The following is a 576,716-nucleotide window of genomic DNA, read 5'->3' on the forward strand; positions in this document are numbered from 1 at the left end:
ACAGACATGAGTACAACAAAATACCTTACAAACACTGCAAGAGAGAAAGGACAACTTAAACATTACAAGGTGTAAAAACAAGCATATGATATTCACAATAAACAGACCTGAGTACAACAAAATACCTTACAAACACTGCAAGAGAGAAAGGACAACTTAAACATTACAAGGTATAAAAACAAGCATATGATATTCACAATAAACAGACCTGAGTACAACAAAATACCTTACAAACACTGCAAGAGAGAAAGGACAACTTAAACATTACAAGGTGTAAAAACAAGCATATGATATTCACAATAAACAGACATGAGTACAACAAAATACCTTACAAACACTGCAAGAGAGAAAGGACAACTTAAACATTACAAGGTGTAAAAACAAGCATATGATATTCACAATAAGCAGACATGAGTACAACAAAATACCTTACAAACACTGCAAGAGAGAAAGGACAACTTAAACATTACAAGGTGTAAAAACAAGCATATGATATTCACAATAAACAGACCTGAGTACAACAAAATACCTTACAAACACTGCAAGAGAGAAAGGACAACTTAAACATTACAAGGTGTAAAAACAAGCATATGATATTCACAATAAACAGACATGAGTACAACAAAATACCTTACAAACACTGCAAGAGAGAAAGGACAACTTAAACATTACAAGGTGTAAAAACAAGCATATGATATTCACAATAAACAGACCTGAGTACAACAAAATACCTTACAAACACTGCAAGAGAGAAAGGACAACTTAAACATTACAAGGTATAAAAACAAGCATATGATATTCACAATAAACAGACCTGAGTACAACAAAATACCTTACAAACACTGCAAGAGAGAAAGGACAACTTAAACATTACAAGGTGTAAAAACAAGCATATGATATTCACAATAAACAGACATCAGTACAACAAAATACCTTACAAACACTGCAAGAGAGAAAGGACAACTTAAACATTACAGGGTGTAAAAACAAGCATATGATATTCACAATAAACAGACATGAGTACAACAAAATACCTTACAAACACTGCAAGAGAGAAAGGACAACTTAAACATTACAAGGTGTAAAAACAAGCATATGATATTCACAATAAACAGACCTGAGTACAACAAAATACCTTACAAACACTGCAAGAGAGAAAGGACAACTTAAACATTACAAGGTGTAAAAACAAGCATATGATATTCACAATAAACAGACCTGAGTACAACAAAATACCTTACAAACACTGCAAGAGAGAAAGGACAACTGAAACATTACAAGGTGTAAAAACAAGCATATGATATTCACAATAAACAGACATGAGTACAACAAAATACCTTACAAACACTGCAAGAGAAAAAGGACAACTTAAACATTACAAGGTGTAAAAACAAGCATATGATATTCACAATAAACAGACATGAGTACAACAAAATACCTTACAAACACTGCAAGAGAGAAAGGACAACTTAAACATTACAAGGTGTAAAAACAAGCATATGATATTCACAATAAACAGACATGAGTACAACAAAATACCTTACAAACACTGCAAGAGAGAAAGGACAACTTAAACATTACAAGGTGTAAAAACAAGCATATGATATTCACAATAAACAGACCTGAGTACAACAAAATACCTTACAAACACTGCAAGAGAAAAAGGACAACTTAAACATTACAAGGTGTAAAAACAAGCATATGATATTCACAATAAACAGACATGAGTACAACAAAATACCTTACAAACACTGCAAGAGAAAAAGGACAACTTAAACATTACAAGGTGTAAAAACAAGCATATGATATTCACAATAAACAGACATGAGTACAACAAAATACCTTACAAACACTGCAAGAGAGAAAGGACAACTTAAACATTACAAGGTGTAAAAACAAGCATATGATATTCACAATAAACAGACATGAGTACAACAAAATACCTTACAAACACTGCAAGAGAGAAAGGACAACTTAAACATTACAAGGTGTAAAAACAAGCATATGATATTCACAATAAACAGACATGAGTACAACAAAATACCTTACAAACACTGCAAGAGAGAAAGGACAACTTAAACATTACAAGGTGTAAAAACAAGCATATGATATTCACAATAAACAGACATGAGTACAACAAAATACCTTACAAACACTGCAAGAGAAAAAGGACAACTTAAACATTACAAGGTGTAAAAACAAGCATATGATATTCACAATAAACAGACATGAGTACAACAAAATACCTTACAAACACTGCAAGAGAAAAAGGACAACTTAAACATTACAAGGTGTAAAAACAAGCATATGATATTCACAATAAACAGACCTCAGTGTGAGAAAATACCTTACAAACACTGCAAGAGAGAAAGGAAACTTAAACATTACAAGGTGTGAAAACAAGCATATGATATTCACAATAAACAGACCTCAGTGTGAGAAAATACCTTACCAACACTGCAAGAGAGAAAGGAAACTTAAACATTACAAGGTGTGAAAACAAGCATATGATATTCACAATAAACAGACCTCAGTGTGAGAAAATACCTTACCAACACTGCAAGAGAGAAAGGAAACTTAAACAATACAAGGTGTAAAAACAAGCATATGATATTCACAATAAACAGACCTCAGTGTGAGAAAATACCTTACCAACACTGCAAGAGAGAAAGGAAACTTAAACATTACAAGGTGTGAAAACAAGCATATGATATTCACAATAAACAGACATGAGTAAAACAAAATACCTTACAAACACTGCAAGAGAGAAAGGACAACTTAAACATCACAGGGTGTAAAAACAAGCATATGATATTCACAATAAACAGACCTCAGTGTGAGAAAATACCTTACAAACACTGCAAGAGAGAAAGGACAACTTAAACATTACAAGGTGTAAAAACAAGCATATGATATTCACAATAAACAGACCTCAGTGTGAGAAAATACCTTACAAACACTGCAAGAGAGAAAGGACAACTTAAACATTACAGGGTGTAAAAACAAGCATATGATATTCACAATAAACAGACATGAGTACAACAAAATACCTTACAAACACTGCAAGAGAGAAAGGACAACTTAAACATTACAAGGTGTAAAAACAAGCATATGATATTCACAATAAGCAGACATGAGTACAACAAAATACCTTACAAACACTGCAAGAGAAAAAGGACAACTTAAACATTACAGGGTGTAAAAACAAGCATATGATATTCACAATAAGCAGACATGAGTACAACAAAATACCTTACAAACACTGCAAGAGAAAAAGGACAACTTAAACATTACAAGGTGTAAAAACAAGCATATGATATTCACAATAAACAGACCTCAGTGTGAGAAAATACCTTACAAACACTGCAAGAGAGAAAGGACAACTTAAACATTACAGGGTGTAAAAACAAGCATATGATATTCACAATAAACAGACCTCAGTGTGAGAAAATATCTTACAAAAACTGCAAGAGAGAAAGGAAACTTAAACATTACAGGGTGTAAAAACAAGCATATGATATTCACAATAAACAGACCTCAGTGTGAGAAAATATCTTACAAAAACTGCAAGAGAGAAACGAAACTTAAACATTACAGGGTGTAAAAACAAGCATATGATATTCACAATAAACAGACCTCAGTGTGAGAAAATATCTTACAAACACTGCAAGAGAGAAAGGAAACTTAAACATTACAGGGTGTAAAAACAAGCATATGATATTCACAATAAACAGACCTCAGTGTGAGAAAATATCTTACAAAAACTGCAAGAGAGAAAGGAAACTTAAACATTACAGGGTGTAAAAACAAGCATATGATATTCACAATAAACAGACATCAGTGTGAGAAAATACCTTACAAACACTGCAAGAGAGAAAGGACAACTTAAACATTACAGGGTGTAAAAACAAGCATATGATATTCACAATAAACAGACCTCAGTGTGAGAAAATACCTTACAAACACTGCAAGAGAGAAAGGACAACTTAAACATTACAGGGTGTAAAAACAAGCATATGATATTCACAATAAGCAGACCTCAGTGTGAGAAAATATCTTACAAAAACTGCAAGAGAGAAAGGAAACTTAAACATTACAGGGTGTAAAAACAAGCATATGATATTCACAATAAACAGACCTCAGTGTGAGAAAATATCTTACAAACACTGCAAGAGAGAAAGGAAACTTAAACATTACAGGGTGTAAAAACAAGCATATGATATTCACAATAAACAGACATGAGTACAACAAAATACCTTACAAACACTGCAAGAGAGAAAGGACAACTTCAACATTACAGGGTGTAAAAACAAGCATATGATATTCACAATAAACAGACCTCAGTGTGAGAAAATACCTTACCAACACTGCAAGAGAGAAAGGACAACTTAAACATTACAGGGTGTAAAAACAAGCATATGATATTCACAAAAAGCAGACCTCAGTGTGAGAAAAAACCTTACAAACACTGCAAGAGAGAAAGGACAACTTAAACATTACAGGGTGTAAAAACAAGCATATGATATTCACAATAAGCAGACCTCAGTGTGAGAAAAAACCTTACAAACACTGCAAGAGAGAAAGGACAACTTAAACATTACAAGGTGTAAAACAAGCATATGATATTCACAATAAGCAGACATGAGTGCAACAAAATACCTTACAAACACTGCAAGAGAGAAAGGAAACTTAAACATTACAAGGTGTAAAAACAAGCATATGATATTCACAATAAGCAGACCTCAGTGTGAGAAAATACCTTACAAACACTGCAAGAGAGAAAGGACAACTTAAACATTACAGGGTGTAAAAACAAGCATATGATATTCACAATAAGCAGACATGAGTACAACTAAATACCTTACAAACACTGCAAGACAGGAAGCACAACTTAAACATTAGAAGGTGTAAAAACAAGCATATGATATTCACAATAAACAGACATGAGTACAACAAAATATCTTACAAACACTGCAAGAGAGAAAGGACAACTTAAACATTACAAGGTGTAAAAACAAGCATATGATATTCACAATAAACAGACATGAGTACAACAAAATACCTTACAAACACTACAAGAGAGAAAGGAAACTTAAACATTACAGGGTGTAAAAACAAGCATATGATATTCACAATAAATAGACATGAGTACAACAAAATACCTTACAAACACTACAAGAGAGAAAGGACAACTTAAACATTACAGGGTGTAAAAACAAGCATATGATATTCACAATAAGCAGACATGAGTACAACTAAATACCTTACAAACACTGCAAGACAGGAAGCACAACTTAAACATTAGAAGGTGTAAAAACAAGCATATGATATTCACAATAAACAGACATGAGTACAACAAAATACCTTACAAACACTGCAAGAGAGAAAGGACAACTTAAACATTACAAGGTGTAAAAACAAGCATATGATATTCACAATAAACAGACATGAGTACAACAAAATACCTTACAAACACTGCAAGAGAGAAAGGACAACTTAAACATTACAAGGTGTAAAAACAAGCATATGATATTCACAATAAACAGACATGAGTACAACAAAATACCTTACAAACACTGCAAGAGAGAAAGGACAACTTAAACATTACAAGGTGTAAAAACAAGCATATGATATTCACAATAAGCAGACATGAGTACAACTAAATACCTTACAAACACTGCAAGACAGGAAGCACAACTTAAACATTAGAAGGTGTAAAAACAAGCATATGATATTAACAATAAACAGACATGAGTACAACAAAATACCTTACAAACACTGCAAGAGAGAAAGGACAACTTAAACATTACAGGGTGTAAAAACAAGCATATGATATTCACAATAAACAGACATGAGTACAACAAAATATCTTACAAACACTGCAAGAGAGAAAGGACAACTTAAACATTACAAGGTGTAAAAACAAGCATATGATATTCACAATAAGCAGACCTCAGTGTGAGAAAATACCTTACAAACACTGCAAGAGAGAAAGGACAACTTAAACATTACAGGGTGTAAAAACAAGCATATGATATTCACAATAAACAGACATGAGTACAACAAAATATCTTACAAACACTGCAAGAGAGAAAGGACAACTTAAACATTACAAGGTGTAAAAACAAGCATATGATATTCACAATAAACAGACATGAGTACAACAAAATACCTTACAAACACTGCAAGACAGGAAGCACAACTTAAACATTAGAAGGTGTAAAAACAAGCATATGATATTAACAATAAACAGACATGAGTACAACAAAATATCTTACAAACACTGCAAGAGAGAAAGGACAACTTAAACATTACAAGGTGTAAAAACAAGCATATGATATTCACAATAAACAGACATGAGTACAACAAAATACCTTACAAACACTGCAAGACAGGAAGCACAACTTAAACATTAGAAGGTGTAAAAACAAGCATATGATATTAACAATAAACAGACATGAGTACAACAAAATACCTTACAAACACTGCAAGAGAGAAAGGACAACTTAAACATTACAAGGTGTAAAAACAAGCATATGATATTCACAATAAACAGACATGAGTACAACAAAATACCTTACAAACACTGCAAGAGAGAAAGGACAACTTAAACATTACAAGGTGTAAAAACAAGCATATGATATTCACAATAAGCAGACATGAGTACAACTAAATACCTTACAAACACTGCAAGACAGGAAGCACAACTTAAACATTAGAAGGTGTAAAAACAAGCATATGATATTAACAATAAACAGACATGAGTACAACAAAATACCTTACAAACACTGCAAGAGAGAAAGGACAACTTAAACATTACAAGGTGTAAAAACAAGCATATGATATTCACAATAAACAGACATGAGTACAACAAAATACCTTACAAACACTGCAAGAGAGAAAGGACAACTTAAACATTACAAGGTGTAAAAACAAGCATATGATATTCACAATAAGCAGACATGAGTACAACTAAATACCTTACAAACACTGCAAGACAGGAAGCACAACTTAAACATTAGAAGGTGTAAAAACAAGCATATGATATTAACAATAAACAGACATGAGTACAACAAAATACCTTACAAACACTGCAAGAGAGAAAGGACAACTTAAACATTACAGGGTGTAAAAACAAGCATATGATATTCACAATAAACAGACATGAGTACAACAAAATATCTTACAAACACTGCAAGAGAGAAAGGACAACTTAAACATTACAAGGTGTAAAAACAAGCATATGATATTCACAATAAGCAGACCTCAGTGTGAGAAAATACCTTACAAACACTGCAAGAGAGAAAGGACAACTTAAACATTACAAGGTGTAAAAACAAGCATATGATATTCACAATAAGCAGACATGAGTACAACTAAATACCTTACAAACACTGCAAGACAGGAAGCACAACTTAAACATTAGAAGGTGTAAAAACAAGCATATGATATTAACAATAAACAGACATGAGTACAACAAAATATCTTACAAACACTGCAAGAGAGAAAGGACAACTTAAACATTACAAGGTGTAAAAACAAGCATATGATATTCACAATAAACAGACATGAGTACAACAAAATACCTTACAAACACTGCAAGAGAGAAAGGACAACTTAAACATTACAAGGTGTAAAAACAAGCATATGATATTCACAATAAACAGACATGAGTACAACAAAATACCTTACAAACACTGCAAGAGAGAAAGGACAACTTAAACATTACAAGGTGTAAAAACAAGCATATGATATTCACAATAAACAGACATGAGTACAACAAAATATCTTACCAACACTGCAAGAGAGAAAGGACAACTTAAACATTACAAGGTGTAAAAACAAGCATATGATATTCACAATAAGCAGACATGAGTACAACAAAATACCTTACAAACACTGCAAGAGAGAAAGGACAACTTAAACATTACAAGGTGTAAAAACAAGCATATGATATTCACATTAAACAGACATGAGTACAACAAAATACCTTACAAACACTGCAAGAGAGAAAGGACAACTTAAACATTACAGGGTGTAAAAACAAGCATATGATATTCACAATAAGCAGACCTCAGTGTGAGAAAATACCTTACAAACACTGCAAGAGAGAAAGGACAACTTAAACATTACAAGGTGTAAAAACAAGCATATGATATTCACAATAAACAGACATGAGTACAACAAAATACCTTACAAACACTGCAAGAGAGAAAGGACAACTTAAACATTACAAGGTGTAAAAACAAGCATATGATATTCACAATAAACAGACATGAGTACAACAAAATACCTTACAAACACTGCAAGAGAGAAAGGACAACTTAAACATTACAAGGTGTAAAAACAAGCATATGATATTCACAATAAACAGACATGAGTACAACAAAATACCTTACAAACACTGCAAGAGAGAAAGGAAAACTTAAACATTACAAGGTGTAAAAACAAGCATATGATATTCACAATAAACAGACATGAGTACAACAAAATACCTTACAAACACTGCAAGAGAGAAAGGACAACTTAAACATTACAAGGTGTAAAAACAAGCATATGATATTCACAATAAACAGACATCAGTACAACAAAATACCTTACAAACACTGCAAGAGAGAAAGGACAACTTAAACATTACAAGGTGTAAAAACAAGCATATAATATTAACAATAAGCAGACATGAGTACAACAAAATACCTTACAAACACTGCAAGAGAGAAAGGACAACTTCAACATTACAGGGTGTAAAAACAAGCATATGATATTCACAATAAGCAGACCTCAGTGTGAGAAAATACCTTACAAACACTGCAAGAGAGAAAGGACAACTTAAACATTACAAGGTGTAAAAACAAGCATATGATATTCACAATAAACAGACATGAGTACAACAAAATACCTAACAAACACTGCAAGAGAAAAAGGACAACTTAAACATTACAAGGTGTGAAAACAAGCATATGATATTCACAATAAGCAGACATGAGTACAACAAAATACCTTACAAACACTGCAAGAGAGAAAGGACAACTTAAACATTACAGGGTGTAAAAACAAGCATATGATATTCACAATAAACAGACATGAGTACAACAAAATACCTTACAAACACTGCAAGAGAGAAAGGACAACTTAAACATTACAGGGTGTAAAAACAAGCATATGATATTCACAATAAACAGACATGAGTACAACAAAATACCTAACAAACACTGCAAGAGAAAAAGGACAACTTAAACATTACAAGGTGTGAAAACAAGCATATGATATTCACAATAAACAGACATGAGTACAACAAAATACCTAACAAACACTGCAAGAGAGAAAGGACAACTTAAACATTACAAGGTGTAAAAACAAGCATATGATATTCACAATAAGCAGACCTCAGTGTGAGAAAATACCTTACAAACACTGCAAGAGAGAAAGGACAACTTAAACATTACAGGGTGAAAAAACAAGCATATGATATTCACAATAAACAGACCTCAGTGTGAGAAAATACCTTACAAACACTGCAAGACAGAAAGGACAACTTAAACATTACAAGGTGTAAAAACAAGCATATGATATTCACAATAAACAGACATGAGTACAACAAAATACCTTACAAACACTGCAAGAGAGAAAGGACAACTTAAACATTACAGGGTGTAAAAACAAGCATATGATATTCACAATAAACAGACATGAGTACAACAAAATACCTTACAAACACTGCAAGAGAGAAAGGACAACTTAAACATTACAGGGTGTAAAAACAAGCATATGATATTCACAATAAACAGACCTCAGTGTGAGAAAATACCTTACAAACACTGCAAGAGAGAAAGGACAACTTAAACATTACAAGGTGTAAAAACAAGCATATGATATTCACAATAAACAGACATGAGTACAACAAAATACCTTACAAACACTGCAAGAGAGAAAGGACAACTTAAACATTACAGGGTGTAAAAACAAGCATATGATATTCACAATAAACAGACATGAGTACAACAAAATACCTTACAAACACTGCAAGACAGAAAGGACAACTTAAACATTACAAGGTGTAAAAACAAGCATATGATATTCACAATAAACAGACATGAGTACAACAAAATACCTTACAAACACTGCAAGAGAGAAAGGACAACTTAAACATTACAGGGTGTAAAAACAAGCATATGATATTCACAATAAACAGACCTCAGTGTGAGAAAATACCTTACAAACACTGCAAGAGAGAAAGGACAACTTAAACATTACAAGGTGTAAAAACAAGCATATGATATTCACAATAAACAGACATGAGTACAACAAAATACCTTACAAACACTGCAAGAGAGAAAGGACAACTTAAAGATTACAAGGTGTAAAAACAAGCATATGATATTCACAATAAACAGACATGAGTACAACAAAATACCTTACAAACACTGCAAGAGAGAAAGGAAACTTAAACATTACAAGGTGTAAAAACAAGCATATGATATTCACAATAAGCAGACATGAGTACAACAAAATACCTTACAAACACTACAAGAGAGAAAGGACAACTTAAACATTACAAGGTGTAAAAACAAGCATATGATATTCACAATAAACAGACATGAGTACAACAAAATACCTTACAAACACTGCAAGAGAGAAAGGACAACTTAAACATTACAAGGTGTAAAAACAAGCATATGATATTCACAATAAGCAGACATGAGTACAACAAAATACCTTACAAACACTGCAAGAGAGAAAGGACAACTTAAACATTACAAGGTGTAAAAACAAGCATATGATATTCACAATAAACAGACATGAGTACAACAAAATACCTTACAAACACTGCAAGAGAGAAAGGACAACTTAAACATTACAAGGTGTAAAAACAAGCATATGATATTCACAATAAACAGACATGAGTACAACAAAATACCTTACAAACACTGCAAGAGAGAAAGGACAACTTAAACATTACAAGGTGTAAAAACAAGCATATGATATTCACAATAAACAGACCTGAGTACAACAAAATACCTTACAAACACTGCAAGAGAGAAAGGACAACTTAAACATTACAAGGTGTAAAAACAAGCATATGATATTCACAATAAACAGACCTGAGTACAACAAAATACCTTACAAACACTGCAAGAGAGAAAGGACAACTTAAACATTACAAGGTGTAAAAACAAGCATATGATATTCACAATAAACAGACATCAGTACAACAAAATACCTTACAAACACTGCAAGAGAGAAAGGACAACTGAAACATTACAAGGTGTAAAAACAAGCATATGATATTCACAATAAACAGACATGAGTACAACAAAATACCTTACAAACACTGCAAGAGAGAAAGGACAACTTAAACATTACAAGGTGTAAAAACAAGCATATGATATTCACAATAAACAGACATGAGTACAACAAAATACCTTACAAACACTGCAAGAGAGAAAGGACAACTTAAACATTACAAGGTGTAAAAACAAGCATATGATATTCACAATAAACAGACATGAGTACAACAAAATACCTTACAAACACTGCAAGAGAGAAAGGACAACTTAAACATTACAAGGTGTAAAAACAAGCATATGATATTCACAATAAACAGACATGAGTACAACAAAATACCTTACAAACACTGCAAGAGAAAAAGGACAACTTAAACATTACAAGGTGTAAAAACAAGCATATGATATTCACAATAAACAGACCTGAGTACAACAAAATACCTTACAAACACTGCAAGAGAAAAAGGACAACTTAAACATTACAAGGTGTAAAAACAAGCATATGATATTCACAATAAACAGACATGAGTACAACAAAATACCTTACAAACACTGCAAGAGAAAAAGGACAACTTAAACATTACAAGGTGTAAAAACAAGCATATGATATTCACAATAAACAGACATGAGTACAACAAAATACCTTACAAACACTGCAAGAGAGAAAGGACAACTTAAACATTACAAGGTGTAAAAACAAGCATATGATATTCACAATAAACAGACATGAGTACAACAAAATACCTTACAAACACTGCAAGAGAAAAAGGACAACTTAAACATTACAAGGTGTAAAAACAAGCATATGATATTCACAATAAACAGACATGAGTACAACAAAATACCTTACAAACACTGCAAGAGAAAAAGGACAACTTAAACATTGCAAGGTGTAAAAACAAGCATATGATATTCACAATAAACAGACATGAGTACAACAAAATACCTTACAAACACTGCAAGAGAAAAAGGACAACTTAAACATTACAAGGTGTAAAAACAAGCATATGATATTCACAATAAACAGACATGAGTACAACAAAATACCTTACAAACACTGCAAGAGAGAAAGGACAACTTAAACATTACAAGGTGTAAAAACAAGCATATGATATTCACAATAAACAGACATGAGTACAACAAAATACCTTACAAACACTGCAAGAGAAAAAGGACAACTTAAACATTACAAGGTGTAAAAACAAGCATATGATATTCACAATAAACAGACATGAGTACAACAAAATACCTTACAAACACTGCAAGAGAAAAAGGACAACTTAAACATTGCAAGGTGTAAAAACAAGCATATGATATTCACAATAAACAGACATGAGTACAACAAAATACCTTACAAACACTGCAAGAGAGAAAGGACAACTTAAACATTACAAGGTGTAAAAACAAGCATATGATATTCACAATAAACAGACATGAGTACAACAAAATACCTTACAAACACTGCAAGAGAGAAAGGACAACTTCAACATTACAACGTGTAAAAACAAGCATATGATATTCACAATAAGCAGACCAGAGTACAACAAAATACCTTACAAACACTGCAAGAGAGAAAGGACAACTTCAACATTACAACGTGTAAAAACAAGCATATGATATTCACAATAAACAGACCAGAGTACAACAAAATACCTTACAAACACTGCAAGAGAGAAAGGACAACTTAAACATTACAAGGTGTAAAAACAAGCATATGATATTCACAATAAACAGACATGAGTACAACAAAATACCTTACAAACACTGCAAGAGAGAAAGGACAACTTAAACATTACAGGGTGTAAAAACAAGCATATGATATTCACAATAAGCAGACATGAGTACAACAAAATACCTTACAAACACTGCAAGAGAGAAAGGACAACTTAAACATTACAAGGTGTAAAAACAAGCATATGATATTCACAATAAGCAGACATGAGTACAACAAAATACCTTACAAACACTGCAAGAGAGAAAGGACAACTGAAACATTACAAGGTGTAAAAACAAGCATATGATATTCACAATAAACAGACATGAGTACAACAAAATACCTTACAAACACTGCAAGAGAAAAAGGACAACTTAAACATTACAGGGTGTAAAAACAAGCATATGATATTCACAATAAACAGACATGAGTACAACAAAATACCTTACAAACACTGCAAGAGAAAAAGGACAACTTAAACATTACAAGATGTAAAAACAAGCATATGATATTCACAATAAACAGACCTCAGTGTGAGAAAATACCTTACAAACACTGCAAGAGAGAAAGGACAACTTAAACATTACAAGGTGTAAAAACAAGCATATGATATTCACAATAAACAGACCTGAGTACAACAAAATACCTTACAAACACTGCAAGAGAAAAAGGACAACTTAAACATTACAAGGTGTAAAAACAAGCATATGATATTCACAATAAACAGACATGAGTACAACAAAATACCTTACAAACACTGCAAGAGAGAAAGGACAACTTAAACATTACAAGGTGTAAAAACAAGCATATGATATTCACAATAAACAGACATGAGTACAACAAAATACCTTACAAACACTGCAAGAGAGAAAGGACAACTTAAACATTACAAGGTGTAAAAACAAGCATATGATATTCACAATAAACAGACCTGAGTACAACAAAATACCTTACAAACACTGCAAGAGAAAAAGGACAACTTAAACATTACAAGGTGTAAAAACAAGCATATGATATTCACAATAAACAGACATGAGTACAACAAAATACCTTACAAACACTGCAAGAGAGAAAGGACAACTTAAACATTACAGGGTGTAAAAACAAGCATATGATATTCACAATAAGCAGACATGAGTACAACAAAATACCTTACAAACACTGCAAGAGAGAAAGGACAACTTAAACATTACAAGGTGTAAAAACAAGCATATGATATTCACAATAAACAGACATGAGTACAACAAAATACCTTACAAACACTGCAAGAGAGAAAGGACAACTTAAACATTACAAGGTGTAAAAACAAGCATATGATATTCACAATAAGCAGACATGAGTACAACAAAATACCTTACAAACACTGCAAGAGAGAAAGGACAACTGAAACATTACAAGGTGTAAAAACAAGCATATGATATTCACAATAAACAGACATGAGTACAACAAAATACCTTACAAACACTGCAAGAGAAAAAGGACAACTTAAACATTACAGGGTGTAAAAACAAGCATATGATATTCACAATAAACAGACATGAGTACAACAAAATACCTTACAAACACTGCAAGAGAAAAAGGACAACTTAAACATTACAAGATGTAAAAACAAGCATATGATATTCACAATAAACAGACCTCAGTGTGAGAAAATACCTTACAAACACTGCAAGAGAGAAAGGACAACTTAAACATTACAAGGTGTAAAAACAAGCATATGATATTCACAATAAACAGACCTGAGTACAACAAAATACCTTACAAACACTGCAAGAGAAAAAGGACAACTTAAACATTACAAGGTGTAAAAACAAGCATATGATATTCACAATAAACAGACATGAGTACAACAAAATACCTTACAAACACTGCAAGAGAGAAAGGACAACTTAAACATTACAGGGTGTAAAAACAAGCATATGATATTCACAATAAGCAGACATGAGTACAACAAAATACCTTACAAACACTGCAAGAGAGAAAGGACAACTTAAACATTACAGGGTGTAAAAACAAGCATATGATATTCACAATAAACAGACATGAGTACAACAAAATACCTTACAAACACTGCAAGAGAGAAAGGACAACTTAAACATTACAGGGTGTAAAAACAAGCATATGATATTCACAATAAGCAGACATGAGTACAACAAAATACCTTACAAACACTGCAAGAGAGAAAGGACAACTTAAACATTACAAGGTGTAAAAACAAGCATATGATATTCACAATAAGCAGACATGAGTACAACAAAATACCTTACAAACACTGCAAGAGAGAAAGGACAACTGAAACATTACAAGGTGTAAAAACAAGCATATGATATTCACAATAAACAGACATGAGTACAACAAAATACCTTACAAACACTGCAAGAGAAAAAGGACAACTTAAACATTACAGGGTGTAAAAACAAGCATATGATATTCACAATAAACAGACATGAGTACAACAAAATACCTTACAAACACTGCAAGAGAAAAAGGACAACTTAAACATTACAAGATGTAAAAACAAGCATATGATATTCACAATAAACAGACCTCAGTGTGAGAAAATACCTTACAAACACTGCAAGAGAGAAAGGACAACTTAAACATTACAAGGTGTAAAAACAAGCATATGATATTCACAATAAACAGACCTCAGTGTGAGAAAATACCTTACAAACACTGCAAGAGAGAAAGGACAACTTAAACATTACAAGATGTAAAAACAAGCATATGATATTCACAATAAACAGACCTCAGTGTGAGAAAATACCTTACAAACACTGCAAGAGAGAAAGGACAACTTAAACATTACAAGGTGTAAAAACAAGCATATGATATTCACAATAAACAGACATGAGTACAACAAAATACCTTACAAACACTAAAAGAGAGAAAGGACAACTTAAACATTACAAGGTGTAAAAACAAGCATATGATATTCACAATAAACAGACATGAGTACAACAAAATACCTTACAAACACTGCAAGAGAAAAAGGACAACTTAAACATTGCAAGGTGTAAAAACAAGCATATGATATTCACAATAAACAGACATGAGTACAACAAAATACCTTACAAACACTGCAAGAGAAAAAGGACAACTTAAACATTGCAAGGTGTAAAAACAAGCATATGATATTCACAATAAACAGACATGAGTACAACAAAATACCTTACAAACACTGCAAGAGAAAAAGGACAACTTAAACATTACAAGGTGTAAAAACAAGCATATGATATTCACAATAAACAGACATGAGTACAACAAAATACCTTACAAACACTGCAAGAGAGAAAGGAAACTTAAACATTACAAGGTGTAAAAACAAGCATATGATATTCACAATAAACAGACCTCAGTGTGAGAAAATATCTTACAAACACTGCAAGAGAAAAAGGACAACTTAAACATTGCAAGGTGTAAAAAGAAGCATATGATATTCACAATAAACAGACATGAGTACAACAAAATACCTTACAAACACTGCAAGAGAGAAAGGACAACTTAAACATTACAAGGTGTAAAAACAAGCATATGATATTCACAATAAACAGACCTGAGTACAACAAAATACCTTACAAACACTGCAAGAGAAAAAGGACAACTTAAACATTACAAGGTGTAAAAACAAGCATATGATATTCACAATAAACAGACCTGAGTACAACAAAATACCTTACAAACACTGCAAGAGAAAAAGGACAACTTAAACATTACAAGGTGTAAAAACAAGCATATGATATTCACAATAAACAGACATGAGTACAACAAAATACCTTACAAACACTGCAAGAGAGAAAGGACAACTGAAACATAACAAGGTGTAAAAACAAGCATATGATATTCACAATAAACAGACATGAGTACAACAAAATACCTTACAAACACTGCAAGAGAGAAAGGACAACTGAAACATTACAAGGTGTAAAAACAAGCATATGATATTCACAATAAACAGACATGAGTACAACAAAATACCTTACAAACACTAAAAGAGAGAAAGGACAACTTAAACATTACAGGGTGTAAAAACAAGCATATGATATTCACAATAAACAGACATGAGTACAACAAAATACCTTACAAACACTGCAAGAGAGAAAGGACAACTGAAACATTACAAGGTGTAAAAACAAGCATATGATATTCACAATAAACAGACATGAGTACAACAAAATACCTTACAAACACTAAAAGAGAGAAAGGACAACTTAAACATTACAGGGTGTAAAAACAAGCATATGATATTCACAATAAACAGACATGAGTACAACAAAATACCTTACAAACACTGCAAGAGAGAAAGGACAACTTAAACATTACAGGGTGTAAAAACAAGCATATGATATTCACAATAAACAGACATGAGTACAACAAAATACCTTACAAACACTGCAAGAGAGAAAGGACAACTTAAACATTACAAGGTGTAAAAACAAGCATATGATATTCACAATAAACAGACATGAGTACAACAAAATACCTTACAAACACTGCAAGAGAGAAAGGACAACTTAAACATAACAAGGTGTAAAAACAAGCATATGATATTCACAATAAACAGACATCAGTACAACAAAATACCTTACAAACACTGCAAGAGAGAAAGGACAACTGAAACATAACAAGGTGTAAAAACAAGCATATGATATTCACAATAAACAGACATCAGTACAACAAAATACCTTACAAACACTGCAAGAGAGAAAGGACAACTTAAACATTACAGGGTGTAAAAACAAGCATATGATATTCACAATAAACAGACATGAGTACAACAAAATACCTTACAAACACTGCAAGAGAGAAGGACAACTGAAACATAACAAGGTGTAAAAACAAGCATATGATATTCACAATAAACAGACATGAGTACAACAAAATACCTTACAAACACTGCAAGAGAGAAAGGACAACTTAAACATTACAAGGTGTAAAAACAAGCATATGATATTCACAATAAGCAGACATGAGTACAACAAAATACCTTACAAACACTGCAAGAGAGAAAGGACAACTTAAACATTACAAGGTGTAAAAACAAGCATATGATATTCACAATAAACAGACATGAGTACAACAAAATACCTTACAAACACTGCAAGAGAGAAAGGACAACTTAAACATTACAAGGTGTAAAAACAAGCATATGATATTCACAATAAACAGACCTGAGTACAACAAAATACCTTACAAACACTGCAAGAGAAAAAGGACAACTTAAACATTACAAGGTGTAAAAACAAGCATATGATATTCACAATAAACAGACCTGAGTACAACAAAATACCTTACAAACACTGCAAGAGAAAAAGGACAACTTAAACATTACAGGGTGTAAAAACAAGCATATGATATTCACAATAAACAGACATGAGTACAACAAAATACCTTACAAACACTGCAAGAGAGAAAGGACAACTTAAACATTACAAGGTGTAAAAACAAGCATATGATATTCACAATAAACAGACATGAGTACAACAAAATACCTTACAAACACTGCAAGAGAGAAAGGACAACTGAAACATAACAAGGTGTAAAAACAAGCATATGATATTCACAATAAACAGACATGAGTACAACAAAATACCTTACAAACACTGCAAGAGAGAAAGGACAACTGAAACATTACAAGGTGTAAAAACAAGCATATGATATTCACAATAAACAGACATGAGTACAACAAAATACCTTACAAACACTAAAAGAGAGAAAGGACAACTTAAACATTACAGGGTGTAAAAACAAGCATATGATATTCACAATAAACAGACATGAGTACAACAAAATACCTTACAAACACTGCAAGAGAGAAAGGACAACTTAAACATTACAGGGTGTAAAAACAAGCATATGATATTCACAATAAACAGACATGAGTACAACAAAATACCTTACAAACACTGCAAGAGAGAAAGGACAACTGAAACATTACAAGGTGTAAAAACAAGCATATGATATTCACAATAAACAGACATGAGTACAACAAAATACCTTACAAACACTAAAAGAGAGAAAGGACAACTTAAACATTACAGGGTGTAAAAACAAGCATATGATATTCACAATAAACAGACATGAGTACAACAAAATACCTTACAAACACTGCAAGAGAGAAAGGACAACTTAAACATTACAAGGTGTAAAAACAAGCATATGATATTCACAATAAACAGACATGAGTACAACAAAATACCTTACAAACACTGCAAGAGAGAAAGGACAACTTAAACATTACAAGGTGTAAAAACAAGCATATGATATTCACAATAAACAGACATGAGTACAACAAAATACCTTACAAACACTGCAAGAGAGAAAGGACAACTTAAACATTACAGGGTGTAAAAACAAGCATATGATATTCACAATAAACAGACATCAGTACAACAAAATATCTTACAAACACTGCAAGAGAGAAAGGACAACTTAAACATTACAGGGTGTAAAAACAAGCATATGATATTCACAATAAACAGACATGAGTACAACAAAATACCTTACAAACACTGCAAGAGAGAAAGGACAACTTAAACATTACAAGGTGTAAAAACAAGCATATGATATTCACAATAAACAGACATGAGTACAACAAAATACCTTACAAACACTGCAAGAGAGAAAGGACAACTTAAACATTACAAGGTGTAAAAACAAGCATATGATATTCACAATAAACAGACATGAGTACAACAAAATACCTTACAAACACTGCAAGAGAGAAAGGACAACTTAAACATTACAAGGTGTAAAAACAAGCATATGATATTCACAATAAACAGACATGAGTACAACAAAATACCTTACAAACACTGCAAGAGAGAAAGGACAACTGAAACATAACAAGGTGTAAAAACAAGCATATGATATTCACAATAAACAGACATCAGTACAACAAAATACCTTACAAACACTGCAAGAGAGAAAGGACAACTTAAACATTACAGGGTGTAAAAACAAGCATATGATATTCACAATAAACAGACATGAGTACAACAAAATACCTTACAAACACTGCAAGAGAGAAGGACAACTGAAACATAACAAGGTGTAAAAACAAGCATATGATATTCACAATAAACAGACATGAGTACAACAAAATACCTTACAAACACTGCAAGAGAGAAAGGACAACTTAAACATTACAAGGTGTAAAAACAAGCATATGATATTCACAATAAACAGACATCAGTACAACAAAATACCTTACAAACACTGCAAGAGAGAAAGGACAACTTAAACATTACAAGGTGTAAAAACAAGCATATGATATTCACAATAAGCAGACATGAGTACAACAAAATACCTTACAAACACTGCAAGAGAGAAAGGACAACTTAAACATTACAGGGTGTAAAAACAAGCATATGATATTCACAATAAACAGACATGATTACAACAAAATACCTTACAAACACTGCAAGAGAGAAAGGACAACTTAAACATTACAGGGTGTAAAAACAAGCATATGATATTCACAATAAGCAGACCTGAGTACAACAAAATACCTTACAAACACTGCAAGAGAAAAAGGACAACTTAAACATTACAGAGTCTAAAAACAAGCATATGATATTCACAATAAACAGACATGAGTACAACAAAATACCTTACAAACACTGCAAGAGAGAAAGGACAACTTAAACATTACAAGGTGTAAAAACAAGCATATGATATTCACAATAAACAGACCTGAGTACAACAAAATACCTTACAAACACTGCAAGAGAGAAAGGAAACTTAAACATTACAAGGTGTAAAAACAAGCATATGATATTCACAATAAACAGACCTGAGTACAACAAAATACCTTACAAACACTGCAAGAGAGAAAGGACAACTTAAACATCACAAGGTGTAAAAACAAGCATATGATATTCACAATAAACAGACATGAGTACAACAAAATACCTTACAAACACTGCAAGAGAGAAAGGACAACTTAAACATTACAGGGTGTAAAAACAAGCATATGATATTCACAATAAGCAGACATGAGTACAACAAAATACCTTACAAACACTGCAAGAGAGAAAGGACAACTTAAACATTACAAGGTGTAAAATAAGTCAAAGATATTTAAAATATCCAGACCTCAGTGTAATAAAGTGTCTTACCAACACTGACACTCATCATCTTCAAGGATGTAGGGGGGTACTCACCTTGCACTTCACTGTCACGCTTGACATCAGCATCCAATTCTTGATGAGAAGAGGAGGAGAGAGCAATGTACTCACCTTCACTGACATGTTCGGCATCACTGTCCCATGCTTCATCAGAAAAGATGTTGATCAGGAGACTGTCATCAAGGATCCTGATGACTTCAGAAAGGCCTTCTTCTGTGGGATGTTGAACAATGTAGTCAAAACAACCTGTGAGGAAACAAGTTTAAAATAACATTAGGAATGTAATAGACACCCAGTGCTAAAGCAACCTATGTCTGCTAGTTTGAGCAGATGATGAGCATGAGAGCATTTTAGGCTACATTTATGTCAGACTCAATGGCACTTGTACTTGTTCATGTGAGAAGAAAACAAGATCTCAACTATGTTCACAATCATTAAGTGAAGCATCCATTTTTAAAAGAAGAGCACCAAACCTCCACCAAGGCAGCCTACTCTGTGTGTAATTTTAAAGTAACACTATTGTATTTTGTATACTTCATTTTGTTTTATTTCTTCTTTTTAAACCTTTATGCAAACAAACAACGTTGGAATAGGTAATGGACAATAGGTATTGATTTGTAAATAACATGGACATGAATAGCTTATTGTATAAATATATTAAAGTAAATTTATAACTAACTATGCAGCTCATTCTCTTAAGTTTTTACAATTCTTCCATTAACTATGTAACACATTTCGAAACAAGGTCAGAGGTTCAACATGTGGATGGATGCAAACTATAATGTAACTGTAGACTCCCCATGTGTCAATTTCATGTCCTAAATGTTGCCAATACAAACAAAGGCAGTAGAACTTTAAACACAGTTTTAAACATAAAACACATTTTCATAAAAGTTTGACTTCATGATTAATTTTTACTATGATGATTGTTTTCAATATTCTTTTTTATGTTATTTAATTGTATTATTTGTTATGATCGCGTTCTGTAGCTGGGAAAAAAAATTATAGTTTATTTAAATAAAGCCTTTGAGCTGGAGAAGAAACTGATGTTAGAACCTACCGGGGATCTGGTGCGTTTACACCTGTACGTTCTAACGTTTTGATGTCTTGGAGATGCTGTTACCACAGAAACTGATTTGGAGGTATTTTACGAATTTAAGTCCGTTATGCTATTTTTTAACCATTTTACTGGGGGAAAAAAGTGTCAAATTTAAAGCCTTCAAATCAAAGTAACGCCTTTTTCTAATTCATACACCAGTCCTTAATGAATTCTACACCTCTCCCAGAAAATTTAAAGCACACAAACAATTTACGGGGAAAATAGTGGACTAAAAACATTTTGATCACATTAAAAATGATATTCACACTGGAACTTGTTAAATTATTACAGTCATTTTGTGACCCTTAAAACAATTAAAGAAATTTTGAAATGTACCTGCAGGGAAGTCTAAGTGACTGTCGAGGAGTCGGGATCCACAGCGAGCCATCTTCTAGCTTTCCTGTTCTGATGAAACACAAGTACAAACGATCCAAAGATGCAGTAGTTGTTTGTGGCTTTAGTAAAATCCGCTTTCAGTAGGAATATTCTCCAAAAGTTATCTTTCCACAGGCTGAGTTTGAAGCAGGTGAAGATAAGCCCAAGAGCATTCCAAAGTAACGAATGGAACGCTGTGCAGCCTTTATATACCCTCGGCGGGCCCTGGTTACGGTTGCCAACATGCGTGTGCACGTCATAGAACTATATGAATTGAGCCCACTGCAATGTAATTTACAGTAAATTTATGGCCATTTATAGTTACTGCTTTCGTCACCCTTTATGTGGGATGCATAATAACCATGTAGGCATGTAGGAATATCCAGAAATAAACATGTATTAGAAAGGAGCAAGTTAGTAACTCAGATGTTTGCTTCAGTGACTAACATTAGCATATAGCTCATGCTAATATTACATCTTCACATTTTTATTTTCAAAGGTAACAATAACTTAGCTTTGTTGCTACTCACCATGCTGTAATACAGGTATACGTTAGCAATGACAACATTTAGCAAGTGTTTTTAAAAGGCTAGCGTGCCAGTTAGCCTTGGGATTGGTTGAGGTCTCGTTTCCAGCTTTGGTGGTCATAACTGAGCTTAGGCCTGTGCAAGCCTTTGTCACGAAAATCAATCTTGTAAAACTCACTATTTTCAGGGTAAGCCTATAGCACATTTGTTAACTGTCAGTCCTAATGGTGTAGCTTCTTTGTAGAGTGGTCTCATGCTAACAGTCTATTACCTTTGACCTCTTCTCAAGATTAATCTTAAGGTTAAACAGATAATGCTATATAGAGCTACTTTAACACTGTTTCTTACTGCCATTGTTTGACAGCATATAAGCAGCATATAGCATATATCATAAATGATATATAGGGATTCTAAATATCAGGTTATTATGACTTTGTTATGAACTTTACAGTAACAGGTTAGATATGTTGGACAAGCATTATTTTTGGAAAAATCATATTCGTGATCAAAACTTTTTACTTCATATTGATTACTGAATAATTAAATAAATGCTACACAAGTACTATATCCTCACAAAACATAGTAATTATACTAGAAATTATGTCAAGTATTAAAATGGGTTTCAATTCAGCACATAAAAAAGCCTGGACTTTCCACTTGTTTTTACTGAACTGCAAGCTTCATAAAGCATGCTTAAAAAGAACAAAGAAAACCAAATGACTATTTAGAAAATACAATACAATGTAAAGAAAATGCTGACCAAAGAATAAGCAAAGCTTCTGGAGGTTGGGTCTTGTTTCGATTTTGATTTTGTTCCTTGAGATTACTGAATTCTGGCCCATTTTTCCTAAAAATCTGAAAAAGCATGAAACTTGTTATCAGAGGTAGAGATTCCTAACAAAGAGTTTTGCACTTTCATTTGATAACACATACTGTTTATGTATATTTAACATCACATGCTGACAAAGGATTATGATATAATAATAATTAACACAGGTTGTGTAGTGTCAAGAGGAGAAATATTTTACTGCTATTATTTGCTGCTATTTTTATAATCATCATTACCATTTCATTATTAATAGTGATGTTGCATGCGGATGCATTCAGATGTTCAAACATATTGGTATTATATTAGTCTTTATTACAGGTCCAAGAAGAACCGCTTTAAACTGTTGAGTTGAATCTATAATTTTAAAGGCTTTTGAATGTTTTTATATTCTTACACTGAAGTCTTCAGTGGGTGAGAAACTGAGCTGCAGGGACAGGAAATACTCTGTGCCAAAATGAGACAGGAAACACTTCTGCAAGGCATGCTTCTGCAGAAGCGAAACTGAAACCAGAGTCTAAGTGCAAGTTAAGAGTAGGGTGTCTTTTATGCATTTATCGCTGATTAAGCTTTAAGTAGTTGTATTAGATTGGAACATTTGTTTTATACATTTTACATATAAGTCAAGATCGGCACACACATAGTTTCAGTTGTGCTGGCCTTCTGTCTAGTGGAAAGGTTAAGGTCTAGCTGGGGAGCTGAGAGGTGAAACAAAGTGCAAGCAGAGGCTGACACATACACACACACACATCGTAGATAGACTCAGTTATATAGGTAAAAGTTAATCTTATGTTTTGCTTGCAACTGCAAAAATTGTGCGTGCATATGTGACTGTTTGATGAAGAAGCAGGTGCAGGATGTTCCAGAGACAAGCGACAGCGAAGGCGAGCGTCCGGGGACAACAGGAAGGCACCTGGATGGAGACGAGACGATGTTCTTTTTAAACTATGTTAAAAGTCATTGTGGTTTTGGTTTCTGCCTGGCAACAGAAAGGGGGGCTGTACTGTTTCACCCCTATAAATATTGGGTTCTGACTATTGTAAGAGAGTTCAACACTGAATCTGTACAGTGTTGGCTCCACGCTGCGTGTATTCATTAAAATGCCGTCTAATTGCACCCGGCCGGATCAGTGGTCATTATTTTGGTCTACCTCCTCAATTCCTGAACCTAACATTTGGGGGCATCATCCGGTGAGAGGGGAATTTTGGAGGTGTAGACGGAGAGATCCGGGGTCCGTGGTGATTAGACGGGCAGACGCTAGTCAGTGGTGAAAGTGAGGAGGCATTCCCCGGGGCATTTAAAGGTAAGACACTGCCTGTTGAAATATATTTCCAAAAGGTGTCACATTGGGCATGTCAAATTAAAGCCTAATCACTGAAATTACTGGTGAATGTCTGTTTTGATTTTGGTGAAAATCTCATGGAAACTGAAGTTGAAGTAATGATAAAGAAATGAAAGTTATAAGTAAAAGTACTGCGTGATTTGTATAAAATAAGTAAATAGGTAATAATAACACTCAGGAGGTTGATAGTAGAGTGAGTGAAAAAGTGGAAGTTTGAGAGAAAAGGCAGTGTGTGTGAGACGATTCATGATGTCTGAAAGAGGTTAGAATAGTTAAAAGTGTGCAGGAAATAAAGGTGTATTTTAGATTAAGATTTAGTAGAATTAAAGAGGGTCTGTAGACTATAAATACGATGAAAAACAAAAGAGTTAGATTAGTCTGAAGAAATAGGAAATATGGCTCTGTGTGCCTGTGTGTGTGTAACCGGGGCTGCATGCCCATAAAAGGAACGGAGTGTGTGAAGAGAGAACCCAGAGAGAGAGACGAGTTAAACTCTGGGTGGAGAAAGCACAGAAAAGAAAAGAAAGGAAAAGGATATTAATTGTATGCTTTAGTGTGTTAATACAGGTGGAGTTCTCTAAACCTGGAACCCTGAGTACAGCGGCAAAAGCGTAGATTAACACAATTGGGAAAACAGGCCAGTTTTTTGGCTAAAAGTTGATAGCTTCACCTGTCACTTTGTCCGGACTCTGAGAAGAAGCTTAAAGGACAGTTAATCTCCTGAGGAAGACTGACAGAACATCATGGAAGAATTGACTGCAGCCAAAAGGCAGTGCAAGTGAAAGCATTAACACTGACGACGACTGATGAGTCCAGCAGTATGAATGAAAGCACGTGATGCAATATGCCCAGTTGCTGGTGAAGAACAGTGGGATATGTCTGCTTGAAGGCACTGACTCTCATATTTGCCATGCGTGAGGTAATCTTGAGAGAGAAGACTGAAAAGATGGATGGAGAAGTAAAAAAAAAGTGCAAATAAAATATGACTGTATGACGACTCCAGAAGCAGAATGAAGGAAACCACGTGACAAAACATGCACGGGGAAACTGGAGGCTGGTAATGAAAAGTGTCACATGACTGGGGGGCACTGAGTCGAAGGCACTGAACGTGCTATTTTGCCAGACTGGAACTTAACTTAAAAGAAGAATACTGAAACATCAAAACAGAGAAGAAACAGACTGTGTTTGTTGGAGCTTTGAAGGCCGGACAGGACACTGTGAAGAGAGGGACCGGTGTCAGGTGAAGCAGGACAAGTTTGACTGCGAGAATATAGGATATGATTGGGTTGAGATTGAAGGCTGGACTTATGATGGTTTAGGGAGGTCCACCACGTCACAACAAACAGGTAAATAATAGAAAAGGTAAAAATAATGAAAGTAAATAACTGACAACTACATTAATGAATAGAAAACACACATGCACAAATTGTTACATGTGAAATTATTTTGGAGAGAAGCAGAAGTGAGATAGTTTGAATCCAGAACTCAGAGGAAAGACGCATTAAGTAAAGCTGATTACAATTTAAGATGCAATGAAGAAACAGCTTACACTGCATTTACATGACCCTATAACGCAAGGAAGAACACGCTTACATACATGACATAAGTTGGTATTTCTGACCAGAGAGAGAGAAATGGGTCGTTTAGGTACCCGTGATAATAATGAAAATGTCTCAGTTTTGTTATTTTCAGGAGCAAAGCAGACCTGGACCAATTCTCCACAGCAGCGGTCGGAAGAAATTATAGGTTAACATCAATGGATATGTTAAGGCAAGTTTCTGGTTGAATTGTTCACAGCATGATGTGTCCAGGAACCTGAAAAGCAGGCCCTAACTGCTGGCTGAAGACCAGGAGGGCTGTTATTTAAGGTGGGAAATCGAAAAGTTTGGGCTAGTAATTCGGGGAAGGAGAAAACTGACTGTTTAACTGGAGAATTGTGAAGGAGTCTGAAATACTGCAAAGCAACATATGCAAAACCATACATACAAACAGAAAATGCATTAATCTTAAGAAGACAAAGACAAGCTTGTGAAGAGTAATGCAAAGATAGTGATTAAACTTGGCTAAAGGACACAAACACATGCAATTAAATCAGCTTGCTAATTGTATGAGTGATAGAATGGTGTGAATGTTTAATAAGATAGATTAAAGCTTGAAGTTGACTCAAAAGAAGCTGTATGACAAGGGAGTGAGTTATGGAAAAAACAAACAGAACAGTGATTAAAGTAGTTTTTATAAGAGTGAGTTAGGAGTGCTTTTGCACTGAATGATCAAAGCAAGTGATTAGTATAGAAAGAAAATGAAAATAATTGAATGATGTGATAAGGTTTAAACATGTATTTCTCTTGTCAAGTTGGCTGTTGAACTGTGAGTCACTATGCAAATTAGCTGGAGTGAGTGAGTGACAAAGACACTTCCTGTGTCTGTGTCTCGGAGGCTTTCAGTTCGAGAGAGAGCGGTGGCTGTTGAGGATTATATGGCGAAATATAAAAGGGTAAAGTAACCGGATAATTGATTACGATGGTCAGGTCTGTTCAGAGATGCAGATTTGGACAGGAAATTTATAATGTAGTGATGATACGTTGTTGTAATGGGTGTATATCTTATGCTGAATCTAAGTATTGTGAAGTGTCTAGGGAGACGTTGTGTGGAAAACGGTGCAGCTTTTGACGGGGTTTTCGGTGTGTTGAACGGGTGACATTTGGGATTGGTTAAGATTTGTGAGGTTGCTGTTTTTATTTTAATAGAAGGAGTTTTAATAAACATGGACATGTCGAAAAGGGCCCATAGTTTTTGTAGTAGTGCACTTAGAAAAAACCTGTCAGGTGATTTTGTTTTGTACTTTGATGAGCTAATAAGCAGCTCTCTTTTTCTCATTTTTGTTCTGAAGCAGGCCTGGAAGAGGGTGAGCAGCGCTGACAAAATTCTCGGGAGAACAAAATGTAAGGTGGGCTTTTCAGATTGTAATTGGCTGAAGAGGAGTCCATCGTGGGGACCTGATTGGCTGTGAGTCTCTGTCTAAAAGGATTGTAGCGATTCAATCCAGTCAGAAGCCTAAAGGACTATTTTCCTAAAAAGGACAACGAAATAAAACAAATGATTGAGCTCATTTTGCTGATGTGGAGTATCTGATTATTTGGAGGCTCGATATCAGCAAACATCATGTGTGAATGCGTGTGAGTGAATGTGAGTGACTGGACCAAAGAGGGGATGAATGAATGTGGACAAACAGTTTACCATGCCAGGAAGAGAAATGGGATGCTTTGTTTTGCTTTTGTCATAAGCAGGACAAGGGGGAGACTTAATTTGGGGACTGCTGATTTTTGAGTTGCTTTGAGGGAATTTCTGTTTTACTGACTGGGGTTAGATTCGTATTTTGCTGATATTTCTGCTGCTATTTTTTATAACCCATGTTACCATTAACGGAAGAAACACATGTTTCATATTTTGCTTCTATTTCTGCTGCTGTTTTTATAATGTATTTGTTTGATAATTGTGCTGTTTTGGGGTTTCTTTCTTATAACACAGATTGGATCATAAAGGGGGAGAGTTGGTTATGAAATGTAAAGTACAGGTTTTTGTTTCCAGGAAGTTCCAAGGATCCAGACTTTGCATGGAGCAAGGAGTTTGAGAAGATTTGACATAATGATTAGATTGATTTTATTCCTTAAACACAGGTTTTTGGGGCAAAATACCTGGGAGGAGGATGGCTGTAGTGTTTGAGTGTTTAGAGAGATGATATGACTAACCTTTTTTCCCTTTAATTTCTTAAGCCTGGGTGATGCATTTTGAGTTTTATTTGGACACACATGTGAAGTCCAAATAAAAAGGGGGATTTAATTTGAAATGGGTTTTAGGATGAGTTTATAATTATGGGGTTTTTGTGATAATTTAGATATGGTAAAACTGAGGCAGGAATTGTTATTTTTATGTCTAAGTTAAAGAAGTAAAATGTTCAGAAGATAAAGGGTGTCCATAAGAAGTTGTACACCAAACTTAAAGGGAAACTGTGGGAATAACAATAATAACGGGGAAGATTAGTGAAATTTTGATGAGAGGAATGTGTGATTTCTTTTGATTTGTAGAATAAGCTGTTATAATGTAGGCTTTAGAAACAGATATTAAATAGATTTATTTCTAGGGTAGAGGAGAGCTTTTTATGAGGATGTTAAAAGTGTCACTGACCCAAAGGAATAGCATTGAAGATTACATACATAGAAATGATTTCATACACATTGCATTTTGTGCTTATTAAAGAAATGTTGCTCAAGTCAATAACTGCAGGTCAGAAGCTTTGTTTGGCGCGATGTCCAAGCAATTTATTGTGCAAGATGACAGAGCATGGAAGGCCGCACACACTTACAGACATATAGAGTCCATAACCACACATGACAGTATTGATTCCAGGCCAAAAAACTTGGTGAAGTGACCAAGTTTTTTGTTTTAAAACAGAAGTAAATGGGGAAAGCTTATATATTTTGGTTAAGTCTGATAAAGTATAGATTAGAGTGTACCATTACATTAAGAGCAGCAAAAATGAAATAAAATGATATATTAAAACAGGTTATAACACAGGAAATGAGAGTTCTAAAATACAGTTAGAGTTCAGCTTTTAGCTATGATGAAATTTATCTAGGAGCAATTAACTATGTGCTTACACTTAGTGATTAAAGTGGTTGTTTTTCTTTGATCCTTTAGTAGAATAAGTGTTTATGATGATTTTTTTGTGAAAGGTGACGTTAAGGGAGAGCTCCGTGCAGCAGCGACAGTTTTGTGCACAGGAGCAACAGGAAGCACATGCAGAGACGTGAAAGCAGCGCTTTAAGAGTTTTACAAAATGATGAGGACTGTGGAATAATATATAGAGGTTCATGTTTTGAGTGATATTAGGTTGAATCAGGTTTGAATAAAGAGAGCAATTGAGGAACAGAGTAAGTTAGAGCCGGAGGAGGAAAAGCTGTTTTGTTTCCTTTGCAGGGCGCCAGATTTCCACGAGAGAGGGACCAAGGAAGAACCTAACTTTACCCATGGAGTGTTCTCAAGTGGGAGCAGGCCTTTTATTATTAAGACCACCTAGATGACACGGGGTTGTCTGGTCCGCTAAGTCACAGAATGCCAAGAGAGGGTCAGAGTGGGAAAAGTGATCCTAATGTACATGACGTCATGGGTGGATAGGGAAGCAGATGAATGGGCCAAGGAGTGACCCAACATAATGTATGGCGACCTCTGGTGGTCCAGAGGTCGAGAGAGGGAGTGTCAAGAGGAGAAATATTTTACTGCTATTATTTGCTGCTATTTTTATAATCATCATTACCATTTCATTATTAATAGTGATGTTGCATGCGGATGCATTCAGATGTTCAAACATATTGGTATTATATTAGTCTTTATTACAGGTCCAAGAAGAACCACTTTAAACTGTTGAGTTGAATCTATAATTTTAAAGGCTTTTGAATGTTTTTATATTCTTACACTGAAGTCTTCAGTGGGTGAGAAACTGAGCTGCAGGGACAGGAAATACTCTGTGCCAAAATGAGACAGGAAACACTTCTGCAAGGCATGCTTCTGCAGAAGCGAAACTGAAACCAGAGTCTAAGTGCAAGTTAAGAGTAGGGTGTCTTTTATGCATTTATCGCTGATTAAGCTTTAAGTAGTTGTATTAGATTGGAACATTTGTTTTATACATTTTACATATAAGTCAAGATCGGCACACACATAGTTTCAGTTGTGCTGGCCTTCTGTCTAGTGGAAAGGTTAAGGTCTAGCTGGGGAGCTGAGAGGTGAAACAAAGTGCAAGCAGAGGCTGACACATACACACACACACATCGTAGATAGACTCAGTTATATAGGTAAAAGTTAATCTTATGTTTTGCTTGCAACTGCAAAAATTGTGCGTGCATATGTGACTGTTTGATGAAGAAGCAGGTGCAGGATGTTCCAGAGACAAGCGACAGCGAAGGCGAGCGTCCGGGGACAACAGGAAGGCACCTGGATGGAGACGAGACGATGTTCTTTTTAAACTATGTTAAAAGTCATTGTGGTTTTGGTTTCTGCCTGGCAACAGAAAGGGGGGCTGTACTGTTTCACCCCTATAAATATTGGGTTCTGACTATTGTAAGAGAGTTCAACACTGAATCTGTACAGTGTTGGCTCCACGCTGCGTGTATTCATTAAAATGCCGTCTAATTGCACCCGGCCGGATCAGTGGTCATTATTTTGGTCTACCTCCTCAATTCCTGAACCTAACAGTAGTCTTTAAATAGATGAGTGTTTTTAAAAGCACATTATTTCAACACTTTGGTAACTTAGTTTTAATTTTGCTGCATACAAGTTGAATGTAGCTAAATCACATTACCTTTTATTATCCTTGAACTTATTTCTAATTCAGCACTTAATATAAGCACTGTATGTTTATTTCAAAGATAATAATTAAAAACACTCCTTGTAACTCATTAAAATCAGATCAACTTTTATTTTCAAAGGTAAATAAAGTATATCAGCCAACATACTGGACAATGTTCTGCTGAACAACACACATATTACCAATATTGTAGCTGGTGTTATTTAATAATATTGAAATATGATCAAAATTAATTTTTTTGTATTTATTTTTCACACAATTTAAAGCATTTTAGAATAATTAAGTCTAAGCTTGCCTTAACTTTGTATTGCAAGTTACATTACTAATATAATAAATATAAAATGTTTTTATTATTCATCCACAAGTGCAGTCTCTGGCTTAAACAACACAGAAGCTTGGTGTGTTCTGATATCTTTAACCTCCTAAGACCCGAACTCTTCCACGGGATGCATTTTTAATTTCTCTTTGATATTTGGGCTGATTGGGACCTGATGAATGTAAAAACAAACAATTACCAGATTTTTTTTTTTTTTACCTAATTTTTGTTTCTAAGAAAAATGACAGCCACATATGAGGACATTCGTTGAAAATTTCGATGGGACAGTAGCAGTATAATGTCCCCGTAAGTGGATATCAGGTCCTTGTAGAGCAAAATTGAGTTTTTTGGTCTAAATAACCCAAAATGTGATGTCCACATATGTGGACGCCAGGTCCTAGGAGGTTAAGGATGGTTTGTTTGTCTGTCTAGGCATTACTGCTTGAATTACTGTCATGAATTTAGGTCAGGGGTCCCCAACTCCAGGCCTCGAGGGCCAGTGTCCTGCAGGTTTTAGATCTCACCCTGGGTCTACACACCTGAATCAAATGATTAGTTCATTACCAGGCCTCTGGAGAACTGCAAAACATGTTGAGGAGGTAATTTAGCCATTCGAATTAGCTGTGTTCGATTAAAGACACATTTAAAAACTGCAGGACACTGGCCCTCGAGGCTTGGAGTTGGGGACCCCTGATTTAGGTGATCCAAATACAATTGCCTGAAGAAAGTGTTTAACATTGTCCAGACTTCCCTCAAGTACAGTGGCTATCGATGTGGGTTGGAGATGCAATGACCTTGAACCTGCAGGTGACCACACCATCTGTGACGAAGGACTCATCTCTTCTTTTTGCTATAGATTTCCTGCATGGAAACAATTGCATTCTTTACAAACTAAACTTGCTCTACCCATTTCATTTATCTGCGACCGGGTCGCGGGGACAGCAGTCTAAGCAGAGAACTTCAGACCTCCCTCTCCAGCTTATCCAGGGTAACTCCTTCAGGTCCTGGGTCTGATCGAGGGCCTCCTCCCGGTGGTACACAGCCAGTACACCTCACCAAGGAGACGCCCAGAAGGAATCCTTGTCAGATGCCAGAACCACCTTAGCCAGGTCAGGAATCAGGATGAGGAAGAAATTAGGTCAGATCAGTGCAGGTTTTCGCACTGCTCAGTATTTCCAAAATACATTTGTAACCAAATAACTTTGAAAACATATGTTTTTTTTTTTTTTTGTTTGTTTTGAGCTTTGCTCAACAGGTTACAGTAGGTCAGATGCCACCTACTTTTCATGACAATCTTTTTTATGGCATTGTAACAGGGCGGCCGTTTGCGGCTGGCTTTACAGTGAGGCAGACCAAGACAAACTAGTGGAACAAAAAGTATTTAATCTTCATGAAGCTCCCCTCACAAACAATTCACACATCTACTGACAACTAGCAGCCTTAAATACTTTCAGCTGTCACAGGCTAAACCATTATTCAACTAACAGGTAAGTTCTTAAATCCCAACCTTGTCCCACATTATACAACACATCAACTTATGAATACATTTTCATATTATTAAATATTTTACACTTTAATCTGACACCATACCTATTATCGTAAAAACCCAAGGACAAAGGATTCCCCACACTCCCTTAACCCATGACCTCTCCCAGAACCTTTAAATGGTGTCTGGACCCCTGGGGGAAACATTTGCCTAAACACCCTTGAGAGGACACAGGAAAGAAAGGTGAGTAATCACATCTTACAGTCACTTCTTTGCACCCCTTTTATTCTTAGTTTTTTCACACACACATTTGCGTTAATTCTCCATACTCGTAAACCTTATTTGCTTTCAATCACAACCTTTCCTTTTCACAGACAATCACCACATTCCTTGATGAGGAGCAGCTGTGCAGGACCTGGAACAAAGGCTACCAACTAATTTTAAAATACACAATATTCAATAAATAAATTATTAAACTTCTTGTGTGCAAATGTTCTACATGTGCAAATCTATACCTAAAGTGCTAGATAAGGTGCTTTTAATAAAGTGAAAGGTGTGCTCCGAAAGTGCTATACAGATTATAATATAAATAGTAGTAAGGGAGTCCTCTTCTTTACTGGCATAAATCTTCCCTTTGGTAATTGATCAGTAAATCTCACTGCATATAAATTCAGCTTACTGTTATAATTTCATGAGAAAAGCTCCTCAGGTGATTTAATTGCGTAAATGTAGTAAATGTTGAACTTTGTTGCAATTTCTGTTTTTAGAATCAATAGTCCACGTTTTGATTTAGTTTTGCAAGTTGCTGATTCAACACAGATCCACTGCTATGGGTGAAACCTGCCTTTGGGTTTTTCATCACTTAACCAGAACAGTGTCAGGCAATCATTGAGAAACTGGGCTTAGCGTATGTAAAGGTGCAGAAATGCAAGCGCCAGGCACAGAATGAATAAGAGGCTTTTATGTATCTAAATCCAGATTTTAGTCTGAATTTTTGCTAACCATAATCAAAATATCTACTCTTTTATTAACCACTGGATGTAAAATAATATATACAAAAGAAAAAACTCTGAATCACATTTAGTGATTTGATTACCACAATGAGAGATCCACAATTTAGGATTCAGGCATTTGTTTTAGTTCGATATCGCAATCATTCTATGATTAGTTTACAGAACCAGCAGTTAGTAGCAATAACTTCAGCTGATTAAATTAATTGACATTTTCAAGCATTCCTTTAAACACAGCATTTCAGTCAGTTTGAGGTCTGGACTATCATGCTATAGATTTGCTGCAGTGCTTGGGGTCATTATCGTGTTGCATGGTCTAATTTAGGAGAAGCTTTAGCTGTCAGAGAGACGGCCTCACTTTGGACTCTAGAAAACTTTTGCATAAGTAGCAAATAATCCTGCTCATCTTTATTACTATTAGTGCTATGAGTGGATTTTCTTAAAACCTTAGTTTTCTTTCACATAGCATAACATGTGAAACCAATTTCTTGCCATTTTATGCAGGTAAACTGCACGTTACAGGTTAAAGTTGCATGATGAGGAGTTTGGGGAAACTGGCAGGGGTATCACTGCAACATCGCCCGTTTAACATATTTTATTGAGTGTGAGAGATTCTAAACAGGTGGAATAACACCCGAATCACTTTTGGTGTCAATGGACCACAGCTTATTTTAAGTTTCGACAACAGTACGGTACGGTGTTTTCTTGCTCACATTAGTTCCTTGATTCTGATGCTTTTCCACAGAGTCACAATATGTACTTTCAAATAATATAGGATCTCTAAAACATTTTTACATTATCAGAGCTGTCCAAAACAAAATGTTGTGTTTTGATAGAAACAATATTATTATGTGTAATGTACTGTGGTATGTTGTATAATTTATGTACACCTTCTCCATCCCATTTCATCTGTCTGTTTTCTGTGCCAAGTTTTTTTCTGTTTAAATGGAAGCACAACGACATACTTTTGTTTATATTTAGTGTATAAAGTGTATATCTATTTTCCTACTGTTCTTATATCTATTTGTTTTTTGCACTGATGTAATTGGAGTCTCGTAGTCTCATATCTCTATATACTATACTGTATATAGCGGAAATGACAGATGTTTACTTTGACTTTTTTTTTTTTTACTTTTGTACAGAGCAGAATCCCTTTTGTCACAGATATGTTTATTAAAATGCATTGGATGTACCTGGGCACACAAATTAGGCTTAACTGGGAAAAACAGCAGCTTAACAAAAAGAATTTTTGACTGAGGATAATGGTGTCAGACTTTCCCATTTTAATGCAGATATTTAAAGCTATTGCAAAGCTTGTTGACTTTGGGAATGATGCTGTTCAGCGGTGGCTGCAGTTTCCTGGGAGAGAGCCCGGGGGCTCTGTTCCTGATGGAAGAGATGAAGGAACAACCTGTTAGTCCATCACATGTGTGTAGTAGCACTGAGACAGAGACGAGAGTTTCAGTCTGCAGCTGTGACTTAAGGCATAATACCTGTCCAGGTTGCGTGTGTAAACTTTGTGAGAAGGCCATCACTCAGGGAAATGTGTAAAGGCTGGTATTAAATTCTGTTCTTTTGAATTCTTTTGGCAACAGAGAAAGACTTCCGACTCAGAGTGGTCAAGTTCAAATATGATCTTTATTGTACATTTCCGGAAACGGAGACCTGTACACACTAACGCACTCTCAGGTCTGAAAGCATTAGAAGCCAGAATGGGTATACATAATTCTGCTATACGTCACACACAGACACACATAGTTTCTATCAAAACAGCTCCTTCTGGTCTGACTAATGTGTGTGTGTGTTACTTAGTTCCACTTTCTGTCTGGTTTCCTGTATTTTATTAATATGCCTCTGCAGCTCTGCACTAAACTTCCTGTTCTCTGCACAAGACGTGCAGTCTCCTATCAGTACTCTGTGCCTTTTGGCACACATTCTAACTCACAAGGGCGTTTTTCTACACTGGCCTCTATAAAACAATATAAACAGAAAATAAGCATTAAGAATATATATTTATTTCGTGACACTTCTGAGCCTTTAGAACAAGTGAAGTTACTGCGTGGCAATTAAAATAAAATGTGAATATTAAATCAAAATGCCTGACTTTCATAAAAATGCGTTTCTCTCAACTCTCTTTTTTTCTAATGAAAATGAGCTACATTCAAGTCAAAATTATTACAAAATAAATGAATAAAAAGGTTTTTTTTGTTTAGTTTTTTGTGTGTTTGAAGTCTCCTCTTTGATGTGTTGACTACGGGTGTACACTAGAAGGAAAGCATTTCTAAAAGGGGGGAACAGCAGGGGGTAATTACGGAAGCAGAAAGATGTAGAACCCAGTTAATATATTAAAAAAACAACAACAGAAAAACCCAAAGGGGAAGGAAATAAATAAAAGACAAACTAGCCACAATAAAAGTCCAATCGTCCTCGATCAGCAAGCTGAAGTCACTAAAGGGTCCCAATCGGCCTCAACCAACAAGTTAAGGCCATTAAGAGTCCTGAGTCCGGGAAGAATTATTTATTTGATAGATTTCATTATGCTCAAATCGAGATAACAGTGCGTGGTGTTAGATCAAAGCTGACTGAAGTACAGACTGGATTCTTAACAGCACTTTGACATGAATGATATAAAGCTAATTTAGTTCTGATTAAATCAGCTCTTCCTCACACAGAGTGATAAAACTAAGCTCTTGCCTCTGCTGCTACAACAGAAAGGTATAGGAAAAATGGCTGGTAAATCTTTGAATCGGGGAGAAATCATTATCCTAGTTTATCAAGAAATATCCAGGCTGTCCTCAAGGCCTCTGAGACAAAGCACATAAATGTTGAAAAACCATTAAAAATACTGGTCACTTCAAAAAACAAAACAAAAGAAACAAAAAACAAATAAAAGTCACTTTGGTTTTCAAAGTAGGAGATAGTATCACAGTTTCAGTATTGTTATCCAAACTGTGACTAAAGCAAGAGCACGAGTCTCTGTTTAAAAGGTTGAGTATGAAGGTAAAAAGAAATATACAGCACGTCGATGTGCTGATATGTGAGATCTGACAGAAGCAGGAGGGTCGGTCAAACTTCATCAGAAGATTGGACATTTTCATAGTTCACTGCTCCATCATCATCCTCATCTTTGCACATCTGTAATATACAGAATAATGAACTTCATTAAAACTGTAACTGCATTTTACATTTAGCACAATCAGACTAATAAGCCGACAAACTAAAGATTTTCTTTTATCCTGATGGGTTCTACTTGTTCATGAGGAGGTACACTTTTAGTCATGATTATAATTAATGTATAATAGCCAGAGAATACAGTTTTATCCAAAATTCAGTGTGATTGCCTATTTATTGTGTATACTTTGTCCAAAAAAAGTTAACAAACTCACCGTGTTTTCATCCATCTGTGCTTTTTTCCCTAAAAGGACCAAGTAAGGAGTCAACTTTAGCTTCCACAAACAAAATCTTGTTCATATATGATTATTCTCACCAACTCTTATTCAAATGTTGACGATCACAACAGCAGCAATAAGTGCTGCTAAACCCAGAGCCACAATGATGAGCCTGTACCAGGACCAGCCTGGGAAGATAAAGAAAACACAAAAAGCATATTTTAAATGTATTTTTCTTTGCAAAGCACAAAACACAAACCTCAAACTTTTCATTCTGAAATTCAGAAAGTGGAAGAAAAATGATACAGAAGACAAGTTGGCAATACTTTGTAATTTTCGTGAACCGACGATGCTCTTTTGTCCCCAGACCTGCTCTTATTGTATTTTCAATTGTGATTTCCAATTTAACTGTTGTTGTTGTAATTGTTTCTTCACCTAAATGAAAAAAGAAGATTCAGTGGATCTTTCACTAATAAATTGTCAGTTAAAACTTTAAGTTGATAAAATAAGCAAATAATGTGAAGTTATTTTCAAAAGTTCATCATAATCATTAAAATTTCTCCTGCTTTCTACCTGATGAATGAGGGCTGTAGGTAAAAAGCTGCTCTTTGTCATCTTCTGTTGTTACGTTACACTTAAAGTCAGAGTTAGATATGTGACTGTATAAAGAATTTACAAAAGTAACAGTAGCAGAGCAGGAAGACTGTAATGTTTTTATGTTTGAGTAATCTCTATTCAGAGCTTCACTGTAATGGATCCACTTTACTTTGTGTTCACAATGTCCGTGTACCTGCACAGAGCAGTTTAAAGTCACCTGATCCCTGCTCTTCTGTTCAGTCACTGGTGAAGATAAACGCAAGAAGAATTAAAAAGTATGAATATGTTTCTTTTCACTAAATGTAATGTTTCATTATGTTGCTCCAACAACACAGTTTGAACGCCAACATATTGTGGTGTAAATACTCACTGATGACATCAGGCAGATGAACCACAGCATCTGGACCTTGCTGTCTCCCTGGATTGCCTCTAAACTGTCTGCAGGTGTAACCACCAACATCCTCAGCTGTGACCTTTTTTATAACCAGTGAGCATTCTGCTGTAACACTCAGTCTGTCTGATTTGTCTGTTTCTTTGATCTGTCCAAGATTAACCAGCTCTACTGCTGCTTTTCCTCTTGAATCAGTGAAGAGCCAGGTGGTAGTGTCACAGTTGTGATGATTGTTGATCACGTTTTTACAAGGCAAAGTGACTTTATCTCCACCTCTGACAGTGAAGAAGAGTGAAAGATCTCCACTTAGATCTCCTGAGAATATAACAGAGAAAAAAAACAATACTTGTCTGAACGGAGACAATTTACATTCTTATTACAAAAGAACTAACAAAAAACTTGATTTGGGTTGTCAAACAAAAGCACAGCTGTCTTGGATTTCAAAATAAAGTAAAACTCAAAAGAAGAAAAAGATCTCTTACATGTTAAATGTATCCTTACCTTCAAACTGAAGCACAAATACAAAGAAACACAGACATTGTCTAGATGCATGAAGAGCTTCCTTTAATTAGTGAATCATGACATGTCTTTAGTGATAAAGACTTTCAGCTTTCTCTTCTCACATTACTTAACAAACAGTTCAAAACAACAAGTTCAGCTGATTTACTCCACAAAGACTCCAAAGGAGGAATATAAAAATAAATGCAGAAAGCAAACAGAAAGTATCACAGCATAAAAGCTAAAGTAGGTAAAAGAAAATTGATGTAGAAATTAAACCTAATAGCTGAGACAAAACAAGAGTTTGGTGACTATTGTAACTGAACATACTTATCAATAACAGAAGTCTATCATTAGGACACAGTGAATTATTCAAAACTACTTCATGCATCTGTTAATCTAAACAATAATCTAATCAGTAAGTTAGATGCTGATAAAATGTTACAGTAGGAAGAGGTTTGCAAAGCTAATTAATTTTCATATCTGAAAATGTGTGTTTGAAATTTGTTGTTGAGATTAAGTAAAACAGCAAAAAGGTTTTAGTTGTAAATAAAGGTTTCCTTACCTGAAAAAAGCAGCATCAAAAACAGAGAAATGTTGAAGAATTTGTGTTCAATCATCACGTTTTGTTCTGGTTTTCCTTCTCATTTTGTCACATCTATAACAGGCAAACTCTGTTGTACTTGTCAAAGACACATGCCTATCTAGTTTACTTACTGTCTCCTCCTCATTCAGGCTGTAGTTATTTTTAATGTTATGGTTATTTCTTGTATTTATTTTTTAATGTAGGTCATATGAATTCCCTCAGTTATTCAAATGTGTAGACCCCTTCTCAACCAAACTGACACTGCAGTCTTACTAATTTTGGTGGAGGTAAATAAGAGTAATTTTATAGGATATTAAATAATGTGTTGTAGACTTTATCTCCACTAAAGCCACAGCACACTTCCTGTCCACTGCCATATATTAAAGTATGTATTTGTACCAGGAATGAAATTACATTGTGCAGTGTGACATTCTGTCTTGTGCAAACTCATATTGCTTGTTCAGTGTTTATTAAACAACAGAATCCATGTTGGTGATGGTGATGAAGACTTTGCTCTTAATGATTTAGCTTGTTTAATTAATTTTTAATTAATTAAAAATAATAATAATTATGATTACTAATTAGCAGCAGCAGAGCGGGGGAGGTGCTAGCCACAGATGACCAGAATAAAAAACAAAAAAACAAGGTGTAAAAACAAGCACTTGATATCTACAATAAGCAGACCTCAGGTGAAGAAAATACCTTACCAACACTGCAAGAGAGAAAGGACAACTTAAACATTACAGGGTGTAAAAACAAGCATTTGATATCTACAATAAGCAGACCTCAGGTGAAGAAAATACCTTACCAACACTGCAAGAGAGAATGGACAACTTAAACATTACAAGGTGTGTATAGGAATTTCTTTTACTTATGTATTAATCACATTATTTTATTGTATAATGCCTTCGTGCCACTGGATTTTAACATGTCTCACACTCATACAGTAAGACAAATGGTGGGGGTCTAGTTAGGAAGTTGGGGGAAGCAGACAACTCCACAGGAAGAGTCTTTTGTCTCTTCGAGGAATCTGGTACATAGCAAGGGAGTGTGAATCTTAAGGTGTGAAACAGCCGTGTACTGCCTTTTGTTCCTGGAAAAGGTATTTAACTGAGAGCCATGTTAGGCTCAGAGAGACTCTGCTGACCGTCTGTCCCGCGGTCATACAGGGGCTCCATCAAGCTTGGTTGTCTGTTCTTTGTGTGCTTTGATTAAAGAATGTTAGCTACCGCTCACCGCTCGTCTGCAGGCTTTATTTAAATGGAAAACTTCCACAACAAAATGGTGTCACGAACAGGTTGGTCCGTGTGGTCGCTGAACAACGGTTCCGTGGACGGGCTGATCACCCCTGAGGGAAAAGGTACCTTTGTCCTACCAGCTGTTGAAGCAAAGGAAATGGAGGAGTCATGGAGCCGTGTGTTTCAGTCACCATCGAGACCATCGATTTTGAGGGGACTCCTGCAGATGGGTGAGTTGTAAGGCAAGGCAAGTTTATTTATATAGCACAATTCAACAGCAAGGTGATTCAAAGTGCTTTACAGAGACATTAAAAACAAAAACAAATAAAAAGCATGATTATAATTGATTTAAAATAAAACAGTAGATAAAATCAGAACAGTAGTTAAAATGTAAGTTTTGAAATTTAAGCTTAAAAGTGTGGATTTGGTGCTTTATTCAAATGCAGCTGAGAATAGGTGAGTCTTCAACCTGGATTTAAATAAACTTAGTGTTTCAGCTGATCTGAGGCTTTCTGGGAGTTTGTTCCAGATATATGGAGCATAAAAGCTGAATGCAGCTTCTCCGCGTTTGGTTCTGACTCTGGGAACTGATAAAAAACCGGATCCAGATGACCTGAGGGATCTGGAAGGTTCATACTGGGTCAGGAGGTCACTGATATATTTTGGTCCTAAACCTGCCAAAGATGAATGCATGGACTAGTTTTTCCAGGTCCTGTTGAGACATCAGATCTTTTATCCTTGAAATATTCTTGAGGTGATAGTAAGCTGATTTTGTTATTGTCCTAATGTGTTTTTCTAAGTTTAGGTCTGCATCCATCACTACACCCAAATTTCTCGCCTGGTTGGTGGTTTTTAGGTGTATAGATTGAAGTTCTCTGGTGACCTGTAATCATTTTTCTTTGGCACCAAAGACTATTACTTCAGTTTTGTTTTTGTTTAGCTGGAGAAAATTGTGGCCCAACCAGTCATTAATTTCCTCAATGCATTTACCAAGAGCCTGTACAGGGCCTCGGTCTCCTGGTGACATTGTGATATATATTTGTGTGTCATCTGCATAGCTATGATAGTTTATTTTGTTGTTCTTTATAATCTGTGCCAGTGGGAGCATGTAAACAGGAGAGATCCCAAGATGGAACCTTGGGGAACTCCACATGTGATACTTGTCTGCTCAGATGTGAAGTTACCTATTGATACAAAGTATTTCCTGTTTTCTAAGTATGTTTTGAACCAGTTTAGTACAGTTCCTGAAAGACCTGCCCAATTCTCCAGTCGTTTGAGTAATATGTTGTGGTCAACTGTATCAAATGCTGCACTGAGATCCAGTAAAACTAAGACTGACATTTTTCCACTGTCTGTATTCAGACATGTGTCATTAAACACTTTGGTCAGAGCAGTTTCAGTGCTGTGGTTCTGTCTAAAACCTGACTGGAAGGCATCATAGCAGTTATTCTGTGTTAAAAAGTAATTGAGCTGTTGAGAAACTGCTTTTTCAATGATCTTACTTAAAAATGGGAGGTTTGAGATCGGCCTGTAGTTGTTCATTTGTGTCTTGTCAAGATTGTCTTTTTTCAGTATAGGTTTAATTACAGTAGTTTTTAGTGGTTCTGGAAACACACCTGACATTAAAGAAAGGTTGACGATCTGTAACAGGTCTGACTCCAAAGTCTTTGAGACCTTTTTGAAAAAACTTGTTGGCACGACATCTAAACAGCAAGAGGAGGAGTTCAGTTGACCTAAGATGTCCTCCAGGTCTTTGCTGTTAACAGGGTGAAACTGTTTCATGGTGTTTAAACAGTTTTTCGGTGGACACAGTACATATCCTGAATCTGCTGTTGATGAACCAATTGCTTGTCTAATCTTTTGGATTTTTTCTGTGAAGAATTTGGCAAAGTCACTGCAGGCCATGGTCGAATGAAGTTCAGCTGCCACTGACACAGGAGGGTTTGTTAGCCTGTCAACTGTAGAAAATAGGACCCGAGCATTATGACTGTTTTTGGTGATGATGTCAGAGAAGTAGGACCTTCTTGCACTCCTCAGTTGTAAAAGTTTCTCTTTATAGATGTCATAATGAACCTGGAGGTTTGTTTTTCTCCATCTGCGCTCAGCTTTCCTACACTCTCTTTTTTCATTTTTCACCAGTGTGGAGTTTCTCCATGGAGACTTTTTCCTTCCAGAGATAACCTTCACCTTAATGGGAGCAATAGTGTCCATTACATTTAACATTTTAGCATTGAAGCTACTGACGAGCTCATTGACTGAACCTCTGGACAGGTCAGGTGTTAATGGGAAGATCTGGTTAAAGATCTCACTACTGTGTTCAGTTATACACCGTTTTGTGATCACTGCTGTTGATATATTTGTGTGGGCGGAAATTTTACTTTCAAAGAAAACACAGTAATGATCAGACAGGCCCACATCAGACACAGTAACCTTTGAAATGCTCAGGCCCTTGGAGATCAGTAGGTCAAGAGTGTGTCCTCTATTATGTGTGGCCTCTGTTACATGCTGAGTCAGCCCAAAGTTGCCCAGAGTGTTACTCAGGTCTTTAGTCCCTTTGTCCACATGGATGTTAAAATCCCCAACAATAATTACACAGTCGAAATCAACACAGATCACAGACAGCAGTTCACTGAGGTCATTAAAAAAGTCTGTGCAGTATTTGGGAGGTCTGTAAACATTAAGAAACACAACTTTGGATGGGGCCTTCAGCTGTAAAGCCACATATTCAAAGGACTGAAAACTTCCAGGAGATAGCTGCTTACACTGAAATGATTCATTAAATAAGACAGCAACCCCTCCTCCTCTCCTGCTCACCCTGGCCTCACTGATAAAACTGTAGTTAGGAGGGGTCGTCTCGATGAGAACAGCTCCACTGTTACTTTGGTCCAACCAAGTTTCAGTTAGAAACATAAAATCAAGGCTGTGCTCAGTGATTAAATCATTAATTAAAAATGTTTTCCCAGCTAAAGATCTAACATTTAATAAAGCCAACTTAAGTGTTTTAGATGTATTATTTGCCCCCTCGTGTTTGGGAGCAGTCTGTGGCACACAAGGTATGTTTACTATATTTAAAGATCTTTTAGAGTGCAGCTCCCTGTGTTTTGACCAGGTCTCATGTCTCCTTCTGTCACCTAAAAGTACAGAAATTTTAAAACCTTCTAGTAAACAGGGTCCCAGCTTCTCCTGGGAAAAGTTACCACTGCCATAATCCTCGCAGCCCGGACCCTCCATACATCACACATCAGACTGCAGAGACAGAACATGAAGGTGGTAAGGTGGAACTAAGGGGGGCGAGGCCGGGCAATGTAACTTCGATTGCTCTGTTGAGGGCGGGGCTCGATGGCGAACCTTTGGCTGCTCTGGTGAGGGGTTTATGGGGGACGAAAAGGGATTGGGCCGGGGGGTAGATCTGAGCCCAGCATTGACCCGCTCCATCATCTCCTCAGTGAATTTCAGGTGTGGGGAGGAGGGAGAAAGGGAGGGGGAGGAGGGTGATGGCTTGTCAGGGGTTTGGGGGACTGGGGAAGGTCGTGGTCCCTGGTCCTGGTCGTTGGTGTTGTTGAGAGAGTTGGAGGCAAATAGGGACCCCTCTTCTTGCCTCTGATGTCTCTCCTTTCTGAAGCTCTTACGGGGTGGGGGCAGATGGAGCTCCTCCTCAAGGTTTCTGCTGGGCTTTGTCTGTTCTTGGAGTACTGTTTGTTCCTCTATATGAGATAACTCCTCATTTATCTCAGCCTTGGCACCAAGCACAGATGGATGACGTATGGAATAAAACAAGTTGGAGGTGAACAGTTTCACCTCAGACTTGTTAAAATTAAATCCATTTGCTTTAAGCTAACTTTGTATACGGTCATGAGGAGTTTTTTGTCTGGCCGAGCGGTGAAGTGCTTGCTGCTCCGGAGTTCGAGTCTCCGGAGGGAAAATCCTGGGGTTCGAGTCCCCAGGCTTGTGTTCGGTTCCGGTGTTGTGCAAAAGAAAAGCAGTCGTCTGCCAGAGTAATTACAAAAACACCGGTCCATCACAGGGAACGGTGGTTCGAGTCCACCGTTGATAATCACGTCTGCACAATACAGTGTGTGGAGTGACGGTATTTTAGCACTTTTCTGCCGAGAAGGGAAGAAGGCCATTGCAGGGGATGCTCTGAATGTAAATATGGGATCTAGATCCAGTAGCAGCGGACATTGCGCCGAGCGGCCAGAGACAAAACTCAATGCGTGACTGTATGGTAAGAACTGAGTAAATGTGTGGTGTGTAAGATTGCAGAGAATGGTTGTGTGGGAAAAGATTGTGTGTGTAATAGCAGTGAAAATGGGGAACAAAAACAAGGAAAAAAAAAAAAGAGAGGAGTGTAGAAATTTGTGTAAAAGTTGTTTCCAACTAGCGGGAGAGGGTGGTGCTGCAGGCCACCAGCTCCCCTAGGGTGGACACACAAAAATTTCTTTTTAACAGAAATAGGAAGAGGGTTTGGTGTTTTTCAACGTAGGGCAACTACAGTCTCACTTTCTGGGTTTTTAGAAAGGAGAGTTTAGAACCAGAGAGGGGAGAAGCGTTGTTTTAAGCAATGAGAACAATGATCAAAATGTCTCAGTGTGTCACTTGCAGGTGAAGAGCAGACCCGGATCAATTTTCCACGTGCAGCAGTCGGAAGAAAATTATAGGTTAACATCATTAGAAACACTCAAGCCAAGTTTTGGCTGAATTGTTTTACAGCGTAACTTCCATGTGTTTGTCACCCTGAGAAAACAAGCTCCAAGAATCTCTCCCTGAAGACAAGAAATGCAGTTCCAGAACAACGAGATGGATATCAAGAGCTCACAGCAGTATCCTGAGCAGTGAAGAAAAGGTCCAGCAGCAGCAGCAGCAGCAGCAGTGCAAGACAGCGACAGCAAGGAGAAAAATGGCATCATCATGACTAGATGGATGGAGATGTGCATTTCCAACGAGCTGCAACTTCACTGTGTGTGAATGGACTTTTGAAAAGACTGTCTGAGTTGGACATTTGCCACTTTTGGAGCAAAATGGCAAGATGAGACAGTGGAAAACACAGGACGAAGCTAAAAGACAACTGACTCTCACTGGACTGCTGCAAGGGGGGGAGATGAGATGAGACCACAGTGGAAGGAGCAGGGGAGGACATGGAGGAAGGCTGTTTTAGTGTGGGAAAGGAAATTTGGGTTTAGGAAACTGGGAAGAAAAAACGACTGCCTTGCGTGGAGAATTGAAAAGTGTCTGGAGCACCGCAAAGAGGAGAGGTACACAAAAATTACACAAGAAGAAAAATGCATTAATCCTACTAACACATACACACATGCAATGAAGCTCATGAAGATCAAATAGCATTTTAAGCATGCATTTCTGTTACCATCATCTTGTCTGTTTCACTTAGTAGGTTAAGAAGTGATACATAGACTAGTGAACTAGTATTATTTTTGGGGAAGGATGATTGAATCATTACAGGGGTGAACAGAATGCTGCAGGGGGGTCAGATGAGTGGAGACTAATAGATTATTGAGCTTCTTATTTCTGATGTGTGGGGGAGGTCTTATCATGGCACACATCTGGTTACATGGGGGAAAACAAAAAAACTCATCATCTAATAGAATATTGTTGTTGTGTGAGGTGTGTGACTGGTGGATGAAAGTTTTGGGGATTTACTTGGCTGATGCATTTTCTTTTGGTACCACTTTGAACCTGCCAATTAGTTTTGTTTTTGATCTATCATTCTAAGAGAGTATGCTTAGACAACTTCTAAAAAGAGGCCTTCATATTTTTTGATTTTTAACAGTGCACTGAGATTTTTGTTTGGCAATTTTTCTCTTTTTCAAGCAGGCCTGCAAGATCGGAATCGAAAGCGCTACACAACATGTTGAACAATCGCAAGTGAGCTTCTCCAAAATTAAAATGGGCTCGGGAGAAAGCCACTTATTTGGGACAATCAGAAAACAAGTCCCTGTCAAAAAGGATTCAGCGAGGTAATCCAGTCTAAATTTTCTTTCTTTTTTGAAATGGCGTCATTGCTGGCAGTAGAAACTTTTTGCGTCACCAGAGGGTCTACTGTCAGCAAAAAAAAAAAAAGGGGGACTGACTGGACTGACAAAAGCTTTGACTGACTTGACACCAGTATGCAAGATTGCACGTCCACCTCCACCTGACAAAAGGGTGGATGTATGTACGTTGTTGTTTTTTTGTTTGTTTGTTTTTTTACAGGAGCAGAAAGGTGACAGCAACAGGTTGCATGGGCTTTTGGGCTGTGCTGACTTAACCTTTTAATTGCCACTTTCTGTGTCTTTGTGAATTTACCAGCGGTGTGTTATTCATGACCTTGTATTGTTTACAATGCAAATGTCACTGTGAGAAAGTGTGCATACAGATGCGCTGCGCTAACATCTACATCACTTTTTCCACAGCAAAGGGTTAATCGTGGGATCTAATCACATGATTTACAGCAGGACACACCACTGGCTAATGTTTTTTTTCTTACGACAGGGCCTGCAGTGAAGCTACTCCAGGGGAGAGGTCCTGGAATTTTTAAGAGACAATGCGCAACTTTATTGTGCATATCTAATTGTGTTAAGTTAACATATGGTAAAAGAGGGTTTTCTGGGGGAGCTTTCATTTTTAAATTGCAGGGACCGTGACATGAGGGATATGGAAGAAGAGACTGAGGTGCAGATGCAGACCATGACTGGGAGAGAACGGTTCAAGAGGACCAGTGAGAAGCAGGGACCATCTGCAGGACAGCTGACAAACCACAGTGGGATGCACCACTGGGCTTCCAAAAGATTGTCACCAGGAGACTTCGCACAGCAAAATCTTAAATAAAATGAAAGAGATTTCGACGTTGACGTTGAGGAAGACGACTAAGGTGTACGACGTGCTCTGCCTTAAATCATCTGCGGCGTTGGAACAGAAACTGAGGGATGAAGAGAGCATGCCAAGCTCCAAAGGTGACAGCAAAGAGGGAGATCAGCGCTGGAATTATGACTCTGTAAATGGCACAGACACCAGGAGCCATGACCGTGACTGGGAATGACCATCTAATGCTGCTTCACTTTGCCATGCAAAGTACTTTAACACTCTGGAGAAGGCCTTTACTCTGTATCATTGTTGTTGCCATTTGCATGTGAGAGCTTAGATTGTGGGGAAGATTAAAGATGAACAAAGGGTGGTGGGAGAACAGTGAAGTGAGGATACACAGTGTGAAACTCCTTTAAGTGTAAAATAATTTTGATGTGATACACAGAATGTCAGGAAAGAAATTCTGGTATTAATGTGATTCTTGATTTAAGAATCAAAGGGTGGGATTGTATAGGAATTTCTTTTACTTATGTATTAATCACTATTATAATCATCATTATTTTATTGTATAATGCCTTCGTGCCACTGGATTTTAACATGTCTCACACTCATACAGTAAGACAAATGGTGGGGGTCTAGTTAGGAAGTTGGGGGAAGCAGACAACTCCACAGGAAGAGTCTTTTGTCTCTTCGAGGAATCTGGGAGGTAGCAAGGGAGTGTGAATCTTAAGGTGTGAAACAGCTGTGTACTGCCTTTTGTTCCTGGAGAAGGTATTTAACTGAGAGCCATGTTAGGCTCAGAGAGACTCTGCTGACCGTCTGTCCCGCGGTCATGCAGGGGCTCCATCAAACTTGGTTGTCTGTTCTTTGTGTGCTTTGATTAAAGAATCTTAGCTACCGCTCACCGCTCGTCTGCAAGCTTTATTTAAATGGAAAACTTCCACAACACGCATACGTGTTGAAGCTAAATGAGCTTAACAAGATCTCTGCAGTTTATTAATTTGCAGATAAACTTGTTTTCAGTCAGCACTCTCTGAGCACTCTCTGATATAAAATATGAATGTGCTGAAAACATAGCACCGGAAGTAAGTGTGCAGGACCACTTTACGTGATTTAAAACACTATTTCTCATCCTGGCAAAAACAAGATGCTTTTTCTTATGTGCAATTTGTGACTCCTCGTCTCCACTGTCCCACATCTTCCTGTCTGTGACCTGGAAGTCAATCTCAACAGGCCAGGCTGAGTCTCAGTTCGTAAAGTGCATCTGGAGGACAAAGAGCGAATGGAAGAGATGTGCTGGAGCAGCTATCAGGTGCATGCTTTATGGAAATATAGCTTTACCCTTAAAGTTTAGAAGAGATGTGACACACAGCTGGAGTATATAAGCCATGCAAAAGGAGGACTCTTCAAAAGATCTCATCTTTTTATTCACAGGCTGTTTCAGTTATTTAACACGATCAGACTTGCTGCCCTTTACTGTTTATGTGAGGTTAATATCCTGTCACACTGTGTGATGTTGCGAATGTAATTAAAAGCAGCTCTGCAATACAGCTGTCGTTGTACTAAAACAAAAATTATTTATGATGCATTTGTGCCAAATGTTCTGTTTAACTGACATCACATTAAAATGGGGTTACGGGGGCCTCTCATTTAGTTAAAGATGTCTCTCTTCGTGTTTATTCCTCCCCTCCTCAATGCGGATCTCTAGTGGGAGGAATCAAGATGCAAGTGGATGATTTGAGGAGAGGAACTGAGGATGTGCAATTAAGGAAATGACAAACGATATACCTCAGAGTACCACCAGAGAGCAGCCGAGGACCACCAAAAGATTTTCAGCTTTCTCTACAGAAGGGTGTCTGAGGCTGACTACCACTGCATCTGATTTTTAAGATCTTGACACCTTTTCTATAATTTCGCGTTAGGTTCTGCAGGTTGTGTTTTATTCCCCATGATTTCCTTCTCCATTTAATCATACAAACTCTTCCCTGACTCCAAAATGACTCTGCTTGCTAATACAAAGCCCACCTCTTGGCAACATTACCGCTTAAGTCTGATGATGTCTAAAAACACAGAAAAAGTGTGGTCAGCTCAGCATCCCATTACAGAACACAAAGTTGGTTTCTCCTAAGAAAGTAAAAGAAGCAACCCCCCATGAGGAGTTGAGTTATAGAGCTCCTTTTTTAAATTTTCTTATATAAATGGAAGGTTAGTCAACTGGCTTTGCTGGACTCCAAAACTACTTGTGGTGTGATATGTTTGAATTTGTCATTTTGAAAGTGTACTGTTCATGTTCTTGTCTAGTTTAAGCTTTGCTCCCACACCATATGGCCTTAAAAAGATTCACACTGGGAGGCTTACATGTGACACCCTTCTTGCTCGTGTGTGTGTTATTTACAATAACATGCACTTTTGGGTGCCTTTTTATTGGCTCTTCTGAATTCTGGGAATTAGGAATTATACACAGATAAAAATACCCCAAAAAGTCCCTGCAGTAGATATTAAAGTTAATTTATGCTTTAAAAGTTGCAACATAAGTTATTCACTTTATTAAAAAACAACAACAATTGAAGACACAAAATAATGACACGAGGCATCCCTAATCTAAATTCATTGTAGACTCATTTACTGATTGCATGCAATTAGTGAAACTGAAAGTGCAAGTACAGTTACTGTCCAGAGAATGTGTAACGCAGATTATTTTCTGTAGCTCTAATTTCCAGATTTTCCCTAAACACACCACATGCAGGCAAACACTGTTTTAAAATAAGGACAGTTATAAGAACACACACACAAATACAGGTTGTGTGTGGCTGTTAAAAAGGTGCTTGAGAAGAAAAGATTATAGATTACAGCTTTCTTGAGAACTGCTCATTCAAACTACTAGAGTGGGTGACTGAAGTCATTTTTATGAAGACAAAAAAAAATGCAGTTAAATAAAAACACTTTGTAATACCGGATACCTTTGTAATAACCTTTTGGTCAGCTCTTTTTATTTCTCACAGCACTGTAAAGACCCGTTGGGGATTTAGATTTTGGTTTTGGAGAGAATTTAGAATTGTTTTAAAGTTAGACTGTCACGACTTGCGGGTTGAGCCATGTAGAATTTAACATAGGACCCAAGAATCGGATATTGCAGTGAAGTGAGAGGGTTTTATTGAGACTGAGTGATAACAAACAAAAGGAGAGGGTGAGAAACAGAACTCAGAAATGATCTATTCTGGGAAAACTAACACCTAAACAACAAACCTGAATGCTAGGGAAAACACGAGCAGGGAGAAGAGTGCAGGGAGAATTCACATGCACATTTCTGCTGTCACAGAGTAATTCCAACACAATTTTAAGTAGGTATGACGGTTTGCCACTTAACTTTGCCCATCAGAGTATGCTTGTAGCTCATATTCATAAAGCCAGGACGTTTGCCACTTCATTTTACTCGTTAAAGTATGCTTGTAGGTCACATTCACAAAGGTAGCTTGGTTTTGCACTTAATTATACCTGTCAGAGTATGTTTCTAGCTCATATTCACAAAGGTAGGATGGTTCTCCACTGAATTTCGTGTTGTGCGCATGCATAGAAACAACGTGTAGGATGGTTTGTCAGGTAGGATGGATTCCCAGAACACCGGCATTTTCCGCCCTCCTCCATCCTGCCGCTCCATGAAAATTGGAAATTTTCTTTTGTTTGAACTGCAGCTGCTTAAAATCGGAAACAAGGATCCGTTTTACTGTGCTGTGTTGTATCGTCCACCTAGCTCAAATAGGTTATTTTTGTCGGAGTTCAGTGACTTCTTATCCTCTACGATGACGCTGTCTAGGTTGCTCATAGTTGGGGACTTTAATATACACATTGATGATGACTCCGACCCATTTGCCAGAGATTTGATCAATATTATGGACTCTTTTCATTTTGCTCAGCATGTGTCCGGTCCTATGTATAGCAAAGGTCACACACTGGACCTTTTTTTTACTTTGGGTTTAACTATTGATTTTATTTGTTCTGAGGACATTTTTATTTCTAATCACCATGTTATTGTTTTTAACATGTCTTTTAATGAGCTTTCGTCCCCTGTTCAACGGATGGTTAGCTCTCGTATCTTAGATTCCTCCACAGCGGAGGAATTTGCGGATGCTTTTTCCTTATAATGGTGTTGATTTCTCAACCAGTCTTTGTAATAATTATTGCCTCTCTATTTTAGATGAAATTTGTCCGGTTAAAATGAGAAGAATTTCTGCCTGCAAATCTCCTCCTTGGCTAAATGACACTATTGGCTGTCTAAAACGTGATTGTTGTAAAGCGGAGCGCAGGTGGAGGAAAACTCATCTAAATGTTCATCTCCTCTATCTAAAGGACCTTTTAGCTTCTTTAAATAATGCTATCAGAGATGCGAGGGCTGCCTATTTCTCACACTTGGTTACAAAGAGCAGAGGTAATCCTAAAGTGCTATTCAACACCATTAGTGACATTGTTACTCCTGCTCTACCCGCGGCCCCTATTTCATCTAATGAAGACTGAAAATTGTCTTTCTTTTTTCCTTGCAAAGATTAATAACATAAGAATGAATTTTTCACATTCAGCACCTGTTATGTCGATCTCCACCCCATCTTGGCTGGTCATTTTGGATACTTTCTCTTCTATTTCACTACCTGAGCTGGTAAAACTAGTGAATTCAGTGAAAGCATCGTCTTGTCCTCTTGACATTGTGCCTGCATCATTAGGGTCTCAAGTGACATTTTGATGAGTATTGATGCGGGAAAATGCTCTGTCCTCCTCATGTTGGACCTCACATCAGCTTTTGACACTGTTGACCACCACATGCTCCTTGAAAGGCTTAAACACTGGGCTGGTGTATCTGGAACTGCCTTAGAGTGGTTCTCCTCATATCTACATCACCGATCCTTTTCTGTGGTGGTCTCCAATTTTAGGTCATCCTCTACCTCCCTTACTTGTGATGTCACCCACAGTCCGGTTTTGGGGCCTTTATTGTTTTTAATATATCTTCTTCCCCTCCAGCATATAATGAGCTCTTTTGAGGATATTTCTTATCACTGTTATGCTGATGATATTCAGTTGTACATCTCTTTTAAGCCCCAGGATTTATCTAAGCTTCAGCTTTTGAATGACTGCTTATATTCTATCAAACGTTGGATGGCTGCAAATTTCCTCCAACTCAATGAGGGGAAAACTGAAGTTCTCGTATGCGCTCCGGACAGATTTTTATCCCAGATAGTAAAAGCCCTTGGTCCTCTCAGTTTATGTTAAATCCTCTATCAGGAATTTAGGTGTCACTTTTGACTCGACTCTCACATTGGATGGTCATGTTAAATCTCTGGTTCGATCTTGTTTTTATCATTTAAGAAATGTGGCTAAGTTAAGCCCTATTTTAGCTCACTCTGAACTGGAGTTTGCTATACATGCATTTATTTCCTCACACTTGGACTATTGTAACTCACTGTTTATGTATCTAAGCAAAGGTGATTTGGATCGTCTGCAGGTTGTGCAAAACGCTGCAGCTAAAGCTTTTGACTAAATCCTCTAAGTATCCTCATGTGACACCATTGCTATCTCAGCTACACTGGCTTCCTGTTGAATTTAGAGTACATTTTAAGATCCTGGTCTTGACTTTGAGAGCTTTGCATGGACTGGCACCAGCCTACATCTCCGATCTGCTACAGCCCTATGTCCCTAGCAGGTCCCTGAGGTCATCTGATCAGGGCTTACTTGCTATAAAACAGACTAAGATGAGAAGTAAGGGTGATAGAGCTTTTGCCACTGTGGCCCCTAGACTGTGGAACGCTCTCCCCCAAACCTTAAGAACTCAGTAGTTACTTTTAAAAAACAACTCAAAACTTACCTTTTTAAAACTGCTTTTGATTAATTTTTGCCTGTTTTACCTTTTTATGACTTGTTATCTTATGTGCAGCACTTCGTGACTGTGTCTAGAAAGGTGCTATATAAATAAAATTTTCTTTCTTTCTTTATTTAAATAACTGGGAAACTAAGAAACACCAGAAACTCAAAACAGCATAACTAAACTCTCAGATGTAAACTAAAGACTAACAAAGTGAACTTTATACATAAAACATAATACCAAATCACAGAGACACAAGAACACACTGGGTCGAGAGACCCAGGATCCTGACATAGACACACAGTGCGAAGTGAGGCTTTTATGTACTGTCGTTACATACAGTCATGGTAAAAAAAAAAAAAGAAGTACACCTTCTTTAACTTCTACATTTTTCATATGACTGACGACATAATCAGGTTTCTATTCAAGTGTATGTTTAAGCAATACCAAGGAGGAACGACATCCGCAATGATCTTAGAAAAGCAACTTGGACAGATGACAACAAAATGCAGGTGTTTGGCCGTTATGTCCAGCATCACATTTGGAGAAAACCAAACAGATCATATCATCCCAAAACCCTCATACCAACTATCAATATGGTGGTGGATTTGGTGCTTGGGTTTGTTTTGCAGCCACAGGATCGGGACACCTTGCAATCCTCCCTCAGATATTGCTCATTCTACTCTGGGGCTCTATACATTTTTTAAAATAAAGTATCTCTTTTTTGTCATTTTCATGTTTTTGTTGCTTTAGATGTATAAATCCTGTCTATAACTGCAAGTACTAAATTTTATGGTCCATTGTAGACATTTCTGCAAATCAATAAGCTGTAGTGATTTATAACAATGAGGTATTTTGTAATGTTTTTCGTTGATCATTAATGTGAATAACTGCATTGATTTCTCATCTACTAATTTTATGGGCAGCACTGTCTCCTGACCGCTGTAGGTTTGAATTTGCTGCTGATGTGCTGAGGCCTGTCTGTGAGGCGTTTGCTTTTTTTCCCCTCCACTTTCTCAGCAGCTTCCTCCAGCAGTCCAAAGACATGCATGTAAAGTTAATTGGGGACTCTAGGTGGAGAGAAGCCTGCAGGTTAACAACAAATTAGACCCAAGAAGTAGACTCAGGTGACTGTCAGTAAGTTTAGAAGGTTTATTGAAAAGGTTGAGTGTAATGATGTTTCCCAATTCAGGAAAGTGCCCAGAGAGAGGAAGAAATGTTAACGGCCAGTGTCAGTGCAAAAAGATTTAGCAAGTTCAACAGTAGGTGTCTGAGGTCTTACTTGCTGTGTTCTTGAATATGATCCCTGGAGAAGTTGTGGGTTGACAGGCACTTCCAGTGGAGCAGGGAAAGAATTGGTCCTGCTGTTTGACTCAGGTAATGTTCACAGGCAGTGTCTGTTAAACTCCTTCAGTTAACTTGGGTCTGGGAACTAGGACTAATCTCTCAGGCTTCAGGCAATAATCTGGAGAGCAATTATTGGATGAAACTTACGAAAGCAGTTTAGCAACAAAGAAGGCCTAATTAACACCATAAAGGCGACAACAATCTGGCAGAGAGTAGCAGCACCAGCCGGTCCATAAATACTATGATCCTGTTAGATGATGAGCAACAGGTGTGGGAGGAAAAGCCGGCGAAAGCCTGAGGGAACCTGCAAATGGATCCCAGAGGAGGCTCCACCTGGGAGTCAGAGAGAAAGACAGAGAAGAAAGGCTCGATTTCCTCATCACGCCTAATATCTACATGTAACACATTTTTAAGCTAGCTTTATCTTGTTAGAAATGTGAATTGTCTCACTGAATCTAAGTGTGTCAATATCTTTGCGTTAGCCCTGTGATGGACTGGATGATTGGACTGATGAGGGAAGCAAACAAAAACTACAGAGCATTGACAATTGGAGCTGATGTCAAGGTAATGTAAAAACCATTACCATATGCTTAAAATTGTTATAAAATGGCACTTTATAATACAGCCCAAATTCTTTCCAAAGAAATAATTTGAATTTCAATGCATTATATTTGAAATTAAAATGTAATTATATTTACCTACAACTACCTTTGGTACACTAGAATAAATGAGTAAAAAGTCAGGTTTTTACAGGAAACAAAATACCGGTACAACTACACTGTAATTATTTTAAGTAGTGTGCATGTAATTTTTAGAAATGCTTACGCAACCTTACATAGTATAGAACACCATGTATTTAAAAGGAAAAAAGAAATAACTACAATGTAAGCTAATTTAAGTAGTAATTTTAAGTAACGCCTAAACTTTGGTTATTTTACAGAAAAGGAAACAGAAATGAATTAATGCACATTTCTCTCTAGCTACAGTTGGTCAATATACAATCCTGTCTTCCCTTTGTTAAAGCATCTCTATATTCCCGTTGTGCAACTGTCCTTCTCCCTCGTGTTTTTTTGATGGTCTGTCCGTACCTGAGAGAATAAAAAATAAAAGTGTCAGGAGCAGGTTGTGGTTTGTGTTTCAGTTCAAATACAGCTGGAAGTGCCACATTTTCAAGTGCATCATAGATTTTCTTTTGGTGGAATATACTGTATTTTTATTCTAATCTGATGTTTAGCCTGTTGTATTCTGCTGGAATTGTAGCTACTAGAACACAACAAACATACCTTAATTTGATCTGCTACGTCCCTTTAATTAGACCGTGGGACAGTAGTCTTTGATGTTTAAATGGATCCAGTTTAAAGCTTTAGAGCTTTAATATGTAGCCATTACTTCAGAAATAAACAGCAGCACTGAGAGCGCACTCAGGTATAAAACAATTAGCTTGAAATGTTTATTAATAACTTTCTGAAGCATTAATGTCTTGTCTTAACAGTTTTGCATTTTACTCTTATATTTTTCTGGTCTTTAGAGCTTTTTAATCACCATTTTAAAATAATTTGATGATGTGTCTGATTAGTTTGTGACGCTCATAGGAATCATTTTCTGTGGAAGAAGAGCTATATGATCCAGATGCTGCCAACACCACCAAACATGTAGGCGAAACCCTGGGTTAACTTGGCAAGCTGATATACAGCTTTGTGTGACTTTGTTTATCCTGATTGCCAGTGTTAGTGTAAGTCCAGATAATGGAAAGATATCCTCGACATGCTGAATTTGCTTTGTAGTGCAGAGCCCAGAGTAGTTTCAGCAAGTTTTTTTTCTTGGCATCAAAATTAAAGCATTTGTTTGTGTAAGCAAGGCCTTTTTTAATGTAACTTAATATTGAATAATCTTATTTGCACTCTTGTCTCAAACTAACACGTTGATTCAGTGCATCGGATTTGTTTAGTGGATGGCATAATGTTTTGGAGGAAACGTGTCATTAATCCAGACGTCAGAGTCAATAGCTGTTAATATGACAAAACAATGACTCAGCTCATCAGCGCACTAGCCTTAGGGGGACTCAGTCGCTGTCTAATTTTTCCTGTAATGATCCAAAAAGATGACATATGATCTGTCAGCTATAGAGCCCATCAGATCTCACATGGTGTTGTACGGAAATACAAAGGATCATTTACTAACATTTGCTATTTAAAGGCATCCACACACTCAGGACAGGTTAGAGCTAAACTGCATTTATGTTCCAGGATTTAAGTGAACATACATTGAAATATAGAATGTGTTTACATGGAAATGATTTTCTGTTTCATAAAAATGCAACACTAACGGGAAAAAAGTGTGGAAAAAATAGGTAAATGTTTTGTATTTTTGTTACAACCAAGCACATGAAAGCACATTTAAATTCATTTGAAAAATCAGAGAATTCATCAAAACCCAGAAACATGAAACAGCTGCTGCAGGACGCGGTAAAACCTGACAGCTTGTGGCACTGCGATAACAGCATGAATAATGTGCGTTCATGTGTGCTAATTTAGACTGATTAACTTGAAATGAGTCCAAGCATGTAAAAGACATTTAGTTTTACTCTGATAATTTTTATGTCATGGTGTGGGTCTCGACCCAAGGTTTTGAGGGTTTTTTAAATATATTTGTATTTTGATGTATTAGGTTTTCCTCTCCAGTTCTTGGTTTATTTATGTATTTCTTGCATTTTAGTTTATTCAACTCTCTTCCACTACATGTCCACTTCCTCTAAAAAGAGAAGTTTAGTTTGCTTCTGGAACTTTGTTTATTTCTTCTTTTGGATTTATGGATTCTGTTTTTGTGGACATTCAACCAGCTGAAGCTGAATAAAGCTTGTTTCAGGTTTCCTGTTTTTGCTTGTTTTGCTGAATCTTGTATTTTGCAGTGTGTTGAATTCAGGACACATCTAATCTAATGCATTTACATTTTAATCAGTGCTTAATGTGGAGCTATTATGTTTTTTTATATTTTCCCTGTAGAGTAGCATGTTTTGCCTTTTGCAGCCATTTTACCTCTGACTGGCTGCCTCTCATGAACACATTGTGTCAACAGCATCTGGGTAGGGTTTCTGTATTTTCTAGATTTGGAGTGGGTTCCTCATAGGATTTACTTGTACACAGACTGACATTAAAATTTTGGCCAACTTTAATATGAACAGCTACCACGGTAATGTTGCATATAGCACAATAAGAAAAAAATATACCTCCACTTTAAATGAGTCCTTCCAAGCTAAGATGAAGATTGTCATGCTTGACTATCTAAATCTTGATTTACTTTGCAGGCACAGAAAACAGCAGATAAGCTCAGGAAAGAGTGTTAAGTTCCTAGCACTCTTAAAACTCATCAAGGGAACTGGAATCCGAGAGAACTGGTTTGACAAACAGACTTGGGATTGGAAACTAGGAAGCAGGAAGTTGGTGGAAGAAAAGCACAAGGGCTAGCAGGTTTCTTCGAGGGTTTAATTATTAATCTAATGGTAAACAGCAGCAACATCCAGAAATACCTGATAAATTAACTCAATGTGTGTGGGAGAAGGAGAAACTCCACTCACAGTTGGGGCCCAGCATAAAACTTCACCTGAGATTTAGACAGTAAGATTTTCAAATCCAGAGGGAGAAAGAAAGGAGACGAAACCCAAAATGTGCAGGATTATAACAAATGTAGCCTTTGGGTCTGAAAAGTAAACTAGATAGAGAAGTGCCTTAAACCTGCATCCACTGTTATTTAAAAAAGAAAAAAAAAGAAAAAAAAAGTCAGACTCCTACAGAGTACTCTACATCTTACATGATTTCGTACCTCAGACATGAATTTTTAGTCTCATTTATTAGTTTCAAGTCTTCTTAAACACAACATGGTGCTCATCTTGTAAATTTGATTCCTATGTAGAGTAAAATAAAGGATGCATTTAGGGTATTGCAAAGTGTGATTGACAAGTCCCAGTCATGTGAGCATGCAGCATTATTAGTTTCTCAGTCGATTCCATAAAAACATGCTGCTGCGCCAGGACTTAAGGGGGACAACTAAGTTAAAGCAAAGAAGGAAAAGGGAATGGGGGTGTATTAATATTGGTAATTAAAAATGAAATATGGGCAGTCAAGCAGTCTTCAGGCAAATAAACATCAGCAGAAGCGGAGGAAAAACTATCGAGGGAACCCAGGATGTGATGACTGCTGCGGTGGATCACATCGAGACGTGTTGTGGTGGATCACCCCCAGACCTTTAGCAGGGAGCTGGTCCATTAGTCATTGCTTTTCTTTTTCCATTTCTTGCCTTGTTTTAGTGATAGTCACAGTACCACACATTTTACAAGACACATTTTAATGATCTAAATATAGTTTTAATACACATCTCACATAATAGAAAAGAAACAGGACAATACATATGCATGCTTGTTTATGATTGTTTTGAAGACGCATTAGTTCTTCTTGTCACACACAAATTTACTTAATTTGGTTACATTTTGGAAATCTTGTTTCTTCCTCCGGGCAGTTAGTTACTTTTCTTTATATAGGATGAAACTGCCTTCCGTTGTACTTTATGTTTAACAGGCTATGGAAATTGCACGTTACTGTTATAAAGCTGATGATTCCCTTTATGGCAATGTCTATAATACAACATAATGAACATGGCCTTTAATCTCACTACATTTTTATACATATTTGTCCCCAGATTGTGGACAGAATTGGAACGGGGAGGAATTTAAAACTTCCCCTGCTTTTTTCCTGAAACAATCAGAGTTGGGGAATTTTAGTAATTTAAGTAACTTTTAAAGACTGAGGACAATGAAAGCCTTTCCTGAAGAGTGTGCTTCAAAGTGAGATTAATGGGCTGCCAAGTATGTTAAGCTTAAAGTTAGATTCTATATGCCTGTAATAAAATAATTTTTCCCTGAGATTAGTAAAGTATTTTGATACTAAACAAAAATGCTGGACCAGGAACAAATTCACAGAGGGATTCAGGCAGAAGAGAAAAGAAAAAACATTCCACTCAAACAAATATTTATAAAAATCCATGAGTCAGTATTTAACAAACAGAGGAAAAACTGCAAGTACATGTAACAATGGAGAGACAACCATTTATAAATGTTATGATAACAACAACAATAATAATAGTAGGTATGGTGGTACCAAATCTGGAGACTTCACTGTGATGAGACTCAACTGAGCTGCTCTCAGCTGTTGTTTGCCTCCCTCTAAAACCATAGCTCGGTGTAAATAAACCACCAAAAGTATTCCTTTAACATCCTTTCCTTTCATTTCCTTCACACTGCCCTTTCCCGGTCTGTCCCATCCTTTTCCTTCATGCATTTATCTTTGCAGCCCTCTCATCCATTTGCCGTCCTTGTTTTACCTGTTTTTCCTCTCCCCGTCCTTTTGTCTACCTGCAGAACAGCAGACGACTCAGATTAGGCTCAATTTGAACAAGAGCTTTAAAGCAGCAGGAGATTACAGAACAGGAGAGGACGCAACCACAGCACCTGCGCTCCTCAAAAATTCCCTGATTCAACAGCGTGTTCATGTGTGGATACAGAGAGAGAGGAGGACTGAGAGTAAATCTGCTGAGCCACAATAACCCTGAAGGAGGAACTGCTTTTCTCTCCTGTGCTCATCTTTTATTGAGCAATGGCGACAAGGCAGACTTCTGGATTTTTCCTCGTATTTAGGCTCTTTATCGCCTCATTTTAAGGCTCTCACTGGAAAACCTTCTTGTAAACAATCTGATGGATGACTCTGCATGCTGCATATTATTGGACAATATCCATCCTGCAGCTGCATCTGAATTTAATCCCTTCACAGACAAATAAATGAAGTATTGCACTATTATCATATTCTCCATGATGTTTTTTAGAGGAGAAAATGTTGCTGTTTCAGTAGAAGCAATGGCTTTGTATTGTTTTTTGTCTCATCCATTTACAATTTCATACCTTCTCGCCATGCTGAATACCTTTCCTTCTCTATAAATATAGTTAACAATGCAACCTATGTTATGTTAACCTATATTGCAGGAGACGAGCAAAAAGAAACCACGAAACAAAAACTCATTACAGTCAGCAGCAAAGTTGTCAAATTAATCCTCAAAGAGGGAGATAAAAGAAAAACACCACGATGATCTTAGAAAATCAATATTAAAGATACATGAGTGCAGAAAAGGAAGCAGCGAATTTGCTGCTCAGCACACATCTACAGCGCTAAACAGCTGGCAAGGAGGGAAGAGTGAATATACAAGTAGGAACAGGAGGATGCTTCAGTGACAAATGTACTGTCTCACTCATGCAAAGAGTCAGCAGGCTGCAGACCCTCCCCATCTTCCATTTTTAGATTTCCTTTTTATTCGACAGTTTTTATTTATACTTACAAACACAAAAACAAAACTTCCCTAATTAACAAAATGAACTTCATGTTTTATTCAGTGTGACCTGAAACTAGCGATTAACCTGTTAAAGTCATCTAGAAAGATTTTTGCTGAGGTCACAGAGCACTGTTGTCACATAAACTTCAAAACAGCCAAGTCTTTATGCAACCAAAGAAGACGCCCCCTTGGGACAATTACAAAAATGCAGGCACATCCCAGAAGCTACATAAATGTTTTATGCGGCATATGGCTACAATCTGCCAATCACATTTATTCACATGCTCTCATGATGATGACTATGGTGGAGTCTGTTAAGCTGTTCCCTCTATAATTATTTATTTTCATTCTTGCTTATTCATATCTGTCCAGTTGTCCTGCCTGCTTTCAGTACCACCTATGCCTAATGATCTAAATACAAAAATGTTTTTCTATTGTTGGATTATAATTTTTTCTGTTCTTGACTACTCCCAATGCATGACCTCTGATTTGGGCATTATTTTATTTTGCATTTCAATATCTCCCTGGTCTTGGGCCATAGCAACAAAAAAAAAAGGCCGCGAGCCACCTTACGTGAAGCTGGCTTTCAGATCGAGGGTATAACTGTGTGCATTCTCAACACCACATGCTCATAACTCATAACTCATAACTCATAACTCGTTCCAGATTATGATCCATTTCAGAGTTTATAAATTATGTAACTATTATTATAGTGGCAGTGTATATTGTGTAAAGCCAGAGATTATAAAATCTCCTGATGATTATATGCTATGCATTAAAGTGCATCAGTAGATTAAAAAGCATGTTGTGTGTGTTTTCTTTACACAGATTAATATTAGTATGTGGAACATGTACTTCCAAGGACTCAGGAGGCTTTGTAAGCACGAGCTGTTACGAGATCAGATTTTCACAAAGAATACCTAATTGGAAGTTTGGATAAGAGCACAAATTTTACTGTAGGGAGGTGGAGATTCTCTGTCGTATAAATTATAAACTCAACATCTATACCCACTGGCCACTATAACTAATCAGCCAATCATATGCCAGCAACATTTAGAAAAGCCCTTTTTAAAAAGGTGATTTAAGAGACTCTGAATGTGGCATGGTTGTACAGGGTGGAGAGGTATTTCATAAAATGCTGATCTACTGAGATTTTCCCACACAACCATCTCTAGGGGTTATAGAGAATCATCCAAAGAAGAAGAAAATATCCAGTGAGCAGCAGCTCTCTGAGTGAACATGTTCATGTCAGAGGTCAGAAAAGAGTAGCCAAACTGCTTTGAGCAGACAGTAAAGCAACGGTAACTCAAATAATAACCAGTTACAACTACAGTTTACAGAAGAGCATCTTCAATGTAAGGAACCTCAAATCAGATGAGCCACAGCAGCCCTGAGAGCTAAAAACAGGAAACTGAGGATAGAGTTTGCACAGGCTCACCAAAAGTGGCCAATAGAAGATTGGAAAAATGTTTTCTCAATTGATGAGTCTCAATTTCTGCCAAACATTGACACGGTAGCGTCTGAATTTGGCATAAACAGCATGAAAGCATGGATCCATCATGCTTTGTACCAATGGTTCAGGCTGATGGTGTTTATCTAATGGTGTAGGGGATATTTTCTTGGCCTCTATTATCCACTGAGCATTGTTTAAAGGCCACAGCCTACCTGAATATTGCTGCCGATCGTGTCCATCCCAACAATAACAACAATGCGCCTATCGCCTTCTGGCAGGTTAATGCATCACAAAGCTCAGGTCACAAAGCTCAAATCATCTCAACCTGGCTTTTGAGCATGAGCATAAGTTCACTGCACTCAAATGGCCTACACAATCCCTAGATCTCAATCCAACAGAGTACTCGGACATGATTGAACAGGAGATTTTCATTACAGATGTGCAACATCTGCAGCAATTGTGATGTCTGTCATGTGAATATGAATCAAAGTCTCTGAGGAATGTTTCCAGTACTTAGTTGAATCTATACCATGAAGAACTAATGAAGCTCTGAGGGCAAAAGAGGGACTAAAATGGTGGCCCCAGTAAAGTGGCCAGGATGCATATTTCATTTTAAAATATCATGCTTATTGTCAGTACTGGTATATCATCGTGCTCGTATTATGAACTCGTATTATGATATCTATAATTTTAGATTATTACCCACCATTATTTCCCAGTGTGGTGCAAAAAACAACAAAGCAAAACAAAATATATACATGTGAAGTTCGACATGAATTTGAATCCAACCAATTTTCTTTAATGTTACAAAAACTGCCTTTCAGGTTTTTGTTTTTGTGGGGTTTTTTTAAATCAAATAATGTCATTATTTCAGGTTGATTGCCGGTGAATATTCCTTTGATGTAATAATTTGCCTTTCTGGAACTTCTCTTACACAAAGGCAATGATGCACACAGACAATAATAGCACACCACTTACATCACCAGCCCACGTCCACACAGTCACTTGATAATAGTGGTGTTGAATGGAAATCCATCTGCCAAATGCTGAGAGGAACACTACAGACACAAAGAGGGGGGGAAAAGACTGAGGGAGATAAATTGTTCTGAGCTTTTTGTTGAGAAATTAGTCTGTCCATTGTGCTCTTACTGAAAGTCAGATAATGCTCAGGGACTGTACACGTTTATCAGAACAGTAGATTGACAAAATTACATTCGCTTCTTACCAGAACATCTGCTGATGGCGTTGAAAGGAAAAAACTGGCAAATGGCCTGAGTTACAACACACTGTACATAAATACAGCTGACCCCTGTGATAAGATGATTCATAATGGATGAAATATTACATAAATGTGAAGTCCTGGGAAATTAAGCTGTGTCGAAATCCATCCAGTTTCTCATTTGATGAGAGCACAAATAAAACCCATAAACAACAACATGAATATACACCAACAGGTAATTAATCAACTCTTTTATCTGTACAAAATGAAAAAAGAAAGATATGTTTGGAGGGGTCTTTTTAATCATGGGTTGTGTGCTGAAATCTGTCGTAACTAGAAAGAAGAGAAGTTACTGAAAGGTTCAAGGAAGCTATTGAGCGTGGCCAAGAAACAGTCTGATATAAAACCACAAATAATGAGCTTCAAAGTCCAACGTTAAGCTACAGTCCACTGGATCCAGCTTCATATCAAGAGCACAGACATGGACGATGTCGATCCTCTTCTTTAGCTTTCAGGACGAAACTCTTACAATACTGCATTTTTTTCAATGAACAACCAATATTCTTTAATTTAATGAATACATGTTTCTGCCTTCTGATCCATAGTAGTAACATAACAACAGCATGCCTGTGTGTCTCTTTCTGACTGAGTGACAAAGGAGCTCTGAGCAAAAAAACAGAGCAACTCCTAAACTTAACAATCACGCCACACAGCAGTGAGTTCTAACACCCGGGAAAGGCACAGCAGCAGTGTTTGATCTTTGAATTCAATAACAGACCAGTGCACAGAGAATATTAAATGATTTGTTCCTGCTCTCCAACCAGTTCAGTGATTGTGAAGGTTGCTCAAAGATTTCTTTTTTCTGATGCATGGTCAGTCTTTGTTCAATGTTTGATGCATGATGGTCTTTGTTCAGTGTTTGTTAACTGTGACAGAATGTCCTCTGTCATGCTGAAAAGAAAAAGAAGAGCTCTGACACGATAGATTTTTAAGGCAGACTTGCAGGACTCATCAACTGCGAACACTGTCAGTAATATATTGCATCTTATGAATAATACATTTTAGAACCCTGATTAATATAACTGATTAAGGACTCGTTAGGTCAATGTCTGTGGAGCACACTCTCCCTGGATATATTCAAGTGTAGCTGTGTAACAAGTTTAGTAGAAAAAAGATTGAAAGCAGCGCTTTAGTTCTGTCATCATTGCTATCTGGCACTTTGGAAGGACGTCAAGTCCAATGACATATTATAGTGTGACATTTCACAAAGGAATAGGATCCAAACTGACTTTTATCACAAGGAAAACAGTTTAATACCTTAACTCCAGCCTTGAGGTCAAATACAGGCAAAGAGTTCATGTGAGGCATTCATGAGTAGCTAGTAGAGGAACCAAATATATACAAGGGCTTGAATTTTTGTTGTGTACACTACAAACCCAGACACGAAGTATTTGAAAGCTTCAGACAGAGAATCACCCTCAGGTTGACTGACATGTCAGTGTGGACATCAAGCTTAGGACCAGGATATTTTCATAGCGAGTAATCCAAACCACACAGCTGCATAATAATGATGAACCTTGTGTGGTGGATGGATCATCTCAGATGTTCTCCTAGCTGAAGTTTGGTCCATTCTTGGAGTCTTCTTCCTGCCGTATGATGGCGTTCATCTCGGTCCAATGATCAAGATTCATTTTTATTAGGAAAAATTTAACCTTCAGCCAACATCTTCTCCTCATTAGCCATGAAGTCATTAATACATCAGTATATGCCAACTAACCCTCCAAACATTAATATTATTTAGTTATTTATATATGTTATTTAGAGATATCTTGCTGCTATCTTTATCTCTCAAGTCGCTCTGACACTCATCTCCACACTCCATCCTCCCTGTACTCTCTTCTTCACTTCTCTAATGCTCGATCCATCACTTTCGGTGGTTGATCCCAGGTATTTAAACTCATCCATCTTCACTACCTCACCTCACCTTCACTGTCACACCTGTCTCCCTCCCATTCACACACATATATTCCGTCTTGCTTCTTCCCTTTCTTTCATAAATTTTCTCTCCAGAGAATACCTCCACCTCTCCACCTGCTTTCTGTTTCGACTACAGAAAAATGGTCCATGATTAAACCGCAAAATGGTTCTTTACTTGATTTCTTGCACCTTCTGTGGATGGTGAGCTATCTTATCTCAGCTTGCTACTACCAAACAAAACCTGTTAGCTATTCCCTAATTCTATGTGTGAAAAAACTTTATCCTGACGGGAAATTTGAGAGACATTCTGGATGAAACATGCTTTTGTGCATAATTCAACACTCAAAGCACTTAAAGGAGGTTTCTCAACAATAAAGCCTTTAATCAAAGTCAGTAAGGCCTCAGTAGTTCATAGTCTCAATCAAATATTACTTATTTTATGGTCTCTTGGCCCAGTTAAGTCATTGTCTGTTTCAGAGAGTGATGAGGTTCACAAAGACCGTTCAAACTAAAAGCTTTTTTTTTCAGTAAGTCTTGGCTTGCGTTGAAGGATTTCTTTTTCTCTCTCTGGCTATTTGTTTTTGACAGCAGCTCTCCTAAGCTGCCATTTCCTGCCACCCATACTGGCACAAAAACAGGACATCACAGAAATGGAAATGGGCCATTTGGCTAAAATATACATTGAAAATAGGGAGTCTTAATGCTAAGCCTTATTTGCATCTGCTCTCCATCTGTCCTAACTGTAAATAAAAAAAACAAGTTCCTAATAGAAAACAGCAGAAATGAAAATTAAATTTGCATAAAGTTTAGTCTTAACTAAAGACTTGAGCATATGTGTGATTAGGATAATCTAGGCTGGTTATACCTGTTAAAAATAGATGAAATGGTTTTAAAATGATTTTCCAAAGGTCCTTATAAAAACTGCAACCTTCACAAAGAACAGAGCCTACAAAGTCATGTGATTAGCCACCCTATAGCTATATGAGAAGCAGGCACTTCTAGGCTCTGAATAATGGATAAACGGTACATTCTTTTGCACTTTGCCAGCCGTGTGGATACAGCAAAGACTAAACGTGGATTTACTTCACAGCGTCCTCCATAAGCTGGCAGGGGAGCAGAGGGATGACAGTGGTGACACAGTGCCTTTGAATACATTTCCATGCATGCACATACACCTGCTGAATCCCTAAACAGGCTGAACATACATATGCATGTTTGTTTGGCATTCTCTTATAGAGGGAAGCGTCAGCAAGGTTTCGCCTGGAACGCTGTCCGTGGAGAGACAGAACAAAAGGTGAGGGAAATAAGAAACAAAAGTCCCACTTCTCTTCATTCATTTCATATTAACTGTTTATCTATGTTTTTGAACATCAGAATAAGATGTGTTAAGTGATGCAATTATATAATTTAAGAGTGGATACTTAGTGATCTTTGATGTGATTTTATAATCTGGGAGAATCACCAAAGAGTACAATGATCCAAGTTTGTTTAGACTGAAATAATAAATAATAATAAAAGGTCCTGCGACAGACTGGCTACCTGTCCAGGGTGTACTCCGCCTCTCGCCCTATGACAGCTGGGATAGGCTCCAGCACCCCTGCGACCCTGAAAAGGATAAGCAGAAGCGAATGGATGGATGGATGGATGGATATTGAGCTGTTGCAACCAATCTCATAAGGTTTAGCAGCAATTTTATTTGCTGTTGTTAACAGGTGCAACTGCAGAGTTGTTATTAGGAGACACTTGCCAGCCGAAAAATCTTCAAAACAATAGAATTTACCGAAGATGGTGTTTTTATTTTTTGGGTTTTTTTGGAGGGGGGGTTCTAATATATTTTCCCTGTTTTAATTGTTTTTAACGGTCAGATTTCTCTAGCATCTCCTGCAATTCTGCATCTTCCTGTTTCTCTCTGTTTTGTCTGTGTGTTAGTTCCCTTGTCTTCCTCGTTTCCACCTCCTCTTTCATTTTGGCAGTGTTTTCTTTACATGTCTCCTTTGTCCTTCTGTTCCCTGTATTTGTTTCTGTTCCCTGATTGTTTACACCTGTAACTTGTGTTCACCTGTCCCTCTTTTCTGATTGTGTGTCCCACCTGAATGGTTTCCCACTGAGCTGTATTGTACACAAAGCTGTCTGTGAATATGATAGGTTGTCTTCTGGTTTGTCAGTTCATACTCCTTCAGCCATGTTTTGATTTACATCTTTTCAGACTATTTTTTTCTTTTCTTTTTTTAGTCATTAAACATATTTAGTCATTCTCTCTCCAGCATTCTTGACAGTAAACAACACTGTGTACTTCCTGTGCCAGTCTCAAACCTGGACAAATGGGGAAGGCAAAGTCAGGAAATGCATCAAGTGCATCTGAATCTTTGCCAAATCAAACATGCAGCTCATCAAGAATGAAATTTCCATATCTGATCGGTCGGGGCCCAGATTAATGACCGCCTCTGGTGCTCTTGGCCAACAGGGTACCGGAAGAAACTGTTGGCCAAAGACAAAGACAGAGGAGAGGGGAAAGGCAGATTCAGAGGCAACGAGAAGGTGGGTTGTTTCCCAAAACCTTTAGAGCCACCTTCTCTCCTTCACCCTAAAGGAGACCCTTAATCCCAAAGTTTGGAGACATAAGGCCAGATTTGTAAGATCGTGGATGTAGTGAAGGAGGACATGCAGAGGGTTGATTTGACAGAGGATGGTAGGAATAGGGTAAGATGGAGGCAGATGACCCGCTAAAGGGAGCAGCCAAAAGAAGAAAAACAGGATAATATTTTAGTAATTTATAATCTTAGAACCCATTGTGACAAAGTGGAGGAGCAGTTGCAATGCTCTCCATTTGTCCCATATGTGTTTACCTTTTTCTGCACATTATACACATTATTCTGTTTCTATGTATTTGCTATGATTTGCTATTTGTCAAGTAACATTGCTTCACTCACTATCCCGGGTTTGTTTGTGTAAGCGTTTTGTTGCCGGCAAATCAAACATTCTGCAAATTAAGACAAATACTAAGTTACGTTTCTTTGTATTTTTATTATGTTACAGATTAAGTCATTTGTTCATACTTACTTTGTTTGTCTTTTCAGTCTTCATGAGGGTCAGGTGTGGGGAAACGCCGCTTGGCATTTCCTCATTTTAAAATCCTGATGATGTCAAACATGACATCAGCAGGTCAAACCAAGTGGAGGGGTTTCTTTTTCCATAGAGATGCTTCCTTTTGTTTGTGTTAAGGTTTAAAGGAATTTGTTGAATGTTTTTCTTTTTGTTAACACTGCCATTTAGTTGTGTAAATGTGCATATTAGAAGTGTGAAGAGGTTTTGTGTTTTTAAATCTTCTGTGTAGAGTTTTAGATCCCTCAGTTGAGTGAGTGGTACTGGCTGGGCAATTGGAGGGAAATTGATGGCCCTATTTAAAGCCAGTCTCTACCAGATGCAGGAGAGGAGAAGTGAGCTGTGTTACCAGAGCCATGTTATGTTGAGTTTTGTTAATAGAGTTTATTTGGGGGGAAGTTTTGTTAAGTTACATTAAATTAAGTTCACTGTAAATAAATTGCTCACCTTGGAAACCTGAAATGTCTGCATAGTCTGCTTCCCTACCACCTTCCTTGACGTTCGAGTCTGACTACACCACACCCATCAAATATTTCCTGATGACTTAAGTCTCATCCATATAAATTGTCCAAGTATAAACTGGACAAAATACATTGTGACTCAATAATCAAGAATGAAATAACCTAAAACTTCAACATTCATAAGAAAAAAGAAGTGAAGGTCCTCTAATATAAATTAAATCGTTAAAGCTGATTTGTCTTGCACATCCAAGGAGCCCCAACAGCAAACACTTGACTGAATTTTGTCTTTAAGTGTGTCAGATCCTGGGTGAATATACAGAGTCAGTAATGATCAGGATTTCCACTCTGTAGCAATACAAAATCAAGAACGGAGTATTTAAGCTATCAGAAGATGTTGGTACTAAATAAAAGCCACACTAATTTAGCTGAGGTCAAGAAGTGAGTCGGGCTAACTGGGCCATTTTTTGCAATTTAGAAAAATATCAGGCTGTAACCAGGCCGGCTTCACCCAGTGCCGTAGGATCATAATGCTGTGTGAGAGCGTTTTTACTGCCGCTGTGATGTGATGTGACTGATGTGCTTTGAACTGATCCAATACTCTGTTTCCTGTGTAAAACTTGTTTCACACAATAACCTTCTGTGGAGTTATGCAATTATGTTTCAGTTTGATCATTTGCCCTCCAGTGTTAACGCTGCATACTGTATATTTCAGCGAGCAAAGAGAGATTAGATTGTTGTGGTTATTATGTTGTCAACTTTATTACTTTTTGGGTGAGCCATCAGGCTCCCCTAATTGGATTGTGGTAGTCTGTATTCCCTCGGCAGCAGGAAGCTCAAACCTATAAAATATTCCAATTATTAAGCAGAAGAAGTGATGCGGAGTATGTGCCTCAGCTTTGTATCGTCTAAAAATAGAAACACAGATTGATGACAAACAAGCGTGTGTGCGTGCATGCCAGTGTGTGTACGCCCATGTGTTTGCTGTTGCAGACTCAATCCCTAGTGCACAATAGAGAACAATGGAGAGCAGTCCATCATTTTGGTGCACCAGATGCAACGCATATTCCCACAGCTCTTCCCATTTTCAGTTTTCCCTAAAATACACGCTCACCCTCCCATGTTTTTTTTGCCATAGTCATTCTTAATGGATGTCAGAAATACAAACACAATACTCTGCGAATGCGCACACACGTGCATTTGTAATATATCTTCATTAGAATGGCTTTGCTCTGTCATGTCACCGTTAAAAAGCTGATCTCCAGAAGCACACTCAGTGGGCTCAAGCTGAGCCAGCATGTCCCTCTTCATTATTCATTAAGAGCAAGTGAAATGAGGATGTGCCCCATTTGCAAATCATCACAATCAACATATACCGCTTTTAACATACAAGCTGGCATCAAAGACACGTTGAACAAGTAGACACACAAGAAAATACCACGAGGAAGACCGTGTAAGGTCTGGTGCCATGATTGTCTTACTGTAATACTGAGATACTTGTTTGGGTAGCGAATCAATGAGCATGACTATTTGAAGAACTTTGGACTTTTTTAGTAAAGCACGTTGATTTGTTTGGTATTTAAAAGGCAATGTATGCACCTGCAGTGCTGAGCATGTGATCACAGGTGAGGGTTTTCTTAAGCACTGAGCTGGATAAATTATTTGTCCCCTAAAAACCTGATGTAAACAACTGCACACACGCAGTCCTGCTCCAAGCAATGATTTGCACAAAAATGCTTTTTATTTGGCAGGAGGTCCAACAAACCCTCCATTTTCCAAGAACTTTAATTTTCTTATTTCTTTCTTTTTTCTTTTTTTGCTAATTTCAGAATTAGGAATGAGACTCTCTGAAATTCTGTAATGATAATAATTTTTTTAACTTTCCTCTTGCAGGTTTTCCATTTCACTCACTCCAGATGTGAGATTTACAAAGAAGAGAGTTAGCAATACTGTCTACCCTCTTTCTTATTTGTTATTTTTGCATATTTGTCAGTTTTCAGATCAAACTAATTTTAACATTAGACAAAGAAATCCTGAATGATTACAAAATGTTTTTAAATGATTTCATTTATTAAGGGATACAAGCTGCAGCAGGTAGCTGTGAAAAAGTGATTGACCCCCTAAACATAATAACTGGTTGCATTCTTGAAATGAGACAGAATCCTTCCAGAAAGTTCAGTTTTTGTCTCGTCAGTCTAGAATACTTTCCAAAAAGTCTTGGGGATGATCAAGATGGTTTTTTGGCAAATGTGAGATGAGCATTTGTGGGAGCTCTTCTGCTTCCATTTGCCCGATCGCTTTCATATTGTTGAACCATAAATACTGATGTAAATTGAGACAAGGGAGGCCTAAACATTAAAAAAATCAATGCATCTGTGTTTTAGGGATGACTTTTAAGAATCGCATATCAATCATATTATTGAGTTTGACAAGGCCTGTCAATATTTCATTAGAATTAGTAATAAGGTTAGTAGAAACAACCGTTCTAATCACACAAAAAGTTGTGCTGAACTTATTAGGTTTTCAGACTGATATTGCATGACCTCCTCTTTCTTTCTGGGTCCTCGATGCTTATCGATCCGCCTGTGCGTGCAGTCTTCCAGCAGGGAAGTGCTGCTGCTGTTGCTGCTGATTGAGATCAGCATGATGGGTGTGTTTGTGTGTGGGGGGGATAATTTGAATAGCCACAAAATATTCAGTGGTAGCATCAACTTATAATTCATATTCACATTTTGGAGGAAGTGCAAAACTTAAATATGCTCTTCAGGAAAGTAGAAGAAATCCTTTTTACGTGCAGACTGTACAAGCCACATGGTATGACATGAATATTTAAAACATGAAATATTCAGGCAACTTCACAAATTAGACAGATGGGTTGTAGTCCTATGAACTGAAACTTCACAATCATCCACAACAAAGCAGCACAATTGTTTGCTTGCATGTTAAGCTTGTTCAGATTTTAATGCCTATACTATAAAAATTATATAGTAGCAGTATGAAAAAAAATACTCCTTAAATGTTTAAACTAGAACGCATCTAACTTTATTTTAGGCTACAGTGCAGTTACCATATCAAATATGAAAAACTGTGGGCAGAAGTTTCATTGTGGCTATGAATATCAATTAATATTGAGCTTTTATGATTTCTTTGGACCCCTCTTTTTCCAGGGTGGAATGATTTTACCACATACAGCTTTAATGACTTTAAATACCAACAACTGGGTGCACAATTTTTAACTCACATAGGGTTTAGACCAGGGGTCTCCAACGCCAGGCCTCGAGGGCCGGTGTCCTGCAGTTTTTAGATATAACCCTGGGTCAACACACCTGAATCAAATGATCAGTTAATTACCAGCCTCTGGAGAACTTCAACACAAGTTGAGGAGGTAATTTAGCCATTTGAATCAGCTGTGTTGGATCAAGGACAAATCTAAAACCTGCAGGACACCGGCCCTCGAGGCCTGGCGTTGGAGACCCCTGGTCTAAACCATAAATACACACACTTACACTTGGTTAAATGTCTTTAAGCAAGTTGAACTTCAACCAGATGCTTTTGGTAGACATTGACAAGCTTCTGGTCTAGACCACAATGGGAAGGTTCAATTAATTGGTTCACAAAGATATTTATAATTTAATGTGTTTTTCTTTGCACTAAATTATCCATTTCATGTGACTGTAATTTGACAGAAGTCGTCAACTTGCACATATACCCGAATCTGAGCAAAAAAAAATATTTTTTTGGTGTTTACTTTTGTGTGTGTGGAGTCTCATAAGCTAAAGATAGACATTTATGGAGTACATCACTGAGAAGAAGAGATCCTCCAACTTGTCTACAGCTTTCATTTCAAGTTAAACTTTGACAGGACCGAGAAGTCATTTAAATAATGGAAGTAATCCTGTCAGTTAAAATTTGCAGTCAGTTTTTTAGAGCAGAACTTCACCTAAAACAGCTGTAGCATTATAAAATTCAGTTTAAACTAAGTATTTTACTACTATTTCATATACAATCAACATAAAAACCCATGCATAAAACTGAAATTTTTGGAATCACACATATACAGCTTTAAAATAAAATTCAGCAAGTACTTTTTAATTGCATAAAAATGTCTCTAAAGCCATTCACGATCAGTGGACCTCAATATATAAGGCTAGCAAAATAAAGAGTACTCTTTAAAAAAAAAAAAAATGGCAAGAAAAAAGAGATTTAAATGAAAAATATTTTAACACCTTGTAGCTACTATCAGCAAGAAAGCTGCGTTCACATAATCTGACATGGGAAATACCACAGTCTCACTAGCAGCACTATAAATTGCTACCAAGGAGAAAGTATGTAAATTAACTGCTTTTCCATACCACAAACTGTCAATAAAAATAACAGATATCAACATCCACAACCGCGTCAGCGCTTCCAAATATAACCCTGTGCTGATCTAATATCAAAGTCTACATTTTAATTCTGTCAGTCGCACCCGAAGTTTAAATTCAGCGAGAGCGTCTCTACATTTGTCACACACACCTTTACACGGCTCCATGCCCTGAGATGATTAAACTGCCAAACGTGGCAAAAACTTTGATATTTGCACCAGTCAGAACGGCGGGCTGACAGCAGTTTAGATTAATCCACATCAGAATCTGTCACCCTTTAAATTATTAGACAAAGAAGGAATCCTTTCAGTGCTAAACTTGGAGTGAACTTTCTACTCTCTTCTGACTGCAGGACTGCTGCTAACATTCCCTGAAACCTCTTTCATTTCCATTTCATTTCACTCCAACCAACACCGCAGCAGCTGTTTTCACTGATTAACACAGCTGCTGCAGGGTTGGGTGACGACCCTCTTTCATGGCACAGTGCAGCAGACCTGCAGCTCAGGGGAATCTCTAATGCTGTGTGTTTGCATCTAAATTATTTCAGGTGATAAAACCTCAATTCAGAGTTAAACAAGAGTCTGTGGTGGCTCTCTGCCGCGCTGTACGAAGTGAGGTATGAAAATGTGTTGTTGTGTGTTACTTGTTACACACTCTGTTAAATACTCCTGGGAGCGCTTGGTGGGGCTGTTTCTGACTAATTTAGCTCGTCTGAAGATTAAAAAAGGTTCAGCTATACTGGAACTGGCAGGGATTTTAAATGCAGTTGTGCAAAAAGACATACCCAGTTTTTACATTTAAAGAAGCGCAGGCTCAGCTAAGCTCCAGCTAAAGTGAGATTAATATTTAGTGAAGTCTGATGAGCCTACAAATCTTATTTTTTTGTGTCACAAAGATTTTTACACCGTTTAGTTATCACAGAAACCTATGCTGAACACATAACCATGTCCACAGCAGAGTTTCAGTTAAAAGTGTCTGTAAGTGCCACGCAGTGATTCTTTAGCAGACAACAGCCATGAATTGGATTTCCACCTAAATCTGGCTCCATAAGATATTCAGTTCTTTTAGACTCCCTTCTTAAAATGCCTAATGGTTTTAACCTCTATGGATAGTTTCCCTCTTGATAAAATCTAAGAGTCAGGTGGATTTTTTACAACTTGTCCACTTGGATACTGGAGTTCACTCAAAAAAAAAGAAGAAAAGAAATTGCCTGGTGATTAAATTTAGGAGAGTCTAACTTGTAATTTGAACAAACTAATCTTTTTATGCTGAACGGAATTAAATCATATACAATCACCATGAAATTCAGCAACGCATTGACCTGATACACCTATTAAGAGTGGTTAGTTCCCTGGACTCCTGCTACCCCTCGACCCTGATAAGCAGAAGAGAACGGAAAATGTGAAATTTGTTACAAATCCATTAAATTGGAGGGAAAAAAGATGCAAATGAGTTATGTTAACCAAACTCTAGACTTGTGAAACACTTCAAACATAACTCTTTAATTGAACTTAAAATAATCATGGAATAATCATTTCCATGTTAATAAATGGCTTTCTGCTAGTATTAAGTAATTTTGTTGCAATAATGTAATTTGCATGTGTTGGATCAATTCAGTTAAATTAAGTTGGACTCAACTACAGTAAATAATTTGATTTATCATTAATTAAGTTGATCCAACTCAAGTAGATTAAGTTGGAATAACAGAATTGCATAATGCTAAAATAAAGCAATTTAATCATGTGGAAATCCTTTTGGAGCATTTTAAATGATTCCATCCAGCCAGCCGTCCTTTTTCTGCTTTATCCAAATGAGGGTCGTGAGGGTGCTGGAGCCTGTCCCAGCTGCCACAGGGCGAGGGAAGGAGTTCACCCTGAACAGTTCGCCAGTCTGTCACAGGGGTAACACAGAAAGACAGACAACCAGTCACATTCACAACCACCTTCTTGCTGTGCAATAATCATACTTAACACATAAATACAGCGGCTATACAGTTATTTCCAGGTCACTGAAATGCACATGCATTCTGCTGTTTCTGTATAAACTGTTTTATGCTGGCTCTACTGCCAGTAGACCACATATGAAAGTCAGCCATTTTAAGACAATGTACCTAATACAAGCCCCAAAAACATTAAAAAATAATTGATAAAATCAGCCCAGGTCAAGAAAATATAAAACATCATATGCCAAAAGTCCACTAAGGTAATTACAAGGGCTGGTCCCATCCCTCCGTGTAGTGGCAGCCTCCCTGCCCCTGTACAGTGCATGGGGCCGACCTTCTCCGCAGAAGGTTGAGAGCTGGGTCTCTTCCTGTGGCCTAGCTGCAGTAGCAGTTTTAGATACGGGCGACACGGGCGGTTGCCCGGGGCGGCATCGTGGTGGGGGGTGGCATCACGGGCATCGGCAAAAAAAAAAAAAAAAAAAAAATGCTCGTACTCATGCTGCCCCGACGTCATGCCAGCGCATATTGGGGATGGCATAGGCACCGATCGGTTTTCTATCGCCCATTTGCTGGGAGTAAGGGCGCCCTCCGTTTGTGAGGTGCGCCTGCTGCTTGCGGCACAGGGAGGAGAGGGCGGGGCGGCGGGGGATTCTCTGGCTGGCTGGAGCAGCGTCTAATAACCAACTCGAAAATAAAACAAAATAAAAACAAACCAACAACACGAAAACAGCAGGCATCATGATACAGACTTATAATTTGCACCGATGTTTTTTCGAAATTCTATACACGAAAAGTGAGCGCGAGAGCCCTCGGTGCGCCTGCTCGCTGCTGAAGTCAAAGTAAACTTTATTGTCATCTCCGCTATATACAGTCCAGTATATAGAGAGACGAGACGACGAGGCTCCAGTTACAGCACTGCAAGTAAACAAACAATTACAGTTTTTTACAGACGCTAGGACACATTTCTCAATACTTAGGTCACTTTTGCAAAACTCCTCACACAGTGAGCACAACAGAAGTCTATGTGGGCTAAACTGAGGATCAGTTATCATTGTTTTGGCACAAAATGCATTCAATGACTACATCTCTCAAATTTCATGAATTATTTTCTCACTCAGACACAACAACTGCCAAAAATCTTTGTACGTACAGGACATTTTGCATGTACTTACATACTGTTTTCAAAACTGTTAAACTTATGGTCAAAACAATAACATAATGCAAAACTGAATAAGACAGCAAAATTCAACAGCAATATTTTATTGAAACATATTTTAAATCTAAAAATGCAGTTTAACCAGCCACAGCTGATTCTCATTGTAGATGAACATCTACACAGGTGTTACTCCTTCAACTTCATTACAAAAGGAGACAACTGCTGAATAGGTTTGTTTTGTGATATAAACATGGACCCAGCCAGAAATGGAGAAGTGGCTGAAAGAGGAAGAAGAGTGGCTGGGAGGGGGCGAGGAATACGTATGCGTGGTGGAAGAAGAATAAGAGGAAGATCAAGAGCTGTAGTCTCAGATAAGATCAGAGCTACTGTAATTGATCATGTAGTAAATCATGGTCACTCAATGAGAGAGGCTGGTCAGAGAGTGCAGCCAAATCTGCAACACTCTACAGTGGCATCTATTGTTAGAGTTTTCCGGCAAACCAACAGGTAACTTGTATTCTGCAAGGGCATTTGCACATTTCAGAAGTAAATAAGCTTTTGTGTAACTGTTGTTGCATTTCTGCTTAGGACTCAACGGTTACCTCACACAGGAGGGAGAGGACGGATGTTCACTGATGTGCAGGAAACTGCCATTGTTGATATGGTCATCAGAAACAATGGGATAAAACTCACTGAAATTAGACACAGAGTCTTGGCAGACAACGTTACTTTCGCAAATATTCACAGTGTAAGCATAACAACAATTTCTAGAGTCCTGAAAAAACATCAGGTCAGGATGAAACAGTTGTACACTGTGCCTTTTGAGAGGAACTCTGAACATGTCAAGCAACTCAGGAACCAGTATGTCCAGGTAAGATCACAATAAAATACAGATCAGTTTTTGAACAAAACCAAACACACACAAAGACAATTTTTACAAATTTACTACTGTAACAGCTTATGTTGCCTTGTGGATTTATGTTAGAGAGTCATGGAGATTGAAGGCAGGCAAACACACCACATTTTCATCTTTGTGGATGAGGCAGGTTTCAACTTGGCCAAAGCACGGCGACGAGGGAGGAATGTGATTGGGAAGAGAGCCACAGTGAATGTCCCGGGCCAGAGGGGTGCCAACATCACAATGTGCGCAGCAATATCCACTGATGGACTGCTGTTACACAGACCACTAATTGGGCCATACAACACTGAACGGCTCCTTGCGTTCCTGCATGATCTCTATGGAAGGGTTGTGCTAGGTGAGGAAAGGGATGCGGAGAGAAGGAATCAGCCAACATTTATAGTTGTATGGGACAATGTGGCATTTCATCACTCCCGTGCAGTCACCGAGTGGTTTGCAGCCCATCCCAGAATGGAGTCTCTTTTCCTCCCACCTTACTCTCCATTCCTCAACCCCATAGAGGAATTCTTTTCCTCATGGCGGTGGAAGGTTTACGACCATCATCCACATGATCAAATGTCCCTCCTGGATGCAATGAATGCTGGATGCCTGGAGATATCAGCAGAAGATTGCCAGGGATGGATCAGGCATGCCAGAAGATTCTTTCCTAGGTGTATTGCCCTAGATGACATAAGATGTGATGTGGATGAGAACCTGTGGCCAAATGGAGAAGACCGAGTAGATTAGCATTACTATTGTATGTGTATCAGTGGATGGTGTGTATACAAATTCTTGTATTTTGGGATTACTTAGTGCAAAAAAATAAAAATACATAAACAAATATTAACGAATTCTGCATGATGTCTGATTCATTCCAGTAACATATATTGAAATTATAAACAGAGATGTGTCCTTGTTTTACACAAGAAAACACTGTGTAATGCTACATGTTGTTAGTGTTTTTTAGGTCATTGTTTTGTGGGTGACAAAGTGTGTTTGTCGGCTGTCAACCTTTGCTAGTGTTCTGGAAGAATGAGTTTATTTGAGACCTGAATAAAGTGTTTTGGTAGTTGTAGTGCATTTTGAATGTGAAATGAACAGCTTGGCAAAGCAGAAGGTCAGTTAGGAGAATTGTGTGAAGAGTTTTGCAAAAGTGACCTAAGTATTGAGAAATGTGTCCTAGCGTCTGTAAAAAACTGTAATATAAGAAGAGTAAGAAAATAAATATAGACTTTAGGACCAGGGGTAAAGGGATCAATAACAATTTAAAATTTACAGTTTGATGATTTAAAGTCTCACACACAACCTGTCGAAAGGGGAGGGGGGCCCTGCTGCTTCCAAATAGAGCACATTTCATTTATAATATTGTCAATCCAAGCACATTATGGATTCATGATTTGAATCCTGGGTTGTGTGAAATCTCAGAAATGCACCCTAGACAAAGTGAATCTGTGAACTAAGGTGTAGGTCTGTTAGGTTATGTTGTGGTGATCCTCAGGTTGAGGGATGGGTGTTCATACTGGAGTGCAAAATTAAAACCAATGGAAGATGGACAAGAAAAGTTCAAAGCCATCAGGTCCTCAGTTTAGAAAAAAGAGAAAAGAAGAGGAAGAGAAACGAGCAAAAGATACAGATAAGCAGATGTGTCATTGGATAACGGCAGGTCATCCTGAAACAATCAGAATCAGAATACTTTATTAATCCCTAAGGAAATTATGTGCGTTACAGTTGCTCCAAGAAGAAATGGTAAAAATAGCAACAGTAACAGACTAAACTCCAAACAATACATTATGTTACAGATTTTAATATTAATTAGTCAGTGTCAATTGTTGATTTGTCCTGTTCTTATTGTATGACGTTTGCATACTATGCATACTCTCTCTCTCTTCATATGTGTGTGTGTACAACAGTTTCATGTTAATGTACAATCCTTAATATGTTTTGTCTGTGTGTGTGTGTGGGGGGGGGGGGGGGGGGGGGCAGAGGGAGTGTTCGCCCAGGGCGCCAAACAGGCTAGGACCGCCACTGCCTAGCTGTGCCCCTCACCCTAAAACACAGACCCCCTTTTATACAGCTCCACCCACTTTCTATAACCGTCTATACTGTCTATGCTAGCCTAGCTAGCTCCTCTCTCTTTTGCTCTCTTTTACACCTATTTTGCTAATTAATGCAACAATGGAATGTTTAATGGAAGTAAATCCATTTTTTAATTTTCAAAATAAAACAGGTGGATTTGTTTTAAGAAAACCCTAAAAGTAAAAACAACAACAACAACAAAAACAGTCAAACTACTTCCACATGGTTAAATGACCATCAGTTATGGTTGATAATCAACATGTTGTTATTTGTAAATTGGTTTTAGGTCTTGAAAAAGAAAAAAGTCTGGCTCTGTCAAACTATGTCCCGACTAGGTCACCCAACACACATATGAAAGCTTACACTGTGCATTAATGTTGCTTTTCTGCAGTGATCTGCATTCTTGTTCACATTTGCATGTGAGTGAATAATTGTTACAAGTGAATGTGAGCATAATCCAGGTAATGCATGCGCATATAACACACTAATTTACAACAATCATTCACATTTAATGTTTAGGATTTACTGTTGTCATATTGACAGCTGTTGTGTCTGAGTACTTACTAAAATGCAAGAAAACCAACCTCATCAAACCTTATTTTGTTCATTACATAGTAGTAAATACACCACACTGTTGCATTGTGCTAGTCCAGGACTCTGCCATCGCGCTGCACGTGGTCAGTTACTGTAATATGGTTTTGCGTCCCAAGAGGGGATTTAATAAATGGAAGGACATAAGGTTCATATTATTCTGCTCCTGTCACTGCAAGATGACCAGTTTTGTTGAAAAGTGGAGAAAGGGAGCCAGGGATGCTGCTCCCTCTGAGGGTATTTTAGTTTTATTGATTTATTGATATGAGACAGACGGGATAAGTGTCCCCTGGCAGTCCGCTTCAATGACACACACGTGACGCTTAAGGAAAGTGGCCTTCAGAGTGTAGGGAATCACTAAATAATGCTTCTTCCTAATATAACAACCTCGATTAAGTGTCAGATTGTGACAAGAGAAGATGCTTGTGGACTTTTATAACAGATTAACCATGGGGATTGAAGTATGTCTAGAACTCAGTAAACTTTAGCTTTAAATGTGCTTTTAAAAAAATGCAGTCTTTCATTGATTTCACTGTCATTACTCATTAGCCAGAGTACTTTGACCCAACAGTGGCCCAAATTTAAAATCTTTTAATAAATGATTCATCGTATTTAGGTAATACAGTAAGTTTACTCTGCACATCTGAATCTAACCAAATCTATCATACCAACCAGAGTCTGCTTCTGTTTAACTGATGTTTTTATAAATCTTGCAACTGCTTTTATTAATTCTTTGTTAATTGCCTTCTGTTGTTTTTGGCTCATTGTTCTGGTAAATGTTTGGGTCTCAGGGCTGTCTGGAAAAAGTAATTGTATTCTCAATGACACCCTAATTAAATGAAGATTTAAACTCCTTTGGTCCATCGGTCCCTCAACAAAGCTAAGTTCTCTGCAATCAACCTGAATTATAGCTTTATATAGTAATAATTTAATAAGTTAGGAGCTGCATATTTGGGAAATCTGCTTTGTTTGTTTTTTTTTTCACATCAAATACTTTCAATACACCCTCCAGATGCACAACTTGAATTTGCTCAGCTTCACTTCAGCAGTTGCTAGCTCTGCTTTGTTAACATGTGTGCAGTGAGAATTTCTACTTGCTATTGTGGACGAACAGGGATTAGCTTTTAGCAGATTTCATGACAGCAGGACTACTTAATGTGAAGGGGAAATGAGATGAGCACATGTGATGCAGCAAGACTGATCATTGTGCTCTGAAGGTCATTCCAGCCCAGAGAGGTTTGTTATACCCCCTTCTATGATTTTTAGTCTTCCCGATAACAACGAACAGTCACTTCCACCAAGCATGACCTTTTCAGGCCTCTTCCTAGGGACAATCTTTGTCACGCCTGGTGGAGGGACAACCATGCGATTTTCAAAGTTTCTGGTAGATGCACACTTAGTAGCTGCTTTGTCAGCTAGGCTACAACTTGCTATTAGCAGGTTGGACCCTGTTTTGCCTTTCGAGCTGCTGTTTCTTCAGGGTAGAGAATCAACAAGGTGCCGGAAACACTCATTCACTCCTTAAAGGTTTTGATCCATATTCACATGGTAGCGTCACACATTTCCTGCAGATTAGTCAGCTGCACGTTATGATATGAATCTCCCACTCCACAGCATCCCAATGGTGCTCTATTAGATTGAGATCTGGTGACTGTGGAGGGCATTTGATGACAGTGAAGTCCCTATCATGTTGAACAAACCTGTTTGAGATTAACTGAGCTTTGTTACACGGAGTGCTGGAAGAAGCTTTCAGAGAATGGACACTAAAGGGTCAGACATGGTCAGGAAGAACACTCAGGTAGGCTGTGGTCTTTAAACAAAGCACAGCTGGTACAAATAGTGCCTTGGTTAAGCCTGAACTGCTGATGATTTGGACCCATGCTTTCCTGGTGTTTATGGTAAATTCTGCCTCTACCATCTGAATCCTGCGGCTGAAATTGCAATTCGCCATACCTTGCAACAGTTTTTCAGTCCTCTATTGTCCATTTTTGGTGAGCCCACATGAACTGCACCCTCACCTTCCTGTTCTCACCTGACAGGAGTAGCACCTGGTGTGGTCTTCTGCTGCTGTAGCCCGTCTGCTTCAAGGTTCAATGTGGTGTGCATTCAGAGAGTGTCTTCTGCATACCTTGAGTGTACAGAGCAATCAACATCAGCAGGACATTTTCCCATAGATAGACTGGACTGTTTACTTTAAGTCCTAGAAATGGTTGTGTAGAAAAATCCCAGTAGATTAGCAATTTCTGAAACACAAGTGACTTTGAACGCACCATGTACAAAGTCACTTTAATCACCTTTCTTCCTCATTATGATGCTCGCTTGTCTCAAACAGGTCCACATGCCTAAATGCACTCAGACATTTTAGACAGCACATTAAAGCAGCTGCCTCTTCACATTTTGATGTTAGTACTAATTAATTTTCAAATGCTAACTTTAATCTCTATAAATATATCAAACCAGTACAGATCAGCAAAATAATTTATTTTTTCCAATGAAGTGCATAAATGTGACAAATTTCATGACCAGTAGTTATTAAGATTCAGTTTGGACCAATGTTCTTAGAGCTCATCGGGCATTTTCTTTCAAAGATGTCCAGCTGACCAAATAACCCATTAGTCGTCAGATATCACTTTTCTTTTGTCCCTAAATGATTCGTTCTTTTTAAATAGAGGCTTTTGGGGGGTTTGGTTGTAAATGATTGTAGATGCAGGGGATTTGTTGGAGCTTATTGATGCCCCCTGCCCCTGCCGTGGGTATCTGCACATAAACCCACAACTGAGCCCGTGTGATAACCTTGTATTCTGTAAATAATTTTAGCCCCTGTGAGCTTAATCCCTTTATTGATGGACCTTGAGGCTCTTCCTTGTTTAGCCTCATATTGAATTCACACCATTAATACTTTGCATTACTTTCTTTAATAGCTAGATGCATCACACGTGCGTCTTGCAGCCTCTTTGTGACTGTGTATCAGCAAGGACACGTCTTCTCTGTCCTTAAAGAGTTATTGACCCACAGCAGGACAAAGACAAGGCAGAAATTAATGCTCCCATACTGACACCAAGCTTCACTGAGCACAAGTGATTATGAATTGTGCGTGTGGGCTATGTGCGTGTGTTTTACTACTTGTAATTCTTACATTGTGAATTCAAACGATTGGGCTGTTGAAGCTGGGACATACAGTATGATGAAACCACAGTGTATGCGAACCTAAGTCATTCTTGCAGAAGAAGCACAAAAGAAAATGATAAAAGACACAATGGACTTTTCGCTAAGCTTCTTACTGATGCTGCAATTGTCTCCAGCATGCAGGTTTCACAGTAATAAAGAGGGCAGACTTTATACCACAAGAAATGAAACAACAAATGTCCTTGATTCCAGACCGAGAGAAAAAAAAAGAGCTGTTTTTATTTGTTGCCAGCAGCCATGATTTAAAATGACATCTGTTGCCAGGAAAATGGTTTCACCTGAGAATATCAAGCAAATGAGGTCTGAGAATCTGTGAGTCATTTCAAAACAGGAATATGCTCTTGATAATTCCATACAAGGTCAGTTTATATTAGGGAGGGCTTATGGATATATTAGGTGAGTAACATGGGGGGTAGGTGCAGCTCATTGTGCAACCATGTGGTCTCAGATTAATGAGAAAGAGAACATTTTCAGTTGGAAAAATTCATACGGATGCTACAGAGGTTAGGAGAACATAAGCATAACAGAGTCGACAGAATGATTTTCCAACTTGGGAAATGTGGCAATCAGAAGAATGCATGAATTTCCTGACCTGTTCTCTCCTCTGCTTTCAAAAAATACTACCATCTGTGCACATTTCCTAACAGAAATACTGTGAGTGCAACACACTTAGTAAACTTGGTAAACAGTGGGGCTTAGGATGCAATTTACTTTCATCTACATCCAAATAATGCATGAACTCTGAGCATGGTATTTTTCTTATAATATTCAGTGACGTTTACATTGTTCTGAGCTTTTCTTTGACCACAACAAGATAATCTCATCATCATCATCATCATTGTTTATTTGTATAGCACTTTAAAAAACACACCAGGCAGACCAAAGTGCTGAACAACACAAATCAAAACAACTAGCAAAATTAAAAATACAATAAAATGAATAAGAAAGATGTCAGTTTCCCACAGAGTTAAAAGCCAGGGAATAAAAATAGGTTTTCAATCTGGACTTAAAGACCTGTACTGATGACGCTTGTCAAATATGGAGGGGAAGGTTATTCCAAAGCATGGGAGCCGCAACAGAGAACGCTCGGTCTCCTCTGAGTTTCAGCCGCGACTTAGGAACCGACAGCAACAGCTGCTCAGCTGAACGGAGTGAGCAAGTAGGAACATGTGGCTTCAGCAAATCAGATAAGTAGACAGGAGCCAGGAGCCAGGCCATTTAAAGGTTTAAAAAACAATAAAAGGACTTTAAAACGAATCCTAAATTCAATGGGAAGCCAATGTAAAGAAGCCAGAACTGGAGTGATGTGATCGAATTTCCTACTACCGGTGGGCAGTAAGCAACTGCCCACCGGTAATCTGGGTAATCTGGTGGGCAGTAAGCAACTGGAGGCTTCCCACCCAGTCACAGTGGGAAAATTGTCAGTTACTGGTAGTTTCCAGTGGCTTTTGTTTGGATGTGCAAGACAGATACTGTTGATCTTTGCTCAATAACCCCACCCACCCACCCCAGTGGTTGCTACTTTTTAGAGATTGGTTGGCTCAGCAGTGCTGTTTTTTGCTACTTTCATGAAAAGTTGTTTACCAGTTTATAAACTTGGATCTTTTCAGTTCCAAGGTTGTGAAGACAAAGTTGTTAGTTGGTGATGCAAATGGTGATGCATTATGCATATTCTTATACAGATGACTGGATCTCTCTTGGAACAGTGCACCTTGGAAGATGTAGTTAGCGCTTGGCTTGAAGTTATTATTCTCGCAGGATTGTGTGCTCAACCGGGTAATTTTTTCCTCATCATTTGAACTGCTGATTTAACCAGTTTTTGTGCCCCCTCTAGCAGAAGGGCTCCTAGCCTCGTAAGCCAATTAACATTATCAACTGAGAAAATTACTGGTTGCAAGTATGACTTTTACGAACTACACATCTTCTCTTATATTAATAAGTGAAAACATTTTCAGCAGAAGGAAATCACACTGTTGTTACTGCATCAGTGGGCACTAATAATATTATCTTTTTTTGATCATAAATCTGGTCAAATAGTTACTGTAGTCCACTTCAAATTATATACACAAGCTGTGATTATTGCAAAACTGTAAATGTACTGGTTGTGCTCTTAAATTTCAACACAGTGAGGCACAAATTGATTTATTGTTTTATTTATTCATTACGTGGACACATTTATTGCACAGAAATGGATGCAGTAAGCGGGCACACTCTTGCAAAGCTTGTGAGAAACCCTAAATAGAAAGCATAAGAAAAACTATTTGCGTCATCCCTGTGATTATGACTATGTGAGATATACTGCCTGCAGCGAGCCAGTCAGTTTAAATTTTTATTCCTCTTCCTCCTCTTAAGCTTTGAATGATGAAATGACGTCACTGAAATCCAGCTTGGTGCATTCATGTGCCATGGAAGAAACTCGTGCTTCATATGACCTCCTTAGTGAGAGTAGCTGGTATGTGCGAGTAAAAACGAACATGCACAAAAGTAAAAATAGAAATTCTGCTGCAGATTTATTTCATCTAAAAGGTTCATTGTATGTTATTCTTTCATTCTTCAAACACTGCTGAGTGTCACTCCTACACCTTTTGAGAAGGTGTTCCTAAGATTTTCTGGAAAACGACTTCATTTCAAGTGTGTCATGTTTAGTTGTTTGTGATCTCTGAGGCTAAACAGGAGGTCTCATGGTGAGACTTGACATTTTCGTGGAGACCAGATGGTGGGCCAGGTTTTGATCTTTGCAAAAACATGCAATAGCATGCAAGCTGAGGAAGAGGAGGAGCACATGCTCATCTTCCCCATTTAACTTATGAAAAGCTTAATTTGCAGAATTTTATCACCAATTATTGAGAAAACCTCAGTAAATACACAAACTAATGTGAAAGTATTACTGTGTAAGATTTTTTCCAGGTCAGCCAGGATGCCTGGAGCCAAGGCACAAATAAAAATGGCCCAGGCTTCAGTAACTCAATAGTCCATTGTGTATTTGTCATTGTATGAAGAGAAATAGTGCATTGTACCTGAATAATCTGGCACGAATATGCATGTGCATGCTTTTAGCTTAGGTCAGGGTAAAACATGCGGCCATCTTTTTGAGTTTTATGCAAATGGATGTAGACATTTAGGATAATGGAACATGATGCTTTATTAAGACTTATAACATGTAATATTTAAAATAAAAAGTGTTGTTAGCGGAATGATGATTAGAATACAGTGAATACTTCATAGACATGACCTAATTGTGAAAACTAAAGTCACTCAGCAGCAAATAATGGTATCATTAAAATTGTAGACGCATCTCAGTAGATGTAAATGACAAAACAAATGTGTCATAACCATGAAATACAGGAACGTGCACCTACACTTGTCAAAATTAAGCTCCACTGAGCATAAACACCCTTACCTGCTACCTGTTTCATTTCTCATAGTGGAAAAACAACACACAAAGCATGCTGTCATCTCTCTGTGAGAACGGCCACCCATCACTGCTTCATTAGGTGTCAAAGGCCAACCTACCCCTTTTTCTGGCTATTTGACAATATGACAGCATTCTGAATTGCCTGTGCTACCTGCTTTATCTCAAACACTGACACCCTTAGGAAGGAGGGGAAAATAGAAAATGTATCTCTGAGATTTGAGGCCTTTTGGCTACTTTCTTAATTTCTAAAAACAGATTTGAGACATAATTTTTCTTGCTGGGTCCACCTCTTTTGATGATGTTTTAATGGGAAATGAGGCACTGTGTACTCTTTGGTCGATTGCTGATTGATAGGTGTTTAATTAATTCCAATTACTGGGTCTAAGTGGGTGTAATTGAGTCCATATAATTGGTTTGAACCTGCACTGCATAACATAGCTAATTGCTTTTGTCTCAGTCTTCATGATACGTGAGGTCATCTTGAATAGGTTTACATCTCAGACAACTTGATGTGTGATTTTTAATTTCCTCAAAGTAGGTTTAAATTGAAATCACTGCTGTTAGTTCCCTACATCTTGCTTTTTGTTTTTATCATCTTAATATCATGGCCCATGGGCCAAATCAGGCCAAATACATATTTTAGTCTGCCCCACAGACAAACTCAATAAATTTTTGGCTTCAGAGTGCCACTGAACTAAAAAGGGACATACGGCTACAGCACAATGTCTCAAAGTGATGCAACTGGAAAGGGAAATTTCATTTTGTGTGCAGCCAGTTTCAGGTCAGGAGGCTGTGCTGTACATTATGGGTAAATTACATGATTAAAGATCTTTTACTTTTCTTTTCACCAGCAAGGACCACAACCCCGAATACAAATGATAAACGCTTATCGATACTGAAGATGACAGATGAATGAAAAGCGATGAGCTGGGCCAGAGGCTGGGGTTTAGGCGAGGCATCGCTGAAAAAATGGGGAGAGGAAAAACTGGGTGTATGGGACAAGCAGTAAAATATTAAACTGTCTCTTCAGCTGTTGAGTTGTCATACAGTTGTCATGGATGCCTGTGAAACAGACTTTCCAAGACTTTTAGATATATGTGCATTTTTAAAAGACATTTAAAAAAGTGCAGTCATGAGAATCAGAGTGTGCCTTCTGCAGCCCACTAAAATAAAAGACTTTTATGACTTCTTCAGACCCATCTTAGGTGGGTGCAACTGCGTTGCTATGCACTTTCTAATTTTCCATTTCCATTTTACTTTTTACATTTTTAAGTGGTTTTCCGATTGTGTGCCTCAAGGCAACTCCAGGTGATGGGATTTAGTATCAGCCAAACAACAGCCAAAAGGATAAACTATGGCGGGTGGTAATAACGGATCACTTTGTGGAGAAAGAAAACAAGAGAACAAACAGACAAACTAAATGGAAAGGTAAATTGTTGTTAATCATGAGTGCATCAGTTGTTGTCCAAAGTTAACTAATGCTAAAGAGGCAAAAGCTTAGTTGAAAATCAATAGGAACCATAGACAACATAAGGCACTTATGTCTGCATCTGCAGATATGAGTCAAGATGTGCTTTGGCATGCAGTGAAAAGACTGTATAAGTCATTACTTTTTTTTGGTTTTGCCTAATTTAAAGCTTAATAAGATTTTATTTCTATTTTATGCTTTGGATTCAGATTAGTTTCAGTGAAGCCTGTGAAGTTTAAAAAGCTGTTGACACACGGTCGTGTATACACGTCTCAATAAAGTAATGAATCAAAGCCTCAAAGGCTGCTTAGGCGATCAGCGTCATTTCTTCTATATTTTATTTTATTTTTGTTATATTTTCAGAACGAAAAATCGTTCTTAATCGTCCTTAAAACTACTTTTAGCGTAGTTAATTATAGTAACCGTATTTTGGTGTTGGCAAGCTGTACGTGAGCACGTTTCGTTTTGTCCGACTGCACGTGAATGCAGCGCTGCTCCTATCCTACGTGAATGCAGCATAAACTGTTGAGGTGATCCATGGCAACAGAGGAGCAGCAGCCAACCGCCGAGCCTGTCCTACACGCTCACACACACATACCCCCAGTCTCTACTCACTTCTTCCTCAGTGTAGCCGGAATGCACCGAGGAGGAATCACTGTTAACGGCTGCCGCTGACAAATTTCTGTATCAAGGTGACCGACCGGGAGCCAGCCCGCCAACCAGCTCCCTGGAAACGGCTGCACATCAGCGCCAGGTGACAGCAGACTGGACCCGCTGAAAACGGACGCATTCTTAACGGACAAGATGGTAGTAGCTCATGTTTCCGGACCTTAAAATTACTCATTTCACCCCTCTGGTGTACTATTACCCCGACCCAAGCAAAAATGAAACCAATTCTTAACAGTCTGTGGGCTCAAAAGACTTCATATTTCTGATTTATTTTTCTCGGCAAAAACATAAATCCTCCACAGTCCGGCCAGCCCTCTTCACCGCTCATTTGCACCGTCCAGTTTATTATTGTAATTACTACCCATATCTTTCTCGAGCATCTGAGGCATCATCGTGAAGATGGCGACTGGGTCGGGTTGGCAGCAGCGCTACTGCCCTGCCGGTCAGGGGAAATTTAGCACATCCTCGGCATCCAGCATGTCCTTTCAGTCCGGCATCGCCATGGAATATACCCAAGACCTACACCTGAAGATGAGCAAGAAGATAGCACAGCTAACAAAGGTAAGGATCATTTTTTAGGAGGCCTCTTCTGCACTCTCTCTTCAACCCTTGGGTAAGACCCTGTACCTGCTGTTCTGGTGTGAGAACTGGGCACCAAACTCCATTGGAAATTTGCCCGTTTAGCAATTAAACTTGTGTCGGTTTACATGTCTAACGAGCACAACAAGACTGACATTTTTTAGTGGATCTTCTGGGTGTTCTTGTACTTTCGGGGTCCATTTAAGGCAACATTTATTCGCCTGATAAAAAATGATTAACTCCTAAAGTAGGATATGCTCACTACAGCTGTAATTCGCTTTGGTTTAAAGGAAGTTAAAGTTGGATTTAAGTTAAATGCATGCTGCTTGGTGTTTGAATTGTGAGCCGAAAGAAGCAGCAGCTCTGAATGCCTCATGGCATACTGAAATCTAAAAGCATACAAAAGCCCTCAAAGTTTGATATTTTATTTTAGTGAGTTTGGCGTGATTTCTTACCTGGGAGGTACGAGCTGCCTGAAGGTCTGCTTGGATGCTGCATTTTAAGCGAGCAGCGGGTCATCACAATATCAGCCATCTCATTCATTAATCATCTTTAACAGCACAGACTCTTCTGGCATTTAGTTTTACTTCTCATGCATAAGTGTTGTATGCAGTTAAACGAAACCCTTCCTGAAAACTTTGATCCCTCATAGTATCAAGCATTATGCAATTATGCAAATTTGTGTACTGTATATATTTTGGAGATCATTCACAGTATATATGGTTGCTCTAGACCAGCAGACTTGAATGATATTCCTCTACACCACCCGCATCTATGGTCTTTCAAGGGCATTTTAAATGATTTTCACCTCAAAGCAGGATCAGTTCTTTTATGTCACTTGCCAAACTTTGGCGTCTCCAAAACATTGGCTCCATGTCATTACATGTTTCTGGCTCCAGGGTGTCATTATCATCGAGCTGGGGGGTCCACCAGGCACTTGTACATGTTTCCAGGTGGCTTCTGAAGGGTTTGACGCCTGGAGTTGGTGATATGTACTCTGAGGATTTGCCTCTGACTTCTAAGTATAAGATTTGTGCTCTCTTTGTGCTGAGAGAGTGGATGCTTAAAAAAAACAAAAAACAAAAAAACAATTCAGCAGCCTTGGGCTAGGTGTGTGCCAAGCCTTAGTGCAGAGTGGACTCTTTAAAGCCACAATGAAATAGAAAAGGGTCTTTTCGACCGGGGTAGCTAATTAACCATCGTAATATGCAGTGTAGCTTTTAATAATAATTTAAAGGAAATTGCACATGTAATATTTTTGTATTTTTTGCATAAAAAATTTAACTTCTTAGTTTTTGTGTTTATTTGCCACAGTTTTGTTCAAATATTATGTAATGTTAAAGGTACAGGGATTTTTTTTCATGGAAACGTTTGGTATTTTATATGAAGATCCAACAGACCCCCTGCCAAAAAACAGTTATGTTCATTTTGATTTCATTTATTTAAGTTTAAAAGACATTTTTGTGTATGGCTACTGTAATGCCAAAAGGGAATGTTATATCAACAATACCTTTTTTTTTTTTTTTACTATTATTTTAATATGGAGGCAAAGTATATGATAGTGGAGCTTATTGTGAAGCAAAAAACCTTGTTTGTCTCAGCCTGGCTGCATGGGTATGGTCATGTTTTGAATTTAACGTCCTAATTTAACATTGTCTCTTGTGTCTAAAATTGAATTTTACTTCCTCTGCTGTGATTTTTTTTGGTCTTCACCTGTGTCTTGTTCCTTCCAGATCTCTCCACTTTCCTGATTACCCTATGTGTATAAATAGTCCTGCCCCTTTCCCTTGGTCTTTGTTGTGGTGTCTATATCTGTTCCTGTGCGTGCCTCATGAAAGGTTTGCTTTTAAATATTTAGTCTGCCTGGAGTCCTGCATTTGGGTCCTTAATTCTGACACCTAGGTGCAGATGCTGTGTCCCGTCATCTGACAGCCCAGTCAAAAGAAGAACTGATTACAGACGTTAGTCCTAATCTTTCAGCTCACGCTTTGGTGTGCCTTGGACAGAGAATATTGGAAAAGCACAAATATATTCTTTTCAGTGAAAAGCTGATGTGTAGACTATAACATTAATTTCTATAATATTATGTAGTAATGCTGTCTTTTTGCATAATTCTGGACAACACGGGTCAGCAAAGCAGACAAATTTGGGTGCAACAAAATTATTATTAGGATGGTTTACAAGGAGCTAAACATAACCCCTTAACACTGTGTTGTCAGACTATATTTTGCTTATGAAAAATGTTCTCTTAACATAGTGTTAGAATTGCTAGAACTCAGTGGATTCAAAGGAGGTATAAAAAACTACTATGCTTACTAAAAAAGTAAGCATAGAAATAACAAATAATATAACCTACACTAAAAAAATAACAACATCAATCTTTTCATCGCTGTTAAAATATCTGGACTCTAATGCCATATATAAACTGCACCAGAGTTTAAACACTGGAGTGTTTATAATTTACAGTTTTTGTGTTATAGTGTTGATAAACCTAACCTCACAGTGGACAGGACTCATGAAAGTGATATTTTTTTCATTGTCTGTCCAGGTAAATCCTCACTTCCAGTTCCATTTTTTTTTTCCAGTTCTGCACCTGTACACTTACCACGGATCATCGGTCAGCAACAGGGTAGAAAACATTTAAATCAGGCACTTCTATGAAAGCCTGCATGATGCTGCAGAGTAGTTTAATCTGCATTTTCTCAATGTCAGCTTTTAATCCATTTAATTTAGAATTACAATTCAAGGTGCTAAACTGTTAAAAAATAAGATCATTCATAGTTTAACTAAATATCTTTACTTGCAGTCTATCAAAAAAATGGCTGATATTTTGATGTGTTTACCAACAAGATTGTTTTTTTTTCTCTTCATCAACACTTCCTTCTTGATATATTGTCTTTAATGCCACTGTTGGCTCCTGTATAGGAAGTATAACAACAAAACATGAATTTAAGACAGTGATGGGAAACACAAAATAGCAATTTACACATTTTTTACTGCACCTGTATCCCAATAATTCATTTACAATAAAACATTTTCAAGATTGGCATCAAATATTTACATTAACATAAGAAAAATAACTAATGAAACAATGCCATGGAATTTAAAAATGACATATATTTCATTTTTATTAAGCCATTTTTGATCCTGAACTCAGCCTATATATTGAAGTACAAGAAAAAATGTCTTCAAAGAAAAAGTGGAGAAGCACTAATTTCATCGCGGCATTAAAACACAGTGAAACAGAGGCTGAGATAAAACCGTATTTCCAGTGAGTGTGCACCAACTGACACAATAGTAGATGTTGTTTTCATACGCCAAGTCACATGATCACCACACGTTCCCACAGGCGACACATCTGAGCCTTGTGTCTCCAGTGCCTTGTTGTGTTGGGCCACGACAAAGCAGGGGAGGGGAACAGGCTGATAGCATTCGGCCCATCTGCTGACCGCTGATCTCTGCAGAGTGAGAGATGCATTCAGGAATAAATAGCAACCTTGGAACCTCTCTGAGCCACGCTCGTGACACATCTCTGCCTGGATGATTTCCAGCCCGCTGTCACAGAATGATTCGGGAGCGACTGACGCATCTCTTTAGTCCCGTATTTTAACTGAATTATCTGAATCTATAGTGTCTGCTTTACAAGTTATGATTTTTCAAAATCTTTTGTCTTTTTCCCTTATTTAGTTTTTATAATCTGGACATGATTTTTAATCCTGATAACATCAGCCAGCTTGCTACAGTGCTGGCAAGCTGGCTAGCACTGTAACACATTCTGTTTTTTGTTATCCTATTTTATAGTGACTGAAATTTTGCAATACTTTATATAGTTTACATTACTATTGCATAATACAATAAATTATTTTGTTACGTACAAAGACAAAATAATTGCTTAAGAGACAAAGTGAGCAAATCTCAACTTCAGCCAGAGAGCAAAGCATGCCATCGATTGACATGTTGCAGGGTGGTGAATAAATTATAGGATTACGTGGGTAGGTGAAGCCTGGAGTAAACTAGAGACAAAACATCAGCAACAAAGCAGTGCATGATGAGCGAATTGCTTCCTGCATGGAAGCAGTCTTTAATGCGTGAATGAGGATTTGGAAAGTAAAAATCTCAGCAAGGGATGGAGAATCAGCTCATGCTGGTGTGCATGCTCTCCTCATTATAAGACGCTATAACTGCTTAATGTGAACATATGTAACTCCTGCCAGGTTAAATCGTCATAATAAAAATACAGGAAACACATGTAATAAATGCAGCATGTTTTAAAGCTTGTATTTGTGGTTTCCGTGATGGAGTGTTTCCCATTGAGGAGTCTGGATAACCTGTGCATCGCAGACTCAAAATGCATTTCAGTTTCAAAGTCGTGCTGACTGACATGAAAACATGTGAGAATTTGTGTCCGTGAACGTGAACAAAAACAGTGCTTGTACGTGACCACTTCAACTTTTGCTATGAGAGCAGGCTGACAGCTGTAGCGTGCGTCAGTGAAGCAGTGTTATCATTTCAATGCTCCATACGTTTTTGCTGGGATTTCATGCAAAGTCAGTAAGTCAGTTATTGATTGCCATTCTCCTGGGATGCTGAATTTCATGATTTGTGATGCAAGACTTGTTGGCACTGTTCTTTAAGACTTCATGCAGTAATTTTTAATCCCACAAAGCTGCTTGCCTTTGTGTACTTCAGGCTCTGCTGGGATTTCACTGTCATGATTTTTCTTTTTTTTCACAAGTTACACTCTCTGATGGCTTTCCTTTTATTGTAGTGTTTCTGTCAAAAAGAAGGCAGTGCAGGGGCTTTGCTGCTATGGAAACAAGTTTTAAATGATAATTCAGGGCAATGTACTGTAAGAAGTGGGCTGATGATTTTCATAACAAAAAAAATACACTTGATCTTGTAGGCTGTCCACAGTGAGTCAGGAGTGAGGTTTCTGGTTGTTGTCAGAGCTCTGGGAAACAGAGAGGGCAGCATGTCATTTTGCATCGTCAGGAGAAGGCTTTATAACAAATGTATTACCTAGCCTAGGGTTTGTGTGTGTGTGTGTTTCATCTGCAATGCCTGACTGACTTTAGTGTTGAAGTGAGTCAGAAATAGACCTCTGAGCTCTCTGTGCATTTCTGGACGAAGGGATCGGAAGAGACAGAGATACTGAAATACCATGGACGCTGTGTGTGTGTTTGTGTGTGTGTGTGTGTGGTGTTTGTAATTCATATTATGTGGTGCTGCAGCACCAAATCAGCGTATAAACATTTCAGCAAAGATGTTTTCAAATATAGTTTGAGGAAATAAAAAAAGTACTTTTTTTACCTCAACATCAAACCATCTCTGCTGATTCATTATCTCATTTTTCTAAAGCTTTGGTAAATCCATTCATATAAATAAATAGATGTAACCACCATGATGTCACTGATTACTTTTGCATTTTGCCCATCACCATCTTGTTTTTTTTCCCCTTAATAGCCAGAAGTACTTTAAAAAATGACAGCTGAACGTGGTAGTGTAATTAAAAGATGGGCAGACTTACTGTTTTTTTTTTTGGTTTTGGTTTTTTTTTGGGAGTCAGAAGTGAGCACATTTGGACAAGAGTGTTTAGTACTATGCCACCAGCTACAGCTAGCTAGCTTAAATAACACATTTCCTCCATAAATGATATGAATGCATCGCAGGGACACAGGTTCCTCCTAATTAGTGCTAAGTAGCATATAAATGAAATGCATGAATTTCAAAGAGGGCTGCTATTAAGTGCAAACTAAATGAAGAGCATTTTCCATCCTTCTTTTCCAAGGACCACTATCATCGATGGCAAGTGACCTGATTCAAAGTATGACTCTAGTGCCACAAGGTACAGTGCAATGGCAGTGATACACCAATATATACAGAAGTCAAATGTAACTTCAAAAGTAGTGTTAGTAGTGTTTTACCTGATGTTTTAGTAGTAAAAGTATAACAGAACGGCTTAAAACTTTAAAGTTAGCCTTGTTATTCTTCAACAGTCTGAACAATACAGACATATAAAAAAGATTGAAATGGAAAAATATTTTCTCCTTGGGATGTTGTATCTTGGGTTGAAATTTTTAACCAGCTACTAAAAGAATTCCCATCATGCAACAGCAACAGTAATTTCCATCCACTGTTTGCTTTTCCTGTCACATCGATGCAACTACAGAGAGCTCCAGCCATGCTCAGTCGAGTCATTTGTTTACTTGTAGGTTGCGCATCACCAGCAGTTATTTCCAGCTTTAGCCGGAAACATTTTCTAGTGTATTTTGCAAAGTACTGTGTTGTAAGTAGCTCATTTTTTAGGTACTAAATCGTCATTGGAGGTTGACATGTGGCTCTACGGCATGTTTGAGCTCGTGTTGTTTTGCACGTTATGAAATGCATGTCGGAACTATTTCATTAAGATGACACTATACAAAATGTATAGTGGTGTTACCATGGACAGTTTGATATGGCAAAGCCTTATCTTAAAGATATTCCTGGGCTGAAAAAAAAAGCAGTATTTTCACTTTAAAACGAACCAGAAAAAATTAAAAGAAAAACATGATTTGAAAATGATACATATTCTTCATTTTCTGACCAACTTTTAGTTCTAAGCTCATCTTGTTTCCTGTCAGAGGCATGAAATAACTTAAATAAAGTGGTAGCTATCAAGTGCAAGAAATACATGCTTTTATGGAGAATCAGCTTTAAAAGACAGATCACCAAAAGATGTCCAAATAAATCAATGAAAAAACCCCAGAGAGAAATGCTTTATCTTTGGTCATGTGGTTTCAAGTTTTGATGGACTATAGTTTTGATGGCAGTCTAAAGGTTGTGGATGGCTGCTTTAAAAGTAACAGTTTGAATGGAGAAAAGGTTTTGCTTTTTTTTATACTTATGCTTTTTTCTTTTATATGGATCTCTATGGCTTTGGAATACGAACTGTAATCATAATTCACGATGACTCCACAAAAGTATGCAACATATACACTGCTTTATATTGTCTGTATCACATATAGACACTAAACAAGGTCCAACATAAGATGATAAGAGGATTTGGTTTTATGCTCTGATTAAATGATATTCTGACTCAGACATATCCATAGAGAAATTTGTTAATTACATTTTTTCCCTCCCTAGTGAGACTTCTTTACAAGCAACTCAGAAAAGATGAGAAGATCCACACAAGCTGCTCTACAATCTGAGGCTTAGTAGTTTTCTAATTTTATATTCCCCGCTATTCCCTTATTTCACATTGTGGCCAAGCGTCTGTTCAGTACTACAGGAAGAAGTACTCATGGTAGATAAAAGATGGAATTTTTTTTCTTTCGTAGAAATTTCCGGTTATTGTTCCTTGTTATTGTATTTAGTGACTGCACTGAAGACAACGCAGGAAAACATAAATACACTATCATCACTTGGCAGCAGCATGTGCGTGTGTTGATGCCATAATCCAGGGGTGGTAGTGCAGTGATCTGTGTAGCCGGGGCAGGGTTAGAGAGCAGATGGTCAGAGCAACACGAGTCCAGATCTGGGAATAGAGTACTGCTTGCTGATTGGGATTTTAAAGCCTGATACTGTGCAAACAGATTTTTAAACAAATAAGAAGATTTCAAATTGAAATATATTTTTAATGATTAACTAAGATTGAATGCTTATATAAGTTATACTCTTTATCGACTTAAAGATGCACTTGATACTGCTGCTTCTCCTGTTAATGGTCACATTAGCTTTAGCAATTAGCATCCATTTGATACTGTTATTTCAGTATAGCTGCTCTAAATATGGACAACAAAGCAGAGGCTGCATGATTAAAACCTGGATAACGTCCTTTTAAATAAACTGAATTCTACTCCCAACTCAGTGAAGTGACCTGGAAGTATCTGTGTGGCAGTTGTACCAAGAGCTGGTTGAATCCTCTAAAAATGTAGGAAAGTTGTTTCAGTTCTTCCTTTATTACCTCATTCAGCAGAGGATACACTGGGCCATTCTTAATAAAAAGAAAGGAGATAATGCCGTCCCACAAGTCATAGCGACACCCTGCCTGATGGTTCAGCTCATGTAACATGAATATTACAGTGCTGTAATAAAATCTGTTTCTTGTTGAGCTGTTGCCTGGAGTGAAGAACACGGGTGTCTATAAAAGCTGTGTCCCAAAACACGGCTGCATCCTTCGGAGGCCGCATTTGAAGGCCGATTATGTCACAGCCAGGCGACGAAGGCTGTCCCAATTCGTCGACTCCTTCAAATGCGGCCGACAAATGCGTCCTTCATTTCCCCGATTTTGAAGGATGGGTCGGGTGTGTCCTTCGTGGCCCACCATATCCCAGAATTCATAGCACGGCCCAGCCAATTCCAGTTTCCAACAATGGCGGCCGCTACTAAGTTTTACTCTTATTAATCTTTCTGGGTCACAAAATAAACTTTTAACATATTTTCAGGTGAGAAAGTAACCGTGTAAACTTCAAATATCTGCTTGGTTCATCAAGACATCGCATATTTGCAAAAGTGCTCCGACGTTTTTGGAGACGTCTGTTACCCACCCGCTCGATAGCTAGCCGGGGGGTTCAACGGTCACTCGAGCCGGTGAGAGCAGCGGACTTCCGGCTTCATCGTTTTCAGACACCCGCTGTCTTTCGCTGCTCAGGTTAAACATGATATATAAGTCACTTGGATAACTTAAAAATGTAATTGTTTGGCTTTTTTCGGTGTTTTATCTGTTCCAGAGTAAATCGGTTTGGCTGAGATCAAAGTTATTAGATTAGATTAGGTTAAATAAAACTTTATTAATCCTTTGGGTAGGTTCCTCCGGGATTTTCACACAGCTGAATAAACATCAAACAGAAAACTAATTAAACAGAAGTGTGAGACGGTCGAGAATTTACGCCAGTGTCCTGTTATATTTTAGATAGCAATGAGCAGACGGCCGAGTTTGTTAAACTCCACCGAGACAGCGGTGACGCAAATCTGAAGGTCCCATTTAACAGCATCGCACTTCCGGCCTTCTCGGTCTTCGAAGGACCGGGCCCACGTAGACCGCGAAGGCCGGGTCCTCCGAAGGATGCGGCCTATGTTTTGGGACACAGCTAAAGTCTGTAAATCAAGATTGTCGGTTATCTTAAGTGATCAACGTGCATTTAAGGTTAGCTGTAGCAGTTTACATAAGTACAGTTATGAGAAAAAGAAAAACTAAGAGCACCTCATCAGCTCATCTCAAAACTTTTAGAACCACCTTTAGCAGCAATAACTTGAAGTAATAATTTTCTCTGTGACTTTCAGTCTCTCACATTGAGGTTCATGAACCTTCATTTATGCACAGCTGTATTAATGTTCTGACACAGCATTTCAGGCATGTTGAGGTCTGGACTTTGACTAGACCAGTGCAGCACCTTGACTCCTTTCTCTTACAGTCTTTGTGTTGCTTGTGATTTGCTGCTGTGCTTGGATTATTGTCCTGTTGCATGACCCAGTTTTAGCCGGACATACAATAAGCTGTTAGACAGATGGCCTAACATTGATTCAAGAATACATTGGTGTACAGAGGAGTTCATGGTCGACTCAATATCCGCAAGGTGCGTCGGTCATCACCCCATCCCTCACAGTGGATGTGCGGTGTTTGTGCTGATATGCTGTATTTTGGTTTTCTCTAAATGTGGCCATGCTTTATGGCCAGTAATCTCCACTCTGATCTCATCATTCTGAGCACTGTGCTTCCCTTTTCCCCCCACAAATCCTTATTAATTCTCCTTTACACTTTTCAATGACCTCATTACTTTTCCATCAAGGAAATGTGATTAGGAGAAGAAGGTAGGAGTTAAGTCTTTGGACTCTGTCCTTGGATTCTTGAAATGATGTGGCACCAGGGATCTGTGGCAAATGAAAAAGTTCTTTTAATGATTTATGCCATCCAGTCTATTTGAAAATTGGTTGAGAATTCAGCAAATTCTGATGATTGTTTTTCTCTACCTTGTATATGCCACAGGAGACACGGTTGTCCTACAAGAACATTGTAGCAGAGGATTCGAATGCAGAGTAAACAGGCAAACAAAATGCAGTCAGCAATGCAGTTCACAAAGTCTGTTTAGAAAATTACTGATCAGTTTAACTCGGGGTTTTTAGTTTGAAAAGAGTCTTAATCTATCCAGAATTTAAGTAATTACTGACTTGAATGGAGATGTCCCTCTGACAGCTCAGTTTGAACTACCTAAGTTAAAGTCTATCTGTGTGTTATTCTGTTGAGTGCCACACCAAATCACAAGTCTAGTTCAGATCTTGTAAGGATGGAAGTGGGATTTGATTACAAGCTGCTGTTTGTCTCAGAAAACATTCCAAGGAGCAGCCGCGGTATCCTTTCAGACTACTTTCTTGAGGTGACAAACAAAGGAGATTGGCTCTTATAGGGCGCTAAAGATACTGGCCATGAATTTCAGCTTTGTGATTTCTAACTATACTTTTGGGAGAATGAAAACACAGGGATAATGGTGTGTGTGTGTGTGTGTGTGTGTGTGTGTGTGTGTGTGTGTGTGTGTGAGAGAGAGAGAGAGAGAGAGAGAGAGAGAGAGAGAAAAGCGGCCTGCTGCTGCTGCTGCTGCTGCTGTGAGGAGTACAGCTTATTAACCTCTGCAGGATGCTCCTTCACTGATTGTCACAATTCTCTGTCAGATTTCATTAAGATACGCCCACACACTCACACACTCACACTTACACTGAACCACAAACATACAGAGAGCTGAGCACAAAGATAGGGGGTGAGATGGGAGCATATTGGCTTGAAGCACTATCCAGAACAAATAAAGCATTGCCGACATGCCTGTTGACACACAGACGCACCCACACACACAAAACTGTGCACACACACACACACAGACACGTTCTTGGATGTACACACATGTGGCTTATGGCGTCGCGAGGTGCGCATGGAGGGTAATTTGATGAGTCATTCTTAATGTTTGACCTTGACTGTTTCCTCTGCCTTCGGACAGCCAGAAGCCACATCGCTGCTCGTCTTTTCTGCCCCGATTTATTTGGCTGACGCTGCAGCAACTCATGTCGCAGCAACAGGCGAGACGCGGAGCAACACCAGTGCACAATTGGTCATTACATACCCCTGATATATCAGACAAACACTCAGCTGTCTTTGTGGAAAATCTCATAAGAGGAGGTCAGTGTCTTCCACCTCCAATATGATGAAGGTTTGCCTGTAAACACAGTCGGTGTGTTTTTATTGTTACTGTTATGAGATGTCTGATGTGAGAACTCATTCCAGCGCAGTGTGGCAGGGTTGTACTCAGCAGCCTGTAAAAGCTGCAGTGGGACCTGCCTCACTGATTCACTGGATGACTAATGTTCATATAAGATTTTTGGAAATTTTAAGGCTTAAATGGCATTTATTGTATGACAATTTATGGAACAGCAAAGTCTTTTTGTTGCTTCAATTCACATGTGTTGTATTTTTATTTTTGAAGGTGACATTGAGCTTATTAGGCCAGCTGAATGTAATTAAAATTGTTAAGGTGTAAGTATTTGTCAGTCAATCAAAGAAAAATAAGTTTTATCTATTGTGATAATCATTTAGATAATTGTTTAAGCTTAAAGTTCAACTGTAACTGAATACCATTACACACTGTGCTATTGTTGAGGAAAACAAGTAAGGGTATCAGGGTTTGGCATAACTGGCCTGATTTATTCATGGTATCTCCACCAATCACAAGTTGAAAACAAAGTGGACGAACCCTCGCTAAGAAACATTTTTTGTTTGATAAATTAGTATCAGCATTTATGACATCTGAAAAATTAACAATAAAAAGAGAGAGAGGCAAAAAAGAAACAGTCTTCGTCAATGTTGTCAGTGGTGTATTTGCATAATTTGTCCACACTGCATCGTTGTTCAACTATAAAAAAGAAATCTCAGCTCAGTAAAATTTCAACTTTTGCAGAGAGAGAAAAAAACATGCCAGGTTACAACCTCGCACCAATATTTTTTTCACTTCCATGAACCAGTAATGGCCCAAAAGGATGTAATCCATCATTGCTTTGTCACAAATTGCCTGCAACAAGGCGTGCTCTGCACAGGATTGTTTTCACTGTGAGGGCTTTCAGGTGATGTAACAGTCCTTCTGGTGGCCATATTGAAAGGCAGCAGCTTGTGGGCAAGAGCAGCTGCGCAGAGCTGATTGTGTTTGTAGATGCAGAGCAAAAACCACATCATTAGAGCTGGAATTGAAATTGTGGTAAACATTTCTACACTGAGTATATGGATTATTTTGACCAAGAAATCACTGTTGGTAGGATATATTTATCAGCATAGTATTATCTGGAGTATTTGCTAACCTAAGAAGGTAGGTAATTGTTGAACTGTAGTTGTCTCTTGTTTTATAACCTTGTGTTGTATTCCCTGAAATGGGCCGGAGGATGAAGGGAATAACAATAAAGATATCTAGATGATAACCAAGAAAGTTAAATTAATAAATAAATCAATACAATAATGAAAAGTTTAACTTAATGATACCTAAAGCAAAGGAAAGTCAGTAGTCAAAGAGTTTGCAGCCGTTAGATCACCATGGTAACTTATGCTGAGCGTATGACCTGATCCGGAGTCAGTTTTAGTTTAAAATTGGTTTTAAGTGGCAGTTTTTCAGGAATTATGTTGATGACATTTTGCTCTACGTGTGATCCAGTTTCTCTCCAGTAAGAACACCTGCCACCTGTTGAACATCACCTGACTAACACTACCAAATCAAGCCCTGGTAGAAGCTTACAGGGACACAAACTGTACATGTATTCATTTAGTAATGTAGAAATATATTTTTATACTTAATATACTCATAAGTAGTAAAGTTTTACACTGCTTGATTTGCAGATACCAGAACACAGATTAAAAAAATAAACTATTTGTAGGCTCTTAATCAGTAAAAATGTATTTCCCTTTGACTTGTCCACAAACTAAAGTTATTCCCACTTCCCCCTTCATCAGACTGTCAAACATCAATAAACAGCTTTAATGTTTAAATGGCTCAAGTTTCACATTTCTAAAGTGTTCTGCTGTTACAGCTATTCATTTGTGAATTAGTGAAGATCTAAGACTTCTCACAGCATCACTCTCGTTACTTATTTGCAGCAGCAATATTGCTATTTGGCTTTTTATTTACTTTTGAATAGATCTTTATCACACGTTCTTTTGCTTAAGTCTGAGGCTGCAGTAGGCAGCACTCGGTTTTCTGCAGTGAAACAGTCGAATGATGCATCAAAGCCTCGTTCCGTATGACCGCACACAGAGCCAGAAGCACAAAGGTTTTAGCAGAGAAAGATGATAACCACCATTGTGATAATTCTTATCTCAGACTGGGGGTTTAGATTTTGTCAAGCCCCCTAACATAGATAAAACCATATTGAACTTGCTTCATAGTATTTCACCCTGGCCACCAATGGGCCTGGCCAGCTCTTTTTCCTAACTTTTATTCTCCTCTGTTGATTGGTGAGTGACTATATTTGCTTTTTACTTGATGATATATAGTGAAATATCTGCGCAATGTCTTTTAATTCAATATATTTCCAAAGCACCAGTCCCAGAGATTTTAAAAGAGTATCTTAGCCAAAAGCACATAGATTCTGAAAGATATAAAATGCTGCAGAATAAAGGAGCAATCAGTTCTATGGATCTGTAGAATTTACAGCTTTGATGTGGAAAAAAGAAATAAAGCTACACACCTTTGCACATGAGTGCATTTCGTGGGCTGGATTTCTGTGTATAATCCATCAGTGATGACAACTGTGGGGCAGTTTTTCCTCTCCACAACAACTGTAATTTTTATTAGACTTATTTCCTCTGCATTCCTCTGTGTCTGTTTATTTCAGCTCAAATTCACGGACTAGAATAAAGGTTTATCAGAAAAGACCGTCAGACATATTTACATAAAGTGTAAAGTGTTCATCAATGCCCTAAATTGATGTGGGAATAAACAGTACTGACTGAAAGCCACTACAAAGTGAAGACCTACTAACTTGACACCAGCCCACACACTTAACAAGAAAAGGGAGCTGTTTGGCAGACGTTGTCAGTAGCAAGCAAGCATCAGGATTTTCGAGGCTAAAGTCTGCTTCGACTTTCTCTTCTTTTCTTGGCAACGGCGTGAGCCTACTCGGCCACCAGGGATCCATCTTTACTCACTGGGTTCTGTTTCTCTTTACTGATGGGAGAGATGGGCCTAACACTGGCAGTTACCCTCTCCTTCTCACCGTGTGCATCATTTGGGTATAAGCTCATAGAAATAGCTGAGGGCAGTGGCTTGCATATGATTGCTCAACAATAAAAAACTGTTATTGCTTTCACTTTTGCAGTTATTTCTTTCCTAAAGTTTGTTGCTTTCAGATATATTTGATTATTTGCTAAGTATCTGGCTTATACAAGAGTGTAGTAGTTACTTCTTTTTCCCTGACTGTGGATCTGAATTATTATCAGTGTTCAAAGAATATATGTGTAAAAGTGGCCCAATTCAAAATGAAATAGTTCAAACTATATTGGGTGTAATAGTTCAGACCTGTTTTTTAAAATTTATTTTATTTTATTTATTTATTTAGGAGAAGACTGATAAGGGTCTTTTTTAATATCAACTTGAGTAATAATAGGTGAGACTGGTGAGCAAGTTTAAACATAAAACACAGACTGGGCAAGTTAGTAGACCTGTGGGTCTATGGTAAAAAAGTGACCAGTTCTGCTTCTAGTCTGTCCACTTCTATTGGAAAATCGTGGCCATCCCTAACCCCTGTAACACCCAACTATGCCAAACACTCGCAGCATCAGCAGCAGAAACGTGGTACTCTACTACTCAAAAAGTGGCAAAAACAGATTATTATTGTAAGTACCCAAACATGTCCTTTTGCTGCTCACTTCTATATAATTTTTTTTATCATTAATAATCCATTAATGTCCTTGTATACTCCTTTGGTGATGTGTCTTCAATCTGAAGGCAGAGAAGAGAACTACCTGCATACTGTGACACATGAATTTGATGCCTTCAAATGATTTGTTATTCATATTACGCTGTAATCTTTACATAAACGTTAGTATTGAATATTCACTCTTCAGTTGCTGTTTGCTCTTTCGTTTTGCACTTTTATTTATTCTCCTGAAGACCATGCCCCTCTTGGCTCTTTCTAAAATTGGCAGGCCTGTGTTTACTTCTCTCTTCTTCACATCCTCTCTCCATGTCTCTGTTTATCAGTCTGTCCTTCCCTCAAGCTAAAGGACATCCAAACAACAGCAGGGCTCGCCATGACTTCACCCAGTCTTCAGTCTGTCCTCCTATTAAGATAAGATGAAACCAATCCCTCAGGGGATATTATGGCCAGTAGTCAACAGGGATGGGATAAAGGACATAAAACAGCAGTAACTTGAAACTTAAGTTATCCTGGTAAAGAAAATTAAATTTAAATTGGATGCAGCTTTCTATGTAATGTATATGTAAAATGCATATATTAACATAGAGAAAAACAAAAACAATTTGACACCAGTTCATCAACATTACCAGCTCTTTTTTGCAGATTCCAAGTTTAATTTGGAATCTGTTATAAAGACAGAAGTAGAGCCAAAATGATTGAACCGCAATCTGTGAGACAATATGTTCACTAATAAATTAACCAAATTTTGGGAAATTGTTTGTTCATAACTTATTAGTATATTTTTGATTGTTTCCACATATTTCCATCTATCTGCACAGTCCTCTGGCCTTTCTTTGCTGACAGCTTGACAACCCCATGACTCAGCGTTGCTCCTTTTATATCAGTCAGTTTTCTGAGGGGTGGTTTATGTCCAATCAATAAAGCTCTTTCTCTACAAATGCCTACCTTGCTTCTCTTTGCCTCTTTGTGCCTTACAGGAATTTAAATGTTCCTTTAATTCACTCTTGGTCCCTTTTTTCTTGTTTATGTGGAAGATTGCAGCATTAGATATGCACTTTAGCTGCAGTAAAGCTCTAAACTGAAATGCTGAGGTTTAAAGTACAAGATTTGTAACCTATTTTAATTTATTGAGCATGTTTATAGAAGAATTTCATAATAAAATCTACCTGTTTAATCAGCCAAAAATGACAAAAAATAAAACCATTAACAGAGGAAAATAATATAGCTCAACCTCGTTTATCCAGAAAAAAATGTTGTTGATAAGGGCACATCTCTGCCTAGGGCAGCTGACAGACTAAAAGCTAAATCACTGTAGAAAATGCTGCTGCTTCACTGCTCTCTGTACTTTTAAAGCACAAAATACACCACCTTTATAGCCCAAACAGCTGACACCATCTGTGCCATCAATGCCAAGTACAAGTTTCCTTTTTTTAAAACATCAAACTGCTTTTATGTGCAAATGGTTAAAATGCTAAAAAGTGAGAAATGTCAGCACTAATTAAAGTAAAATGCAGCAACTGAACCATAGACTTGGTGAGTAATTGCAAACATGAAGGAAGAATGTGACTTAAACATCCACCGTGGGAAGGAAAAACATCCAATAAATTAAGCCATGAATTTTTCTGTCATGATTTCTGTATTAATTTTTACAGTTTATTTTACTAATACCCTGCTATTCATGTCAATGAACAAATTCCATTTGCAAAAAGATTATTATTATTTTGTTAATCAATTCTAGTGCGATGTTTTGATGTAAAACACAATGCCTGTCTCTTATGGACAATGAAAAACCTACCATGGTGTAGAGGGCCCTTATTTAAGTAGAGTAGGCAGTAATTTTTATGGTATCATTGAGCAAAAACACCATAACATTTTAGTATTGTAATTCAGAGTGGTCTGAGAGGAAACTAGACTTTTGTGCCTCCTCTGTGCTTTGTTTTATGGCTTTAGAAAGACTTTAGCAATCACTCCTCTTTTGGGGGGTGGGGGGTCAGTGAGGAGGAGCTCCTGTTGGCTATGCTAGAAATGTAGATGAGGATATATTCCCTTTCAGACTGTGAAAAGCCTTATTCAGTGGTGGCAACTGCCAACATTGCAAAACTATCTCAGAAAATAGCAGAGAGGATGGAGATTCTAAAAGAGAATAGGTGCAATGCAGCTCACTCATAGAATCATGTTACATTCACTGATTACTTTATTCTCAGCTTTGTGTTGTTATACTGGGATGGTAATTTTTCTTTGATTTATAAATAGATTTAAATATTCTTAAATAGTAGGGGAGTTTGTGTTTTTTACCTTTATAAGGTTCTTCGTTAAGTTGTGTTTACTTTAAACATGAAAGCAAGTGATAAATGGTTATATTGAATTATGCTAATAGTTTCACAATAAGCCAAAATGCCCAAGGCTAAAGCTTCAGTTTGACCTTCATGTAGCATATAAGGTTCATGAGGGACTTGGATTAAATATTTTCATACATCTTGAGAAAGCATTACAACAACAGCACATAAACAAGCAAAGGATTAGGTGACCATACTTTGTCCATAGACCAGCTCTGCTAGCTCCTTGAAACCAAATGCAATGTTTGTTTTTGTGTTTGCTGTTTCCAATCAGTTCACACAGGAAACTGAGTCAAACTGGATGAAAGTGAGTTTCATGTCAGGATACTTTTATTTTTTTAATGATTATATTACACAATTTAAAGCATATTTGGTAATGATGTACAGCTTTGTTATCAAATAAAAGCAAGAAAAGCAGGAAGTAAACACTGAGAAGCTGTAATCAGAATTGTTGGCTTGACTTCTGATATTTTATTTATTTTAAAACATTTTATTCTTGAGCTCTTGTTTATAAGTGGGAATGAGTGACAGATTGACAGATGGGTCAGCATGGCATCTTCAGTGATGCAGAACCTGTACTAGTCTGTGATGATGATGAGAGAGCTGAGCACAAAAGCAAAGCTGTTGATATATACTGTGTGAGCTTTTCTCACTTATTGCCACGAACTGGGAGTAGTGGCCAGAAGACTGCAGATACAAGAGGTGGAAATTAGCTTTCTCTGAAGGATGTCTAGAATCAGCAGTTTATGCTTGCTGTTGTTGAAAATGAGTGTACAAGCATGCACATCCTTACCAGCATTTTAATTATATATCACTGCAAAAGTGATAGAGAGGGGCTTCCTTCAAAAGCTGGAAGATGATGAGACGGTCTGTTGAGAACTTTGAAAAGAGAAAAAGATCAGCGATTGCTTTGTTTCCTGTTTTGACTTCCTGCTTCTACCTTCTATTTCTGGACTGAATTACTTTTTCTAAATATGATACCGATCATGCAGGAGAACATGGCATTGAGTCCAGTGTGCCGGTATAGATGGTTACGGGGCTGTGTTAATGTTGCTGGGCTTACTAACAGTGACAAATGTGTCACCCATAACCACTGTTTTAGTTGCTAGTTGTTGCATCTGACTAGGAAAGCCTGGACACATTCCAAGTGAGCTCAGGCATATCCTACTGAGAGGAAACCCCAGGGCAGAGCCAGGACACAGTGAAGAGATTATGTCCGTTTTCTGGCTTGGGAATGCTCTGGTGTATTTCCCCCAAGTTTCTCTAATGCTACCAGTAGTTCTGCTCAGCTTGGAAGATGGTGTATAAACTTGGTATTTTGGAGCTGAAAGGTCAAAAAGGTTCACAAAGTGATCCTGAGAAATGAAAGACAAACACTTTCACAGAGTTTCCACAGTCAAGAGTAATGAATGTTCAATAATGATAAATCCAAAAACAAACTATCTGCATCACATGGCTTTAGCACAGTAGCTTTTTTTATTCTTTCCGTACTGAATTGCTGGGAGCTTTCATCACACAGTATGCACGTAGCATTTCATACACAGAAAATAGACATTTAATTAACAGGAATTGCTGTGGAACTGCTCTTAGGGAAAGTCAATCAATCAGGGTGTAGTTAGGTTGTACTTAATGAGTAGACTGAATTCAAAAGGTATTACACATATACTGGTTTAGTGCCAAGGACACAGGAGAATGGAAAAAGAATAAACTGAATGTGCATAAATGACGCCTGCAGGACACAGAGATATAGTTTCTTCTGGTAGCGAATGGATTCATGAAACACTAGTGTAAAATTAAATGTGCTATCGAGGATTTATAGTGAAAAGGTTTCTTCGGAGCCTATATAGGACCTATAAATATAACTTAATATACCACAGTAAAAGTGCTCTACATAAGTTTAAGTGAAACACACTTTATACAATCTTACTGTTTCAGATTTTTAGATTGTCATTGCTAAAAGAAAGATTTGAAGTGAAACATTAACTGTCCTGTGAGTTTCTGTGCTTGCCATTTCAGAAAAAATATTTTCCTATTCTTTTTTGTTAATTAGCATGCAGACAAGAAGAACGTTACATACAAAACACTAAGTACAACAGACAAACTTTAAACACTTTCCAGTTAGGTGGGAGGATATTTGCAGTTTTTTAAACTTGATGAAAATTCTGGGTCCAACATGTATTCAGCAATGTTCAGCTTTTGAATGCCAGGCTGAGCACAGCCAGGGACATTGTGCAAAGCCTTTTGGTGTCAGTTCTGCTCGCACTGACACAATATGTGGACAGTCATTTGTGGATTCGCAGCTTATTACCACTTCAGCAGAATGCTCGCCTGCTTCGTGTTAACTCCACGGCACCGCTTCCCTTCAGCTCTCTGATGCTTTTTATCTGTGTGCTTGTTTTGATAACACCTTTGTATGTGAGCTACGACATCTCACCCTTGTCTTTTATATCACCTTATTAAACAGGCGTGCTCACACGAACACACACATGTGCAGAGCATCTCAGCCTAACTGCTGCAGTAGATGTTAAAAGGATGACTGTGTAATGTGGATCAGTTTTCCCTCCAGCTTGACATTCCTCGAGTGCTGGGCGGCATGACAAAAATTCTGTGTCACAGAGATTCTGGTGGTTTCACTGCATATCACTCAATTATGGCAAATTTTATAATTATGAGTTTTTTGGTTAATAATGAGATTACAACTATTTAATTACAATTGCTCATTCATTGGAACAGGTGTGGATTTATTGAACTCAAAAACTGAAATGAAGAGTGTGTGTATAGGAGTCTGAAAGTCCAAAAGTAGAGTATTGTTGTAAAGTACAGCTATCATGTTTATTTTGTTCTAATAAAATAGTTAATTGACATTATAATGTTTTTAATTGCAGTCTTAATATCACTAAATCATTGTTAATATTAAGTGTGCCTTTATATCAGTTTAAAGTGGCCTGTTTTTCTTCTGTTAGAGGAAAAAAATTGCTAGTTTTAGCTATTCCCTTATTCCCAAGGGGTCCTCACAGCAGGTAGCGCCACATGTTTTCATTTGGCAGATTTTTACACGACTGTGCCAACAACTATACCATTATTCTGTATAAAACTTATGATAAAAGAAAGAAAGAAATCAAATAAAAAGCTATCCTCCATGTGTCTTTACTCCTGCTGACTGTAGCTGCGACCCCCCCCCCCCCCCCCCAGCTGTTAGCCACGACTTTTAATCTGCCGATGTGGGTTTCTGGACACTTGTAATAGTGAAAACTTTCCAATTTGTGGATCATTTTGGTGAAACCCAAGTATTCCAATTTTCAATTCAAGATCATTATGAATGCTAATAATGAATCTGTGTGATAAAAAATGCTCGGGTGGGGTAAGGAGTTAAAAATGACTCTGAAAAAGCTTCATGCTTTGCCTCTTCTTTTAAAGGTTTCTTGGTTGCCATGGTGATATGTCCCTGCGGAAAAGTCAAGGCAACGTACATGATGCAAACACAAAACTTAATTTAGATACATTAGTTTCAATGTCATGGTGACTCACACAAAAAGCAAGCAAACAAATGGACAGTTTGTGTCCATAAATATGTTTTTGTGGTTTTTTGGTTTTTGTTTCACATTTTGCTAAGAGACCAAGCTGCAATTAGGGTCCCACCACCACCCCCCAATGTTAAACCCACTGAAAAACTGAAGTGTGTGTTTTCTTTGTTCACTAGTGAAGTGGTCTTTTAAAATCATTCTTATCAGGCATTAATCTACAACCTGGCATATTTAGTATAAAGACTAGTACTACGTTCCTCCGCACTGTTTAAAGAGGATTCACTCAGTCCCACTGCATCTAAAATACAACAAATAGTGACATCATAGGCATACGCACACACACACACACACACACACACACACCGAATATGCGTGAGAAAGAAGCTGCAGGCTACAAGTGCTACAGACACTGATGCCTCTTCTAATGGAATTCAGTGTGCTGTGACTGTGTGAGCAAAACAGAGCAGAAGAAAGATGAGGAAAGAGAGGGAACGAGCCATGCAGTTTCCAGAGGGACCCGGTGCTGTGCTATTTTTAACACTCTCTTTATAACGATCGTCCCATTCATACATCACTACTTGTGCTACACGGGTTCGTAACAGCTTTTCTGTGCTGAACACTGACACCAACATCTTCACTGGACTATATCTGAAGTCAGAACAGATTCATAGCTTTGTACTCGAGGTGAGGAAGTATGATTAACGCGTTTAAATTGTTGTCACATAAGGCAGTAGACCTTATAGTCTTAGAGAATGACCTCCAGCTGTGCAGTTGTGATCTACAGCATGACTCAACAGAAAGTGATCACACTGTAAATGGTTTTCATGCACCAGTGGTTGACCTGGTGCTGGCAAAGGACAAGCAGAGGGCTGTAAATCAGGCAAAACAGTATGGGCGAGATGACCTGGTGAGCCGATTAATTCTGGCTTTTGCTTCATCTTAATAGCAGGGAGTTCATGTTTTTTACCTTTATGTTATTTTTTGGCCTCTGCAGTAATGAGAAAGAGTTTATTATACATTAGGCTATATTCATGCAATGATAATTTGCACCATTACTTAAAATTCCCGAATAATATCACATACTAGTAGAGATAAACTTTATCTATTGTAAACTAACCTATATGAAAACAGTATTCCTCTAAATTCTCCATCCATCCATGTTACGGGATTGATGCCCAGGCCCAGCTATCTATACAAGCTCTTCAAGGGGTAAATCCTGCAGAGCTTCATGTCCTTGGTTTGTCCTAGGGTCTGATGCTCAGGCAAACCAAGGACCAAGGACATCCTTGAACCAGTTCAACTAAGAGGCGTGCAGGAGACATTACAGTAAGAAGCCTGGACTGCTCCAAAATGTTATCTCTAAGACTGAGCTCAGACACACCTCAGAGGAAGCTAATTTGTGCGTTTTTGAATCTCCACCTTAATCTGGTGGCGGTGTCTGCCTATCCAAGTGATCCCAGGAGCTATGTTGTTAGGGAAACATACCCCTCAGTAAGGTATAGTAAAACAAATTGGTCCTGGGTGAGGCACCAAGCAACGCCTTAGTAAGTCTGATGTTGTTATAGTTTACAGATTCACAGCCACAATCTTCACATGTTCAGTTTTTGTAAGCAAGCAGCAAAGTATTTTATGTCTTTATGAATTAAACATGATGTTTATATCTAAATATGGTTTCCATACATTTTCACTCCTGTGCAGTAATGCTGGCATCACATCACTACAACAGGAAAAGCACTGCATTTTATGCCTTTTTTAAAGCCATGCATTGGGTCACATTGGACTCTGTGGTGAACTGGTTTAACACTGCTCTAGATTCTCTTACCTAGCATATTTAATTAAGATGTAGGAAGATTCTTCTGGAAGGATAAAGAGAGTCTTAATTTTTTGTTTTGAACAATGCATTATGACCAGTGAAGATTTCAGACTCAGGATCCTAAAAGTAATGGAGAAGTGCAGCAATGATAAAGGCAGGGGATTGAAGTTGACTGTAGACAACTCAGCAGGTGGTGAGGGCTGAAGGTACAAGCGGGGCTTAGAGGATGAATGAGAGACGGAGTGCAGAGCGAAGTGGCAGGCGTGGAGCGCTGGTGCAGCTGATGAGGCGAGGGTGGTCGATGCTGCGTTTGAGAATGAGTATGAATCTAAAGAGCAGGAGAGATTTTCTTAGACCGAAAGCAAACTGTGACGCAGAGAAAAATAAGCCAGAATGCATAAGTAGACCCAATGATGTGGTGATGAGTTTTTTAAAGAAATTAAGCTGAAATACAGCGTGGTGGAGGGATGATGAGGAGTAAAACATGGAGAATCCTTCTGTTGTTGGAAAATGCACATTTACCCAAAATAGAATCCCCACGGTGTTATGAAAAATATCCTTATAACATGATATAGACAGTTTTACCTTAAAGCCAACATTCCCAGCACTTGTAGTCTTATTAAAACTGTAGATATTGTACTTTTCTTTTTCTAAAGTTTAACTTTTAGCTTTAAATCAGTGTAGATGGTTTTAATGAAATCCTGTAAAGGATCTACAGAGCCCCCATTTGTATTCAAAACTGGGTTTAACCAGTGCATGGTTTTGCTTGTGTAATGAGACTGTCAAAATGCAGCTATTTATTCATTTTTACTGCTTTCCATGGCAGACAGAATTCCACAACTTTCCAAGTATTCAGGGCTTGTCTTTAGACTTTTATTTTCAAGACTGCCATGGGAAAAGTATAATAGCATAGGAACAGAAAAGCTTATACAGAGATTCTGTGAATCTGTAATGAGTTATTTTGTTTTAAAAACTGATTGGTAGTATGAATATGATTTTTCAGATCTGACTTGTAGAAAAAGGTTAGTATTGGGCCTGCATACTCATGTGCCCCACATACCTGCCATAGATCTAAGTTCCTTAGATCTGCATTCATCTTCCTCCCAACGTACTGGAGTCTGTGACAAAATGACCCTCAGCTCTTTGACCGCAGTATAAAACTTTTCTAATGACCTTTATCGTTAAATCACTAGTTTAAGTTCATATTAAATAAAAATGGCATTAATATTGTAAAATGTGGTAAATATTGGATTCAGAAAGGAGGATTATCTAAGATGTTCTCATGGACTGATGAATCAAAAGTCTTTCAACAGTAAACATGCATTGCATTTGGGTTTTCCCTTGCCTGTCACATCCTGTTTCAATGGTGAAAACACTGATCTCAAAGCTTCATAACACGACTTCACTAAATAGTGTGTGACTGTGTGGTGACTACTTTGGTCTTTTATATTTTCTATGGTAGCTGGTAGTTTGGATGGAATAGTCATTATGGTGAGGCAGCACAGCATGCAGACACTGACGACTTTTAAGACAGGAGGAAGACATTAGGGACACATAGAGAAAGATTAAGACAGGATACAGACAAGATATACTGAGGCATGAGCGAGAAGCACAATCCAGACATCAGTGTGTGCCACTGTGCGTATCTCTTAGGGCGACAGCCATCCGCTATTTCACAGGAGGATGACTGGGACGCAGGTGATGGAGTGTGCCTCATCATTCAACAGCTGTGAGCACATATCCACACACACACAAAGACCTAAAACCAGACAACAGAGGCTGAGGTCAGATTAGATCAAGCTGTCGTTGCCACAAACCAACCACTGTGTATCTCTCATTGTGTGGGTGTGTGTTGCGAGCGTGTGTGTGTGCAGAAATGAATGTATTTGAAACTGCTGTGTTGTTTTTAGCCTGTGGGCAGGGTTGGTGTCAGTCAGAGTTAGCCCATGCAGAGAGGGAGACAGCTGGAGAGAGACGGTCGGCTGGACAAGCCGGCCACCACCTGGAAACACAGCGAGGACATGCCGAGAAAAAGAAAGATGGAAAAACAGGAAGCTATTAGCAGAGAGTGTCACTGTGTGTTTTGCCAACTGAAGACAGTGCTATTATTCATCTACAATTTAAATGTTATATGGTAGGAGGTGAACTGCAGAGGAGTGTGATGATCCAGCTTAGAATGAGATCAGATCGTTGCACAGAAATACTGTGGGTGGAGGCACCGTCATTGGCATTGTATTAAACACACAATTCATAAGTTATACAAAGCAAGTGCAGGAATTAGTGTGTCATTTACGTAGCGAGGTGGAAAGTAAAACCCCACAGGAAGAGATAAGCAGCGATATGATGACCAGAGACTAGGAAATGTCAATGAAATTCAGTGGCGAAGAAATAACTGTTAGCACTGTGGGGGGAGCTAAAAAAATAGTATTTGACTCTTTACTGGACATGTTTCAGTTAGAAATATTTCTAACTGCCAACATATTTTCACTCCAGTCTAGTAATGTTATCTGTACTTCACCAGGAATTGAAGTGTATGTTGAAAAATTGAAGATAGTAATGATTTTTGCTGCAGTTTTCATCATCCTGATTTGACCTACTTGAGGGTTGGTTCTGTCTGACAGCTAGAGCCTGACACGCAGTTAGAAAGGCACCGTTTGACCAGCGATCTCTTTATATCTGGATGAGGTGTGTGTTTGTTCATTAGCTGGTCAACTGTCTAACTTCACACGGAAGACCAAAGTTTAGATTCCTTCACAAGCCTGGAATTTATATTGATCTTTCTACTGACCAACGTGTCCCTGACTTTGAACCTTTTCCTCAGTAAAATGTGTGAAAATGGTCAAGAATACCTGTTAAAAGTTCCCTGCGCCTGAATATGGTTCATTTTATTTGAACTCCAAAATAATCCAAGCAAAAATTTTGCTTGGAAATGACAACAATAATTATAAATAAGTAAACAATTATTGATTATTTTCTTGATTCCATCAGCTTATTACTTTAGTTTAAAAAAAAAACCCCATTGGCATTAGGGATAATCTGTCTACATGTATCATCAACATACTCAGTCGTGTTAATAAAATAAATAGCCATACTTTAAATGCCCCATAATATTTAGATTGCATTTTTTTATGATTCAGTTATCCAATTTACAGCAGGCACTTTATCACCATAACCTCAGTGTTATTGTGCACTTTCGGGTGCGTTTTTCATTTATTTGTTGAAGGTTAGAGATTATCTAAGACTCTGAGAGTTGCAGATTAATTTCTGCCAATCCATCTCTACTCCACTGAACTTTCACCCTGTTTCACATTAGTCCAAACAGCAGTTCAATACTAGGATGTTTTCCCACAGAAAAAAATGCTGTCCAGCTTAACAACTGTCAGAAAAGACTAAGAAAAACAACTAAGTTTAAACTAAACTGACTCTTACAGACACAAATGTCTGTGACCAGACTGTTTCCCTGCCTCATAGGCTTAAATGCTCAAACTCAACAGTAGTTTTATGTTTACAGTGGCATTCTTCAAACACGTGCACCTGTCAATATCTAACTCAAACAAATGACCATGCAGTAAAGAAGCACACAAACTGCGAGACATTAGCAGTCAACAGAAGAGCAGACTGAATGGGATCACATTATCACATCAGGCTGAGAGTGGATTAGAGAGCGAGATTGTAGCTTTGGGCCTGTGCTGCTGGTGACTCATCTGACCTGATTCTCAACAGCAGCAGCAGCAACAGCAGAGGCAAAGAAACTCAATGAAACACACATCCATCACTCTCCTGTCACCATATGTGGGGTGCTCTGTTTTCACATATGTGCTGTATCATTAACAGTGATTAAAATTAAATGCAGAGCTCTGCTTTGGGTAGCATGATGGTGCTAAATTTAGCACTGATTATTTGTTTGACGTGGTGAGATGTATGAACTAAAACTTTGCTGAAACTGGACATTTTCTCTCACTAAACCAATTTAAGAACTTTAATGAGGGGAAAGGAGTCCCGCACCTCCTCTTGGCTCTGTGAAAGGACACTACAATGGATCACAGATCTTTTCAGACCAGATCAGTTGAGCTTTATGAAGGACAAAAACTGCTTCATGAAGACTAAGAAAGAGGAAGTCTGCTGTGAGTTAAGCAGTAAACTTTCACGTGAGAATGTCTTTTGAATTGCGTATGAAGCCATGAGTCAGCACTGATTTATTTTTATCACATATAAACCCAGTCCATTCTTGTTCCCTGGGTGTCAAGCAATGCAGTTTTATCAAACCGGCTGATGTGCCTCAGTTATCCACAAGGCTCAACCTAACCAAATAGCTTTTAGTGTCCAAACCTTACCAAGGAGCACTTAGTGCCTAAATCTAACCAGTAAAAAGTAGGTAAAATGAAACAAATCATCAAGTTAAAAAAAACTTGAAATGCAAAGGTCCAATTTGGACCTTGTCTCTCTTGTCTGCTATATGTGTGGCTTCAACCCCTTGTAAAACTGAACTGTTGTGTCTCAGTCCAATATTACCAGGGCCCTTGCACAAAGGCACAGCTGCCAAATGGCACCTTGGTGAGACTCAGGCAGCTTCTGACAAAACAGCCTCGCACGATCAAGATATAGCAATGGATTGAGGAGCTTAGAACAAAGAAATAGTGCAGGAAAAAGACTGTCACTTTTCTCATTTTACCCACTATAGCTTGAAGTGATATGTAAACCACTATTATTGTAGAAAATGATGAAATGAGTACAAAGAGACAGATCAAAGTCTTGCTAGCTGCTTTCACAAGCATTTTTTTTTCCAACCAGCACCTCCGTTAGGGGTTTCTTTTATGTGTCTTTCTAAAAAGCTTAAACACATCCCTGAAGTGGCTCATGTTTGAAAGATTGTATGTCAGTTATTTAGCAGAAAGGCATGGGAAACCTGTGACTTGATCTCACCTTGGCTATTATTTCCTTCTTGTCTGTTATTTATTAGTACTGGTTCCAGAATCATATATGAGGTTATGACTTTATGTTCCTCAACTGAGGCCCAGCACTAATCCCAACCTACTCATGACTCATTGCACTCTGTAGGCTTTTATGCCTATTATGGAAAATTGCAGTATATAAAAGCGCAAAGCTGCTTTAGTTGAATGTTGGTAATCAGGGCTCTGTTGATGTGTCCCTGTCCATTAATGTTTCACAGCGTGGGCAGGCTGTAAACTCTCCATATGCTCCTTATCTTACACTGAATTTGAGTAAATAGCAGTTTTGGGGTCCAACAAAGCACTGTATTAGTCCTTACTTGTACATTATATTTGTTTTAAATCACAAGATTGAAATGCATTGCCACATAACTGCAAGTTTACAGTATAAAGTTAAGCCTGACATAAGTCCACATACTCAGCACCAGTCCCTAACAAGATATGAGGTATTCATATTTCTAAGACAATATTAGGGGATCAGCTGATCAATTTCCCTTTGATATTTTACATCTTTATCGTACAGTATTTAAGTACCTTGTTTCTGTGAATGGGGGATATGTAAATAAAACTGAATTGTGTACAATGGTATGTTGCACATAGAAGTCTGTTCATTTCTGTTTTAGCTACCTGAAAGTTTTGCTTTTAGGTGTTTGGCATCATTGTTTGCGTTTTTTTTTTTTACTACTTTCTTTAAGTTACAGTGTTACCTTTTCAGGTATTTGGAGAAATTTGATGCAGGTTTTGGATGGTCATTTCCATCATGGCCACAGTTTTCACTTTATCATCACATTCTTGTTATTTTGCACACTGAATTTGACATAATATGGATATCTCCATCAAGGTTGAGTGATCACATGAAAATATCTGTTGCACGTCTCTCCTGACCTTCTCTGTACATATTGACAACGATTTGAATTTCAGATTTGGTTTCATCCCTTCATAAGACCTGTTGCCACCGATTTTGAGCCCAGTTCTTGTGTAATTTGACATGCCTCAGCCTTTTCTCCCTGTTTCCTTTCCATGACAATGGCTTCTTGACAGGCATATGGCACTGTTTCTGATGAGATGGAAATTACTTCCAGATGGTGTTCACCTGCTGTAAAAGGTGTTTGTTTTGTTTTTTCTTTAGGCCTGCCACCTCTTTTGTCTTCCACTTGTCCATTTTTTCAATTTTTTTTCAGGATAGACTGCATACCATGCTGAGATATGCCAAGTTTTCTGGCTAATACAAAACAACACTGGTTCACCCCTCGAGTTAAGTGACTTTTATAATGCTTGGTCGGTCAGTGTCCAGAGCCTTAAATATATATATATATATATTGCTGACTGGACTGAGGATGAGTAAAAAAGCAGCTATTGTCCAAGTGAAGGCTTTGGCGACCAGGAAGTCTGAAGAACTATTGCTCTATTATTTTCACTAGTCTGTCTTCTTGGTAGCAAAATATGAAGAAATGAGGGGTGGCTTGAGACTTTTGCACAGTACTGTATAACTAGCAAGCAAATGGTCAATGCTCTTTATGTCAGTGGTGTTTTAAAGATTATTCAACATATTTATGATCATGTTAATTAGTTTTATCTCACAGCCAAGGCACACAGAAGTTTGCAGTACAGTTATTTTTAATCAGTGGGAGCCTTGATTGGTCATAATCACTCCCAGCAGCTCATTCATCATCTGTCTACAGTGTGTTATGTTCCCCTAGCTGGTTAGATAGCACCTGACTGCCAACCTGCCCGCCTCGCTTCCTTTAACTCAATCACTGCTTTTAGTATGTGCGTCACCAGCTGAGTGTAAATTACAGGGTTTGAATTAGAAATATGTTCAGCCATTTTTCTATCGCTGGCTTTTTTTCCCTTTCTGTTATTCTTTCATTTGTGCTCCCCCTCACTTCTCTATTTCTCTTTCTCCCTCTTCACCTTTTTCAACCTCCTCCCTTTTAATAGAAGCAGCTGTGTCTAGTTACCATGGAAACCCATCCGCTAAGCCTTGCCAATCAGATGTGTGTATGTGCGTAAGTTTGTGTGTAAAAGAGAGGGGTTTTTTCGTGTGTGTTTTTAACCCCCCCACCCCACCCTCTCTCCTCACCTGTCTCTGCAGTGTGTAATTACAGTCTACCCACTCGCTTCTAAAAATATCCCAAACCTCAGCAGACACCTGTGGAAACTTTTAGCTCCATCAGTTTGAGGACAAAGTTAAATGTTGCAGACTTCACTTTCCTGCACCTACTGCTGAGACCGTTCAAACTTTTCCCGCACTTCCTGACTAGTTGCTGGAGGGAACAGACACTACCTGACTTCTAATGCCAAGAAAAACAAACGCAACAACCCTCCAGCTGCCACAAGGCACAGCGAGAGCTGACATGGAGCTGGAACAGGCTGCTGCTCTACTTTTTCTTCCTGTCCTTTCTGCTGCTCATGTCCTATTAGCTGTCCTGCAACCATGTGTACTCTGATTGAGAATGGATGTCACAACAAATCTTTGTTAAAAGCCAAAGTTTCTTAAAATTTTGAATGAAAAGTTGTATAGTTCACAAACTATAGGGTCCATCCATCCATCCATCCATCCATCCATCATCTTTTCTGCTTATCTGAAGTTGACAGCAGGGTAACCACAAACACTTTGCAGTTTCTCCAGGTGGATCCCAAGAGGTTTCCAGGCCAGATGACATATGTAACCTCTCCAGCAGGCAGCAGGTTTTTTGTCTACACCTGTAAACTCCCATTTAGATGTATCCCCAGAAAACCTCCAAAGGGAGGCGCCCAGGAGACATCCTGATCAGATGCCCAATCCAACTCGACTAACTCCTTTTGATACGATGAAGCTGGGGCTCTTATAGATAGGGTGACCTCATCACCCTATCTGTAAGAGCTCTAGACACCCCATGGAGGAAACTCATTTTAGCTGCTTTTATTCGCAATCTTATTCTTTCCTTCATCACCCAAATTTCGTGACCTTAGGTGAGAGCTGGAAGGTAGATGGACTGATAAGTAGGAAGTTTCAGCTTCTAGCTCAGCTGTCTCATAATGACAGTCTACACAACCGTGACATTACTCACATTGCACTCCAGCTTCCTGTCAATTATGAATAAGATCCTGAGATACTTAAACTAAGCCTCTCTCCCGCAACCACTGATTGGGTCTCATTAAGATTGAGATCTTGTTTTCAAGAGATTCTAACCGTTGCTTACTGGGATCAACTGATATAGCTTGTTCAGGGCTGACACTGATGGCAATTTTTAGTCATTAAAGAGACCGAAAAGTTATATTTGGAACCACTAAACATTTCCAGTAAAGAAAATATAATCTTGATTTCAAATTACAGAGTAAACTTTGCTTTAATTATTTGTGTTGTATTTGAAATACATTTCGTGGCAGGAAAGCTGTCATTTATTACTTCATCTCTTGCTTATTAATTTAACCTGAAGAAATGACTGTCATCATTCTGTTATTTAGAACTAATGATATAGTGCTTTAAGAGGTACACTGGTCCACACAGTGAATGCACAGAGAGCCAAATAAGAACTTCTTTAAAACCTAACAATGCTAAATGTAAACCCAGTCCCTGCTGTTTACCCTACACTTTCCTGTAGCTGTCAGATAATACTCAAATGGTATCTGGCTGAAATAAAACATACAGTGCTTCCCGATTTTATTTTTTTTCCTCTCACTGTTAAATAGATTTCCCTCGTTAACAACCTTTAGTAGTATACATATTTTGGGGCATTTTAGCCATTATTTTTAATAAGAGCTGGAGATCTGGGAGAAAGACCAGGAAAAACAGATGCAGTGACTGGCTTTAGTGGCAGATTTGAACCCGGGATTCTGTGTTAGCCCAGCATATGAGTCGCCTGCTAAACCCACTGAGGTTCACAGGGACCCTTCTGTGCATTTTGTAATGTTGACGTGTAACTTTCCATTTTTAGGGAAGTCCAAACAACTGTTTATGCAATAACTTGTTCTAAAACAGTACATAATGTATAACACACACACACACATTCTCTCTCTCTCTCTCTCTCTCTCTCTCTCTCTCTCTCTCTCTCTCACACACACACACACACACACTGAAAAAACACTTAAAAAAGTACCAAAACCTTGTATAGAACACATCTACAAGATAAATCAGCTCGAGGTGAAGTTAAAGTGCTAAAGTAATTAAAATAAAACAACTGTGACTTATTAAAACACAAAACAAGCCTGAAGAAGCTAGAAGATGACGAAGAGCAAATAATTAAAGAAAATCAGAGAGAGCCCTAAATATAAAAAAGCTTTGGAGCATTACAACAAAACCGATCAGAGCTTTAAGACTAAACTTGAAGTAGAGGGAATACAACTGTAGTTTTAAACTACAAGGGGAGTCAAAGTTAATACATATAAAAATGAACTGGTACCAGTAACATCTTACATCATGTGGGAGACTACTGAGTCTGCCAAATGTACAGTTATGTGTATGTAGAGGTTGAAGGTCAGTTTTAGAGGCACTCTGTAAATTCTGCCAGTTCTTTATTGTTGTGTTAATAATATGACAAGTCTGTGTTTAACATTAAATGCTTAACAAGGGCAACATTTATATTGTGTAAGATTTATTTAGTCTATATTGCAAAGTGTTCATGCCTTTTTTAAAATTCAAGCTTACGTTGTTAAATAAACACAAAATCTTAGGCCCACATTTCCTGTGCAGCTCCTAACACTACATTACATATGCAGTTGTACTAGCCGGAGGGGATTCATCTATTGCCTGCAAGGCACCAAAAAACACAGCAGTCCTGCATTTTAATGGCATGTGTTGCCAACAAATGTATGAGCATATTTGTGGTTCTGCCACTGTTGCTTATAATCAAAGTTTTGCAAATATTGCACTGTGCCCTGGTGAATAAAAAATGCGCCCACACACATATTTTCCTGTGTTGCAGTGGCTCAGGTCCCACATGAAAACAAATTCAGAGAGAACCTATAAGAAGATGATCTGTATCTGCACACACACTCACACACACACACACACACACACACACACACACACACACACACACACACACACACACACACACACACACACACACACACACACACACAGATTTGTTGAAGACTCTGCTCTCTGGGGCAATTGGTCAGCTCGCTCTGTCTGCTCACATCCAACACATCTAACATCAAACTCACAAGCACACATACACTCTCCTACTTTTCTTGCCCTCGCAGTGACAGGTGAAGGATTGTACATTCGAAACCACCATGCCCTCTATTTCAACTGGCTTCCTTTTGCTTTTGAATTCTAAGTAATATAAAAGTGCATAAAGAAACTCGGTTGAAAGTTATTAAAGCACAAACTTGCATTCTACAGATAATAGGTTTAGAAAAGAGTAATAAAACACAAAATCAATATAAAGTGAATCACCAGTCAGTGTGCATTTACCTTCCTTTATTAAGACAGTAGAATTCACAGAAGAGTTGTAGTTTTGATATTAGTTATACTAGGAGTCAGTTCCAATAATCATAAAGGGGTTTTTTGGAAATGAAACTCAGCTTGTGGCTAATAATATTTTTATGTCAGTCCTCGTTATTTTCCTTTCATAAGGCCAAATCCCACCAATACAAGCTTACTATTCAATATACAGTGCCGAACACATTTATTTGACCACCTGACATAAAAACAAGAAAATACAAATATTTTAGAAATTGTTCAAAAACTATTTAACTATTTTACGCTGAATTCACATTTTTATTCTCAAATTTAAGCAGGTACACTCGACTTCAAACATAAGCGCAAACATTACTTTTTTCTGTAAAATAATAAACTTTTCTAAATTCATAGATAGTGTTAAAATGTGGATTTACCATTACAGAAAGATAACAAATGATTTTGGTAATTACCGGTACTGTTAATTTAGAGCAGCTGCTGCATAAACATTACACTGGATGGTGGTCTAATAAATGTGTCAAGCAGTGTACTGGAAAAGATTCAGTGTGTTCCAATAAACATACAGTATGCCCAAAATACCTGAATGTCGTCCTGCAACTAAATCCATTTTGATTTTATAGTTATATTATAATTACGGAGAGCAGATTAAAGTTCACAGTAAAATTTTATGATGAAGCAGTAGATCCCTATTGTATCACAGACATTATGATATAACTTCAGGCTGTGAGAAGTGCCTGGAAGCTGGAAGTGACTGCTAGACTTCCCCTCCTATTGAGTTCTGGTCTATAGGAAAATTACCCTTGGACATTAGCTCGGCTTGCATTTTCCTGATGTTTATGAGCTCAGTCACTGTTTTCAAGGAAAATTAAATAAACTTAAATTTCATTTTGATTGAGAAGCTGTTAGCCAATAAGCTTTGGGTTTTACAGGTGGAGGATTAACTCGTTTTTGGAACCAGTTTCAAGTGGCCATTAGAGAAACTGCAGTGTTTGACCCCTCACCAGTGGCTACATTTTTTCACCCCAATGGAGCACTGCTTATTCTCTACAATATGGAGAATTCATTCAGATATTTCATATAATAAATACTATGCTGTGTTTCACATACATGTTATCAAGTATATAACTCAAAGAAATGCCTCATGTTTTACATATTTGCGATGCAAAATCAAGTACTTATATTGTACTGAAAATATTTTCAGTCTGTTCATAAGTCTTTTGTTCCCTTCATAATTTATTGTTATTACTCAAAATTAAAAGCTCCTGTTATTAGTATCTCTGCATTCTGGGCCTGGCATGATAATGATTTTGTGATGCCACCCACCCTGCACTAATTTGCAGAGATTTTTGGGTTCATGATCCCAGTAACTCATTTCTTGTCCCCGACACTTGCGATTAACATAATTGTACCTCTTTATTGTGCTTGTCTCTTTTGCTTAATTAATTGTTAATTAACTATGTTGGTCCCACTCGGATTAAAAATGCTTTCGTCGGTTGTGGTACTGTTGCAGGCATGCAGGATAAAAGATGGCATCTTGTTGTTGGCATCGATTGTTTAATTTTTCCTTCCGAGGACATAAAAAAATCTCTGAGGCTGTAGCTTAATGGTGTGACCATAGCAACGGGGCTCCTTATTACAGCGTCATTCAATAAGTCAGTCTACGAGGGCAGTCTACGAGTCTTTACACTGAAGTAATGTTATAAGAAAGAGTCAAGGTTACTGTATATGTTTTGTCACCGTTCTCATATCAGACCTCACTTTCAAAGCTAATTTCACTCTTAGTTTAACTATTGTTCCCCTGATGCTGCAATCCTTCCTGTCCAACCAGCCGTGTGCTTTACAGGAAGAAAGAAAAAGAAGCTCTGCTTCGTAGAAGAAGATAATGCCTCCTCATCAGTTTTATCTGGGCTCGACTGTGGCACCTGTCATCTGTTTCCAGGAGCCGTGGCATTTTTATCTGCCAGCTTTTAGTGGAGGTGGAACAAAATGTGAGATTACGTGCGAGCTGAATTCTTAGTCCCAGTTGTAGTAGTAGCTTCTGTTCTCTGCACAGACATTCTTAAGGACATAATCAGTAAAATACTGCCATTTGTCTTTTTTTCTTCTCCTGCTTTAATTCAAAATACAGCTTGGAGTTTTACAATAAGGACTCAATAAGCGATATGTCATTCTGCTGCCTATATTATGGATCATCTGTGTGTGCAGTGTGGTTTAAAAGAACATTTTGTAGTATTTTGCGTCACCTCTGTTGGGCAAAGTAGTCTTCAGCTGACTCAACCACCAAAGCAGACTCGCACATTTGTGAAGGATGGCAACTTTCTATGTTCAATTTCCACTAAAACAAAATCTTCCAAGTGCTTTCAGTGTTGCAAAAGACCTACCGAAGATTACAAAAAAAAAAATCAACACTAAGCCACACCCTTCTACTTCACAGTCAATTCAATAAACATGAGCAGTGTGCTCAAGTAGCAGTTGACAGAGAACGCTAAAAAAACTCAGCAAAGATGATTCGCATGCAGCTAAATAATCCTTATTAGAATGCACTCTTGCTCTGCTAATGTTTTCGAAAAACTAGTGTGCCCGGTTTATTACAGATCCTCTTTTAAAAACAATAAAAAGTAATATTTGTGATCCGCTTTTTAAGACTTTCGTCTTCAGTATTAATACGCGGATTAAGGGCAGCGTGCCACAGACGGGGCAGAGGAGTCAGAAAGTATTTTACTGACAATAAAAAAATCACCTGTCTGATCTTTTAAGTATTATATAATCCTTGAAGTCATTTAATAAGCAGAAAGTACCCAGTATGTTTAGCTCCTGATTAAAATTTTAATCTCTTTTGTTTTTTAGCCAATGAACCAACTAATATATAAGACAGACAATTAATTTTAAAAATCCATCCAGATATCATTATGGAAATAAACGTTAGTTACAGCCTCAGCAACCTAAGTAGGAGATATAGAACATGTAAATCAGGACACTCAGCTTTCTATTTCATCACCCAACTCCGTCCATTTGACTCAAAGGCAGACACCAAAGAAATATCATTACTTGTAACCGCTGCGTGCAAACATGCACACACAGAGCGGGTTTGTGTGCGCGCTGTGCTGTCCTCAGTCCCAGCTTATCAGAGTCAAACGCTCTCAGCTTTGTTCTGCGTCTGAATTGAACGCACGAGGCCACCGTGCTGCAATTAGCTGACAAAAATCAGCCTGGCGGAGCACACAGACATATCTCTGTCTCTCTGAGCAGATAAACAAATGACGGCTGCATCAGTGATCAGTGTTGTTCTGTGCGGCTTATTTAACTGGGATTTTATGCACTGCAGGGAACTGTGTGGTCAGAGTAATCTCTCAGAGAATTAGTGAAAAGAGAAACAAGAGAAGTTGTGTTTTTTTGTTTTTAAGGAGGCTAATTATACCCCTCCACTCCTCCCTCCCTGTTTCAGAGACTCCTGGTGTAAACCAGGGTCAGACAGATGTGTGGAACTGTGGAGCTGACAGCAGTTCGGCTTTTTTTTTAATTTTTTTATTTTACAATAACTGATTTTCATGTGCACTGGAGGGCAAAAGCAGTCCAAAACAAGCTGGAAAGGAAAAACTGGTATAGCTAGTGTGTGGACTTCTTCTTCTTCCTCTTCTTCTTTGGGCTGCTCCCTTTAAGAGTTGCCACAGTAAACCTTCTTCCTCCATCTCACCCTATTCCCAGCATCCTCTTCTGTCACACCAACTATGTAGTCTTCATTATATTTCTTTGTCTACTAAATATTCCATTTTTTGTACCAGCAACATGCAAACATTGTCAGTCTCATGCTCCACTCAACTCTGGTTTTACATGACAGTTTCACATTTTGCTGTGAGGGTGAGTAATCTATTTTTATTGTTTTTTTGTTTATGGAGACAAATTATTGAATTTTTTTGGGTGACAATGTGATTTTGAAACGCATGTTTATCTCTGTTTGGTGTCTGCAGCTGTTCAGACTCCTCAGAGAGAATGTGTTAGCCTTGCAAGCAATAAAGTGGAGCTTTGTAAGAATTAGCAGTCGTGATATTTTAACCCAAACCACCATCCGTCCATCTGCCCGTTCGTCCATCTATCCATCCATCCATCCATCCATTCGAAGTCCTCAAGAACCTTTACTTCTACAGTATTGGTCACAATTGAATCAATTTAATCACCTAATGGGTCCTTACCCAAATTGTGGTCTAGTTCACATTTGTCATTTTATGGGCAATAAACTCTGTTGTATCTCATGTATTGTGAGCCGAATGAACTGCTAACATCATTGACGTTCTGGTTTATTACATAACCCTAGCCAGGGTTAATGTTTAAAGAGTTGCAATAACATACTTGAAAATATGAATCCATTCATTTTCGTAATCGCTTATTCATTCAGGGTCGTGTGGGGGTTAGAACCTGCTGTGAGACCACTCAGCTCTGTTTCCAGCAGCAAGCAGCTGTTTCATTAAAAGAAAAAAACCCTCTCATAACCTTCTGTTTGTTATCCCAACACATAGAGGTGAAGTTGGTAAAAACAGATAAAATAAGGTTCAATTTATATGTATGAACTGCGGTCGAGCTGGAATAAAATGAACAGATTGATAAGATACTGTTTCTAATTATTCCAATGCTCAGTAAAGCAGCACATGCCCAACTGCAGCATGCTGGGAGGACTCTGGGGAAAACATAAAAGGCCGATGAGCAGACCAAAGAGATTACAGCCTGGCTGTGCATGTGTGCAGGTGTGGGTAGGCTCATGTGAGGCAGATAAGATGCAGGAGAGATGGAGAAACAGAGCACCGTCCCCTTGCTACTCTGTTGGCTGCAACGCGGACCTCCCGAGAGTGTCACATTTTCGCTTCAAAAAGCAAGAAAGTTGTCTTCTCCCTGCTCTGTTCTGATATCTGCTGAGACAGGAGAAATGGTGGGAAGAGAGCGGCGTGGGGCGGAGGAGGAGAAGAGAAATGACTTTAGTTATTCTCAGCTGGTTTTATCTGAAACACTTCAGGGTAATGAGGTCCTATAGTGTGAGCGTGTGTGCACTTGTGTGTGTGTGTGTGTGTGTGTGTGCTGAAATACAAAAAAACTCCTACTGGTTTTCTTAATTTAAGAGTGAATAAAGTTGTTTTTTCCCCCGGTTTAAGGCATAAAAGTTTTGGCATTCATGCTGAGGGTTTAGCTATGAGATAACAGCTACTAAACCTGAAGATACGTTTTTATATTTTAATGTGAGTTCACACAGTGGTACTTTTGGGTAGTGTGTCAGGATATGCCACTGTCCCAATTTCTGATTCTGCTACTCCAAATAAAATCACAGATTTTTTTTATTTTATTTCCAAGCTTCAAATTTGGAAGTGGTTAGTCTGAGGCCATGGATCGCAGCTGGAAGAGGGTGGAGTGTCCACTCAGGGTTGGGAATGAACTGCAGCCCCATGTTGAGGAAATTAATTATCTCAGGGACTTGTTCATTAGCAAAGGGAGTGTGGAGAGGGATTTACAGATGGACTGGTGGAGCATCTGCAATGGTCCAAGTGCTGTACTGATCTGCTGGGGTGAACAGAGAGCTCTCTGTGAAAGCGATGTTGATTTACCCATGATTGATGCTGGTTTGTATCCTCAGTTATGGCCACAAGGTCATTCAGGAGGGGCTCAGAGTAGAGCTGGTACTCCTCCAAATCAAAAGGAGCCAGTTGAGGTTGTTCTGACCAGAGGAAGGGTGTTCTGGGCATGTCCTAGAGACATTGCATCTCATGGCTGGCTTGGTGTTTGTCAGTGAAGAGCTAGAGAAGATGGGCAGGGAAACGTTGACTGCTGCCCAAGTGATCTGGACCTGGATAAACAGCAAATTTAAGTACCGTATTGGTGCACTTTCAAGCCTTACCGGTCCTTTGGTCTTAGAACTACTGATGTTTGCTATTAGAGACATTATGGAGAGGAGCCATTGCAGTCAAATAATCCTGAATAGAAATCTATAGAAGAATATTTAAATGGTAAAGTTGGATCTTGTCCCACCCTCGATAGCCAAGCAGTAGCAGCAATGGGAGCCATATTAGCCTCTGTGCCAGTACCTTTATTTACTCTTTAATGACTTACTTTATTCACACTATAAAGCTTGACTGATGTGACGACTCGCAGGGTTAATTTCTTTGATGGTAATCTTGCCAAATGCTAATTTCAGCATGCTAAAATTAAATTAAATGCTGATGCATGCATGATGTTTAGCGGGAATATTTACAGTGTTTGCCTGTAGATGCCATCAAAAATGGATATAGACAGCTTTGGGGTAGTGCTTTATACCTACATACCGTTTACTGGTAACCAGAAGTCAATCCTCATGATTGTAATGCCCTGAGCACCCTCTCTATGACCTCATTTAACATGTCTTCAGTTAGTTGTCATATTAATAATTAATTCCTTTTAGCCATATGTACACTGTAGATGTTCATTTCTAGCTTAAAGTTCCGTTCACATTAATTTCTTTGTAGTAAAACCCTCCTCCCACCACCCAAGCAGCCCCAGTGATCATTGCTTATCACTGGCAAAGGTAAAGCTAGGTGTAGGCTGGATAGCATTATGATATCCCTTGAGCACATTAAGAACTTGCTTACTTTACAGTAAGTTTGTAAAGTAAGCAAGTTCTTACTTTACAGCGCAACAGCGCAACGGTTTCAGTCAGTTTTCTCTATCCTGTCTCCAGCTTGTCAAAAATGCTGGTGCTAGACTCCCCACAGACACCTGAAAAAGATCTAAATAAACCTGTTTTAGCTTCCCTCCATCAGTTGCCAATAAGGTTTGGAATAGATTTCAAGATCATCCTGTTTGTCTACAAACAGGATGATCTTGAAACCTTTGTGGTTTGCCTCTTGATCAAGTGCTTCAGACTGTCCCCCACTCTAGATTTAAACTCAGAGCAGAGCGGGCGTTCTCTGTGTTTGCCCCTGATTGTGGAGCAGCAGTCCCCTCACAGTCAAATCTGCTCCCGCCATTGAGTCGTTTAAAACCATTGTATCTCCAATGCCTTTTGCAGCCAACTCTGTACCTACTAACATGTATTTCACTTATTTCTTATCTATTCCATTTTTTAATTAGTTTTAATCTATTGTAACTGTTTTACAGCACTTTGGTTGCTATATAAATAAATTTGAGTTGAGCTGACTTAAATTTCCACACTGTCCCAGTCATCGTTACCACAGTTCTACTGTGCAATCAAACCAACAAAAGAATGCAGATTTTTACTTTTTCAGCAGTGACATAGCACAGAAAAGGCCATCTCAAAACAGATCTGTTTATGAAGGTGATGGAGCCCAGTGGGAATTCATTATTTTGCCTCTGTAGTTAGGATTTCTTCTCACCATCAATCCCTCATTGATATTTCCCAAGACTGGCCAAAAGCTGGAAGTTAAGTTCCAGATTTGGCTAATCTGACTTTTTTGTTCAAACCCAACTTGCAGAGTTTTGCATAAAATGTCTGAATCAATTTATTTTTTAAAATGTGAACTGTCCTCAGAGATACTACTGTTAGCTGTACCTTCTAACTCTTCCTTAACCATGCCAACAAGCTGTGTTGTTGTTTACAGTGGCTCTCACGCAGTGAGCACTTTACAGCACCCCAGCTACATTCTCGCATTCAGTCCATTCACTGTGTTCAGTGAGCATATTCTTTTTAGCTCATTCAAGCACAACACTGCAGTACATGAAGGTGGTTTACAAGAATACCCAACTACATTACTTACCATCCAGAATTATCCGTTATTGAGATAAAATGTCAGTGGAAGATATTTCACAGGTAAAAAATCTAACCCACCAGAGACAAATTCTTGTGATTGTTATGAGGCTGAATTAATGGTTTGTGTGGGTTTTGTGTTTTTCTCCCAGATTTAATTAAAATCCATGCAATAGTTATTGAGATAATTTAACTAAAAACCTAAAATATTTGCTTTATCCTCTAAAAAAAAAAGGCAATCCATACATTTCTAGTGATGTTTCAATATCATTTTCTGAATTTTAAAAACATGGGAAACCAGGAAATAATAAATAAACTAATTAAACAATTTTGTCACTAACACAGATGGTTGATTTGGACTGATAATTATTAACTTATAATTATGTGTGGGAGTTCAGGCTTTGCAGTAGTGACATTTTTTTTCCTTTCAAATAGACTGTGGCACCTCTCCCGCTGGGCTGCTTAAAGAGCCAGAAAGACTAAAACTATTTTTTCAAAAGCCCGTGTGCCAACTGAGCCACCAGGACACCTTAGTCACAACGTATTTTCAGCCGGGACCTACAGTCGCCTCAGACACAGTAACACTCACCTGTCTGCTTAGGATCAATATTTCAGCTGTAAACTTGGCATCTACAAACTAGATTGGCTGCCAAGCAGCAGACCAGCTGTCAGCAGCACTCAGCGTGACAATGTGTCTCAGTAAAAGGTTTTAAATCGTACAAAAGGGCTCACATTACCTCTGTTTAATCACTGTGCATGTGCCGTATGTATTGTATTGGATTAACTTACTGGCTTTAATGAAGGAACACTCTACATATCCCACTGTTTTCCCTGAACAGTAAATTATGCCAAACCAGATCTGTTATCAGTTTTAACTCGGCATTTAACTTATTGTACATTTCTTGACTCTCACTTGCATGTTTAACAGTTTTGTATGACCTTCCAAGGGACTATGGGTGTTCATAAATGAGCTGTTTTATGACAATCTAGAATCTTTACATCTTACAAATCTTACATATTTTTATACTGATGGTCATTAAAATGCATTGACCATGTTTTTGTTCTTTTTTCCCACTTAGATTCACATTTAATGCAAATAATAAAATTGTGTAATCGGCAGCATTCGAAAGCTATCATTCAGTTTCTTATTATCAATTATCTGAACAGTCATCTGATTATTTTCTAGAAAACTATTATATTGATCTTGCCTCAGCACCCACAGTGCTCAATTTATTATCTGCAGCGAGAAGTAGCATAGGTAAGCACATTTGTAAAAAAAAAAAAAAAAAAAAAAAAAAAAAAAGAATTCGGATGAATAAAAGTTAAATACTGCCTGCGTCAAATATGTGCTTTGTGGATCCTTAAAAGTATTTTCCTCTATTTATCCTTTACTTGTTGAAGGGCAGCAGTTTAAAAAATAAGATCCATATTTCTGCCGGTGTGTGAGCAATGAGTAGGCAGCTCATTGCTGAGCCTCACTGAGCACAGAGACAAAAAGAAATTCTGAGTATTTACAGTCTTGCGACATTTTCAGTCAAGATAATAATGTCATTGGTTTTTTTGAATGTGTAGTTTGGCCCTAATACTTCTCCTTACTACTACTCTACTATAGCTTAAAGCTATAAGTAGATTAAAAAAATGTGTCTAAAAATGCAATGCAATGTGTTTTATATCACTAATCACACACATACTCTAATATTTCCACTCCTGAGATCCAGTTTAAGACTTTTCGCCCAGCGCGTAATCTGAGAGTTAGTTATTCCAAACAGGTGTGAAACAGGTGGGTGTTTCACTGATCCCAGCAACAGTATGATTTTATTTTCTGGTCTAATGATTGGCACAGCAGAGCAATGAGACCAGTGAAGTGAACCGCTTAGATGGAGTTTATTTATTCCGTTTTAACCAGCTCTTTTGCACTTACCACACTTACCAACACTTCACATTCCTTCTGCTTGGCATCATAATATAGGGGCTAATAATACAGTACTAAAACATACATTTTATTTCTTATATAATAATGCTGTATGTAGTTTTCTGACTCCACGTACAGAGAAGCGTGCAATGTTGAGGATTTTACCGGACCGTGCAAAGTGAATATACATGGTATTTTTACTAATACTTGTATACTTGTTTTCTGCTAAAAATGGAAGTAGTTAAAGGCACAGTTGGAATTCTAAAAGTAGTGTGTCTGAGTTATTTGTCTAAAAGCTTTAAAAATACTGTGAAAGTCAACTCGTGTCAAGGAGAACAAGATCAGGACAGTAAGAGATTCAAAATTCTCTCTCAGTGGAGTTTGTTCAGCTGATGTGTTTGTTTCTAGCCCGTTGCTTTCCTGTACTTGTCAGGGTGGTCGTGGATGGATTTGCGTGACAAATTACCCAAGGTCAGCTTGGGTCAACTTAGTAGTGATTATTTTAGGATCTGGATCTGAATCCTGGAGTTTCTGAAAGGATACTTTAAGTCAGAGATGGACATTTTGCATTCTTTTTACAAACACTTGCTATAATATTTAAATAACAACAATTGTGAGACATCATCAAGAAGGTATAGGAAACTAATCCAGGTCTAGATATTCTTTTTTCTTGGGAGTCTGTTGGGAATTTTCAGCCTTACTTTAGTTATGCAGTGAGCACCTCCTTTTGTTTGCAAAGTGCAAAAAAGTTTAGACATGCTGACCATATCTTTTACCTGCCACAATTACAAATATCACCTACGGCTATAAGTATTTATGTCCATGCCTCCAGGCTGGAAAATAACCATGGCCAGAGGCATTGTATTTTACGGATCTTTTGTCAATACATCTGTATGTAGGTATTTGTGCGTCATTAATGTGATGCCAAGATACAGTCAACGAATAGTCAACTTAAAAATCTTTACTGACATACATTAAAAACAGTCAGTGGAAACCAAAATCAGTTGCCCTGTGAGGGCTGGATTTAAAATATGAGCCACAGACTATAGACTAAGCTATAGATACAGTGATTCAGTGCATTACAGCAATACAATAAAATAATAAATCCATCATTTGCGAATCATAATGTCTTTCACGCATTGTTCAAAGGCCCAACCCTAGAATTAATACGTCTCAATCCATAAACCTCATATTGACAGATATCTGGCACGTTTTATGTCCTGGTGTTGAATGCTGATGTAGATTATGTAACCATGTCCCGCTTGCTGTCACTTAATCATTTATGTTGTCAACTTATCACAGCTTATTAGCTTATTATTAACAATACTGCATATTGTGATGACAGTTTTATCTGGATGGCACACAAAAGCTTATCTTTAAAGATAAACAGGCTTTATGCAGGAAGCGTAGGTTTAGTTAGGGTTTTTTTTTTGTTCTTTAATGTTGATGCCAATTGCTTGTTGCTTCTTTTTCTTTTCATTTGCCTGTCATTTAATTTCAGTGCATGTTACTTTCTATTACCCTGCAGGCAGACAGCTTCACAAATATCCTTTTATTCACCGCGGTCTGGTAAGGTTAAATTGGCATTTACTTGGCTTAGAGACATCATCAGTGAATGTAGACCAAATTTACTTTGTTAGCGTCTGGCTCAGCCTTTAATGAGTCAGGGCTCATCTAAAGCAAGCCCCATTGTTTACTGATTGGTCTGACATCCAGCTGCCTCTACAGAAGTATTAATGGTTTTGCTTCAAGTTGTGTTACTCCTGCCGTTGATCAAATAACACCAAAGTAGTAATTAGTAGCATTCATAATGTCTTGTCTTGCATTCATAATGTCTTATTGTCCAGAATAAACATGCAGAAATTAAATGTTTTTACAGTAAGTATTCGGGAGAGGACCAAAGAGATCTATCCATTTTATCCCACTTTTCCAGTTCAAATGTCTTAGGCCAGAGGGACGGTGCACCCTGGACTCGTCACCGGGTCACAGGGCTAAAACAGAGTAACACAGACAACAATTCAGACCTATGGTCAGTTTAAAATCACCATGACTTTAGAAGAAAACCAGAGTACCCAGAGAGACAAAGGGAGAACAGAACAGAAACCCCACAGAAAAAACTCAGCCCAGACCTTCTTGCTGTGAAGCAACAGTCCTCCGCACCACTGTCCTGTCATATGCTGCTGTGCAGCGTTCCAACAGATGCAGATGTGCAGCTGGATATCTGTAGTTATTAAGCCAGCAGAGCATTGTCGATTTCCTATTGTCGAATAGATTTTTTTTTAAATTCATTTTGGTTGTTGTTAAGTTAGTCTTAAATTTAATTCTGAGTGGCTTTAAAAAAAGTCTTTAAAAATCTTACATCTAACTCGTCATAAGACATACAATCCCTGTTAAGAAACTGTAATAACATGACAGCATGCTCTTAAAGAGAAACAAACACCCTTTTCTTTGTAAGAATTTAACAAAAATTAACAAAGAATCTGGTCTGGAAAGCCCGAAATCCTCCTATAAATCCCTGATGTTGATCTTCAGGCTGGATAAGCAGTGCTGCATGGCATCTTGGCTTCTTGGCAAGATCTCAGAGTTGTACAGAGACCAGTAAGACCGTCCATCTGCTTTTGTGCAGCTCGGATTCTGATTGAAAATCCAGTCAAGGTGCTCAGCCAACAGAACATAAAGGATAGGAGTAGCAAAGTCTACCTTTGAATGCTGTGTCTCTCTCCTATAATGTCTCTGAGAAAAGTACTGTACCTACACAGGCCATCACTTCATGCTTCTTAGTGCATGAAGAGATCTTTGATGTGATGGCTGATGGAGGTCAGCGGTGGTCAAGAAGGCGTAAATCAAGCGAAAGTGGGCCTGACTCTCATTTTCTCAGAGACCAGTGCATATGCAAGATGGTTCATTGACACATAGACACACACACACACACACACACACACACACACACCACACACACACACACACACGTTTCGAGAGGTTCAACCTGTGACATAGACAGAAGAGCACCAGCTAAAATCCTTCTGTTCATTCTCTTTCTATATTTATGTGCCTCTTCGCTCTCACATGGACATTTTATGAGATCAAGAAACACACACACATACGCACACACACTCACACGCTGAACACAATATCGAAGCTGCTTGTTGCCACTAGATTAATCCTGCCTCTTCCGTCCTCCTCCTCCCCGGTTTTTACCTTAGTGATTAAACCACACAGAGGACTTGAAAAGGGGTGTTTTTTGCAGCAAAACATCTGAGACTAAATATGAAAGGACTGACAAGAAACATAAAATCCCACAGCTGAAACCTTAGATTTAAGCCTTGAGGATTGTGCTGTTTTAGCCGCTAAACTGACCAAATCCGGTTGTTTTTGACCACATTATATTTTGTACAGTAGTTATAGGTATTCATCACCTATACTGTTTTCTGTAATTATGACAGATTTTGTAAAATATTACAATTTCATTCATTATGATTTTCAATAGGGGATGAACATTTGCACAAGTATTGCCTTTTTAGTATTTTAACTGAAATACTACTCAGTGTTTATTATTATTATTTACTTAATGTACAATGGCAGTTGTCGTGTTGGAAACTCCACCTGCCATTAGTTGGGATTATCACTTTTTCTCTCTTTTTGTGAAGGCAAGTTGTAAACAAGCAAGGTCAAAAGTAAAGGGATGACAGCTATTCTGCAGGACTTTGATGTTGAGTCGGCTGCATCAGAGTAAAGTGGCGTATAACCACACAGCTGAAGTGATGTGTAGCCACACTCTGCAGTATTACCCAGACTCAGTAAACTAATCTGACATTGCATGCGTGAGATGGTATACGTGTGGCATGCGTACGGTGCCACACATTTCAGGGACATTCAAAACACGATTTGATTAGTGAAGAATTTTTATCTTAAATATGCAGGTTATGTTTGTATAGCCAATTTATAACCACAGTCAATTGACTGTGGTGAGATTTGAATGCTTTCTGAGTGTTGCATTAGTTTTAGACTAGTTAAGTTTTCTCTTGTTTAAACAACTAGTAAATTACAAAATTTACATTTATTTAGGCCTCGGTCTCACAAAACTTAGTCATCTTACCATCTGGGAAAAGTAGTGTAGTAGTGAAGCTGTGAAAGTGTAACACAAAATGGAAATGGAAACTGTTTGCCTTCAAAGTAAAAGTTGCCCCACTTAAAACGTGTTTGTTGCTGTGATAAATTTGGCAACTCTCTGCCTGTGTCAATGATTGCCGCTACCAGTTCACTGAAGTTGGTGTCTTCCATGCAAACTACAGGCAACCACAGCAATCTGCTAATGACCGGAGGTTGCCAGGGGTCACCCGCTGGCCTGGTAACACAAATTTAACAGATTTCTGATACATTTTTATGAGAAAAATTATCACAACATCACATAGAAATTACCCCGCTTGGTCACTTGGACAAAAAATGCCTGCACTTAATTTGCAAAAGCCCAGTTTAATATATATTTTGAATACAGCAGTGCTTTTGAATTGTCTTGTATTGAGTGTTGTGTGCTGTTGGTTATTTTTCTGTGACATTGTGCATGTCTGCTAGGAGATTACTGACAGCAGGACAAACAGTCTGAGTTGATGTCCATGCATCTATGTCACTGCCACAAAGCAGTCGCCTACATTTTGTGGGAGAAATGATTAACCATTCCTTCATTCCTTTAACAGCCTTCATCAAATCCTCAGTGCACATAAAAAAAACACATTTCAGCAGTCCGACACGCTGCCTTTGTGTGTTATTTAAGCTTTCACTACACCTCAGCATAGGAGTGTGTAGTCTGTGATTCAAATACACACATGTCCTCCTGAAACACACACACGTTCACAAACATAATCAGATCAACGTGTTTTCCTCAGAGCCTGTGGGTAACAGCGGGGAGAGAGGAGTGGATGGATGGAGGGATAAATGATAAACTCTCTGCATTTATTTAATCCTCTGTTCTCACCCATCCCATTCTGTGCCTTTCTCGGAGAAAGAAGCAGGATGAGGAGGGAAGGAGTTTGATATGAGCTCAAAACAGAAACAGTAAATTCATGAGGATGTTAGTGTGCCCATTCATCCCTGTTCCCCATGCATTAATCAGCCCTGATAAAGGCTGTCAGCTAACCTGCTGTGCCACCGTATACTGCTGGCTCATGCTTGTCTGCTCCCGTTTTGGTCATCCGATGCACGGGGTGATTTTTGTTGCTATTACAATCCATTAACATCCATTTAAAATGTCTTAGACGGTTGTTAACCAGAGCAGCCTTTTAGTTTTCAGGTTTGAAGTGAGCTCTGTGTCAATCCAGCCTGTTTTATCGGGAAAAGCACGAGATGGAAGGGAGCCAGCACAGCAGATAGACGGATAACGGGATGGAAAATAAGAACAGGAATAATCAAGTTGCCCAAGCTGGTGTGTTTTTGGCTGCAGGCCATCAGCTTTGTGGTTCATCTGTTTGATGCTGTTTCTACATGTGGAGGTGTTTTTTCTGTCTTAATGACAGTTATGCTGATGGTAAGCAATTTAAGAAGCTTCATAGAGATGAAAACATGCCACAAGTTTGTGAGTATTTAAATTATATAACCCATATATATACATATATATATAACATACACATTAACTTTTAAATTATAGGCAACAAACTACTTTCATGATTTCTCAAAGGTATGTGATCAAAATACCCGACCTATTCTGAAGTATTAATGCATACACTGCATCAAAGTCATGCCACTGTTGCATTTTGGAAGAGACATATGATGATAAAAATGATTGTTTGCTTTTAACCTTTACATTTTATTTATAATTTATAAATTTAATTATAATTATCTACAAGAACATTAGTGATTTAGTAGCTCATCTGGCTCATGAGCCATCAAACTGTACAGGTTATTGTAACATGTAAAATACAGAAAGAAAGTTAGAAATTGTATCCAAGACAAGTTAACCTTACTACACTAAAATCTGAGGAGAAGCAGTTCTTGTAAAAATGGAAACGCCCCTTGTAAAGTGATAAATATGAGCTTTTCTTGAACGCAGTGTCGGGCAAGACCCATTAGGTGATAAACTTATGCAAGTTCAATGAAAATATGAAAAATAATGTGGATTGAATAATGATTCTCATGAATTGTGGAGGGATTGACTGATGACGAAGGCCTTGTCATCGCATAAATTCACTGACTTTTAGTCAGTGCCATGACTCACAAACACAAGGAGAGATTGTCATCATTCTTGACATCTGGTCAGCTGTCAAGTTGATTACATATAAAATTCTTTCATTGTCTTCACTATATATGTTACATGAGTTTGGAGCAATTTAAATTTGAGCTACGCTGGCTGGCAGAGGCATAAAATCTTAAGTGATAGCTCTCATTTAAAAACTAAAAGCTTACGGGTGTTTTGTTTGTCAGACTTTCACAGTGTGTTTCCCTGTAGATGATGGAAAAGATAAAAAATGCAGTTTCGCTGTTAAGGTCAGGCTTTTAGCTTTCAAATAAGTTTGTCAGATTTGATTCTTTGGACCACTGCAGCCAGATTACAGCAACAGTGGGTTTGAGCAATATCTCAATTATTTTGGTGTCCAGTGACAACAACAGCAAGGGTCTACAAGGGACGTAGAAATAAAGAAATATTGATAGTAGCTTTGCAAATCTGTCATCAGGGAAGAGCTGTTGTTTTTGGATGACTACAATTTTACCTCACATTTTCCCATATTCTTGTATATATTTGCACTACTGTTTCTGCAGCATGGCAGCTACAAAATGTTTAAGAAGAGTAAAAAGTTTTGAGTTTTATGAGCTAAAATAAGGTTAAAGAATGGCTAAAATAAAGAAAACAACAGAGTCAGGTTTAAACAAGCAGATAGTCACAGGTCTGTAACAACTCTCAGCATTACTCACTCCTCTTTGTCAGCCTCCACATCTCTACTTTCTATCACCATACTGCTTTACGATTACAAAGGGATTGTAGTTACAGTTTGGTCAGGACCACTACATTCAAAGGAAAATTGCTGTTTCTGTGTGCAGCAGTATGGCTCTGTTTAGGGACTTCCCGTGAATGGTGTGAATGGAGAGATGTGGTAATTAGTGGAAAACCAGGCTTGGTGCATCTAGAGCTTTTCTTTAGGTGCTGCCTTGGCTCTTACAGTGACAGCAAAGGGTGAATGAAAACATTAGAAATAAGGCTGATTGCTTTTCCAGCTACTGTAAACTTGTGAGAATGAACAAGAGAGAATTGAAGCCCCTCAGTAATAAAACCTGGGCAAAGAGCTGTTGTCAAAGCCTGACACTGCCAGGACCTGTGGACAGATGAAAGGAGTGGAGCATAGGCTGTAATCAACTCAGGGCTCTATAACAAATACACACACACGCGCACACACACACACACACACACGGGGCCACCCAGGCTGCTTCCCAAATCTTTTACTGAGATCTGAAGGCTAAAAACGCACCTTTGTTCTCCCTCTGAAGTGAGCGAGTATGTAATCGGTTCTGTCTGTTTGTTTGTTAGTAGTCTAGCATCCATAGTTATATCATTTTCAAATTTTGTATGATGGTAGATAGCAATAACAGCTCGATCTGATTTAATTTAGGTGAAAATCGTGTCGTGGTCAACGTCACAACAAATGTTAAAATCAGTAAAAGCCTGTTTTACTCACAATTTTTTAAAGGCTCGTCTTCAAACTTCAGAACAATACACCAGGCCTTGTTGGACGTAAAGACCTAGGTTGGCTAAGCATTTGATTCATTGTTAGCCCAATGTTAAAGTCAGTCATATCATATGAAAGGAAATAGTGAGAGCTATACAACACGCTTTTTTCCAATCTGATGCCCTAACACATCACAATGATAAAGTTTCACAAAATCATGTCATGTCATTGTTAGGGATTTCAGTATTACTAATGTCATTAGGGTGAAATACCCTCAAATGATCAATAAAATATTACTGACGTCATCGTATTGTAATAGAAACAGGCTGATGTCAGCATGTTGTAGTAAAATTATCAGGTTTTAGTTTAGCCCTTGACTTTCAGGTGGAGTTGCATTCTCTGAATGCTTTTGTTCTTCTTTTGGCTCCCACTCAGTTCATCTACGTTATGTTTCTGTGTCTTTTTAATCTGTCTGAATTGGTATAGAGAACTGTGCAAAAGTCTTGAGCTATCCTTAATTTCTTTATATTTTGCTTCCAAAAAGTCAGACTTCCTTGTCATTTTTTGAAGTTCTCTTGAGCAACAACTGTCTAGCTTTTTGAAGGTCTTTCAGAGATTTTCCTTGGATATTGGCTGCTTTTTCAATGCAAGTTCTGCAATAGTTTGGGGCTGATTATTATTATTATTATTATTATTATTATTATTATTATTATTATTATTATTATTATTATTATTATTCCCAAGTGCACTGGCAATGTAGCGAAAGCATATCTGGAAAGAAAAACAAACAATGAAACACTACCAGTCATGGAGTGGGTCAGTCCATGACTGATTGAAGCAGTGTGGGATCATCTTGACAGTGAACGCGACAAGATATGAAGATTTGAATTTAATGTTGAAGAATCAAGGTGGTCACCAAATACTGAGTTTGTTCGAATTCTCCAAACTCTGTTTTTGCTTTATTTAGTGTATTTTCATGAATGATTGGACACATGTCAATGAATTGCTCCACATATACGACTATTTTAGCAAAACACAGAATTGAGGGGTAGCTTAAGACAGTGCACAATACTGTACTGTGATGCTCATAAGGTGTCTTTTTGGCTGATTTATAGCAATGTCTTAGCAGTGTCTTAATTTGCTTTTCGTTTTAGCATGATAATAGCTTACTCATGCTAAAATGCAAAAATAAATCTCACGCCTTGTGTTGAATGATTTGTTGTTGTTTTTTAAATCAAGCTGCCCTTTTCCTTCTTGTTTTAAAATATAAACATCTAAAGGGCCATAAAATCACTGTATTTTGGTAGTAAGGCTTGCCTTAAACCTCTGAGATTAAAGTGCATTCATGGTGTTGACTTTATTTCAGTCTCACTGAGTGCAGTGGCTTTCTTTTCCATATAATACAGCATGCAAACATATAGTGGGAAACAGAGATGGCCTATTATTTTATTTGGATGCACACGCTGAGCCCATTGCAAAGATGAGATATATATATATACTGGTGGTGTGGGGGTGGTTTTGATAACATAGCAAGCTAACAAATCTCTCAGACTCCAGACATAGCTTCTTTGTCGATAACATTTAAACAAGTGGGAATAGACTGTCACCAAAAAAGGAAAGGTAGAGGAGTGAAAAATAGCCCAAAAAAGAGAAGTACCTTTGTATTGTAAGCAGCTAAAAAAATCCAAATAGTCAGTCAGTCTGGACTAATGAATGCTAATTGTTTGGAACATATGTCTTTGTAACAGGGGACTCAACTCAACTGGTTCCAATGTTTGCAATGGAAGGTTTCTGAGGGACTGTGTCATTTTACAGTTAAATTGCTGTCCTGCAGAAACATCATCATTATTTGCAGAGGAAGTTATGAGTTCTAATTTTAAATCTAGGAGGTTCTGGCTAGACTCTGAGTGTAAGAAGATGGGTGAATGTGAATTTCTATTTAATGTCAATTTCTGCATATTTAGTCAGCAACAGATTTGAGATTTTTGGTGATTTATAACAGTTAATTGTTGTACTATCACCAATTTTACGTAATTGCCAATTTGAATCCATTCGGTGCAAACTGATAACAGAATGATTCTTTCTTATTACAGTTTCATTGCAGTTTTGAAACACTAAAGTTGCTTGAAAGACTGTAACAGACTGCGATTAGTCACAGACCTGGTCTCCGGCTTCAAAGGAACCATTTTGAAGGGAACAATTCATCAACCACTGTTTTTCCCAGTGTGACTGTAGCATTAGTATGTTTTTTAGGGTTTAACCACAGCCATACCATACCTTGAAATCTTAGCTCATTAAACAACTTGTTAGTAAGTCCAAAATGTTTGTATCCAGTAATCTGGATAAGTTTCTTCTTAGGTTAACATATTGGCCAAATATGAAGGCATTATAATCTTTAATTCTGTGATCCAAGCAGGGGTCACTGTGTGTCAGAGCTAAACTATTTATGCAAATTATATAGAAATCACATCAATTCATACATCCAGCCAGCAGAGAAAGAAAGCCCAGCATCCTCCCTACTCAGTGTTTGTGTGCCTGAGTATTCACAGGTTAAAGGACAAAAGAAACGAGCTAGAATCTGACTTTTTGTTGTATTCATTTTGCCTACATTTCCATAAAAAGGTTAAGATGAATGAAAGTATTATGTACCAGAAACAGATTGCATTACTCCTTCTTTGTGTTGTGTTAAAGAAGCAGAAGAACAATGCACTCAGAGCTTACAGTAAACTAATTGCATCCAGATGGTGCTCATTGTTCAATTAGACGAGTCTGTACTGTTTAGTTCTTGTAATACAGTAACCACGCATATAAACAAACTCTCACTAGTTGTCACGCGCTTTTATGTCGCATCTGTATTTGCAGTAGTTGCCACAGTAACTGGTTAATTATCAAGTCAGAGTGCAGAAAGTTGGCTTTCATGCCAGCTAAAAATACTTTGCTTCCAACCAAATTTTACTTTGGATTTAGATCTATGATAAATATATGCCATCCCTCCAGTGTTTAGCGCTATTTTAGGCATGCATTTGCATATTGCTGAGCAACAGTGACTCTGCTTTAGGAGTAGGATTTATTAAGTGTGTATTCCAAAAGAAGTGATGCGCAAACTATTCCCCCATGGAGAGTCTTCAAATGATTGTAAAGCTGATTTTTCTGCTCGCTGAGTCTGTTTGGTGAATTACACAGTGCTCTAAAAACCAAATGCAGCTAATGATTCCCAGTAAATCAGATTCTCTGTTAAATTAAAATGTGTGCGTTAAGTCATGCATCACTGCAAATTAAGCTAATACAAGCCGGTTTTAAGAATTGATGGCATCTATTCAGTCCTTTAATGGTAACATTTAATGTCTGTTGAATAGATCACTGGCTACTCTGGTCCTGCAGAACAGAGAGAGAGAGATGTCAAGGGGAGTAAATAAATGTGTATAAAACAATGAGAACAAATGCATTATTTAAGAGTAGAAGTTTTTGAAATAAAGGTACTTTACAATGAAACTGAATATTAAGCTAATTTGGATCATGTTCAAATCAACGAGTTATTCATTAAAACCAGAAATGACTAAAGTACATTTTGACATTTTAGCTCAACTGACTGTTGAGCAGTCACCCATCTTTTAGAAGCAAGAGGCACTTTCACACGTTCTTTTAGATGTATTTGATGTTGACTTTTAGGCCATGCATCTGTTCTTTTATATTTTTGAAGAATTGTCCCTGAGCATGATGTGTTTTCTTTTTCTGGTGTTATTCATATGATAGAAATATGGAGGGATTCAAATGTTAAAATCTGAAAAACTGCACTGAGTGGCCTCTTCTTTTATTTAACAGTGTTGACAAGCTGCAAAAAGCATGTGCATTAAAAGCTTACCCAAAAAAAGGAGCAGAAAATATGTACAGTCTGCAGTGAGTCTGCTTCACGCGTTTATTATTTTCTCCCCCTTATCCATCGCCAGAAAGACAAGTCACGACACGATCCTTCAATTAAAATCCGATGGTGTTTATTTGGTGAAATGCTAACAGAGTTGATCCACAGATCACAGAATCTGCATTAAATTAAAGACCAAATTTTGCATTTTACTCACCGGCTCAAACCTATCTTAACAGCGCCGCTGCTTACGCTGCCACAGAGCATCCCGTAATTAGCTGGCGGATTAAGGTGCACCTTACAGTTTAGCAGATCACAGCCGCACATTATAATTAAAGTAATTAGGCCTCCTATCTCTCTCTCCGTGCTTCGGTAAATTCTCTCCCAGAAAATGAATAATATTGAGGCAGCTGAAATGAGATGGCACACTGCCTTCCCCCCCCATTTGCAAATATGAAACTTTCAGATGATGTTGTGGGGAAAAGCTGCGATGTAGCGCACAGTAGAAGTGTGAGGTGGCACTTGAAAGGAAGCTGATACTAATGTTGGATTCAATCTGAAAATAGATGGTCTTTATGAGAAGTAACCCCAGCACTACCATACTGATTATTTGTATTTGCAAGTAATTTCCTGTTTTATTTTGTAATTCCTCCTGCTAGTGTCACTACCTGTCGGTGTCAGTATTATCTCCATTTTAATTGATTGGAAAATTAAACACATACAGTTGCGACACACCTAAATAAAAGTTGACAAAACAAAATAGCTCAACGTGGGGAAAATGATAAAAAAGAAACATGTAAAGTTAAATGAAATATAATTAAAAACAATGTAAGATAAAAAGAAGCTTAATGACTGAAAAAAACATACAAAAGTACAATAAAATTCAAAGACTATGATAGCATTCAATTCAGCAAAATAGTTCAATAACATAAAATAAACCAGAGAAAATAGTTCAGTAAATGCAGAAAATGTCAGATGCCTGAGGGCTGCATTCTGGTCTCCTGACATCCACGAGCAAAACTCGACAACTGCCCCGAAATTCAATAAAACCTCTAGCTTGGGCAGTATGCACATTTCCAAATATATACACTTTAAGACAATAAATATCAGCTCTGAACTTTTAAAATAACAGCTAGCAAGAGTGTCCCTGTAAGTTGATCACTGTTTTTCTTAGACAGGTGAAAAAATACAGATGAATTTTGAAATATACCTGCAAGACTCACAAACTGAAGTCTGCGTGGGAGGAGTAAGTAGTCTGGTTTCTTATGGTTCTGTAAATTTTAAGCTGCAAATATTGATTTTTATATCTTGTTAGCTACCGGATCATCTTTTCATTCTGATCAAGCCACTCGCTGCTTTATATTCTTCATGTTTTTGTAGTTTTTTCATTTTTATTTAGGTGTTTTTCCCAGTTCATTTTCTCGGACTGTTTCTGGACTTTGCCTCTGGTCTGCTCCTCACCTGCTTAGTTTACCCGATTGACTGCTTCCCCTGTGCATGATCTCAAGCTTGCTTAAAGAGATTTGGATTGGGTTTGTATGCTGGTCTTCTATCACCGACATTATTAGGGAATTTTTTAAATTAACGAAGAACTGTTTCCTCCAGAAAAAAATGATCGACTTCCCCTACTAGCTTTAACACTCTCCTTCACAAACTCTAAATCAAATGGAATAATTAGTTCGCTGGATAAAAAGTGGTTGTAGGCACCATGTTAACTGTGACATGGCATGGATGACATAAAATTCTACAAGATAAGTAAAAAAATAGGAGTAATGTCACCAATGCATGATATGGCCACAGGCTTATATTCCAAATTAGAAATTAAATTTCCATTTTGACTAAGATTAAATTATAATGAGTGCAGGAAGATAATGATAATTATCTAGCAATGTTCCTCACTGCAGCTTGGGAGGATTTGGCACTCATGTCTCATCACATATTGCTTAGCCAAGTAGTATTTAAAGCCGTTATAGCGGATATCACATTGGAACGCCACGAGATTGTACATTATACTCTACTCAGACCTTTGTTAAGTGCCTTTCACAACTCACTGACCACAAGCAAGATGGTGCTGGGTCAGTCTTTTTACACTGTCACGTTAACCTTGTGTCTTTCCTTCCTTTGTGATTATTTGCTTTGTATCACCTGTTTTTAGTTAATCAGTCACTCTATAAATATACAGTCTGTCTTTCACCTCCCACTTACCAGATTGTTTTTGCACCAGTTTTCGGGTTAGTTTTCATTGCCTCATATGTTTTGCTTATTCTTACTTGTGTTTTTTTTAGCTTTATTGTCCTGCTTCATTTGCTTCATTTCCTTGTGTTTCTTCCTCATATTCATGTTGCCCTATTGTTTTTACATCTTGTGATCCTCCTGTTCCTCTAGTTTTGCTTCATGTAGCCTATCTTGTCTTTTACCTCCTGCTCTTTCTCATATTCTTCCTTGTGTTTCGCCTCATTATCTAACTGATCTCTTTTGTGCATGACTTTTTGGCTTGGTTGTAGCAATTTTGCTTCTTGTCCTGTCCTTCTGGATTTGCTCCTCTCTCTGACTGGTCTCCTATGTGTAACCATGTCTCACATGCATGGCATCACTTTTTTTTATACTCGTGTTTTTGTGTGTAACTTTTGATCTTTGACATCCTTCTTATTATACAGCAAATTATGAACTCCAGTTACAGTTTTCAGTTTCATATGATGGTCCTCATCAGCTAATGTAAGTGAGTCACGTGTCATAAGATGATCTACAAGTGGAACATTATAACTAAACATTATAAATAAAAACAATATTATTAAATAGTAGTAAAAATGTCTTCTTCTTCTCCATTCCTGTAGCTTAACCAAAAAAAGATGACATAAGAATTAAGACTCAGGCAGAGGGAGATTGGACAGGGGACACAGGGAGAAAATAAAACAGGCTTCCCATCAACATAATAATTATAGTTTGTTATGCAGCAGTAATAATGAAGTTAATTGCTTGCAAAACCCATTTTTCCACTAAACTGGCTACCTTCTGCAGCAGCCCACTGACTAAAAGGCTTCTGCCAGTGAAATGACACATCCATAGTTGTTGGAGCAATTAAATGCCGGATCCCACCCACTGACCTTTTTCCAAACCATTAACCATCTTATTCCCAAGTGTGCAGAAATAAATACATGGGTACCGACATGCAGTCGCTCATATCTGCACGGTGTTATTTTTGAATTTGAATTCAAAATCAGAAATTAAAGCATGAAGCAGTTAGCATTACTAATTAAAATGTGCATTCGTATTTTTACACTTTAAGGTTGATCGTTAGCTTCACTTTGCACAAAGGCTTGAAATTTGAATTAAGTGGTAGCCATGTTAATACAGTTTACTTGGTTTCACCTCTAAATCTCCTTGATGTTTTTATATTTACATTATTGTTCTGTTTTTAAATTTTAACACATATTGCATGACCATATTTCTATTCTATGTATCATATTATATAAACAGTCAACAGTGATTTATATCTATAAACTGTTGATTGTCTTAATCAGTATTACCAGAATAAAAATAAAAATGATTAAAAGTTTCTTAAATGAGAAATAAAACATATAAAATATATTATTAAACATTAGGAAGAGAAATCGCGATTCTATATAGAAAATTGGCATTTAATGAAAAGATTTATAACAGAGAATGAGGAATATATACTGTATTTCTTTCTGTTTTTGTACATTTCCCAACACATTTCAAGCTTTCCTTCAAGTGCTTACACACCCACTGAACTCCTAAGACAAAGCTCTGAAGCTACAAGGTGGGAAATGACTACCGGCTTGCATTAAGGTAGTGTAATGGTGGTCATTAGACATCATCATTATCATCAAAGTCTCGTCAGCTGATGGAAAGACCCGATAAGAGAGATTAGGTGTGTGTGTGTGTGTGTGTGTGTGTGTGTGTGTGTGTGTGTGGATAGCTGGCAGTTTTTGTTAGTGGCCATTAGATCCTTTGAAGTTGCTAAAACTCCAAGAAGAAGCAGCATCTTTTTACCCTTTTATGTTCTTTTCCCTCACTGAGTCGTTGGGAATCCAATGACAGCGGTACAAAATTTTAGAAGCTGTCATTTTCACTTCCCGCTTTGGGTACAAACAGTCCCAAGTCTTGTTTGTTTGGTCTGTAGGTGATATTTAATACTTTTGTTGCAAATACTAACAATCCGCTTTATTATGGGAGTTTATTTTGGCAGCTTTCATCCTGCCAGTTCAAAGACTTCAGCTGAATCTTGGCCTTAACAATCCCTGTTTCATTTGGCAAAGCCTGATGGACTTTTCACTTTTATTTTCTGTGGAAGTTTCACTCAAAGTCGTTTGAACTTGCTGCAGTGCTATTACTCTGTCTTTTGAATAGACACGAGCCCCCCAGAAGTATTCTTTTGTCATCCTAAGCTTCTCCATCATGTGTAGCATGTCTTTAAGCTTAGTCTTTTGTCCAGGACTCCAAATATTGCAAAGCTTCAGGAGGTTAAAGCTATACATTAAACACTTGTGAGCCACACTTTGATGGACTTCCTCAGTGTTTGTTTGCTTCTGAGACCTCTAGTAGCATTTGGACCCAGAAGTAACTAATGAAGTCAGGCTTAACAAGTGGATTACCCCAATGAAGACAATGAATATTTACCTTTGTAGTTTCAGGTGCATCCAGTTTCTATAAAAGTCTCTCTGTAAAAGTGTATGAGATAAAAGCAGAACAGTTAAATATCATCTCTTTATACCCCTAAAATGTACATCTTTTGATTGCAGTCTTACTACTTAGAAGCTGCAATACAGAAGTATTCAGCACCGGTGCAGTTGTTCTGAACTCCAGGATCAAACTATGTGAAGCGCTGCTCTACATGCATACGCTACAGAACCCTTTCTTCCTACTGGAACTGGGAACCAAGCAACAAAAGCCAGTGCCCAGGATCTTGCAAACATATTTTTCTGCATCTCTGCAAGTTGTACATGATCCAATCTTGGCAGCAGAGCCAATAAATAAATAAATAATGTCTAAAAATAGCACTCACAAGCAATTTAGAGTGACAAAATTTGAGGTTTGAGTGTGGTGGGGAAGTGAAGATGAAACAGCATAGTTTGCTTTGATCACCCCAGAATCTTGTCCTTTACGAACTAATTAAAAAGTAATGACTCACCTCCCCTGTCATATCGCCTCCAGCTGCTGTTGGTCCAATGAAATTTAGATTTTTTTTTTCTTCAGAGTTCTTATTGTCTGAGTTTTAATTGTGGGGACTTTTAAACTTTGCACTCCCCGAATCTCTGTCTGACTTTGGAAAATCTAAACTCTTAAAAAAATGGCATTGCAGTTATTAAATTGGTGTGTGTATGTATATGTGTGTGTGTGTGTGTGTGTGTGTCATGGCAATATGTGCATTCTGCCATTTTAAACACATGAAGAAATATCTTGAAAAAATGGTGCCTGTCCCCTAATCATGTACTGTAGTTGGCTAGATTGTTCTATGTCATATGTGAATGATGTTATCATCCACTGTGTGTGTATGCGTGTGCCTAACAATCAGCACTACAGAGATTGATATCATTTCATTAAATGAGTGCAATATTAAATTCCACCTGTGACCCAGTCATCACCACCGGGGTTAACAACTGTTCTGGCATAAAAACTGCACAAAGGTGGGTTAGAGTACTTGAACAGGTGCTTAGTCATTTGTCTGTCTGCATACTTCAATGTTCATAAAAAATACCAAACAAAATATCACATATAATCATTTCTACTGAAAGCAGCTTAAGCTGTCCTTATGGTATTGACAGAAACATTTACTGCACTATGTGTAGCTAAAATAACTTTCTGTGTTTGTTGTTATGTTTGTATATTTTAACATTAATTTAATATATTTTGACATCATTTAGTTTGTTTATCCACGCTACTTTCCGAAGCTTACATTGACGATAACATGTCTGGAGCACCACGCAAAGTAAATCTGACATTATTCCTGCAGACAAGTAAACACCTCAAGTAGAAAAAATGAAACGGAGACAGGAAAACAAGTTTACATATTTTCAGCATTGCTATGAAGCTTATACACTGCAGCTGGTTTGTGTCGAGTGAATAACATAAAAGCAAATAGAAGTAAACGGGGGTTAAAAACTAAGTAAAAGTGAGGAGAGGAAACTTTCGTTTTAGAAAGTCATATTTTCCCAGCTTTTCCCAGATTTTTGGCAGCTGAGTCATATTTCACCGAGCAGCAGGCAGAGACTCAGCCGTAGCGCGTCTGGTCGAAGTCTTAGCGAGTTTCTCAGCTGTGACTTTCTCCCAGCTGACAGACAAAATTTGCAGCATTTTGCTGTCGCCTTATCGATTGGCCTGGTATCACTGTCATTTAAGCAAACTCCTCCAAGGACATGAACTGATCGATCGGCGGAGATGAGAAAAGATCTCTGCTACCGTGCAAACACGTTCACTCCCTCTTTCTCTCACGCTCACACCTTAGATGGATGAATTCGTAGCACTGTATTCAAGTGTAAAAAAGAGCCTGTAGTTTAAGCTGACGGTAACATTCATTGTATTGTATACCAAAAGAAAATCTTAACAGTGGCCTTTTGTCATAAAACGCATGAATCTCAAATTTAACTGCTGGAAAAAGGTTTAAATTGAGACTCTAATAGCTGACAGTACTTTCTCTGATGAATTTAAACAGTACCTGTTTATATTTGTTTATGTCTTTTAACTCATTCTTGTGGTTTACAGTCTTTTAATCTGTGGTTTGTTCTCACTGTTCATGGTGGCGTGGTGGTTAGTAGTGTCATCTCACAGCAAGAAGGTCCTGGGTTTAAATCCACCATCTGGCTGGGGTCTTTCTGTGTGGAGATTGCATGTTCTCCCTGTGTGTTTTGCGTGGGTTCTCTCTGGGTCCAAAGACATGCAGCTAATGGGGTTAGCTTAATTAGTGATTCTAAATTGCCCATAAGTGTGAATGAGAGTGCCTCTCACCCTATGGCAGCTGGGATAGGCTCCAGCTATCCCGCGACCCTGAATTGGTTAAATGGAGGAGAATGGATGGACCAAAGATTATTAGTTGTTTAAGATGCCAAATTACAGGTATTTACTAGCATTCCTGAACAGAAGCATTTGCTTTGTTTGTTGAATGTTATGCTTGATTCATTTTTGACTTCTCAGTGAAGTCCAGTGTCTCGGCTCAATAACAATAAATATGTTTTAGCTTTACAAGTTTTTTGACAAGATTTCTAAAATGTTTGTGTTTCTACAGCACTAAAAAGATCTTTTGGCAGTATGCCAATCTGAAGCATTCATGAGTGTGTTAACATACAGGACTGGACATCCTAAATAATTTAAGAGCTATATCTTTGAGTCTAACACCCTCAGTTAGCATGTTAAATGTTGAAGTTTGTCAGAGTACAATTAGACAAAGTCTGAACAAGTACAGCTTGTTTGGGGGTGTTGCCAGGAGAAAGCTTCTTCTCTTCTTTCTTCTAAAAGGAACATGGATGGTCTGCAAAGTTGCATCCGAGCAAACCATAAGACTTCTGGAACAATGTCCTTTAGACAGATGAAACCCAAGTGGAGCTGTTTAGATTTTGCCAAACATAACACTCATTATGGCCCAACACTAACTATCAGCATGATGGTGGAGGGGCAATGATTTAGGCGTGTTTGGCAGCTACAGAACAATGGTACCTTGCAGACATTGAGCCGACCGTTAACTCCTCTCTATGCCGAAGTCTTCTAGAGTCAAATGTGAGGACCGATCTCTTTGACAGCTAAAGCTTGGCCAAAACTGAGTCACTCAACAGAATAATGATCCCAAGCACAGCTGCAAATTTCCAACAGCTGTGCTTGGAAATTTGCAATGAATGCCTGGAAACCTCAATGAACTGAAGCACCGATTGTTCCTCCAGAATAATATGAGAGACTGATAAAGTCATACAGAAAACTACTAAGCTATTGCTGCTGAAGGTGCTTCTATTAGCTATTCAAACACGAGTTGTACTTAGTTTTCACAGCACTCTATGAAAACTTGTGATCAACGTGATTACAAAAATTGGAACTGATCATTTTAGTGATGTTTAATTTACGAAGTTGAAATTATCACTAAATATGCACAAACGTGTTTTACTATCTAGAATCTAGACAAACTGTTGCCAAAGTGTCCTTGGTGTGATTCTCCATCACATGAATACCAAAATATATTTCATACCTACAATACATAAAATAAATGAATGATACTGCATTTCACAGACAGTGCTCTGGCACTTCATAGGGTTAAATCTTAAGCTGATCTCTGTATATACCTGAAGGGTAACCACACAACGCCTTTACAGAGAATTGTAATTCCGCCTTAAGGCAGGACTTTAGTTAAAGCTATGTACTGCCTTAGCGAGAGCACATTTTGGGGGAAAACACTGTCTGAGAGGATCAGTTAGGGCTGAGAAAGTCCCCTAAATTGTGTATACCGCTGCTCTCACAGAGCCCCAACAGGCAGGATGGGTCTTCATCTAATGCTGAATATATGCTGTGTAATACTTAAATTAACCCAAATTTTCTCAGAAGGTGCTGATCTACAGAAACTCTTTACATAGATCAGCACTGGCAGAAGATATTGGCTCATATCTGCAATAACCTTTAGAAGAATGTCTTTTACTGGCACACACTGTTCAGTGTCCGTGGGTGACAATGACGGCAATATTTGCAGGCTTTATCTCCCAGGCTGCGCTTGTCATTGTTGTGGGTGCTAACGCATACAAACACGCACACAATAGTCTCTGCCTCCACATCTCTGTCTCTGACCATTTGTCAGACAAATTATCATGATGAGTTTGGACATGGGCTCATTGGCTCATCAGGAACTTGACAGTTTATGCTGGTGTGTGTGTGTGTGCAGACCCCACAGCATCATGATTAGTGCATTTCATCTGCAGAAGTGTGCTGATGACTCTGATGGAGATTTTAGCTCGTCTAACCGTTACGTTGGCTTCGTTCGCTTCCTAAGCTGATGAGCGGCTGAGCCGAGCTGAATAATTTAGGCGTGTTGATGAGGAAAAGATGTTTTATTTTGGAGCAAACCAAATTTTTCTTGGCCTTATTTTCCTCTCTGCAGTTTGTCTCTGATCTTTGGTGCTTCATTGCTCATTTGTGAACACAGTGAAGGAGACTTACAGTGAGAGGTCCAAAGGAAAACACGGGCTGTAATTCTTCTTGGATAAAACTACCCTGTATACATAAACTAGGCTGTGTGTGTGTGTGTGTGTGTGTGTGTGTGTGTGTGAATGGATTGCATGGGTGTACTGATGTTAGTCAATCTTTTGACCACAGAAGGAGAAGGTACAGTCACAAACAAAAGATATTTGCAGGTCCATGTATAACTTGTACATATCTTTCTTGTGTAAATGTAAATTTGTCTGTGTTATTTTGTAAATACTAACGCTATTGTTTATTTCACACACATGGAGAGATGCCAAACTGCCTTTCATTGTTCTTGTAACAATGACAATAAAGAGCTATTCTATTCTATTCTATTTGGGTAAATTGAAATAAAACAGCACAGGAGACAAAAATGAACAAAAATGTTAGAAATCCTAACTGTAAACAGATAAAACAGTCTCCACACTCAGATAAGTGTCTCTGGTTACAGAGTTAAAGCACTATAAAGCAAGCACATAGATCTGAAGCAGAACACAAAACCCTCTAAGGTACATTCAGTGTTAACCAGATTACCAAACAACAATGCTACAAACAAGGAGACACGGGGCAGACTCCTCACTTTAAATCACTGCTATCTCAAATGACAAACTGGCAGCTCTTTTGAGCCCGCCGCTGTAATTAGTGTTAGAGCCTTGGACTGGGACACCTGCCCAAGAAGCAGAGGAAGCTGGGATGAAGAACAAGTACACTGTAGGCACTAATTGGCCTACAAGAAAGAGTGGACAACAAGGGGGAGGAACATGGTCATATGGCTGTAACAGCTTGAAATACTTAAATATGTCAACAGCTATAAATTTTGGACAAACATTCATGAGCATCAGGGGACCAGTTCTGCTGACTTTAGTGATCCCTTGGCCTGTTCTCTGACACCACTATGAATTATCTATACTGGCATTTTAGCTGTAGCTGGATTTCCATTAAATGTAAATCCTATTAAAGACTAAGGACAGACCAAAACCTCACACACATCACTTCCTTTAAGTCAGCTACTAAACACACATGGCCTGCTAGATCATGGCAATCATAAACTTTTAGCAAAGATAATACTTATTTGTCACCTTCTTGAACTCCTACTTAAAATTAGTTTTTCCACAGACCTGGGTCAGTTTTATTAAAGTTACCTCTTTTTGGTTTGAGATGAGCTAAAGCTGCTACAATCTGCAGGGGAGAGAGATGTTAAAGAGGAGGGAAAGCTCTTCTTCTTCTTGAAATTGAACCTAAAATCAGTCTGTGGCTGCTTGATTATGGCCAAAATCATAATTACTTTTTCAGTACTGATGATTTAATGCACTTTTATTTTCCATTTTTATTTAAGTGGATTTCTATGAACTTTTACTATAATTGAAGTGAATAAATGTGTCCGATCAAATGTACAGAAAAGTGATGTACTGGAAGCAAAACAAGATGATTATTTTAAAACAGAATCTGACATGGTAACTATGTGATTTTGATAATCTCATTTTAGTAATTGGTAGAAACCAAAATAGAAATTGAAACAAAATTTTAGTATATTGCACAGCCATAGAGCAGTTTTACAGGATCATTAGCATAATGTCTTATTAGCATCTTAATATTGCCAGGACAGTAAATGGTAAGGCATGATGTCAAAAATCCATGTAATAAATATTAGTTCATATCTATTGCATGTATTAAGATATACTATGTGCTAATAAGGTTGTATAAACAGTAATAATAGTATTATAAACATTAGATTAAGCATTTACCAACACAACTGTTTAAGAAGCTTATTCAGAAGCTTATTAGAGTTTCTTATAATGTAAATAAAACTCACACACTAATGTAACTTCACATTAATGGCTCTTTTTCCACAGTTAAACTTTTATTACTATTATTCGTTGCTTTATAGAATTAATACACACTTTTTTCTTGTTTTTAATTAGACATGAACTAGGCATATTTGCAGCTGAAGTATCTAAAATATAAACAAGTTAATCGAATGTTTCATTGCACACTTATTAACAGTTTAATTAAATAAAAGGGCCTTAATATTTAAGCTTTAGCTGCAATGTGAAGTGTTCCTAAATTAATACCTTTACACTGAAAATCACAAGAGAACCACACAACGTAGAATCTTGTACAACAATAATTTTAGTCAAAACGAGGTGATAAAGTTGGATTTTTGGCCAAATGAAAGCTGGACAGTCCTGTTCAACTTCAGTGGTTTACAAAATCAAATGAGAGGCTTCATCCCACGCCTGAGTATGTCTTTGATTATAAAGTGACTTATTTCTCTCATTGCACAGCTCTGCAGCTGTCAGCAAAAACAGGGTGAGTGTGTGGGGAATAAACAATGAAAATCTCAAAGACATCAGCACTTGTCAAGCTACATGCACTACATTTCTTCTCCCAGTAAGGCATGGTAAAGAATAAAAAGTGGGTGTCTAGTGTCGGTGAAAGCTTTTGCCCCCTTTTCTTTCTCTAATTTTTTCCTCTGCACTCTTTTCCAATTCTATTGATGGACTTTGGCCCAAGTAAACAAAGGCTCTTTAGCACCCAAACACAGTTCAATGTGCTGAATTATTGACTTGGTTTTTCAAAGAGGCAACGCAGAGCTTTGTTTCTCACGGCAGGGAGAGAAGCAGAGGACGGGTGTCTCACAGTTTTTCATGTGGAAACCCATGGAACCCATTTCTGTCCTCTCCCTCTCATTCTGCCTTGAGCAGAGGATCACTGCACTGTCAAATTATTGGATGGCCGCATGTATTTTTGGACAGATTTAAAGGTCAATCTCATGCACAACAGTTTGCTTGTGTTATTTTTATCCCCAGCAATACACAGCGTCAACCAATTTCTAATTCATCACTGCAAGGCATCAGATATGGAGAAGATATAGAAAAAAAAATCCATAGTATGTTGATGTTTCTCTCGTAAAGGTGAAGACTTGCAAGATTTACTGTCAGTTATATATGAAACATTAATATCTACTATTTAAGTAAGGCTATGTGAAATTCATAGCTTATCCTTAAGAGATCACTGATACTTCTGAGTTATTAGAAACATTAAGCAATGGACTAGGAGGTTTTAGCAGCTGTATACCAGCTATATACAGTACCACAGTTCATCTCTACTAATTGTATATCAGTAGCATTAGAAATATTTATGCTACAGCAGGACTATCGAACTGAGGCCAAAATATGAAGTTAGAATTGCATTAAGTTCTTATTAAGTTCTTCATCATGTCTGGTCAGTCTGGTCTGCGTTCCCAGAAAAACTTCCAGCAAACCAGCAAAAATTCAGCAAATTGTCTCACCATTAATCGTTTTAGTAAACCACAACAAATATTGGTAGTATGGCAGATAATCTTGAATTTGCTTTTTTTTTTTTAAGTGTATTTTATAATGGCCTGAACATGACACTATAACTGTTGTGGCTCACATTAGGTCTTTAGGGTTCACAGGTCTAGAGACCAGTCTGCAACCGGTTTCTGGTTTCAACTTGTTGCTGGAGGTTGCAATGAAATATATAGTGCTGCACCAAAATCTCCTTGTGAATGCTTTATTTGTTAACAGATCGTCATGGTTGTAGTTTACATGGAAGCCCCCGGCATGTCTGCAAACACTTATCAACTGCTCATTAAACACCAGTGAAACTATAAAAAGTGCAACGTGTGTGTTTACAGTGCAAACAGGAAGTGGAGAATGCTCGCCTTCAAAGCAAAAGTTTTGCCCTTTCAAATGTGTTGATTGCAGCAGTACGGTGAATCTTTTATTTTGCAGCTGAATACTAGAGTTCGGTTTGCGTCACTCAACTCGGAGAGTAACTGGCGAGTGTTTGGCCATCTTAGAAACGTGAAGTATTTGCCAGCTTTGGAAAATTAAGCCCACATATTTTTATCACAGTCCTGGTGATTTTTTTTTCTTTGGTTAAAAGGCAAAAAGGCATTTAAGGACAAACCCTGTGAGGACTCCTCATCCAACTCGAGTTCTCAAAATTGTGAAAAAAATTTTTTTCATTGATTTAAGGTGATGGTTGAACATTATAGTGGATGCTACAAACACCTTGTCTATAACACCAAGTGTGCACTAAGTACCAGCTGTTCTTCATAAAGACTTCATTGGACTTGATTGCAAAAATATTGTATGAGAAGTTTTTTCTCTCCTTGAACCGTGTTGGGAGCGTCATCCTCAAAACATCAATATCACCTTTCCTTTTCATCTTACAGATTTATTATTCCGCTCTCATGTTTCTTTACTTTATCCTCATGCTTTGATGTTCTGCTGCTAGCTCCCGTATTAATATTTTAACACAATATGCCCAGCATAGCAGTCCTAGCATGTTAGCTGAATACTGCTGTTAATTGTCTAGTCAGGTGTAAAAAAAACAAAAACCATATCAATATTGTATTAAATCTTTATTATGATCCTGTAAATTATCTAATGTGTTTCTTCCCTCTGTTGCAGGTTATCTATGCACTGAACACGAAAAATGATGAACACGAGGCAGCCATCGCTACTCTGAAGGAGGCTCATGAAGAGGAGGTGCAGCAGATTCTTTCTGAGACCAGGGAGAAGATACTCCAGGTTTGTGTGTGTGTTTGTCTTACTTTAAATTTATTAGGTTCTTTACCACAAAAACTCTGTTGCTTGACTCCTATGTTTCAACTTGATCGACTGAAATCAGTGAAGTTCTCCTTCTGTGTGCACTTTAAAGATAGATAGGAGCAGATGATGATGATGGACACACACATTACATAAGAAGATGTTACACACCGTTGTCGGAGTATGGGCACAACACAATACAATCTATAAGAAACTGACATATTTATTAAATATTTAATAAATATAAAACATGTATTAAATTATAGCATTTCAGTCCACGCAACCTTCAGCTGGTACATTGACAGGATGCACTTCAAAACTGCACAAGATCAGTTTGGCCAGAGGCATCATACCTTTCTGCAGTCCTGTGAAACTAAGTACATTCCATGATTCACTGGCTTGTAGAACCAGCTTTGGCAGCAATAACTATAATAGCTCAACTTGGAAATCTAGGCTCACTCTTTTTTACTATTTTTCAGTTCATTGAGGTTTATGGGCCCTCATTTATGAACAGCTCTCTTAAGGTCCTGTTACGGCATTTCAGTCAGCTCTAGACTTTGACATTGTTGCACCTTCATTCTTTTCTGTTTCAGCCACTCTGTCCCAGGACCTGTTGCTGCAAAACAAGCCTATATCATCAACCCTGCACCACTGTGCTGACAGTGAAGTGTCTGTGGTGATAAGCTGTGTTTTGTTCGTGTGGTTTGCTCAGGTACAACTGTGCACACCTAAGCCATGGTGCCATATTCCTTTTATACAGAACAGACTTCCTCCTGGCAGCCCTTCCAAACTAATCATACATATTCATCTTTGTGTAGTGGTTAACACATTGACCTAATGTGCAAGAGATCCCTGGTTTAAGACTAGGAGAAGATGCAAATGATTTAGAGTTGTGTCGTAAAGGGCATCAGGCATAAAAATTTGTGCCAAATCAAATATGCGGATCCCTCTTCTGTGGAGATGCTTTGCTAATAAGGGAGCATCTGAAAGAAGCACAGGCCTCAGCATGATAAATGTTAATTGAGATGTAGAGCTATATGTCAGATGTGGAGTCTGAGATGTAGCTCTTGGGTTTTTTGGGGTTTTTTTGCAATTTCTCTGATTGGTGGTGTTACAGAGGTGCTCACACTTGTTGATGATTAATTAATCAAGCGTTTGATTAGCATCTCCTGGCTGCTACTTACCCACTTAATTCCTATGGAAGCAGTAAGGGTGTACTTGGTTTTAGAGAATTATGAAATGCTAAAGATGGCGATCTCATCCCCAAAGAGCCAAACAACATTCGAAACAGGAAATGGTTAAATCAATCATGTCATTGCACAGATGCATGCGCACATTAGAGTTTCACAACCATTTCAAAAGTCACAATATGTACGTATGCATAGCAGAAGTACAGCTTTATGGGGGAAAATCTTTTTAAAGCTTTTCTTGGAGTTTTTTTTAGCACTTTCTAATGGATTTGAATGATTATTCCTTTCATCCAGTATCTCAGTGACCATTACACTAAAATTGAATTATTCAATTCAAAATTACTCCCAAGTTGTGAGATAAGAAATATATAATGCTGAACACTCAGGTCTATAATTGGACAGTTAGTGGGATGTAAGTATAGTACATGTAGTAGTAGTAAAGCTGTATATACATTTAGTTTTCAGACAGAGGAGATGTTTGAGTTGGGGCTTTAGTAAAAGCTGCAGTTCAGTCCGTTTGTTTGTGGATTGTTTGAAAATGTCTGCCTGATGGTAGGAGCTTAAACAAATTGTGTCCAGGGTCTGCAATGTCTTTGATGATTTGCTTGGTCCTCTTCACACAGCCAGTGATCTAGAGATGTTTTAAAGATGGCAGCTCTGTGCCAACAATATTTCGTGCTGTTTTCATGACATGTCGGGGGGCTTTTGTTCCCGTCCACAATACAAGGAAGTGGTTTAAGAGCAAAACTGCTGATATATCAAATGGTACAGTGTTGTCAATTCATATTAAGTTCATATTATGCATCAAGTAGAAGCTTACAAGATATCAGGCTATTAGATCTAGGAGTCTCCTTGCCAATGGTTTCTGAATAACCCACTATTGTATACTCATACATACTCATAGGATCAGAAACTCAGACCCTTTAAAACAAAAAGCCAGTCCAGACCTCCTGTACAGGGGTAACTGGGATCTAACACAGTGTTTGGCTATTTAGTAACATGCAGACTTGGGGAATGCAGATAAAATAAAAGAGAGAAGACGGCGTTGTGGGAATCTCGTTAGACCAGGTTCATCCATGCAGAAAGGAGTTTCAGGAGTCTCGGGACCACTGCTGAGACATATATTGTAGCAAGCACTCAGTATCCAGGAGAACAAAGATGTCTGCATGTGCTGATATAATGTAATGCAACCCAGGGCGAATTCGTACTGAATCTAAACGTCTACATCTGACACAGCTTCTTTACTGGTAATATAAAAGGAGGAGGATGAATATTATGTAAGCAAAGCCTATTTTCCCAATTTAGATAATAGAAATGTATCACAGGTGTAAAGAGAAGCTGTTCTCATAGGCCTTGGGTCATTTTGACCTAAAAGATAAGATTAAGATAAGATCTACTTTATTTATCATAAAAGGTGGGAAATTCCTTTGTTACAGCAATTAAAAATGAAATAAAGCGTAATAAAATTAGACGCAATGATATAATAAATATAATAACAATAACAACAGTAATAATAATAGGTGGACAAAAGGCTGAAGAGGAACTAAAGTCAACTTTATAATAGATTTCAACAGAAAACAGACATCATTATAAAATCACATACAGCTGATGATGTAGCTAAAATACATCAGGAGCGCTGCACTGTGATCACCAGTGAGCTCAGACCACATTTGAAATGAAGTCATCAATTATGAATCACGTGAATATTAATTATTTAGGTCTATATGTCACATCATTACTCTTGATGACAATGCCTCAATGACAATGCTTCGCTGTGAGTAATGTGACCAACCTCGATCAGCTAAACTTGAATACGCAGACATCGCCTCACTCTGCTTCTCTATTAAGTTTCCCTGGAGGCAGTGTTTACTGGTGTGCTTTGAATGCAAATTTAATTAATTTAGCCGAATTGGATGTACCTATTTAATCTTTTAATTTTCACTTTCATTTGTTGTCATAATGAGAAAAATCAAAGCCTAATTTAAATTCTGTGCGCATCAGCCAATCTTTTAAAGTAATTTTAATTAGAGCTGAAATCCAGGATGTTTATTTACCGGTGTTTATATGCATTTTATGTCCCATAATATCTCAAAATGATCAAGTTTTGGAGGATATGAAGTGCACGACATATTGTGTCTTGTCAATCACAGAGTAAGCATCTCCGCACATGCTGTCATTAAAATGCTAGATTTGGATGATAGCGAGCACCTCACTGAACTTTAAATGTTTGTCACAGTACAAGAGCAAGATCAGCGATGAGATGGACCTGAAGAAGCGGATCCAGTCTCTGGAGGAGTCAATGGAACTCCACGAGAGGATGAAGAGGCAGGCCCTGGCCGAGTTCGAGAGCTACCGTCAGAGGGTGGAAGACATGCAGCTCTGCACCGAGGCTCAGGTAAATGGAGGAGTGATGTGATGTCTGTGTGTGCCGGAGGCAAGAGGCACCTGTGTCTGCACTCACAGCTGCAGGTAATCGCTATTAAGTCTGTTTCTCTGTCCTGCTGTGAAGTGGAGAGTCTCTCTTTGTCTGCATCAACTGCCTCAGATTGCTGTGAGCGCTCAGGGTTCATTCAGGCCTCATTTTCATTTCTTTTTTCAAGGATTCTGTAAATAGAGTCCAGATATTATTCAATACATTTTTAAATTTTGTCACGTATATCCACGAGTTAATCCAGCTACATGATGACTAGAATGAGCTCTGTTTACCTGGAAACACCAACGTAATGCCATCACTTAACAGATTTTCTTGCACATTTTAATAGGTTTTTTTTTAAAACAAGTCAACCAGAAGAAACTCCCCCATAAGAATGTGAGATGATGATTTATTGAGAATGATTTGGCCCACTATAACTCCATTTTTGATTTTACTAAGATGTGAGCAGGGCCTTGCAGAGAAACAAGAAACAAGGAGGCCTGGGTCATCTAGTTAAAAGAGGAGTTGTGCTCATGGTGGGACAAAGGAAAAGTTGGATCAGAGAGAGGGAGAGACATAAAAGAGAGAACTTGGCTTGGTCTAACCTTTGAATGTGTTGCCACAGGAAAGGCCAAGAACCCATCAGAGCGAAGCGCATGGGGGAAATCAGAAAATGCAGCTTTGAATATTAGCCTAGGAAATGGGAGGCACAATTTTCAGGCTCTTGTCGATTGCCTTAAGCCTTAATATACGAAAATACATGGAAAGCAGCAGAGGAAGGATTTAGATTCTTTACTTTAGAAAAGGCAGCAATACTACAAAATAAAAATACTCTTAGATGTAGCTTAGTGTCCAGAACCAGCATTCTTTGTAATGTCGTGCAATGGGCACAAGTTGAGTTGATGGAAAAACAGCCCTCAGCTTACTCAATCTACGACATGAGTTTATGGTCTCGTTAGATGAATAAAACATGAAGTTCATTTTGTAAATTAGGATCCCCATCACAGTGAAAAAAGGAGGGTAGGGTTTGCTGCAGCTCAGGTATATACAATGTTCCTCAGTTATCAAAGCCCTGCCTAATATCTCCCATTTTAAAACACCAAGATGGTGAGGGCAAAACGATTCAGCAGGACCTCACTAACCAGTGGGTGATGCCACAGTGCGTGCACGGTGCATCCATCTTTTATATGCAGTTATTTGAGTAAAAATACAGACGTATTAGTGCCAACTTTTTTGGACACAGCCTTAAATAGAGGCTTGCAACCAAAATATAAAAACAGATGATTACAATGACCACAGATCACAGACATGCTGTAAGCACAGTGTGCCTTTTCTATAGTCCTTCATTTTCAGATTCAGAAGCTGGCAATGTCTGTTCTGTTAATTAAACTCAAGGAACAACTGGTGTTATTCTGGTACTATTCCAAAGTAGATCTGCCTGTTAGAATTACAGTTACAATAGACAGACCACAGACTGTTTGACACAATAACAGCTGGGAGAAGTAAACATTGCATTGAAGTCTTAGAGAGACACATGCATTCATCTTCTTCAGATCTGCCTGGATTGCAAGTCAAATGCAGGATGTATTGAACAGCTGGATCTGGCTGCCTCTCGGATGCAATCACATCTAGTTTCTTCGATATCCAATAACAATCCAGTCCTGCTAAGACACATAAAGAGATATAATTTAAATTAGTTTTTTTTCCCCCATCTCGTGTAAGTAGGAGAAGAATACCTCTCTTATTGCTATGCTGTAAATTGCCTCTGCTTTGTTGTTTATAAGTTTATGAGCGAGCCAGTGTGTATGAAATCATCCCCATGTATATGCTTGTATATGACCTGGGAGGACAGTGAAGCGTGTAACTAATCTCTAACAATAGCTGACCAAATGAACATCATTATATAGATTTATGGAGTGTGTGCAGCTATCTGATAAAAAGATGCAAAGGCAAGAATGAAGAAAAATTGACTAGATGCAGGAATTTATGATTTAGAGCAGGGATGTCAAACAAAGCAGCCTGGGGCCTGAACCAGGCCACCAAAGCCCACTGGATGGCTTTGAAAAGTAAGACACTTGTACGGACAAGTTATCAATACAATATACATCATCTCACAACACGTCTCCCTCAGTGTAGACCACCCTGGACATCTGGACTGTTTGGTAAATGGACTGATACTTGTACAGACAAAAAGAGGATTGAGAAGTATCATCCACAGAATCAGAGAAACACAAATATAGAACAAGCCTGGAAGGAAAGAAAACTACTGATATGTTTAAAGACTCCAGACCAATGGCTAATGAGGGCTAGAGTTAGAACAGTGTTTCGGGAGTATCATGCTGTGGGGAAGCTTCACTACATCTGGATCTGGGAATCTCGTCAAGATGAATGGACTTGTGAATAAAGAAGGATATGTCAGGTTTTTAAAAGGCAGTAAAACAGGTCTGGGTCGTCACTTTTCCAACACAACAACCCAAAACAGACATTGAACTACCTCCAGAACAAAGTGAAAGTTACTTTTGCCTTTTCTAGATCCACTGATTTACAGCACATTTGCAATAAGACATACTGTTAAAATTATCTGAGGATGTTCATCATGTGTTTTGGAAATGGATATTTCACCACATGTTATTATGCAGTGGTTTCTAGCCCGTTAAATAAAATGACATCCCTGATTTAGAGTGACGCTCAAAGAAATAAAATACAAACACCCAAAGGCTGCAGTCTCCACATTTTAACCCATACTCATTATTAGCAGCGGTGGGCACCTGTAAGGCCTTATTCTGGTCAAGGGCACAGCGAGGGGAGCATTATCCTAGCATGTTTTGACGGCAGGAGAAGCCAGGTCTCCTGGAGGAATGATTTGAACCAGGAACCCACTTGCTGTGAGGTCACAGTGCAGCAGAATGAGCCACCATACTGATGCCAAATATGCAGATGTGTGTCTGAGTTTGTGCTTGTGTTATTATCCCTGAGTGTTTTTTTTACCTGATAACTGTCCAAGCTGTCAGTCATGGGTGTCTCCTACTTTTATCTCGGCTGATATGCCACTTCTTTACCTTTTGAGACTAGAAAATTTATGGCTAATAGTTAGTTGGTGCTGATTGTGTAATTAGCTACTTTAGAGAATGAAATGCAGTCAAATTAAATGAAAGGTATGAAAACGTATTAGTAAATCTTCCCCTGACAGATGGTTGTTATGTGCCTTAAAGATTTTATTGTAAAATGTTTAGTGTTTTTCTGATCAGGTACCTAGAGACCACTTTTCTGCTAATCATAATAACATATAATATCAATGGATTGAGGCATTGTCAGAATGATAACCTCCTATGTCAATACTAGATGACATTTTTCTTGTTATTTTTGAACAATGACCTTCAGAGCGTTTTCTGCTCACACACTTTGTTTCTGTTTAGTCTGCTGCTTTTTACTGCTAATTTAGAGCAGCCAGGTCGGCAGCCAGAAGGTCAAAATCCCCCAAGCCAGTACACCACCACCTGGCTTAGACCTTTTGAAAAGTCACGCGCTCTGTAAGAAGCCTACAAAACCCATAAATCAATTCCCCTGTTGGCTCAGCCTTTCATTCCCGTCGTCTTTGGCAGCACACGCAGCGTGTGGTGTCCATGTCGAGGGAGGTGGAGGAGATGCGACGGTCCTTTGAGGAGAAGCTGCGTACATTCAGCCAGGCACAGGCCCAGTTCGAGCAGGAGAAGAGGGCCGCGCTGGAAGAGCTCAAGGCTGAGCACAGACAGGAAATCCAGGAGCTTCTTCGCAGCCACCAGAGCCAGAACGCAAACTACAGCAAAGACCAGGAGAAACTGGTACAGCTCCATAAAGCCGAGGTAACACACTCGCTTCTGCAAAAGTAGAGCAGCTCTTGAAAGCCAAAGCATCAAACTCTAAACCACTACAGGGAAGAAGAAAGAAAGTGGGACAGCGATAATTACCAAGTTTCCAACTGTTTGTTCTACCTTACCTTTCCTTAGACAACATTTTAACGTTAGTATAGACTACATGCATTTTATAATTTTTCGTCTCTCTACAGCAAAAGCAACAGAGACTTCTGGTTGCATTTTTTTTTTTTAAATAAACTGACTCTACTTAATTCGAAATGTGCCGTTTCGTTGTGTCTCCATGTTGGACGTTCCTGCTGCAGGTTGATTCTCTGACGGAGCGGGTGGAGGAGCTGAAACAGGACAAGAAGAGACTGGTGGAGGAGTACGAGGCCAAACTCAGCAAGGTACAGTACATTAAAAATAATAGCCACCATTAATAATTGGTAAACAAAATCGTGAGCTAATATGAGTTAATAAATCATTTATTGTGCATTATATGGATATTTTATTCACATGCCTTCTGTGTTAGTCCCCCCCCACCCGTGTGTTTTGTTTTGCTTTTACTTCCAGTTTTCTTGCTCTTGTTGTGATTGTCTGCCCTTCCCAAACTGTTCACATGTAGTCTTGTCCTTGATGCCATTCAGTCACTTCGTATTGCTCCTCCAAACCCTTTAACTGCTGCTAGGGACAATATACAGTAGTGTTTGTTTTGCTTTGGAGATCCAAGTTAGTGGGCCAACTCTAACCAGAACCTGCAGTAGATGGAGAACTGGTACCACTATGTTCTAAGAATCTTAAGTCCATTGTTATTTACTCTATTTATTAATGTTTTCAGGAAAGTGTGGGTGTACTCTCCTTCCCTGCTCTCACTACTGCTACAGTCTAATTCTGTCTAGAGCCAACCCAAAAAACCTAATACTGAGTCCAGACTGAAAGGTGCAATCTTTTAAAAATAAGCCTAAATAAAATAAGGATTCAAGCAGATTTAAAAGGTTTGCACACACAGTGTCTCATCTGGCGTTTCCAGAATCGATTCACTCCAGGCTGTGCTAAATGTCCTTGGATTAGTAATAGTTAAAAAAAGGCCTGAAAATTTAATTTGTTGGCACTATAGTGTTGACACTGCTGAAAGTGAAGGCTGTTATCTGCAGATCTGTGTACAGGAAAAGCCATAGCAGCACTTAAGGACTGCATTTAGATGCTAGTAATTCAATAAAAAAAGCATCCTCGTCGGCAGTAAACACTGTCAGGAAAGTAATTTTGGCTCCAGCTCTAAATGTTTTTAGACCTTTTGATATAAAATTCACATTGTCATTAAAGAGAGAAAACTGAGGCTTATTAATTAGTTTTACACCCTTCATGTTTTTGGCTTAAATCTTTTCCGCAGTGGTGAACACTTTCACAAGTCTGTGTTTGTCCCCAGGCTCAGGCCTTTTATGAGCGCGAGCTGGAGGCCATGAAGAGAACCCAGCAGCTTACCGCCGACAACCTCTTGGCATGGAAACGCACTGAGGCCGAGCTGCGACGGGAGTTTCAGACTCAGGAGGCGGCGCTGCAGAAAACCCTCGGAAAACTGAGGGCCGAGCTGGCCAGGGTGTCGGATGAGGCTCGGGAAAACCGGGAGAGGTCCTACAAGCTGCAGTCGTCACTTAACACCGCAGAGAGCACCATCAAAGTGAGTGTGAACCCTCACCTGCTCATCCAAAAATGAGTCAATAGAAGGTGGACGGAGGCAAAGTAGCTGAAAATCCTGTAGTTTTAAGTGAGCTGATGTCTCTTTTTATAGACAGCTTGCAAAGATTTTGTGCCTGTAATCAAAGATAGATAACAGGGAACAAAGTCCATGTGAAGAAATTCAATAAAATGTATTCCTTTTTATATGGATAGTCACTTTATAGATTAAATTATGACGAGTAGAACACTCAAGCTGTCCAACCTGAGCCTGAGCCTTAATTTAACGTTCAGAAGTGGAGACACATGAGAACACAGCTGGAGCAAAACAGACATAATGAAGCAAGGGAAGCAAGACTGCACATGAGACAATGACTATCAAAATAAGACAGGAAATCACAAACACTGAGATACTGACACAGTCACATGGCAGAGACACAGAGAGAGAGAATGCCCACCAGGGACACTGGGAAGGACATACACAGGTGAGACTAGGACATGAAAGGGAACTGACTAAATTAACAAAAGACTAAGAACTAGAAACATAGCTCACTTCTCAAAACAAAATACAACATACAAAAGTCCAAAAAAACACAAACACTGGGAACAGACCCAGGGATCCTAACAGGAGGCTCGCTTTAAATTGGGTGAGGATGTCATTCAGGGGGCTCCCAGAGTAGCTGCTGTTCCTCTGCAACTACAGCATACAGTATATACTGTGCCATGCTGGGCTGTCTTTATAGAAGGATGGTTCCTTTGTGTCTTGATCTCAAACAGTGAACCACAGGTAAAATGGTTCAGCTACGTGTCATAAGAAGTCTGGTCTAGGATGTAAGAGTGATGGTAGCATGGAGAGAAACTGCAGACCGGTCCCTGATTCTGTAGGGAAACGAATGTCATCAAACTTAGTGTCCTGCCTGAGTTAAATACATCCATGTTGCATAGTGTCATGCAGTGAACTTATAAGATTCCCCGGATCATGCAGTGTGCAGGTGCCTTAAAGGAGAGTGTTTGTTAAAACATTTAGTTGTTAAGGCAAATAGAAACATTCTCCAAATTAACGCTTCAAGTTGGCTGCTAGTCCAGGTTGTTCAGTCAATCATATACATTTCACCTCTGTATTATTCTCGATATTTATAATTGAGCTATTTGTATATATTACAGCTATTTCTCATATATTCTAAACTTTGTAATATACTGTATTATTTAATTAGTTCAGTCTGTCACCGTTATTGTCTTGGAGCAACTGTAACCCACATAATTTCCTTAGGGATTATTGAAGCATTCTGATTCTGATTCTGATTAAGTCATTAGGATGATGACATGTCAGTAAGATTGTATTTAAACTTTGTGTCCCTGCTCATCTTCTCTCTGTAATTTAGAGGAGGAGCAGATCAAAAATGTCGAAGCTGCTAAACAGTAAGTGATTAAAAACAGTGCGGTGCGTTTCCACAGCCTACCTGTGTACTGAGAACAAATGATGCTTAACCGTACAGTCTACAAGTAATTTGTCCCATTATTCTAAAACAGTTGGCTGTTTCTGTGCCATTAAATGTATTCTAGGACAGTTTAAGCAGACATATGAGCAGGGCCTTTCTGCACACTGCTGTCTCTCTACCCACTGATGTCTAACCGACATATGATGGACGATGTTATCTGACAATGTTACCAGCTAATACTGGCCTGTTGCCGCTGTATTGGTGTGTATGTTGTAAGTAAGACTTCCTGTGAAAGTATCACAGAGCTAGCACAGACAGATTCACGTATACCTACAGCCACTTTAGAATCACTGCGTGTCTCAGGTTAATGGATGCAAGGTTAATGGATTCAGTTTTACTCCCCATTTGCAGCTCATGCTAGCCTTTCAGTGGGTTCTGTATGGACTTACCCTTTCAGCATCCACCAGGTTGGCAGCAAGCCACTTAAGAGTTGAGTTAGATTTGGATTACATTTTAGCTGCATGCTTAAGAGTTCCCAAACAAAAGCTTTCAAATAGACTTCTTCTGCTATGAGATTTACATTAGCTGCTAAATGTGGCTGTGACTCAAACCACTTTCTGCTAGACTTTGTACTCTCCTGGCTGAAGTATTAACACTTTTCCATAAATTTGAACTTTTATTAATATTTATCAATTGAAATAACTAAAGGTTTTTATAAACTCTGTTGTGAGTTTTTTTGCGTAGCAGCTTATGGGTCAGGCTGTAACACTCAGGATGTACAATATCACAGAAAGACGATGCTACAGGCTTCAGTTAGCTTGTTAAGTTCATGACAGTACAATTAGAAAAAGACTAAAGTGTTACTGATTCTCTCTAGAGAATAGGGCAGCGTGTCTTAGGGTTACAAAGTCTCATCTAAACAAACCACAAGACTTTAAAACTGTGTCCTTCGGACAGACAAGCCCAGTGTGGAGATGTTTGGCCATAATGCACAGTGTTTGGTGAAACCCACACACAGCATATCAGTACAAATAACTGTCAAGCACGGTGGTGCAGTTGTAATGATTTGGGCTTGTTTTGCACCCAAAGGACCTGGGTTCCTTTGAGTCACCGAGTTCATCATGAACTCAGTGACTCAAAGGTAACTCCTCTGTATACTAAAGTAACAATGAAGCACCGCAACAAATCTAGAACAGAATGGCTGAAAAAGAAAAGAACGACCCATTCAAAGTCCACTCCTCTGACTTAAATGCCGTCGTGGGACCACAAACCTCGATGAACTGAAGCAACATTGCAAAGAAGAGTGGGCCAAAATTCCTCCACGATGACAAACCCTACAAGTTATTGCTGCTAAAGATGATCTTACGTTTTTTTTAAAGAGGAATTCAAGCTATTTCCTATTATTTGATGATTTGATAGGCAAAATATATCCATTATGCCTGAGCAAATGAAACCCCCTATTAACAGAACCGGTTAAAGCAATATTAGTTATCTTCCTTTTGGATTTTTGGATTGCCAAAGTTGTAACTTTTTTTGTATTTGTTACAAATTACCCAAAATATCCAGCACACTAAGTCTCTATTTGGTATGACAGCAAAAATAGCAGTGCTGTGTTTATTTCCCAAGTCATTATTTTTTTATTTTCTAGTGTCTGACTTCTGTAAGATCTTTAGTGACGACGCCCGTGATTATCTTCGCCGTTGAAAATAAAGCTGACATGTGCTCCAGGGAGGATTGGCTAAGTAGGTCTGTTTTGTTTTGATGACTCGCTCTGAAGTTTATGTGGAATTATCACTGATTGCAGACAAAGACAGGAAGGGATCTCTCCTCCTTGGTGATGCTGAAATTAGGATCAAGGTCAGCGGTGGCTGTGGAGTTAATAATTTTAGCTATCACAGCAATTAACTATAACCCAGATAAAGAAACGACAAGCAGAGTGGTTGATACCTGATGTAAGAAGGCAAAACGGATATCAGAGGATGGAAACTATTTGATCCTTTGCTGGTTTTGTCTTTTGTGCAGCTGAAATGTTATTGAGTTGTAAAAGTAATATCATAATAATCTCTTAATAACAGCCTCAGTATGTGAACAGATCTTTTAATCCTTCACCTCCTGCTGTGAGCTCATTGTTGGATGATAGTAGATTTTAATTTAACCTTAACAAGCTCGCAACACAGGTTTGATTTACACCTCTTGCGTCTCGTCACTGTGCATACCTATACAGTTGCTAGCATTTGCGCAAGTAGAGGCACATTTTTAGACCCTTCACAAAATTAATTTGACTCTTGAAAATTAAAATGCTGCACTAAATCAAAATGTTCCCAAGTCTCCGGAGGCATAATTACTGTACTGGCACATACGCCATGTGGAGAAACCGTATCATCAAATATCGACTTAACACCAGTGTGAGACACTTGCGGTTGGTGTCAGGATGCTGCAGCGTCTGCTTCACTGTTCTGCCACCCTCCTTTAGCTTCTGATTTAGTAGGCAAATCTCCAGAGAAATGCAAGCAAATGATCGCTCAGAGTAACTGAGACAGACGTAATTAATGGCTCAGTGTTCACAAGCTTCTGCAGGAATATGCATGCCAAAAAATTACAAATTGTCCCCCAAGTGAAATACTCCACTGACGCTGTGTTAAATTGCTGCTGTCACTGACTTTGGACTAAATATTTCACTTCAGGTAGAGCCTATCTGGACTAAGTCTGTGGGAGCTTTTAGTGAGATAAAACAATAAATCACCTAAAGCACTATGTTCGGGTCCCTTTTTGTATTTAAATGAAAATGCAGGAATCAGCCAGGTCCAATCAGGAGGATTGAGAGAGGTGAGGCAGTATGTGAGAAGAACTCACATGTGTGCGTGTGGGTGTTTTTGTTGAGGTTTAAAGGGGATTAGAAGTGAATCAAAGGTGATCAGTGAATGTCATAACAATGGGATTCTTCTGTTAACTCAGATAATTCAACAGAGATACTGTTAATTAAAGCGTTTTCACCTCCATCTGCCAGCCTCATTCACACAAACACAGGTGTACACTACATTCGAAGGGACACTTATGCTTTCACTTGCCTTTAACCCAAACCTTAACAACCACCTTCCTTCCACTCAGTCTTAACCAAAAATTAGCATTAGTATATAGGCAAGTCTTATTTCTCTCACACAGTGCATTGATGGGCGCTGTGTCTCAGCCACTACAAAGACACCTCAACAAATTTATTGTTATGTTAACTGGATTTGCTAAAAATTACAATATTATTTGTACATTTACTTCTATTGTGGGAACAAACTGGCTTAGAACGATGAAGAAAATCTGAAGGAAATAAGAGATAAATTAACACAGTACAGGTTTTCATTAAAAGCTCTGTATAAAAAGAGTCATTTTATTTTATTGGTTAAAGCTCGTACAACAAAACTGACAGGTCAGGCAAACTGGTTTAATTAAACTAGCTGCGTACTGGAGCCTTCTGTGACGTAGATACTTGAAGGAGGGCGCTTTAATCAAAGTGGTGTTGAACAGTAGAAAATATTAGTTCTAAGATTCAGTAACCTGGATCTGCAACAACAAGCTATATAAAGTGAGGATGGCAGGTGAGACAAATTGTCACATGTAGGGCACCACCTGTCTGAGAACCATAGGGTTTATGACAAAAACTAGAGAAATCCTTTGATCCTGAAAAAGACCTTTGAAGGCTTCAGGACTGGCAGAAACATCCAAACTTTCTCACAAAGTCCATTCATTGGCAGTAGCTACCCTCCGCCACCTTCTGGATAGGATACTGAGGTGTCCAAGCCCACTGTGAGACATAATCTCAACAGCATGTCCTGTGTTTGCCCTAGGATGTCTGAAACTCCTCACCTAGGAGGCACAGTGCTTGACTTATGGAGAAGCAGCAGTCAGTCTGACTAAGCTCCACACACCCTCATTTTCACTTTTGTTTTTCCATAATCAAAAGGTCTGCATTTATTAACAATGTTGTCGGTCGAGATTTTGCCTACACTGACACAAAACCAAACATATTTGGCCTGGCTGAATCGTGCATTGGCATTTAAACAGCTGTGTCTAACCCCACCCTATCCCAGTTCCAATTTTAGACCCAAAGCTGAGTCTTGAAACCGCCCTGTGAAGAAATTAGGACTCCACTTAATGCCCCAGTTTCTGAAACATTCACACTTTTACTTTGCCTTATTCACCGTTAGTCATACATTGTACTGCTAGTAAAAAAAACACTCGTAGAAATAACATAATCTTTATCTTTACGACCAGAGCTCCAAGCTTAGTCTTAGCTACGGTAGTTCCCAGATGGACTCAAAACTTTCTTTTTTCCTGTAAGTTTATCTCAAAATGCTGTATGAAAAAGTAAGACAAAGAAAATATATGTAACCCCCCAAATCTTAAAGTTAAAGTGGGTTTATCCCGCCTTATCTAAACCTAGCGGTCATAAAGTGCAACTACTTTCCTTGAGGGAAATCAGCATACACACAGTGTCTCACCCACTCACACATATCAGGTCTAATTTGTGTGACTCCTCAGTGGTTTTCATCATACTGAGGTTTCATTGTCTTAGCCATAGCAGCGGTAATTAAGTTTGAGGGAGGCTGTTTGATGGGATTGAAAGATGTGAAATTGCCTCTCATGAGTTCTTGCAGAGTGCTAAATCACAAAGCTACTGTACTGTGTGTGCGTGTGTGTGTGTGTGTGTGTGTGTGTGTGTGTGTGTGTGTGTGTGTGTGTGTGTGCACTCACGTCAAATCACTCCCTGAAGTCTAGTTCCTATTAACTGAGCACCAGTCAGCATTTACAGTCTCAATCTTCAGTATTAATATTCTGCCAATATGGTTCTTTCTGTAAGTTTGATAAACTGGCTGCAACTGCTGGCTGCTAACTTCATCCTGGCATTGCATTACAACATAAGGTGAAGTTCGCTTTTCTATACGGATGTGCCTCTTAAAGCCTCTACATTGCTTTAAATATGAATGTCCTACACTTGCCTTTTTGCAATGACCAAGCAACATGTAATTTTAAAGGTCTGTCTTCAGTAGCATACCTTACCTCATAATAGTACTTAACACACCCTTAACAGCTCATGAAATATAGAACAGGTGGATTTACACTTACTCAGGTTTCATTCCATTTAGTTAATGACTGACATTAAAGGGCATGTGCCCAGATATTTAGGTCTTGAATGTTGAAGTTTGGACATGGGCTAACAATCCTATCATTCCAAAAACTGAGTGAGAGTGAAAAAAAAACATCTTCCTCTATTTATACTGTTCAGTTAGTGAGCCTTGTGGCAGTCTTTGTAACAAGTGAGCTTTTAACTTGTAAATAACAAAGACATTATGTATAAATTATTTTATCACCATAAAAATAATTTATAGATAGTAAGATAATTTTGTAAAACAATGTTTTAGTCATTATCCTGACCTGTCCAGAGCCCAAGGACTGCTCCTTAGGACAGCTCTAGAAACTATTTTGTAAACTCTTAGTTGCTCTTTATTCTTTGTTCTTCCCTTTTCTAAAATAAACATGCAAAATATTTGAGCACAACACAGACTTTTTTAATCAATATTAAAGTTTCGTTGGTGAACTTGTGACCACACATGATTGACTGACTGTATATAAAGGTGAGGATAAAATAATTACTCCACAATGAAACAGAGCAACATATTTTTAACATAACCCCTGATAACCTGACCTTCTATTGAGCAAAAGCACAAGCCACTGCTGTGCAGTGATGTGCTTTAACTTTGTAACGCTCAAAGCTTGTAAAATCAAGTTAAAACTGAGCATCATCTTCCAGTTTGCACACAGTACAAAAACTTCAGCAGGAGTTTGAGCTGCCACTTGAGAAAGCATCATACCAAAAACAAAAGAAATCAGCTTAGACAACAGAAAAAGAATTGTTGATGCTTACAAAGCAGGAGATGAATTTAAAACCTTATCACAGAGTTTCCAAATGTCAAGAACTGGAATGAGAAGTTTCATCAAAAAAATCAAAGAGAGCTACACTGTACAGAATAAGCCCGGCAGAGATAGAAAAGAAAAGAATTTAGACTTTGGAAAGAAAACTATTGAGAAAAGTGTCTAAAGACGCCAGAACAAATGCCGAAAACAGTAGTGAACGATTAGCCAAGTCAGGACTTTTGATCTCACAATCATGAGAACCTTAGACAGAAATGGACTGTGAGGTTACAGACCAAGAAAAAAAGAGCCCAAGAAGAAGAGACACTTTCCAGCCAGACTGAAATATGCTACGGAAACCTGAACAAAGATGATGCATACTGGACATACACGTCCTTTGGTCAGATGAGATGTAACTAGTTTTTTGCCACAGAGACACTGCGTATGTTTGAAGCAAGGAAGCAGTTTTTTGGAAGTACAACCCCAAAAAACAGTGCGCCCAGTGAAACGTGGTGGGAGTATTATGCTGTAGGGAAGCTGCAGTGCATCTGAATCTGGGAATCCCACCAAGGTTGAAGGATAATCATCAAAAAAAAAATATGTGAAGATCCTAAAGAAAACCTCAAAGAATTGGCAGCAAAACTGGGTCTGGGTCATCGCTTTGTCTTCCAACGTAATCAATACACACATCGCCCCTGGTGAAGAACTACCTCTAGACGACCAAAGTGAACAAAAACCCCCGACTTGAATCCAACTGGAAATCTGTGAGGTGAACCAAAGACCAAGGCGCATGCCAGAAGACCATCGCAGACCATCAAGGCATGTGTAAGACATGCCGAAAACTACAATAAACGGCTGCAGGCCGTTATCTAGCAAAAAGGATATAAAATTGACTAGTAGCAGTCTTAACCCTGGTAGTTTTTGGTTTATGTGGTATAATATTGTTTCTGTGTGCCAAGTAAAATATTTTAAGTGTCCAAAATAAAATAGAATGTTTAAAAAACCTGTGTTAAGAATTCTTTGCTCTGTTTAAAACAAAAAATAATAATACAGGGCCTAATAATTCTGACTTCATTTGTAAAAGATCGTCATACCCGTGGTGTTGACGTCCACTTGAGATTCTAAATATTAAAACCTCAACATTATCATTAATCAGAATACTAGAATTTCAATCATCAAAACTGAACCATAAGCATCTTGGGTGGGCTGTAGCTTAGGCTACAGGCTATATTATTTGTGAGCTAGTTCAATTAAAAATCCTACAAAATGCACTAATATCACAAATACAGCTCCAACTGTCTGAAAACTTGTCAGTGGCCACTATCCACATGAATGAGTTGGATAAAAAAAAATTCCCCTCTGTATAGTTGTTTTAAAGGTGGAAAGTAGCTGTAGAGGCCAAAACTGTTTGTGTGCAAGGCTGTAAACATGCTGTTTTTAATGGGAAGTTTTAACATATGAGTTTATGGGGATTGACTTGGAAGCTGGTCTCAAGTGGCCATTAGAGGAACTGCAGTTTCACTGAGTCAAATGTGTCATGCCATTTGAAGTCTCTGGTCTGCTAGTTATTTAGGTTTAATATTCAAGCTCATTTAGATACTATATTTAGGCTTAGAACTATATTTATCAAAGCTGCATTTATCAGCTGGTCTTTAATGATGTTTGAAAACAACCGTCTGCAATGTCTGAAAGTAGGAAAAGTAAACCAAAAAGAGCACAGACCATCAGTCTTTTCATCAGTGTCATTTAAACTGGGGGTAAATTATAATTTTATTATTTCCTTCTGTAAAGATGTTAGAGGTTGGTTGTTGTTCTTCTAAACCTACCCTAACAGAGCTTTCTTTTGTGGATTTGACTCTCCTCTAGGACTTAACCAAGCAGCTGGACGAGGTGACCCAGAACTCGGAGATTGTGGAAATCCGTCAGAAGGAGGCTGAATGTGAACTAGAGGCAGCCAGAGACCGAGTTCAGCAGCAGGCAACTGAAATACTTCTCAAAGCCAGTAAGACCCACAATCTCTTCCCTTTCTCTTTTCATGAGACCTGTGAATTCTTGCATCCGCACTAGACTCAAGATGCACTCTATGCTTTCCATGCAAACACATCAAACATATCGACTAACAGCTCCCCTCATCTTGTCTGAGACATCGTTGCCTGTTACACTTTAATAGCATATTGCTGTATAGCGGGGCTAATGGTGTTCCCGGTCCCTCAGAGGCTGCTAGAAGAAGCCTTGCTGACGACAGTACCCAGTTGTCTGTGTTTATGTGCACATATAAATGGCTAAATAGGTGTATGTTAGAATCTGGTCTAATATCTTATGATGTATTTCCATCACTACTTTGGTTAACAACATTGCATAAACATTACTGTGTGAAACGTGTCAGCAATCGCAGCCACTTTGGTGCGGAGTCATTCTCGGCCCATTAGCTCCAATGAGTTCGTTGTACCCAATGAGAGCGTTTTATCACTTTCCACTGGAGCTGCTTGCATGTAAGAGACAAATAAGATCCAGCTGGTAAATGCAGCCATGGGAGTCTCATTTACCACACTACAGATCAGAGGACCTCTCAAGGTTGTTTGCAAAGAAATGACCATGAGTCCTTTTTGCCTTTTAAAGTGCCTTTTTTTTTTTAAGTTATAGCTGTAAGAGGTAAATAAATATGTCAGAGTGGTGAGTAAATGTCAACTTACCATCCTTCAACAATTAGTAAACGTGTAGTCTTAAGTTTAAGTTTTATAGTTTGTATGTCCAAAAATGTCCAGCACATTTTCACTGCAGCTCACATACAGATGCTTGATAAGGGCCCTTTCTTGCCACATTGGGTGTCCATTCATCCATACATTTTCCTAACAGCTTATCCAGTTAAGGGCCAAAGTGGGGCTCGAGCCTGTTCCAGCTGTCACTTGGGAGAGACAGGGTCACTAATCTATTGCAGGACTAGCATAGTGACAAAAACAGCCTTTCAGACTCACACCCATACTTACAGCTAATTTAGAATCAACATTTAAGACCTCTCACAATCACAAAGACCAATCAGTTACTAACTGGCTACCACCAGTTGGGTAACAAAAATGTTTTTTTCCAAACTGGTTGGTGGCTGCTGCCAGGTGAAATCAGTCACAAAAATGGCTGCAACAAAAATTTCTTGTGATTGATTTAATGGCAAGCAGTTTGACATGATCACCTGTAGTTCACAGGGAATATGGCAACTTATCTGCAGAGAGTTGTTATTTACTCTCCAAGTTCTAGTGAAACTCAAAAAATGTGTGAAGCTTTCTAGAAACAGAATTTGTGCTTTTACTTCCCGTCTTGCATTGTACTTTAACAGTTTCACTACTGCTCTGGGAATAGTTTTAATAGTCTTTGTGGGCATGTCAGCATTTTCATTGCTAACTACTGGAGAATGTAGCAAGCCCCTAGAGATCAAAGCAATCTCAAGCAGGTTTTCAGTGAAGAACTGTATAGCTCTGAAGTACCCAGAGAACCCACACGACAAAGCAAGAGAATGCTAGCTCCACATAGAAAGGCCCCAGGGAGTTGTAGACCTTCTTTCTATGAGTCAGGGTCAACTATGGCACAATCACAAAACTGAAACTCTTTGACAGCACCTCGTTGTGGCTATGTTGGCAGCATCAATAAGAACCAGCAAGATGCTGATTGCATCAGTTGAATATTTGCATTCTTCTCGCCTCTGCTCTGCCATAGGTCAGATAAGCAGTCTGCAGGCCACCCAGATGACCCAGGAAGCAGCCATCAGAGACCTGGACAACGAGCGGAACCGGCTGAAGGACAAGGTGGTGCGGATGGAGGAAGAGAGGGAGGCCCTTCAGAGCCAGGGCCAAGCACTGGATGAAAGACAGAAACAGCAGCTCCAGGCCCTGGAGAAGGTGCGTGTGTGTGATGGTGAAGTGTTTTGTATTCATGTCAGACAGGAAGCAGCTCTGTTATGAATAACCAATAAGTCATCAAGATGCAGAAACTGAACTTTTTTGTAGTTTGCTTCACACCAGTTTAAAATACAAGGACTGTGAAGAAGTCAGTGCCCCCATACTTTTTAGTGTAGTAGTCCAATGTCGATGATGTTAACCAGTAATAAGTAATACCTACTGACATCAGGTTTTCACATTAGGGTTACTTTGGTAACCCTAAAAAAAAAATTCGTACCCAAAATGTTATTGTGAAACCCCAGCATGAAGCCTTGGTCGCCTGTATTTTTTTGTATTTATGTGCATTTTAAGTAGTGAACTTGTCTCTCCTGACCATGTGACCAGGATCAAGCAAAAGTAGATTTAAACGTAGACTCTAGTAAAGAGCTGTCCAAATTCATTTTTCCAGTTCTCTTTTGCTTGCTTCTCTTAGTTTGTGATACTGACTGTACAGACGAGACTGTAATCCCCATGTGAGGCTGATGTCTTTCCCAAACCAAGTCTTTACAGAAGTAAAAAGAGCACTTGATTTTAATTATTGATGTATCTGGGAGAGTTGTACTTGTAGATGAAGTCAGATTTTTAGATAAGAGCATGTAGATTTACAGTATGCATAAATACCCGCCCTGTCTATCTTTCGTTAGTTATTTTGGCATATTTAGTGCGTTGCAGAGGAATTCCTAGGGATTAAGAAGAAAACTAATCGTAGGTCTGCAACAAGGTTTAAAGCGTGTGGTTGCACAGATGACCTGCAGTCGTCAAACAGTTGAAAGGGTCAAACCTGTCGATCACAGCTTTTACAAACTCTGAAAAAAGGACAGCTGCTCCTCTTTTTAAAAACCGGGACTCTTAAAGGTCAGATGATTTAAGCAACAGCGTAGTCAGCAGACCAACCGCAGCCAATAGTAAATGTCAAGTGTTGCAGCCTCATGTGTGTTTTCCCATCCTTTTATATCTGACATTTGTGCAGTGTAATCCTCTGGGAACTGAAAGACTTCTCCCACTGAGTGTGGTTGCTGTGAATTTAGATGTCTTCCCAAGGATAATGGAAGATCTCAGATCACTTAAACTTCATGCCATCTTTCTTCTATGGCTGAAGCTAAATTTCCAAACCTTTCAACACTGATTCATCATTATAAATTACCTCTTGATGAAATTTATGTAAACTCAACTAAATTTGATAAAAGTTCCCATCTGACCTCGACCGGTTCAGTTGATTTATTAATGTAAAATAACTTTATTTATGCTTAATGAAATTTTACCTTCACGCTATGAGTGTTTTTTGTATTAAAGGCCCTAGAGAGGTGGGTTGAATTTTTTCCAATGCATTTTTGTGTCACATAGTCTACATGTTTTCTCATCTGAAAAAACACATTGAAAACTTTTATTTATGTTGCGTGAAGTCACAACAACAGTTGCCTCAAAGCTCTCCTATAACAATACAGAAAAACCAACAATCAGACGACCCTCTATGAGGAAACACTTGTCAACAGTGGGAATGAAATACCCCCTTTTAAGAGGAAGAGACCTCCACCAGAGGCTCAGGGAGGATCAGCCATTTGCCACAACTGGTTAAGGATAACTGTTACTCAACCAGTTTTACACTCCCTCTAATCTAAAGCCAGAATCCCTATTTGGTTCATGTTATTTATAACCAGCTTTGAGCTGGTTATAAATAACGTGGAACCCGTTTCTGTCTCCTCATAACTGTCTGAAAAGAACTTTTCATTTCAGGTAAACTTACAAAGCTCCTGTGTTAAAAGAATTTTCTTAATACAGTGATATTTTAACCCTTAGTAGTGAAATGGAGAAATTACACTGGTGTTTGTATTATACTTTGGACATATCACCTTGATCAAAATGCAGTTATAGGGTCTCAGGACCCCCAATGGAGCAGCAGATCAAAATGCTGCACTGAATATGAGTCACAGTAATTGGATGTTCCCCTCTAAAGCTTAGTAAAGTGAGTAAACAGAACATAACATGTAATGCCAAAAGAAAACAGTCACAAGCTGAACGGGCAGTGAAGCAAGAAATTGGGAAGAGAGCATTCCCGTCTGCAGTCATTTATATTTGGCGGTGCAGCTCTGTTCAGGGACCTCTTCACCCTTTACATATGAAAGCCAGAGGCAAGGAGGGCAGCAGCAGGACCAGATAGGGAAACGGTGCCAACAGATGAGACACTGACCAAGTCAGTTAAAACATGAAAGGAGAATTGACTGAAGTTATATAGAGCTAATTTACTTTTTCTGCTACACTGAGACAGCTGGGTTGCAAAGTGGCTTGAAACCGAAAACAAAACAAAAACAGTAATCAATCAGATTCGACCCATTCATAATCAGCCATAGCAGTCCTGACTGAGGTAGGTTCATGAGTGTTTTTAAAAGATAGATTTAAATACTCTGAATATTTACTGCTAAAAATCCTGTAAAAAACAAATGCTTTGTACAATTGAATGATAGTGAATGTATCGTATTTGTAAAATAAATTAAAATTACCTTGATGTAAACATTGCAAAGATGATTTTTATAATTACATTTAATTATTAATGTAGTGATATTTGGCACTGTTCCTTCCAAGTGAAATCCATATAAATTTGCATCTTTTTTGGCAATGCAGACCATGTTTTCTTCTTTCCTTGTTTTTTTAAGACAAAGATTGGATCAATTATGGTTCCAAATAAGCAACATTAGTGAACAAGAAGAGACGGAACTATAATGATAATTTCATTGGTCTGACTTAATTAGGGAACATGTGTGAAAAGTCATTAGATTAATTGTTTCCTTAGTTTTCATTTCGGTTCCCTCTTATTACCATTCTCTCTCATTTTGTTTGCTTTTATTTCTTTGGGTTTTTTTCCTCTGTCTCTCTGCAAAAGGAGAAATTAACCTCTCAGGATGTTCATGGCCTGTTGTTTGTGTCACACTGTGGAGATGTGTCGCCCATGGCTTTGTTGGCCATATGATAACACAGCAGGCTTGCCCAGTTTGACCAGTTTGTTAGATGTTGTTTTTGGTAGTTTTCCAAAACAGCCTTTGGTTCTGAGCAATTACTGCACACTAATATGATCGTTCTTTGATCGGAGATTAAAGTTTTTTCATGTTGCTGCCAGTGTCTGATGATCTGCCAGATACTCAGTAGGGTTAATGAAAATTGTGAGGTTGAATGAGATATAAATTGTACATGTTTTAGGACACTAAAATGTGTCATGCTGAGAAGTTATGTTGATCAGTCAGTCTAAATGACTTGAAGTTAATATATTCACATTTTTCTGAAGGCTAGTATTTCTAGAGTTCAGTTTAGTGGACAAAGGAAGAGTTTTACACATTACGTTTATCACACTTAAGCAAACATTTCATTTGTAATGAGTGAATATATCCAGCTTAAATGGGCTCTCTGTGGTTATGTAAGCATTTAGTATCACTAAATAGGCTGGGGAGCTATTACGCTATTAATTCTGAAGCAGTAAATTTACTGCCATTAAAGTATATAGAACACTAGGGTATTAGTATGTCATAGGATATGATTTTTAATACCATGAGATGCCGAAACAGATGTCTCTCCATCTAATAAACCAACAACGTTATAGTTTCTGCATCCACCACCATGCAAGGCTCCACTTATGTCCATTGATATAAATTTTGTTATCAGAGTGAGAATATCAAGGGAAGAGGGTGGAAAAGTGAGATAGCATGGAGATTAAAAATAGTACACCGGAGTACTGGGAGGGTAGGCGTTCAACAAAGAGTGAGGTGGCAAAGGAAAAGGCTTACAGTCAGTTGTATGCGAAGCTGGACACACTATAGATGGACAAAGTTGATGAGCCTTCAGAGACGTTATGTGAGGGGAGGTACAGGACATTTATGAGGACAGCAAGACACTGGTGTGGTGTGTGGTAAGAGTGACAGATGGGTTCAAGTTGGGGTGAGATTAAATCTGCTCAGAGCCCCTACTTGTTTGTGGTCATGATGGACAGGTTGACAGCTGAGGTCAGGAAGGAGTTTCTGTGAATCCTGATGATCACAGATGATATTATGATCTGTAAGGAGAGTAGGAAGCAGAGAGTCTGGAGAGGTGGAGGTATGCTCTGGAGAGAGGAGGAATGAAACAAACAACAGAATGAAACAAAACAGAACATGTGGGTGAATGGAAGGGAGACAGGTGGAAAGGTAAACATAAAATTGGTAGAGTTAATTATGGTAGATGAGTTGGAATACTTGGGGTCAACCATTCAAAGCAATGGACAGTGCACAGGAGAGGTGAAGAAGAAAATGCATACAGGGAGGAGTGGGTCAGGTGATTTATGACAGAAGAATAGCAGCAAGACTGAAAGGGAAGGTTTACAAGATGGTAGTGAGCCCTGATTTGATGTATGTTTAGAAATTAGAAATGAGTGCATCAGAGGGACAGCTGAGGTTGAGCTGTTTGAAGATAAAGTTCAGAAGAGGGAAGACTGAGATGGTTTCGACATGTGCAGATGAGAGAGAGTGCATATTAGGCTAAGTATTTTGAATGTGGAGCTGCCAGAGACCACAGAAAAGATTCACAGGTATAGTGAAGGAGGACATGCAGAAGGTTGGTGTGACAGAGGACGATATTAGTGATAGGATCAGATGGAGGTACCAGCTATCTGCTCAAAGGTGTTCTTGGCTTGGTTAGATGTTACTTCTCTTAACCATGGAAATAATTCTGTCTTCATCCACCTTAGTTGTCTTGCGTGTCTTGCTGAGACACTTGAAATTCAACATTTTAAGTCAACTTCAGATATTATCTCTGCTTCATTTGTTGTATAATAATAACTAAGCTATGAAACTGCTTGTAAATCCTCCAATTACTTTTGAACCTCTAAAAATGTGATCTGTATCTAAAAATGTCTGCAATTCCTAAACAGTTAATGGGATTTTTTTGTAAAATGCTATATATATTGATAGTTTGATTTGAAATTAATTAAGGCTGTCATAGTCAATGATGCAGGCCGGACTCAAACGCTACATTCAACCCTTCATTTGCTACATCAAAGTATTGGTGGACTGCAGAAGATGTCATCTGCTCCACCTCCCACCCTGCTTGTTTACATCTATTACAGCAATTAGCGTGAGGGGAGGGGAGCTGTCGCGGCTACAGTGCAGTGTACAGTGCAACCCTGGGTAAGTGACGGGTGGCTGCGTAACCCAACAGTGAGTCGGTGACACTGATGACATTTGTAATTAGTTTAACAAACATATATTTGTGGTGCCAAAGATTAATTGTTCACTCAGCTAATCCCTCGCTTCTATTACCAGCCACTTAGCCTCTTTATTTATTTATTTTAATAAAATTACCATCAAATAACGCATACCCTTGTCATCAGTAAAAATGCTGTCAGAACCTTTTAATGGCCTACCTGAAATTCACTGTGTCGACTCCTGAGACTGAGCAAATTTAAAATAAAAAAAAAAATCTAACCTTATTTTAAAAAATGATTTTTTTACTCATTAATCAGTTACTTTCAAGTTTTCTTCCTGACATCCCTTTTATGTCTGCCTGTAGTACGCCCTGATGTGCTATTGCCACCAGATGATTGGTGTGATGCCAACCTCTTGTTAGAGCGCAAAGAAACCAGGAACCTACCCAGCTCCACAACCAGAGCCCACATGTAAACTTTATCTACACCTTTAGCTACAGTTTTTTAATCCGAGACACACAACGAACAGAAATTTAAAGCTGGAAACAGAGCTGCTGATTTTAACTCTAATCTCATTAGTAGTCAGATAATCTTGGTATAGTCTTTAATAGGATATGTTCCCTCAGATCGCTCACTGTGTGAGTCAGCTCAGCTCATGTGTATTCCAGTTCCCTTGTGACTTTTTTGGCAAAGTTTAGCCAATTAAAATTTTGTTAAAGCCATGCAAAGAGGAAACAGCTGCTCTCCTGATTAAAACCAAACTTTACCGCTTGCATATTAATTATTTTTTGTCTGTTTTGTCTGTTTCCCCTGAAAATCACTGTTTTTTGACTGTAGCCTTGATTCATACTATAATAGCTTCCCAATGACAAACCCAGTGCACTGTTGCTGGGTACAGAGGGCATTTGTTCTTGCCTGTCTGCTCATCTCTGAGTTACACAGTTTATAGAGCCTGGCAACAACCTAACTCTGCAGGACTTCATTTTTTCTCCTTGTGTCTCTCTAAACAACATCTTTTCTACATCTGTTCTTCACTGCATTTTCTGCCTCCTTGCTCTGTTATTCTACGGCTTCTCGTCTCATTTCATCCACACATAAATCACTGCTAAATAACTTAGAATCATTCTTTAAATTATGCTCATTACAGATTTTTTTTCGTTTATACTCATTAGCGTAGCATTTTAACTTGGAATTTCAGGCTTTTTAATGTTTTTCCTCCTCTTAAACATCTGTCATGTCTGTGACCTATCAGTGGGTCGCATTAGAAGTTAGTTTTGAACTAATTTTCACTTTTTTCTTAAATTTAAAATTACTATTGGATTTATCTATACAGATCAGCAAATTTTACAGTATTCCTTATTAGTTCAGTTACATGTGCAGTTTGTAAACTTTGACACAGTGTTGTCTCAAATTAAATGATCTAAGTTGTGCACTTAATGTACATAGATGACACTGAGAATTGTGATTGTCTTGCTAGTTCTTGTAACTTGAAAATTTCTCAGGTCCCTCTCTTTCCTGAGGGCAAGAAACGCAAGAGTTTTACTTACTTGTTTGACTGTACATCATCCAGGTACTTGTGAAGCACTTCTAACCATAGTTGATTGTTTGAATGAGTGTACAACACTGGTACATTGACATTTTACCACTAGGTTTTGTAGTAAGCCAAAATGCATTATGACTAATACTAACACTGCTGATGTGTTTGCCTTAAACAAATAATTCATATGAAAAGTGATATTATAGATCTTTTTTTTTTTTTATTATAACCTTTATTTAACCAGGAAAAATAATCCCATTGAGATTAAGAACCTCTTTTTCAAGGGAGTCCTGGCCAAGAGGCGACAACACGTTAAAAATTACAAAGTTACATACATATTGTAAAATAACAATTACATTTTAAACAACAATTTTCTCTGGCTCTCTCAATCTAGACTTAAAGGCATTTAATGAAATAAGATCTGCTATCTTCCAATCTTTTTGCATCGTGTTCCATGTGGATGGGGCAGCATAAATAAAACTGTTTCCTGTATGGACACCATCAAAACTGTTTCCTGTATGGACACCAAAGTTGATATTTGGACTTGTCCAAGAAAACAAGAAAAGAAAAAAAAAAGTGAAAACAGCCACACGATCAGGTCAACATATCCTGAACTGTTTGGCCTCCTTATTGCTGCTTCTTATCTTATCCCAAAGGTCACCGTATTATACGCTGTTGTCATCATCTTCCGATGTCCCACTGCAGAGTCAAATATAGTTTCTGTGTACCTAATTTAGTTACATTTTTGTCAAACATAATATTACATGTCTGCCTATATTAAAGACCTTTTTTACAATGTTTAAAACGTGTTGGTCAGAGTCTTCAATCAGCAGCTGTTCATTTCACTTGGGATTTCACTACAAAACATCCCAAAGTCTGTTTGTTTCTTTCTGCGTGAACTCAAAGACCTACTGTTTAAATAATGAGTAAAAATAAGTTCCCCTGTTATCAGCTAGACTGCTTTAGCATACTTAAAAAAATACCCAAACACCAGTGTGATAAAGACTGTTGGACATCTAGAATCCAAACGATTGTATCTTTATTTTTGAGACTGATAATGGGCTTCATTGTGTCCTAATCAATAACCCCATTATCAGTAATCCCAGATAGGCTGTGCCCAGGCTTTATCAACTTTTACTGTTCAAAGAATAACACATGAGAGTGACGTGGAGAGAAAGAGTAGCACTGTATAGAGGCAGCCTGGAGGATTATCCCCAAGCAAACGGTGGCAATATGGCTGAATAATGCAGCATATGGTGTGAATGTCAGCCCGAGCTCTGTGTCTGTCGATTGTCTCACCTTTGAGCATAATTTAAGTTCACACGTGCGTTTTTGGTGTTTTTTAGACCCTCCGTGATGAGAAAGTGTCCCACGAGAAGGACGTGAACAGTCTGCGAGCTCGATACGAAGAGGAGACCAGCCAAATGAAGGAGAGCCAAGCTCGAGCTCTGGAGGAAGTCACCAAGAAGAACAGGGTGACCCTGGAGACCGCTCTCAACAACGCCGAGAAGGACAAGAACCGCCTCCTGGCTGTGAGTACACACACACACACACACAGGGACATGTTTTCATTGTTTTCAAGGACAGACAGACATACAGGGCTGGCCTGGGCCCTTTATTGTAAATGTTCCAGTGTACACCTCTGATATGACGAAGGTTCTTCCAGACCAGAGCCTTATTATGAAGTGAAGCATCTGACACATGCAATCATAACAAAGGTCCCAACTACAAAGAAGAAACAACTACAGGGTGGGCCATTTATATGGATACACCGTAATAACATGGGAATGGTTGGTGATATTAAAGTCCTGTTTCTGGCACATTAGATATGTGAGGGGGCAAACTCCTCCAGATGGGTGGTGACCACGGTGGCCATTTAGAAGTCGGCCATCTTGGATACAACTTTTGTTTTTCCAATAGGAAGAGGGCCATGTGACACATCAAACTTATTGGTAAGGACACAAGAAAAACAATGGTGTGCTTGGTTTCAACGTAACTTTATTCTTTCATGAGTTATTTACAAGTTTCTGACCACTTATAAAATGTGTTCAATGTGCTGCCCATTGTGTTGGATTGTCAATGCAACCCTCTTCTCCCACTCTTCACACACTAATAGCAACACCGCAGGAGAAATGCCAGCACAGGCATCCAGTATCCATAGTTTCAGGTGCTGCACATCTCGTATCTTCACACCATAGACAATTGCCTTCAGATGACCCCAAAGATAAAAGTCTAATGGGGTCAGATCGGGAGACCTTGGGGGCCATACAACTGGCCCACGACAACCAATCCACTTTCCAGGAAACTGTTCATCTAGGAATGCTCGGACCTGGCACCCATAATGTGGTGGTGCACCATCTTGCTGGAAAAACTCAGGGAACGTGCCAGCTTCAGTGCATAAAGAGGGAAACACATCATCATGTAGCAATTTCAAATATCCAGTGGCCTTGAGGTTTCCATTGATGAAGAATGGACCCACTATCGTTGTATCCCATATACCACACCAAACCATCACTTTTGTTGTTCCAACAGTCTTGGAGGGATCCATCCAATGTGGGTTAGTGTCAGACCAATAGTGGTGGTTTAGTTTGTTAACTTCACCATTCACATAAAAGTTTGCCTCATCACTGAACAAAATCTTCTGCGTGAACTGAGGGTCCTGTTCCAATTTTTGTTTTGCCCATTCTGCAAATTCTGTGCGCCGATCTGGGTCATCCTCGTTGAGATGCTGCAATAGCTGGAGTTTGTAAGGGTGCCATTTGTGAGTAGCTAATATCCGCCGAAGGGATGTTCGACTAATGCCACTCTCCAGTGACATGCGGCGAGCGCTACGCTGTGGGCTCTTGCTGAATGAAGCTAGGACAGCCACTGATGTTTCTTCATTAGTGACAGTTTTCTTGCGTCCACATTTTGGCAAATCCAACACTGAACCAGTTTCACGAAACTTAGCAAGCAGTTTGCTGACTGTAGCATGGGAGATGGGTGGTCTCGTAGGGTGTCTTGCATTGAAATCTGCTGCAATGACCCGGTTACTGCGTTCACCAGATATCAACACTATTTCGATCCGCTCCTCACGTGTTAACCTCTTCGACATGTCAATGGCTGTGAACAAAGAGAAACTTGTAAATAACTCATGAAAGAATAAAGTTACGTTGAAACCAAGCACACCATTGTTTTTCTTGTGTCCTTACCAATAAGTTTGGTGTGTCACATGGCCCTCTTCCTATTGGAAAAACAAAAGTTGTATCCAAGATGGCCGACTTCTAAATGGCCACCGTGGTCACCACCCATCTGGAGGAGTTTGCCCCCTCACATATCTAATGTGCCAGAAACAGGACTTTAATATCACCAACCATTCCCATGTTATTACAGTGTATCCATATAAATGGCCCACCCTGTAAATTTAAAGCTGGTGTAGTTATTTCTGGAGTTATTTAAAAAAAATCGATAATCCAGCAGGTTGAAACCAAAGTAGTTGGAGAGGAAACTAGAATTCTGCAGTGCCTCTGGCCTCTGTTTTCAGGCTTTAAAAAAATGTAGCCTGTGAGGAGGGACTTGAGCAAATTTCACACTAGCCTCGGTGCAGTAGTTTAAAGAAAATAGTGGGTTGAATGGGCTAAACCAGTGCATCTCAAGTTTTCTTCCTTTGTCTGTTAAAACAAGCCAAAAAACGTAGAGTTAAAGGTACAGTTTGTGAAATCTCACCACTGCTGTAGATGTCAGTAGATTGCTGATTGCCGTCCATTTCTGGTTTTTTACCCCTCTGAAATTTAAGTGCGTAATCCTAATTATGGCGGCTGTAGGTACAAACAACTCTGTCAGTCTGCTGTTTATGTCAGCTGGGTGTCCATGTGGAGCCTCTGGAGTCAGTGAAGCTTATTTCTCTCCAATACTGAGGTGAGTTGTTGAGGATGTACAGAACCTTTCTATTGAGAAGTGCTGCTGTTAGCCGGCCTTAGTGTTGTTGTTTGTGTGGGTCGCCCGTCTAATCTGCTGACTGTAGCTGTGACAATATTACGAACGAATAAGCATGTTTATGCATTTTTTGAGTGTTAAAGCCCAGTGTGTTTGAGTGTTTTTATTTCATGTCACTTTCTAAAAACACTTTTGTATACTGCAGCTTTAAAACATGGATGGATCAGATGGTGAGTTCACAGGGCACAATGAATGAAAATCAACAGGGGTTTATTTTGTGATTGCCGCATCTTGAGTAATCAGCGATTATTGCTCGAAGCTGGAGGAATGTGAACAGCTGTATGCTAATTGATCCTGCATCATCAGGCCCGGAGCTATTCTCAAGCCGTAAACATTCTGTTCTTAGAAGAATTTCAGATGGACACCAGATGTGACAGTAAATTAACTTTTGGTGCATAAGTATTTTTATTTGTTCTGATGCATTAGATTATTTTTTAACTTTATGCACTTTTGAGCTTTGGTAATATTTTAGTCACAAGACAATGTGCAGCTAAAAATATGTCAAAACATGGTCATCGCGTGGTGCCTTGCTATCACCGATTTTTGTGCTCCACCATCCAGCACAGCCGCCATCACTGTGATGGGAAATCATAGTGACAGTGTCTACTGGTGCCTGCTGACAGTGACAGCAGTACAGGTAATTGGGTTAATAATGGAAGGTAGTGGGCCCCAGTTGCTGTTTGCGATGATTAGAAACTAGTGATTGGGCCCATAAACATATCAGGGAATGCTTACTGAGGTCACAGGGAGAGTGAGCTGAGGGCCATTTCCCCAGTTTTTCTAGTGCAGTGGTTCCTGGCTGACCAATAAAAAGAATCACGTTTAAGGTGCTTTTGCATTTACTTAACTTTAAGGCCCAAAAGCTGTGTTCATCTTTTGTCTGTGATCTTAGCCCACTAATATTAGCTTGCTAACTAGTGTGAAATTGTTGCACGATTTTGAGCCAATCAGCTGCATACTAGTCACTGGGAGGTTAAATACGTTTAACCAAAACCTTCTGTGGTGATTTTTTTTGGGGGGCTAGGCCATCAGACATCTTGGTGGTAGACACACCTTGGACAACTGTATAAAATGCATGGTAAAAGGGCCACTCTTCGTCCAGTAAAGGCTTGGGCAGCTTTATTACAAACTTTGCCATTACTGCTGAATTCCCTAGAACTGCACATGTTGAAAAGCTAGAGTTGTCAAATGTTGCATTCAATCAGAAATAAAGTGAAAGAAGGAGATGGTGAACTGCTCAAGATGACAAGCAACTTGTTGGCTTCAGGTACTGACCTCATCTAATACAAAAATGTTTAGTAAGTAAGATGCTGGTGTCCTTTAATCTGCATGGATGGATGGATTAGTCTTCAGGAAATAATTTTTAACAAACTAACTTGACCAACTTGATTTCACATGTATTTATTAAGGAAAGTTTCACTTGCACACAGCTGTAGGCTGTGTGTAGGAGTGTGTAGAAACAGCATCAGCGGAGCAGTGGTGTTGACGAGAGAGATGACCCAGGACTGATCCATTGATCTTGTAGTCACAGACTTGCTTCTCTAACCTTCGACCGCAGCGGTCTGATACGATCTGACATCTTACAGAGTAACTTCATCATTTATTTAGACTGTTGTCCAATATTCACTCTCTTGTTTGTGGTATGCTAACTGCAGAAGGAAATATTTTTCTCTCGCTCCTAAATGACCCTCTATGTTTATCAGTAATTTCCTCTCTACCATTTGCTACACAGCAGGCAGAGTACTGTAGGTTATATAGAGTATGTGATGGAAAATTTGCTGTCTGGAGAGCTAAACATTGAGATTAAATTTACTTTCAAACTAGCTGAAGTACGTGTAGTTTTATGTAGTTTATAACACATAAAACAGTGATATCACAATTCACCATGGCAACCCAAACGACTGAGGAATATGAACACAATGCTGATCTTTTAAATAAGGAGGAAAGAGAACAGTCATTAATAATCAGCTTGTGTCACCCTGTTGTCATCATTTACAGAATAAAAGTTTGACATAAAATATATGATACTTATGTATGATATACTTTCTGTCGTCAAGTTTTTATATTTCATTTTGAAATCTAATTAATCAGCGGTAACCTCCATCCATCCATCCGCTCTCTTCCACTTATCCCTGTCAGCGGTAACCTGACAGGGATAAAAATGTACACTAGATGACAAAACTGATGATAGAAATCTGATGAATTAGATCAGATTCGGTGTACTGGTGGACCTTAGCTATTAATAACCCAGGCAGCAACAGACTCCCTCAAGTCAGTTTTTTATTTCTACTTTCTACTTTGTAGTATTTCTCGTGTTTCCATTATTCTTGTGTATTTTTTTGTTTCCTTTTAGCTGCTCACCTGGATTGTTTGACGAACGTCCTCCCTGTTTGAAATTTGCTCTACCTCTAAGTCACAGTTACAAGTGGTGACATGTTGTTACAAAACTTTATCGTAACCCGGGAGGCACCTACTGCAAATAACCGTGTAGTTAGAGTTGATATTATAAAATGATGAGCAGACAGATAATCAGGAATGACTCAGTCAAAATACAAGCTGTCGGCTCGCTCGGGTTCTTTGCGCTAAGGATCTGCGGCCTGCCAAAGGATGTGGTCCTGTCAAATAATTCAGTCTGCTCATGTCGTATTCATTAGCGAACGAGTGGAATGACAGACAGCCTGCATTATGTCGCATATGTTTTTCTATACCACTGGCTACAGTTACAGCAGGTTGCAATTTTGTGTTTGTGTGTGTGTGTGTGTGTGGTGGTGGTGGTGGGGGGATTTATGTTGATTATTAACAATCTAGGTTGAAAATGAAAGTTTTTCCTATTCCCAATTATTAATATAGTCCTGTACTGTGAGCTATACTCATTTACCTCTCCACAAATGATGTTATGTAAGTTGTGTGTGTGGATTACTAACAAGTAACTTATCACAAACCTGTTTCTCCACTCTGTACAAAAACTCTCCTTTATTCACTGCCACAAGAGCTATAAAGAAGATGCATGCTGTGTTTTCCTAGACACTTTGTAACATGTTTTTCACAAAGGTCTAAATACTGTTTCAAGAGCTTTTCTCTGCTGATGCCAAAAATGGAAAGAAATGCTGAATACTGGCTTCGGTATTCAGTTAATTTCATATTGAATTTCAGGTGATGCCCCTCTTTGAAACGCTTCCTCTCAGGCGGTGGAAAAAGATCCGACTAACATTTTCAGTTTATTGTTGTCACAAGACTGTCAGTCTCGTGAATACAAAGAGCGCAGTTTTTCCTGTGTGTAAGCGGAAGAGCAGATGTGATTCTCTCAGAGAGGCTGAAGAACGTTTGAAATTGAAAATCTGTTAGAAAGATGATGATAGACAGAGCAGTGGGCTTTGATGTTTGGAGTTTTTTCCCTAATTTTGAAGTTTGTGCCTGCTAAAGTGTGTGACTATTCATGCATTGTTTACTGAAATGTTTCGTATTGTGTAGTACGCACAAATCAGTTTACCAATCCGGGACTGATGAAGGTTTGATTAAAGTTTGTTTTGGATATTGAGATTGGTGAGTTAGGCTCTCACAACCTGATGGTTTTCACTTTTCATAGTGCTGAAAATCTTCACATTTGTCCCTATCGGATGACAGCACTGACGGGATCATTACACCTGAAATTACTCCTCATATAAAAGCAAGTAAAGTAAGATTACAGTATTTAATCTGCAGAAAGTGATGGATATACTGTAATCAGTGTCGGGTATTGGTCAGAAACTTGCAGACAGTGATCAACTAATGCGTCTTCACCCAAAGTGTGCTCAAGGTCACAGTTGTCATTTTACTGGCAATAACCTGTGAATTGTGATGGATTGCGAACCGGATGAGCCACATCATTGATATTCTGGCTCTGTAATGGAGTAATTCAGTAATTACATCATAGTTATTAATCAAACAATAAGCTACACAAGTTCCTCGGTTGTCTGCGTGATTCGGGGGGGTAGGAAAAATTTTCCAGCATGTTTTTTATGTGGATTGCACAACAGCGGCTTTGATGACAGTTCATGAGGAAGATGAGTGTTAGAGTGATTTATGACTGCTGAGGAGCGATGATTACATCTTCTTTCTAAAACATGTAAAAGTGACAAGAAAGTAAAGAGAGTGCCGCGCTCATGCAAGAAACAACCCGCCACTGCAAGAATAACATCAAAGCTCTGCGCGGACCTGTAAAACGGTATATAATGCTCACACAGAGTTAGCACTGAGAGGTACCCAGACCCCGAGTGATGCAGCCAAGCAGCTGATTCGGCTTCATTTCTGACTTGTACTGTTGTAATACTAAAGGCAGAGATGAGCAGGCATGTTATGTCCTGCATGCTCTCAGAGAAGAATCACTGTAACCACATTGTTCTGTGCTCTTCTACCAACTTTGCCCTAAGCTTTGTGTTATTGCTTATTAATACTTAAACAGTCTACTAAAAGGATTTGTGCAAATTACATACAAGTTAATAATAGAATAATAGAATGCTAAAATCTAAGTTTGGGAACCATCAGTCACATTGAATAGACTGTAAAATCTAAACAGATGAATATAGATAAATGTATTTTCTTATGAATGTGCAAAAATTGAAATGTTGAGGTGAAGCAGAAGAATCGTTTAAATTAGAAAGGTGAGTACTGTCAAGTCAAGTGTTGTCAAGTATAGTACTTGATTATTGTACTGAGTTACTTTCCACCTCTGCCTGAGTGTACCTGGTAATGGTAGGGCTTTGAGCTTTTTTAACTTCAGTGTCACTGACAAATTCAGTGTGAAAGACAGTCATTGCTAAAACACAAACCAGCATGCAAACAAAAAGCAAGTCCTCCAGCAAGAGAAAAATGTATCACAGGGTGATACTACTGCGCACATGTTGTTACTCATATTCAAAGTAGTACACCAACTAGCACAGGCACGACATGTGACATCAGTTGAGTTTTCTGCCCAAAAAAAAAAATCTGCATTTTCTTTTGTTGTCTATAGACTAAAATACATCAAATGACGCTATAACTGTGACTAAGAAGCTGGCAAAAATCAAAGGAGGAAATGCAACCTACTGATGTGGGTGCGCGTTTATATTTATCACCTATAAATGTAATCTGGAGCACCTCTGGGCTCTCCTAATCTGAGCTGGTAGGAATGTGAATAACCCGATGAAGGTTTTGTCAGTTTTATTATGTCACAAAGCAACCAGATCCAGAACAGGCATTTAAAATAGGTTCTCAATGAAAACAAAGTATAATAAGAAGTGGCAGCTGATGACAGCCACATGTGCAGACAGTTCATGCTGCCTGATGAGTCACACAGGTGACAAAGAGCGTCTTAAGCGTTAGGTGCTATTTCAGGGAGATGCTAAAACTAGTGCTCCTCGAGTTGTTGTAGTGTGCCGCTGCTACAGAAACAATAAGACATTAATTAGATTAAGACATTGCATGCACATGTTAGAAAACATCAAGCTACATAGTAAAAAGGAACTTTTTAAGCTTTTGGTTCTTTAAAGGACAACGTTAATTGTTAGGGGGAGGGTGTCGTCTTTCAAATAAATGAGGAAATAAGGCTTGTTAGAAGCTTTGAAAGTTCGACATTGAAAAGAGCGCAAGACCAATATATTTAAATTCACAGTCCTACCAGGACACGGATGACATTTACTGCGCATAAAACTCCAAGTGGAGGGTATAAAGTAAGTAAAGTGATCAAATTTAGGGCAAAATGATTTGATGTTGAAGGAGACAGATGTGAGCATTGGCTCAAGGATATGGCTGTGGTAGCCAGTACAGTGTGTGTGTGTGTGTGTCTGTGCATATATGTGAGTTTCTAAAACTTCTAGCATCAATATTTTACTGCTACTTACTTAGAACAGCGTGTGGCCTCCCTAACAGAGCTTAAGCACATACATGCACAGTTCTTAGATGACGCTTTTACCCACTGCTTGTCTGCTGCATATTCTATGGTATATATTTTTACCCCATTACCTTCTTTTTTTTAACTCTTAAGAAGAACATGAGTTTCTTTATGGAAAGCACTGAGTTTCTTATTTCCCTCTCGTCTGAAATGAATGCTGCAAAGTTCATTAGTAAATGTGCTTTAAAGAAAACTCCTGATTCATATAGCGTCACAGTTGGATATAAGGAATGTAGAGCAGTAGTTTAGGACCCAAGAGGCAAGACCTAGAGAGCTCAAACAGAAAGTCAAGAAAATGTGAGAAACCAACAGAATCCAAAAATGTGTAGAAAAAAGGCCAAAAAATAAATGCAAAAAAGAGAAAGACCGTCTTTTGCCCCCAGAACTTTCTTAATTCTTCAGGGCATAGAATCAACAAGGTGCTGGAAACATTCCTCAGATCTTTTGGTCCATATTGACCTGACAGCATCACACACTTCCTGCAGATTTGTCAGCCGCACACGGACGATGTCTTGTCTTCCACCAGGTCCAAAAGGAGCTCTGTTAAATTTCTATTTTTGGAGGTCATTTAAATCCAGTGAATTCATTGTCACATTCAAAAATCCAGTTTGAGATGATCTAAGCTTTGTGACATGGTGTGTTATCCTACTTGAAGTGGCCATCATAAGATGGGTACACTGTGGTCATAAGGGGGTGTACGTGGTTAGCAGCAGTACTTGGGTAGGCTGTTTAAACAGTGCTCTTCTGATACTAAGGAGCCCAAAGTGTCTCAAGATAATATCCCACCCACTAATAGACCTCGAGCACCAGCCTGAACCACTGGCACAAGGCAGGGTGGATCCATGCTTTCATGTTGTTCATGCCAAAGTACAAATGACACAATTAAGACATCAAGGCTCACCAGAAGGTTTCTGTTGTCCAGTTTTGATGAGCCCATGTTAACTGTGACCTCAGTTTCCTGTTTCTAGCTGACAGCAGTGGCACCTTGTGTGGTCTTCTGCTGCTGTTGTTTGTGTTGTTCATTCTTCTGCATTCCTCAGTTGTGAAAAGTGGTTATTTGGGTTGATTTTGACATCCTATCAGATCCACTTCCTCTTCCGATCTGTGGCATCAACAAGGCATTTTCTCCCAGAGAACTGCCACTCACTGGATATTTCCTCTTTTTCTGATCACTCTGTAAACTCTTTGGGAAAATTCCCAATGCTTCTGAAATACTGTGACCAGTCCAACTGGTCAACAATCATACTTGAATCACCATTCTTCATGATTCTGATGCTCAGTTTGAACTTCAGCAGGTCACTTCGACCATGCATACATGTCTAAAGCCACTGAGTTGCTGACATTTGATTGGCTGACTAGATATTTGCATTTACGAGCAGCTGAACGGGGACACCTAATGAAGTGACCCACAAATATAAGCTAGAGTGCAGCATAGAGGTATACATGGTCATTGTTGTAAAAGGTGCAATGAAAACAGTTGCTGAAGCATAAATAAATACAAGTTGATATTGGATCAATTTCAGGGGATGATCATCGGTGGCATCCTTTTTTGTGCCTAGTATCGAAGAATACTGCACCAACAGAATAGCTTTGTATCTGATATGAAACAGTGAAATTGTCTCCTAGGATTACAAACTGGGCTTGGGACCAATTTAATGAGCCTATGGTTTGCTGTTCCAAATCACAGCCTACCACTGATTTGACTGCAGCCGTGGCATGCAGTTCCACCAGCCCAAAATAGCCTCGTGATGATGCCTAATCTCAAGAGTCCTTCATTCCAGTCACACAGCCATGTGAAAGCAAGTGATCAAGTATTCTCTTGCATCAAAGTTGCATAATGAGGATGTTTTAAATGATATTCCACTGTAGACCTGATCAGATGGGAAAGCAGCGCTAAGAGAAGACTGTTATTATTTCTGTAGTTATAGATATGCATTACATATGAAGACTTTCTCCTCCGTGGCTCTGTGGGATTTTCACGGCTGTGGGATTTCCATGGCTTCCTATTCCCTCCCACTCCGTTCTCAACTGCACAGTAATTTGCCATTGTTCAGGCCTGTTCGTGATTATGCTGTCAGCACTGTGTGCAGAATTGTTCAGATTTAAAGAGTGACGGGGAGGAGGATGAGGAGGAGGGCGACCAGCAGCATTAATTCACGTCTCGCTCACTCACAATTTTACATCTTTTCTCCAAAAATGACAGAGCAGACAGATGAGAAGAAATGAATCTTCATCACCTAATTCTTTTGTCTGATCCAAGTTTCATCACTTCTAGTTAATCATCTTTTCTTTCATCATCTTCATTCTTTCATCACTTTAAATTATAATGACAGTTGTCTGTGAGGAGGCTGCATTTTGAATTTAAAAGGATCTATTCTGCCTTTGTCTCACGCTCTAAGTGAAGCTACCTGGCATGACATTAATCCTTCTGTGTCATAATCACTGACTTTATATAAAAGATGGACAGTCACTGTGACATCACCCCTTTAGTTAGTTCTGTTCTGTTTTAACATCTTGAGTTGAGAATTTTGTCCATCTTAGTTTAAATAAGGTGGTAGCCACAGTGTAAAATAAATTCTTCTTTATTGTCCGTCACACAATGAGCATCATGTTGTATAACACACTGCTCCCCAGGCGCTAGATTGGTGGCTGCCCACTGCTTCACTGAGTGAATGGGTTAAATGGGATCAATAAAAGATACATTATTATTATTATAAAATAAGACTTGGTCATTAATTAGAGACCAAAAACATATCAATAAACTGTTTACTGAGGTATTAAATGTGGTGAAAAGTAAGTTCATTTTGCCATGCATAGTCTGGCTTCTTTTTACAGTTAAAGAAGTTGCAGGTCTTTGCTTCTTTTATGAGAGCTGGAAGCTCTGCCCATCTTTTATATACAGTCTATGGAGCCTATAGATATGTCTTTATTATTTCTTTCTCTCTTATTATTTCTTATTTCTTTGTTATTTTTTGCACCATTTGACTTTGTCTGTTTCAGCACCAAACAATCTCCAATTCACACAATATTCTCTGATTTTTAAGGTTAAATAATAGTAAAAAAAAGTTGGACTTTAATTTATGTTTTTTTTGAAGTATTCTTTGAAGTATTGAAATACTTCAATGTTTTTTCTTAATACTTACTTGAGTATAGTGAGAATTCCCAAGGATTTTTTAGTTAGAGTTAGAGTTAGAGCTAAAGTGCCCCCCCAATTCTTAGGTTTCCTGTAAATTCAGCAAACTGAGGCTGGATCACGAACACGGTCAGAATGCATCTGGTTAAATACAATTTTACCTCCTCCTGGGAATATCCTTCTGTATTGGCGGCTGTTTCTGCAGATACAGGAAGTTTTCAGCCTTTGATGGAAGGCGAGATGTCCCTTTCCTTATTTCGACCAGGCCGGCTTGTCGACCCAGTCGGCCCTGCAGTGCAGGCTCTCACCGATTGTGTGCCCCCAGAGTCCCATAAATTGTAGAAACCTGCATATGCCCCGTGATAATGAGATGCTTTCTAGCAACCACACCAGCTCCCCTTTCTAACACTGGTGCACAGCACAAATGTACCACATCTTATGCCCAGACTGTGGCCTCTTCAGCCATCTGTAAGAACTGCCAGAAAGACTGTCGTACTTACCTTACTGTGATGGCTGATGAGTCATTGTGCCATATTCAGTTTAATGTTTTTGTTTTATGGTTTGCAGCTGAATAGTTGGTGAAGTCTCCTTTTAATGGCACAAAAAGGAGAGACCATAATTTATTGGCACTGAGTGAATGTATGCTCACTTATTCCCCATTATTGTGAGTATAATTTTCTCAGTATACTCTCACTAAACGATTGTGTAACTTTTTGGTCACAAGCAGCATCCACAACAAACAAGTCTCCTCTGACAACGTACAATCAGACGATTTGACGAGGAGCACATTAGATCGCATCACTGCCTGAAAAAAATTAACTTGTGAAATTTTGATCATTTCATTTGCTAATCTTAAAATAATTTATGCTTGCCTTCATAATCAGTCTCCCAAGCTGCTCAGTGACATGTGGTTCCTCTAAGAATTTTGGGTTCAGTAACATGTGGAGTTTCTAATGTAAACAGGGTACCATTATGCCAATCCTGATGTGGATAAACAGCTTCTCTGTTTGGGGTATCAGCAAATGGAATTCCTTACTTACAGACTTCAATATCATTTTAATATTAACTGGTTCTTAAAGAAGAATCATGCATGTGACTTTTATTTTATTAGGAACAGGCCTTGCAGACTAGCTTTGGCTATAAATGCTGTGGTGCATCTCTTGGTTCATGTTGCATATTGTGGCCTATAATAATAAAAAAATAAATAAAGAGTAAACTAAATATGAAATAAATACAGTTCTTATACTGCTACAGAGTTATTCTGTGTCCTGATTTTTGCCCTCATTTTTCTCTGCAGGGGTCTGGGGCAGAAGCAGACTCCGGGCAGAAAATAGAAAGATGCAGCTCTAGTTTAGGGTTATGTTTTGAAGTCTTTTTGGTATATTTTCAGTTTTTTGCAGGATTCACAGCATCTGTCAGACTAATTTGAGCCTTTGTGCTGTGGGAAGCCAGTAGTGGAGCAATGTGTGGTGTTTTAACTGGTTATGTTGGTGTAAAATAATACACATTACAGAGGGTTTTTTTTTTTACACATACATTCTTGTGTCATTAAATATTCACTTTCTGTGCAAGGTGAGCTAACAATTGTAACATTTGTCAGAATGACAACAGAGAAACTTTCCATGCTCTAAGCAGAGAGTGGAATGTAAGAAGTCATGAAGCATTACACATGAATTACTGTGATTTTTCACTCTTTCTTCCATTCAAATACATTTTTGTAAAGTCCCATTCATTTTTATGGGACTGTGTCACACTTGTCAGAATGTTTTTGCACGCCGTTACAAACTCCATCCTCCTGTGTAATGAATAACGGTGGCAAATTTTATTTGACATTATAGCAATTTCCCTGAGCTCTAATTGTCCTTGGAAAGTAGCAATCATCGCTCAGTATAACAGAAACCATTCCCCATTCATCAGCAGACATAATAAGCTTTATAGTGGTGACAATTGCAAGAGCTCTTTCTCTTCTGACTGCCAAGGACAATGAAAATGTTTGAAGTATATTTAGAAATTTGTACAGATGAATGCAGTGAATGTAATGTCAAACAAAGGAGAGAGAGGGAGGCAAGTTCTGGATCTGCACCACGAGTGAGGAAGTGCTGCACAGATCTGAAGGTTTGGACAAATGCCATGCCATTCTCAGAGCTGACGGCCATTGTTAGTCTCTTTATTGGTTTGAAACTTTTTAGTCTGTTATGATTCCAGTGCTGTGTAACGGCACATCCAGATCCTGTTTTAAATGTATGTAGGACTCCTTCTTTAGTCACCAGTAAAATGTATCAACAAATGTTTGATGCAGTGACCTGAAATTTGGTTCAGATATGCAGATACACTTGTAGATGAATTGTAGTCACCTTATTAATGCCTCAGAGTTTTCTTTTTACAGCATTGCAGTAAATCCACAACTACAGTGTTGCTATATAAACTCCACTGTAGACACGTAGTTTCGTAGAAATGTAACTTTATGTCGTGTCATGAACTGCAGGCAAAGGGAATCCAAACGTAGATATGTGGAGACAGGTTAAATCAAACAAAAGCAAGTCTTTATTTCAGCTGATGGGAAAAGTCCAAAAAAAGTACGGATGGATGGATAGATGGATAGATAGATTAAAAAAAACACAGGTTAAGATAATCAAACGCAGTGAGGCAGGAGGGGAAGTAAAATTAAACACAAGACAGTAGAGACAAAAAACTATCAAAATAAAACAGGAAGGGAAAATGTTTAAATGGTGAAATGCAGACACATAAAAGGTGGGTTGACACAAGAGAATAAGACAGGACATACTGAGGGAACAAATTAAACTCTAAAACTAAAACTAAATTATAACAAGTACTACAGACTCCAAAATACTCAAGAAAACATAAAGATCAATTTTTTAAAAAAAAACCTATAACACCAAAGAAAAAACTCAACCTCAGTCATTCAGAACTCACAATCAGACCTGGGAACAAGAAATGTCCACATAACAAAACTTTATCTAATATGTGCTTTAGCCACACCTTTTTCTGTACTCAAAATACAAATGTATGTATTTAAAAACACAACATTGATGTTTGTTATGAAGTATTACGTTTTTTATCAGTACTGGTGTAGTGCAACACTGCTGTATGCGCTGTTTTAATAATCTGTGTATAGACTCCATGTTTTTCTCTCCCTCCCACATCAGCTTGCTGGCAAACAATGACACGTCAAGTCTGCAGCATCTCTACATCAAGGCTAACATTAATTTAGTAAACATGAACTCACAGTAATGTTCCCATTAGCATCACTTTGTCTGATGTTAAAGATTATGTCTGCTAAACCTTTGGTATAAAACTTTGGTATAATAGCACAGTTTTGGTGAAATGAAAGAGCGACTGCCTTGGCTTTTAGATTGTTTTAGATGTGGTTTGCAAGACTGACTTTCAGTTAGGAAATTCTAACAAAAACCTTTGTAAAGGTTTTCTCTAACCTCTTCCACCCTGGTACATTCACTGAAGAGGCCACTCAGGACTATTAGGACTGAAATAATTCCAGTAACTTTTTGCGCTTCAATGCAGTTTGAAACTTTTTGAGTTTTAGGTGGGAGTATGTAGAACATGTGCAGTAACATCAATGTTTCCTGGCCCATTGTAAAGCTGTTTTTTTATTAGCCTGATGTAAAATTGTAAGTATTTGCTGGTGTTTTCATTTCTTATAATGGACTGGTGGCACAGTTATGCCGATTTTGTTGTATTTCAAATTCCTCTCAAGTGTCTCCTATTCATTGAGCCCAAGGTTGTTCATGTTGGCCTTCGGTTTTGCAGCTTTTGCTATATTTTAGATTAATTGGTACTCAGTAAGTTAGTGGAAAAATGACTTGCTGTTTGATCGTGACCGTTTTTACCAAGATTTCATCTGAATTATGAATAATTTCTGCCCTGACTCGTCTCTCAGATATTGCATTACCTGTATGACTCAGAATCTTTACAGATGCAAAATACCGTGAATACTGATTACATTTAACTTCCACCTTCAACTAAATCATGCACGACTCGTGTACCGTTTCCCCTTTATGTGAATCACTTATCTGAGGGAAACAGATAAGCGTTCAAGGAATCTTCAGGCGCAAAAACTTTTCATCCAAGGTCTTGAGCTCACTTTGGCTTTCGTAAGTTTCCCTGTTGTTTTTGACAGTGTTGTGTTATTGGTCGTTCTCCACAGGAGCTGGAGCAGCAGTTTGAGAGGGAGCGTCAGTCACTGGAGGAGCAGAAGACGCTGCTCAGGCAGCAGCTGGATGAGCTGAGGGAGGAGCTGACGTCCAAACTCAATGCAGCCACTGAGGAGGTACGACACATTTTGTAAAGCTTCTGTTCAAGTGTGCAAACAATATATTGTGGTAAATACGCTGCTCAAAAAAGTTAAAGGAACACTTTGAAAACAGATCAGAAGCGTCTCAATGGAAAGAAAAAAAACTGTAAGGTTTAAATTTTATTCTTGACCTTTTAAATCAGTTTAGTGCCCGTTCTTGAGATCAGATGAAGCGATGTCCTTGAGCACATGGAGTTTCTTTAAGTATGTCCACACTTTGGTAAAAGTTTAGATTTTTTTTTAAAAAAATACACACACATATATATATATATATATATATATATATATATATATATATATATATATATATATATATATATATATATATATATATATATGTATATATATCTACTATTACAGTTGTTTTAACTTCTGGTCAGTTTTGTCACCACAGAAAGTTTAAGAAACCTACAGAAAAAGTAAGTGTGTGGAAAAATAGAGCTTGTAAACTCAAACTAAGCCCACAAGAGGAGGTAACTGGGTTCGAGATTTCTTTTTATAAAACTTTAAACCTAAAGCTTCATTTTTAATTATTTTTTAACCTGACTGCAACTGAGCAGGTCAGATCAGCTCTGCTGCAAAACAACAAGACTTTAGTACTCATGTAGTAAAGTAGCTGAACAAGAAAGAATAAAGATGAGAGTTTGCAATTGATTGCATATTAAAACACTCTGAATCAGTAAATGGTTTTCGTTTCAAGGTTTCCTCAGTATAAATCTACTGCCACTGTTTGTTGTTGTTTTTTGGGGTACTTTATGCAAACATTTTTAGCCACTACTTCAGACATTTGGGGAAATTAATATGTGATGCATTGCAAAACTATTTTGCTATGTTGGCAAAAAAAGTATATGGGCTTGGCTCATTTAAAAATCTGAAATGGAAACAGTCATTGAATGTATTTTTGATGGAAATTCCACCTCGCTGAGCCTAAAATGCTGATGTAGTTTCAAGGTTGGTGCCACACTGAGCTACAGCCTGAAGTGTAACAGAGAGGAGGGTGTGGACAGAGTCTATTCTCTCTGCCTCACTCTGTCTGTCTGTCTGTCCTCCCTGCAGGTGTCTCGGCTGCAGCAAGAAGTACAGCAGGGGGAGAATGATATTAAAACAGCTGAGGGGCAGATCTCCACACTGAAGGAGGCGCAGGACAAGCTGCTGGAGGAGCTGGATGCTACCCGGGCCCGGCTGAGAGAGACCAGCAACCTGCTGACTGCACTGCAGGTCAGGCAAACAAAGCACACGTCAGCCTGGGCGCTGAACTTTACAACAGCATACTTAACCTCAAACATCTTGATGCATGCTCAAACATCCAGGTGAGGAAATCCCAAAAGCTTGATTCTGTTTATCTGGACGTAGTGTTTTCAGTGGGAGAAACGTTTCATCACTCATCCGAGTGACTTCTTCAGCCTCAACCAACTGCAGGTTTCCCCAACCTTATAAACAACTGCTGCCTAAGCGAAAACCCTTAGTGATCCCTTATTTGTCAGGAGTATCGGAACAGTTGTGACGCGTTTTCTCTCAACACTGCATCTCTATGGCTTTCAAACCCCCAAACACGCTGCACCACTAATTGGCCCATCCTGAGGATCGGGTCCCCCAGCACAAACAGAGTAATGTAGTGTACGCTGTTAAGATTTCCATGATTTATACATCGGGGAAACCAAACAACCTCTGGCAAAGCGGATGGCACAACACAGAAGAGCTAACTCGCACCTATTTACACCTACAGGCTTTCACTCTACACTCTTTCAATGATGAGGATGTACACATCCTGGACAGGGAGGAATGCTGGTTTGAGCGGAGAGTCAAAGAGGCAATTTATGTGAAAAGGGAAAGAACATCTCTGATTTGAGGAGGGGGACTAAGGGTACATCTTTCACCATCTTAAAATGCTGTGATTGCAGCCATTCCCCAACTCTCTGTGAATGGTATTCACCGCCACTGATCAGTGGTCATTGATCAGTGGTTGTTGATCAGTAGCCGTTGATCAGTGGTCATGACAATTTGTATATTAATTTGTATGTCAATTTGTATATTATATTCATTCTGTGGTGCTAGTTTCAGTCATTATGCTAATGTACTGTGTATAAGGTTGGGGCAACCTGCAGTTAGCTGAGACTGAAGAAGTCACTTGGATGAAAACGCTACGTCCAGATGAACAGAATCAACTTCTTGGGATGAACCTCGAACCTTAACTTATCTGTGAAGGAACAGTTCAGTCTAAAATCAAATAAACATTTTTTGTTTTTTTCTGTGCTGCTATTTATCCATAAAGATTGTCCTTCTCCTAAGCATAATGTAACCAGATAGCATTTTCCTTTCTTTGTACTCATCAAAGTGCTAAAATGATATATTTGAAACACTGCAACAATGTCTCTTTTTAAAAATTAGTGGCCTGGTTTAAAAAAAGAAAATCGTAAATTTTGTTGTAGCAGTTTCTCCTTTTCTATTTTTTGCATGGCTTCTGTGTCCCTGCTGTGTTAGGATGTTAGGATTGACATTGCCAGAAGCCAACATGTTGTGCTGTCTGTTAGCAGTGTCACACTACATAGCTTTATTTTTTTGTTCTGCAAAAAATCCACCTACGAAGCTGGATTCTCTCCTTAAAAAAGGAAAAACCTGATTGAAAACTGGGCTTATTTCCATACTGTAGTAAACCATTTTGTAGTCCTTTCCAAATATATAGCGAGCATTACGATTGCCTAGTACCCCACAATGCTTTGTGAAAGGCCGTCTATAACTGATTGTCACTTTTCAGTCATCCCATACTGGCCTTCCTTGTGTTGTGGAAAAGCCTGAGAGATGAATGAGAAGAAGGCGAGCAGTTCACAAAATTAACATCTACAAAGCATAAATTATATTTTCATTTAGCCTATGACCTCACATTATCCTTTACATAGAGTATGGAGGATCCAGTGCAGGAAACATCTGTGACTCAGCTTGTTTTTGGGCATGCAGATTGACCACTGACACCATCATTGAGATTAAAGTTAATTTAGATAAATTTCATAACTTTGGTTTCACTAAGGTGCACACTGGGGCACCTGAAAATTTGTAGCTTACTTACATCCTGTAATTAAGAACATATATTCCGTTCTGCCTTGTCAGATACAGTTGGTTCCCATAAACCTTGGTTTGTTAAGAAAAACCAAACATCACAGTTCTACACAAAGGTTACCACACAGTCAACTCACGGCAACCTGTTTAACGAGCAGGTAGTGCAGAGAAATTCAATAAGACCAAATGTATGCTGATGTAAAAGCAAAGAAGTGACTTTATAACATTTTTCAGAATTTTGCACAGGCTGTTTAACGGGCCTGAACATGATAGCGCAATAGATGTGTAGAAAGTTCCATAAAGACAGAAAAGACAAAATAGTAATGATGCAAATCATAGTCTTTGAAAACAGAAAGTGTCTAATGGTGAATACACGGGTCTCGCTCTCTCTGCACTCAGTAAAGGCGTAGGCTGCTCAGTCTCACACCACTGCTGAAATTATTCTGCCTTCAGCAACAACTTTTCCTTTTTGTTGCTTCCCTTGTTAGCTGGCTCTTTAGCTTGCAGGTGCTGTGAATGTGTGCATGACTGGCATTTAGACAGCATGCACGTCAGACCACAACTTCAGCTAGACAGGTCAAAACTTGTTGAGAATCTTAAGTGATGTGCACACCACAGAGTTTAAGTGTAACATGTGATTTAGACTGCAATGGTGGACTGAAGTCAGTGTGTCCTTCTCTCAGGGAGAGCTGGAGACCCAAAAACGTCAGCATGAAGCCAAACTCATCACCACCAAAGAAGAAGAAAAACATAAGATGGACAAGATGGCTCTGGAGCTGGAGCTCAAATGGACTGAAACACTCAGGTGTGTGTGTGTGTGTGTGTGTGTGTGTGTGTGTGTGTGTGTGTGTGTGTGTGTGTGTGTGTGTGTGTGTGTGTGTGTACCGGTTTAGACATCTTTGTGGGGACCAAAAATTGGAACGTTACTATACTTGTGGGGACCAACGGTCACTTATGAGGATACAGGGTTACTATTAGGTTATGGTTATGTTTAGGCTGAGGGTTAGGATTAGGCTTTCATTTATGATAGTTAGGGTAAGCGGCTAGGGAAAGTATTATGTCAATTAGATGTCCTCAGTAAGATAGAAAAACGAGAATGTGTGTGTGTCTGTATTTTTAATGGAAAGCAACAATAGCATCTTCATCTTTTCTTTTAACAGAGTATGAAATTGAGAACAGATGGGTAATTTCTGTCTTTTTATTTCCTTATTTTCATTTCCTGCTGTTAGTAGATTAAACACACACACAAATGCACGTAAACACACACACACATGGGTCATGCTGCTTCCACCGTTGACTGTGACAGAGCATTAGTCTTGGTGGGCTCTGCAGCTTCTCAGCTCAATCCAGTGTTAAAGCCCCCAGTGTTAAAGTCTCTGTTAACGTCCATAGACCTTTGAAGAGTGATTATTCAAAATCCTCTCAGAATAAAATTGACTGTTTTCAGGTGTGAACTGATGAACTTTTCACACAGCTACTAAATGACTCTGTTAGAGTTTTTGTCAGGATTCAACAGCATCTGATGAATTCTTCCTTTGAGGCCAAAGTGAAAGTGCTGCGTTAATCGTAACATCTCATCTATACCTCTGTTTCTGTTTGTGGAGTTTTGCCTTGAAAGTTCATGCACACGCTTTCTTAAATCGATAATTTATTCCCTCCATTCATAAGTTCCACATCTGCAGTTATTACACAAAGGGTATTGTGTACTTTGTGACAAATAACTACAAAGGAAGGGCACAGGAAATAGTGGCAGGCCTGAAAAGCTTTCAACAACATATGAACAGTATCTGAAAACACCTAAAGCAATAGAAAAAAATCCAGCACTGACCTGAGACAGGAACTACTGTTCACTGAAGCTTTCTAAGAAATGGTTTAAGTACAAAGGTGACTCTCGCGAAGAGGAAAAGGAGGAAAGGTGAGTTTTGCCAGATTACTCAAGAACTGGACTGAAAATAATTGGAAACGTGTCTTATGGAGCAATGAATCCAAATGTGAAATTATAGGTTCAAATCTTCATCAGTACTTACTGATAAGGTCAGGGGAGAGTACAATAGTGAGTGTCTGTAAACATGTAAAGCCATGGTGGCTCTGTCATGGTTTGGGGCTACTGCGTTAGAGAGCTTGTCCAATTTGATGGAATTATGAACACAGAAAAGTACAGTTAGATTGAGCAAGCACACAATATAACCTGGAAAGCATTTGACTGGCAACAGCTTCATCTACCAGCATGAAAATGATCCCAAACAAAAAGCATATCTGCGTAGAAAACACTATCAGCCTTGAACTGCCTCCTCAGAGCCTGTACCTCACCATTAGTGAACAGAACAAGCATCCAAAGAAAAACTCTGAATGTCCTACAAGACGTCTGGAGAACTATTCCTTAAGACTGCTTAAAGAAATTACAACAAAAAACTTGCCTAAGAGAGTTCGGGCTTTAGGCATACCTAATATTGACTTTCGGGCTTTTTGGAGTACAGATATATACTTTTACATATATATGAATATTTTGGAAAAAGGAAGTAGTCAGGAAATCCCATTAATTGCTGATATTTTAGTGTGAACCAGGTCAGTTCTCACTGAATCGCAGATTGATTTTGCTTCCCTGAACTTCTTAAGACTTCCCTGAATAGTCTTAAACTAAAGGCCATAACAACGAGGATAAAGCATCTGTCAGAAGCTGGTCTAAAGTTTCAAGTGCCTAACATGCTTCTAAGATCTTATGTATAACCAGGACAAACAGCACGGCCTCATCTGCGCTTTAGTCTGCTGATCCGCCGAACCTCTTCTGCTCATTTGGTAATCCAGAGAGCTCGTTCCGTGATTACACTATCACAGACAAACCGCCTGTTTCCACAGTGAAAGGGGGATTAAAGCCAGCCTCCTTTATTCAGACGGCTCACTAACCACAGTGTACTCACCCCAACCACCAAATGAATAGATGTTCTCCAGGGAATAAAGAGCTCAGTGCATAGAGACAAAGGAAGGTGAATGGAAGCTAATGAAGAGGAGACTGAGAGGAGGAGAGCGACAAGTGCTCTGTATAAATATACTGGTCTATATTTATTTATTTATTTTTAATCCTACAGCGCGTTCACCTTGTCTTTGAAGACTGAATGTCACCTAGTCTGTGGTTTATAAAGTATTTAAGTGAATTTGCTGCAGATAGTTTGTCAGCACAGCAGAGGGAAAATGAGAAGATGTACTTTGCATCAGGTCTGATCATTAACATCACAGCAGAGCTGCTATTACAGCATGTAACACAATCCCCCCTTTTTGTTTTTGTCATTTTTTATTTAAACATCCTCCTCATTGGAAGCACCTTAAAATGTAATGCAGAAGGTGAAATTAGCCAACTGTTTGATATTTTTGTGAAGGAGGAATTCTCTGTGTTAAATAAATACTGTTATTAACCAGAAAAATCATACTTCTGGGGAGGTATAAAAAGAAAGAAAAAGCTGCCAAGAGAGAGGCTGCTGACAGATTTAGGTTGTGATGATTGTCAAGATAAGAGAAGAAAGATGCAGCTTCAGTATTTTAACATCAATTCTCCTAAATTTAATGCAAGACTTGACACCTATTGGCCTTCTATTTATGTGCTTCTTAAAATGTGTCCCTCTCTGTTGATGGGGAACATCAGGATAATATAAATGCGTCAGTATGCCAATATTTCTGTTTTGGTCTTTTGCACCTTCACTGAGTCTTCGGGTGGTTTTGTGTGCTTTATTGTCTTAATTCATTGTTCACATGCGTAGGAGGCTTGAATTGTCACCACTTTCCAGTTGCTGTCACTCATGATAATCCTTAATACTAATTCTATTCTAGTTTATCCCCTACACTCTTAAGAAATGGCAGTACACTAAAATCCCACATCTGTCCCTACTTGAATGCATCTGTTATACTTTAAGGTGACTTTGTGTACCTTACAGAGGTGTGCCCAAAAAGGAAAAGCATTTTAAATTATAATATCAGAACAAAGTCTGTGATCGCCCAAGTATTTCAACAAGCAAGTATTACATTTATTTACTGCAGATGTCTGCAGTAACGCTGGAACACTCTGTTGTGGTGAAAGGACCTGAGTGTTGGGGTGAAGCTGTTAATTTACTGGTCGATCTGTATTCATACCATCACCTATTGCCACGAGCTGCGGGCCGTGACCGAAAGAATAAGACTGCAGGCACAAGCAGAAGTGAGATTGCTCCGAAAACCATCTGTGCTCTCCCTTAGAGGTAGGGTGAGGAGCAGCTGCTCCCCCACCTCGAAAGGAGCTGTGGAGGTAGTTTATCTGATCTGAGCTGGACGCTTACTGGTTTTGGGCATGTCCTAGTGGGAGGAGGCCCTGCAGCAGACTTGTGACATACTTGAGAGATGATATCTTTCAAGGGGCTCGGGAATGCTGACTTTGTCCGAGGAAAAGATGAAGTAGGCAGCTGGGGAGAGAGAGGCCTGTTTTCTCTGTTAAGGCTATGGACTGGACTGGCGTTGTTGGGGTGTTGGTATTATACAGATAACACATAATCTAATAACTAACCAACGAAATTACAACTGAAATCAAATTGTATTTTCCACATTTCTGTTAATTTGAAAGGGTGTTTGCAGCCTTCTTGGTATCGCTACATGTTTAAGATCATCATATTATACAGAGATAACTCAGGTAATACAAAACGTAGTTTTTACCTCTCTGCCTTAAACGCTTGACAGGGAGTTATCATCACCCTCCCGGGTGGCTGGCGTGGACCTATGATTCTGAACACAATAACTTAAGAATGAGGCAACGTAGGGTTTTTAAATTCATAGCTTCTATTACAAATCTTATCTACCTTGAACTCAAAGGAAAGATCAAGCATCAGATTTTCTGAAAATCACCTTGGATTATCAAATTTATACCACAGGAGCATATTAGGAGGCTGAGGGGTAGTACTAATGGCCACTTGTATTTTTAAATGATAGTTACATTCATTAAGTGGAAAAAGTTATCCAAACCTACGTGCCCCAATCTGAAAAAGTAATTGCTCCCTGTTATTAAATGATGACTTATAATTTCCTGTAATTAATTTAATTTCGAAAACCAAGAGAGTCCCATTACATCTGGCATAAAACTAACACAGCATTTCATAAAACGATCATCACACCAGCAGTTATACATGGTGGTGGTAGTAAGGTGGTTAGTACCTGGACGACTTGTTGTAATTGATGGAACCAAGAATCCTGCGCTGTATCAGAAAATCCCGAAGGAGAAAGTCCGGCTATCAGTTCATTGCCTGATGCTCAAGCATACTCAGGTTATGCAGAAGGACAAAGATCTGGATCCACCTCTGGATGACTCAAAAAAAAGTTTGTTTTTTTTTCTTTTGGAGTGGCCTCATAAAAGTCCAGACTTGAAATCAATTGAGATGCTTGAAACCCCTCAAGTGTGGCTGAATGAAAACAATTCTGCAAAGAACAGTGGGCCAAAATTCCCCCACTGTGATGTTAAAGACTCATTGGTGCCAATGGTGCCAGTGGTGGAACAACCAGTTATTAGGTAGAGCTTTTTTTTCCTTAATGAAAATCATCATTTAAAATCTGCATTTTAAATTTACTGAGGTCTTATTTGATCTAAATTTGATTTGATGATGTAAAACATGCAAGTGCCAGTCTTGATAGCCGGGGATCAGTCCGCCAGGGCCTCCGCTCCTGGCCGCTGCCCGGCACACAATGCACCCGACCCACCACCCCTTTTCGCGCTGTGCCCGGCTGGGTCCCATGGACTAAGGCCCGGCCACCAGACACTCGCCCTCGGGCACCCTTCCCGGGCCTGGCTCCAGGGCGGGGCCCCGGTAACCCTATCCCGGGCAGGGTAAACTGTTCCCTCGATGTTTTTCTCATAAGGGTCTTCTGAATCACTCTTTGTCTGGTCCCTCACCCAGGACCAATTTGCCATGGGAGACCCTACCAGGGGACAAAAGCCCCCAGACAACATAGCCCCTGGGACCCTTGGGACACGCAAACCCCTCCACCACGATAAGGTAGCGATTCACGGATGCTTCCTGGGCGCCTCCTGGGTGAGGTGCTCCGGGCATGTCCCACCGGGAGGAGGCCCTGGGGCAGACCCAGGACACGCTGGAGAGATTATATCTCTCGGCTGGCCTGGGAACGCCTTGGTGTTCCCCCGGATAAGCTGGAGGAGGTGGCTGGGAAGAGGGAGGTCTGGGCTTCTTTGCTTAGGCTGCTGCCCCCGCGACCCGGCCCCGGATAAAGCGGAAGAAGATGGATGAATGGATGGAAAACATGCAAGTGTTCCAAATATACAAAAAAACGAACTCATCAAGAAGTGGCAAAAACTTTTTCTCAGCACTGCAGGTGCATTTTACTTGATTTGATCATCTGAAAGCCTCTAAGTATGCACAATCAGATTCAGATACACGCAAAAAAAATGAGTGCAAAGAAAAGAGTAAGAGTGAAGTGGGGCAATACAAGAAAGTTAAGTAGAGAAGTAGAAAATAAATTACAGTCGGGCAAGAAGACATCTTTGGGCCGGTAGATCGAGGAAAAGACAGAAATATTAAACAATATCAAGTGTGACCTTTACAAAGAGCGGGGGCATTAACTGATTAAACGAACTCTGAGGCTGAGAAAAAGAGCGTGAAATGAAAGTCAGAAATCAGCAGGTAGTATGACTGCAAAGGACTGCATGATATAAGGAAAATGTGCAGTATGAAATACCACTGTTCAATACGCGATTTAGTATGACTTGAGATAATAAAAAGTATTGAAGTGTGTATATCCTAATACAGATCCATCCTGCTTTAATAGGCACGCTCACGAGGAAATGAAATCAATTATTTTGAACCTTCTTTTAACGGAGTAAGTTAAGTGTTTGCATCCTAAGTGCGAATACACAAGAAGTGCTTTTATTCACATCCTATTTACTGCATTTCAGGGAGCACTTGCAATCTATTTATTGCTTATATTCATATGAAAGTGAAAACAGGATTTATTGAAGGGCAGTGTAGATTCTGGAAGAAATGTATCAGAAAAAGTACAATTACAGTAGTGGATAAAATAAATAAGTGAAAAATGTTTTTTAATGCGAACAGCTGTCTCTGTGTTACAGTTCCCTGTAGATATTATACCCAGTTAGTGCCAGTGATAACACTGGAGGTAGTGGACAGCTGATCAGACCCTAAAGTAAAAAATGCTATGACTAGTTCTTTTTTTTTATTTTTATTTTTTATGACTAGTTCAATACAAGGGATGTCTAGTTCATGTTTTTTCCTCCTAATCCAAATATAAAAAGAATTTTAATCCTTATTTTATATCATAATTAGAACCAGCCAACTAATACTGAATATCTCACAGCGGTGGCAGGTTAATATTGGCTGAAAAGTAAATCATTGTAAATGTGCTGCAGCAGGAAGCCTTGGGCAGAAGATGACAACCTTTCTCCATTTCTGCTGTGACTGAAGTATTGATCTAAAGGTCACTGTTTCAGCCAAAAACTGCCTCCATTAACCTGCAAAATGTCACTGAATTAGATCAACGGCGGACTTTTAGAGGGGGTCAGTGATGCTCACTTATGCATCATTGGCCTGCATATGCATTTTTTTATTTTAGGAAAATGGAATATATTGACAGGTCCTGATTTTTAGTCTAGTCTTTGTGTAATTTGGCACGCTGTGAGCACAGATGCCCCATTTACCTGCTGTTCTAATCTTCTGTTTGTGAGGAACAGCCAATCAGAGGCTATACTCAGGAAGAACTGTTTTTTTAGCATGTGGCTAAAATGTATTTACATATTATTTTATTTATATTTATTTATATTGTAAGATAAAAACCCCACAGTGGAAAAACAGCCTCCCCTTCCAACCTGTCCAACCTAAAACTAGGATGGTGACCTGAGTGAACATGACACCAGCATCTCCCTGCTGTGGCAGTTTAGCTAAGTGTTAAACAAACATAATAGTTTGACACCAGATATCCCAGAAATATTGAAATTAATTCTACAATCAATGACAAAGACCAGCTGCTTGGACGATGTTATTACAGCATTTGTCCATGTTACATAAAAACTATACTGCTTTGTTGAGTTGCAACAGTCGTAGCAGTTTTATGATAAAGAGACTGCACGTACCTCTTTAGCCCTTTATTGCATCTTTTAACAGACACGTCCTCTCACAAAGTTCCTGCAAGGTGTGAGTCTGCTGAATGTTACAGCATAGTTTGTGGCAGATGCTTCCAGCAGGGTTTGTCTGCAGTTGTTTGCGTTCAAGGATTTACATCTAAACTCTGAACCTCTGCCTGTGCTATGACTTTGAGAAGGTAAATAGCGGAAGGACAGCTAATATTTAATTACCCACATCATCCTGTAATGTGAGCTGGCTGTTCTTTGGGGGATAATTTTATTAATGTGACTCCAAAACTACGACTTTCTCTTTTTTTTCTTTCTGTGCGGTGAACCTGCTTGTTTAATATTGAATAATAAATCATCAGCCACTCATTATTAAAATGTCTGCAGGCACCCGAAACATAATCAGGCTAAAGTTTATATTGTTAATGTCATACTAATATCTTTTTTAAAAAAAATTCTAAAGTGGAAAATCCAGTAAATGTTTTTAGATCTGAGTTTGAATTTGTACTGTTGTTGTTACTTGTATAGAAAGTATTCTGCAAGCAAACTTGCAGACAAGTGGTTACTCCATATATTTCTATTTCTGTATTTGTTTTTACACTTCACACCCCATCAGTTCTCATTATCAGTGTTATCGCTCACGTTTGCTGGTTTGGAAATGTCTGGCCTAAATACACAAGAGTACACGTAAGAATGGCAAAAAAGACAAAAGGAGAAGTAAGACCTCCACGTTTTGGCCTACCACAGGGATTTAGCACCACATAAGTTGATGTGTGTGTTAGCTTTGCAATGGGTCTCGTAGCCTGGTGGAAATCAGAAATCTGTCAAAGTACCAGCAGCCAAAGTGTCTCGTGCGACTGGCAGCTGCTCGGAAATCCTGTGATGCAGTAACTGTGAGTCAGTATAAGCCTGGTGGCTGGTTTCACTCACAGTGGGCTTTTACACAATATACATTATACACATTAAATTCAGGTCCACCTCATTGTTCTTATTTCAGACTCACAAGCAGCAGTATTGACTCTTATAAATGATAAATATTGAAACAGCAGCGTATCTCATCAGTTGGCTGAAGCTGTGGTTTGTTTTAAAGGTCTGTCGAAAACATATTTTTGTAGGCAGCATTTTCTTAAACATTCTTCTTAATCATTCTCTGCTTGTATTACATTATTCTGGGCACGTCTCCTTTATGTGAGTTTGTATGTAGGTTCACAGATTTGGAATGGAGAGCACTGGAGTCTTTTGTCAGCAAGTTACAAATATGCAAAGACCTTGACTGTTACACTTTCTCTTAACTATATGATGTATGTGTTTAATTATGCTGCAGGGATGTGTGGACTTAAAGAATGAAAAACAGCAGACAGGGTGTTGATAAATTTGGCCCTGTGTTGACCGATCAAGGTGACGTGAGATGGATTCGTGGATAAGAAAGGCAAAAATGTGCCATGATAACGTTGTGGAATTGCTTGCTTAATTTAGCAGAAAACAGAGTAAATAGAAAAGTTTTTCTTTGGACTAAATCACATAGTTCTTAGAAGTTCACTATAGAAGCTAAACTACACTGTATGTGTAATAATAATAAACATTAAAAGGTGAATATACAGTCTTTGTGCAGTGCTGTGAAGAACTCAGTACACCTATACTACTTCTAATAAGAAGCAGCTAGGTGCTGCTAATCATATATACTTGATTAATTGAGAACCTCTATAAAAGCAGAACATTTAGCATGTTGTTGGAGAAAGGAGAGAAAGCCTCTTCCCCTTGAAAAAGAATGTGACAGCACAGCTTTAGTTTAAAATGTTGCATCTGAACAAACCACAAGCCCTCTGGAAAAATGTCCAGACGAGACCAAAGTGCAGATGTTTGGCAATAATGCACAGTACCATGTTTGGAAAAAACAAAAAAAACCAAAACAAATGCAGGATATCACCACAAACACGTCATACTAGCTGTTAAGCACGGTGGTGGAGTGGTGATGATTTGGGCTGGTTTCATAGCTACCTGGCACCTGGGTGCCTCGGAGACACTGAGTCAACCACGAACTCTACTGTGTACCAAAATATTCTAAAGTCAAATGTGATGCACGTGTCTAAAGCTTGGCCCAAACTGGGTCATGCAACAGGGCAATGCACTGCAGCAAATCTACAGTAAAGTCATTGAAAGAAAAGAATCTGTCATAGACGAAAATTTGCATATGTTCAAATTAACTAAACCCTGTTTAGGACAACAACAACAACAAACAATGAGTGACTTTTTTCTTTATAGTCCTTAATTATGATAAGTTAAGAATACCTTCATCTAGTGGGATGTCTTGAAAAAATAGAAGTGTTTTTATGTACAGATTGTGATGATTGAATTATGTGGCTGATTTGTAATTTTGGGTGTTTATAAGTTATTAACCTTTGTTTGCAAATCTTGGGAAAAACATCAGGTTGGATTGTTTATGGTGCTACTATGGCTCTGCTTTCTTGTTGTTTGGGTTTCCATGTCACAATAATAAAATTAACAAAATTAATTGTACATGCTGACGTATGTATACAAGTATAAAAAGCTTAAATGTTATTGCAATTTAGAACACAAAAAAAATAATTTATGCTTTAAAAGGTTTATTTTTAATTTTCTTTGATTATGTTTTAGCCTATTTGGTGGACAGTGCAGAGAGTAGACAGGAAGGGGGTGAGAGAGTGAGGGAGAATGACACATGGGAAATATTCTGTCTCGAATTCCGGCCCCTGCCATAAGGTCCCTAGCCTTTAGTGTCCGGGTCGCTAGCTCAACCAGGTGAGTTACAGTGGTGCCCCAGTTTTAACCAGATTGTGAAGCACATTGTAACTGTGTGTTTTAAAAGTACTGTACGAACAAAGTTCTTGTTAGAATGATTACATATTTTGAGCACACAGTAAATTATAATCTCACACGCACCTTAAATGAGCACATGTGGCTCATATCTGCCTGTACAGATCCCTGAATCCAGCCAATTATCCCACATTTGATCCGGATATTCCTTCCATCTTTGACAGTTCCTTCATCCCTTCATGTTTTTACCTCTTTCCATTTGCCCTCGGCTCTTCCTGCACAGCAGAGAAGAGAAGAGCAGAGATCTTTGACGCCTCAAGTCTGGATCTGTCTGTGAGAGAGCAAGAGAGAGGGAGAACGTCTGCTTTATGCCGAACGAGGACGTGAATGATGACACGTGTCAAGTGTGCCGCATTATGAACGTGACTTTGTGGTGTGTGACTGCATCGCTGTGTGTGTTATAGCCTGCCTTCAGTCTGACACTTTGCAGCTCTCGAAGTGAGAGAAAAAATGTGTTTGCCTGGATACTTCATTTAACAGCTGCCATTTCAACTCCCACACAGCTATCACATTGGCAGCGCGCAGACACACACACTGCCATTCGCAGAGCTGTTAGCCGAAGTGTTGGAGAGTGATGGGCGCTCAGTGGAAGCTGTGTTGAGGTCTAATGATTCAGGACAATTTATTGTTCCCATAAAGGTGTTATAGAGCTCTCTGAAGCACCTTTACCTTTCAAGCCAATTCCTAGCTGCTTGTTTGAGTCTCTTCTTTCAGACTCTGTTGTCATCTCCACAAAATCAGCCTAAACTTAACACACAACATTTGGGGGAATTAGCTGAATTCTAGTTCCTTATTTTCCCAGAGCATACCTGTTAGATTTATTTGATATCCTCCAGGCAATCCATAATTTCAGTTCAGTCAAGACCCCTGTAGACAAAAGAAGATTAATATTTATGACTGGAGTAATTCATTTTTTGGCAGCTCTGTTCTGGGACCTTGCCACCCTTCATTATGCAGACAGTAAAAACTGGTGATGGGGAGGGCATCAGCAGGAGCACAGAGAAGATCAAGCATCATTGACAGCAGATTTCAGATTAAGTCAGATAAAGCGTGAAAGGAGGAGCTGGGGTTATTTATATAGCACCAATTCACAACAACAGTCCCCTCAAGGTGTTTGATATTGTAAGGTAAAGACGCTACAATATTAGAAAGAAACCCCAACAATCACATGACCCCCTGAGCAAGCGCTTGGCGACAGAGGGAAGGAAAAACATCCGACAGAAACGGGCTCAGGGCGAGGCAACGTTCTGCCACGACCGGATGGGGGTGAGGGGAGGAAGAGAGGACAAAGGACACACTGTGAGAGAGTGATAGAGATGAATAATAACTAATGATTAACTACAGTAGTGGTGTATGAATACACAGAGAGTAAAAAGAGATGAGTGAGGAAGAAAAGCTCAGTGCGAGGAGCCTGATTCAAAGTAGAGGGGCCTGACTCTAGAGTACAGGAGCAGTCTGATACCAAAGTGATCTTTTAGGATAATATGGTGCTAAAATGGCTTTAAGATATGATAGGGGCCCGATTGTTCAAGATTTTATATGTAGGGAGAAGGATTCTAACATCAGTTCTGGATTTAATAGGGCGACGATGCTAATTTGGGAGGAATGTGCTGTTTCTAGCCTCTGTCAGTACTCTCACTGCAGCACTCTGGATTGACTAAAGGGAGGGACTCCCCCAGGGAGTTTTTAGAGCAACCTGGCAGAAGTGGGTTGCAAAGTGGCTTCCACACTAAAGCAGTAGGCCCTATATTAAATTTGCCACCTGAATCTATAAGAGGGTATCAGCTGACATGAGTGGGTGTTAAAATCATTTTATCTGTGGTCACTGCTGGGCTTGACTGCATGCCCTGATTGAACTAACGCTGTGCCCAATTTCTTGTCAGCACAGCACATAAATCAGTTTGAGAGTTGACACTTAATCAATATAGGCAATCCCCCAGTTCCAATGATTTATGGTTATTCACTCACAAGAAAGAAGTTTGAGGAGGTTCCCACTGTTTTCCAAAAATCACATTTCCATCTTACAAACAGCGGTAAAAGTGCTGCAATGGAGCGTCCTCTGATCTAAGCTACCTGTCAGTAACGCTGCTGCTGCAGGGTCCTTATTGAGCTCACTAAGATTTACGTGATTCCTCTGTCACACTGTTTTACTCTCAGGTTTTCTGGAACTTCGCAGTTCACAGATTGAATTTGTGTAGTTTTCCGCACAGGTTTTGTGAATCACACTGGATGATTAATAAAGCACCTGAAACATAAACGCATATGTGTTTCATTTTGTGCTGTGCTATAGGCAGGAGTGTAAGAAGCTACGTGAGGAGCTGAAAGAGGAGCACGAGGAGGACAAAAGCTCAGCCTTGGCTCAGCTGGCGCAAAGCAAGGAGCAGGAACTGAGCAATGCCAGGGAGAGCTGGCAAAGGAAAGTGGAGGACCTGCTAGAACAGGTGAGGCTCTTCCCAATGGGAGCACAAACAGTGCCGCCCATCCTTCTGTTCACTTTACTGTCTCTGTGCAAAACACTAAAAGGGCACATATTGAAATGTTAAGTGAATTTTGGTGTTTATGTTGTGTTTTGGGAATTTTGAAAGACTAAAGTGACTTAGTAAGCTCATAAATAGGTGTGAATTAAAAGGCTGCAGTGATGAGCAGACACACATTGAATACAAAGAAAAATCAAAACTTGTGAGAATAACATGAGGAAACAAACCGGTACAAAGGCAAGACACAAACCGGAAAACAGGACAGTAAACAAATGATAAAACAAAGACAAAAGCAGAGATGTGACTTTGGTTGTGGTCAAATAGTCATTTGTACTTAAGAAGGTTTCTGATTGAGTAAATTATCTGCATGGCAGCCGTAATGAGAGCTGGTCAAATTCTCAAGTTGCAAAGAAAAGGTACCTCAGTGCATGCTTCCTTACCTCATTTAGCAGATGATACGCTTCCCAACTCTAAGAAAATAAGGCCTTCCCAGGGTTCATAGCAACACACCATTCAAATGTTCACAAATCAAAATGATCAACATAACTGACAAGTGACACAGATCATGTAAATTACCGCCTGTGCCATAATGACTTAATATGCTGATATGTTTTGAATCTTAACAGTTTGCCAAGCTCACTGTATACATAAAGATAATTTTCCCTATTTCAAAGTTCAAAGAGAGGTGAATGTTGTAGTGTAACTCATTTTGCTGTGGTTTTGTTCTCATTTTCGGGGTTGCAGTACTTCCAGCTTTTGGGATTACCTTTAATTAGTTTCACGTCAGAGATTCTAAAAACTTTAATAAAGGAAGCGCTTAAGTAGATGAGTGGACAACATGAGTGGACAGCAGGGCGAGCCACATTTCTTATTAAAACCATTTTATTTCATTGTGACTGCAAAGTTTCTCACTTTTTCCCACATGGTAATGGAAACATTATTCACATCAATGTCTAAGTTCATATAGCCTGCATAAATGGTAAAATGGTAAATGGCCTGTATTTGTATAGCGCTTTACTAGTCCCTAAGGACCCCAAAGCGCTTTACACATTCAGTCATCCACCCATTCACACACACATTCACACACTGGTGATGGCAAGTTACATTGTAGCCACAGCCACCCTGGGGCGCACTGACAGAGGCGAGGCTGCCGGACACTGGCGCCACCAGGCCCTCTGACCACCACCAGAAAAAGACTAAGAACTGATAAGGCTGTACTACTTCTGTAGTATCAACAGGGCTGACTCACATCACCCACCACATTATTAAGCACCCTAATGAAAGTGGTGTGAGCAGTGTGGGCCACTTTTCAGAGGTCGTCTTCACACAGGTACTTCACCTCAAAGCTTTTGACACTGAAGTCAAGGAAAAGTAATTAGAGATAAACATGTGAGGTAATTATGTTGGTTATGTGACTGCAACCTGAAAGTACACCAAGCTGTAGATAATTAGAGGGGAGAAGTCGATAAAGAAGAAAAAGGAGGGAAAACACACTACTGCTCATTATTGCTAATATTTTATTAGCCAATCACATGTCACCAACTCAGTGCATTTATGCATGTAGACATGGTCACAATGACCTGAACAGGAAACTAAAGCCACAATTTTCACACGCTCACCAAAATTAGACAGAACTGAAGATTGGAAAAAGTGGTCTAATGAGTCTCAATTTCTTCTGCAATATTCAGATGGCAGGTTCAGAATTTGGCATAAACAGAAAGAAGGCATGCATCCTGCCTTGTATTAAAAGTTCAGGCTGCTGCTGGTGGTGTAATAGTGTGAGGAATATATTTTTGGGCACACTTTGGTCTCCTCAGTACCAAATGAGCATTGTTTAAATGCCATCCTACCTGAGTATTGTTGCTGATCATGTCCATCCCTTTTTGATCACTAAAATAATGTCAAATTGGTTTCTTGACCATGAAAAGGATTGGTAAATGGCCTGTATTTGTATAGCGCTTTACTTAGTCCCTAAGGACCCCAAAGCGCTTTACACTACATTCAGTCATTCACACACTGATGATGGCAAGCTACACTGTAGCCACAGCTGCCCTGGGGTGCACTGACAGAGGCGAGGCTGCCGGACACTGGCGCCACCAGTAGGTAACGGGTGAAGTGTCTTGCCCAAGGACACAACGACCGAGACTGTCGGAGCCGGGGCTCGAACCGGCAACCTTCCGATTACAAGACAGACTGCCAACTCTTGAGCTACGATCGTCCCTAAAAGGAGTTTACTCCAATGGCCTCAACCAATCCAAAAGGAGCAACTTTGAGATGTGATCTCCCAAAATCTCTGAGGAATGTTTTCAGCACCTTGTTGAATCTCTGCCATCAAGAATTAACCCTGGAGAACCCAAGGGGTCAGATCCAACCCCATTGGTTTTCTAGGGAAACCATGGGGTCAAATTTGACCCCATGGGTTCTCCAGGGTTAAAGGCAAAGGTAAAAGAGGGTCCACCAAAGTAGTAACAAGGTGTGCCTAATAAAGTGCCCAGTGAGTGTAGACACAAACAAGGGCATTGCTGAGAAAGGATATATTTTAAATAAAAACAGGAACAGCAAGAAACTAACAGCTTTTATTAACACAAGAAATCACGTAGTCTGTACACCAAGTGTTTCTTTAAAGCACTGTTACGTGACAATACTGGTTAAAGATTTAAAGGTTTAATCTTCAACTTACAATCAACAGACCTTTTTGAACACAAAATGCCCACAGCCTGGAGTCAAGTGGTTGTAATTATACCAGTGGTAAGAAAATCAATATGATGGGCGAAACATTGTTGAAGCAATAAGAGCTACCTCTCTTCTAGGTGTATGTTGTGCCTGTGACGGCTTGTCTGTGCCAGACTCACAGATTTCCTCCCAACACTGGCACACAGACTCACATATTCATTATGTGTTAGTGTTTAACGCACACCGGAGCCGGCTGCTGTAGCTAATGACTGCACAGTAATATTAATGTGGCATGACTAAGCTCTCCTGTGGTCATCGTACGTGCAGAATCAACAGCTTTATTTCTGTTTGTTTGTGCATGTCTCTTGCATTAATTGCTGGTCTTCAACATGCCCGCGCTGTCATCGGTGATTAATGTGGCAGCTCCGCACCTCACAATCAGCTAAACCATATTTATTTACTCCAATACCAAATCAGAGCAGCAGTCAGGCTCTTGACAAATACGCACTGATGGAGAAGAGGCTGTTTAGAAATCAAATGGCAGATGTCAGTGCCAGTAAGGCCTTGATGCACAGCATGCTCCAAAGTGTGTTTTCAAAAGGCACAAGCATTGAAAATATTAGTGTCGTTGTAAATAACGCCTAATGTGAATGATATATGCGGGTAATTTTGCACTCAAACGCAGATTTGGTAATGCTTGAAAACCTCCGCTTTGAATCTCAATGAAAAACCAAATTAAAAAAGGTCAGTGGCATCCACACCATCACTGTCACAATATCAGATTTTCACTTCATGATTATCAACTTCATGATTAACAAGAAGAAGAATTTGGCTGCATGTGAATTTCATCTTTAACTTATGTTCACTGTTTTTTTTTGTTTCATTTTTGGCAAACAAAATGCACCACAGTAAGATAATATTGAGGGGGAAATGTTATAATATTATGTCTAATATTATCATATACACTATAGCTCATGGCTGTATGGCTGTACCTCAGGAGGTAAAGCAGGTCATCTGTTGATCGGGAGGTTGGTGGTTCGATCCCTGGCTCCCACTAGTCTGCATGCCAAATATCCTTGATAAGATATTAACCCCAAGTTGCTCTCCGATGCATCGATGAGTGTGAATGTGTGTGAATGGTAGTTAGCAAGCACTTAAAAGCATAGAAGACAGTGAATGGGTGAATGTCCCATGTTGTGTAGAGCGCTTTGAATACTCTGGAAGAGTAGAAAATATAAGAATCAGTCTATTTACCATTAAATAATACAGGGCTACACGTCTGAATCTTTGAATACAGTAAAGAACATAATAACAGCAGACTAGAAGCGAGTAGATGAGTGAAAACAGATCTTCCTTATTGAACTCATGCAAAAGCTTAATCAGTGTGGTTTTTAATCCCAACCTCCATTATATGTGTCTATCTGACAACTGTGAGCAAGAAATTTCTCAAAAATGCCAGCTATAGCAAAAATGATACAAAATTAATATATGTAAGTTGTCAAATCTGTATTTCACTGTTTTACAAATCTTTTAGTAAATTTTATCAACGGCTCTCTCCAGTTTGGCATTTCCCTGTTTCTTTTAAATGTGCTGTAATCACACTACCACCCAATAAAACTAACTTAGATCTATTAGTAATTAATAATTGTACCATATCATAATCTAACTAAAGGCTTCAGTAGGTTTAACAGGTCAGACACATTATTGCTTCTAATCGTATCTAAAGGGTCGAAGTTTTTTATGTTTTAATTAGCAGTTTTAGATCCATTCAAATACAAAATTCAATTGGGGTTCCTCAAGGGTCAGTCCTTGGTCCATTACTGTTCAACTTTTACATGCTCCCACTTGGTACTGTCATAATATAGCCTCATATTCTTATAGCAATGACACACAGTTGTACTTACCACTTCCCTCTTATGATCTAACCTCTATTCATAAACCAATAAGCTGCATTGATGACTTTAAGTCCTGAATGTCTCAAAACTTTTTAGAACTGAACAGAGACAGGACAGAAATACTTGTGGTCCCAAATTTGTTCATATCTATCATCCATTTCTCTAAAACACAGTGATCAAGTCACGAACCTTGGTATCATTTTAAACAGTGGTCTCAGTTTTGATAACCACATCATTATAGTTACCAGAACTGCTTTCTACAACTTAAAATGTATCTAAGATTAGAAAAATCTTCTCTAAAACTGACTCTGAGAAATTCGTTCATGCATTCAAATCAGGTAGGTTATATTATTGCAACGCTCTATTTGCAGGATTTCCCAAATGATCAACATCATCGACATCTTCAGCTTGTCCAAAATGCAGCAGCCAGAATCCTTACAGGTCTCTGTTTTACCCGCAATTTACCTGCATTACCCCAGTAATGAAATGACTTCAATGGCTCCCAGCGCAATATAAAATTTTGATTAAATTGAGATCAACTAAATCTGTGTGTCAAACAGACTCCAAACCCTTCTGTTCACAAAGGCCTACTCTTAATATTTTTTGTTGTTGTTGTTTGTTCTGTTTTGCAGTTTTCACTCCCTTAAGGCATTGTAAATTTAGAGTAGTTTTTTTTTTTTATTTTGGGGGGGAGGGGTTCATGTCTTAATATTTTGTATTAAGCAGATTTAGTTTTCATATAATGAAATGAGCTAAATAAATTAAATTTGTCTTTGTTTTCTAGTACATGGTTCTAGCTTTACGGGATTTATGGGAGAAACCCCAAAACCCCAAAAAGTTACTACTTAGAGAGGTCGGCACTGCTGACTTTATAATTGCAAGACATGCAAAATCACTGCCATCAGTCCAGGATTTACTCTCACTGTTGGCAATTTGTGATGACCTTTTTTTTTTTTTTTACAGCTGGCACAAAACACAGTGAAACGAGGCACAGAAGGTTTAAAATGCCTGACATGACATGCAAAATGTCCCTAAAGTGGTGGGCTGTCATTATAAAAGTGGCATTTCATGTTGGTTACATAATCACCAGGTGATAATTCAACTATTCAAAATTGCAGCAACAAAACACAAAACCTTTTACTCTTAGTAGATAAAACAAACAAACTTTCCACTCTCAGTTTAGTAAATCAGGCCCCTGTTTTAACCTTAGTGGACATCAATGTTTGAAACAAGGATGCCAATGTGTATAAATCTAGGGAATGTGGAAACTGTTTAACACATTATGCAAGTTTTCACCTATTATACAACAACCCTCCCCACTGAGTAAGTCCACAATTTGCAAGCTATATGAGCAAGTAAATTTTAGATAATACAGAATCAGTGTGCAGCATATATAATCATATGTGCCTGCTAATAAAGATTTGCCACCATGCAAAAAAATGTGTGACTCATGTCTGAGTGATAATGTAATTTCCAAATTAGTGAAGCAGTTCCTGCGGCAAAGCTACTCTATTTAGATCACAGAGAGTCTTTCCTGTTGTGTTTACTATCTCAGAAACGATGATCTGCAAGTGGCTGCACAAGATGATGGATTTATCAACACTTTCTCCGATTATGTTTGAAAGTATTGTTGTATTTTTAATTAAAAGCTCAAAGCCGGATAATTCGTTCAGCTTTCACAGTCCATAGAGCAGAGTTGCACATTCAGGGTACAAATGCTCCTGTTTGTCTGTGAGATCTTTACCCTGAAACTTGTGTAAAGAGGTGTAGGGGTGTGATCACAATATTCTGAGAATGAGTCCATGAAAGTCAGAAGTCTTAACTGATTTTCATTTGGCTGATCACACATTCAGAGTTCAATTCAGTTTCGTTTTATTAAATAGCACCAAATCACAACAACAGTTGCTTCAAGGCACTTTATATTGTAAGGTCAACACCCTACAATAATATAAATGGGAAATGGCCTGTATTTGTATAGCGCTTTACTTATTCCCTATGGACCCCAAAGCGCTTTACACTACATTCAGTCATCCACACATTCACACACTGGTGATGGCAAGCTACATTGTAGCCACAGCTGCCCTGGGGCACACTGGCAGAGACAAGGCTGCCGGACACTGGCGCCACCAGGCCCTCTGACCACCACCAGTAGGCAACAGGTGAAGTGTCTTGCCCAAGTACACAACGACCGAGACTGTCGGAGCCGGGGCTCAAACCGGCAACCTTCCGATTACAAGACAAACTGCCAACTCTTGAGCCACGATCACCAAAGCTACAATAATAGAAATTCAACAATGACCCCCTACATGAAATTTAGGTCAAGAAGAGGAAGAGAAGTTGTGTGTGTGCAAGAAGCACACCATCAGAGCACAACTTTCAGGGAGTAATATAGAAACCGCAGACCCACTACAAGCTGTCTGTGAGTGCATAAGAAGACGATCTTGAGGGTGAGACTGCCTAAATTAAAATCAGCATTTTTGAATTTATAAAGCCTTTCTAAAAGATTTTCTGATCACATTCCAAACATCTGCTTTGTGAATGGATGGTTTGGTTTCAAGAAGTGTTTCTTATAGGTTATTTTAAGTGATTTTATTGGCTCAGCCTACTTGGCATTAAATTGTGTAGTAAGTAACTTATGGGCCTGTGACCTTAAATGAGTTTGATGCCCCTAAAGTTTACTGTCGATCTTCTTCATCAGGGTTTCTGATTAGAATGTGTTTTTTGACCTGGCAGCAGTTGCATACAGTGCTGCCAGAGCAGCTTTTGCAAGGTCGTACTTATCTCAACACTTGAATTCAAAATCCTAAACTGTCTAGACAGGCTAATTTCGTGAGTCACACTGCTGCCTGCTTTTAGTGCTATGTTCACAGCAAAAAGCTCTTTTGCTGGAGGCCTTGAGAGTATATATTTGTTTAAGGCAAATTGATTGCCAACCCCAACCTTCTACCTTTTTGTTATTCTGCCATGTAAAAATGCAGTTCCTTGAGACAGCCTGAACTTGCACTTCCTGGACCACCTACCTGGTTTCTATCCAACTAATTATGTATGCAGAGGTCTAGAGGCAGCGACTTCTTCAACCTTCTCACTGACAATCACTGCAATATGTATTGTTCTTATTATTGTGCAGATATCCTTGTTGAAGCAAAGTCTGGAGATGCAGCTGTCCCAGTCGCAGTCGTCGCTGCAGCAGCTACAGCACCAGTTCAGCCAGGAGAGGGAGCACCTGAGGATGCAGCTGGAGGAGCTGCAGACGGAGCATCAGAGGCGACAGCAGCGTCTGCAGGAGGCCCACCGCTGCGCCATGCAGGACATGGAGCACGCCAGGCAACGTGATTTGAAGGTAACAGACATTAAAGTGACCCAAAAAGGCTGCTATAGAGCTTTTTTGTCAAAGGTTCATTGGCTTTTTTTCTTTCTGATAAAAAAAATTCAAATCCTATATCTATACATTATAGCGGTCTGTTTCTCCTCTGCAATTTCCTTTCACATTATTGATGAATGCAATCGTTATGCTCGTAGCATTCAGGTCTGAGAAGAGAAGCCAGTGCAGTAAGTTCCTTAAACTTTCATTCTTAGCAGCTGTGGGCGACTCTTCTGTTTGCAAGAGATACATCTGAGAATGAGAAAAGGAGGCTACTAAAAATTTTCCTGAAAAGTTTATAGTCTGGATTTCAAGTTTTAAAATAATTTTATGTTAACCTCGTACATTACATTTAGTTTAAAATACAGGATAAAGCAGGGTTGGATTTGTAAGTTGCTGCCATGTAAGCATGTACTGGTAGGATTTCTAGATGTTAGCCACTTCCTCTATCTGCTGATAGTATATGCCACGCAGGGGCTTGTGCTTCCATGATGGTTCCTTCTCTTGTTCCTCTTCTTTCTCGGGTTCCTGCTGCCTGAGGTATTTACTGAGCATGCGGTCAGTTGTGGCCATCTTCCTGATGTACTCATGGTTGTTTGTTGTTTCATCCAGAACAGTGGTTCTGACACTCACTAGTCCTCGACCTCCTTCCTTTCGCTTAGCATACAGCCTCAGGGTGCTGGATTTGAGGTGAAACCCTCCATGCATGGTCAGAAGCTTCCTTGTCTTGATGTCAGTGGCTTCCATCTCCTCCTTTGGCCAGCTTATTATCCCAGCAGGATATCTGATCATAGGCAGAGCGTAGGTGTTGATAGCCCAGATCGTGTTTGTTCCATTCAACTGACTCCTCAGTTGAATGCAGGTATTTGGTGGTTGCAGCTTTCCTAGTGGCGTCTTTGTGGTTCCCATTTGCTGTGGGATTCCCAAGTACTTGTAGCTGTCCTCAATTTCTGCAATATCGCCTTCTGGTAGTGCAATCCCCTTAGTTCTGACTACCTTGCCTCTCTTTGTTACCATCCGACTACACTTCCCCAGATCGACTGACATTCCAGTGTTGTTGCTGTAGATCCTCGTGGTGTGGATCAGTGAATCAGTGTTTCATTCACTCCTACATCTCATCCATGTAGAGGAGGTGGATGATGATGGCTCCATTCTGTAGCTGGTATCCGTAGCCAGTCTTGTCAGTGAGGTTCAGGCCTGTGCAGAACAGCAGTGGGGACAAAGCATCTCCTTGGTAGATCCTGCAATTGATGGTGACTTGTGCTATAGGCTTAAACTTGGCGTGACGCAGTGTTATTTGCCATATCCCCATTCAGTTCCTATCTATATCTATATCTATATCTATATCATCGATAGACAGGTCAAAAACACCACACTGTACATTTATAAGGTGCAGTTTGCCAAGTCACAATCCTGTACTGAACAGAATAGAGAAGACATACATTTTGTGTGACTTTATCGGTCTCTCCCATTGTTGTGGAGGAACTTTGGTCCATTCTTCTGTCCAAGACGTTTATAGGCATTGAGGTTTACACGCTTTCATTTATACACAGCTCTTTTAAGGTCCCACTGCTGCATTTCAGTCAGGTTGAGCTCCTGCACTTTGACCTGGCCATTGAAACACCTTGATTCCTTTACTTTTTTAGCCATTCTGTTATAGATTTTCTGCTGTGCTTGAATTGTCCCGTTGCATGAGTTTGGGCCAAGCTTGAGCTGTCACACAGGTAGCGTATACAGAGTTGTCTCAGTCAATGCTAAGTGTCCAAGTCCTGTGGCTGTAAAACAAACCCATATCATCACCCCACTTTGGTCTTGTCTATCCAAAGCACTGAAGTCTTACGGTTTGTTCAAATACAGCTCTCCAAGCTTAAGCCATGCTGCCAAGTTCTTTTTAGAGAGAAGAGGCTTTGCTCCAAACAGGCCATACTTGTTCAGTCTTTTTCTAATTGTACGGTAGAGTCTGTGATGTAGCTCTTGGGTTTTTTGCAATTTCTCTGACATTGGGGTGAATTTAGCACTAATAGAACAATTGTGGCATTGTGTTTACACAACACCTGAAGCTCCAGTACAGCAAGGAGCAACATTTTCTGCTTTTAGAGATTTTCACACTTGCTGATAATCAATTTATCAAGTGCCTCTGATTAGCAGCTACTGGCTACTACTTGCCATCTTTATTTTTATAAAAGCAGTAAGGGTGTACTTAAGTTTTTAACAAGTACATAGAGTCCTCTGAAAACTTTCTTTTTCTATGCCTGTAAGTTTTAACGATGGAAAGGAAATAAAACTAAAAATGTGTCATGAAGCAGTCTGATTGGCAAGATTTATACTGCATCACAGACTCGGGCCAAATCAGTACCATGAGCAGTAGACTGATCAGCCCAATAGACACATTCTGTTCATTGCAAATTACATGAAAATAATAGTTTATGTTCTATTTCAATCTTTTTGGATGGACAAGCTGCTAGACCTGCCACATTACAATCCCTTTGCACAACCCTGTGAAGACAAAGAGACCAATGATAACACACTGCAGAGCAAAAACTTTTTAATCGCTGCCGTTGTGTTTGCTGTTTGAAAGCTGAATTTGAAATTGATTTTGCTCCTGACAGAGAGTGTTTCCAGCTCAAATAGATCAATAGGCCTGCAGACAAATACAGAACTTAATACAAAATGTTGTTGGGAAGCGTGTACTGCTCGCTAATTAAAACAAAGGATGTGGGTGACATACGGAGAAATAAAACAGTAATTATAATAATACATCTCAGCGACCCTCGGGACCCCTACGTCTCTCTGCTCTGCATGGAGCATCAATCAGCAGTCATCAGTGAACACTGTCCTCTGCACTCAATGTTCCCCAATCACCGAATACAGTGCATTATTATTTCTATTTAGTTCAAAAAGTGTGTTTTCTAAGACCACTGGGCCTTCTTCAGTTCTGAATTAGTTGGTTTATTATCTGGTTTATTATCTCTAAGTGCTAAACCTTTAAGCTAAATCTAAGCCTAAATTTAAACTTAATTCTAACTTTAACCCTAACTCAAACAGACTAACACAAGGGTACTAAAAAGTGAGAGCTGGTCAAGATGTTCTATGTTTTTAAGATCATTCTGATGGTTTAAACATGTTTTCATTTATCTGTCTTTGTTTTCCTGTGGCAGATGACTTTAGTGACTCAGTCATGTTCTTTGGATGAGTAATTCTCAACAAAACAGCAAATAACAATCTGCCCATTCTCCACAGCCACATTTTAATAGGACTGTTACACACACATGTTCAGTGAATGCATCCCTTCAGCTCGCCACTTTATAAAAGAGTCGTTTTATGATTGCCTCTGTGTGACACCTCTCAATTATAGCTACAAAACTATCTAGGTTTATGTAGATTTCACTATGCCAGACAGGGTGTTGCAAAAAAAAAAAAAAGAATGGTGACATAGACAAGAGACTGAGGATGCAACACCATCAATCTCTGGGTGATCACTTTGCACAGGTCACCTGGTAGGATAGCTCTAAACAGTCATGGTCAGACCCAGACTGATAGCAGTCGCTGACACAGACTAGTGAAGGTTTGTAAACCTTACAATAACACAGAGAAGAATACAAAAATTTGCAAAATGTGAGCAAACACTTGGCGACAGTGGAAAGGAAAAACTCTCTTTTAACAGGAAGAAACCTCCATCAGAACCAGGCTCAGGGAGGGGCGGCCATCTGCCTCGACCGGTTGTGGGTGAGGGGAGGAAGACTGAACAAAAGCACACTGTGGAAGAGAGACAGAGATTGTAGAAAATAGATACGAGTGGTTTAATTAACTCCATATGCAGCAGGAGTCCAAGACTACTTCATTTTTACTCCTTAAAAAAACGCCCAATGGGGTTTTGCCATTACCCCCCCCCCCCCCCCCCCCCCCCTCAGGGGACACCTAAGTATTTTAAAATTTGCAAGAAGTGCAGTTTAAGAAGATGCTGCCACACTAGCGTTTCATTTTAACCTCTACTCTGAAACTTAGATTTATTTGTAGCTCTCTTTCTAAAATATTCTCTTATTTATGCTGAAACAGACTGAGTTTGCCTTAGTGGTGTTCATTGCAATAACGTAGTCTTGCATTTCAGCATAATAAGAACTTTTAGTTTTTATATGTAAAATGTTGCATTCCTGAAAAGTTTCATGCTGTTATTCAATGTAAATAGTTTAAACGACTACATGAACCGTGAGCTTACAGACTCATGTTATCCTCTCAGCCAGTTAGAGATGCTCCTCAGGAGAAGTCTTACTTGACTTTTGAATGCAGTGGAGCCTTGTCAGAGTCAAGTGTAGAGTGGCAGTGACTCATCTCCATCATTACTTGCCCTGACTGACAGCAGACAGCCTCTGCATCAAGTAGCTCTACTGACAGCTCTGTGTTTCCTCTTTATAATGTCAAAAACATGCAAGTATAAACACAACATACCCTCTCCTCAAGGTGCCAAGAAAATGTTCTTCAGCACTAATCCGTCCATTTCACAGTCAAGGTCAATTTGGATCAGTTTTACATCACAATTCCAAATCCCGTCTCCGTCTTGGACGCTGTAATTGTATTAATACTTTAAGTAGAATGGAGGTCAGGAAGCAGCGTCCTTATGATGTCTTTCTGGCATTTCCCACAGTACACATTTGTATGAGACTGTGTGTGTGTGTGTGTGTGTGTGTGTGTGTGTGTGTGTGTGTGTGTGTGTGTGTGTGTGTGTGTGTGTGTGTAAAGGATAGAAAACAGTGAGTCACACAGCTCTTATGAAATCGACAGTCTTCATTATTTCCCCGTAAACCAAACTGACTGCTGTAACAAACACGCTCCTCTCTGTTATCTTCATCTCCTCCTCCACTTGTTTCTCCTCTGATGCAAACGCACACAGCACTGGTACATATTTGCTCACTATACCCACAAAATTGACCACTTTTTTTGTTGCTCAGAGTACTTCTTCCTCTGTCACAGACTTAGTTAATAAGCTGGGAAACCAAGTGTTAAAAGCTTTATGGAGGGCTTTTATGGTGACGGGGTGTTTATGTTTCTGTCGGGAGCGCAGGGAGAGAAAACTCAATTATCCCGTGTGGAGGCATTTGAAGGATGATTTGTCTGTGTGTGTGTGTGTGTGTGTGTGTGTGTGTGTGTGTGTGTGTGTGTGTGTGTGTGTGTGTGTGTGTAGGTGTGCGGGGGGGTGGGGGGTGATGAGAGGTACATTCATATTGTCTGGTGTTATCTCTTCACACTTCACAGGAAGTTATATCCAGGGAGTAATACATTTGTTCCAAATCCTTGCTATATACACACATGCACACATACACACACATTCAAATAACCAAAGTTTCTCTGCAACAAAAAGCTGCAAATAGAAGCAGTGAATGAGCGTGAGGCAATTGACAGTGTATGGAATTTCCTATCTTTTGTCTTAGTTATTTCTCCGATACTTGCTTGCCTTCTCTTGTCTGCACGCTAAGGGAAAGAATGATTTCACCTTCAACAGTGGTGTTTTTTAAAAGGATGTGTAGATATTAATTCAAATAAATATTTTAAAAATTGCAGGCACCCACCATCCAGGCTGAAATATCACTGTCAGATGGATTGATGTTATTCTTTTTACTGACATAAATCCTTCCTCTTGATGCAGTCATGTAAAAAGGTTTTCACACAAGATATGAAGTCCTGTGAAAAGTAACACTAACTGCTTCAATAGGAATTTAGAGGGTTACATGTTAAACAGCCTCACTGGACTAGTCATGTGTCTCTAATCAAATGCACTTGATTGATTGATCATCAGCAAATGTGACCATCTCTGTAAAAGCAGAGGTTCTGACAGTTTTACTGGTCACAGTCTTTCCAGCACTTTCAGCCCAAGTTTGGATCGTGTAGTGCATAGAGAAATAGCAAAAAATCCTAAAGCTACATCTCAGACTCAGACTTAAGCTGGTGTGTTAAATACTAAAGTTCATAATAAGCGTATCATTAGAAAAAGTCTGATCAACTATGACTTGTTTTAAAGGGTTGCAGGCAGAAAGCCTTGGACAGTATGGCTTAAGTTTGTATCTGAATAAACCACAAGACATCTGAACCAAAGCTCTTTGGATAGACAAGACCAAGGTGGAGACAAACAAATGCTTCACACCAGCTGTCAAGGACAGTGGTGGAGGATTGATGATCGGGGCTTGTTTTGCAGCCATGGGTCCTGGGTACCTTGTAGTCGCTGAGCCAACCAGCTCCTCTTTATACCAAAGTATTGTAGAGCCAAATGTGAGGCCATCTGTCTGACAGCTAAAGCTTGGTCTACATTGAGTCACACCATAGGACAATAATTCCAAGCACAACAGCAAATCTACTACACTGACTGAGACTAAGTCCAGACCTCAACCTAATTGAAATCCTGTGGTGGGACCTTTGATCAGCTGTGCATAAACAAGTGACCACAGTGGTTCTATAATTTACTGGCTCATTGGGTATACTTAGTTCACACAGGACTTTTAAGATTACTGTGAAAATGTAAATTGTCGTGCCTGTGAATCAAGATTTTCTTCTAATTTGTTCATTACCTTGGAGATTGACCAGATATTTGACCATCACTCTGGGTTTTTTTGTTGTTGTTGGTGGTGGTTTTGTTTAGTGCCACACAAGTGTTACCATAAATGGACACTTAAATTAGATAGTAAATTTTTTTTTAGAATTATTTGAACTTTAAATTTTACTGGTCACCACAACAGAAAACAGCATGCACACCTTTAGCACTATCTTTAGTTCTGAGTGCTCCCATATTTTTTATTCAGAGTTGCCTCGGTAGAATGTTTCTGATTTATGGTACTTATGTAGTGCTTTTCTACTCTTTCTGAGAGAATAGAAGTACTTCTGGACATGTCCCATCCACACAGCACTTTATTCTGCCGTTAACCTTTTTTTTACTTATCACACACACATTCCCACTCCAATGAATTCACCAGGGGCAATTTGGAGTTCTGTATCTTTCCCAAGGACACTTCAAGAGATGGAGTGTATGAGCCAGGGATCACACCACTGACCATCTGACTAATAGATCACCTCCCTTCCTGTACAGTAGCAGCCCAGTCAGCAACAAAAATGTCGCTGGTGGGGTCGTTTTCTCTGGCTTCAATTCAATCAGATTTCTTTTTCCAGCCACGAGAGTTGCTGTTTTCTGCCATAATTCTTTATGTAGTGAAATAATTATCTATGAGGAATGCTGAAAGTTAGTGTGCACATGTTCAGATATCACCTGTGCTACTTTTCTCCTGATCTGATCTGAGCTTCAAGTCCTGCATTAAAAAAAAAATCACCAAAATCCCCTCAATCATCTCTGGAATAACCACAGAGTGCAGTCATTTCCCACAGTCAAACACCGAAAAGGGCCTTTTTTACTAGTCAGGTGGTGTTCTCTGGTCCAAAAAGCTTTGAATAAGGTGAGCATTATCGTATTACAGCAGCTTCAGGGTCCGAACATGTTACCTGTTTTAAAACCCTTGTGTTGGCTGCAGGTTAGTTTAGGCATTAAGATTCTGTTCAACAGTCTAAGATCTTGAATGCGCATTAGACAGGCTTTTAAGCCACATCCCTTTCAGATGCCTCACGTTCTCCACCTGGGGACTCTCAGTGGTCTTCGGGGTCAGGATTCAGAATTGCACTAAAAGCAGCTGAATCAGTTTGCCACAAAACCTGAGGGTCAATGTTCTCAGTTCATGTCTTTGTATGTTTACCCGAAGCTCTTGTTCTTCGGTATCACCACTTTTACTTGTTAAATGGATTCAGCCACCAGAAAAGTAACAAATATTGACCGCTTGGTAATGGAAAGAAGATTGAAGAAGCAGGCCTTCACACACAAACAGCACAGAGAGACAAGACAGGGGAGGAGGTGAATGTAACAACAGTTCAGTCAGTTTGTAATTAAAGGATTCACTGCAGTTAGGAGAAACTAATGCTCTCCTTTTAATTAAAGGAATAAAAGGTATGCTTTTTACTGACTCGGGGCACAAAAGCAACAATGATCAATACTGATGAATAAGATAGATTAGTGGCTTTTAAAACTCATACAGGATTCGCTGCACATATGAACTCAGTGAAGAACACTAAGAATATCTATGATAATTAAAGGTTCTCTCAGATCTTAAAAAACTGCAGTGGTGCTACTTCAAAGTCAAACTGTAGAGCTTGTGTTTTGTGATGTGTTCAAGAGAAACAGAATACTTAGGCAAGGATTAGATGGATTAAATCAAGTCCTTAAGATTTGCTCAAGTCTTTCAGTAGTAAGGGCCAGTGGACCAACACCTAATCTTAAAAAGGAAGACAGGGAATGAATGAGGCCCTAAATAGATTATTTGGAAGTATAAAATTGAGTGTAGTGTAGTGTCTCATGTTGGACACGATAGTAAAGTAGGCTGCCGACTTTCCATGATTTATCTGCAAGCCCCTTTGTTACCCTCCTCCGACCTAGCTTCTCTTTTATATTTGAGTGAAAGAGGTCTTTGCTGCTTTTCCTTCTTGGGCCGGGCACTGAGCATATACAGGCTACATTTTTCAGATTTTTGTTTTGTTAATCTGAACTAAAACACAAAAAGTTGAATTAAAAATAGAGTATTTTTACAATTTAAATATTTTAATTAACTTCTAGGTGTGGCTTCTGATTACAGTTAAGTCAAAATGCTTTTTTGCACCACTTTATGTTGCCATAAAGTGGTGCACACTTTTTGGCAGCATAAAGTGTGCACCACTTTTGTGTTGGAAGATTTCAGCTTACAAAATCTTGAAGATCACTTTGCATGTCTATTCTTTTATCTGTGCCAAGATTATACCAAACGCTTACTTCACTCATGGCGTCAGGTTAGCTACATAAAGGTCGATGAAACACAACCAGACAACAAAATAAAAATCCTTGCAGTATGGTAAAAAAAAAAATTTGGGGGGAAAAAAAAAAAAGAGTCAAATTTATACCATAGATTATTTTCACAAAAGTTTATCCTTGACCTTGATCCTTGAGGTTGAGGTAGCTGAGATTCAAACATGTCGAAGATTTTTAGTAGATGCACCACTGGTATCAATTTGAAAAAGTTATGTTGCATCATTCTCAATTTATCACATGTGAAAATCATGGCTGAGGGGTTAAAAGTGTTGGAAACTGCAGTTCCTTCAGTGGCCACTTGAGGCAGGCTCAGAAAGTGAATGAGTACTCACAGACTTACATGTTAAAATGCCCCAATTTACAGCAGAAGCAAACATGTTTTCAAGTTAGTACAAAAATGGTTTTGGCTTCGGTGGATAGTTTGACATCAGCTGTTTAGCGAGTCAATTTGTTTTATAGTTCTTTGGTCTGGATATAGACTTTTATGTCCCTTGTTTGTGTGGTTGGTTTCTGTTTGGTAGATTTGGTAGAAAAAAAACTGTGGTGGCAACCAAAACACCAAATTTTAGGCATCAACATGTGGACTCCATACCCAGTGGATTAAATCACACTGGCTTCATCCATCATTGATATACAGACTGTGTTTGAGATTAATCAGAATAATGTTGCCTTTTATTAAGTTGCTGAGGATTGTTACGTTATCTTTTTAGGACTTAATGTGATTCTTCTGCTCTAAAGTGCAAATAGGAAAATTATGTAAAATATGAAGCAGCTTTTCATCGTGAGAAAACAGAGAGCCCTGTTATAGCAGATAAATGACTGAATCCGATATAAATAGCAGTTATTTCTTTTCTTTTTTTCTTTCTTAAGTCATTAATGCACTGCGCTGCTTTTGGTGCTTTTGAAGGGTTACCATAAAAACAGCATGGGAGCCCCGTCGAACAGTGAATAACCAGGGCTGCTGTCCGCCAACTCAGAGCGAGCCTCATTTCAATATTCAAGCATCTCTTCAATCCATGTATCATTTCCCAAAGGCATTACACACTGCTGAATCAAAATGCAGATGTTTCTGTCAGCCTCATTTGAATATCATTTTAGATCATTCTCGCTGATGGATTGTGGTTTAAAATTTACAAAATGGCACCTGAACATTTCACTGACAAAGAAAAACGAGCTAAACTCAGTGTGAACCGTGGTGTGCTTTAACGCTTTGTGCAACAATGCAAATGAGATCTGAACGTCATCCAATATTTCACGACTGCTGATAGAAAAAGTATCAACATTTTCCTTATTTATTGTCATGCTGGGTTAGTTATCTTGATACCATTTCAGACAAAGATGATTAGGTGGTTTGTCCAGAGTTGGAAAGAACATTTAACACTTTATATCGAGGTTCTTGAACTACATCAGATAAATTTAAAAAGTCACTTGTATTGTTCTCATTTTTATTTGACATTTTTTTGCCCTCATTGGTTTGAGTATTTTGGGGGGTATAGAAATCGAGACTGAAATTCTACTATCATGGCAACCCTATTACATTTTGATTAGCACTTAAATTCTCTTATTAAAAAGTACTATACATTGACATGTATGGACGTGTAAATACCTATTAAGTATGCTTACAATAAGGACCTGAACATAAAGTGTTACCAAATGCATCTGGCAGCCAAAAATTCAACCAAAAATCTAATCAGACAGTCAAGTGTTTAAAAGTTTTATTACGTTCAAGAGTTGGATTTTAAAGAGACGCGCTGGAGTTTCTCAGATTAGATGATGGACAGTTGAGCGAGCAACGTGGTCCATCTTTTTCATACTTCACTTAAGGGCTATGAGGTTTGTGATGGTTGTATGTGACACTGTGATAGGTAGTGAATGTAGGGAGCAGTGGAAGAGACCCTGAAGAGGTGGAGGGCTTTTCTGGAAAGAAAAGGAATGAAAGTCAGTAAAAGTAAGACAAAATACTGAATGAAGAGGGAGACAGTTTGAAAGTGGATGGAGTAGAAGGTGAATGAGTCTAAATCCCTGGATTCAATTATCAAAAGCAACGGACAGTGCACAAAAGAGGTGAAGAAGAGAGTCCAGGCAGGATGGAGTGGGTGGAGACGAGTGTCAGAGGTGATTTATGACAGAAGGATAGTACAGGAGGGAAATAGAAGGTTTACAAGTTGATAGTGAGGCCTGGTATGATGTATGGTTTGGAGACAGTGCACTGACAAAAAGACAGGAGGCTGAGCTGGAAATGGCAGAGTTGAAATTGTTAGGATTTTGACCAAGATTAGAAATGAGTGCATCAGAGGGACAGCTCAGGTTGAGTGTTTTGGAGACAAAGTTAGAGGTGACTCTAAGATAGTTTGGACATGTGCAGAGGAGGGATAGTGGATACTGGACAAAGGATGTTGAAGATGAAGCTGCCAGGCAGGAGGAAGACCTCAGAGGAGGTTTGTGGATGTCATGAAGGAGAACATGCAGAGGGTTGGTATGACAGAGCAGGATGCTAGGAATAGGGTGAGATGGAGGCAGACAATCCACTATGGTGATCCCTGTAGTTAAAGCCAAAAGAAGTAGTTTAGGTGGAGGCTACTTTCTGTAAATTAGAGGTATCATCATCATAAACACCTCTGTAAGCTTAGAAAAGCCTTGACAATGACTACTGTTAATCTCTAAAGAAGTCATATTGTACCAACTTATACCTGCATGTTGAAAAATAGCGCTTAAGTAGTACCCTGTGTTTGTAATCTCAATGATAACTTTAGAGGACTGTTTCTGGAAACAGAAATGAGGCTCCTGATAGATTGCAGAAACACTTTAATGGCCGTTTGACACAGAGACGTCAAATCCTGACAGCAACAGCAGCGCTGACTATTTCTCAAAGAAGTAAAAGCATGTTTCCTATAAACCGCTGCTAGAAAGGCACAAAGTGTGGATACTCACACATCAAAAACAGCCTTTTCTGCCAGAGTAAACACGCAGCTGCCAGCAGCGTAACATTAGTAGGTCTTCACTGATGTTACGATGTGTGTGTGTGTGTGTGTGTGTGTGTGTGTGTGTGTGTGTGTGTGTGTGTGTGTGTGTGTGTGTGTGTGTGTGTGTGTGTGTGTGTGTGTGTTTGTTTTGTGGCAACCCTCCAGTAAACAGTGCTAATGCATGATGCTAATGCTGTGTATGCTTGTCAGTTGTTTTTGCTAATAGTCAAATATGTTTTTCTGTTTAAACTGTTTAAGTTCTTGTTTGGAAACTAAAGTGGAAATCAAAGAGCTGAATGAAACAAAATGAACATATTTATTGTTTTATTAATTAAATAGTTGAGACTCTTGCTTTCAGACGCTGAACGTGCCAAAAACTTTCCAGAAAACCTGAAAATTGGAAGTGTACACAAAGACTGCCTGACTGGTGCCTTTAGCCTAAATACTAATTAATGTCTTTGTGCCTGTTCCTTCTTCATAGCACAACAACAGCAAAATTATCAAAAGAATCTGATGGCACATCACTCAGTTTTTCTCTCTCTGTCAATATAAACGAGTTTTTAATCTTTCTCAAATTCCATTTAATTCCAGCAGGACATGATGTGAGCTCCAATCCTGGGAAATTACCTGATACTCTTCTTAACATCCATTTGTCAGATCGGTCAGGATATATCTGCAAGCTTCTTAGAAACCCACCTCTACCCCATCTCCAGTTTTCCATGTTTGCACGCAGAAGGATGAAGAGTAGGGATGCGCCAATCCATTTTTAGGCCTAATATCCATACGGACACCTTAGCTTTGTGTATCTGCCATTAAAATAGTGATGTAATACCTAAGCAGTGTGACACAAACAGAAAACAAAGACTGTCTGCCTTCAAAGTGAAAGTTGGGTGTTTTGAAACATGCTGATTGCACCAATAAAGAACGACGTTCAGTGACGGTGAACACTTTAGTTCTGGTGTGTGCCGCACTTTTCCAAGTTCAGTAGCTAGTTGGCAAGTGTTTGCACACAGGATGGGTTTTTTTCTTGCAAACTAATGGCAACCAGAACGATCTTCCAGCATCCAAAGCAGATGGAAATATGCGGCAATATGAATATGAAGCACTTCTGGACAGGAACGGCAAACCTTTTAGGAAAAGTGTTTATGAGACTTGAAATATGACGGAGAAAACTGTCTGTGCGTTCTTTAATATCACATCTCCAGAGCAGAGTGACTTATAATTTTTTCTGACATTTCAAATGTAAGAAATGTAAGAAAATAGCGTGTGCACTATGATGCATTCAGACATAGAAGGTGACCCCGATTTGTGCAGTGTGCAGCATAAATAGTGTGTTTCTTGATGCTTCAGTGGTCAGTTTCTCCTTCAGCTCATAGAGGATTTTAAATAAAATAGTTTCCTTTTTCTTTCTTTCTCACTGTTCCATTTCATTGTTTTTATCCCTCTTGCCTCTTACTCTTCCCTCCCACTCCATCATTTCCTCCTATACTGTTCATTTTCTTGCATTTTTCCTGTCGCTGGTCTCCCTCTGGTCCTCCCACTCCTCCATTTCCCTCTTTCTAATTGTTTTCCTGACCTCTTTTTGTTTCTCTTTCACCCTCCTCTGTTTCCTTTTTTTACCCACCTGTCTCATCTCTCCATCAGGACCTGGAGGAGCGTCTCCGCCACCATCACCATGCAGAGCTGCAGTCTCTCAGAGAGGCTCACCGCCAGAGCATCGAGACGCTCAAACAGCAGTCAGAACAGGAGCTGCAAACGCTCCGCTTTGAACTGGAAGATGAGGGCAAAGCCATGTTAGGTAAAGTGTGTGTGTGTGTGTGTGTGTGTGTGTGTGTGTGTGTGTGTGTGTGTGTGTGTGTGTGTGTGTGTGTGTGTGTGTGTGTGTGTTTGGTTGCTCTGTGTTTGTGTGTGGGTGCATACATAAAAACAAATTAACCCACCCATGAATTTTAAGTATATTTTGCGTTGATTGGAGAGTTTTTAGTCAGAGTCTGCACTGATTTTACAGTTTGAGCTGAAACTATAGAAAGAACAGAAGAATGTTTAAGTAGAACCTACAAGTATAAACACAAATGTGAATATATTTGTGTTTATACTTGTAGGTTGAATATGAGACTATTGGCAGGACTTCAATTCAGCCATGAGATCCTCCCCCTGTGCTGTCTCGCTCTGTTTTCATACTGCCACATTAAGTGCTATTCCAAACTATATACAGCCTTAACTGGAAGTCATTTATGAAACCCTCAAACACACCCTGTGGCAGCTGATTTGTGTCTACATAAAGGAGACTTCACACACCTATGAATATGGATTCCTGGTGGTTATTTCAGAAGAAGCCAAATGGAAAAAATGCAGCAGGGGCTAAACAGATCCATGTATTTCAGAAGAAAGTCTTGAGTGAAAGAAGATAGTGGCAGTGAAGGACTTAAAGGGAAAATTAGGGCTGCCATATTTATTGTGGCTAATATTTTATCCTCTATAGTGTAACACAATTATTTTTCAAAAAATATATTTTTAAGCTGGATTTCTCTGAAATGTAAATGCATTGTGAGCTTTAGTTTGGCAAAAGGACCCAACACGTGTACAATGTCACAGGGTCGGTGTCTCTAGTGAGATTACCAACTCCCAGTGCAACTCTCTCCTCTGGTCCCAGCAACCTCCTGATAACGGGAGAGCCTAATAAGCCAGTCAGCCCCAGCTGCCCTCCCAGCCTCCCGGGCATTGGCCCCTGAACCCACTGCACCACGCCTCCTCTGCAGCTGCAGGCCACACCCCGCCACAGTGTTGTTTTGGCATCCCCCAATTTTTGTAACCTGACCCCAGTCTGCAGGCAAAAGTGTGCGACAGGGTCCATCTGTACTAGTGCATCTACAATAATATGAATGTCCAGGAAAAAGTTAGTTCTTTCAGGATTTATACATTCATGTATTCTGCATTTATTACATATTTATAAATTTTGATTTGGTTTTGGCTTAAAGCTCATGAAAAAAACTCACAAATCCATTATAAGTTTTATTGTAACATTTTCTCATTTTTATCAAAAAAGGATTCAAAATACAAAACTGTGCAATTTCTGAAAAGTGAGCTGGCTGACGAATGGAGCACAGACAGCACTGTGAGCAAGTCCAACTGGAAAAAGAAATCAGCATCTCTGTAAAGCACGTGAGCAGATGAAGCATAAAATCACGCAGTATTTATCCTGTTTAAATTTTAATTTACTCAAACTTCAAATGAAATAATGAAATAATTTAAGATATTTTAAGATTTTCATGAGCTATAAGCCATAATAATCAAAATTAAAACAAAGAAAGTATTAATTTATTCATTTTAAATGTATAAATCTGTATAGAATATATAAAAGTTTACCCGTTTAAATTAAAAAGTGAAAAAAAATGAAGATTTTCACAGTATTTTAGTTTTGTGAGATATACTTGTACAGGCCTCTCTGTGATACATCAGCACAGCTCAAGGATTCCCAGCTGGTGCAGACGGAGAACAGTTGGAAAAGATGAGAAGGTCACATTATCACACATTTGAGCCAGTTTTGTTTGTGAGGACACAAATCTGTAACTTTCCAGCTCCCTGGCACAACGTTCTGTTAATGTCAGAATGTGTTGGACTATAGCAGCTGGTAACCTGGTCCGTTCACCATTAGTGAGTCTTGGTTATGTTTACTGCCTGCTCCACGCTCTGTTCAGGCGGCTCCTTCCCCCGAACCTCATGGAGTTTTTCCAACTAGTGGAAACACATCGGAAGTGAAAAAGGACGGCTGTGGAAGATATCTGTTTCAATAAAACACTCAGAATTTGGTCCGAGGGAAAGTCATGCAGTAGAATAATGGGTGATCATTTTTGCCTGCTCTCTCACAGTTTGTGTTTTGTCCTGTTTGTTGGTTGTCGTCTCTTTTCAATTAACCATCCCCATCGATTGTGGCAGTTAACCACCCCTCCTCAAGCCTGGGTCTGATCTCTTTCTGTCAAAAGACAGTCTTTCCTCCCCACTGTAGAACAACATTAAAGCGCATTTAGATAGCTGGTCTTGCACTTCGGTGCTATAGAAATGGCATTTCCGTGAATAATAGCTGTAATTTCAGAACACAAGACATATGGATGTTTTTTACATGACTGTAGACAGACATTCTTTCATCACAGACTACATTATTACATTTCTCTGTCTTACGTTAATGTCGCTATTTGACAGGAGAAACATCTAGTCTTTATTATTTTCTCATTATAATGCAGTGTAGGGACAACAGAGTAAAATGAAACATCAACAAGGATCTAAAGTCTAACAAAACCATATAAGCACATAAGTGAAGTAAATTCTCAACCTCACCAAATATTTGGTGCCAACAAACCAGTACTGTGCTGTGATGAATGGTCTTCCATTAACCTCTATGTCATGGTCCTGACACTGGCAGGCTCCTTCCATCGATTTCTAACTTCTCCAGCGATAATATTATTTTATTACCTGTTCCTCCTTATATCTCTTACCTTTTTTTCTATCGTATCCCTATACGTGTGTATTCGCATGTTCTGTTTTTTTCTGTTTGCCCGTCTTCTGACTGGTTTTGAACTGCAGAGAGAAATCATGTGCAGTTCGTGGCTTTGTTCTTCTTTTTTCTTTCAAAGCTAATAGCAGTGTGCTCCCTCACCATGCTTCTCTAAGCCATTAGACTGTTTGCAATAAAAGGTGTTCATTGAAGTGAGGATTAAAGGCCACTCGGGTAAAGGCAGCAGAGGCATTCTCTTTATGGGCAAAGTTAGAAAAAAAAAGTAATGTAGTAAGAATGCCTTTGGATGTAATGAGCTCTTTTTGCAAATAGACAAAAGGCTGAAAGGAGCTTTCTGAGTAAGTCTTGCGTGCCCGGTGACACTGAATCTGAAATATGCAGACTAGCTTTGCTTCATCATGTGCGTTATGCTCTGTGCAAATGAAATGTGACCTCCTGACATTCGTGTATTCGATCATATTTTTCCATCAGCCTCTCTGCGATCGGAGCTGAACCACATCCACGCGTCAGCCATCGAACACCTGAGACAAACCCACCAGCACGAGTCAGCCGCCGCCAAGGCCGAGCTGGAGAAGACGATCGAGAATAACCGGACACAGGTACTGTGAGACTTACTGAAGACGGGCTGGCTTATCACAACAGCATTTCCAACCACATTCATTTCCACCGCCACCACACCACCGCGAGCAACAAAGCTATATGATGAATGGGCATCTAGTGAAGGATGAATCCTCAAAACACTTTACCATATTCTCTCTCTTCCATGGCCACAGTGAAGATTAGACGCACACAGTATTACATTCTCCTGTCATACACACCCGGCTTGACTTATGTGCACCGGTGAGCCATTTAATTTGGATCAAAGCCACAGGCCGCTGATATTTTTATGGATTTTTCTTTATTTCACCAAGTTTTTAAATTAGCCCGAGGTTACATCGAGGTGATTAGTCATATAATTGATTACTTGAGCAACAAAAAAATAATTGAGGACAAGCTGGATCAATGTTAAAAGTGCTTAAAAAATAAGGAGCTTTTCAAGAGGAAATGTTGACTATGCACCAGCTCCAGCTATACCTATTGACTCAAAATGAGCAATTTAAAGGTGTCGCCTTGATTTGTGGAAGCTTTTTATTTATTTTTTTGTATAGACTGAATTTTTACAGCCCAAGAAAGTGTTCATGTCCAAAGCAAATGGATACTGTTAGCGCTGAAGAATTCAGCCTCGGTTAAGCTCACTACATTGGTCTGTTTGCAAACAGTGACGTCGCCTCAGCTCCGTACCACTTATACCAGCACTGAGGGAGGAAATAGTCCCCACATTACGATAAGTGTCTCCACTCAGACACAGTCTGCACATCAGCGCTGGTATGAGAGGAGAAAAAGGTACCAAGTCTTTTTCTTTTCAGACTTTTGCAACATCGCCCTCTGTATATGATGTCGCTTTTTTCATCTGGCACAGTTTGCATGGTGAGGATAAATGGGCCATAAAGAAGTGCCAAAAGTTGCACTTCCTCAAATGAGCACTTGAAGATGGGTCGGGTCTTTATAGTCTCCTTTATGGAAACTTTATTGCAGTAAAACATGTTTTATAGGCTGGTTTTTGTCTCTATTGTTAATTTCCCACTTCATAGAGGTATCAAGTCTGTTAACTAGCCCTAACTAATTAGCAGACATCTGTATGTCTGTGTGAAGCAGGTTATCGTTAACCCTGTAATCCACCATCATGTCAAAATATGGACACTTCTTCTTCCAACACACCAACGTGGTGGTGGCCAAAATGCAAAACTCAAGGCTTCAGAATAGGACTTCATTAATCAGCTGGTGAAGCTGTGATGGATCAGCCACCATCCATCTTCAGTATACAGCCCATGCTCAAATACAAAATCAGTGATAAAACATTCAGACACTAATCTAGTAATCTAGGTCACACAGTCCTCTAAAAACAAAATTACTTTCAAAGAAATCAAAATCAAAGAAATTCAGTGGGATGGAGTCAGTGTTAAATGATGCTACCAGCACGCCTCATACACCACCTGCTCACAAGCACACACACCACACTGCAGGCAGCCCTCTGAGCACCACTTGTAAATCTTTCTAATTACCCCCAGCACAGTGAGTTCCTTTCTCATCACCTTATGATACAGATGTTCTAGCAGAGACACGCAGCTGCTTCTCTTTAATACTGCCACTATGCACCCCCTAAATCCACATGTGCACACACCCCACCTTTACTCCCTCTTTAGTCACAAAGAGAACAGGAGGGCAATTAAAGCTAATAGGCACACGTTACAGTCTCAACTACCTGCCAGTCAAGCAGTGATGTTTGAATTATGCTTCAGCTGGAAATGTACGGCATGACTTCAGAGATTAGCGGAACCCCCTCTTATACCTACAGTCAGGTCCATAAATATTGGGACATCGACACAATTCTAACATTTTTGGCTCTATACACAACCACAATGGATTCCAAATGAAACGAACAAGATGTGCTTTAACTGCAGACTGTCAGCTTTTATTTGAGGGTATTTACATCCAAATCAGGTGAACAGTATAGGAATTATGACAGTTTGTATATGTGCCTCACACTTCTTAAGGGACCAAAAGTAATGGGACAATTGGCTTCTCAGCTGTTCCATGGCCAGGTGTGTGTTATTCCCTCATTACCCCAATTACAATGAACAAATAAAAGGTCCAGAGTTCATTTCAAGTGTGCTGTTTGCTTTTTGAACCTGTTGCTGTCAACTGCCAGGATGAGATCCAAAGAGCTGTCACTACCAGTGAAGCAAGCCATCATTAGGCTGAAAAAAACAAAACAAACCCATCAGAGAGATTGCAAAAACATCAGGCGTGGCCAAAACAACTGTTTAGAACATTCCCAAAAAGAAGGAACGCACTGGTGAGCTCAGCAACACCAAAAAACTAGGAAGACCACGGGACACAACTGTGGTGGATGACCAAAGAATCCTTTCCCTGGTGAAGAAAACACCCTTCACAACAGTTGGCCAGATCAAGAACACTCTCCAGGAGGCAGGTGTATGTGCGTCAGAGTCAACAATCAAGAGAAGACTCCACCAGTGTGAATACAGAGGGTTCACCACAAGATGTAAAGCTTTGGTGAGCCCCAAAAACAGGCAGGCCAGATTAGAGTTTGCCAAATGACATCTGAAAAAGCCGTCGCAGTTCTGGAACAACATCCTATGGACAGATGAGACCAACATCAACTTGTACCAGAGTGATGGGAAGAGAAGAGTATGGAGAAGGAAAGGAACTGCTCATGATCCTAAGCATACCACCTCATCAGTGAAGCATTGGGGTGGAAGTGTCATGGCGTGGGCATGTATGGCTGCCAGTGGAACTGGTTCTCTTGTATTTATTGATGATGTGACTGCTGACAAAAGCAGCACAATGAATTCTGAAGTGTTTCGGGCAATATTATCTGCTCATATTCAGACAAATGCTTCAAAACTCATTGGACGGCGCTTCACAGTGCAGGTGGACAACAACCCAAAGCATACTGCAAAAGCAACCAAAGAGTTTTTGAAGGGAAAGAAGTGGACTGTTTTGCAATGGCCAAGTCAATTACCTGACCTGAATCCGATTGAGCATGTATTTCACTTGCTGAAGACAAAACTGAAGGGAAAATGCCCCAAGAACAAGCAGGAACTGAAGACTGTTGCAGTAGAGGCCTGGCAGAGCATCACCAGGGATGAAACCCGGCGTCTGGTGATGTCTATGTGTTCCAGACTTCAGGCTGTGATTGACTGTAAAGGATTTGCAACCAAGCATTAAAAAATGAATGTTTGATTTATGGTTCTTATTCTGTCCCATTACTTTTGGTCCCTCAAGAAGTGGGAGGCACATATGCAAACTGTTGTAATTCCTACACCGTTCACCTGATTTGGATGTAAATACCCTCAAATAAAAGCTGACACTCTGCAGTTAAAGCATGTCTTGTTCGTTTCATTTGGAATCCATTGTGGTGGTGTATAGAGCCAAAAATGTTAGAATTGTGTCGATGTCCCAATATTTATGGACCTGACTGTACGCCGTAACCTCCCATCTAACCTGACACGCACCTCCCAAGAAATGTAACTACATGTTCAGTCAACACAGCCACTGTGACATCATCAACCTGTTAGTGAGGATCTGTCGTAAAGCCTCAAACTGTTTTCACTCTGGTAATTTGAAACTGAATGTGACAAGCGAGGGGTGGTCAGCTAGCAGTCAGCTATGAGGTAAAGCAAACCCTCCTTTATTCTTGTTTTTGACCACAATGTGGACCATGATTTGCAAAATTATCATCATATTTTATTTAAAAAGATTCAAAATGAATGACTGAAAAAGTAGCATGTTTTCTGATGTCATGGATTACAGGAGACAAGGGTCAGTTTCTCATAGATTTCTACATAACTGTGTTCTGCCTTTTTTCTTGCATCTGAAGATTTATTTATTTATTATTTGGTCCGCTGAGATCCATAATGACATCCAAGTTACGCGCTCAGATGAAGAAGTTGATTTGCTGCTCACAAAGCGATGTACATAGCTGCTCAATATTTTCTTTTCCTGAGGGAACTCCCAATGGACGAGTTTCATTGAATGGAAAGTTGGATCCACAGGGGGCAAATAAATATTTGTTGGCCCATTTTTTTCTTGATATTTTTCTTGTTTTATGTCGAATGCGTTACCAACTCCCTGCAAGTCATCTCTCTAGTGTTTTTGTTCTTATTGCCAGTGGCATGGTATAAATGCTTTGTATAATATGATGTTTTGCAGATGAACTGAGCAATGAAATTAATAATGCCAGAGAATGCCCATTCCTGAATATAAATCACAATTAGACACAAAGTCTGACATTCATACTTTCCTACATAGTAGTAGGATAATAATCTAATTTACATTGGTAACTGTTTAACAAGAAAAAAGTAAAAAGCCATTATTACAGGTCTTTGAAAAGAGAAAGACCTTCTCTTCCTCTTCATCACCTCTGCAAACTCTTTAAACAATCATCAGATTTAAACCCAGAGTCTTGATTACCGCGGGAGCATCGAGCCACACAAGTATGTTTTCATGGTATAGAGGCTTTTAAATGCATGCTCACCAAGCAGCACTCAGTGACCCTGTGCATGCAGATAAATGTGATAAACATGTTTATATATATATTTTTAAATAACAGCTTTCCAGTAATAGTAGAAGACTTGGATTTTTAGTCTTACTGACCTCTCAAATCCACACTGTCTCATTCATTGATATCAATGGCCAGTGTAGAAACACCATTTAGTCTAACATGAATGTCTATTCTTTGACCAGTTAGCAAGCTGTTGCTACCTGTTAACCATGTAAAGTCAGTTGGAAAGAACCAGCTTTAGTTACTAGTAGATCCATAATTTCCATGGAAGATATCGACTTCCACCACTCACCAACCTGTCAGGAAATAACACACTTTTCTCTGGTGACTGGGTTACTGTTGGTTGCTAGGGGTTCTCTGGGCCTGCTTGAATGGGGCTTTAGTAATGGACATTTCTGTCCATGCTGTAGGTCTTGGTTATTATTTTGCTAATGATTTAATAATGTTAAAAGTCTCCCTTTAAACATTTTGTTTTACATTTAAATTCAACATCAGTGGGAGTCTGTGTTTACAATAATTCCTTGTTTACTGTGCTGAAGCATTAATGGAACATAAACTGAAACTTCCTGAGTTGAGTCAATAGAGCGGAGGAGCTCAGTGGCAGACGGGCGTCGCGCTGTGTTAAATAATGCTTTTGTACCTCCAATTACTTAACAGATGGGGAGGGAGAGGCTGATGGAGTGCAGAGGTGTGTGCAGGTCTTTGTGTACACAGTGTCATCTATCCTTGTCTAGATATTTATCATGTTTGATCTAACAGTCTTGTCTGAAGAATTACCCCGTCATCAGTATCTCTTGACTTTTAATAACTATTCCGGTCCACTTTGATTGTATTGTTGCGTTCATGATGATGCTCTAGCACACATGAGAACATTTGTTTTCGTCCTCATTGTTAGATTTAAAGCATCTTCAGAGAACCGTTGTTTGCTTTTATCGCTCGTATCATTGTTCTCCCCACTTTGGTTCTGTTCTCATGGAGCCATGGTTGTTAGGATGCCTGGGTCGTTGACCCAGGGTTTTGAGTTTATTATATTGTTTATCATTTCTAGTCTTTGGTTTCTTTGAGTTCTGTCTTATGGTTTATGTCTCTGTGTAATCCTTAGTTGCTATTTCCCCATGTCCAGTCAGTGTCTGTGTCTGCCCTGGTCCCACGTCTCTGTTCCCTCTGTTGTAGTGCCTGCCTGTGAGTCTGTGTCTGTAAGTTCAGTCTGTGTTATGTTTCCTGTTTTTCTTTGAAAGTCCATGTCTTATGTTAATATATCTGGTTTTGCTTTCTTTGTCTCCTCAGGCCTGATTTGACCCAGCTGTGTTTCCCTCCTGTTACTCATTCCCTGATTGCTCCCTTTGTGTATTTAAGCCCTGTGTTTCTCTGTGTCCGTGTTGTGATCTACCGTTTACTATGCTGTGTGTTCTGTCTGCTTGCCTGAGTTTCTTTGGAGTCTCAGTTTTGTTACCTTTTTTTGAGTTCAGCATTAAAGCTGTTTTGAGTTCACCTTTTGCCTCCGAGCGTCTGCACTTTGGGTCCACCATTCCTGCCTGCACACAGCCCTCACATAACAATGGTTTTTGGAGCAATGTGTTCTTAACAGTTTGGTAGAATTTGATATGAAATGATTAACTGAGATTGTGACGGGCAGAAAAGTGGCATATTTCCCATATTAGTGTTGGCAGTCCAGCCCTGGATAAACATGATGAAAGCCAGCATATTTTACAGCAACAGTATGAAACACCTTTGTCCCACTGAAAGGAGATATTAAAAGTGAAGGCTTTACTGTTAAAATTCACAGATACACTTATGAATAAGACAGTAAAGAACTCAAAACTAACAAAAAAGCACATTTAAAGGAATAACAAAACAAATAACTCACACACTGTTTAGAAACTGGGGCACAGCATTGTTCCCCTGAGAATAAAAATATGTATTCATGGCAGCAGTTCAAGTTCATGGGATTTCATTCTCTAACTACTAATACCCATTGAAAAATAAAGTAGCTCAGGAAATCACACCCTAATTTACTGTAGAACTCAGGGTAACAAATGTCCATCCATCCATCCATCCATCCATCCATCTTCTTCCGCTTTATCTGAGGCCAGGTCGCGGGGGCAGCAGCCTAAGCAGAGAAGCCCAGACCTCCCTCTCCCCAGCCACCTCCTCCAGCTTATCCGGGGGAACACCAAGGCGTTTCCAGGCCAGCCGAGAGATATAATCTCTCCAGCGTGTCCTGGGTCTGCCCCGGGGGCTCCTCCCGGTGGGACATGCCTGGAACACCTCACCCAGGAGGCGCCCAGGAGGCATCCTTGTCAGATGCCCGAGCCACCTCAGCTGGCTCCTTTCGATGTGGAGGAGCAGCGGCTCTACTCTGAGCCCCTCCCGGATGGCTGAACTTCTCACCCTATCTCTAAGGGAGAGGCCAGCCATCCTTCGGAGGAAGCTAATTTCCGCTGCTTGTATCCGCGATCTCGTTCTTTCGGTCACTACCCACAGCTCGTGGCCATAGGTGAGGGTAGGGACGTAGATCGACCGGTAAATTGAGAGCTTCGCTTTTACACTCAGCTCTCTCTTCACCATGACGGACCGGTGCAGCGTCCGCATCACTGCAGCCGCAGCACCAATCCATCTGTCGATCTCCGGCTCCCTTCTCCCATCACTCGCGAACAAGACCCCAAGATACTTGAACTCCTCCACTTGGGGCAGGAACTCATCCCCGACCCGGAGTGGGCACTCCACCCTTTTCCGGCTGAGAACCATGGCCTCAGATTTGGAGGTGCTGATCCTCATTCCCGCTGCTTCACACTCAGCTGCGAACCGTTCCAGTGCGATCTGGAGGCCTTCACCTGATGAAGCCAACAGAACCACATCATCCGCGAAAAGCAGAGATGAGATTCTGTCTATGAAAGCCCTCCACCACTTGGCTGCGCCTAGAAATCCTGTCCATAAAATTTATGAACAGAATCAGTGACAAAGGGCAGCCCTGGCGGAGCCCATCACCCACCGGGAACGAGTCCGACTTATTGCCGGCAATGCGAACCAAGCTCTTGGTAACAAATGTCCTTTTTGATTATTATTTGAAAAGTTTATTTTTTTAAGGAAAAGAAGAAGAACTAGGCAAAACAGAGAATGACAAAGCGTTCTCATATTCTCCTTTACGGCGCTGTTCACATATTATATCTGAGGTGTTTGAAAGAGAGGATAAAATGAGATTATAAAGAGAGAGACAGCAGATACGCAGACAAAAAAAAGAGGATAGATCAACTCAGACAAGATGCAAAAGTAAATAAATCTCTCCCCCAAACAAGCCCAACACTGGGAATTTTATCTCGTCTTCCGCAGTTGTGAAATCAAAGGCTGATATCTGCTGTAATTGAAAGAGTATATTAAGTTATAATGTCCCATATCATTCGATAAATGCTCTTCCAATTAGCCTTTGTTTCTTTCTTTAATTCTGCCAGCTTTCTTTCCTAATTTCCCTTCATCTCCTGCTCCAACGCCAGCCAAGATTTGGATGAGATGAAGAGTAAAATGAGTAAATTGGTGATTAAAGACTCATCTGGCCCATCACCATTGTGCTTGATTGTGCTGAAGGTTTATGGACATTAAACAAAAAACAGCCAATTACATTAAGTGAAAATGCAGATGTAGACGCAAATAGAAACAGTAGTTTGTGAATATGAAGCTATTATACAAGATTATGGCTTCTGGATATGTGAACGCAGTCCTTGGCGCAAATTGTTATAGTGCCAAGTTAAATTAGATTTTTCACAGGGAGAGGAATCATTAGTAGACAATAACGTGACAGTGTTTAATCTAATTCTGATGGAGTTAAGTGGCACTCAACTGAGAGTCTTCAGATCACATCTTGCTTCTTCATTTAAGTCACCAAACGTAATGAAATGTTTGGCACGTGAGGCCCATTTCACCTCCCAGGAATTTCAGAGTTGAGTATGTTAATGACAATGACTTGAGAAAGGTTTCAGATCTCTTTCAGTGTTTCAGGCTCCTCTGAAAATGGATTCAGCTCACTTTTTCTCCTCATCAGTCAACACAAAGTGCTCCATGATGACAAATAAACTTTTTTGTAATCTTTAAAATCAACCTTTTATTAGATGAGATGCCAAAGTTCTAAGAACAAACACCAATGAGACCAATGAGGACTAATCAGAGGAGTGGAAACACCTGGGAAACAAGGAATATCCAAAACTACAAAGAGGATAAATCGCAGTAACTGACCTTATGACTTTATCAGAGTAGCTATGCACTATTCAAAATAATCCTTTTCTATCTTATACCAGACCTCAATGCACCCCCTCAGTTCATGCACTGTATATAAAAGAAATTTAAGCTCCCTATTAACAAACAACAGAAAGTGGAATATTTCTTAAAGTTTGCGAAGCTGTGAGTCACATGTTCCAATAATGGACTCGTAAATGCAGACAGGCTGCGTTGTTTTTTTTTTGTTGTTGTTGTTTTTTTTATGCCACTGTTTGGTTGAACCTACGCGTCGTTCACCGCACCCCTGCTGGGAAAATCACTTGCTCATTTTCTCACTTTCAAAATGCGGCAGAATCGAGCTGCTTCTTGTGTCAGTGTGGAGCTCAGAAGAAAAGAGCAGCTTGGCAGGCGGTCGTGAGTAATTTCAGTTGTTGGTCATGTTTACATGAAGTCATTCAGTAGTTTACAGCACTGTTGTATTTTCAGAGCTCGGATGAATCTCGTCTCTCCCATAATGACTGAAATCTTGTTTTTGTCATACTCGTCAGTTAAATTACCTGGTTCGACAGCTTGAGTTCTCTACAGGATTTTATTAAGTTTTATTAAGTTGATTTTATTAAGTTTCTTTCATCAGTCAAAAACAAACTGTTATGGCCCAAAAGAACTAATAGATCATTGTACTGGCCTACTTTCCCCAAGTACACTGGCTGCAAAATGCAAGTAAGTTGACAAAATAAGAACCTCACACTGACTCAGCTTATTGTGGCACAGTTGGAAATCGCTGTGTATTCTTAAATGAAAACCAGTGGAGGATTTAGATGTCTCTGTGGACAATGTGACCAAAAAAGGGCTGCCTATAATGTGTAAGCTAAAGGAACAGTCCTCTCCAGTGTTTGTTGTATATGCCTGCAAAGCTGTGTTAAGAAGAAACACTAAGGCTTTTAATTTGAAAGAGTTACAGGAAGTGTTAAGTTGTGTCCTGAGCCCAAATAATTGGAAGGGCAATGGAAAATCTGTGTAAAGTTTGGCGGAGGGGGTTTATGGTCTGGGCTTGTTTTTCAGGAGTTTTGCTCTGCCCTTTAGTTCCAGTTAAAGGAACTGTTTATACTTCAGCTACCAAGAAACTTTGTACAACTTCATGCTCGCAACTTTGTGCAGCTCAGGTAGTAGAGCTGGTCACCTACTAACTGGAAGGTTGGTGGTTCAATCCCAGTCTGCATGCCAAATATCCTTGGGCAAGATACAACCCCAGGTTGCTCTCCGATGCAGCCATCGGAGTGTGAATGTGTATGTATGAATGTTAGTTAGATAGCACTAAAAAACTTAGAAAACGAATGGGTGTGGTGAATCACCAAGTTGTATAAAGCGCTTTGGTTACTCAGAGTAGAAAAGCGCTATATAAGAACCAGTCCATTTACCATTTACTATCAGTCAACATCAGCATCTGATCTCATAAATGCACTTCTAAAAGATTGGTCATTCTTAAACTTTCTGGAAAGCCTTCCCAGAAGAGTTGGAGCTGTCATAGCTGCAAATGGTTAAGAACATTAAGAATGGGATTTTAGTCAAGTTCATATGTGTGGGAAAGCTGAGCGAATACTTTTGGCACTGGTGTGCTGCTTGTTGTTCAAATAAAGAATTTGGCAATCTAACATTTATTTCTGATCTATTTTAAGAGGGGTCACAGCTTACTACTGCCTTAACAGTATCATGCAGTGAATTTACCTGAGGAAACAAGTAAATTTACTTAAAGAGGACCTAATATGCTCCTTTCCACCTCTGTTTTTTTCCTGAACTCTGCGAAAGTGGCTTTGTGCGATTCCCACTTCAAAATAACCCCTATTAATCTTATAGTGCTGCAACCTTTCGAAATAAACAGCTTCTCTCCCTTTAAGCCAACTTTTGTCTGCAAACAGAAGGTTTAAACAGTTTGTGAGAAATACCAAACCGGCCTCTGATACAAGATGGTGCAAGTCTTCTGTTTTTGAGATAAATAGTCTCTGTTGCTTTTTGAGAAAATACAGTAAATACAACAGACTTATGTCAAAACGTATATTCAGTTTTTGATAAAAGCTGTAATTCGGCTCTATAAGCTTCTTAAGGATGTGAAATTATGGACACATTGAAAAGGGTTTTGACAATTGAATCAAGACACATAAGCCAGATTATTTAAAGTCCTGCGTAAATTTAGGACTTAAGATAAAATGCTGTTCAGTATATTCATTAAGAGGCTTTGTTGCTATCTGCGTTGTGTGCATTGATGGATGATTGCTTCATCATGGTAAAGCCATTTTTGTTCATTCAGCTGTGTTCAGCATTCACCTATTCATCTGGAAAGTTTCACCCTAATGGTGGATTTAAAAAATATTCCCAAGGTGTTAAACATGTTCGAAATAACCAACTTTAAAAAATTCTAAAGTTTAGTTTACAAAATATTCTACCATACAGATAAGCTTTAAAATCAACATTACAAGCCTTATAGCTAAACCTTTATGTCCTTCATCTCTTCAGTGCTGATTTTTATTGTTTCTCTTTTCACAGGAACGCGAGCTGTTGGGCCGGATCTCCGAGTTGCAGGAGGAGGTGACGAGGAGGAAGAACCACATCGCTCAGCTGGACCACCAAATCCACACGCTCAACGAGAACATCAGCACCCTGACTAAAGAGCTGGAGCTGAAGGGCAAGGAGGTGCTGAAGATCCGCAGTGAAGCCAATCAGCAGATCCGGTATGACTCAGTGTTCATTGTGTAGCACTGAAGTGAAAACCTGCGGTCAAACTTTACTTCACAGGAAGGAAAAACACGTTTTCTCAACACGTTCACAGCAAATTGGTTTCGTCTACCGCTCCAGAGTCTAACTAAACATTGTTTTCTTTTTGTCAACATTAAGTTACTGTTTGCTGCATTTACATTAGACTGCTTAATCCTCTTTACCTTTGTGACTGATCTCCTCTGAATATGCCTCTTTTTCTTTTGTCATATCATGTTTCTGTGTGGCTGAAGAATGAATCGTTAAACTTGCACTTCGAACAGTTCTCACACACATGCACGTCCAAATCTCTCAAAAACACAGAAAAGAAAAAAACAAAACTGCATCTTCACAGTGAAGCTTATCCTTTACTGTAACCTAGCAACCAAACTGCTGAATATTTTTCCTCGGGAATTCAGAGCGATGGTTGTTTGAGTGCCTTATTTTTCTTTCTTTTTGTGTCCGTTTTTGGCAGTAAGCAGTTACAGTGCATGGTTCAGATTCCATTTAGAATTTTCTGTTGAATCAATTTTGAGTTTGACTTTTAAAAATGAGGAATTTAGGTTTTGGTTGAAGCACAATCTGCAGAGCTGAGCGTGAAAGCAAAGCTGGCATGTGTTCACAATATTCATAATCAGTCTTAGAAGCTTGACATTTATGTTATGTGGGGTGGCATTTATTCATATTGTGGTTTTCTAGTCTTTCTTAGTACTCAAACCACTTCAGGCACATTCATTAATACACCCACATATAACATACCTCAGACGCACAGACCTAGAGACCAGTCGAGTGTTTGCTGGATGTTGTAATGTGAAATCAATCACAAAGACAGTTCTGCTTCAAAAACCTCCTTGCAGTTGATTTGGTCATTAGCTGTCTGCTGTGGTTACTGGTGGTTAGCATGGATGCCAACTACTAGCAGAAAGTTAGGTTCACCTTCGAAGAAAAACTTAGACCTTTCCACTGCAACTGACATGTTTCAAAATTTCGCTTAACAAGTGTTTGCAGATGAGTTGAAATCATTCATGAAACTCTGGTAGTGACTAGTGCAATCACAAGAAGGATTTTGGTCCAGCACAGTATACCTCTTTGTGACATGATCAACAAGTCTATGCTTTCCTATCGACTTGTGGTTGGCAGCTGGTCTCTAGGCGTGTGTGGCTCGATCCTGACCTAACATCTTTGGTTTTGCTCTGTGACAGAAAGTTAGAACACACAGGAAACCCTCCAATTACAGGGAGAACATGCTGGACAGAGAAATGTCCAGGTTAGACCTTACCCGCCATCCTGCCCTTTAATGTTTTCTGTTATGATGTGTTTTCACATTCTACGCATTTCGTAATGCATACATCTTTTGGTTAAATCTGCTTTATTTGAGGGCAATACCAGTTTTTGTGTTATTCAAGTCTGGGAAAAGCCAAGCTAGCTGTTTCTCCTTGCTTCATGCTAATCTGAACTAACTGCAATTTTCAACTTCATAAGTAAGCAATAGAATGTCCTAATATTCATATTAAAGAAGTAAATAAGCATATTTCCTAAAATGCTGATCTAGACTTTTAGCTCAGAGCAGTAAACAGCAACATTAAACAGTTTGTGTCTTGGGGAAAAAACTACAGACGTCACATCTTATTTCTTTAATCCATGCAAAAAAAAAACATCTGAAATGATGCTGAACGTGGCATTTAAAGCAAAAAAAAAAAGAAAAGCTGCCTTCCCGAAAATGTCACACTATTCCTTTAAAAACATTAGCACCACACTGTCAGTGACATTTCAGGATAGCTTTGGCGTGTACTCGCTGTCGCCTAGAACACACAAAAGCGCCCGCAGTGGGCCTGTCATCGGCACATGTGTCTGAATTTGAATTCTCTTATTATATTTGGATGACGATAGTTTCTGCAATCCCTCTCTGTCCGAGCCTGAGTGATGAAAATACACCAAAAGATGAAAGGGAGGAAAGAAAAGCCCAAAAGAAGCAAATCCGTCTCTTTAGTCTGCCTCTGTCTCTCGACCAGTGTCAGGAGCCCATTGATTAGAAGACATGAAGATTATTTTGGGTAATGCAAAATGTGGGCTATAATCGTGTTGTCCCTGCAGCATGGCATGAATTTTTAAAGTGCTATATGAGTAATGTGGTCCGGCTACTCATTAGCATCCATCACACTGTATTTTTAAGTGCGCCCGTGGTGCATTATTATTATCTGTTAATTTGTGTGCCGCTTGCCTTTATATATGCACGTCATCGCTCTCTGCTGTCAGACCCATGCGCAGCACATTTCTTCTCCTGTTACGTAACGCCCCGTCTGAATCCTGGTCACGGGGATAAAAATAGACTGATAAATAAATAAAGAGGAAGCAGAGAGCGGGAGATAAGACGTGCGCCCCTCAGGGAGAGTTGGCCCAGTCAGAATGAGAGGCAGACGGGCATCCATGTTTCTCCCTCCATCGTCCTCCTCGCTTTCATCAACTCGTTTTGTTTTGTTTTTTTATTCCCCTCATTTCATTATCATCTTTTATCATCCTGCCCCTTGTCCAGGTCTTCAAATATTGCTGTGCACATGTTTTGCAGTATTTTTATTAAATATTCATACATGTCAGTTTCATTATGATTTTAAATTAATTATGTGTTTGTCATGAAATTATGTTCTAGGAATTCATTCCGTGCATCCGTCTCTGGATTTTCTTATCTCACTAACATTTCCAGCGTGGAACAATCCATTATGTTTTGCCCGTCCTGGGAGAAAAATATAAAGCGAGAGAGAGCGTCTGCAGGACCTGATTAAGTCTTAAAGTGCAACCTCACATATTAAAGAGTAAAAATAAATCTATTACCTCCGAGTTACAGCATACAGCACTTTATCCCAGAGCTTAAATTGTGATCAAGCAAAGTGAAACATGATGTGATGTGACACATGGGATATACTTAATATTTTTGTTAATTAAAAGTGAACAGTGTGATATAATGCAATTGTTTTTTTCGGTCATTATCATGATTTTTTTAATTGGTAACAGCTCTGAGGTGCTGTAGGGGCGCACCGATCTGATATTTGGGTTGGGTTTGAGTCAAAAAGCTGAATAACGTTAGACGGAGCTAAAATATTGCAAGTAACTCTGTGTTTTTCATCACCGTTGGTGAGACTAAGCATCTATAATACCATTTAAAAAGTATCTGTACTCTACCCTTCTTGGCACGCTTTCATCCTTCAGATCATCAAAGAAAATCTCTGTTTGCTCGGGTTATCTTTGTCTAATATTAAGACTTGTTTGATGATCTGAGACATGTAAGTGTGACAAATATGCCAAAAAAAACCCTACAAAAACAGGAAGAGACAGTTACTTCCTCAATGTGCTGTATCCCTGCAGACCAGAAACCAGAACAGTGTATGAGTTTAACACCTGCCACCCAGTCAGCATTGACAGAGTCCTCCTATTCCTCCTATTTAGGTCATGGTTATTTGATGTCTATGGTGATGGTGGGCCAGTGGTTAGCACTCTCGAGCCACAGCATCTCTGGCACATCCCACCCGGACACTAAACATAGCCAGTGCAAACCCAAGTTATCAATACTGAGAGACAAGAAAACCACAAGTGCACTTATCTACATCCTATGTCTGCCAGCAAACAGCTAAACTTGTCTTGAACCTCTACTGTGGCAATAGGATCATAAGAGCCAACATGGTTGGCTCGTATGATTCAAAGGTCGACTGTTGATTCACTCTTTGCTGTTTCTACTACTGGCAAATTTTTTATACACCAGAAAATACTCTCTATTAAAATCCAATCCAAGGAACACAACTGATAGTGGGAATTAAGTTAAGGCAAAATAATTTCAGAAGTTACCAGAAAGTCCTGCAAAGCTGAAACAGCTCCAGCTGCTCCTTAATGGCATCAGCAAGATTGTCCTTCATTTCTGATTGTCTGTAGCTTCGGGAGAATCCCGGCTGATGGGTTTTATATTTTAAATAGTACAAATGCAGATTTGGCTCCGTTCACATCGCCCGGTGCAAATTTGTGTCAGTTTGTCTCATTGCATAGACTCTGTGTGTAAGAAGGCAGTGTGAAAACTTCATCTCACATTTGGTGTGATGGCAGTATTTTAGTGAGTTGGACACTGCATGCAAAAAAATCTTAAATGCTATTTCAAATTGTCGGCTGACTCTTCTTCTCGTTCCTCAGGGCTCATGAGCAGGAGCTGACAAAGAGACACGAGCGGGAGCTTGCCGAGCTGAGCGCCGTCCACAGCAGGGAGACGCAGAACATGCTGTCAGATTTCAACAAAGCCCAGGAACTGCTCAAAGACAAGATCTCCGCCCTTCAGATACTGTATGTACACATTTTAAAAACTATATGCCTTTAAACAGCTGTACAGCTGCAGACGAGTAACATTTAACAGATTCTGAGTGCAGGTCAGCCTATTCATCGTAGATGATGTCATTCCGTGTTGCCAGGGTCAAGTGCGAGCATTAAGGTATATCCCACTATATCCTAATAAACAGACTGGGTGTCTCTGGGGAAAATAACAGTAGAGGCAACAGTCAGATCTCTTCTACAGATTTAACTTTGTTTTTTTAGACAAATGCTCTTTTTTCACATTTGGGGAGTCTTTAAAAAAAATGTGGGTTTCCTGTTTGTTCATGCAGTGCAGTCACTACTTCATAATGAGACACTTAAAGCATAGACTTCCTTTATTCCTTTTTGGCCAGATGGAATGGAGTATAAAGTGCAAGACAACGAGTTATTTTCTTCCCAGCCAATCACATTGTGCGTGTCATAAATTTTAAATCACTGCGCTGAGCACAACAGTGCGTAACGAAACTGCCTAGCCGTAAGCGGCGGCACCATGAGAGATTTACTGCAAGCTTCAAGCAATGGGTGCACCTGCAATATTTACCTGTGCTGCAGTCATCTGGAAATAATGTATTCAGTCTCCAAAACACAAACAGATCGCAAAAAGAAATGATAATCCACGAATCAAAGGCTGACAAAATAGAAACACAAACGCCAGCACAGTATAGCGCTCCGGATTACACGTGTAGAAGCTGTAATGTGCCTTTATCCACACTCTCACATCTGTATATGGAATCAATTTAATTAAGGAACAACGCCCAGACCTGCCTTGGAAGTATGAGACAGCTGATTCTAAATTAATGAAACTGTCATATAGCAATGGATCTGTGCTGCCTGCAACGTCAGCACGTCTTCTTCACACAGACAGTAAATGTAAAGTCTGCTCTCTTCATCTAAACATCACTGTACGTGAGCTGTTCAGTCCAAAAATAGAAACCTTCTATATATATCCAGTGTCACCGGTATCCTACCTGGAGTTTAAGGCTGAAGTCCAACTACACAAACAAACTTTTACAAAAAAATCATGACATGTCAACTCCATCAAATGTACTATTTCAAACATCCAAAAAAACACTTCCAAACTGTAAATCACGAATATATTGAATCCTTTACGTATACTCAGCATGGCTTGTGTGTTGCTAGTGCCCCTGATGTTGTAAAGCAGGGTCAAACTGATGTAGATAAAGCCTTAAAGGGCTACATCACAGAAAACAGAATGAAAACATGCAGAGTGCTAAATTATAATTAAATTCCATCAATTTAGTAGGCATGAAAGATTATTGTACAAAAAAGAAATAAATAGGGGTTTTTTTAATCATGAACTTTCTGTTTGAAAGTTAACTCTTAACAGCTTACCTACTGACCAATTTTCTTCAATGTAACTGTCATGAAAATAGACTTAAGACAGACTCTTTTTCTTATATGTTTGTCTTCTAAGAGAAACCTGTTGTACAGACCTACAATGCCAATCTAATACACATGAGCACTGAAGAGTGCCTCACTTGTTACCTTAAAGCTTGCAAAAAAAATGCCACTGTTAGCTAAGTAGTTAGCATTGGCAGTGGTGACTTATTCTACTGTTAAAGGCTCTTTGATAGCCCCTCACTTTCTGCTGCTTTGATATGATGGTGACATTTGAGGGCAAGAAATGGATGTTTCACACTATATTTTATGAACATAAAGAGTACATCATCTGGGTCTTGAAGTGCCACCCATGTGGACCTACATATGCACTTAGCCAGTCCAATCAATGTGAAATCTATTCATGAAAAGCTCCAGGCCGTGTCTCAGATCCTGGTCTTCCATGCTAACATTGGCTGTTTTAATTCACCAGCTAAACTTTGACACGATACCATCCACGGCAAATCAGATCTAGACCTGTTCACCTTGACTCAATCAAGTGGTGTTTTGACTCTCCTTTTTCAGTGGTTTTGGAGTCAAAAGTGACCATATTTGCACCTTTAAATGTTAAAGAGACTGGTATATATTTAGGTATTCTGCTTAAATTGAGCACTCAAAACACAGCTACTTAGTGCTAAGTAAGAGACAAGCTATCGTAGACCATATTATTTCTCAGACACTATTAATTGTATGAAAAATGTTCCAAAAGGCTCCAACACCACAAACAGTCAAAAGGTTAAGATCAGTGAGCTTAATGAGTACCCCCCACCCCCATAGGACTTTTAACACGCGAGTCTATGGGAATTAACTCCAGTGGAGGAAGTCCTTTAAACCTGACATGAGCAAATTAACCCAAAAGCAATTTTAGTCCTACAGTGAATCATTCCTGTAATAAAATACAACTTGTAATCATTTCTAATCTATAAATTATATTGTATGGTGAGTGTCAAGGATTATCATCACACTGCTGCAGCTTTTCTGTTCTCCAATGTGAAACTAAAGAACTTCAGAGGGTGATTCACCACCAGATTCAACCCTGACAAACTGCAACTTTATCCAATTGAAGTCTCATAACATGAGGCATTCAGCTGAACTCTCTATACACTGAATAAAGTTGAGAATTCAAGCATGGTGATAAAACAAAAAGAGAAATATAAATTATTGCCTCCTTTAAAGCATACATCTCTCTGAGTCCTTAAGTATGCTGTAAGTTAGAATTCACTCAGTCGAAGAACTCTGAGCACAGATCAGAGTTGATGTATAGATGTGGATCAAAGACATTTAGACCGCCAAGAATTGATGAAAGGGGTTAAAGGACCTCATTAGTGGCAGGAAATGTGTGCGTGTGGTTTTTTTTTATTACTGCAGATGAAGAGGGAGAGTTGTATTACTGATGACATGCAGTGAAGATACTGTAGGCAAGAGAGGTCAAGTGAGATGTTGGGTAAAATGTAAGTGATGAATGTATGTATAGGAGGAACATAAAAAAGGAGGCTGAGGGGATGTGAGGAAGATAGATAACCGAGAGTGAGATGTGACATAAAAGCTAAAAGAGAAAACTGGAGAAGATGTTTAGAAGAGTGGGTGTAGAAATAAGGTGAATTTTAAGGTAATCTCCCTGTTGGTGGGCGATCCGTGACGTCAAAGCATGAAGGAAAGAGACGAAACCGAATCTGTGAAGAGAAATCAACACTGATAAAAAACAGAGGGAGATGAAAAATGAAAATTCATACGGAGACATGGTGTGTGTGTGTGTGTGTGTGTGTGTGTGTGTGTGTGTGTGTGTGTGTGTGTGTGTGTGTGTGTGTCCGTCCAGAGACCATCAGGAAACATGTAGCGAGCTAGCTCTACCCTTTAGAGTTGACCTCCTTTTACTCAGATTCTGCTGAGAGCACAGCGCCACCTGCTGGGTCACAGATGAACAGTGTGAATTCACCCGAATCACCCTGAATGGGCAGTTCTTGCATCCACCCTTCAACATTATCTTACATAACACACTGCACCCTTTTCCTTTAATCCAACAGTATCTGAACGCATGTGAAGCGTTACAGCAGCTGTCTGACATTTACTTATCTCTTTTGTTACAGCGCAAGTCTGAATGCATGATGTCACATTGACAGATAGGCACATACAAGATTGTGACAGTGTGCGTGTCTGTTGTGTATCTTTTTTAAATCAGTAAAAGAAATGATTGCTTTGACCTGCACAGCAACAACATGAGGAAAATAAGGTTGGCATTTCAGGCTCTTTCACAGACCCCCTTTGTGCCTTCAGAATTGCCTCAGTGCTTCATGGCATAGATCCAGCAGGAAGCTGAAAACAGTCCTGAGAGATCTGAGTCCATATTGACATGATGGGATTGTACAGTTGCTGCTGATTTGTCTGCTGAAGAAATCAGGGGAAAAAAACAGTTTGAGATGATTTGTGACATGGTGTGTTATCCTGTTGGAAGCAGGCATCAGAAGATGGGTACACTATGGTTATAGTGGGATGACCAAATATTCCCGTTAGGCTGTGAAATTTAAATGATGTTCACTTGGTATTCATTGATACAAGGCAACCAGGATCCATGCTTTCATATTGTTTATGCCATCCAAATGTTGTAGCAGAAATCGAGACTCAACAGACCAGGCAAGCTTTTTCCAATCTTCGAATCTTCAGGTTTGGTGAGTCTGTAGCCTCAGTTTTCTGTTCTTAGCTGACAGGAGTGCCACCCAGTCTGGTTGTAACGATTGGTTGTTTGAGTTACTTTTACCTTCCTATCAAGCTAGAAGCATTCTGCTCATGGTCTTCTGACCTCTGACATCAACAAGGCATCTTCATCCAAAGAGCTGCCGCTCACTGGATATTTTGTCTTTTTCAGACCATTCACTGCAAACCCTAGAGATGGTTGTATGGGAAAATCCCAGCAGATCAGCGCTTTCTGAAATGCCAACAACCATGCCACAAACCCAAATCACCTTCCTTCGTCATTATGATGCTCAGTTTGAACTTTAGGTTGAATTGACAATGTGTACATGCCTAAATGCATTGAGTTGCTGCCATGTGATTGGCTGATTTGACGTTTTTGTTAACAAGCAATTGAACAGGTGTGCAGGTGTAACAAAGTGGCCAGCGAGTGTACAACAATTCTGAAAATCAAGCTTTTCCCACATTTTTTGGGGTCAATATTGAGATCACAATTATTTAACAATATAATTCCAAAACTTTAGGGGGGAAAGTGCATTTATTCGAAAAAACGTGTCTTATGAATTAAGTGTTTCCATGAACTAAACCTGCCACAGTCTCATGTGGCAAAAATTAAAGCAAGGAGAAGTTAAGATCTTCTTAGTTTCTCTTTTATTTAAGATTAAATGATAGTTAAAAAAAACTTAAAAATGATGCCACAAAAGTGTTTTAGAAAATAATCCCATCTCAAGGCTTGACTTTAGTTGCATCACATTTCAGTGTCAGTTTTTTTGTGGTTTCTGCCTGTGGGGCACAAGGTTTGTAGTCCATGCAGGAAATTTAGTTTACAGATGTATTCTAGGCTGTTTTTTTTTTTTTTTGGTTTGTTTTTTGTTTTTTGTTATTATGGTAAGAATTTTACTTTACAGGAAAACTTCCTGATTTGCTGTCTTCACTCGAGTCCCTAAAGATGCATTTCTAGGGCTTTCCTCTGAGATGATCCACTTTCTGTCATCTAATTAAGTACAGCATAGATTTATCTTAACAAGCCGTGTCCCTTCCTAATTAATCACTATGATGACGACAGCTTTACCCTCCCTCTAAATATCCCCTGAAACTGCTGCACTGTTTAGTTTTCATGAATATTTCAGTTTTTTGCCCTCTGCCTGTGCGCCTTGTTGCTCAGTCCTCTGAGAGTTTAAAAGCTCGCCTGTGGGTTTTTTGTTTTTGTGAAGTTTTGGTTTTTCAGTTTGTAGTCATGTCTGCAGTCGTATTAGCAGCTTTCCAGCTGAGGTCGTACATCATGACTGGAAAAATTCACAAAGGGAGGGGACTCAATTCCAGGACACCGGGAAGAAGAGTAAAATCTAGATCTTTAGTCCAAAACTTAGGTCCAAAGTAGTAGTATTGCAAAGACTATGTAAAGTTACAGAGTGTTATCTGCTGAGATGCATAATGTGTAAAAGTTGCCAACACTCTGCTGACTCAAACACTGCAGCGCTCCGAACCTTCTCTGGAATTAACATCAGCACAAACACTGTATGCCAGGAGCTTCATGGCATGGTTTCCATGGATGAGCAGATCCTGTAGTTGTAATATGTAAGTGGCCTTGCACTTTTTTCCACATACTGTATATACTGGGGACTGACTTGTTAAATAACCACAGGTGGTGTATTTAAAAAAAAAAAAAAAAAAAAAAAAAGATAAAAATGAGACCAAAAGAATCCAGAACTATGATAGTGGCACCATAAGCATAATTACTGTCTAACACTTGGACACCAGTTCTCAAATTAACACATATTAAACTGTATGTAAATATCACAGAGGTTTTGCTTTCTGCAATATTAGCAATGCAATATTGAAAAAGACTCCAAGGATCCTGCAGAAAACCCCCTGCAAGTCTCAAAACACCAATTTCTTCTCAAAGAGAAAACAAATTTTGTTGCTGCACGACCAAACAAATCAAACTGCTCTTTTAAAGATCAAGCTGTCTCTGGCTGCTGTAGATAAAACTCTGCCTCCTATAAAGTCTTTATAGAGAAAATATCAAGCATACAGTATGAAAGCTGCTTAATGTGACCTTTTGGATCTTCCTTTCATTTCTCTTTTAGCCTTCTTTTCTATTTTTAATGTTTTCTTTGATGAGTGCTTCTTTATATCTCCATATTCTATCATAAATGCACAGTGGGTTTTCGAAATGACTTTACAGTTTCTCGTTCATTTTTCTCATGACATTTTTGTATTTGTATGTTTTGGTGTATATTATTGTACTTACAAAGTTTAAACCAACTAGGGAAAAATGTTCACTTAATGAGTAGTTTGTGTCTGCAACCACACAGCTGAAACTATTCAGAGTTAACACTGTGCACATGGACCAGTGCAACAACATGAGTGGGTCATGCATTTGTTCGTTCAGCTGCTGATGTGGTGTGAGTAGCATGAATGTGGTGTGTCAACAGCAGCTATGAGAGAAAGGGTCAAGACATGATAAGAAGGTGGCAAAGATAACAGAAACCCTCCTGACCATCTCTCATTTCTGTTTTTGGGACATTTGAAATCCTAAAACCTCAGACTCTTGCTGAGAGATTCTAAGTCATCATCTTATCACAGACTTCACCTTCACCAAGACGATGAAGCACCTCCAGAAAATCCACATGAACACTGTGTTGCAGGTTTGCTGCTGACATATTGGAGCAGTCGTGGCTGTCCAGCGTCTCTTATCAGCTTAACCATGCACCGGATTTTCTCGCTGCAGGTTGTCATGATGTTTTGTGTGTGTGTGTGTGTGTGTGTGTGTGTGTGTGTGTGTGTGTGTGTGTGTGTGTGTGTGTGTGTGTGTGTGTGTGTGTGTGTGTGTGTGTGTGTGTGTGTTTGTAAGCCTGAGAAATGGCAGGTGTGTTTGTCCGTAAGCTGGAAACCGTCTGTCCGTGTGATCTGAAACAAATCTGAAAATGAGATAAATGCCACTGGTGACACAGCACTCCCTTGCTTTTCCTGTGGGTGTGACTGAGGGTCCTTCTGCTCAGCGAAGGGTTGCTGATGCTGTGGCACTCAGGCGCAAAATAGCTGGTCACTAAACACTTGGCCTCAGTGTGCTCCTGCTCAGAGGAAGAGCTGTTTTAGCACCAGCTCAGTCAGCTTGAACAAAGATTTATATATACATACAAATATATATATATAAATATTTTATCAGTTATTAACAGTAAAAAAGGATCCAACTTGAATTTTTCTTAAATAAAGATTAGCACAATAACATCAGCTATATTTTGCCTAACAAAAGAAGAAAAAAAAAAAGGCAAGCACAGACGTGACCCTGTGAGGCCCACATATCTCTAAAGAAGGTTTTAATTAGCTAAGACAGACAAGCATACACCCCGTTTTTACACCCAAAGATTCTAATACAACAGCCCATTCTCACTCCCGAGGTGTAACATAATGACGATTTGTCAATTCCCGAGGCATTCCTGAGGAACGCGAAAGGTGAACTTCCGCGTTCTTATGCTACGCACCAGGTTATAGATTAAATCCAGTGGAATGACACTCCCGCGGTAATACACGTTCCAGCCATGTATTTCAGCCCTAACCATGTGTAGATTCATTCCAAACAGTTCTCATGTTTCTTCATTTTTCCGATCTCATAATATAGAGACGTGTTGGGTGCCCGGAAGCGTAATATACCGACGATTTGTCGCCTAGCGTAAAATGTTACACCTCGGGAGTGAGAACGTGTAGAATACAAAAGTGCTGTTGGAGCCTGTACCTGATCAACTCCCCTGTTTAATTTTATAAGACATGGAATGATTCATCTTCAAAAAGTGATTAGTAGAAGTCATCACTTCACCCAGCCGTCTTTTTTAATTACAGATAACTCAATTATTTCTTAAATCCTTGAAAGAGTAGTTGTCGAACAGCTAACTGATTATCTGGACTAATCCATTTAAGGAGTTTTAGAGTGAATCATAGCACAGAAATAGACCCAGTGAAGGTTACAAAAGATTTCTTATCACGTCAACGGTGGATTTACCTCTGTTTTTTCCTGTAGTCCTGTAGGATCTTTACCTTACAGTGTATACCACCTTGAGGCAGCTTGATGGGAAGTGGTGGTTTATAAATAAAGCTGAAATTAAATGAATTAAGAGCAGTAAAAGTAGAGGCAGCGAAAGCTTTTCTGGCACTCTGGTTTATCCAATGCTCATGTGCAAACAACCAGAAAAAGCTGCTGGCCTCTTAGCTTGAAAGGCATAAACTATTGTTAACAGAATGTAGAGAAGCCCATCAAAACAACACATGCTGTAAATTCCAAAGGAATCAATCGGGTTAAGACTGCCTCCAGAGACAATAGCCAACGGCAGCCACATGATGGCAGTAATTTCCACTTTTAGATTTCATTGGGCAAGCAAGGATTGTCTTGCTTGCCCTGATGCAATTCAACTGTTTGAATTACTCCAGGTGAAAAAGAGTTTATGGTGTCAAAGCAAGTTTCATATCTCATTGAATACAACTTGACTTTCATTTTTAAATGATAATTGCCATTAAAGCCAAAAAAAGATAATGGGTGTGCTGTAGGGTGAGGTTATGTCCTTTCTCTGCCCCTCGCTCGTAGCATCCACTTTCAAAACACAAAGATTGCAACAGCCTCAAGCTCTTTTCCTTCATAGTTTTACTTTCATGTTCAGAATTTACTCTAGATCCCTAAAGTGATTATTGCACTAAGCACTTGAACAATACAAAGCAGCAACCAGAATTTAGTTTGGTTCATACTGTAGATATTCTCCTACTTGAGCTGCAGAAAATGTTTGGCAAACAGGAAAAAAAATGATGAATCGCCTGTCTGATAAACTCAAAAGTACCAGCACAACAACAGATCTAATATCTGACGAAACTGCAGATCAGCTTTTATCAGCATCACTTGGATGAGCTCCACTGGCTGTTCCACTCCAATGCCAGATTTTCTTTGGAGTGACCGCAATTTATCTGGAAGAGAAGCTGGCCTTCTCACCCGTTTTATACCATGACATAAAGAAAGCAGTCACTACTGCCATTTTATCTTTTTTTTGTTATGTTAAATACTTAAAAGCTCAAATTTAGCTCTTAAAAGATGGGCGCTTGATTTTTTTTCCCCCAACCCATCAATATATAAAATGTGAAGCTTCACTAAAATGAAAAAAATCATGTTATGAAAAATGGACTGAAGAGACTCATAACCTGAGTTAACTCAGAAGATACCTCATGGGGTTCTTGAAAAAGTCTGAATATATAAGGGTAGATGACAGACGCTGAGACAAAGACTAATGGGAAGACACCACTGACTGTATAGAAAAGGGGCAATTAGGAGGAGGGAAAACACCCGGGAAACAATAACCTGAAATACAAAATTTTAAGAACTATAAAGAAGATACAGGAGAAAAATCCAGGGAAATTTGTACTGTGTTAGGGTAACAAGTTTTTAAGTTCACTGTCAAATAATAATAAAAAGTATTACCAAAACTAGAAACATGCTTGCAGCTAAACATGAAAAGAAGTCGTGTTTGATCAAAAAGACCTGTTTTCATTTCCTAAAACGCCTCACATAAAAGTTTCTGTAACTGAGCTTTGATGGTTTAATTTTTCTGTTATTGTTTCTTTTGCTTAAGTTCTTTTTTCTTTCTTTCCTAATTTAAATTTATGAGGGTGTCATGTCATAATTCTTGTGAACAGAAAAAAAATACATATTCTGAAAATACTTTGATTTATTAGCAACCCAGTACACAGTAACTGAAACTGAGTGCATCTCTGTTTAATTATGAGACTGGCATAATGACTTGTATCACGGCATGTTTCTTTTATGTTTACTTGTCTTGAGTTTTGTGCACAAAAGAAAATTTTAGTTTATCATAGCTTAAAAAAATAACTAATTTAAGCCAACAGTACAACATATGACTGGTTGCTTGAGCGTGTCACTCGCTTACGTTGGCACTACGCTCTTTAGCGTGTATTGCAAAAGGAAAAACGTCACCAGATGTTAAATTAATCAGAGCTTTTACACAACATGTTGATTTCTCTAAAGGCCAGTATGAAAATAAACAATCTATTATAACGTTTTTGAAAGTTCTCCTAAGTTACAGAATCAAAACATCCTCCACAGGGACTGCACAGCTGCTGACATAGTGGTTTTTGTGATGAGAAGAGGCGAGGGCGGGGAAGAAAGGAAGGACAATTACTGTTATATTGATTAAAGTGTAATGGAAAAGGAAAGCGCCTTTTGGTACACACTTTTAATTTTCTCAGCTCTTAAATGCTTCCATCTTGTAAACATACACTATAAAGTGCCAGATCAAATGTTCCTGCTTTGAATCTTTCCCTGCTAATGTTTGATGTCACATATTTAATATGTGGAAGAAACTCACACAGCTTGTTGGATCAAACTGAGCATTGAAGTGTTGCCTGATGGTCTTGTGTCTTTCTTTTCTTTATCTCACAGGTTGGAAGGAACAGAGGAGAAGTTCAGAAACAGAGAGAGTCGTCCTGAGGATCTGCAGCTCATCGCTGAGCTCAAAGATATGGTTTCTGAGAGAGAAACTCTAGTCAAAAAACTGGTGGTAGGTATTGAGGTAAAGTCTCAACCATAAGAAGCTATAGCTATAAACATGAAGAGGAAAATGCATCCTCCCTTGTTTGTTTGCACACTGAACAAAAATGATGAGTAATGCTTTCCAGAGCTTATCTGATTTATAGAGAAAGCATGGATAGTGTCGTCCAGACCCACAAAATATATGTTGAACTCTAAGCTAAACAGTTGAATAAACCCAACAAAAAAATGTTTGCTGTAAAATTAAAAATTGCTCAGGTTGTGCTGATTTTCACAAATTGCTTTTCTAACAGCACTGATTTTATACTGATTTTTTATACTATATTTTATCTTAGATTTGAGGCTAAAGTGAAACACCACATGGTTTTACTACAGAACCAGCTTTGAAGTCATCTTTTGAAGCTGTTTGGAAACGGCCAGCGCATTTTAAATAATAATTAAATGACGTCCATTGCACTAATCATCTGTCTGTCACTTCTGGCCACAGGCTAGCTAATGAGCCTCATCAAAGAACCAAGAGAACACCAAAAGAGAAAAACAAGCCAGAGTGTGAGGAGCATTGAAAGCAAGCATTTAGCAATTTTTGATTCATGAAAGAACTTGTCTTACAATCAATTTAAAAAAAGCACTTGGTTCGTCCAATTCTAAATGCTTTCACACTTAGCTGTGACCTTTTCAGTCAGTAGTTCACAGACACACAGCGTCAGATTAGTTTAGTAAAGGGTGGCTAACATTAGCAGTGCTAACACCAGCGTCTTGCAGGTTACTGTTGACATGCCTGTGCAGAATCTGGGTACATTTTGCTCTGGTCGAGTAGTTATACCATGTAGTAACTGTGGCTGGGTGTGTAACATCTTATAAAATCTAACAGTTAATTGCCTTTGAATATGAACTTAATTATGAGTAAGTAGTTTAATCAAGCAGTATTTGCACTGATGACTGTCGAGGGCAGCAACATGTATTCGACTAGTCATACACACCCCTAAGCTTAATAACTCATTACTCACAGAGTTTGACATGTTAAAAATAATGTACAGGTGAGGAGTCCTTCATAAAATGAACAGTCGGTAAAGGATTTGACTTAAAGAGAAGGTGCTAATTAGAATAGTGCAGGACCCAAGACAGAATCCTGAGGAACACCACAAAGTTGTTTCTTAATAAGAGCCCAAAACCTCATGTGACAATTTAAATGTTTAAAAATAAAATAAAAGATTTAAACTTGTCTAAATTTGGAAACATGCTAAATATATTCACATGTTGGCATTCAGAACTGCTACCCTCAGAAATATGTTGGAATTAGTCTTTATTTAAATGTTGCATCACAATTTTCAGCACCATTGTCAGCCTTAGTTTGAGACCTAATCTACTTCAGTTCATTAACATTGTGAGATTCATTGTTTTTGTCTGACACTCAGTGGTACTGAGGTGGTGATTTTTATTAATCAGGTTACATTTTTCATGCTGAGGCACTATTGCTGTCTGAGTCATGGAGTTGTCTCTGACAGTTTGGAGCGCTTGGGAGGTGAAAAGTGTATGCTAAAGTGCATAAAAGGTACATCACAGGTGCCAAATTCTGATGGGCAGAAGAGTTTGGTTGTGAGAATTGCTGTTTTTAAGCAGTTTTCACAAAGACATGAAACTGTAGTGTCAAGTTTGTGTGCCACTCGGAAATGTTGCCACACAGAGCTCATTAAATGTGTGATTTTCAGTCACTCTACACTCCCCTGAGTCCTCCGCAGCCTAACTGGCTGTCAGCTAACACAATTTTCTCCTCCAGGACGATAAAAAGTTCTACCAGCTGGAACTCGTCAACAGGGAGACCAACTTCAACAAAGTGTTCAACGCCAGTCCTAATGTGGGAGTTATCAACCCGCTCATTAAGGTAGGCCCTAATATCCTGTAACACGCCACACACAGGGGCACTCTGATAAGCCTGCTCCATTATTTTACCACATAGCAAAGATGATATCCACTCCAAGTCATTTCATGTACATCCGTGCTGATCAACCAACACCATCAGTGCTGAGGTTTTAAAAAGCTACCACAGTAAATCATTTTAAGTAATACCTGTTAAGAATTACACCATTTTTGAGATGACCGTCGTCCTTTAGCAAAGTTTACAGAGCAAGACATGAAGTTGTTTTACAGCAAAGAAAGGATCACGATGTTCCAGTAAAACTCTCAGAGTTTATGAGAGACAGCAGAAGGACAAGGGGAGAAAAAATCAATTTTATCACATTTATTCTTTTCTGTAAAATGAAGGTCGTCAAGGATGGAGAAATAGGACAGGAAACAGCATGAGGAACAGGAACTGTGGTGTTTCTTTCATTTCTAGATAATAGCACAGCCTGAGGAGTGAGGGGGAGGCTGTCCAAGGTCTACATACCAAGATCTTGTTTGTTTGCAGCAGTTGAACCAAAGTGTCACAGTTCAAAAAGTGATTCTTATAGATTTCAATGCGCCATAAAAACACCACAAAAGGAAAGGGCCTTTGGTTTTAATGAATGCAGTCAAATAAAATCAGGAAGTATGATTGCAATAAAATTATTTTCTATTATTACCTTTAATTAAATAAATGCTGTTTCCTGTTAGTCGCTGTGGCTCAGTATAATTATATAACTAGAGAATTTAAACCTAAAGCCAAAACGACAATAGTGCTTTTCTGAAGCATTGATTTTGTGATCTGTTTAAAGCTGCTGAAAACAAACATTTCTGTTCTTTAAAGCACTACTCAAAAAATCAGTATATAGGATGTTGGTTTAGCAAAATAACCAGATAAGCAAAAGCAAGCATTAATTTAGATACCAGACTCCCCCGCCCCCAATGTTACACAATATATTGCAACAAAAGGAAAAGCTCTGTATACTATATAAGGATAATTAAATGGCACAATTTTAGAAATCATATAAATAACATTTATTTCTATTTTAATAATATTTGATAACTGAAACAATTTAATTTAGACCTTTCCCTCAGCTTGTGTAAAAAGGTTCAATAAATACCTTAAAATCAATTGTTTATGAGAGACTTGGTTTTTCTTTCCTTCCTGTCACACCGGCATCGTATTTTCTCTTTTTACTGGATTTATGATGAGCATCTTGTAGTTTTCAAGGGTGTGGTCAGAGGGGGGGCATGGGGTGGCACAGGCCCCATTAAAAATACAATTAACTCCACTGGATGAAAGTATGGATGGGACCAGTGGTTCAAATATAGCTTAGTACATTTACTCAAGCACTGTACTGAAGTTCAGCTTAATGTACTACATCTGCTTCAGTAATGCATCTTTATGATGATGCCAAAAATCACTCCTAGTGTTTTCTAATCCAGACTGTATACTTAATATATATCTCATCAAATATTCAGATTTTCTGTGGGCCCTTTGTTCTTTTTTCTTGGTGTCCCATGTGATAACACTCCCAGACATATCCCTGTTGGTGGTTGCCGATTAGTGCTTCTACAATAAGAATAGCAGCTCATTTTTCTCTTTGACCCATGTCTGAAGAAGCTCCTTTGAAATTAATACTCTCTTCTCTTTGTTACATTGCATTAAGAATTAAATTGATATTTTGAAGTAAATAGTGTGCCGACCTTTTCCTTTTGTGGCAAAAAAAAGCAAAAAAGAGCAGAAAATTAAAAGGGTTAGAACAAGTTTGACATTCTCATGCAGGACTTCATAGCTCGTAGCAGGAAACAGGTTCAGAAGATGTTTCTGGTTAACAGAATGTCTCATTGTCATGTGTGTCTGAGCTGAATGGTTCCCACTGCATGATTTAACCGTTGACACCATCTCAGGTTCTACAACTTTGACCTGTGACGCGTTGTTTTCTTTGCAAACCCTTTCTCTCATCATGTCTTTGTGTGTATAAATGTGCCACCCGATTCGACTGGTCTTCTTTTCTTCAGCCTTCCTTTGCTTTCAAAGCCATTTGTTAGTGTGAGATGTTTCCCGCTTTGACACATCTCTTCTCATCTGAACTTTCATTCTGCTCAGAGTGACTGGTGCTTTAAGACTGTGACTGAGCAAAGCCGGTCTTCAGACTGATCCATTCACTCTGCCTCGATCAGCATTTGAATATTATTAAGTTAGTACGCTGCTCTTTCCTGTCTCTCATTGGCTGGACTGTTACAGCTTCCAGAGCTCTCCCTGTACTCCATTTGCCCTTTTTATCCTTCCATTCCTTCCTAAGTTTTTATTATTATTTTGTTTTAAACTTCCCTTTTGCTCCTTTTTGACCCCGTGCCCCTCCTTTTTCTTTTTTTTTTTCTTTTTTTTTTCTCCTGTGTAGCAAAAGAGAAAGAATGAGAAAACAGCAGCCAGCAGATTGAGCAGCTCTCCTAATGTCAGGGCTCTGGAGGGAGCAGGTATGGGCATGGGCTTGGTGGGTACAGGGAGCGGCCAGCCCCCACAACCACCACCCCCGCCCCCAACCCCGCCCAGTCGCCTAGAGCCTATCCCCAACTCCCCCCTCCATCACCTTGAGCTCAACTCCAACAAACCTCTTGCCCCGCTGACCCCTCCCACCGAACCCAAGAAATTCATGAGGTGAGACCTTTTCAGCCCCGACTAACAGCAGCGCATTAATTATCCAATCACAGGCCTATTTTTAGTCAGAAGCACTTTTACTGAAGTGAGTCGTGGCCAGAGGTAAACATTCAAATATATAATATCTTTATTTTAGGTTTCAAAACAAACAACAGAACTTGGTTAAATCTTCTCTACAGTTGTTTTGTTTTATTATACTCCTTCTTTCTTGCCAAGTGTGGCACTTTCATAAACCATAAGAAGCATGAAATCATTGTCAGCTATAGCTGCAGATTCTAAAAAAAAGAAGCTTTCAGAAGCTCTGTGCTGTGATCAACTGTTCGCTGATTCCCAACCTTGTTGATTGCTGGTGCCATGTTGAGCTTTCCCCTCTTTGCAGTTTGTTGACAGTTGTAGAAGGAACAGGTGGAACCTGAGTTTAAGACAAAAAAGGCAGAAAAACGCTGCTTGTTTTTAGATCATTACTTTGGTTTTTTGGCTTAAATATCAGCTGTTGCTACTTGATTTTCTCAGTTTTTGTTATTAGTTTAATCAAGGTAACACACTGGTTAAACTGCCAGGTGTTGCTTCCATTTGACTCAGTTTGGAACAAGATTAAAATATATGTATTTAGCAGGTGCTAGAGCTGCAACAAAATTACAGTCATCAGATAATCAGGCAGTTATTTTAAAGATTTGGCTTTAGGTGATAGGTGGATACTATGGTATTCTCCAGATACAGTGATGTTAGATTGTTTAAATGCAAAGACATTAAAGGTGACACAGAAAAACAAACTCAACCAAGGTTTAGTTTACATATTATAATTTTTTCCTTGGAAATGAATAAAACCTTTCTATTCACAACAGCTGTATAACCTTGAGGAGGTGCTTTATATTCCAAGGCAAAGGCCCTAAAATATTAAATTGAAAGCCTCAACAATGAGACAGTCCCATATTTATAAAAAATCATTAGGAAGTAGAACCAGGCATCGTATATGTGTTTCAGACATTCAGGGTGAACTGGCATTATAGTACATAGTATTAACTGATGAGATAAAAACTGCTGCATGGCTCGTTGCATTCAAGGTGTTACGGTGTTACATTAAGCGGTCACTCCCAACTCCAACCAAGGGGGTGTTTTAACCCAAATCTTGTTTCACTAATGCTGTCCCTAGCAAAGTACTATCTAGAGCCACATCAGGTTTTATCGTCCTGATGGAGAGCTTGTGTGAGATCTATGTTATCCTGCAGGTTGGAAGCTAGCATAAAGCTCTTACACTTTTCTGCGATAAATTCATCCCAAATAGAAAAAAGACTGTTAGAGACAACTGAGAGAGTCAGGCAAGGGCTTTTTTTTTTTTGAAAACCAAGTTTAATCCTACTACTTTAAACCACTGGAAAAAAAACAATAGAAAAAACTGTTTAATGCATGTTTGATGTAATGTTTTTGGCTTTTAAAGTAACCAGGGCTACTTTTTAAAAGCTAATTTTAAGCTAATAAGCTAACAAACATGCTACTGTTTGCAGCTTACAGTAGAGCAAACCAGGTTCAATCAAATCCTCACCACTTTGTTTTTCTTGATTTAGATTTTTAAGTGGAAATAATGTCCAAACTATTTAACTATGGATTGTAGACAGTTTTACATCAAAGACATCTAGAGCCTAAACGTCTGGAGTACCCTAAGTCATATAAATGCTAAGCTATGACGACAGTTTGGTCATTTCATACTTTTTGGTGATAATAACAGTTAATAGTTTTTGATAACAGCCTCTCTCCTCAGGGTTAGGGTTTGGCGAACAGTTAATCAAAAAGACTTGTAGATGATTTTCTGCCTCCTTTCAGGGCCTGAGGTTTTTACTGTATATATCACAAACCAGCTGACCCTGAGTCGACATTAAAGGACACGACTGCTTTCTGCTGCAGCACGTTTGAACTCAGAGACATTGGCAGTTCTTTAAATAGAAGTGAATAATATGGAAAGGGCAACATAAACACAAGAGTCCCGTGTGCGACTGAAGCTTCAAAGAATGGCCTTGGAATGCAAAAGGGGCATGTTTTTACTTTTGATTTCTTTTCTTTTCCATCAGTCCGAACATGTTGCTGTCTGAACTGCGTGCATGCTGAATTGTTTTTTTTTTTTTGGTTTTGTTTTCTCTTCTTTTCTGTTCAGGACGTTTACACTACCTGTTGTTATTATCCACTGTGTCTTTTTTGTCGTTGTTTTGTGTCACACTGTGACGTTTCTTTCTTCATCCTCACCGTCATCTAAATTTCAGCATGTTGCACTTTTACTCGACTCGAAATGGGCTCGACTGTTTTTGTAAAAAGTAAATAAACGTTTTTTTTAATGCAGACTTGTATTGAAGTAGATATTGTCTTTTGCTATTATGGACCGTCTCCCTCTGTGTGTGGTGGTGTCTTATTTTGATCCTGCTCTACTCTACGCTCCAGTAAACGCTGCTTTGGTGGCTGTGACGAACTGTGTGAACTGATATGATGATAAATTATGTAACATGCTTCTCACATGAATACATGCAGTGTGTATGCGTGTGAGGGGTGGCGGGATGAGGGGGGGTGTATTTGCATGTAGGTTTACAGCATGTGTGTGAGTGAGTAGTTTCTTTCCTTTGTGCTGCATGTTGTACTGCCGAGTAAGACGCAGTGGCTGCTTTGCAAAAGCTTGGGACAAACCTCTGTTGAAATGCCTGCACAAGCACACACACACACGCATTATTATTCCTCATTGCCAGAGATGTACAATAACACACATTCTAACATGCACAACAAAGTAAGGAGATGACAGTATGAGGTCAGGTGTTAGAGATCGGCTTTGAAATGTTTTCAGACTATATTAAACAATTTATCTCTGCTCTCACTCTTCACACTCTTTGTTCTTAACAAACAGTTTGAGTGATGGTAAACATTTTCCTTACACTTGAGCGATTTGCTATGCTGTCCTCTTTAAATCAATAAGTCGTTAAGTGTTTAACCCCTGATAAACGTTATTCAAATCGACCTCAGTTTGTATAGAAGAAGTGAGTCAGACATCACAGCAGTAAAGAGTAGTTATTAGACTGCAGCTTGCACCCGTTTTGGCTGAAGGAGATATCTTTGTGCCTACAAACATCCAGAACATTCATAACAAAGATCTGTTTAACAGGAATATATAGAACGCAACATGTATAACAGCCTGTTAATGGTGTTAAGTTGGGTATGTTTAAGTCCCAGACTAATCCTAATCTAATCCTAATTTCAAGTCAAAATTTCAAGATGACTAACTCAAAGTTACGTATTTTAGGTTAATGACCCCAAATCTTGGGGTATGAACAGCAAAAACCCCAAACAAATAAAATTTAAAAAAACAAGCTTCATAGACGCGTATCAGACAGACAACAAGAAAGTCAGGAGTAAACTGCATATAAATGTAGGAGTATTAGAGTGATTAGAAACGGTTGAGGAATAAGAAACAGCTGAAAGGAATCAAGACAATCATGTCGACAGGAACTAAAGACAAAAACACCAGAAGAAAAAACAAAATATCAAGTATCATGTACCAAAAACACAATAATATAAATCAAAATCTGAAATACAAAAACAACACAAAACTCTGCAACAATAATAATCCTCATTTACCAGAGCCAACGGGACGCCAAGCCAGTTCAATGACTCTCTAAAACAAATCATTTTAGACCCCTCCCCCTTTAAGGCCCGCTTTCTTCTCACTGGCTGCCCCTCAAAAACAGAAAGTTTAAACAGAAGGTGGGTGCAGCTTCTGTGCTCACAGCCAGATTTGACCATATTAGTAATCTGTTGACATCATACAGATTCAAGAATAGAAAAAACAAAATAGCTGAATGAACCTTTAGAGCAGACTAAAGTCTCAGCTTTTGGCTCTCACATAAGCTGATGTTATTATCTTTATAAAAAATAAAGATAAGCTGTCTTCAGGTAGCTGTTCTAACGTGTGCATTTACTCATAAAGTCCTGGGATTCTTTAAAGCTGTTTAAAAGGCCTAAAATATCACAGTATATTAAAAGGTCATGGCTAGCAATGTCACCTTACAGCAAGACCCTGAATTGGATAAGTGGAAGAAAATGGATGGATGGATCGTAAAAAGTAGAGTATAGTAAAAAAAAAATAATATTTTAAATTAAATAGTTTTGATATAAACATATAGATAAGTAAACAAAGTGCAAACAATGTAAAAAAAAAAAAAACAATAATTAGGTTTTACATATTTAAAACAACTAAAATTAATTAGACCGGTTATTTTTATCCACATGAAAAACACTGTGTTTACTTGTTTCTTTTATTTTTGATTGATAAACATGCATCTCATTACGTTTATTACATTGTTTGTTAAATTTAAGTAATCTACATGAATGAAATGTACAACTGAAAGACCAAATCTTAAACACTTGAGCTGCAGATGATATGACTGCACCTTGATCCCTTAAAATATAAGGTAGGCAGGTGAACTGCACACATTTGTAAAAGCCTGCTGAGTTTCTAGCCCTCTGTTTCCCCCTCAAGGTCCAGTATTTGTGCAAATGCAAAGAGAGGCCACATCCTCTCTCTGCTGTCACGTATAATGGATAGACTCCCTCCTTCAATCTGATACGCTCCTCTCGCTCTTCTTACTTCTTCCTCTGACCTTGATTCATCTTCTCATGCTCTGCCAATCTCTTTTCATCTCCTCTCCATCGTATTTCCTGCCCTGCTCCTGCAAGTCATCCAGCTTCTCTGCTCACGGTTTCATACCACCACATTTCACCTCTCTTTTCTCCTTTTCTTCTTGCGAACAGAAAGCTGCACTTCCTGCATCAAAGCTTCCTGAAAATTATCTTTAAAATCCTCTGATCACCTCGTGATTCTGTCAGTCAGTGCACACACTGAGCATTTTATTGTGAAGAAGAGGGTGTTTAATATGAGATGACCGTGAGCACAAATTATACATTAACATGAATATTTTATGAATTTGTGGTAAAACAGAACGCCTTGAGTCTGCACTGTGACTGTGCGCAGCATAAACAAGATTCATTAGGCTGAGCAAATATAAGGGAGGTCTTTTTGGGAGAAAGTAAAATAACAAAAAAATACCCCCGTAAAATTTTAGCATCGCCCCGGGGTTATGGGACTGTTTGTTTAAGAAGTAGCCAATTAAGAAACAGAAGTGGCTCCGATAGGTGTTTGTTTTTAATAGATGCACACACTAATTAGTTCAAACTTTGGGGAACGGTGTGTTTCCCCTCTGAGGACGTGAGTCAGGAAGGAACTGCAGCTTGATTAGATCATATAAATTCCAGCCGCGATTGGCATACTCCTGGAAAAGAATATACTTTAAATCATTGGATAATGCCAATTTAAAGTAATTTAGTGTTATAGAGTTACCTGCTGAGGAAACTAACTTCTTAAAGTATTTTAACACACATATACTCACCAAGCTCAGCCCATCAGTGCTCTTTTAAAATGTGACAAAGACAATATAAAAGATGCACATAGCTTAAGAATCTGAAAAGTTGAGCTTAATCCCCAAGTTGTGCTTCAGCGGGAATCCTACACCAAAACCTGCCCCTCATTAAAAAAAGCTACTAAACATCGAATCGACGCAACCCACAGCTTGTGATTGGCCTGTTCAGTCCCATCAGTTCATTTTGTGCATTTCTGGCTACTGTTTTGCTAGCAGTTTTTGAATGTATCAGTGAGAGAGTAACAAAAAATAAATAGTATAAAGAATAATTCAGTTTTAAGGTCATACTGAAAAGGATGTTAACCTTGTTTTGTGAACTGTGCTCAATATTAGAGTCAGAGAGGAGGCTTTTTAATCACAATGATTAATTAGCATTAGCGTAAACACTCAACTTTAGGCTTCTTTAATAGGACTTTACTAGCCAATGGGTGATGCCACAGTGGCTACACCCATCCTTTATAATGTGAACACAGCCGTAGGATTAAAATACATCGCACTCTGCAGTATGGACTTGGAGGGCGGTAGAAACATTGGAAATGCTTCAGAGACACAAAAATAGGGAGAAGCAAATGTTGTGACATTTTCATAGAAAGTGCATTACATGAGACGCCGCTCGTAACAGTTTGTGCGTTTCACAGACAGGTACTCTGTAACTTCTAGGGTTAGATTTTCCTTCTTAATGGTCCATCACTATCTCATGTTCACAAAGCAACACAAAGGGTGCTTTGGGCTTTTTATTTTTTTATTAAACTGAAATACTTCCAAAGAATTCTGAATTTAACGTCTACACCATGTCTTGCATAAACACTCATCCACACAATTACTAATATTTTAGATGCAGAGCTGTGTCCAAACTCCTGTGTGAATCTTTGCTGCTGATTTCAAGACAAAAAATGTATCTTTTTAAAAAAAAAAAGGCTTCAGAGCTTTGAATCTGATTTTCCAGCTTCACTGAAGAGAGGCTGCTCAACTGAATCTATATTTCCCTTTAACCTCCTAAGGCCCGAACTCTTCCACGACATGCATTTCTAATTTCTCTTTGATATTTGGGCATGTTGGGGCCCGATGAATGTAAAAACAAAGAATTTCCAGATTTTTTTTTTTACCTTATTTTTGTTTTTAAGACAAATATGAGACACAAATGAGGATAATCATTTAAAATTTTGATAGAACAGTAGCAGTATAATGTCCTCGTAAGTGGATATCAGCCCATGTAGAGCAAAATTGAGTATTTTGGTCAAAATAACCAAAAATGTGATGTCCACATATGTGGACGGCAGGCCCTAGGAGGTTAAGATGCGGAAGAAAACACAGAGACACACAAAAACCTCCAATTCAGTCCAATAGCTGTTTGAAGTTAAAGTTTGAAAGTGTTACAGCTTCAGAATGTAGTTTTAACTTTGGTGCCTAGTTTTCAAATATGGTGTAGTAGCCATACAATAACAGGCAGTGAGGTGGGGAAGCATCACGTGAAAAAGCAGCCCACTTACCGTTAAACGTCAAAGGAAAGGCTCTGAAATTTTGCAGTTAACTCAAACCTCCAAAATTTGTGAGGATATGTGATGAGAGTGAAATGTGCAGAGCGATATCTCAATGAGGTTTTGTTCTATAATTTTTTTTTCATCCAGACAAGCATGAATAGGTAAAAAAAAAAAAGATGCAAAAGCCATTTTCATTTCTCGTTATTTGCTTCCAGTGACTTCTGATTCCTTCTCCAGACTTTCTGAAGGTTTTTCAAAGTTTTCTTTAAACATTTTCAAACAAATGTTTTTTTTGTTACTGACCTATGAATCATTCAAGCATAAAAAACCATCAACTCAAGAGATAAACCAGTGTGTGCACATGACAAGCAAAGAACCCATTTTAAATTGTGTCTAGACACTTTGTTACTAGTAGCCTGTCACTAAAATACATAATTGTTCCCTTTCTTTCCATTTCTTTTAATGAATCTATAAAATGCCAAAAAAATAACACAGTTTGCCAAACATTAAAAAATTTCGTTTTGCACTAACAAGGTGATTCTCGAAAAGCTGAGAGCTAAAATCTTGGCATTTTTCAGCATAATGTGCAGTGTGACCTTAGAAAATTTGAGGAAACTCGACAGAGTACAAATAGAAGACGTGGCAAGCCTTAAAATTTGTTTACTGCAGATGCACAGGATCTAAATATCATCTTCTTAAAAATAGAGGGAAAAAATACAACAAAGACCTGACACAGGATCTGACAGATGAACCTGGCTCTGCATTTATCCATCTACTGCTTTTCAAAGCAGTGGAAGTGTGGCTGAGATGAAGCTATTCCTGAGGAAGGGAAACCGAGAAAAAAGCCTGGGGTATGCCAAATTACACAGAGCTGGACTGATCAGAGGTAACGAGTCAGAGGTAGAACAGTGAGTGTCTACAGCCATCCGTAAAACATGGAAGCTCCGTCGTGGTTTGGAGATCTTTTCAAAAGTGATAGAATTATAACACAGAAACGTACAATCAGATTTTTATCCACCATTCAGTACCATCTGGTTCTGCTACTAAGCTTCTGATTGGCAACAGCTTCAGTTTTAAGCATGACAGTGATCCCAATGCAGTCAAAGCAATCCTGGATAGAACAACATAATGGTCATGGACTGGCCTCCCCGGAGCCCAGATCTCAACATTATTGAAGCAGTGTGGGATCATCTAAAGGCAAATAACATCCCAAAAAAATAGCTTTTAATGTCCTTCAAAAAAAAAAATCAACAGTTTTCCACATTAATAGCTCCAAAACATAAAAAGTAGTCCTGTCAAAAGAAAAGCCTCATGAATAAATCCCATCAAAGGTTTAATAACCCTTTAATTTTGAAATTTGTTTTGGCAAACTTAAAAAGCACAGAAAAAAACAGAAAATCCTCACAAAACATTTTCTTGAAAAACATCTGGACACAGGTCTTTCAGAAAATCTTATTCAGACAGGATGAAATTGTTCCATTTTTGTAACTATTTTCAGCTGTTTTGAGGCTCTAGTGATGATTTACTGCAGCAGCATCGTGATGTGATGATTTGAGAAGTCAAATTAAAACGTTCTCATGTTGATTAGGGACGGCGCTGTTACAGCCATGTGTTTTTAACAGTTTCTGGGCGGTGACAGCTCTGTAAATAAGACCGATTAACAGTTTTGCTAAACGGGGAATACTCTTTAAAAGATCAATTCACTTCAAAGGACTTTGTGAACCTCACTAAACCTTTACTTAGAGATAAAACATTGCTCGTGGTTACTTTCCAAAGGCTGCACAGAAGAGTAGTCATTCAATCAGCTGTAATGGAGAGTGAAGGACAAACACACGCGTGGCTCATCTTGAATCTTGTGGTTATGCTGCCCCCTGTGGACAGAAAAGAAAATTACACATTCAGACTTATTCAAACGCTCAGATTTCAAACTTAAATCACACAATTATTGATTCATGATAGTAAAAGTTTAGCTGGTCTGTCTGAGGAGAAACAGAATTCCCCCTTATCTTTCTGTCTAAAGAATTTTTATTTTCTAAAAACGCATATTTAAAAGACAACCTGCCACTGCAATGAAAATAACACACATAAAAACACACGTAGGATTGGACACAGCAGGAGAAATCAGGATCAGGCGACACAAAAACCAACAGGAAGGAGGGAATGTGGTAACTAAAGAACTGACTGGACTAATCTGTTACATCACTGGTTACAATGAAGACATATGCACAGGTGGGCATCCTGCTACATGTAGGGTTAGATCTGCTTTGGTAATGCGCCGTCACTAGCTCATGTTTTTCACAAACTAACACAGAGGCTGCTTTGGGCTATTTATTTTAATAGTTAGGAAAATACTTCTAAAATTAACATCTACACCGTGTCTCGCATAAACCTCCACAAAACCACACAGTCACTGATGTTTAAGATGCAGAGCTCAGTTTGATTTATTTCAGTATTTAGACCGGACGAAGTACTAAAACAAACATCTTCCACACAGTTGTTAATGTGTATCCCCCGCTCTTTCTGCATGTTAATATCAACAGAGTGTGAACGTTTGTTTTTGATTTTGGAGGCAAAAAAAGAAAAAGGTTTTTAGCTTTGGATCAGATTGTGGAGCTTCACTGGAGGAAGGCCGCTCAACTGAATCTATATTTTCCTGAGAGATGAAAGCATTAGAGCATCATTTTCTTTTCACTCAGAAAGTCATCATTTGAGGCTAAAGTTGGATTATTATAAAAACACATCGACTTTTAAGATTCTTCGGTGTGAAAAAATCCGAGAGCGTTAAAGTGAACCTTGTGCTTTTCACCCCTTTATGTTTAAGACTAAACGAGCTGAGCGATCAGCCTCTCACTTCTCTTTCCTTAACTTTCTGTTTGTGTGTGTGTCCGTCCTGAAGCCCTCCTGAAACAAAGGACTCTGCCATCGACTCCCCGGACGCTCAGCGCCAGGAGTGGTTTGCCCAATACTTTTCCTTTTGATCGACCACAGACCTGCAAACACAACGATTCAGCATGTCAACCGAACTTTAAAAAAAAAAAGAAAAAGAAAAAACTGATGAAAAAAAATCAAACAAAAAACTGGAAAAAAATCTTCAAACTATTTGTTATTTATCGTCATTGATCGGTTCGGGGATCAATCCACTTTGGAATCAGTCGACCGAAACTGTAAATCCTGGTTTGAGAATCGCTTCTCCTCGACGTCTCGATCAAACGCACAGAACCTGATGTCACTGATTTCCACTTCTGGGAGAAACGCCACGATTTTCCACTTCCTGCCGTTGACCGAGACCAAAGTGAATTGAACCCGACCGCGACATCAAATGTCATCGCTCCGATCTGATTTGATTGTTTGATTCTCTCTGATTGTTTCACTGTGGATGAGTTTCTCTCGTAGTACAGTGACAATGATCATCCGTATGTTTGATGTTTATTTCATTCCTTTACTCTTCGACTTATTTTGCAGTTTCTTGGAACTAGAATAAAATATGAGTGGTGCATTTTCATGCTGCTAATTGCCATTGTTGGACTACAGTAAGAACTATATATAAAGAATTATACGGTAGGTAATTGTGCTCTCTTTGTACGTGGGCCCCACTGCATACAGCATCTTAGACTAGGAGGGCTGATCTAAGACCAGTTCGCCTCCTCATTTATGGTGACATTAACTTCGGACCTGATCCTAGATCAGTTACACTTCTCTGGCGTGCTCCGTGAATACAGGCTCTGATTTTAGGACGGCACCATCATGGCGAGTTTGTTACAGCTGCATAGAAGTTTCAGCCGATTTTGGTAGAATATTAAAACCTGTTTGTATGGTCGTCTGTCTCAACACAGATATAATGATGTCTCACCAATTTTAAAATCAAAAATAGCATATTTTATATTTATATTATAATGTGTATGCTTAATAAATTATTATTGTGACATTTACTGGCATTTGCTTGTCTTTTTTTAATGAACTGGTGATTTGTGTTTTCTTTTTTCCATTAATGAAGTTAACTTATTTTGTTATGAGGTAAAAAAAACAAAAGCTTTTAGTTTTGGTTGAATTAATACAGGAGTGAGGGGAAACAGATGGAAAAGCAGAGGAAGAGACGGTACTCTAAATACACAGGGCTGATTGGGCACGGGTGAAAGGAAGAGACACGAGGAGTCGAGGCAGCGAGTTACAAACTGAATGAGACATCCTCAGTTCAGAGCTTCATTTTAACGACATGTCAGTTCAATGTGACGTGTGGAACGACTGCTTCATTAAGAGTTTGTGCTGCACTGGGGCAGAAGGTTTGCGCATCTTAAATAACTCAATATGAACAACACAGCTGTCAACAATACACCCGCACCTGTTTATCCTGGATTACAGCTCCTCCTGCAGCCCACCGTCACCCCCTTACACTGCCCTCCAGAGCCTAGACACAGATTTATCCTAACATGTATGCAGCGTGTTGTTTGGTCTAACAACACAACACAGTCCCTCATGCTGGGAGCAGGACTCTACAGACAAATACTTTTCAGTAGAAATTAAAAGTAGACGTAAAGGTTGTCTTGAACACTGTTGTTCTCACTGGACACATGAGATCACATCACATCATCAACAGAGCAGCTTTATGGGCTTTATGATGCAGCTGTGTCAAACATCACTTTAAAATAAGGCTGTTCATCAAAAACATCCCAACAGGCAGTAGAAGTAGCTACTGTCCTCCTGTGCTCTCAGATCTACTTATTTATTTAAAATCATTTATTACTTAAACATGTTTCTATGAATTTTGTTTTTGGCAGCTTGAATTTCTGCTAAATTGATCAAATCACAGGAGGCTTTACTATTTACAGAAGTAACTGACACAATTTAGGTGAGCTCATCTGCAGACAGTTGTATATGCATTTGAAATTTGATGGAAAAATAAATGGCATAAGGTGAAGGAAGAACACATTCTTATATGTATACAGATAAAATGGTTTATAGTGTTTTTATAAATATATATTTATGATGAATAGGATTATAATTTATGTTTAGATAAAAGAAAGAAGATGAAAATAAGGTGAAAAATAAGAAATATAAGATGTGGTAGAAAAGGGGAAAAAATCTGTGGTGTTTACCCAGCTGTTTCCTTTTTAACGCAATCCTAAATACCATAAAATCCTACATATACATAACGAACAGGCCGCTACATTATGGAGTCTTAACAGTGACCGCTAGAGGGCGGTAGTGCTGCTCATAACACGTTGTTAACCGTTTAACCCGGAAAATAAACAGAGCCTGAGTTCCTGTGCGGGCTAAAGATGGCGGCGTCAGGAGCCGGGTCTCCCGGCCGGCTGGTCCAGTACGTGGTGGTCCGCTCGGATCTGGTTCATAAACTGTCCTGGCCCCTGGGGGCCGTGATAACTCAGGCCTGCCACGCCGCTACCGCCGCCATCCACCTGCACTACGGAGATCCGGACACACAGCGCTACCTGTCCGAGCTGGACTCCATGCACAAGGTGGTGCTGGGGGTAAGACGGCCGTGCCAAACTCTGTTCAGAAATTCGCTACTTTAGCTTCTTGGAGCATATTGCGGGTTCATCGCCCGATACAGATTAAATACGGAGATGTTACAAGTCGACATTCTTATTTGAAATCAGCAGCAGCAGTAAATTTTTATATAATATCGATTTATAGCTATTATTCACAGTCATTGTTTCTCTAGCTGCATTTAAAACCCTTCATTTTAACAAATAATAATATCGGAGTGATCAAGCTGAGCGCCGAATTAAAAGACCAGTCCTACATATTACGATAAGGTGATAAATTATGCGCTAGCAGATACATTTTCCCTATAATTCATTAGACTTTTAAAGTCTATAATTTCAAGTAGAAGTTCGCAATAAGAGATTTTCCCCTCAGAAGCAGGGCTGTCAAACATAGAGGCCAAAGCCAGCGAAAGGTCCACTTCGGCCCAACAGGAGGCTTTACAGTGTGTTATGTTATCATTAACTTCTCCCAGTTTTTCAATTAAAATAGTTTTTTTTAATTGCACTTCACTTTTAAAAGAAGTGTCAGAGTGCTGATCTATTCTCTATAAACATAAACAGATAAGGACTGATACCTTATGATGTTACATTTTTAAGAGACTGGCAAGGGGTGTCTTTCATTTTGCCTGTTTTCAGCTTTCAAGATGTTCCCCTTTACATTTAAAAGGAAAGCATTGTGCTGGTGTATTAATATTACTCTTAACAGCTGTTGTCTATTGTTTTTACTGGGCTGCTTTGTTAAACCCACCATAGCCTGTTAGGACAAACAAAGTGGTGCATATAGAAATAGATTTACTGTCTCAGCCTCTTGTTTGGACAGACCTGCAGTGTTTTCCTCCCAGAATTCTGGCCTTCATTGCAGGAATCTGTTGCAGTCGTCAGTGAGAGTATGCTTTTTTTTTGTCTCCAGGCTCCAGACGAGGCTGCCCTCTCTGGTCTGTCCGAGTCTCTGACGCAGGCTGGTGTCTCCCACAAGCTTTGGATCGAACAGCCTGAGAACATCCCCACGTGTTTAGCCCTGAAGCCGTATCCAAAAGAAACTGTCCAGCCACTGATGCGCAAGTTCAAACTCTTCAAATGACTTCTGCTCCAAACACCGCCGCCTTGCTGAGACACTCTCCATCCGAACACTCGTTTTTACTTTAAATTGCAGTCTCCAAAATGGACAGTGGGCACTGCACCCTTTTCTGTCCAGAATTAAAATCTGAAATAATGTCTGCTAATCTGGGATTATTTGTTCTGATGTTTTACAAAATACAAAAGCTGTGTGGCATTCGTTTGTGATGTAAAAGCAAAATGAGACGCCAACAAAAATCCCTTATCTCACCCCCAGCTGGTTCTCATTGCTCATCTAAATAAACCATTCCTGTTTAATGCAGTGTAACTCAGGTGTATGTTATCATATTGTGAGTCCTCTGTTTGAAGATGAAATTTATGCCGCCATGCTGATTAGTGTGGATTTACATGTCTGCACTGTTTTATAACTCGAGCTCTTGCCAGCTGATGTTTCACCGGAAGATTTGAACAATATTTATCAGTTTTAGACTCTTTTATCTAAATTCATGTCACAACTGGAGCCCATACCAGATGTTACCGGGTAAAAGTCAGAGTCCTCGAGCCACCAAAGAGCTAATCCAAAGAGACAGAGACATCTATAGCCACTTTAAAAACCCCAGTTAACCTGAAATGCATGTCTCAGTGTTAAGTTAATGTTAAAAAATTGAAAATCTTTATTTATTTATTTTCTGCTAGTGCCCCAAAGCTCTAAAGGTATCCAGGCTTCTTCCTGGGATTTAAAAAAGAAACAGAAGAAGAAGAAGGAATCCAAGAATTTAAAGTTACCTCATCTGCTTAATCTATAAACTGACTAACAGCTGGCCAAGTCAATGTTATCAGCTCACGTTCAATGAGCCGATAAGGTTCAGAGTGTGGGTCCAATCACACTTTACTTCTATGAGGCCCTGCACTACCTGTTCATTGTTAATGAGTCATTTTAGCAAGATTAAGCAACTCTGAATCAACCTCTCTGTGCACACTGCAGGTCAATTTATTTCTCTTGCAGTTATTTGATTGATTAAATATTTGAAAGTAGCAACAAGTGCCTTCATAATTTCCTGGAGCCATCTCACAATATCATAAAATTTCCTTTAATCATTTAAAAACGATCTGAAAGCCTATTTCTTTAAAGAAAGAGGCCATCTATGTCCACTGTGAGCGACCATCTTTGAACAGAGGCGGTGGTTTACGACACCAATTGTCTGCCATCTATAATCCAGTTTTGAGATCCCTTCCCAGACGCCTTAACGCCCACTCACATTCTGGGCCATCTGACCTCAGGAATTCACATGATAGGGTGGGGCCAGGTTTAACAATGAGCTCACCCGAAACCCTGGCTGATTAGGTCCCACACCCGCTTTCACACCTTGGCTCATGTGATTAGAGGATCGCCAGGGGGTCCTTTGTCCCTCTTTGGGGGGATACTCCCACTGGGTTTAAATCTGGGACTCTCGGCCATTTGACCTTAGAACTGAAGAAGCTTCTCGGATGAGAGGTGAAACGTCTTCAAGCAACTTTAAGAAGTCCAGACGCTTTTCTTTCCAAGCTCCTTAGACTACGATGACCTGGATGACTGAGAACCTTCACAGACATATTTCTTTAAAGTTTCAATTTAAGTTTTAATCTGTTTATTTCAGTCTAATGGATACCAGAAACAAAAAAGTAAGAAACTAAATAAAAATGACCATTTCAGGTAAGTTGTTTTAATGTGAATTAGATTTTTTGATTTGGATTTTTCCCCATAATCAGTCACTTGCAGACAAATTGCTTAACATGCAGGCATCACGCTTGCATTTTATAATAAACACGCTGAATAACTTAGAACCTCACACAGAAATAAATGCAAGCATAAAAAAAAAATTTTCTCTATAAAATTTTCCCACATTCCCGCATCTTTTAAAATGATTATTATTACTAGAAATCACAAATGAGATCCAGCAAATCTTGACACACAAAGCTGTAGCTTTAAAAAGTATTCTCAGAAATTTGTCCCTTTCTTTCTTGTAAATTTGTAATATTTTACCACTGAATTTGAGGTTTTTTTTCTCAGAAATGTGAATCTTGATTGTAGATTTTTTTTTCTCATTAGAATTTTTTTCTATACGTTTAGATTTTTTCTGAAATTTTTGTTATAAATTTGAAGAAAAAAAACCCAACTATATTTTTCTTGTTTGTTTTAGTTGTTTTTATGTTCTTCAGTTAATGTAGTAAGTAAGAAATTAAGTAAATGTCTGCTGCTGATTTATACGTTACTTCAAAGCTGTCTGTAAAGTTTGATCAACCAGTGTGCTGGCAAACGCTGACAGTGAACTCCATGCTGACCGTCTCGCCCTGTGTAACGAACAGTGTTGGTCAAGTTACTTCAAAATAGTAATTAGTTACTAATTACTGATTACTTCTCCAAGAAAGTAATCCAGTTACTTTACTGATTACCTATTTTCAAAAGTAATTAATTACTTTATTACTTAGTTTCTTCCCACGCAGAGTGTACAGCGGACGCTAATGTTTTTGTAACTGTTTACCGAATCAAACTCAAAGTAATGTCAGTACACACTTTAAGCGCTGCACGGTCGTACTCTCTCCTGCACTCCATATTATGCATCGTTGATCTGCACAGGTGTCTGTTGCTGCCACGGACGTCGCACACTCATACATCATTTGAGACACTCTCGCAAACAAAATCACGGTTTAGTAACGCAGTAACACAGCGTGCTTACAGGAAAGTAACATTAATCTAATTACTTTACTCGTTACTTCAAAAAAGTAATCAGATTACGTGTTACTGCCCATCTCTGGTGACGAATAAGAGCAAAACCTCATGAATGACAAAAGAGAAAAAGAACACACTTGAGCCTTGGACACTGTAGAAGATCACAGTAACTCTTAACTGAGTCACTCTGACAATAAACTAGAGGTCTGAGAGAAACCAAAAGTTGGCTGTAGAGCCTCTCAGCTGCTCCTTTTACTGTTGTGTTAACACAAACTTCAGATGTTTGTGATGTTCATAAACATACGCTTTCTCTCTGCGTGCAGTTTTATCCAAAAAGACTCAGAAATAATTCATGCTAGCGCCGCACTGTCAGTTGTTTTTATTTACGCTTCACTGAGAGGCTATCAAGCGTGACACTGGATATTTTAGGAACCTGTTTTCTTTACTAACAGGGATCTCAGCCATGACATTAAAAAAAAGGAAGAATAACTTGGAATCAAGCCGACTGCGAGCACAGCGGTAGTAAATTAACTGTAGATCATTTACATTGTAAACTTGGGCTGTAAATGCATAACAAAAATGGTTTTAATCCAGGCGTGACTCATCTTCAGATTTCACCACTACTTTCAGGCATGCTGTAAAGAGGCATTTAACAGGCATTATTAAATTTGAAAAAGGCAATAAAAGACAGATAAACAACAATAAATCCCACGTTTAGAACTCCATGTGTCCAAACGCCTGCTTTCATGACTCATAACCTTGAACTCTGAAGTAAAAACGCTCTGAAGAATGCGAGTGACCAATCAGCATATTACACACAATGTAATTACTTCAGTGTATTTCCCAGAATATGCTGCCTTAAACACGCTACTGTAATTTTATCATAACATCCAGAGTTCAAAGGAGCGGCAGGCTGACAGGCACACTTAACAGATGAGTGTTGTGCTGCTGCGATAGTTTATAGAGATGAGGAGATACGCTATATTTATACAGAAATTTGGCCTCAGTGGTTTCCAAAACATGCCAGAAAACAGCAGCAGGTGAGCTGCGTACTCTGACAGGGCAAAGTCCATGCACGTCTCTGTGACAATGTTTTCACGTGAGGGGAAACAAAAGCGAAATAATGATCAGCATTTATATAAAATTAAGTAAAAGATGCCGTACAGAATCAAAAGGACAAATGAGATCTGCTTCTGCAGATGCTTACAGTGAATTTTCACTTGTTGGGCAACTCTGTCATCTGGTTTAAATGGACCAAAAACAGAAGCGGTGCTGAAGGGGGGTCTGGGGTGACATCCACCCATACATATTACTGAATGTGTACGCAATGTGTTGTGTTCCTGTTGCACTTTTAGAGACCAGTGGAGTCCAGTTTGGAAACGCAGTTTGCTGATAAGCTCAATGATAACAAAGAAAACATGTGTCACTGTTTTCTAGCAACATTCACGATCAGTTATTGATTAGTGGAGCTCAAATAAGTGATTAACTTTATATAGCTCCTTCACTAAAATGCTGTTTTCTAACATTTTCTTTATATATTTGAGAGTTTTTTTTGTCACATAGTGTTTATTTCTTCTTGATTGTCAGCTTTTATCGCAGTATTTCTTTTGGTAAATTTTTTTTAAGAAATTTACCTGATTTTACCCTTTACATATTTCTCTTAAATTTGCCATTTTTTCATAAATTTGCCTGTTTTTTCCCTGTAAATGTGTGAAAAATACTGTAAATTTGTAAAGTTTTTTTTCCTCTGATAAATTTAACTGCCTAATTTATTTATTTATTTATTCTTTTCTAAATCTGACATTTTTTTTAATAGTAAATCTGTTTGCAGATTTTTTTTTCTTCCTCCCATCATCGCCAAATCCTTGCTCAGGGGACTGTCTGTTCATTGGATCTTTCTCTGTACAGTATAAAGCACCTTCAGATTACTTTTCCTTTTGCTGAAACGGTGCTTTATGAGTAAACTGTTGAGTACAGTTTTAATGTACTGTACTTTAAGTAATTCAACACCTTTCTACTTCAACTACACCCGATTTTGGATGCAGATATGGTTCTTGGTACTGTATACCGTGCATACCACGTTTACTTACCTATTATTTTTCAAATTGTATAACTCCACTAACACACTGAATTGGTGAAGTTATATTATTAAAATAAACCAGTATATCGGTATATAAGAAATTCATAATTCATTTCAAAACAATTAGAGTGGTGTACATACTGATAAATCAAAATGTAGGATTCACTAAAATTGTGTGTATGATTTCGAATAAAGACTGTTAAACTTTAAGTACATTTTGATGATAAAACTTTAGCATTTTCACCAATTTTTTTTCACCTTTGAGAGTTATCAGGAAAGGTGGAAGAGAGCATGGGAAGGGCAAAATTCCCAGCTTGCAGCATAGGGGTCACCTCCTTAACCTGGAGAGTTATACTGGTGTAAGTACAAAGTATTTAATGTAATACTTTCTGTAAACACAGCACAGAGCTGCACATGAGCCTGAAAATCAATGACATCCATCAGTCAGTCCATCGAGCCAGAGCTGGACCAAAGGTGTGACCAAAGGTGACAGCTGGAGCAAAGGCCAAATTCAGATCAGACTCATCTCTTTGCCATGATGACTGCTTGAGAATCCTGACATGTACCAATCTGCAGATCTATCTCACACTGCACCTTTCCATCACTTGTGACTCCCAGATCCCATGACGCTTGAACTCTCTCGCCTTGGTGCAGCTTTCTGTAGGAGACCCAATGTTTTCTACCTGCCCTTCCCAAACCATGTTTTCTTGAAAACGCCCCGGCGAGATATATGACACATCAGGGATTTTGCACAGTGCGTGTACGGCATCTGGATTTAGGAGGCCTAATAGTTTCCAGAAAGCATCAGTGCTCACCCTCCTTCAGTCACTCTGTGCGGTGTGGCTAAATACACGCTGTATGTCTGCACATTCACCCTGACACATGCGACACATTAATCACATGTAATCAACAGTCGGGTCTCCTCGCTGTCAGCACTGTGGAAGCTTCTGCCCGCTGCCCTCGGCGTGAGCGCGCCTCGACGCTCCGCGCGCACGAGCAGCCCTGTTTGTTTGTGTTGAGCGATTGGAAATGGCGGAGAGCAGAGACCAAAGCGATAACTCGGGCTAGCAAAAGCAAGTGCGCCGTCATTGAAACGCAGAAACCTTTCGCAAGTGGTTCTCGGAGTTACTTACGGTTTGCTGCTGCCGACGGGACACAAGTCGCACGCGAGGTGAGCGGATTTTCGGAGCGAGGTTTGGATTTAGCGGAGCTACTTAGCTGGCTAAGCTAACCGTGCTAGCAACCTGGCGTTAGCTGACTCCGAGTGGTGTGTGTGTGATTTTAAGCACGCAGGCTTGTTTGTCAACATAAGCTGACGTTAAATTGATAGCGAGCCAGCTAACATACAACTCCCCCGGTCACCCAGCTTAACCTGAGTGTGTTTATAACATGGTGGCCACAGTTGAGCGCAGATTTATCTGTGCAAAGTGAGAGTGGATAAAAAAGTCAGACATCTGACCATCCTGGTCGCCAGCAAGCTGCAAGTTAAGCTGGTCAGCCAAGTTGGCTAACTGGCTTGCTTTGCACACAGTCTAAACTGACTCTTTTGTTTGCCTGGGAATTAATCAGCCAGCGTGAAGGAAGGTCTCAGTGTTTGCAAGCTGAACGGACGGCTGAACAGGTAAGCATCGCCGTGAATGCATGACATGTCATCCCTACAAACCCTGACTCAAGTGGCTGCAGCAGCGCAGGGTGCGCTCAGGGCCTCCAAACTTGCCTGACTCATTTTTGGTTTTTCCACATAACGTTACTAAATTTCACAGACACCATCTTCTCCAGCGGGATTTATAACGTGCAAGGCTCCGCGGAGCTTTTTCTTTCACTCCTTTCCCCCTCCTGCTCCTCCTCCTTCACTCCCCCGCCACCTGCAAAGAAACGAGATCAGGCAGGTCTTATGTAATATGGTAGAGCCGGCCTCAAGGTGTCGCTATGGTTCATTCAGGCCGGATTCACAAATCAGCGTGGCTTACAGGCTTTGATGGTGGGCGTGTCCGACATTTGGCGGTATCCATTGTCATAGCAGCAGCACTTAGTATAAGCCAGGCTAGCTGCGTGTTAGCATAGACAATATAAACATGTCTGCCTGTCACGGCAGGTCGTGAAATAGTCACAGCCCTTTAATCTACTGATTTTTGTTTCTGGCTATGAACTTTCCTTGGACTCGTGTCACGTCAGTGCACACGAAATCCACGTTTTCCAGAGGGAATAAGTCCACATATGGAGGCTGTAGGAAAAGGGTTGGTGGTGGAGTCGATCATTTTTGCCTTATACTTGATCTCTGTTTACACATTTGCTTTGCAAACAGAGGTTGGTGGTTGAATTCCAGCTGTGGACACAAATGGATTGTGTCAGGAAAAGCAGCCTGTTTAAAGTTGTGCCAAATGAAATGTGGTACTGTGAACTACCCTGTTAGGTAAACTATAATAATTTTCGGTTATAACGCAGCTATTGCTCTGTTTTCAGGGGTGACTGTGGAAGGTATACGTGCTGCAGACATGAGCAAATGTGCAAATTTGTGTGACTGAACATGAGGAAACTTTTTCTCACTATTTAGCTTGCATTCTTTCCGATGACCAACAGGGGATGACTTCTTTTCTTGTCTGCCATCTATCTGCATGTCCTCCTTCTGTACATCTATGAATCTTCTCTTTGCTCTTGTCCAAAACTCTGTCTACACTGTGGTAGAACAGTTTGCTTCCGTTTTACCTGGTCTACTGCATGCACAATATTCCTACTTTCCTACTATCCGTCATATCAGCCAGGTCTCACCCTTTAAGTGTAAGGACTGTGACTGGTACAGTCCCTACTCTTACTTCCACACTCCTGCTTTTCCTTCTCTCTCGCTGCCTTCTAACATGCCTTCCCCCTCTATTCTCCCTTTGTTTTTAGCCAACAGCAGCACAGTTTTCACTGGCATTGTGTTGGCCAACAGCACCGGAGGTGGTTGTTGTTAACCCTGGGACCCAACCGATCCGTCATGACAATCTTATTCTTGATGGTCCATGTGTTTAATTGAGAAATAATTTTACACCAGAGGCTTTTCCTGATATATTCCTCCTCATTAATCTGGCCTTGGGACCAGCAGTAGGAGTACACTGGCTTGTGCCAGTGTCAGGTTTCAAGGTTTCAACAGGGGAGTGACTGGTTTCCAAATGACTTATAAATGTTAATGTTTATATAGAAGTTTAAATGCCTTGAATTCCCTTGCTCTGTGGGTAAGCACTTTACTGGTAAACTTCCTTGGTTCAGTTGCTTGTTTCATATTGACTAAAAGAAGTTAATTTTATACTTTATAGTCAAATAAAGAGTCAGAAAATAGGATTGTATTCTCAGTGGCGAGTGCATCACAGTCATATCCACCCCTTGCTGTTCATGTCAGGTTTCAAAACATCAACGTGTCGACATGCCATTCATCATAGGATTTCACTAACCTGTGGGTGGTCCCATATTTATACTTTCAATGCTTGTTATGCTTATTTCTATGCTTGATCGACTTCTCATTCATTTTGATTGCCTGAAACATGTGCCAGTACTTGAAAAGTTTAACTAAATGAGCACTGAAGCCTGAGTGGTTGTACTTTGTTTACCTGTAACTTGTGCCTTGAATCTTGTGCAGAACCTCAAAGTGTCTATAATGTCGGTTATAGCTGTGTGGTGTCATCAGGTGCAATTTCAAAAATGTGTGTAACAGCCAGTAATTTAGGTTACTCTTGCATGTATTTGTGTTGTAGTTGGTCCTTTGTGTTAAACCAAGTGTTTAAGTCAAAAGACTAGCAGTGAAAACTGTTCACTTCAGCTGTTTGATGTGCTTTTCATATATAGTTTTAAATCTTTGATGTTGTTCTTCCCCTTCGTTGTAAACTCTGTTAACTTTTTCGCCAGTCAGCGTCTTACCTGTGCTTATTGTTACAACATGCAAATAGACATGCACTATAATTCCACTTCAGAGTACAGCTTAACCCAATATTATGTGGCACAAGGCTGAGAACTTAAACTCTTTGGAGTTCGGTTTCATGTGGAGCTCTTGTGAGATCATGAGGATGAATAGGGTCCTATGGAGCTGTAGCCCAAAAAATGTAAATTTAATGAAGCAAACATTTTTTGTGAATTACTTTTCTTAAATATTAGGGATGTCACAACACCATGAGCTGCTTTACGGCATACAGTATTTTGGTTTCAGACATGAAGTGAGAAGCAGAGAATTTCCCCTTCAACCAGCTGCTTTCTATACACACATGGTCTATTGTAGTTTAACTGCCTTTAACTAATTCTGGCTTTTAGTTATTGTTTGGAAAGTGGTGCAATTGAAGGAGTGTGTCCTGTCGTAAATCCTTAACTGACCAGTCATCATGCATATAATCAATTCTAGTGTTTTTCGGGAAAAAACAAAGGTCATAAGTGTTATATACTCTGTGGGCGTGTTTTTTCCTAGAAGCACGTGTAAATAATTATTTTACCTATTTAGCTCCTTATACTCCTTGCAAGAGATCCCTGCTGTGCCTCCAGCTGAACTGAAGCCAGTTTCTGTACTTATTAATTAATGGAATTGGAATGATAATGGGAATGGCACTTCTCGCTTGCCTCTCCATAAGGCTGTTTGAAACACTGGAAAATGCTTAGGGATAGTGGATGGTAATTTTGCATGCTGCTCATACAGACAAAGTACGTATTAGCCTTCAGTTTAACAGAATAGACTAAATTCACCATATTTGTCCTTTTTTGTTGTTTTGGGTTTTTTTTGTTGTTGTATGCTTGTGCCTTTAGTGCCATTGTGAACAGAGGTGCACATTTGGAAACTGAATTGGCAGTCTTTGACTTCCATACACTTGACTACAAAACAAAGACATTTCAGCTAAAAATATAGATTTTAAGTAGCTTCAAACATAATATGATGCTTAATGGGAGGAAATACTGCCAAGTTGACATATTCTACGAGGGGTCAGCTGTACGTTGAACTCTAATTCAAACTGATCCTTGGGATGCTGCAGGTTTGTCTTCATGGGCACAGCTTCACACTTGCTTGAAATTGGATTATGATCAAAATACAAACAGTTAATTATTGCGATGTATTTCCACTAGACCTGTTCCCAGAATTGTCTCTGATTATTCCAATTTTCACCAAAGTTTCATGCATTTCCAGGCATTCACAGTTTCACACGGGGAGCTGTGATATGATGCTGCATTTATATCGTGTTTAATCTGTTTGGATGTTGTTAACACCCCTAGTAAAAAACTGAAGGCAGCTTGTTTGATAGACATTTATTTCCAAATGGATATTCTTACGGTGAATAAACCTTAAGGCTAAGCTGATGTTGCTGATCATTTACTGATTACCTTAAATATTAGGATTACAATAGGCTGCTCATAAATTCTATTTGAGCTTTATTAATACTTTGAAATTTGACCTTTTATTGCAATGGTAACTGACAAATGGTGTTTAAACAGTCATCTAAATTGTGCCTTAAGAGTTCTGTCTTTGATATGTAAACAGAAGTCTGTGATAAGAGGGCTGAATTGGGCTTTGCTCCTTGAGTGTAAATCTGTTTTACATGCAGGGGAGGCAATGGATATTTCCATAGATCCAGAGTTAACAAGTTAAAGTTTTCCAGTTGACTGTGTTCAGACACAAAATGCAAGAAAATGCAAAGCAGCTGCGGTGACTCAACAGTTTATTATGCATAGGCTTTAAGAATTAAGCTGTTTTTTTTTCTTGTAGCCTGAGAACTTATGCTTACCAAGGTGTATTTGTCAGATTACTTTTCTCCAAATCCTAAAATAATATCTTTGTAAGCTTTTGCAGGTATTTTTAGGGGGGGAAAAAATCTCCTTTATCGTGTTAAATAATTGGATTTTTCTTATCATGCATGGAGCAATTGACTGCTTTGTTTTTGCTTGAGTGTGCTCAGTGATAGCTGCTAATCTGTTTGTGTAGTACGTGTAGTATTGCTGCTGCAGACTTTGTCTTGTTCTCAGTGAAAGCATTGTAACTGGGCCTCATTTGACCGAGATGTAGCCCAGATAAGCATACAGAGTTCAGCGTAGGCCTCAGTTATTCAGCTCGAGGTCTGTGAGTGTGGCACCAGCATGGCAGCACATTAAGCCCAACAAGATTGTCAAAACAAAACGAGACTGGAAGTAGCGAATTTCACTATTATTGTTTTGCAGCGTTTAAGAAAAAAACAAACAAAAAAACATCAAAACAAATATTTAAATAATGGATAGACTTTGTTTACAGCTTAGAGGCATAGAAAAGATAAAGATAATAACCACTGTTTTTCCTGGTTTAAAGAGAACCTCTTTTTGGTGACATGTAAGCTCAGTTGGTCATACAGTAAACGTACAGTAAAGGCAATCGATGAGAGTTAGTTGCTTAACAGAAGTCTATGGATTTTCCTGCCCATTAGATAAACAGCCCAGTCATCCACACCTTTATAGGGGACATGAAACGCTATACATATAAAGGCTAATTTACACCATTGAGCTCTGCTCTTAAAAACTGAAAGAGATGTAACTCTGTCTGTGAAGCGGGATTTAAGAAATAAGTGCTAAAAGCTAATGTTTTAAAAACATGTTTTGCGCCATCTTCTGTCAGTATGGAACATGTGTCATGTGCTTGGTTGGTTGCATTGATTAGTTTATTATAGCTACCTAGAGACAGCATTGATACCTCAGAGGAAAATAACGACACTAAAATTAAAAATCAGTTTAAGGGGATCGCATTTGTGCTGCCCCAGACTGCAACAATGAATTTTATGTTAAGTACTGGAGGATATACTGTCCACTGTTCTGTCTGTCTCTGTAGCAGTAAGTGGCTGTTTGGCTAGCTGCATTTAAATGGGAAAATCTAGCTATGTTGGTGTTTTTAAAGCACTTAATATGAACGGTGTGGAGGAGAGCCTGTTTGAGCCAGGTGACATGCTTCTCTCAAAGCATGGCATCAGGTCTGATGTTAAAATACAATGTACAAATGCCCTGAAGTCTGTAAGATGTTGTAGTTCATAAGAGAAAATGTTTGTTTGCAGTTTTGAGCTATTTGACTGGAGATTTATTACCATAATACTGCAATTTGTTGACTTTTGTGAGGGTTGCTTTGTTTTACTTTCAGAGTGTCAGGGATCAGGTTGAAATGGTCCATGGGGGCGTATTTTGCCTATGTGTTCTTGAGTGCATGTGTTTATTGATACTGGGATGCCTGTGAGTCATGCAGTTGTATTGTATTAGCTGGTCTGAACTTCTTAAATCTGATCTACACATACACTCCATATTCTGTTAATTAAAAACAAACTGAAACTAATAAACACATGCACTGAAAGTAGAAAACTCATCCAAAGAAGCTAACTGGAACTCAGCTGAAAAGAATACATGAAAACTAAATAAAACATGGACAAACACAATTATTAGATCTCTGCCGTGCGGTGATATACCAAAGCTCAGTAATTACATTTGAAAGAGAGTTAATGTAAACTGTAGATGTGTAAGCAGCTGATTTTACAAGAGGATAATCATATGCATTTAATACTGTTTTTCTGTCCAGTTCCATTATTACGTTATAGCACAAGCAATGAAGCCTACCTAAGGATGAGCTACGTTTGAGGCATATTGTTGGGAGTGGGATCCCTCCTCCTCCTCCTCCACACTCAGCTCTGCGTCTGTATGGAGAACAAGCAGCCATTTTAGCACTCAGCAGTGCTGCAGCCTGCCTGCCACTGTCACAGCTTTCTTCCTCTAATTAATGCTGTTTGTTTTGAAGCCCCCAGGATACCTGCAGCCAACCTGAGAAAATGCCACAGTGTGCTTTCACTTTGGGTCACAAAGAAAAAGATGCCTGATGATGATGATTGGTCTCTGTTGAGAGAGATCAGTGAGGGTCACCTGACTGCCACACTGATCTTATGGCTCAGCGTGTACATTAGTCAGTGTTTAGTGGTGTCATAAAGCTGCAGATTGGAACAGAAGTCTCTGACTGAATCTTGTTTGTGCATTTCCATAAAATTTGCACATAAACCATATTTGGCTTCTTTGATGAATAATGTGTAGTTTAATGGATGATTCAGTTCAGTCTTCTTTACTTTGTCTGTCTTTGTGTTTAACATAAAATCAGACAGAGTACTGACATTTAATTAGGTATACTCCTGTTCCAATTCAGTATGGATGCCTTGGCTTTGAGTACCTGTCAGAGTGTCAATCTGATACCAGTGTTTAGTTAATAAACTGTATTCCTCGTTGTCAGGAAGAGACTTGGGTGAACTGAGAAAACTTTCCTAACTTTGATGAATAAAAGTGAGAATTAATTACAAACAAAAATATTAATTTACTGAACCTATGTTAAGTTATAGAGTAAATTTAATGTTTTCTATCCGTCCATTTCCTTTTCTTTAAGATTTATGTAACAGATTTAATTCAGGGTCACGTTGGGGCTGGAGTCGATCCCAGCTGTCATGGTGCAAGGGGCAGGGTACACGCTAAACAGGTCACCAATCTGGACTAATACACAGACTGACAACCACGCCAATGGCCAATTTAGAATCACCAACTAACCTAACCCCATGCATGTCTTTGAACTGTGGGAGGAAGCCAGAGTACTCAGAGAGAACCCACACAGACACAGGGGAGAGCATGCAAACTGCCTTAAACTGAAAGGCCTCAGGCTGGGTTAAAACCCAGGACCTTCTTGCTATGAGGCACCCGTACATCTTTTAGTAAAGCAAAACTCAGTATTGTGGTTTTTCTACATAGTAACCACACAGTTACTGAATTTTAAAATGTATTTTTAAAGTACAGCAAATGTCTGCAGGTGTATGCAGCAGTTAAGACAGACCCAGGTGGTAGTGGGCTGCTGGATTTTAGTGAAGGTGTTCATGTCTTCCTGAGGAGGCATTGTAATAACGTCCTCTGTCTAGCACCATCATTGAACTGCATTTTTTAATTTAACTGTAGTGGCATTCCCATCAGCCACTGTGCTTTGTGGTTAGAGCTAATTACCAAATGCCAACACACCCATGACATACATGATAATTTAATAACACGATATTAAACCAGCTTGCCACTGTAGCTGCCAGCATCAATTATTTCTGACAGCATTTTCATTGTGAGAATGGGATGTTTGCATTTCATCAAAGTACGACTGTGCCTTCACAGAACCCCAAAAGCTTTATATAGACTCCTGGTCAAAGTAGAGCAATTTCGAAGTAACCAGTAAAATCTTGCTGTAGATTGTACTGGTTACTTTTCTGTAACCAGTTTATCTTTTTACTGTGTGACTTAGTGCGGTGACTAAACAAGTCATCACAGAACTACACTGTAGCGAATGGATTCTGTAGCAAATGGGAGGCCAGTGTAGTTCTGTGATGACTTGTTTAGTCACCGCACTAAGTCACACAGTTAAAAGATAAACTTGGAAGTCACTGCTACTACAGGGTATCTTTAAACCCTTTATCTCCTTCATATCCCCGACCAATTTAGAGTCACAGATTAATCCAACTTTTATGTTTTTGGACTGTGAGAGGACACCAGAAAATACGGAAACCCACGCATACACGGAAAGACTCCAGCTGACCAGGAAGCTTGCTGCGAGTCTTCAGCGATAAACAGCACACTACCGATGCAATTGAATCATTACAGGCTTTTGCATTCATTTTTGCTACAAAGCTTGCATTTTTTTTGTTTGTTTCAAATCAAGCACATCCTTTTTCTTTACAGGGATTAAATTTCCTCCAGAGAGCTCTCACTCAGCAAGATGGGCTGGTACTTATAATATACTTTTGAGCCATTTGAGCACACAAAGCACTTTCTTACTACAAGCGCCATTATTAGCTCAACTCCTTCATACAAGTGCTCTTTTTCCTCCTCCGCCGTAAAAGGCTGATGGCGGGTGAGGGGGCGGCATGGACACAAGAACAAGGCAACATAGGAGTTTGAAATTGACACCATAGGCGTATTTACTAAAAATCTTGGTCAAGTTTTATGAAATTCTTGTGAATCCCATAGCCTGAGAATGAGGTGATGTACGATTTTCAAATTGATAATGTATTTGTGTCTACTAGGAGGCTGAGGGCTAGCACAGGAGGTGGCCAGTATATTGTTCTATGCTTAAGCACTTTCAGCTTAATATTCACAAACTAACTCCAATAAATGCATCAGGATTAACTCAGTGTTCAGGATCTTGGCACGCAGGTTGGAAGGGCCAAGAGTTGAACTACTGGCTCTCCAATTAATAGCACCCTCAACTTCCTGAGGCGCCCCAAGAGCTATTTATAGGAAGTAAAACCTGTTCAGGGATTAGTAGTGGTTTCAGTTGTCTTTGTCTCCAGATCACTCAGGCTCTGCTTTGGTCAACTTTTTGTTGCAGGGTTCGGCCTGTGTCGAGCAACCCGCAGACTTCCTGCAGTTGAGGCGCTTAACCCCATACCAGACTAACCAGTGCCTCTCTGTCTTCTTATTTTCATATTGTAATTTTTTTATTTGTTTTCATTTAAATTAAAAGATTAAAAAATAGTTTAATAAGGGCATGATGTTTGAAGTTTATCAATAACCTTATTAAATAATCAGTTACTTTCTGAATTACAGATTGTCAAAATGCACAGGGTGTAGGTTCTTTTTGATCCCTCATAATTTTGTAAGTACTAGAGATGGCTACATGAAATTTTCAAGGCTGAAAATCAGATTTTTAATTCCTGTTTACAACCACCAGCCAAACCCAAATTAATTTTTCAGAAAAGGAATCACAAGTTGAAGATAAGCCTGGTATGAAAGCGTAAATAAACACAAGACATTTCATTTCATATAAAAAGTTTTATCGTTTATTTATTTATATAGCACATTTAATTACAACAGCAACATTGACCAAAGTGCTGTACAAAAATACAAAATAACTAGTACCAAATAACTTATAATTAGTGCTGTCAGCGGTAATCTCATTAATACGACGTTAACGCCATAGCTGCATTAACACGGCAAATCCCTGTTAGTGAGGGCGGCGCGGCGCTAACGCGGTATTGAATCTACCTGCTCTCTTTTACTGTTATAGGTCTTTGGTGGTTGTTTGAAATAGTTTTTTTGAGCTTTAACCTGAGATTCTGGCATTTCTGGCAAAATACATTTACATTTAAAAATCGATTCAGGATTTTAATGAATCGATATTGCTTTATTCAAGCTAAAATCGATTTTAGTCGGAAAATCGATTATCAAAACTCTCCCCTATAGGGTAGTAATGCTTGTTTCTGTTCTTCTACATCACAGACGTTAAACCAGCTTTAGATTGTGACTTGGAGTGGCTACAACTTTGATCAGGTTGCTTAAATGTTTTTCATCTCTGAAAATTGTAAATATTTATGAAGTTATGAGTGCTCAAAATTGACAGGGAAACAAAACAAATCTGAACAACTTTGTGTACTTTAATGACCTGCAACTAAAAAGAAAAAACATGGGATATTTGGGGGGTCAGAACTTTTTTTTTTCCCATAAGATTTATAACTTCAGTTTATGTTGAATAACCCTCATCCCAAAACATAACTGCATGACATTAAACTCTTCTCCCTGCGGCCAGTTGCAGTAAAAAAAACTATTACAGCGTTTCAGTTCTTTCTCAGTTCTTGCTTTTGTGTGCTTAAGAAATGTATACATATCCATTTGATACGAGAAAGCAGCAGTGGATAAAAAGGTATTATGTTGTTGGCAGAGTTCCAGTTTCATCAGCCCGCATCTTGAGGTTTCTTGTTTATTTATTTCAGGTACTCCATTGTTGGCGTTAATCTCTTACTGAGGTGTGACATCTACATTTCCAGTCAAGTTTCAGCATGCAGTATGAGAGCCTTGGTTTACATACTCCATGCAGGTTGTTGTTATTACACAACAGAGCTTGTGGATAAAATAAACTTCTTTTGAGAGCACGTTTCAGATCATCTATCAAATTATGCAATGGGACGTGCAGGAGATTTCGTTTCTGCAAAACTGCAACAGATGGGCTCTTGGTGTAGCCTGTGGTTTGTCCCTGAAGTCTGGCGCTCTGAGTCATTGTGAGGTGGCAACACACACACAGGCACAAACCTACGTACGTACATGCATACATACATGCGTACTGTATTCAGCTGCTGCTGTGGCTAAAACAGAAAGCGGGGAGGAGGAGAAGAGCGCCGCTGCTTCGTCTCCTCCGTCAGAGCAATGGCCTACATTCTCGCCTGAGGGGGGGAAAAAAAGGCTTGAGCAGCAGACAGTGAGAATTTGAGGGGTGGGAGGAAATGGAGTGAAGGGGAAAGGTAAAGGCAAAGAACAAGAGGAACCGAGCACATACAGGAAGAAATTAATAGTGTAGGTGAGAAAATAGAGTGACGAGAGTAGTAGTGGCGAGCAGGTCAACAGTCGAGCCCCAATGGCCCAGTTTTTCTGAACAAGGTCAGGCTACAATAAAAAGAGTCACCCAACAGTTTTTACCTTGTGGATTGATTTGAGTGGATCCGAATTGGTGTTTTCTGATGACAACTGTTTGAGTGGCAATGCTGGAAGCAGAGAAAGTGAGCAGCTTTTTTTCTCAGGTACGTTAGCGTGTCTGGAGGACACCATTGGTAATCCACCTAACAGTTGCGGGTTTCTCACCTTAGATGTGAAGCAAACAGTGTGTAATGAACATATGGGTGTTTAAACACCTCTTGTGAAGTGAAGCATAAAGGTGTCCGTGTGCCTGGGTTTTAAATGGCCTTGTTTTGAGAGACTTCCAAACTTTTTTAATCAAGAAGTTCACTTGGTAATGTAAGTTAGGACTTAGGTTTGCCTCAAGGTTGAGAAATGCTTTAACCCTTTTCGCAAGTAAAATGACCAAAGTGGGGCTCTACTTGTGCTTAGCAAACTTATACTGTTTAGAATAGATAATAAAAATAGTTAATAGATAATGCAAAAGAAAGAGTATTACTATCTCTATTCAACAAGATTTTCATGCCATATGCTGCGGGTTTAGAAGGGATCTAGTCATCTATTGTTCATCTACAAAGAAATCAGGACCAGGGAGGTTAGTGTTAGACAATCTGTTCGATTGGCGTCCTCCTATGTGATTGTAAATGAACAGTACCTTTCCAGCTTTAACATGCACCCACCATTGGAGCGCTTTCCACTCTTCATAACATTTTCTGTTTATGTGCGCTAAATAGAAAACTCTGTGGTGCAGGTACTAACTGTTTTGCTGCAGCTTCAGCTTTTTGCCACACTTTATGACTAAAGTGACTGGCACTGTTCACTTTTTTCTATTGCTTTGATTACTTCTCTCACTCCCCACAACAAACCAAGTCAGACTGAGTGACTCACAAACGGATGTAAGGCTACAGTTGCTTTTTTTGAGTGAAGCACTTCAGACTAATTGTGGGAAACTGTTGTGGATTTTTTTTTGTTACTGTTGAGCAATTTAAAAAAAAAATTATTATTATTTTTCATCTGCACCTTTCTATTTCTGATCTACTGATACCTGCTATGTATAAAATGCTCCACCGTGTCCTCACAGGTGAGTCTGCAGTTTGTGGCTGGCCAGCAGTTTGCTGCTTTAGTTCAGCTTCGTGATGTTTACTGTATAAACTGATGACTGCAAGTGTTGTTTGTTTGTACTAATTAGGGAAGTCATTTTAAAAACTGTTTACATCATTAGAGACGGCATTTAAGGTTAATAAAATGAACTGTAGTGGGGCATGCTCATTGATGTCATGTTGATCATGGGTCTTTGTTTCAGTGTCAGGAAGCTTGGAGCTGATTTTTACATAATTAGATAATCAAAGAATTTACAAGTAATATTATTTTACAACTAATATTACAAGTGGAAAAAGATTCAGTCTATATTCAAACTTATAGATGCTTTTGCTATTTGAGCTCTTTATCACACATTTATCCAACTTTAAAATTGTGTGACAGATGTCATCCATTGATATTGATGGATGCCATCTTCTTCAGGAAAAAATCTATGTGGCAAGGTAAAAGAGCACAGGAGTTCAGAACAGCTTGGAGTAAACTAGGGGCAGTATTAACCGGTGTGAAAAAGCGTCTTTGATTAATCATCCTGGGAAACTTCAGTACTCGAGAGTTCAAGAGTCACAAGGAAAAAAAAAAAGATTTATTGTATAGCAGCGTATCGATTGCATGAATGTCTAGACTGTGGCAGTTAACAAAGGTGAACAAAGAACTAAGAGAAAAGGAAGTCCACTTGTTTTGTGTTGTTGTGCAATGTGACGCGGGTATTTGGTGCTAGTTTGAGGTCTATGGATTTTTTATGCCACAGGTTGCCACACACTGTTTATGCCACACACTGTTCTTCAGTTTTAGTTTTTAAGTGGTCCTTATAGAGTAATTCAGCTTAAAGTGTTGTAAATGTAAGACCTGGGTTTATTTTGTTGTTTTTTGTTGTTTTTTGTTTTTTATTTCATTTTGGTTTAGGAATGAGACACAAGAAGTTCATGATAGGTTTTCACAAAACAAACACAACACTTCCTGTCACATAGATGTGCCAGTTTCAATAAACACACTTGGTGTGTTGACAAATCTGAAACCGTGACAAAAACTGAAGCACACCAGGTAGTTTTTCTTTTAAATCATTATAATGTCTTTTCGCATCTGCTTTAGTTTTGATTTGATTTAATTTTTTATAACAATGCTTTTAACATTATACTTTTCACTAAACGAACATAATTTAACCAAGTATTCCCTGCACCAGCTCCACATAGTACCAGAAAATGGGAGGCAGGTATCGTGGATGTTTGGTCTTGGATTTAAAATCGGATGTCAGGATTTGTCCAATAATTATCATTCAAAATAAAGGCTCTACAAATCTACAATGTTAAAGCGCCAGATTTGGCTATTTAGGCTGAAAAAAAAAAAAGAAGAAATGTACAAGAACTCATAAATACTTAAAACCCTGTAGAATTAAAAAATAAAATTCCAGCATGGTAAATAAAACACAGTATACATTGGCAGACAGGCTGTACGTATTAAAGGAGGATTCCTGCCATATTGTTAATGTATAAAATTTGAAATAACAAAAACTTTGTTTTATTATAAATTTTGGTTTGCAGTGTGACATGTTGCAAGACGGCTACGGTTTTCAGTTATTTGCCAAACGTGTTGCAGATTTGTCATATTTGTCACTTTAAAGTAGAGCTGGGCGATAAAACGATAACGATATGTATTGCGAAATAACTTTTTCTCGATAGAAAAAATAAACTATTGCGATAGACCTTGCTCTCTTTAAAAAAAAAAAAAAGAAAAAAGAAAAGAACAGCCAATCCAAATTAAGTAGCGCAGAGCCGAACCAATCACAGCCGCAGCGTCACGTCACGTGACTTGTTACGTACAGCACAAGTGCCAAGCCGCACATGTGTAGTTGTTTGGGAAGCAGACAGCCGGGCTGCCTAGGTAATGGAGGAAATGAGTGTGCCGACTAGAGAAAAATCAACCGAGAGCGTGGGTGACCAGGTTACCGAAGAGAAAAGAGATGATGGTTCCAATGCCGGAGAGATTGTCGAACGGAAGGGCCATAGAAGTTCCGTAGTGCGAAGGTATTTCGTAGTGATGTGTCGGTTGCGAACGAAATGGCTCTTAGAGCCGGATTTTTGACGTGAACGACGCCGGCTCCCTATCGCGACCCATGTTTTGTTTTTTTTTCTTTCCTTCTCTCACCCTCTCTCTCGCACTTTTCTTCCGCTTCACTCCGCACGCGAGCCTTGTGCTTTGCGCTGGGAAGAGGGGGGAGGGGCGGTAGTTACACTCGCAGTAGCACAGGAACAGAGCGGGAGGGAGAGAAAGAGAGCCAGGGACAACAACGTCACATTAGAAAGGTATAGTAATCATCCACAACTATTTTCAGTTGCAGATGATAAAGGATTCAGAAAGTTCAGAAAGCTATACAACAAGGAGAGATTGAAAATTTCCTTTTAGTTCTCAGTTTATTTGATATTGACAAAAGTTAGTCAATTTTGTCTGTTCTTCTGTAAAACAAACTAAGATTTATTTTTAGAATTAATATTTTGTTTCTAAGTGGAATTGACAATTTAGTAGTCTGTTTTGTTTGTTCTATTTTGAAACTTAAACGCTTTAGCGGCTGCCTTTTGTGTAGTTTGCAATATTTGCCTTTATTTATCTGAAAAAGTCTCATGTTCCTTAAGTACATCTACCCTGTTGAACTTATTATGGGAAATAAATATTAAAATCAAGACAAGCTGCTGATTATTTCACATTTTACTTGTGAGCAACGGCACATTTAAATCTTACAAATATAGTTATTTGGCTTATATCGTGATATATATCGTTATCGCCTGAAATGAAAAAAACATATCGTGATATGAAAAAATCTTATATCGCCCAGCTCTACAGGACACGGGAGTATATTCTCGAGCATCTCACACTTCTGATAATCAGTTGTCTGCTTGACGTTTATTCAGCTGTGTAAAAACTATAACTTTAATCTCAGCCAAACCGATTTACTCAGGAACAAATAAAATACTGAAAAAAAGCCAAACAATAACATTTTTAATTTATCTAAGTGACTTATATATCATGTTTAACCTGAGTAGCGAAAGACCTTAGACTGTATCCAGATGTTTGACTTTATTAACATCTTTTTAATGCAGTTATAACTTGTAAGCCTTTCATGTGGCTACAGTAACCCGTGTCAGTGCTGGATTAAACTTCCTTGTCTGGGAAAAAATCTTCTATAATTAATGTGTTGCATAACAAAAACTGTAGGATTACCGTTTCTTATGTCATGATTACCATGGAAACAGTTTCAGCCTTGACGCATATGGGTCAGCCGTAATAAAATAAAAATTTCAAGTTTTCCCCTGACACACATGCTGCTGTTTCCTTATTTTTGGCTTCTGTTTTTCAGATGCATATTATTTTACTGTTACACTCTTCCCTTTTTTTCCTTACACCAATCTGGTTTAAGGTTTGTTTTCCCAACCCACTTGCTCGCTGTTGTGGAGGTCTTTGATGTCATTCAGCTGCTACTCTAAAAAGGACCTCTGTCTGATGTCCTTTAACCCTTGGATGCATGAGTGATTGGACCCCTCACTCTTCCATAAGTGGGTCGAAAACCACCCGTGTTAAAATCGATTTGTTTTTATCCCACTTTTGTCATTTTGGTTAAGAATTATTTAATGTTTGAAACATTTTGTATATTTCACTTTTGTAAGATTTTTAAAACATTTTGACAAATACAAATACAGACAATTCCTCTTTCATTTTTGTGGCTTGTCCCCCCCCTTACATACACACAGTTGTGACAAACCACCTGTTTCTGGCTGTAATCACTACACAGAGGTACATTGCATTCCCCACACCGGCTGCTGACTTTACGATCTTCATTAGTTGGATCTGAAGTCTTGCCGTCTTTGGTTGGCCCTGTTTGCTTTCTTTTCTGTAGCTGAGTTGTGGCTTTTGTCACCCCACACCTTCCTATTTCTTCAGTGATTGGGGTTTGCAGTTGGGGGCAACCTTTCAGTCAACTTCTCATATGTGGTGTAGCAAGCTCCTTTGAGAGCTCAGTGAGGAGGACCCGTTATGCAGTGGTGATACAATTCTTGAATTCAAGGTGCTGAGCAGTGAAAAAGGTGTAGGCACTCACGGTGGCAATGTCAAGTTGTACCACAGCACCATGGGCCACCTATATGTTTTACAATTTCAGGTGTAGAGTAGGCGCGAACCATCTGAACCATAGTATCTACACCTTCTTTGGTCTTATTGTACAATGTGATAAATTATGTTTTTCCCCTTTCTAGCATTTTCATCAACCATTTACTTGTGATACATCATGCTCAGGAGTACAACAGCCATTCCATTCTTTCTGACATAGCTGACTATGGTAAGCCTGCTATTGAATGCACACTGTGCTGTAAACCTCCCAGAACTCAGAAGCCTTTTTCAGAGAAAGGATTTCTGCCTTGTCCTATTGTAGAGTCCTCACAATAGTGTCCCAGGGGACACTGTGGAAGAGGTACATTGGAGAACAAAAATTCTTCTTCAGCTGTTTGTCTCACTGAGGAAACCATTCTAGATCTTGCAAAGAAGGATGAGTGCATCACAGAGCCAGAAGATCTTTAGGCCATATTTGATTGGTTTGTTTGGCATAGTAGTTCACTGTAGAAGTTTGAACTAGGGCTGGGCCATATCATACCGTTCATGGTAATACCGGTATACTGTTAGGCAATGATAAGAAAAGGAAAAATCGCAATAGAATATGGGTAAAACACGCATGCGTAGTGCCTTTGCTTTTATACGCGCATGGCGGTGACGGAGAATGAGAAGAGCGAAAGCAGATCGTTCAATGAAACAGATGAATCAGAATTGGTTTGTAAAAATGGTGCAACTTCAGTGGTGTGGAACTGGTTTAGCTTTCGTCCATCAGATACACAACAAAGCACTATTTTTGGTAGAGCATGCAAGCGGACCGTTGTTATTACCGTGTTTTTCAGAAAATAAGGCACACTTAAAATCAATCTTTTGATTTTCTGAAAAATCGTGCACCTTATGTATGAATTCTGGTTGTGCTTACTGACCTTGAAGCGATTTTATGTGATACACGGCGCTCAAAAATCTGTCAAAAAATGTTTTAGTACGACTCTCGTAAGCTACGAAGCCGCACCGCTTGATGGATTGTCGGAGCATTACTGCTACCGTAATCAGGAGCCTCGCGGAGTGATACGTACTGTGCTTCAACATAATATTACCGTATTGTGTGTGTATAACCTCTTTTTAAGTTTTGTGGATATTATACATGGTTATGCTCAGGATATGTCGGCCAATTTCCACTGGAAATCCCTTTTGGTTAAACTGTCAGCAAGTAATTTGCATTTGCACTGTTAAATTTTTATATAACTTTAATGCACATAAAAAACAGCTGCTTGTTTAAGTGAAAATAAATAGATGGGGTTTTTTTTGTACTAATAAAGTTGTGGAGTTATCAATCAATTATTGAATAATAATAATAATTATTATTAGTCAATTATATCGTCAGTTATATCGTTATCGCAAATTTTCAAATATATATAGTGATAAATATTTTTGGCCATATTGCCCTGTCCTAGTTTGAACCTACCCCTGAATGGCACAGGTTGTTAATCTACATATTTACTAAGAATAAATCACCGTCTGAATGCTGAATGAAAGCTGTCTGTTAGTTCTTGCTGTGTAAAATAATCTTAGGGGGTGACACTCTTTGTGGTCCACAAAATATCCATTCCTGGCTGTCACTGTTGATAAGAATCAAAATTTCCCGTGAAATTCCACAGGAAATGGATATGGTTTATTTTTGACCCAGTAATGGAAGTTTGGGGTAGTAATATAAAAACTACTATTTTGGTCCTGGTTATGTTGGAAAACCTATTGTGAGCTGCAGGGTCACATCAACCAGACCCTGCCGTAGATGAAGAACTGTTTGGTGTTGTGTTATTCAGAAGTCACGGCGGCTACAGAGCGTGTAGTGATGCTGTAGTCCTAGGTGGGGGATTTAGCGTTCATCAGCAGAATGAGACACTCACTTTTGGGGGGGCTGATGATAGTGGGCTTTCTGCTAGTGTATTTCAAGCCCAGGCTGTTCCCCGCTGGGCCTAACTTGATACCGATATAGAAAAAGCTATAACATTTAGTTAGTTCACAGGAAGCAAAGTGATTGCAGAAAACTTTTAAAAGTTTTCCACAGAACATCTAATCTTTGCAAGCTGTTTCAGCATTGCACTCTCTGTCTGGGAGTTTCTGAAATCTTGTACTGATATATCATAGAAATGGTGGTAAAGATCAACACATTGTTTCTTCAACCCTCCTACAACCAGGTTATAAATTTCAAGGCTGAAATGACACCAAGGTTGAACCTTTTCCCCCCGTAAAGACAACATTTAACGTCTTCCCTTGTACCTTTGTTGATGGGTTTTCATACCTCAGTATGGTAAGAAGATTGTTTGATGACTAATTACTTTCTGGAGTTTTCCATGGGTAGCTGCATAGATCACCCTCACTAATTTCAGATGCACACCCAGTGTTTTTGTTCTATAAGCAGACCTGAAATATGACAGACATTTCTCAGTTCAGAAAAGGGTTTCAGGTTTTACTGCCAGTGAGCTTTCAAGGCGTAGTTTCATGTTTTACTTGCATAGTTTGTTTTCTCTTTTTATCTTATTTTGTTTTTTGGTTACTGTCTGTCTGATTGCATTGATTACTTTCATGTACGTTAACCATAATTCGATACTCTCTCGCTGGTCTTTGTTTTGTTTTGTTGCTTCGTGATATTTCAATCATGGTGCGTAAGGTTAACTAGTTATCTAACTCACTGCTAACATCTAAAATTGCTAACTTCTAAATCCACTGAACCTCATAGCTGTAGCTGAAAGGTTTTTCAACCATTTTTAAAAATTCTCATTGGACCTTGGTGCTAAATAAGTTTGAAATAAAGTCCCCAGTTATTTCTCTCTCTCTATCCACTGTGCGTTCAGATATGTACCAACACATCTCTGCTCGCCCATCTGTGCCTCTCAATTAGCGTTACAGCAGATTGATAGCGCAACAGTAATTGAGCGGATACATTCAATTGCCCGCAGCCCCACACACACCTCAGTCCCCATGCCAGTGTATGCTGCCTGGGTTAACAACTTTTCTGGAAGAAAACCTGTATATTAATCACATATTTGTAACAAAGTACTTGGCAAATAAAATATTTGCTGTTGTAGTTGCAGTGTATGAGTTCTTGCATTTTATTGATCACCCTGACTGTTCACCACCTATATTTTTTGTTAAAATGTAAGCACTATTGCAATGTTATAAGAATACAGATTGAAATTGGCATAACCCGCCTATCAATTATATAATATGCTCGCTTTTACACGTTTTTTCTTCTGTCTTGATAGTTCTGTTTTGTCACTCATTGGTCTTTAAATGGAGTCAGTTCTGTATATTGGCTCTACCTGTTATTAAAATATGTATCCAGCCAGCTTCCCTCTCTTCCTTTTTGCCCACCTTCCATTACTTTTCTCCCTTTTGTCCCATTCAGCTGAAATGCAGGTCACTGAGGTGTGGTTCTAATCTCAGGCTAACCTGCCAGTGCCATAGCATTTTGCATGCACTTGATGGATAAATGGTGTGTGTGAAAAGGGAGAAAACGAGGTTGGTGACAAAGCCAGAGATGACTGCAGTGAGCAGTACCTACACAAAAGGCAACACTGGACTGATTGCAGTGAAGAAAGTACCACTCGCTGTGTGATACAGGGCATGTTTTTCAGTGGTGATTACTCACAAATCCCAGCTTAAAGACAGTTTGTGAGTATGTACTCTCTGTATACTATAACTTTTAAGATTATTGAAAAGTAAATTATATTAGAAGTAGGGCTGAAAGTTCCTTCTTTTAATGTCAGCAGACAGTGATTTGGGGAATTGCTGATGGTCAGAGTGACTTCCTATGGGTTATTGATTAACACGTTTAGCTTGTTTTCCTATTGCTTCTTATTATTTATCACTAAATTAATTTAGGATTTAGAAAATGTAAATGACACTGACATATCATTTCAGAATGTGGAAAGTCAGTTGTTGGCTGTCCAGTGGTTGATTTTAAATGAGAGTGCAGTTGTAGTTGATGTCCTCTTCTCAGCTTTTTGCCTCCCTTTGTGTGTTTTTGACTGTGAAAAACTCTTCTCATTGTTATGTGAGATTTATACTTGTGCATTAAATCTACATCCTCAAAAGATCGTAACCAAACTCTGTTTTAGGACTGGACAATTAATTGGAAACGAATTAGATCTCTTATCAATGTAATCTGGCCCGTGTCGGTTGTGAGTTATGCTGGTTGAAAACTGAAAACTGTGGCATGCAGCAAGGTGACAATAGAAGAAGAGATCCAGACAGTGGTGGTTTTGCACATTTGGTTATCACAACTACTACTTCTGTTTATCGAAAGTTGGACTATTCTGCAGATGTTAAAAATGATTTATTCTGTTCAGACACTTGAGACATGTAAACATGTCAGGATCAGATCACTTTATATAGGGTCCATTTAAAATTCATAGTTCATTAATTGTAATTGAGGTAAAATGTTCAGTTGATTTTGATTTGAGATCATATCGCCCATGCGGTGTAACTTGGATGTAACCTGAAATGTACCTCCTTGGAAATCTAGCTAAATTGCGTCGATGCAGCCTGCAACGACTGTGATTGGTATCATGGTTTTCTCCGGTGTACTTCCATCTAGTTCTTCCCTGCTGCTATCTGTTGCATTGAATTAAAGGAAGAAACACCACAAAACTACTGTTTTGGTGGCAAAATTGCAAATTAACTCAAACATACCACACAGTATAGTATAAGCATAATTGCTGGTAATGGTGTTAGCCACTTGCAAGTAAGCTGTGTCTTTATTCAGTGCAGAAATGTAAATGTGACGTGAAGGTTGAAGTTCTGAGTTAAAGACAGCTTGCTATGTTTTTAGTGCACTTAAAAAAACAATTTTGAAAAAAATTTTGGTTAATACATATAAGGAAAACAAGTGTTCCAACTTAACATTATTTATCTTCAGTTGCTCAAATGATGCATTCTTATTGTACTAAAGGAAATTAAAATTTTCCAAATTTTCCTACTGCCTATTATCAGTTTCAGTCATTTGGAAGCACTTTGAACTGTGCTAAGCTGCACAAAAGATGCTATACAAATTAAGTTTGATTGATTTTGATATCCCGTACCTCTGCAGCTCCACTAGCTAAGACTGAGGAAAGATACCCCTGATGGTCATATTTCTGTGGTTTGTTTTCAGATGGTCAGTAGTGAGTGTGCATGTGTGCACACAAACTCCAATGTCAAGTGTCATGTTTACCCAAACATGTTAATAGATAAGACAAGACCCACTGAATTTCCTGTCAACAAGAAGCATCATTATGGAGCACACAAAACTGACCTACTTAACTCAACCACAGTTGGCTGACTGTTGAAGCCTGGTATGCTGTCATGTTTAGAAACTATGACCTGCATTTTGGCAATATTTCAAAAAGTAGGAAAAAAGGTAAACCTGTTCAGTTGGAGACTGGCTTTTCAGGAACCAGTTTGTAGTCAGTTAAAACCAGTTGTCAGTTAAAACTTTACTTTACAGTTTCTGCCTATACTCATGTTGCACTGTTGGTTTTAAAAGGTAAAAGTCACGTAGAGCCAACAACATTTTGATCACTCAAATCAAACCTAATTTATTTAAAAGCTTCAGCTTAATAATATTTAGCTGCAAATAATTTGATTATTAAATAATCCAATAATCAATTTGTAAAGAGTCAGGAATAGAATGCTTAATTTGAGGGAACTTGTTCAGTTTTGCAACCATAAATGCGCACACCTCAAAGTCTAGACTAGATAATAATTGGCAAAGTGGTTTGAAAGTGACTAAAATACGGTGTATGTTTAAAATACTTGCAATTTTTTCTTAATTTGTAAAAATTTTGAACAAATGATAAAAAATAAAAAGATTACAAGACATCCATATGTATATACACTAGGGCTGCCACGATTAGTTGACTAGTCACGATTACGTCGACTATTAAAATCGTCGACGACTAATTTAATAGTCGACGCATCGTTTGAAGCTTTGTAAGATCCCAAAAGACGCAGGGATAAGTAGTAGGATTTAAGGGTGCAATAACGGACTGAAACAGAAGATGGCAGCACTGCACGTACAAGGATGCCAGCTGCTGTTAAACCTCAAAGAAGAAGAAGCAGTGTCCGGTATCGTAGCTGTGTCCAAATTCAGGAACCGCATCCTCCTGTGCCCGCATTTGTAGGCCAATTACGTTACAGCGACACGACGAAGACTGTCCAAATTCGAAGACTTCGACAAATGCGCCCTTCATTTCCCCAGATTTGAAGGATGGGTCGGGTGTATACTTCGTGGCCCAACCTATCCCAGAATTCATAGCGCGGCCCTGCTTAGTTTCCAACAATGGCGGCAGCTAGTTAGTTTTAATATTACTCTCATTATTCTTTCTGGGTCACAAAATAAATGTTTAACATATTTTCAGGCGAGAATGTAGCTGTGTAAACCTCAAATATCTGCTCAGTTTATCAAGACACCACATATTTTCAAAAGCGCTCCAACGTTTTCGGAGACGTCTGTTACCCACCAGCTCGCCGGGGTTCAAGGCTCACTAGAGCCGGTGAGAACACCGGACTCCCGGCAAATCGTTTTCAAACCCACCGCCGTCTTTCGCTACTCAGGTTAAACATGATATATAAGTCACTTAGATAAATTAAAAATGTTATTGTTTGGCTTTTTTTCAGTATTTTATTTGTTCCTGAGTAAATCGGTTTGGCTGAGATTAAAGTTATAGTTTTTACACAGCTGAATAAACGTCAAGCAGACAACTGATTATCAGAAGTGTGAGATGCTGGAGAATATACTCCCGTGTCCTGTAGAGCTGGGCGATATAAGATTTTTTCATATCACGATATGTTTTTTTCATTTCAGGCGATGACGATATATATCACGATATAAGCCAAATAACTATATTTGTAAGATTTAAATGTGCCGTTGCTCACAAGTAAAATGTGAAATAATCAGCAGCTTGTCTTGATTTTAATATTTATTTCCCATAATAAGTTCAACAGGGTAGATGTACTTAAGGAACAGGAGACTTTTTCAGATAAATAGGCAAATATTGCAAACTACACAAAAGGCAGCCGCTAAAGCGTTTAAGTTTCAAAATAGAACAAACAAAACAGACTACTAAATTGTCAATTCCACTTAGAAACAAAAAATAATTCTAAAAATAAATCTTAGTTTGTTTTACAGAAGAACAGACAAAATTGACTAACTTTTGTCAATATCAAATAAACTGAGAACTAAAAGGAAATTTTTCAATCTCTCCTTGTTGTATAGCTTAGCTTTTCAAACAGTTTTAAAATAAAGATGCTAACAGCACATTCTTAACAATAAACTTTAGTCTGACAAAAGCCGAATGACGAATTAGCGCTTTCAGTCAGAGATTGAGCATGCACTGGTTTATTGTATTTCCAGACTTGCTTTCGGCACAATTTACAGTGCGCGCTACTCTGTTTTTTTGTCAGACTTGAAATAGCCGAAATACCTTCACACTACAGAACTTCTATGGCCCTTCCGTTCGACAATCTCTCCGGAATTGGAACCATCATCTGTTTTCTCTTCGGTAACCTTCGGTCACGCTCTCGGTTGATTTTTCTCTAGTCTGCACACTCATTTCCTCCATTACCCGGGCGGCACGGCGGCTGGCTGCTTCCCAAACAAATACACATGTGCGGCTTGGCACTTGTGCTGTACGTAACAAGTCACGTGACGTGACGCTGCGGCTGTGATTGGTTCGGCTCTGCGCTACTTAATTTGGATTGGCTGTTTTCTTCTTCTTTTTTTTTTAAGAGAGCAAGAGAGATGAGGTCTATCGCAATAGTTTAATTTTTCTATCGAGAGAAAGTTATTTCGCAATACATATCGCTATCGTTCTATCGCCCAGCTCTAGTGTCCTGATATATTTTAGATAGCAAGGAGCAGATGGCTGAGTTTATTAAACTCCACTGAAACAATCTGCACATTTCATTAAAATTTGATAAACTATCATCTTGTCTTTATTTTTAGTTAGCACATACCTTAAACACTTAAAGCTGTAAGCTAATGATAGTTATATAAGAGCAGATGCATGCTGGTGCAATAAGCTGTACATTTTACGTCCAATGTATGCATGATCTGATTAGTCGACTAATCGCAAAAATAATCGGTGACTAGTCTACTATCAAAATAATCGTTTGTGGCAGCCCTAATATACACATGCATACACTTATATACAAATACCTATACACACACATATGCACATGGACATAAATAAATGTATACATATACACATGCATACATTATTCAATAAGATAAAAACAACCAAAACTAAATAACTAAGACAGAATAGACCCTGTTTCAAAGTGATCCAAAACCTGTGAAAATTGCTAGGTCTTTAGGTTTGATTGAAGAGGACGTGAACTTTATAAATGAAGGAAGACTGTTCTAGGGTCTTGGAGCAGCAATGGAAAAAGCCCTGTCACCTTTAGATTCTGAATGTATCATTATTTGAAAATAATAGTGGGTTACCTTGGTAATGCATGTAATAATGAAGGTACAGTTTCTGTGCTAAAGGGGTCTAATACCTCGATTTCTATATGCCTCATCATATCTTAAAGACCTAACGTTCAGAGTGCAGGCTTCCTTGTGCTTCTTCTGTAAGTAGAATTGAAGGCAGAGTTTTCAGTTATCAGACCTCCCTTTTGTAGAATTAGGTTCGTGTTCTGATTCAGGAGAAAGACACCCTCCCCCCTCTATTACTCTTAATTTAAACTTCTCTTTTGTATAAAAGTTACAGTTAGGACTGGATCAGGTGAGCCTGAGCTGTCCCTCAGTAATGCTGCTGATTGCTCAAGCTGCTGCGAGGCTTTCTGTGTTTGGTGTTTCTGGGTACTTTTTTGCCCCTATCTTTCTTCTCACCAACCAGTCATGGAAGATGGCTTAGCCTCACTGAGCCTGGCTCTACTGGAGGTCTCTTCCTATTAAAAGTGAGTTCTTCCTTCCAACTATTGCCAAGTATTTGCTCTCGGCTTCTGTCAGATGTTGTAGGATCTTCACTTCAAAATAAAAATCACCTTAATTGTTCTTGCTTGTAGTCAGTATTTTTTTCTCTGTAACATCAGCAGTATTTCTAAGCCAGAAATCAACAATCACCAATTAGTCAGTCTGGTTTTATTATGGGTGTGATTGCTGGCATGATTTCATTGTTACACAATGGAATGCAAGATCAGACGTCACAATTATTCTGTTATGTAATGATTCTCATTTAATTCATAAAATGCTCTAAATTTGAACTCCTCCTCGACCCTCTGGTATAAGCAGGCTGACCTTTTGGCATCTGATGACTATCTGACCATCACGTAGTCATTGTAGTTATTTAGAAGCGTTGGTAGATGAGGCAGAAAGGCTGGCACACTGTTCCAAAACAAGCCTACTGATCCACCGAAGCCAAGGCTGCTGGTTCACCAGACTTAAAGAAATCAAGGACTGTGTAAAATATAGCCTTCATGTGCTTTGATAAAGTAGTTTGTCATAATACTTTATTGTAGCAAAAGAGTTTTATTTGTTGGTTACCTGCACTAGATGGGACAAGGCTGGCTTCTTGAGCAAGTTAAAATGTGCTTTTGAAGGTCCCTTTATTATGTCTACATCTTTAAACACTTGAAGACAGTGTGAAGGTGAAGGGCAGACATCCGCTATGACGCTAGACAGCTCCTGTTTCCAGATGCATATTCATAACAGTATTGATAAGTTTTTGTTCAAATCCTGCTGTGAGCTGGCACTTTTTCTTTTTAGTCTTTGGTATGCTAGCCATTAAAATCCATATTTCAAAATCAATGTTCATTGGATAAGGAGATTTTCATTCATACATGTTTTAAGGCTCCTCATTCAGTGCAGTCTTTCTGTGTAAAATATACAAGAGTTTTATAAATGCCAATTTAGCAACATCTGCAGCCAATCAGAAAAGTGCAAATTAAGGAAAATCTTGAGGAATTCAACAGAAGTTAAAAGCTATTTTTAACAACATAAACGAGAAATAAACTGCACAGATTTAAACATTATAACAGAGAATTACAATAAGAAAATAACTGCCCTGAGTTCATAGTTGAACACCTCTGCATGCTGAGACCCAGTATCGCCTTAATAACATTAGTGATTCTTGCCTGAGGATGAGGATTATTGACACTGTTCACATTAACTTCACTCATTTTTTTTTCTTTTTTCTTCTGCCTGTTATTATCTAAGCGAGGAAGCAGCCAGTTAAGTTTTACCTAACAGCCTAGGTTTGCTTGTCGTCACATCTTTGAAGCCCGTCTGTGAATGCTAGGAAGAGTTTCTAAGCAGAAGAAGGGAGAGCGCAAGAGCGCTCCAGGTGTTTTTCTGGTTTGGATATTGACCTACGTCTGCAGTGCTTATGGCCAATTGTTTTGCATAGTGCTGGGCGATATGGAAAAAATATTTATCACGATATGAATTATTTTATATCACGATAACGATATATATCACGATATACCACCTGACCTGTGGTCATCTGGAAAGTATGCAGTCTTTAAACAGCGAGTGGAGAGGGTGCAGTCTTTGTTTTGAATTACTGTAAAGCATGTCGCAAATCCGGGTGCACGTAAAGCAGCACCATGTTGCAAAACCACAAGACAGAGTTTCTTTGCGAAAAATATCATTTTTTAATACTTTATTTTCTCTTGTTAAGAGTATGTATAGTGAGAAGACAACACTAATATATTTGCACAGGCTATTTAACCCTTTAAGACCTACCATAGAACCAAGTCCGCCAGAGCTATCTTTATGTTTATTTATTTTGAGTGTCTTCTTAGTTTTATTTTTGAGACACACAATTTTTTATATACTACAGGAAAAATAAAAATAAATAAATGCAAATTTGCAAAAACACAGCATGTGCATCAAAATAAACTATTTACAACAGTGTAATTTGACTTCTAAGCATCCCAGAAACGATACAGAAGAACATAAAGTCAAACATGACTTTTAAAAACACCAACATAGGCTTTGAAGCTTAAAAAACTACATTTTCCGCGAAAATGATGTCACTTCCGGTTTCGGGCAGGTAATGGCGGACATGCGAGAGTTCGTGCTGACTTATATACAAACTAGGAAGTGTTATGAACAGCTGATCGGATCAGCAAAGCCTGTTTCTGGAATATTATGTTTTTGTTGCTGCAAGTCTGGAATATTATGTTTTTGTTGCTGGAAGTGCTTTTTATGCAATTTTTGCAAAGCTATATGTGGAAGAAAACCGTGACCTAGGGCAAGCTAATGGAATAAGATGTAAGTACAACTCTTACGGTTTCATATGCAAAAAAACCCATTATTGCGCTACCTTACGTGGTTACAGTTCTACAGGGATTTAAAAATAGTTAGGCAAAACGGAGTGTGCCTGCTCCGACCGGTTGTAAAGGGTTAATGATATATTTTATGTAATAATTTGTAAAATTCGGGCTAGAAACGATAGAAACGATAGAAGACAAATGGCACGATAGACACTTTTCTATCGTCCACACGATATATATCGTCATATCGCCCAGCACTAGTTTTGCACCAGTACAACCACTGGGCTGAAAATGATCAGATTGCTGTAAATTTCCTGCTTAAAGAGAGCTAGAATCTACTGGAATCGATTAAATCCCACACTGAAATCCAGGCTACGCTCAGTACACACACAGACTTGCTAAAGATTTATCTCAGGGTTTTCCCAACAAAAGAGGTTTACGTCAGAGCCAAAAGAAAGTTTGTTTTTTTTTTATCCAGTTTTTTGATTAGGGGTTTATATACTGATATACGAACAATGCTTTTCTTTGTAAGATGGTTAGAAGTACCAGGAAATGTTCTTCATCAGATAAGGTAATGCAGACTCATTACATTCAATGTACACGGACCAGCCTTGCTGATGAGGGTAGTCTCCTCCCCCCCCCCCCCCCCCCACCCCCCCAAAGACCCATTATAAGCCTGGAAAAACCCTGTGTATGCAAATTTTATTTATTTTTTTGTTAAGTAACCCAGATAAAGTGAGGATCAAATAAAGTTGACGTTGAAGCTCTGTTTTCTCTCTTCATTGTTCTCCCTTGAATATGGGTATGTACCTGTTAACTCGCCTTCTATTTTGCCTGCTGTTCCAGTGACGAGCTGTAATTCACACCTGTAAAATGCTATCTGATCAAACTCTAAATAGACACTGAAAAGCCTGAGACAGGAGAGGTCTCATGCAAAGCATTTAGAAGGCTTTTGACTTGCTGAAGTTTGAAAATTTCTTGCAGCACTGCAAGGAGCCAGATTAAGAGGACTAGTCAATCAGCTGGTGTGTTTGGGCCTGGCAACAATCATGTGTTATCTGATCTTTACGTAAAATGCGTGTTGTGTAGCACACACAACAAGGAAACTGTTTCTAACGTCTAAAATCAGCACACTGCTGCCTTTTTACGCAGAGCTGTGTTGCCGCACAGACTCTGGCTGCAGATTGATTCAGCTTGATACTGCTTTTGATCCCCATAGTCAGGAAAATCACTCATAATGCTCGAGCAGCTCGTTCTCCAGACTGAGAGACTGATCTGCTGTTGCACAGGTCAACCATGTGTCAGCTGAACAGATGGAAACAGAAGAGTGGGGTCTGCTGAGGAGCAGAACCACCCAGTGAATCAGATCCAGATAGTCGTTCAAATCCAGCCAATACTGACAAAACTTGAGACTCTTCCAAACACGAGTGTTTGTAACTTTCCACGTTTTACTGTTCAGTATTTGAAGAGAAAACTCTGAAATGCAATTCTTGCACTAAGGTGCCCTCCTTGACTAAACAGGAAACAATAAAAAATTTATTATTGGGCAAATTCCAGCAATTATAAAAGCATGATCATCAAGATAAAACTCTTCGCTGTGATGCTGTTGTTTTAAAGTGTGCCTGACTAGTAAAGCCATTTTATAACATCTTGTAATGTCTTATAATAAGTGCAAATCCAACAATAGATCTCAGTGTTTCTGCATAGTGTCATTAGATGTGTATTAAAGACAAGTGAATCTGCAAGGGACCTTAACCTATGGAGTAATTGGGAACCAAAAATATAAATTGTGCTTTTCCAATCAAATGTTTTGGTGGACCAGTGTTGGCCCCGGGTCATCAGACTGGTTAATTTGAGCCTACTTTATAGATAGATATGTCTGTTTGCAAATCTGCTGGCCTGGGACAGGAGGATGTTCCTAAGCCAGCCAAGAGATTTAATCCTTCTAGCATGAGACCCTGAGTCTGGCAGGGGCGTCATCTCAGTAGAGCACAACACCCAAAAAGCCCTACTGGGGAGGCATTCTACTCAGATTCCTGTAAATTGACTCAAAGTCAATACAGTCAATAAATCATTCATTTAATTACAAAGTTGGTTGTCAGTAAAACTAACAAGAAATCAGAGAAAAGGACAGAAAAATAATATAGATCATTGTTCCACTGAAATACAGCTATAGCAGTGTCTCACACCTGGTGCATGTGATAATAAATATATAAGATCTTGTACTTGATAGTGACTGAATGTTGTCTAAAGATGGTGATACTGGCGACATTGAACTTCTGATGGTCTACATGCTTTTGTACTTGCCTCAGTCTGACCTCAATTATAGCAAGAATCATAATTGCTTCTTCTTCTTTCCTCTCTTTTTTTTGGTCAGTACTGGACTAACAGTTGTTTTGACATGATGATTCGAGTGTTGCGCTTATGGAACTTTTGGATTCCTTGAACCCAACATGTTTCCAAACAGACTCTTTGGTTTTGCTGGTCTTGTTGACCAGAGGTTCTCTTTCTGTCATCTTATTTTGAGCTAAACTAAACTTGTGGAGTGAGTTTGGGCTTTTGGGGAGGGTGGAAAGTGCTATAAAGGAAATGAAGTCAAACACATACCATATGTTTCATGTTTAATTTTCCTTTTTTTTTTGTTAATTTAGGAAAGTCCCATTTTCTTTTAAGTATTCCTTTAATGCATCACGAGCTGATGTTAAATAATCTCAATATAGACCAGAATAATCCACCTCAAACCTTTTCTTCCATTATATTTTAAGCATGTTTTTAGATTTTTAGTACTGAGTTACTGAATTACTTTAAAGGATTTAAATGTGTTTTTGCTTCATAAATGATCCAGTTTCCAGCTCCAGGTTGCTGGTTGACTGTTGTTATGGCATAGGGAATTTTAACGGTTGGAGTGTTATTTGTGTTCTCAGTTTTTGTTGACAAGTTGTTATGATTACAAGATGTAAAGCCACCGACACAATGGTGCGCAGATTTTACTGTGATCAGTCTGTCCCTACCTGCTGGGTTGTTAACAGCCAGCTGTGAGCAGCTATGAAGCGGATGTCAAGGCAAGAAACACAAATGTCAGGGGCAGATAATTCTGTTTAGATTTATCTTCTGTGTGTGTGCTCTAAGTTATTATTAAAGTAGATTTCTGTGCTTCTCTTAGGTTTATACAGTGAAATAACCTAAATATTTCCAATATATTTAATGAATGAAGCCCTGCAGCTGGTGTGGGTTGCTTTTAATTCTCCAGATGTCTTCCATAGAATGCTTCTATTTTGAATTCACCCAACAATTTTATTGCTCTTTTATAAGATGCAGTCTTTTGGTAGTAGTGAGGGGAAATCTCATTTAATGTAGTCTTTTCTTCGGGGTTGTTATCACTTTTACATGGAAATGCTAAAGGTTTCCTTCAACATGAACCTCTTAAACTCTTGTAGAGTAGCTTTGCATGATTTACAGTTCAAAATAATCCTTATTTATCTTACACCAGGTCTTGGCACTGCCCCTTAATTTTTCTTCTGTGTAAACCAATCTGTTTTAGCTGATCGGCCCTTAAGCCATCTTTCTTCTTATTGGCTTTTTTTCAGAATATCATGAGATATACGATTTGTCACTTTTCTCCAAGGCCCTCCCTTCTTTTCTGCCTCTGTCTATGATTTGTGTAAATGCAGATTTGCCTCCAGTTACAATGCCTGGTGCAAATTTGTGTCAGTTCACCTCATTGCAGTGACTTCGTGTGCATAAATGTGCCATAAGAGTAGAACAAACAGTCTGAAAATTAGTGTTTGGTGCAGCTTGTAAGCTACAACTCAACTTATATTTACTTATATGACAAAAAAAGAAAAGAAAAATATATCATCAAATCATTTTCACTTCATCAGTGGTATTGGTGTTATGTTCAGATCACATATGATTAAGCTTAAACATTGTCACTATTTCACTATTCTTTAAATATCAACCACTACAAATCACTCTCAAGTAACAGCCCATAGTTGTAGTAACGTTGCCAGCTGTACCTGGTGGAGTTCACCCTGGACCTGTTTTTTTCACCTCTACATTTGTCATTGCTTTTGCATGTTCCTCCTGTAATAGCATCTAATCTCACCGTGTCACACAGACTTATTCCCTCTGTTAGCAATTAACACGTTCTTTCACTTTTTTTGCTGTTTAATGCTGCTTGGTATTTTAAATATTCAAAAATAATGACCTGTTATTAACAAATGGCAAATAGAACTGTCAATAGTACAGCATAACTTGTGAAAGGCTAATTTCTACATTGCAAATGAACATATTGTGATTGTCCATTTTTTCTGTGTTTTCTTGGCAGTTGGAGGCCAACAGGCTTCTCCCTGCACCTGGGATGGTGCTTTTTGACAGAGCGGCTGTGGAGCCATAACCCCACCGCCATCACTGTTCCATCCTCTTGACTGTAAGCCGTTGGCCCACCACTGATCTCACGCCCAGGCTCCCCTCCTTCCCTCAGCTTTGCTCAGTCCCTGACAAGGCCACCACAGCCACCACATGACTCACCGACCGGAGCCCTAGATCAAGTAAGCACAGTACTCTGTACTCGTTGACTTGAGTGCTGCAGTATGTCTCATTGCAAGCCAGAGTGATCCCTCGCACAACTTATTGTGTTCTGCAGCAAACTGTTATATAACATTGATTTCCCACTGAATACTGAAAGAGTAATTTTCTTTATTGACTAGAATACTTTTGTAGTGATTATTTTAATTTCTGGACTGAACTTCTAACGAAGGCTGAAGGTTGTGTTTGTAGGATGGCACTGGCAAACCTGAGGTCAAGTAAAGCAAGACACAGCGGCTACGTATTGAACGTGGATTTATTTGAAATTGATTTTATGCTTGTTTTGTAACTAGTTCTTATTATCTATTATTCTCTTAACTGCTTTTGTGATTGAATATCACCAGTAGCCCAAACTAGTTAAAATATTAAAGTAACATATAAGCAAGTTTAGGAGGGTGAACCAGCCTATCACGCTGAAAAGGTGTTTTTCCTTGAAAATGGCAGCTTATTAAAATTGATGGTGATTAATCAGTGTTTCAGTACCAGTGTTATGGGCTATTGTATTTAAAAACGGCATCCACTTCCATGCATTTCTTTCATTCATGGGATTTAGTTTACTCCAATGTACATTGATGTAAGGCCAAACCTGTTTACTCTTGTCATATTTTATTATCTTATAACCTCATTGAAAATTTTTGTTTCAAAATCTATTCCTGACCAGGAGAAAATGAGAGTTTATCCTGGTTTAAAATAGACCTTTGCCAGAGTGGCAGATACATTTACCTCTTAATTTTGTTCATTTTATAATCCAAAAATATATTTAGGCTTGGGTAAATTAAACTATTTGTGTGCAGGAAAAACCCTTGCAAACTATAGTTTGTTAGCAGTAAAATGGTGAATTAAATCTAATTTAAAACAAGGACCCAAGTGTGAGATTTGCCACAAAACCTTGGGAGTGCCATCGTAATTATATTGTCAGTGTAGGTGTTTGTTTGAATTTATTTTTAGGTGTAAATGCACTGTGAGATTGGTTTGATTTGCGTTTTGTTCTTTTCAGTTTTGCAGGGCAAGTAATTTATTTTAAGTTCTGCAGTATGCAGACAGAATGCACAATTGGCTGACTTGAAAGACTCCAGTCTTTGCCATCTCCACACATAGTTAATAGCCTGTCGATTTAATTTTAAAGAAGACAAGTTAGTTAAACTTAGATTTAATAGTTTATAGAAGCGAGAAAGAGAAGAAAAAAACTTCAGGCCAATGAAGTGCATTGCTCTGAACATCCCAGCATGTCTGAGGAGGCCTCCCATAGCGTTTCACAAGTTGAAATGAGGACACACACACCCACATTCACGCGCCAAATTACACAGTGCCCAGTGGAGTTCAATAAATGATGAATATTCATGTGGAATTATCAGTCTGGCAGTGAACGTGTTTGAGAGAGAAAGCGTACTGTGAAAACATTAGGTGAACAATGACACAGACGCTAAGAAAGGCAGTTACACAGATCCGACGGCCCATGGGTGATATTGTTTTAGTGGTATATTTGATGTCTTTTAAAAGATTCATAAGGAATATCGTATGTTTTGCTCAGAAAACAGCGAGAGGATACTTCTATCTCAGCGAAAATGTATATTTCTATATTTTGGTTACATAAATGAACAGGGCAACTAAAGGTAGCAATTCTCTGGTTGTCTCTCACCTCTAAAAACAGCTTTATGCTGTGCTTTCTATACACTAAGATCTCTGGCTAACTGTCATACTGTCTGAGGAGCTGTGTGTAGTCCAAGGTTATTTCTTACTCTTGGTAAACATCCTGGATCTGGGTGTTCACAGATGGTTGGGAAACAATGGGCTGGAACTTAACAGGGTATTCAGTTGAGAAGCAGGGAATCTTAAAGGGCCACAACAGCATTTTTTGAATGTTTAATGGTTTTTCATTGGGATTTGGAAGCATGCGTAGTATAGAGGCTAGGCAGTTTGCATTTCAGTGCAAGTATGAACACATTTTTGTACACACTATATAATATATGTGAAGAATGCCAACACTAGACAATAAATCGGGAGCAAAAAATTGATATTTGTCAGTGAAATATTTTGCAATATTTTACACTTTTGCAGAAGTCACCTCAAACATATAGCCTGTCGGATTGCTGTTTACCTCAGCTGTCAAAAGGTTGGATATGAAGTGGCTGTGTATATTTACTCTGGGGGAGGCTGTAAGTTTGTCAAACCTTGTGAAGGGCATCTGGTACGATTCAATGAGTAATTGAATCTCATTTCAGACTAATAACTGAGGATACCCTGAACTTTTCTGTTGGTAGGCATTGTTACTAAGGCTTTATTGGACATTATGCTAACATTGTTAGACTTGTCCAATTAGCAAATAAACTCTTGTACAGTGTGTGTGTACTGTTTATCGCTGGGAAAGCTGGATTTTTGTAAAATTTAAGCCTAACATTAGCTGTAACCAGCTGTTGTTGTTATTGTTGTTGTCCCGATACAGGGTGGTTGACATGTCTTATTTGCTGACAGTAACTAAGTGCAACAATTTTGGAAGTCAGTCAATTTTTCTAGTGTACATCAGAGTTTTTAGCATTTCTTTCTGGTTATTTCTGGTTTCACCATTTGAAAACTAACTTTTACAGGTTTAAACATGGGTAAATGATAAGTTAATGGGAAAAATGATTTTGTTGATAATTTCCTGATCATCTTTTGAAAAAAACAAAAAACAAAACAAAAACAAACATCAGTGATTCCAACTGTTTAACTCAGTCGTCAACATTAACATTCCTTAAGTTGCAGTTTTCTAAGGTCATAGATCTTACATTTTGGGGCGTTTTGGTGTATCCACCGAAGCGCAGCATTGGCGGACCTTGAAGACCTCGGACTAAAGCGAAACAACAAAGAAAAAATGTTGGCAGATTTATTATTATTTGTTGCAGCCTTGCTTTTATCTTTCTTGGATTTGCACAGATAACTTTGACTGCATTTACTCAAAACACTAACATAGATATGATGTTGAGGTAAGCCAGATATGTGTTTAAATGAGTCATTTCCAGCAGTTTTAAAAGCAATTTATACAGTTAAGTGCGTATATATTTGGAAAGAGATTGCGACAATGGATTACCACAATGGATATTAAATGAAACAACTCACATGCAATTGAAGTGCAGACTTTTAGCTTTAACCTCCTAAGACCGGAACTCTTTCATGGCATGCATTTTTAATTTCTTTGTGCTATTTGGGCTGATTGGGACCTGATGAATGTAAAAACACAGATTACCAGATTTTTATTTATTTTATTTTTTTACCTGAATTTTGTTTCTGAGAAAAATGAGATCCACATATGAAGACATTCGTTTTAAATTTTGATAGAACAGTGGCAGTATAATGTCCTTGTAAGTGGATATCAGGCCCTTGTAGAGCAAAATTTTGTATTTTGATATAGATGGACCTAACTGTAGCTGAAGAAGATGGCTTTTTTGCATAGTATGCAAGACTTTTTTCATATGGCGTGCCAAATGTAACCCTCTGCTACTGAAACAATATTCAGCAAGTGAGAATTGGGTATACATTTTCACTTGAAGAGAAAACTGTTCATTATTGGAACCTATTGGACAATATCTCGCCAATCAAAACTGATGGCAGTATAGTGCTAAAAACTGTGCTATAGACAGACTGATGTTTATATCATTTATGATGTTGGCACTTACAGAGGTCAGACTGTCTATTACAAAGCAAGAATACCACCAGACTGTTCCAATAAAGAAATAAAATACATCTGTTTTTGCTTTTTATTTCCTATTTTAAAATAATTGATTGTGAGCCAATTTGGTCTTATTGGTTGTGATCACACAGCCGCATGGATGCCAATTCAATACACTCTTACTTCTTTTATAGGAGTCAAGAGGGGTAAGTAGCAGACGGGCACTGCTAATCAAATGAACTCGATCAACTAATCATCAGCAAGTGTGACCTGGTCTATTAAAATTTCCTGGTCTGGCAAAATCACCTAAGGTCACTTCATCATGGCATAATTAGAAAAGACTGAACAGGTAATGATTGTTTGGAAGGATTGCCGGGAAAAAGCCTGTTCTTTCTAAAAAGAACTTGACAGCATGGCTTAGGTATGCACAGTGGGATCTGAGCAAACCACAAGACTTTTAAAACAGTTTCCTTTGAACAGATGAGACTAAAGTGGAGATGTTTGGCCATAATGCACAACACCATGTTCTGAGAAAACCAAACAGCAAATATCAGAACAAACGCCTCATACCAATTGTCAAACAGGGTGGAGGGTGAGGATTTGGGTTTATTTTGCAGCACTTTGCAGTCACTGAGTTCACCATAGACTTCACAAATGTGAGGCGGAACTTTCATTTGGGAACTATTTTCAAACCAAGACTAGACATGGAGAAAATATGTTAATATAGAAATTATGATGCATTTTATGCAATTGTTCTTTTAATGCCGTGTCAATTTTTGGGCCTTTTTGTGGCTAGGACAGTGCAGAGAGTAGACAGGAAAGTAGTAAGAATGAGGGTGAATGACATGCAGGAATGGGTCTGGAGCTTGATCATACCCAGGTCAGAGCAGCAAGCAGTACTTTACCTGTCTGAACATCCTTCAGTATAATGGTCAGCTGCTCAACCAACTAAGCAATATCAGCACCTGTCGTTCCCCCCTTTTAAAATATCCCTCCCGCCTTACCATCTGACCAGCTGATAGCAATTTTGGTTGGTAAAAAATGGCTAATGATAAGTCAGTAAATCTTTGTCTCAGTGCCATGACTCTAAGGTGACATTGGAGATGCACTGAACTGATTTTTCCTTATAAATTTCACTTAAAGATTTAGTAAAAAACAAAAAAAACCCAAAAACTTAACTGAGGATATTTGTGTCTTTTTCCTTAGAAAGCATATTCTTTTTCATTGCTTACATGCTCCAAACTGGACTTCAAAGTACCCCTCGCATGGGGGTCCATGCTTTGGGACTGATTTAATTTGTAGAAAATTTGTATGCAGACAGGGTAATAGTTTGTTTTGGAAAGCAAGCTTGCGGCGCACTCTAAAATCAAGCCAATTCAATCATTGCTCTACATAAACTGTAGGTCACAACATTTGTTTGAAAAGTCAAACGACATTTCTATTTCTTTTTCCTTTTTTGTAAATCGACGGTTGGTTTGGAAATGTTAGACTAGACTGCATATTTCATTTATAAGCAGACAATTTATGGAATGGAAAATACTAAATTCCCATTATGCAGAAGAATGTAGGAAGCCAGGGTAGTTTGTGCTATTTACTTGAACATCAAGACGATGCCTCCCAATTTTTTATTAATTCATTTTTATGTGTAATTATAAAGATATGAGACAGAATTGCCCCTTTTCATCTAATCTCACTATGGTAGCAAATCCTTCCTGGATCCAGATCTGATTGAGGGTTGTCTTCAAATGTTAATCACATTTAACTTGTGCCAGCACCCACCTCAGCTATAATTTCATGCAAATCTTTAAATACATTTTTCAGTAATCTTACTAACAAACAAACAAACTGAGCCAGGGAATGTCCTGCATAGGAGGTTTCTTTTCTGTGAATTAAATGAAGTGAAATAACAGAGAAATTCATATTGTTTTTTCCAGTGGCACAACAAAGGCACCTTTGCTTTATATATCTGCTTAAAATAAGCCATCATCTGATCTTTCGTCAGTCCTTCTTTTGATTGCATGGTCAGATCAAAAAGCTTTTGAGCATGGCACCTCCAGTTTATTTTGCTTTGCAATTACTTTCTCTACCATATAACTGTGCTAGTGGAACCTGTTCCACTAGCATGGAAAGCACCTTGAGTATTAAATACATTTATTTTTTTCGAATCCACTGAGAATAACTTGAGTTACTTCTGTCACAATATTTGACTCTACTCTATTTTATTAATGATATTTAACTAATATTAAGTAATGAGAGAATCTGTTTGTTAATTGAATTATGAGAAACCAAATCCTAAGCCTGCCCTCATGTGGAAACCACATGGGGGAAAAAAAATCTCCTCAGCTTGAAGCCTTTTCAGAGAAGCAGCTGTTCAGTTGAACCTGCTGGTTACGTGACTGTAGTGAACCTGCACACTCAATTTTCCACCGGCACGTTTGCATCCTGATTTGCTATGTTTCACTTGACACACATGAAAGAACATATGAGTCACTGGCTGCTCTATATGCCTTGCTGAAGCTGTATACATTCTCTGGTCATGTCCTATATTTGAGAGGGTGGGCCTCAGCAACAGTGACTGAGCAGCTTCTCATGGGTTGTACCAACATGATGCAGTAAAGAGGGGTGGCCATGCTGCATGCGTGAGCAGTGTCGTGAGCTTATTTTACAGATAATTAATTAAAGATATTAAGCTATTAGCCTTTTACTATAATCTTTTCACATCTGTTTATGGCATTACTGAAGATCCAGTCATATTTAATTCTGATCAAATCTCTGGTCAGGTCGATTAATATCAGGCTCAAGATGGAAACCTTGACATGTGAATCTGAGGGAATCTTTCTGTGTTTTTTTTTCTTTTTTTCTTTTTTGTCTGTGTTTTATCCAAAAGATAAAGGTTCTTTGAAGGAGCCAAAATAATAAATTGGGACCTGGTGAAAGGTTGTGTCTACATTAGAAAGATAAATAATGGGTCTGTATTGAGGCTAAATGTCATTTAGGTCCTCCTTATCTCCTTGTTTTCCACACTCTTCAAGCCCTGCTCTGTAGCTGGTGGTCTCTTCCTTACTCCCCCTTCTCCAAGCCATACATTACGGCTGCTGAGCACATGCATGCCTGCGCGTGTGTGTTCGCGCGCGCACGTGTGTACATGCAGCTCTGCGGAAGCATAGGGAAGCTTTGAAGGATCTTTGAAGGAGAAGAGACAAACTTAAAGATACTGAGACGGCTGAAATGGGGAGCCCGTGGAGGCAGTGGACTGTGTTTCTCAAAGGTCTGAGTCTGTTGCGTTGCTGCTGCTGCTTTTTCTTCTTTCTCTTTGGCGACTGAAGGCTCTCACCATACAGCACATACGGAGAGGGAGGTGAGGTCAAAAGGTGCAGGACCTGGTCTACAGGTTTGTGGGTTAGAGTGTGAGTTTTCCTCTCTCCCCTTTTTTTAATGTTATTTTTTGTTTGGTCCCTGCTTTCTGTTTACTTTGAGGCTGATATGTGTGAAAGTGTGTTTGAGGCTATGCTTGTGCTGCAGCTGTAACTAATTATGATTGTTTCAGTCACATGCACCACAGCTTGGATGCTATAAGAAGTGCAAACTGTGAAAGCTGTCATCCGCTGTGAGTTATACTCATTCAAAAGGGGCAGTTAAGGGTAGTAATATAGCAGACTGTTTAATGTGCTGCTTAGTGCTTAGATAAATCCTCTGTTTAATCTGCTGTGTTAGTTTTTTTTTCTTTCTTTTTTTAGAAAAAGGAGAGAAGACAACAATATGTGAATCCTGCTGCACAAATTCCATTATTGTATAAATGTATGTGGAGTGGAGAAAATAGAAGGTTAAAGGAGATCACTTGAATTTCTCATCACGGACCTGACCTTTTCATCGTAGGGCCACATTAGCGAGAGGATTCATATTTTAACCACTAACTTGAACTGTGAAGTAGCTTTCAAAATGGTGTTTGCAGTAGAAGCACGGAGTGTTGTCACAGTTTTGAAACTGAGTCCGCAAATACGACTGAAGGTGGTTCAGGTAGCGAGTATCATAATTGTGGAGGTTTTGTTTGAACTTTGAATTTTATTTAAAGGGTTGGATTAAGGCATGGATGGTTTTAGGTATTAGTCAAAGTGTGGTTTTGAAGTATATCATGCGTCACTTCTCACAGTATTTGTTGTAGTATGCAGACTCTCATGCGGCTTAGAGGGTTGGAGTGTAGTACAGGATGTTGTTTGTAGCTCCAATTTAAAGATTCCCCCAAAACTTTCATATGAAGTACCAAACCTGCAGTTCCACTAGTGGCCACTTGAGTCTGGTTCCAAAAATGAGGCATGTTCAATTATGCCATTTTACAACATTATAAAACTACAGAAAATTAAAAATAAACGTTTAAAATAAACAGAAACAGTTTTGGCCTCAGTAAATAGCTTAGTCCTTCTTAATACAAAAGTATGAGTTGTTTTATAATAGTACTTGGGGGTAGTTGGCACTGTTCTGGCACAGGCAGCTGTAGCTGATTGGTGTCTGCTTGGGGTCATATTTGTTAATTGTAGTAATTGAATTTTATGGCCCCGCTGTGCTTGTGCTGGAGATTTTTGGAGTAAATTCTAATTCTTAACACTAATTAGGAGGTACGTATGCTGGGGTGTAGCTGTTGTAACATCTATGAGTGCAGCACTTGCTCATAGCTTAAAACTCCCTCATTTCATCCAAGTATTGTAACTTCTGGCTCCAGAGAGCCTATGCAACCAGGGCCAAAACACTCTTAAAACTTCACAATGTGAGCTCCAAAGCCTGGGTGACCATATCCATCTTTTATATACAGTCTACACTTGCATTCAGATCATTGGTAGATGCTCCAGTTTGCATTTGAGATGGTAATTGGGCAGCCAGGGACAAAGAAGCCTCTCGTCTTTTAGAGTCAAGTTTCACCAGGATCCTGAAACGCCTCCAGACACTTATTAAGGCAGATATAAACAGCCATTTTTTTTTTTTACACTTAAAAGTTTGCCGTCTTTGCTGTAAAAGCTTTTTTTTCTCTTGCAGAAAATAATATTTCTTACACTCTGTTGCTTGAGTGTCACATCCTCTCCTTATACAGCAAATACACAGAACATAGACAACTGTCTAAAGCGCTCTGATGTGAGATTTACCCGAGCACAAACAAAGCGGTTTTATCTGCCTTGACTGGTTGTCCACAGACAAACTGCTGCAGAAACCTTGCTTAAAGACAGCCACGTGGGTGCGAAGAATGAAAACTTTGTGCTGAAGGTCTTTCGTTTGCTTTAAATCCTTTGTAGTCATGCTTAATAGCCAATATTTGCAATATTTCGCATGGATGGTAGTCACAGTCGATGGATTCTTTTATGTTTGTTTATATAAGCGTGTTGCTGAGTGAAGTGTGAAAAGTGTGAAAACTCACACTTAACTGGGTGTAAATTGCGTAAAAACTGGATATTGATATTTTTCCCTAGGTAGAGCACTTACATCATCACATTTGAAATGGCCATGGCCTCATCTGAGGATACATGTCCTGTTCAGCTTGTTATAGTTATTACAGTACCATGTTGGTGTCCCACGTTTTTCCTCTGTTTGAAGACCATTTCCCAGCCCCTTCCTCCTTTGTTATTTTCTCACAGGGGTCTCCAAATGCTAGGGGTCTTACTAAATTTTGATCCTCAAACTTTATTATCAGTAAATGTTACGCTCCCCTTACTTTTGTTTCCATTGATCAGCAGAACCCAGAATCGGACCGAAGGGGCACATGAGTCACTTGAAATAATTAGCTCTCTATCGAAGACGCTCTTGTTGCTTCACCACGTCAGCTCTTTTGGCTGAGAAGACGCAGTCAGAAACGAGCCCTAAAAGCACACCAAGACTGTAATGGAGAATCGACTCATATGTGTTACTGTTTGACACATAGTTTGGTAATGATAGACATTAGCATTTAATTTTTTATACCAGTTACTTATAACTTAATAACCCACCAGCATCACCTCTTTCCAAGTATAGTAATGTATGCAAGAGGGAGTACAGGGATGGTGCACAAAATAAGCTTAGTGCCTTTACACTGCAGTGGCCTTCTTACATTAAGACAAAGCCGTTATAAACATCTTACATTACTTGCACTACTTCTCAGACCAAAACATACAGCCTTTCTTTACTTTCTCCTCTATGGCATGCTCTGACCTTTTCAAATATTTTACAAATAAAGCAGGTCATTTTACCACTCTAAGTTTGAAACATGGAAATATGCCAGTTACCTGGAAACTAATTTTGGATTTCGCACCTTAGCCCTCAAATATGCTTCTGCTGTGGTTCTACACACAGCTTTGCAGACCATCGTCTACCTATTGTGCGCTTGTGGGGTAGGTCCTTGCCAGCTGTGAGGAACAGCAAAATTATGCAAAGCGCTTAGGTGAACACTGGTATCACTTCCTTTTGTGTTCAGGACCACTTTTCAGCCAGGGTTTGACATGTGCATGGCATCATTCACGTCAAGCTACGCTGTTAGGTTTTTAGACGTGTTTGTGTAGGTTGAAAAGCCCTCTTCATAGGCTCTGCCCAGCCAAATACTTACAAACAGGTTAATCTTGAGGATTAACGTTAACCTTATTGGTGCTTTGGTCTGAAACTAAGGGAACAAAGGCAGCTTGTAGCCTCAAACAAAGAGATTAAAGCAGTGTTGCCCTGGTCGGATGCCCATCCATCTCTGCAACGCTTCAGGCCTGTCGTTCCACACTGGTGCCCACTGGTTTGGCCATTATTAGATTGCTGGAACTGTGTACACATTGTAAGTGACTTAAATGTATATAAGTGCAATACCTGCCCTTAGTCTGAGTGGAGCACCTGAATGAGATAAAGAGCTGAACCAACCAGTTGGCACAGACTTGTGACTGCAATTTCTTTTGCTTGCTGGTTAGCAGCAATTAAACGTTCAAACTAGGACTGAAATGACGCTGTTCTCTGACAGATAAACAAAAAATACATACAAAATTGGTTAAAAATAACTGACCGATATACTCAGGCCTGCAGATTTTTACATCTCAGGCCATGTGCCCTGACATGTAAAAATCTGGTTGTGCCTAGCCGATGGGCTTCACAAACTCCTTTTGAATCATTCTGAGAAAAAGTATAAGTGGTTGTTTTCATGGTACAAAACAGAAAGCATAAAGTGTCCTCTTGTCGTAGACTGATAAATTAAACCTATCTATAAGGCGAGTGAGTACAGGGCGTTCGGCAGATGCATTTGGTGTTGCTTGCTTGGTACATTATCAGACATAATCACTGCACCTGGTGTTCTCTTTCTGACAGTGAACTGTATATTTGTAGATGCGTTCCCAGAAACGTACCGGCTTTACCTGAGCTTGTTAACCATCATAAATGATGAGCGTTATGATGGGAAGGTCACTCTGAAAAGATGGATCCTCTTTCTCTTACACTTAACATTACAGGTGAAACAGTCCATCAGTCTGTAAGTGCAAACGTTAATTTTCAAGGTTAAGTTACAAAAGATAAATAAAAAAAAAACCCATACATTTAAAATTAGTCAATATTTGGTGCCTTTGGAGGCATGTTGATATCAAACTAAATATTATTACTATTTTATCTGACAAATGAAATTAGAACCTCTGGCCTTTTTTATGAACGTATACCAAGTTAAGGGTTGACTAAAGCATTAACTTTTTTTTTTTTTTTTTTATTTATTTGGTAGTCAAAAAAAGATGTTGGCTACGTAAAAATGTCTTTTTTTTAACTCTTATTTTTATTCCTAGAATCCAGTCGGGCCATTAATATCACCTAATGTGTGTGTTATAAATGTTTTTTCCTTAAAATATAGCCAGAATTAACACGTTTGCAACATAACAAAGAATAAATTATATATCATACTTGCAGCTCAGGCTCTTATATTAAATACATACTAATCTCTGACTCTGAAACTGGGCTAAATTGTGTTTTTATTGGGTGCTAATGTGCTGCAGTGATCTCATTTCTCACTGTTGTGGATGGATGTTTTTTAAGTGCTGTGGGTTAGCACCACAAGGAAGGCAGAAGCAGAGCGGGGTGATTTGAGGTGAAACGTAAACAGTGCTAGTCAGGAAGGATTAGCATCCCGTGAGCAGCATGGACTTTCAGCGGCACCCAAGACTTGTGACAATGGCAGCCTGTTTTTCAGTGGGCTAAAGAGGTTGTGTGTATGTGTACAGATTTTTCTTTCAGTCACAACGCATGAATGTAAATTTTAAAGAAAAAGAAATTTCCCACAAGTAGTTGAAAGGCTTTTATTCATGTTTATATCTCACCTTCCTTTTAGAAATCCCGAGGCGCCGCTGTAGCTTACCTGGTCACTCTACACATCCTCTTCCCGCTCTCCTGTCTACTCTGAACTGTCCTATGAATACAGGCTACAGAAATTGAAAAGATTTCCGTTGTTTGTAAGCAGCCAGAAATCTCTGTACAAAAATGCTCAAATCAATTGCATTTGCATATTACAGTGTATTTCTTGTAGTACTTGTGAGATGCTATCTAATAGTAGGTAAACTATGAATGGGAAAAGCCAGATGTCGCTTGGACATCCACTAGATGATTAAATATTGCATAATGTTGAAGTTAAACTACTTATTTGTATTTAATTGATATTCAACACTAGTTAACTTGTTTCTGAGAGCTTATAGTGCCAGTGGAAAACTTATTGAAACTGCAGAACGTATTGTGAGAAATGAGTGGCTGTACATTGGCTGTAGGGCTGCCACGATTAGTCGACTAGTCACGATTACGTCGACTATCAAAATCGTCGACGACTGATTTAATAGTCGACGCGTTGTTTGAAGCTTTGTAAGATCACAAAAGCCGCAGGAATAAGTAGTAGGATTTAAGAGTGTAATAACGGACTGAAACAGAAGATGGCAGCACTGCATGTACAAGGATGCCAGCTGCCGTTAAACCCCGAAGAAGAAGAAGTAGCTCTGTCCCAGAATTCATAGCGCAGCCCAGCTCAGTTTCCAACAATGGCGGCAGCTAGTTAGTTTTAATATTACTCTTATTATTCTTTCTGGGTCACAAAATAAACGTTTAACATATTTTCAGGCGAGAATGTAACTGTGTAAACCTCAAATATCTGCTCAGTTTATCAAGACACCACATATTTTCAAAAGCGCTCCGACGTTTTCGGAGACGTCTGTTAACCACTAGCTCGATAGCTAGCCGGGGGAAAGGCTCACTAGAGCCCGTGAGAACACCGGACTCCCGGCAAATCGTTTTCAAACCCACCGCCGTCTTTCGCTACTCAGGTTAAACATACATAAGTCACGTAGATAACATAAAAAAGATAACTTAAAAATGTTATTGTTTCGCTTTTTTTAGTATTTTATTTGTTCCTGAGTAAATCGGTTTGCCTGAGATTAAAGTTATAGTTTTTACACAGCTGAATAAACGTCAAGCAGACAACTGGTTATCAGAAGTGTGAGATGCTCGAGAATATACTCCGGTGTCCCGTTATATTTTAGATAGCAAGGAGTTTATTAAACTTCACCGAAACAATCTGCAAATTTCATTAAAATTTAATAAACTATCATCTTGTCTTTATTTTTAGTTAGCACAAACTTTAAACACTTAAAGCTGATAGTTATATAAGAGCAGATGCATGCTGGTGCAATAAGCTGTACGTTTTACGTCCAATGGATGCATGATCTGATTAGTCGACTAATCGCAAAAATAATCGGTGACTAGTCGACTATCAAAATAATCGTTTGTGGCAGCCCTAATTGGCTGTAAAAACTCCAGTGCAGAAAGTGGCTGATCTGCAGCCACTTTCTGCTCAAGGACTTTAACATGCAAAGAAGATGTACGACTCAACGTGCTACACATTTCAGCAGTATTTAAATTAGTTTGATTGCTCACAAATCGGAATAATTGTTGCTAAATTTGTGGAACAACTCTCAGTCAGTCATAGACTCTCATTATTGTTTACTGGTTGGTCCACACTGTTGTAAATAATAATTCAAGACTACATATGTAGGGCAGGGTGTCCGGATCATTTGGAAGAGTAAAGGATGAGAGTGACATGTAACTCTGCCTATCATTTGTCAACCTCATACATGGCTTATCAGTTGAAACATGTAGGTTAGCCTAATATTAGCCACTCAGCATTAATAGTGAATTAAAATGTTCTCAGCTCAAAATACTCTTCTTGAACTGTATTCAGAAGTTGGTAGAAAACTGCAGGTAAAGGTGATTTTAAAAAAGGACTGGTCAGGACAAATATTAAAGAAGATGCACGTGTGTCAAAGGGGTAAACTTGTGGAATGACTGTGAGAAAGAATTACAATCGTGTAATTAAATTGCTGATCATGTTGATGGATGATGGTGTTGACAGAAATACACACAATCATAGTGCCATGTGATTATTTGGATTATTACAGTAGTGTTTGATCCAGTTATTGACTTTTGTTTTAATTGGGAATTTGTTTTACAAGGAAAAACAAAACAGGTCTTGTCTGACCGAGGAGATTCAGTGTGGCCTTGGATTTTGTGCATGTGTGGTTAGCTCTGCCTGACAGTAGGAACTTAAAGAAATAGTTGTCCAAAGTCTTTACAAAATCTGTGGCTTTCCTGTGCTCTTTTATCTGCACTGGTTTGTGGGAATGGATCTAGAGGGGAAAAAGCTGTGGGATTTACATTAATGGCTGCTCTCATTTTGTTCCTGACACTTCTTTTTACCATGTGTTTCCCACCCCCGCAGGTCAGTTAAAGCTGAAAATGAGTGCAGTAGGGGAAAGCCCTCTGGACCCTGCCACGCCAGAGTTACGCAAGAGGAAGGGCTCGCCATGCGACACGTCAGGGCAAAGGTAAGACCGGCTGCATGCCTTTTTTTTTTTTTTTTACAACACTGACAGACATTACACGGATAGAGCCGGAGATACTGTGAATCTTTATTGGTTCATGATCAGCCAAAAGATGAGTAATAAAAACAATTATCAACCATATCAACCTAGCTTTTTTATCAGTAAGGTTATAAACGTCTAAGCTCGTGAAATTATGTCGTAAAATACACATTAAAATGTGTTAAACCATTAAATGAATTGCCAAAAACTGACTGCAACAAAATAAGATCAATGAAATTCAACTGATGAGATCACAAGATAAAATCGAACTCATAATTTTGTCATTATTTTATTTAAATTATCACATCAGAAGTTACATTTATGGCAGACTACATGAAGTGTTGCAAAATATTGATACAGAAATGTTATCACATTGCTTTTACTTGAGCTGCAGTGTTGATAAAGTGGCAGCAAAAAGGTTTTTTCCTATACAGAGGAATTTTGGCACCTGCACAAAGAGCTAGCAATTTTTTTTTAATCAACTTTGTTAGCAGGGGCTTAATTTATAATCATAAATAAATGAGGGTGGGAATTTAATGCATTAATTGCGATTAATGAATTTGAAAAAAATAACGCGTTATAAAAACATTAATGCATTTAATTGCACTTTGAATTCCAAGCAAAGGGGAACTTTTGTCAGTGCATGACTTCCTGGTACACCGATTACACTGATGCACACAGCTACAAAAATGGAAGAATCAGAAGAAAGCGCGTTGTTAGGACTCATTTAATTTAAATTTAATTTTAAAAGACTACCTAGCAGAAGTCTTGATAAAAGCGTGGTTTTGTGCAAACTGTGCAAAAAGGAGTTTGCATACCACCGCAGCACTTCAACCTTACAGTACCATCTAAATGCAAAACATGTTGCAGCGAGCACAGAAACTGGGAGCTGTTAGTGCTAACAGTCCCAGTTTGGCAACCCAAACTTGATGAAATGACTGGCTTCAGGACCAAAATTAGTAAGTCAGCATCGGACAAACTTACAGATTCTCTCGCAAAATGGATTGCTCTGGACTGTAGACCACTATCAGTGGTAGAAGATAGGGGTTTAGAAAATGTGCTACAGATTCAGATGAGGAAACCCTGTGTAACAGGGCCCTGAGTTTTTACAGAGCAGAATCCACCATCAGGGAGGCAGACTGCCCGCTGCAGTAGTGGTCCAGTCGAGCAAGGACCGACCCACAGCTGTCTGTCCTGGCCTGCAAGTATTTGATTAGTCCGGCCACTTCTGTCTCATGTGAGAGACTGTTGCAGACTTGCAGGTCACATAGTAACAAAAAAGAGAGCTGCCTTGAGCTCTGAAAATGTGAACAGGCTAGTTTGTCTAAGTAACTGGCTGAAAGAGACAGACAGTAAGTAAGAATGGAGTTATTGTGAGTCCAATGGGTTTATTTTTGCACTAAAATGTTTGATGATCACACCATTTTAGCCTAATGTACAAAATAATGTTGGCTAAGATTACTCAGAGTTTAAAGGTGAAGCTGTTTAAATAACCTTTTATGTTTCTGCCTAATTTTTATAGAAGACAATACCATTTTAAAAATGTACTAGAAGTACTTAAAATAGCACTTTATTTCTAAGTCTGCCCAATTTTGGCCAGGGATATTATTTTTCTCTGTTTTGCATTTAAAGCTCAAAAGAGCTTGAGTTTGCAATATTCATGTCCATTTCTATTATTTATTCTGTCCTCCACTAAAACCTTTTAAAATTAAAAAAACATTTGCGCTTTGGGGCAAATTTTCTTGTGCAATTAATCAAGATTAATTAATTACAAAGCCTCCAATTAATTAGATTATTATTTTTTTAATCGAGTCCCACCCCTAAAATAAATCTTATGGACATATTTAATTCTCAGATTGCCGAATTCTTATAAAAATCATAGATTATCCACATAAGGTAACGCAATCATTGCCTATGCTGTACATGGCGAGCATGCTTACTGATGACTTGTTTTTGCTCAGTTTTGGTCAGCTGGGCTGTCACTGTGGGATTAGGCAACTCCAGATGGGAGAAATACGACGTTTTACTCAAGGCAAAATAGTGTTTTATTCTGCCTTGCTTTGTTTATATTCGTGGACATGAAATGTTATGCGTTTTTTTGTAATCAACAAAACTGTTTGTTTGTTTTTATATCTTGCTGCATTTTGTATGAGTTCATACTCAAATTTTAAAACACTAAAGCTATTCTGTTATACCTGTATGCAAAAAATACACTGCACCCAAAATATTTCATAGTTCAGCAACACTGATCAATCTAATTTACTTAAACCTACTCCATCCAACCTATTCTGGTATTCTAAACAGTACTTAGCAGAAATATTAAACAACCTTACTAATAGGGTTGCAAACTCCCAGCAAAAACAAAAGGAAACCACCCCCCACCCTCCGCCTTATAATGCTTAATCGGTGTAATCTATTTTAATTTAATGCACGTGTAAAACAAATGCACAGAAATCAATTATTTTTCTACATATTTAAATAGATTCAACATCTTTCTTCAACAGAATTCCAGACTGCACAGATGGTTACCAACGGAAAAAGTACTGTAGCTTACCAGGGTATATATTAGAGTTAATAGTTACTATATACAATAATGGATTTCTATACATTTTACATCAGATGAAAACTTTGGTTGTAAGATTCAGATAATTATTTATTAAAAGCTAGACATAACAATTAGAAAGAAAAGTATTTCTTTGTGCCCCCCTTTTCCTATTAATGCCCTACCTGGAAGTAGCAACAGGAGAGGGAGGGGGAGAGAAGAAGAGGTAGTCGCTCCATATATCGGTTGTTAAGCTTGACGTGGGAATGCTTTACAAACATTCAGAGATGAACTTACACACTTGCTTTACTTCTCTGGGATACCTTTCTCGGAGATGAAATGCCGGTTTCGTAGCGAGGCTCCAACTGCTCGACGTGCTAAGGTTATGAGCTGAGTTACGCCATGTCGCAAGTTTTGTTAAGTGATTTTGTGATATTTAATGGATCGGATTACATTTTTTATTTCTCTTCGATATCCGATCCAGTAATTTAGGTCAGTATCGGACTGATGCGTAATATCGGATCGGTCCATCTCTAATTCGTGGTAATCAGTGAAATTTGTATTGCGGACAACTTGGTGTCTTCCACCAAACTCCAGTAACCGGAGTAATCTGCTAGCAACCAAAGCGAGCACAAGAAGGTTTTCGGTGTAGCGCTATGTTTGCGACCAGTTTCACCTAGCAACATCCAAGTGGTTAAGGAACACACATTTGTCCCTAATAGGGATGGGTACCGGTGTCCGGTGCCATGATGGCACCGGTTCTGACATAAACGGTAGTAACCAGACCGAAAAGCAGCACACATTTCGGTGCTTTATTTCGGTGCTTTTTTTTTCCTGAGCCAATTCTAGCCAATCATTTTACGTTTCCGAGGATAGTAGGCGGGGCCAGGTACGTACGTTCTTTTAGAGCAGCGCTACAGATTAAAAATGCCCAAGGCGAAGCGGTCAAAAGTTTGGCTGTACTTCGCAGCAAAAGATGCAAACTCAGCAGCCTGCAACAAGTGCTTTAAGGTGATACTGTGATACTGTCAAAGGAGGTAACACCTCAAATCTGATGAAACACCTGGCGACGCATAGCGTTTTGTTTTTAAAGCCGAGAAATGCGCCGTGTTTGATAGCTTGCTGTGAGACCTCACACTGTGCACATCTACTGCTGGTGTGGTGCCTGTTATCGGACCCGGAGTTAGCAACATCCCCCAAGAACCCAAAGAGTAGAGTCCTGGCCCCTAGCCCTGTCAGCGTAGCAGAAATGATGAGGATGATGATGGCAGCAGCAGCCGTTCTTCTCTGCGTGAGTGACTTAATGTTGTTCGTGTGTAATTTACGTTGAGTAGGCTAACCACGTTATTACATTAATGCATGTAAGGTGAACTAGCAAACACCGTCGTAGTTACATGCGGCTGTCTTCTTGTTTGACGGCAGATACTCCCTTCACCCTGGCCAAAAAGGCTAAAATGACCAAAGAAAAAGTGGAAAACAGTTAAACATGAGAGGTTTTTGGACAAAGTTTGTGTTTTTTCCATTGATTAAGCACTGCTTCCAGCCAAGAGTGATACCAAATATGCCCTATAGCTGCAGAAAAGGCTAACATTGTTATCTTTTTTTTTTTTTTTTACAAAAAAACAGCTAAACATGAGAGGTTTTTGGACAAAGTTTGTGTTTTTTTTCATTGTTTAAGCACTGCTTCCAGCCAAGAGTGATACCATATATGCCCTATAGCTGCAGAAAAGGCTAACATTGTTATCTTTTTTTTTTTTTTTTTTTACAAAAAAACAGCTAAACATGAGAGGTTTTTGGACAAAGTTTGTGTTTTTTTTCATTGTTTAAGCACTGCTTCCAGCCAAGAGTGATACCATATATGCCCTATAGCTGCAGAAAAGGCTAACATTGTTATCTTTTTTTACAAAAAAACAGCTAAACATGAGAGGTTTTTGGACCAATTTTGTGTTCTCCATTCTTTAAGCACCGGTTTGAGCACCGTTTAAGCACCGGCACCGTTTCAAAAGTACCGGTTTGGCACCGGTATCGGATAAAACCTAAACGATACCCATCCCTAGTCCCTAACAACTGGAGGTTGCCAGGGGATCACCAACCACTCTCTAGGCCAGTGTGATTGCGGTGTCAGTGATTAAACATCGGCAACAAAAAGTGAAATAACATCCCACAGACAGCCTGTCAAGTACTGACTTCCCTGTGCCAAATATTTTGTTTTAATTTATTTATTACAATTTTTATTTATTTGTTAGTGATATTAAAGTGATTTATGTCTATATACTCCCAAAGGAAAAATGAATCACTATAAAGATATAAATGTAAAAAACAATATACATTTACATACATTTACATACATATATATATATTTATATATGTATATACCAAGATACCAAGTTATATACCAAAAAATTTTGTTACTCGAAACAAAGTAAATTTGAACAAAAAGTCCTAATTAAATAGAAGTAATTAGAAACCTGAGATAAAGTTTAAAGTATAGATTTGACTTTAGGTCAGTGTAAGTTTAAGTGGGGCGTGTAGGAATGAAAGTTCTCCATGTACTGTATGTGTAAATCTATAAGGCCGATAGCTGATGTAACAGCCCAGCTAGCATTTCTCCAGCAGCTACACTCATCCACTGACCCGCTCATTTCACATAGCAGCGTCCTCCCCCTCCTCCCCCTTCCCTCGGTCACCACGCCTGTGTTTTCTGGCTGGCCAATGCACTGACCTACTTTTGCTGTCGTCGTTTCACATACGCACAGTCACATATACGCTGTTCTTGCTGCCATATACCTTGCTGTTTCTTGTCCGTTAGAAATGAAATCACTGGAACTCAAGAATAAATTTAAACACCAGGCTGCGCAAAAGGTTAAAAGAGAAGAATCTTAAATTATTTATTTTCTTTTGATTTTTGTCCAATTTCAATATTATAGAAAAATGCCACAGGTGGATAAAAAGCCAGTGCAGGAAAAAAGAGGATCATGAATTTACTTTCACAGTTTAACCTATAACCATTCACTTAAATTTAACTGGCTGTTGTTAGGGTTTTTTGGGGTTTTTTTGGGTTTTTTTTTTAAAAACAATCTTTCTTTTTTTTTTAATAAAGCAGTGTTAAAAAGTATAAATAAATCAATTTGATTGCATAAAAGTTACATCAATGTAAAATGGATTACAAATATATTAGCACTGTAAAACCAAAGGTCAGAGCTGAAAGCATGATTCAGATTCAATTTAAGCTAATTTTATTTTAATCTGCATTAATTGAAAATTACAAAAATGTCAAATGTCGTATTTACAAGAGCTTAAATAGCAACAGCATTTTTTTTAACTGAGGGAGGAAAACATTAAAAATATAATAATCACAAGGTCTAAAATCACCTTAAAAGTTGTAAATGCCAACATTGAATGTAAATGTATGTATTGATGTATATGTTTCTTTGGCATCAACAGCAATAAAGCAGAGGTACAAGATGCTTTACAAAATGTACAAAATAGTTTAAATGGCAAGATTCAAATTACTTGTGTAGCACTTTCTATCCTAACTCTTTCATACAATTATATCACAAACAAAAAATAAACAAAACTTAGTCTACTTTATTTATTCAATAATGCTGCTATGAATAAAATGTGATTTGTGTTTTAAATATATCACCAGCCTTCCAACAGTCTAATTTGTGCTCCGTTAAAGATCATGTGTTTCTCCTTCGTTGCAATCTACGTTACTCTGCTGGATCTCCTGTGTAATGTGTCTGAGCACATCGTGCTGGGTCCAACCAGCTTTCTATTTGTTTCTTTGTCTCTATTGCTTTCAGTCACAACCAACGGTTCGAGTCACTCATTATTGTGTAATAACTGCATATTTAGCCTACAGGGACAATTATAGTTTTCTCTGCTGCTTCTGCTCCTGGAGGGGTGCTGATAATTGCTTGTACATCATGGGTGATTTTGTTTAAACAATGTGTGTGTTCTCATATGTAACCATTAATCCATCAGTAATTGATTTTTTTTCTTCTCTTGTCATAATCTTTAAAAAAAATTGCCAATACTTTTTGCTGCCATGTACACATTAAAAAAAGTCTGCATTTTAAAAAGAGATAATATTAATGATGATGATGATGATAATAACAACAACAATAATAATAATAATAATCACATCTTCTTAAAGTTTTTTAAAGCTATTCATGACATCTTTAAAGTTTTATATTCACAACGAGGCTACAGATAAATGTTGACCACTGACATCAACAGAAAGTTAGGCCAGTAATACTATGGCTGACACAAAGTTCATCCTTATTGATTACATTACTAAACATGGCGATATAGTAATGCGTTATTACTAAAGTGTTCTAAAGTTTTCCTTATATACTTGGACATATTGATTAGTTCAGGACAATGTACTTCAAGTACAGTGTAATTTAAATGTAACTTTTGCCGAGCAGAAACAGTGAATTGATTAACTTTTAACATGTCAGATTCAAGGATGTCAGGTTTTGCTGCTTTTCTTTCTCACTTTAAAGTAAATGTCACGGCTTTCATGGTTTAAAATGTCAAAATCAAAACAAATATAGTTTCATTAGTGCTAGAGAATCAGTTTTCTCATGTTTTTAAAACCAGATAAGTACTGAAAAATCACCCAGAAAAGTAGTACTGATTTAAAAACAGCTGTTTTAATGTGAACTTCACTTTGAGTCTTCGTCGGGTCTGTTTCTGCAGTGCGGAGAAGCGGAGACGGGAGCTGGAGTGCCGCTACATCGAGGAGCTGGCGGAGCTGTTGTCATCCAACATGGGCGACATTGCCAGTCTCAGCGTTAAGCCCGAAAAGTGCCACATCCTCAAAAGCACTGTGGACCAAATCCAGCAGATCAAACGGCGTGAGCAGGGTGAGGAAACACGTTTTCTGTACAGTGTCTCCACAATTTCTGTCAAATATTATGCTCTTTAATTTTCTTTATAATTTTCTGCGTAACTATAATGTAAACAAAAAATTCATAAAACATTTTATGTAAATGTTTAAACAAGGTTTGCAGGAGTAAACCAGGGTATGCAAAAAATAAACCTCCACATCTGTAAGATTTGTCACCTCCAGTTTTCAGTTAAAGCATACATTCTTATCCTATCTCGACAGATGTGGGGAGGAAAGCCTTGGCTGTCTTTGTGAGGCCACTCATTGACATCGGTGCATTCCTAAGACTTTAAAACTTAAGTTTAACCATCACAAAATATTTGATAAACTTTCACCTTCTCCCTGACCTGAACCGGTTTTGTAACCTTAACTGTAAAACCAAGCTTTTACCCTCAAACAGGGATTTGAAAGCTTGTCAAAGGAATGACGACTGGTCATGAAGTTTAGAAAATGTAACCACTCTGGTGGTCTAAAGCTGAACTTTTTTCAAATAACATGATATATTTTTTTGTCTTTGGTTTCCAGTAGTCTGTCTGCTCTGTGCAGTCACACACATGTAGAGTGGTCTTTATTTCAAAACAGTAACTGTATGATAATAAATTGTAGCCATACAAAATAACCTTTTTCATTCCATCCATGAACAGGTGCTACACTTGTTAGAATAACACGGTAAAACTGTGATATTTGCTATGAATATCGCTGAGACTCAAAATGGGCTTTGGGGAGTAACTACATGTTTAAGCAAGGAAGGCTGACATTATAGTGTGAGTTAGTTTTGTCATTTTCAAGAGATGTCTTTGATACTTTCACCCATTTTATAAACAATTAGTTGCCCTACTTAAAATAAATCAGATTAAAAATATCATCATCTTTACTTTTTTTTCTGTTTGTTAATTTTATGGAAGGCCAAATCCTTTTTGGTAGGTACCAAATATCTCTGTTGGCATTAAAACCCCTTTTTTCATAGCATAGCAAACCTCGTGTACGTGTTTTTAATAGTGCTGTCAGCGTTAATCTCGTTAAAATGACTTTTTCGCCATAACTGCATTAACGCGGCAAATCTCCGTTAGCGAGTTACCGCGTGCAGCAAGTTACTGCACGGCGTCAACGTGTTGACGCCATGTTGACTCATTATGACGTTATGGCCTTAATGTCATTTTAACGAGATTAACACTGACAGCACTAGTTTTTAAAAATAGGCTTTACACTTTAAAAAACAAAAAAACAACTGTATTGCGAAATATTTAATGTCTCTGTTGTGTGCGCCCCCCCCCCGGACAGAAAAAGCAGCCCTCCTTTCTCCAGATGATGAGGTACAGAAGAGCGACATCTCCTCCAGTAGCCAGGGACTGGTGGAGAAAGAGGCGTTGGGGCCCATGCTGCTAGAGGTAAAACAATACATAGGCACACAAACCAGGATTTCCTAACATGTTGTTTACTCCTAACTAATACACACGTTCAGAAAATCTGATTTAGTTTTCCCTCTCTCTGTTCTTCCCGTTAAGGCGCTTGATGGGTTTTTCTTCGTTGTCAACCGGGAGGGGCGCATCGTCTTTGTTTCTGAGAACGTGACGAGTTACCTTGGATACACCCAGGAGGAGCTCATGGCCTCCAGCGTCTACAGCATCCTCCACGTGGGAGACCACAACGAGTTTGTTCGTAATCTGCTGCCTAAAAGCCTCGGTGAGTGAGCAGAATCGATTTTAAACGCAGTGTCTGCGTTTGCAACCTGCTGCCTAACTGCAGCCAGCAACTGCAATGTTTTTGAGGGATATTTAATAATCACTTTTTCAGCATTTTTAAATTTCACCATTTCCATGCCAATGGAACCCATTAAGGAGGCAATAAAACTCACTGTTAAAAAAGCAGAAGAATCTGTACACGGCACTCAAATCCAGATGATTAAGTTGCTTTATTAAAAGAAGATTTTGTAGCTAAGGCAAATTTAAAGAGCTGTGAGGAGAGGTAGGAGGATGAACTGTGTAAATTTTAAATTAATAGAGTTTTAGTGCTTCTCACAAAGCTGCAAATTATGTTGAGGGAGGAAAGTGTGGAGAGGCGGCACATGCGTGGGTGAAGAGTATTGAAACATTGACTTTCTATTCTGTGACAGTGTTTTCTTTTTTTGTGTTTAGCTCCAACCTTGAAGAGATTAGAATGGAAACGTAGGGGCCAGATGAGGGGGATTTAAGGACAAAAGATAACAGAGTGCACTAAGCAACAAGGTTGAATTGTTGTATTTTCCATTGGTCTTGTAATTCTGCATCAGGCACTCCAGTGCTTCTTTTTTTTCTACTCAGAAATAGATTTTAAAGAAAAATAAACTCACAGAGACACTTAGCAGATGGATTTTTACCATCTTAGGTTGGTTGTCAACATTTAGCTTTTTCTTAAATCCTTTAGTGCTTCTTCTTTGTGTTGCTTAACAAGGATTTGCAGCCCTTTGTAAATTAATATAAATTTTGATATTGTATTTAAAATTATTGTTATTTACTAAATGGACAGAACAGTAAAATGGAAGGATAGAAGAACAGATTCAAACTGAGTTTTTCTTCTTTGACAGTATATTTTAGCTGTTGGCTCTTCCTTTCAGTTGTCTGTTGATACCGCTGATTTAGCGCTGCAGCAGAAAACAATTACGTGTATGAAAGAATCAGTTAATTAGACATAAAGTAAGAGGCTAAAACTAGTTAAAAGGAACACAAAATTATTGATTTATCTTTGATTAGGAGGCAGAACAAAATGCTTTTGTGCTTTTTAAATGTTTGCAAAGTTACAAAAATGGCATCAAAGCAGTTACCCTCTCCCACAAACACTGGCCCTGAATTGGCTGCACCTTGTTTCCTTTCTGTAACTTATCTACCTCACTGTGTATCAAATGTAACAGCTAGTTTGGGATTCAAACAAATAATCAGTTTATTTAAAGCTGTGAAAAGATTTGTGCTCTTCCAGCTTCATTGGTTTGTGGTTTTAAACTCATGAAGATATGTTACTATGAAAGGCAAGTTTTTACCTTACGTAGTAATGGCATGCAGTACGCAAAAAAATAGAGCATTCCTTGTGCATGGAGAAAGCACATTAATAGTTAATAGTTAATTTTATTGCAGTTTCCATGCACTTCCAGCATCTGAGGAACTGAAAACCCAGTGGATTACACTGGGTTTTGATGCCAGTGCCTCTACAATGCTAGGAAAATCCTCAGTTTTAGCCTCAGTGCTACATTTGCTTCGAATTTTATCCATTTTATTTTGTGGGTTTTTTGGTTTGTTTATTTTGTTTTGTTTTTGTAGTTTGTTTTTCCCCTCACAGTCTAAAGTCATGCTTATTTGTCTGTTAACTGATTATAAAATTTCCCAGAAATGTGTGAAATATCTTTGCCGTGTCTTCATCCACTAACCCCCAATCAGTCACCGCCTCTCCCCAAGTCTGGTTCTGCTGGAGGTTTCTTCCTGTTAAAAGGGAGTTTTTGAATGTGAGAGTGAGTGAGTAGTGTTTGGTTAGAGCTGTGATGAACTGGTGTTCCCCCTCTCACCGGGTGACTGCTGGTATAGACTAAGTTAAGCAGTTATGGAATATATATAAATTATTAAACAAGTTAAAAAGTACTAGGCAAATGTTTTAACTTGATACTGTTTCACCAGTTCCGCTGACATCTGTCCATTTGTGTCCACTAATTACAAATTCCACTAAGCATTCCTTTTACTGTGTGAATCATGTTTGGGTGATTTGGTGCTCTCTCTGTGTGTTATAGGCTGTAAATTGGAAAATAAATTCCTCGCTTTCCCCTCTCCCTCTCTCTCTCGTCGCCCACGATTAGTGCCGAGATGCGCAGAGGCCAGCACAGCTCTGCTGTTCCATCTGTGCCTCACAATTAGGGTTATAGCAGATTGATAGCCCTGCTTTAATTGAGTGCAACATTAAATTATGTCCCAACCCCCTGGTGCTGTATGAAGCTGCTGGGGTTAAGAGTCTTTCTGCACGAAAGCCTCAGTAGCAAAATCTTCTTCTTGTTTCACACAAGTGTGACACATACAAACCTCCATAGTTGTTAGTTATGAACCTGTAAATGTGGAAAATATGATGCTGATATTAAGATCAGACATTCTCATCTAAGCTGTTGTCTTTTTGTCCTTTCACCATAAATCTCATTAATGGAGTGATATTTGTGTAAGAAAGAATGAATGCATAGATGCAAAAAGTCTTTTCTTGTCTTTCAAATGTGTGCAGCAGATTTGGATTTGCAAATGCCCTATTGTACAGTCTAATTTTTAAAATGTGTGCAAAACGCATCAAAGCGTCCCACTGTCAGCATTTATTTTGCTGCACTTTGTGCAAATCAGGCGAGCATTTGCATCTCTAGTTTTAGTGCTAAATTAAAAAAGGATGGCGTTCCTGAGGGTGATTTGTACCAGGTTTAGTAAAGAGATTTTATCATGAAGTGGTGGAAATGATGGAACTTTGTTTATTTTCTCTTTCCTCATCAATATTTAACTTTCTCTTTGTTCTAGTAAATGGTGTCCCGTGGCCGCAAGAAGCTGGGCGCAGGAACAGCCACGCCTTTAACTGTCGCATGCTGAAGAGACCACCAGACGAGGTGGATTCGGAGAACCTGGAGGCCCGGCAGCAGTATGAGATCATGCAGTGTTTCACCGTGTCCCAGCTACGGACCATGCAGGAGGAGGGAGATGGTACATACATACATATTCACACACTCATGAGCCATTTCCAACACTGAATCAATAGATTGTAGTTTTTAAAGCCAATATCAATAGGCACTCAGCAGAGTATAGCCTTATGATGATCATGGTGTGAACTGACTCAATTTTAACAGCTGAATATAAATCTATTTAGGTATTGCACCAATGTGTGCATTCTGCACCATTCTTTGAAGAAAAAATATCTTGAACTTGCTCACCAGACTGGCTGGTATCAGTTTGCATGTTTAGGAATTGTTATATAAGACAGCTGAACAAGGGTGTCAAATTCAGGGCCCCACAGAGGAATAAGAATCAATTTCTTCTTCACATATGCCTACAAGTATTACCAAGCCTGTTTTACAGGCCTGAACATGACAGCTCAATAGCCATATAGGAAGTCTGGCTGGCTTCAGATTTGCCCCAGGTGGGATTTTGCTTTGACTTTGGCTCATGTGATATAGAACATACAGCAGCGGGCCTGCTATTATTACATGTAACATCCTAATATCCTCCTGCTGTTCCCATGATTTTCCATGATCCTTGCCTTTAGCCTCGGCTGAGGTTTTACTGTTCTTGTCAGCACAGAGTTGTGGCTCTCACCACATTGTTCACCCATGACACGGTTCTTTGAGCATTTTGTATTTCCTTCTTAGCACATCTGTGTTTATCTGAAACGGCCTTTAAATGGAACTTATTACGCTTTTCTTTATTATACTTTCCTCATTTCCTGTTACGCATGTACTTGTACAGCAGTTTATGAGTTATTGTATTTATCCTTTCTTAGTGAGCTTCTTCACCTTTATAATCTATTTAAGTTACATTAAAGGTTGGTGGTGTTTTGGATGCTGTAACACAGGGATGTATCTTATCTTATTAATGGACGATGGAGGAACAGCATACTGGAAGAACGCTTGCTTCAAGGAAGAGGAGCTGAAACGGCTTGTTTCAGGGAGAGGATGAGCTGAGAGGCTGCACAAAATTCCAGTAAAGGATAAATAAGGATTTTTTAAAAATGGGAATCATGTAAAGCTGTTATAGTAGCAGAGTGTCTTTCCATCTATGGGTTTCCAGTGCACTCAGAGTTAAAAGAAAGACAAAGAATAGTTTTAGATATGGAGTTTTAATTAGTTATTTTTTAAAACTCTATTAGTAGTGTTTCTCTTAGGTGAGGGAAGCATGTTAAGATGTTTTTGCTTGTTGACACTTGTTTATCCGTTTCTCCAGAATCCTGAAAATGTTCTTGGCTATGTCAGGAATTAATCCAATTTAAGAAAATAATTGATTTGGCTTACACAGAAAGTGATCATTGTTGATGGATAAATACTTCTTCTGCAGTTATTTTATGACTGTTGTTGATGCTGCCACCAAAACATTTCACTCGCTGGTTAATTGGACTGCCATCAGATTGTTGGGGGATGTTTTTAATGTTCTTTGGAGTCGCTGGCGCAGTAGCCTTGATGAACTGTGTGATTTTTCTTTTTTCCTGCATTGCAGACTCATTGGGCTGTTTGTTCTGTCTGCTTTTTAGTCACTTTGATAAGAGCTGGCCTTGTGGATTGGAGGACGCTCTTCTTGTGTGTGGAATCTGGTTTAGTGGCTCCTACTTCATTGTTTGACATGTTTCTATAGAAAATTGGCAAGAAAATGTTATTTTTGTGTTCCAGCAAGCTATTGTTTCGTCCGTTTTGTAGTTCATTCATTGAACTTTTAACTATAAGTGTTTTTGTGTTATTTATATTTGTTGTATTTGCTGCCAAACGTCTTGAAACAAACTGTTTCCAAACAGCTGAACTGGTTTTGCTTCTCTTGTTGACCAGAGTTTATCTTTCTGTCATCTTGACTCAAACTAAACTAAACTTGGGGAGTGAGTTTGGGCTTTAAGAGATGTGTGATACACTGTGAACGAGAGGGATGTTCTAGATTTACGGCGCAAGACAAAACGAGACCACCATTGTGGGGCAAAAAAATGCAGCACAATAAATGTTGCAAGCTGTTATTGTAATTGAACACTGGTTGCAAGAAGGAGGATGTGTAGTTGAAGGTCTTTGATATTCACTACTTGGATTTAACAAATATTTTTTAATAATACAGCGCAGGTATAGGGCGGGAATTTGGTCCCCGCTCTCCTGTCTCACAGTTCATACTTGTTCAAGGTTCAAGGTTCTTTATTTGTCACATGCATAGTTATACAAGTATAACACACAGTGAAATGTATCCTGACACGCTCCTCAACATGTGCAAAAAAAAAGGGGGGGGGGGGGGTAGAGGAATAACATTATAAATATATATATATATATATATATATATATATATATATATATAGTATATACATTGGGTGAATGTGCAGTAGTAGCAGCAAGCAGGTGAATTCTGTACATTAATATGAATAGACATCTGACTATTTTACAGAATGGACAATATGAACATATTTAAAGTTAAAGGAATTGAGTGTCTGGAGGAGAGTCTCAGTCAATTATAGATGATGTGAGAGGGCGGGTGTGTGTGTGTGTGTGTGTGTGTGGGGGGGGGGGGGGGGGGGGGGGGGGGGGGGGGGGGGGGGTGTTGGTTTAGGGCCCGGATGGCTTGGGGATAGAAGCTCCTCTTGAGTCTCTCTGTCCTTGCCCGGATGATGCGGAACCTTCTACCAGATTGTAGAAGTTGGAACAGTTTGTTGCCAGGATGGGACGGGTCCTTCAGTATCTGTGTTGCTCTAGTCCGGCATCTCCTGGTGTAGGTGTCCTGAAGCAGGGGGAGAGCAATCCTGCAGCAGCGTTCTGCTGTACGGATCACTCTCTGGAGAGCTTTTTGGTCCTTCACACAGCTGTTTCCAAACCACGATGTCATGTTCTGTGTGAGGATGCTCTCCACAGCGCCTGTATAGAAGATCCTGAGGATCTTTGGAGAGACCCTGAACTTCCTCAGTTGTCGTAGGTGATACAGGCGCTGCCTAGCTTTTTTGGTCTGGGCCTGAATGTGGGCAGCCCATGTCAGGTCTGAGGAGATGTGGACGCCAAGATACTTAAAGGACTGCACCCTCTCTACTGGAGCTCCATTAATGATAATGGGCTTGTAGTCTCTGTGCTGACTCCTTCTGAAGTCCACCACCAGCTCCTTGGTCTTGCCGACGTTCAGCTGGAGGTGGTTGTCCTGGCACCATGATGCCAGATTCTTCACTTCGTCCATGTAGGCCGCCTCATCGCTGTTGGAGATGGCACCCAACACCACTGTGTCGTCAGCAAACTTCACAATGGTGTTGGAGCCGTGGGTGGCCACACAGTCTGAAGTGTAGAGGGAGTAGAGCAGTGGCGAGAGGACACACCCCTGTGGTGCTCCTGTGTAAACCAGTGCAAAAAATAAGTAAAAAACAAGAAAAGTGGATAGTCGGAGCGGAGCGGTCAGGAAGGCGTCTGGACGTGGCCGCGCCATCTTTAAGATGTGGAGAAACTAATGCTAAATCACTTACTTTATTGCTATTTTTCAGTCTGTTTTTTGGATTGAATTCTTCATATATTTCAAGAATATCCAAAATCCACTGTAAAAAAAGAATCTGTTGTATTTAAGAAAATTCAAAAGGTTTCCAAAGGCAGCAATTCATGTTAAGTAATAAAAATATGGACTGTATGCTCCAAAGTAATGGATATTTCTACTGCTATAAAGTTATTAATTATATTTCAGCTGATAACAACCTTGTTCAGTTGTTATCACCATATTAAGTAATAATATAACTGATGATCTTCTCTTTTGTGTTATATCAGTCTTGCAGGTGATAAACATTTAAAACTAGTTTAATGAAAGCCTGAAAAACCTTGAGAGTATTCAGCAATTTGTTGTCTTGACACAAAAGGGGGTGAATCTGTGTATCCCTTAGTCTTTAAATTCATTTATATCACCTCCATTCTTCAGCTGTTGTGAAGTTTTTCTTTCTTTTGCTGACTGCAACAAACATTTACATAAACCTCGCTCCTTGTGTCCTCTTTAGACCTGCAGAGCTGCCTGATATGCATTGCCTGCCGGATGCCACGAACCCAGCCTGTCAGCACGGAGTCTTTTATTACAAAGCAGGATCCCACAGGTAAAACACACACGGGCGTAAGAAGAATCACGGGAGGGGGATTTTGAGAGGTTAGAGTCATAGAAATTGAAGGGATACGTTACAGAGGAAATAAAAATCTCATCTTCTACACCCATGGTTCTCAAACTCTTACCTGTGAGCCTTTGGGGCCCTTTGTAGCACTGCCTGTGAGGTCAGCATTTATTTTATTCAACCACAGTTCATACCACGCTGTGATATATCAGCACAGAACAAGACTTAGTAAGCGCCTCTCTTCAGTTTAAACATTTCCCGTTCAAGACATTAAAGGAACTAAACCTTTATAACACAACTAAGAATAAGGGTGGTGTCAAGAATTGAGCAGATACCTCACGTGTTGTTAAAAAGGCTGTAAATCAGTGTAAAAATCCAAATACTAACATATATAAACATCCTTTAAATTCTCATTTGCATCCCTCAATAGTATGTTCACTCCCTTACCTCGCGTTCAGTCACTAAAACTCAAACACATGTACAAAATTTGCTTTAGGCTATTATTAGAATGAATTTATATCCCACCCAGGCAAAAGCCTAAAATCTTGAAAAATTACAGCAACAATGAGGCTTAAAGATCATTTTAGAAAGTATTCGGAGATTGTCCTTTTTTTTTAAAATTCGTTTCTCAAAGGTAACAGTGTGAACCCTGAAAGTGTGAAGTCTGCTGCAGTTGTTGAAATCAGTGCAGGCTGATCTTTTGTTTGTGTGTGTGGTGTTTTAATCCAGGGAAGATCATCTCCATAGAAACTAGTGCTTTGCGAGCGACAGGCAGGCCTGGATGGGAGGACCTGGTCAGGAAATGTATCTATGCTTTCTTTCAGCCGCAGGGCAAAGAGCCCTCCCACGCCAAGAAGCTTTTGCATGAGGGTGAGTAGCTACTATTGATTTTTTTTCTCTTCTCTCTCTCTCCCCCCTTTTGGCTCCACTCTCAGAAATTATTGACATGCTCACTGCCGCCTCTGTCATGGCTGCAGGAGTTTCTGCAACATGTCAATGGCATTATAGTGAACTGAGTAGAATACTAAATATTAAAAACTTTTCAAACTAACTTGGATCCACCTACATCGAGAGAGGATGTTTATGTAGATTTATGGAGGTGATAACTTTGCTCTAGGCTTGTAACCAGTAATGAATGAATCAATAGTTTGATTGGTCTGTAAGGTTCCTGCAGCCCTGCAAATTCTTATTCTTATTCTTATTCTTATTTTTTTACCAAGCAGTAAATACACACTGAACTTACTAAAAGATAAGGAACTAAAAGAAGTCGTCACACTTCAGAAGTTAGTTATACATCGACTGACTTGGCTTAATGTCAGCTTGGCTGCTAACAGAAAAGTGACACATTCCTGAGACACTGCTCCTCCACATCAAAAGAAACCGGTTGAAGTGGTTCATGTATCTGAATTAGAGAACTCCTCTGTGAGACCATAACAAAAAACAAACCCTGCGCTGGGAGCATCTTGGTGTCCCCCAGGAAAAGCTGGAGGAGGTGGCTGGGGAGGTATCTGCTCCTATGACCTGGATAACAAGATGGATACATGAAGATATGTCTCATATGTTCAAGCTTATCAGAAATGGATGCGGTAAATCTAAAGCACATTTAAGCAGCAGGCTAAAGCCGAGGTGGAGCATCATCTGTCACCTCGTCTTATAACACAGATGTCTGCCTCAGAATGACTTTTTTAGGCCTAAATCCTTTATTTCTCTTTCATTCTCAACAGTGATGACACATGGGACCGCGATCAGCCCGCTGTACCATTTCACTCTGAGTGATGGCACTCCGCTTAGCGCTCAGACCCGCTGCAAGTTCTGCTGCCCCCCCAACCCTGATGTACAGCCCTTCATTATGGGCATTCACACTATTGACAGGTACTGTGACTGAACACACACAAACACACACACACACACACACACACACACACACACACAGGAGATGACTGCAACTGAGTCTAATGTTATTTATTAGTGGATACAGTGATGTTTGACAACCACATGTAAAAGGTCAAAGATTTTAAAACTTTGTACTTCCATGGTCAGAATTAATTATCCAGTTTCAGAAGTTAGCCTTAGTGTAGATGTTATGATAGTAATTTACTTCACTTTGTGTCAGTAACAAGTGGTATCTCAGAGTAAAATGAATTTTCATCCACTGAAGTGTGCACAACATGCACCTGCAGAGTCCCATGCATGTTAGTTTCCCAGTTATGGTCTTTTTGGGGGGTATTGCAGCTGATGCTGGTATTTTCAAGGATTTTAAAAATGCTCTGACTTTCTCTGAAGTTCTACCAGCTGCGTAAAAGTGTAAATAAACTGCTTTTATGGTAAAATGGGTCAGTGATACTTTTCAGATGAATGTGCGCCTTACACAGTAATTTGATTATTTATGGCACACTCGTTGAATGTGCCAAAGAACTGAGAGAGTAACTTGCCACAGCCATAAGGTGCTGGGATATCTTGAAAAGTGCTTGAATTCAAGGAAAAGTGTGGAAACTCATTAAGGTTGTTGTTTTGGCTTGTTGTAACTGATTTCTTACTGAATTCTTCAGAATTTCATTTTCTCACTAGAGTTTGATTATTCTAGTTTATTTTATTATAATTTTTTTTCCTCATATTTATTTGATATTGTCTTAATTAGATTAGATGAAACTTTATTAATCCCTCGGGTGGGTTCCTCCGGGAATTTCAGTAGTGTACTGATTGGCCATTTCATTTCATTTTATTTGATGTTTTCTCTTCCATGCAAGGTGCAGTTTGACTTATTGATTGTTAACAGAAGTTTTTAAATCATCAGCAAACAAAAATTGCTACGACAAGTGTTCTGATATGGATTTTCATTCTTAAAGCTTGTAATGGAGATAATGAATGTTTTTTTTTTTTCACTTTATTGATTACGGGGAGAATTTAAAGAGCAGCAGACAGAGAAGCCTGGATGACCCTTGAAGCCTGGATAAGATAGAAAATGGGGTGTTTGTGGACGTGATATAAACATGTGGTTGACATCTTTAATTTTCCTTCGTTTTTTCTTTTCCCAGGGAACACAACACTGCTAGCTCTCAGGAAAACACTAACCCCAGCCTTCCACCAACCCTCAGCGGTATCGCCCAAACTCCCTCCCGCTCCCCTTCCCTCCCCCCCAGCGGTAATTCAACCCAAGGCTCAAGTCTCGCCACCGCGGGCCTTCACACCAACAACAGCAATGCCTCTTCCCACGGACATAATCCAGCCACGCCGACAGGCTACCTGACACCCAATCGGACGAATTGTCCCCAGCAGGTCAACAGCCCCTCTCCTTTGAGCAGCCCACTTACAGCAACCCCTACCTCTTTTATGTCGCCCAGGATGCCACGGGCCAGTCCTGGGTTAGGTGGGAGCCCTCGGGTACCGGGGAACCCCTTCTCTCCCTCCACACCCGGCCTCCATTCCCCAGCTGGGGCTCTAAGCAGTGGAGGAAGCCTCAACAGGCAGCAGTCTAGTGGTGATGGCAACAGTAGCGCAAGCGGTGGGTCAACAGGGTCGTTCTCCCTGTCCTCTCCGGTCCTTCAGAGACAAGCCAGTACACCCACCGGCTCCTCTACTCGACCTCCATCAACAAAACCCTCAGATGGAGGTGAGGAAGGGGGAGAGGACTCTGTTAAAGCCCCCCTTTCTTCTGCCTCACAGCTGGGTAACCCCAGACTCAATCAGCTCCTGGATAGCAATGGGACAGGAGCTGACTCTAACAACAACAGCAACAGCATCCACTGCACCTCCTCACCTCATCCACCTAACCCTGCTCCTGCCCCTCAGTGCCCTGCCTCCCACAGCAGTCTCACTGAAAGACACAAGATCCTCCACCGGCTGCTTCAGGACAGTAGTCCCAACGATGCCTCCACCACCAGTGAGGAAGGAATAAACAAAACTGAAGTTGAGATCAAGAAGGAGCCACCTGCCAGTCCGGCGCTGGGTGCAGGACCTCCCAAGAGCGACTCGAGAGAGCCACAGGACCACCAGTTGCTTCGTTTTCTCCTGGGTACAGATGAAAAGGTATAATATGGAAGCCCAAAGCTTTTTTTTCTTTCTAAATTCCTTTCCCACCACACCACATATGGAAACCAGGTTCTCCTTGTGCCCCACTGCCGGTCTTATGTTATTAGATTACTGTTAATCTTACAGTGGACGAGATCCCGGACACGACCACTAGTGAAATGCTTAATGAAGTACAATTTAATAATGTTATTTATTTAATATTACTTATGTGTTTTGCTACTTTATGCTTGAAATCAGCACATTTTGGATACAAATATTGCGCTTTGTATTTAAGACCATTTATTTTAAAGCTTTAGTTACATGCAACTCCACTAAACAATTGTTATAGATAAAGCTGCCCAGCAGTGTACGGCGGCAAAATTAAAATTATATAGACAATTTGGAATCAATTACAATGATCCAGTATTAGAATATATATACTGATTTTATTTTAGATACTTTGTATTTTAGGTCCAAACTATGATAGTTTTACCTAAGTAGGGTTATGACTAGTGGTGCAACGGATCAAAAATCTCACGGTTCGGATCGGATCACGGTTTTAAAGTCACGGATTGGATCAATTTTCGGATCAGCAAAAATAGAAAAAAAAGACAAAAATTCTACTTGCCGTTTACTTATTTAAGTATTTTTTGTCTATTAAAAAACATTCAACTGAAGACTCATTCCACGCACTTATATAAAAACAAATGAAGGTGCAATATGGACATTATGGAACATTCTGGGCGGCCATAAACAACCAGATGAGTCTGTTCAGTGACAGGTTGCTTCTCCCAAAGTCAAGGACCAGCAGACTTAAAAAGTCCTTTGTCCCACACGCCATCAAACTGTTTAACTCCTGGCTGGAGGGGAAACGGGGACAGAGGAGGGGGGAACAAGTAAGCTGTAGTGCCTTTTCACTGTGCAATAGTTTTTGTTAATATCCAACGGTGCAATAGACTCACAATACTTGAAATGTGCCGTTCCCTTGTATTCTTATTCCTATTTATTCTATCTATCCCTTTTGTATACTCTGTATTTATAAATGTGTAAACATGGTATATTTCTGCTCACATTCTGCAACTTCTGTCGGTGCTGTGTTACTGGAAACTGAATTTCCCGGAGGAACCCACCCGAGAAATAAATAAAGTTTCATCTAATCTAATGTAATCTATAGGGCAGTGCAGGGCTTTGTATCTACCGCTCCGCTGTGATATAACGAGCGGTCACGGTCACGTGGCTTTCCGTTGCCTTGGAGCTCCACCCATTTGTAGTTAGAGCAACAGAAGATGCCTGGGACAGTTCAGCCATAACTTTAAACTTCTCCTGCTCATACATGCTTGGAACGATCTTGTCACTGAAGTGGACGCGCAACGAGATATCATAGCGTGGCTCAAGCACGTTCATCACAGTTTAAACCTTGTTTTGCACAACAGACAACGGCCTCCCCTGCAGCTAAACACCCCATTAGCTTTTAGCTTTAGCCCGGTCGGACTGGGCAGCAAAGGGCTGCTTAAATGCCGCAAACTCCTCTGCTCAGCTACTTGGACCGCTAGCGCTGACCATAACTACCGCTTGACAGACTGACGACGCGCACCATACGCATACTTTTTTTTTTTCTTTTTCGAATCTTCGGATCACGTGCGTACCGAACCGTGGAGTGGGATCGGTTCGGATTTCGGATAAACCGTGATCCGTTGCACCCCTAGTTATGACTATAGGAGATCCAAAAGTCATTTGAAGTTGCCACTTTTTACACAATTTCAGCTGTATTGGAGTGCGGGGTTGCACGTGAGCCTGAAAGTATTATTAATTGTCTTCTATACTGTATTTATTTCTAATCTGATATTCAAATTTTTTTCCTTTCTGCTGCCGCATAAAACAAAAACTAAAAAAAATAACAGTCTACAAACACATCCCTACTCAACCCAAAAGAATCAGAACCAGAACAGCATCTGAAATAATAGTTAATCATTTTCACTTATTGCAATAGAAATCTAGAATATAGGGCATTGCAAATACTATAAAAGGAAACTTTAGCTTCTTTTTCTGCAATAAAATTTAAAGGAAACACAATGCAGTATAAAACTATACTATACTAATATACTATTTGGTCTTTTTTAATGGTTGGACTGTTTTAATTTTAAAAGTCAAATATATTATAATTTAAGATGGTCTTTAATGTCCCATACAAACATACACTCTTCTGTAAACTATGTGTTGGGATGCAGTCACTCTATGAAAAGGTGAAAATTAAACATAATAATTAGCTCATATTTTGATATAATTAATATTCAAACCTTACATTTAGGGTTCTCTGTATTATTACATTTTCGTAGATTTGTATTCATGAATTTAAATTTCAGGTAAATGCAAGCAGTGCTTAAGTCCGTTAATTTATGATGAACATTTATTCTTTACTGTATACTACATTGTATTTGACTTCCTGATGTTTGGCGCCTGGCTGAAACCTTTTTGTTTTTGAAGGACTTGGACGACCTGCCACCTCCATCTGCTCTGAGCCTTCAGACAGTGAGAATTAAGGTAGAGAAGAAAGCTGGTGGGGAGGGAGTGACCTGTACAGGGTCAACGGTTGGCGCAGGAGGTGCAACCAAACTTGGAGGAGTGTCCAGCCCCAAATCGAGCCCTGTCGGAGAAAACCGCAGAGACAGCCGCAAAGACAGCCGAGACTCCATGGTACAGCTGTTGATATTTTGTTGATTTTTGAAAATTGAGCATTTAAAATTTGTGTAAAGTAATAAAACGGAAGGCCTTCAGAGTGGGATTTCAACTACAGCTTAATGAGAACTTGTTTCAGATCGCCACTGCATCATCATACCAATAAAATAACGCTTTAAAATGAGACTGCGACAGAAAATAATGAGGTAAAACGCCATTAGAGCAGCCAGGTTTAGGAAGTAAAACTAATGAACTGGTAAAAGTAAGAAAAATAGGGATTTTACTCGTCTGCTGATACGAGGTGTATTTATGGTCCCTATAGCCAAAACAGAAAATACCAGTCAGATTAACCCAGATTACAGAAAACACCTTTCAACAACCTAAATTGATCGGTAAGTGATCCAAGTGTCAAAAGCAACAGACTCTGATGAACTCTGTCCAACTTCGACCAATCAGACAGTCATAACGCACAACTGTAATGACCCAGTAATGTTAACCTTCCCACCCAAAACGAGGACTTATCTTCAATCATGCATGCCTGACACGGCGTTAAAAAGGATCTTTCTCAGTCAAACCTTGGAATTTTCCTCTGAGCTTTGATCCTGTGTTGCCAGTTGCAGGACAGCCGTTGTAAACCGAGTTGCATGTTTATTTTCTTGGACTTTGTCTCCACTGTCGGTTCAGCTACCAGCTGTAGTCTTTGAAGTTTCTTTTTGTGTTTTCCCAACGCCCACTTCCCCCCTTTTCCCCAGTAATCTTTTAATACTTTATTTTTAACACCTTTTATTTGCATTTCTTTTTCATTTGTTTCTTGCCTGTAGATTTCTAGTGTGTCTGTTGATATGGACCCTCTCTCCCAGATGCTGCCTGGCTTCAGAGGCCCAGCTGGGGCCAAACAGGGCAGTGAGGATACACCAAACCCCGGAGGAGGCCTTCAACTTCAGTCTCCGGGCCCCCAGCCCCCAGCTACGCTCCAGTCCCCTGTGCCTCAGCTCCAGTCACCCCTGTCTCAGCCTCAGTCCCTCCCACAGTTGCAGTCCCCATCGCCTCAGCTTCACTCCCCTTCCCCCCAGCTCAAACTGCAGTCACCCACTCAGCTCCAACCCGGCGAGGCCAGCACTCCCCGCAATGTAAATGTGAAGAGAGAGCCTCCTGGCACTCCTAACAGAGGTACTGTTTCAGCTCGTGATGAATAAATCCTTGATTTCATTCAAATATCAGATTGTTTGTTATAATAGTTACTAATTTTATTCTTTAAGTCGTTATTGGATAGTATTTTAATTGGTTGGATTCAAAATAATTGTGTTATTGTTATTATTGTATTGATGGTAGTAGTAATGGTATGATCCAGAGTTCATTCACCAGCATTTTTATATTCTTAATGCCCTCTAGTGGCTTTCAGGAGCCATGTAACCAAACTCTTACTCTACTTCTTGTCACACTGCAGAGAAAACGTCTAAAGGTTTCCTCAGCTGTTTTCACACGTGAATCTTTCTAAATATCACCTGACAGGAGAAACAGGATCGGACAGTAGCCGGTCTTTAATCTTCCAGATCCCAAATATGAATTCCATATGCTGTTGAATTGTGTCAAAGCGGGAATAGCACAGCAAATAGTTCAGTTAATTTACCAATAGCAAGTGGGTTGTCACACATTCAGTGTACTGCCTGCTCTATCCTGGCAGTGTGCTTACCTAATTCAGACAGAAGCTCAATTTGAATAGTCAATAGTCTAATTGCTTTTGACATGGATAGAAAATGTCACGAGGAACAGAAAGCTGTAAGCAAAATTTATGAAACATTAGAAAAGAGAACCACAATGGCTAAAGAGTCAAACAGTACTTACTCTTGTGTGATCACGTCTTTACCAAGGCTGGATTTTTTTTTTTTTTTTTAAAGAATGTTTACTGTATAATGCTACATTACATTATAATGCTAAGATTGGTTACCTTCTCTTCCTACTGGATATATTCATTTTCCAGTAGCAAGAGCATGTCTGAAGTGAATTACATCCTTCTTTGTCCTGCACGTCAAAGGACAAATCTCCCAAAATTGCTTGAAAATAAATGGATGCATTTTTGTCATAGTTAGGCTTTCAGTACAACTCCGGGTCTGCATGGTTGGATGTATTAGTGATGGGCAGGAGGAGGAGTATAGAGCACTAGTGGATGAGTTTGTGGATTGGTCTGCTTCTGAATGAATAAGATCAGAGAGATGGTGATGAACTTCAGAAGGAAAGGGGTGGCTGCACACTCAGGATGTTCATGTGGTGGAGGTGTATACAATGATAGCCCAGACTGAACTGGAAGACCAACATAGAGGCTGTATTCAAATATGGGGATGAGTAGGCTCTGTTTCCTAGGGAAGCTGAGATCCGCACTGAGTGCAGCAAAATGTTGGAGATTTTCTTTCACTCACGTGTAGCGAACACACTGTAATTGGGCTGTGGTCTGATCTGGTGACACTGACTGAATAAAATGATCAGCGATTGGCTGAAAGCTGGACACTTTCAAGGTTGTGGTGGAGAGGTGGTGACCGAGCAACCTGTTATCCATCATTATTAGTCCTGACAACCCTCTGCACGGCTAACTGGACAGGCAGCACAGCACATTTGAGCTCATCTCCCGCAGTGACAGATGTTGGAAATATTTCATACCACATGATATCACCTCCTAGAATAAAATATATCTGCCAGATATTATTAGTTTTTTATATTATGGGCTACATAAAGTATTTTTTTCCTCATGAAATACTTGTGTCAAGTGATTTTCGCTGTATCCTTGTGTTTGTGTCGCAGGGCTCAGTGATGGCAGACCGCCCTCTGGCTGCAGCCTTCAGAGTCAGTCTTCATTTGAGTTCTGCAATCCTGCCACTCCAAGCCAACAACCGGGACAAGGAGACCCCTTCCAGACCCCCATAGACAGCAGTCCATTTCCAGAGGCCGAAGTTATGAACCCTTTCACCTCAACCACTGGTAAATAAGTGTACTGCAGCCACAGTTTGGTTACCCTGTGTAGTCAGAACTAAATTCTGCTATTAAAAAGAAATTCAGTGAAGCAACAAACTTTGTAATGACAGCATAATTTATAATTGGATTATGCCACTCTGCAGGCTTCCCATCTCAGTTGAAATTGCTGAGCATCAACTGTCTTTCTTGCTTTCTGTGTTAGCAAACAGTGTAGCTTGTAGGAGCTGTGTAAGTGATTGAAAGTCAGTCTTTTTGGTTTAGCATGTGGATGAACTGCACAGTCCACAGCTACAACCAGACGGTAGCGAATTTAACGAGAAGGCCAGATTCCAATCTATCAAGGGCCTGATATATAAATCAGGCCCTTGAAAGATAGATATAAATTTATATATGATCAATTTTTTCACTCTACTTGAGAAGAGGGCAATATGATGCTACGTCATGGCTGCGTGGTAAAGATTTTACCAAGATTAAATGAACTCTGTAACTTCCATATATATCTTGTTACCTGTTGATGCTGGAAGTAGAAAATGTGTTTGTTTGTTTGTTTGTTTGAACACAGGGAAGTAGAAGGCATCTAATATATGAAAAAAGTTGCACAGAGCACTTTAAACCTAAAGATTGCACGCTGTTGTTCATAAACATTTTTCTTCCACAAGCCTTAGTGTATGAATTTCCCTTTCAGGTCAAACCAAGATGGATGTGGGTGATTCCCAGTTTCAGCCTCTGGCTCTGTCTGACACCCTGACGTTTGATGGTCTGGGAACTCCTTTGCAGGCTCCTTTGGCATCACCACAAGAGTAAGTCTGATTTTATAAGTCTAAGCTGCTTCTTCATAGCCTAGAGGGGAGCGCGGGAAAGACGGTGTTTTGTCTTTTTGAGCAGGCAGTGTGTGCCCTGTACGCTGGATGAAGTGCTTGGCCCTCCAACCACACCTGAAGCCCGGAACGATGAGAAGGCTCTATTAGAGCAGCTGGTTAACTTCCTCAGTGGGACAGATGAAAGCGAACTGGCTGAGCTCGACAAAGCCCTGGGTATCGACAAACTGATACAGGTGAGTAGGTCATAAAGCTTGTAAGACAGTGGAAAGGCTTACTGAACTCTCTGAGTGCTTTTATACTACAAACACATTGACAGAGCACTTTAGCTTTTGCTGTAGGACACTTTGACCAGCAAACTGGACTTTAAACCCTGCAAAGGCTTTACAAGTTTAATTTTAAGACCAGTGCATGATCATTAATTTTACGATGTTGCTATAATTAATCAAAACGTTCAAAACAGTTGCTCAGCTGAAGCGCTGGCAGCCTCTGCTGGCCTCTGATCTGTTTTTTTGTGCCATCCACAAGCTGGATTTGGCACAAGAAATATAAATAAAACTCCTGGACGGCATTCAAGTAAAACACAAGGTGATTCACTTAGTTTATAATGTTTACCTTTACTTCTGTTCGACTCTTCTAACCGCAGTCATTTATAGTTTATTTTGGCTTGTTTAAAAGCAGATAAACTGCCAAATAATCACAGGCGATCTCTGGCTTTTATGCTTCTTTCAGTTCTTTGTTACACTCAGGTAACACATCAGATACGATTTAAATGGAATTAAAAGATTTCAGTGTTTCAAAAACAGCAACATCGCTGTGGTAGCGACGTTGTTTCAATGGCTGAAAATGATTATGGTTCGATGTCAGACTTGCTTTTCCAAACCAGAAAACAGGTGATGATGTGTTTTATGGGCGGAGCCAAATCGTTGATAGAAAGTAATTGCTCTGTAAGTGCAAGTGACTATACGTGTACCCTGTGGAACTGACATCTGTAGATTGATTTTTTTGTAATGGACTGACGTGCAAGCTGTACCTGGAGCGAGGAGATAACAGCAGCAATAGTGGCAGTTGAACAGTGAAGTAAACAATGAGGTGTGGCTTTCTGGATCTGAAGTCCTCTGTCATCATGTAACTGTGATCGTATCATGTGGTCCAAGGGTTGAGCTAAGTTTGTCTTTAGTCATAGCCATTCATTTACTAAATGCTAGCATTAATTCAGACTGGTGTTCCAGATAAACTGTATACAAGAACTTTGGTTTGTTTACATCATACATTGTTTCTGACATCTAACAGCTTGAAAAGCAATGAAGACACGTGTCTTTATTGATAAAAAAAAAACAAAAAACAATACCCTGTAAAGCCTGGACCATGAAATAATTTCCAGTAAATTCAAGTTTTTTTTTTAAATTGGAGGATTTTTTGAACTTCATGGTATTGTAGGTAGGTAGGTATGGTAGGTCTCAAAAATCGATGTATCCAATGTGATACACTTGGCTTCACAGGGTTAAACAATAACAACTTAAAGTTATTTGATAGAGAAATATTTGTGATTAGACAGCCACACACTGTTCACGGTACCTCTGTTTTTGTTGTTGTTGTTTTTTAAATATAAACAAACATTTAGAACTTTTACCAGTATCTACGTGTAAATAATAGTGCTGTTTCATTGTTTGTTGCCTAGGAGTATAGTTAGCACTTAGATTACAAACTACATTTAACCAGAGATTCTTATAGTGCTTTATTTATATATCACTACACTGTGGAAACCCAGTTGGCCCGGACATTTGAGACATTCTTTCTGTGAGACAGCAGAGCTAACCGCAGCACCACCATGGCGTGAAACTGTTGCAAAGGCCTTTATGATATAAACAATAAGTCTGGGTTGTGATAAAGGGAACAGATGGTTAGATTTCAGACTTCAAGTCTCAAGTATCTCCAGGTCCAATAATTATCTTGTATGTTATTGCTCTCACTTTCCAGAATGTTTTGTTTTTTCTTCTAAATGACCAAATAGATGTACTAACATATTACTTAAAAGGCAACTTGACTAGAAAGTACTGGAAAAATCCTACCCCATCTTAATGAAGGACACTTTGTGGTGATTACGAGACAACATCGTCATAATGATTTCCTTTTCCTGTTTTTTTCCCTCTTCGTAGGGTGGCTGCTTTGACCCTTTACCTCAAAATTTTCCACCCCAGCAACCCACTGCCACCCCAGTTTCCATAGACCCTAAACTCCCCACCTACCCTTCCCAATTCACACCAGCTCCACAAGCTCCTTTTCCTCCAGAGCTGGGCACGGTGGGGGCGCAGGGTCTGGGGTTCGGAGCCCCTCGAGGGGCCTTCCCCGGTGGGACGGGCATGGGACTGAGACCAGGCATGACCAGACCACAGGGGATGGGCAATCCGGTCAGGCTGCCACCCAACCAACTGCGCCTGCAGCTGCAGCAGAGACTACAAGGCCCGCAGCAGGTAAGGACACAGAGTCAGTTTGTCCGGTGTGTATTCAGCTCATTAACCTGCAAATGATGTTGCCTCTTTTTCTTCTGCCTCTAACATTTTAAGTAACTACTGTGAAGTTTGTTTAGGTGTAATTTATTCACAGAATTTTATTGACCGGTTATGCTAATTCCCAGCTCCATAATTTTATTAAAATTAGCTTTACATGGTTAACAGTTCCAAGTAATCCTTAGTTATCTTATAATGGGCCTCTGTGCAGGCCCTAGATCAGGGCTGGGGGAACTCCAGGCCTCAAGGGCCGGTGTCCTGCAGGTTTTAGATGTGTCCTTGATCCAACACTTCTTATTTAAATGGCTAAGTTACCTCCTCAACATGTCTTGAAGTTCTCCAGAGGCCTGGTAATGAACTAATCATTTGATACAGGTGTGTTGACCCAGGATGATATCTAAAACCTGCGGGACACCGGCCCTTCAGGCCTGGAGTTTTCCACCCCTGCCCTAGATCATTCCACTGTCTGAAATAAGTCATTTTAGCTCCTGTCTCTTTAAGGGCACCTTCCATTTAAAGCTTCCGTTTAAACTCACATGAAATATTATTGAAACTGTGGCCATGTTATGAGAAACCACGACTGTATGAGTATATAAATTATAGAAAATAAGAGAAGGCATAACAGGCAGCTGAGATAAAACAATGTGTTCCCTTTACCTTTTTTCTCCTCTGTCATCACTAGTGCTCAACTCCTCTTTCTCCCCGCTGCTCTTCTCTTCTGTCTCCACACTGTCCAATAGTGTTATTTTCTTTGTCTCTGATTTAATTTCTTCTTCTCTGTTATTGCTCTTATCGTCTCTCTGGTCTAGTCCAACCTGTCTGACCTCTGCTCATTGTGATTTTCTCTTTGCTGCAGCTCCAGAACAGGCTGGCAGGGATGAATCAGTTTCCAGGAGGAGCCCAGCATGTGAACATGGGGATTCGTCAGGGGGTGCAACAACCTCAAATGCCCTCGCAAGTGAGTCACAGTGGTAGAGAGCGTTTGTCTACTCACCACCCGCTGCTGCTTTTGTTGGCAGGCTGAACTTTGTGGATTTAACTATAGATTTTTTTCAGATAAAAAAAGTGATAATAATCAATATTGGCGCTGAAATTCAAGCCACAGAAATGAATAACTGTGTGTCTGTTTATATACTGCACATACCAGTTAAGCATAATGTGCATTTCTGTCCATTAATTTAACAAGTTCACAGTATTCTTTGTTGCTTTGCTTAAGCTCTTGTTAAAAATGGCAATCATATATGTTTTATACCCGCTCTAAATCTCACAGTGTAAACCCAACACCTTTTTGTTCATAAGTATTTTTTTCTGTAACCTACTTTCATCATGAGTATCATGAGATATATCATAGTTTGCTGTAAAACTCCATCAGTCTAATGTCTGTGATATAAAGTGATCGAAACAGGCCTGGGTACCCTGGATGTTCGACCGTTTCTGACAACTTGACTGGAGAAAACTTGAAAGCAAATGAAAAGTGTCTTTCGCACCAACATTTTGGATTTAGATACTCGCAATCGGTGCAAATGAATTTGGTTGCAGTTTTTTAATAGAGCTTAAATTTTCCGCGCCGGAGATTTCATGTGGGTATTTCCTGCACTTAACGAGGATATGAGGGCTCAAGAAAGGGCAAACTAAAAACACTGAATTTCCACGCACCTCTATAACTCTGAAAATATTTACAGTGTGAAGTTAAAATTATGCATGACTTCATTTAATAAACAAAAGTTATCATACAAAAATAATTAGCTGATTTTTGGGGGGTCAGGTGAGACCCCAAAAGAATGTAAGTGCCCTAATGTAGGCTTTAATTTAGGTCTCGTATTGTCTTTTCGTGCCAGTGCCAGCCACATAAGATCTTTGAACCCTACCAGGAGCTGATTGAAGTCTTCATCAAATCATATTAATAACTTGCTTTTTTTCTGTACTATGGTTATTATGCTGGTCTTTAAATTGGGTGAATTTGCTTTCTTAAGCCTGTACAAAGCAGCTCAGGATAATAAGATTAACTATCATATTTAGGTTGAACATGGGCAATAAGTTCTCTGTAACAGGCTCTTTTCCTCCGTCTCAGCAGCCTCCGCTGAATGCCCAGATGCTGGCTCAGCGTCAGCGGGAACTCTACAGCATCCAGCATCGCCAACGCCAGCTATTCCAGCAGAAGGTCATGCTGATGAGACAGAACATAGCAGGCACTCCCACTGGAGCCGTGGGGCCCATTGGGACTGCCAGGGTCCCCAAAGCTCCCCCCACAACGACTCAACAACAGCAGCAACAGCAGTTCAACTTCCCACCAGGGTACAACCCAATGGCGGGAAACCCTCCTACCTCACCAAGTCACTTCAGCCCCATTACCGGGGGCCCTCTGGACAACAAGCTGCCTGGCAGAGTTCCCCTGAACAACCAGACGTTGATGGGTGGCGTGCAGGGCCAGTTCAACAGCACCGTCAACTCCTCATTGCAGCAAGGCCTGTTTCAGCAGTTTGGAGGGTCCGGTGAGTTCACGGGAGCAAAATAACCAAAATACTAAACCACGACAGGCTCACTTTAAAATATCAAAACTTTTTGTAATTAATACAGGTGGAGACAGGTGAAGAGATGTTGGTGTGAACCTGGTTTTTGTTTGTTCTGCTTTGTTTTATTGTTTTTTTCGGGGAGGGGGGACGACTTTCGTTTAGGTCGAGGCACCTGGGTAGCTTTAGGAAATAGGATGTGGTCTGCATTAAATGCAATTAGAAGTAGGATCATGAAGGGAATTGTTAAACAAATATTTTTATCACACAAACTGACATAAAAATAAATAATTGTTTTACTACTGATTGGTAAAATTAACTTATAATGCCGTTGTTCAACAGTGAGGTGAAATTGGCTATTAGTTTACCATTGGTTAACACCAGTTATAATGACGTTTTACCCTCAACAGTTTTGACAGACTTAGAGGTGCAAGTCCCTTAAAGCCAGCTGGGAATCAGACTTCCAAGGCTTCCAACTTCGACTTCAGTCTGCAAACCACCGGATCCTTGAAACTCCTTCTGGAGTTCTGCAGGAGCGCTGCCCCATGTGGCTTTTTCAGGCTAACACTGGCTGGGCCCTTACTGGTAAAACAAACAAACAAAAAAAAAAAAGCAAGACTTCAAGGTTATCTTTGGTGACCCCCTCTCTCTGTGTGCGTAGCCTCGGACAGGTCACAGGGTTCTTCTTGTCTTTTCCAACATACACTCCACCCTCACTCCTTACCCCGGACCAGTTTGCCTGTTAAGACCTGACCAAGAGCAAGGGTCTAGGATTAAACCCTTTCACCATATTAAGGCGGCGATTCATCCCCATTTGAAGTTTCCTTGAAGAGGACATATTCAAACCTTGTTCACAAATTGGAGGAAAAATTGGTGTGGATGCTAAACTGATCTGTTGTGATGAATAAAGAGGTGGAGCTGAAGGTGCTAATCTACCTTTCACCAGTGAAATGGTAACAACAATTGTAGATTCAGCCAGCAGGAATGAGCTTCCTCCAAAAGTGTCTGGGCTCGTTCTTAGGAGTAGGTTGATGACCTCAGTAATCTTGAGAGTAGAAATGCTGCTCTTCCATATTGAGTGGCTGGATAGAGGCTCTTTGTTGTGTATTTAGCTCTAAGCACATGATTATGTCTGCATTTCTGTTCGGAAGGTGTTACCACCCACTTTGTTGGTTGGTGAATTTGATTTTGTGCCTAAGAACATTAAAAACTTTTTAAAAATGGATTCACCTACATAAATTTACTATGATTTCACATCTTTGAAACATCCATGTTTTCTTTGTTACAGCTGTGGTCCAGCAAGACCCACCGTTTGCTCCTGAGATGAGCCCCTCCAGCCCACTTTTATCACCTCAGAACTCCACCTCCCAGAGTCCTCTACTTCAGCAAAACCCATCTACTGGCTACCAGTCACCCGACATGAAAGGCTGGCAACCAACAAGCGTGGGCAGGTTAGGAGCATGCATACAGTTTATAAGGAACAAAGACATTTGCAAACATTAATAAATTAAATCTGTGAGGCCGGTTTTAACTCATCTCTGACTGTTTTCTGTGCTGCAGCCTGTTCAGTCAGTCAGGACAGAGCGCAGGGCAGGCGTTTGGCCAGCAGGGGGTTTATAACAACATGAGCATCACCGTTTCCATGGCCGGGGGCTCGAGTGGCGTCAGCTCATTACCTCCCATTGGGCAGTCAGTTGGCATGAGCAACAGTAACCTCAGCAACGTTGGTTCAGTGTGCAGTGACCAGCAGGTCAGTGACTTTGAACCTGGACAGCTGTGATAGTTTCATGTCCCACTGACCACCTTTCACTGCCTGGTGACTTTGTTTTTACTTTCCTTAGTGTTCCCTCTTTTTCTTAAACATGCTTTCACCCTCTGTGTTATCGTGTTTAGCCTCAGTTGTCTTTTATTTCCTGTTTTACTTTGCATCGGGATATACACCCCAGTTGCATTTGCTTTGTCTTAGTTTCAGTTTGTGGCTTTATTTTAGAGTATGCTCATAGGATGCAGAGTTCTCCTTCCAGTTCTCCATTTACGTCCAAGTTCAATTGCTTTTTTTTTTTTTTTTTTGGATTGCATCGTGTGCTCCTGAAAATGTTTAGTGAGGTTAAAAAGGTTCAGCAAATGCACTGTTTCTTTCTTGTTCTTATTAGCTTAATTGTGCAGGCTCCAACCTTTACAGAGGCTTCCTTGTTGCTAAGTTACAAACCACCTCTTTATTTTTTTAATTTAAAAAAAAAACAAAACACCTTGTAGCCTCAACAAATGGCATAATAAACAATGCAAAGTAGTGAATAAGCAACAAAACAGCCCTTGCATCAAACATTGCTGTTCAAATCTGTCAAAATGATTGACAGCTTTTAGACTTTTCCCGACGCTGTCAGTGATGGTTCTCACGACCTCCTTCCTTCTGTAAGCATTGCCTCGCGCTTTATTCCCGTGTTTCTGCAGGTGCAGCAGGTCCAGGTATTTGCGGACGTCCAGTGCACAGTGAACCTTGTTGGCAGTGATTCCTACCTGAACCAGGGCTCCATCGGAGCTGCGGCCTCCCAGAAGGGCCCCGGACCCCAGGGCTCCCAGAACAACCAAGCCCAGCAGAAGAGCCTCCTCCAGCAGCTGCTCACTGAGTGACACCCCCCACCTCTTCAGCTCTCCTACTCTATCTACTTCTCACTTCTACACCTCCTCCTTGGAGGGTCGGTGCACCAGACCCATTGCTGTCTCTGTCTCACCTTTTGGATGGATCGATGTACGGACGGATGGATGTTTGGACGGCCACAGAGTAGGCTCAGAGAGGTCTGGCTGTCGGTGGAGTTTTCGCAGCCTAACCACTTCTGTGCTGGGGTGGGGTGGGGGTGGGGATTCAGGGCTGGTTGTTTGATGCCCAGAACATTTTAAGTCAAGACTGAAGTCAGAAGGAGCAGCAGTGTATTTAAACCTGCCTGTCTAATCTGTCTGACAACCTGTCTGTCTGCCTCAGCCTATTAAAGGCAGTGTTGTCTTGCTGCTCATTCCTTGGTGACCTACTTCCTGCTTCCTGACCCAAGAAAACAACTGCAACGTCATTGTAGTTTTGCCAAGTTTTTGTCACTGTCAAATCAGGGCCGGCCTCCTTTTTATTTGTGTTTTATATGTTTTTGTTTGTTTTTTTGTTTTTGTTTTTTTCTGATCGGATGGTTTCTGTCAGGCCATCGAAACAGCAAGCAGCAGCAGCAGCGCATCTCGGGAGCATGAGTTGCAGCATACAGCTGGGCTCAGTGTTTTTAAAGTGTTGGGATTATCCCACACAGCAGCACCTCTGGCTTTTATTTTTGTTTGTTTGTTTGTTGTTGTTTTTGTTTTGTTTTTTCTCTGCCTGTCTCTCAGCGATGTGGGAATGTTAAGGTTTCAGACCTCTGTGGCATTGTGGGATAGAAGCTCAGTATCAGCTGGTTCTGTGACTGTCTCTCTCTATCAGCTACGGTGCCTGGTGGAAGTTTGAGTTTTTCCCAAGCTCTGCTTCTTCTTCTTCTACTTCTACTTCTTCAACATATTATTCTATTACATCATTATTTTTTTGTTTGTGTTTTGGGTTGGATTGGGGTTTTTTTGTTTTGTTTTTTGTTTTTTTTTTAAACTTCTGCTCTCACCGTCATCATCATCATCATCTTCACGATCATCAGAACAAGCTTTGACAACAGCCAGGATGGATGGATGGATGGATGGGAGACAGACGGGATGCTGCTCAGTTTGGAACTTTACGTGTCTTCCTCCCCTGGGAGGAGGTTTTATTTTTATTTTCCTCAAAGTATAAGAAAAAAGGACTGTTATGATTATTTAACTGTCTGTCCGTCACATTTTACCCCTCACCTCAGCAGCTGTGAATACAGAGCCCCGTTGGGTTCTCTCTCTTTCTCTCTCTCTCTGTGTATCTTCATGCTATCTCTCAGCCTATCAGTGTTGTTTGCCATGTGTACCATGCAGGCGGGTAGTATTGTACAGTACAGAAGGACAAAGACTTGGGGATGAGCTCACTCTTGTAACTGCTTTCCTTTAAGAAAAAAATGAGAAAAAACAAAGAAAAAAACAAATGTAATTAATTGATTACTCAGAAAAGCAAAACGTATATATTATAATGTGATTCGATCCAGGTTTTCTTTCTTTTTTTTCTTTTTTTTGAGATTATTTTTTTTTGGCATCATGATATTGTAACACAGCTACATGTTGCGGTGGAGGAGGAAGATGTTATTCCAGCTTCTAAAATGTGAAAATTTTAAGCGATTTGGTTTTTGAAGAATTTTAAAAAAAAAAAAAAGGTAGATCTCGCTCCCGTTGGCGTCCCAGTCAGCACTACATGAAGCCACACTTTAAAAAAAAAAAAAATGGGTTTGATTGCTCTGCTTTCTCTCTCGTTGTAACCAGGGAGCTAGTTAGCCATCTTTCTTGCTTTCTCCTCTTTTTTTATTCTTATGTATGTACAATACTTTCAGAAAAACTTTTCAGACAGTACATGTGTTGTAACCATTGTATAAAAAAACAAAGCATAATGATAAACTGAAACCGGGCTCTTTGCTGTGAGCCGCAGCAAACGGCACACTTTTGGATATTGTTCCTATATAATGACATTTAAGTAGAGGCTTTAGTGATAGAAGTTCCTAACAAAGATGTGATGGATAATTGATTTAAAGCTGTCATGAATTTGAATCCAAACAGGAAGAGTTGCAAAAACATCCTTTCATTTTCTCCTCACCTCCTGGGAATCTTTATTATTATTATTTTTTATTATTATTATTATTTTTTTTTTTTTTTACGAGGGATTTAACCCTCTTCTCCTTCCACCTTTGGTTTCCCTGATGAAGACTTCACTCCACTGGCTACACACTCATATACAGTTTTCTGTTGACTACTGTTGCTCAGTCAGACACTGTCTCTCTCAGCGATAACAGACCTCTCGTGACAAAAAAATTCAAATCTTAAGATGTGCTACTTACACCGTACCGGAAATTTAAGAAGGAGTAAACCCTGCTGAGACGTTGCCTCTTAATATTCTTTACATGACTAAAATATTGTAGAGCTATAAACATGTAATATGTGGATTAGGCACTTCTTAACGCATATGATTTTTCTAAATTTGCTCCAGTCCGACACCCTTTATCCAATGGTTTAAATTAGAGGATGCTAAACAACATTTGGAATGAGTGTAACCAAACTTAGTGGTCTTTTTCTTTTCTTTTTTCTTTTTCTATTCTTTTTTTTCAAAAGCAGGGCTCGTTCTGTCGGGGAGCATCATTCGAGTTTCCTCCTGTCAAATCTGCCACGTCTCAACGCCAGCACAAATATCGGGTGCTCCCTGATCGAACCGGTCTCAGTTTATTGTTTCTCTTCCTTTCTCTCGTGGAAACTCGATCCGTGGAGAAGGTTTCAAATAAAGCTCACTCCTCCCCCCACCCACTCACCCAGCTAATAAGTCTTCAATCTGCCGAACTTGTCGCTCACGTAGGTGATGCAGTCGCATGGAATAGGGCTTCTTTCCTGTGTTTTTACACAGAGATACTTCGCCGTATGCAATGTTTTACCCAGAAAAAGAGGGATAGTATGCAAGGTCTACATTCCACCCACCAACTTCAGAAGTGTTTAATAATGTGAGAACCACTTTGTGCTCATCTGCAACGCTCTGTGTGACAATCTTGACGTGTTATTTGTGTGGAGAATCATGCAGTGTGCGTCCAAACAGTGGCTCAGGAAGTAAATGCAAAAACACCTCCAGTATAGAGAGGATTTCTTTCTATTTTTATATGGATTTATTTTAAAATCATGCTAACAAGTCTTCTTTCATAAATCAAGAAGAAGCAAACATAGCACTTGGTTATCATCAACTTTACTAATCGTTAAATACGATGGATTTGTCCCAGAATAAGGAATAAAAGTAACTTGTATGTAAAATTGAAGCAGTGCACCAAATACAACAGTGGGGGCAAAACGTGGCAAAAACTCACCAGCAAATTTTTGTTGCTTTTGTTTTGTAAATAATGTAATTGATCAAAAAAAGTTCGAATTTTCAAATTCCTTATGTGTCGCTTATCTAATTTTTGAGAATTTTTCCCATTTCGGTCCTTTGAACTGCATCGCAGTCCACAAGCAGTTAAAAATGTACTACCTCCAAACTCTTTGTCAAAGCAGGAGAAGGCAAGAAAGTTTCCCAGATTCTGGAGGAATGGAGTTAATTGATGACTTTTTATAAATGCCTGAATTCATGATCATCCTTGTGGGTTACTGTAGTAAGGAGCTCCAGCTCAATTATTTGAATGTTTGACCTCCAAACTGAATCATTTCTCTGCCGCTGTTATCAATCAGAAATTCAGGGGGAAACTGAAGGCAAGAACATATCTCAGCCCCGCCTCAAGCCTCAGACGATTTTAAAACCCTTTTAGACCCCCTCGAGGAGTATTTTCTAGAGAATTGTTTGAATGCAGTTGCCTGACAGTCCTGCGCCACTGTTTGGATGGCAGAAGTTCCACAAAGTGGGAGGACGCACCTTTCTGAAAGGTTTCTGTCAGTGTCAGCCTTCCTCCTATTACTTTCCTGCATGAAATAGGCATTCCTATGGAAGTGGTTTCCTCTCCAACCCTGTTCATTGCAGAAACTCAGCAGCAGCTGTCAGCTTAACCTGCAAATGAAGAAAAATAGAAGGAAAAATATATGCCAAATACATCCAGCGTAAGGTTTTATATGCAACAGCCATTCAGTGGAAACGACAGTCCCTCCTTTGCTTCCTTTACTACCCTCCCTCCGTCATCACTACAAGTAACAGGTACCAGGTTAGGTTCTTTTGTAGCGTTGGTTTCAAGATGTCAACATGATGTATATAACAAAGAAATGTGAATATGTATTTGTTCAGAATCAAAAAAAAAGTAGTGCTCCGAGTTTGTGGTAAATAACTACTCGCCTCCGTCACATTTTTATTTGATTTGATTTTCTACCTTTTTTTTTTTTTTTTTTTTTTTAATTTCTGATGATGTATGTATGTATATGACTATCAGTGAGTGCGTATGTATGTGTGATTAATACTGTATATCTGGTGTTCTCTAAGATGGAAGATGTCCTATATGATTCTCTCCTTCTTCTTCTTCTTCGACTCTTTTCAACCCTGCACAGTACCTGTGGGTGTTTCAGATGACTATGCCAGAGAATGGTTTTAGCGACTGCTGAATGTGATTTTACTGAGAGAGAAGCAGTGTGGACTGGCTTTTTGTACGGGTTAATTTAAAAAAAAAAGAAAAAAAAGGCCATATTATTTAATTTTCTCTGTTGTCAGAAGTTTAAGCAGATCTGGGAGAGTGGAGCCTTGGTTTTATGGAGAAGCATTGCCCAGTTGAGCTGGATGTTTTATTTCTTTCTAACTGTCTGACTGATGTAGCCTCTCTTCTTCTTCTTCTTGCATTCATCGGTAGTAAATGACCAAAGCTTCAACATGTTTCATGGACTCATATGCAAACCTCATCATCACTGGACACAACATAATGTAGCGGCCCCCTTTATTTGGATCTCTCTGCTGCTGCTCTGCGTGTTCGTCCCTCCTGTGGCCTATCAGCAGCGAGCTGTGTGATGTCCCAAAGTTAGGTCAGTTTTTCGAGACGTCTCCACTTTTTGCCATTGAGGTCTTTTGAGCCTGAAGTGCTATCACTCGTTTACAGGAAGAGAAAAAAAAAACATTGCAACCCTTAGCTATGCACCTTACTGAAACAAGCATTTCCTCACCTTGTAGAGTTAACACTGGAGCATTTCATTTCATAGATATTTACAGTCACAACAAAATAATTTTAAAAAAGCCCACTCGATATCTGATGACCTTCACTTCTTCTTTTTTGTTTTTGGTTTTCCATCAACTGAATACTTTATACCAAACTTGAGGTGCCTCGTGTATATACTTTCTGCAGTAAAGATTGCTCCTTTGCTGTTTAACAGTAATAACCTTGTTAACCAGGGTTTTTTTAAAAACCTTTTTTCAACTTTATAAAAAAAATACTGTATAAAGAAATGACTTTTTTACACACGTAGACGTTTAATCAGATTATTCCAGGAATTTGCAAATACAATCTAATTTTGCACTTTATATCAGATTTACTTGGAGTGAAAAGGCCATCAGTAACTGTCTCAATCAGATCAGTATTCAGAGATAGGACGTGTCCCCTGAATGTACCGAGAAGAGTTAGTCTTAGTACTTTAATTTGAACCTAAACAACTTCTCAGGTTCTTTGTGAAGAACTTGCCCGTAGTGGATACCCATTATCCCAAAAAAATCCTGTCTGTGTCTTTCTCTGACTTGCACCAACCGATCCTCAGTGTGAATACTATGCTAATCATCTTCAGGTGACGTCCATCCCCAGGCGTACTGTTAAAAACCTCCCTCAGCTCAATTCGCACAACATTCCTGCTCATGACCGCTTTCTCCAAACTCTTTGCCATTCGCTTCCTTTTTTTTCTCTTCACTGCTTTATAGGTGTCATTAATGCAGCTGTGTTTTCTGTCTAAGCCACAGTGGTGACCTGACATAAATGACGGCACACTAACTGTCCCTCGTGTTTTGCTTGCCTCATGTTTTTTGAGCTGCCTGATGTTGAGTATTTAGCAGGTTCCGTCTAATGTCTGGTGTGGGTAGCCAAGTTCACGACCTTTAACATTTTATTCCACAAAGCAAAAGTAGGCTTTTATCAGCTTATACGTGTTCTCACTCATCATTGGTCCAACATTTGTGCACCACTTGTACCTCTTTTCCACCAAAACAGTTCAGGTCCCTGAAGCCTCAGTTAAACAAGCCTAGAGACCGGTTGGTGACACCCTGACAACCACAGGTTGCTAGGGAAAAATCTTTACTCCCCAGCTGGTTGGCAGGTGGTGTGTGGAGGTGTAATTAGCTGTATTGAGGTATGTGTTACTGCACCGAAAACCTTGCAGTTACTTTGATTGCTACCAGATTGTTGCAGTCGCATTTAATTTGCATGGAAGACTTGAACTACTCGCCAGAAGTTAGTGAAACTGTGAAGAGTGCAACACAAACCAGCAATGCAGACCTTTGCCTTCAAAGTAAAAGTTGCACCTTTTGAAACATGGTGGTTGCAGTGATAAGGTGCAGCTTTTAATTTCAAGGCAAGCGTTCCGTTTCCGGCTTGTGTTGCATGTTTTCATGTCTCTCTACCGCTCTCTCAGTAGGTTGTAGACAAGTCTGTGTCTTCCATGTAAACTGTGAGCAAGTTTTTGGTGCAAATCTCCACCAATCACTCACCACCCAGTTGGGGAATACTTTTTTCTCTCTCTCTCTCTCTCTCTTCCCCCCCCCCCCCCCCCCCCCCAGCAATTGGTGGTTGCCAGCAGTTTTCCAGCCCTCCTCTAGTCCTGTGTGAGCCTTATCCTAAGATAGCAAGATTCCTGGGAGAGGCTACCACAAGAAATTCCTAGTAAATATGTCTCCTGTTATTTCCTTCTCATGGAACTTATCCCACCTTCTGCCGTGTAATTCTACCTACTGAGTTGGTGGTTCGGTGGAAACCAGGTCCAAGACTGTCTGTAGTTTTTATAACTCCAACTCATTCCTTATGGAGGTGTTCAAAACTTTTAAAAAAACTACCACGCTATCAGCTGTCAGGTATTGTAAGCGCTGCCTTATTGGGTCTGAGGTTGGACATGGTTCATAGGCTTGTAATTTACTCACCACTCTGTTGTTTTTGGGGGCGTTGATGCTTTCTCTGGAGAATTTCAGTTAAAATAAAGACCAAGGTTCCACTTTCTCCCTTGTACAAATTAATATAAATAAATATATATATAAATATATATTATACATTTTACTCATTTTGTCCAGTTTTGTATATTACACTCATGTAAAGTTTGTTTTTAAAGAGGCATCGGAGCAGCTATTACAAGACAATATGAGTGACAATGTTCATCTGGGAGAATTTTATGCATGTTATATTTTCTCCTCTTCTTCTCTCTTTGTCTCTTTTAATGCCCCTCAACCCCTCCTCTTCAGGTGTGTAACGTGAATATAAAGAAATCTACCTTTTCTTTGGAATGTTGTAGACAATCAGTCTCAGGCCGGGTCCAGTCCCTGCAGGGAGTGAGAGCCCTGTAGGCTAACAGACAAACAAAACTTTCTTTTCTTTCTTTTCTTTTTTTTGTTTTTGTTTGTTTGACAATTAAAAACTCTATTTGCATCTACTGGAAGTCTAAAATTTGGAGGTTTGTTCATTCATATGTTCGTGGCTGCTCAAGTTTACACACACACACACACTTCTCTACTACACTCAAAACACAAACACCTCGTGCATTTGATCCCTCTGCTTTTTTTCCAAGGTGAGGATGCCAACCTTGAGGAAATGATGCTTTGACTAACAAATCTATAACATCTATGAATGTGGGAATGCAACACATTGCAATAAAAGCACCATTTGAAATGCAGCGTGTCACTCCTGTATGTTTTTTATCTCCCAGAAATTGGAAGGTTGTTTCTGAGATTTTGCTAAACCAGTTTGCAGATGATGATCTTGTTTATTAGCCCATACTACCAGTTACACTAATGAACCACTGTGCATTTAATGGAAACAAAGAGTTAGAGAGAGCAAAATTGCATTAAACTAGGGCATGGACGTGCAACTTTAATAATAAAATAGAAGTTATTTAGCATTGTGACAGGAAGAATGAATATGGTTTTCTAATTCTGAACCCCACTTATAGTTTGGTAACAATGGTATCATGTTACTCGTTACAAGACGGTCGTCTTCATGTTTACATAGACACATCGTGGACATGAATGTGGTGGTAATTTTGGACTTTTATTTCTTTCATCTGTTCTTTTTCCAGGGTGAAATTATAGTACAGCATATATCTTTAATGGCCTAAAAATTTAGAATTATTCACACAAGTTTGGAGAGAGAGAAAATCCAAAATAAACTCACAGGGTCAAATGTATGCACATTTTAATAAGTGGTGCAGGGGGTTCTACAATGTGTTTTTTAGTTTGGTCAAGGTCTATTCTCGTTAGTGATAATATTTGACTATGACTGGTAGTTTCTCTTTACCAGCATAAAAAGTATATGCTTGTTCAGTCCAACGACTTTTTTCAAAATCCAAGGAACTCTGTGAGGATCTAAGAATTAGAAATGTAGATTTACACCAGTTAGGAACGTTTCTTGGAACCATTTCTAATTGACTGCAGAATCCAGCATCACCAGTTTAGAAAAAACTGTGCGAAATTTATTCAGATGTGTGACCACCTTGCTAAGGTGTGAAAGAAAACCCTCAGATAAAAGGAAATTGGTTAGGTTGTTCAGGAACTACTAAGGCTCAATTTTGCCATGAACTGGAATACCAGCACCACTGTGCTCAGTGGACTGAGAGGGTGCAGATCAGAAAGCAATGTTCAGTCTGTAGTTAGAACCTGCAGGTGCACTGTGGCTTCCTGCCATAGTCCAGAAACATGCATATAAGGTTAACTGGTGATTCTCAACTGCCTGTGGGAACATGAAAGGTTGGCTCTTTTTTGTTAGCCGTGTGATAAGTCGCTAGTTTCTAGTGAGCTCTCTTGTCTCTAAATACCCAAACTGTTCATATATGATCAACCCATCACAGGCCAGACTGATTGCAGAACTTCTGTGTTGGACTTAAGTCTCTCCAGGACCTCAGGGGCTGACAGTGGTCGTTGACCATTTCTTCCAGCTCACTCTAGTGAATCAGTGAGTGTTGTGTTGAATGCTGTTTGTGTGGCAACATCTCTCTGTCCTATTTCTTCCTTAACATCTACAAAGTTATAGGAACTTTACAACATTGGCAACTGTTAAAATAACAATTTAATCTGGTATTTTTCAAACATCTCACAGGTATGATTTCACTTAATTCACGGTATATAGTAGAATAACTTACGAAAACAGGAAATGATACTGCTCTGTGTGCGATCACTGGTCACATCCTCTTACAGCAGCCGTAAATGACAATAGAAAAAGGCAGTAAAATAAAGTGGATAAGATTGCACGCACAAATTGCTCAACATTTAGCCGACATAGATACTGAAGACTGAAGCACATGAATGATGACAACAGTACAGTGCCAACCAAACAAAATGTTTCAGACAGAAGCTACAAAGCTGGCCTTATTTAAAAAAAAAATAAAGTTATTTTTTTTAAAAAGCAAGACATTACAGTTTGTGTTGCTTTACCACAAGGAAGAAAAGAGCAAAGTCAATGTCTGGTAAAGTTCAACAGACGTGGGCGTATTACTTACTGCACCTCTACAATCACATCATGCGTTTACAAAGGCATTCATTCGATTTTAACTTTAGGCATCACCAATAGACCCCTGACAGGAGGCATGCTGAACTTTGTGTCTCTACAAGTGTGTCTGGCAGATGATGTCGTCATTTGCTTTGATGACTTCTTTGTGATTTTGGTAGGCTCCTTCTTCAATGGGTTTCGTTGGATGCTTGTGTTCATGGTACTCCACTATCGGGTAAGTGATGGCGGTGACCACCAGCACGGCCAGCACGATGTACAGTTTATACTCCAGGCATAAGAACGTGCTGTAGGCGAAGGCGATGACAAAACCCAACGACTCCCACATCCGGTAGTTTGCAAACGCCGCCTCTTTTTCCCGCGGGAAGAGGATGCCATAAAGAGCTGTGAGACAAGGGGGTAGGGGCGCCAAGAGAAGGTAATTAAGTCCAGGTAATAAAGGCAGTGACTGCCAGTAAGGCTTATAGCCTTTATTTCTACCTGTAATTGTTTCTGCAGCTGTAAATGTCTTTTTGGGCTGGTTTTAAACTCCTGTGTCTTCAGGTCATGTTACAGAGTAATGCCGGGGTAATGTAACAAATTACTGTCTCCAATAAGTAATTAAGTAATTTACTGCGTTGCATTTAAGAAAAATAACACGTTTTATTTAATACTTTACTTTTTTTGAGTAATGACCCTTATGGCACTTATAACAATGGATTTAGTTTCTATGTCTGAAGAGCAAAGACAACATACAGTGTTTTAAATAGCCACCAGGGGGCGTAACCTGTGTGTGCAGAAGGACTTTAAATCCTATGAAAGTCTAGAGGAAAACCACCTTCTGACTGAGCCTGTAAACACTTTCCTGATAAGTCACGCTTGTGAGTCATACTGAATGAATTTTAAAGTTCATTTTGTTACCATCTCTGTCTCCACAGAAAATTTAGTTTACACTGGTTTAAGGTTCACGGTTTCAGAGTGCACGCTGCAAAGCAGCATCTCAGGGGAGAGCCAGCAACAGCATGTTATCTTGAAGGGGAGATCAGCTAGATTTTTGCTCATTTTAAGCTTAAGTTTGTGGTTTTTTAACTAAAAAAAATCAGAAGGCAAGACAACATTTCTAATTCAGTCAATTGCACATGCGTGCATTATAATGAAGGCAGACTGTTACTGAAATCCTCATTTCTGGGTGTACCTGTTAGTTGCCCCAGGTGGGCTGATTGGGTTTCTTACCATTAGTCTGGGTTTGCCAGATAGCATCTGACAAACCCCACAGAGCAGGAAACACAAAAAACACAGCAAGCTGGTCACGATGAGGCCTCCAGTATAAAAGAGCAATGATGCAGCTCAAGTTTGTCAGTGCAGCTGAAAGTGGAAAGGAAAATAATAAAAGAGGCAAGAAATGTATTAATACAAACATCAACAACAAAACAAAAACAGCAGTGAATGGTCTTTAATTATTATATTTTGTTAAAAAGGTTTTACCCAGGGCAAAGAGTGGAGCTCTTCCAGTGTACCGGGCGATTCTCCCAAAGAGAATTGAACAAAGGGAATTGGAAGCTCCAAAACACATCATTACAAAACCAACATAATGGATCCCCAAAGCACAAGTCACATAGTTCTGCGAAGAAACACAGCAGACATTTATAAGGCCTCACGTCTTATCATTATTGCTGTTGACAAAATTGGTAACACCTGGATAAGCAGTGGGCTGTGTGTGTGTTTTCAAAGAAAGTGTTAGTTCAGAGGAATGAATGGCTTTCCCAGGGCAAATCAGCATCAGAACAAACTACAAGGCTTCTGGAACGATGTTCTTTGGAGAGATGAAACCAAAGAGGAAACGTTTGGGCATAATGTCCGCTATCACGTTTGGTGAAAACCAAATACAACACATCAGCACAAACACCTCATACCAAGTGTGAAGCACGGTGGTGGAGTGGTAATGATTCTGGCTTGTTTTGCACACACAGGACTTGGGCACGTTGCTGTCATGTATACTGAAGTATTCTAGAGTCAAATGTGAGGGCATCAACCTGACAGCTAAACTAGGCTGAAACTGTGTCATGCAACAGAACAATAATGCCAAGGACAGAAGCAAATCTACAACTAAATGGTTAAAAAAGAAAATAATCAAGGTGCACAATCAAAGTCAGACCCCAACCCAGGTCATTGTTGCTGACTTCAGTTAATTGGAGATAATGTATCTGTATTCAGGAGTGGGACCACACCTCCCTACACACCCCTTCTGGTCTTCCATCGATATATGACCCCCCAAGTCAAGCTGTACTGCGCTAATAATGAAAAGATCTAAAAAATTAGGCTAATATATCAAATCCTTTTATTTAACTATATGACTTAATGAAAACTGCACTAACACCTGAAAGCCTTCATCTTTTGGAGCTCTCCTTACCTTGGTGTACTCCCCTGAAAGGAAGCTCTGTTCAAAGCCGCTGTACATGGTGAGAGGGATGAGTGTCACCAGCCTCCAGTCCTTCAGGAGCCTGAATGTTGCCAAGAACGTGTGGCAAAACGGCTGCTGGCTACCACGGAACTCACTGGCCTGCTCGCGGTCGATGTTGTCCAGAAACACCGCCACGATCAGGATGGCCAGCACACCCACGCCTGCCACACACAAAGAACAGTGATTCAGAAGACAGCTGCAATATGTTAGTCGCACCATGGCAAGCGGTTTTATGGTTCAAAGTTTGGCTGATTGCTGATTAGCTAACACCCTCATTCAGGTGATTGGAAACTTTACCGATGTAGCTTCCGACGAGCGTCCACACCAGTTTCTGCTCAGGCCTTGTGGTGTTCCCATAAGCAGTGACATTTAGGCCGCAGTCGGCTGCTCCACAGCTTTCCAGCTGCTCCTGAGGGATGTCAACTGTCAGAAAAATATACAATTTGTTTAAGCAAATATATCACGACCAACAGAAAGAATTCAGAGAGAAACATGATGCAGTTGTGGTTTTTGTTTTGTTTGCACTTTGCTAAAAATGATAATAATATTCGCCCTTTCTGTTCATCAAGGATGATTCAGTGTTACCTTACAATGTAAAGCTCTTTAAGGCAGCTGTTAAATTTAAACCCACAGCTGAAGTGTGAACGAAAAATCACTGTTTTCCTTGTTTATGTGCTGCGCATGCTAAGAACACGTGCGGGTGAAGTAAGAGGCACATTTTATAGCCCAGCTTTTACACGCTCACTGTAGTCCTTGAAACATCACAGTCACGCCTTTTCTTGACCTTGTGATGTTTTCCACCAAGGTCAAGGAGACGGCGCTAGAAAAAGGTGAATGTCTGACCCACGCTCATTGGTTCATTCTGTATATGCAGCCTTGGCTCTCCCCTTGTTAGCTGTCAGATTGTCTGTTTGCATTCAGTTTGTCCTCCTCTTGTTCCTCACGCCCCCCTTTGATTCATGTTTTGTTTGGAGTCAGTGTGTCCCTGTTTTCTTTAACTTTTTTCCTTATTTTGTTGCAGGGCTCAGACACTAAAATCTTTACTTTTTCTTTGATCTAACTCAGTCCAGTGTCCCTAAAATACCAATGTTACAAAAAACCTCTCAATTTTTTGTACTGGAAGTGTACTGGATTGTACTGGACACTTGGAATTGTCGTTTAGATGAGACTTCTGTTGAAAATTGTTGGTAGAACGGCCAAGTTTACTTATTTTAGTCGATCAGCACGTTTAAACTGTAAAACTATAAAGATTTTGTTGCTGATAGTTTAGTTTAAAAACGTTTGTATCTAAACAGTGTCCCAAAGTAAGACGGAAATAAAACTGGAATAAATGTCTCTGTGGAGTCATTCTTCCAAGAAAGTCTCCTTTTAAACTGATAAGCAGAGAGTATTGACGCCATAAAGTAACATACTGCATACCTGGCAACTTTAAACACACCTTTTCTCATACTGTCCTTAAATTGAACCATAAAATGATTGTAAGACATCACTTAGACCTTGTTCAGTGATGAGCTGAAGCTGGCAGCAACACAAGAGACCAGTACAATACACAAGAGACCAGTACAATACACAAGAGACCAGTACAATCCAAATCCATCAGGCACTACAATGGCAGAGCACCACATGGGCCTATTTGCTTGTGGACACTCACGTCTATGTCTTTGGTACATGTCAGCCTCTTTGGCTTGGTGTGGGTTTGCACACTTCTAGTTTGTCCCCAATTCTACAAACTTTGCTTAAGGAATTAAAAGTAACAGCAGAAGAAGAGCACATCTTCCCCTGCAGAGTGTTGTGGGTTTAAATCCAGGCCGGGGCCTTCCTGTGTGTGCATGGGCTCGTTCCAGGTATTCCGGTTCAAAGATATGAATGAGGTTAGGTTAACTGGTGGCTGTAGGTGTGCTTGCCCTGCAGCAAAGCGGTGACCAGTCCAGGGTTTACGGGACTCCAACGATTCAAGAGGCAGTATCGAAATACAGATGGAAGCTAAATGGTTTGTAATCATACATTTAAACTGACCAAGAGTTACTTAATGTTCAGCCTGAATTTTAAAGCCCTCCAGGTCTTGGAGGATGCACCTTCATTAGAGCATCACTGGCTACAACGTGATCTTGGCTGTGAGCTAAACTGCAGCACTGAGTCACCGAGCATGCTGGAAACACGTCGACAGGCTAAAAGACAAACTGAGTGTAACGTCTGATTCTGGCACAAATCTGAAGTTTCTCAGAGGTTTTGACGAAGCTACGCACAAGCAGCAGCCAAATTGGGTCATGTTGAGTTTCTAGGTTTGTAGCATTTGACTATAAAAACATGTCAGTCACTACCTGCACTGCCTTAAGCTAAACTTGCCAAATCTGAGTTTGTAAAACGATTTTTAAACCTGTATTTACATCTTTTTAAACTCTAAAAGTCAAGCAAGTTTTGAGGGGTTTGACTGTTTCTTGCAGGCGCAGCAGCCTCGACACAGACTGAGTTTATACACAAGTACCTGAAGAAAAGATTTGTTAGTGTAAAACTCAGATATGCAGGATCAGCTGCTGTAGGTGCCGTGATTTAGTAACATGTCAGAGTCTCTAAAAATAATTTCCAGTCCAAAGCCAGAGGGCGATGTCACTGTAGTGACCTCTATCCTTTATATATGGTCTATGGTTCAGCTCTAAGAAAAAAAATAGCAAAGCTGTTTTTGTTTTCAATAGAAAGTGTGCATTAAACATGTGATTTGATATTTGTAATGGCGGTTTAATACTGCAGGGTTTGTAAATGGAACAATGCCGATAGGCTTTGCCCATCGAATGAGAGAAAATACTTCATAAATAATACTTTCAAATGCTTGAAACCCCGCTGCACACGTACAACATTTCAATGATAAATAAGGAAAATGTGGCAAAATGTTGCACGCTGTTTTCAAGCTAACTACTGAGGAATTAAACTTACTGGTATAAACAAATAAAACTGCACACTGCAACCCCAGAAAGTTAACATTGTACAACTTTCAATGCACAATTAATGAGGCAATTAAACCACTCCTGGTTCAATTTAATTAAAATGTGACCACTTTTCTGCTGCCTACCAATAGCTGTGTCCTGTCCAAAGATGAGCGAAGACATCAGGTTTCCCCAAACAGCGGAAGACTGAAAGATGAAAAAGAAGATGCCGAAATAGTAGTTGATCACGTCAGAGCCCTTTTTGTTCTCTTTGGTGGCCTGCGCGTTCCCAGAGATGGTCAGGTATGTGCATTTAGCCGACCACAGAGGAGAGCCACCCAACCCCAGGATCACTGAGGTGGGGATGAGAGTGTACCTGTGTGAGAGAGCAAAACAACACTTGGTCTCAGCTTCAAGACTTTTTATTAGCCAATGAGGTTATTGGACAAGACGTGTTGCAGTTGGGCATCTTATTACAAAAATAATCTTTAATAACAGACATTTAAAAAATTAGAACCCCAATTAGCCTCATTCATTTATTGTTTTTAATTGATTGTCTGGTTGATTACCATCCTGGGTAGAGGTTTCCAAACGAGTAGGACACGTAGCAGGCCATGCTAACCACAATGGTCCACTTACAGCCCAGGTTTTTGATCATGATGGGAGGGAGAAACATGGAGGAGACGATGATGGAGGCGTAGACGACGCTCAGAGAGGCCACGCCCATCCCCTCCGCTGCATTCAGACTGCTCTGCACAGAGAGCAGAAACACTATAAGTGTTGATCAGAGGTTCAATGTTATGAAGTCGACTGCACTATAATCAAAAGAAAACAGTTTTTTCCAAAAGTAGACAAATTTGAGTATTTTTTATATGCTCAAAATATTTTTAAATATAGTGAGCCGGCGGATTTACACACAGAATAAGTGTTTAAAATTCGTGCTTGGACTTTTGAGTGATGTAAGGATTGCACATAATGCAGCACTGTGTATAAATAGTGATGTTTCCCAATCTATGTCTTATAAGCTTTGGGAAACACTTTGAATTATTATTACTGTTACACTGACCTACATACTGATAATTACATAATAATTACACAATATCAGCATCAGTGTGTAAAGCAAGCTGATCATTAAAGGTGGCAATATTGGTGTAATATTATGTAAAGACTGATTGTGATTTGAAAGTTAATTAGATTTCATTCATGATTCTATTTGTATAAAATATTTATTTATATGTATATATATATGATTTATGCCACGTGCTTATAACTGTCAAGTTTTTTATTTTATCTAGAGTACTTCTAGTGTGTGCACAGATAATTATGTTTAAAGTAAACAGAAAACTGTTTAATTTACACTTTACTTTAAAACTGTCCAGCTCTCAACATACAACAGAAATATGGAATTTTTGTAGATATAATATGTACGGATGTGAAAGTTTTTATAGTTTATAACAAATTCAGGTATTTAAAATATGTTATGTGTTCATATATTTATGAACACATAACATATATGTTCATTTTTATGTAGAGTATGTATGGATAATTGCCACATTATCCATACATGCATATTTATTATATGCGTATAATCTAAATAAATAAATACAAATAAAAATTAGAAATGTTTTGGTTTTTGCTCGTATCATTTTTATAGATAGAAAATCCTATTTTTATGTTAAAAATACAAAGAAAGTTCTGTTACTATGAACCCCTTAATTTCAAACAAATGTTGTAATACAGTAATTGCAATTGCCTCTCGCCCTATGGCAGGTGGTAGAGGATGGATGAATGGATTGTTATTATTATAATATTAGTAGTAGTAGTAGTGATAGTAGTAGTATCAATATATTATGAGTTATGCGTGCATGTGGAAATACAGAAATGAAAAGATTTTTCCAAATTAATCATACATGTGAAGAGTGTGAAGTTTTACCGGGAAAAGGAAAAAAAACCCTACAATTATTAACATACTATGTGCACCATTAATATTATACCAATATTTATATTTGTTAGTACCATTGTATTGTTCAGCTGTGATATAATAGTCAAGAAAATAACAATAAAATTAATCCAGAATAGATTACTGGCATCATTTGCTGACTATAGGTATGCAATGGTATTTAACATCTCATATTCAGTTAGTATGAATACATTCTTTAAAGCTCCAATAATGATTCAATGAAATCCAGCGCTGACTGACAAACATGACCGGTAATTATAGACATATGGAAAACTTGTAAAGTAAATTGTTCCTTGGTCCTTTCAACTGTGGAAGGAAAAATCACTCCTTTTTTTCCCTCCTTAACAAGCAGTAAATTGTAAATCTTCCACCTACCTGCAAACTCTGCAGACCTCCATAAGCCGTGAACAGGGACAGAAACCCAATTGAGACCACCAGCACATTCTTGAAGTTGCGGCTGATCATGGCTGCTTCTTTAAAAGTATATTTAACAAAACAAAAAACCTTCTCAGAGCATTAACCTTTAAAAAAAACAAAAACCAAAACCAAAGAAAAAGAAGATAAGTTAGTTTTTTGTATTTGTTTTTTTGTTTTGTTTTTTAGATTCGTGGCTTCATGCAGCAGCTGCACAGAGTGAAGTCAGAGGTAGCTCACTGCTGAAGGTATTTCTGATAAACCTTTACACTGGAAATAACTGAGAACAAAGTCCAGCCCTCTCTCTGTCACACACATACGCCCATACACCCACACATTAAGCATGTTTTTGCAGACAACTATATATTGCATTTCTTATCATGTTGGCCTCAAAATATGGTGCAATTTGCTCACATATCAAGCTCATATATCAGACTGCCCTTCTTTAAATCCTGCACTTTCTCTGAGTCATCGCACATGTTTTGGCTGTAATTGTTGATCATTACTACTTTAAAGCTTCCTTCTTCTCACTCAACCCCTCTTCCTCCTTCTTTTTAGTTTCTTTTAAGATTTTGAATCCAGACTCATTGTGTGTACTTACACCATACATACATACAGGAGCAGTGGCCACAGAGCAAAGGTTTACAGTGTGCTATCTCTCATTCTTTACTTTTATGAACGTACAAGACATCTTTTGCTTTTCACAGCATGACAGCTTGTTGGGGTTTTTTTAAACAGAAAACACAGGGACACCGCAGTCCCCTCTGTTATCTCAGCTGTACCCAAAGAGAAATAAACTCCAAACCAGCCAGTGAGTGCACGCAGATCATTTAATTTGAGTAGCTTTTGGTGAAGTTTTTTGTGACTGGTGATGGTCAGAAAGCTGCTTCAGAGGCATCTGGAGTGATGCGTTGGGGCTGATTTGACGAATGAAACTTCTGTCTGTATTATCTGGTGTTTATTTAAAGCTATCAGAAGGGATGGCAAATTACAGGTGGAACAGTTTGAGACTAATCATATGAGCCAACTCTAAGAAACAGCTGTTTGAGACTCTTCATATCTCTACAGATAAAGTGTTGGGTGGTGTTGGCCTAATGAGGACAGATGTAGGTCACACACAGCGCTGCACAAACCTGGAGCTTTTTCACAGCTTATTGGATATCGGGCTATCACGGCTTGGATATTGGGAAATATGCTTTCTTGCCTGTGTTCTGCAGAGGGACTTGTCTGGCTCTGTCCTAAGTTAAACAGGTTTTTCAACCCTTTTGATTTACCTGAAGGACTGCCTGCAGTGTGTGTTTAGTCTTGTTTCTAATATTTTAAGGTCCTCAATACACAATACAATACACACACACAAAAACATTATTATAAAATGTTTGGGAAGAAGCTTGGCTTGGTTAAAAAGCTCCCAGTTTAGATCAAAATAGACCTTTTCTCCAGGCCTTATGCCAGATGGCGACAGCTGTGTCTACAAAAAGACTTGTGATCCTATAGACGTCTGCGTGAACACGGCTTTCTGTCTTTGTAAACACTTTAATGCTGAGTTTATGGGCTCAGTCATTCGTTTTGGAGCATGCTGAATAAAAAATGATGTTTGTTTTGAAAATCTTTTCCATACTGTGTTTCAAATTGTAGTATTATCTGTGGTATAAAGCCACACGCTCACTGGCATTGAGCTGTCAATCACAAGTCACTGACTTGACTTTGGTTTAGTTGGGGAGGGTGGGGGTGGGGGGTTCAAAAGACGCACAAGAGTTTGTGAAACTGTCACAATAAGTCATTCAAATTTTTCCCCTTATGCACGTCTTTTTGTGTAGGAGAGCATGAAGCTGTAAGATTGTCCACTTCATGTCACAGGTGTACTCACCATGGCAACCACACACCAACACACGTATTAAAAAACATGGCAGCCATACAAATTGTACAAATAATGTGTGAAAGTCTGTGATGGGTCTGACTTCACCACCACCACCTTCAACCTCTGAGTCAGCATTGGCGCTATGGACAGGCCTTGGGGGTCCTCAGATGAATTCCATTGATACACTTCAGCAATAAGTTGCACTGATTCATATAATTTAGGCATGAAAAGCTTAAAAACTCACATTGCTGATAACTTATTAAATAAGTCAATTTAATTATTTGGTTAACAGCATTCACACCAGCATGACTGAGGAGGATGCTGTGTGGATGGGCCCATGCATGAGACTTTTTAAAACTGAAAAGAGTTCATTCATCAGGTTGTGCAGATAGTTTTAAAGCATGACCTTACCCGAATATTTCAAAACAAACGGAAATGTGTTGAGGATATTGTGCACCACAGTAAACTGTCTGTTTGTGTGTTCACTGATAAACTTCTGCACTGAGAGAAAAAGTCTCATGTCTGGCTTCACTTTTGCAATGTAACTGGGGTTAAATTTTACATGCGATTTGGGCAGGGGTGTAATTTCCAGGGGGGTTAGGGGGGTTATGACCCCCCCAATAATCAGACCCCCCCCCCCCAATAAAATTATGAATTATCTTGCATAAATAGGCTGTTGATTTTCCCCACTCATTTCAGTTATTACCATCAAAATAGTTGCATGTTTAATCATCTGGGAATTTACCCAGATTTATTTATTTATTTAGACAGAGACCTTGACCCCCCAATGTTCAGCACAAAGTTACGCCCATGGATTTGGGCCACAACCAAAAACTAACAATAAAAAATAATAGTGTAAAATCTGTGCCCAGTGTGTCCAGCCCTCCTGTGTTTTAAATGCACTTTAGAACAGCACGCAGCAAAACTACATATGAGCGGGCGGAGGGAGGTTTGGGGTCTTCACTCACCCCCGTTCTGTTAACCGTCGGGGCTGGGGGGCTGGGAGGAGGTGCTGGCTGTCAGATTGGTGTCTGGGATGCGGGGCCTCCCTGCTACTGCAGATAAGGAGGCGGTCTGCTTGCCTCCACCCCAGAGAGAAGGGTTACATCTCCTGGGTCCGGGTAAGGTTTGCCCCTCTGGGGGCAGGGGTACCCGGAACTGGGATATAGAGAATGTTTGGGGTGTGTGAATGTGTGTACAGTGTCTATTTGTGTCTGTCTCCATGTCGGGTGAGTGCCGAGTATTTGTTTGTGTATATGGGGGTGGGAATGCACGTTTGTGTCTGCGTGCGCCTGTTCGTCTGTGTCTATATGTCGGATTGGGTCTTAGACTCCACCTCTCTGGGAACATCTCAGGCTCTCCGAGGTATGGAGGCCTATCTCCCCTCACCACACTCCCTGCCCGTGGCTGATGCTCTCAGACGTTGGTGTGTTGGTGGTTCTTGGTGTCTGGGGCTGGGCGCTCATGTATGTACCGACTCACTCCTGGTGGTCGATTGGAGTGGCCTGGCGCCTGTGGCCCGGCTGGGCCCCTTCCGGGGGGTGGGGTGCCCTCAGGCCTCTGGCCTCTGGGCCTGAGGCCCGGTCCTCTCTGGCACAGCTGGCTGCCAGCAGAGCCCGCGGGCACATCACTGCAACCTCCTCTGGCCTCTGCTCCGTGGCTGCTGGGTGACCTCTCGTTTGGGGCTCTCCTCAGCTCTTCCCAGGAGGGTGGCACGGTTGCCCCTGTGGTGGTCCTCCTTGGGTCCTTGTACTCTGGGGCCTCTGGATGTCTGGGGCCTGGATCTCCTCCATACCTGCCTCATGCCCTGGGGGACGGGGCTATGGCTCCCCACACTCCCTAGCAGATCGTTACATGGAGAAACCTTTTGAATACAAGCGTGCTGATCCACACGGGTGTTCACAGACACAAACTACACCTTTCTTGGCTGCTACCTCAAAGCACATTGTGCGCTGTCGATCTTGCGTGCTGCACAATAACGTGTAATATTTAGTATCTACTGTTATCTACTGTTAGCTAGTTTATTGTGATGGTGTTGTATTTATTATGTTACTCTTTTTTGTTTGTTTTCTCTCCTTTTTTTTTCTTATCTCCATACAGGTGATCCAGGTGTTTTGTTTGTTTTTCTTTTTTTCTTCCCTCCTTTCTCACCATCTCTTCTCCCCTCTATTTTTCTTTCTCTCCCTCTCTTTCTTTCATTCTTTCTCCCTGTCCTATCCCCCAGTCATGTCTGTCCCGTCTGTAACAACCGAAAATCAAATCAAATAAATACATAATTATAATAAAGGTCAATCAAATGGACCAATATGGCAAGGCCATGATGATCCACTCGGTAAAGTAAATCCACTTGGCATCTTTCTTGGCCTTCAGACAACAATTCTGATGGCTAAAGATCCAAACAGGACAGGCAAAAAAAAAAAAAAACAAAAAAAAAAAAACATCTGTGTTCAGTGAAAGAAATGAATAGATCATTTCTTAATAGGCCGTGACTGTAACATTTAACATAATTTCTCTGCCCTCTGGAGAGAAAAAAAACCTCTTTAAAATAAAAACTATGAGAGAAAAATGACCTGCTGAAAGTGAATGACTGTGAGTGTGACTCTCCACGTTCCTCCTTGTCAGCGTGAAGGTTCAGAGTGTGAACTTTATGGCGGGTGACAAAGTACTTGAAATCTGTGGACACTTTAAACAGTTGTTTTTCATTTTTGAATTATATAAAACTATTTTATAGCTTTGTAAAAGAAACCGAATTGTTTGGCATGAGTGCTTAAACAAATCGAGAGTTTCTGATTGCTGTGACAATACAAATGAAAACTGCGCGTCAGACTTTATCCAAAACAGAGGAGCTCGTTAAACTGCGGCCTAACGTCGGATAATTTGGTCTTGTTGAGTGTCATAATCTGAAATTATCATGAAGTGATAGCCGTTATCACATTTGTTGATTATGGTGAGAATATCTTGACTTTAATGCTTTCAAGTGGAAATGACTGAGTGTGAGATCACGCACTGATTAGTTTAGGGCTTGAAAAGAATCAAAAGTCCTTCCCAATAAACTGACTTTTACTACGCGCAGATTCTCCACTAAATAATAAAAATTATGCAGGGCTGGTGCAATTACGTTGTTATGCTGCAGTTTTATCAGAGATCAGATCTGTCTTTATGGGCGTCTTATAGATGATCCACCCTGTTCTTTAGACGCAGTTTGCTGTGACTGCATGTTTTTGTTTGGATTTACATCATAAGTAGACTTTCTTCCCTGTAATATCTGATTGATGTTCATCATGTAAAATGAGCGACTCGAGGAAAATAGAGAGAAGTTATTGTCTGAATGCATGCAGCTATTAAGCTGAGGTAGTGATGAAAGATGAAAAGATCCCGAATGTACATAAAAAAAAAACTTTTTTTCTTAAGTTATTTAAGTCATTAAGTCATTGTTTTCATTTAGTGTTAAAGCCCAGGTTTTTTATGCATTTAAAATGATTAGAAAGCAGTTTTTCGAAAAACAAAGTACAGCCTTCCTGCTTTCAAACACAGTAGAAGCAAAAAAAAAAAAAAAGCAGTTAGGTCCTGATGATCAAATGCATCAAATGCATCCACAACATTTGTGTCATAATACTGAACATGCTGAAATGAGCTGCCAGGATAAAGCCCCTTCTCTCTACAAAGAGTATGACTACATGGCTGAACAAACCACGGGCCTCTGGAAGAATTCCCTTTATCAGTCCAAAGAGGAGATGTTTGACCATAATGTACAAAACACATCATATCAGCACAAACACTTCATGACTGGCTCAGTGGTGGAGAGGTGGTGATTTGAGCTTGTTTTGCAGACACAAACCGGGGTTGTATTCTAGCATTCTAGACTCACATGAGAGGCCATCAGCCCGACACCTGGGTCGTGCAACAGGACAATGATCCCGAGCGCCGTAATAAATCTACAATAGAATGAAAAATAAAATAATAAAATAAAATAAAAATAAAATAAAATAATCAAGGTGTTGCAATGGCTCAGTCAAAGTCCAGACCTCAACATGATTGAAATGCTGTTGCAGGACCTTAAAAGAGCTTCGCACAAACAAATGCCCCAAACTGTCAACGAACTGAGGCAACTTTGTAAAGAGGAGTCCGTCACAAGTCCTCCAACAATGCGAGCAACTGATAAAGTCAGAAAAGGTGGATCTACGAGAACTTCATATGCTGGTTTCTGTTGGGCCTGCAGGAATGCTCACAATTAAATAAAAGTATTTCATCCCTGTTGTCGGGACTGTTGCTTTTCAAAGTTATATTTTAAAGTGAAAAACTTACAGATAAACAAACAAACAAACCAACTCTGTAACAAACTGTCCAGGAAACACTAGGGATGCACTGAGTCTAGTTGTCTTAATGTAGATGCATACATTCCCACACTCAGTGTTCATTAGCATGCATATAATCAAATCAAATGCACATTCAGCAGGGGTACAAACTGCACACTTAAAAAGATACATGTGACAGTTTTTAGCAGTGGTTGGGTATGAGATCATGTAGACTGAAAATTCGGACAAAGCTTGTGCTGTTTGATCTAAATCTGGCCTGCAGAGGCAGAAAAGTGCTGACCTGGTCTGTTTTTATTCATATGTGGAGCGCTGTGACCGATGAGACTGTTACTGGTCTACAGCTGTGAGGCCGTGGATCTCAAACCTCAGGACCTCTAACTGCACACAGAAATCAGACAGAAGTCAGTTTGTATCCAGACCTTTAAGGACACAACTGTCAAGCTTCAGAGGAAGCAAATTTATCTGCACATTGTCGCTTAAAATGAAAAATGTAAAACTAAACATTAAAGCTGTTTTTGGTAAGGATAAAGGTGAATTTTCCTTCATTTTGAAGAAATGAAACTCGGCGGGTCAAAAGTTGAACAACCTGCCATGAAGGTCGACTAAGGAGCTCTGGAGCAGGAGCATAAACTACCTACACATATTTATAAACAACTTCCATTAAGAATGACCCATTCACATAAGGTCCAAACAATACAAATGTATGTCAGCTTGACTATATTATACCTATACCTATTTAACAGTTTAACATGTTTAAGAAATCTTTCATCTCTGGATAACTTGAGGGAGCTGGTGATGATTAGTCACCACCGCTGGACGGTCTGTTTGATAAACTAGAGCTGAGCTTCAGCTTAATCTCAAAGACGTAATCAAAGCTGCTCATCGAGTGCAGCAGCTCTTTAAATCCCGCATCTTCAGGACTCTATGTGAAGTGTTTTGAGCAGGCTTTCCAGCTTTTCAGCAGCAGGGTTGTAAAATAAGCAGAGCAGTGGATCTGACTTCACAGGAGGAAGTTTGCATGTCCCATGTTCCTGGGTTTCTCTCCAGGTCTTAATAATAATACTAATAATAATACATTTTATTTGAAAGCGCCTTTCAGAACACTCAAGGACACTGTACACAACAGAATAATAAAAACAACATAAAAGCAAGCAGTTTACACAATCATAAAAGCATAAGACATAAAACAAATTAAAAATAGCAGAGTGGAGAGGTTACGTGGGATAAGCTATTTTGAACAAGTGAGTTTTGAGTTGGGACTTAAAGAGAGAGAAGGAAGTGATATTTCTTAAATCAGGGCGTAGTGAATTCCAGAGTCCAGGAGCAGAGCAGCTTCTTTCCTGAAGCATGCACCACTCAGAAACTCTAAATTATCCATCCAGTTTGGGTGTTGATTAAAAACTAGCTAAATAAAACCCGTCATTTGTGACTTGTCCAGAATAGTTTTCTAGGCGACATAAAGGAGTGAAATTGTTGGTGGTAAATTCAACCACTAGATGGCGACAAACACACACAGATGCGCACAGAGCAGGTTCGAGTTTTGTCGTTTTCACATCAGTTTAGTTTCAATTTACTGAAACTTACATGGTCCGCTTGTGTTAATGTCAGGTTTAGTTTTCTTTATTATAATCGTGGTTGCAAAGGGAAAGATTTAAGAAGATCAGAGCAGACTCTCAGCCACGCAGATAAAAACAAAGACAAAAACAATCTCTCTGCAAATGCTAAAGTGAAGCCAGTGAAGCCTTTTCCAATATGCAATACATTAACATTGATTTCTGCTCATATGCACCCCTGCTGGCATATCTGAACCAACTTAGATGACAGATGATAAAAGTCTAGATGATGAAAGCATGCTTTAATAGAGCGTAATGCAAAAAATACAGTTTTACTGAGTCTTTTTAAAGCACTTCGAACTGGTGTCTGTAGATACATGGTAACCTATGAGCCAGGAGTCTAATTGGTTATTTATAACCTGTACTTCACTACAATTTTAAGATAAATATTCATCATATCAGCCTAAATCTTTGTAATATGCTTGATAAAAAAAAGCTTCATTTTGCATATCCTTTGATACGGGTTGGAGGAAATATTTTAGATATGAAACTTTTGAATTAGAATGGATCAAGTGTGTGTGTGTGTGTGTGTGTGTGTGTGTGTGTGTGTGTGTGTGTGTGTGTGTGTGTGTGTGTGTGTGTGTGTTTTTAAAGGGACCCAGTCAAATAATAACAATAGGATATTTAACAGAATATGTTGAATGAGTCAAATCTGAGATAAAACAATAAGAGTGAATACAGCTATTTTAGCTAATCAAAGAAAACGAATGAATAAAATTAAGTCACTTAAAAAATAAATAAAATAGGGGGATCCCAATTTTATAATCCAAGCATAATCTTAACTAACAGGGTAGGTTTTAAGTCTCAACAACTTCACCAAAGGTTTAAAGGTATAGCTAAAAATCAGAGGGCGTGTCCTGGTTTGTAGCACAGAGGTACAGCTGCTGGATATGAAAGCATGATCCACTTAGTATCTGTTAGTTCTGCATTTCAGGTGATAAAAAGCTGATTTTTAGCCCTAAAGACTGAAATGTCTTACCTGCTTACTGAGGCCAAGTGCTAAGGAATTTATTTTGTGCTTATCTTTGTGACATTCAAACATATCAAAGTGTATTTGGTTCTTTGTTTGTGTCCCTGTTGTTGTCTCCATATCCAGACTCTCACACCCACCTGCTCACCCCCTCCTCATCCTTCAGTCGCATTTTTACTCACTTTTACTGCCTGGGTTATTTGTGTTGCTCTGCATCTTTGCATTTCATGCATTTATTTGTTGTTTTGTTTGAATTAGTTTCAGTTCTTCTTATGTGATCATTTCTCTTGCTGATTTTAGTGTCCTAATCTCACTTCTCTGACTGCATCTCCCTGCTTGTCGAGTTTCTTTGCAGTTCCCCTGTTTTTATTTCCCTTTTCCTATTTTTGTCCTGAATAGTGCTATATAAATAAATGTTACTTTTACTTACTCACCAGCCTGAACAAGGCCTTACTTTTGGGTTAGTTTGCCTTAATCCATGTGTCTGCATTTACCTCTGAAACTCTGTGATTCGTGATATTTGAAGGTATTCTGTGTGCGTTTTAGGAACACACAATTAAAAACCACTAATCCGCTTCTAAAGAATCACTTTATTTGTATTTTCTAATCAGAGTTTTACCACTAGCCCCTGCAGCTGTCATGGTCCAGGTGAGCGCCAGTGTTTTTCCTGTGTCCTCCCTGAGTTCCCTGGTATCCGCCCATTTATGCCACCTGCTCAGCTGACTTGTTCCCGGTATTTAAGATCAGCATCCTCATCTCTCTTTTGCAAGATCGTCGACTAACCTCATGTTGGTAACAGGCCGATGCGGTTCATGGTCTTTGTGAACGACTCGTACTCACCTGATCTTTTCTTTGCTTCTAGTAGCCACGTTTTCTCCGTCACTCAACTACTGCTCAGGATTTTCTGGACACAGTTCTCCACTTTGTTGCCATACACTTCACCACTCTAGTTTGCATTATTCGCTATCTCCACCTGCCTTCCTTCCTGCCACCTTCTCTTGTGGATCACTGGGAAACAAGGTTGGAATAATTTCTCTCACTCTCCACTGAGGAGCTCACCTGACCATCCACCTTCCCAGTGCTGTTTACGCTTCACATCTTCAGTCTCGTTTCCTCTGCAATCCCTTCTAATCACGCTCTGCCCACATTTAGACACGTTAGCAAAGAAGTCCTCCTTTGTGTTGCCACTTTTTCCCAATGTTTCTGTAAAATAAACTCATTGAAACCTTACCACTGGCTCCCGTGCTTGAATCTGCTTTTGGGTCCAAGTTCTTGCTCTAGCCTCCAGGCTCCCGTGACAGTAGCTCTTCACTGATGACACCCCGTTACTTTTTTCTCTTAATTTCCCCCTTTTTTCTTTTTCTTTTTCTTTTTCTCTTTTTGTCTGTTTTCTCAAACTGCAGAAGGAACTCCTCTTTGCTGTAGGCACATGCGACAAAAGAGACTAACCAGTCTGCAGGATCCTCTCCATACAAGTCAGGGCAACGCCAAGAAATACGTCTATTTGAAGCCTAACGCTTTAGTTATGTAATTACATTCAAAATATTTTTATTTTTGCACTTAACACCTAGTAACCTGTAGTAGTACTGCACTGTATGATTATTGCCAGTTAGTTCAAATATTTAAAAAAGCACTTTTGAATCTCATAAATCCCCAACTTTTGTTTTCCCAGGAAAAATTAATAGGAATCATCTACAGCAGATACACACAAATCTGCATGTACAAATGTTTCATATACAAATCTATGACTGATCTTTATTTACATATTTAGACCAGAATGAGGAAGTCTTGGCTATTTATATAAATTTAAAAAGGAAATTGTGTTTTCCTCTTTGCTGAGCTAAGCTCCTGGCTGCTAATGGACATTACACATTCATAACCTGTAAATAGTGTCAACATTATCATCCAGAGTTTTAGCTTCAACTGGAAATCCAACATCTCTGACTTGGTGCCTAAAACACTGGAAAAGCAAACATAAAAGCTTCACCTCATTTGAGGTTATTGAAGCCAGATTTAAGGGATGTCGATGTAAACTGTCTGTGTATGTTGTCTTGGCTCATCTGGTTGGAACATGGGAATCCTTTCCTAGCCAACTTTGTTATCCACACCATGTGACACGACCTCAGCATTAGATTCTCTCCCCTGATAAATGCCCTCATGCTCAACGACGCCCTGAAAAGTCCTCAGAACTAATGCCAAAATTAACTATTCTCGGTTATCACAGGCTGAGCCTGCTTCTCATTAATGGTACATCTGAATTCCCCTTTAATATCAATCAAAATATGTTAGTAGAATCACCTCAGGCGATGGGTGTTTCTGTAAGAGAAACAGCAACTGATTGAAATCCAAAAACGCACCGATAACCTTTAACTGAGCGAAACAGAATGAAACGCTAACTCCTTTTGTTGTGTACCTCTAATGAGAGAAGAATTAAGAGGGGAAAGCGTGCATGCACTGATACAATGTGGAAAAAGAAAAGGGCAAACACAGTTTAAAGACACATTTTACATAGCACCATGTTTGTCTTTGACATTCTTTTCAAATGACTAAAGCTCAAAGTCATGCAACAGAGAGCTGACTGCTGATGAACACGGGCTCTGTAGAACATTATTGATTGTGATATCTGACCCAACCCTTTATGTTTTGTATAAAAGAAGAACACTATAAATTTCTTGCTCTATGATAAGAAGTTATGGATTATGATTCAGAGGGAAATAGTCACTGGTACAGAGAGTTTTAACTGGTTCAGCTGAGACTAGCTGACAGAAACTGGAGGACGCTACATTGACTTGAAGTCATTTCCTGGAAACTTTATCAAAACCTACCCATGACAACCTAAACTTAACTTTGAAACAAGCTTCAGCCTAAAATGTAATCTCCAAAGTTATTAGTTCTCAAGTAGTCACAGTGTGAACCTATAAACAGACTTATGTCACCCACAGCATGACTGATATATGTACATGCACATATTTCTCGGTCTGGAGGTAGGTAATAGGGATTAGAGAGGCAGACACACAGGTATGTCTGCACTCCAGATATGGGCTGAAAGCTCTGTGAGCAGACCAGCTTACGGCACTTTAATAATACAGAGTGTGCATGAGAGAGTGAGGTGTAAGCCACTAGAGGACTCTGTTATACACAAAATGAAGAACTGAACACATTTGGGAACGATACAACCCGAGGCCCAGAATCAGGCCTCAAACCATCTCACTCTGGCATCTGACGTCCTTGAAGGAAACTAAACAACCTTAACCTCCCACCAGAGACTAAAAGGACACATTATTTTAATGGTTCTTTAGGTAGATGACTGTAATAAGTCACATACCACACATCACATTAATTGCAACGTACAGTCCTGTTAAAAATGAGGTGCATCCCATGATTCAGTAGTTTGTAGTACCACCTTTAGTAGCAATAACATGAAGTAACTGTTTTCTGTATGACTTCTGCATCGCTTCAGACCAATGAGGTTTGCAGGCTTTTGTTTATGCACATCTCTCTTTACATCAGGTTGAGTGTGTGACTGTGTCTCTGCAACAGCTGGATTCTTTTTTTTTTTCAGTTATTCTGTTGTAGATTTGCCGCTGTGCTTGCGATCATTGTCCTGTTGCATGACCCAGTGTGGGCCAAGCTTTATCTGTCAGACATCTGAGATTCTACAATCGGATGTTCTCAGATTTGACTCTAGAATACTTTGGTATACAGAGGAATTCGCAGTTGACTCAACTGCAAGGTGCACAGATCCTGTGTCTCCAAAACGAGCCCAAATCATGAACCCTCCACCACCGTGCTGACAGCTGATACGAGGTGTTTGTGTTGATATTTGCATTTTCGCCAAACATCTCCGCTGGGCCTCATTCACCAGCTTTGTGTAGAAATAATTTTACCCAGAGCAAAAAAAGAAAAAACTAGTGCACATACAAAATCACTTTTGAATTTCAGGGGCATGCAGTGGGCCGTACTAGTTTCACTTTGCATATATTAGTGAACTAGAATCAATCTAAACCAACAAGCTTGCACAACCTGCATAAGCAAAATATGTCCCCCTTAATATACCATTGTCAAAGTACGATAATGAACTCAAAACAGAAAAAAAAATATATGAGGAAACAAAAAACTAAAATTCCTCACTGGAACTGGAATAAAGTAAAAGAGAAACCAAAGGATGAAACTCACTTTGGAATGTAAGGAACTCAAGGCAGGAACCAGAAATAAACAGCAACTAGAGCTCAGATATAAGAACTAATGTTTCAGATTATTAAACCTACAAATACAAGAACCAAACCCCAGAAAACATAAGCAGCTAAACGCACCCCTGGAAAATAATCAGGGAAATAGAGACCAGTGACCCTGTCATAAGAGAAAATAAAACCGGTTATTCAAAATTCAAAATAATAAAACAGAATTAGGAAACAAAGATCAAAATCAGGGACAATGAGAGATTTGCAGCTACTTTAACTGTGCCTAAAATCTTAACAGCTTTCTTTGTTAACTTCAGTTTTCTGCTTCAGGCTTTGTGTCACATGAGAGGGGACATTTGAGGTCTCTTCTATGCAAAATAGACCAGCTGAGCACAATCTACCCCAACCAGAGACAGAAAAGTAGGTGATAGAAATTCACAGAGAACATAAAAACACTCAAAGGCAACACTTTTACTAAACAAAAAAGGAAAGCAGTGCTGCAGAAAGTCACTAAATCATTTCTCACTAATGATCATCACAAACACGCTTTTACAACCCGCAACAAAAATGTGGAGACTGACACCAGAGTTTTTAGAAGCATAGATTTTATTTTAAATTGCCTAACAAACTTAGCTGAAACAGTTAGCACCCCAACGAGCATAAAGGCAAAAAAGTGGTATCTCATCAAGTCACCATGCCTTTATCCACACTTCCCCAGGAGTAGTTTATTAACAGTTAAGCCCAGGCAACACCTGACTTCTACCACTGCAAAGAGAACAGGGGTTGCAGAGGACGGCAAGCATTAAAAGCTCAGTTTACCACTAATCAGATCTAACCATTTTACATGTGATTTGTGGACATATTAAGGTCATATGGCCGCATTCCTCCATCCTTTAGGCGAGCCTTCAGGTGAACAGGCCCAATCCAACTGCAGCTTTTCCCATAAACATACTGTTACAGTGGTGGCTGTTCACATTAAAAATAGCCAAAGTTTCCAATAATGAGCTCAGAGTATGTGCAGGTAATCCCTGTGAGACCAAAGCTCAGACTTCAGACTGATTAACATCCTGTTAGACTTTTTGTTCTGCCCTCTGGTCCGTCTGATGTCACTGAGTGCAGATTTCACAAACACTGTCATGTCAGATGGACATAAGAAGCTGCTGCTCCATCCGGTTTGTGAGGGGCAGCGAATCAGAAGGAAGTTGGCTTAAAGGAGGAGGAGCTAAGTGGACGCACTAGTATAAAACAAAGGATTATTTTTAACTATAAATCATGCAAAGTTACTCTTGTTGAGTAGATATTTTTAAAAACTGGAGCTGGAAATGAGCCGGAATATGTCTCTTTTAAAGTTCTTCTCCATGCTACTATTTGATTAAAGCTTCTGAAAGCACTCCAGATCTCACACAGTCACTTCTAATCTGTTTATTTTTTAATACACTGCCTGCATAAACTGTTCAGCTGTCAATCACCCTGTAAAAATGTTTTCCCGGGAATCTTTGTGTTGATTTATTCTGAATAACTGGACTCTAGGTGCTTAAAACAGCCAAGTGGATATACTCTATGTTAAGTTCCCACAGTAATACAGCTCTTAGGTATCATAAGTTTATTTATAGAAATGCTACAGATTACTAAATATTAAGCGTGGAGTTTAAAGAATGAGGAGAAGATAATGTGAGTTTTTTAGGTCCTTTGATGTCTCTGTATTAAAGTAAGACTAATGCTTCAAACAGGCCAGTGAGAGCTGTGAAGGGAGAATTCCTTATTCATGACTGAGCGGGGCCACACTCTCTAATCCCAGACCCCTACCTGTCTGACTGCTACAGAGTCATGGGAAAAAAGCTCTCTCATACTTTGTTTCTCACACATACACATAAACACACTTTCTCCCTCTTCCAGACTTTCTTTTCTCACTCAATCCTCAGGCTCTCTCCACCAAATCCCCCAGGAATCTCAGACCTGTGTGTGAACCAGGCTGCAGTCGGCGAGATATGAGTTTTTAAAGACTGGGAACGATACTGGATCTTCCTGGATTGAAGATGCCGACAGGCTTCATATCTGTAGATCTGACTACTTTAATGATAAATAGAGATTTCCCTCTGCTGAGTGCGGGATAGTCTCTGAAACCAAAACAACTCGACAAATAACAGATGATCTAAAAGCCAATAAACTTAATCACATGACTCATACTACTGGGTGGAGCATGAAGAACAGACCACATCTGATTTTTAATCTGAATATTAAGCATATTTTGGTCTAAGCTCTAAATACCACAGACACTGAGATAATCACAATGACAAAGATACTGTGTGTAAGCAGCAGCTAGTTATATTCAGAGTCACAGTGAAGCAGTTTTACTAAAAAATGTGGAACACTGGACGGGTTCTTTACCTTCTCGAGAACATTAGAGAACAGCAGTTTGCCTGCCATGTGCTTTGTATTAATGTTTTTACCATCTTGTTATTCTAGTGATGGGTATAAGTTTTGGTTCATGCCGCGGTTTCGATTAGTAGCAGCTTAAGTTCCCTCAGTGTTTCCCTATCATGTGTTTCCTTGTCTCTGGCTTCATGTTTACCGTGACTCTTCCTTTCTTGCTTCTCTGTGTGTCAGCATTCATGTCTGTATCCATCTGCTATTTCCTGTTTTACTTTGAAAGGTTTGTCTTCTTTTGTGTCCTGTGTTAGTTTTGCTTCTTGTCTGTCTCACCCGATTTGTCCTGATTGTCTTCACCTGTGTCTTGCTGGTCTCCTTTTGGTATCCAATCGGTTATTCTCAGTGGCCTCCCTGTGTTGCTGATCTGTTTAATCTTTGGACTTGTCTGTTTTTGATCTTTATTAAAGACCAACTTTATTTTTCTTCCAATTTCCTGCATTTAGGGCTTCATCTAATATCTAATATTTCTAATATTTTGCTCAAATCAACCCTGATACTCGTCCCCACCTTCTCCACCCTGCCTGGGCCCTCTTCTTCACCGCTCTTGTGCACTATCTATTACTTTGGATGGCTTACTCCAGGTATTTAAACTCATCCACCTTCACTACTTCTGCTCCTTGTATCTTTACTGTTTCTCCTGTCTCTTTCTCATTCACACACACTTTCATTCTTCTCTTCGGAGCGTACTTCCCACCTCTCCAGACTCTCTTCCTGTTCTTACTAAATAAGTTAGTTTTAGATTTTTAGTCTTGCAGCTGCAACCTCAGGAATGTTTAAGGATTTGCAAAACCTGTCTAAAAGGAAAGCACACAGCCTGAATCAAATGAGCAGCCAGCTGTCATTTTAGTCACCCAAAAAATTCACCCAAGCAACGTTCATCTACTGGCTGCTCGTCACTGTGCATGCCAGTCATGGCTGAGAAATGACAATGGCTCTAACAACAAATAATACCTAATCAGTCTATGGCTAAACTCTTACCTGTTCAACAAATGTCATCCCAGCCTTAGTTTCTCTGTCTCTAAATGAGACGTGCTCCAGGGGTGAAATCCGGAAGCCGGCTGAGGTTCCCAGCAAATGAATGGAAGCCTTTACTGTCACCGCACAAAGTAAGAAATGAATGACTGTGACAAAGCAAGGAGAATTTTAAATAAGTGATTATATGTACAGTCTTTTACTGAACCACGCAAGTGTCACCGTTCTTATTTAGAGAAGAAAAGAAGCTGCAAGTAAAACAATGAAATGTAGATTTTAAATCATGTAATAAATAAATATACTTATATTTAACTGGTACTATGCACTATAATTACATATTTTTCATGATGAGGTCTAATAGTAACAACACCATGTTGGAAGCTGAAGAAAGTCAAGTGACTGAGATTGTTCAGAGAAGCTATGAAAGATGAAACTCCTGGGTCTGAAAGGTGAAGCCTATGAAAGCTTGTTTCTGCTACCAAAAACAAAATGCCATCCATAAGTCTAAATTTAAGGTTAGCCATCTCAAAATTTCAACTTACTGACTCAAACTTCTGAGTAAGTCTAAACTTTGAGATAATAACCCGAAAAATGGGAATTCGAAATATCTGTTTAACGCTGCCTGAAAAATAAATAAATAGATAAATAAAAATGAAAGAATTCAGTGGCAAAAAAAGCTTCCATCGAAGCCAAAAATGCATTAAACGTTCGTTTTAATGGCTACCAAGAAGGTGATGCCTACCTGTTGCAGACACAGATAATGGACAGCTGGAAACCTGACGGCCGGGTAGTCATCCCAGTTAATACTTAAAGTCATCGAGTAGGGTAACGTCTTTTTAGAACAGATGCCCATCGTGATACAACCCCAAAGGGCTTTGTGTCTCCTCCCATGTTGATAGCAGCGATTTGTGTTTGTTGTGTATGTGAAAACAGCTCTGAATCACTAAAAACTTTCCTAATGAGTTACACACCTTCATCGCATGTGATGTGAGGGCAGCTGGCTGGTACTTATTAAACAGGGTACAGAAACCAGACAGGATGTTTTCCACCATTTTGGTATTGTCTCCTGCTTCAGTTTTGTTTTATTTCTTGCAAATCAGGACCCAAAGGTTTTAACACACCTAGACTGGACGGTGAGAAAAATCCAAAGACACAAAAGGCAGTTTTTGGTCTGTAACTGTGTGGGCTACAGTAGGAGCACCTTCTGATTTCCTCTGTTGCACACAGTTGGGTGTGCCGGACTCAATGCTGCCAGCGTAAATGAATTTGTTTACAGTCTGTCATGAATGTGATCCAATATTCGTACTATTTAGTATGCCAGAAAAATGAGACCATATTTCACTGTATCACAACTCAAAGTTAAGTTGGGAATACCAGGAAGCTCCACAGACTGTGACGGATATATAACCAAACGGGTTAAAAGTTCAAGGTGCAGTTTTACAGCCAAGTAATAAGTCCCACCTTTAGGCATACTGAATGCACATACTTTGTAAGGGCAGCTGCAGGACAGGCTGAAAGTGAGCAGACATGGTATGTGATTTTAAAAGGAAGCAGTAAAGAGAGATCAAAGGTGAATGCAAAGGTGAAAGGTTATCATATGGAGAGGTGGAGGGAAGGGAAGCAACAGAGGAACAGACAGCTTAGGCGTCAATTTCCTTCCTATCACAGCAACACAGCTCCATTTGGAGCAGCAAAGAGCACACTAAGAGCAAAGTGAGCAGAGATTATTATCACAAAAATAACACTTTCACACAGCATGTCATGTCCAAAAAGAGATGGTGTCGATAAAACACTGTAAGGTAATTTGTTCAGACGTTACAGTCATTGTGGGTTGTTTGCACAGAGCTGATGGTCTGTGGGAAAGTTCTGGGAGTCGCCTCATGAGCCTGAGGCACAAAATCTGTTTAATTAAGTTTCTGTAAAGAACATAAAAAATATTGTGAAATTAAATCAAACCTGAACAGAACCGCTCTGGATATAAAGACAGCATTACCTGGAAATACAGAATTACTTACAAGTTTTCAGGCTCTGTCCTTTATATAGTAGCTGTTTTATCAGCAGCAAGTCGTGCAAAATATTATCTGTGGTGTGGATGGATTGTTTGAATTTGTTTCATCTCTTAGATAAAAGTGATATCTGTGTAAATATTGACTCTGCCTTGTCACCTTAGAGGGGGAGCTGCTTTTACCCCTGGGATGTGTTGTCGCTCAGTCTTTGGATTGCTCCAAAGTCTGTGAGACTGCAAAAGAACAAGTGAACGACTGAAAAGTGAGAGGCTTTATGGGAGAGAGTGTACATGGAGCCGAAAGTTCATGATGTAAGTGGTTTTACAATCGCAAGAGAAGAAAGACGCTCCACATGAACAGCTCAGTTTGGAAGAGGCCAGGCTGAACCAGTGTGCGACAGAGAGTTTGCTTTATTATAGACTCTTCGCTGGGATTTCTGCTTCAGTAGGAAATATAGGCCGAAGCAACTTCATAACTGCAGACCCCTCTGAAAACCTGGATTTTAACTGCACATTAGATTCACGCCTGCAACTGCTGTGATTGGCCTGTTTAGTACCATCAGTTCCTTCACTTCAGGCTACTTTTTCACTGAAGTTTTGTAATTTAACAGTGAGAGAATAAAAACTATCCTTTCATTATACGAAAGCAGAAAAAATGACTACAACAAAGATTTGGGAACCAGGTTTTTGTTGGCTGTGATTTAACTCAAACTTGATTTGTTTTCCTCTGTGCTGCAGTTCTTTTGTGCAGGTCTGAACCTCCATCCCAACCAACTACTGCGTCAAAATATCAAGTCTGGACTAAAAAACCTCCTGTAGCCGTGTATGCTTTATATTCTGAGATGCAGGAAGGTACTATAGATGTGTAAAGGGTTTACAACTAGCCATGAAATGAATGTAAATTCTCCATGTTCTCCGATAGTCCAGAACACAACACCTTTGCTTACTTTTGTTGCTCTCACCCCAGACACATCTGGCCAATGAGCAGACTGAACAGTCTCATGTGGTTTTTAGTGACGCATTTTGGTGCGCTTGGATTTTTCTCTGTGTGAAAATAAACCAAATCACAGGGAAAAGCTACAAGTTTACAACTCCTCGACTGATTTTGATCAGGTGTGAAAACGTCCTGAAACACCAGGACTCGGCAACACAGGAATTAACACATAATGCGCCAGTACAAGCATAAATGCCAGCAACAACATTGGCTACTATATCGTAGACTCTACAAAATCTAAATGAGGCCTAAAGAATTGAAAGCAAGTGATGTGTGGTTGTCTTCAGGGAGCTGATCAAACGGGTATCAGAGAGATATGAGGAAGATGAATGGATGTTACATGTTCTGATGAAATAAATGAATGAATACCAGCCAGAGCAGCATGTTCACTTGGAATGATTTTTAATCATGTGACCAGCTGGTGACTGTTTGTGCCAGAGGAAAACTGCTTTTTGTTAAGGTTTCTGAGAGTTTGCATTTAGGTTTCTTGGGTTTGAAGTTTTGGATCCCTGATTTGATTTCTTAACTATTCTAATACTCAGCTTGAGTTCTTGTGACATTAGTGACCCTGTTTTCATTATTAGCCTGGTATGCTGATCTTTTATTGTGATGTGGGTCTTCTGGTTTTTATAGAATTTTGAATTCCTGTTACTGTCCTTCAGTTAGTTTTGAGTTCTTGATTTGTGTTTCTCTTTAGTTGGCTCAGTGTTTTTCTATCAGTCCTTGCTCCTGTCTCATTTTTGTGCTCATGTCTTGTCTCCCTTTGTCTGTATTTTCTGTTTTACTTTGAAGAGCAACCGCAACAGGGATTTGGACCAGGTAGGCAGTCTTTCTGGTAAGTCCTTATTTCAGAGCCAAGATACACAGGTACTTCATGTAAAAGGCTACCAGGGTGAGCAGCTAGACTTTCCAGTACTAGAATGTTTTCAGCAGGCGGGCCAGAGTGGGTCAGGCAGGCAGGTAAGAGGCTGCCTGCCTGACCCAAAACAGCTGTAACTAGAGGCCTGAGCAACATGAGGTCAACAATCTGAAGAGTGGTGATGGAAGCCAGGTTTATATATTCAGCTGATTGAATGGATAGAAAACAGGTGAGCCAGAGACCACACCCACTCGGAGAAGGAAAAGCAGATTCTGTATATGAACAATGGGGGAAACCCTGACAGCTCGCCATTGTCCTGGCTATGTTAACTTTGTGCCACACAAACACATCTTCCTCTGTTTGTGTGTGTTGGTGTTCTCTTTGTGTTTCTGCCAGTTTGGACTTTTGTTTTTGTGGTTCTTGTTTAGTTTTTCTTTTTCACTTTGTAAACAGCCGGTAAATGATTCCCTTTTTGTTCTGCACCATCTGACTTTGTGTCCTGCATTTTGCTTCCTCCTCTATACAATCCACCCACAAAACAAAACAATAAAAAAAAAACATCCGTTCTGCTCCAGTTTTATGAAATCAATACTTTCTAGGCATAATCAATAATAATGTCGGTATAAAGTTCATGCATGCTAGATGTAAGTTACATCATAACCATGACAAATGGTGGTTAGAGCAGTCTGAAGCCTGAGCTTTGAGTTCATGAGGGTTACTCTGACCTCAATTGAAAATTTGGCATTTGATGTTTAATATGACCCTCCACCACTGTAATGGCATATCTGCATTTGTGGTGAGAAGTTTATATACAGTCATCATGGCATGAATGTCGTGGTAACTTTGGGCTTTTATTGATTTCTTTTAACCTGCTCTTTTTCCAGGGAGGAATGATTGTATACACACACACTCCCTTAAATGTTTTAATAGGCAGTTCTACAGTGACTTAACTTGACAAGTCCGAGGCCCATTAACTTATTAGTGATCACTGATCTTAATGGTGATTGACTGCAACTGGTAGTTTCTCTTTGCCATCATTTCGCTTCTACATCATGCAACAACTGAACACTGGGAGTCCAGGAAACTCAAGGAGGAGCTCGTTGATGGCCAAAGTGTCAGCAGCTTGCAAAGGGACATTAATGGAGATGTATGTATAGGTATGAGACTCTATATACACTTCTGAGCCCGTGTGAAGTAGACAAAATCCTTCTGCAAAATTCAAACTTCTGCACATTATTGTGTTTTTTTGCAAATTATTGTGTTTGGCATAGACTGTCACTTTTTTAAAAAAGAAATCACGGGTTAGAAAACGCTCATATTGGTCTGAATCAGTTCTCTGTTGACCACACAGCAGCTGCTTCAGGCTTCATTACCACAGAGTGACTCCAGACATTTCGTTTTAGCAGCTGGTATCTGTGGCCAGCTTCACTTTTAGCTTTCAGCCTTCTCGCACTGTATTTAGGTGGCAACCTCTGCCAGCCGCGGTGACAAGGCTGGGTATAGCCATCACTCTCGGTGTTGGTATTTTCTGCAGCTTAACCAAAGATGAGCTAATCCTGTCTGGCTGGTGTTTTGGCAGGAAACTTGTGATTTAACCATCACACACAGATATGTGTTTGTACTGTTCCTTTGAACATTTTATCTGAGAAGTTAATCAAACACAATAACCAATGAATCTTCTTTATATAGTCGGAAAACAAACAATTTCCAAAAAGTCCATGGTAGTATTCTAAATGGTTGTTTTTGGTCTTGGTAGTTAAAAAAAGAGAGATTTGCTGACTACATGTTTAAACCAAATATTTTAAAATTATATGTGGATTAAAGCACTGGAGGTAATAAAAGCACTTAAGGCAGAACTTTCCCTTTAATTCCAATTAGCTTAGTAACTGCCCTTTAATAGCTTCCCTAACTTGTTTATAGCAAAGAGTGCTATACCATCTAATAGCAAGGTAACCTACAGAGTTACATAATACTCAATATATACACATAGAAAGTACAATATTTAACACATGAAAAAAGGCTTTTTGGCCATTTGATCAGTGGAAACAAGCTGTAAAATGTCTAAACACTAATGTTTATAAAGCTTTTAGTTGCTATGGAGCAACATTGACACATTTGCAGAGACATAACACATTTAGTACACCGTTTTGAATTCGTGGGAGGAGCTGTAGAATGGTAGGCCGTGATTGGCCATCACTGCAGGCCATTACTGTAAACTGGCGGACATCATGGCTCAGGAAACCACTTGATGACACCATCCCCTGACTGAAAGCTACAGTCACAAGTAAAACCAACGCATATGGAACCTGTATTCTTTTTAATGGTCAGCAGGGGGCAAGTCCTGTTGTATAGAAGTCTATGAGAAAATTGTATTTTTCTTTGCTGATTTATGACCTCAGTAAACAGCTTCCTGGTGCACTTATGGTTTCCATCTCCACTTTTAAATCTTATCTATTACAATGTAATGTTATTTTTTCTAATGTCATTGTCCCATTTAGAGTAAAACAGCACTTCGCTAACAAATGAGTGATGTCATTTGGCTACATCCATGTTTTATGCAGAGTTTGTAGTTTCAAGCAACCAGGCATCAAGTTACCCGCCCTTATTTTTGTTTTTAAATGGAAAGCTCGATGACATTATTCATATCAGTCGCTTCATTTCAGCTGAACACAATACCTCAGAAACTGCAGGAAAACTTTTTTTTTTCTAAAATGACATCTCAGATTCAGCTTCTGTCTGGCCTTAATGTTCTTTTCAGTTTAAAGTCCAAGAACAGACTGGATTGGTCAGCTCACAGAGGGAGTCTGACCAATCCATTCAGTATTTGGATATTTATACAAGGCTTTACTTTGAAAGGGAGAACACCTGTCAGGAAAATATTGCAACACGCAAATCAAGCGTCCAGTGCTGGGAAGGGATGCAATCATTTGCATTCATAGATGCATCATTCACTCATATATGCACACATGTCATCACTCTGTCTGTGAGCCCATTAGCTCAAAGTTTTGCATGAATTCTTATAAAACTTTGAAGGAGTGTAGAATGGTGTTCTGGTAGTGGTCATGTTAATCTATGAAAATTTGGCATTCATCCACCAAAATCTTCAAGGTCAACTTAATGATTAATCAGTCAAAAAAAACCCAACAACAATAAGTTGTATAACTTGGAAACTATGATTCCTACAAGTGTGGTGGGTGTTGTCAAAATATAGAGTTAAACTCAACTTCAAGGTTTATGGACTGATGTGAAGGTCAAAGCCTATGTTTCTCACTGCCATTGTTTGTGTAACATGCAGGCGTGTATGGAACACTATATGAGTCTAAATATCACATCACTTTATTACGACTTTGTTATGTACACTATGGTAACAGTTATAATCATTTAAATACATAACAATTTGAATACACATACAATGTATTTGAATAAGTATATTTTTTTAAACAAAACGAACTTATCAAAAATTGCTAAACATTACATGAATTTTTACTAAACAGTGAAATGCTTCACATGTACCATATCCACATGTATAAAAATGAAATTATACTGAACATAATTATATTAAAATGGGTTTCAACAGGACAGATAACATAGTCCTACACTTTGCACTTGTTTTTACTGCAGGACAAAAAGTTAAATATATTTAAAAATAAATAAATTAAATAAATAAATAAATAAATAAATACATTATTCCCTTTAAATCAAATACTACTACAGAGGTTTGGTGTGCTCTTCCTTAAATTGTGTTTGCTATTCTGAACTACAGGTACTTATTTTCAGTAGAGGCAGACATATTGAGTGTGCGCAACTATACGACCTGAAGTAAAAACTCTTAACATAAATGTTTATCTGGCTAAACCCACCAAAGCAATGCCCTTCTCTGTTTAAAGCTACTGCCCCGCAGCTCAGAGCACATTTGAATAACCAAATTTTTTCTCTGTTGCACTCCAGGAAAATGTATAAAACAGGATGTTTTGATATTTGTTTTTATGCCTGGAAATTTTTGTGTGTATGTGTGTGTGTGTGTGTGTGTGTGTGTGTGTGTGTGTGTGTGTATGTTGTTTGTGCTGAGCTGCATACTGCAAACAAGCTTAGTGACAGCCGGGATTCACTCCCAAAACATCCATTGTAACTGTGCGTGTGTGTGTGTGTGTGGGGGGGGGGGGACCAGACGATCCATTGTTATGTGTTTGCTGACATGGTGCATCATCCGCAGGGCTGCTACTGTTGCTTTCCCAGCAACACAATGAGCAGTCAATGCAGAGATGCTGAGCCCAACACTGCACGGCTTTATTTAGCTGAATGAAACACACACACATTTACACACACACACAGCACAGAGAAAAGTGTGTGTGTGTGTGTGTGTGTTGGCATCTCAAAAGAAGACAAGAGTTCAGAAGTTTTTGCAGCAACAGAAATTCTTTTCTTCACTCTGAAAAATTATATTTAGACATAATCTGATGTGGTTTGATAAGAGCAGTCGGTTTTCTTTAAAAACACGTACACACACACACACACACACACACACACACACACACACACACACACACACACACACACGGTCAGAATATTAGTTTCTGGAGATGTTTCTGCTTCTGAATTAGCTGCACAGGGTCATCTAAATGCCAAATCTGTAAAATGAGACGAGAAATGCACAGAGTTATAAAAGCTTCATTGTTCCGTATCTGCTGTCTTGTGTTGGAGCGTTTGAAACCGAGTAGATAAGATGCAGTTTGCGGCAGATTAAAGTTCAAGACACGAGATATTAACATCTAAAAAAAAAAACATAGCCTGGTTAAAATGAAATATGAAGTGATGGCTGCAGTGAATATACAAGTTTATATAAGGCTCATGAGAACTACATGGTTATTTACATGGTTACTGTGTGATCCTGTAAAAGCTTTAATACATTAGAGAAGGCATTCATATATATATATATATATATATATATATATATATACATACATATATTAGGGGTGCAACAATACTCCTATCGATATTGAACCGTTCGATACAGTGCTTTCGGTTCGGTAGGCATATGTATCGAACAATACAAAATTTTTTATTTATTTTATCAACTTTTCTTCTGACGATGCTGTCTGTGTTGAGAGCTCAGTGGATCTGCGTTCGACTACTCCGCCTAGGCTGCACTAGCGCAAGCTAGCGAGACAGAAGTTAAGCTGGTTGCAACAGGGCAACTGCCTCAACGCTAGCCGAAATTGAGCCTCCCCCACCCTCATTCAGATCTGGCGTTTGGAACTATTTTGGTTTTCATGTGAAGTATGACCCTGATGGTAAGCGCGTCGTAGACAAAAGTAAAACAGTATGTCGGATGTGCCACGCAATGCTCATTTACATTGGTGGGAACTAGTGCGTTAGCGCAGTTAGCTCGTTAACGTGTTGACACCGTCCAGCCCCACACATGGGGCAATCCGCGGTAACTCGTTAACGGAGATTTGCGACGTTATGGCGTTAATGTCATTTTAACGAGATTAACGCTGACAGCACTAGTGGGAACACAACGAATATGACTGCACATTTACACCGACATCATCCTAGTGCAAAGACAAGTGGAAGCAGACAAAAAACACAAGCACGCATGCTACAAACTACCCGAGTCATTTAGACAGCCGTTAGCACATGATTCTCCTTATGGGGACCTGATATGTTTAATATGCTGCTGAGAATATACCCCAGAAGAAGCGTATAGTATAGCTTTTATTTTGGAAAGAGCCATTTCTCTGTGATAAACTCTCTTTTCCAAAGATGAGGGATTTCTCAATCAGATAGATTTATTTTTTTTGTAATTATTTTGTTGTTTCAGGAACATTACATTTAAAAACTGTACTTTTGAGTTAAAATATATATTTATAATTTTAATAAATGACAAATTAAAAAGGCATGAACATTTTTTTGTATTGAAAAAATATTGAACCGTGACACCAAAGTATCGAACCGAACCGAACTGTGAATTTTGTGTATCGTTGCACCCCTAATATATATATATATATATATATATGGGGAGGGGGGGAGCAGCAGATAAGTCAAATTTATGACAAAAGTTTAAGAAAACAAACATAGGATTAGTAAATCTGAGTAAATCTGAGAGCTCTACTTATTGAAAGGGTTCTTTTTCACCAGTTTCACTGAGTGCTGCTGATTGTTGGGTTTTCTCTTTATATTGTAGGGTCTTACCTAACGTGATTTGAGAATACTGTTACTGGTACTATAAAAATAACCAAATAATTGCAAAAAATAATTTATGACTGTACAAATACTGAACTGTGACCTGTATGTGTTCAAATTAGAAACATTTGAAGAAATTTTGCTCCCTTGGTCTGACGAGACATGCCGTTGGGAATGCTGTGCAGGTTACTATGGGGAAATGGAAACTGCTTTAGCCTGCCTATAGTTGCTGTGAATCTGCAAGCCATTGTGTAACCCACCTCTCCCCAGCCTCTCAGTTTATGCCACATCTGATTTAATCAGTGTCATATGTGCAGTTACTGGTGGCAGTTCAAGTTTGTGCTCATGCTGCTGCTCAGAGCAATCTGACCAAATACCAAATACAAATGAGTGAAGAAATAAAATCTTGCAGAAGTCCTGACTGAAGGGAAGTTTGTCTCGCCGTGTCTGAGCCTTCATAGAGCCAGGGGATAAATACCATAAAAATCATTAATAACTCTGACACAAACTTTCCTGAAAGGCAGAAACAGACACAGAAATCATTATTCTGAATGCTTTCTCTCCTCCTCATAGCTAAACAATCATGACAGGAATTGGGTGTAGCTGCGTTTGTCCCATTAGAAAACTTACAGTAACCGTGAGATGTCATAAAGGTGTGTGACAACCGGATCTCATGTGCTGTTTCACCGAAAAGCACTTCTGATTAGGATTACTCACCCCTGAAAGGGTGGAGAGATGATTAATTGGATGACAAACTAAATTCCACATTTTGATCACAGTAAAATGAAGAAAATCAGCAAATTCTCAAAGGTAAAATTCTAAAATTAGTCAGCTTTTTTCTGGTAAAATGGCCAATGTGATTACATGATTATTGTCGATTTCTTAATATTCTTTCAACACCCCCCCCCCCCCCCCCCCCCCCCCCAAACAAAAGAAAAAAAAGAAGATAAAGCAAAGCAATATTTTTGAATCAGATTATAGCATCAAGTCAGTTACATTTCTGGGATATTGATCTGGTCAGTTAAGCAGCAGAGGGGTTTTTAATCAATTTCAGCTGCTTTGATGTTAATGAAATTAACAACACGTGCCAGACAGATTGGCTACTTGTCCAAGTTTCTCACCCTATGATAGCTGGGATAGGCTCCAGCAGCCTCTTGGATGAATCGATGAATGGATGCAACAACCCCCAAAATAGTAATGGTTGTATAGGTGGCCACAGACATTTTGAACTCAGCCCTCTGTAAGCTGATAATTTTGATTTCCATCAAACAATGCTGCATCCTTTCATTCCTAACACATTACCTTGTCCATGTGAGTATGGATATACAGCATGCTTTTTCTCCCCATTGAGATCTAATGTTGTCAAAGTTTTCCCTTAATTTTTTTCCCTTTTGATGCTTTGTGTAAATGTCATAAAAGTTTTTATGGGTTAGAGTAAACTAATAAAGTGAATACAGCAGTAATCCCATTTTCCAGCTTCTTTATTTAATAAGGAAGATAAAGAAAAGCGTGATATACACAGCATGCCATGTAAGCCCATGGAACACGCAGTACAAACAGCTCCCTATCAGCGTCAATAGAAACTGTGGCTGTTATCAAGGTTTGGGATAAAAAAAATGTTTTAAAGTTCGAGAACATCCCCTCCTAGCTTGGCACTGCATGTGTGGTGAAGATATTCAGAGTGAGGGAGAGGAGATGATGACAAAGGAGAGCTCCTTCAGAAAAAAAAAAAAAACTCCATGAATTATTCAGCTCTCCCTTTGTCTGCTCTCCATTTATCTCTCAATCCGCTCTTTTTCTCCTCTCTTCCCCGAGCTGCTACAGACTCTGACAGCTTTATTGTAGCTGCTGGGAGATACTCGGCAAGTGTGTGTGTGTGTGTGTTTCTATATTCATGTTCGTGTGAAGCTCAGGGCGTTTGTGATGCTTATATACTGTGAATGTGCTGTATAATACTGCCTTGTGTCCACCCCCCCTCCACATACACACACACTCACACTACTTTAAATAGCCTGATAATTAGACAGGCAAATTACAGTCCTTTCTGCCTGCCTGCAGCTGAGGACTGTGGGAAACGTAGGCAGCTTAAGTGTTTCCTTTATTGCTCGGATGGCATGGGACCAGGAGTGTTTTTTTCTTCTGGATTTATAAAGACTGAGGAGGAGAGAAGACAGGGTTGGTGTGGTTATCAGGGTGGAGGTTTATTATGTTTTTGTTCAGAATGTGCAGTGGACTGTAGGAAATGCATGCAGATTCGATGCTTATTAATATGATAACGATGTGCTCAGAAAATAAAACGGTTCCAGGAGCAGCAGGGAAGAGAAAGACAGCAGAATTTGACTTAAGAAAATTAAAAAAGGGACCTTGAATAAATGCCAGTGATGAAATGGTAAAGCAGAAAGCTGCAAAGCCTCACATTTGAGGCTGTTTAAAGAGTGACGGATGATCTGTAACCCTTTAAAAGGAAACAGGACAGTATTTGCACACAGGAGGAAGAGCAGAAATTTAAAATTCAAAACTTTAATCTAGGCTGAGGTCGGGTAGAAGGGCAGAAAGTCCATAAACAGGCCAGGAAAATCCAACAGGAATCAAAACGGATTCACCAGGAAATGTGTGGAAAAACAGGAGAAAATAGCTTGAAAGCTAAGCTATGCAAAGACAATACGGCAGCTAAGGAGCGCTATGCAGGAAGTGTACATGTATATGAGGGAGACTGACTGGCTTACTGGGAAGAGCTCTAGCATAAAATTAAAAGAAAAGTAAGAACAGCAACGATCAAGAACCAAGCATGTTTTTCTCCTGGATGAATATATAGATCCAGGAAAGGGTCTATAAAATTTTAAAGCCTCACACAATTTAAATTAAATTTGACTGATGACCTCTGTGACCACTCACCATGGAAAAGTGACACATTACTCATTATTTTTCCTAAAGGTAATGCAGTACTTAGCAGTTTGTTAAACTACTCGTTACTTGTTCACAGTCTGACTCCTAGTCTAGTCTAACCCTGTGGTTATAATAAGGAAGGTAAAATTTATGTTGTGCTGTTTCCAAGTATTCAGATGCCCTGTGACAGCAGGGAACAGATTTACTTTAGTTTTCTGCTTGCTGTATTTCAGGTTAGTCAGTATTTACTACCTCAGTGACTGGGCTCCCAAATCATTCTAAATCCCATTGTTCTCAGAGGTTGATTACACACAGTGTGTGAGTACACTGCTGCTTACTCACACACTCACATGCACACACTTGTAAATGTAGTCACCATGCAGACAGGTACAGCAGCATTCAGAGTGTGTGTGACCTGTCTGTTGTTCTGAATATTTAAAACCAGTTTAACTGGCAGTGCAGCTCCGTCTTTCCCTTATCTCACCTTAAATACATAAACACGGAGTGTTTGACTCAGTTGGCTGACCCAAGGTAACACCGCAGGTGTTTTCTTTTGGTCTCAGTAGAGCTGAGAACACGTAAAGAATCCTTTCTCCACGCTTACTGACCTTTTAACTTCCAGAAAATCACCAGTAAACCACTTAGGTGGAGGGCTACTGTTGCTTTTTAGCCTACAAGCATAGATTTAGAAACTACAAAGTGTTCAAATCAGTCATCGGTCCTTACAGCTTCAGTTGGTTGGTTGAACCTAACCCTGACACTAAGCAGGTCACTGGTAGCCTGGCAGATCAATGTCTTTTTCAAAATTGGCTACCAGGATCTGTTGACCTGCAAGCATGATCCTCTGCACATGTTAGCCATGTGCATGCAGCTGAATTAAGGCTATACTGGCAGAATAGTAAAAACAGAAAAAAACTTGTTGTTGTTCTGGCAGTGATTGACAGATGTATGCAGAAGATATGTACATAACATGTTGGTAGCTTTATAGTATTTAAAGAAGTAGTAGTAGTATTTAAAGCAATTTAAAGCAAAAATCTGCCGGAGAAATGTTTTCGTAAACAAACATTTCAAGCGGCAATTGTTGTTTCAAGAAGTGTTTCGTTGGTAATTCTGCAGAATGGTATCACAGTGAACTGCAGTTTCAACAAAACAAGTGCAAACCGATCACAATATAAAGCAAACACCCTCTGACACCAAGACTGATATCAGTGGCGGTTAGTCACCTCACAAGTATGAATGTTTCAGTCCAATCAAAGCCTTTTTACTCTGGATGTTTGTCCTTGTATTACACCTGATGTTAGGACGTAAATGTGTGTGCACAGTCACACTGTTTGGATCTGCTATGACTGCAGGGACAAAAAGCAAGCTCCAACAGGCTGAACCAACTGTTCTCTAACTGTGGGGATGGAGCCACTACAGGTTTAAAATATGTAGTGAAACATGAAACAGCTTTATGTTCCTTTAACCATTGGAAATTGTGCTGAAGTCTCTAAACTAGAATGTTGTTTATCTGCAATTAAGGGCTGGTTATCGGATAATTTCTTGCTCCTAAATACTGATAAGACAGAGTTGATGGTCATTGGGCCACACAAATTTCAGCACTTGTCCCAAAATTTCATCTTGAAAATTGATGACAGTGTCATAAATTGCAGGAACAAGGTAAAAAACTTGGGTGTCTGGTTTGACATGGTGCTCTCCTTTGAATCTCATGTAAAAGAGATAACAAAGACCGCCTTTTATCATTTGAGGAACATAGCCAGAATCAGACAAGTTTTGTCAAGCGACACTGCAGAGGTTCTTGTCCATGCATTTGTGTCTTCCCGTACTGATTATTGCAATGCTCTTCTTTCTGGCCTACCAAAGAAAAGTTTTAGAGGTCTATAGATGGTGCAAAATGCAGCTGCTCGCATTTTAACAAGAACTGGGAAATTTGAGCACATTACCCCTGTTCTGAGATCTCTGCATTGGCTACCTTGTCAGGTTCGAGCAGATTTTAAGGTCCTGCTGCTCACCTACAAGGCTTTAAACGGATTGGCACCTACATACCTCTCCGACCTTTTACACCTTTATGTTCCATCTCGTGCTCTACGATCTCAGGACTCTGGCCTTCTAAAAGTTCCTAGAGCCAGAAAAAGACAATTGGAGAGCGTGCTTTTTCTTTTCGTGCCCCGTTTCTGTGGAACAACCTCCCTCAAGATATTCGGCAGGCATGCTCTGTGGAGGTTTTTAAAACTAAGTTGTAGACACATTTGTTCACCCTATCCTACATGTCTTAATTCTGTGGCTTTTAGTTTTAAATTTTTATTGTTTTTAACTTGTATTGTGTCTTTTACCTGTATTGCTATGTATCGCTTTTATTTTATTTATCTCTTTAGTTGTACAGCACTTTGTTTGAAAGCGCTTTATAAATAAAGTTATTATTATTATTATTATTATTATTATTATTGACTGTATATAAAAGATGGATGCAACTTGCAACATGTGGTTCTGGACTCCCAATTTTTAGCTTTGTTTTTTTAATGCTGTGAAGTTGGTCGTTGTAACATAAAAGTCTTTGAGGATTGACTCAGTTTTGGAGATAACCACAAGTGGCCACAAGATAAACTGCAGTTTGTGGCACTTGATTGGCCAGCACTCATACTAAAGCACTCACTCTTCTCTCTTTCACTTCTTCTCTCTCTCTTACATTCACGCTTTTTAAAAGCTCTCCTGCAGATTTTATTTGTAGTATAACTGGAGCAATTACTGGAAGAGATGATACATTGTCCTCATGTATGTCTTATAGATTTATTGTTACAGTTTACACTACAGCCATATTTGATCCAGACCTGGCTCTTCAAGCGGACAGCATGATAGGGTTTGTCTAGTGTAGATACAGCCAAGTTGAATGAATATCATATTTATAGGTAAAATAAACAAGCCATAGTTTACTGATTCTCTGATTTTAGCTTTTATTTCACTAAAATTCATTCTGGCTCTTTTGTCAGTGTTTGTGATTTAAAAAAATGCCTGTTTGTCTTCTGAATAGAAAAGCACTGATGTGAACCATTAAAATTTACAATGAGTATAAACCTGGTTTAGGTTCGTGTTAGATAAGTAGGAGCTATGGTTGGGTGAGTGTTTGGGAAATTAATGTAAATCAGTGTAATGTCCTCTGAAGTGATGGCGACACGACACTCTCTCTGTGTGTGTGTGTTCGTGTGTGTGTGTTTTACTCTGAGTCTGGCTCTATCAGAGGCCTTTGTGTCACAGTCTGCTGGTGACAAGAGCTGACTTAATGGAGTGGTGCTGAGTGGTGGAGGCTGACACACACACACACACACACACACACACACACACACACACGCAATGACTTACACAAATTTTCTTGTGACCTATCTTGCCTTATCTTTAATGTGCAATTACTGAGTAGGCCATCATTACTTTCTGAAGAAATTATGTGACTCTGCTGGTAAAAGTAAAATAATGTGGCAAATATTTGCATAATTTCTCAACTACATTGCTTCTCTAAATATCAGTTTCATTTTTTTAGATGCTGTTTGTGTTACAGCTGGGTCCAACAAAGGAATACGATAACAATAAGGTTTAACGGAAGAACGTTTATGGTGAATGAGACAGATGAAAACACATCAAAAGTTGGTGCGAGAGAGAGCCGAACAAAACTCAGGTGTTGGCAACCCAGCTATTCAGGATGAGATGGAAACAACTCCAAATGAAAACAACATGCAAGATTTGGTTAGACATTGAGACATGTTTTATGTTTGCAAATAACCAACACATGTCCAGAGTGTGAAATATTAAAATTTTATAGGGAATTCTGCTTTTAAATGGTGTCTTCATCCATAATTTTACAGAAAATGGCGTGTTAATATTAATGTTGCTATACTGTATAGGTGTATATCTGTGAACATGAGGATTAATGATAAAGACCTGTGTTATGACATGGCTCACAAGCTGCAATGTAAAGTGGAGAGTGAAACCAGAGTTTTAACACTGGTTTTATTTTTATAATACTTTAAAAAAAATGCAATTAAAAAGAGAGGATGAGGCAGGATGTAGTATCTCTCTCTCTCTCTGAAGTGTAGATAACTGGCAATTAAGCCTTGGCAGTACCCAGAAAGTCTCGCACTGCCACTGGAAGGTGACTCGAGGTTGCAGAGGGGCTTAACACTTGGATTTACTCTCAGTAATGATAATAAATGTACAGGATAACTGCTAACCCTGAAGTTCCTTTATTTGAGATGTTTGCATGCTTTTAATTGGAAATGTAAAACAAAAGAAAATGAAAAATGTACATTTAAAATAATTAGTGTAACATGAGAGAACAGACACAGCAGATGTTTGACATTTTATTTCATTTTAAGTGTTTAAACAACATGACAGCACTTTTCAATTGTGTTTTCAAACGAACAGGCTTTCTGACTAATGTAGGCCACTCTACACAGACAGAAAACAATGAAAAGACTCTAATACAGTGCTGAAAATTAAAGGCTGGAAAAAATAATATGCAGTACACAAATTTGTAATATAAGTTAACACTTTCTTATAACCTTTTTAGGACTCTTTTTTAAAGTTTTTGCTAGTTTCATTCTGTGTTAATGTGAATTTCTACTTTTTATTAATCCGACACAAATTAATGAATGCACAGATCGTTTTCTTAAAGCAGCTATTTCAGGGGTTACTGACATTTTTCTTTCGCATCTCAGCTGCATTATGGGGATGACAGTGAAACAGATGTTTAAGAAACTAAAGGTTTAGAGTGCACAAGGGTGGGGCAAAATAATGCTGTACATCCTAATAAACGCAAATGAAAATGTGGGTGGAAAACTCTTCCAAGTCCTCTTCTTTGCTGCTGCACTAGACTTCCCTGTAAATGAGTGGAGCTGTGGGAGAAGCAGAAATGACTCACATGTTAGCGTATTCCCACATGAAGCTCATCACTGGGAATGACCATGTGTTTATCTGCAGAGTTACGTTACACCTGTAGTATTGAGAGTTTAAAAAGAAGGCAGCTGTTAGTTTCATAATGATGTTACGCCTCTCATCCAAGAGGTTTCTTCAGTTTGTAAACAGCTGGTGAAGATTCCCAGGCATTTAGGTAATAGGGACTGTTCCTTTGGAGGTGGTCCTGGGGGTCGAGGATTAATCATGTTGGTCAACACATGAGCCAAGGTGTGAAAAAAAGGATCATTCACTTGGACTCTACCATCATGTGAGCTACTGAGGTCACATGAGGCAGCGTGTGAGTGGGGATTGAAACACCTCAAAGCAGCTGATAACTGATGAGCCACCACCTCTGTTCAACAGTGGGTGCTCACAGTGGATGTAGATGGCCTCCTTATTCCCATCTTAATCGTCTGCCTCCTCAAATGTTTTGGCTATACAGCTACATATTTTTTTGTTCTTGGAATTTATGAAAGTCACTTTACATCATTAACAGTTCAAAATAATCCTTATTTGTCTTATGCTGCCTCAGTACAGCCCATCAGACATCCACTGTCTGAAATAAGCTCCCTTCCCCCTCCTTTTAAGCCATCTTTACTCTGACCTCTCACAAAGTTTGAACAACACATGGGTGGAGCTTCACAACTAGATCTGTGTCAGAGATGACCAGATTTAGGACATAGGCTCTCTTTGACATCAAAAAGAGACATAAACAGGTGTTTAGGGCAGTCACATTTAATGTGTTTAACTTGAGCATCCTCCACTGTCACCATTTGTGTGTGTATGAAGAAAACTGTGTACTCAATAGAAAATGCACGTAGCTAGAACAGTTGAATAAATCACGGCTGATGTGACAACTCAAATGATCAACAGTGGGCCCTTTGCCCTCATAACCAGTATGACAAGTAAACTCTGGCTTGTGTTTCTGGAGATGTTCCCAACCAAAACTCAATAAAAATAAATTGATACATTCATCATGGATTCTCATATATTTCCTATTTTTGCTTATCATTCATTCATGTTTGTAGGGCTGTATTTCCTCAATACATTAAGAAAACAATGTTCTGCTTTTTCACACATGTAGAGGAAGACCCTGCCCAACATCACACCCAGTTTGGAATGAATCAACGCTTGTATTATAAACATACATGAGCACAAGCGTAGCATCTGCCATTCAGCATGGTTTGGTTTCACAATAACTGTCGCAGGAACCCTTTTTCCTGTAATTTATGATACTTTTTACTCAACAATTGTTCTCATATATGGGAGATCTTTTATCAAATATGAAAAATACTGTTTTGGGGGGCCTTTCTTCAGGACTAATTACAGATGATTTGGTCAAAATGTGTTAAAATCAGCAAATACAAACAGGATTTGTGATATTTATCAGCCAGAGATGACACACTCTGTCATATAACCATTCTGTGTTAAAGTACATGAGTGTGAACATATATAGAGGTACTTTAATGACTGTGAGAACTGTCACTGTTGCTGCGGTTCATTCAATAAAACGACCTTTACAACTGAACAAGGCCTTTGAATGATGTGACCTATCTAATCCCTGTTTCCAGCTTAAATGTTAATGAGCTCTGTGCTCTGGGTGGTCTTCTTAACAAAGAAATGTCAATTTCAGTTTTTAGTTTTTAAAAGATATATATATTTATATTAAGAATTTCTTTTCTGGTTTTAGTCAGAATATGTTAGTCTTTATGCAGCTAACAGGGTGACGGAGCAGAGAACACCTCCAAGATCTATTTAGAAACTCTATTTCAGCCTCTATGTGGCATCAGGCCAGCTACACAACATGCCGGCAGAGAGCCAAGGAGGGGCTGCAGTTTGCTGCTGGCTTGTACTGCTGAACGACGGCTGCACCTGGTTCAAATGAGGACTTTCTACACTGCTGCTGGACAGGGAGGGATGCTGCTCTGGAGAAAAATGCAGGAACTGGCTGAGAAGCCTGACTGTCTCTCCATCTGTCTGGCAGAGGGAGTGCAGTGTTTGCATATGTGCTTTTGCTTCTGTACTTGTGAGGGAGAACAGATGAGACAAATCCTCCAAAGCGAGGCTCCTTCTTTGTCAGTCAGCTACGGTCTTAGTCCGACTCTTTGCCTCTTATTGTTACTGACATGTTATAAAATGTTTAGATGTCCTCTACACGATTTATATTTCAAAGTTATTTTTGGCTGTTAACAACTCTGACAGTAATTTCCCTCCACATCTTCCGCAATCCATTTTCATCCTGTAAATGTACTCAGCTGCCAGAGAGCCATAAAGAGAGCCCTGTCAGCTCCTGTGGTACAAATCAGCATGTTATCTTCCCCCTTTGACTAATATATGGAAATAAGCTGGTGAAGTTTTCCTGCACTGTTAAAAAGAACTTTCAAAATCAGTAATACTCCAGCAGCTAGCTCCAAAAGGTGAGTTTTTTAAAAGAAACCAGTGAGTCCACAGATCTCAGGCTCAAAGAAAGAGTGTTCCAGCCAGATGTATGGATGTAAAAGTTCACTGATGTATGTTGGTGTGTTAAAACCAGTTAAAACCAGAATCTTAAAGCAGATTCTGTGTCGTGACCTTTAAAGGTAAGGCTTTTTGTGGGAATTCTGAATGATTTATTAGCAAGAAAACAAGGAGTATAACAGGGAGTCTGTGCTTGCTGCTCAGGTAGCTAACTCTGTCAGAGAACAAGGGGAGGTTAATCCAGGCAGCAATGACGAGCAGGTGAGTCATTATTGTAAGTGGTGCAAGTTCTTGCTCAATGTCCAGGGAGAAAGCAGCAGAGGAAGTGACTGGTCACTTTGAGACTCTTCAGCGACAGAGAATTGTTTCTAGGAGAAAGGACAGAGTGTCATAAGAAGAACCTGCTTACTGGTTAACCAAGGATGGCAATCTCATGGTGGTGCATCAGTGGAAGAACGGGAACCAGAAGACTCTAACAGCAAACCCATCCCACCTTTACTTGAAGAGCAGCATGAGTGAAGAACACAAGAAAAATCCCTCACCACCCCAGGACCATGAAGTTAATGGGGAGCCAGTACAAGTGAATTAGCAACGGTGTGATGTGAATACTTAGAATACCTAGTCAGAAGCCTCACAACCAGTATGCTTTCTAAGGAGACTTTATCAAGACAAGTGAACGAGTGAATTATAGTAATCTAAATATGGTGAAATAAAGGCATGAATAACAATTTCCAGCTCAGGGCATGACACAGTGGGACTTAGGTTGGAAACAAATTGTCAGCCTCCCAACATTTAATAGTTTAAGCACCTATGCAAGAGCTGTAGCTTAGAAACACCTTAGGACTTAAAAGTGAGATGTTCTCAAAATGTGCTGAAGAGGAAGCAGATAAGCAGAAACAATATAGGTTCCAAAACATGACCTTGAGGCACACCGTTAGCAAGAGAAGTGAAAGAGGACCTGAAATTAGAAGCTGCTACAGAAAAGCTTCATTCAGGCAGATATAAAGGGAGTCACTCACAAAGCTCACAAAGTCCTGGTTAGTTACACAAAGTACCTGATAGAAGTACAGTTTATAGTAGTAAAGTACAGTATAGTATAGTATTAATATTACTTCTTCTTTCATGGTAAATTTGGGACTACTCCCTTTTTTAGTTCACTTATGGTTTCATTTTTAGGTTAGATCTGTGCTTTTACTTCTTTCTTTTATTTTTTTACTGTCCCTGCTGGAGTCTAGTGTCAGAACTCCGAAGTGGGAAGACCTACTTGAGGAGGCGTTCCAGCTGCTGGGACCTCGGGGCCTCCAGCTTTCCACCTCACATGAAATGCTGCATTGGTTCACCTGTTCTGTATTATTCTTTAACTTTCTTTTGTCTGTATTCAGTCTTTTTTGTTTTGTTCCGTTAGATTTTTCTGCAATTCCCTGTTTGTTTCACACTTTAGTTATTTACCATTCGGTCATTTGTTCTGTTTTGATCTCAATTAGCCAGTGACTCACCTGTCTGTGTGTATATACTCCCTGGTTCCCTTTGTTTTCTTTTCTTTTCATTGCACTTGAGTGTTACAATGTTCTACAGTTACTATTACTCATGTCTCCATTGTTTGTCGTCTTTGTTCTGTTGGTCTCCTTTATATATTTGGACTTTGCCTTCCTAGTGCATAACCTTATCCTGGATTAAAGATTTGGATTCTGACTACCGTGTCCTGCACTTGTGTTTCCTATGTCTTTACACATCATGGAGGTAACCAGCCAAAATTGGTATTTTATCTGATGACATCTGAACGTCAGGTTGAATCAACTGGCTGAGGCCTTTCTGTGTAGTTTACATGTTGTTCACATGTCTGTGTGGGTTTTCTCTGGATACTGAGGCTTCCACCCACAGTCCAAAGACATGCATGTTAGGTTAGTAGGTGATTCTGAATTGGTTGTGGTTTGTGAACATGAGCGTGAAGATTTGTCTGTCTCTCTGTGTTAACCCTGTAACACACTGGTGATCTGTTCATGTTCTAACCTGTCTTTTGGCCTTTGACAGCTGGGATAGGAACCAGAAAATGGATGGATGGACAGATTATTCCAGCCCAGTTATAATTTTAACATGCGTCAACCCTAAACAGCCCTGCAGCTGTTTTAAGAAGCCACGAAGAGATTTCTCTACTCTTGTAACCACATCCACTGATGCCTTTTCCAGATGCTTGTCCACGGCCACTGAGCCCAGTTTGAGCTCCCTTAACATCTGCAAAACTGAGCTACCCTCTGTGGGTTTTGTCACCTCCTCTTCTTCACTCCTTCCTTTCTCTCTTGCTCTCTCTCTCTTTTTTTTAACCTAACCTCCATGTCCTTCATTTCTAGCTTGCTCCCGCTGCTTTGAGTCAATGAAGGGAGTGCAACAGAAACTTAAGAAGTCTCGGTGGATTGCAGATGGTCAGCGCAGTGATACAAAACAAAGATGTTCCACTTTCACTCTGCTGTTTGCTGTTTAATTGGTTGTTCAGCAGTGTGAAGCTAATGCTTCTGTTTGCTCCGATTTGACTCCCACATCAAGTCATCAGGATACAGAAAAGATAGAAGACAAAGCCAGAGAATAAATTATAAATCACGCAAAGTGGATACAAGGGAGGGAAAAAAGGAAAGAAACAAGCTATAAACTAAAAAGCTTATGATGAAAGTTTGCATGCATCAGAAACCCCAATGGAAAAGCTGACAACCTTATAGGAGTTAAAAAAAAAAAAAAAAAGAGTAAATTAAATAGTTTCACAGCATTTTGCAAAGAGAAATCTAATTTGCCAAATTTGTCTCATTTTTAACCCACTGTCTAGGCCATCATTAATGACCTATTAGAATATGTTTGTTTGTTTTTGTATTTGATTTTATTGTTCTGGAAAATGTTGGGGAATGAAAGATAATTCCAACTGACTTAAAGTTTAACTTCAAATTTAAATTTTATTTACATTTGTCCCAAAACATACTTTTTATTAGCGTTCAAAAGATAAATCTAAGGTTATAGGCTTGAGTTGAATCACTGATCTAATCACTGATGACCTTACACATTTAGGAAACTACTAAAGAAATAGTTCTAGCCTCGATGAGTTTTCTAATCTAATTGAGAGTTAAATTAGAAAAACGATGGAGGCTGCTTAGCATAAAAGCTTGAAATGTAAAAAATCTGGAAAATCAGAGCCACAGTGTGAAGGATGGAGGTAGTCCGTGTTGAATTACCTAAACATTAGTGTTTAGCCAGTATGGTCCTGCTTTATGGAGCCAGAAGTGTCTGCATTTGGGTTGAGGGGATGAGGTGCAAATTTACCAGCACATTTACTTAGCACGCTGCATCCATAAACTGTACAGGTGCAATCCAGAGACTCACATATCTGATGATTAGTGTGACAAAGAGTCATATACAAATCAATTACTAAAATTTTCCTCACAAAACTCAAAGAACAAACTACTTGTACAGTCTGCACCTAGCAGCATAGCAGGGTATTTCTCAGAAAATGCAGTTAAATGGCACAAGCAAAGTCAAGACTCCAATAGATGAGGTGATGCCTGGCAGACAGGTGATGACTACGGCTCACTGTATCGGCATAGCTGCCTTGAAAAAGTCTAAATGAATGAGTTTTAAAATAATTTACCCCATTAGAGTTGATATAAATAAGGAAACTGTCCATAACACCTTAACATTTGGTTGTGCAGGGACTGATATTAGCAGCTTTTGACACTTCTCTCTGTTCTCTTCATTTTATTTTTATTTTTTTTGTCGACCTGTGTAAAACCCCCTAATAAACACATTTTTTATTGTGGGAGGTGTACAAAAGCTGTGGTTTTACCAGATGTTTATGCCTGAAGTATCCGTGTCTGGGCACGCTACCTATTTCCATGTTTCCAGTATTTATTGCTGAGCTACACAACATGTCTCTTGGCTATAACTTCTAATTTAATGCATGCTGGCTACAAATTTCTTATCCAGCCATCAGCATAAAAGCAAATAGGAAAGGTTAGGTTAAAAACGAATCTCTACAATCTCAAATGAATTGTTCTGCATGCACAGACTGACAGTACAGGTTTAGATGTAAAAAGAGGGGAAAACCCAGTGAACTCAATAAACTGCATTGCTTTAGTTTTAACCAACCAAAAACCATCAGATTAAAACTCTTATTAGATTATGACACAAAGGATAAAAGATTTGAAGCGCCTTTAGAAACTCAGTCGTTTAAGTACCAAACACAAGGATGCAGAAAAAAAATAAAGATTGGTAAAAGATGTGTTTTAAGGTACAAGATACTGTATAAACAGCCACCTGTCTAATAATGGCTGCCAAAACAGCTCTGACCCAGCGGAGCACTGACGCGGGACCTCTCAGGTGTCCTGTGGTGTCTGGCACCAGGATATCAACAGCAGGACTTTTGGATCTTGTGGTTTGTTGGGTGGGGCTTGATCTTACTTGTTCCAACGCATCTCAGGGAAGCTGTATCAGATTGGTATGTGGGGAGTCTAGAAGCTGGGCAAATGCATCTGACTCTTTGTTGTGTTTCTTGAGCCGTTCCTCATACTTTCTGCTGTGTAGCAGGGCCCATTGTTTTGCTGGAGAAGGCCCCTGCCATCAGGGAGCGACATCACCTTGACGGCTTGAGTCTGTAACAGATGCATGAATACCAGGACACCTCATTACAAATATTTAGCTGTAATGAGGTGATGAAATTTCTTCATTCCTGCTGTCAGCAGTTTTAATGTTGTGGCTGACTGGTGTATGTGCATGCCACAATACTATTTATACACAATAAAGCTCCTGTTTGTTCCTCTGTCTCTGTTTTGATGTTTCTCAGTGGTAGGTGTTTGTGTTTTGCTTACTTCCTGTTTTATTTTGGAGGTTATTGTCCTCTTGTGCCTTGATGTGGTTTTTGTGTCCTGCATTTTTTTCATTTCCTGCCTTTTGGGCCTGCCCTCTCCACTTAGTGTTCCCACTTGTCACAAGCATGTGGTCTTTCTTCTCATTTGTCTTTGTCAGATGATGATTTTTACTCCTATGTGTTCCTGAGCTTCATGCCTTTTGTGTCCTGTACCATTCAGTCTTCCTGGTTTGTGATTTGTTGATGTTTTTAGTGTTCCTCTTGGTTATTTGGCTTTTAAAAAAAAAAATCAAGCTCTCATTTTTGTTTTGCAAAAACCCCCCAAAACAATTCCTTTGTCAGCATTTGTGGACCCCACTGAACAATCAGTACCAGTGAGGTGTGTTTATGAATGGGATTTTAAAGGGAAAGTGCTGGGATTCATAGGTTTTACAATATGAATTTATTGCATGAATATTATTAAAATTATGTTGTAAAGAAAAATAGCAACAACCAAGGGAATCCATGTCAGCTGTGTGTGGGTGGAGCGGATTCCTCATGACTAATAGATGTTCAGTCAATAGCACAGATTAACAGATGCTGCAAAGCCCCTGTAGCACATCGTCATACTCTGAGCTCCACTATCCATGCATAATGCATAAAATATGAGTGGATAAAAAGGTACAGTATGCACTACACTTGCAATGTGCAATTATAAAGGCACTTTCTACACTTATTTATTTTGTGCATCTGATTTTCTCTGCTTCTTACAGTGATAGTATGTGACATAGAAGGTCTATAGAGAGTTTTCTTTGCATTTTTTGGTCTTCCAGTTTCTATTTTTTATTTCCTTTCTTTGTCTTGTCCATTTATTGTATCTTTTATTTACTAGTTATTCTAAAACTTCATATAAAAAACAGAAACGTATATCTAAGTACTGCAACAATGCATCTTAAAAGCTGAAGATCAGTTTGCATTTTGCACTTCTGGTTACCTTATCTTAAATTCATCAAGTTTTTCTGAATGGTTTTTGATTAGATGCGTGAAAATGTGTCTGCTTAACAGAAGCTTTCGTTCTACAACATAAAATACATCAAGCGAACAAACTATTTGACTGTGTCATAAAGAGAGCTTCATCTTGAAACGTATTTTCCGGGGCTTCTTTCATTTTTGATTGGATATTTATAACCCTGTATTAATAGTAAGTTTTATCGACAAAACAGAGTCAAAATGCAATTTGAATGGATTAGATGCCTGGCTTGGAAATATAGGAAGACATAAATATATCACATACATCAAATACTGTGAAAGGAAGGAAAAGTGAAGGAAGGAAGGAAAAGGGAAGGCTGGAAGGAAGGAAGGAGCAAAGAGAAGAAAAGAATTGAAAAGAAAAGTCCAGATCCACTAGAAATAATCCAGTCATACTTGCTCACCATGTTCCAAACTGGAAGCATTCTTTCTTCATAGCAATTCATTAAAACCATAAACACAGCTTAACGACAGATGATTAAGCTTCTGGGTTTGACCAACAAAGGACGGCTTGTGTGATGAACAAAAGAGTCTAATGTGTTACAGTTAACAGGGCAGGATATTTGTCATTGAGGGATACCAGAGGACAAAGCATGAAACCAAGAGTCACAGCACTGTACCAAAGACAGTATGTAAAGAGCAGATGCAGCATCTAAACTTTTCTGATGACCTTATGGTCTCAGTTGCTTATTTCAAGTCTTGTAGAATGAGACATGATGGTTCTATTTGGAATTAAATAGATGATAAAGCAGAATATGCTTTAGGGCAGGTCGACCTGTGTCTGGTTTTAAAACAGTAGGATGATGTTAATGGTGAAAACCCCTCAGGGCCTCACTAACAAATAGCTGTTGATGTCCTGTGACTGTGTGTATTACTTTATTTCTTCATGCAATATAAAAGAAAAAAAAAAGTTTGTTCCTTTTGGTTCTTCAAGGTTTTGAACTACAAAACAATTACTTAACTTTATCAAAGCCATGTGTGTCTGCTAAAGTCTGTTGTTAAGCTGCATTATTATGTAGAAGCCAACATACCTTTCTGTATGTTTGTGTTGGTGCAATATGTTGGTAAAAATTGTACTGATTTGTTTTGCCGTAGAAGCAGCAGCAGTGCTGGATCAGAGTGAAGAGATGACTGATGGAGTCACCAGATACAGCTGATCACTGTTTAAACATTAGTGTGTTCAGAAGATCAGGGCTTAAGGGCATCACATTATATAATAAATAATATGCATTACATAAAGGCATCAAAATAAATCATTTGAGGAACAACACTTACTGGTTTGTTCATTATTCATGATCCTGCCATGAGCGAGAGAGCCAACCATAGCTGCCTCGCAAACTGTCATTTGCAGCAGTAAGCTGCCTAGTTTGGCTGTTAATGAGGCAAAAATTATGCACAGTATGTTCTGAAAATGGAACCTCCTATAACTAAAAATCGTTTTTTACTAAGAGGCTGATCTCAGTTACTGTCATCCCCAACAGGTTGACATTGGTCAATTGGTCAAGTCTCAATTTTTACTTTAAGAAATATCCAGGTGCTTAAGGATGTTTGTACAATGATAAAAGTGCAGGGGAAAGTTTGGGTAGTTATCCTATCGTTAACCTAATTTTAAATGTTTTCAAGCCTTGGTTAAGATATATATATAAAACATGTTTCAGTGGAGTTAACAGGAGCCTACCTAATAATTCTTTGTGTCCTGTACAGCTATTTTTGAGCATCTTATAAAACGGTAGTAAGAACAGAATTAAAAAAAACAACAATAACAGAAGCAAGAAGTGCCTGTTTTATGTACTGAGATTACAATTTATTTTCCTGCCTCAGTTTAATCTTTTTAGTGTTGTAATTTATTCAATGTAGTTTACACTTTTATGTGAAAAATATAAACTTGAATTTGTATTATTTATTCATGCTTGTCAGAAAAAGATGATAAAATTTGTAATATCTGTGCACACAGATACAAGGCACCTTCCAGGAATGGTGATATGATTTTCCAGAAAATTGATTGGTCATTAAGAGGTGGTTTCCTACTCGTTGATCTCTTATCTTGTACATAATCTGCACCAAAGCAGGCTTTATGCAGTGATAGTACACCTTACTCCTTCCACATAAAGGGTGTTAGCAGCAGGAAGGTGCTGGTGATCAAATGCACTTGCTTAATTAATCATCAGCTAGTGTGAGCACCACTATAAAAGCCAAAGTTTGGGTAGTATGCAGGTCTGTAACATTTAGTCATGTGTTAATACAATGTTATAATCTACCTTGAAGCGGACTGGGTATAAACCCAGACTCTGCAGGCCTCATTACAGAAAAAAATTAAGATGTTGCAGTGAGCTATTTAAAGTCCAGCTCTTAACCTGATTGAAATGCCACAAATTTCAATGAACTGAAGAAATGATATAAAGAAGATTGGGCCAAATTCATTCAAAATGATGTGCAAGACTGATAAAATTATAGAGACAATGAAATGATTGCTTCAAGTTATTGCTACAAAAGGTGGCTCTACAAGCTCCTGAATCATGTTGTGTGATTAATTTTAAACACTCTACTGTAATATACCCTGATAAGACAGAAAACCCAGGATTAAATCTGAAGTTCCCACTTCATACAGGTCTCAGGTGTCTCTTCCCTCATTGGTTTGTTCCCCAACCGGGTCTTTGCATTTATTTAGCTCTTGCTGTTTTTGGATGTTTTCTAGTCCGATGGCTTTCCTGCCATATACCAAAGAAACGCTGAACGTTCCAAAATAAATTTCTCCATTACCTTGGATGCACGGTCTCTGCATGTTGTAGTTATTATATGCCTTTGTGATGATTATTTTACTATCAACCGTCACAGAGGCATCATCAACTAGACACACAGGTTTCTTGTCTCATTGAGGCGAGGTGCTACATAAAGCACCCCATGACTGTTATGTAAATGGAAGTTTGAAGGATGGCATTTTCATGACGTGGAGTCTTTGTACACACTGGAATACAAAGACATGGATTAATACAGTGGCACAGATTTCCATGCTTTCATTTCATTGCGGTCATTTGTTCACACCTTTAAAATCATACAAAGCTCCTCCCGCCTCTCCATGTATCCTGCGCGGCCACATTTCTCACCGCAGCAGATGTTTCCTGTTGCGCTGTGTGAGAGAAATTCATGTTTCTCTTGGAATATGAGCAACAGATGGTGAGAAAAGAACAGGAAAGAAAGAAAGGTGTGTTGGTAGATAACACACTGAATCGTGCCACTGTGCAGAGAGAGGCGCATTTTTGAGGCGCTTGCCTGATCATGAGTCTTTGTTACTTGGATAGAAAAGGATAATACTTTCTTAAGTGAGATGAGTTTTAGGGAGGTTGTCCTGTTAATTGTTAGCATCTTGTATCACAGTGCACCTATGATAAATTAAAAAAAACAAAATGAAAAAAAAAACCCAAATTTGAGCTTTTATTGATGTTCTTTATACCTTACCAGCTTCTTAATACATAACATAATTGAATTAAATCAATTTCAAGCATGAGGGAGAATAACTGTGACTATCTATTAACATAGTCAAAAACTGCAGCTATTTGTGCAAATCTTTAACCCTCAATAGCAGCCCCTGCTTTAGTTCATCTTCAGGGCTAGTTTAGATTTCAGAGGTGTTTTCAAGAAGGAAAGCTGTTATTACATTTAATTGCGAACCTTCTTTCTCCTCGTGTCTGCTTCTGTTTGAGCACTTATCACATCAAAGTTTTCCTTTCTTATCCTTTAACAACGTGTCTGCTGATTAATATCTATTTTTGCTTAACTTAAGCTCTCTTTGCTCTAAAGTACTCTCACTTCCTTTACAAATCAGTGGGATGAAGATTATGTCAAAGTTGCTGGATGTTACTGAAAGGTCTGATAAAGTCACATTTCTCACATTGTTTTAGAGATTAAGAGCTAGTGAGTCATGACAGTGTGCAGGTGTTTGATTTCAAACTGCAGGTCAAATGCATACTCGACTGTCTGAAAAAGTTTTAAAAAAGATTTCTCTATTCCTCGACCTGCTTTGTCTTTTTGGGGTTTTCTGGAAAAAGCTTTCAGTAAATCTCTTCCATCTTTATCAATCTGTTTTTATTACCTGGTACATCCATTATTCATTAACCCCACCTCAAATCTGTTTATGTCTTTCTGTAATGACCTCACTTAACCCAACAGTAGTTTTAATAAAAGTATAGATATGGTGATTAAAAATACCTCCATCCACTGTGATGGTAATAAATTCAATACCCTTCAGGTGACACTGCGCACATGCACACACACACACACACACACACACACACACACACACTACATTGAAAGGAGTGGTATGAGATTGAGAGGCGCTCTCGGTCATGAACAATAAAATACAAGAGGTCAGGTCTCACTTGACTCCCTCAGCTGTCTGACATAAATAAAGTTTCAGTGACAAGTCTCTTCTACCTCTTTTCCACAGATGTGGTGCTTATGCAGAGCCAGTTCTGCCGGGGTCCCTTTGAGAATCAGCTCACATTGTTATGAGTCATTACGAACTGCAAGTTGGGGCGATTTCACTGGGAATAAAATCATTGCTGCATCTGTGAATCATCTATGTACTTTTTGCAATAGCCTCTCCTGGATGATGTCTCCAACTGTGGGACAAGTAGTTCTGTAGTGTCTGTTTTTGGAGGGATCGGAGGGAAAGACATGGATCACAGATGGAAAGCTTGTGAGTTTGTGAAGTTCAGTTTTGAAGCATCAGCTTTAACCATTGCCCTCTTGTTTCTTTTTAAACCAAACACCACGAACGAGGAGTGGTCACTCACAAAGCAGACACACCCTAAACCATACCCTGCTTCATCATCGAGATTTTTCCTAATAGCATGTTGCTACATTATATATCATAATATATTATAATATTTTAAAAATTAATGCAAACTATTAGAGAGTGTCAAGTTAATCGTTTATATACTGTCTATGTCCTCATGAAATTCTTGCAGCCATACCAGCAGATCTCTAAGGCTGTACAGGGCCTGATGTTAATGCTAAAAACGCTAACCATTTTGAATTCTTTAACATACTTTTCTGAGCATTTTTGCCTTTATTTGATATGATAGTAAATATTTTTTTAGACAGGAAAGACATACAGCAAAGGGTCCTGGATCAGAACTGAACACAGGTGACACACAGTCACCTGATCAACTAGGTGAACTTCCTGGTCGAGTAGGGACTGCAACCTCTTAGGATAACAAATGCTTGCAGAAAATGTTATTGCAATTAATTCAGTAGCTGTTGAGATATGTCAGTGTGGGCCACATAAGTAGATCAGCATACAGCTGGACTCCAACTGCAGCATAAAGACATGTCGACATGTTGTTAAGTTCATTGAAATAAACAGTTTTTCATTCTGCAAATTTCCAATCAAACAAACCACCCTGGCTCACCTCGCTGCTTCCTGTTTGGGAGCTTCCTCATTGCTTTCTTTCATGTAGACTTCCTTGTAATGTATTGTACATCATTTTTGTGTGCCGAGCTGTTCCTCGAGGCATCCTCTCTCAAATGTTTGCTCGCTTTGTTAGCTCTGTTTTGTCTTAAGTCTTTGTTATGTTAACTTTTCTTGAACTGAGAGATAATCTGCACTTAAATGTTTCTGTAAGTAAGATAAGCATTAGGTTATTATACTTGATTTAAATAAATAACAGATAACAGAGGGTTGTCACAGCGGGAGACAAAATAATTGATAAGAATTAGAGGTGAGCGAGGGCAGTGAACCTGTATCGTGTTATTCTCATCTGCGAGTGTGAGAAATGCAAAGCAGAGCCGGGACAAAACAAATGATCTCATTTGCTGTTTATTAGAAGAACTGACTCTTCCAGTTACTGGTGTAGACCTGTGAATAGAATAGAATAGAATAGAATAGAATAGAATAGAATAGAATAGAATAGCCCATTATTGTTATTGTGCGTGTACAACGAAATTATGGTAACACGTGAACTTGAAGCAGCAGAAGCCATGTAGGTCAGCTTTTTTAAATCAGTGAAACTTCTGTCTGTTACCTTGTGTGTGTGTGTGTGTGTGTGTGTGTGTGTGTGTGTGTGGTGACTGACACTGTGATAACATCACAGATACAGGAAGTAGCAAGGCTATCTGGTAAAGTTGGTTTCCTGTTGTGGTTTCTCACTTCTGCTGCTGATGTCAAATGAGTTCCCAAAGAATTCACATCTTGTCACATCACATAAAGAAGAAGAAAAAGGGCTCAAAAGCAAGTCAAATACCTGCTTACACACCCACTTTAGCATATGCATATTAGAGAGGTGTACTTAAGATGCCTACCTATTGCTCTTGGAGTAGCTTTCCATGAGTTACACCATTTATTTTATACTGGGCACAGTTCAAAACAAGCTGTTTTGCCTCCTCTCTCTTCAAGCCAATCTTTTGCTACCTGTCACAAACAGAATTTCAAGAATAAAGTTGAAATACTATTTCAAGAAAAAAGTCAAAGTATGGAGATTACAGTTGTCATTTCAAGCCAAACAACTGCCACGCCTCCTATACCCTCTACAAAATACTCTATGTAGATGAGTTACTGAAATCGTACTTCAGAATCGGTTTTAGTTAAAGGGAAATTATTTCTCTTTTAGTAAATAAACACAGTTTCATGGTAAGTGTAAGAACACTGAAAAGGAAAAAACACACAAACTTGGAAGAGTTGGCTGGATCAGTACAAAATGAAATGGCTGGCAATGAACAGATGCAAGGATTCATCACATAACATCAGACCTTAATCAGACTGATTTTCAGACTACAGTACAGGAATATAAGAAGAAGTCTAAAGTAAGTGTGGCTTTTTGTAACAGTCAGGCCAAAAAAAGTGGGTTGGAAAATAGTCGTTTTAACGTTCAATTGTTTAATTTGATTACTTTTATATGAACTATAATGTAAAAGTGCAGTATTCAGTATTTAGTTTATTTGTTGATGTTTACATTTTTATGCAATCTCTCATGTAGCTAAAGTTAGATCAGCTGTTCTGATAAAATCCTTACTCATTACTTGCATATGATCTCAACGCTTCACTCATCCATTATACAGTAACACCCAGAAATTCTGGCACGGTGACTAATGTGTTTATAAGAAGCCCGGGCTACTGTTCTGCACCCTGTCTGGGAGAAGAGGTGGGCGGCCCACATGACTAACCACCCTGCTGTATCACAGCTATTTTTATAGATGAGATCATTACATTTCACATGTATCTGCTGACCTTTCAGAGTCACTCACAGCCATGTGTTAATAAAGAGATGGTGTTTACATAGATGGAGCGCAGCGCCACATCATTACCCCCAACAAACAGAATAGAAACACACACACACACAGGAAATGAGTGTGATTATGAAGAGTGGGTCCACAGGAAGGAAAAAGCTACTGCAGTGAAACAGGTTATCACGAAGGTAGAACTGCACACAATGGCTCATCCATCCCATACATAGATAAGATGCTTTCTCTGATTGTGTGCGTAAAACTGGAATTTTATCCTCTTAACATAAACCGGGTCACCTGTGGGTAACATGCTAAGAAGATGATACCTCTAAAATCAAGTTTCTTGCATGCACTTTACTCTTTTGCTTCCATTTGAGCATGCAAATTAGGTGAAAATTTTATATTCAAGGGTAGATGTAAAGCTAAATAGATTAGCAGCGACCTTTTGGACGTTAAGGTAATAATTTAAAATATTAATGGTTAATAATTAGAAAATATTTTCAATTAGTTTTATTAATAAAGAAAAATTCTGGTGCACTTTCACAGTGCTTCCAACAAGTAACAAAAAAGAATCTTACATTTACAACCAAATGCTAAATGGACTGGTTTGTACTTTAACCGAGCATTTTTAATACTACAGTCTATATTCACACAGCAATTTTCAGTTTTTTTATATGGACTGGAGGAGCTGACCTCGAGATGAGCGAGCTCTGCCTCCTGAATTAAATAAAAAAAAATTCTGTGTGCTACTTGAAATGTATTGTGTTTAATGTATTGTGTAATGTATTGGATTATTACAATTATTTAAAAAGATTAATTATAATTTTTCTACTGTATTCAAATCTTTTTGCATCTCTAAGTTTTTTGGTTTATTCCTCTTCTGCACAATTGTTTGTTTACTTTTTACAAAGTGCAAACAAACAACAAGATAAGTAGTGAGATTTCACTGTCTGATTTGTAGATATTGTATATTTACAGTGTAAATAAATCGCTCAGGGGGTTCAAGGGCGTGTTTGTGTGTGTGTGTTGGGGTCTTAATGAAAAGATAATGAGTTAATCCTGCTGACCACCATAAGCGGACTACTTCTTTTGAGACAGCACATTTAAGAAAAGCAGCGTCATCGATCAATTGTGACGGTTCTGAAACAGTTAATAGTTTGCGCGTTCACAAACGCAAACACACACATACACATAGACCGGGGGCGCGCAGAAGCTCACCGGGAGCGCGAAGCAGGAGCAGATCAGACAGCAGGTCGGTCGGTGAGCGGAGAGACGCACGAAGTCCTGGCGATAAAACAGCAGACCTGAACCTTTGGTTTGTGAGGCGGCTTTTTCTTCTCCTGTGGACTAACGTTACGGGAAGTTTTATTCAACAGTGCGGACCTACGGAAAGGCTGTCCACCATGTCGGGGAGCAGGGAGGAGGAGAGGAGGAAACTGGCCGACATCATCAACCACTGGAACGCCAACCGGCTCGACCTGTTCGAGATCAGCCGGCCCACAGAGGTAGGAGCTCAGCCAGGAGTGGCAGGAGAGGCCGCGGACACGCGGGCCCTCTCCTGGGGGAGGGGGGCCCTGTAAACCTACCCCCGGCTGACCCTTGGGTTGAAAATGTTGAAAGCCAAGCAGTATCGGGCAGCGTGGTTTTCTTGGGTTACTCGGTGGCAAGTCCCCGTACGTGCTGCGAGAGAATGAATGCCAAACTCCATTGAAAATTGTCAGGATTTGCCAGATAGTAGGGTAAACACATTGTTCAAGATGGTGCCTATAAATTTAATTAAATCTTTGAGCCCTCATGGCAACCCAAGCAAACTATTTAATAGTCCATGGTTGAGCATCGTGTATAGGTAAATCTGCCTCTCTCGCTTTCTTTTAAAAGAAACTGTTCACACTTGCGTAGCTATTGCCGCCCACAGCTGTGTATTTGGGAAGTGGCAGGAATAATTTTGAAAGTTGGCAAATCACAGAAGCTCTTAACATTATGTGTGCGATAAATATGCCGAATTTGGCGCGAATGTGAGTAGAATATTATCTACCTTGAGGTTTATTCTTGCTTCTGTGGATGCGTGCGATAAGTAGGTAAAGATGTAATTTCCAGATTTCTGAATGGGATTTGGTGTGTTATCTTGCGAACGGCACGTTAACTGGGCTAGCTAGCTAGTTAGTTAGCAAGCACTTTACCTGTAGAGCAAACATAAGCTGTGCTACTATTAAACAGAATAAACAACCCCCCTTATTGGTGATTTATGCATTACATATTTGCGCTTTTTAAATGAGGGGGCAAAGTTGTAATATAGCCGGCGAGTACAGTGCATGCAGCGCACTCGCAGCACTGCCTGCAATGGCTGACAAACCCAGTAACACGGTCAGGTTGTTTGATACGTTAGGCATATAGATAAAAGCTTAAAGTATTAGCTACAAGCAGGGTGTGGATGCTTAGCTGGGCACTCAGATGCTGCTAGCCCACCACCCACAGGACAGCCCCTCTTCTGTATGTCTGTCGATCTGTCTGTGCAACACGCTGACTATGTCATGTCGTCCTGCATTGTCCTCACACACGAGCTAGCTTGGTACGAGCTGCTTGTTTGACCAGTAATAATTTGACCCTACAAAACGGCGGAGCAGCAGTGCTGTAATTAAACCGCCCGTCTGGACTCAGGTTGTGGCTGTTTACTAATGACATGACGGGATAAGAAACGCCTCCTTGCCGAACAGTAGCAAGGGCTTGGCGATGTCTCTAGTCCTTACTAAGTTCAGTGTCCAGCAAGCCAGGGGCGTTTCCAGGATTTTTGAAATGTGGTGGCTCACAGGACGTCAGCATGATTGATGAGAGTTGCAATAACGTTGCCAATTCAACGCCACCAAGAAAACTGGTGATGCTGTTTAGCCTAGCCTAGCAGCTAACAACATAACATAACATCTACACTGGCTAAAGCCCAGACAAATGTGCAGTTAAACAAGATTCCTGCATTTTCTGTCTGCACCACTGAGACCAAACCAAGACGTTAACATTAATGACAAGATAAAACAAATAAAATAGTTCTAATTTAATTTGAAATTCATTCTGCAGGTGTCGGCAATCAAGGTAGGTTTGAGTGACTGGACCTGATGAAATACACTGTGTTAGAATAGAGGTAAAATGCATTACAGACTCCACACTTAGCTTAATTTTTTTATTAGGATTGAAGGGCTGGACTAAAATGATTTACAGGGAAATTCTGGCCCTCATATTTTGCCCAAATCTAATCTAGGCCATTTTCTTAGACATCTACCATCAAAATATACAAATAGTTCAACTACAGCTGCCTAATGTGAAAGAACCTTCAGTCATAAACACATTATTGGATCATAATTATTGATTCATGAGTGTGTGCATATCACTTTTAATGCTGCTAGTAGAGATGATTTTCATTACTTATATACTACTAGGTGGCCTAATAGTGCTCTAGCAAAATAGCATTGGTAGAGGGATGCCTGGTGCCACCCTGTGCCCCCCTCAGGACACGTCCTTGCATCCAGCCCTGCCCGTGACTGGTGCATTTCGTGGTTAAGTAGTTTTAATTTAAATCTATGACTGTGATTGTGTCAGCTGCTGTGTTTTTAGGCGGGCTGCCCACCCCCCACCTCTTTCTTGGATAAGGGTGTAGGGGGGCCACAGGGTCCCCTCTCTTCTCCTCTTGAGCCGATTACCAGGATTGAAGCTGGCCAGCCGTTGGCCAGTGTTGCATACTACACAGCACACACGCGCAGACAAATACACAGCCCCTCGTCTGTGTGAGGAATCATTAACTCTGCATGTCCAGAAGTTTCCCAGACTGTAATTCTCTCACTATACTGGGGTTTCAGCTCACAAGCGTCACAGTGTAGTCCAGCAGAGCATAACTCAGTGTAAGGAGATGCATGGCCTTCCTTCACCACGCCACACCCCACCCATATGTCAGGTGGTGGAGTGCCCAAGCTGCACAAGTGTCCTTCAAATAGGCTAGACCACTCCAGAGTGAAGCTGTGCATGAAATGAGCTATGCTATAGATAAAACTTGACACTGTTATCCTTAAATAAAGCCACCCCCCCCCCCCGGTAGAACAACAGAATATCTGGTAATTATTATAAAACTTTAATTTCAGAGCAAGCTGCCACTGAGAGCAGTGAGATCATTTGTGTGATTAGATTAGGCATGGATGGCTGATTAGTCTGGAGCAAAGGTTCTCAAACTTCTTAATCTTTCAAACCCAAAATGAATAGGTCCTGCTGTGGGACTTATGGTGAGGCTCATTATAACATAACAGGTACCCATGTCACGTTGGGGACTCGCAGTGGGAAGAGATGTGGGGACTTATTTCTGCAGACTGAATAAACACTAGGCTTGGATGTTGTGGCACAATAGTTATGTAGTGTTGAGATGCAGGCACACCAACCATTTGTTTGATTTAAAAAAAAAAAAAAAAAAAAGATTGTGGGATGGATTACTCACATGGCCATTACATACGTGAACATAAGCATATAATAAGAAGGGTGTTGCAGGTTGGTGGAGGTTTAGTGACTTCTAATCCTTCTAGGTTTTGGTGGGACATGTGCATTTTAAATTATGTGTATGTGTGGCACATTAGTCTTCCTAAAGTGTTTAGCTTTCATGATTCTCTGAAACTCTGCACCAGAGTTATTCCAGAAAAGCACCCAAACCTATCAAAAGTTCCCATCTCAGAATTGGCTTATTGTTTTTGTGCAATATTTAATGAAGCCATTGATAATTTTACCTTCATACTCTAAAATTGTCCAAGGAACAGGCTCTCAAGTACATAGACATAGGCCAGAGTTTGATACTTTTCAATTTGCCTTATTTTTATGATCCTTCATAAGTACATGAACTTTTGTGAGTTGAAAAAGCACATTTTACCTGGTTTAAAAACTGAAACCTGCACCAACTAAAGAATTTAATTGTTTTGACACCAGGCTCATCTTCTACCTGTGTTTTCTATTATGTCTTATTTAATACTCCTGAATTTAGATTATGGATGTAAAGTGGAGAATAAACATTGGTGTTCCCATGTCTCATATCATAGTTGGAGCATATCACATTTATCAAATAAGTTTAGCTCCTGTAGTACAGCTCAAAGCAAATATGTGGCTGAGGATACTCCATGTGTAGTCGTGATCTAGTGACCATGCAGACCATAGGATTAAGTGAGGTTTACACTTGGTTGTGGACAGTGACAGAAACAGAGGATGAGTAGTGATTATTTTTATAAGTCCACTCGAGGTCTGCTTGAAGTCTGCACAGAGTCTCGTGCTAACATCCTGGTGACGACATTTCCATCACTTGGGCACAAATACAGTATAATAGATGGATGCAGCCTTTTCCGTGAGGGACGGCATTTCATTTCCTCTAACAAATTCCTGGAGCCCTACATATTAATCTGTGTCTAATATCCATGGAAACAAACTGGTTTTGCCTGAGCTTTAAGAGCACTTTCTTCGATTTCAGTTGTATAGTTGTAGCCTAAGGGTCTAAGCCTCAGTATTTTTAAAAAAAATTTTATTTTATGTGTTGAAAAAAGTGACTGTGTTTAAGTATCATATTACCCTGCGGTTCCCATTGGCTGTTTTTTTTACATACATATAAAATACCATCTTAAGAAACTAAAAAGAAGTTAAAAAGGCTCTTAAAGAACCTAAAAATGTTACGAATTTTTACAGTTTTACTTGTTTAGTTGATGTTTGTCCAGTATTTGTTGTTCAGCAAATTAGCAAGCAGTGGCAATTTAAAAAAAAAAAAAAAAAAAAAAAAATTGGGTTCCACAGATTGACACCAGATTAAATCCCACGCCACGGTGCTGGTTGGCTAATCGTTAGTCCTCACACCGTGCTCAGTGAACCGATGTAAGTTTTAATCGAGGAACTGCTGTTTCACGTCTCAGTGCCAGATCAATCAGTCAGCTTGATGGAGTGGATCAATTTAAATGGGACAAACCGAGCCAACCATAAGACATGATTCACATCTTTTTAAATTGATGAGATAGAAATGTTTTATCGTAGGATAAATATCTTCCCTATGTGGCAACAAGCAGACCGAAAACATGGTAGCAAAATACGCCCCCAGAGCATTACAGACTTGGTGAGGTCGAGGTAGGGCTGTTCGATATAACGATATATATGGGATGACGATATAAAAACGTCTATCATTTCATTTTACGCTATTGTTTGTTTCGTGGTGTTGCAAAATAAACTGTTTACGGCGATATTTTTTTTCATCGTTTTGATTGTCACTGTAGTGGCTATATTAATTTCTTTAAGTTCTCTCTGTCTCTTATATTTAATATAACCACACTACGGACGGACAAGCTCCTGTTTTTATGCAACGACAGTAAAACCATTGCGTCTCCGCTTGTTTATTTTCCACATAAACCTTTCACAATAAAGCTCAAGATCCTGTTGAGACTTTTCAAAATAAACTGAATCACGTGAAAGAGAATGCAGAGTGTTTACAGATGAGAAGCAAAAATGAGCCGTCAGGTGCTAAAAAATAAACCTTAGACTCAAACGTTAGAACAGGCTTTTCCCCGCAGCACACTGTGTAATAAATACTCACAAAGAAAATGGCGGCCGTTACAACTTATGTCTAAAAATGTATAGTTTCATGCATCGGTTAAAACACTCGTCTCCAGGTACACGACGCCCAGCTGGCAACACTTCACGCAAGTCGAGCTGCCCGAGATTCACAGAATTTACAGAAAATGTTAAATTTTTGTGATTTATATTGTTATCGGGACGATAGATGTCTTTCATTGGGATATGAGATTTTAATCATATCGCACAGCCCTAGGTCAAGGCTTCACTTATTTCCTTCAATTTGTCACTGTCTACTCTAATTTCTTCAGTCAGCTCAAATGGTGTCTGTTCAGAAATGTGGCATTCAGTAACTTGCTAGATGCAACCTAAAAATAATGGTATGTGTCATCTTTGAAAAGAAGCACCTTTTTTGAGTATGCAGCATCAGGAAGACTCCTCTAATAGTTTGGATGTTGACAGCTCTGCAGCTTCTTGTGCTTGGAAATGCTGCTCATCAGGGAAAAAAAGCTGCTGACAAGATTGTCCTGAATATGACTTCTGGAGTAAAAACAAAGACTGTACAGCAAGTTTGATGTGCAGGAAGTAAGAAAAAGTAAGTTTTGAATAAATTTTGGAACCAGTTTACACAACCCAGAGTCCCCCCCCCCCCCCCCCCAGACCAGCAGATCTGAGTTAAACTGGCCTGTGTGCATGAATATTTTCTATTGACATTCTAAAAATGCTAACTAATGAATTAATAAATCTTTAAATTCAATTGAAACCTCACTGTTGAGTTCTGCACCATCAACCTCCTAATGTCGGTTATTTCTATAACTTTAAATGTCTCATTTATTATCAGAATGGGCTATTGACGGCAGAAAAATATTAATTTAGCAAGGGTTGCTTGAGGTGAACTCATAACTGTGAATGGCCCCTTACAAACCAGCAGCTGGCCAATCAGCTTGCCACCTACTATTTTGCTGACATGAGGCCACCGGTTATGTCAGACCCTGTCCAACATGATGTGCTAGAAACTGAATGCAGGTTTTGTTAAATTTGGGTCCAGTTTCAACCCCCCCCCCCCATATAAATGTAAAAATTCTGCTACATGCCATAAAGTTGAGCCATAAATAAAAGCAGACTGACAAACATTTTACAGGACAAGCAGACCATGCTGGATAAATAATAGAGAATAGATGATGCATATCGCCTTTACAAATGCACTCTCCGGCAGTGGGTTTCATGAGGGTATTGACAGTGCAGTAATTAGCAGGTAGTACTCTTTAAGCCTGTAATTACATGTTACATTGCCATCATTCAGACAGGAGTGATCTTTATTATGTTGACATTTCCCTCTGCTTCCTGTATAAGTGTGATTTTCCTCAATCATGTAAATCAGATTATCAGGAAACTCTTATTTATGCAAGGCAGAGTTGGCTACATTAAACAGTACCTTTGTATCTGTGGGATGGTGATAAGGTTTTACAGTTCCTCCTCTTGCCCTGAATGCTGACCCAAGACCTTTCTTTTTTTCCTTCCCCCTGAGCAACTCAAGAGAAGCTTATGGTTTAAAAATGGGGACGGCAGCATTTTTTTGTCCACTCAGTTCTCCACTGATCCTGCGTGGAACAAGATGTTCTGCCCCAAACATCAATTATGCTGAACAGTGACCCTAAAAGCCTCAGAAAGTTGTTAAGTATTAGAGTCAAAGTTGTACAGTTGTGTTTTTTTGTCCCATAGTACAGCAGCTTAAAAGACAAGTCTATTGTTAGATCTCAATGATTGGATCTAAATTTAAGACGTTTAACAGACATAAATGCCTTAAATAGACTTTAGGGCTTCTAAAGTTGAGGCAGAGATGGAAATTAAAGCAAATGTTACATCACAATGCATACTTTTACTTTCAGTTTAAGCATTTAATTTAACCCACAGGCACTGTGTCCTCACAGAAGAGAGCATAGTTAATACAGTATGACAGATGTTTTCTTTATTTTATATGTACTTTGGTAAACAGAGCAGAAAAGCTTCTCTTTAAATGCACACTTTTCTTTACCTTGCGCTGCTCACATGCACTACAGGAGCTTCTGCTTGTCAGATATGTGCTCTTTGGTTTTTGTTTGTTTGCGGTTTACTAACTGCTGAAATGAATCTTTTGAATCCTAAAGTGTTCCCAGTTTGTCTTTGTGAAAGCTGCGTGATGTAAATGTGTTAGCGGCTGCTGTTGCATGGCAAAGTAAACACAGAACAACACAGAACTGCATTGACTTGATTGTCCTGTTTTTACCTATATCTGATCTAGCTTTTTGAGCCAGGATGATGTCTGACCCAGGGACCTGTGTGTCATTAGAGAACACCAGGCTTATAATATAAATTCCCTAACTTAGTGGTTGTAGTTTTTGTCGTCTCTCCCCCCCCCCCCCCCCCCCCCCCCCCCCCGAAATAAAAAAAGAATAAATAATACCTGGTGCATAGGCCTGGTGGGCTGGTGAAGTGACTACTAAGGCTGAATTTAAGGAAAATTAAAGAGAAGGGGTTTCAGTTTGAGCACCACAGGAGAGTAAATTGGAAATCGGCATGAATAAAAATGGATTTTAATGATTACTTTATCTCAGTTATGTAATGCACAGCTGAATGGGATGATGGTATGTCACAGCGTATTAAGACACTTGCCGTCACATGGCCTAGCGAGGTGAAAAGCCTGAGAAACAATTACTTTATCACAACATTTTTCTGGAGAAAATATACAAATAAAAGTATTTATTTGAGGTCTCTATACAGCACAAGAGACTTCTTGTGTGCTCCTGCCGCTCCTTTTTTCTCCTGTCATGTTCTGAACTCCAAAATCAACGATTACTATTCACACCAAATTACTTTTCTGATCACCTTAAGGATTATTTTCCTCCCTGTACTTATCATCATAATTTGAGGTGGAAGGTATTTACTAGCAGGAAGTTGGACTTGTAGCCACCTTGTTTCCTGTGGCACGGGATATGCTGCATGTTGGCAGACTCGCTGTGACATCAGCGGCCACTCCCTCCCTCCCAGCTTTTCCCTGCTGGTGCACAGGAAGCAGGAAACTCGGCAGAAAGGAAGTGAGTGTTTTGTGGAGATAGTGTGTTTCCTGGCCTAAGAGGTGGAATGATTTGTTTTCAGAACGGTCAGGTTTCTTTTATTTTTTTCTAACTATTCCCAGATTCTCAATCCTCCAGAGGAGTCATTTCCACCAGTGGTGCCAATTCAGTTGTGAAGAAATATTTCAGTGTGGTTAGATATTCTATATTATTGGTCATATTTTGTTGTCGTTGTGGTTTATTGTAGTTACTGGCTGTTAAACTCATCAGTTGCTGTACCTTCTTTCACAGGACTTTATATTCTTCTTTTAGTGCTTTTAAATAATTTTTATACTTTCAGACCTGATATATGTATACAGATGCTGGCCGTCAGATTTTTTTTTTTTTTCTATTTAGGTATTTATTTTTTTTTAAAGGAAACCTATTGACGTTCTTTGTGTTTATATGAAAAGAATTCCAGAAAGCTATGTGTGATTGTGTACGGCATATCTGACAAATTGACATAGTCCATCACATTGACGGGACAATCACATTTTGATATAAAGTGGATCAGCCCAGTGATTTGCAACATTGCTCCTGAGTGCAAGAGCATAAATACCTCTGTATATATGTCTGTATTGCATAGGAAATCTTTTACAGTTGTTTTCATCATTTCATGTTTTAACAGATGTTTTCATCATTAGGCAGACACAGCTCATTGAGGCGACTGTTTTTATGATTTGAAGCTATATGATTAAAATTGAACTGAATTGGATTGAAACTGAATTGCAGTTTCTTGAAATTCAAACTATTCGGATTAAAAAAAAAAAGGCAACTAGAGTATAGATAATTTACAGGATATCAGAAAATAGAATTTTCTAATGAAGCAAGAAACTGTTGCTTCATATGTTTGTAGGTGGCAAAGCATTTATACTTAGTTATCAGTACCTCTAGCTAATCCTAGAAAGTCCCGTGACCTGACATTGTAAATGCAGTATTTAAATTTAAGCAAAGTGCGGAGGTAACCAGGTGGTTTTTGCAGCTGAGCTTTGTAAATAAACAATGCCACTTTCTTGTGTTATGTAACAGCGATTATCTCTTCCTTTTATGTTTTTAAATTTAAGATACCATAGTCATCAAGAAAAGGCTGTGCACTGTGAAAAGCTGACTGCATGAAGAGGCTTGAAGAAGCAATGAAGTATGCAAATAAATGATAAAAAATGATATATTAAAAAAACCCCAAACAAAACAAGGTCAGTAACCTGGAACTATGAAATAATTTTTCACTTTTACCCTAAAAGTTAAACTTAAATAGTTATGAAAATCATTGCAGATATATAATATACTAACTCTAACTGTTGGCTCTAATTGAAATTGTAGTAGCACATTACTAAAGGTGTCTGCAGATCTGAGAGACCTGTAGGCAATGTGGATTTAATAACCTTGATTGACAGGCAAGGACGCATGGCTGTTGCTTTTCCATGCTAGGTCCTTCCTAGCACAGTCATGGTAAAAGCTGGTGTACACATTGTACATACAATGCTTTTGTTCCAACAACTCAGCGACAGTGTCTTTTCTTTTTTTTGTTGCAAACATGTTACTGTTGCATTGATGAGTTCCTCATTGCGTTAGATAATTAAATTCTTTTTGGACTTTGAGGTCTAGCCCTTTGTTTATGATAATTGACATTTTTATTTTATTTTATTTTTTTAATAAATTCGCTGGAATAAGTATTTTGATCTTCTGTGAGATGGCATAGGGTATCCTGGGAAATTAAAATGCTACGGCTTATAAAGACAGAAAGGACTTAAGAGTTTGGCTGGTGTCTGACTTTGACTAAAGGTCAGTGCTGACCGTGTGTGTACCTGCTAAAGTGGCAGCTGGAGATAGTAGAAACACTTTTGGGTAACAGACATGCTGGCCTCAGCCACAATGACAGCAGCATGAGGTCACTCATGCAGAGGCGCTGACCACGGCATGCATTTATCTCTGTTTGCATTGTTCCTCTGTGTGTTCATTGCCCGTGCCCTCCCTTTTTTCTCTTTCTGTCTCACCCCTCACGTCATGCAGACATTAGCTGGCTGCGTCCCCATGGCAACGCTGTAGCTGTGATGAGCTGCACACTACAGCAGTTTAAAAAAAATAAAAAAATAGGAGGCCACACACAGACACGGTTTTCGACAGGCTCCAGTGTTTCCTTTTTTTAGCTTTTAAGAAAGAAATAAATGAATACATTATTCATTCGTGGACAATCCCTTTGCTCTTAATTTGAAAGATGTGTCACTGCTAATCTGCTAGCCCTGGTGCTTCCTGTCTTGTGTTTTTCCTACAAGCTTGTTGACCATGTTGCTGTTGTGGTGGTCCTCAAAACCATTCAGCTCCTGCTTCCCCAGAACATCTCATCCTGCAGTCAGATGTACTCAGATTCCACATTCTCGGACTGCAGCTAGTCACGGTAGTTCTTCCTTTGCTTTGGAGGTCATCTGTGAGCTGTAGGGTCATTCTGAACTGGTTCACGTGCCGCTACACCATGCTCACTGAAGCTGCAGAGCTGAACAAGGACTCTCAGCTGCAGTGCAAGACGGTGTAGCTGGAATGATTTATTGCTCTGTTACATGTTTATATCCATGGACCAAATATTTAACTTTTGAGAAGAGTGGAAGAGTAGCAAGTAGTGGTTTGACTGTATGGTTTGTATTTTTTTTTCCTAATCAAAGACATTGAAATATAAATGTATAGTTATGGAGCGCATTCTGTTTACTCCTGACAGAAAAATGGGACACTGCAAACTTTTGTAAAAGGCCTGCTCGCTGATTGATTTAAATTTGGTTTCATCCATAAAAAATAAGCCCAGCCCACATAGACTTACAAGACTCCAAAATGTAATTACATAATTTAAAAGTAATAAAGAAACAATCCAATCTGACGTCTTTCTTAAGCTTTAGAAATGCATCCAGCTAACAAAAAAGAAAAAATCAGTCATTATTGGCCACCCCAAAACTAAATTTTTTAACAGCCACCTCACTAAATATAGATATTCTAAACTCATCATTAAGTTCTTTCTCCATTCAGTAATTAACACACCCTACTGTCCTGGATATTTGTAAATCTGTCAGCTTGCAAAAATATTGGTCATAACACTACCACAGTTTCTTCTGACGTGAATATGCATGTAACTGCAATTGGTCCACATTTTAATAATTGTTTGCATTTTTACAGGCAAAATGTGTTAAACCCCACTTTAAAAAAAGGATGTCAAGGACATTCTATAACCTTTGACCCTTTTCCCCATCAGCTGCAACTACAGCCACCTGCACCTTCTTAGCAGGCCTGAGATAACTCTAGCTCTACAGCTGTGTTGTCTGTGTTGCTGTAAATGTCTGCTGAGCTTGTTTTTATCTGGCTGACCAGATGAAGCTGTAAATGTGTAGCATGTCACATTTCATGGTCAGACTATAGGTGGGTCTGCCTGAGAGTAATCGCACCTCAGCACAGGTTCATTACAAAGTGGGGCAAAAGATCGTGACCAAAGGCCTTAAAGCCTGCCCCGCAGAGTTATGACCCAGAGATAAATACACAGAGACATGACTGGATGAGTAACCTTGTTGCAGCTTGTTTACACCAACCAGCCTTTTCTTCCTTATATACTGAATGCACATCCTCAGTAACTCTCAGGCTGGATGCTTGTGCGGTTTAAACCTTAGTAAGTAACGTTCTCACCTTCACTCAGTCTGGAGAAATGCTGTGGTGCGCTTTATTCTTCCAGTCTGACAGGATGCAACAGAGTGATGCTGTTCTTTCTTTATTTGGATGTCACAGTTGTTTTTTGTTTTGTTTTTTTCCCTACTGAGTGTGAACTCACAATTATACTCCAGTTGTGTGTCACTTATTCAGAAAGCCAGTGAATCACAATTATGAATTAAAACAATAGTTGGGCCCTCACACATTTGTACGGGTTGAGGCGTTTCTTGCAGGCAGGTGGATGTTGGACAAACCAAATTCCTGTGTCCATGTGTAGAGTCCAGAATGCAAATGTTAGGTTTATCAGATGAACTGTGTCACTAAATACTGATTTCCTGGTGCTACTTGATGCCGCCATGGCATTCATAGTTCACGGTGGGATCCTTATCAAACATGACAAGTCTGGGCCAGTTTGGGCAATGTATGTGTGAATTACAAAAACTTTAAATTTCACAGTGCTTTGGACATTCCCTTGAATAAAAACTGACCATGTATGACCAACACTGAAACGGATTTGATTCAGTCTATAGGAGGATGTTTTTTTTTTAATTTGAATGCTTAGAAATGGCAAAAAATTGCATCCAAATTGCTTCTTACATTCAAAATGGTGGTCTAATTGTGGTTTAGAGTATGCGTCAGATGTGTATGTGTACCAAATGTCTTAGACGTTAACTGGTGTTGAATAAATAATAATAAACTTAGCAAATTCCAGAAATTACAATGGAAAAAACAAAACAAAACAAATAATTACAACAGCATTTCTGCAGGATTTCAGCATCTTATCATCTCCCAGCTGCAAAGCTCACTACATCATCTTTAATTAATGCATCTGCTCTCAGTGTATTGGCTGCTGTCTATTAAATAGAAGAATGGGGGTCATGCTGGGCAGCCAGGATATTCATCACCACTGTTTATTCCCAGCTTGTTAGGAAGTCCACTTTAGCCTCCTGTACATTGTTTAAAGGTCGTATTGGGGTCATGGGAGAAATGTATGAATGTATAGCTGATAAATGAAATGGATTGGATACTACTTAGTACACTGTTACCAGGCAAAATGTGTTCATAGCTCAGGGAAATGCTGAATAATTAATGAAACCACCTATTTTTTTTAAAGGTATTTTTACTAAAGCATACAAGTCAGTAGGCGAATACCTGCTTGTTACATCTTAATGTCATTAGGCATTCCCTTTTCAATTAGCAAACAGAATGAGGAGCCTCTGAGGTTTAAGAATGGTCCAGATTCTCCTAGTTTAAAGTTTAGGTAGCCATGAAAGATGACTCACGAGATTTAGGAGAGTTTGAAGTTTGAAAGTTTTCAGGTGAGGTTTTGGCATCAGCGACTTGGGTCATGGTCAGCTGTTGGCTTTCCCTTGTAGATCATAAGGACTCGGGTTTATAAGGTTCTCGCTTCATCCCCATCTGTCACCACAGACAACCCCAAAGTGGAGGCTATGGGCTGGCAGGGACCAACAGCAAAATGGCCTTTACTGTCAGAAACACCCACTTGACCTAAAGTCGTGATTATGGTTATTTTGTTACTCATTGCTTGTGTGAACAGTGACGTCAGTGCAGGCCTGTAACCATTTATAGTGGCATTAAACGATAGGTGTCACAACTTTAAAACCCCCTCGACTTCTTATCAGTGCTGCTGCAGGAGGACAAGAAGTCAAAACAGGAAATAAAGAGAACAGAGGTAATTTCAGAGTTTGCTACATAAAGTCTTCTTTTCTAGATGTTAAAGCATTTCCCTGTTATCTGACGGTCTCTGTGCTCCTAGAGACACATTTATCATTAAATGGCGGTAAAGAACGACCAACTCTCGTGTGCCATGTAATTAAATAAATAATAATAAATAAATGAATAAATCCAAAGGCACGACAAGCCGTGTGGCAAACGCCAACAGTTGTCACGTTATTTTTGGTTTATGCTGCCATTCAAGAGGGCATCAGTGGCTAGTATAAGTGTAACTCACAACAACATGCCCATCTCCACCCATGGAAAGATGGAGATTCCCATAAAAAGAGGTTTGAAGTTTATTCAATGCATGTTTGGCAAGTTTATAAATGATTGTTTACCAGAAATGATCATGACTACAACTTTTAACAGTAAAGCAAAGTCTGAACCCTCAAACAGGCATTTGAAAGGGTACAAAAAGAAGGAAAATTTGATTTAAAGTTCTAACTTTAAACACAATTCCACCACTAAATTCAAACTGGTTCAAAGACAGACGGACAGACAGACTTGGGTTTTTTTGCCTTTGGTTTCCTGTGACCGATGACTTCAGCCTCATGTTGTTTTGGATGAGCTGTTTTTATTTTTAAATTTTTTTTAATGTGCTGCCCACAGTCTGCCCCCTTAAATGGAATTTTGAAGAGGCATGAAGAAATGAGGGCTGGGCAAAAAGTTGAAACTTTTACAAGATTTAATCACTTTGATGGTCTGAAACCCTAGAAAGGACTTTTTTTTTTTTTCCAGCAGAAACAATCACGCACATCTTTCAGCTGTCCTTTTAGAACAGTAACTGCATGCCTGCACGTGATGCATTTAAAGCATGTCTGTAAACTGTACCTAACAAAAACAAGAAGCACGGCTAATTACAGGTAGTTTTCTTTTTTCAACATGTGCCATCAAGCCTCAGTGTTGTACACAGATTTGTATTTAGAGAAAAAACGTAAGATGTGTATGACAGCGAAATGAAAAAACTGTAGATACAAATTTATGTATCTTCTGTATCTTCTGTTTCTCCTGAAAACACTTTAACCCTAAAGCAACCAAGCAGTTTTAGGTTGAAAATTACTTGAAATGACAATTAAATTATACAGGAACTAGGGCTCGCAAAATTTCTAAATCCCTGGTAGCCCTTCGGGCAGGCACTCTTCTGTTTTTGGTAGCCCAAAATAAATTTAAGTAGCCTGAATTAAAAAAAGAGGACAATTTTTTGATTGATGTTTTGTTTCCTTTACAATGTATAATATTGTAAAAGGAAAAAAAAACACCAGTCAAAAAATTGTTAAAACACAAATTACAACGACTGTATAAAAATTACAATCATCAACTCAAATATTTGGTTCTAATTGAACAGAAATTTCTATGAACTTGTTAGAACTGTGTAGAACATGAATCAGTCTGTGTCAGATCCTGACTTTGAAATTTCCACTGGAATCACGGGTAAGAGGTAAGTGGAACCAAGATCTAGGACATTTGCTTTTTGAAGTTTGGCAAAATTTAGCAGTCTTTGCAATGGTAGTTCACTCTTTGCAACATAGTACTCTGTTCTAAACAGCTTTTTCAGGACTTCTTGTTGTGCTTGGTTTGTTTTTAGTATGACTTTTGCAATTGGTGTTTGTTCTGGGAAAGATACTGCAGACTGAGCACCAATGCATTTCTTGTGATGCAGAGATTTCTCGTGGGTTCTGATGGGGTCTTTCTTAAAATTACTGGTCCCAGTAACAAAGGCGCTTGTCGACTCAGAAATCGAGGGAAACTCACGACACACCCGGGAGAACATTATGTTATTTAGCTTATCATATTCCAGCCACAGAAATTCTTTTGTCCATGAAACCAAAAACACTGCGCTTTCTTTTTGCCTCGTAGTCTGATTTGTCATAACTTTTCCGTTTTGTGGTAGGCTTTTCTTTAGTTGTCCCTTCTTCACCCTGACCTGTCTTATTTGGCTCTGCAGAACTAAAGTACCTGCGTAAATCCATCTGCTTTTACACACGTACTTACATAATGGTGAGCGATTCTCTGCGCAATCAACCTCTATGACATGTTTAAGCTTGCTGCGGGAGATTTCACTTGTCACGTTTGAATAGTAAGCTAACGATTGATAAGACGATGTCAGAGGAATTGGTGCGCAATTAATCTGTGACTTACCAATCAGTACTGCCGCTCTGTACACACCGTTCGCGCGATCGCAAAGTGAAAGTGAAAGCAAAAAACAAGCGCAAATTCAAACGCGATTTCAGTGTGTCACATATTGACAGTGGCTCATTGATGCCAATGACATAATTACCCAGCTACATTTGCAAAAGAATGCAAAAGCTTTGACATATATTTTTCCTTCCTATGATAGCCCAACGGGCAGGGCTGAGATGGATTTTGGTAGCCCGACTGGAAAAATCGCTAGCCCCGGGACGTCGGGCTAGCGATTTTGCGAGCCCTGGGAACTCTTTTGTTAAAAGCTATATTTGAGTTTATCAGTTTGTCTTTAGTTTATCTATGGCAGATATTCTGAAATGTTGAAATCTAATTAAATATATATATTTTTTATCCTAATCGGCGTCAAGTCTGCTGTGGAAGTAAATCTTGCTACAATAGTTATGGAAAAGAACTGCAGTGCAGTGTATTGTGGTGTGTTGTAGTGATAAGAAGTGGAAAATTACACTGAAGTCAAAGCCCACAGTGTTAAAAAAAACACACTAACATGGTCCTTAATGAAGCAGCACAACTTTTCAAAATCCTATTCCTGTAAAAACTATGAAAAGTTGTAGAATTTAAAAAAAACAGCTTCATAGCAGTTAACATTTATGGACCCCATTTGATCACTTGAATCTTAAAGATGCTTCTGCAGACCCACTGTCTTCTCTTTACACGTTAATAATTGATTGTTAGTTTAAGTTCTTTAAGCCTTGGATTAAACTCAGTCTTGTGGAAACCCCGGCTCCACTTTGGAGGCAGTTAATTTTCTGTAATGGGCCGTCGGAATCTGATCAATATGTTAAACTGCTCCCTAAGCACCCAAGAATAACACATCAGCATGGTCTCTCTCTCCCTCTCTCTCTCTGTGTGCTTGAGCGTCCAACTGGGTGATATGCCACGGGTTTCAGGGCTCCTAGTGGTCATGGAATTCCTGGAATGCAAATGGAGTTTCAAGTGGAGAATTCCATACAGAGAAGGTCAGGTAACTTGATGGATTCTCAGTGGAAAAGTGGGGGAATGTTAGAGATTCCTGTTAATAGCAAGCGAGCGTATTTCATGTGTAGTTTCCAACAGAACTTCAGTACAATCCAGACAGCTCATTCTTCAAGTAAAGGGGGAGAGTTGTGGAAGAGTTATGGAATATGCATTAGGACAGCAGCAGGACATTTGTTGGGAAACACCTGTGGTTCATAATCTCACTCTCTCTTTGCTCTCTCACATTCCTTCGCGGTGATTTGGCCCCTACTTCTTATCTATCTTTTCTCTCTTTCCTCTTGTTCTAAAACAAGCAGTGTATTGTGTGTGCTCAGCAGAGCAGCCCGCCCTCAGAGCTCTGTGTGTGTGTTTGTCCCAGTCAGCCTGTCAGACCATGTTAATCCCCTCAGAGGCCTGGCTCACCTCCTCCCAGGCCTTTTTTCTTCTTCCCCCTCTCCTCCCATCTCCCATCATTTGTGTTGCCCCCCCCCCAGCCTCCGGATATGCTGTCCCACCTGTCAGTCACCCCCTCGTGCACATCCATGTGGGCCAGTCGCACAGGAGGTAACTCCCCATTGACCTCGCAGGATCAGACAGCAATCACCAATTCAGTCACTCACTGTTTAGAACCGCTTGCGACCAGCTTCCCATGGTGCTTTGCAGCAGATCAATGTCTAATTCGTGGCCCACAAGGAGGGAAAACAAGGAGGAGCAGTGTGTGTAATCACTGGGAGTAATCAGGAGTAAAACCCATTGTTTGCCACGTGTTGGCAGTTTACTTGTGGTCAGATGGTAGCAGTTATAGCGCAGAAAATAAAACCTGCTTACTTAAAGCAGAAATTAATCAGTCTTGTGCCGTTTCCCATTTTTCCTCACTGCTACATTACAGTAGGAGTTTTGTGTTCTGAAATCTAAAATATCAGCAGTCTGACTTTTTTACAGGATGTGGAAGAATTTAACACAAGATACCCAGGGACAGACTGCTACACAGACAGAAGATTTAGTAGATTTAAAAGGAGTGCAATCCCAATAATTTTATTTATGTTCTTTCAGTAAGTCATAAAAATATTGGAAAGAAGCTGCAGTACACTTTGCTGTTTACATTTTACATTACATTTACTCATACAAGTTTCAGAAAAGAGTCTTTAGTGGTTATGAAGACTCCCTGAAATTATGGCCATGTTTAAAATGAACAGCCACTATTCCAGCATTATATCAATGCAAGGAAAAAGCATTGAAAGTCCACTTTAACTGCTCTTAGTTGTTTAAATGAAATGAAATGTAATTTACTGTGGTAACACAGGGGTTTTCCTGCCCCATCCGTAAGGTGGATCTTGGCCAAAGTCAAAAGAAAATGATTAGCCCTGTAATAAAACCTAAGGTAAGACTTTTGGTTTCTATCTGCTCAAAGGCATTTTTACAGATCGCATTTTTGTTTAACAGATTTGAAGAAATAAGATGAATAGATTTGTGTCAAATCATATGAGGAGTTGTCCCCCAAAAGCACAATCTGAGCCAGAAAACTTCACAAAATATATGTATGTGACAGTAAAATACAAAGAATTCTTATGGGAAAAACAAGACCTTCTGGAAAATAACATGATTAAAAACACTCGTCTTAATGGGTCTGATGGTCAAAACAGCCGTGGGATAATGGCTGCATTAGGGTGTGATTCTTTTGGATTAGTTGAACTTAATTACTAGAATGGACACACAAACATGCACACATCTGTGACGAACATGAGCACACAAGTGAAATTCCACAACTCATAAAAGCGGGACCACAAAATATTTGGTGCTTTTTCTCATTGTGTTGAAATGTTTGCTGGTTTGGCGTCGCCGGTCTGTGAGAAGTGTCTACATAACAAACTCACGACAGCAGATCTGCTGGTGGCTCGACGGGACATCGCTGGTGATGATGGTTTTACTTCGGTCTGCATGAGCTCTTCCTGTGAAGCTTTAAGAAGCTGAGCGTCAGTGACTGGGGTGTGTTCGGTCAAAGTTTTATTAGGGGGAGAAATGCACTGTTAAAGCGGTCTTATTATCAAGTCAGACTGCAGTTTTTCCATTATTTTGCACAGCTATTCAGTGTCACCTCATTTAATGACTTGCAGATTTACTATTCTGGTTCAGTCACATTACTCTCATCAGTTTCAGTTGCCATGGTTTTCATAATCCAGCTGTAATTAATGGGTGACAGTTACCCAGAAAAAGTAAAAGGACCTTAAGATCAAAATATGGTGGATGTATAATGAATTTGACATCACTGCTCTAGATGGATATGAATACACCACAATAGCTGTTTTGTCTCTAGTTATTTTACTTTTATACTAGTTGGAAACCAAAATTGTAATTGAAAGTTGAAGTTAAAGAGCCAAACTACCTTACCTGCTAGGTGGAAAAAACCCAAACAAACTCTAAAGAAGCAGTGAGTACTTACCTTTACACTCATCTGTCCAGAAGCACGACTCGAGTAAGTGCTAATTTTACTCTCTGCTGCATGTGTATCTAATTTTTGTTTGCCAACTATCATCGTATCAATTTTACAAGGTGTTAATGTGTCACTGTTGTGTTTACTATGTGGGTCCACTGCAGCGAGATAAAAAAAGCCCATTAATGTTTAACTCACGCTGACCTTAACAACCAGGGTATGATTTTTAAGGAAGTTGAGTTACAAATTCCTGAGGTTAGGGAAGACATGACATTAGTAATTTGTACAGTACTTGTGTAAAGAATCAGGGTTTTTGTAGGACATCATCCCAAAATGAGTATCATGATGATTTCTATCAACTTTCTTTGTTAGCCTGAGCTTTCTGCTTTATGATCTGTTTGTGCTCAAATAAACCTGGGCTTTGATGTCCATCAACTGGACTGATTTAAAGCAATCCAACTTTGGTCAGAGATGTTATAAGAAGAACAGGTGATAGAGATCTTGCAAATGAGGCAAGGAAAACAATGCTAGCAGAAAATGTGTTAGCATATTTTAGGACACTCTGCTCTCAGTGCTGCTGTTTATCTCTAACATCAAAGCTGCACATAAAAGCTTAAAACTTGAACCCCTTCAGACCAACCCTGCATGGTGCAGGTGTTATCACTAGAAAGAGAGGGTAGCTGAAGATCTAACTGCTTATCCCCTGTAGTCAGCTTTCATTTCAGCTTCTTAAATCAATTCTATTTCCGTTTGAAACAAACCACTGGTCTACGAAAGCAGCTAAAACATCTATCCACATCGGTTTTTGGTGAAAGGATTTGAATAATGTTACTGGTTATGAACTCTTGTGCTGTATTATTTAGGATTAAAGCTTACCTGGTAACAGATTGTGACCAAGCATATAGCATATTTATAAATGTCTTGCATCATCAATTGAACTTATGCAAGGTGCCATGTGACTGTGGCTATAACTTCACAGCAGGGCTTCTTCTGGCACTATTACTAATGCACGGCTCAACAGTTTGCGTGTATCCCTTCAGGAGAGAGTGCTGTCAGGGGAAAAACATGCTGCTCTAAGTCAGTTTTAAACTGAAACTCTGAACACATAACCTGCTCAACACTCTGTTATGTGTTGACAAATAAGTTAACATTGTCTAGTTAGTTAAAGGATAAAGTCTCCATTCTGCCACAGCCAAAACAAAAAGACACTGCAGCTACAATTACATGCATTACTAATAAAGTGCTCTGAAGTGGTAACATCATGACCAAAAATCAAAGCAACACAGAATACAAGCAACACACCTCCTATGGTCTGGATTTGTTCAACAGAGTTGTACTCGAAGGCATTAAAGCTTTCTTGGCATAAAAGAAGTTTGCAAAGATTATTCCTGGTACCTCCTACCCGATAGTAGTGTGTGGTGCATAACAGAGGATTGCTCACCCTTTTCTTACCACTTGAGACTTAAAAAGCTGTATTAAACAGTTTTATTTTCCTGCAGTCTTACTCAGCATATTTATTTCCTTTTTAATTTGTTCTTAACAACTACAGAGAAAAATATGAGGCAATGAGAAGCAGACACCCACTGCTGCAGCCTTTGCAATAAGTAAAACCATAGTAATGCATTCCTGAGAAGACTTGTTTTGTCAGTCGCTGTTCTTAAACAGGGCGATTGTGGCTCAAGAGTTGGGAGTTCGCCTTGTAATCGGAAGGTTGCCGGTTCGAGCCCCGGCTTGGACAGTCTCGGTCGTTGTGTCCTTGGGCAAGACACTTCACCCGTTGCCTACTGGTGGTGGTCAGAGGGCCCGGTGGCGCCTGTGTGCCCCAGGGTGGCTATGGCTACAACCTAGTCTGCCATCACCAGTGTGTGTGAATGGGTGGATGACTGGTTGTGTAAAAGGACTAGAAAAGCGCTATACAAATACAGGCCATTTACAATTTAAACGTGTATATCCAGCTACCTTTGAACCACTAAAAACAGTGACTCTAGGTTCAGCATAGCTTTAATTGTGCTTTGCAATATGTGCTGCAGCCTTAAGTTAACATACTGACTTTACTGCAGAGACCCTGTGTATGTCCTACGTCCATTCCTCTCATCTGTGGGTTGTTATTGGACCCCCCAGTGGAGCTGCACCCTGTCCTCGCCCTGTTTTAGTTCAGCCCCACCTTCTTCCTGGAAGAACCTGGTGGAGAATTTAAACAGAAATACAATATTACTGTGTGGGTGTCCTCAGTATGTTGGGGACTTCCCTACACCCTTCTCCACCCGGTCATATTTGTTGATCTTAGCTGTCCACCCTGCTTCATAAGATTGGCTTTGACAGTTATAAACAGAGAGCAGGACAGTGGTAATGTGTGACTTGGCCTCACACAGGTGAAGTAAGCCCAGATTGTGTTTGTGTGTACCTGGAAGTTCAGGGTTAGGGTGGATTCTTGTAGAAGAATGTATTTATCTCTAACTTCCTTTCTCCCAGATGTTTTTATGTGTGGCCTGAGAGCGTGTTTGTATGTGTGTGTAGACGGGGAGAGGCCTCTGTTCCTGGTCAGTTGTTTGTCTAAGGAGGCAGTGCCTGCTGCGACTACACAGAGGCAGAGATTGCCACATAACATTGTCGGTACCAGCCACTTTATACAAGCAGAGGAAAATATGTGGAGCTTTTCTGCTTGGAGTGTCCTCCGGCCGTTAATCCTGCACATGTGGAAATGAAGCTCTGGCGAGCGGTGACTCTTCTTTGGACTGTATTTTTGGTGAAGGCCAGATGATGTCATGTGCTAATTTGGATACTTGTGGCATCAGTTGCACTAGTTTCAGGATATCTGCAACTTTCATCAAGACTTTTTTTTTTTTTAAATGCCAGCTGGAATAAAATGTAAGGCTTCTGCACAGTAATTTTTGATAATAGTTGGGTTTGAAGTGCCAACAAATTAAAATCAGACACACACACCCTGGATTTGATTTGAAAAGCTTCAGGATGCATTACAACTTTTACAACTTTTAACTAGATTTCATATGTTGTGCTACAACAACCCTAAAACATTGTCTGAAAAACCTATTATTTAAAAATCTCCTATATATTGCTTTAAATTATCACATAGAATGACAAGTATTTGCTGATAACTTGTAAAATGGCTTGTAAAATATTTTCAGACATTTTGAGCTTGAGATCTTCAGGTTTTAGGAGTTATGGTCTAACAAAACAAGATATTTGAAGTTTTCTCTGATGCTTGATCTTTTGGATTTGATTGACATCTTTCAAATTGTCAGCTGATATGCAACATAGCAAATTCCCAGTTCAGTTAGATTAGCATTAAGTATTAAACTTTTGCAGGCTCCCTGGTACAAAGTCTGTGTTGTCTCTTATTTTTCCTGTCTAGAGAAACTTTTGAAAAGCCCTAATAGGTTTTGGCTGGTTAATGTACTCAAGCATAATAGATATTTAATATTCATAAATATCAGAAAATGCAGAGATCTTGTCAAATAAGGTTACACAGACTCTGTGCCTATGCTGTGCACAGAATACACATGCTTACTTCCATAGTTGCTTCAGAATGGCCCACTATGAGAGAGAAATTCACTGTAGTCATATTGAGCCCTAACAGACAGCTGACAGTTACAGCTGCCTGTATCAGTAGACTTGCCAGTCAAAGCTGTTGCACCTCAACTTTGAGCCCTAAAAAATCCGCTAGGGAGAATTATTAAAACAAAAATGAAAAAGCCATAAAATAGGTTTTATAATGTAAGAAATTGTTTACAGAGGGGGAAAAAGAAATCTGGGTGTAAACAAGTTAATTACATAGATATAATTGGGGCCTTTTTAATGTGACTCTATGGGACTGATGAACTTCCCAGCTTCAAGTGGCCATTAGAGGAACTGCAGTTTTTTGAGACATCCAAGTTGGCTTCATTTCTCAGTGCTGGGCGTTGCTGCTGGATGGGGGGCAGCTCACAAGTGGATGATGAGGAGGAAGAAAAGAAGTGACCTTTTTACTTTGCCAGACTTGCTCTTTGAAAGGCTTTCCAGAACTAAAATTTAAGCTGCTGTTAGCAGGGAGCTTCCTTTGAATTTACTGAATTACTTCTACTTGGACTGAAAAGCAGCCGTATTTCTGATGACCTTATAAACGTAATAATACTCAGTAGCATATTTTGTCACCCTCTTTTGTTTGTCCACATGACACCTGAGAAGTAGGCACAGCCTACCTACCAGGTCTGCGGGAATACGACACCCCGCCTAGGAGGTTACCCAGGAGGCGTTCAGTAGCTTGTTGGTGTTGGGTTCCTTAGGCAGCCGGCTACTGTTCAGGAAAGTTTGTTTCAGAGGCAGCTCTCACTGGTTTCATACCGAACTGGTATGCTATTGACACTACTCAGAGAAAGGTTACTGAAAAGCAACCTGACCAGAATATCTACAAAAATATTGTAAACGTAATATACTGGGCTGTTACAGAAATAGATTTTCATCACCTCTGCAGCAGATTTGTATTCTAACCTGTTCTCCTGCTGTGCCAAAAATAGCCTTAAGGATGAGTTTGGATGAGTAAAATCTTCCAGTTCGTTCTACGAATAGCTGATCATCAGAAAATGAATCAACAGTTAAAAAGTGTGTGCACATTTACGACTTTGAGATAGTTAAGCAACTGTCACCTTGAATTTCTTCAATTCTGTGATTACCACTAACATTTTATCAAGTCACATTTACTCAGTTGAAAACTAAGAGCATATTAATCGATAAATAAAAATAGCTTTTACTTAAAAAAAATAAAAATAAAATCTTGACAGCTTACTCTTTACCTTGGAATACATCTCTAGCATAAGTCCATTTGCTGCCAGAAGTTTAAGCTGTCTTCAGTCTCCACCTGATGGATGACTTTCTCCTTAAAGTTTTCTCTTTTTTACTTTGAAGTCTGACAACCTGCTGTTTTGAGCTGAAGTTCTGAAAACATCTTCAACCTGACATGACAACCGAGCAGCCCGCTGAAAGCTCTGCTAGACCTTAAGTTGTTTTGTCGATAACAAAGTCTGTATTTCATTTAGGCTTTCCAGCCTGGCTGCAAGTTTGCTTCCTCGCCAAATGTCTTCATGCTGACTTTCTAAATGAATGTCTGGAATTTGAACACGGTATGCTGTCAAATTTTCTATCAAGCCATTATAAATCCTAAAAACAAGCCACAGGGAAAGCAATAGCACAAATCCTTGTATGTGGTATGTCCCATTTTTTGCTAAATTGCAGATTCACATGAAAACCATTAATACTTAAATGACCTCGAGTTAATTTTTGTTAAATTTTTTTTTCACTATGGAGATAATTGGCTTGGGAGATTCCACCAGTATTAAGCAATTAGGACGACCTCTGTGGTTATTAAAAATCTTAAACCAGATATTACTGGTCCCAGTGTAACAGGGCTATGAGGGCTAAATTACAGTGCATTTAATTGTTTTTGAGGGCCTGGATATACAGTAGCAAAAAGTTACTGTATACTAAAAAGTTACATTCCGAGAAGGGAATGTAACTCAAGGAGTATGAACTTTTTTAGTAAAGTGAGTGTTATCTTGCCAGTCACCACCAAAAACACTCAGTTGTACTAATTAGTTACGCTTAATTAATGCACAATTCCACTTAACTGTTGCTCCTAAGGCAAGTATTGAGGCCCCCTGTGGAAGCCACTAATACTTCCTCAGGAGGTCATACTGGCATAGATGAACTCACTTTTATAAATTGAGCAACACTGAATGCAAACTTTTTGTTTGAAAAACTGAGGACACAAAACAATCAAATTAAAGAAATGTGTTGAATGGGGTTGCAGTCAGTTGAGATCGAGTGAAATAGCAGTGCTGACTTTTTACCCATGCACGGTCTAAGGTGCTAAGCAGCCACCTCCCACTAGTCGGGACTGCAGCTGTAGTCGTAAACAAGCAAGGTAGAAAGAAATATGAAAGCCTTGCCTACCAGTACTCCTATACACTATTATGGTGTAGAAAATGATTGGTTGTCTCAGAGTAAATTGGCAACCACTCACGCAGCTGGATCAGTGTGTAACCACATTCTGCACAGGCCTGCAAGGAGGAAAAAGGGCTGCTGTGTTAGCACTACTGACATTACAGATGTAGTGTGTGTATGTGTTTGTGTGAGAGAGTGTGATAGGTTATAGATGTTGCAAAACACATTCAGCATCATCTGAAGAATATGGTTATCAGTTTTCACTGACTCCTAAATGAGTGGGTAAAGTTTAACCTTTTCTATTAGACTGGAAAAACTGTCAAAATTTCTCACAATTTTCCCCCTCCTATTTAATTGACTGTAATAATTGGTCACCAGGAACACATCTAGTTTGCACCTAAAGGACCCAGGCCGACATTAAGTTCCAGCACATACCTCCACACCATGGTTTCTGACCTCTCTTGACATGATCATACACCATTAAAACTCTCAACCCTCTCAGGTTACTTGGATCAGACGGGTTATTTCCTGGGTCTCTACCAATACTGTTAAAACTAATTCTAATTTTCTTGCTTTCTGTAAAGTCTATCTGTAAAGTTGAGGCTGCGCACTGTGGTAGCTCATGCTTTGTGTGTGTGAAATGTGCAATAAAGTTTTTCTTGTTTGGCCTAATTTCCCCTAATCTTTCCATGATTTTAGATACGGTGGAAAATGGACAAAAATAACTTCCTGTGCTAAAAGATGTGGGCACTTTGGGTGTAATTTTGGCTGGACGAATACATCCTGGATTGGCTGAAATATAGTTCGTGGTATTCTCAGGCAGTCTCTGTTGGTTTATCAGGTTGTTTACTGTTCAGCTCGATCTGCACGGTCAGACTGTTTTGGTCTGTTGGTCACTCTGATAGTTTGTCGCCACTTCCTCCCTCCTGCTCTGCACCAAAGTCACTCCAAGGCTGTGAGAGCGAGATGTGGGCGGACCTGCATAATTCAGCGCCTCATCCCGAGTGTGTTTGTCAGCGTGTCGTGTGCTCTGTGTGTTTGAACGCTGGATTCTTAAGAGTGCTTCTCTATTCTCTGCACGCTGGGACCTTCAGAAATTCCTGTTAAGGTCACACATTCACGTTTGTGTGTGCACATGTATGTGTGTTTGCGTGTAACTTCATAGCCCTGATCACAAGGTACAGTGTTTAACCAGCCCCCCTGTAAACTGCTGCAGACTCTTATTGATCTTTCTTATACATACACACCGAGCACACAAACACAGCGAAGAGCATGTGTGACCTTTCTGGCTGTTTCTGGAGTCTCTGTTCTACCTCCTCTCTTCTTTCTCTCTCCTCCTTTGTAGTTACTGTGAATGAGAGCAAAAATATCAGTAAATGGAGCAGAAGTGAATGCTTCCTCTCATTATCCAGTTAGTTTCTGAGTCTTGCTTTAAATGTTTCCACCAGAGTTTAGAGTGATAGGACAAAAACCCATGTTGCTGTTTTTATAGCACACATGCAGGCCAGCTTTCATTGTGTTGAGGTTTGAGTAATTTAGTGCCAAAGGAATATCAAAATGCAATAAATTCTCTTAACAATGGGTTCTGTTTACGAATGCAGAAAGAATCCACTTTGATTTTATGTAGGGTCATATTAGCAGAAAGCATTTATGCCCAATTTTCACCTTCTTTATGATGAAAATGGCTCAGTTTTTCCATCTTCTCCCTTTTTTAGTCTATTGTGAAAAGTCTTTTATAGCAAATTAAGCTTTGTTCATGCTTTTTGCGCTTTGCCTCAGCAGTTTTTCCAACTGCACACCAACATAAATGCACTGCACTCGTCACGCTGTTGCTTTTAATTTGTTTTAACACAAGTCATTTTTGTATTTACTAATTTCTGGTGTGTTAAGATGATTTTAATCTTGCATTAAATCACACTAAGATCATGTTTGAATACATATGTCACATCAGTTGGAGGATGATCTTAAAGTTGTGCAGCTTAAGGTTATGCCTGTTTTTTCGGCTTCTGTCTGATGAACGGTACAACTGATGCCCGCTCTTTCTTTCTCCTGCTGGTGAGATTAGATGTTGCTGCACAAAAACTAAAGCCGACAGGAACCATCAGAAAGTCTTGTGTTGGAACTTAAAAATAAAAAAAAAAGTCCAGTTCAAACTATGGCAGGTAATCCTAGCAGGCCACACGTCTTATATGGAATATAGAATAGTGCCCTTTCCTAAAATACAGACAAGTCAGTTTCCATAGTTCACGTTGGTTCACAAATGGTGTGTCGAGGCAAGTCCAGGTACGCTGTGAGATTTTGGTGACAACCATATATTGTTGTTGCAGTTTAAGTGCCAAGTGTGTCAGCTGTTGGAAGACATTGGATAATAACACAATGCCAAGCAAAACAAACATCGCCTCTGAGAGAAACTTTAAATGAGTGCTGCATCTGAACGGGTAGCAGGCAGACTGTCACAGGACTGTTTGAGAGTGTCTGACCAGGTGATGAATGCCAGACGTATGCTAGTGGATTGGCGTCACTTTAGCAGTATAATACAGGTAGGTAGGCAGATAGACAGTCCAACCTATCAGTCTGCTAAGGCGTGTGGAATTTAACGTGCATAGAAGGCAAGGTTCTGCTCCTAAGTTAGCCAAGCTCAGTGATCTAATGATATAACCTGTTTGTTTGGCATGTTGTGCAAGGTGTCACAGAGTTCAGCAACATTTCCAATATTGTTTGATTACCAGTTTAAAAAGACTTAACTTCGGTAAGAGAATTTTTTTTTTTTTTTAACCCCTATGCTATTTTTTTCTTTCTTTTGAATGAATAGTAAACCAGTCACCATGAACAGACCTTAATTTAGATGTTAAAATGTGTGAAACATAGCTGTTTGCTACAGTAGTTGCCATGTGAGCCTCATCATGTGAGGACTGCTTGACAGTTTAAAGGAACCAAACATTTTTCCAGGGAATTTCCTTCATTTCAATGATAATTTCAGTGATTAAATAAGCAGAGCAAAGAGCTGTTGGTAGAGAGCTAGATCCTGATTAGCAAACGTTTTTAGCCATAAACCCCTCCTCACAAGGACACCAGTAACAATGACACTTTGAAGGGCTCAGCTATGTAGACCTTGCTCTAGATAGCTTTGTTGACCAAACTCTTTCTGTCATTTGAGTTAAATGAGTTTTTAAAAATTTTTTTAGGGAAGAGTGAAAGCCCTGTACATAGCAAATCAAGCACACCTCTTACATTTACAGCAAAGTCAAATGAGAACTTTGCAGTAAAAATGCCAAAAGCAAAGAAAAAACCATTTTTATCATGATTATCTTGTCAGATTTTTTTTTTTTTTTGGGCTGCTGATGGAGGCGTTGAGGCGCTGAGCAGGTCTGATTTGTGGCCAGACATCACTGCACGAGTCCAGAAAATTTATGCCATACCTTCCCACAATGCTTTACTCAGTCAGAATGACTGGGTGGGCAGGATGGATGGGGGATGGAGGCTGGGCAGCCCGATACCGAAGCAGAAACTCACCTGAAACAAAGAGGCCTTTCTTCGCAGCCACAGAGGAAATGTGTGCTTTTAGTCATTCATTCAGGACAACAAACCTCAGCTGCACGGCTTTGTTTTTCCTGGTGGTTCAGTTTGTTTTTGCTCTGCAGGAAATTCTACAACAGTACAGTCATTCCAGTTTAATGCGTTCAGCTTTGATTTATTAGTACTTTGAAAATGGAACTTTTTTAAGCGTCCATCACCTGATTGGTCAGAAAGTTTAATCCCAACAGGGGTCCTTATGGGTTTTGTGTGTTTCTCTCTAAAGTTAGAGGTCAGCAGTAAATCAACAACAGTTCTGCATTACATAATCAAATGGTGGTGCTCTACGTGCCGAATTCCTGCCTTGAAATAAGCCATTTCACTGCTGCTTTTGGATTGGAGGAAGGCATTTGTGTAGACATTGGTAGAGTGTTTCTTGAGACTTGTGATGTCTACATAACTGAGTCAGCATGTGGTTTATGTCTCTTTATACTTTATTCCAAATTTCTTAAATGCTACCTCCCAACACACTTCTAAACTACCCAGTTATATTTGATGTTTGACAAAAATGAATGTTTTTGTTTTGTAGAGAAGTTATTCCCGAATCACTGTACAGTGAATGTTTCCAATAGATTTCCAACCTGCCTAACACAGGTTCTTGTCAGAGTAGCTGTCTAGCTTGCATTGGATTTCCAAAGCAGAAGAATAAATGTTGATTGCTGCAGCTTGTGACTGGGGAGCTGGAGTCCATCTGACTGGGAGGAGAGACTCACTGGAGAACCAGCTGATTTTTTTGAAGGATGTGAAGTAATGGGACACAGGAATGGCTAGCTTGTTATAGATCACTTGAAATAAAACTAGTTGTAGTAGCAAAGAAGAAGAAAAAGCTAACTACAATAAAAACATTTTGGAAATGTCTTCAGTTCTAATCCTTGCACATTAAGCTTAGGGAGACTTAAACGTTTACGTGGCTACTGATTAGCTGTTTATATTGTAATAACTGCCCCTGACAAATATTTCCCTACATTTTAATAGAGAAAACTAATAATATACCCAGGCAGCCCACCTAAGTGAGATGCAAGTGTGTGGAAACACTCATATTTACAGCGTAGTTATTCTGAGTTACTCTGTTTCTCTCCACACATTTGGAATGACAAGTGGTGCATTTCTGGCACTTTTGCTTAATCTTTTGCTCTGCCCTCCAGCTCAGCAGTTAAATGAGGATTTATCTCTTCATGTGACCCACGGCTTTGCTTTTTGGACATCTTGTTCTCCTCCTTTGATGGACCTACAAAACGGCCCATATATACAGCATGTCGCGTTTATCCCTGAAAACAAGTTGTTAAAATGTTCTTAAATTTAAGTGCACCATCAAAACAGGTCTTAAAGATTTATTACTGAGCTTTATTCTTACACTTATCGAGAGCTTGCTTGAGGGTGTGCCCTTAACTTGTATTCAAGTGGGGGAAGAAAAGTAGGAGAGGATGGGATTTCTGATATTACATCTGCAACCGCAAGTATCAGTGAGATATTTGATATCAAGGATAATGCGGTGTAAGCCTCACATCCCATGGCTATTTAAAGGAATGGGAAAGTAATTCTCCTGCTTCAGGGTTTCTCGTCTTCACCTCTCTCCCTCTCCTCATGTCTTTTATTCTTCTTTGGTATGCCGTGAAGTCTTTGAAATGCCTCCGCTCGGATGACTTTCCCCTCCCCACGTCTGCCTTAAAAACCTCGGTCCAGCTGACCTTAGACATGGGCTTAGGGAGGAATCCCCCCATGTTTCTGCAGGTGGGGCTGCAACAATATTGACTCAGGAATTCAGTTCATTTTATTAGGCTCATGTTCGTGTGTGTGTATGACGCACAGCAGCTGGAATCTGTTCTCATTTTCAAACAGCCATCACCCAGAAAGCTCCTCTCCTCCCTACTTCAAATTCATCGTTTCAGTGCCAAAAACTAAAAAAATCCAAATTTAAGTTTCAGTGTCTCCATGGAAACTAGGGGTTTCACCTTTTTCTGGTTTGCTAGTATTGGTATTTAATTATAAACACGACTGCAGTATGAGAGAGGGTGAAATCACAGTGTTAAGCACTTTTGTTTTTGTTTATTTGTATTTTAGGGTGGGGATCAGAGCTGTGGTTTTGAAGTCCAGCAACATAGCAGCTTAGCTGTAAGCCGTCCAAACCAGGGACACATGCTGCCTAGAATGAGGTTTTTTGTTTTTTTTAGGCTGCAAATCTAGTGATAAGTGTGCAGTTTTATCCCAAAAAGTTCCTCAATGCCAAATTCAGAAAGACAATAGAGGGTGAGATCTTGTCCTTAGACTCCTTAGAATTTATCTGAGACCTTAAATTGACCATGACCAAGTAATGGGAAACATTTTATTGGCTGTAATTGTTTTCATATTGCAGTTCAATCCCATCCCTGTGAGCATGAGCCTCCCCAAATTGAGATCAGACATAGAGCCAGCTGAAATGACTGCTTACTGGTGCAGCAGATGTGTAATAAAGCCAAACTCAGGAAATGGTGCCCTGCTCTTACTGTCTGCAAGATGCTTATATGACAGGTGTGTTCAAGTGCACACCTGCATGTTTTCCATTCAGATAAAAAGGGTAACAAATATAAAATGCTGGTGTCCTTGGGTTACATTTGGTGTCAAAAGTGTTTTCTGAGGTGTCCTGGTGTCAAAGATACACGCTCTATAACAGAGATTGCATGCCAGCTGGGGTTCTTTGTTGCACGTCTCTCTGGATTGGTTTCCACGCCACAGAGACGTGCAACAAGAGCATTTTAATTAAAACTGCTACACACAGAAAATTATCCAGACATCAAAATCATACATGACAACATATATTATTAAAGTCCTTCTAGAAACAAGTTTCATTCCCGGCAGTCATGTTCATAACAACTCCAGGTAGTTATTTTGAGTCTACAAAGGGTTTCCAGCAGAGTATTAGGCTCAGCAGGACACCAGTTTCGTAGTTGACTTACCGCGGTGTTGACTTACCATACTTAACCTACTGTTCCCATTAACAGTTTTATACCTTTAAGGAAAAAGCTTGGAAAAAAGTGGTGCTTGGAAATAAACTTTTCAAAAGTTTCTTCATGGCCTCCTCTGGCATCTAAGTTGACGCTGAGCAACTCATGTACAGGTTTGAGCTGTGCATGTTGGCCTTAAACTTGGGTTTTGGCTTAATAATTTTTTGGTTTCTCCTCTAGATTTCAACTGTGGATGTTTTTTTTGGAGTGCTTTATCTTTTTTGTTATGTCAGCACTGTGGCATCACACCTTTTCTAAATGATATTTTGGAATAATGTTAGTTTCAAGACAACCCAAGCATTTAAACCAATGAGCCATGGATGATTTGTATTTTTAGCAACAGCATTTATAAAGAGTTCTTCCTGTAAATTGCTGGGAATAACGAGTTTGAGATCTCATTTAGATCTCGGTGTTTGCATGCAGCCAATGGATTCATCAGAGAATTGAAAGATGGGAACCAGGAGTATGGAATCGTTTAGCTGCACGGTTGTGAATGGTGTCCATCTTATCCCGAGTACTGTGTGGTATCTCTGTTATCTTTAGACAGCAGCTCTGCTCAGTCTCAGCACAGCAGAGACACATCAGAGCCCAGGAGTGGTTTACGTGGAGGTCTGGTTAGTTTCCTTAGCACTTGATAACCTCCTACCCACCACTCCCCCACAAGTTTATCTCTCACACACACACACACACATATACACACATATACACACACACACACACACACACACACACACGCTGCATTTATTTAGGGCAGATTTAAGAAGGCTCCGGAGGCCGTGCTGCTTTTACTTGGGAGAATAGTGAGAAAGAGATGTGAAAGGATGATAAGAAAGTGAGACATGATGATGTCAGTAGGAATGGGTACCCAAACCTGGTGTTAAATGGGTCCCGGTACATAAGTTATCTCTCGCATTTGATCTGACCACCTCTGTTACTGTTTAAGACTTGAATCTATGATGCATGGTTCCCTATTTACTTCTCAGTAGAGAGTTTTTCCCTGTGTTTGTCAGGGCGGGGCAACTTTGCCTCACCCCGGTCTTTGTGAGGAAGGTGGAGAGAATTGAGTGCTAAAAAGTGTGGTTGCACTTTACTAGAGTTGATGCTGACACTGCTGTTTACAAGCAAAAAACCTGATGAAAGCGCGAGCAGTCTGTTGAAACGTTTGATGAAAGTCCATTATCATTAGGTGGAGAAAGGCAAAGTTTTTGACTGGCTAACTCATAGTCGCTCCATGTTGTGTTATACTAGCAGTCTGAAACCGTGAACACAAATTATATAAATTATTGGTTTTCATATGTGTAATGTGAACGTGGGTTAATAATTAAGAGTAACTATATTAGCAAGTTGATAGTTAGGGATGCATGTATTCAGTCAGGACTGGGCGATAAATAAATGTAATTACAAAAGATTTTTCTTCCAAAATTTATGAAAATAAATTAATAAGTGGGGGAAAATAGTCCTTTTAATTTTTATTTTCATTTTGCATTAATTTCTGCTGTTTCTTATCATGCTGTAAAAATTATAAATGGTTTATGATGTTATGGACAACATCACCTGCCACTCCGGAGCCAAGAGTTTCCACTACATTCCACAACAATAGAGATGATTTTAGACAAATGATCTTTTTGCTGTTTTTTTTAAGTAACCTTCAGGTTAATGACCTCAGAAACTCTCCTGACACTGACTTGTTTTTTTCTCTTGGATTGTGTACCAGTGACCCTTGTATACAGAAAGTGGAAGTACTGTTTCATAACTTCTGCTGAGGGTGCACACTGAGTTAATGATGAGTATTAGAGAGGCTGTAACATCCTGTACAACATGCTTCCAGTTTACTGTTTGACCTCAGGCAGCACTGGACAAACGTGTGCTCATCAAAAATCCTTTGCAAATAGGAAGATTTACAGGATTGTTTTGAACATGTTTTTTTTTTGATTTGATTTCCTACTGTTGTGCCATTAAAATAATGAAATGTTTTAATAAAGTTTTAAATTCCTTCCTGTCACCTTATTTGCCAACAGACCAATATGGTAGGTCTGGACCGTCTTCCTAATAGTCCAGATCGTCCTGTTGTCCCTCTTTGAATACTGTCACTCCAGGGGGTTAACTTGTACTTATCCAAGCAGAATTAGGAATGAAGCATTTAAAAAAAGAGCAAAGCCAAAGAGAAGATTTATGGATTTACTGAGCAGGCATGCTGAGGGTTGGTGTGTCTAAAGAGGGTGCAAGAGAGAGGGTGAGTGGAGTTAAATCAGGGAGCAGCCAAAAGAAGTAGTTACCAGACATCAGCTTTTTGCTTTAGGTCTGTAGTTCTAATGTGACCGTTTCTGAATATTACTTTAGGGTTATGAACATATTTTTGGTTTTATTCAAAGTGCTTACATACTGATATTCAAAGGTACAAAATTACTTGGCTAATACCCTGTGAAAAGGTTGTTTATTTTAAAAGGGTGAAGTATTTGCTCTATTATTTATTTATTTTTAGTCTTGTACGGTAATGACACTACATTTGGCTTAAAGTTTAATCCACTGCTCCCACACATGAGACAAGCACCAGGTGGGAGCTCTTTAAAAAAAAAAAAAAAAAGCCGCAGTGTGAAGTAAACTCACTTACACATGCAAACAAAGACGTGACCTTCGAACTCTTCCCTTAGAGACCTTTGACCCTGAGCTGTTAGTCAGTTGGATTTGAAAATCCAGGTTATATCTCACGCAGTATGGTTTCCCTCCACTGTCGCTGTTAGTTGCACGCTCTCACACAGTTTTAGAATAAGACCTAAGCATGTGCGAGATTGTTTAGTAGAGAAATACTACAGCTTGCAGTGACTAAATTACTTTCAGTTTTCACTTCTAATAACGACATTGTGATTTTATCCAATGCTAACACAAAGGAAGGAGGAGGATTTACTGCCACAGATACTTAAATAACAAAGTGATGACAAAAACAGCCTATTTTATAGAGATGAGCCTCCTTACATATTCTAAATATGTGTCAGTGTTTTTTCACAACATATTAGGAATATTGCACATATGCAAACAAAGGGTTTGTTTGGGTTTTGTAGCAAGATGGTAATAAAGGAGGGAAAAAATAGATATAGTCCTGGTGCGGTGTTGATGCCTATCAATGACCCTGTCCAGCTCTCATATAACGACAGTTATTCTTGAGTCTTTGTTGGACACAAACTTTCTCATGCCACCCTGGAGGAGCCAGACTACCCATGCAACCTGAATGCTATCAGTAATGACAAGGACACTACCAAAAATCAAAACTAGAAACAACTAAAGTCTGACATAGCTCATCTGCTATTTGTGTGAGAATTGAAGGGGCTTAATAAATTGAAAACTTAACAGCTATCTATGGTATTGGCCTGCATTACACTCACTCAGTGTACGCGAGCATTCCCTGATGCTTGACACAGTGAAGAAAGGGAACTACACAGATGCACAAACTTCTGTAGTGCCACATATGGTCTAACATGCAGTAATTACATGGCATTAGTTAATTTGTGTACATAGAGCATATGTCGACCCAGCATATATAAACACGCTGACAGAACTAGTGGAACATCAAAGACTCTCCTAAACCTCAGCTGATACCTCTCTGCCATCACTCGACTGGAAATGTGGGACTGCGTGCGTTTGACAGGCGGAGCGCAGCAGCTCTTGTCCGGGCTGTTGTTTGTTGGTATACTGCTGCATTAGCATTTCCACTCAAACCATGTGCTGTCTGTGAAATATGGAAGAAAACAGAAAAAGCTGTTGGGGATTATTGGAGTGAAAGCTGCAGAGGCATAAACGGAGCCATTTGTTCCTGTTCTGCTCTTTTATTTGATATGTTTGAATTTTTTTGCCTAAATTTTATTTTTTTATTCTAATATTTCCTATAATCTGGTTTGATCCAAGACAATTGTCAACTGTGGAGGACAATAAAGTAACAGTAGTCCTGTGTCTAAGTATTGTCTCCTTTGCCTGCCCTTCTTTCCTTTTCTGTCCAAAAATAATGTCAAAGATAATTTTTCCTCCATAAAATCACTATCATTATTTGAAACATTCCTCAGCCTCAAAGTCAGGGTCGCCAGGTTGTAGTAGCTGAAAAGATAAAAATAATTGCACATTTTATTATTTTAGCGAAGTAAGTGCTTGAAATAGGTCACAAAATTAAGTTTAGAGTTGATCTTAAAGAAGACTTGCTTACACACCGGATTAACGCTGCACTCATGTCAGGTCTATGAAGCTGGGAACTGATATTCACACAGCCACTGCGTGCCTTTTTGTGGCACGAGACAGGATGGCATTGAAAAAAAATGGAAGAACATGCTGAACTGTTTTCACTTTAGTCCAGTTTTAGGTTTCCTGCAGAACAAGTGTGTTGGCATGGAGGTATATCAGTGTTGACTATATTCAGATTATCACCCAGCACTCACACTGGAGACAGAGCTTTTAGCCTTACTAGTTGTTTTACTGTGTACACTGTTGGTTTTTAAACTATTAAAGTAAAGGGATTCTGAAAAATGAGTGTGATTTACAAATTATTTAAATGTGTAGTTGTGTGCAGTTTGTAGATCAAAGCATTGATGGTTGGGGAGAGAAAGGTGCATAAACTTAATTGTAAACTCTCTGCAGCTGTGCCATTGTGCGAGTGCTGCTAGCCCAAGTTCACAGCCATGGCGCTACTGGATCGGGCTTGCGACCAGTCCTTATTGCAAGTATTCAGGATGTTGGAGCGAAGGACAACATGAAGGCGCCTGCTCACTTGTGGCCCTGTATTTAAAATGTTCGACAGCTTGATTTCAAGAGTTTAATCAATGACTTTTTAATCAATTGACATAAAGAAGTGCTTCTGACTTAGTAAGATGTTTTTTGTGTTATACATTGCAGGTATAAAAACGAACAAAAAAAATTATAACTATAAGACTAAATATGAATTTATTGTAATTCATGATTTAGTTATTGTGCAACCAAACATTGTATTTTGGAGGGACACATGAACTGTGTACTCTCTGTACAATAATGGTGGTGCAAATTGAGCTGATGTTAGATGCTGCTGCTTTAGTCTCTTGTGATTGGTTAGAGTTAATTAAATCCCCTCCCCCTTGGAAACTTGTGGAAATGAGTGGACGCAATGTCAGTACTGGTCCACAACTTTAAGATTATGAGTTTCAGGAGTTTAGGGCTGGATTATTTTAGCAAACGTGGTGGTGTAGATGGCTGAGATGAGACTTTGCAGGAATGCACCATCATCTGGAGGTGCATTGAACTTGAACTACACGTGGCTGCCCTTAACAGTTCCCAGTGGCCCCAGAAGGTGTCTGCCGTTGTACTGACCAGTGTGTTAATTATCCACCGCTCGCTCTAAGCTGGGCCTTGTTTGAACCTCAGTGTCTCCACGGTAACTGTAACCAACAGTTACGCAAGCTTGACAACGGCAGCCTTCGATGACCCACATTCCAGCAGTAAATCACAACGCGCGCACATTCCCGACTCCACCCTTGCCTATCGAAACTGTTCTCAGTGTTTCCACTCGACGGGGAAGGGGAGGCGACGAGTTAGAAAGAGGCGGGGAACGTTTTCACTTCTGTCGGCCTCTTTTCTATTTTCCTGTTTTTTCTATATGAAACAAAGTCCACAAACTGTGCAGAATCAGTGTAGTTTTTCTGCACACACTCCTCAGCCTCGGATTAAATGCTTGAATTTGTTTGTTTGCATCCCCTATTAGAAAGCTGGCATGTGAGTTGTTTTGTTGGCATGCTGACAGAAAAGATATCTGCGGTCTAGGAGATCCACAGTGAAGACACAACATCTTTCCTGCCATAATAAAATGTAACAATTTCTTATGAAGTAAACCTTAAAGACACACTCTCTCAGTGCTTACTCTGTCCACTGAGAATATATATAACTGTCACCTCCTGACCAATGGGTTCTCTGAAAATGACATCACTATTCATGAAACATTACTTGGACCATGGTGCTCGAGCAGTATCTGCATTTTGTTCCACAGGTTCATCCACTTGTCCTGGCATTCAACTTAAAGTGGCAATATTTAATGCTGAACTTAAGAAGGCGTGCATCCCCCCATGATGCCAGAAACCAATCTGTGAGAAACTATATATGGCTTTGTGTTCATAGCTGCCTTCATCTTACTTAAATATCTTTCCACAAGTTTGTCTCTCGCTTTCAATTTATTTTTGTCCCCTAGAGTGAGATACAATCACCTACTTTTTCAGAGTAATAGCGGCTACTAGCTATGCAATGTTGGCAAGCTCCTGAATACCTTAGATCTTTCTCTGGTGGCGGTTATGATGAAATATGAGGCAGATTTACTGCTGAGCCATAACATATGCATGTGTGTGCACAGGCTGCGAGCTACAGTTGCTGCGTCAGCACAGCGTTGCATACATACATCAGGTTTTACACATTCTTGTTCTGTAGTACACTCTGTAGCAGATGAAGGAAATGTCTACATGTAGGCAGTGAATTTGTACACATGTAGAGAAAATAGCCCTGGGTAGCTGTGTAACACAGGCTGTGTGTGTGTGTGTTCTGGAGAGGTTTCCTTGGACCTGCACAGTGTGCTGAGATAAAGTAGATAACTAAGTTGGAACACATTAAATCAGTGTGCAGATCAGGAAGGTTCCTGGAAATAACATTTGATACCAATTATATACAAATGACTTTAAGTACAGACTTAAGATTTAATTCAAAGTAAACTGGAACTAATCTGTGTTGAACTGCTTTAAAGGGACCTATTACGCTCACTTATGACCTCAAATATACTTCACACGTATACTTAAATAAATAAATAATAAATAATTTCCCCTAGGGATCAATAAAGTATTCTGATTACTTGAAAGTTTATCCAAAATGACATGCCTCATGGTTGTGATATCTTCAGTATTTAATGTGATATTTGGACGGCAAACATTCATCTTGTCTATTTAAGAACCGGTGTCACTGAAGTAAGTTGTTGTGCTCAAAACTTGATGCATGTGGGCTGACAGTCCATATCGGTGAATAACTGATCAGCCTTCTTTTCCTGTCGTCGCACAACCTGCTGACACACTCGGCTCTCTGGATCTCAGCCAGCCTTGCTTTTTTGCTCTCCCGCCACAGTCGAGGCTGCTGAACAGCCACCTTAAGAGCGCCGTCCTGCATTAATAATAAGTCTAAGCTACTGTTTATGCCCTATTTTTTCAGTCTTCAGTGTTAATATCCAAGTATGTGTTTATACTCTGCATGTAAACGCAATTGTGTTGAATGTAAATGTTTGGTGTATTTTTGTAATTTGCGGCTTGTATAAACAGAATTAGTGACTCTCTTCCTGTATTTTTTCTAAAAGGACCTGGAGTTCCATGGCGTGATGAGGTTCTACTTCCAGGACCGGGTCGCCGGTAACTTTGCTACCAAGTGCATCAGAGTCTCCAGCACAGCGACAACGCAGGACGTCATTGAAACGTTAGCAGAGAAGTTCAGACCAGACATGAGGATGCTGTCCTCACCAAAATACTCCTTGTACGAGGTCCATGTCAGTGGCGGTGAGTCCCACAGATTTCTGATACAAGAAAAAGCGCGACAGACTTTACAGAATCAAATTAATCGTAAAAATGTAGAGTAGGAAATGGATGGCTCTCTGGTAAACTGGTCTTTCTGTGTCTGTGTTAGAAGAGCGTCAGCTGGACCTGGACGAGAAGCCTCTTGTTGTGCAGCTGAACTGGAACAAAGACGACAGAGAAGGACGCTTTGTCCTGAAGAATGAGAACGACATCCTGCCCAAGGTCAGCTGCTCTGACTGTTCGGTCCAAGTGTTCACTGTTAATCATTAGGCTTACTAGCGAGATGAATTATTCTTCCATTCATCCGTAGCCTGTCAAGGAAAAACGAATCATTTTAAATCACTTTGTTCAGCTCTTCAAGATCACAAAGATACAAATGCGCATTGGAAAGGCACCAGCTGCCACTAGAATATAATCAGACTGTATATAAAAGATGGATGCCGCTTGGTTAATGAAGGGCTTTCAAGGAAGCCATCCAGGTATTTTGAAACCAGATGTGACGAGTGAGTGTCTGATTTGGCTTTAAAAACTGAAACGTATGCTCACTGGCTAAGGACTTGTACTCAGCTTCATTTTCCAATAGGGAAGCTACTTCTATATGTGATACTGCCTTTAAATGGAACATAGTGTTTCCTACACATAGACTTTACTTCAGTGAGCTGCTCGGGTATATTTAGCAACCCTCCTTAATCTTTTTCAAGTTTTAAATTTTTTTTAATTTTCTTGGTATTTTTCATTTGCTCATGTTTTGTACCAGCTGGCTTCCTGCCAGGTTACACTTATGGTCCTTAATATCTTTCAGCTGTTCCTTCAGGTTGTCTTTTCAAACTGTGATCTTTTCTATAGTTTTTAGATCTTTATCCCACTAACCCTAACCAGTTTTAATGATAATAAATGATGCATTTTTAATTTGTAATGTAATAAAAAATTAGGAAGTGTAAAAATCTGTGAAGTGTACAACTCAATTTTCGGCGACTCAATGTGCATAAAAATTCGCTCTACCAACAACCTCATCCAGCCTCCCAAACGTTTTTGTGCTTTAAAAGTGGAATGTATTATTGTTTACACGTACACTAATCAGTACTATTTGTGACAAGAGTGGTGAGCATTTCACTGTAGGGAGTTACAGGACCGCTCTGATCAGAACCTGGAGCAGGTGGAGGTGTAGTTTACGTCTTCCTGCTCACTGACGATGCAGAGCAAGACAGCAACTACCAGTCTTAGAATGGGGAACTGACGTCCAGCCTCTGGATGAGAGGCCTACTGGGCAGACAGCTGATTATGCTTCTTGATAATCTATTTGTCTTAATTTAACAGCCTGTGGGGAGCACTGCAGTGTGCCTATTTGACCTTGTAAGAGGTGTTTTGCTCAGGTTTTAGTGGGTTTTAAAAGTCCTTTTGGGCCCTCAGTCAAATTTGGACATTTTGGCGTTCTCGAATGTCACAAAGATGCTGAAGATTTTCTTCTTTTCCTTGCTCACTGCTCAGTTGCCACTTATTCACCCACAAATGAGTGCATCTATAGCAGTTTCTCACTCAGCCTCACTCTCTTGTTTTTCTAGAAGAGTCAGAGTAACGGGCCTGAGAAGGAGAAGGACGGCGTGATACAGAACTTCAAGAGGACTCTGTCCAAGAAGGAGAAGAAAAAGGAAAAGAAGAGGGAGAAGGAATTCGCCCGAATCCCTGATGGAGACGATCAGACACTGAGTCGCGAGGACGGGTAACACACTCATTCATCTTACATCCTGACAGTCCTCAGAGATTCTTTTTCTCAATGCGAGGAAAAGCACAGAACACTCCAGAAAATAACAGAATAGTGATTTAAACTTTTGACCTTTCTGTTCCTTCATCTGACTCCTTTTTTTCCTGCATTTCTTTTTTTGTCCCATTTATTCTTTGGTTTAGAGAAAATCTGGCAGCAGAGGTTTATAAAGACATGCCGGAGACCAGCTTTACCAGGACGATCTCCAACCCAGAGGTGGTGATGAAGAGAAGACGCCAGCAGAAACTGGAGAAACGCATGCAGGAGTTCATGAGCAGCGATGGGAGGCCAGACTCAGGTACTTCTTAGAATTTGCAAATACCTTGTTTACGAGTTTATTCAGAACCTTTTCTCCTAATCCCAACATGAGCTCGGATTACCAACTGTGCCTAGTCTCGTAGGTGTATTAGTTCAGGGGTGGGTAGAGGAAAAAACAATAGATATATAACAAACACATTCCTTCCCAATTAGATAGCCTGCACCTCATTTATGTTAAAATTAAAAAGCATATAGTGCCATTAGATCCAAAATGTAGACTAATTGAACAGTGTTAAAGTGTTTTGTTTCACTTTTTTAATGATGAGACGAGCCGGAGCTCAGAGGACAGTATGTTTAATGATCCCTTGTGTATTTAAGTTTTTGCTCACTGGAAGTAAACTGAAGTCAGAACACATTGGCTCACATTGACAGTTTGCAGGTGGTATTACTTTAAAATAACGAGATCGTCAACATCAAAGGCTAATCTGATATATTGTTACAGTCATGTGGAAAAGAGAGCACAGGACTCTAGAGTCCACAGTCACAGCTTCTATAGGACTTAAGAGGGCAAGTAGCAGCCAAGTGCTGCTAATCAAATCGACGAATTCACTGATGATCAACAAGTATGAGCACCTCTGGTTTGGAGTGTTCAGGTGTGTGTTGCCACCATCTTCCCAGGAGTTAATGTTTCAACAAATTCAATCCAAGGTCAGAGTAAATGCAAAAACCCCAGAATCTTAAATGTTAAAATTCATGATGGTATTTGTTGGAGTAAACAGTAAATTGACCTAAATATGAAAATCAGCTGTGAATACTGACTTTTTATGTCACAAACCGAAATGGCACAGCCAGAGAGGGACCCGGATTGGCTCCAAAACAAGTCTGAATGTCCTTGTATGGCTTAAAGGAAACCTGACGTGAACTCTGGAGATAATCTGCAGCGTGACCTGAACGTCGCAGTTCACTGCTGCTCCTTATCTGGTGTGGCAGGGCATGAGAAAGCAAGTTAAATTCTGTGAATCCAGGTGTGCACATCTGCTTGAGTGTTGTTTATATAACATAGGGATTAGCGGCCCACTTTTTGTTATTAGTGAATTGTTTTCACTGCTCATCGCTAATCACTCACGCCCACATCAGCTGCTTCCCAGAAGTGCCATATGCCGTTGGAGCGTCTCACGCTGACATGTTTACGCACACAGACATACGTCGCTGACGTGCCGAATGAATGAAACAAACATGCTGACTGGTTCAGCGTGTGACTCAGGCATTACCTAATCACTCTGCCAGACAGACAGATGGACGAGTGAACCGGCTCTAAAAATGGCTCAAACCACTGTCCGCATACACATGCAGCCGGTGAGGCAGGACGGCCGGTGGTTAGACGGTGACGTTCTCCTGGCAGAAAGCACTATTTAAGAAAACAAACAAAAAACCCTTATTTTATGTAATGAAAATCCTGTTTGCTCTGCTGAAGCCTTCTTTTGTGGCATTTACAAAGGTGATCATTGTCAGTTGACACGTCCCCATTACATGGCTACATGTTCCACCAGATGAAAGTTGTTATAAGCATTACATTTATTGCTTTCCCCCAAACTCATCTAAAAGTGTGTGCAAGAAAGTTTAACGTCCAGGTCAAGCAAGAAATGATAGACCGAGAACCGATGGTGACAGAAGTTTGTAAAGTGGGAGTCTGCTAGCACCATTACATTGGCTATATTAAATGCAGTCAAAAATGAAACTAAATGTGAAAAATACACCTAAGTACACTGAAATTAAAAAAAAAACTAGAACTAGGTGTGAAACAGTATTTAGTGCTTTTGCATTCAGAACTAACACACTCTGTCTCTGCAGGAGGCACTTTGAGGATATACGCTGACAGTCTGAAGCCCAATATCCCGTATAAAACCATCCTCCTCTCCACGAGAGACACAGCTGACTTTGCTGTGGTGGAGGCTCTGGAGAAGTATGGACTAGAGAAGGAGAACCCCAAAGAGTACTGCATTGCTCGGGTAAGTTTGCTTCCTCTCACCACAACACACACACACACACACACACACACACACACACACACACACACACACACACACACACACACACACACACACACACACACACATCCTTCTGTCTTTAAAAATCTGTAAACCCATCTTGCCACCTTCTCACGCTCCCAGTAAACACATCCATCAACACCATAAAATCTGCTTTGTTCTCGCTAAAATTAAAATCGAGTTAAATTAGGTTTAGTTCCTCCAGCTGCAGCAAATTCCATCAAACCCATGTTAACAGTAACAGAGTTTGAGCTCTTTGTCACAGTTTAATATGTGATTTTATTTTTGAGTACACTGCGTGATGTTCAGAGCTCATATTTGATCTTCATGGTTAGAGGTGTAATGTTTCCAAAATCATGTTTCCATTTTGCCAGACTAGCATACTTTAACAGCTCCACATGGGACTCATCGTGAGATGGGACATTTGTATCGCCATTTCTGTTGTCGTCTGAGAATTGTTACACCGTTAATCCTACTTCTCTGCACTATACAACCTTGACGCTCCGAGTTCAGTAATAAACACCTTTATCATCCTCCTGAGAGGCTGTGGAAAGTTAAATTCACTGTCAGTGCCACAAGGGTCACAACTGCTGTCAGTAAACATTGTAACAGCTTCCAATAGAGGAGCGTGCTATATATCCCACCTTTAAGGCACATTTTACACATGTTTTCTCTTTTTTTTGGTCCCTGTTTAAATGAAGATGACTAATAAAAGTTAGAAAAGAAAAATCCATGCCCACTTCACAGGAATGGCAGAATGAAAAGGAAAGCTTAAGGAATGCAGCTCAGTTACTTTCAGACTGAGTGCCACAGTAGCAGCAGATGCTCTATTATATCAGCGTGTGTGTGTGTGTGTGTGTGTGTGTGTGTGTGTGTGTTAGACTGTGACGGTGAACTTGGCTCACAGCCTGTCTCCTATCTGTCCTCTCAGCTTTTGCCAGTCGTATAAAACAACTGCCAATACACTGGAAGATCCTCCGGAGACGAACACACACACACACACACACACACACACACACACACGGTTACTTTTAAAGGTACCTTTTCACTTTACAGTGTTGTTACTATTGTGAAGTGATCTGTTACATTACAGGGCTATCTACTTAGAAAAGTAACTCATCAGCGTGCTTTGCTTTACCAAAACTGCACAGCCCTCATATGGTTACATTGTACAGAGGCTGTGTGATCTCATAGAGAGTTGACATTGATAGCACATCGTAACCAGTAACAAGCTCACTAGTTTCCCTTTTCAGCTGAGCTAACTTGTTAGCTGTTGTGTGTTTGTAGCTTTTCCTTTGACTAGTGTTACTGCTGCGAGGTCTGGCCTGTTGAAAAGGTGTGTCCAGCACAGTTCAGCTAAACTCCCTGCACAGATCTCCAGTACTTCCTCAGTCACAGCTGGTTGTGTAAAAATTGCCTTAAGTAATTAACACATTTTGACAGGACAGTGTGCAAAATGGAGTGATGTGTTTAGAGGCTGAGGCAGACTGACTCATCCTTGGGTCTGCATCGTCAAGTGTTGTTCGAGCACAGGCCAGTGTGGGAGTTTGGGACAGTCACTGACTGTGCCTAGTGCGAGTTCACCCTAAAGTGCAGGGTTCAGGAGGTCAGCAACAATGAGAAATACCAGAAACTGGTAAACACTATCCACCCACTCGTCCTTTTTTCCCCCCTTATCCGCATCATGGGAGCATTAATCTAAACACAGCTATCAAAAACTAACAACCACCACTGCCTCCAGCTCTTCTGGAGAGTTAAAAACTAGGTGTTGAGTCATGTCTGTGTAGGTTCTCAGTCGTACAGGTCATGATAGTCTAAGGCGCTGAAAAAGAAGGCGACTGGATTAAGTTTTTTTTGTTTTGTTTTTAATCTTTCATCCTGTGAAACAATCAAGAAACCTTTTGGATTAGAGGTGGAACATCTTCAAAGAACTTAAAGAAGTCCAGTCACCTTCTTTTCAAGCTCTGTTTTGCATCCTGTGACTTCTCTGGAGACGTTGTCTTGTCAGATGTAGTTATATGACCTCATCTGTGAGGCTTAAAGGAGCCTGAACCACATTACATCAGTCATTCTGTGTGTAAGGCGGGACTGAGATTACACAATATTGTTGTTTGTTGTAATGGTTAATGTGTCAGGTTAGAAGATTATAGAGTTGGGGACATAATGAGCTGCTCGTTGCTCCCCTATTGGCTTTTAAATTTTAAGTGATATCATCAGGATGGAAATGCTGGCTAGGGATTGGCCAGAAAAAAAAAAAACATACAGTGGTGACGTGTATGACCCTGGTGATCTTCTTATTCATTGATTTTCACATTTCCTCCATCAGCTCATATTAGTCAAGGTCACTGAAGTTGAAGAAAATTCTTTTTTTTTCCCCCTTTAACCTTTGTGCAATTATCAACCTACAAGGCTTTTGTAGGTTTAAATTGGACTTTTTGGAGGCGAGGACATGTGTAACCTGTAACCACTACCACAGTTAGTCTGTCTTTTCTGTCTTATTCACAAAGTTATTGAGTAAATTCGTTTGGTTTTTTTTGGTCAGGAATTTTATTGGTGGTTTTTCTCTGTGGACAGGCCAAAGCCTCTTTGGCTATCCCTGGACACTGCTCGACGAGTAGAAGGATGCACTGTCGAACACATTGCACATTTGTTCCATGTTGCAATCAGCTGATATTGTGTAGTCTGAATCCAGACAGCATTCGGTGGAAACAAAGTTTTACAGCCTGTATTTATGATCTTTTTCTTCTGGTACAACCCATAGCCACAGGTGATGGTAAGAGCATAGCCCTGCCAGTTAATTAAAACCTATGCCCCTTAGCTTACCAGAACTTAGCAGTACTGCAGATGCTGTAGAAGCCCACTTGTCGCTCTCCCACTTTCCATTGTTCCCCCACTTGTGAACATCATCCTAAGGTACTTGAGATGCTCCACTTGAGACAGTAGCGCTTCCTCAAAACAACCCATCTCTTACTGAATACCAGGGCCTCAGATTTGAGGTGCTAATTCATCTGCTAATGCTTCTGCTCTCCACTGAGCTGCAAACTGAACCAGTACAAGCTGCAGGTCAGCACGCATTTTTAGACGGTGTGATGTGGAAAAACAGGATTAGTGGCTGACGTCTTTTCTTTATATTGTGTCTTGGAAAACTAGTTAATGGGGATTATGGACCATGTGGACATGGGAAAACAACCAATTTCTAAACTGCAACATCTGGAGATGTTATAACATGTTGTTTAATAAGTCAATAATAAGCACAGCTGCATGAAATGTGAATAAACTTTGAATTGATTTGGTGTTCGTCTCCTTTTATTTGCAGCAAGATGATAAGTCTGGCAAGGAGGTGATTCTGGACGATAATGAGTGTCCACTGCAGATCTTCAGGGACTGGCCTGCTGATAGAGGTAAAAGACACACTCAGGCGCTTGTCCCCTCGCTTCTTGGTCACTATCGCCCCCTGCTGCTGGTTTACTGAAATTACAGATTTTTTTTTTTTTTTTTTTTAAAAATGTTATTATTAAATGTAATTTTTCTTTGACCATTGATCTTCTTACTGTATATTAACCTGTGAAATCTCTACTGAGAGTACAGGTAGTAAAATTTAGTCTTCCTCATTTTCAGGGGCATTAGTGTTCCAGTTGAAGAAGAGACCTCCGGACTACCAGGGGAGGAAGGGAAGGAAAGTGGATGACAAGGGCCTCAGAGGGAAGGACAGCTCACTGCCTCCTGAGAAACTGCCTTATCTAGTGGAGTTGAGCCCAGGTAGGACCACAACACTATCATATGTGACCCTTCGTCTTTGCTGTCAGTGTTGGTAGGCATTACAAGTGACAGCACCAGCGGAAGCAGCTTTTTTTTTTTTTTTTTGATTTGTTGTTGTAATGGCAAACAGTGACCAACAGGTTGCAGTGTAGCTGCATTAAAAAACACTCAGGTTTGGTCAAAGGTGAGTCTGTCTTCGTGTTCCCTGCCGAGGTGAATGAAGCACATTATAATGCGGCTACATTATTGCTCCCACATCTTCTCACCACTTTCAGCTGTGTTGTGGTTTCTGTTCCTGCCACTGCAGCATTTTGTCAGTGTGTAAAAACCACTGCGGGCGGTTAACGATCACTGAAAGCTGCAGACAGCTCTTAAAAATAGCTGGAGATGTTGGCGCGTGCTACAGCTGCCTGACTTTCTTTTGTCCCCCCATCAGAGAGAGCTGTAGCTTTTAATATGAATTAAAGTTTCCAAAACACATGAGTGCACTGTGAGAAGTCACAGAATAAAAAAACTTGGACATTAGATCTTCTCCTTTATGCTTGTTGCACTGAGGTTATACCTTCCTGAAGGGTTTCTAACATCAGATAATTCTTTATTGGGGGATTATAGGGGAAACATCTTGCAGTTCTTGAGATTAAAGTGTAAAGTTATCAGGCAGAGATTGGTGTTGTTAGAACAAAATATGTCTGTCCTCACTCACAGCAGCTGAGATCACTCTTTTAGACCACTCATGTATAATGAATCTCTTCATCATCATAATATTATTGTTATTATTATTATAATTATTATTCAAAGGGGGAAAACCTGTCCTAATCTTAACAGCCACATCAAAGTCTTTATCATATTAGTTTATGATGAAGATGATTTAAAGAGCAAAAATGTTAAACTTACTATGAAAAAGCTTTATTTGGTGAATTATAGGAAATTGCTTACTGATGTAAGAGTATACGGAATAGGGACCACTCATACTGTAAGAGGTAAGTTGCAGTGGTGTAATAACAGCTGGAATGCAGTACATAAAAACCCAGATTATTTGTTGTGAAAGCCTTTCGAAGGGCATTTTGGAGAAACATACCCATGTCTTGTTAAATATGACACAAACTTAACAGCTTGTTTCTTGCTACTGATCCCTCTCTTTCTTTATTGGCCTTTTTGTCATTCTTCCTATCATGCCATTAACCTATCAGACCTGTTGGTGAACCCAATTCTTATTGGCACTTGAACTGGTTTGAACTGTGGTGCTGGAATGATATTGGCTCACCAGAGGGCCCTATCCAGGAATGTACTAACACGTCTACTTCATCTACTGTAAGGTTGACGGGTCACTGACTGTGGAAGACTGCCAGGATGGGAAATTGATTTGGTGGCTCTTCTAAATAACAGCTGCTTGGCAAAGTGTGTGTGTCTGTGTGAGGAGAGAGAGAGAGTGTGTGTGTGTTAATTAACTGGACTTTTATCCACTTCTGTTAAAAAAAACACTGAGGTTACCCTGTAGAAGGCTTAAGATAAAAAGAAATTTGTTGTAATTTTTTACTTTTAAATGACTTTCCAGTATTTAAGTGATGTCCGGGCTACTGAGGGAAGTCCTGTAACCAGAAGCATACCCCTCAGTGTGTCTTCATAGATTGTATTTAAAAGATGGGCATAAGGGATGTCTCAGCCTCAAGCTGAGAATTGTGTCACACATCTAAGCTTTATGAAGCCAGATATGACGAGCAGAGGGCAAAGCTGACTGTGGGGCATAGGCGAGCCCCTATAAAGCATCACAATAGACGACTGTTTGGGTGCTCTCCCCATTTTACAGCCTTTACAGCACCACCTGATTGAATGAACACCACTCTGTCTGCTCTTGGATTTTAAACTAAAACCAAAATTTTGCACTTTAAAAAAGCAGACCATTAACCTCAAGTTTGATTCTAAAAACACGTGAGGTGAAAAATAAACCACAAAGTCACCAAAAATAACAAGTTTAAACAGATAAAGATGCACGAACCTCAAAGTCAGGGCAGGCAACGTAATGCCACCAAAATGCATACTTGTTTGGATCAGTGGTTAAACTGTTGGGAAGATCTTTTTTGTTATGACCTGTTTTAAGATACATACTCTGTAAACTAGAATTTACAATTTACTTGCAGTGTGCATTGTCATCTACAGGACTGCTTTGTTTAATTCATTTAAAATTTGGACACTAGGACAAATGTAAACAGTGAGAGCCCTTTTAAAATATCGTGTGTGTGTGTGTGTGTGTGTGTGTGTGTTTGCCTGCTTTCCATGCAATTAACGGGTTAACAAGGTATTTTTTTCCCTTCCTTGCTGCATTTTCACCCTCTGCTATTTGTCTGTTTTCTTTCCCACCTTCTTTATGGCATGGTGCGTATGCGTGTGTGTGTGCGTGCGTGTGCTTGTGCGTGTGGGGCCTGTGCATGTCTCCTCCTACCTCCGTGCCTGCCTGCCTGTCTAGGGCGAGGGAATCACTATGCCTACTACGCCTATCGGCACCACGAAGGTAAAAATCTACCGCACCTCCCTGTGTGTCTGTTGGTGGGGTCAACTCATTTGGCCAATAGTGGTCAAACAGCCCCGATACATGTTGTAGATGTGATTTAGGCACTAGTACTGAACAGAGAGGTTAGGAAAAAGTGATTTTAAACAATTTATTTACATTTAATACTTTCTGTGTTGGCATTAAAACAGTCAATAACAGCTTAAATACATTTTAGGATCTAAAGTTTTAATAAGAAATAGGATTTAACATTATATCCAGCCAATCACAGGGAAAACTGAGACCTTTTTGGAAGCATTTTTGCAGATTGACCTTCATTTTATTTGAAGGGTACACGAAACTACTAAATCTGTTTATTTAACCAGTTGCTAGAAGCTCACAAATGAAGTGATAATAATCGAAGTGACGTTTCTAGTGAGTTACCTCATAACTGACTGAAAGACTGAAGAACTCAAAACAGGGGAATTATACTTCTGTGTTAAATCTACCTGTAAAATAGTTGTAACTGCAAATCTTTCTGAAATCCTGCACCATAATCTTCGATGTTACCTGAAGTCCACCTGCATAGAAATGTAACCACATGTCACTGTCAGTGCAGCCTGCACAGGTAAAACAGAATGCTAGAAGCTGCAACCATCACTGGCATCTATATTTCACAGCAGAAGTCTAAATCGAGCATAATGCCACACTGTGAAAAATGGTGTCTGTAGACTGCAGTTGCAACCGTGTGACCTCATGATCTCGCAGCACTCAAAGATGACCATCAGCTGTGTCTTCAAAGTAGCTTTGATAAAATGGCAATAAGATGGAGTCGGTCTGCTGTCACTGTTACTGCAAATTCAGTGGTCATTAGGCAGCTATATACTGTTACTTTCAACCAAAACCTCATAGATGTGAAACATGAATTTAGGAATTATTCACAAATAGTGACATAGTTGCAGCAGGATGGTGATTTCACTGTTAAATGATGGAGGAACCTTGATATTATGTAGGATTATAATATTGGGTCGATGTTAAAGAGCCATGATGCAGAGACATTGTATTCATTGTTGTGGACCAACTCTGATTGATTGCAACATGTTGGCAGTCTCCGTGTTAATAAATTAGATGCAAACCTGCTAATAATCAGGTTGCCTTTGCAAGGGGATCTGTGCGGTCGCGATCAGGCATCTGGTTTCTGCAGCGCGTTCGTTAAGCTGCCAAAAGAGAAAGAAATTAAATGCGTTTATCAGCCACCGTGTTTTTGTTTGGTTTTTCATCCTTTTAGTTGCAGACAGTTAGCCGTCATATATCTACTCGTGTCACTGAGCCATTAGAATGCAAAATAAATTAGATCCAAATATTCTAAAAAAAACTAATATGCAAGGGTGGCTCCTATTCAACTTAATTCAACAATCACTTAGATGAAAAAAATGTTAGCATCTAATCTCTAATTAATTTATAGTATTCAAATTCAAAATAATGACGATAATGGCATCAGTCACAAAACAATGAAAAACTGTTGCAATATGAAAAGTTATAAATGAATAAAATAGAGAGAGAAAGGGGAAAAAAATGACTGAGGGTCTAAAGAAAGTGAAAGTACGCACTCGGCTCTTCGTGATTACCACCCTTAAACCTTTAACTGGCACAGAATTGATGGAAAAAAACAAAAACTGAGAGTCGGTATAGCAGAACCTTCTAATCTACGGAGATCTGTTATATTAGCTACCTTTTGACTACAGTATTATTTTTAGAAGATGGTCATATGTGGGTTTTTTCTGATACCCTTTCACCCTGCCCCCCCCACCCCCCCCACCCCCCCACAGCAGCCAACATTTTATCCCTTTCCCTTCACTGAACTAATGCCCTGCTTTGCTTTTACTAAACCCCTACTTACTAATATCAATAACTGCACTGCAGCCCCACCAAAAACCCCAGACTCTGTGCCACATTAGGAGTGCATAATGCACAGCTCTCCATATGTCACTATGTATTGACTCTGTACTGTAGTAATGCTGAATATTTACTGGGATTTCAGTCAATCAGTGTATGTGTGAGTTTGTGTAGTGAACCTGTATGCCGATTCTTTAAAATGTGATGTGAGTGCAGCCTTACCTGGTTTCTAAATCTGAACGTGTGTCTGTGTGTGTTCAGACGGCTCAGACTCTCGGGACAAACCCAAGCTGTACCGGCTTCAGCACAGCATCACTGAGGTCGGCTCAGACTGCACAGACGACGGAGCCATCCAGGTAAACACCCCATTAAAATACAAAAAATTCTAATACAGACTGTAGAATACTGCACTATATAAACTGCACATATTAATGCTAGAATTTCTCTTTTTTTAAAAAAAATACTACATTGCAATTTTAAATTAAGATTTCTGTCTTTCTAAAGCTTTCAGTATTTGGGAAGAGCTCACATGCTACCAAGTTTTGATGCCAGTGCATCCGAGCACTGATGCAAACCCTGTGGAGTTCCCTCACACTCAGTGTTCCCTTATACACATACACACACACACACACACACACACACACACACACACACACACGGTGTAGAATTAACTGTGCAAACATCATGACGTTACTGCAGTTTAAAAAGCTGTCTTTAAATATGATTCAAATGAAAAGCAAAGAGGTGTAGCTGGTGGAGTGAGATGCTGACCAGTGGGGGTTTTTGACCATAAGGGCCATCACACTTGAGCAGCTGCAGCTAACTGTTGTTTGAAAGTCGATCAGGTGAAAATCCAGAGACAAAGTCAGCATCAGGCAGCTGATGATCGTTCCAAGGTTAATTTATGATACTTTTACTTGGCCGTCCTGGCTCGAGTTAAACTAAACAGCAAGGGTGTTTAAGCTTATAGAGACGGGAAACGGTGCACAGCTCTAATGGGAGCTTGAAGTCAAGTGAAACTGACTGCAGAAGAGTAATCATTTATTTATTTATTTGCCAGAAGCCAGCCCGACTTACAGGTTAAAAGTGGAGTTTTAGACTGATTCTGCTTATGTAGCTGATATACTTGCTGTGTTTGCCTTCAGCTGCTTGGTCCGGGGATTCTGCCCCACCACTGCAACCTCATGCACAGCGAAGGCATGGTGACAGTGACGCCGCACGGCCCTGACGCAGACACGTTTGTAGACGGGCAGCGCATTATCGAGACGACGGTGTTGCGTTCTGGCTCCACCATCCAGTTCGGTTCTGCTCACGTCTTCAAATTCGTGGACCCGATGTTCGACCAGGGAGGGAAGAGAGAACCGGCCATGCCGAGAGGCAGACACAAGTCTGGGTGAGGAATGGGAAAAGGGTTTGTGGGTGTCTGAATGCAAAGTTTTCACCTCAAACTTATGGACATCCATTCTTCTTACTATCCCTCCTTCTTCAACCTCTGTACACACAGTTTCCCGAAGCCTACCAACAGTAAAGAAAGAATAGGGTGTTATTGTAAATGAAGGGAGGATGAGGTTTGGAGTTGGCAGGCGGAAGCAGAGATGAAGGGAAGGAAAAGTGGGAGGAGGGAGTCTGGGATGGGGAGAGCAGGGAAATGAGAGGAAGAGCGGAGGTCTGGGGTTACGGCAGGCAGGCTGCCCTCTAATCTGATCAACATGATGTTGGGTGTGGCCTCCTCCTCGCTGGAGTTTCACACACTAACGGGAGAAAGACGGAGAGCATACAAGATAAGAAGAGAAAGGAGAGTGTGAGAAAGTTAGGGATGAGTGAAGGAAAGGAGAAACAACTTAAAAGTCTTTAATGGATGACTAACACTGCAAGGAAGAGAGAAAGAAAGAAGTCTGTAAGTACCCAAAACACTAACTCACAACTGTGGGTGTATTTCTGCATGAATTAGTTTCTACAAATGATTCAAGAAATTGTCCTTTATCTTTTGTAGCACTCTTTCATAAGCATGTGCTCAGTATTTTCTAAAGCTCACAAGGTCATGAACACATTTAAATTAGTTTTTTAATAATCTAGAGTGTAAAGTTTGCCTCTGTAAGCTTTGCCGTCAGACGAAATAAACCTTTTTTTTAAAGTATTTAAATTATTTTTAAGTAAAATGAGCATAACATTTTTGCTTGGCTGAAATTAATCCACCAGCCTGGGAGTGTTTTTTTTATGTGTTTAAGAGCTGGTTTGTTAGGTTTGAGCGCTTGCTGAGCAAACACAAAATTATACATCAGTGCAGCGTTTTAAAAGAGAGTTAATCCTGTATTTAGCTGTGGGCTGTGACTGCTTTCACAACATGTTCCTCAGAGGCTTTGACACAGGTTTGCATTCCAGTTAGAAACTCCCATCAGGTGATTTTGATTAGTAACCTCAGCTATAGAGGAAGACCTCAAAATTCATGTTTAATACGAAAATACAGCTCACAGTGCTCCACATGTCAGCAGCAAAATGTGACAATAAAATAATTCAGCTTAAAAAAAAATCTCTTGCTCACCCTGTCCCAAACAGCAACACATTATATTTGTCAGACATTTCCATTAAAAATGCTCTAAAGGGCTCCAGGAGCACAGGCATGGTTCAGATCAGCGCAGGTCAACTACAGCTGTCTGTGTCTGCCGATTCAAATTCTGCCCTTAAGTTTAAGACTTGGCAGAGTCTCATTGGATGAGTTTTACCCAGTGTAGAGGTGTTATAAAGGGAGAATTTATCAATAGAAGCCAAAAAGTTTTTTTTACAGGCTTTAAATACATTTTTAATGTGTGTGTGTGTTGTTTTTTTTTTTTTTTTTTTTTTTTTTTTTTTAGGAGTTAAACATCGTGCATTAACATTTGTAATTTCTAGCTATAGGATATATGAATGTGAAATATGCCACTAACCTTTGGTCTCATAAAGGGCATTTTAATGTTTTTGGGTTTTGGTTTTATGGCTCGTAGCATAAATCGCATAGTTCATTCTTATTATTGGTGGTTTTAACGATAGGCAGCAGCATTTAGCCAGTTCTGCCTGTCCAGATACCAACGTGAGGAAGATGAAGTTAGCTTCCGGGTCATGGATATAGTGGATTTTTTTGTAAGTTAAAGAGGTCCATATTTCCCCCAGGAGTTACAGAAAATGTGTGAATATTGACCTTAAATTAAGATTAAGCTTTCTTGGTATCACGAATGGCGAAAGGGAAAATTTTCCTCATTGCCCCAAAATGGCAGAAAACCAATTTTTATTTTTTTATATAAGCAAGAAGTGCACCTGTATAATCCAATTTCTCATTGGTTCAAATAATACTTTGGTCATTTTATTAGATTTTTTGTTATTGATCAGCTCCTTTGGGAACTTTTTCAGTTGTCAGCTCAGTTGGAGGCATTGTGAAATGATGTTACCAGAAATGAGAACACTGAGGAGTTATATTAAGACCAGGGATCATTTTGTGCAGCTCAGAAAAGGAGTCTGAAGTTGTGGATGTGGATCCCTGTGGTTTTCTGGGCTGCTTTCCAGTGTCCTGCTGCACAAACATACCAGGATACCTACCCACAGTCAAGCTGAGGACTCATCATAATGTTTAGGCCGATTACTGCAGTAGTTTGGCGAGGATTTTTTTTTTTTGGCGTGGTTCAGATGATCTTGTAAGGGAATGAGTGTTTGATCCTTTGATAATCTGCTCCCTCTTAACTTCATCTGTATTCACTGTCAGTGAGTGAGAGAAAAACATGAATGAAACCAGCCAGAAGCCTTAAAAGGAACTTTAATCTGTATCATGTTTAATTTGAGATCATTTTAAATAAATTGTTATCAGATCCTTGTGAAGTAATCTCAGTACGCATGACACGGCAGATTCACATTTTAAACACTGTTTTTCATGTTTTATATCATGATAACAGCCTTTTGTGGTCTGCATGTTTGACTTGTTAGCAGCTGACAGAAGTGTTTCACAGATGCAGGATTACAATAGTATGCTTTCTAAACAGAGAAATGAGGCGAGTTGCAAGAAGACTGTTAGTGAGCGGGCGCAAGGTTAAGCAGCACTGTGGTGTGTTTGTTTTGAATTTTCTGTCAGAGTAGAGACTGCCAGAAAAGGCAGATGGTATTGCTGTGTGCTCATACTGCTATGACGCAGTCTTGGTTCTCCTGAAGGTTTCTTCCTCTTAAAAGAGCGTTTTGTTTTTTTCTTCCCACTGTCACCAACTGCTTGTTTAAAAGGGATCATTTGATTGTTGGGGTTTTTCTGTACTATTGTAGGGTCTTTACCTTGCAACATAAAGTGCCTTGAGGCGACTATATAAATAAAATTGAATTGAAAGTGACCATTTAAAATGATGGCGTCTTGGAAGACATGCAAGGATGGCAGGGTGAGATGGTGGGCCCCTAAAGGGACCAGCTGAGTTATCAAATAATAGCAGCCTTATTGGTTAGAAAGCTGCATCCACAGACTGTATAAAGATGGACAAATATTGAAAAATTACACCTTCATTCTTTTTAATGGCCAAAAGGACTCAACTCCTCTGATTGCAGAGGGTTTCTGGTGGTATAGAAGTTTAAGTTGACTCTCACCTTCCTATCTCCAAGAACTCTGTAAACATTTTTTCATTACTTTAATGCATGAGTCACTGATTTCAGGCCTTGTTTTTGTCAAACACTGAGTGCATTTTGTAAGTTATAGTCATCCTGAGGCTTTTCCAGGGGTATCCAGGATATGTGTGTGGTTTCACAGTCAGATCCACATCTGGTTTCAAAAAACCAAGACTGCGATAGTGAAAACACTCATTTTGAGGCTTCATAAAACTAACAAACAGGTGGCATCACAGATTGTTCTCTCCAGCTATTGTACAGTACAGCTAAAACACACAGAAAGCCACCCGTGGTGCTAATTAACAGACCAGAACTAAAGCACAAGCTTATTAAATGGTCTGCACTTTAAAACAGAGTTTGTGAAAGGGAAAGCTATCTGTGGAGGCTAAAACATGCTTTTTAATGCAGTGACGTTGGAGCCTGTGGGGTTCGACTCACATTTGAAGCCAGTCCCAGGTGGCTGTTAGAGGAAGTGCAGTCTTTGGCACATCTACATAGTATTTATTTTCCAGCTGCGGAGGTTGTGTGGCTTTGAGCCTGATTCACATGACTGTCTGGTTTCTGAGATCACATGACACTTGTCATTGATTCCCACGCTGGGATTTGGGACCATCTTGTTAAAGATGTTAGAATCTGTTTTCAAAAGCTGAAAACGGCAGCATCAGAAAGATTTTAATATTTTATCTGTTTTTACTGGAGTTATGAGTTTGTTTGTAATGTACTTAATGTACTTAATTTGACTAGAAATTTAGTTTAAGAAAGAAAAAAACAATCAGTGTACTTTCTGTCTATGTTGATGCTGGTAACGGTTTAACCTTGTTTGGCTGCTTTTGTTTATTGTGTGCGTGATGGAGATCTCCGTGTCAATGACATGAAGCACTGATGCTTTGTGTTTGTGCTGTGCTCTTTATTCGACATTGATGCCTTGCTGTCACGCGGGCTGCGAAAGCAGAAGCCTGTCTTTTTAAACCCGACTGCTGTCACACTCCGTGTCTCACACACACACACACACACACACACACACACACACACACACACACACACACACACACACACACACACACACACACACACACACGACATCCTGGCGTTGCTGTGAGTTAGGACTCGTGGCGTGGCTTCTCTATAACTAATTAGACTGTTATGTAAGAGTGTGCATGCATAAAGCGAGCTATCTGTGTGCAAATATCAGCGAGTCTATTTTACTGCCTCTCACGCCCATCGCTCTCCTCTGTGACGGTGAGTTAGATAAGTGAGCGTGTGTGTGTCTGGGTATAAGTCTGAGCTCTTGTCGACGTCAGTAATGAAAAGTCAGCTGTGGAGAGCGCAGTTCCTCATCTGAACCTCTAAATGTCTGTGTCTCCCCGCTGAAGCAGCGTACCAGAAACCACCTTCGACCTTCACGGAGACGTCCACAGTGGAGGAGCCCTGCCTACCAGCAAGGTAACACACACATGCACACAGACAGAAAAAGATACACCCACTCATTTTCGTGTATATACTTTATTCCATTCAAAATTCTCTCTGCTCTGCTTTCTGCTCTTAAACACTTAAACACTATGCTGTTAATATTTTTATGTTTTATCTGTCTGAACTTTTATTAAGCAGACTGGCTGAAAGTCAGGCATCATCATATTTTTGTTTACTGCACTGCTTCTGTGGTGGATTCTCCTTTTAAAGTTAGTTTCAAATAATGATGTTAGTTTATGTTCAAGTAATCGCTGTTCAGGCTGCTCTAAACATGCCGATTTTGACAGTTTCTTTTCCCCCAGCTCTGTATGATGCCTTATCTCAGCTATTGTCAACACAGGTGCACAGCTGTCACAGCGAGCACAGAATCTCCACCCACCTACTATTTAAGCCTTATTTTTGCAAGGGGGAACAAAACTACTATAGTAAATAGTAGTGGTAGAAGAATTCACAGATTTAAAAATATGGAGCCAATCTTATTATGATAATTATGCACATCGGTGGTATTTATCTGTATCTTTCACATTTCTTTGCAGTTAAATGTCATTTATAGAGTGACAAATCATGACACATCTTAAGGTGTTTTATTTTCAAAGGTAAAGACTATGCACATATTATAAATATTATAAAAACACAATGATTCTACAATCGTCCGTGAGAGAGCAGCTGATGACAAAAAGGAGAAAAATGACTCTCATGGGTTTTCTTTTGTTGATTATCGGTGTTGATTTGCAGATCTTCTTGAGTGCATTTCATCCAACATTTAGCTCCAAAGAAGTTTAATTCAGATTATTTAAAAATCTGCTTAAAGCCACAGATTAATTTTGTCATTTGATTATTGGCTTGACTAACTGCAAAAGCTCTAGAGAAGCAGTAAAACGTTTTTTAAATGTTTGAAAATCAATACAAACAAACAAAAACTTGATGAAAAGTGGAAAAAGGGTTGTCATGTTGCTTTTGCTGCTTGTTAGTAGTTCTGCCAATAAATCTAACCCAAGTCACCATTGTTGGCGTTCCCAGACAAAACTCCATGACACCATAACTTTGATTTGTTTCCCCACGCTGCATTTAAGCCTCGTAAGACTGTAGCCAGTATCTTTAAAATATAATAAGGGACTAATTTCCGTATGTTATGTTTAATTGAAGCTTCTTCTTTTTTTTTTCTCTGTGTGTTTTCAGAGCTCAGGAAAGCTGGACATGGAGAGAGGAATGGTCAAACCCATGATCAGAGGAGAGCAGCAGGACAGCAGGTCAGACATGGTTTCCTCCAATACCCTGGATTCTCTTGATCCTCATGCTTATCCTTTTTCTCCCCTCTGTATGCGTCTCCTCTCCTCATGGTTTGAATCTGTCTCATCAGGTCTCAGGATATTTCAGCAGACAGAACAGAGCTGACTCTTCCAGCCAGCATCGAGTTCAGAGACAACTGTGAGTGTTCACACATCACTTTCTGCCTCTTCATTCACCTCACTGTGTCAGTGACACAGTCAATAGCTGGAAACTATTGAACCCTTTCAGTTCCTGTCGTAACGTCCTGGACCGACAAACCTGACCTGATTGCGCTGGAAGTAGTGCTGCTCAATAACGGTGTCATGGTTAATGCAGGCAGTTCAGAGGCTTTTCACGTTTTCTCTCACCTCGCCGACCTGCAGCGATGAAAGTCTGAAAGCCATTATAATCATTAAAATCCTATTTGACGTTGTGGCACAAAGTCAAGCACGTTCACAGTGGTTTTTGCTCCTCGTTTCTGAGCCTGCTTGTGATATTCTTGAACAAGATCTGCGGGTGCAGCCAGGGTGAAGGGGACTCTCCATTGCTGCTTTTTGAAGCCAATTTGGTTTTATTTGATTTATCAGAGTGTGACCTTCAGCATTGTAGGTCGACACCTCCAAATGTGAGACTGTGAAGTGCCCTCTCTGGGTTGAAAGGCAGATATCTCAGGATGTTTTTCGCGAGACATGGCGCGGAAAGGTGTATTTATGGGTTCATTGACCTCAGCCTTCACCTTCACTTATCTGCAGTAATACGGGCATTGTATCAGACGTCCACGTATGTTCTAGCTCTCATATTTGATCATGAGAGCAAGTTAATGAACAATAGTGCAAAGTCAAACATACAAGCAGTCACAATGAGTTTCCTCTGCAGGGTGACTGAGCTCAGCCTTAGAGCAAGGTTGCAGAGCTTGTACATTTGGAAGGATCTTAGAGTGGAGCTTCTGCTCAATCGTGTTGAAAGCAGCCAGCTGAGGCTGGGAGGAGACCCTTGGGAACTACAATCAATTTATAATCACCACTTACCCCATGCATGTTTTTGAACTGTTGGTGGAAGCTGGAGTTCCCAGAGAGAACACATGCAGACACAGGGAGAACATGCAGGCTCCATACAGAACGGAAAAGACTGGATTCAAACCCAGGAACTTTTTCTGTGAAGCTGGCAGGTTGAAGACCATTTCATGACTGGCCTCTAAGGGTATTTATTGTTCTCTCATGCACCTTGAACGGTGGAGAAGTTTGGGGCTGTGGTGCATGTATGAAAACTGCTACATCGGAGTGTTTCTGCCTTTACATGTCAGAGTACATCACAGAGATTAATACTGAGCTTCATGATTTCCATCTCTGCATTTTTCTGAGCCGTGTTCGAACTGTGCATTCCTGTTTTAATAAAGTAATAAAATGAAAGTTCTCCTTTTGTCTGCCAGTGTGGAGGGAACCTCAGAGCTGGACTGAGTTGTCCTAATCCCCGCCATTTAATTTTCTAATGTCCCTAGTGAATCCTTTATTAGATGATTTCAGAACTCTTTGTAGCTGTTGGATGTTAAATTCATGATAATTGAGTTCCAGACGGCAGTGCAACGTTTCGTTTCCCACGCTTTTTGTAGCCACAAACGCTTCGAGCCGTTTGCTTAGTCTTCTGTTTATTGACTCTTCTTCTGCTCCGGGCCCGAGTCTATCAGCGTGCACGCTCTGACAGTGCTACAATATATTTGGCACCGTGTGTGTGTGTGAGATCATCTGTTTTCCAGGCAAAAGATGGTTTTTGGTCATAAAGTGGTGGAGACTCTCATACCCACAGTCCTCAGGGAGCCTAACCATGTGCTGTAAGAGGCAGAAAAGGTGCAGTAGTCTCATCTTCAGGTTTTCATATGGAGTGCTGTAGCTGCTAAAGTGCAGCTGCCACCAGTTTGGCATCGAGTTGAAACCAAATGACTCTAAAGTGAGGCAGCTGGTTTTATTGGTGTTTTCAACATGACACACATGTGCAGCCAATATCTGCACCGCCAAAGCGACTGATGCAAACTGCTTCCCACAGCTCAGAGGTGGTGTGGGCCGACACTTCGAACGTGCAGTTTGATTGATTGTGTGCAGTCATTTGTGCCTTTACATACAGTTTTTAATGAGAGATAATATATAAAACCTTTGCATTCATTAATTACTATTATCAGCTGTAATGACGAACTGTTATTCCATGAAATAATAATTGAAAAAATCAGCAATAGTGGAGGAGTTAAACAGTTGGAGATTGTAGTCAGAAGGGGCAGGAATGAATGAATGAAAGCCAAAATAAATGAACAGATGAATAAAAACATGAATGAATTGAATAATAAACTAGAAGTATAATAAATAAATACATTATTATTATTATTATTATTATTATTATTATTATTATTATAATTATTATTATATTAAATTATTATATTAAAAATATATTTAAAAAAAAATACAGTGGGGAAAAGAAAAATGACTGATTAAAGCAAAAAGAAACAAGAAAAAGAATAAAATGAGAATCCATGAATGAATCTAACTTGAATGAATTCATCAATGAATGGCTGAGTGGGTTAAAAAACAAACAAACAAACAAAAAAACAACAACTGAATGGATGGAAGCAGAATAAATAACAGCATGAGTGAATAAAGCCAGGAACCAGTTGCTGAATTAACTGACAAAACAAGGAGTATCTGAATGAAATGATGAATGAAAACGCAGGAAACAAGGAAATAAATAAAACTCCTGCTCACCTCTTTAACACATTTCCGGTGTTTTCTACTGTAGGACGGCGATAAAGTGACTGGAAGTAAAAATGCTCTGTAGTCATTAGTTCAGTTCTCCATTGTTTTGGTGTCTAAGAAGCCTTTAATTCATGTTTTCATAACCCAACTCACCCTTCCTGCATCAGACTTCGTTGTCTCACTCATACATGTGACCATGACCATGAGTTTAGTTTGTGGGTGATTACTTAAGCTGCAGGTTTATTAATTAATTATTAATTAATCACGTGAAATCTGTTACGTCCTCTGACAAACAGCGGCTGCCACAAAGATTTTTATCGAATGTATTCTCTCTGTGTCCATCCAGCTGAAGACACCTTCCTCTCTGCCATCATCAACTACACCAACAGCTCCACGGTTCACTTCAAACTCTCGCCCACGTACGTCCTGTACATGGCCTGCCGCTACGTCCTGTCGCCCACGTACCGGCCCGACATGTCGCCGTCAGAGAGGACGCACAAGGTCATCGCCATCGTCAACAAGATGGTGAGCATGATGGAAGGAGTCATCCAGGTCAGTAATGCGTCTTTTAAAAGTCTTTTCACTGTATTTTTAAAAGCAGTCGAATCAAATCATCGATTAATTTGCACGTTATCTCGTTCTCATGCTCCTCCTGCTTTTGTCGAATATTAGGTGACGCTCAGCGGTGTTCTTACAAAACTACATTTGTAGTTGTTGTAAGCTGTGTGTGTGTTTGTGTCTAGCAGCTTTTCTCCACAGTTGTGCTTTCGATTCTGTTTGTCCATCACTCAGTGTTACATGCTCGAGATGTGAAGCCTGTTATGACTTGACATGGAGCTACTGTTACTTAAAATGTCAATTTTGATGCCGGTCTTATAGCCGTTTTTTGTAGGGGAGGGAGGCGGTGCCAAAACAGTAATTTTTAAAGACTTTTTCGAGATCTCCTCCTCTAAATAAAACTGCATAGAGGTATCTGTGTTTAATATTGCGTTAAGACAAACATCTGCAAGAAGTTTTAATAAACATGCTAAAAATGCCTGGTTTTAATTGAAACAGTCTGTATGGAAATATGAAAGAGGATTAAGACTTTCACCATCTGTTAAAACTTTTTGTTAACTCCGGGCCATGCCACGTTAAAAACAGCCAAAAATGGTGGAAATTCTTCCTCGTTTTCCCAGCAACTTCAGTACCTCAATTTTTTCTGTACAAGAGTTAGACACATGAGATTTTCATATTTAAGCGGTTTTTAAACCAATTTTGATACTCACTCCAAGTTTCACAAGCGTCATATCGCAATGTGGGATAGATAGCTGGGCACAACAAGTTATAGATTATGAAATCTTTTTACCTACAGTTTGATGGCAAGTTCATCTTCTAGTTGCGATCCCTTCATAGAAAAGAAATCTGTGTTCAAATGTTCTGTAAATTGATTTAAATATATCACATCGATCAGTTTCATGTCCTAAACAGGTGTGGGGAACTTCAGGCCTCAAGGGCCAGTGTCCTGCAGGTTTTTAGATGTGTCCTTGATCCATTACAGCTGATTTAAATGGCTAAATTACCTCCTCAACATGTCTTGAAGTTCTCCAGAGGCCTGGTAATGATTGATTCAGGTGTGCTGACCCAGGGGTGAGATCTAAATCCTGCAGGACGCTGGCCCTCGAGGCCTGGAGTTCCCCACTCCTGTCCTAAAAGGAAGAATAAGAGTGAAAAAACTTTTTCGATCCAGCTCTGTATACTCTATAAAATATTTATAGCATGAAGTTAAGATTTTGCATTGCTTAACTAAAGTTACTGTACAAAATAAAAGATAAAAGTGATCCTTGTTGGGCTAGGTGGGAGCACGATGCCACATATGGAGCAGAGGGTCTTAGGAGGGGAAAAGTAAACACATAAACACCTACATGTTTCTTTTAAAGCCTCCAGCATCCAGTAAAGCCATTACTGCTTTTATTTGTTTAGCCTGCAGCAAGCTATTCATTGTCTTTGGCATTCAGAAAAGTTCTAAAACACAAGCACAGACTCACAAACGCGCACACACAAGACTGTAAGACTATTTCAGTCTGTGTAGTAGGAGTTCAGCTTTATAGAGTTTCAGGAAAACTATCTTTAGCTACTGACTGAGAGATGTGGGAAGCTTGCTTATAAACTGCATTTGTGTGCGTACGCGCATGGGCGTGTTTTCAGTTATCATCTGAACATTAATCACTGCATATGAGACACTAATCCAGCAGATCAGGATATTTTTGGAGCATCTTTGGGATGTTTCTTGCCAGTAACAGTGCTCGCACTCTCTAATATTTAATCCTTGTTAGTGTGCGGTTACAATAGTGTGCTTCAAACATTTTTATGCAGCTTTTAGTTGTAAAATATAAAACATTGTATACCTCGTTCATTTTGCAGTGTTTTCTTTAACATTTTTTCTTTTCCAGCTGACCTCCATCACTTCACTTTTTTGAGGATGGCTTTACATTGTAAACCATAATCATCGTGTGTGTCAAAGTGTATCTGTGTGTCACATAGCTGTCCATACTGTAGCCGTTGACGTGTTTTCTCTCTGTCCTGTGAACGTGTCGTCCTCCTCTTCCTCCTCCTCCTCTTCCTCTTCCTTCCATCCAGGAGATTGCTGAAGGGGATCAGGTAGGATAGCACATCATGATACGGCTGCTAAAGACTCGTCTACCTCTCTCTCCCTGGCTCTGACGCTCTCTTTGTCTCATTTTCTTGGGGTGGGTGATGTGGGTAAAATTAATTGTGCAGTGCGACCTTATTTTCCATACTCGCTACTGTTCATGTGAGCTGCACAGGTTAGCAATGCCAAGAGCTTTGCAACTAAATACTTTTACTGTATTATCCACAATTTTCAGAGCTGTTTTTAAGGAACATATTGCAGAGGATCACGTTTGCCATGGTGACAAAATACTACTGGATTATAGTATTGTTCTCAGTGTAGGTTGATTTATTACTCCAAATCGCAAAAGAAAAAATGGTTGTTGTTGTTGTTATTATTAATGTTAGTATTATATTGTAACTATTAAGTAAAGAAAGATAAATAAATAGATAAATACTTCTGTGTTGAATCGACGTAAAGCCTGTTTAAGTGACCAACTCGTGGTCGGCGTTTATATGTGCGCATGGTGTGTCTCCATTGTTGTGCAGTCACTCCCAAAACACTAGTTATGGTTGTTTTGATGTTTTTCAAATCTATTCACTGGATAAGTTTCAGGCAGTTTCTGTAGTGAGGTTTTCTTGTTTCAGTTTCATTTTATTTAAAAATATTTTGTTTTAGTTTAATTTTATTAATTTAACAGTTAGTTTTTGGCCTTTTAGTTATTATTGTATGAAATATATATCAGCGGTAAAGTACAGGTATTTCAATAAAAATGCCGAACTTTTGGAAAGCGGTTGACTCAGTCTTATAGACAAACAATACAAAAACTAAGCAAATTTCCTGCTATTATTTTTTCCTAGTTTGTTTTTCCCCAGGTCCGTTTATAATTTTTATTTTAGTTAATTACATTTTGTTCACACCTATTTTTAGTTTTAGTTAACTTTAATAACCATGGAGGAGAGTCACAGTCGTTGCGAGCTGCATCAACGTGATGCGTAGTTGTATTTCTAGTGAGGTGCACATCAGGTTGCGGTGTATGGTTTATGGTTACCTACACCATATCTCTAACATTGTTAATTTTGCGTCAGAGTTTGTCTCGTTGTGCACCTTTGGACTGCTTTAGGACAGCTTCTGTTTTTCAGATTGTTGTTCGTGTCACAAAGTTGGAGACAGTGAGCTGCAGTCAACATACATTTTTCTGTAATGCATCACTGTAGGTGGTTCAGTAATCTCATTCTATGTACTAAGGAAACAAATAAGTTGTTATTACATTGCAAAGCTTCCTCTATATGCATGATGGGTCTTTTTTTTTTTTTTTTTGCTGTGCTACTGCCAGCTGATTTCAGTCTGTGTGCAGGGAGTGGAAATGTGAACATTACTTTAACGTTATTGCATTGAAGGGCATGGGCACGATGGTTAAATGCTCAGCTCGGTGATGATCCTTAGCTTGAAAGTTGTTTGTTTGGTGTTCGCGGTCGAAGCGAGACTTCCACAGAGTGATCAGGATAACAGTGCGCATGGATTTGAAGATCTTTTTGATTGAAGCTCGTATGTTAAATTATTTCTTTACCTGAAACCTCCACTCCAGACCAACGGGGTAAAAAACCCCAACACATTTTAATTAAGGTGAATCAGATAACATTTAAGCACTGGTGACGTAAAATCACATCACCAACCTCATCAACCCCTCGGCTTTCCTCTATTAATCTCTGCCCCCACTTCTCTCTCTCCCTGTCCTACTTTCTTCTTCTCTCTCCATGCTTTTTTTTTTCTTTTTGACCAGCCCTTCATTGTTGCTGCTGCTTCTTTTTCTCCATTCTAACAGAGATGATGTAAAAATACCGCCATAATAATGCATCCTACCCACAGCTGGAAAACTAAGCAACAACAGCAACATCAACTTGACTAATTCCATTCAGCTTCCTGGACCTGCCTGGTACTAAAAAACAAACAAACCAAAGAAAAAAACAAAACAAAAACAGAACAAAAACCAAAGCATCCACTTCTCTCCATCATTGCTCAGTCTTTAACTCTGGCATCCATTTTTTTTGTTTTGTTTTTTTGTTGTGACCTCACATCTTGCTTCTTCTACTCGACGGTGTGGATGAGAGACAAGTCGCGTCCCTCTGACCTGCTCCACCTCGTCTGCTTCATTTGTCTGTTTGGATGTTCATTTAACGTGTTCAGCCATCCATCTGTGTTTCATTGTGGATACACTTGGCTCCATCTCTCATTGTCTGGCTGTTCTGAATGAAGGGTTATTATTATTATAATTGATAATATCATTATTATTATTATTATTATTATTTTATTCTTTTCTTTGTTCTGTTTTCATTTGTTTTTCAAAGGCGGGGATAGATGAGTGCAAGGGACCAAGCTTTGCACAATCCTCTCTCTCTCTCTGAGCGGTGGGGATTTTAACCAATCAGCTCCTCAGACATCGAGCTTCGTCATGATTTAAACTGTGAACTAAGACGGCCGGTGTCTGTTGATCTGATGAATGGGAGAGAAAAGGAGAGGTCACTCTTGTGTAAAACGAAACTATCAGAGAGCTCACGACACTTTGTTTGTGTTTACTGATCTGAAAGTGATGACCGCTCTTCTTCTCGACACCCGGTTGGCTTAGAGGGAGGGGTGGGCGAGGCATGAGTCTATCCCTTAAAGTAACAGCTGCTCCTTCTGGCTGCCACTCAAACAGAAACCCCTCTGTCCTCCTCCCTTCTTTTTTTAAATTTTTAACTTTTTTTGTTTTGTTTTTAACCTTTGAGTCTTCCCTTCTTCTTTGTGTGTGGTTGTGATTGGTGCATTACAGAAGCAGAAGAACATTGCGGGAGCACTGGCTTTCTGGATGGCCAATGCCTCCGAGCTACTCAATTTCATCAAACAGGACCGAGACCTGAGTCGCATCACGCTGGACGCCCAGGACATCCTCGCCCATCTGGTCCAGATGGCCTTCAAGTCAGTTTGTGTTTGTAGATGTGGGGACTGTGGGTGTAGATAATAAACTGTGTACAAAAGATATAGCCATTGTGATGCTGCCCACAGGTTAATGCCTTCCCTTTGTGAAGCATCAAACAGTGTTTCTATTGGCATGTCATGACAAATCATGACTACACCCTGGTTCATTCTACTTTGCAGTTTCTGTTAAGAGTCACAATTTACAAAATGTTAATTATTAATTCAATAAGAGATGAAATAAATACCCATAAACTCACCACAAAAGTGTTTCCTAGGGTCACAGATGGAGGAAGCCATCTTTTCTAGCTGCAGGAGTCACCCACTGCTGGCCATTAGAAGGAATGCAGGTTAATGGGGTTGATCCAAGCGAGCAGTGCATTACTAACTTTGTCCTAAAAACAAATGAGTGCATCCAGTTAATCTTCCCCCAGTCAAAGTGAATGAGAGGTGATGATGATGGACTTAAATGTATACATGTGAAATAAGCAGAGCTAGAATCTACCTCAAATTTTAGTTTAGTTTTATTAATATAGCACCAAAAGACAACAACAGTCACCTCAAGGGGCTTTATATTATAAAGACAAGACCCACGATCATAGAGAGAAACCCCAATGATCATACAACCCCCTGTGAGCATGCGCTGTCTTTTATATGCAGTCCAAAGTGTCCATCCAATAATGTAATGAAATCCTTATTAAAGTAACTTGTTAGTATAAAATGGGTGATAAGAAACATAGGCTTGCAATTTTTTCTGTATAAATGACATTCACTGCCAGTTAGCAGTAATTTAAACTTCTCACTTGGTTTAGAAGCATTATGGAAAATATATGAACACACTGATAATTTCATTTCTGAAAGCCTCTGAAAGTGTAAAATACGTTCAGATGGTGACCTTTGATGTGAACACTATTGAATGACGCTGCAACAAACTGTATTGTGTTGCTGCAGGTACCTGGTCCACTGTCTCCAGGCCGATCTGAACAACTACATGCCTGCCTTCCTCGATGACCCCGAGGAGCATAATCCACAGAGACCAAAGATCGGTAATGTGCAAACACACAACCACAAGAAGCAACCAAGACTGCTCATGACTAACAGCAACAATTCTGAATTCATTTTGGTGTATAGCCCATTAAAATGAAGACGCGTCCACATGTTAATCGTATGTCATTATAGGTTTTGCTGGAGTTTTCACCGTTTTATGTTAAAATGATTTCCCACTTGTTCGTCACAGGTTGCACACACCTAGAAATTGTTAGCATTAATTTTCTGAGGTTCCTTTGGACCTTGTGAAACTGGAAAGAATATAGTAGAAAATCTGAACAAAATATTTTTTTATTTCCTAATGGTTTGTCAGGTTTCTTGTTTTGGTTTTTTTTAAACATGCTTTGGGCCTGTCTCTCTTATTTGGGATCTACTTTTCTGCAGAGTCAGTAGCTGCAGAGTCACCTTAAACTCCAAGAATTTTATTTTTTATCAAAACTCTCTGAAGTCAAGAATTTACACAAACATGGAACCCAAGCTTGTTCAGCAGACTCCAGAAACTGGGAGGAAAGCCTAACTTTTGCAGCTATTATTGTACACATTATTTGTTTGCTTACAGGCCTGGTTTTAATAACCTGATCATACAGCTCCTGGAAACTGTCCATATACTTAACTCACATTTCATGTGGAGGATCATTGCGGGTTGAAAAGCCCACAGTTTTCAAGTCAGACAGTGTTGCATCAGGTGAGGAGTGAAACCAGGAGGCGCTTGTCTTTTTTCTGAGAACGTTGTACATATATACTGAAAGTTTTCTTCCCAAAATAACACAACCTTCAATCACAAACTCCTCCACTTGTCAGATTTGGCTTCCTATCAGTTTATTAAGACAATTATAATCAAGCTGGAAGATTGTATTATTATTTTTTTAAACACTGGAAGAAGTGCGCCCATCACAGAGGCAAAAGTACAACGGCATGTAACCGGATTTCCTTCCTCACAAGCCTCAGAGAATGACCTTGAACAGGATATAAGACATAGAGGGGAAGATTTTTTCTCACGTCCCGGTTTCTCTTTTCAGAGGACGTCTTGCACACACTGACGGGGGCGATGTCGTTACTGCGGCGGTGTCGGGTCAACGCCGCTCTCACCATCCAGCTCTTCTCGCAGCTCTTCCACTTCATCAATATGTGGCTGTTCAACAAGCTGGTGACAGATACCGGCTCGGGGCTGTGCTGTCACTACTGGGGCGCCATCCTCCGGCAGCAGCTGAGCCACATCGAAGCCTGGGCTGAGAAGCAGGGTCTGGAGCTCGCTGCTGACTGCCACCTCAGCCGAATTGTACAGGTAAGATGGTAAACAGTAAGAGTCTGTGCAGTGGTGTGAGCATATGGTCGCTAAAACAGATTTTAGAGGCATTTTCCTCAGTTGTGTCAGTCACACTAATTGGTTTGTTGCATCTCTTTAAAATATCTCCATTTCAGATTTTTCTTACTACTATAAATGGTTTTGAAAAGATAAAAAAAAAAAAAGATTGATATGTTCGACTGATTTACTTGTTGGTTGTGTCTGAAGTTGTCCAAAATTACAGATAAATGAAAGTGTATTTTTCACAGAGAATCACAATTTTACTTTGAAATGTGCCTGAAATATTTATATGAACATATTATTTTAGACTGCAGGATTTCTTCTATATTTTGTTAACTTTGTGTTTTTTGTTTTGTTTTTTTTTTGCAAGTTACCCATTTTCTGTTTTTTAGGAATTACGCAGACCTGTAAAAGTACCTACTATTACAGAGTAGCTCCTGTGGAAGAATAAGAGGGCCTTGAAGTGACAACTCCCAGAAAGTTGATTCTGTTTATCTGAACTTTGCTTTTTTAGTCACAGAACTGTTTTGTTACTCATCCAAGTGACGGCTACTGTCTGAGGTGACCGCAGGTTTCCCAAGTCTAATAAATAGTACATTTGCATAATGATTGAAACCAGCACAACTGACCCTCCACTGCCCCTCCTTTCTTTTCCTCCCCATCCCCGGCTGCCTCCTTCTTCCCGCTCCACCACACCCACCCACACAGGTAGGGCCTTGGGGTGTGGGTGTGTCACCAGGGTGCAGGGGAGACATCCCCCCCCTCTGTCCCCTTCTGGCCACCTGTGCCTCAATTTTATTCCACAACTTAGACATCCACATTATTCACACTGTCATAACACACACATATATATAGGGCCTTGAGGGTGACCACGCCAACGGCGTCCAGTGAATGGTCTGAGTATTCAACCCTACCTCTGGCGCCGGTGCCCACCTCTCAATTTTAAATCCATGTAGACATTGAGGGTTCTCGGGAGGGGCCGTGCTAACACCTGCTGCTCTCCGGCAGCAGCACCATGCCCTCCCTTGTTTTAAATGCACTTTAGAACAACACGCAGCAACACTACACATGAACGGGAGGAGGGAGGTATGGGGTCTTCACACACTCCCGTTCTCTGCCAGCCATCGGGGCGGGGGGCTGGGAGGAGGTGTTGGCTGACAGATTGGCCTCCCTGCTTCTGCGAGGCCTGGGGCGGTCTGCTTGCCTCCACCCCGGGGGGAAAGGATCACATCTCTTGGGTCTGGGGGCGAGGGTACCTGGACCCGGGGTATAGAGTATGTTTGGGGAGTGCTATTGCGTGTACATGTGCATATATGTCTATTCCTACGTTGGATGAGTGCTGAGTGTTTGTATATGTGTGCATGAGGGTGGGAATGGATGTTTGTGTCTGTGTGTGCCTGTTTGTCTGTGTTTATATGTCAGGTCAGGTCTTAGAGTCCACCTCCCTGGGAACACCCAGGCCCTCCAAAGAGTGGAGGCCTATCTCCCCTCACCACACTCCCTGCCGGTAACTGATGCACTCAGGGGTCGGTGCATTGGTGGTTCTTGGTGTCCAGGGCTGGGCGCTCAGGTATACACCAGCTCACTCCCGGTGGCTACTTGGCGGGGCCTGGTACCTGTCGCTCGGTCAGGCTTCTTCCGGGGCAAAGGGGGCCCTCGAACCTCCGGCCTCGGGGCCTGCAGCTCGGTTCACTCTGGCACAGCTGGCTGCCGGCAGAGCCGGCGGGCGCGCCAGTGCAGCCCCCTCTGGCTTCTGCTCCGTGGCTACTGGGTGACCCCTCGTCTGGGGATCTCCTCAGCCCTTCCCAGGAGGGTGGCACGGATGCCCCTCCGGTGGTACTCCTTGGGCTCTCGCACTCTGGAGTCCCTGGATGTCTGGAGCCTGGATCTCCTCCATGCCTGCTTCATGCCCTGGGGGACGGGGCTATGGCCCTCCACACCCTCTAGCAGACCGTTACATGGGGAAACCTTCTGTATACAAGCGCGCTGATCCACACGGGTGTGCACATGGGTGTTCACTGTTCGTAGACATAAACTACACCTTTCTTAGCTGCTACTTCAAAGCACATTGTGCGCTGTCTGTGCTGCACAACAACATTCAATATTTAGTATTTATTGCTGTTTACACTTAGCTAGAAAAAAAAAAAAAAAAAAAAAAAAGAATCACAATTTTACTTTGAAATGTGCCTGAAATATTTATATGAACATATTATTTTAGACTGCAGGATTTCTTCTATATTTTGTTAACTTTGTGTTTTTGTTTTGTTTTTTTTTTGCAAGTTACCCATTTTCTGTTTTTAGGGAATTACGCAGACCTGTAAAAGTACCTACTATTACAGAGTAGCTCCTGTGGAAGAATAAGAGGGTCTTGAAGTGACAACTCCCAGAAAGTTGATTCTGTTTATCTGAACTTTGCTTTTTTAGTCACAGAACTGTTTTGTTACTCATCCAAGTGACGGCTACTGTCTGAGGTGACCGCAGGTTTCCCAAGTCTAATAAATAGTACATTTGCATCATGATTGAAACCAGCACAACTGACTAACATTGGGCCATTTTTTGCTATGACACCAGGGATTCCAAGAAAGTGGGCTGTGATGTTACTGCAGCAAGAAGTCAGAAAGAAGCCATTTGTAATTTAAAAAAAAAAGAAGAAGAAGAAACTGAACTGAAAAAAATCTCAATGTGATTTTAAAAATAACAGGTTTTCCTTCAGTTTCTGACCTATTCTTGACCCTGAACTGTACTCTATTTAGTCAGAGAGCACAAATGTGGCCATCAGCTAAAGCTGTTAATGGAGAACCAATGTGAACAAAATTAAGATTAAAATGAGTCAGTGAATCCACATGGAAGGAATCGTTTCCTTTTGTGCGGTGTGCAGAGTTGGGATTGAAGGTTTGGGTGGGCTGCAGAAGGTTTTCAGGATCTCTAAATTGGCTGTGGCAGTCTGAAGTTTGGGAGTAGATGTTTACTACACTGCAGCAATGCAGAGAGAAAAGGAAGAGGCTGAAACAAGAAATTAAGAGACCACAACAAGACGTGGAGTTGGACTACCAACCACTGACTGGCTATTACATCACTACAATCCCTTTTAGCAGCATGAATGCAACCAGGAAAAAATGCTTTGAAGGTTTGCAGTTTCTGGAGGATCTCTTCTTGCCCAGAAGGAAACTTGTATAAACCTCTGTTATAGTAAACCTGAAATGAAAAATCGTAAAGAGGCAAAAACTCCAAACCCCTGCTCAAGTGCTTCTCTGGGACTCATTTCGCGTGCTTGCAGATAACGTTGCGACCATGTGTGGCCACTCTGTTTACATTCAAAACAATAAGAATGTGTTTGATTTACAACATATGTGTTTGTGTCCCCTTCCAGGCCACCACCCTGCTGACCATGGATAAATACTCCATGCAGGATGTGCAGACCATCAATAACACTTGCTTCAAGCTCAACTCCCTGCAGCTTCACGCCCTCATGACCAACTACCACTGTGCCCCCGATGAGCCGTACATCCCACCTGTAAGACAAACGGCGTCTTTAAGCCTGTGCAGCATTTTTATTAGATTAAATTAGATGAAACTGGAGTTATTAAAGTCAAACTGATTTGTAGAAACTATTTAAGCTCCAAACCAGAGGTTAGGTTGTCTGATGCGTGTGCTCTGCTGGTTTGTGTGTGTTTAGGAGCTGATAGACCACGTGGTGGCAGTGGCGGAAAACACAGCAGATGAGCTGGCGAGGAGTGATGGCAGAGAGGTTCAGCTCGAGGAGGATCCAGACCTCCAGCTGCCCTTTCTCCTTCCTGAGGACGGCTACTCCTGCGACGTGGTGCGCAGCCTCCCCAATGGCCTGCAGGACTTCCTGGAGCCTCTCCTGCAAAGAGGTAAAAAGTCAAACTATATGTCAATAAGGAATGAAGTCATATTGGAAATATATGAATGAAAGCTTTCAAATAGGTTTTTGTTTTATGAGAATGTAAATGACTTTGGTTGAATATGAGCAGATAATTTTTCCCAGGGTTTTTAATTTTTTTTATTGTCATTGTTTTAAATAAAACCCTGTATACCTAAAGGAAAACAAACATTTATTGAATTATGTTTCATAACTGTGTGTTAGTCCTGCTATTCTGAGTTTTATGTCTCCTGTTTATAAAGCTATGAGAAGTACAACGAGTTTAAAGATGTTATGTTGGGATTTAAGCATCTTAAAATAAAGCAGACCAAACAAAAAGCATCAGTAGCTGCTGCTTTAAAATAAGTTTGGTTGCTTTATATGCTGTATTGCTACACTCGACAATTAACGTTTTCTTATTGTCATGATTTCAGAAAAGCTGCTCTGAAACAAAGGTTATGGACACTCTACTATCAATGACATTATTTCTGTGTGTGTCTGTTTCCTCTGGTAGGTTTTTGTAGGTTAACGCCACATCCACGTTCACCCGGCACCTGGACCGTCCACTTCGAAGGAGCTGACTGCGACAGCCACTTCTCCGCTGCTGACAACTCTGAAATGGTACGACGTCGACGTTCAGTCACTCTCTCGCCACACTGTGCGTGCGTTTATTTATAGAGTTGTGTGTCAGTGCAGTGGGGCATCCTGGGTAAAGTCGGTGCCACAGAGGAGACTTTGCAGGTTTAGTAATGCTGACTCACAGAGACTGTGGAGACTGAAGTCTAAAGTAAGTCTGACAGCTAAGACAGCAGAAAACAAGACTAAAACTCTTGGAGCCACAAAGTGGCCGCAGGGTCTTTGATGGCTGCAGAGTGACTTTGGGACACTGTTCTTTTTTCAGCATTTACATTTTCGTGCTGCGCTCTTGCTTTGAGTGGATGATCTTCACTTAGATCACATCCAGTTTGCTCTGTATGCTGCCCAGACACGTCTCCATATTGGCAATATCAAAGAGCTGCTCTTTGATACAAATATCTAATCGGCTGATCACATGGCAGCAACTCAGTGCATTTAAGCATGTCAACATGGTCAGGATGACTTGCTGAAGCTCAGACTGAGTCTCAGAGTGGGGAAGAAAGGTGATTTAAGCAACTTTGAGTGTGACCTGGTTGTTGGTGCCAGACAGCCTGGTCAGAGTATTTCGGACTCTGCTGGGATTTTCCCACATGACCATCTCTGGGGTTTACAGAGAATGATGTAAAAAAGCAGAAATATCCAGTGAGCAACACTTCTCTGGATAAAATCGTCTTTGAATAAACAAGACATTAAACCTTGAAGGAGAAGATCACACTGGGTGCCCCTCCTGTCAGCCAAGAGCAGGAAACTGATTCTATAGTTCATCACAATTTGACAGTAAGAGATTGAAAAATCGTTTCTGGTCTGATAAGTCTCAATTTCTACTCTGACATTCAGATCATGGGGTCAGACTTTGGCCTAAGCAACATGAAAGCATGCATCCATCCTGCTTTGAATCAGCATTTCAGACTGGTGGTGTAGTGGTGTCAGAGGTTTTCTTAGGACTCTTCGCACCAATTAGTACTAATTGAGCATTGTTTAAACACCACCGCTGACCATGGCCACAGTGGTACCCATCTGCTGCTGATTTCTTGAACATGACAGTAAGTCTGTACTCATTTGGCCTCCGAAATCACCAGATCTCAATCAAGTAGAGCGCCTTTGGGATGTGATGGAACATGAGATTTGTAGCATGGATGTTTTCCAGCAAATCTGCAGCAACTGTGTGTGGCTCTTGTGTCATTATGGACCCAAACCTCTGAGAATGTTTCCAATATGCCAGTTCTAAAGGCAAAAGTGGTTCCTGTAAGGCATAAATACTAATGTGGCTAGTGTATACATTTTAATATTTCAGCTGTGTTAATAAACTTCATCTGTATATTTCTTTTTAATGACAATAAGTAGAGGATTTCAGAGTTTGTACAAGAGATTCAGGGTAGCTGAGACTAGCAGCCAAAAACAGGTAAAATTCCTGTGCAGAAACTGAGCTGTAGACAATTTGACGGCACGACTGACATAGTTTGACTATTTTTAGACACGTTTAAACTTGGAGGCTGCTTTGATTTGAGTCCAGAGGTGTGTGTGTGTGACTGTGTCTGTGTGTGGTCTCTCAATCTGAATGCAGAGATTACAGTGACTTCAGAAGGATCTATTTACTTTTCATAAGACACACACCAAGACACAAGCGCACACACAATTTAATCAACACTAATCACGCTGCTGAAGTTGGGGAGCCCTGAGCAGTAAATGAGAGACTTCTTTTACACACACACACACACACACACACACACACACACACACACACACACACAGCCACTTCCTCTGTAATTGGTCTGTTTATCCCTACTCTACTATTTCATGACTGTAGTCTCGACAGGCGTCTCACACAACGCGCGCGCGCGCGCGCACACACACAGTGATTAATGGTGTGTGTTCAGGCAGACTGGTGGGTCGAGCTCTGCCTTGTCGACAGTTCTTAAGCGATCATTACAAGACCAGCTCTGCAACCACTTTAGTGTCAAAGATGTGATATTGTTTGCTTTTATATGTATAAATGTATAAACTGGGTTCTGTGGAAAAGTCTGATACTAAATTACAAGCGGAATAAGGAGAGCCTGCAGTGATGTTTGAGCCCATGCAGTCGTACAGTATGAAAAATGACACAATATTGAGTTTTATTCAGTTAACGTTCAGTAACAGTTGCATCGGGGTGCTTTATACCATTATGTAAAGACTGAAATGTCATTAAGAAGTCTCACCTGTGTGCAGCACTTGGTAACTGTGGGAAGAAAAACTCCCTTTTAACAGGAAGAGACTTGGATCAGAACCAGGCCTCAGGGAGCGGTGGCAGCTTACCGTGACTGGTTAGGAAGCGAAAAGGATGGAAGAGGCCAAAGATGTGTAATGAGCTGTGCCGCCTGAGTACGTAATTTCTAATTAGGTTTAAATCCTTGCGACCAGCTTTGAAGTCAGCTTTATGTGTTTATCAAATTTGAGGTGCAGCTCTGCAGTTTTTCCTAAGAGCTTAAAGTCGTTAACCTCGTTTGTTTGTCTGATGGATAAACATGGGTATCAATTAAGTTTAATTAATTTACTTGTATTCAGTACAGCGGCGTGTCACACAGCCTAATTGTGGGCCTGATAATAACCTGTACAGGGCTTGAATTCCTCTGGACCCAAATCAAAGCATCTTCCAGGATTAATTCCTGTGGAAATATCCGCACGGAATTACAGCAATCTAAAAATGTTTGGGCCACTGTTGCATTAGTGTGGAACAGCTGGCCAGCTGCAGTCTCTCTCTGCAACGCTACAGGAAGTTTTGCTAGCATGCACAGGCTGGCTACAAAGGTGTGAACGTGAAGTTGTGCAGACAATGAGCGCTGGCCAAAAAATTTAAATCCACCTCAACTGATGAGGAGAACGCTGAACACCAAACACGGCGGCATTCCCAGTGAAGTTAACGTTAACAGCGTTAGTCCTCAGGATCCAGATGTGTAACAATAACATTATTAGGGTGGAGCAGCAGCTCAGAGAGATTCAGACTAACCAGCTAATTTATAATGAACAGAGCATGCCTTTTGTAATACACATACATAGATATGACAAAGAACAGGGACAGGAGACATAAATTACAGCAGTGTTGTATTTACTGGAGAATGACAGAAGGTGAGGTAAGAATAGGACAACAGAAATCTTCACAAGTAAAGTTTTTGGAAGTAAACAGCAGCAGTATTTCATGATTATGATAGAAACAATATGTCTTTTTCTAAAAAAAAAAATCAATTAAAAACCCATAAAATATTTCAAATCTGTAACTGATTCATTCATTTTCATTTACAGACATACGTTTTTGTTTATTTGTAACTTGGAAAGAAGAAATTAGTGACTTCACAAACTGACTTGGGTTGTATTAGGAAGATTAGAATTGGAAGCTTTTATTGATATTATATAATGTACAATGAAATTGGAGCACAGCAACAACTTAAGACACAATGAAGAATAAACATTTGATCATTTATGCAGTAAATACAAAAAGTACTAGTACTCAAAGTACTAGGTATAAAATTGCTACATATACTAAAGTATATAAAAAGTACTAATGTTTAATAAGGTTAGGTAGTCGGGTAACAAATGGTGAGAGTATCCCAAATATTACACAGTGATTTAACAATAATCTAATAATCTAATAACTCGGGTGAGTAAATTTTGTACTTGGCTTTAATTATTGCACATGCAGAGAAGAGGTGTTGAGGTTTGGAAAGAAGCTCTTCCTGGTTCTGTGTCCTTGATTTGCCAGAGGGCAACAAGTTAAACAGATGAAGGAGAGGATGTGAGGGTCCTTCAAATATGTCTGACCCTGCTGAAGAAGGAGGAGGGAGGTTTACAGGTCCTGTATGGAGGACAGAGCACAGCCAGTGATCTCCTGAGCTGTGGCTCTGTTTCTTCCTCCTCAGCACTCTCAGGAAGTGAGTTGGTCTCTGTGCCTTTTTAATAACCATTGGCAGCCCAGGTGTTCAGAAAGTACCCAGGAATTTGGAACCTTCTCCACACACTGATCATTGATGTAGGGCCACGTCTGCATCAAAGAAGTCGAAGAGGGTTTTTATTTTTTGTTTGTTTGTTTCGGGTGTTCTTTGTCAGGTTGTACCTCAGATCGGAACTGTTTCTCTTTATAAACTTCAAGCAGAAAGTTGAATCGGTTTTCTAATAGAATTCAGCCTGATTGAGTGGTATGTAGCTGTAATTTTAGTGTACGAGTTGTTCTCTTGACTTGTGGTTGTTGTTTTGTTTGTTTCTGGGTGTTCCTGCAGTTTGAAGCACCAGTCAGCGACATGCAGGACAACAACACCAAACAAAAATAGACAATACGATGCAGGCATATTTTTGTATGAGTGTGACATGAGCTTTTGGAGTATCCTTTGTCAGAATATTTTTTCATCATGTGGGAAACCTCGGTAGCTCTCTCTTTCTTTGTTTCTCCGTCTTTCCCCACCCAGTCACCCAGCCCTGCTCAAATGAGCCCTGCTGTGTCTGTGTGTGTGTGTGTGTGTGTGTGTGTGTGTGTGTGTGTGGGTAGCCATGAAGTGGTTTTCATTCTTGACTTGGTTCCAGCGACCACAGGTTCCTCTGCGGTCTTCCCCTTTTCCCCTTTATCCCTCCTTCATGCCTTCCCTCCCTTTTCTCATCCCTCCCTCTTTTTTCTTCTTCTTTTTTTTAACTCTACATTCTCTCACTATTCTCCTACATGTTTCAGACGAAGGGAACACGCTAAAGAAGTGTTGAGCTTTCCTCAGGCCTTTTTCCACACATTCGCTCACAGTGAGAGGTGACATCCTCGCTTACAGTTTGTCCTTCCTGTCCATCTCTCTTTTCAGCCAATGAGGAAAGAGCCGGAGGTTGTCACAGTAACCCTGAAGAAGCACAATGGCATGGGCCTCAGCATCGTGGCCGCCAAGGTAGGAAATGTCACCTGGAAGTTTGTTAAAGAGTGAAAGTCAAACTTTGGCAGCTCTGAGATGTTTTCAGTTTGTTGGGATTTTTTTTTTTTTTTTAAATTTTGCAGGAAACTTTTCCTAAAAAATGAAATCTAACACTGAAAAGTAAACGACTGGCATGCATTTGACAGGAAACCCCAAAATAACTTGGATGTTTTTATCGTGGCTGTAGAGGTGTGTGTGTGTGTGTGTGTGTGTGTGTGTGTGTGTGTGTGTGTGTGTGTGTGTGTGGTGTGTGTGTGTGTGGCTGAGCGACACACTGCTGACAGAACAGGCTGCTGTTTAAAATAGACTGCTTTCACTGTTGAGTCTGACAGCAGCGCAGAGACTAAACAGCAACACTACAAAGAAACTTCTGGATGAGCCCCGGACAAAAACGTGCTCTGTGCAGTTTGCTGATTTAAGGGAGGGAATGTGGGGCTGTGCGGTGGGGCTAATTTAACTGTAGATCATTGTCTGTCAGTGTGTTTGTGTTACTGCACCTCTGATGTGTGGGTGAAAGTACGAAAGTCTGCAGATGTCTGTGTAAGATGCCATTTTGGCTTACATACATATAATAGTATTAACTTAATAATCCAACAAAAGATACATGAACAGGAGGTTTATACACTTGGGCATATGTGAATATCCAGGTCCTTAATTTGTTGCATCCATACACCACCTCAGTGGATTTGAAATGAAACAGTTGATATGTAGTTTGAAGTTCAGACCTTCAGCTTTAATTCAAGTGGCCTGACAAAAATTTTGCATCAACTGTTTAGGAATTAAAGCCATTTTCATACCTTGTCCCCCATTTTCACAAGACCAAAAGTGATTGGACGATTGACCATGTCACAGCCATAAAGAAATTCCAATTTCCAAGCTAATTTTTTTGTTATATTTACTTTATTTTAAAGTGTTTTGTAAAATTAATCTGTGTTAATTTTGTGCTTTGTGAGTTTGCCCTGCTGTAAATCTCTCGCGCAGTCATAAAATGCGAGCAATTGTTCTAAATCGGTGTGTGTAAATCACCTGACATGCTCAAGTCAGTCAGGTAAACAGAGTGTGGGGCAGGAGTTTTGACTTTGCATCGTATAGTTGTTTTACATGAGACAATGATAGGATTAGATAACCAGGACTTCATATGGAGAGGGTTTGTTTTGTAGCTGTCAAGTCATTTCATTTTTGTCGTCGGATTGCATGCAAACTACTTTAGGGAAAGCACGAATCAGAAACTTCCCAAGTGTAAAAGAAGGTCCGAAGGTTGCTGCTGCAGACTGATAAGCAGTTTCATGTGCAGGTGAGGCTGGTTCCCTCATTATTTTACAACAAACGGCGCAGGCATAAAATCTGAAGTTGAATCCAAGTGTTGAATTAGTATTTTACAGCCTTTAATTGTAATTTTTTAGATAAGGACCAATGAGATGCCAGTGTGTCACAAGACTTAAACCAAAATAAACCTTTCAGAGAGTTGGCAAAAACATCAGGAGTGGCCAAACAATCAGCAAACTGGTTTATTGTTTGAAGAAGGATTGCAGCGACCAGCTCAGCAACACCAAAAGACCTGAAAAACTACAGGGTCACTGGTGTTTATTGATAACGTAACTACTGATAGAAGCAGCAAGATGAATTGAAGTGTATGGGACTACTTTCCCAAAATGATCAGATTGAGCTTCACAATTCAAAATGATAATGACCCAAAGCACACTGTTAAACCAACACAAGCCAATTTTCTTAAGCAGTTTTTTTTTAAAGCAAAGGCAGGTACCTGATTTTAACCCAACAGTACATCTATTTCACTGGCAGAAGATATCAAGAGGCGAGACACAGCTGTTGGTGATGTTCATGGGCTTCAGTCACTGACTTCAGTCACTGACCGCAAAGGGTTTTCATCCAACTGTTTAAAAACTATCCTTATATTTATTTTTATCACATATTGATTGTTTTGATTTCTAGTTTTGCAAAGAGGAAAAAACTACAAAATATATGTTGTTGTCTAACAAATTATGGACCTAACTGTACCTGGAATGCCCTCCAAGAAAATGCGAAGGTCCATTTTGGTAGAGAAAATGAATGTGGCTTGGATACCTGCTCAGTATGGATGTAATAAACATGTTGCTTTGTCTCCAAGTTTTGAGTTACTCATTCTGGCCACTGTCACCTTGTTGCTAATGCCCAGATACTGATTCTGTAGATTCTTGCTTGTTAGTGCCAATTAACAGAAAATGCTAAACTTTTTTGGACTGTTGATCCACACAGTGGGCCACAAAATTTGACAGACTTTCAAATTTGTCACAATTCATTATTTGATGGTTGTAAACATGTTAATTTCAGCTTTGAGGCGTAGTATTTTAACACGACACATTTACATTAACACTGGAGGAACTGCAGCCACAGAGGCTGCTGTTTAGTAAAATGTAATGACTGTGACACCGAGCTGCTTCAGATAAACTGAAAATTTAAACAAAAACGCTTTTAAACGCAAAACATTTCATTCAAGTCCAGGAAAAACACTGTTGCACAACTTGAAGTTGAAAACAATTAAAATGTTAAGTCTGCTTCCAAAATAGTTTATATAAACTCACCGCACATCACAGGGAGGCTGTAACGTGAAACGTGGAGTATATTCAACTGACATCATCTTCCAGTCCAGTCACGTCTCCACTGGTTCCCTCTAATTTTACATGTCACAGCCATCATCAGGCGACTCATCCTGAGTGTTTCATAGCAACAAGAAAGGGCTTCGCTACCCTGTATCTTTCTTAATGTTAGTAAGAAATCAACTCACCGGTTCTCTTTCTCGAATTTAAAAAGTTTTCTGACTTTTTTTAAGCTGCAAGCCAAACATGAACAGCATGTACCTCAGAGCCCCCAACAGTGTCCGACATGGCTTTGATTATAATTTGAAATGGCAAAGAGAAGTGAGACACAGTTGGGTGTCCAGTTTGACTAACAAATTTCCTTCAGGGGAAACCCTTCACTTTCAGGCCAGACAGTTACATAATTCTACATTAAGGCTGTTCCATCACCAAGATTTCCCCTTAACTGGGTTCCTCGGTATACTGTAGCTTATCTTATACAGAACAGCAGTGTCAAACCAGTATACATCCATGCAAGAGGATATGAGTAGATAAGACTACTACAGTTTGCTCTCTGTACAAAACATAATGATTTTCTTTCTTTCTTTTGATTGGAGCAAGTTTCCTGCTTAAGGCGAGAGCTTTCCTGTGTGTGTGCAGTCTGACTCTGCGTGTGTGTGTGTGTGTGTGTGTGTGTGTGTGTGTGTGGATGGGAAGAGTGGGAAGGAAGGATGTACTGAGGAAACCTCCTTGCTCTGTTTATTTTCAGAGCTGTGTGGATGTTTGAGAGAGTGGCAGAGAAGTGTGTATGTGGGATGGGAAAGGCAGGTAGAGTGAATTTTGTCAAACAGATGCCTAAATTCTGGGTAAACTGGGCTGAGCTCTGTCCTATTATATAACTCTGTGTGTGTGTGTGTGTCTGTGTGCGCGTGTGTGGTATTTGCCTGGTGGAGCTGAAGCAGCGCTCCACCTCAGTCCGACCAGCTGGCGTCCCAGCCGACACTTCACCTCTGGACCGCTGTCTGAATTTTCTGTTTCTTAACAAACACTCTGCAATTAGGACGCCGTGGAGGAATTTTGGAGCTCTTGGGAACATTTGAGGAATTTACTGCAACACACACTGGACTGTTGGGCAACTTTTAAAAATTATATTGCTCGTTTTTATTATAACACTTTTTCTATATTAAGATTTATTCTTTTTCCCGGTCAAACCTTTGAGAATGAAGAGCAGAAAGATTCCTGCACGTCTTTGCTTAACATACAGGACCTTTTTTATCCCGCATTTCTGTCCGTAAACAGTGATTTTAAAAGTTCAGCTCAATGGATTACGCTCAGTCTGTGTAATTGCTGGGAGGTTTTAGACTTGTCGGTTCATGTTAGCAGGTTGAATTGTTCTCTGGGATTTTTTTTTAAAAAAAAAAGAAGGAAAGAAAGAAAAGGAAAAAACAGGTGTGTGCAGTTGGTGCGGGTGTGTGTGTCCTCCGCTGTGGATGTCCCCAGTGTGAACTGGTCTGGATAACAAGCAGCTGCAACATGTGGTTTTCTGTGGTGGGCAGGAAAGACCAGGTAACTGCTCTTTTTATGTCATTTGTGTTTTTTAAAGGCAAAGAGACTGTTTCTGTCTACTCGCTTTGATGTTATTATGATTTAAAAAAAAAAAAAAAAAAGGTTTGAAAGGTGGTCTGTAAGTTTGCATCCATGTAAACCTGATTTAAGACGGTGTTGCGTTTCATGTACGATAGACTCACTCTGCTAAAATGCTGACCTTATTGGGGTTTTTCCTGGCTCAAATCTCACTGTTTGATATACAAAAAAAATAGTAGGTGTACTTCAGTAAATTAAATACCATCATAATGTACGTGAGGGAGGAAGTTTCCTTTTTCCTTTTGTGCTGGTAACAATCTTTTAGATGGACATGAGTAAATTTAGTTTATTTAGAAGCACATGCTAATGAAGCAGCTGGTTGAATATTCCTGGATTTATCGAGTGCAATGGCCTGCTGGTCCATCACTCTTGACCGTTTGCTGTCAATGCCGTTCTGTCAATGGTTAAACAAAAAAAAAAAAAACGGTGTTTTTTCTTTTTAATAGAAGGGAAAAAGAAAAAAGGGTAAAGTGCTCTTCAGCCATATTTAAATTTGTGGCCTGATTTAAAATGTAGAGTCTAAAAGAAGACTCCTTAATCAGATTTTGCAGAAATCTCCCAAAAATATTTTATTAGACTTGAAGAATTTCTTTTTTATGTGGTAAGTAGGGGGTCTGACAGTTCAGCTCAGTTTAAATGTTAGATAAGAATTCTGGTGTAAAATGGGAATATTAGCTCATAAAATCTGCATGTCGATCAGTGATTGCTCTATTTGAACTCTCAACCTTTACATGTTGGTCATGTTGTTGGAGCCCTTTGTCTCTGTGGAACAAACGTGTGGAGAGCAGATTAGCATCCTTAAAAGTACTACATCAGTCAAACCCACACACGTGTGTTTTATTGTATTGTGTTTGCCTTCCCTCCGGGCAGCTCCCAGCTACAGTTGAGGAAACACTCGCTCCCCTCCTCCTCTTCGCCCTCCTCTCGTTGTCCGTTGGTGTGTTTACTCCTTTATCAGCGAAAGAAAGGAACAGAACATCCTCTCTGTACAGATTTAAAAACACCAAATAATGTTTGTGTTGTGTCGTAATTGAGGATTCCCAGAGACGGGACGGTGTTTGATACAGGAGAGCTTGTCCAATCTCCAGTCAAAAATCTGGTCATTTATACTGCTTTGGTTGATACATCCCATCAACTGTTAAAGTTGAGCTTGATTAACGCTTATGAGGAAATGTCTCAATTTTCAATAATTATATGTGTATATTAAAAATGATTAGATAGTGGAGGTTATAGAATTTGTTCACAATCCTCATCAGGGGTTTGTGGTTCAGTCCGAGTTGATTTAAAATTTCCTGTTTTCAGATAACTGAGTGACTGAATTATTTTGTCAATGCAGGCCCTTAACTACCATCAAAACAGCTAACACACTCGGGCCGTTTACCAAGCAGCTGCCCTGCACCGCTGACTTTTGGAACCATGATGTTCTCTGATGAACTCTATTACTACAATTTTACAAGAAATCTGAAAAGTTAAAAGCCAGAAAGTGTCTCATTCAGGTCTGTTTTGGCAGCAGGTGAGCTACTGTGCTCTCATTGGCAACTTTTGGCCGTCACTCATACCGTCTTCTGAAAGGGGCGGAGCCTGCAGCTGTTCCACTTTGGTCTAAAAGTTCAGACAGTTAACATTGGGGCTCAAAACCAGAGGCGTGATTCAATAAAATGTGTGGTATTTTGGATGGAAACTTGAAATATACATTCTGGAGACGTGTGAAACTAACATTAAAAACTAACATTTAAGCTCATGCCGATGATACGTTGTTATCCCTACATTACTAGGAAACTAATTTATAAACATTTTTTTTTCTTTCAAATGTTTTGCCTTTTGTGTGCACTTGCAGACAGACAGGGAATAGAGGTTTAAACAGTTAAAAGTTTGGCACTTGAACCAGAGTTATGCGGCTTGAGAAATGAGCTATAAACTGAAAAGGAGGAGGATTGAGTCTGCAATGTTTGAAGCTTTAGTTGTGTGTGTTTGTTTGTTAGCTGATGGAAGCGTATTGGAAGTGGAACAATAGCATGAGAGCGTCCCCCTCTAAGGGCTGGAACAATGAAAGGATGTACCGCACGCACACACACATGCATTCGCTTTCCTGTTGGGCAGGAGGTGTTTACGAGGTGTGGAAGGAGAGCGTTTGTTCACCTTGGCGCTCGTTATGAAGTCTATGTAGTCACATTTTGGCACATCTGTGTGGGGAAAAACTGAGCCATACTTGTAAAAGGCTAGGGCTTTTTCATTGTTTCTTTTACTTATTTTGTTTACATTTTTGTAGTTTTGGTGTTATTTCAGCATTTTGCTTTTTTAAAATTTGAATTGCATTTATTTCTAGTGCCTGTTGGATTAAAAACAAAAAATAAATACATAAATAAAATAAAATATTTTTTTGGCAAGTCTTTAGCTTGGTTACTACAGCTTTCTGCATTTACCACGTGATGTATTCAGGCCCCAAACTCCATTTTTATCCTTCTGCAAAATCACTGGAAAATAGTTCATCCATCCTTCAGCTGATCCATCCATTTATCGGTCTTTCCATCCATCGGTCTAACAGCCGAGCCATCCATCCCTCCATCCATGCATCCTCCTGTCAGTCAATCAGTCAGTCAATCAATCCGATCATCTTTCTATCTGTCAGCCGATTCATCCATTTATCTTTCCATCCATCCGTCTGTCAGCCAGTCCGTTCGTCCATCCACCCGTCTGCTAGCTGATCCCTCCATTCGTATATCTGTCAGTGAATCAGTCAGTCAATCCACCCATCTATCTGTCAGCTGATCAGTCCATTCGTCCATCTATCCGTCTGTCAGCGAATCAGTCATGTTCAGTTCATCCATCCATCCGGCCATCCATCTTCCCTCTTAAATGCTGGTTGTCATGTCTGCTAAACTGAGGGTTTTCTGAAGTTATTAGAGGACATTAAATTACTTCAAAGTACTATAATATCATTTAGTGTTAGCTGTGGCTTTGTGTTCCTTGAGGACTTGTTCTTTTTTCTTTCTTTTTTTTAATTTCAGAGTTTTGCAGTTTACAATGCTAGATACAGGCACTAGTTAATACAATTTGCAGTCTCACCAAAAAGCACACCCTACTTCCGGCAGCAATAAAATACTTTTCTGGAGCTGAAATATATGCATCTCACCATTATTTGAGACCCTGAACTTCGTAGATATACATAGGATAATCTGAGATGGACAGAACAAAATCCTTGAACAGTTTTTGAGTTACCAGGGTGCTCTGACCTGCAGATTTGAGCTTCTATTTCACTACTTTCCCATCTTCCATCACTGTCTCTGTTTAATACAGGGGTAAGCAAAAGAAATGTAACCGCAGGTGTTATGGGTTTTTGAGATCAGCCATCATCTTGGCTTGTGGGTTCACCTACTATAAACCTGTTGAAGTCAGCATTTTTGTATTTATTTAACAATCGCAAAGGTTTAGAAATGTCTCTGTACCGACAGGTGCAACAAAATTAAAATCAGAATTGGGAACAAACAAGTGAACAGTCTGTACTTGCCCAGGGAAGGCAAGAGAAGAGACTTAATCACCTAAAAATGATAAAGCATACCTGCGAGGGTGAGCTGAGCATAAATTCCTCTCGTGGATAAGTGGTTTATAACCTCAGTCAAGCTGCGGAAAGGTTGACATGCTTTCAAACTGTAAGCTGTAATTTTGGTATGCCGCCAGCCTGCATTAGCAGCAGTTTGTGTCAGATGTGTATCAGACGTACGTGACTCATGTGTTTCTCAGTGTGAGTCAGCCACAGAATGGCTGAGGAGAAAAATGTCACATCACTTTGAGTCGTATTTATTTTCCTCTCTTCAAGAGGAGTGATTATTACCAGAGACATAAGCGACAAACATGGTGCCTAAAGAGTAGACTAGAAATCTATTGGAGGACTCAGCAGCAGGAAAGTTGGTGGTAGAAGGATAACTTTCAAAGAAAGAAGCAAACGCCTTTTAAAACCTTATTTTTGGGCGAAGACGTTACCTTCATTGCAGAAATAGTTAAAGGAGGATCTCTAATTTTAATATTTTCTCTATTAAATTAAATTATTACGTTGCATTTACCAGATGCGCAATACACCTCATTTATGAGCTGTAGAAATTGTTATATATCACAGCAGTCCTACCTCTATAACAGACAACGCTTTGTTTTTAGTGGGTTATCAGCTCACATTAGACACCCAGGAAGAATGAAATTGTGGGCAGATGAGAGCTTTTCCTTTTGATACTTGGCGTTCTTTGTACGAGCCGAGGATGGGCTTTTCTTCTTTAACAGGTGTGAGTTCAGAGAGATTTTGAGTGTGGAGCCAGCAAGGCCACCCTCGGGGCACTGATGTTCAAGCTCATGTTTGTTGTGTGGCTAGAACTTGTAAGACAAGAGCACCTGACAGGATTACATTGATTCATTGTAGGTTACACTGAGAAGTGTGATGCATAGCAACAGGATTTGGAATTGGCTGAATATTAAAGGCTGGATTTTCCATAAAGGTTGAATTTGGAAGTATATTTAAAAGAGCAGACTTCTTCGGGTTGTTTCACTTTAGTAGAGGTGTGATTTCTTAAAGGTGCGCTTTATTTGGTGTGCGAGGGTTCGTTACAGGACTAAATAAATAAAGGGTCTTCAGATATCTGTTATTCTTATACATCTAAATTTGTGTTGATTTGTCCCCAATGCTTGTGACAAGCAACACACCTCAAAATTAACATTTTATAGCTTAATTGTTGCAACAAACCTGCTGTTTGCACCTGCTCGTGCACATGTTTCAACCTGCCTGTGAATTCGCAGTTGGCCTGCTCGTCTTTTCTGTTTACACAACACAAAGACCGTGACTCGTATTTGTAATCAGTACATTTAACAGAGTTTTGTTTGCCTTTTAGCTTCTTATTAGGATTTAAGCTTATCAGCTAGTGCTCATTTATTTATACAAAAGAATCCACCTGGATAACATCAATCTCTTTTATATTTTTTGGCTGCGGTGCAATTTCTTTTCTAATGTGTCATATTATCTGATGTCTAGCGCTCCATAGCTACACTAGAGGCCAAGCTGAAATGGTTAGAGATGAGGTTTCAGGTTTCAGCACTTCCAGCTCCTCCCAGGTCTTCCAGTACACTGAAGCATAAAAGGAAAAAAATCTCAGTTAATTAGCTGCTGTTTGCGTTTCTATTGACTCACTTGAGTTGGTTTCCACCCAAAAATGCAAAGTATGCACCCTTTTACCTGCCTCTCCAGTCTGAGGCCTTCACAGCATGATAAAACTCTGTTACAACCCCAGCTCACTAGGTTCAGAGGCAAAAAGTTAACCAACCACAAGGAAAGAGGTTTAGACTGAGTCGTTTATTTAATAGATTTTATTAGTAGTCACGTAAAAGGGAACCAGAAGCGTGGAGCCAGGAGGCTGCTGCTCAAGCCAAGCACCAAATAAGTAAAACAAAAGGTGATTGCTAATGGAAGAGTCTTAGTTAACGTGTGCTGTTGTCATTAAGAATAATATTTTGAAAAAATGAACCTACTAAAACAAAAATGACATAGGAAGTAGCCTTCCTAACTGACAGCACTTGGTGTTTGTCACACTACAGTAAAAAATATGATGGCATCCTCATTGAAGTCTTTTACATTTTGAGACTGATTGCAGGTAGTTGTGGTGACCAAGAGGTTACTTAAAGCTTGCGGGTGTTGCGCACTCAACCCTGGGCTGCAACTTTCAGTCACAAGGCACAGGACACCTGTCTCCAAACAAACAGGGTCTGAGTCGGAGTGTAATCCCTCTGTAATCCCCCTTCGCACAGGTTTGCAGATAAGTGCCAACAATAATAATAATAATAATAATAATAAAGTACCTCTCTTTGCAATGGGAGACTCAACCTAACTGGTTGCCAAATGGTTGTATTCTGGGACCAGACCGATTAAGTATGGCAGCAGGTGGGCATTGCAAACAGTTCCAAGTGGAGCGACCCAGGTCCATAATTGCTCTGCTTTTAAAAGTGCTTTATAAATAAACATCAATAAAAGTGTAAATATAACATTTGCAGTGAATAATGTTTCTGCCTCTGCCATTCTTGTGAAGGTCTGCACCTCCACTAATTGCAACTCGTCAGTTGATCTCTGACCTTTACACATCGACTTCCACAGTAGCACATCTCAGCTGCTGTACCTTAACTACTTCCTCAGTCTGTGTGCTGCGTCCTGTACGTGCTGCTGTAGTCAGTTGGAGTCATCAGACACGAGCTGAAGCCGATGCAGCCCTTCTGAACCCCGCTGTACGACCCTCTTATCTTTCCTTAAAAAAAATCCCCAGATATCCTCTAGGGATCGAGGGAATTCCCGCAAATGTCTCTGGGCCTCATTCTGGATCAGTGCATGAAGGCCTGGCTCCGTCTGAAACAGACACTCTTTTAATGTCGCCTGTAATGTATAACAGACATGAGACAGTCAGAATGATTCACTGTTCTCCTCTCATCTTAATGTCAGTCACAGGAAATTCGTGCTTGCATGAATGCAGCCTCATTATTACATACACGCACGCACGCACGCACACACAGCTGAAACCTTATGGCTCAAATGGTTTCAAGGCCTGAGGGTCTGTGCTGGAGAAACAAGAACACAGATCTGTTCACTCAATGTTAAGTGCATATTTAAATGAGCTAGTCATTGGAGTAAAAATAGGGAAAATTATGCACTTTTAAAATATACTAGTAATTATCATGCATAAGCTCTAGACTTCAATAACAGGCTTTCATCCACAGTCCACACACATTTGGGCAAAATATGTGAAAGCTCTGGCATACATTCCTCTCATTTAGAAGACGGGGCAACACAAAGGCCTTTGTTACTTAAAAGCAGCTACATTTCTTTTTTATGTCTCCACATATTCAGAAGTTGTTTCCTTCTGCAGGAAATCATTTATAGTCAACAAACTTCTCAGTAACAGGCACTCTGGTTGACCTGCTAAATTTCGAGGAAATATGAGCTACTTATGGTAATCATTGGGGCAATGGTAAAGTAAGAAATTTTCAATTTGCTGCTTAAAGAGTTAATTAAATTTACTTTTTTTCTGGCCTGTTTATCCAGTGTGCAAAGCCCTGACCTCAGAAAAACCAGATAAATAGGTATGCAAAATAAAAATTTGTTTTTGCTTTAGTTTTCAAATTCATTCTCTGACTTGTGAGTTTTGCAGTCATTGTGACTGCTTTGGTTTCTCTCTGACGGCAACAGTAGAGATGTGAGGGCTTGATTTCATCTCCTTACGTTGGCTTTTTAGTTTAGACGTCCACTTTAGTTCATAAACTTGTGAGTGCAGTAATGCATTGCGGCATTGATGGGCCATTAAAATCCTAAGTTTGTACATGAGAAACTGGGACTGTTGTGGAGAGCCGCACCGTTGAGCTTATGAAGAGCTAAAATTGAAAAGACCGAGCAGAATTGTGTTGGGATTAATGGTGCGGTTCTCCAGTCCACAACTTTAGTGCAGTCTAGCAAAATCAGTACTTGTCTGTGCATGCAACTGAGGATAATGTCACCATAGCCTGCAACAAACCTGAGTGCTAATTCATCGAAGGCCAAGATGGGCTGGTGATGAGCAGCCCTAAATGGGTGAATTTTAGGGTAAACTTTAGCGTTGAAATGTCTCCGTTCCTCCAGGTGTTTGTGGTTTGTTCTGCAGTCCTTGTCTTCTTAACCACAGCTGATGAATCAGTTCATAAAAGTGACCTGCAAGCAGTGAGAGCTGTTAACCTGAGTGCAACCCCTGTTTTTTTTTTTTTTTTTTTTTTTTTTTTTTTATTTTTCTCCATAAGACGTGGCTTCACACAGACACACTGTGCCACGTTGCCAGGTCTGACAAATGGCAGCAATTAGAAGTCTTTTTAATCCACTTCACAGTTTTATGAGTGACTTTATAGTCATGCTGTGATTGTTAATGTGGAGGTTGTGCGTTTGAACCTTTCTTGTGATGTTTTGGGTCGCTTTTAAGCTGTATTTTCTTAAACCTGCTTGAAAGTGTGAAGACTTGTCTCCAGTCTTTTATCAGCAAGATTGTCAGATATGTTTTCTTTGCTTCTTAAAAGAAAAAGAGAACATTTCTTAATTTATCCTCACTTAAGAAAATCCTGAAGTGCTGGCGGTGGAAAATAGTTTCATACTTTGCACAGCACGATCTCTACAAAGAAAGATTGCTGAGATATTTTTATGGTTTCTGGTTCAACAGTTGCACAAACTCCAAGGATAAACATGCCATGATGGTAAAGAAAGCGTGTGATAGCGATACGTCTGATAGCAAGCCAGCGCTCTCCACTTCACAGGAAAACCACACATACAGTCAGAACACATCGACAGAAGCTCTGGGCTTTGTGAGCACATTGACACTGACACTAGCACGTGTTTGTCCTCCCCCCTCTTTCGGTTTGGAAAAAAAATCTTTGTTGCTATGCTTTGTAAAGAAAAGATTTGACTTAAAGAAAATGTTTTGACACAAAATAAATCTGTGCTGAATCCTGTGGAGAGATGTGATTGTTTTTGCTGTAAATATTACAGGCGTACAGCAAAGCAGGGGAAAGTGGGGTGTGGGAGAGAAACACCTTTGAGTGTGTTTGACTGCAGTAAATGTCTTGAAGAGTTTCAGTTTGACATGTGAGTGAACTTGCTATTGTTCAGGAAATGACAGCTTTGCAATCCAGCCTGGTTCTGTTCAGCATCAACTTGTAGATCTAAACGTGTGTTTAAAAACCCGCTGATCCTGGACTCCTACCAGGTCCAGACCTTCAGTCACCGTTTCTGTCTCAACACATTAGGATTGGACTGTATAACAGTTCTTGAGATGGATGCTTTAATTCCCTGACTTTCTTGGCTAAGATAGGCAGGTTGAAAAAAGGCAGGACGGAGACACACTTATGAGATTAAGTACAGCTCTGTGCAAATGTTTAAACCACTTGAGATGTTTGCATTCTTATCCCTCATGCTACAACATCAAGGGAGCATCTGATCGTCTAGAATTCATCATGAGAATGAAACTGTCTTCTTCTTCTTCTTCAGTTTTATTTACTTTATGTAGCTCCAGTTTACAACAACAGTCACCTTAAAATATTTTTTATTGCAGTGCATGGACTCCAGAGTATTAGACAGAAAATCCCAACTATTAAGCAAGCACTTGGTAACAGTGGGAAGGAAAAACTCTATTTTAACAGGAAGAAACCACCAGCAGAATCAGGCTCAGAGAGATGCAGCCACGTGCTGTGACCCTGTGGGGGTTAATAACATGTTGTGGTGGCATTTAAATGCATCTTCTCCCAGCCTGAGCCGGTAGCAGCTCAAATGAGTTCAGGATCACCCGATCCAGTCGTAACTTATAAGCATTATCGGATGAAATGAAAATTATAAATGGACCAGTACTCGTATAGGGCCTTTCTACTCAGTTTGAGCATTCAAAGTGCTTCCCTACTTAGAGTAAATAATTGAAGTAATTGTATGTGTCTACTTTTTGTGTTAGGAGTGAATCGAGTTACTGGAAAAAAACTGAAGCACTTATGAAAACCATTAGCTTTTTCACCCGCAGGTTTATGAACTTTATACTTACTGTGTCGTTTTTTTCTCTGCAGGGTGCTGGTCAGGAGAAGCTGGGCATCTACATCAAGTCTGTTGTCAAAGGCGGAGCAGCTGATATGGTCAGTATGAAAACTACGACGGAAAACAGGAGAAAGAATCAGGATGTGATCATTATGTGTGAGTGTGCGACTGTTTGTGTTTACACAGGATGGTCGTTTGGCGGCAGGTGACCAGTTGTTGAGTGTTGATGGGCGGAGTCTAGTCGGCCTATCGCAAGAGAGGTGAGAAACTTGTACAGCAACATTTTTTAATCCACAGAAATAATTTGGGAAATCCTGAGCACACACGAGCAAATTATAATTACAATTTTATGACATCCGATGATGATTCGCCCCAAAGAAGCAGCAGGGTGTAAATAGTGTTTTTCTTTTTATATATTTAACCACCTACCGCGCTGTAGTGACGCATTTATGGTCACGAGATGATGAAACTGACATTTAATGCTATTTTAAGAGCAGAAAACATTCAGCGACACGTCAGCATGATAATTTACTTTTCAGAAGACCGCATCTCGGAGACCTCAGGGTTAAGACATCCTGAGGTCGTTGCATCCCGTTGGTCCTTGTAAACACACGGATTTTCCAGCACGTCTGGAACATGCAGCTCGAGCAGAAAAAGTGTGTGTGTGTGTGTGTGTGTGTGTGTGTGTGTGTGTGTGTGTGTTTTGGAAACTGCACCAGAGCACGCGGTGGCTAACGCCCCACTCAGATTAATCCTGATATTCCTCTTGCTTGACATGCACAGGCTTGATTTTTAGTGTTATTACCTGCAGTGTGACAACCCAGAGTCAAACTGGATTTACAGATAATTAAGTTAATTGCTTTAGCATGCAGGTAGCAGCTAAAGCAATTAACTTATTTTTCTAGATTTCAAGTTTTTGCCATGGTATCATAGCGTGGTAATCTTAACTCCCAGCAAGTAGAGATTAAGGGATTTTTACCCTTTCTGTCAGACATACATGTGTATGTAAAGCTGTGATGTTTCCAAATATGGATTTGGAGCCTGTTTTCTACTCAGCGCAAAGGGGCTGATGTTACATTCCCAGAATCACTTCCAGTCAAACACTCATGGCTCATTAGCTTCTGCCCTACAACTATTTATAGGATTAGGTTAAAGCTCCATACACAGGGACATGTAACAGATAATAGCAGGCATCCTGTGCGTGTCTGAGTGACACATCAGCATTGGAGCCAAAGTTGGAATGAAGCGTGTCTCTGGTAGTGACAAATATAATCCCTGCCTCCTCTGGTTCATAGTAAAGGCAGCTTGGCATACAGACAGAAGTTTTACCTGTTCTTCCCGTTATTAACTCACAGCAGTGCTTTCAGGGGCTGCAGAGCTGTCCAGACTTCCCACTCAAAATGTATTTATTTGAACAAAAAAAAAAACCCCAATGTGCTCGACCAACAAGCATCAGGAGGCTCTGGTGCATAAGCTTATTAAGACCATTATGTCTACATGATATGAAATTTGTGTTTTAGTGAAGTTCAATCAACATTTCCGGAACTTTTCAGGCAAAACATGAAACACCTTGTGAGAATTTGCTCCTTTTTAACAAACTTTAATGATATTTGAAACAACATTGACAATGAAGCTGAAAGAAAATTGGTACAAAATTAAAATCTCAAAACTTTTATTTTATAATTTAGCATAACTTAGAATAAACCTCTATAGCTCCACCTGGGTGTTAAATACAACCTTGTCTGTCTACACGTTCTTTTACCAAAAAAGGTACTTTGATTTTTTTTATTTTTTTCCAGTCATGTCCTCATCCCGTGTTAGTACCTCATCGTTCTGTGGTCTCAGTCTTATACAATCACATTCTTTTCTATATGTGTCATATCTTAAACGCTTTGCCTTACATAACCAAAATGCCTTGGACATGTTTCTTACTTTTGAAGCTAAAAAAACACCATGCCTTAAGTTAGTACAATACATTCAGATTATATTTATCACGTGGATACAAGGAAACCGCACCATAGCAACTTCAGTAACAAACTAAAAAGAGACACAGGTCAGGTCTTCTTGTCTGACATGCTTTAAATCCCTGAAGTGTTTAAAGTAATCCAAAAAACAAACACCTGATAAACTGCCACTAAATAAGCCAAAATAAACATAACCACAAGTCACACAGTTGAAGTTTGTCTAAGAAAAAACAGCCAGTTAAATTTAAATTTATGTATACATCTTAATTCATCTGATTGTGGTATGAATCGCAGATGCAGATTATAAATTCCTGTTTGCCTAAAACGTTGTAATGTTGTATTTCTACCCTATTTTTTAATTAGGAAACCCTTAGACAGCCACAACCGCGACTCCACACTGGGCTAAGTTTGTCCCAGAGAGTGGGGCTGTGGAGGGGCTGCAAAGAAACTTGACTCAGTGTGTCCCTCTCTAATGTGTGCTCCCCCCTCCCCCCTCTTGTTCAGGGCGGCAGAGCTGATGACGAGGACGGGCTCAGTCGTCACTCTGGAAGTCGCCAAGCAGGGAGCCATTTACCACGGACTGGCCACCCTCCTCAACCAGCCGAGCCCAATGATGGCAAGAGGTGAGCGCACACACAAGAAGCAGGATTTTATTCATGACTAAAAGTTCTGGTGGAAGGTTCTGGATGTAATTTTGGAAGCCCTGATGATTTGTGGAAATCTTTGTGACTTATTGATAACTTTGATGGCTTATTAATCAAATATTAAATCAACTGAGAATTCATTTTGAATTCTGGTTAGTTGTCTTCAACTATTTCAGCCATTATTTGTACAGATAGATGTAAAAACTTGTCTTGGGTTCAACCTTTTCCACACGCATGCTGATTTTTCTCTAATTTTGGTATAAATGTAATATTTTTGATTTTCGCGATTTTGGGGGGGAAAAGATTTTTTTCTGAATGAATACAAAAGTTTTTTTTTCTTTTTTTTTAAGGATTGGTAGTAAGACACAAATGAACAGCGATAAAATGATTAGGAGTTTTAAAAATAATGAAGCCATTTTTCTACCTCTGTTACAATTCATTAACTCAATCAACAACCCTCAGAGGCATTTAAAAACAGCCACAAACATGGCTCTCTAAAGTATTTAAAAGTGGTAATGAATGAACTATTGTTAGTCCCACTGAAGGGTGTGCCAGTAATTTGATGTTGTGGATGATGGAAGAGAAGCAGGCTTGTCCAGACAGTGTGTCCTTGTCTTCTCTGCAGCACAGTAAAAATCCTGCTAGCAGACTGGAGGATATAATGAGAGCTTGTGGCCAGAGCCAGCTGTGTGTGTGTGCAGACACACATGCATGGCAGAGTTTACAGGGTTGTCTGGCTCTGCGCTGGTCTTTGTCTGCTTGAGCGTTGACCCCAGATTCATTAAGGAAGCGTTCTGGCCGGGCCAGTCTGTGGTCCACGATGACGATAAAGGCGTGTTTCTCCCAAATTCCCTCGACCGCAGACTCTTGCACCGCTGACAGAGACGTTTAACAAGCAGACGTCGAAGGACGGTCTTTAGTTACAGGAAACTGGACAAGCTGAGCAGGAGTGTAGATTCTCACAGAACGATGGCGTGAAGCCAGAAGAAGAAACAAATTGGTAGCTGTCCTGTATGGATTTTATATGAACCTATGTTTAAAACACACTTAAATGCCTTTAAATTAGCTTCAGTCACAATTACAGACGCCCCAGCAGGAGATCAGCACTTTGATGTGTGTTTAAAATGGTCTGAGACAACAAACGACTCCAAAAGGTGAAATCAGTTGGGCCCAAACAGAAGCTCGACTAGAACAAGGGCTGACAAACTGCAGCAACACAAAGATTCACTTTTTTTTTTAAAACTGTTTTCCTCTGCTCCTGTTTCTTCTTTCACCTCCAGCGTCAGACCGAGGCCGTGAGAAGAACGGGAAAATGCGACCAAAGAGTGAAGGCTTCGAGCTGTACAACAGCTCGGTGCAGAACGGCTCTCCGGAGAGCCCGCAGCCCGGCTGGGACTCTTACCCTGAACCAAAGAAGATGAGCGGAGAAGACCGGCTCCTGAAGAACCGAGCAGACCACCGCTCCAGCCCCAACGTAGCCAGTAAGACCCGCTGCTTATTAATTATTTATTATAGTGTCATTTTAATTATTCCTATTGTTCTGCCACAAATATAAGGTGAACTTTAACTTTAGTTCTGCACAAAATAATGAAACCATTCCTACTTATATAGCATAAAATCTTTCTGGAAATCATTCATAGTTCAATTATAATACAAAAAAATTAATAAAACAATTGATCCATTGAGCCATCTCTGGTCAACAACGTTTGGTGTGGGCAGTAAAGGAAATAGGAAAAAAAATAAAACCACCCTCATGTTATTCTGTAGCTACTCCACCCTGATTTAGAAACACAGTGGCAGCCAGTTTTCCTGCTGCTGGAAAAATATTTATTTTCAGAAGAAAAGAAAATATTTTCAGCAACCATTTTCATTCTTCTGTTCCTCAGTAATTGTGTATTGCTGAGACTTTTTGTTTTTTTGTTACTGCACTAAAGCAACGGTTTCTCCTGCCTCTGCTTCAGATCAGGGCCAGAGTCCTGCAAACAAATCAGTGTACCCCGGAGGACCTGGCACCAAGATCACCTCAGTCTCCACCGGGAACCTGTGTGCAGACGTAAGTAACCATCAGACTGAATTCTTACCCTTATGGGAAATGTAACAGCAGAGTGACACAACACTCGAGGACACTCTGTATCTTGAGCAGAGATGAGAAATCATTTATCAGGTTTATGGCTTAGACTTGTTTATTCCTGGAAAACCATCTCAAAATATTTTGTTTTTTTCACACGCTTGTTTTTTGTTCCTCAGGATGAGCCCTCCCCTCCCCGTCCAGAGGCCTACCCCATCCCAACTCAGACATATCCCAGGGACTACTTCACCATCCCAGCCTCCAAGAGCCAGGATCGGGTGGTGGGACCAGGGCAGCAGGGGCCCCCACCACACTGGCAGGGTATGGAGGACAGAGATCGCCTCCCCATGGGTGATAACATCCACAACAACAGCATGCAGGTACGGAAGCTTGAGATACTTTTCAGGTACTGTTTTTCTGGGCGTTACAACGCTCTATGAGACCCAAAAAGATTAGAAAAGTTTTATTTTTCATCAATGTGTTTTTCCAAATCACATTTTGGTGACACAGAAATGTTTGAAGCCATCAGCTTGATGGTGTTGGCAAGCCAATCATCATCTCCTTCTCCATCCTTTTCTGGCTGTGAGCTCCTCTCATCTTCGTCCTCCCAGTTTTGAGCATCGTTTGTTCCATCTCTTATGAGTCACCGTGGTTATATCTGCATATGCAAAGGCTTAAAAGGCTTCACAGGCATGAAAAACATGTTTAAACATTACTAATATAAAGCAATTTAAGATAACATAATAAAACAGACAAACTAGAGCCTACATAATAACCTCTAAGATAAACCTGGGAATGTAATAAGTAGCTGATTGAGGTGATATTGATTATTTGTGTTTCCAACCACCACCTCTTCTCTCCTTTTATAACGCATGCTTTTCCTCATCTCATATTTAATGTTTTGATCGCTTTGCAGCGGATTAATCACTCTCAGGAGGACTTGTATCCGCCACCAGGAGGCATGAGGCCAGATGAGCGAATGCAGCCACACTACCAGCACCGGGACCTGGACTACCCACACAGAGATCTCGAATACCAGAGAGGTCCACCTGGAGGTAAGAAGGAAAACCTGACTTCAGATCGGATCAGAGAGGATGACAGAAAAAGGACCGCAGCACCTGTTAGTGTGTTCACTACCAGATTATACAGCAGCTTAAAGGCTGTCAGCATCCAAATGTCCCTTAAAATTTGATTATCCTTCATGATTACATAAAAACATACAAATCATGATATTAAATTCAAGGACCAGAGCAAAGATAATTTGCAAAAGCATAGCAAATCAGATATGCTGTCATTTATATTCATCAGATGAAAACAAACAAAAAAAAAAAAATAACTAAGTTGTAAGTTATTTCACTTTAAATAACATAAAGGAAACATCTGATGTTTTGGACTGCAGATGCCCAGGAAAAAAACTCTGTAGTTTTACCATCACCAAGCCTCCATCTTTCTTCAGAAAGCTGATTAGTATTAAAGTATTGTGCCAACATTAGTGATAAAATTCCTTTCTAGGCTAAGAAGGGCCAGAGGTGTACTGGTTTTTCATGGAGTATTGAATGCAAGTTTAAAGGCTTAGAAACCACTGTGTGGTTGGTGTCCCTGGTCAAGCAGGTGACCATGTTTTTCTTTGTGTCTGCAGGTCTGGTAGGGCCCGACCACTGGGCTCCACAGCCGCAGGTGTCCTCCTCCCTGGAGTCATCAACATCAAGCCAGGAGCATCTCAACTTCTCCGCGTCCTCCTCTTCTTCGAACAAGACCCAAAACCAGAAGACCGGCCCGGGCAGATGGAAGACGCCCAACGCCCCTCACGCCGTGCCGCCGCATTCGGCACAGCCGCCATCTCGGTCTGACCTGCCCCCTCCTCCACCTCCACCTCCAGCAGCTTACCCCGAACCCTACGACCCACAGCCGGACCTACCGCTTCCGCCACCTCCAGCTGCTATCAACCCAGTAACGGCTCAGCAAGCTGCTGACCGCAAGAAGAGAGAGGAGCAGCAGCGCTGGTATGAGAAGGAGAAGGCTCGGCTTGAGGAAGAGAGGTGGGCTTGCCTTGTTTTGTTTATTGTGTTGTATCACGAGAAATGTGAGCAAAAAAAGCATCTTTGTTATTTGCTATTTACTATATCCGGCTTGCTATTTATTATTTCTGAGGGAAGATATAGACAAGCATTTATGCTTTAAAAATAAAATGCAAATAAAGTAATGTATGTAACTCTTCAACCTGTTGTTTAGTCTTTGCTGATACAGAGATCGCTACATCATCAGCATACGCTCTACTTCTTTACATTTGGAGTAAACTTACAGCTCACCTCTGCACCCTTCTGTCTAGTTACCAACAACGCATCAGTAGGTGGTTTTGTCTTAATGTGCCCTCGTTGTACAGAATCTTGAATGTGGAATACTTTGCAGAAAGATCTAAACTAAATATGATCTTAAAAGAGGAATGCATTAGTGTTTGTTTATATATAATAATGTATATTCTGCCTTTTAAGACCTTGGCCAAGTCCCCCTTTTAAATGGGACTTTCTCTGAAAGCAAAATGAGTATTAGTACAGGATGCCCATTTTTCAATTTAAAAAAAAAACAAGGTGATGTCATACTGCTACATTTATGCATCTGATTTTGAGTATTAATGACGATGATATTGATGCATTTCCAGGGAGAGGAAGAGGAGGGAGCAGGAGAGGAAGTTGGGTCAGATCCGGGCCAACCCTGTCATGCCCGTCCAGCCTCACAACGGAGGAGCCATGCCTCCTCCTCACCACCAGCCCCCTGTGGCCTCCATGGCTCCACCCCAGCCTTACCACCCCCCACAGCCTCAGCCTCCTCCACCCAGACCAGAGAAGCTGGCCAGTCTGCCGCGGTCTGCTGTACCTCCTCCTGCTAGTGCCTCCAACCCTGCTGGTAACAAGAAATTTATTAGTTACTTCTTGTTTAAACAAATAAACCAGTCTTGTCTCTGGAATAACTAGTATTCAACATGCCTGCAGGCATGGACACAGTGATCAGGGAGCTGCTTCCACAGCAGCAGCCGCGAACCATCGAGAGGCGAGACCTGCAGTACATCACCATCAGCAAGGAGGAGCTGACGTCCAGTGACAGTCTGTCTCCAGATCCTTGGAAGAGAGATGCCCGAGAGAAGGCCGAAAAACAGCAGCAGCTTCACATCGTGGATCTGCTGGATAAGGAAATCCAGGAGCTGCAGGTACTTTTGTTCACAACAGTGGGAGGAGTGATTTGAAATCAGAGATCATGTTTTAGAAGGAAGTAGCAGAATTAATGTGATCGACTTGACGTTATGAGGATATTATGGAAGAGTATGACCAAAAGTGCTATGCAAACTGTTATTTTATCTTCTTGCCTCAAGTAGGAAATATTTAATGGTAAAAACCAGTTAAGATCATTGAAAAGAAAGTAATTTGGTCAGATATTGTTAGAAATGGTTTACCAGATATTGATATCAGGTGGTAGGTGCAGGGTGTAAGTGTTGTATCGCACAAAAGTGTAAAAGATATGATTATTAGAGAGGTAATATATCTCACACTCTTTCCACTCCTGCATGGATGCGTGGATAGAGCAGGGTTTAACCAAATCCATAAAGCTGGATGTCTGTAAAAGCTACTGGCCGATGCCCCGTTCTGATTGTGCATCTGAAATCTTTGTGATGCCCATCCTACAGTATACTGTAACACCTTTCAGATTGACAAATGCTCCAAAGACTGATGAATACTGTACTGTTAGATATCAGAAACTGCGAGGTATACTTAGATGACCTTGTGGCTTATTCCGGTAAGACGACTTCGGTTTCTAAACATCATTTTGTTTTGCAGGCAAAGCCCGAGCGAACAGCGGAAGAAAACGACCGCCTCAGGAAATTGATGCTGGAGTGGCAGTTCCAGAAACGACTGCAGGAGTCCAAGCAGAGCGACGACGAGGAGGACGAGGAGGATGATGAAGACGTGGACACCGTGATGATCATGCAGAGGCTGGAGGCCGAGAAGAGAGCCAGGGTAAGAAATGGAAGGAAATGACTGAGGAGGAAAAATTAGTTCTTCATTTGAAGGAAGTAGGGAAGGTGCTTTTTTTTTTCTTAACAAAAAGAAAAGGAGGGAGTCGAAATCGTATCATGTGCAAAGGCTGCTTTGGCAGAAATCAAACTTTCTGACTTCTGTTTTTCAAGCGTTACTACCCATCAGCTCAGAGTTCAGGGCGAGTCGCAGGAAATCGGGCTGATGGGGGGAAAACAGAACCGCCTTTCAAATGCTAGAAGGGGAAATGGCTCCCACTATGAATGTCCCGCAATGTGCATCTGCAACATGCTTCTGTCATCGCTTTGCCATGCTGAGCTGCTTAAATCTGATTGGCTGGAGGGGTGGATGGGAGGGCAGGCGGCAGCAGCGTCGTAAAGCTGCTTTCACATCTCGTGGATGTGACTTTTATTTGAACAAACGCTGCACATGTGCAGTTTTCTCCAGGTTCCTATTGATCAGCTTTTTCCTACACGTGTGACACTGACGTGTTGCCCACAAACAATTTGTCCCTTTGAAATTTTTTAAATAAAATAACTTTCATTCTGTCCCTCATTGATTAAGATGCATAGTTAGAAGCTGGGTCAAAATAATTGCTGTCTATTTGTATAATAATTGCAGCCTTTTGATTGTTTAAGCACAGGTCTTGCACTACAATGGATATCAAATATCCAGTATATTTAAGGTGAAGATGATGCTGGGTGTTTGAATTCACCGAGTCATCCAGCACGAGCCTGAGTGTGTGTTGAAACCTCAGGAGGAAAGTGCTTTTCTAGGTTTCCTTTCAGACACATCAGTTGTGCATTCATCCGGGTAGTGTGTAGATCTGCTATGTGTTCCTCCCAGTAGCTCTGTAGTGAAGGTAACTGTTTTGTAGCTGACTTTTGCCAGACTTTGACTGGATATTTTAGGATGTGGAACGTGGGTGTCTTTAGTAGCTGTGGATGAATCTCAGAGTTTGGTTGACTGTGTGAATTATTTTATTTTTTTATGAGTTAATGTTTTTGGTTTGCTGTTTCCTTTTTCTTTGTTGAACTACTTTGTTCATCTTGAAGACTGGTTTACACTTGGTTTTAAAATCGGGGACTTTTGGCTGCTTAGGAAGGGAATTTAGGCTCATATACACCAGAAAAATATTTCAGACACTAATAGAAATGTGCAGGCGTTTCCAGCTGTTCACAGTGGTTGGTCAAAGTAATTTATAATGGGGGCACAGATAAAGTCCATCTTTTTTACTGTCTATGAGTACTGTTCCCAAGGGCTGATACTGAATTGGATAGAACGCAAAAGGTAAAACATTGGATAACGTGGTTAGAGGTTATTGTGACAGTGTTACTAACATAAAATAATCCATTTAAATGCTGTCCAGTCATCTAATATGCATCATGCAGTAAGGAGTTATTGCTGATTCTTTTAGGATAATTGTGCCTCTTTGTGGTTGTTTTGAGTGAGGTTTGTTTGACTTTTTTCCCCACGTGTGCATTAGTATGTATACTACCACAGGTATGTTCTGAAATGGGTCCCAGACCACCAGTAAGGTTTGATAGTGCTCCTCGGTGGTCATTTACACCTGTGTTAGATTGTTCATAATGTATTTTTAAGCTAAGTTTAAACAGGGTCTAGTTTATTTAGGTCTTCATGACTCAAAGTGGACATTTAGTCAGCTTGCAGTAAATGGATAATACCACAAAATTACAACTTTCTCTAAGAAGTAAAAACTTCTTGGACTATTTTACTTTACCGAAGCTTCAGTGATAAAGTCGAAGAGAAAAATATGGGACGATGAGCTCAACGTTAAAGATGTAGCTCTGTAGTTTTTAGATTTAAAAGCTTCTCATCAACAGAGTAATAAGACCAAACAATGTTTTCACTTTATTCTATGTCCTCCCCTGCTCTTCTCTTATCTCTGTTTTACTCTTCAGTTCCTCCCTCGATTTTCTAATCTAGTCTTATTTCCTCCACACCTTCCTTTTCAGTATTTGGGTATTTCCTCCTCCAACTATCTCCCCTCCCTCTCTCACTCTCTATTCTCTTCTTCTTCTTCCTCTTCAGCAGCAGACTGCTGTCCCAGCTATCTCTGTTCTAGACTTGGTATGTTCATCCTGTTAATGACGAGTATCTTCTCCCTGCCCTTACATCACTTCCTGTTTCCTGTCTGGGCTTCCCACCTGCCCGTGTCTCTCCCTACCCATCTGGGCTTGCTGTTGTCGTTTCATCGGGGGTCGTGGTGGTAGACGGGACTGGGCCATGATTAGCTAAAGAGCAGTTGGTCCTGGGATGCTTGATGTTGTTTGGCTGGGGAAGCTGTCCATCTCTTTGTCAACTCAAAACACCTGCTGGGGGACGGTGAACGAAGCTGCTGCTTAAATATTGGTGTTTGATAACTGCAAACCAAACCTGTCCATGCTTTCAGATTAGCAGAGCTGCGGTTGGTGTGATTCTTTTCAGCAGTGATGTTTTGAGTACATATTGAGGTGGCGCCTGCATGGCTGAATGCATCATGGGGGGCATCCGGGTCGAGACCAATGCATGACAGTCCTGCGAGCCCCCTGCGCTGCCTGCGAAGGGCCACATCATGTTGTCGTGGTGGTCATGAATCCATCTGTCTGTCTACCCATCCATCCATTTGTGTGTGACCTGCTGAGCCTCTTTGTCTTCTCTGTATTGGGTCTGTTCAACCAAGTTATTAGATTAGCTAATTCTTGCATTACTTGATTAAATGTACGTAAGAGATGGACTTGGCCACCCAGAGACTCAGATCCATTAGTTTGTAAAGTACAATTTTGAAGCCTTTAGGAGAGTCAAACTCCAGGCCTCGAGGGCCGGGGTCCTGCAGGTTTTAGATAGCACCCTGGGTCAACACACCTGAATCACATGATTAGTTCATTACCAGGCCTCTGGAGAACTTCAAGACATGTTGAGGAGGTAATTTAGCCATTTAAATCAGCTGTGATGAATCAAGGACACATCTAAAACCTGCAGGACACTGGCCCTTGAGGCCTGGAGTTCAACACCTGTGCTTTAGATCATAATTTTTGCTTAAAAACACTCCATGTCCAACTCATATTTGGACATGGAGTTAGAACTAATAAGCTAACAACATGAGTTTTTACTCTAAAACTAGATCCTAGTTTACAAAATAAGCACATTTTGTACTCATCAAGCGTTAAGACTAATGATTGAGACCACAAACTCATCAGGAAAGTGTTTAATTGGGTAAAAGATTGAAACAAAAGTAGGGTCAATTTCTTGTAGACTTCTATACAATTGTTTTTGCAGGAAAGGCCTCGCCCCCTACTGGCAATTATCAATATTGCAGGTTCCAGACATTTTTAGACACTACAGCTTCAGAACATCACTTTGTGGTTAAATGATTGATAGACAGATTTAGTTTTATTTAACCAGGGTCATAGCATTCATGACCGAGAATGATGTAGTTACCATATTTACCCTAATGCAATAGTGGCAAATATTAACAAATAACAAAAATAAAGAAGGAAGACCTCATTGCCTTCAAATCTGCTGGAAAACTTTTACAGTGTAAATACATTTTTTTTTTTGTCAAATTATTCTTTTTTTTTTTATGTAAATATATGGAAATATAAAGACAAAGAAAAGTGTAGCCAAAATAGTAATTGTAAGAAATTAAAAATATATAAAATTCACTCAATAAACAAATTGAAATGACTCAAGCAAAACAATATATCCTGCATAAGAATTAGAAAAGGAGAAAACAGGGAGCCTTATTGGAGCTTCTTTGTGGACAGATACCACCGCGAACGTTTGGTTGAACTGACCCTTTAACCACCATCCAGCCCTAGAATGGGTTTGTTTGTTTCGTTTGTCGCCATGCTGCACTTGGTTTATGTCGGGATGGTTTTCGGAATATTTCTGCTGCAGCCCATTAAGCTTGCAGTTACTTCAGGTACGCTTGATTTATTATTCCTCTCCTGCTCAGTGGGACATTTAATGATCTGTAAACGAAATCAAGTACACCTTAAGTAGCCAAAGGAAGGGGCTGTCTTTGCTTTTCGCTCTGCCCTTTTCCGGTTGTTGTTGCTGCTGCTGCTGTTGTCGTTGTCGCTGCATGTCGGTGTGTGCATGTTTAGCAGTGTGTGCGTGCGTGCGTGCGTGTCTGTTTCTTTCTGCCTGTGCTGTGTGTTGGCAGTGCACACAGCTCCTCCCCCCAGGAGCAGTCCTGTGAGACAAATACAGTTCTACTTCACATTTGTACACAAACATATTAGTGCAGTTGAACAAATCCAAAAGAAAATGTGCTCAGATTATGTTTCTGTGAATGACACATGTACTAATTTCTTTCCTCATTTGCATGCGTGCCTTGCGGCATGTTTCCCTGCGGGTGTGTGTGACCAGTTGCAGGACGAGGAGCGGCGGCGTAAGCAGCAGCTGGAGGAAATTCGTAAGCGGGAGGCAGAGGAGCGGGCGAAGCAGGAGGAGGAGAGGAGGTGGAGGGAGGAGGAGAGAGCCAAGCGAGAGGCCGAGGAGAAGGTCGGTGTGTCTGTCCTTGAAACCGCTGGAGTTCTGACCTGATTAAAATTAATGCTTTGTGCCTTTATTAAAGTATTACTGAGTCAGAGCTTCAGGTGTAGCACAGATTAGGTTTACACACACACACACACACACACACACACACACACACACACACACACACACACACACACACACACACACACACACACAGGGGTTGGACCGATATTTGAACAGTAATTAAATTATATCCAAATCTACAAAATTATGCAGCTTTCTCTTGTCTTAAAAAATATTTTTTTCCCTGTTAGGGTGCAACAGCCAGCTGCTATTACACAATAAAACCAAAGTATGTTATGCTAACAAGGAGCTATTAGCATGATAGGAGAAAGAAGGTCCTTAAAAATCCTCATTAAACATCAAAAATTCCCGTTAAGAACCAAAATATTGGCATTTGATAAGATTTAATGTAATTTTAATTCAGATTGTTGGTTTATACTTAAAGGTGCTAAACTTTTAGACATACTGGCAAACTGTTTCCCCTGTTACCAGATAACAGTGTTTACAGCACAGATGATGCAAAGGACAACATTTTTAGTCCTACTGAAAAAGGCTTTTAATTTGAAAGTGTTGCATGTCGTTTTCCTCTAGGTTGTTGATCTAAGCTAAAATGTGGACACTGTGTTTACAGTTCAGTTTGTTTGCATATTTAGCCTGCACTTTGGTAAAAAATAAACTACATTTTATATTCTTTGTACATTCACACCTTGATTTCAGAGAGATTTTAAACTATACCAACCCATCATATCGGTCTAACCCCTGAATGTGAAGCTGCTTTGGAAGAATTCAGACCCTTTTATCTGGTGTACGCTTAACTGTCTAATAAATGCAATTAAAGTTGCAGATAATAGGATTTATCAGTCCTACTATAAAGTTACACTATAGTTATTTATATATTAATCCTTTGTATCTAGCGTCAGTTTGGTGGGCCTTTAGCGAACTGTTTTCCTCTGTAAGCAAGAGATTTTTAGTTACTTAAGCTGTTGTGGGAAATAGAGAGCAGAGCGAGAAATGCAGCTGTCATTTTGCAACCCTCACCTGCCGCCACGAGCTCCGGGTAGTGATTGAAAGAATGAGATCGTGGATTCAAGCGGCGGACAAGGGCTTCCTCTCAATGGCGGTCAGGGTTAGCGAGAGTGTGAGGTGAGCACAGTCTCAGAGTACTAGTACTACGTGAACGTACAAGAAAAAAAAAAAAAAAAAAGCAATGAATGAATGACAAGATGGGACACTTAATGTGGGATTAATTGCCAAAAAAGCACCTTTGCTTCTTTTTAAACTAAATCTTCCCTGTAACAGTAAAATGTGCAGCAGATGAACGAGTCTGAAAACTTTCCAAAGCTTTTATTTTCATGCCTTTGTTGGCTTAGCCTTCAATGTCACTTAGTAACTTAGGTTAATATGAGAGATGAAATGTAATACATGTGCTGTATTTTTAAATGACCAGTGGTTTGGTGCAGCATTCACCCATCCACATGTGTCATGCGTGTTTAATCAAACATGTTCATTGTTTTTTATCTTTGTGTCGTGCCTGCTGATTTCACTGTGATACCATTAGCGTGGTCCATTTGTCCTGTGAGCTGCAAACCACCCATAAGACCACTGGTTGTTTAAAAATATCATGCATATTTATTCAGATTTTTACCGTTCAATTTCAACTTTAAGCATCCCAGAAATCTCAGGGATTTGATTAAATGTTAATTAGGAGAATATTTAGGTGTTTCTAAGATAAATAAACTGTTTTCAGGCTGTTATGATTGTTCTGATGTTTATTATGAAGTTGTCCAGTTGCATGTCCTCATCCTGTGCACCCCCCCACCCTATGTGATGCGTTGCTGTGTCATGTTACGTGCCTCCACCCACCTGAAGCATGGGACTCCCATCATGTTGTTGTTATCGTCAGTGTGCGTCAGGAAGTTTCAGTTATTTTGGGGAAGCAGTTTTGATTTATTTATTTTTTGTGAGGTTTTTATTTTTATTTTTTGTTGTCATTTCATCCAGCATTGCTTTGGAAACTATGTTTAGGGGAATGCCGCCCACCCTCCTCCAACTTTTCCCAAAAACCACATGCTTTATACCCACATCATGCACACACACACACGCACCGCAGAGGTCTGTCGGCCCACCTGCCTCATACCCGCCCTCAGCCATCCATACTGTACATATTCAGAAACCCAGCCACTCACTCATTCAAACCCCACACATCCACTAATCCCTCCCAGTTTCTTCAGATTCCCACTGGGCTGGCTGAACCCGGCCATAGCGGCTCGGATACACGCACAGCAGCGCATGGTCTCTCTAAAGACATGCACAATCACAACTACACTCAGCCCTCCCCTCCGCCTCCTCCCAGCAGGCCTTCAACACATGAAACGGACCAAAAAATGTGAAGATAATCTGATACAAGAAGCATCGAGATTGAGTGACCCCGGAGCGGCTGGTCGTGCTCCAAACCTCAAAATCTAAACACATTCACCAGTGAAGCTTCATCACAGGCCTCCCACCCCCTAGTGTAGATATTGGAGCTCAGCCACTGGAGACAGGGTGGGCTGGAAACTTAAAAACCTACCCACAAACCATAAAATACAAACCCGGGCCACACAGAAAACCGAGCACACATGGACACCCAGCACACATACACAAACAGAGTGATGAGGGAAGAGGAGACGGCGGTAAGCTGTATTCTTTTAGCGTTGTGTCAAGTTAGCGGATTTCATAGACCAGCCGGAGAAGATTTCCCAGGTTTGGTTGATGGACAGCATTAAAAAAACACAATATTAGATTTTCGCAGTGATGTGGAGCAACATATACATCAGGCATGACGTTCAGGACCGCCAAGCTGTATCAGTGTACATTCACAGACACAGGAAACCAGCAGAATTGAGACCAGCTCAGGGGCATGAAGTTGGTCCCTGATTTTATTTTATTTTTTTAATTTATTTATCTTTCTGAAACCTAATAAGATGATTTTTTTTGAAAAAATAAAAGAAAAGCTGGCTTTGTGAAATAGCTGTAGGAAGAGAAAGCAGATGTGGTTATGTTCCTAAAACTGAGAGCATATTAATCATAACATTTTAAAGATGAAGTTAATCGTTCCCTTTTGGATGGATTGTTGACATCAGTACTGAAAAAGTAGCTTATTAGTTAATTAATACTTTTTTTTTTTTTTTTAAATTTGAGTTACCCAGCTTCTCAAATGTGTAGGTTTGCAATTGCCTCTGAGGAAACGCTTTCTCACATTTGAATAACTGAAATTATGTATCATTTCATTAACTTTACAAGTTATTTCAATCAAGTTAAATAGATTTTAAATGAATAATAAACACATGAATCATTCATGTAAGCAGTAATCAGATGCTTCTTTCCAGAGCGGCCGCGTCTGGACTGTTTACACAGCTTGCAAGCATTTTTTTTTTTTTTTACATACCTCACATTATCCTGTTTATGCTTGAAGGGAAATTGTACTTGATTAATAATTACACCTCCCATTTGCAGCCTAGAAAGTTTACATGTAAATAACTTGGAGAGCTGCTTATTCTGATTTATAAATTATATAAAACTTTTTAAATCCCAGAGGACGCACTGAAGTGTGAGGCAGTACCTTTATCCAACTGAGCTCTGCCCCCACTTCTTAATATCAGTTTAGCTCATACTTCCACTTTTGAGCCACTTCTTTTTTTCTATTGATTTTCCAGTTCTCTCGTCCCGTGGATGATCTTAAATCATGGATGCTTCATTTTTGTTCTCGGATTCAGAATTGTTACACCTCAAACATGTCGTCAGTATTTCTGAGTCATTCGTTAAGATGCAGGTGGAACGCCTTATGAAACGATGCCCCTGACCTGATCTGCTGGTACGGTTTAGTTTTGGCGCACTTTGCAGTTCTTACATGCGGGTGTAGTTCAGGTTCAGTTGGAGTTTGGGTGGGAGTCTCATCAGACTGGTGGAGCGATGTTTGTGCAGAAGCAGAGTAGGGCAGCTTGTTGAGTAGTTTCCCACGTAGTTGATTAGTGTCAGGTGTGAGCCATTGAGAGCGGAGCTTACTAACAGGTTGTCCCTCCCCTAGAGGAGACAGGAGGAGGAGTACTACACTCGCCTGGAGGCCGAGCGGCGCCGGCAGCACGAGGAGGCGGAGAGAAAGCTGCTGACGCCTGACGAGCCGGCCGGTCTGTATCGGCCCCCGCTTCCACGGGATTACCAACCCCCCGCCCCCCAAAACCCTACTAACACCCCCCCACCCCCACCACAGAGAAACACCTCCTACCTCAAAACCCAGGTCACCTCCCCCGACACGCTCTACACCGCCAAGTTTGTCACCTACACGGGCGATGACGAAGACGAGGAGGACGCCACCAAAGCAGGGAGTGGCGGCGGCGGCCAATCAGGTCAGGTGAAGCTGTCGGCGACCCGGAAGTCGTACGGCGACCTCCCGGCCACCGCCTCGCCTAATCACAGCAAGCCTCAGCCGCCGCCCACTGCGCGCAAGCCCCGCCCTCTTTCTGACGGCATCTTCCTGTCTGGCTCGTTCCATCCGCCAGTCAACAACTCCAACAGTACAGCCCCCCCCCTTCCTGCCAAACCGAGCTCCATGCCCCCAGGAGGCTATAAAGGTAGAACAGGAGAGAGGAGAGAGGAGTCAGGCTCGCCACAGCGCCCTCTAAAGCGCCCGTCCCTCCCTCTCACTCACTCATCTTCATTTTCTACCCACTCCTTTATGGTTTAGTGCTACTTTCTTCTTGGTTTATCTTGTTTTTCAGTAGAGAGGTGTCGTGCCTTTTCACTTCCACCGTCTACTTTTTTCCTCTTTTACATGTTTGTCCAAATTTATTTGTTTTTTCCTTTTTTTTGTCGTCGATTCATCACTGTGTTCGTTTTTATATGTGGAAATTTGCCCCCCCCCCCCCTCTCTCTCTTCCTCCTCAAGCAAATCAGGTTCTGTTTGTTTCATATTTTTCATTGTAGGGTTATTTGAACACCTCTTGTCCCCCAGTAATTTTTTTTCCCCCTGCCCTCCGTCCTCATCTTCCTCCAATCACCCTCCCCTCCCCCTTCGATCAGCACTAGTGAGCAGAAAAAAGCAATCGATAATCACGCCACCACTTTTTGCTGCAGATTGAGACCCATCAGAGCCAATCATAGTACTGTTGGTGTTGTCGCTCGCCGCCTCCTTTGTGTCTGGTTGGTTGCTGCTTGGGAATTTGGGTTGGGGGGGCGGGGGTAAAGGCCAGCCGTCAGTCTGCCTGCCTGCCTGCCCGTCCTCCCCACCCCCGCCCCCCCTGTCCTGCCCCGTGGCTCTGCTTAGCGGTGTTGGCTTTAAAGGGAAGGAGACACACCATTGGCTTCTCACACCCATCAATCACTCGACTGAGCAGAATCATTTCATAAACATGCAAAAACTGCACACAGCAGCAGTGTGTTGAGTGAAGGAGCTCCTCTTTGTCTGTGTCTGTTTAAATGGCTCATTTTCCTTCTCTATAGCTCAGTCTACTCAGACCACACTGACATCTCCTGGCAGTTATTCCACGGAGCGTCATAAATTCTAGAGGTCGTGATCAGGCTGCCGCTTTTTTAATCGAGAGGTTAAAATAGTCTTTAACGCAGTCCAAATGTGGATTCATCCATGTCAAATATTATTTCAAGATAGGCATCTCTTCTTCATTGTTTGAAAGAGATCGAGCTGCAGCCAGCTGGCTGCTGTTTGGAAGTTTTGTGTTCCCACAAAAATTTCACCCAGAATTTTATTTATTCCGTATCCCTTTGATAGAGCTCGTATGAAAGATAAACGCAGGGCTGGAAATGTGAAACCTGCTGAGCCTTAACCACGCATTCTTTCTAATGACCAGCAGGCGGCAAGTAAGCAAGCCTGAGAAGATGACCTCGCTAAGCAATTCCCTAATGACTTTATGGTCAGTTATTAGATTTACTTAATAAAAGATGATTGTTTTATAAATGATGATCCAGTTTAGAGTAGAAGAGAAAAAACAAAGCAAGGTAAGATTTAGGGAGAGCTTCTCTGCTCCTGATGAACAGGAACCCATGAGGTTTTCCATCCTCTTTTAGTTTAAAAGAACAAAAAAGACCCCAAAATAATAAAAAAAAATTTCTGTAGTATTGGTATCACAGAGTCATCAGTTTTTAGCATCTTCTGTTAGTATTTTTCCTTTTTCATAAAGTAAGGTACCCAAAAATCTAGTAAGTACCTAAACTAGGCATTGTGTTGGCCTGAAGAAAAGTCAGATGACTCTGTGATGAGTAGACATAACGAGCCCCCATCGGGACTTTGTGATGCTGTAAATTTGAGCAGTTTGAACATCCATAGACAAACAGAGCTTTGACTGCAGCACAGTCTGAGTTTCAGCAGCACCTGAGGTCCAGGAGAAGGCCGCCTGCACCTTTAACACGAAACCACCTCCATCACCACTGCTGCTGCTTATTAAAGATCAAAACACATCCAGGACCTCATGGGAATTCTGTGCTGCAATCTCACTTAAATTAAACAAAATCATCCCACTAACACCCCCCACCCCCACCAACCTACCTCACCCCAACACCCCCTCCCCCCTCCTTTGGGAGTAAAATCTGCACGTTTCACCTCACAGTCAAACACATTGTGCATAAACACACAGCAAACAGTGCACTTTGGCTGCCAACAGCTCACCCCAGTAACCGGCTTGATTTCTATTGCTTTTTACTGCCTGTGCAGAGCTTCCACCAGGCTGCAGTCTGTATTTATTTCCTTATTTATTCTTTGCTGCTCTTCCCCACTTTGCGTGTCTCTGTTTTGGACTCTCTCTTAATTTGCTGTCCCAGAAGTGCCTAATTTTCCCTCCTCGTATCAGCTTTTGTTTAATTTCTGTCATCTCGCCTGTCAGTCTGTGTCTCTGCTGTAGCTTCAGTGCTGTCTAATGCTGCAGCTTTATTTACTAAAACTTTATTACAACTCCCACAGGGCTTTGCGGCAGGTTCAGGTGACCAAACAGCACCTGAGTCTCCAGCTTCCCTGCCAATATGAAACTGTATTTGATGTGTGTTATTTGATCAGCTGGCAGCTCCCAGACGTCTGAGTCTGACTTTAATAAAGTGTGGCCTCTTCTTGGGTTAGAGGTATTTTTGTGTAATCAAGATTGAAACCACAGGAAAAACAATACAGATGCCAGTTTGCCTCAAAGGTGCACGAACTGGAGAAAGCTGCAGAGGAAGGACGAGTTCAGTTATCCGCAGAGAGCGATGCTCAAACAGAAAGATGTGTACTAGAGCAGGGAAACAAAACAGCAATTTAAACGCGCATCCTTTGGCCTCCAAGATAACTGAGCCAGATTAAAAGAAAAACATTCATAACCTTTGAGAATCAATCACAGGCCAGTGGATGACTTTTTTTATGTGAATGTGAAGAATTTTCTATTGTAGTGCCAGAAGTATAATTTTCATCTCTTTTGGCTGCACAGAGGAATGTTTCTGGCCTTGAACGAGGCTTGTTTCTCTGTGGTTGCTTTGTTCTCTGCCAGTTTGTATTTATGTGGGCTGAAGTGGGACCCGGTTTGATCCTGTCCCAGACTATACTTCAGATCCCCCACCCCCTCTTGCTTTTGGCTCCATAAAACCCAAAGTAAAAAGCCTGGGAGCTGCCAGCTGGATGAATCTATCGGGGTTCACACCCCGTCACTGTGTCTGCGTCTGAACTGTACCAACCTTTGATTTGCATCCTGAAACACGAAACCTTACATCCATCTAGACTGCAGTTGTGCTCTTTGAAAAGGCAGCCAAGTAGAGTTGGGACTGGATGTTTAATGTCTAACTCGTGGGTTTTTCCTGAGTGAGATTCAACCACTATCCTCACCAGTACACAGAACACAAGAGAAGAAATCCTCTTTACCATGTGGATCCAGTGTTTCCTCTTAGCATGACGTGCCAAATACTGAGCCACGAAGAGAGTCTGCCAGGTTTTATTATCCCACATTTCTCCAAGTTCCTGCTTGCTGGTTGTGAAATGAAACATTTTATCAGCTAAAAACAGAAAAGAACAGTTTTAAATGATTCTGTATTCTTGTAAACGTCTTTAAAAAAAAAAAGAAGAAAAAACCAAAACCATGTCGGCTATTTTGAACAGGCAATTGGTTTGAGACAATTCCTAATTTAGACTCAATTTATAAAAGGGAAAACAAAACAGCCAGGCACTGTCATACGAGATACTTTTGTAAGTATCTGGGTTCTTTAGTTATTTCAGCACGTGTTACAGGAAAAGCTGTAAATGGTTCATCTGTTGGGGACTATTTTCAGTGGTGGATTAACATGTATTTGGACCACTGGGTTCCAACCAGAGAGCACTTTGCAGGTATTTCTTGAAACAGCAAATAGTTACTCGAATGAAGGTAGCTAGTGGTGGATGTATCTCTTTTGGTCATTAGTTCTGGTTAATTATGATTTGGTAAAATTAATAGATAAATGGTTAAAATTTTCATTTTTGCCCTCTATGTGGTAGCAAACTTGACTAAATCTATAAAAAGAAACAAACCAAACCCTAGGGTGGTCACCAGTTGGAGGCAGTAGATCTGCAAACAGCTTCAGGAAGGAAGCAGGAATCTGCACCAGCATCCAGTCTGAAAGTGGCCAGCAAGCTCCAACACATCTGGGCCGATGTGTTTAAAAAAAGAACCTTAGTCAGAATTAGAAGTCTGTTTTTCTTCCTGTCCGGCTGCAATGCAGCCGTGTTGGCCAGAGAAGATGTAATTGGGTGTCAGTGATCAAACTGTGCCCGGGATCTTTGTGTTTTGGAGCTGAAGTGAGCAATGGTCATTTTTAACAACCAAAGGGAAGTAAACAAGCAAATAAAAGAGAAAGTTCAAATACTTCTGAAGCTTTAATATCAGCACTGTCGGTTTTGGTCTTTATTGAAAGTAAGCCATTAACACTTCTATAGCCAGCAGGAAGGAACTTGTATTTTTTGTGTGCTGGAAACAAGTCTGCAGACTCCTGGCTTATAGGATCCTGCGATGGTTTTACGAAGCTTCTACCTTCGTTAAGCTGTTGATGTTGCTACAGTTTGGAAAGACACAGGAATGCGTAAAACAACTGACTAACGTCTCACTTGGGGTTAAAGGTCGCGGTCACCCTCTTCATGTTTGTTCATCTGGCTTCTTTGGGAGCCCTTCTTCATTAAGAGAATTGGTTCAGACATGTTTAGCGGTGACCTCAACCTCAGAGCCCACCTGACACTTCCACAGACCATTGGAATTGCTTGGGAATGGCCCCTTAACTGCTTTTTACTTTAGTGCTCTGTTTCTCTCTCTGCTCGCTGCTCTAGTTTACTGAGATCTGAGGTTTTTGTCTAATGCTTCTCCACAACTTGCTCTCTTTTCTTTCCTCCTTTCTGCTTAGGCTGGTCTGTGGGAAATGAAGTGATAATGACTGGAGAAGCTGCTGGGTAATGGTCACCGGGTTCTCTGGTCTGCTGTCGATTCAGTTTGACTTAAAGCATTTCCAAGTGCAGTCACTTTGTGTAGTTGTCGTCACTGATGATTGATATCAGAAATCTTCCGAACCATCTCCCAGCAGCTTCTGTCGCAGATGATTTTTGGTTAATCACAAGCTGCACATAAGCGATGCTAACTCGTGTCTTGCTGCTCTTGTCTTTCTGCTGTGTGGCTCATGGACATCTAGCAGGATTTAACTCGTACACTGGAAACTCATCAGGAGTTGTAGGAACAGGAGAAGTCTACAAGGACCCGAGAGACAAATGGACAAGGAGGTGAGCTCTGTTTTAGTTTTTTTTTTTTTCTTTCTTTGCCACTTCTAGTCATGGGTGGTTGCCTCTGTTGTAGCAGTCTACATCCATTTTGCCTTAAACTACAGATAATTTAGTTTTAAGTGCCTTTAAAATGAATTATTCCTAATGGCCAGCAGGGGACAACTCCTCTCGCTCTAAAAAGAAAAGACACCTACTTCTCACTTGACTTAATGTCTCACTAAGCGCTCTCCTGGTGAGTTTATGGTCTCGGTTACTATTTTTGAGTTGTTAAATAAAAAAGGATGTTTATTTTGTAAATTATCATCTTTGTTTTGGAGGGAAAAGTCAAGTTGGTGCTCAAATATAATAAACCTGCATTATTTCTTCTAGTAAGTTTCTGGTTTTAATCTTAATTTTGCAGTCAAGAGCAGGAGAACTCGATCCCCAGCGATGCTCCGGAGAGTCTGACCTTCAAGGAGCGCCAGCGCCTCTTCTCTCAGGGGAAGGAGGTTTCCAACAAGGTCAAGGCTTCTCGCAAACTCATGGAGCTGGAGAACGAGCTCAACACCAAGCAGTAGACCTGAGCCTTTCACCTCCCAGCGCCACCTTAACGCCGATGCCACCGTGATAAGGTGCTCCTGGGGGACAAAAACATCGAGAGAGAGCCGGCGCTTGCTCCCCCTGACACTGACCGTCGCCGCCCGTTTGTTTTCCCCTCTCTCTCTCTTTTTGTTTTGACTTAAATCATCGAATAACTGGACCACTCTTTTTTTTTTTCTTTTTCTTTTTTTTTTTTTTGACGTAGCGATAACAGCAGAAGAGATTTTTATGGGTTAAAAATCTTCTTCCCCTTTGTGTTAAAACCTGTTAAAGATATATAATGATAAAGCACTGTAAAAAAGTTTTAATTATATCTAAAGAGAGTCCAAGAATCACATGACAGAGAGGGGATATATTTTTGTTTGTAAAAAATTTTGTTTTTGGAGGGGGGGGGTAGAGAGGTATATTCTCATTTAAATTTTTTTTTTTTTTTTATAGCTAAATGACATTTGAACAGTTTTACAGTTTTATTTTATGCTCTATTTTCTGTATCATGTTGTTTTTCAATCTTTTATTCCCTCCTTGCCAGCAGGAACGCCCGAGGTTGAGCTCCACACCTTTTTATTTTATTTTTTTATTTTGTTTTTTAATTAAATTCTCAGCGAGTGGAAACACTGTTATTTCATTCTATAGCGAGAAAGTGTGGGACATCATCTTTTTTTCTTTTTTATTTCCTTCTGTGATTTTATTTTAGAAAAACTCTGAAAAGCTTCTTCAGGAAGGATCTTTTAAGTGCACAACATTACTGTAAATACTCGGGTCCACTCACTCTTTTACTACTGTAGAAATCTGCCAGGAAACTTAAAAAAAAAAAAAAAAAAAAATCTGCAAAACTAATGTGATTTAACAGCCCCCCACCCCTCCTCTTCGCTGCCACCAGAGTCACATTTTTAAGTGTTTCTCCCCCTCCTGACTTCTACTTTTATTTCCTTTTAACCAGAATAGTCGTGTGAGAAGAATTTTTCGCCCTAAATTCAAGTCAGAAAAAGGAACTTGTTTTGTTCACCCACAATGTGATTAATGTTGGTTTTCACAGTAATATTAATATTGACAATAATATAACAAAAAGGAAAAAAAAATGCAGCTACTCTTTAAGTGCTTGTTTGCTTTACAGATATTTATTTCAAACCTTGTGGAAAAACTTGCACAACGACTTGTTTTTATTATTAAATATGTATCTGCAAACTGTTCTGAGATTACATTCGGGAACTCTGTGGTGATAAGAATAACAATAATATTAATAATCTGTGGGTTTTTTCTGCTTTAGAGACAGAGAAGTGTTCTGTTTTTACACCAGCTGTAGTCGGAGGGAGCCAGGTGTTTCACAACATGACCCAATTGTACAAATATACACAATGCAACACAACACACAAGTGCAGTCTCAAAAAATCACTCACCTCCACTGCTGATGTAGAAATGAAGCGCACTTCAAACCCCCTCCCCCAAACTTGTGAGGTTTCAGATGTATCTCTCTCTCCCTCTCCTGCAGTTTGTTTGATTGATTCCATCCTGTGTGTAGACGTATATTTTTTTCTCAACAGGAGCCTCTGATAAGACATGATGAGATAAAGACGCTGTTATAATAACTGACCTGTAAAAACACTACAAGATGCTCCCCACACATACAAACAAACAAACACAGCAACAACACCAACTTCTCCTTTTTAGGTTTCAAAATGAACTGAATCATTTAAATGGTTTCATGTTTAGCCTTTTGTAAATCATTAATAAATACAGATTTTTCAACAGTGCAGACTGGAAGCGTGGTCTTTTGTCACTGCGTTTAAAATCAATATATGGTTAGAAACAATCTGAAACAATTCAATTAAGACTTACTTAACTAGTTAGGGTGTTATGTAGCCTTCACAGCCTATTTGTATATTTATACGGTCACTTTATGGGTACATCAGCACTTTGTATAGATAAAAAGGATTAAAGACAAGCTATTTATACTTGTAAAAAGCCAGTGGTACTACATTCAAATGGAATATGAACTGGCGGTGAAACGGTGCTGGGGCATTTCTGGTGTATTTTCTGGGACAAGTGCAGGATTTTCACTTGTATGCTCTGATTTTGGAAGTTTTGTTTGATAAACAATTGTTATTATTATTATTTTTTACTATTTTAAGTTAACATTAATGATACAAAAGGTAACTGTATTCGTAAAATATCCCACCAGATAAAGTCGGTGCAATATACTATGGTTAAAAATTAAAGGGCTTCTGAACTCGCATGAAAACAATGGTGTTTTTAAGATTTCTTCACTTATAACATAATTTGCTAATAGTTTCCAGTACATCTAACGATATACTTTAAAGTATGATCTGTCGATATTAAATTCGGCGTATTTTATTTTAAAATGTGTGAAGGTAAACAAGGTTAATACTGTGGCAGATCGTCACTCTTCGGAACTCGCTGTAGAATCCTGAAATTTTAAAGAGATTCTTTTTCGGTTTTAAACTATTTTGCTAATAATGCACGTACACCTACTGGCGCACGTTAAAAAAACTGATAATATGTAAATCGGTCTGCTTATTTTAACGTGTAACCAAATATAGCATAAAAATTGAAATTCAACTTCGGAGATGATAGGGTAACTCTGGGAGAGCTCTTCAGAACTCGCCCGGGAATTCTACAGTCATTGGCTGTTTCTACAGTCATTGGAATCAACACGTTTTTAAAATGTCTTTGCTGTTTATGCGTTTTGCTTTTGAATATCAGTGTAAGGATTGGTACACAATCTATAAGAACTCTTAGCAGCTGAATCAGCGTTCTTTATTTTCCAATACATGAACAAATATAAATCGAAACCCACCATCATTACATTCGGGAACTCTGGTGATAAGAATAATAATACCATCATATCACCACCAAAAGCAAAACTAATCAGTAACGGTCAGCAACGTTACACTTCCTGTTTCCTATCATCTTTAGACGGAAACTAGCGAGCTAACTCCCTGCTAACTTCTAACTCAGTTAAATTAAAAAAAAAATCCGTTTTCATGGATACCTGGATTTTAAACTTAATTTTTACACCTGGTAGAGCAGCCATACTGATCATTTAATTAAAGACGAAATAATAATTTAGACAGTAACTCGCAGTGATGCCGCAGCGATCCTGTGACTTTTGAACTTGAGGCGGAGTTCTGACCCGGAAGCGGCTAATGACGTCAGACTTAAAGACCGGAAAAACACGTCTCTGTGTACAGATTATGAGCGACAGGAGTAAATACGTTTAATATAATTATCTTTAAGTTTGTGGTAATTTTGAAATATATAATGAAAACATGTAACTTTTTAACCGCATTTGTAACATAAAACAAACATGGCGACGGTTTATTTCTGTAACGTTAACCCGCGCCAGTGTCCTCTCTGGAGATTTATTTAGAAATATGAAACAGATTACAGACAGAGTATCATCAGTAAAACGATGACTGATGTCGGTATACAAAGGCTTTATGACTAAGTCTTTTCTCTTGGGTCTGTAGATGTCAGGATGGCCGAGCGGTCTAAGGCGCTGCGTTCAGGTCGCAGTCTCCCCTGGAGGCGTGGGTTCGAATCCCACTTCTGACAGTACCTTTTCTTTTCTTTCTTCCTTCCTTCCCATCATCGCCACAAAATGTTTTCATCACTGTTCTTATCATGAGTTTTCACAACGTGATTACTCCAAACTACATTTATTATTGGCTGCGGTTGTGGGCTTACAGATACTCATGAAAATAATAACGGGGGTGTACTGTACTTTGTGGTATAATGCCACTTTTATGTAAAATATACTATTTAAAGTTAAATGTACATCTCTTTCAGCTGCATTTATTTGACAGCTCAGAATGCATTTATTTCTTTGACTCTTTTTGGACAGAAAAAGAAAGCTGGTTCCTAGCAGCACTGCCTCATTGAGGATCTTATAAATAAGAAATCTTGGCTTGACAGCACCATCAAGTGGAACATGTGTGCAGGTCATTAAAAAAACAAACAAAAAAAACTCAGTTCCTTAAACACACAAGTGACTGATTGCTGACTAAGACAACAAACAACGTGAGACCAAAAGAACAATCAGTAAAGATTTTATTTTTCACAATGTGGCCTTGACTCAAAACGTATTTAAAATATAAAAAGAAAAGTGTCAGAAGTGCTGACAAGGTAGTGACAATATTTAGTCTTAATCAGGCAATTACTTTTTAATATCTAAAACTTCAAACAAAAAGTATGTGAAATTTAATAACACAAACATCTTTTGGTACTACATGTTTAGTCAAAATGATCAGAAACAGAAATTGGAACCAATATATTTTTCCACACAAACAGCTGTTTAACATAAAGAACTGTTTAAATCAGAAAAATTCCTTAAACATCCACAAAAAATAAATGTAAATTATTTCAGCTGGTCTCATGACTCTAATTTCTTGTACCTTTTTAAAAGAAAAAAAAAATGGCTCTACTTTTTGACATCAAAAAATCAGTAAAACACAATGTGTTTTACTTATGGAAAAATCCTGAAAATGTAGCAAATAAAATATCAAGTAAAGGAAACTGTATTACTTTTCAATGTTTTCAAGGAAAATAAATTCACACATTCCAATTTTAGGGAACAATAGCTGATGTGAAACATTAGAAAACCAACAACACATCTTTCATATTTTTAAGCCAGACAATAAACTGCAAGCTCATTTTTATCAAGTCCAAACTTTTTTCTCTTACACTGTCTGATTCTCAGCACTGTTTTTTTATTTTTATTCTGAGTGACATCGTCCCCCCACATCCCCCAGTGGACTCAAGCTTCACAAGAGCCTTCCTCTTCCGGCCCACACTGCTCCTCACTGTCACTGGAATGAGCTCTAAAGGGGTTTTGCTCCAGGAACCTGAAAGTGCCAGAGGTTAAGCACAAAAAATGTGATATTTATCTCACAAATCCACACACATTTCATTGTTCTTTCATTCATTTATTCACTGACTAAAGCACAACTGATATATTACACTAACAATACTGAATCGTGGATTTGAAGTCATTAAAAAAAACATCAAATGACTAAATATGTGCTTATTCTGATCACTTCTAATACATTTTTAGTCAGATTTTAAATTATAAAGCATACCTGAGTCCTAGCATGACATCGACATAGCTGGCATGTCCAGCATCCACCAGCTCCTTGGCAACATGGACGCCATCTACAAGAATGTCCACCTTCCAGTGTGTGTTTGACACAAACTCTCTGAAGAAGATCTGGAGGTTCTTCTCATACAAACATTGCTGGAAGAAGACCACTGCCTCATCAGGCCACTGACCATCCAATCCAGCTGGCTTCACACCTCTCAGGATGCAGGAATAAGTGACCTTTGGGAGGGTTGTTATCTTGACTGGAAGTTTTTTCAGATTGGAGCAGTCATCATATGGCATGCATTCATAATGGCCATAATCCACTAGGTTTAGGACCACCGTGGTGTTGACGTGGACGATTTCAGCCCTACACCACTTATTCCTGGAATCTGATTTTAGTAGGCAGCAGGTGCCAGGGGCAATGTGGTCTTCAGGAAGAGGTATCAATTGGCTGGGCAGGTCATCCAGCTCAACTGACACTTTGTTCGTTACTAGAAGCAAATCCTCTAGAGACACACAGAAGTCAGAAGGAGTCTTAATTGCAGCAGCAAAGCCAGAATATGACTTGTCCATTTCAACAGGAGCAAAGGCAAGCCGCTGAGGAGGGCTGGTGTCCAAGGTTGGTCCTTTTTCAGTGCCTCCATTTTGACTTTCACCAGGTGGTGGGATCTTTTCTTCATTTTGCTGCAGTGACACAACTTGATGCAGAACGAGAAACAGTTTGTTTATGATTATTTCAACCATCCAGAGGCTATCCGCTTCAGAATAACGCACAAAAATCAGCTTGACTTCTTTGCCTATCATGGGTTTCAGAGTTTCACACCAGTGTCTGTGATCATCGTCCTTCTCACTGAACCCAAGATTGTTCATCTTGCACAGCACTGCGAGGTTTGGGAATTTCAACAGGTCACTACACTGCTGTCGAATGGAACCAATTGGGATTTCCACTGTTATTCCGTGATCCACCAGGAAAACATTGACATTTTCATCATTCAGGTGCTGAACTATGGCTCTGTGCCACTTGTTGTGACTCTGGACTTGAACTAAGCACTTGAGGCCTTGTTTGATATCCTCTCTTGCTACCATCTTGCACTTGACCAGGCTATCTGCAATGTGACTTTCCAATGCAGTGAGACAGTCACTGGTCCTAACAAGTCTTACGTAAAAGCAGCCATTACTCTGGACCGACAAAAGCATTCCATTCTCTGAGTCTCTGGCTTGAATAGATGGGGTAAGGGATGCATTTCCAAATCTCTTTGTCGTCTTACTCTTGTTACTCTTAACTCTTATCCTACGACACCTGTAAGTTTTCATCCTCATCGGCACTAACACCTTAACAGATGGTGGTTTAGGCGTGAATGTTTCACATTTGACAGTAGTAATCTTTATTTCAGACCTTATTTCATTCTTGCATGCTTCATCTCTTTGGTTATTCTGTTTGTGGGACCTCAATTTCTCATTAGCTTCAGAATTAGGAGACTCATCCTCCCTTTCAGTTACAGGTCCTGCATTAAGGCCCACTTCTCCATCAAGAACCTTAATCTTAATGTCCCACTTGGTTCCACATTGCTCTATGAACTCAACCATCAGTGGCTTCTCCATTACTGCATCAGTGAAAGCCACATCATTTCTGAATGTGCTTGGATCCAGCAGCGAGCATGGTATACTGAATCTCGGATGTGACAGATGCTCCTTTGGTATAGAGAAGATCTTTTTCTTCTCAACGACTGCCGAGTTTCCATAGTCCACAAACTCAACTTTGAAACATGAATTGCCTGCAAAGTTCTTCACAACTGAACGATAAAGGGCACCGTCCTCCTCAAACTCAGCCAAAACAATGTCATTGATTCTTAAGGTTGGAGGCATCTTCAAGGATTCTCTGAGGGTACTTGAGTTGAGAGCTTCACCCATTTCCAAGATGGCAGGTTCATCCTCTGACAGCTGAAGAAAAAAGCTGTAAATGGAGTCTGCGTGGGAAACGAAACACTTTGCCCTGAAGCCTGCACATATCTTCTTGTCAGGCAGGACAAGGGGTATTTCTTTTGCCTCTTTCTGTTGGGCTTGCTTCTGTTCCTGTCTTTGTTTCACTTGATTGTTCTGCGATTTCACAGAGGCACGGGTGTTCAATGTGCCCTCATTCTGTGTTCTCACTCTTGTGTTCTTGTTTTGAGTTCTCCCACCAACAAGGGTTTTTGTGTTTTCTCTCTTTTTAGTACCTCTGTGGACAGTGGACAATGTCGAAAGATTTGAATACACTTTAGGATGACTCTTGCTTTTGAACGAAGACTTTGTGTTTCGTTTGCAGGAGGTTTTCTGTTTTCTGTTGATCATCTCAAATCTAACAGCAGTCTTGGGCTTACATGAAAGACTGAGAATGAGCTCCTTCACCTTCTCATTGATGTTCATGTCTCCATCAAATAATTCGACATCAAATGAACCATCTTCATTCTTTCCAAGTATGACAGCTTTCACTTGCTTGTTGAGGACTGCACTACTGAGCCACTCCTTAACATCTGCATACACATCTTTCTTGGACACTGAATGGAGACAACATCTCACGGCCTGCATGGGCGTGTACAACAAATCTGATGAGTCTCTGGGGATGAACATGACTTTGGTCTTCTCTGATATGCTTGTGTTTCCATAGTCCACAAAAAACACACTGAAATGCAGAGGTGAATGAATAGGATGCACTACACCGCGGTACCATTTGCCATCAAAGTATCTTGCCAGGCACATTTTGCTTACAACAGCTCTTGTATCAACTTGCATCATGTGTTTACTCTCCTCTGAGATTTTCTTCTCAAGCTCAACAATAATGTCAGTGTTTCTTTCAAGATGGCAGTAGACCTCCCACTGACTGTTAACGTAGGTGACATACATTTGTTCCTCATTTCCTGGGTGTAGATCATGTGAAGAGTAGATAAAAGATTCCGGAAACACTGCTCGCTGTTGCCTCGTTGACGCCGTCACTCGTGTTGCCAGGCCTTGTTCTGTGAACGTATCTGTCACACTCTGCTGGGTTTGGCTGTTGTAGAGATCAACAACATTGCACAGCCCCTTGTTTTTCACATATAACTGGGAGACAACTTTACATTTTAGAGCTCCAGTGCTGCTGAAGACAAAATCTTTCAGCAACCTACACCCTTCTGGACTCCAATTCCCAGAGTTCTTAGGGTCAGCAGGTTCAATTAAGTCGTAAAGGCTGCACCTGAAAGCTTGTCCTTCCAAATAAATAAATTCTGGCATTATTGCTTGAAGAATGTGTTCACTGACTTGGACAGTATTCCCATAATCAACCAACGTTACTGTGGCATTGCTTCTCTGTTTTGCAGTGATTAAGGCCCTGTACCATCGTCCATCTTGAGGTGACTTGGCAATGCAGCATGAATCTCCTGACTCTAGGGGAACCCAATGAGTTGAATAATACTGCTGAATTTTATCCATCAGTTCTTCCAAAGCTGGAACCATGTCTTGAGGCTGGCACCAGAAATCCGATGGAGAGCTGATATAAGAGCAGTGCACAGTCAACTCACACCCAGGCTTGATATTTAATGGCTTGATGCTAGCAAGAGGTTGACCTTTCTCAGGTTCATTATTCGATGCCTTCTCTTCTTCCTTACAATGCTGCCATTGCCCCTTATCCTCAGTGATGTTTGTTTTCACATTACTTTGGGGGCACCTTGTCTTTTCTGTCCTTTTTTGGGCCAAGTGCCCTTTCAGAATGTATTCAGCCTGCTTGGAAGAGACCAGGAGCTCAGTAATACTCTGATTGTTGCCACTTCCCATCTCAAAAAGGTCAACAACAAATTTGTTTTTTCTCATTTGTACGACATGGACTAGCAAGGCTTTGTTTGACACAGCTCTTCTGAAGGAATCAGAGGCTGAACTTGTCCAGATGTCCTCAACAGGAAAAACATTAGAAAGAGTACAACAAATGGCAAATGCTGCCTTGCGGGCAAATGACTCAGGAATCTTCTTGATCAGCATGTGTGGCACTTTCTCAATGTTCCCAAAATCGATGAACAAAACTTCAGCTCCGTGCTTAAGAGCGTCTGTCACTACACCCCTATAAAAATGCATGTCTCCCTCATAAACCGCACAGCACAGTGTTCCAAGCTTAGGATTTAACAGTACATCTTCATCCAGCTTCACATGTTGGAAGTGTTCTGCCATCTTTGACATCATTTCTTCAAACTCCTCATTGCGTTTTTGTGTTCTAATCCAGAAATGGTTTGGATTTTGGACATGTTCAACATAGCCCACAAACACGGAGTCTACCTGGACCTCTTCTACCTTCAGTGTTTGCCCCAGTGTTTCGCCCATGATTGTTTCATGGTACAAGAAGCCACCCTGCTCTTCAGCCTCAGAAACGGACTCAACCTTCATGACTGGACACCTTCTGACAGGCTCCGGATCTTCCACACCTTCATCTTCAGCACTAATTATAGTGACACAGTACAGGTGGTGTTCTTCATCGTATCTAGTGATCTCCATGTGTAATCGTCCTCCAAGTAAGCCTGATTTCAGGAGACACAACTGCTGAGTTTTGATGGCCTTATCCTCATCAGTCAAGCATGCCAGAGAGCACGGGAATGACATAATTGGCGTTGAATACAATTCAGGTGCCAACCTGTGGATGTTTTCAACTGTGACCGATTCAAAGAATCCATAGTCAACAAACAAGACTCTAACCCAAGAACTGCCTGGGAGAAACTGTACCAAGCCTCTGTACCATCTCCCATCTTTGCTTTTAGCTGAGGACAATAAACCCAGGTTCTCTGGAGTCATCTGATAACTTTCTTTAGGTCTGCATTCACACGATGCAGCTAACTTCTTTGACATTTCCCAGAGCTCTGCTTCCACACTGGCCATCTGACAGTAAAACAGCCCAGGGCTGACAGCCGCAGTTACTCTTACTTTAGCTCGTGTCCCACAACACAAGGCTGGTCCATAGAGTGAAAAAATGCCTTCATATCCCTGCAAACCTGATGGTTTAAAACAAACTTCTTGTCCCCTTGGCTTTTCAATGAGTAAGTCAGGAACTGGCTCTATTTTCTGTTTGAGAGGCATCTCTGTAAGTATCTCTACCAAGAAGAGAAATGTATCAGTGTCCACATATCTCCCAAAGCCATGTGTAACTAAGCCGGTGTTGATGTCAGGGGCTTCTAGTAGAAGGACTTTGTGGGGAAGCAGTGCTTGAATATAACCGTTGATATTTCTGCCGATCAGACTTGAGAAATACTCCTCAACCACAGAGTGAGAACAACTCTGAAGAAGCAGCACATTAGCAAGAAAACCGCAAACTATTTTCGGAGGCAGGATGAACAGGTCATTTGAACAGGAAGAAACGTTTGTGGCACTGACAGTCAACACGTTACCGTGATCAATGAGGAAAACATCAAAGAAGTCGTCCCGTCGTTTCTGAACTCTTCCTCTGTACCAGCGAGCTGAAGTCAAATCTTCCACGAGGCAAAACTCTCCGATATCCACTTCAGCTTTACTCTTTGGTACATTCTGTATTTCTCCCTGCAAGATACTGTAGTCAAGTTCACATATGGTAAGGTACTGTCCCTGGAAGTGTATCAGGATTGCTTCAGGGTTCCAGTCCAAGTGCGTTAACTTGAGGTCCACTGGCCAAAGGGCGCATGGTGCCGACGGGCATAAATCTTGAGACCTGCAAAGTGAAATGGCTTACATTATCAACAATGGTTCATACAAGCACAGATTAAATGGTTACTTTGTATAGCATTTATATTCATGTTTTATGTATTATTTATATATGCCAATTCATTGAAATGTTAAAATGTGAGGAGTCAAAATAACTCTGATATTCCATACCAAAATCTCATTTCCCAATATCTAATAATGAAATGTATCAAAGTATATTACATTTTATGGAAACTCTATAAATGACTAGTTTATTAATAGTGCTAGTTTATATAAAAACCACATTAAAGGTTTTTTTTTTTTTAAATTACAAGCTCAAAGATGAATGGTGCTCATCCATATGTGATTACTTTTCTCTTTTTACAGAACTTCTGGGCAATGTTCTCTGGTCCACGTCAGACTTCTCATAACTAAACCACATGTGTGCTACAAAGAGAACCCCTCATATATGAACAAGTTCCTCGATTTGTCTCGGCTGGTCTTTGTCCTGCCTCTGTCTCACCTTTACTCACCATGCTTATATTCACGTTCCTGATTGCTTCCAATCATCCAAATGATGAAAACAATATTGCCATAAACAACAGAGCATAACTTGAAATGACAGATGTTTTTATTTGAGATCCAATATCTGGGACTAATATCACTGAAATTCTGACTCAAAAGCCTGGATTTGACTTTCTGTTTTTATTACAACATGCATTAGTAGCAGTGCGTCGTTATGTCATGCCTCAAAGTTTTGCATGGCTTATACGACTTCTTTTTTTCTCTCAGTGTAGCACAATGCTCCTTATATCTGAAATTCTGTTTCTGAAATTTGTGCAATTGAAGGGCTGAACAATTTAGCTTTGCCATTTTCCTGAAGCTAATTTACAAAGAAGTATCCCCTGCATAAGAGCATGAAGTAGGATATAATACTTTTACATAATGGTTTTACACATTTGTGATGCACTTTAGAAAGAGGTATAAAGATCTGGTTTTCACGAGATATAAAGAAGAGAAAGCTGTTGAATTTCAGTGATTTTGTTAGCCGTGGCTTCACTACATGATATTGTAGTGTATTTTGCTTTATTTTGTATAGTATTTTTATATTTTTTTTCTTTGTTTCCTCTTAATCATTTTCTGCATATTGTCTATGTGATCAAAATAAATAGAAAAAGAAACAGAAAAGCACATTCTTACCTTTCAAGATCAGATCCCAGTGTGGACTGCATGGCAGCAGAGTCAGGAACAATTGCATCCCAAAATAAACCTGTAGGGAGGAAAAAAAAAGTCTTACTTTGACAACTAATATATAATTTAAAGCCAGGCTTCTGAGGTTATTATCAGGTACTTGGTATTTCTCTCACCTTCTCACCACATATAATATAATATAATATATATATATATATATATATATATATATATATACGAATATTTATTTTGAAGAAATACTTTAAAAAAAATATTTGTATTCGGGTACAAGGAAAAACTTTATATCAAAAAGCTGAGTTTCCTTATGAGACCACAGAACATGACCGGATGAGTGAGTGACGTGTGAAAGAGGTGACTGACACGGGCTGCTCCACACAGCAACAGAGAGGCTCGGCTGAGCGATAAAGGACTGAACTGCATCACGATTTTTGTTGAATCGATTTTTTTGTACCTTAACTGGGTTCCGGTTTATAACTTTCCGGTTTATTCCATTGCGCTGCATTATTGACGTCTGCAGTCAGGTGCTCTCATGTTCGTTCTGTTTACGTAGCTCTGTTAGCTCGGTAATTTAGACAATAGGCTGTTGACAGAGTAACGTTAACATTCGGTTAAAAAGGTTAAAACAATGCTTATGTAGTTGTCACTCATTAACTTAGCTGAAACTCCCCACATGGATTTGGGGAACCAAATAGAAGAGTGTTGCTGCTGCTGAGCCATCTGGCAATAACATAAATAACATAACAGCCAATGGCTGTTATGTTATTTATGTTATTTTTCTTTTCAATGACGTTCCTTGTTACATGTTCATTGCTGGATTTATGGAAAAACATCAACTAATATTGCATATCCACAATTATTATAATGGATATAATTAAAGAATACTTATACTATAACGTTTGTTAGAAGTTTAACGCAAAAAAACTGGATTTTTACGTGTTTTTTTTTAATTTTACTCGAATACAAATACAAATACTGGCTGCTTTGCACATCTCTAGCGTATATGTGTGTGTGTGTGTGTGTGCAGAAGCAGAGCAGGAAAAAGGTAGACATGAGATATCTGATGCACGCCGTCACAAGTGAGACCCTTGAAGTCAGTGAAACCTGGGTTTAAATATTAATACTGTTAACCCCTCGCACCTGTTTAAAAGAGCTGAGCAAATTTCACAAACCAACATCAATGCAAGAGCCCCCCCTGCTGTCTGATAAAGTGATTTACAATATTTGCAGATACAGTGACAGTGATTTTTCAGTATTTTGTGCAAAGGGAGGTAGATATGTCTCAAACATGCAACTTGAGGGCTAGACTGGGCCTCTAAAGGGTCCAGTTTATCCTAATGAATGGCTCTGCAAAGTGTGCATTTGAATCCTTTATTCCTCTGTTTTGTTTTGTTTTTAGGAAATGCACACCATTTCCTTTGCTGATAATGCCAGCATTAACCAATTACACACAAGAAATTCAGTCAATTCCTTCATCCTCCTGGAATTGCCAGCATACTCTTGCCACATGAGGCCAGGCATTGTCATACAGCAGGAGGAATCCACGACCCACTGCACCAACATAGGGTCTGAAAATGTCTGATTTCATCCCGCTACCTAATGACACTTAGGGTGCTTTTACATAGCCTGTAGCGGCCTGTGCGTCCCTCTATGGATAGGCCTCCCCAGGTCATCACTGACCCACCACACTGGTCATGGTGAATGATGTTATTTTATATTTAAGCTTCAGGCAATAAGCACAGGGCCCACTAGAGGACGTCAGGCCCTCAAGACATCCTTATGAAATCTGTTTCTGATTGTTTGGTCAAAGACATTCACACCGGTGAACCTGCTGGAGTTCATTCTGTAAGGGTCTGGCAGTGCTCATCCTGTTCCTCCTTACAGAGGAGCAGATACAGGTCCTACTGCTGGGTTAAGAACCCTCTACAGCCCTCTCCAGCACTCCCACAGTAACTGCCTGTCTCCTACAAGCTCCTTCTTGCTCTTGAGACTGTGTTGGGAGACACAGCAAACCTGGCAGTAGCATGATGTGCCATCATGCAGGAGCTGGACTACCTGTGCAACTTCTGTAGGGTCCAGGTATCAACTCATGCTACGATCAGTGACACTGACTATTGCTATAGTCTGATTAAAAAGTATTCCTTTGAGTTTTTTGAGCAGTGTACATGAAACTAATGTTTTTTTAAGTCAAGTTTGATCTCAGAGCAAAGTAGATCATTCACCAGCCTACATCTCTGATCTGCTACAGCCCTATGTCCCTAGCAGGTCCCTGAGGTCATCTGATCAGGGCTTACTTGCTATAAAACAGACTAAGATGAGAACTAAGGGTGATAGAGCTTTTGCCACTGTGGCCCCTACTGTGGAACGCTCTCTCCCAAACCTTAAGACAGCAGTTGTTATAGTAGTTGTTTTCAAAAAACAACTCAAAACTCACCTTTTTAAAACTGCTTTTGGTTAATTTTTGCCTGTTTTGTCTGTTTTACCTTTTTATGACCTGTTATCTTATGTGCAGCATTTTGTCACACTGTCAAGAAAGGTGCTATATAAATAAAATTTTATTTATTTATTTATTTCTTATATTGTACTTATATTGAAAAATAAGTACTTAAAAAAACAGGTAGTCAGGGACACTGATTAAAGAATGAGGATGACAACATGGTGAAGATGTGGGTGAGTCCATTTTAAAAATAACTTTAATTATTTAATATTATATTGTTAAATAATTTTAAGAGGTAGCTTAGCTGATAAAAATATATAGTATCTGCAAATTTTTGTTTCCTCAGTCTTAAAATTGTAAAATTTTTCAGCTTTTTTCCCCTCCCGAGTCATTTGTTTAACAAGAAGGGTCCAAGGGTAATTGATGGCTGTAGAGTGAAATTTTGGGGCTCTTGGCAGGTTTAAGATTTTTTTTTTTCTTTCATTTTTTTCGTTTTTCTCCACTTTGGCAGATGTTGGCCTCCCCACACTAGCTTTCCATCCATTAAAATTATTTATTTTTGTGGGAAAAATCTTTCTCTCTTTTTTTTTTCTATAGCAAAAAGCTATATAGAAAGAGGCCTCCCTTAATGCAGGCAGTCTTTCTACAACAGTTTCATACTACTACAACTAATAATAATAATAATAATAGTAGTAGTAAATAAAATCCTTTTTTGACGATAAATAATTTATAGCAGGGAAAGAATATCTTATCAAGAAACAACCTTTTCATTTTATTTTTTTAATATCACATATACCGCGGCTAGCTTAGATTTTCGCGATGTAGTGCAAATAAACCTTTAATAAAAATGTAATTATTGAATACAGAATCTGACAAACTGTTATTTGCCTACACCTGCAGGATGGGTAAGCGTTTCGGTAAACGGAAAATGACCCTGCAGAGCGTTTCATGAAAAGAAGTTAGCTTCAGTACAAGTAGCACAGAGCTAACTATGCTAAGCTACCGTCACAGCTGAGTCTAACGCCTTCTTTGAGGTGGTTTTGATCCCTAATGAGCCCTCCGTGACTGAGAGTACTGGTCAGGTGGTGACACCTGTGTGACTGCAGTTCCCTGGCTCACCTTGAAGTCTCTTTTCTACCTTCTGTCCTGCCTCAGATGTGTACGGACGGTCCAGGCCGAGAGCACGTGGCTGACCTCATTTCCTGCTGCCGCCGTCTGTCTCGTGCTCCAGGTAAAATCTTTAAAAACATGGCGGCCTGAAGTACGAGATGCTTTAAGCAACAGGTACCATTAACCCCTTGCTCATATAAACAATAGAGAGGACATATCTCGACGAGTATTTAAAACGCATACATGTAACCATCCTAATAAATCCAGGAGGAGACTACTTATGTTGTAATGCTTTCTTTTGTTTGTTTTGCTCTTCTTCTACTTCTTTTTTACATGAATAATACAAGAAAAACTTTATTTATCCCAAAATGTGGAAGGTCAGCCTATGATTTAAAAAGGCCTACTTTAAATAAAGTACACAATCTCAATAAAATGACTCAGTGAGTTAGAAAAAAAAGAAGGATACAAAGAACAGGACACAACAAATAAAATAAAAGAGTTCCGTAAATAAAAATCTAAACATAATTGCAATAAGGAGTAAGATGGGCATATATCATAATAAATGTGTTTAATAAGTGTGGTTTTTTTTGTGTTTTTTTTCAAGGAATGCTCTTCTGCATTCCTTGGCTGTAATGAGTGGATATCTGTGTTACAATTGACAGCAGTCTGATCCATCTCCTCTCACCTCCGACATGTACAAGTCATTTTCTCCCAGAGAACTGCCGCTCACTGAATATTTTCTTTTAATTCATTATCTGTAAACCCTATGTCTGTTTGAGCAAATTCCAGTAGATCAGCAGTTTCTGATATACTCAGACCAGCCATTCAGGCACCAACCGTCAACCGTGTCACACTCAAAATCACTGAAATCAACTTTCTTTCTTTCTTTCTTTCTTTCTTTCTTTCTTTCATACTGTACCTAAATGACTTGAGTTGTAATTGTGACTGGCTGATTAGATATTCGTCTCAATGAGCAGATAAACAGAAGTAACTAATGATGCTATCTGTAAGTTTATTTTTGCATTATCCAGAGCCACAGTTATTTGGATGACTTCTGCATGCTGAGGATTTCAAGCATTGTCATCATAAACGAATAAAGGTATAAAATTCACTAGAAACTATGGAAATAGCTGAGGGTCA

General features: G+C 39.4%; 6 protein-coding genes and 1 non-coding gene across 27 annotated transcripts; 5 read left to right on the top strand and 2 right to left on the bottom strand.

Moving 5' to 3' along the window:
• The first annotated feature begins 89,377 nt into the window (after positions 1 to 89,377).
• Positions 89,378 to 285,525, top strand: fam184ab (family with sequence similarity 184 member Ab). Of its 2 annotated transcripts, XM_063494619.1 has the most exons (22): positions 89,378 to 90,069; positions 157,762 to 157,881; positions 161,326 to 161,484; positions 165,105 to 165,344; positions 165,659 to 165,742; positions 166,762 to 167,013; positions 176,216 to 176,351; positions 178,058 to 178,239; positions 186,326 to 186,511; positions 202,179 to 202,301; positions 203,382 to 203,543; positions 206,063 to 206,184; positions 218,630 to 218,780; positions 226,512 to 226,724; positions 240,219 to 240,372; positions 243,559 to 243,686; positions 254,963 to 255,147; positions 259,343 to 259,489; positions 270,042 to 270,159; positions 271,927 to 272,031; positions 274,436 to 274,692; positions 284,520 to 285,525. In XM_063494619.1, the coding sequence occupies exons 1-22, from the start codon at positions 89,908 to 89,910 to the stop codon at positions 284,599 to 284,601; spliced, it is 3,468 nt and encodes a 1,155-aa protein (XP_063350689.1). In that variant the 5' UTR covers positions 89,378 to 89,907; the 3' UTR covers positions 284,602 to 285,525. The 2 variants fall into 2 exon arrangements, with proteins under 2 accessions (XP_063350689.1, XP_063350690.1); XM_063494620.1 differs by lacking the exon at positions 274,436 to 274,692.
• A 1,361-nt stretch (positions 285,526 to 286,886) lies between these two features.
• ptrhd1 (peptidyl-tRNA hydrolase domain containing 1) lies at positions 286,887 to 288,511 on the top strand. Its single transcript, XM_063495570.1, has 2 exons — positions 286,887 to 287,109; positions 288,038 to 288,511. The coding sequence occupies exons 1-2, from the start codon at positions 286,900 to 286,902 to the stop codon at positions 288,206 to 288,208; spliced, it is 381 nt and encodes a 126-aa protein (XP_063351640.1). The 5' UTR covers positions 286,887 to 286,899; the 3' UTR covers positions 288,209 to 288,511.
• A 5,494-nt stretch (positions 288,512 to 294,005) lies between these two features.
• Positions 294,006 to 375,476, top strand: ncoa1 (nuclear receptor coactivator 1). 5 transcript variants are annotated; one of them, XM_063494614.1, is made up of 22 exons: positions 294,006 to 294,594; positions 326,161 to 326,383; positions 340,790 to 340,895; positions 348,181 to 348,347; positions 349,652 to 349,758; positions 349,876 to 350,053; positions 352,879 to 353,058; positions 357,047 to 357,139; positions 357,881 to 358,021; positions 358,876 to 359,023; positions 360,187 to 361,177; positions 363,644 to 363,853; positions 364,657 to 365,005; positions 366,632 to 366,808; positions 367,488 to 367,602; positions 367,688 to 367,856; positions 369,780 to 370,094; positions 370,987 to 371,088; positions 372,202 to 372,622; positions 373,929 to 374,091; positions 374,201 to 374,390; positions 375,092 to 375,476. In XM_063494614.1, the coding sequence occupies exons 3-22, from the start codon at positions 340,807 to 340,809 to the stop codon at positions 375,269 to 375,271; spliced, it is 4,485 nt and encodes a 1,494-aa protein (XP_063350684.1). In that variant the 5' UTR covers positions 294,006 to 294,594; positions 326,161 to 326,383; positions 340,790 to 340,806; the 3' UTR covers positions 375,272 to 375,476. The 5 variants fall into 5 exon arrangements, with proteins under 5 accessions (XP_063350684.1, XP_063350686.1, XP_063350688.1 ...); XM_063494616.1 differs by having other exon boundaries at positions 372,205 to 372,622; XM_063494618.1 differs by having other exon boundaries at positions 369,822 to 370,094.
• A 9,518-nt stretch (positions 375,477 to 384,994) lies between these two features.
• unc93a (unc-93 homolog A) lies at positions 384,995 to 392,683 on the bottom strand. The gene is made up of 8 exons (XM_063496289.1): positions 392,594 to 392,683; positions 390,828 to 391,009; positions 390,405 to 390,634; positions 387,635 to 387,760; positions 387,287 to 387,498; positions 386,362 to 386,497; positions 386,110 to 386,241; positions 384,995 to 385,281 (listed from the first exon to the last, which is right to left on the bottom strand). The coding sequence occupies exons 1-8, from the start codon at positions 392,681 to 392,683 to the stop codon at positions 384,995 to 384,997; spliced, it is 1,395 nt and encodes a 464-aa protein (XP_063352359.1).
• A 50,916-nt stretch (positions 392,684 to 443,599) lies between these two features.
• afdna (afadin, adherens junction formation factor a) lies at positions 443,600 to 561,821 on the top strand. 16 transcript variants are annotated; one of them, XM_063494949.1, is made up of 39 exons: positions 443,600 to 443,877; positions 482,861 to 483,056; positions 483,184 to 483,296; positions 484,637 to 484,794; positions 484,980 to 485,134; positions 486,946 to 487,103; positions 490,459 to 490,543; positions 490,761 to 490,901; positions 493,366 to 493,410; positions 495,544 to 495,638; positions 496,428 to 496,675; positions 501,264 to 501,333; positions 502,540 to 502,610; positions 502,721 to 502,788; positions 505,714 to 505,919; positions 507,987 to 508,007; positions 510,791 to 510,936; positions 511,885 to 511,979; positions 513,000 to 513,265; positions 516,657 to 516,800; positions 516,963 to 517,161; positions 517,684 to 517,790; positions 522,620 to 522,700; positions 536,530 to 536,595; positions 536,684 to 536,757; positions 538,966 to 539,084; positions 540,386 to 540,586; positions 541,067 to 541,158; positions 541,353 to 541,553; positions 542,090 to 542,228; positions 542,813 to 543,212; positions 543,833 to 544,077; positions 544,164 to 544,378; positions 545,004 to 545,183; positions 547,254 to 547,292; positions 549,576 to 549,710; positions 553,816 to 554,134; positions 559,410 to 559,494; positions 559,895 to 561,821. In XM_063494949.1, the coding sequence occupies exons 1-39, from the start codon at positions 443,776 to 443,778 to the stop codon at positions 560,049 to 560,051; spliced, it is 5,637 nt and encodes a 1,878-aa protein (XP_063351019.1). In that variant the 5' UTR covers positions 443,600 to 443,775; the 3' UTR covers positions 560,052 to 561,821. The 16 variants fall into 16 exon arrangements, with proteins under 16 accessions (XP_063351019.1, XP_063351020.1, XP_063351021.1 ...); XM_063494950.1 differs by having other exon boundaries at positions 553,816 to 553,915; positions 559,407 to 559,494; XM_063494951.1 differs by having other exon boundaries at positions 553,816 to 553,915.
• A 1,742-nt stretch (positions 561,822 to 563,563) lies between these two features.
• Positions 563,564 to 563,646, top strand: trnal-cag (transfer RNA leucine (anticodon CAG)). The gene has a single exon. It is a non-coding gene; the product is annotated as a tRNA-Leu (tRNA).
• Positions 563,647 to 564,841: 1,195 nt separating this feature from the next.
• On the bottom strand, positions 564,842 to 572,052 carry tdrd15 (tudor domain containing 15). The gene is made up of 4 exons (XM_063494662.1): positions 572,021 to 572,052; positions 566,333 to 570,848; positions 565,170 to 565,735; positions 564,842 to 564,935 (listed from the first exon to the last, which is right to left on the bottom strand). Exons 1-4 carry the CDS (start codon positions 572,050 to 572,052, stop codon positions 564,848 to 564,850), a joined length of 5,202 nt encoding a protein of 1,733 aa, XP_063350732.1. The 3' UTR covers positions 564,842 to 564,847.
• Between the last annotated feature and the right edge of the window lie 4,664 nt (positions 572,053 to 576,716).

This window comes from Pelmatolapia mariae, linkage group LG15, assembly GCF_036321145.2.
Source record: "Pelmatolapia mariae isolate MD_Pm_ZW linkage group LG15, Pm_UMD_F_2, whole genome shotgun sequence".
NCBI classification, from domain to species: Eukaryota; Metazoa; Chordata; class Actinopteri; order Cichliformes; family Cichlidae; genus Pelmatolapia; species Pelmatolapia mariae.

What these genes read in the sequence shown, in the direction of transcription:
- fam184ab (XM_063494619.1), top strand. Translation starts at nt 89,908, where the DNA reads ATGGCGACTGGGTCGGGTTGGCAGCAGCGCTACTGCCCTGCCGGTCAG. An exon ending in TGAAATACTTCTCAAAGCCA is followed by an intron (nt 176,352 to 178,057) that starts GTAAGACCCACA and finishes GCTCTGCCATAG; the next exon opens with GTCAGATAAGCAGTCTGCAG. An exon ending in GAAGCCAATCAGCAGATCCG is followed by an intron (nt 255,148 to 259,342) that starts GTATGACTCAGT and finishes CTCGTTCCTCAG; the next exon opens with GGCTCATGAGCAGGAGCTGA.
- unc93a (XM_063496289.1), bottom strand. Translation starts at nt 392,683, where the DNA reads ATGATCAGCCGCAACTTCAAGAATGTGCTGGTGGTCTCAATTGGGTTT. An exon ending in GAGGTCTGCAGAGTTTGCAG is followed by an intron (nt 391,010 to 392,593) that starts GTAGGTGGAAGA and finishes CTCTCTGTGCAG; the next exon opens with AGCAGTCTGAATGCAGCGGA. An exon ending in AGCTCCACTCTTTGCCCTGG is followed by an intron (nt 386,242 to 386,361) that starts GTAAAACCTTTT and finishes TTCCACTTTCAG; the next exon opens with CTGCACTGACAAACTTGAGC.
- ncoa1 (XM_063494614.1), top strand. Translation starts at nt 340,807, where the DNA reads ATGAGTGCAGTAGGGGAAAGCCCTCTGGACCCTGCCACGCCAGAGTTA. An exon ending in TGCGACACGTCAGGGCAAAG is followed by an intron (nt 340,896 to 348,180) that starts GTAAGACCGGCT and finishes CTGTTTCTGCAG; the next exon opens with TGCGGAGAAGCGGAGACGGG. An exon ending in GTATCGACAAACTGATACAG is followed by an intron (nt 367,857 to 369,779) that starts GTGAGTAGGTCA and finishes CCCTCTTCGTAG; the next exon opens with GGTGGCTGCTTTGACCCTTT.
- ptrhd1 (XM_063495570.1), top strand. Translation starts at nt 286,900, where the DNA reads ATGGCGGCGTCAGGAGCCGGGTCTCCCGGCCGGCTGGTCCAGTACGTG. An exon ending in TGCACAAGGTGGTGCTGGGG is followed by an intron (nt 287,110 to 288,037) that starts GTAAGACGGCCG and finishes TTTTGTCTCCAG; the next exon opens with GCTCCAGACGAGGCTGCCCT.
- tdrd15 (XM_063494662.1), bottom strand. Translation starts at nt 572,052, where the DNA reads ATGCAGTCCACACTGGGATCTGATCTTGAAAG. An exon ending in CTGGGATCTGATCTTGAAAG is followed by an intron (nt 570,849 to 572,020) that starts GTAAGAATGTGC and finishes TTCACTTTGCAG; the next exon opens with GTCTCAAGATTTATGCCCGT. An exon ending in GATGTCATGCTAGGACTCAG is followed by an intron (nt 564,936 to 565,169) that starts GTATGCTTTATA and finishes TGGCACTTTCAG; the next exon opens with GTTCCTGGAGCAAAACCCCT.
- afdna (XM_063494944.1), top strand. Translation starts at nt 443,776, where the DNA reads ATGTCGGGGAGCAGGGAGGAGGAGAGGAGGAAACTGGCCGACATCATC. An exon ending in GGAGCCTCTCCTGCAAAGAG is followed by an intron (nt 517,162 to 517,683) that starts GTAAAAAGTCAA and finishes TTCCTCTGGTAG; the next exon opens with GTTTTTGTAGGTTAACGCCA. An exon ending in TCCACAACAACAGCATGCAG is followed by an intron (nt 541,554 to 542,089) that starts GTACGGAAGCTT and finishes ATCGCTTTGCAG; the next exon opens with CGGATTAATCACTCTCAGGA.